At 46.3% G+C, this 502,091-nt stretch overlaps 2 protein-coding genes across 9 annotated transcripts; both read left to right on the top strand.

The window, feature by feature from the left end:
• Positions 1–59,215: 59,215 nt before the first annotated feature.
• hes2.1 (hes family bHLH transcription factor 2, tandem duplicate 1) lies at positions 59,216–62,375 on the top strand. Its single transcript, XM_078425588.1, has 4 exons — positions 59,216–59,311; positions 59,457–59,552; positions 60,277–60,364; positions 62,059–62,375. Exons 1-4 carry the CDS (start codon positions 59,216–59,218, stop codon positions 62,373–62,375), a joined length of 597 nt encoding a protein of 198 aa, XP_078281714.1.
• A 38,454-nt stretch (positions 62,376–100,829) lies between these two features.
• Positions 100,830–389,406, top strand: acot7 (acyl-CoA thioesterase 7). 8 transcript variants are annotated; one of them, XM_078425332.1, is made up of 12 exons: positions 100,830–100,948; positions 115,646–115,756; positions 134,978–135,095; positions 156,740–156,820; positions 181,791–181,947; positions 212,115–212,206; positions 217,389–217,503; positions 221,786–221,800; positions 227,760–227,846; positions 309,265–309,381; positions 348,981–349,165; positions 389,085–389,406. In XM_078425332.1, exons 2-12 carry the CDS (start codon positions 115,743–115,745, stop codon positions 389,184–389,186), a joined length of 1,083 nt encoding a protein of 360 aa, XP_078281458.1. In that variant the 5' UTR covers positions 100,830–100,948; positions 115,646–115,742; the 3' UTR covers positions 389,187–389,406. The 8 variants fall into 8 exon arrangements, with proteins under 8 accessions (XP_078281458.1, XP_078281464.1, XP_078281456.1 ...); XM_078425333.1 differs by having other exon boundaries at positions 100,846–100,948; positions 115,649–115,756; XM_078425338.1 differs by lacking the exon at positions 156,740–156,820.
• Positions 389,407–502,091: the final 112,685 nt, after the last annotated feature.

The following is a 502,091-nucleotide window of genomic DNA, read 5'->3' as shown; positions in this document are numbered from 1 at the left end:
CGTCAAAATTGTTAATATATATTGTAAATAACTGGGGTCCTAGCACTGAGCCTTGCGGCACCCCACTAGTTACTCCAGTACTTTGTGTCTTATTTTGATCAGCCATCATCTGCAGTTCCCTGTGTCTCCTTTTTGATGTGTGGGGTTGACTGCCAGAGGAGGTGGTTGAGGCAGGTTCAATAACATTATACCATGAGCAAGTGGTCTCGACCTGAAACATCACCCATTCCTTCTACCCAGAGATGCTGCCTGTCCAGCTGAGTTACTCCAGCACTTTGTGTCTATCTTGGTGTAAACCAGCATCTGCAGTTCCTTCCTACACATTTCGTCTGGGCCAAACGCTGACAGGTGGGACTAGTGCAGATGGGACATGTTGGTTGGGATGGATGAGGTGTTTCCATGTTGTATGACTCTATTTGCCTTTATTAAACTGTCACTTTTAGTTGAACGTCTTTAAATGCTACCGTTATGCCAAAATTAGTTTTGATCCTCAATTGTAAGTTGAAATGAAACTAATTTTACTAATGAATACTTTGTAAATTATGAAGAAATAACATGCAGAACCGTTTCCCAATCACATTACCTTTGCGTCATCCCAATGATTGATTGACTGATTGATTGTAGGATACAACGAGGAAACAGGCCCTTCAGCCCATCGAGTCCACACCGACCATTGATCACCCGTTCACACTAGTTCTATGTTATCCCACTTTCTCATCCAATCCCTGCTCACTAGGGGCAAATTACAGAGAGCCAATTAACCTACAAACCCGCACGTCTTTAGGATGTGGGTGGAAGCTCTACGGAAACCCACACCGTCATTGGGAGAACGTGCAAGCTCCAGACAGACAGCACCCAAAGTGAGGATTGAACCCAGGTCCCTGGTGCTGTGAGGCACGACGTGCTATTAACACATTGGTAATAATACACCATGAAATGGTTACGCAGGATAATAATAGGCTTTAGAGCTTTGGTGAAGAGTTAAATGCAGGTTTTACACTGTGGTGAACATGAGCAACAATGAGATACGGTGCTGTGGTCTAATGTAGAATCTACATTAACGTAACAACAAGTAAAACTGGAACAAAATCAAATCCCAAATCCCATAAATTTGAAATGAAACAAATTGCAGAGTTGTGGATGCAGCCCAGACCATCGGATAAACCAACCTCCCTCCCATTGACTCCATCCACACCTCACACTGCCTCGGCAAGGCCAGCAGCCCAGACCATCACACAAACCAACCTCCCTCCCATTGACTCCATCCACACCTCACACTGCCTCGGCAAGGCCAGCAGCATAGTTAAAGATGAGTCACATCCTGGACACTCCCTCTTCTTCCCTTGGGTCTGCTCAGTAGCCAGAGTGTGGGAGGGGGAGACGGGGGAAAAGGAGGGACTACATTTAGTGACGGGATGGAGAGACAGTGAAGGAAGGGATGATAGTGGTGGCATAACAGAAGGAGAAGAAAAAAAACAATGAGTGGTGCCAGGGGAGCTTTGAGTTTAGTTTGAGTTTAGTTTAGTTTATTGTCACCGAGGTACAGTGAAAAGCTTTTGTTGCGTGCTAACCAGTCAGCAGAAAGACAGTAGAAAGACAATACATGATTACAATCGAGCCGTCCACAGTGTACAGACACATGATAAAGGGAATAACGTGAATAACATTTAGTGCAAGATTAAGTCCAATCAAAGATAGATCATCAGTCTGAAGAAGGGTCTCCACCTGAAACATCACCCATTCCTTCTCTCCTGAGATGCTGCCTGACCCGCTGAGTTACTCCAGCATTATGTGTCTACCTTCAATTTGAACCAGCATCTGCAGTTATTTTCCGACACAAAGATAGTCTTAGGGTCTCCAATGAGTTAGATAGTATCTCAGGACTACCCTCTAGTTGTTAGTAGGATGGTTCAGTTACCTGATAACAGCTGGGAAGAAATTGTCCCTGAATCTGAAGGTGTGCCTTTCACACTTCTGTACCTCTTGCCCGATGGGAGAGGGGAGAAGAGGGAGTGTCCAGGATGCGGCTCATCCTTAACTATGCTGCTGGCCTTGCCGAGGCAGTGTGAGGTGTGGGTGGAGTCAATGGGAGGGAGGTTGGTTTGTGTGATGGTCTGGGCTGCTGGCCTTGCCGAGGCAGTGTGAGGTGTGGGTGGAGTCAATGGAAGGGAGGTTGGTTTGTGTGATGGTCTGGGCTGCTGGCCTTGCCGAGGCAGTGTGAGGTGTGGGTGGAGTCAATGGAAGGGAGGTTGGTTTGTGTGATGGTCTGGGCTGCTGGCCTTGCCGAGGCAGTGTGAGGTGTAGATGGAGTCAATGGAAGGGAGGTTGGTTTGTGTGATGGTCTGGGCTGCTGGCCTTGCCGAGGCAGTGTGAGGTGTGGGTGGAGTCAATGGAAGGGAGGTTGGTTTGTGTGATGGTCTGGGCTGCTGGCCTTGCCGAGGCAGCGTGAGGTGTGGGTGGAGTCAATGGAAGGGAGGTTGGTTTGTGTGATGGTCTGGGCTGCTGGCCTTGCCGAGGCAGTGTGAGGTGTGGGTGGAGTCAATGGAAGGGAGGTTGGTTTGTGTGATGGTCTGGGCTGCTGGCCTTGCCGAGGCAGTGTGAGGTGTGGGTGGAGTCAATGGAAGGGAGGTTGGTTTGTGTGATGGTCTGGGCTGCTGGCCTTGCCGAGGCAGTGTGAGGTGTGGGTGGAGTCAATGGAAGGGAGGTTGGTTTGTGTGATGGTCTGGGCTGCTGGCCTTGCCGAGGCAGTGTGAGGTGTGGGTGGAGTCAATGGAAGGGAGGTTGGTTTGTGTGATGGTCTGGGCTGCTGGCCTTGCCGAGGCAGTGTGAGGTGTGGGTGGAGTCAATGGAAGGGAGGTTGGTTTGTGTGATGGTCTGGGCTGCTGGCCTTGCCGAGGCAGCGTGAGGTGTGGGTGGAGTCAATGGAAGGGAGGTTGGTTTGTGTGATGGTCTGGGCTGCTGGCCTTGCCGAGGCAGTGTGAGGTGTGGGTGGAGTCAATGGAAGGGAGGTTGGTTTGTGTGATGGTCTGGGCTGCTGGCCTTGCCGAGGCAGCGTGAGGTGTGGGTGGAGTCAATGGGAGGGAGGTTGGTTTATGTGACGGTCTGGGCTGCTGGCCTCGCTGAGGCAGCGTGAGGTGTGGGTGGAGTCAATGGAAGGGAGGTTGTTTTATGCGATGGTCTGGGCTGCGTCCACAACTCTGCAGTTTGACAAAAGCACCACAGCAAGGCCTGAGGAGCAGACAGCTTCCGCACTGAAGTTCTAAAAATTCACCGGTGAAAAGCTTCAGTCACGACACAATCTCACCGTCCACATTTGGGAAGAAGAAGATAAACCAGGAGATGTAAGAGATGGTATGATCGTGACCATGATCAAGGAAGGAGACAACTCTGTCTGTAACTGGACAGGTCTCCCTGCTGCTTGCCACAGGGGGGCCTTGAACTGCACTCCCTCTGAGGCCAGAGAGCTGCCCCTTGAATCACAGTGTAGATCCTGCCCACGCAAGGCCCAGTGCACTTGATCTTCACTGCACGCCAACACCAGGAAAAATGCAGGAGCACTTTGAGAACATCCTTCATCTTCAGTCTGTCTGAGAACTTCAATTGGGGCAGCAACCACTATGTGTGCGGCCTCTTCTGATCTCATTGGAAGTCTTTATCATCCATCGACATGAAGGAACAATGCAGCCCTCTCCCCAAATACGGTCTCCCACAGAAACTCCCCTTCACCTCACATTTGGATCAATGTGGAATACAAACCATGATCCAAAGATGACACAAAGCTGGGTGGCAGTGTGAACTGTGAAGTGGATGCTATGAGAATGCAGGGTGGCTTGGATAGGTTGGGTGAGTGGGTAGATGCAGATGCATGGCAGATGCAGTATAATGTGGATAAGTGTGAGGTTATCCACTTTGGTGGCAAGAACAAGAAGGCAGATTATTATTTGAATGGTGTCAGATTAGGAAAAGGGGAGGTGTATCGAGACCTGGGGGCCCTTGTACATCAGTCACTGAAAGTAAGCATACATGTACAGCAGGCAGTAAAGAAAGCTAACGGCTTCTTAACGAGAGGATTTTAATATAGGAGCAAAGAGGTCCTTCTGCAATTGTACAGGGCCCTGGTGAGATCACACCTGGAGTACTGTGTGCAGTTTTGGCCTCCTAATTTGAGGAAGGACATTATTGCTATTGAGGCAGTGCAGCGTAGGTTCACGAGGTTAATCCCCGGGATGGCGGGACTGTCATATGATGAAAGAACGGAACGACTAAGCTTGTATTCACTGGAATTTTGAAGGATGAGAGTGGATCTTATAGAAACATATAAAATTATTAAAGGATTGGACAGGCTAGATGCAGGAAAAATGTTCCCAATGTTGGGGGTGTTCAGAACCAGGGGTCACAGTTTAAGAATAAGGGGTAGGCCATTTAGAATTGAGATGAGGAAAAACTTTTTCACCCAGAGAGTTTGTGGAATTTATGGTATTCTCTGCCTCAGAAGTCAGTGGAGGCTAATTCACTGGATGCATTCAAAAGAGAGTTAGATAGAGCTCTTAGGGCTAGCGGAATCAAGGGGTATGGGGAGAAGGCAGGAACGGGGTACTGATCATGGATGATTAGCCATGATCACATTGAATGGCTGAATGGCCTCCTCCTGCACCTGTTTTCTATGTTTCTATGGAAACCAATGGGACTGCAACAGACTGAATCTCAGTGAAGGCCAGTGTCAACAAGGTTGTACATTGTTTAGTTTAGTTTAGGTTAGTTTAGGTTAGAGATACAGCGTGGAAACAGGCACTTTGGCCCACTGAGTCCGCATTGACCAGCGATCCCTGTACACTAGAACTATCCTACACACTAGGGATAATTTACAGAAGCCAATTAAGCTACAAACCTGTGCGTCTTTGGGGTGTGGGAGGAAACCGGAGCACCTGGAGAAAGCCCGCGGGGTCACAGGGAGAACATACAAACTGTACAGACAGCACCCGTAGTCAGGATCGAAGTGGGTCTCTGGTGTTGTAAGGCAGCAACTCTACCGCTGCGCCACCGTGCTTTGAAACCTTTGTAATAATTCTCACTGGAAGGTCGCACCTCATCAGCAACAAACACCCTGCATATACGGAGCTAGTCTTCAGAAATACCAGGAAAATATTCAACCTACAGAGGCAACACTGCAGACCTGAGCTCAGCTCAGCATTGGTAGTCAAGCTTGGAACGCAAAGAGCTGGGGTAACTCAGCAGGTCAGGCAGTACCTCTGGAGGAGGCTGAAGAGGGGTCCCGACCTGAAACGTCACCTGTCCGAGGGTTGACTGAACTGCAGAGCAGCAAGCCCACCCCCTCTTCCCACCCCACCTCCACTACGATCAGTCTGAAGAAGGGTCCCAATCTGAAACGTCACCTATCCATGTCCTCCAGAGATGCTGCCTGTCTCACTGAGTTACTCCAGCACTTTGTGTTCTATGCAAGCATCTGCAGTTCCTTGTGTCCATCAGTCCCCGAGCTGCTGTATACAGGCAGTGTTGATGCTTTGTGTACACACAGATACCAAGCTCTAAGCCGTCCGATTGTTCACTGATGCATAGGAGAGAATGGCCCTGGCACTCACTATCAGCAAACCATACCTGCCTCTGCTGCATTATTCTGCCCTGCAATAAAGGCTCACGTCAACACCCTGAAAAATATGGACCTGCTCCCTTATCTGAGCAGTCCAGTGTTTGCGTGGCTGACACCAGACTCCTGAGCACTTCACAGGAAGCAGTTCTCAGACGGACAGATGATGAAGGATGTTCTCAAAGCCTTCGTGAAGAAATGTCACCACACTACTGACCTTTGGCAATCGCTGGCTCGTGACCATTCACAGTACAGAAGGAGCATTGGGGTGGTATTGGGAACCTCGAGTCATGGACCACAGCTGCCTCGAATGCCACTCTGAAACGCTGCTATTGTTTCTGCCTCCACCACCACCCTGGCAGCACATTCCAGTGTGAAACACTTGCCCTGCACATCCCCTTTAAACTTTGCCCCTCTCACCCTATGACCTCTAGTAGTTGATATTTTCACTCTGGGGAACATAGGTTCTGACTGTCTACCCTATCTATGCCTCTCATAACTTTGTATACTTCTGTCAGGTTTCCCCTCGACCTTGGTGTTCCAGAGAAAATAATCCAAGTGTGTCCAACCTCGCCCTGTAGCCAAATCCTAATCCTGGCATAATTCTGGTAAACCTCCTCCGCACCCTTTCCAAAGCCTCCACCAGTGGGGTGACCAGAACTGCACGCAATACTCCAAAAGTGGCCGAACCAACGTCCTATAAAGCTGCATCATCACACCCTGACTCGAATACTCAATGCCCAGGCCAGTGAAGGTAAGGATACCATATTAATGTAATATGCACCTGGTGGTGCCGTGATGGCAGCCTCGCCTACAGTCTGTCTGTTTTTTCGTCTTTTTATTGTTATTTTTAGTGTGTTTTTAAAGTATGTGTTAATGTACTCTGTTTGGTTTTATGTGGTGGAGGGGGGAGGGGGGAGGGGGGAGGGGGTTGGGGGAAACTTTTTTTCAATCTCTTACCTTGCTGGAGATGCGATTGTTTTCTGGATTGTTTCTCCGGTCGCTCTGCAGCCTAACATCGTGGAGCTGGCGGCCTTGCTCGGGCTGACTTTGAGCCCCATCGCGAGGCCGTGAACTTACCATCAGAGCCTGCGAGCCCTTGCCTGGGATCGATGCTCCAACTGCGGATTTCAACATCAAGGAGCTCGCTGTCTCGGGTAGAGACTGATGTCGGGAAGCTCCAAAGTCACAGAAGGTTCGACCAGTCCCGACCAGGGGTCGATCGCCCGGCGTGGGGGAGCTGAAATCCCCCCAATGCAGAAGCTTGATCGCCCCGACAAGGAAGGCCCGCCGCTGGCTACGGGAGGCTAAGATCGTCCTGTCAACGGAAGGTTAGAAGCCCCCGATCGCTGGAGGACAAAGAAGGGAAGAGATTGAACTTTTTTTCGCCTTCCATCACAGTGAGGAATGTGGAGGAGTCACTGTGGTGGATGCTTATGTTAAAATGTATTTTGTGTGTTCTGTTGCTTTTTATTGTTATGACTGTATGGCAAATAAAATTCCTCGTATGTTGCAAAACATACGGCTAATAAAGTATGATTATGATTATAATGATGATGATTATGATGTGCATGGGGAGAACACAGAAGTCCCACTCACACACTACACGCCCATTCACCTGTCCCTCAGTCCCCCCTCCTGCCTGATCTGCAGAAGAGGCTGCCGTTCCCATATTGCCCTCGTTAGTCTGCTCGGAATTCACAGAACTAGACTGGAAGCAAATCAACCTTGATCCTGGGGTTTGGCCTGAGAAGGATCATGCATAAAGAGATGATGGTTTATTTGCAAAGCCTAACACTTAACCTAAATACACGTCAAGTCTTAAAGCTCTTGCTTGCTGCAGGCTCCCTTGTCCCAGTAAGCAGGCACGCAACCTCACCTGCAGTCTAATAGGATCACAGTCGGTCTGCACATAGATACACAGAGTGCAATACCTCTGTGAGCATCGATGAACTAGAGTCATAATGCAAATCAATACAAAGGCGGATGCAGCGCCGGAGACTCAGGTTCGATCCTGACTACGGGCGCCGTCTGTATGGAGTTTGTACGTTCTCCCCGTGACCTGCGTGGGTTTTCTCCGAGATCTTCGGTTTCCTCCCATACTCCAAAGACGTACAGGTATGTAGGTTAATTGGCTGGGCAAATGTAAAAAAAAAAAATTGTCCCGAGTGTGTGTAGGATAGTGTTAGTGTGCGGGGATCGCTGGGCGGCGCGGACCCGGTGAGCCGAAGGGCCTGTTTCCACGCAGTATCTCTAAATCTAAATCTAATACGGCCTAACACTTTTCATGAGTAGCCAGTCTGGTGAAACAACTCCCTGTCCACAGATGCTGCCTGACCTGCAAGTCTTTCCCAACTGTGTCTATTTAAGATATCCAGCATCTGCTCTTTTATTGCTTTTCATTGGAATCATCAGGTTTTATTTCTGAGTGGGTTTTATTATGGTGTTGGGACAGGCGGCTCGGTGGTGCAGCAGGTAGAGCTGCTGCCTCACAGCGCCAAAGATACGGATTCAATCCTTACTATATTTAGACTTTTAGACTTTTAGAGATAGAGCGTGAAAAGAGGCCCTTCAGCACAGATTCCGCGCCGACTGGCGATCTCCCCGTACACTAGCACTGTCCTGCACACCTGTCCTGTCCAATTCACACTTTTACCAAAGACAATTAACCAACAAACCTGTACGTCTTTGGAGTGTGGGAGGAAACCGGAGCACCCAGAGAAAACCCACATGGTCACAGGGAGAACGTACTAACTCTGTACAGACGGCACCAGTCTCTGGCGCTGTAAGGCAGGAACTCTACCGCTGGGCCACTGTGCGCCACTTACCTTGGATGATGTGACTATGTGGAGTTTGCACGTTCTCCCTGTGACTGCATGGGTTTTCCCCGGCAGCTCCGGTTTCGTCCCACATCACAAAGACGTATGGGTTTGTAAGTTAATTGGCCCTCTGTAAATTGATGCCAGTGTGTAGTTAGTGGATGCGAAAGTGGGATAACATCGAGTTAGTGTGAACGGGTGATCAATGGTCAGTGTGGACTCGATGGGCCGAAGGGCCTGTTTCCACGCTGCATCTCTAAACCAAACAAAAGTACAAATTTCAGCCTATTTTGGTCGGAATTCCACCCCCTACATATCCGAACTATCACAGCAAGTGATGCAGATCCCAGCCCAGTCAGCTGGCTTCTTTTGTCCTCGTTTACATCTGCAAAACTTTCACTCAAAACTCTGTCGGAGTGGCAATGCAGAATTCTACTTTGTGCTGTCTTAATTCGCTGTTTTAATGATATTTTTTCACAGAACCTTTCACTGCATGGAGGTTCGCCAACTAATATCAGTCTGAAGATGGGCACAGCGGTAGAGTTGCTGCTTTACAGCATCAGAAACCCAGGTTTGATCCTGGCAATGGGTGCAGTCTGCACGGAATTTGCATGTTTTCTCTGTGACCGGGTGGGTTTTCTCCGGGTGCTCTGGTTTCTTTCCACACTCCAAAGACGTACAGGTTTGTAGGTTAATTTGCTTTGGTAAAAATGTAAATTGTCTCTAGTGTGTGTAGGATAGTGTTAGTGTACGGGGTGAACGCTGGTTGGCACGGACTCCATGAGCTGAAGGGCCTGTTCCAACACTATCTCTCGTCTGAAGTCTCATCACGTCAACATCTTGTGCCACCTGGCTTCCAGTGCCATTCCCAGCCTTCATTCTAAAGACGTGTCCCAACCCGAAACGTCACCAATCCATGTTGTCCAGGGTTGCTGCCTGACCTGCTGAGTTACTCCAGCACTTTGTGTCTTTTTTGGTGTAAACCTGCATCTGCTGCTACTTGTTTCAAAGGGATTAGCCAAGAAACAATGTTGTGTATAGGAGACAGAGTACAGCAACAGGACCTCATGAGAAGGTAACTCCTTTGCTGGTAAAAGGTCGCAAAGCCTTGTTTGTCCTCAGTATGATCAAACGGTTCAATTCTGTGAGTAAAAGGCTGATCCAACTTATCCATTGTTCCCCCTGGTGGCGATTCCCACAACAATCTATCACTCGAAGATGGACACAAAAAGGTGGAGTAACTCAGCCATACAGGGGAAGGGTCCCGACCCGAAATGTCACCCATTCCTTCTCTCCAGAGATGCTGCCTGTCCCACTGAGTTACTCCAGATGTTTGTGTCAATCTTCGGTTTAAACCAGCACCTGCAGTTCCTTCCTACACCATCCATCACTCACAGTCTTCACCGTTGTCAATGGGGGAACATCCACCATTCTCTGGGGCACAGGATTCCAAAGGGATACAACAGATTATTTCTCATATCGTTTTTCATAAACGAGCAATCGGCATACAGCTTTGTAGGCTAATTGGCTCAGTAATATTATAAAATTGTCTCTAGTGTGTGTAGGATAGTGTTCGTGTGCAGGGATCACTGGTTGGCACAAACTCGGTGGACCGAAGGGTCTGATTTCGCACTGTATCTCTAAACTACACTAAACTAATCCCCTTTAAAACAAAAATGTTTTCTCTTCTTCTCAAAGATTAAAAACTGTTGCTAACCAATTTTAACTCCCCTTCCTATTCCCACATTGACCTTTCTGTCCTGGGCCTCCTCCATTGCCAGGGTGAAGCCACATGCAAACTGGAGGAACAGCAGCTCATATATAACCATATAACCATATAACAACTACAGCACGGAAACAGGCCCGTCCGGCCCTACCAGTCCACGCCGACCACTCTCTCTGACCTAGTCTCATCTACCTGCACTCAGACCATAACCCTCCAATCCCCTCCTATCCATATACCTATCCAATTTACTCTTAAATAATAAAATCGAGCCAGCCTCCACCACTTCCACCAGAAGCCCATTCCATACAGCCACCACCCTCTGAGTAAAGAAGTTACCCCTCATGTTACCCCTAAACTTTTGTCCCTCAATTCTGAAGCTATGTCCCCTTGTTGGAATCTTCCCCACTCTCAAAGGGAAAAGCCTACCCACGTCAACTCTGTCCGTCCCTCTCAAAATTTAAAAAACCTCTATCAAGTCCCCCCTCAACCTTCTACGCTCCAAAGAATAAAGACCCAACCTGTTCAACCTCTCTCTGTAGCTTAAGTGCTGAAACCCAGGCAACATTCTAGTAAATCTCCTCTGTACCCTCTCCATTTTGTCGACATCTTTCCTATAATTTGGCGACCAGAACTGCACACCATACTCCAGATTCGGCCTCACCAATGCCCTGTACAATTTTAACATTACATCCCAACTTCTATACTCGATGCTCTGATTTATAAAGGCAAGCATACCAAATGCCTTCTTCACCACCCTATCCACATGAGATTCCACCTTCAGGGAACAATGCACAGTTATTCCCAGATCCCTCTGTTCCATTGCATTCCTCAATTCCCTACCATTTACCCTGTACGTCCTATTTTGATTTGTCCTACCAAAATGCAGCACCTCACACTTATCAGCATTAAACTCCATCTGCCATCTTTCAGCCCACCCTTCCAAAAGGCCCAAGTCTCTCTGTAGACTTTGAAACTCTACTTCATTATTAACTACACCACCTATCTTAGTATCATCTGCATATTTACTAATCCAATTTGCCACACCATCATCCAGATCATTAATGTAAATGACAAACAACAGTGGATCCAACACAGATCCCTGGGGCACTCCACTAGACACTGGCCTCCAACCTGACATACAATTGTCAACCATTACCCTCTGGTATCTCCCATTCAGCCATTGTTGAATCCATCTTGCAACCTCACTATTAATACCCAACGATTTAACCTTCTTAATCAACCTTCCATGTGGAACCTTGTCAAATGCCTTACTGAAGTCCATATAGACAACATCCACAGCCTTGCCCTTATCAATTTCCCTGGTAACCTCTTCAAAAAATTCAAGAAGATTAGTCAAACATGACCTTCCAGGCACAAATCCATGTTGACTGTTTCTAATCAGGCCTTGTTTGTCCAAATAATTATATATATTGTCCCTAAGTATCTTTTCCATTAATTTTCACACCACAGACGTCAAACTAATAGGTCTATAATTGCTAGGTTTACTTTTAGAACCTTTTTTAAACAAAGGCACAACATGCGCAATGCGCCAATCTTCCGGCACCATCCCCGTTTCTAATGACGTTTGAAATATTTCCGTCATAGCCCCTGCTATTTCTGCACTAACTTCCCTCAATGTCCTAGGGAATATCCTATCAGGACCTGGAGACTTATCCACTTTTATATTTTTCAAAAGTGTCCGTACCTCCTCTTCTTTAATCCTCATAATTTCCATCACTACTCTACTTGTTTCGCTTACCTCACATAATTCAATATCCTTCTCCTCGGTGAATACCGAAGAAAAGAAATTGTTTAATATCTCCCCCATTTCTTCCGGCTCAGCACATAGCTGTCCACTCTGACTCTCTAATGGACCAATTTTATCCCTCACTATCCTTTTGCTATTGACATATCTGTAGAACCCCTTGGGGTTTACTTTTACATTACTTGCCAAAGCAGCCTCATATCTTTTTTTCGCTTTTCTAATTTCCTTCTTAAGATTCCTTTTACATTCTTTATATTCCTCAAGAACCTTATTTACTCCCTGCCGCTTATATTTATTGTATATCTCCCTCTTTTTCCGAACCAAGTGTCCAATTTCCCTGGAAAACCACGGCTCTTTCAAAATATTATTCTTTCCTTTCCACCGAACAGGGACATAAAGACTGTACTCTCAAAATTTCACCTTTAAATATCCTCCATTTCTCTATTATATCCTTTTCATAAAACAAAAAATTCCATTTCACTCCTTTTAAATCCTTTCTCATCTCCTCAAAATTAGCCTTTCTCCAATCCAAAATCTCAACCCTTGGTCCAGATTTGACCTTCTCCATAATGATATTGAAACTAATGGCATTGTGATCACTAGACCCAAAGTGCTCCTCAACACATACCTCCATCACCTGACCCGTCTCATTTCCTAACAGGAGGTCCAACACTGCCCCTTCTCTGGTAGGCACCTCTACGTATTGCTGCAAAAAACTATCCTGCACACATTTGACAAACTCCAAACCATCCAGCCCTTTAACAGAATGTGATTCCCAGTCTATATACGGAAAATTGAAATCACCCACAATCACCACTCTGTGCTTACTACTAATATCTGCTATCTCCTTACATATTCGCTCTTCCAATTCCATATTTCGCTTGGGCAGTTTACAGCCCAAAGGTATGAGCATTGAATTCTCCAATTTTAGGTAACTAACCTACAAACACCAACCTCCCCCCATTCCACCCTCTGTTCCCTGTACCCCAACATGGATGTGCACCCATTCCCCCATGTGCACCAACCTCCCCCCATTATCATATCATATCATATATCTACAGCCGGAAACAGGCCTTTTCGGCCCTCCAAGTCCGTGCCGCCCAGTGATCCCCGTACATTAACACTATCCTACACCCACTAGGGACAATTTTTACATTTACCCAGCCAATTAACCTACATACCTGTACGTCTTTGGAGTGTGGGAGGAAACCGAAGATCTCGGAGAAAACCCACGCAGGTCACGGGGAGAACGTACAAACTCCTTACAGTGCAGCACCCGTAGTCAGGATCGAACCTGTGTCTCCGGCGCTGCATTCGCTGTAAAGCAGCAACTCTACCGCTGCGCTACCGTGCCGCCCATTCGTCTCTCTGTTCCCTGTACCCCAACATGGATGTGCACCCATTCCCCCATGTGCACCCATTCCCCCCATTCCTCCCTCTGTTCCCTGTACCCCAACATGGATGTGCACCCATTCCCCCCATTCCTCCCTCTGTTCCCTGTACCCCAACATGGATGTGCACCCATTCCCCCATGTGCACCAACCTCCCCCCATTCCTCCCTCTGTTCCCTGTACCCCAACATGGATGTGCACCCATTCCCCCCATTCCTCCCTCTGTTCCCTGTACCCCAACATGGATGTGCACCCATTCCCCCCATTCCTCCCTCTGTTCCCTGTACCCCAACATGGATGTGCACCCATCCCCCCTTCCCCCATCCCCCTCTGTCTCCTTCTGCCGATATTCCTTCCTCTCGCTTCACATTTCATGCCTCTTCTCTCTTATCTCCTTAACTCACTACCTTTCGTCCAGCGCCCACCTGTGTACACCTATCACTCGAAGATAGACACAAAAAGCTGGAGTAACTCAGCGGGACAGGCAGCATCTCTGGAGAGAAGGAAATGAGTGAGGTTTTGTCTCAAACCATTCAACTCAAAACATCACCTATCCATGTTCTCAGGAGGTACTGCCTGACCACCAGCACTTTGAGGCTGTTTTTGAAATGAATGACAGTAGTTTCTGCTGCAGTTGCTCGTGGTGTTATGTTGTGGGGTCTCAGAGCCGTGTGTACTGCAGGTGGATCTGACTGACTGCCTCTGGAGACCTGAGAAGGAATTTCTGATAAAGATTGAGAACCTTGTAACCTGGTGCCAAGAAAACGTCTCCCTCAATGTCAGCCGGACAAAGGAGATTGTGATTGGCTTCAGGAAGCGAAGCGGTACACATACCCCAACTTACATTGATGGTGCGAAGTAGAGATGGTCAAAAGCTTCAGGTTCCTAGGAATAAATATCACCAGCAATTTGTCCTGGACCAGCCACATCAACGCTATGGCCAAGGAAGCACACCAATGCCTCTACTTCCTCAGAAGGCTTGGGAAGTTTGGCATGTCCTCAACAACCCTCACCAACTTCTACAGATGCGCTTCAGAAAGCATTTTAACAGGATACATCGGAAACAGCTCCATCCAAGACCGCATAAAGTTGCACAGAATTATGGGCACAGCCCAGACTATCAAGCAAACTTACTGCCCTTCCATTGACTCCATCTCGCGATGGCTCAGCATCATCACGGACCAGAGGTCACCACCTCCTCTCACCTCCCCAATCAGGCAAGAGGTACAGAAGCTTGAAAACAAATACCTCCAGATTCAGGGCCCATTTGTTCCCAGCTGTAATCAGGCAACTGAACGGGCCTGTCATCAGCTAGAGTATGAGTCTGACCTCCCATCTACCTCATTGGAGACCTTTGAACAATCTTTCATTCGACTTTATCGGGATTATCTTGCACTATATGTTGTACCCTTTAACCTTTATCTGTGCACTGTGGGCGGTTTGATTGTATCCATGCACAGCTTTTTATTTGGCTGGATAGCACGCAAAACAAAAGCTTTTCACTGCACCTCGGTACCCTTGACAATAATAAACTAAACTAATAAACGATGTGCAAATGTCGAGGGTCTTGCACTCCCTAATGTCCACCACTCGGTGGCGGTGTTTCTCCAGAAGTGGAGGACTCCACTTATCCCCAAAATTGGGAATCTGAAACCACTCCCAAGGACAGATGTAAACGTGCAACAGGTAGGCACTGGAATCATTTTAGGGGAAACATTTATTTCGATACAGAATTCCCTATTCACCTGTCCTTTTTCTGACAGAGTATTACAACATTTTCACTATGATGTTAGGAAAGCCTGATTTATTGCCGACACAAGGAACTGCAGATACTGGGATCTCAAGTTGAACACAGAGTGCTGGAGTAACTCAGCGAGTCAGGCAGCATCTCTGGATGACAAGGATAGGTGATGTTACGGGTCGGGACCCAATACGTCGCCTACCCTTGACCTCCAGAGAAGTCTCATTTATTGTAGGTATCGATGTGTAATATCCTGCTCTGAGTGTTTTCTCTTCAGTAATTATCAGTCACCCGTCCATTATCACTTTGGATTGATCTGATATCCAGCCATACAGTCTTCAGCAGACTGCCTTCTTACTCTGAAAGATCACTGCATATAAAACCTTTCACAGTGGCAGATTACCTCCAATCAGTTTACAACTGATGACGAGTTGTATTTGTAGTCCACCTAGGGTCATAGAGTGATACAGCATGGAAACAGGCCCTTCAGCCCAACTTGCCCACACGGCCCAACATGTTCCATCTGCACTAGTCCCACCTGCCTGCACTTGGCCCAAACCCCTCTAAACCCGTCCTAACCATGTACCTGTCTAAATGTTTCTTAAACGTTGCGATAGTACCTGCCTTAACTACATCCTTTGGCAGCTGGCTCCAGACACCCACCACCCTCTGTGTGAAAAGGTTAGCAGAGCTGATGGCAGAATAGAACAACCAATGGTACATTGATGGCAAGCTCTTGCCAGACTCTTAGCCAGCTAATCCGTCTTTCTGATATTGATTGATGCTTCACCACTGACGAGCACCTGTGTTGGCTGGCTGCCATCAGGCAAGGCCGTGACTGGGCGAGTCCTGACCATGGGCTGTGGTTCCTGTTTCCACCCAGCAGAGCAAGGCCCCAACTTATGGCAAAATCAAAATAGACTTTATTCAAGTAAATAAATATATACAATACAGGAACTGTGCAGAAAATTCTCCCGACATTTCCGGAGGCTGTGCATACATTCAATTAGTGGTTATACAGTGTTTACACAAATTAAACGATTTTACCCCCCACCCTTATCACTCATGTGGCCCACCGGCGTGAAATCCCTTCCCTTATTTGGAGGGGCGTCTCTCTCCACCACACCCTGCCCCCCGTGTCCAGCAGCGGAAGGACCCTAGACTGCGGTCCTCCCCCACAGAGCCTTAGCGTTGGCTGCACCGAGCTTCAGTGCGTCCCTCAGTACGTACTCCTGCAGTCTGCAGCGGGCCAGTCGGCAACATTCCCCCACAGACAGCTCGCTCCGCTGGGAGGTCAACGAAGCTCGGACAGACCAAAGAGCGCCTTTCACTGAGTTGATGACCTTCCAGCAGGACTCGATGTCAGTCTCTGAATGCGCCCCTGGGAACAGTCCGTAGATCACAGATTTCTCTGTGACGGAGCTGTTCGGAATAAATCGTGACAGGGACTCTTGCAAACCTCTCCAGAGTGTGTGTTCTTGTGTGAATGTGTGTGCATGTGCATGTGTTTGTGTGTGCGTGCTTGTGCATGCGTGTGTATGCATGTGTGTTTGTGTGCGACGTGTGCGTGCATGCGTGCGTGTGTAAGTGCGTGTGATAGACAACACTAAAAGCTGGAGTAACTCAGCGGGACATGCAGCATCTCTGGAGAGGAATGGCTGACCTTTCGGGTCAAGACCCTTCTTCAGTCCAAAGATAGTCCAGATCAAAGATAGTTTGAGGGTCTCCAATTAGTGTGGTAGAAGATCACAGAGACAGTCGTGATGGGAGAGAGAGCAGATACGGTGAGTGAGTGAGTGAGTGAGTGAGTGAGTGAGTGAGTGAGTGAGTGAGTGAGTGAGTGAGTGAGTGAATGAGGGGGTGAATGAGGGGGTGAATGAGGGGGTGAGTGAGTGAGTGAGTGAGTGAGTGAGTGAGTGAGTGAGTGAGTGAGTGAGTGAGTGAGTGAGTGAGTGAGTGAGTGAGTGAGTGAGTGAATGAGGGGGTGAATGAGGGGGTGAATGAGGGGGTGAGTGAGTGAGGGGGTGAGTGAGTGAGTGAGTGAATGAGGGGGTGAATGAGGGGGTGAGTGAGTGAGGGGGTGAGTGAGTGAGTGAGTGAGTGAGTGAGTGAGTGAGTGAGTGAGTGAGTGAGTGAGTGAGTGAGTGAGTGAGTGAGTGAGTGAGTGAGTGAGTGAGTGAATGAGGGGGTGAATGAGGGGGTGAATGAGGGGGTGAGTGAGTGAGGGGGTGAGTGAGTGAGTCTGCTCAGTGCTCTCCGCTCTGCACCGCTCCACCCAGCCGGTGATTGTTGTGGTTCGGTGGGCGAGGGGCGTGAGTGTGGAGAAGGCACATAGAAGTGCCCCACCCACCCAGCAGAAGCAACCGACCAGCCCCCATCACAACCCTGTCCCCCCCCCCCCCGTCCCCCCCCCCCGGTCACCGGTCAGCTGAACACTCACTGGTTTGTGGGGGGGTCCATTGGTCGGGTGTTGATGGCACAGCATCAGAGGCCTTGGCTTCACTGCCCAATGTGGTGGCTCAGTACACCCTCAGCAGTGAAGAAGGCATGGCCATGTTTTCAGGATGGCACCAAGCACTGTCAGCTTGGCCACGTCACACACCTTTGAACGAGAATGTCTAACCCAGCCCCTGGCACCTTGATGCAGGCAGGGCACCTGGGGGAGAGGAATCGAGAGTATTCCTGCCTTCTTGGTCACGATTCATCCCGTCGACCAGCACCACCCACAAAGTAGTGCCGCACTGTCGGAGGGAGGTGCTGCGTTCAGAGTTACACATTAAACCGATGCCTTGGAGGGAGATCAGTGTGGACCAGGACGCTGAGGTTCAATGGTTCTCCAGGCTTGGGTGAGCTAAGGCACAGACATCACCAACACACACACGCATCCACGCACGCACGTACGCACGCATTTACACACACTCACGAGACTTTTCATCCCGCACTCAAATTCACTTGGACCATCTCCGACACCTCCCTCCCCATTCTTGATCTCACAGACTCCATTACAGGAGATAGATGATAAACCTAAACCGACTGACTCCCACAACTATCCAGACCAGTGCTTCGTAAACTATTTCAGTGTCATTCACCCATGAGTCTTTACCACAAGGTTTCATTCCTCCTCGACTAAATTTTCTTATGTTTTTTGGTTATTTTCATCTCATTCTCCCTTGTGTATAATTTTATATATATTAAGTCATTCACCCCTCTAGTTTCATTCACCCCAAAATAATTTCATTCACCCTTGGGTGAACCATTCACCAGTTTAAGAAGCACTGATCGAGACTACACGTCTTCCCACCTTGCTTCCTGCAAAGACTGTAACCCCAACTACCAATTTCTCCATCTACATCGCCTCTGCACCTAAGATGAGGTGTTCCATACTAGAACATCCGAGATGTCCTCATTCTTTAATGAATGGGGGTTCCCCTCTCCCATCATAGATGAGGCCCTCACTCGTGTCCCCTCGGTACCCCTCAGCTCCGCCCTTGCTCCCCCTCCCCTAGTCTCAACAGACAGAGTCCCCCTAGTCCTCACCTTCCACCCCATCAGCCATCGCATACAACACATAATCCTCCGACATTTTTGCCACCTCCAACGGGATCCCGCCACTAGTCACATTTTCCCATCTCCACCCATTTCTGCTTTCCGCAGAGACCGTTCCCTCCGCAACTCCCTGGTGAACTGGTCCCTTCCCACCCAAACCACCCCCTCCCCTGGTACCTTCCCCTGCAACCGCAGGAGATGTAACACCTATCCCTATACCTCCTCCCTCGACATAGCATGCAAAACAAAGCTCTTCACTGTACCTCAGTACACATGACAATAATAAGCCTAAACCAAAATCTAATGTTGTAACGCTAAAAAAAATACACAAACTGCTGGAGTACTACAGCAAGTCAGGCAGCATTTCTGGAAAACATGAATAGGTGAAGAAGGGACCTGAACCGAAACGTCACCTATCCATGTTCTCCAGAGATGTTGCCTGACCTGCTGAGCTACTCCAGCACTTTGAGTCTTTTTTTAAAATAAACCGGCATCTGCAGTTCCTTTGTGTAAACCTAATGTGACAGTCTCTACATTCGCCACCCACCCAGGCTGTGTGTTCCAGATTCCAGACACCTTCTAGGTGGATGAACAATCTCCCCTCTCGCAACCTCTTCCTCCTTACCTAAGCCTTCTGGTTGTAGATGCCTCTGCCATGGGGAGAAGAACGTGTGTCCATTCTTTCATGGCCACAGCAAAAACTTGAGGTTGATGTGACTGTACATATATGCAGCATATCTGATCTGTTTGGACAGCGTGCAAAACAAAGCTGTTCACTGTACCTCGGTTGTTTTTTGCATCTGCCCATCTGTTGGAGATGCTGGCGCGGCTTTGACATGGTCCTGCTTGGAGAGCAGAGTGTTTCATCTGTGGCTGCATCCCCTGCTGTGGCTGACTAGGCCTATCCTTGACAGACAGACCCTCCCTCAGCTCCCACAGGTGAAGTTGCCTCTGGCTGTTGGATTGGGGAGTGGGTTGCTCCTGCTGTTGACCATTTGGTGGTGATGGCCCCTGAGCTCCAGGGTCAAGAGCCACATGGTGTTGCCGTCTGGTACAGGTACAGGTGACAATAATGAACCAAAACTGGGTGACCATGTGCTTGCAAGAAAGACAAGCAATGGGTTATTCATCAACTCCAGCCTCCTCTGTTGCTCCGTTCAATCATGACTGATCTGCTCATGTCTGATCTTGCGGCACGTTGGCGCAGCGGTAGAGTTGCTGCCTTACAGTGCCAGTGACCGGAGTTTGATTCTGACTATGGGTGCTGCTGTCTGTACAGAGTTTGTACGTTCTTCCCATGACCTACTTGGGTTTTCCCCGGGATTTCCGGTTTCCTCCCACAAATTGGACACTAAATTGACCTTCATGTGTGTAGGATAGTGTTAATGTGCGGGGATCGCTGGTCGGCATGGACTCGATGGGCCGAAGGGCCTATTTCCGCACTGTATCTCTAAACCAAACTAAACTAAACTAAGCTACTAAGCTCTTGCATCCCTTCTTGTGCCAAAGATAAATGCATCACTCTCTCTCCAGTTAATTGCTTGTGAAAGGTGCTGGAACAGAGGGGGGAGAGTCGTGGAGGAGGGGAACCCTGGACAATGTGGTTCAGCATTGTGACTGAACGCCTGCCTGCCCGCCCGCCCGCCCGCGGGGGTGTGACTGAGGCTGCTGCACTGATACCTGGAGTGGTGCCCTGGAGGGTAGAAACTCACAGGGTTCAATACTCTGCTCAACAAACCGGACCAACAGGTCTTTAAACAGGAGACATCTTGTAATGAGCGTGCTTAATAAACACCAGCTACTCACCTCACATCCCGCAGTCTCCAATGGCATTGTTTGATCTTATCCAGTCACCTTCCCGTCGACTGCACTCCTGACCCAAGGCAAACCTCCACATGCACAGATCGCTCTTGGTTACCTCATCGCAGGGCCATTCCTTTTGGAACATTAGTCATTTAACAAAGGTGGGAGAAGTAACCTTGGGAGGATTCACAGCTGAACCTGATCCGATCCAGAATGGCCACAGGCCATTATTCCTCCAGACAATACTGGACAATCACCAAGAGCTAACTCTTCTCTTGACAATTTCTTGCCGCCTCTTGCCATGTATCAGAGTTGGCATCTTGCCAGGTGCCCAGTGCTTTATGTTTAGTTTAGTTTAGATTAGAGATACAGCACATAAACAGGTCCCTCGGCCTAGCGATTCTGCGCCGACCAGCGATCCCCGCACACTAGCACAATCCAACGCACTAGGGACAATTTACAATTTTTACAGAAGCCAGTTCACCTATAAACCTGTACGTCTTTGGAGTGTGGGGGTAAACGGGAGCACGTGGTCACGGGGAGAACGTAAAAACTCCGTACAGACAGCACCCGTAGTCAGGATCAAACCCGGGTTTCTGTAAAGCAGCAACTCTACCGCTGCTCCACCTGTGAACTATCAGTGACTGCTCCCTCCTATGTCTGTCTGACAGTAGTCAGTGACCAGGTGTAACAGGCTACTTCTTTGGATGTTAAACCAACAGTCACTGTCCTCTGCTCCTGATCATGCACACTTTGTGTTATTTGTCTGGGCGGCACGGTAGCGCAGCGGTAGAGTTGCTGCTTTACAGCGAATGCAGCGCCGGAGACTCAGGTTCGATCCTGACTACGGGCGCCGTCTGTACGGAGTTTGTACGTTCTCCCCGTGACCTGCGTGGGTTTTCTCCGAGATCTTCGGTTTCCTCCCACACTCCAAAGACGTACAGGTATGTAGGTTAATTGGCTGGGTAAATGTAAAAATCGGTTAAATGCACAGTCTCTTGCCTAGAGTAGGGGAATCAAGAACCAAAGGACATAGGTTTAAGTTGAAGGGGAAAAGATTTAATAGGAATTTGAGGAGTAACTTTTTCACTCAAAGGTTGGTGGGTGTGTGGAACGAGCTGCCTGAGGAGGTAGTTGAGGCAGGGATTATTGTGACATTGAAGAAACATTTAGACAGCTACAGTACATGGATAGCACACATTTGGAGGGGTGTGGGCCAAACGCAGGCAGATGGGACATGTTGCTTGGTGTGGGCAAGTTGGGTGGAAGGGCCTGTTTCCACACTGTATCGCTCTACGACCAACTGAATCTGAGTGAAAGAGGAGGTTTGGTCAAAGAGGGAGGTTTTACGTGTCTTAACGAAGGAGGGAGAGATATGCATACGAAGGGGATTTGGTAACACAGTGTGTAGACAGGGCACAAAGAAGGATTGCAAGAACACCAACAAATAGAAGCAGGGATCAGCCAGTGGGCTCTCACACACCTGCCTCACCGTTCAACATGACCATGGCTGACCTTCCCCAAGCCTCAACTACTCCTCTGTGTCACATCCCCAATGTCCCCATGCTCAGGAAATCCTTGATCTTTGTAAATGCACCTACCTCCTCTCAAGGGGTCCCCTCCATGGATCCAGTCTCCCCCCCCCCCCCCTCCCGACTAGTGATTTGCCACCCAATGTGAGGCAAGACTGCTGCGCTCCTCCATTTTGAATAAGCGACCCCCTTATCTCGGGCGGCCATGGTGGCGCAGTGGAGGAGCTGCTGCCTTACAGCACTTGCAACGCCGGAGACCCGGGTTCGATCCCGACTACGGGCGCCGTCTGTACGGAGTTTGTACGTTCTCCCCGTGACCGCGTGGGTTTTCTCTGAGATCTTCGGTTTCCTCCCACACTCCAAAGACGTTCAGGTTTGTAGGTTAATTGGCTTGGTATAAATGCTAATTGTTCCTGGTGTGTGTAGGATAGTGTTAATGTGCGGGGATCGCTGGTCGGTGCGGACTTGGGTCTGTTTCCGCGCGCGCTGTATCTCTAAACTAAACTAAAATCTGGTAAATTTGTCCCATTGATTGAGACTCCCCCTACTGGAGTAAACATTTCAACAGCCACCCTTAAGATCCCAGATGTTTCAATAGAATGACCCCCTCATTCATCTAAACTGCAAAGATTGCAGTACAGATGCAACCTCTTTTAGCCGCCTGTGACCCTCTCAACCCAGACTCAGCCCTTTCGGACGGTCTCCAGTGCCAGGATATCCTTGTTTGTTTAATCCTTCCTGAGGTGAGGTGATCAAAAACCCCAGGCGTGGCCTCACTAACACTCCGTACAATTGTACCGACTCGTTCTTATTTCCAAACTTCAACTCCCCTGCAATAAAGGCCAATATGCTATTTACTCTCTGCACCTGCCTGCCAACATTCTGTGATTCATGTACTAGAATAGCCAGAATTCTCTGTAGAGAGTTATAGAGTCATAGAGTGATACAGTGTGGAAACCGGCCCTTCAGCCCAACTTGCCTATACCGGCCAACATGTCCCAGCTGCACTATTCCCACCTGCCTGAGTTTGGCCATGTCCCTGTAAACCTACCCTATCCATGTACCTGTCTAAATGTTTTGTAAACCTTGCGATCGTTCCTGTACTTTACTCATTTGCAATTTCTCTCCGTTTTAATAATAATCAACCTGCTACCTCCACTTAATGTAGGGCATAGTCTCACACTTTACTACATTAAAATCCATGGTCCAAATGTACACTCACTCACTGACTGAAGAAGGGCAGGGGGGGGGGTAGATGGGGGAAATAGAGTGAGAGGAAGCTGCAAATATAGGTAAGGGGTTAGATTTAAACACAAAAATGAGGATTCTATAAATGAAGGAGTTGCCAGGGCAATAGTTACTTCTGTCAGCTGTGGATGTTGCCCAGTGCCCATTGCCCTACCCCAGTGCCAGCATTTATTGCCCGTCCCCAGTGCCAGCATTTATTGCCTCTCCCCAGTGCCAGCATTTATCGCCTGTCCACAGTGCCAGCATTTATTGCCTGTCCCCAGTGCCAGCATTTATTGCCTCTCCCCAGTGCCAGCATTTATTGCCTCTCCCCAGTGCCAGCATTTATCGCCTGTCCACAGTGCCAGCATTTATTGTCTGTCCCCAGTGCCAGTATTTATTGCCTGTCCCCAGTGCCAGCATTTATTGCCTGTCCACAGTGCCAGCATTTATTGTCTGTCCCCAGTGCCAGCATTTATTGCCTGTCCCCAGTGCCAGCATTTATTGTCTGTCCCCAGTGCCAGTATTTATTGTCTGTCCCCAGTGCCAGCATTTATTGCCTGTCCCCAGTGCCAGCATTTATTGTCTGTCCCCAGTGCCAGTATTTATTGCCTGTCCCCAGTGCCAGCATTTATTGCCTGTCCCCAGTGCCAGTATTTATTGTCTGTCCCCAGTGCCAGCATTTATTGCCTGTCCCCAGTGCCAGTATTTGTTGGTCTGGATCTGCCAGTCCAGTCATTTTCATTCTACACCGTCATGAGCCACAGTGAAGCTCAAGCTTGTGTTGCCAAACTGGAGAGGGTGCAGAGAAGAGTTACAAGGATGTTGCCAGGATTCGAGGGTCTGAGCTGTAGGGAGAGGTTGAGCAGGCTGGGACTCTATTCCATGGAGCGCAGGAGGATGAGGCGTGATCCTATAGAGCTGCAGAAAGTCATGAGAGGAATAGGGTGGCGGATGGCGTGGGGGGGTGAGGGTGTGGGGAGGGGAGTGAGGGCGTGGGGAGGGGGGGTGAGGGTGTGGGGAGGGGGGTGGGGGCGTGGGGAGGGGGGGTGGGGGCGTGGGGTGGTGGTGAGGGCATGGGGGGGTGAGGGCGTGAGGAGGGGAGTGAGGGCGTGGGGAGGGGGGGTGAGGGTGTGGGGAGGGGGGTGAGGGCGTGGGGAGGGGGGGTGAGGGCGTGGGGAGGGGGGTGGGGACGTGGGGAAGGGGGTGGGGGCGTGGGGTGGTGGTGAGGGCATGGGGGGGTGAGGGCATGGGAAGGGAGGGTGGGGGCTTTGGGAGAGGAGGTGGGGGCGTGGGGGGGGGGTTAGGGCATGGGGGGATGAGGGCCTGGGTGGGGGTGAGAGCGTGGTGGGTGTGAGGGTGTGGGGGGGGAGAGGGCACGGGGGGGGGGTGAGGGCGTGGGGGGGGTGAGGGTGTAAGGGGGGTGAGGGTGTAAGGGGGGGTGAGGGTGTGGGGGGGTGAGGGCGTTGGGAGTGAGGGCGTGGGGGGTGAGGGCGTGGGGGGGTGAGGGCATGGGGGGGTGAGGGCGTGGGGGGGGTGAGGGCGTGAGGGGGGAGGGTGGGTGTTGACAGCAGCTGTGGCTGAGGGAGGGTTTGCAGGTGGATGTGCAAACATTGGGCACAGCTGTGAAACTGTGCTGAGCTCAGCAGATTTGGAGCAGGTTGGCAGGTGAATGGAGGTGGCTTTTCTGCGGGGGAGGGGAGCATGAGGGTGGGGCTGGGGTGCCGCTGGCCACAGTGCGGAGCAGCCGGCCGCGGGAGGCAAGGGAGGCTTGCTTGTTGTCAGCTGCCTGCAGGCACAGCAGCTCAGCGGCAGCTCCCAGCCCACATTCATGTGGGTTCATGACAGGCAGATGAAAGGCCTTGCTGTCTCAATGACTTCATTCCAGTTGATGCCAGCGTTGTCTGGCTTCCAAGATTCACGTCCGAGGCAGCACAGTCAAGCACCATGGTGAACTGCCACCATGTTACAGACACTGGGTCGAAACACTTAGCCCGTCCAGTCTATGCTCACTATCCCCCCACCATTCACACTAGGCCAACCGTAACCCATTATATTCCGCTCGTCTCCCTCCTCTACCTCTCTTCCAGATTTCTCCCTCCTGCTGTACTCAGTCAGCAGAAGGGTCCCGACCCGAAACATGGCCTATCCATGTTCTCCAGAGATGTTGCCTGACCTGCTGGGTTACTCCATCACTTTGTGTCTTTCTTTGTGAACCAGCGTCTGCACTTCCTTATGTCTACTTCCCCCATCAGCCTCAGATTCTACCTCCCCTCCACATCAGGGGAAATTTACAGAGGCCAGTTAATGGACCACCCTACAGATATTGGGGGCATGGGAGTAAACTGGAGCAGGTGGTCACAGGTAGAAGGTGCAAACTCCACACAGGTCGGGATTGGAGTCAGGGCACTGGAGGTGAAGCAGCAGCACCCCCGTGCCATGGTGTAGTCTGTTGCCCAGTGACATGGCCACCCAGCATCAGAAGGTTGGGAGCTCAAACACTCCTTGGGTGCAAGAAGGCAAATGTGGCACATAGAGTTGCTGCCTTACGGCGCCAGAGACCCAGCTTCACGGGTGCTGTCTGTACGGAGTTTGCACGTTCTCCCCTGTGACAGTGTGGGCCACATCGGTCAGGATCGAACCCGGGTCTTTAGCGCTGTAAGGCAGCAACTCTACCGCTGCGCCACCGTGCCGGCCCTCTGTTAAATGCTCTCTGATAAATGCCAACTACAAAGCAGCCCAGCTTGGGGATTCACCCGAATGGGCCGGGAAGTCCAAGGAATCTGCTCGTGTAACCTGCTTCCTCGCTGTGAGGTTGTGAACCTTGTGAGAAAATGATCCCAACGTCCATTTCCCCAGACGGAGATTCACCACCACCTCAGCTCGGCAGTGCACAGGACAAATGCTGTCATATAACAAAAAAGATAATTGCTTCAGAAAGAGAGATAAAGAGCAGAAGTACAAAGCGGGTGAGTGAGTCATTTCCCGCAGCGATTATACACAACTCCTGCAAGTACCGACCTGTTGGTCGTACATCTTCTGTCTCAACCTACTGTTTTCATGGAAATGTACCTGCTCTTTTGTTTTCAAACATGATCTCAGCCAATTATTAAAGGGCTGGAGGGCTTGTGGGCCAGTAGAGGAGGGGGGAGGGGGGGAGGGGGGAGGGGGGGAGGGGGGGAGGGGGGAGGCGGGGAGGGGGGAAGGGGGGAAGGGAGGGGGGGAGGCGGTCAACTTGTGTCTGGAGTCATTTACTACATCACCAAACACAGAGGCCAAAATAAATAGTTGACAGGTTTGGATTTGATCAGGTGCGGATAGAGTGATCAGGTGTATCCATGCAGGTAGTGAAGTCAAGAACACAACGTGAAAATAGGAGCAGGAGTAGGCCACTCGGCCCCTCGAGGGGCTACCCTGGCACTGAATATGATCCTGACTGATCTGCTCGAGGCCACAACTCTCCTTCCACATCAGCCATCTCCATCGCTCTCCATCCCCACTAATTCCCTGGCCTTTCCAGAAATTCACTGCGTTCTCCTTGCATACCTTCACTGACCCAGTCTTCACAATCTCCCGGAGTTAAGCAACTCCAATTATTGGCATTTTTCTTCATGTCATTTTAATAACAAAATGCAAGCTCTCCATAACAATATTTAATCTTGAAAAAAAACCTCAGGAGAGGGCAAAACGGTGGTGCAGCAGTAGAGTTACAGCGCCAGAGACCCGGCTTCGGTCCTGACTACAGGTGTTGTCCGTACGGAGTTTGTACGCTCACACCGTCACCTACGTGGGTTTTCTCCGGGTGCTCCGGCTTCCTTCCACACTCAATAGACATACAGGTTTGTAAGCTATTTGGCTTCGGTAAGAATTGTAAAATGTCCCTAGTGTGTTGGATGGGGTTAGGGTGCGGGGATCACTGGTCGGCATGGTCTCGGTGGGCCGAAGGGCCTGTTTCCGCGCTGTGTTACTAAACTATAAAGGATCTTTTGATTAGAAGAAAGCATGATTCGATCTTTTCGACTGTGCTGAATGCATGTAGATGCCATTTTTAATTTAGTCGGTGAATAAATCACATCACAGCCTGGCCCCAGTAATCGATCGAGCTCTAACCCTTGCCAGCGTCAATTGTAGTGTACTGCACGTACAGGGATTTAATTGTACAATCAACCACACGGAGATAACGGCCACATCCTCAGGACCTGCACTGAGGAGTTGGCAGAGGTACGCACAGACATCTTTGACATCTCACCACTCCATCATGATGTCCCCACCTGCTTTAAGAAGACCACTATCATCCCATTGCCAATGATCGTGTCCCAATGACTGCTGACCTGTGGCCCTGACATCCACCATCATGAAGTGCTTTGAGAGACAGGTGATGGTGCACATTATCTCCGGCCTCCCAGCCAGCCTTGATCCACTGTCGTTCACCACCGCCACAACAGCAGACACCATCTCCCAGAACCCTAAACCCATCTCTGGAACACCTCGACAACAAGGGTGCCCACGGCAGGCTTCATCGACTATTTATCAACTATAGTTCCACCTTCAACACCATAGACCCATTCAAACTCATCTCCGCACTCTGGCGATCGAGGAGTCAGTTCACTGGACCCTTGATTTTCAGACCCACAGACCTCAATCAGTGAGGATAGGTGACAACTCCTCGTCCACAGTAATTCTCAATACTGGCTCGCAGCACGGTTACTTTCTCATCCCCTTACTGTACTCCCTGTACACTCACGACTGTTCAGCCAAATGTGGCTCTAACTCCATCTCCAAGTTTGCAGCTGACACCACTGTGGCGGGCTGAATCTCAAACAATGACGGGGCAGAATGCGGGAAGGAGATGGAGAGGTTAGTAGCGTGGTGTCAGGGGAGCAGCCTCGCCCTCAATGCCAGCAAGATGAAGGAGGTCGTTATCGACGTCAGGAAGCGTGGTGTACATGCCCCAATCAGCAGCAATGGTGCTGAAGTGGAAATGGTTGCGAGCTTCATGTTCCTCAATATTACCAATGATCTGCCATTGATCGCCCACATTGAAGCCACAACCAAGAGGCACAACAACACCTCTACTTCCTCAGGAGACTGAAATTTGGATTGTCTCCAATGACTCTTGCCAACTTCTACAGATGCACCATAGAAAGCATGATGTTGGGTTGCATCACAACTTGGTTGGGGAACAGCTCTGCCCAGGACTGCAAGGAATAGCAGACAGTTGTGGACCAAGCCCAGTCCATCACACAAAGCTGATCCTGCACCATTGGCCCCATCTAAACTTCTTGCTGCTCCGAGAAAACAGCCAACATAATCAAAGACCTTTCCCACCCTTCCTTCTTCTCCCCACTCTGTCAGGTAGAAGACTGGGTGCTTGAAAGTGCGCACCACCCGGCAGGAACAGCTTACTCCCCTCTGTGATCAGGCTTCTCAACCTTCCTTCTATAAGCTAAGGTACTACTCGGTTCTCCTAATCTGTTTTTGGTATCCTAATCTAAGGAAAGACATTCTAGCCTTAGAGGGAGTACAGAGAAGGTTCACCAGATTGATCCCTGGAATGACAGGACTTTCATATGAAGAAAGACTGGATAGACTAGGCTTGTACTCGCTGGAATTTAGAAGACTGAGGGGGGATCTTATTGAAACATATAAAATTCTTAAGGGGTTGGAGAGGCTAGATGCGGGAAGATTGTTCCCGATGTTGGGGAAGTCCAGAACCAGGGGTCACAGCTTAAGGATAAGGGGGAAGTCTTTTAGGACCGAGATGAGAAAACATTTCTTCACACAGAGTGGTGAGTCTGTGGAATTCTCTGCCACAGAAGGTAGTTGAGGCCGGTTCATTGGCTATATTTAAGAGGGAGTTAGATGTGGCCCTTGTGGCTAAAGGGATCAGGTGGTATGGAGAGAAGGCAGGTACAGGTTACTGAGCTGGATGATCAGCCATGATCATATTGAATGGCGGTGCGGGCTCGAAGGGCCGAATGGCCTACTCCTGCACCTATTTTCTATGTTTCTATGTTTCCTCTACTTCACTGGACTTTGTCTTTGGAACGGTTGCACTAAAATGCTGAGAACTACATTCTGCACTCTGTATCATTCCCCTCATTCTACCTTTCGCACTTGAGTTGGACTCAATTGTATTTATGTATAGTATTGTCTGATTGATTGGATAGCTTGCAAAGCAAGACTTTTCACTGTATCTTGGTACAGGTGTCAATAATAAATCTAAACATATGGAGCACACATTGAACACCATACTTTGTATGTTGAAGTAAGAGCTCGGCTCAAAATGACCTCATTCACAGCAGAGCTTTATAGGATGTCATCACTTGTGAAAGCTGCTGCCAATTCGTCTTTCACTTTCATATGCACCTGTCGAAGCAAATAGCTCAAACGCTTACAAAAGAAAAGGAGCTGAGAGAGAAAGCAGAGAGGGGGTGGCACAGTGGTGCAGCGGTAGAGTTGCTGCCTTACAGCGCCGGAGACCCAGGTTCAATCCTGGGCCTGTCCGACTACGGGTTCTGTTTGTATGGAGTTTGCAACGAGAGATACAGACGGTGATGTAGAGAGATAGAGAACAAATTAATGAAAGATTCTTGTGACATCTTTGAGCAAAGAAACAAACTACTGGTGGAACTCAGGGGAACAGGCAGTATCAGTAAAACGTGGAATATTCCTCTCCCTGTGAATCAGGCCCTCAGGGTTAAGGACGACTTGCTTCCACTCTAGTTTTGTGGGTTCCGAGGAGACTGACAAAGTCAATGTTGGGACCACACACTCTCTTTCTCAAAGGAGGCATAAGGTGGCATATTTGTAAGGCTGACGGGGAGAGTGGTGGTGAGGTGGTCCACTCCTTCCACTGCTTACACAGGATCTACTTCTGCTCCCAGTGCGTGGACTAGAGGTTCTCATCCCCATCTTGAATGCCCCTTCTCCACTTGGAGGCATCGCGGGTCAGTGAGGATGTTGCATTTGTCCATGAAGGCCTTGAACCCACATTGAATCTTTTGCAAAACACAAAATGCTGGAGAAACTCAGCAGATCAGCCGGCAGCTTTAGACTAGAGATACAGCACGGAAACAGGTCCTTCAGGCCCCCGAACCCAGGCCAACTAGCGATCACCCAGTACACTGGAACTATCCGACACATTCGGGGCAGTTTACAATTTCATCAAAGCCAATGAACTTACAGACGTACACATCTTTGTGTATGGAAGGAAACCGGAGCACCCGGAGAGAACCTACACGGTTACAGGGAGAATGTACAAACTCCATACAGACAGCACCCATGGTCAGGATCAAACCTGGGTCTCTGGCGCCATGTGGCAGCAACTCTACGGCTGTGCCACTGTGCCACTGTGCCACTGTGCCACCCAGCATTGTGGAGGGAAAGTGTTAATGTGCAGGATCACTGATCAGTGCAGACTCAGCCGACCGAAGGACCTGTTTCTGTGCTGTATCTCTAAACTAAACTAAACTAAACTGGAAGATTCCATCGCTGGTATTTATTTTGAGATGCCTGGTGCAAGTAGTCCGGGTGATAGGCAGAGTAGCATACAAACAACTGCACTGACTCCAAGTGCTGGAGCAACTCAGTGGCTCAGGCAGCATCTCTCGAGAACATCATTAGGTGACGCTTCAGGTCAGGACCCTTCTCCAGACTTTGTTTAAAGAATGGCCCCAACCTAAAAGATGGCCGATCCATGTTCTCCAGAAATGCTGCCCGACCTGCTGCGTTACTCCAGCACTTTGTGTCTTTTTTTTGTAAACGAGCGTCTGCAGTTCCTTGTCCTTCCAGCAGCATTGTCCAGAACAAGGGGCCACAGTTTAAGAATAAGGGGTAGGCCATTTAGAACTGAGATGAGGAAAAACTTTTTCAGTCAGAGAGTTGTGAATCTGTGGAATTCTCTGCCTCAGAAGGCAGTGGAGGCCAATTCTCTGAATGCATTCAAGAGAGAGCTAGATAGAGCTCTTAAGGATAGCGGAGTCAGGGGGTATGGGGAGAAGGCAGGAACGGGGTACTGATTGAGAATGATCAGCCATGATCACATTGAATGGCGGTGCGTACAGGCTCGAAGGGCCAAATGGCCTCCTCCTGCACCTATTGTCTATTGACTGATTTGGGTTGAATGGCTTGTCTTTGGGCCGATTCAACAATACGTGCAATCCTCTTTCCTGCCACCAGAGGGCCTGGTTCACTGAATTGTGAAGGGTCTCGATGCCAATCGTCACCCATTGCTTCTCTCCAGAGATGTTGCCTGTCCCACTGAGTTACTCCAGCACTCTGTGCCCACCCAGCAGGAAGGTCAGCCCTGCAGCTTCATCAACACTCCAATTATCTAGTGAAATACACGACTCGGTAGATTTTACCAAGATTCGCTGACTTTTGTTGTGATAGTACATTTGAGGCAGATGATTCTGGCTTTAACTCTCTCTCCAGAAACCCATGTCCAAAACCCAGGCGGCACTCACAGTGCAGTACTGGAACTAGGGGTGCCAACTATCTCACTCCCAAATACGGGGCAAGGTGACGTCACCGTCCCGCGCCCCACGTGATCTCATCCAGCCAGCGGCCACATGCTCCCGCTCCACTAATGGTGGCCTCCCGGGCCGGGAGGCGGGTTGCTACGCAACCTCCGTTAGGCGGCGCCTGGGCCTCCAGACCTACACTGTCCGGAGCTACACTGTTCGGGCCTACAGCGTCCGGGCCTACAGCGTCCGGGTCTACAGTGCCCCCCGGGCCCAATACAGGACAAGGGCAGTCCCATATTGGACAAACCAATTTAGCCCAAAATACGGGATGTCTCGGATAATATGGGACAGTTGGCAACCCTAACTGGAACCCAACACGCAGAGCCATTGAAGATACTGTCATCAGATGTTAAACCACGGTCCTCAGCTGGGGACATCTCCCCGCCAGTACCAATCTCTCAAACAACATCACAAAAATACAAAAACAAAATTCAGTTGAATGATACTTTATTGTCACATGTGCCTTTATGTCACATGTCTGAACTTGCAGGGAAATGCCTTGTTTTGCATACAACCTGGTAAAACCACACAGCAGACCTCACCTAGACGGTTCACGCAGAGTCGCCACGTTTCTGGCACCGACTTAGTCCAACAAGTTCATCAAACAGACTCATCGGTCGCGGTGGGCTAGCCGGGCGATCCTCGGTACAGTCGCGGTGAGCTAGCTGGGTGATCCTCGGTACGGTCACAGTGGGCTAGCCGGGCGATCCTCGGTACGGTCGCGGTGAGCTAGCTGGGTGATCCTCGGTACGGTCACAGTGGGCTAGCCGGGCGATCCTCGGTACTTGGTTGCGGTGGGCTAGCCGGGCAATCCTCGGTACCCGGTCGCGGTGAGCTAGCCGGGCGATCTTCGGTACGGTCACAGTGGGCTAGCCGGGCGATCTTCGGTACGGTCGCGGTGGGCTAGCCGGGCGATCCTCGGTACTTGGTCGCGGTGGGCTAGCCGGGCCAGCTTGCCTGGACACACCTGCTGGAGGAAATCAGTGGGTGGAGCCAGCATCTGTGGGGCTTTTGCCCACATTTCAGCATCTGCAGTCTCTTGCATTTTCACAAATACAGATCAGCCTTAAAATCGGCTTTTCTGGCTTAGTTTTTTTGAAGCAATTTGTGATCTATTTCTGATTTTAACGAGTAAATTGCACCATTTGCCCTTTCCCAGCAAAATCGCACCAGTTGCAAAATGGGACTTGATGCTCCTACATATAAAGTATGACCCTAGAGATACAATGTGAAAACAGGCCCTTCGGCCCACTGAGTCCCTGCTGGCCAGCAATCATTCCATACACTAGCACTATCCTACAGACTAGGGCCAATTTAATTAACCAATGCCAATTAACCTACAAACCTGTATGTCTTTGGAGTGTGGGAGGAAACCGGAGCACCTGGAGAAAACCCACGCGGTCACATGGATAATGTACAAACTCCGTACAGGCAGCACCCTTGGTCAGGATCGAACCCATGTCTCTGATGCTGTAAGGCAGCAACTCCACCACTGCGCCACCGTGCCACCATTACATTGAAGGTTACCACGTTCAAATGTCATTTGGCATCTCGTATGCACCAAAGGATCCCACCTTTCATCTAGCCTCTGTTTCTGCTGACTAACATTGCCAACAATGGCCACATTCTCTGGACAAATAAATGTTTATAAGCACCCCGCGGTAGACTAGAGCTGAAATCTCTGCTCTCTGGTTGTGTGGAACAGTCTCAATGGAGTGCAAGGTCTTTGTGTGAATGTTGTTTACCCAACAGTGCAGATCTCCTCCTCACCCCTCTACTGCCCTCTAGAGATGGATACAAAGAAATGCTGATGGGAAACGGGTGTGTCCGAGATGCAACCATGCCTCCTTAATCCTAATGGAGTCTGTATATCAGAAGCCAACCTTGCCTGGAGGAATGGCGGCGCGGTGGCCCAGCTTTAGAGTTGCTGCCTTAATGCACCAGAGACACGAGTTTGATCCTGACTGCGGGTGCTGTCTGTATGGAGTTTGTATATTCTCCCTGTGACTGCGTGGGATTTCTCCGGATGCTCCATATCCCTCCCACACTCCAACACCGTGCAGCTTTGTAGGTTAATTCATTAAAAATTTAAATGATCCCTCGTGTGCAGGATAGTGCTAGTGTGCAGTGGGGTGGGTGGTGGGTGGTGGGTGGTGGGTGGTGGGTGGTGGGTGGTGGGTGCTGGGTGGTGGGGTGGTGGGTGGTGGGTGGTGGGTGGTGGGTGGTGGGTGGTGGGTGGTGGGTGGTGGGTGGTGGGTGGTGGGTGGTGGGTGGTGGGTGGTGGGTGGTGGGTGGTGGGTGGTGGGTGGTGGGTGGTGGGTGGTGGGTGGTGGGTGGTGGGTGGGTGCGGACTCGGTGAGCCCAAGGATCTGTTTCCGCGCTGTATCTCTAAACTATACTAAACCAACTGGATTCCAGGGCACGAGGACTACCGCCCCATTCCCCAGTCACACACTGTGCTCTCACACTGAGTGCAAATCCACCCAGAGCATTCTGGTGCCAGGACTGTGAAGAAAAACCCCTCAGATCTCCTCAAGATGACCTTTCAGCAGCCCAGGGCTGGAGTGCAATGCCCGCCAAGCAGATGTGCTGCACTTTGCCATTAGAGGCCTACTGCCAGAGGAAGAGTAGTCAAGAGTGTTTTATTGCCACACTAGACCAAGTGAACCCGTTGGGCCCAAACCTCTCCTGCATTGGTGCAGCACTCTCTCCTCCCCCCTTCCCCCCCCTCCCCCTCCCCTCTCCCACCCCCTCCACCCCCTCCCTCCACACCCCCTCCCCTCTCCCACCCCTTCCCACCCTCCCCCTCCCCCCCTCCCCCCCTCCCCACCTTCCCTCCGCCTTCCCCGTCCCCGTATTGTCTCAGCTTTTTCACCATTTATAGTTTTCACATCTGATTTCCAGCATTTGCAATGATTTTGCTCTTTCTCTGGTGTTTCCTGATGAATAGGACCTCAGCTAATGAGGCTACAAGATGTGCACGTGGACCTCTGTCTCATCTGGAAAGGCTACTTCCATCCCTGGATGGATGTGAGGGAGGACGTATAGGCACAGGGGTGTGATGTTTCCATGTCTGTGCTATGTTCTACAGAGCATTAAAAAAATAAATGAACAAGGACAATCCAATTTCTAAGCAAGTATCTGATCATTAATATCAACCATAGAACAGTACAGCACAAGAACAGGCCATTCGGCCCACAATATCTGTGATGAACATGATGCTAGGGTCATCTCTTATCTGCCTGCGCATAGTCCATATCCGTCCATTCTCTGCATATCCATGTGCCTATTTAAACGCCTTGTGAATGCAACTATTATATCTGCTTCAACCGCCACCCCTTGGCAGCACATTCCAGGCACCTCTGTGCAAAACCTTGCCGTGTGCATCTCCTTTAAATGTTGCCCCTCTCACAACCTGTCTACCCTGTCAATGCCTCTCATAATGTTTACACATCTATCAGATGTCTCCACAAATCCGGTATTCCAGAGAAAGCAATCCAACTCGGTCCAACCTAACCCTGTGGCTTATACCCCTAATCCAGGGAACATTCTGGTAAACACAAAATGCTGGAGTAACTCAGCGGGTCAGACAGCCTCTCTGGAGAAAAGGAAGAGGTGATGTTTCGGGTCGAGACCTTTCTTCAGACCCGAAACGTCACCTATTGCTTTTCTCCAGAGATGCTGCCTGGCCCACTGAGTTATTCCAGCTTTTTGTGTCTATCTTTGGTTTAAACTAGCATCTGCAGTTCAATAGACAATAGACAATAGGTGCAAGAGTAGGCCATTCGGTCCTTCGAGCCAGCACTGCCATTCACCGTGATCATGACTGAACATTCTGGTAAACCTCCTCTGCACCCTTTCCAAAGCCTCCACTTCATTCCTGTAATGGGGCGACCAAAACTGCACACAATGCTCCAAATGCAGCCCAAACAAAGTCCTGTAAAGCAGCTTCACAACTTCCCCTCTTGTCCTCAATGCCATGGCCAATGAAAGCAAACATTCCATACGTCTTCTTTACCACTCCATCTACCTGCGTTGCCACTTTGGGAGTTATGGACTTGGTCCCCATTATCAATGTTGTTAAGGGGCATGCCATTAATAGGATATTAATGGCATTCATCTTACATTTCACCTCCAAATGTGCAACACTTTGCCCTTGCTCAAATTCCACCTGCCATTTCTCTGCACAACCATACAGCTGTTGTGGAGGGGAGCACACAATCTGTATATTAATGCTACAACAGAGAAAATGTATTTCAAAATATGTTATGGATGCTAGGTTTGGAGGGATATGGACCAAACGCGGGCAGGTGGGAGCAGTGTAGCTGGGACATGTTGGCCGGTGGTGGGCAAGCTGGGCAAAAGGCCGTGTTTCCACACTGTATCACTCTATGACTCTATGACTATGATGTAATGCATGTTGGGATATTGTGAAATGGCGATAGGTGTTGCAGAAATGCGTCTGGCCAATTGTTCAAATGCCCACCTCAAGGCCATGTCCGCAGAAAGGTCTGACCTCGGTGAGTGGCACGGCAACACAGCGGGTAGAGCTGTTACCTCACAGCATCAGAGACCAGGGGAACAATACAATACAATACAATACAAACTTTATTGTCATTGTGCAGTGTACAAGTACAGAGACAACGATATCCGTCCATTCTCTGCTTATCCAAGTGCCTATCTAAACGCCTCGTTAATGCCACTATCATATCTACATCAACCGCCACCCCTGGCAGCACATTCATGGCCTCTTGTGCGATCTGTCAGCAGTCTCCACCATCTCACTGTGACCGTGTGGGTCTCCATCATCTCACTGTAACCGTGTGGATCTCCATCGTCTCACTGTGACCGTGTGGGTCTGGATCATCTCACTGTGCCCCCTGTGGGTCTCCACCATCCCACTGTGACCGTGTGGATCTCCATCATCTCACTGTGACCGTGTGGGTCTCCATCATCCCACTGTGACCGTGTGGGTCTGGATCATCTCACTGTGACCGTGTGTGGGTCTCCATCATCTCAATGTGCCCCCTGTGGGTCTCCACCATCCCACTGTGACCGTGTGGGTCTCCACCATCCCACTGTGACCGTGTGGGTCTCCATCATCCCACTGTGACCGTGTGGGTCTGGATCATCCCACTGTGACCGGTGTGGGTCTGGATCATCTCACTGTGACCGTGTGTGGGTCTCCATCATCTCAATGTGCCCCCTGTGGGTCTCCACCATCCCACTGTGACCGTGTGTGGGTCTCCACCATCCCACTGTGACCGTGTGGGTCTGGATCATCCCACTGTGACCGTGTGGGTCTGGATCATCCCACTGTGACCGTGTGGGTCTCCATCATCTCACTGTGACTGTGTGGGTTTCCTCTGAATGTTCCTGTCACCTCCCACATCCCAAACACATGCAGATAGGTGAGCTAAATGGCCTCTGTAAATTGCTGCCAGTGTGTGGGTGAAGGGTAGGGGTGGGATTTGCAGGGTGCTGATGAGAATAAAGGGAGAATAAAATGGGTTTAATGTTCAATTCATGTAAATGGATGGTCTGCCGGGACTCCATGGGCCAAAGGGCCTGTTTCCCAACTGAACGCCACGATAACTCACTGCTTACCTCTGATATATTGCAGCCAAAACGACACTCAATTCTGCCCCACGGGGGGTTGCGATGGTGGAATTGTGTCATTATTTCTCCGAATATTAAATGTATTGTTAATAGGAGAAAAATCGTTTGGAAATCGTGAATGGAAGGAGCCCGTGGTGGTATAAGAGTGCATGCCACAAAGAGTGTGAGTTGATGTTACAAAACAGAAATGAAAGGAGATGAGGAGTGTCGACATTCAGTGCACTGTGTCCTTGTCTCAACATTGAATTACAAAGGCCCATGCTTGAGCCATCTGTCGTCAGGCAATTGGAACAAAACGGCGCGTGCTGGAGGAAGAAATTAGCTCCAATTCACAGCAGTAATGGCCAGTGACAACTCTCGGCTGGCAGGACAGTTTGTTCCCCTGCTCACTGGCCCACAGCTGGTCAACCCCAGTCTGGCTCGTGCCCGGCACGTGGATACTAGTGGATCCAATTAATTTAATTATGAGATCACGAGCTGGAGAGAGAGAGAGAGAGGGAGAGAGAGAAAGGGGGAGAGAGGGAGAGAGAGAAAGGGGGAGAGAGGGAGAGAGAGAAAGGGAATGAAAGAGACGGAGAGAGCAAGAAGGGGATGGAGAGAGAGTGGAAGAGGCAGAGAGAAGAGCATGAGAAAGAGAGAGCATGAAAGAGAGAAAGAGAGCAACCAGAACGTGAGAGAAATGGGGGGAGAGAGAAAGAGAGAGCATGAAAGAGAGAGAGGGAATGTGAGAAAGAGTAAAGGAGAGAGTTGAAGAGAGATTTGGGGGGGAGAGAGAGGCAGGAAAGAGGGACAGAAGGAGGAGAGGGGGAGAGAACGAGAGTTTGTGTGACAGAGTGGGAGAGAAAGTGAGGGAGAGGGAGAGAGAGAGAGAGAGAGAGAGAGAGAGAGAGAGAGAGAGAGAGAGAGAGAGAGGAGAGGGAGGGAGGGAGGGAGAGAGGGAGAGAGAGAGAGAGAGAGAGAGAGAGAGAGAGAGAGAGAGAGAGAGAGAGAGAGAGAGAGATCAAATAATATATTCAACCTTGTAGCTCACAAGGGAACAAGACATTTAAATAATCATCGTTCACAATTAAATGTTAGCTGGGTTGGCTTTGCTTACTATGCTTCCAACTTTAAAATTATTAAACTTCCAATCGTTTTAACATTCATGTTTCAAATGAAAGGTGAAACATTATCTATATACTAAAACTCTCGTTTGTTTGTTTGTTTGTTTGTTCCTGAACTACAGCCAAACTGGTACACGATAGCGTGACAATTTTAGGCCCATCTTACTCACCGTCGTCCCTTTGGTGCTAATGGAAGAAGTTTCTTTGAAATCGGTGTTATATTTTTAAAGTGATTCACATTTTAAAGTATAACTATCTCCTAGGGAGAGAGGGGGGGAAGGGAGGGAGGGGGCGAAGAGGAAGGATAAGAGGGGTTGAGGGGGGTGGAGTGGGGTGAGGGGAGGGAGGAGGGGGAGGGGGGGGGGGGAGGGGGGGGGAGGGGGAGGGGAGGGGGAGGGGGAAGAGGGGGCGAGGGGGAGGGAGGGGGACGGAGGGGGAGGGGAGGGGGAGGGGGAGAGGGGGGAGGGAGAAGTGAGTGGAGGTGAGGGGGTGGTGGAGGGGGGGAGAGGAGGGGAGAGGGGGGGAGGAGAGGGTGCTGTACCAATGCAGGAGATGTTTGTGCCCAACTTGGTCTAGTTATAATTATAACACGTCGAAAACAGCATCTTGAATCAGGTTCATTCTCCATCGGAGGTGTATCTCACCTACTGCTTGACCTTCTCCTGTGCTCGATGTATTCAGCACCATCAGCTGCACACCCCCAATGTTGGCATCAACTATCCACTAACCTATAATCCCCTGGTCCCGTCAAAGCTGCTGGTGGCTCAAATGGTTGTGTGCCGTGAGGGCCGCAGATGTGGGTCCAGGTGGGGGTGAGACAAATGATCAGGGAAGGGCCAATGTTTGGGGAAAGGATGATGAACCATGATAACAGCAGAGGAGATGGACATGAGGCAGAGAAACCTTAGAAAGTACTTAGGAACACCACCAACTCCATACACCCCTCCAAGTATCATGTTATACTGACATAGAAATGTAACACAATAGACAATAGACAATAGGTGCAGGAGGAGGCCATTCGGCCCTTCGAGCCAGCACCGCCATGCAATGTGATCATGGCTGATCATTCTCAATCAGTACCCCGTTCCTGCCTTCTCCCCATACCCCTGACTCCGCTATCCTTAAGAGCTCTATCTAGCTCGCTCTTGATTGCATTCAGAGAATTGGCCCCCACTGCCTTCTGAGGCAGAGAATTCCACAGATTCACAACTCTCTGACTGAAAAAGTTTTTCCTCATCTCAGTTCTAAATGGCCTACCCCTTATTCTTAAACACTGCTCCTTCTCAGTAGTTTTAAGATGTGGCCTTCCACCATCTTCTCAAGAACAATTTGAGTCGTAGAGTCTTACAGCATGAAAACAAGCACTTCGGCCCAATTTGCCGACATTGGCCAACATGCCCCATCTACACTAGTCCCACCTGCCCGCATTTGGCCCATATCCCTCTAAACCTGTCCTATCCATGTACCTGTCTAAATGTTTCTTAAATGTTGCGATGGTACTTGCCTCATCTACCTCCTTTAGCATCTCGTTCTGTACACCCACCACTCTCCGCTTGAAAATGTTACCCCTCGGGTTCCTATGAAATCATTCCCCCTTCACCTTAAACCTAAGTCCCCTGGTTCTTGATTCCCCTACTCTGGGCAAGTGACTCCATGCGTCTACCCGATCTATTCCTGTCATGATTTTGTACACTTCTATACGATCAAAAGCGTGGCCAATATTATAATTACATAGGGCCCTTGTGGAACCATTCCTGGAGTATTGTGCCACAGTTTTGATCTCCTTACCTGAAGAGAGAGAGAGAGAGAGAGAGAGAGGGGGAGAGAGAGAGAGAGAGAGAGAGAGAGAGAGAGAGAGAGAGAGAGAGAGAGAGAGAGAGAGAGAGAGAGAGAGAGAGAGAGAGAGAGGTGCAGGAGGAGGCCATTCGGCACTTCGAGCCAGCACTGCCATTCAATGTGATCATGACTGATCATTCTCAATCAGTACCCCGTTCCTGCCTTCTCCCCATACCCCCTGACTCCGCTATCCTTAAGAGCTCTATCTAGTTCTCTCGAATGCATTCAGAGAATTGGCCTCCACTGCCTTCTGAGGCAGAGAATTCCACAGATTCACAACTCTCTGACTGAAAAAGTTTTTCCTCATCTCCATTCTAAATGGCCTACCCCTTATTCTTAAAGTGTGGCCCCTGGTTCTGGACTTCCCCCAACATTGGGAACATGTTTCCTGCCTCTAACGTGTCCAACCCCTTAATAATCTTATACGTTTCGATAAGATCCCCTCTCATCCTTCTAAATTCCAGTGTATACAAGCCTAGTGGCTCCAGTCTTTCAACACATGACAGTCCCGCCATTCCGGGAATTAACCTAGTGAACCTACACTGCACGCCCTCAATAGCAAGAATGGAATCACACAATATGGGACGGAGCAGGGGAATACTGCTGAGGTGGAAAATCAGCCGTGTTCTTACAACTGGTGGCGAAGAGCAAATGATCACCTCTTGCTCCTCCTTCTTATGTTCTTATGTTGTAACTGATGGCATCGGTGATCACATCCAGAAAATAAGGCAAATATTCTGGGGAAAACGTTAATAGAAATAAAATGTTAATAGAAATAAAATAGAAGACAGGATTGGGTTTTTCTTCATGCATATAAATTGCCATTTGCAAAGAATGGTGAGAAAGAAATAGAGAAACAGAGGGAGGAATGATTTTGCATTTATATAGCACCTTTCACATCCTCAGGAATCCCCAGCTCCATTGCAGGCAGCAAGGTGCAGTCACTCTGTGACACAGCTGGGTTGTGCAGTTGGTGGAACCACTGCCTCACTGCACCAGGAGGCCAGTTTCAATCCTGACATTGGGTGCAGGTCAGGCAGCATCTCAGGAGAGAAGGAATGGGTGACGTTTCGGACCCGAAATGTCGCCCATTCCTTCTCTCCTGAGATGCTGCCTGACCTGCTGAGTTACTCCAGCATTTTGTGAATAAATACCTTCGATTTGTACCAGCATCTGCAGTTATTTTCTTACACGGACATTGGGTGCTATCATTGTGGAGTTTGCATCTTATCCCTGGACCTGCATGGGTTTCATCCAGGTGCTCTGGTTTCGCCCCACATGGCCAAAGTGCCTGGGCCAGAAGGTTAAGTGGCCTCTGCAATTTATCCCTAGTATGTAAGTGACTGGTAGAATTTGGGGAGAGTTAATGTCAAGTCATCTTTATTTGTCACATACACATACAAGATGTGCAGTGAAATGAAAGTGGATTGTGTTAAAACTACAAAACAGAGTAGAATTTTTTTTTTAACACAAAAAATAAATTAATACAGTAAATTAAATTAGTCCCTAGGAGAAAGGGGAGAAATGAGAAAGGGGAGAAACGTCCATCGGGGAACGTTGGGGACTGGCCCCCTCCAGACTGCAGGAGTACGTGCTGAGGAGGCACTGAAGCTCGGGGCAGCCAACGCCAAGGCTCTGTGGGGGAGGACCACAGTCTAAGGACCTTTCGCTGCTGGACCAGAGTCTGGTGGAGGCACCCCTCTAACAAGGGAAGGGATATCACCCCTGCACGCAACCAGTCTACACTGGTTAGCATGCAACAAAGGATTATCACTGTGTGTCAGTACCCGTGACAATAAACTAAACTCGGACTAAACTCAAATCCAAACTCAAACGTGTTTTTTTTATAGATATGAACATTACGGAGTATGACACGATTGAAAGTGTAGACGCTGAGAATGTGTAAAGGGTTTTAGCAGTTTTATATATGTTTTTTTTGTTTGTTTTGTGTAAATATTTTGTTCTGAATAGTGTTTATTTTTTGGATTTTAAAAAATATGGGGAGAATAAAAATTAGGATTAACTAACATAGGTTTGGTGTAACATGTAATTTGGTCACCTGCATTAGCCCATATCCCACCATTCCCTAAGTATACAGAAATTCATCACTCTCTCTTCTTTAAGAACCTTAGTTTTAGTTGAGTTTAGAGATACAGCATGGAAACAGGCCCTTTGGCCCACCAAGTCCATGCCAACCAACAATCACACTCTTTCTACCCTACACATGAGGGACAACCTGTTCTTACCACCTCACACTTATCCACATTAAACTGCATCTGCCATGCATCCGCCCACTTACACAACCTGTCCAGGTCACCCTGCAACCTCATAGCATCTTCCTCACAGTTCACACTGCCACCCAGCTTTGTGTCATCTGCAAATTTGCTAATGTTACTTTTAATCCCTTCATTAATGTATATTGTAAATAGTTGCGGTCCCAACACCGAATCTTGCGGTACTCCACTAGTCACTGCCTGCCATTCTGAAAGGGACCCATTTATCCCCACTCTTTGCTTTCTGTCTGCCAACCAATTTTCTATCCATGTCAGTACACTACCCCCAATACCATGTGCTCTAATTTTGCACACTAATCTCCTATGTGGGACCTTGTTGAAGGCTTTTTGAAAGTCAAGGTACACTACATCCACCGGCTCTCCCCTGTTCATTTTCCTAGTTACATCCTTAAAAAATTCCAGAAGATTAGTCAAGCGTGATTTCCCCTTCGTAAATCCATGCTGACTTGGAACGATCCTGTTACTGCTATCCAAATGCTCCGCAATTTCGTCTTTTATAATTGACTCCAGCATCCCCACCACCGATGTCAGACTAACTGGTCTATAATTTCCTGTTTTCTCTCTCCCTCCTTTCTGAAAAAGTGGGATAACATTAGCTATCCTCCAATCCACAGGAACTGATCCTGAATCTATAGAATATTGGAAAATGATCACCAATGCATCCACGATTTCTAGAGCCACCTCCTTAAGTACAATGGGATGCAGACCATGAGGCCCTGGGGATTTATCAGCCCTCAGTCCCATCAGTCTACCCAACACCATTTCCTGCCTAATGTGAATCTCCTTCAGTTCCTCCGTCACCCTAGGATCTCTGGCCACTAGAACATCTGGGAGATTGTTTGTGTCTTCCTTAGTGAAGACAGATCCAAAGTACCGGTTCAACTCATCTGCCATTTCCTTGTTCCCCATAATAAATTCACCTGCTTCTGTCTTCAAGGGACCCACATTTGCCTTAATTATTTTTTTCCTCTTCATATACCTAAAGAAGCTTTTACTATCCTCCTTTATATTATTGGCTAACTTACCTTCGTACCTCATCTTTTCTCCCCGTATTGCCTTTTTAATTATCTTCTGTGGCTCTTTAAAAGAGTCCCAATCCTCTGGCTTCCCGTTCTGCTTTGCTATGTTATACTTCTTCTCTTTTATTTTTATGCTGTCCTTGACTCCCCTTGTCAGCCACGGGTGCCTCTTACTCCCCTTAGAATTTTTCCTCCTCTTTGGGATGAATTGATCCTGCAACTTCTGCATTATTCCCAGGAATACCTGCCATTGCTGTTCCACCGTCTTCCCTGCTGGGGTCTCCTTCCAGTCAAATCTGGCCAGCTCCTGCCTCATGCCTCTGTAATCCCCTTTGCTATACTGTAATACACTCATTTCCAAATTTCCCTTCTCCCTCTCAAGTTGTAGATTAAAACTTATCATATTATGATCACTGCCTCCTAATGGCTATTTTACCTTGAGTTCCCTTATCAAATCAGGTTCATTACACAACACTAAATCCAGAATTGCCTTCTCCCTGGTAGGCTCCAGTACAAGCTGTTCTAAGAATCCATCTCGGAGGCACTCCACAAACTCCCTTTCCTGGGGTCCAGTACCAACCGGATTTTCCCAGTCTACCTGCATGTTTAAATCTCCCATAACCACCGGAGCATTACATTTGCGACATGCCAATTTTAACTCTTGATTCAAAGGCTCTGATGGCAGTTGTTTAGTTTAGTTTAGTTTAGTTTAGTTTAGAGATGCAGCAGGGAAACAGGCCCTTCGGCCCACCGAGTCCACCCTGACCAATAGTCACCCCATACACTAGCTCTATCCTACACTAGGGACAATTTACAGAAGCCAATTAACCGACAAACTCACATGTCTTTGGAATGTGGGAGGAGACCAACAATAGTGATGGGGAGTCCAGAGTCAGTGGTACAGACAGGGGTGTCTGTGGATGTAAGGGTCACTCCAGGATGGTGTGTGGCCTCCCTGGTGTTGGTGTCAAGGGTTCCCCTGAGCGACACAGGACATTGTGAGAGGGGAGGATGCAAAGCCAGAGGTCACGGTCCATATTGATACCAATAACACAGATAGGGAGGGAAATGCCCTTGCCTCGAGCTAGTGAGGAAATAGAAAGATATGTGGAGGGGGAGTGTGAAGAAGGTTGTTGACCCGAAGCCAGAGATGCTGCCTGCCCCACTTTGTTACTCAGTATTTGGTGTCTATCTTAGAAAGATGTGTGGCTGAGGAACAGAGGCAGAATGTCCCACAGCATAGATGTTACATATCACTCAGAGAGTCATAGAGTCACACAGCACAGAAACAGGCCCTTTAGCCCAACTCATACATGCCAACCAAGATGCCACATCTAAGCTAGTCCCATTTGCCCACATTTGGCCCACGCCCCTCCAAAGGGCGCAGCGGTAGAGTTGCTGCCTTACAGCGAATGCAGCGCCGGAGACTCAGGTTCGATCCTGACTACGGGCGCCGTCTGTACGGAGTTTGTACGTTCTCCCCGTGACCTGCGTGGGTTTTCTCCGAGATCTTCGGTTTCCTCCCACACTCCTACAGGTATGTAGGTTAGTTGACTGGGTAAATGTAAAAATTGTCCCTAGTGTGTGTAGGATAGTGTTAATGTGCGGGGATCGCTGGGCGGCGCGGACTCGGTGGGCCGAAGGGCCTGTTTCCACGCTGTATATCTAAATCTAAATCAACTCAAACCTTTCCTATCCATGTACCTGTCCGAATGTATTTGAATATTGTTTCAGTCATAGAGTCTTAGAGTGATACGGTGTAGAAAGAGGCCCTTCGGCCCAACTTGCCCACACCAACCACCATGTCCCATCTAGTCCCACCTGCCGGCGTTTGGCCCATTCCCTTCTAAACGTGTCCCATCAATGTACCACTGCGAATGTCTCTTAAACGTGCTGTTGTTGTAATACCGGGCTCATCTACCTCCAATGGCAGCACATTCTATCCACTCACCAGTCTCTGGGTGAAAATGCTGCTTCTCAGGTTCTCATTCAATCTTTCCCGTCTCGCTTTAAACTTGTGTCCTCTAATTCTCGATTCCCAGACTGTACATTCACCCGATCAATCCCGCTCATGGTTGTATCCACCTCTGTACCTCAGCCCGCCAGCCTGAGGTGTGCGCCCTTTTCCATCCGGTGCGGGACTGGGGGTGCGGGACTGGGGTTGCGGGACTGGAGGGGTGGCGGTGCGGGACTGGGGGTGCGGGACTGGGGGTGCGGGACTGGAGGGGTGGCGGTGCGGGACTGGGGGTGCGGGACTGGGGGTGCGGGACTGGGGGTGCGGGACTGGGGGTGCGGGACTGGTGGGGTGGGGGTGCGGGACTGGGGGTGCGGGACTGGGGGTGCGGGACTGGTGGGGTGGGGGTCGCGGACTGGGGGTGCGGGACTGGTGGGGTGGGGGTGCGGGACTGGGGGTGCGGGACTGGTGGGGTGGGGGTGCGGGACTAGGGGTGCGGGACTGAGGGTGCGGGACTGGAGGGGTGGCGGTGCGGGACTGGGTGCGGGACTGGAGGTGCGGGACTGGGGGGGTGCGGGACTGGGGGTGCGGGACTGGAGGGGTGGCGGTGCGGGACTGGGGGTGCGGGACTGGGGGTGCGGGACTGGGGGTGCGGGACTGGAGGGGTGGCGGTGCGGGACTGGGGGTGCGGGACTGGAGGGGTGCCGGTGCGGGACTGGGGGTGCGGGACTGGAGGGGTGGCGGTGCGGGACTGGGGGTGCGGGACTGGGGGTGCGGGACTGGGGGTGCGGGACTGGTGGGGTGGCGGTGCGGGACTGGCGGTGCGGGACTGGAGGTGCGGGACTGGGGGTGCGGGACTGGGGGTGCGGGACTGGTGGGGTGGGGGTCGCGGACTGGGGGTGCGGGACTGGTGGGGTGGGGGTGCGGGACTGGTGGGGTGGGGGTGCGGGACTAGGGGTGCGGGACTGAGGGTGCGGGACTGGAGGGGTGGCGGTGCGGAACTGGGTGCGGGACTGGAGGTGCGGGACTGGAGGGGTGCGGGACTGGGGGTGCGGGACTGGGGGTGCGGGACTGGAGGGGTGGCGGTGCGGGACTGGGTGTGGGACTGGAGGTGCGGGACTGGAGGTGCGGGACTGGAGGGGTGCGGGACTGGGGGTGCGGGACTGAGGGTGCGGGACTGGCGGTGCGGGACTGGGGGTGCGGGACTGGGGTTGCGGGACTGGAGGGGTGGCGGTGCGGGACTGGGGGTGCGGGACTGGGGGTGCGGGACTGGGGGTGCGGGACTGGCGGTGCGGGACTGGGGGTGCGGGACTGGGGGTGCGGGACTGGTGGGGTGGCGGTGCGGGACTGGCGGTGCGGGACTGGAGGTGCGGGACTGGGGGTGCGGGACTGGTGGGGTGGGGGTGCGGGACTGGGGGTGCGGGACTGGGGGTGCGGGACTGGTGGGGTGGGGGTCGCGGACTGGGGGTGCGGGACTGGTGGGGTGGGGGTGCGGGACTGGGGGTGCGGGACTGGTGGGGTGGGGGTGCGGGACTAGGGGTGCGGGACTGAGGGTGCGGGACTGGAGGGGTGGCGGTGCGGGACTGGGTGCGGGACTGGAGGTGCGGGACTGGGGGGGTGCGGGACTGGGGGTGCGGGACTGGAGGGGTGGCGGTGCGGGACTGGGGGTGCGGGACTGGAGGGGTGCGGGACTGGAGGTGCGGGACTGGAGGGGTGGCGGTGCGGGACTGGGGGTGCGGGACTGGAGGGGTGGCGGTGCGGGACTGGGGGTGCGGGACTGGGGGTGCGGGACTGGGGGTGCGGGACTGGGGGTGCGGGACTGGAGGGGTGGCGGTGCGGGACTGGGGGTGCGGGACTGGAGGGGTGCCGGTGCGGGACTGGGGGTGCGGGACTGGAGGGGTGGCGGTGCGGGACTGGCGGTGCGGGACTGGGGGTGCGGGACTGGCGGTGCGGGACTGGAGGGGTGGCGGTGCGGGAGGCGAGGATGGCTCGTGTCACACGCGTGCCTTGTATTTCATCAATTAGTCCCAGAGGGACGTGGTCTGTGGAAAAGGACAAGAATGCACAAGAATGCATCGACTTATGCCCGTAAAAGGCTAACTCCAGTTTATGTTAAACTGCGAATTGAGGCCGTTTAGCAATCATGTTTCAAATGTAATGTTTGCTTATCGGAAGTATTTTGTAATATGCGTCCTGCGAAATATTCTTAATTATTCCAAATATCTATTAAACTATCCTAAAAGTCAAATAAAATATAGCGTGCCTTAAGATTCCGGTTTGATGTTTAAAAGTATATGATTTTAATTATTGGGAAATCGAGTATTTGTTATATTCTGACCCGTCCACAACGGGGATAGATTTTACCCACGAATAATTTAGGTCTGGTTTGACATCCCAGGCAATATGTAAAATGGGAAAGCGGTTGTGTGCAGGCTGTTGGGGCAGATGTTTCTCTCCGGTAGCGTGGATTTGAGCTTGGCCAGATGTCTGTTTTATTCTAGGACAGATTTGATGTCAGTTGGACTAAACGAAAACTCGCCCAAAAAGTTTACATCAAAACTTCATAAACTTTTCTGCTTGTGATAAAACTCGCGTGGAGGTCGGTGCAGTGTGCAGACGTAAGTAAAACCGTTTTGTAAAAGTCTGTAAAACCGTTTTCAAGCCGACAAATAACACTTGTTTTTTTATCGAAACAACCCTGTCTTCGGCTGAGACCATCGCCCGCAGTTCCTTCCTCCACAGCCGATAAGCGGTTTCCCCAGTTCCCCAGAGCTCAAACACAGACTTTGCTTTGCGGATTTGAATTTGAGATGTGGCTTTTCCCCGCCGCGTGGGTTCCATTGTGTTCCTGGAAGCCACAAGAGCGCAAATAAACCATCACTATTGTCTATTTATTAAAAGGCACGCGTTGGAAATAAATCCGTTTAAATCCGTTTTTAAACCAGTCAATTAATTCTACTGGTCAATCAATCTATCTGCTTGGTCCCTGTCTTGGTTTTCGCTGCTTTACGTTGATGTAACAGACAGCAGCTTCCCCTTTTGTGCGGGTTATTACTGAGCCAAACATGTCTGAAGTCAGAGAAACCGTCACACAACGTTCGGCCCACTATGCCTGTGCTGAACATGATGCCTACTCCTACTCTAACTCCTATCTGACTGCGCATAATCCAGTCTTCGGGAGCGCCCTGATAGAGTGGGATTTGTGCCAACACTGGGCTGTGTGCTGCCCAAGCGGAATATGAGGCACCTCGGACTAGCTCAGAGGCACCTTGGCCAGCAGGAACGAGTTGGGCCGAAGGGCCTGTCGCCGTGCTGGACACCCGGACGGCTCTACACTGGCCGCCGAGAGAACAAAGAGGGACCCAACGGGGGGCGGGGGTGGTGGTGGTGGTGGCGACAACAAAGAGGGACTATTCTGAATACTTTTGTCACTGTCGGCGTTACACGTGGCGACTCTTTGCATGAAAACAAATGACTCACTGTACCTGTGACTCGTGACAATGAAGTGTCACCCGCTCACCACTCTGTGATAGTGGACAACGTGTGTGGACCAGACAGCGCTTACTTCTGCCGTCTCTGAGAGCAAGGCTGTGTTACCCCCGCACTGTGTCTATGGCCGACTGATTCTTCCCCTGATTGAACGAAACAATTCAACATCAGTCTGAAGAAGGGTCTCGATCCGAAACGTCACCCATTCCTTCTCTCTTGAGATGCTCCCTGACCTGCTGAGTTACTCCAGCATTTTGTGAAGTAAATACCTTCGATTTGTACCAGCATCTGCAGTTATTTTCTTATAATTCAATAACTTAAACACTTTATGTTTAACCAGCGCCAGTCATGTTGCAAACATAAAATATCTCAATTTATTCACAAAATGCTGGAGTAACTCAGCAGGTCAGGCAGCATCTCGGGAGAGAAGGAATGGGTGACGTTTCGGGTCGAGACCCTTCTTCAGACTGAATATATCTCAAAATATCTCAAGATGCTTTGTTGGAACGACGCCACAAATGGGGGGGTGATCACAGCTAATCGCCAAGAGCCAAATAAACGAGGCAGTTTGGTTTAGTTTAGATAATTTAGTTTGGGTTAGTTTAGTTAATTTAGTTTAGCTTGGTTTAGTTTAGTTAATTTAGTTTAGTTTGGTTTAGTTTAGTGCAGAGATACACCACGGAAACAGGTCCTTCGGCCCACCGAGTCCACCCCGCCCCGCCCTACACACTAACACGATCCTACACAGTAGGAATATTTGACAATTTTACCGAGCCAATTAGCCCACAAATCTGTTTTTGTTTTTTTGAGAATGTTTGGGGAAGAGTATTTTAAGAAGGGAATTGGGTAAAGACGTGGACAGTTTCAGGGAGGGGGGATATAGAGAATGAGCCGCTGAACGGAACGGATATTCGGATATTCACGAGGGCAAAGTTCGCTCTTCGTCTCAATGACTTGGTGGCTCCACACTGGCTGAAACCGCATTCTTCAGCTTAATTATATCCACTCAATTGACAGCGAGGACAAGTGGATACAGCGCAATCTATGTGACCAGATACCAAGTCAAGTCAAGTCATGTCTATTGTCTTATGCACAGTAACAGCGAGGAACAGGGCACTGAAATCTTGTCTGACTTGTTCTGCTGAAGCTCCCTCACCTGCTGCATCCACCACCTGCCGCTGAGCAGAACTCAGCGTTTGTTGGTGGTTGCACAACATTTAATTCCATTCGCCACTCCTCGGGTAACATGGAGTCGCTGACTGCAAGCAGCGATGCCTGCCATACTTGTACTGAACTGTACACAAACATAATGTCACTGTACCTCGCTGTATGTGACAAAGAATGTACCACAGCACCACATTCATGCATGGCTGACGAACAGCAAGCAATGACTTTCTCCGACAAGAGAGAGCTCCATTCACCTTGGTTTCACTCCCACAGAGCCCCCAGTTACTAACGTTGATCAGTGCGGGCGTTGGGCGTTAATGTTGGGGTAGAGTTGTCGCCTTGCACCGCTAGAGACCCGGGTTCGATCCCGACTACGGGTGCTGTCTGTACAGAGTTTGTACCTTCTCCCCCTGCGTGGGGTTTACCTGAGATCTTCGGTTGCCTCCCGCACACCAAAGACGTAGGTTAATTGGCTTGGTATAATTGTAAATTGTTCCCAGAGTGTGTGTAGGATTGTGTTAGTGCGCGGGGGATGGCTGGTCAATGGGCCGAAGGGCCTGCTTCCGCGCTGTATCTCTAAACTAAACTAAACGTTTAGCCACAATAGGTTAAACCAGCCACATACAAACCACAAGGACGGGAGGAAGTCTTTACAAGAGGGAGTCCCCCCTCCCTGAAACTGTCCACGTCTTTCACCTCCAAACACGAATGGGCACAAGTCAGTGGTATGAGTAGATACAGTCCATTGAGTCCAATAATGTCCATGGACGCGGCATCGTCCAAAGTTAAATCATCCTAAACATTCACTCGCTCGGTTGCCCGCGCACAGAGCCACCTACAGCGGTTACTTGCCTGGCCTATACTAACAGCAACTCCCAAACCCGAGATGACCTGCACACCAGGGAGAGGGCAGTCGTGCCCAGAGTGCCATCGCTCAGTGGTTACGCTCAAAGTCTGACTTGGAAATGTGTTATTATCTTCCCTGCTGGGTTTCAATCCGCCAACTTTGTACCGAACTGTCAAAAAAACTTCATTCATTGGAGTGATTTTTTTAGATTTAGATTTAGAGATACAGCGCGGAAACAGGCCCTTCGGCCCACCGGGTCTGCACCGCCCAGCGATCCCCGCACATTAACACTATCCTACACCCACTAGGGACAATTTATTTTATTTTTTTACATTTGCCCAGTCAATTAACCCTGTACGTCTTTGGAGTGCGGGAGGAAACCCATGCAGGTCACGGGGAGAATGTACAAACTCCGTACAGACAGAGCCCGTAGTCAGGATCGAACCCGAGTCTCCGGCGCTGCATTCGCTGTAAGACAGCAACTCTACCGCTGCGCCACAGTGCCCGCCCTTACAGAGAGGTGTATAAAATCATGAGAGGATTACATGGGATAATTGCAGGAGTTTAGCCAAGGTGGGGAAGAAGCTGGAGCTGTGGAAGCTGAGGGACGCACTGAAGCTCGGTGCAGCCAACGTCAAGGCTCTGTGGGGGAGGACCACAGTCTAGGGTCCTTCTGCTGCTGGACATGGGGGGCAGGGTGTGGTGGAGAGAGACGCCCCTCCAAATAAGGGAAGGGATTCTGTGTAAATTTGGAAATGAATATCTGCATTGAATGTATAACCCCCGGGAATGTCGGATGGAGTTTTTGAAAAGAAGTTGTTTTGTAAATATTTATTACTTGAATAAAGTATTTTTTGATATTTAAAAAAAGCGCTCCCTCTCCTTCACAGGGAATAAAATCTGGTCATCAGGTGTGAGGTGCTCTGGGGCTGCTGTACTTGGCGCAAGTGTGGCCCGTCTCCCCCTCCTACGCCACGGGATCTTCCCCTTCATCTGGGGGTCGAGGATGGGCCGGGTGCGACGGGCCACAATGCACAAGTCGGCAGACAGCGGGGGTAAAAGCGTGCCCAACGTCGCCCTCATCATGATGGCCACCTTCATGTGTGACTGCATCAGGCGGAGCGTAGAGCCAAGGCACGTGGGCACCAAGTGGAGACGCCCCTCTAAATAAGGGAAGGGATTCTGTATCTGTATTGAATGTATAGCCTCCGGGAATGTCGGATGGAGTTTTTGAAAAGAAAATGTTTTGTAAATATTTATTTCTGGAATAAAGTATTTTTTTATTTAAAAAAAACATTGGGTCAAGGCGAGAGGGGAAAGATTTAATAGGAACCTGAGCGGCAACTTTTTTTGCACAAAGTGTGGTTGATATGTGGAACGAGCTGCCGGAGGAGGTAATTTTCAGTCAGAGTTGTAAATCTGTGGAATTCTCTGCCGCAGAAGGCAGTGGAGGCCAATTCTCTGAATGCATTCAAGAGAGAGCTAGATAGAGCTCTTAAGGATAGCGGAGTCAGGGGGTATGGGGAGAAGGCAGGAACAGGGTACTGATTGAGAATGATCAGCCATGATCACATTGAATGGCGGTGCTGGCTCGAAGGGCCGAATGGCCTCCTCCTGCACCTATTGTCTATTGTTTATTAATTGAGGCAGATGTTATCGCAACGTTTAAGAAACATTTGGACAGGTGGATCGAATAGATTTAGAGGGATATGGATCAAAGGCGGACAGGTGGGACAAGTGTAAAGGGGACATGTTGTTCGGCGTGAACATGTTGGGCCGAAGGGCCTGTTTCCAAGCGGTATGACTCTACCACTGGAGTGGTAGACCTGCTGAGTTACTTCAGCATTTTGTGAATAAATACCTTCGATTTGTACCAGCATCTGCAGTTATTTTCTTATACTACCACTGGAGTTGCTCAACAAGGCTCGCCACCGCCTGCTTAGTGGAATTCATTGGGATGTTCTCATCCGCTTCTATGTTCTAGAACATAGGATATCTCTCTCCCCCCCCCCCCCCCACCACCACCCACCCCATCCTACAAAAAAGCCATTCCTGCAAAAAGAAAGACACAAATGCTGGAGTAACTCAGCATGTCAGGTTGCATTACTGGAGAACGCGGATAGACGACATTTCGGCTCAGGTACCGTCTTCAGACCCGAAACATCACCTGTCCATGTTCTCTAGAGATGCTGCCTGGCCCGCTGAGTTACTCCAGCACTCTGTATCTTTTTCTGCAAACTAGCATCTGCAGTTCCTTGTGTCTATACTCGTTGCAATCCTGCACTGCCCGCTTCGATTACGATCTGTTGCCTTTCAACTGCCGTCAGGAATGAATGAGAGTGTTAGTGGCGGGGAGCGGCGGGCGGGAGCAGATCATTTACTCACTGGTAGCTTTCCTTTGTAGCGCAGCTGCCCGGCAAATTGTTGGGAAAAAGGGCACGCGACAGCGAGCTGGAATTAACTTCCCACCGGCTGGTCTCAATAGAGGACACGAGTGGATGAAAGAATGAACGAACCCTGAGGACTGCCTGTGGGTGATGGACGGGGCGAGTGGGATTTCAGATGTAATCGCGGAATAAATGATGCCAACTACGTTTTATTTTCAGGGTGCATGAGTCTAAAGCTGCCTTAATTCGGCGGCAATCTTAATTTATATAACACCTCTCCCCGAGAGCGCCCGTGTGGTCGGGCAGAGGCTTTTTTCTGTGTGTGGCTCCGCGTTAGTCCTTACCTGGAGGGATTTCAGCCAGCCCGAGGTTTCGCTTCAAACTGCCGGGTACCATCATTAAACCGAAGCCACACGCCTGATTTCAAATCTGGGCAACGTGAATACTTGGAAATAGCGTTAGAGTAGAAAATATATATGTCTGGCCAGACAAAATACACACATATTTATTAAAACGTAACTCACCTTAAAATCCAATTACTACTCTGTAGTCCTGATAGACACCAGGGGATCTAAAATAAACTATTGGATTTAATTACTATACACACAGGGTTGATGTATAAATACGCCAATGTTAGGTGTATCGAGTGGACCTTAGTGTTCCGTGTCGGAAGGAACTGCAGATGCTGGTTTAAACTGAAGATAGACACAAAGTGCTGGAGTAACTCAGCGGGTCAGACAGCATCTCTGGAGAAAAGGAATAGGTGGCGTTTCGGGGTCGAGACCCTTCCGTTTATCTGTGGCAATGTAAACACGGTCGATTGCATTAAAGTCTGTGATCATTGTTAGAAACTGCGCAAAATTATGCAAAGAATACACAATTCCATCGTGTTTTAGTAATTTATATCAGATTAGAGTGCGCCATCTTCTACCATAACAATTTATTTTACAAATTAAAACGAATCAATCCCATATAATTCTTGGTTACTTTATTGTTTAACATTAGTTTACATCGTAACGCTCTGTCCAATATACGAGAGTTAAACTGTAAAATGTAACACTATATCTAATACCTAATTATATTGAAGGCTTCGACACATGTAATTGCACAGGTTGTGAAATACTGTTTTAAATATAGTTGTTCATCTGCATTCTTACCTTCATGGAGAAAGTTGCTTCTGTGGAAATGTAATTTTAAATTATATTTAATTCATTAAAATGCAATACTAATATTCTATTCGAAATAGAATTTAAAAGGAAAACGTGGCCGCTTATTTGGAAGATGTCTTACCTCTGCCCACACTTGCCCGAGTTATGAGACACAAGTCCCTCAGTATGATGGGGCTGTCTGATTGTCCACCCGAGTCACCCAGAGAGAGCATATGGGACCCTGACGCCAAACTTGTTTGAAACCCAACGACCCCTACCCCCACGCACCTCAGGAATAAACAAAAAACTTACAGAGAGAAAACGAGAAAGCAATAAGTTGCAGAGAAGGGTGGCTTTCGTCACTAACTGACCGCGCTTGCCCAGAGACCCGTCTGGCCCGTGTCCCACGCGTGGCGTTAATTCATCTCATCTAATCCCACAGTGGGGCCATTAGAAGAATAAGAATATACGCCGTATAACATACATCCAACTGCCAACACATCCTCGCGAACTAGAAATATGCTTCAGTGTCATGAACACATAAAATACTCTTCAGAAATAAGCCAAAGGGCACAATCGCAATACTTTGGGCGATAGGTCCCGCTTAAGGATTTAACATTATTTAAATTAAACACGACAACACTATTAACGTGTTCCTTGCTCCTAAAATTTGTTTAAAAGGGAACGGGTTGTGAATATTAGTTGATCCCTCCAGATTTTAACTATTCCTAGTAGTTGCACTGCATTGAAGGATAACAATTACACATTAACTCGATAATGAGAAATTTAACTTTAGTGTGGCTTGATGCAATATAACAAATTGTAAGACCCCCTTGTGTACGTGTGTGGATTGGGGGCAGATGTTTCAATTGGGGGCAGCGTTTCTTTCAGCTTTGAGACGCTGCTTTTCTGCATCAAGAACCGCTGAAGTTAGTTTGAATGTAAATGGGAAGAGTTTAGGGAGGAAATAGCGCGATTATCCACTCCCCTAAATAATCTCAACAGGATGAAGTGGCGGCGATCACGTTCTTTGTAAACAGTGCCTCTTTCACACGGGAAGGCTAAAATAGACAGATGAGGTGGATTTAGAGAATCTGTAACTCCCTGGGAGGTTGAATGAGTAAAGAAAGCTCTTGAGTTAGAATTCACGGCATTGCCGCAGCGCCCCGAGCAACACAAAATAGTCACAACATCATAGAAGATAAACACAAAAAGCTGGAGTAACTCAGCGGGTCAGGCAGCATCTCAGGAGAGATGGAATGGGTGACGTTTCGGGTCGAGACCCTTCTTCAGACAGAGGGAGAGACAGCATTGTACCATTTGCCATGTTCCAAGCTGTTCCGTGATGGGGAACCCAGTTGGGCCCGGGGTGGGGTGGGGGAGGGGAGAGAAGGCGTAAAGTTGCGTTAAAGGGAGCCTGGTTGTGGAAGGAACATTTATTGAGCAGACTAATCTGACTCTGATGTATAAATTCTACGCAAGTCCATGCATGGATGCGTTCTCTGATTTTATTTTCACCCCTGGTCATCGAATATATACCGAGTGCAAATTCACCTTTTGGCTGGGGTATAAATGCACCTTTGCGGGGCAAATGGATGATGAGTTTTAGTTGTTATATTATGGAGTGTTATTGCTGGGGCGCCTCTCATCGTGTCCACTGTCTGGCGACGCGCCGACTCTCTACACTCTCTCCAGTCTGCTGGAAATGGTGTTGCTGGCGCGTGCCTGCTCTCATTCAACTCATTAACCCCACCGAGACCCCGCCACACACAGAGAGAGAGAGAGGCCAGCATGCGAAAGAATGCACCCAACCCCAACCTCGGCGCTTTCTAGTGTGCAGGAAGGAACTGCAAATGCTGGGGTTTACACCGAAGATAGACACAAAATGCTGGAGTAACTCAGCGGGACAGGCAGCATCTCTGGAGAGAAGGAGTAGCCTATTCAGAATATGCGTTTCTTCAGTCTGAACAACGATATCGAACCGAAGCATCAACTATTCTTTCCTCAAGAGATGTTGCCTGTCCCGCTGAGTTACTCCAGCATTTTGTGTCTATCTCCTCTATATTACCTTCTGGGTTCGGGCCAACCGAGGAAAGTTTTTTTCCCATTAAAAGCAATTTCGGAAATAGAGCAGCATCGAATTTTAGGCCCAAAATACAACGTACAAACACAGAAAGCCTCTTTGCAACTTGCCACACGTTGGACTGGACGTGGTCTGATTCAGTGCTGGTCACAGCTCCGCATAAATTGTGTGACTTCCATATAAAAAGTTTAGCATCATGTGATCGTTTGGCCAGACCTCCTCCAATAACCCGTCAATGTCTTTGTTCGGGATGGGGGGCGAGAGGGAGGGAGGGGGCGCTGGGGAGATTGGTCTGTATTGTGGGTGGGGGGGGTGTTGAGGGGGGGGGGGTTGTTTCAAAGGCAGATGTTTCATTTAAAACAGCATCCCAAGCCAAAACAAACGCGCTCCCTTAATTCTGGGACAGATTGGAAGTTATTTTAATAATCCCACAACACGCCACCCTTTCAAAAATATAACGTACGTCTGACCCACAATCGGGGCGGGGAGGAGATTAGTCACATACAACCGTTAAAACTCACCGTTTAAAAAAAATGAAGCCATGCAGCAAATATTTCTATTGGAAATAGACAACTTCAGAAAAAATGCAGTCTCTTCATTAAATTGAATTCAAATTAAACATCTCAAATGGAGCTGAAATAATAATATTTTATTGAAATTATATTATATTCCAAGTGTGTAGGAAGGAACTGCAGATTGTGGTTTACACCCAAGATAGTTACTCCGGCATTTTGTGTCTATCTTTTATGTTATATTTCAAATCAGGACAGAGTAGATTATCTCCTTATTTCCCCCAAAGTCCCCTATCCTAAATTATATTTGATATCTTTAGGCTTTACTTTAGACTTTAGAGTCGGAATCTGCCAAGGCGGTTTAAGACCATCAACGAACAAAGTGTTGTGTGTTGCTTCGTTTTTTAAGCGGCATAAATGAATGGATTTTTGTATTGGGAGTTGGAATGAAGCGGGCTTTAGGATGGCCGGGGTAGTGGCGGGCGAGTTGTTGGTGGCGTGTGCCTGGCGCGTGTCTTGAATCCAACTCCATCAACCCTCCAGGGAGAGACGGAGAAAAAAAATGTCTTCGTTAAATTTGATTTATCCTAAGATAACATTTCTATAATTTATGCTCCCTTTACCCAGACGGAATAATTCCGCGCGTCTTTGCTAAATCAAGGTAGAATTGTTGAACGTTGTTAAACTACACACGTCCCAGATTCCCGATTAAAATGTACCAATTTCAGTGCTTTTTCGAGGGGATAATCGTTAAGGAAGAACCACAACTTGGAAAGAAGGTATAAAAAGGATGAAGTTTACATTGAACGTACAAAACAAATGCATCCTAAACATCAGCAACTGTGCCCGGTCACTGGACCTGTTTTGTTTGGAAGTTTACATCCGAGCTGTGACCAATCATACATTAAATGTTGGGAAGGAACTGCAGATGCTGGTTGGATCATGGCCAGGTCATTGTCCGCAAAGTGCAGAGACTGGCGTTGTTTTGTTTTCAGTGGGACGCGCAGTTTTCAGCTTGGGAAGCTGTTTATATTTCCCACTTCAGAACGGGTTTGTTTCCAACCCGGCACCTTGGAGGTGGCTCGGGAGATGCGTCGGGCCCGCGTTACAAAGCAGACACGGATTTGCATTTCAAAAAGAAAGCAGATCGACTCTCGCACATCCCTCATTGGCAAACCCGCCACTCGGGGGTTATTACTTTTAAACAAAAACAGACTTTGCGAAAAGTTTAAAAACTTCCCTTTAGTGCCTTTTAGTCGCGCTTTCGGAGTTCGCTTATACTAAGTAACATTTCCAAAGCACCGTAAACAAGTCACGAGAAGTTATACTGAATTATTTTGGAAGTTATACTGAATGATTTTGGAGGTTATACTGAATTATTTTGGAAGTTAGTTATACTGAATTATTTTGGAGGTTATACGGAATTATTTTGGAGGTTATACGGAATTATTTTGGAAGTCAGTTATACTGAATTATTTTGGAGGTTATACTGAATTATTTTGGAAGTTATACTGAATTATTTTGGAAGTTATATACTGAATTATTTTGGAAGTTATACTGAATTATTTTGGAAGTTATACTGAATTATTTTGGAAGTTATACTGAATTATCTTAAACATACTGCATTCACTTCATCAGAGACGGCGTCGGTTAATTTCAGCGCCACATTGCAGCTTAAATCGACACTATCTAAAGCATTCCAAAACGAGAATGTTATATAATTTATTGTCTCCGTTTTTTAATAAGTGCTGTAGTTTTGCGATGTAAAGTTTTATTGGCACAGTGGTTTGGTGTGGGGCAGATGGTGGGCTTCATTGTAGCCAGGTGGGTGCGTTGACCAGGAGGGCGACCGCGTCTCCCGGCACTGCACAAAGGCGAGTGGGCAGGTTGGAGTCCCTCCTACTCTCTATATAAGTCCACCCACTGCACCCACACTCACTCACTCACTCACACTCTCTGCGATATTGGGCTCAGCCGACTCGCTCGCTCTCGCCCAGCATCTTAGGAGGGGAAGCCGATTCTCTCTCACCCCCAAACACACACACACACACACACACACAGACGGACAGCGAGAATGCCCCCACATCTCCAGTCGAGCAACTCCGGGCACGGCCCGCTCACCACACAGCTGAGCAGACGAAGGAAGAGAGAAGCCAGCGAGTTGAGAAAGGTAACCGGCGTCGTTGATGTATCATTCAGCTCGGGGCAGCGCTGATCTCTCTCTCTCTCCCTCTCTCCCTCTCTCTCTCTCTCTCGCTGTCTCTCTCTCTCTCTCCGCTGTATCTGCAGTCTGACAAACTGTTGCTTCCTTACAGACTCTCAAGCCTTTGATGGAGAAAAGAAGACGGGCGCGAATCAACGACAACCTGAACAAATTAAAGGCTCTAATCCTGCCCCTCATTGGCAAGGATGTAAGTCTCTTTTTGCTGACTATTTATAAACTGCAGAATATTAATATTTCAAATTATATACTGTAGAACAGTAATATATCAGATTATTAGAGGTTGGTTAGAATAAAGAGGAAGGGTCTATTTTTTTTCTCAATGGGAGGTAGTAATTACAGAGGACTTTGAGTTAAAGTTACTGGCAAAGATGGATGAAAGATTGATAGTTGAGTTACTCCAGGATTTTGTGAATAAATACCTTCGATTTGTACCAGCATCTGCAGTTATTTTCTTAAAGATTGATAGCGATTCGTTATTTTCACCCCGAGAGTATTAGGTGTTTGGGATTCACTGATTAAAAGCATAGTTTCGGCAGAAACTCTCACCAGGTTTAAACCCGATTGTGGTTGTACTGGACCTTGGAACGTGTCGAGGCTTGCAGGAGCATAGAGCTGGTGTTGCAACGTGGGTTCAGTCAGGGAGCTCTTTACCGACCGGGACAGGCGCAACGGGCCGAATGGCCGCATTGTGCGTCACACGTTGTGATGTTGGTGAACAGCCGATTTTTTTTTGTGGGTGGGGGAGCAATCAAGCAAAAAAAGAATAACAATCAAGCAAAATAAGTTTAAAATGCTGATGTATATAATGTGAAATAAAACTAGAAAACGCCGGAGACACGCTGGTAGCATCTGTGGAGAGCGGACCAGAGTTAACGTTTCAGCTCCATCATGCCTTGTCTTTCTCTTGCCAGAGCCCACGGTACTCCAAATTGGAAAAGGCGGACATCCTGGAAATGACTGTGCAATTCCTGCACACTTTGCCCAAGTCATCACAGTACGGTGAGTTCACGGACGCGGGGTTGGTGAGAGGAGAGGGGGGGGGGGTGTGGGGAGGGGGGAAGAGGGGGGTAGAGTATGGGGGGCTTGGTCTACAATGCCTCCATTCCCCCAACAAGTCGCAGCGGGAAGATTCGAAGTTACTCATTTCCATGTGGGTTTGCCCCACATGAGTCGCCCCACAGGTCGGCTGAAAGACAACCCCGCCTTTGAAATCGCTCCGAATTGTCAATTAAATCTGATGAAGGGTCTCGACCCAAACATCACCCGTTCCTTCTCTCCAGAGACGCTGCCTGACCCGCTGAGTTACTCCAGCTGTTTGTGTCTATCTACGGTTTAAATCAGCATCTGGAATTCCCATCCTACACATTCAATCCTTATGAGTTTACTTTGGTTTAGTTTAGCGATACAGCGCAGAAACAAGCCCTTCGGCCCACCGTGAACAGTGTTCCTCACACGCTAGCACACGCTCACAACTGTACCAAGCCAATTAGCCGATAAACCTGTACATCTTTTGAGTGTGGGAGGAAACGGGAGAACCCCATGCGGTCACGGGGAGAACGTACAAACTCCGTAGTCAGGATCGAACCCGGGTCTCCGGCGCTGTGAGGCGGCAACTCTAACGCTGCGCCACCCTGCCGCCCTCAGCATCTTAAGCAATTGGTTTACAAAAAAAGACACACGGTGCTGGAGTAACTCAGCGGGTCAGACAGCATCTCTGGAGAGAAGGAACAGGTGATGTTTGGGTCGAGATCCTTCATCAGATTTAATTCACAGTTCAGCATCTCTGAACAAAATTCAATTTCCATCGAAAGACGTACTGGTTTGTAGGTCAATTGACTAGTGTGTGCAGGATCGTGTTCGTGTGCGGGGGGTCGCTGGTCGGTGCGGACTCGGTGGGCCGAACGGCCTGTTTCCGCGGTATCTCTAAACTAAACTAAAAATAAATAGATATCACAAAATGCTGGAGTAACTCAGCGGGTCAGACAGCATCTTGGACAGAGGGAATGGGTGACGTTTCGGGTCGAGACCCTTCTTCAGACTGAAGTTACTCGAGCACTTCTTCAGCCTGAAGAAGGGTCTCGACCCGAAACGTCACCCATTCCTTCTCCTGAGATGCTGCCTGACCCGCTGAGTTACTCCAGCATTTTGTGATACCGTCGATTTGTACCAGCATCTGCAGTTATTTTCCTATAAAAGAAATAGGTGACGTTTCGGGTGGAGCCCCCCCCCAGCCTGCGCCGCTGAGTTACTGCAGCTCTTTGAGTCTATTTCTGGAATAAACCAGCGTCTGCTGTTGTTTGTTGCACCATTCCACCTGACGAGTGGTTGCTATTTTCAGCACCACTTCAAAACACTCATTGAATTTGTCACAAACGAGAAGATTATTGCTGAACCGGGCTAATATTCTGAATGCACGCTGTGCCGTCCGCTTCACGGTACATCACAAGGCGCTTTACATACAATTATGTGTCTTTGACTTGTAGATGGAGCGATTCCCGTGCAGTAGTATCACACAGTGGGTAAATGGGCCTTTAATCCGATTGCCGGTGTTACCAAAGGCTGGGTTTTTTTTCGGCCTGGTTCATTCAAATGCAAATGACCCACACTTAGAACGAAATTGTGAATGGATGTATTGTGATTTTAAACTGGATAAGAGTGAATGAATGAACCATTGTCACCTCTGGTCCCTGCAGATCGCCTGGACAGCTACAGAGAAGGGTACCTGGCGTGCCTCGCACAGCTGACCCACCTGCTCCCTTCATCCAAGCTGGTGGAAAGGGAGGAGTGCGGCTGCCTGGTGGACTACCTGGAGCGATGCATGGACCTGCCCCACCTCTACCACCATCCCATCTCACACGCCAGGGAGCCGGCATGTCCCGAGGGCTCGCCGCCTCCAGACCCATCCCAGCCCAACAGGACCCCACCTTCCTCGCCCGACGCCAACGCTCGCCAGCGACCCACCGCGACCTCCCGGGACCTGTCTCCCTGGAGACCCTGGTTACCGGCCTGAAGGCACGAACTATAAGGACTATTAATGTGTATAAAACACTGTACAGAATCAACTGTAAAAAAAATAGTACATTTGTAAAAATTTTGCGATACATTTCGCTTTGCTGTGAATTGCACGGTTTCTGTACAAAACAGAAACTTCCGTTTACATAGATCTCAATGAATGTTGAATTATAAGGGGCACTTTGTAATGCTAGCAGGCCATCTATATATGTGGGATAAGGGAGTATATTGTAAATTTGGACTCAGAGGTAATATAATTGAGCTGGATGGTCGGATGCAAGAGGTTTCTGCAATTAAATCGAACTTGAAAATCAGCGGCATGTGTCGAGTTTTCTTATTTTCTCAAGAAGTTTCATTCCTGGAGCTTTACTGACCAGGAGAGAGTCCGCAGTCTAAATAGACCCACGGGATTGAGCGCGGCGGCATTTAACAGTGACGGTCGTGGCTCGGGGTGAGGTGCGGTTGTAGGGTTGATTTTGATTGATGCCTTATTATCTATCACATGTGACACGTCACGGTGAAATTCTCGGGCAGAGTGCGTAGGAAGGAAACGCAGACGCTGGTTTACACCAAAGATAAGACACAAAATGCTGGAGTAACTCAGCGGCATCTCTGGAGAAACGGAATAGGTGACGTTTCGGGTCGAGACCCTTCTTCAGACTGAGAGTCAGGGGAAAGGGAAACAAGAGATATAGACAGTGATGTAGAGAAATAAAGAACAAATGAATGAAAGATGCGCAAAAAAGTAACGAAGTAACGATGATAAACATCACCCAGTCCTTTTCTCCAGAGATGTTGTCGGACCCGCTGAGTTACTCCAGTATTTTAGTTCAATATAGTTTATTGTCACGTGATCAGTTTAGTTTATTGTCACGTCTACTCCGCCATTCAATCATAGCTGACCTATCTCTCCCTCCTAACCCCCTTTTTCCTGCTTTCTCCCCTTACACTCTGACACGTAATAATCCAGAATATATCTATCTCTGCCTTACAAATATCCACTGACTCAGCCTCCACAGCCGTCTGTGTCAAAGAATTCCACAGATTCACCACCCTCTGACTAAAGACATTTCTCCTCATCTCCTTCCTAAAAGAACGCCCTTTAATTCTGAGGCTGCGACCACCAGTTCTAGACTCTCCCACTAGAGATCCTGCGGGCTTTTTTAATCACCTGCTCAATCTTTCGTGCCATTTTTCTAAGAAAACTGTTCAATTCAGTTTAGTTTATTGTCACGTGTACCGAGCGAGGTACAGTGAAAAGCTTTTGTTGCGTGCTATCAAGTCAGCAGAAAGCCAATACATGATTACAATCGAGCCATTTACAGTGTACAGATAAATGGGAAGGGAATAATGTTTATCATATCATATCATATATATACAGCCGCAAACAGGCCTTTTCGGCCCTCCAAGTCCGTGCCGCCCAGCGATCCCCGTACATTAACACTATCCTACACCCACTAGGGACAATTTTTACATTTACCCAGCCAATTAACCTACATACCTGTACGTCTTTGGAGTGTGGGAGGAAACCGAAGATCTCGGAGAAAACCCACGCAGGTCACGGGGAGAACGTACAAACTCCTTACAGTGCAGCACCCGTAGTCAGGATCGAACCTGAGTCTCCGGCGCTGCATTCGCTGTAAAGCAGCAACTCTACCGCTGCGCTACCGTGCCGCCCTTTAGTGTAAGGTAAAGCCAGCATAGTCTGAGGGTCACCTATGTGCATGTACCTTGCTGTTTATGAATCCCGTTTAGTACTGTAGCCTTTGGTTTACACTGCTTCTTCTCATTAGACCCAGGCTTGAACGCCCAGGATCTGGTCCTCAGAAAAATGCAGATCTCATGGTTCATTCAAGGCTTCTGGTTGGGAAACATTTGAATAGTACACTACCCTTTGGTTTATAATTCCTCTTCTCATTATTCCAACCAAAATGTAACACTTCACATTTTACAGCATTCAATTATATCTGCCCCCAATCATCAAACCTTGCTATATCTCATAGTGTCAACCAGCATGGAAACAGGCCCTTTGGCCCAACTTGCTCATGCCAACCGAGATGTCGGACACGTTAGAGGCAGGAAACATGTTCCCAATGTTGGGGGAGTCCAGAACAAGGGGCCACAGTTTAAGAATAAGGGTAGGCCATTTAGAACTGAGATAAGGAAAAACGTTTTCAGTCAGAGAGTTGTGAATCTGTGGAATTCTCTGCCTCAGAAGGCAGTGGAGTCCAAAGACGTACAGGTATGTAGGTTAATTGGCTGGGTAAATGTTAAAAAAAATTGTCCCTAGTGGGTGTAGGATAGTGTTAATGTACGGGGATCACTGGGCGGCACGGACTTGGAGGGCCGAAAAGGCCTGTTTCCGGCTGTATATATATGATATATGATATGATATGAATTCTCTGAATGCATTCAAGAGAGAGCTGGATAGAGCTCTTAAGGATAGCGGAGTCAGGGGGTATGGGGAGAAGGCAGGAACGGGGTACTGATTGAGAATGATCAGCTATGATCACATTGAATGGCGGTGCTGGCTCGATGGGGCTGAATGGCCTCCTCCTGCCCCTATTGTCTATGTCCCATCTACACTAGTTCCACCTACCTGCGTTAGGCCCATATCCCTGTAATCCTTTCTGATCTATGTACCTGTCCGAATCTATTTTAAATGTTGTTATAGTACTTGCCTCAACTCCCCGGGCAACTCGTTCCATAAACACACCACCCTCTGACTGAAAAAGTAGGCCGTCTGGTTCCTATTAAATCTTTCCCGTCTCAACTTAAACTTCAAGAACCTGGTTCTTGATTAAAGTTCAATCTCCTTGCAGTCTGTTACTGTCTGTGCCGGTGATGTGTCATTTGCAGACTTGTACATTGTGTCACGTACACCGAAGCCAAAATCATTAATAGCTATGTAGAAGAGAAGCAACACTCCTAGTACCTGCCTCTGGGAAATCCACTGTCCCCTTCCCTCCTGTTCAAAACATGACATTTCACGACGACTCTTTATCTCAGTTACTCAGCCAACATTGGGTCTATGTGGCACAGCTCCTGTGACTCCCGGCCTTCAGTGTTGGCCATTAGCTTGTTACGTGCCACTTTACTCAATGGCTCTGGAAGTACATATATTCAATCTCAACTGCATTCTCTTATGAACTTTATCAGTTTAGTTTAGAGATACAGCACGGAAATAGGCCCTTCGGCCCACTGAGTCCGTGCCGGCCACCGATCCCCGTACACTCGCGTTATCCTCTATCTACACACACAGGGACAATTTGTCATTTTACCGAAGCCAACCTACAAACCTGTATGTCTTTGGGGGTGTGGGGGAAAACAGTGGCACCCGGGGGAAACCCACCCAGGTCACGGGGAAAACATACAGACTCCGTAGTCAGGATGGAACCTGGGTCTCTGGCACTGTGAGGCAGCAACTCTACCGCTGCACCACAGTTAGTTCACCATAAAATAAACTATTCACGGGTCGATGCTGACTTTCTCCAAACAACCATTTCTGCCCCAGAGGACTTTCTTGAACACCAACATTAAGTTGGAAACGCAAGTCACTATAAAAGCTGGAGTATTGAGCAACGTGTTGTGGGGAAATAACGGCAGATGCTGGTACAAACCGAAGGTATTTATTCACAAAATGCTGGAGTAACTCAGCAGGTCAGGCAGCATCTCGGGAGAGAAGGAATGGGTGACGTTTCGGGTCAGACTCATTCTGAAGAAGGGTATCGACCCGAAACATCACCCATTCCTTCTCTCCTGAGATGCTGCCTGACCTGCTGAGTTACTCCAGCATTTTGGGAGCAACGTGTTGTGATCGACATTGTTGATTGACCATGAATGGACGATGTAGTATTTGCGAGCTTCCAGTTCTCAGTCTGTGGACCTGTGATCCACGGATCTTTGGTAGCTCACGGACAGGGTCTCCGAAACCTTCCCTTCTTCAGGGAGGTGGGACAGGCGACTGGGAACAGTGGCTCCAGCACGCCCGGCCGGAGCTTCACCTCCCGGAGGAAGGATAAGGGATGTTGAGGGGGATGGAGTGGGGGGAAGGGGGGAGGGGGAGGAGGAGGGGAGGGAGGGAGCTGGGTGGAGGGAAGGTGGGAGGGAGGAGGGGGAAGGAAGGAGAGGGGAGGAAGGGGGGAAGGGAGGGGGGAGCTGGGGGGAGAGAGGGAGGGGGAGATGGGAGGGGAGGGGGGGTGAGGTGGGAGGGGGCGTGGGGGGAGGGGACAAGGGTGCTGTACCAATGCAGGGGAGGTTTGGGCCCAACGGGTCCACTTGGTCTAGTTCCTACTAAAATGTATGAAACGCGTCAAACTGAATGAAAACCATTCACTATGAACATCAGCATCATTGCACAATCTACAAAGTCAATTGTGTGAGGCCCGACGGTGGTGCAGCAGGTAAAGATGCTGCCTCACAGCGCCAGAGACCTGGGTTCGATCCTGACCTCGGGTGCTGTCTGTGTGGAGTTTGCAGGTTCTCCCTGCGACCACGTAGGTTTCCTCCGGTGCTCCAGTTTCCCCACAAGTTCCAAAGATGTGCGGGTTTGTAGGTTAATTGGACTCTGTAAATTGCCGTTAGCGTGTCGGGGATGGTTGCAAAAATAGTTTCACATAGAACTCGTGTGAATGGATGATAGATGCTCGGCGTGGGCTCGATGGGCGGAAGGGCCTGTTTCCATGCTGTATCGTTCATCAATCAATTGGGCCGGCTAATTCTACACCCCCCCCCCCCCCCCCCCCCCAACTCAGTTCTAGCTCGACAGATTTCCCTTTAAAAAAAATTTAAAATGGATGTTCTTTCCAATATCTTCCCAGACACCTGAAATTTAGAAAATGTAAACAGATCAACGACTGTATAAAGGAGACACAAAGTACTGGAGTAACTCAGCGGGTCAGGCAGCATCTCCGGAGAACGTGGACAGGTAACGTTTCGGGTCGGGATCCTTCTTCAGACTTCAGACCCTTCTTTCACCCGAAACGTCACCTATCCATATTCTCCACAGATGCTGCCTGACCCGCTGAGTTACTCCAGCACTCTGAAACGTCACCTATCCATGTTCTCCACAGATGCTGCCTGACCCGCTGAGTTACTCCAGCACTCTGGGGTTTTTTTTTGTAAACCAGTTTCTGTCGTTCCTTGTATTCCAAAATGTAATGCTTTCTTACATCAATTTATTAGAGTGGGGCCACATCTAATTTGGTGTAAAATGTAAACATCACTTTCACGACATCAATGAATAAAACGTCCCTCTGATGGGATCTGCCGATTGCCTCTCATTGTCTGTGACTGGTTTTCACCCAACAAACTGCTCACAGTGGTCTGTTTCCTTTATCATTGTCATATTTTTTGCGCATCTTTCATTAATTTATTCTATATCTCTCTACATCACCGTCTATATCTCTCGTTTCCCTTTCACTTGACTCTCAGTCTGAAGAACGGTTTCGACCCGAAATGTCGTGTATTCCTTTTGTCCGGAGATGCTGCCTGTCCCGCGGAGTTACTCCAGCACTAGGCGTCTCCGTCCCCGGATACCTCGCTTCCCACACCATGACACCTGACGTGCATACATTGCCAACTGTTGGTTTGGCAGCAGCAACATCATCTCCAGGCTAGTACACTCCGTGTTGCTGAAGCCTAATTTGTGTAGAAACAATAGACAATAGGTGCAGGAGTAGGCCATTCGGCCCTTCGAGCCAGCACCGCCATTCAATGTGATCATGGCTGATCATTCACAATCAGTACCCCGTTCCTGCCTTCTCCCCATACCCCCTGACTCCGCTAACCTTAAGAGCTCTATCCAGCTCTCTCTTGAATGCATAGAGAATTGGCCTCCACTGCCTTCTGAGGCAGAGAATTCCACAGATTCACAATTCTCTGACTGAAAAAGTTTTTCCTCATCTCAGTTCTAAATGGCCTACCCCTTATTCTTAAACTGTGTGGCCCCTGGTTCTGGACTCCCCCAACATTGGGAACATGTTTCCTGCCTCTAACGTGTCCAACCCCTTAATAATCTTATACGTTTCGATAAGATCCCCTCTCATCCTTCTAAATTCCAGTGTATACAAGCCTAGTCGCTCAGCGGTAGAGTTGCTGCTTTACAGCGAATGCAGCGCCGGAGACTCAGGTTCGATCCTGACTACGGGTGCTGCACTGTAAGGAGTTTGTACGTTCTCCCCGTGACCTGCGTGGGTTTTCTCCGAGATCTTCGGTTTCCTCCCACACTCCAAAGACGTACAGGTATGTAGGTTAATTGGCGGGTAAAATGTTTTAAAACATTGTCCCTAGTGGGTGTAGGACAGTGTTAATGTACGGGGATCACTTGCGGCACGGACTTGGAGGGCCGAAAAGGCCTGTTTCCGGCTGTATATATATGATATGATATGATAACATATGATAGTCCCGCCATTCCGGCTGCAGAACCATGATCAAAAGCACACACAACGTGTTGGAGGAACCCACACAGCGTTGGAGGAACTCAGCGGGACAGGCAGCATCTGTGGAGGGAATGGACAGACGTTGATTCGGGAAGAAGGGACCCGATCCGAAACGTTACCGACCCATTCCCTCCACAGATGCTGCCTGACCGCTGACTTACTTCCAAACTTTGTGAGTTCATAAGTCATAGGAACGGAATTAGGCCATTCGGCCCATCGAGTTTCTCCAGCACTTTCTTTGTGTTTCGCTCAACATTCCAGCATCTGTGGTCCCCCATGTCTCCATTTGACAGCTGGAAGAACTCAGCGGGACAGGCAGCATCTCTGGAGAGCAGGAATGGGTGATGTTTCGGGTCGAGACCCTTCTTCAGACTGGTTAGGGATAAGGGAAACGAGAGATAGAGACGGTGATGTAGAGAGATCAAGAACAATGAATGAAAGATATGCAAAAAAGTAACGATGATCAAGGAAACAGGCCATTGTTAGCTGTCTGCTGGGTGAAAACGAGAAGCTGGTGCGACTTGGGTGGGGGGAGGGGGGAGAGAGAGAGAGAGAGAGAGAGAGAGAGAGAGAGAGAGAGAGAGAGAGAGAGAGAGAGAGAGAGAGAGAGAGAGAGAGAGAGAGAGAGAGAGAGAGAAATGCTGGGGTTACTTGAAGTTAGAGAAATCAATGTTCAAGCCAAATATGAGATGCTGTTCCTCCAATTTGCGTTTAGCCTCACTCTGACAATGGAGGAGACACATAAGACAGAAAGGTCAGTGTGGGAATGGGAAGGGGAATTAAAGTGATCAGCAACCGGGAGATCAGATGGATTCAGGTAGCAACCGAGAGAGTCTCGATACGAAACGTCACCTGGTCCTTTTCTCCAGAGATGCTGTCTGACCCTCTTGAGTTACTCCAGCTTTTTGTGTCTATCTTCGAGGTAAACCAGCATCTGCAGTTCCTTCCTCCACACCAGAACAGTATCACGAGGAGCGGCTAATGCTAGAGGCTGCTCACTAATAGAGTATGCTTTACATCGTCCTCTCTAGCAATGGATAAATATCATTCGGTGACTGTATTCTTCGTATTGATTAAAACCGCCCGTTTAGAAACACTCATTACTGCTCTTTAATTCTGAACCACTGGATATTTGCCTGGAAACATGTTGCCTGTTTTCGTTCAGTGAGATAATTCCATTTGATAGAGTGAGGTGTTAATTCACAACAAACTAAACGACCTATTATTTAAATAGAGCATTTAGGATCGATAATATATTTCCCAAGACTATTTGACGTAAGTATAATTCTAGCACACTGCACACTGAGCTGTCCGCGATGTTTAAAGGGGTTGGCATTTGTCCTGATCCATTGTTCGGATAAAACGCTGCTTGCAATAATTTTAAGTTCTGAAATTAATCGTCGCCGCCCAATGTACACTTTGGGCCAAGATTTGATCCCTGCACAAAGCGCAGTGTAAACTGAATGGAATCTCTATCGACGTTTTGAGACACGCCACATAATGGAAGTGATCACATTTTACCCGTGTTAGACGTCGCTGTGTGGTTTCCTTGGCTGTTTGCCGTCAGTGCAATGACTGTTAGGCAGTTCTTGTGATAATATCAGCATTAGCTGTGTAAACGGAGGCTGGCAAAGTTGCCACATCGACTCCAAATTATGCAATTGACTGCGATAGTTTCTGTAAAACCTCTCTTTGCTGCCTCTCCTTGAAATTTAAAGGACTGTATAAATGCGTCTTTGGGGTATGGTCTCGATATCTATACAGTTAAAATAAATACAAGCGCTTCAATGTGTAGGAAAGAACCGCAGATGCTGGTTTAAACCGAAGATAGACACAAAATGCTGGAGTAACTCAGCGGGACAGGCAGCATCTCTGGAGAGAAGGAATGGGTCCAGTCCATTTCTTCAGTTCAAAACTTCAAACGTTTCAATGCGTGCTACAGCCATTCTGAATAATTAAAATATTAGAATCTGATTCAGAATTTTCATTGTGGCCAAATCTTTCATTCATCAGATCCCCAGCAGAAATTTACTTCAAATAAGCACTCAAACATCCACCGCGTAACACGTCCAATACAAAATGTATTTCAAAACAAAAAGAAAAAAACTTGCGTGCTCTTTCCAACACTTTGTGTTTTTATTTCAATATTTTGCCTTTGGACAGAGCGGTTTCCTGTCTTTTACCATTCATCCACCCTGTCGTGTAACTGTAAATTGTTGAGTAATTCGGTGGTGCAGATTACACAAGAGAACGTGTGTAATTGAGTTTGGGAGTTGGGAGGTCATGTTGCAGACGTGTGAGGTTGGTGAGACCCCTTTTAGAATATTGTGTTCATAAGGTCGTGAGGTCATAATTATAGGAGTAGAATTAGGCCATTCGGCCCATCAAGTCTACTCCGCCATTCAATCATGGCTAATCTATCTCTCCCTCCCAACCCCATTCTCTTACCTTCCCCCCATAACATCTGACAACTGTTCTGGGCGCCATGTAAAAGGAAAGAGGTTGTCAAGCTGGAAAGGGTACAGAGAAGATTTACGAGGATGTTGCCAGGACTAGAGGTTCTGAGCCTTAGGGAGAGGATGAGTAGGCTGGGACTATTCCCTGGAGCTCAGGAGGACGAGGGGGTGATCTTATAGTGTATACAAATCATGAGAGGAATAGATCGGCCCTTGCTCAGATTCGATGAATCGAGGACCAGAGGACGTACGTTTAAGGTGAAGGGGAAAAGATTTAATAGGAATCTGAGGGGTAACTTTTTCACTCAAAGGGTGGTGGGGGGTATGGAACAAGCTGAGAGGTGAAGTAGTTGAGGTAGGGACTATCCAAACGTTTAAGAAACAGACAAGTACGTGTATAGGACAGGTTTAGTGGGATATGGGCAGGTGGGACTAGTGTAGCTGGGACATGTTGGCCAGTGTGGGCAAGTTGGGCCGAAGGGCCTGTTTTCACGCTGTATCACTCTATGACTCTAATGCTTGGTAATTAATCTAAATGAACGGGTAAATGACCCGCGGAATATGGGTTATGATAGTCTGACCCTTGTGCTCTGAAACAGTATGGGCGCGGGAGGCAAATTCAAAATCTAGTTTCCAAACAATTATCTTCCAATATTAAACTCCAGGTTCAGTTCAGCTTAGTTTATCGGCACGTGTTCCGAGTTTCAGTGAAATATGTTTCCGTTCCAGCGATGAAATGCGGGTTATCTGGGGAGATATGTCTGAAGAACGCATAACAACAAGGTCTAAGTTCTCGACTAATTCCATACTTAATTATTTGATAATCATAATATTACGATGGTTGGTTTGGAGATCTCAAGTCCAGTTGGCAGATGCTTGCAAATATAGAAGAGGGCACAGATTGCTGGAGTATCTGAGCTGGTCAGGCAGCATCACTGGTTAACATGGATGGGCGACATTTCTGAAGAAGGGTCATAAGTCCATAAGGAGCAGAATCATGCCCCTCAAGGTTACTCTGCCCTTGAATCATATCTGATCTATGTCCCCTTCTCAACCCCATTCTCCTGCCTTCTCCCCTTAACCCAACCCAAAATATTGCCCATCCATGTTCTCCAGACACGATGCCTGACCAGTTGAGCTATTCTAGCACTGTGTGTCTTCTATTGTAGACCAGCAACTGCAGTTTCTTGTTTCTGCTTGTAAACGTAGTCTGTAATACAGGATAGGTGTTGTATGTTGTCTGACGAGTCTGAACATCTCAGAGCGATCGATGCGTGCCCGCATATTGGCGACGTAAGTAGAAATTGAGGATACAATGCATTTTGGGCCCGTGTCTGGTGCTGTGGGGTGTGTCGCCAGCACCCAGCCCTGCAGGTGTCCTTGCCAAACAGCACACCTGTGCACAACACCGGGACAGGCAAGGCGTTGCTCAATGCTGACATGAAGCAACTGGATCAGAACTCATCTCCATAGAACTACGCTGCATTAAGTCGTGGTCCCGGCCTTCAGCACAAGCTCTTCCTGAATAATGAATAGTCCCGGAGAAAGACGGTGACCACACACACGAGAAGAGAGAAGGATTAGGTTGCCCAGACTAGAGTATTAAGGCGGAAGATAGGCACAAAATGCCGGAGTAACTCAATGGGACAGGCAGCATCTCTGGAGGGAAGGAATGGTCATAAGGTCATAAGGTCATAAGTGATAGGAATTAGGCCAGTCAGCCCCTCAAGTCTACTCTGCTATTCAATCATGGCTGATCTATCTCTCCCTCTTAACCCCATTCTCCTGCCTTCTCCCCATAACTCCTGACACCTGTACTACTCAAAAATCCATCTATCTCTGCCTTAAAAATATTTACTGACTTGGCCTCTATAGCCTTCTCTGGCAAAGAATTCCATACATTCACCACCCTCTGACTAAAGAAATTTCTCCTCATCTGCTTCCTAAAAGAACGTCCTTTAATTCTGAGGCTATGACCTCTAGTCCTAGACTTTCGAATGGGTGATGTTTTGGGTCAAGACCCTGCTTCAGACTGAGAGTCAGAGGAGAGGGAAACTGGAGATATGGAAGTGTACAAAGAGCATGCAAGGTGTGAAAAGGACAGATCAAAGCTATCTAATTGTGCAAATTGTGCAAATAGTAAACCTGGTTTTGGGCAGCTAAAAAAGAAATGACTACAGATGGACACAAAGTAACTCAGTGGGTCAGGTATAATCTCTGGAGAAAAGGGATGGGTGATGTTTTGTGTCGGGGCCCTTCTTCAGACTGAAACTGAAGGGGAGTGAAGTGGAGGTAAGAAAAGGTCTGAACAAAGCAGGGCCGGCAACAGATGACCAAGGAAGGGTGGAGCCCATAATGGCTCATTGTTGGCTGGGGAAGAGGTGATAACGATGGGATACAGGGATGCGAACAGTGGAACTAGTAGAACAACTAGGGTGGAGGATGGGGGAGGGGGAGATGGAATGCAGGGGGTTTTGAAATGAGAGAAATCAAAGTTCATAGCACAGGATTGTAAGCTCCCAAGCAAAATATGGGATGCTGTTCCTCCAATTTGCCTCACTCTGACAGTGGAGGAAGCCCAGGAAAGACCACGAGCTCCCTCCCCTCTACTTTCAGTTTGAAGAAGGGTCCTGCCCTGAAATGTCACCCATCCTTTTTCTCCAGAGATGCTCCAGTTGATCTGTTGAGTTACTCCAGCACTTTGTTTCCATCTTCAGTGACAACCAGCATCTGCAGTTCCTTCCCACACAAGAAAATGATTGAGTCGAGGAGTTGCGGTTCCTTGTGTAGAAGCAGCACAAGTTCAATAAAGGCTCCTCCAGGCAGTGAGGCGGCACTTCCACATAGTCTGGCCTTTCCCATTACATACTCATGCCCATTACAATATTGGTCGTGTTGAGATGTTGGTGGTGGCTCTTCATCTTTAAGGTAGTTGACTGTGCTCAAGCTGGTGTAAGAAAGGAAGTTCTGCGACTTGATCCAGCCTCTATGGAAACCCAAGGTGCATTTTGAGTAGCTTAAGTTCCGTGTGTAGTCTACAGTCCAAGCACATCTTTATCCCAAAGATAGGCACAAAATGCTGGAGTAACTCAGCGGGTCAGGCAGCATCTCTGGAGAGAAGGAATGGGTGACGTTTCGGGTTGCAACTCTTCTTCAGAATGAGAGTCAGGGGAGAGGGGGACACAGATATAAGGAAGTGTAAGGTGTGAAAACGAGACATTAAAGGGGATGCAGCCCAAGGAAAATATAGAATAGACCATTGATGTCTAGGAGAAGGTGACAACGAAGCATACAGAGATAAAATTTAATTGGGGGACAGTCAGACTGGTCAGAGAACTGGGAAGGTGGAGGGATGGAGAGAGAGGAAAAGCAAGGGGTACTTGAAGTTAGAGAAGTCAATATTCATACCGCTGGGGTGTAAGCTACCCAAGCGAAATATGAGGTGCTGTTCCTCCAATTTGCGCTGGGCCTCACTCTGACAATGGAGGAGGCCCAGGACATAAGGGCAGTGTGGGAGTGGGAGGGGGGGTTAAAGTGTTGAGCCACCGGGAGATCAGGGAGGTTTAGGCATATTACCTCAGCACATTACTCTCCAGGCATGTTCAAGGGGTTGCAATCCCACTCTCCTGGACATCAAGGCACGAGTTCCTCATGGCAGCATCCGAGCACCAACTACTACAGCTGGTTCATCAGGAACGTCCACCCTAGACAAGGCCAGTTCAGACATTCTCTGATAATTGCACAAGGCTTAACTATATTTGTAGCTGCTTAGTAATCCATGCTTCTGGGCATATTAACCTCAGTAATAGTGAGTAAGTGGCATTGGGACATAAGAAACAGTCACATGAATGAGTGATTTGGCCTTAAAGGGCCGCTGTGCCATTCAACAAGATCATGGCTGACCTTTTCTATTTCCACAGCATTTCCCTGCTCTATCCCTTCCAGCAACTGGGACATCAGGTTGGTTCACGCAGTGCTGAGCGAAGGTGTTCCGCGAAGCGATCGCCCAGTCTGCGTTTGGTCTCGCCAATGTATGAGTCAACATCTTGACCAACCCGATCTCCCGGTTGCTGGATACTTTAAATCTCCTTCCCATTCCTACACTAACGTTTCTGTCCTTGGTCTCCGCCATTATCAGAGTGAGGCTAAATGCAAATTTCGCTTCGGCAGCTTGCAGCCCAGTGGTATGAATATTGATTTCTCACACTTCAGGTAGCCCCGGCATTCCCTCTCTCTCTATCCCTCCCCCACCCAAGTCGCACCAGCTTCTCATTTTCACCTTCAAACAGCTCACAATGGCCTGTTTCCTTTATCATCGCTACTTTTTTGCACATCTTTCATTCATTGTTCTTTATCTCCCCACATCATCGTCTATATCTCTCGTTTCCCTTATCTCTAACCAGTCTGAAGAAGGGTCTCGACCCAAAACGTCACCCATTCCTTCTCTCCAGAGATGCTGCCTGTCCCATTGAGTTCCTCCAGCTTTTTGTGTCTATCTTCGGTTTAAACCAGCTTCTGCAGTTCCTTCTTAAACAAACAAAGGGAATTGGATCAGCACTTGAGAGGGAATAATTCTCAGGACTGCAGGGAGAGGGAAGGGCATAGACTAATGGGCCAAATCACTTGCTTCCGCATGTGACCATGTGGTTCCAGGAGATCTGATGAGCACCTCGGACTGGACTCATTAACCTCTCCCAGGCCTCTTGTAGACCTCTACAACTAACATTTCTACACCTGTCATTTTAGACAATAGACAATAGGTGCAGGAGCAGGCCATTCGGCCCTTCGAGCCAGCACCGCCATTCACCGTGATCAATCGTGGACGCATTGGTGAACATTTTCCAATGTTCAATAGATTCAGGATCAGTTCCCGTGGATTGAAGGGTAGCTAATGCTATCCCACTTTTCAAGAAAGGAGTGAGAGAAAAAACGAGGAATTATAGAACAGTTAGCCTGACATAGGTGGTGGGCCAACTATTAAAGAGGTAATAATGGCGCATTTGGATAGCGGTAACAGGATTGGTCCATGTCAGCATGGATTTATGAATGGGGATTCCTGCTTGACTAATCTTCTGGAATTGTTTGAGGATGTGACAGGTAAAATGGACGAAGGAGAGCCAGTGGATGTAGTGTATCTCGACTTTCAGAAAGCCTTTGATAAGGTACCACACGGGAGGTTGGTGAGCAAAGTTAGAACACATGGTATTGGGGGTGGGGTGTTGACATGGATAGAAAATTGGTTGGCAGACAGGAAGCAAAGAATAGGAGTAAACGGGTCCTTTTCAGAATGTCAGGCAGTGGCGAGTGGAGTGCCGCAAGGCTCGGTGTTGGGGCCGCAACTGTTGACAATATGTATTAATGATTTGGATGATGGAATTAGAAGTAACACTAGCAAGTTTGCGGATGACACAAAGCTGGGTGGCAGTGTGAACTGCGAAGAGGATGTTAAGAGGTTGCAGGGTGACTTGGACAGGTTGAGTGAGTGGGCAGATGCATGGCAGATGCATTTTAATGTAGATAAATGTGAGGTTACCCACTTTGGTGGTAAAAATAAGGAGGCAGATTATTATTTCAATGGTGTCAGATTAGGTAAAGGGGAAGTGCAACAAGACTTTGGTGTCCTTGTACACCAGTCACTGAAAGTAAAAATGCAGGTACAGCAGTCAGTGAAGAAAGCTAATGACATGTTGGCCTTCATAACGAGAGGATTTGAGTACAGGAGCAAAGAAGTCCTTCTGCAGTTGTATAGGGCCCTGGTGAGACCACATCTGGAGTATTGTGTGTAGTTTTAGTCTCCTAATTTGAGGAAGGACGCCCTTGCTATTGAGGCTGTGCAGCATAGGTTCACGAGGTTAATCCCTGGGTTGGAGGGACTGTCATGAGGAAAGATTGGAAAGACTAGGCTAGTATTCACTGGAGTTTAGAAGGATGAGAGGGGATCTTATAGAGACGTATAAAATTATAAAAGGACTAGACAAGCTAGATGCAGGAAAAATGTTCCCAATGTTGGGGGAGTCCTGAACCAGGGGCCACAGTCTAAGAATAAAGGGGAGGCCATTTAAAACTGAGGTGAGAAGAAACTTTTTCACCCAGAGAGTTGTGAATTTGTGGAATTCTCTGCCACAGAAGGCAGTGGAAGCCAATTCACTGGATGAATTTAAAAGAGAGTTAGATAGAGCTCTAGGGGCTAGTAGAATCAAGGGATATGGGGAGAAGGCAGGCACAGGTTACTGATTGTAGATGATCAGCTATGATCACAATGAATGGCGGTGCTGGCTTGAAGGGCCAAATGGCCTCCTCCTGCACCTATTTTCTATGTTTCTATGTTTCTATCATGGCTGATCATCCACAATCAGTACCATGTTCCTGCCTTCTTCTTGATCCATCATTTAGACAGGTACACTAGGACAGGTACACTTGGACAGGTACACTTGGACAGGTACACTCGGACAGGTACACTCGGCCAGGTACACTCGGACAGGTATACTCGGACAGGTACACTGGGACAGGTACACTGGGACAGGTGCACTGGGACAGGTACACTTGGGCATCTCCATTTGGCCAGGTACACTGGGACAGCCACACTTGGACAGGTACACTTGGTCAGGTACACTGGAACAGGTACACTGGGACAGGTACACCTGGACAGGTACACTGGGACAGCCACACTTGGACAGGTACACTTGGTCTAGTACACTGGAACAGGTACACTGGGACAGGTACACTGGGACAGGTTCACTGAGACAGGTACACTGGGAGAGGTACATACAAAGGAGGTTTAGAGGAATATAGTCAAAACGCAGGCAAATGGGACCGGTTTAGATGGGGCATATTGGTCAGTATGAGCAAGTTGGGCCGAAGGGCCTGTTTCTGTGCTATATGACTATGCTTTATCATTCATTTTGTTGTTTAATCCTCTCTCTCTCTCTCTCTCTCTCTCTCTCTCTCTCTCTCCCTGTTTTGTCTTGACCCTTTTGTTTTGAAGCAGGGGGGTCTATATGGGGCGGGGTGAAGGGGGCGAGGGAGGGGTGGGCAGGTTTCCACCCTCCCTCTGTGGAGGGAAGCAGAACCCTTTACAGTGAACTGTGTGGGGGCAGCGCGGGTCTGGAGGTGTGGACGAGTGGCCGGGGAGCACAGTGACGAGGTGACACTCACACAAAGAACAAGGAGCAGACACGGAGCTGAGCCTGTGCAGTGCGGCTGGAGCAAGCGAGCCTGGGCCTGCCGCCTGCCCGCCTGCCCGCCCGCCCGCCCGCCTCACCGCCCACAGACAGCGGGCTGAGTCAGCAGTTTCGGTGCAGGTTCCCACGCGCGCGCGGAGCTGCAGGAGCTGCCAGATGTCACAGCACCTGCATGACAAACACACGCCTAGGCAGCCGAGATCATGGCTCCACACGTTGGTGAAGCAAGATGCCCTGGGGATACCCACCTCCACCCCATAGATTGACTGTGTGCCTCCTGTCGCCTTCACACTGCCGATCTGGTTTAATTTTTATTGGTATATAAGGAAATAACTGCAGATGCTGGTACAAATCGAAGGTATTTATACACAAAGTGCTGGAGTAACTCAGCAGGTCAGGCAGCATCTCGGGAGAGAAGGAATGGGTGACGTTTCGGGTCGAGACCCTTCTTCAGACTGATTTTTATTAGGTTCCATTTCTTCCTGCTTCCTGACAACTAATCACAAGTCAGTCTTGCAGTTTATCACGGAGTTCAAGCCAAGGTCCCTAATACCCACCATGACTCGTATCTGACTTTCTTACTCCTTTAGATAGACGCAAAATGCTGGAGTAACTCAGCGGGACAGGCAGCATCTCTGGAGAGAAGGAATGGGTGACGTTTCGGGTTGAGGCCCTTCGTCCAGCTTTTTGTGTCTATCTTCGGTTTAAACCAGCAGCCGCACTGCCTTCCCACACATTTCTCACTTATTTGCCTCCTATTGTTATTTCATTGTGTAGACTGGAGAAGTTTCACGGCTCTATTATCTGATTATAGACACAAAATACTGATGTCACTCAGCTGGTCAGGCAGCATCTCTGGAGAAAAGGAATGGGTGACGTTTTGGGTCAAAACCCTTCTTCAGGCTGGGAGTCAGGGGAAAGGGAAACTTGAGGTATGAAAAGGCTCAGCACAAATCAATAGACAACAGACAAAAGACAATAGACAATAGACAATAGACAATAGGTGCAGGAGGAGGCCATTCAGCCCTTCGAGCCAGCACCCGCTATTCAATGTGACCATGGCTGATCATTCACAATCAGTACCCCGTTCCTGCCCTCTCCCCATAACCCCTGACTCCGCTATCATTAAAGCAGAGATGGCACCGATGGCCAAGGAAAGGTGGAGCCCACAATGGTCTATTGCCAGCTGTGGACGAGGTGATAACAAAGGGAGAGATGGACACACATACAAACAATGGGGCTAACTAGCACGATGGCTAGGATGGGGAGGGGCGGGGAGAAAGGGAATAATAATAATATAATAATAATAATATTCATTTATTGTCATTGCAACGAGTACAACGAAATTAAAAAACAGCCAATCCTGACGGTGCGTACAAACATATATGCAATAAATGCAAAAACAAATAAATACATAAATACAATTAAATTAAGTACAAGATTTTTTAACGGTGTTGCCTAGTGCACAGGTAGTGTTCAGTTCTCGTATGGCCCTGGGGTAAAAACTGTTCTTAAGTCTGTTTGTTCGGGATTTGATTGACCTGAAACGTCGACCAGAGGGCAGATGAACAAACAGACGGTGGCCGGGGTGGGATGGATCTTTTATTATTTTGCCTGCTCTACTGAGGCAGCGCAGGCTGAACAGGTGCTCCAGGGAGGGCAGTGAGCAGCCGATGATTTTCTGGGCCGTCGTGATGACCCTCTGAAGGGCCTTCCTGTCCTTTTCTGAGCAGCTGGCATACCATGTGGTTATACAGTATGCCAGCACACTCTCGATGGAGCAGCGATAGAAGGACAACATGAGCTTCTCCTGCAGGTTGGTTTTCCTGAGGATCCTCAGGAAGTGGAGTCTCTGCTGTGCCTTCTTTACTGTGGTGATGGTGTTGGTAGACCAGGTGAGATCCTCTGCGATGTGCGTACCCAGGAACCTGAAAGCTGGTACCCTTTCCACGCAGACCCCATTGATGTAGAGTGGGTCGTAATCTCCACTGGTTTTTCTAAAGTCAATTATAAGTTCCTTTGTTTTGGAGGAGTTCAGGACCAGATTGTTCACTGAACACCATGCTGCCAGCCTTTGGATTTCATCCCTATAGGCTGTCTCATCTCCTTCTGAGATAAGTCCAACCACAGTCGTGTCATCCGCGAACTTGATGATGGTGTTGGTGGGATGGGTGGGGGCGCAGTCGTGAGTGTAGAGGGAGTAAAGGATGGGGCTCAACACACAGCCCTGTGGTGAGCCGGTGCTCAGTGTAATGGTGGAGGAGAGGTGAGGGCCTATTTTGACTGTCTGGGGGCGGTTGGTCAGGAAGTCCTTGATCCATTTGCAGATGGTTAGGGAAAATCCAAGGTCGGAAAGTTTGGTGACCAGTCTGCTCGGGATGACCGTGTTAAAGGCAGAGCTGAAGTCGAGAAAGAGCATCCTCACATAGCTCCCCTGGTGTTCAAGGTGGGTCAGTGCAGTGTGAAGAGCAGTGTCGATGGCATCCCCTGTAGACCTATTTGCTCTGTAGGCAAACTGGTATGGGTCGAAGGTGGGTGGGAGGCTGGCTTTGATGTGCTGCAGGACCAGTCTCTCGAAGCACTTTGTGATGACCGGTGTGAGTGCTACCGGACGGTAGTCGTTAAGACCGCTGATGACAGGCTTTTTCGGCAGTGGGATGATTATGGCGGACTTCAGGCAGGGAGGGATGGTGGATTTTAAAAGGGACAGGTTGAAGATTTTTGTGAAGACCTCAGATAATTGGTCTGCACATTCCCTCAGCACTCTGCCCGTCACACCATCGGGGCCTGCAGCTTTCCTGGGATTCACTGCTCTGAGCACTCGCTTAACGTCATACTCCTGCACAGTGAAGGTGTTGCTCTCAGGTGCTGGAGAGGGTGTAATGTCTGCCACTGTAGCTTTCACCTCGAAACGAGCAAAGAAACAGTTAAGTTCCTCAGCCAACGAGGCGTCGCCGTCGGCAGTCGTGCGGTTGCTGGTCTTGTAATTGGTGATGTGCTGGATGCCTTGCCATACCCGCCGTGGGTCATTGTTGGAAAAGTGGTCCTCAATCTTCCTCTTGTAGGACGCTTTGGCATCCTTGATGCCTCTCTTCAGGTTGGTTCTAGCAGCACTGTATAGAGCTCTGTCACTAGACCTGAAGGCGGTGTTACGGTCCTTGAGGAGAGACCTGACATCCTTTGTCATCCAGGGTTTTTGATTGGGGTACAACCGGATGCGTTTGTCGACGGTGACATTGTCAACGCAGTTTTTGATGTAGCAAAGTACAGTTGATGTGTACTCCTCCAAGTCCTGATCCTCAAAAATATCCCAGTTGGTCCTTTCGAAGCAATCCTGCAGCTGCGAGGAAGCTCCTTCAGGCCATGTCTTCACAGTCTTTATGGTGACTGGAGCTTTCCTCCTGAGTGGGGTGTATGCAGGGGTTACTTGAAGTTTGTCGTAAGCTGCCCAACCGAACTATGAGGTGCTGTTCCTCCAGTTTGCGTGTGGAGGTCCAGGACAGAAAGGTCAGTGTGGGAATGGGAAGGGGGTTGCAATTTCAGAGATGCTAGTTTTACATAGAACATGGAACAGTGCAACGCAAGAACAGACCTTTTGGCCCACAATGTCTGCTCCAAACGTGATGCCAAGTCCAACTTTTATCGACCTGTACATAATCCATATCCCTCCATTCCCTGCGTATCCATGTGCCCATCCAAACATCTCTTGAATGCCACTAAGATATCAGCCTCAACCACTGCCCCTGGCATCGCGTTCCAAGCACTCAGTAAAAAAGTTGTCCCACATTCCAAGTCAAGTCAAGTCAAGTTTATTTGTCACATACACATACACGATGTGCAGTAAAATGAAAGTCCTCCTTTGCCCCTCTCACTTTAAAGCTGTGCATTCTAGTATTTGGTTTCCCCACCTTGTGTAAAAGGTTTTGGCTGTCTACCCTGTCTATGCCTCTCATAATTTTACACACTTCCCTCTGGTCTCCCGCATAACCTCCAGCATTCCAGAGAAAATGCAGACCTGTCCAACCTATCCCAGTAGCTAATACCCCCTTATCCAATGCTATTTTTTGATAAATTATTAAACTATGTCCTATCTACGTACAAAAAAAACAAACAGCACAACATTTCTGAGGAGCAATAGGGGGGGAAACATGATGAAGAATATTTATGGGAAAAGAACAAGGATGTCAGAGGAATTATACAGCTCTGCTGTTGGGTGGCAAGGGTACAATGGGCCGAATGGCCTCCATCTGTGCTGTGCCATTTTATAATTACAGTCGTGGGGAAAAAAAACTGCAGATGCTGGTTAAAATCGAAGGTAGACACAGAATGCTGGAGTAACTCAGCGGGTCAGGCAGCATCTCGGGAGAGAAGGAATGGGTGAGGTTTCGGGTCGAGACCCTTCTTCAGACTGATGTCAGGGGAGGGGGCGGGTCGCCATCAGTCTGAAGAAGCGTCTTGACCCGAAACGTCACCCATTCCTTCTCTCCCGAGATGCTGCCCGACCTGCTGAGTTACTCCACCATTTTGTGTCTACCTTATAATTACAGTCACCCAGACTGTAAAAACAAATCTTGCAGCCACCTTGTAGGGTGGGCATCGTTGGTGAGTGGTATGGAGGATTGATTCTGGACAACTGCCCATCTTCTGAGACCCTCTGAATGGGCACTGTAAACTGTTTATATCTGTGTTGTTAGGGTTTGTGTGCGATTGTAAGTTATTTTTTTTGTACCTGCACTGATGTATAGGACTTTGGTCAACATGGATTGTGTTTAAATGTGCTGTACAAATAAAATTGACTTGAGTTGACTTGACTTCTGCGGTCATTAGGAATTGCAGTGGTTACAATGAATCAAAACCCCCAAGTGAACATTCCTGCCATTATTTATCTGCTGGTGTGTCTGTGTCACATTGCTCGGGCCAAGGAACATAACAACATTTAAATTAATTTCCCACAGCGCAGGTTGAAGCTCGGTTTAAGTGTAAGGCTGGCTGCTGAGCTGTGACTTTCAGCGGATCACGGAATCAGCAACTAAATGAAGACGGGGGGGAAGAGGATTTCATGGTGGAACAGGACATGTTTCATGGTGGAACAGGGCTCCTTAAGGGACAGCTTTTAACATTATATAAGGAAGAGAGAGAGAGAGAGAGAGAGAGAGAGAGAGAGAGAGAGAGAGAGAGAGAGAGAGAGAGAGAGAGAGAGAGAGAGAGAGAGAGAGAGAGAGAGAGAGAGAGAGCAAGCGCAATAAAATCCAAGTCAATGATCTTTTATGACAACTAGGAAGAGTGGGAAATCTACCTGTTCCAAGTTATGAAGACTGGAGAATACCTGTAATGGGATGGAAACCTAGAGGCAGCTGGTGGTGACACAGGTGAGTGCACCTGCAGAGAGGTGATGTCATTGTCTGCACAATCTCATCTGACCTGTCTGAAGGAGATGTGAGTGAAGGAAATGCAGTGACAACTGGTCCAACAGCATGCGCCTCTGTCAGAGCATGTCACAGCCTGTCAGCACCATACAATGTCAGATAACCAGCCTTTGCAGGGAGCTCCATCTTTCCCTCTCCACAAATGCCACCCGGAGTTGTGCTTAATTCCAGCATTCTCTTCAACCTGCAGATTCCCAGCAACAGTAGTGTTTTGTCCATTAGCACATTTTTTAGCTCCAATGTTTTTATTCTCCTCCCTCTTCCAGCACTTACTTCAAAGGTCAGCTGTGATTAACAAGCTTCACTCTTGCTCGGTCTGCACCACCCCCTCATCTCTAGACTGTCACCTGCAGCTTGTCACCCTGTCACTCACATTCCCTTCGATTTCTTGGTTTCCTATCTCGATTCTTCGCAATTTAAAATATGTTTGTTTGCTCTCTTGTCTTAGTTCAGTTGTGTTTATTTCAGTTTCAGTTGAGTTTATTGTCACATGTGACAACTGGTAGAGTGAAAAATCTTAGTTCTGTTTCTCTGTCAGCAGTCTGACCAGCATTTCCTGAAGATGGCTACAAAATGGTGGAGTAACTCAGCGGGACAGGCATAGAAGGAATGGCTGATGTTTCGGGTCGAGACCCTGCTTCATACTGAGAGTCAGGGGAGATGGAGACACAGAGATAAGGAAGTGTAAGGTGTGAAAACGAGACATCAAAAGAGATGCTGCTCAAGGAAAATGTGGAATAGATCCTTGTTAGGAGAAAGTGACAACAAAGAAAACAGATAAAATGTAATCTGGGGACAGTCAGGCTGGTTGGAGAATTAGGAAAGAAGAGGGATGGAGAGAGAGAGGGAAAGCAAGAGTTACTTGAAGTTAGAGAAGTTAAATAATCATACCGCTGGGGTGTAAGCTGCCCAAGCAAAACATGCTGTTCCTCCCATGTGTGCTGGGCCTCACTCTGACAATGGAGGAGGCCCAGGACAGGAAGGTCAGTGTCAGAGTCAATGTTTTCTGTAGTGCACATACACACCACCAAGGTTCTATTTCAACAGAAGAACAGTGAGGTTCTCTCGGTGTCCTTGTTTATCTTATAATCATTGAGCCACTTTCCTGGGATGCTTCCACTGTTATCTTGTTTCCTGGTTCGGAATTAGGATCAGGAGGGATAACATTCTGATACGGATTATCCAGGTGATGCAAATCCTGCAGTTGCACGGAGAATGGGAGTAAATATTGGCAGAGGTGCAAGATTGGATGGGGCGGTCGCAGAGGGAACAGATTCTTTGGAATAGTGAAAGGAGAGGGGAGGGGAAAGCGTCTGGTGCTGGCTTCTTATTGAAGGTGGCAAACATTATAGAAGATGATCCATTGCTCAGCGGAAATGGAACAAATGCAACGGAGAAGCAAAAGTGGGTTCATGGAGATTGAAAAATCGTGATCAATCAGGGAGAACAGATACTGATAACATTCAGTGAAAAGACAGCATGAATCCTCTCATCCTTTGAAATAAAACAGTGCATATTGACTTTATAATAGTGTAAGAAAATAACTGCAGATGCTGGTACAAATCGAAGGTATTTATTCACAAAGTGCTGGAGTAACTCAGCAGGTCAGGCAGCATCTTAGGAGAGAAGGAATGGATGACGTTTCGGGTCGAGACCCTTCTTCAGACTGATGTCAGGGGGCGGGACAAAGGAAGGATATAGGTGGAGACAGGAAGACAGTGGGAGATCTGGGAAGGGGGAGGGGAAGAGAGGGACAGAGGAACTATCTAAAGTTGGAGAAGTCGATGTTCATACCACTGGGCTGCAAGCTGCCCAGGCGAAATATGAGGTGCTGTTCCTCCAATTTCCGGTGGGTCTCACTATGGCACTGGAGGAGGCCCATGACAGAAAGGTCAGACTGGGAATGGGAGGGGGAGTTGAAGTGCTCAGCCACCGGGAGATCAGATTGGTTAGTGCGGACCGAGCGCAGGTGTTGAGCGAAGCGATCGCCGAGGCTGCGTTTGGTTTCGCCGATGTAAATAAGTTGAGATCTGGAACAGCGGATGCAATAGATGAGGTTGGAGGAGGTGCAAGTGAACCTCTGTCTCACCTGGAAAGACTGTTTGGGTCCTTGGATGGAGTTGAGGGGGGAGGTAAAGGGACAGGTGTTGCATCTCATGCGGTTGCAGGGGAAAGTGCCCGGGGATGGGGTGGTTTGGGTAGGAAGGGACGAGTGGACCAGGGAGTTACGGAGGGAACGGTCTCTGCGGAACGCAGAGAGGGGAGGGGATGGGAAGATATTTATAATAGAATAAAATCACAAAGAAACTTTAGAGAGGCCCGTGACTTCAAGCCGAGTAAGGGAAGGGTAACAAGAATAAGCAAGGGGTTGAGGGAGGAAGAGTGGGATTTAAGAAATCTCCCCGCAGTTAAAGGAAGGGAAGTAATTAAAACAAAACCAAGGTAGATGCTGGAAATATAAAGTAAAAACAGAAAACATTGGAAATATTCAGCAAGTCTTTGCATCTATGGAGAGAGAAAAACAGAGTTAATGTTTCTGGTCAAAAACACTTTGTCCAGAACGGCTCAGAAACCTGCAGAGCAAGGAAAGAGAAGGAGGTGGTTAATAGAGGAAATACTGGGAGCACAATCTGGCATATGGCAGGTGACAGAGTCTGTGTGTGTGGGTGAGTGTGTGTGTGAGTGAGTGTGTGTGTGAGTGAGTGTGTGTGTGAGTGAGTGTGTGTGTGTGTGGGTGAGTGTGTGTGTGTGTGTGTGTGAGTGTGTGTGTCCCCGCGTGTGTGTGAGTGAGTGTGTGTGTCCCCGCGTGTGTGTGAGTGAGTGTGTGTGTCCCCGCGTGTGTGTGAGTGAGTGTGTGTGTCTACGTGTGTGTGTGAGTGAGTGTGTGTGTGAGCGTGAGTGAGTGAGTGAGTGTGTGTGTGTTTGCGTGTGTGTCTTTGCAAGTGTGTGTGTGAGTGTGAGTGAGTGAGTGTGTGTATGTGTCGGTGTGTGTGTCTGTGTGAGTGTGTGTGAGCGAGAATGAGTGTGAGTGTGTCTACGTGTATGTCTGTGAGTGTGTGTGTGTGTAAGCGTGAGTGAGTGAGTGTGTGTCTGCATGTATGTCTGTGTGAGTGAGTGTGTGAGTGAGCGTGTGTCTGCATGTATGTCTGTATGAGTTTGTGTGTGAGTGAGTATGTGTGTATGTCCGTGTGTGAGTGTGAGTGTGTGTATGTGAAAGAGTGTGGTTGTGAATGTGTGAGTGAGTGTGTGTGAGCAAATGTGTGTGCGCATGTCTGTGAGTGAGTGTGTGTGTATGTATGTGTGAGTGAGTGTGTGCGTAAATAAGTGTGTGTGTAAGTGTGTATGTGTGTGAATATGTGTGGGTAAATGTATGTGTTTGTGTGTGTGTTTATATATGTCGTGTGTGAGTATGTGTTTGGGTGTATGTATCTGTGTATGCATCTGTGTATGTGTTTGTGTGTGTGTTTATGTATGTCGTGTGTGAGTATGTGTTTGGGTGTATGTATCTGTGTATGTGTTTGTGTGTGTGTTTATGTATGTCGTGTGTGAGTATGTGTTTGGGTGTATGTATCTGTGTATGCATCTGTGTATGTTTGTGTGTGTGTTTATTTTGGTGTGTGTGGGTGTCAATGTACGTGAGAGAGGGGAGAGTGTGTCTGTAAATAAGTGTGCGTGCGTGTGTGTGTCCATGTGTGTTTGTCATGTTCAATGCCATTTCAATTGAGAAATTCATTGGAAGTGAAAAGTGAAATGTTACTTCAGATCTTTAGGGATCAGCAAATGTGAATTGTTTAAAGCAAAAGGGTGTGTTATCGAAACCAAGCTCAGGGAAATCCACCCGTGCCATTTAAGGTGGTTCAGCCAACCTGGACTTGCCTCTAATTTAAAGGTTTCTTAATAGATGTCAAAGTGTTTGATTTAAAGCCTGTAGGCAGGCGGATGTGTGCCTTGGAGATATGCTGGGTTCAGGATCCCTGGCATGTTACAACATATCCAGCTCCTCCTTACAGCATCGTTCCCACGGATGGACAAAGATTCACTGAGTCGCTCACAGTGGCCACATGAAAGGCTACCAACAGTTTCACAAGTGCAACCGCGTTTCAAATTGCTTAAGAAAATGAAATTGTGATAAATATCAGCCCTGTGAACCCATTTTAAGGAGAACTGTAGCCAAGTATTTTGAAGGAATTGACACATATCCCTTCTTAGAAAATTGATCTGGCGAAGTGAAAGCACTTGCTTTATTTAGGAATGACTTATTTCTGTGCCAGAGTATTTCCTCCTGCCCAGTGCACTCATTAAAAGCTGCATGCAGTAAGACTTTGAAACCAAAATGGCTGTAGTTAGGCAGCCTAGTCAGAAATATAATCTCACTATTATCAATAGAACAAGTCTGTTCATAATTTTAATGTTTAGTTTAGAGATACAGCGTAGAAACAGGCCCTTCGGCCCACTGAGTCCGTGCCGACCAACAATCACCCGTTCATATTAGTTCTATGTTATCCCAGTTTTGCATTCGACACACAAGGGGCAATTTACAGAAGCCAAATCACTAAACACAACCTTTTTGGGATGTGAGAGGAGACCCAAGATGGGCAAGTTTAAGGAAACCCTGGTTGATGAGAGATGTTGAGACGGAAACTGGCCCTTAGGCCCACCATGTCCATTGACAGAGGCCAATTAACCTACAAACCTATATGTCTTTGAAATGTGGGAGGAAACCGGAACACCTGGAGAAAACCGGTGCAGTCACAGTGAGAACGTACAAACTTCACACAGTTAGCACCCATCTTGAATTGAACCCGGGTCTCTGGCACTGTAAGGAAGCAGCTCTACTTCGCCACAGAGACGCCCTGAAAACCGAGAGTGCTGGTCATGGTAATGTCAAGCAGTGTAGTCTTCCTCAGATAGGTCACGTCTGCTGCCAGGAAACATCTCATTCAACACAGGGAAATCACAATGACCACACTGAAGGCATGTTTGTGCTGCTGTCTCATAGCTCCCGAGACTCAACTTTGTTCTTGTCCTTGGCTGCTGTTTGTATGAGTTTGTAAGCCCTCCTTGTGATCACATCACACAGGTTTATAAGCTCTCCTTGTGATCACTCCCTACACACAAGGGACCACACACAGAAGCCATTTAATCTACAAACCTGTATATCTTTTGGGAGATAGACACAAAAAGCTGGAGTAACTCAGCGGAACAGGCAGCATCTCTGGAGAAAAGGAATGGGTGGCGTTTCGGGTCGAGACCCTTCTTCAGACTGATCAAATGAGCGACGCTTCGGGTTGAGACCCTTCTTGGGACTGACTCTCCAGAGATACTGCCTGTCCTGATGAGTTACTCCAGCATTTTGTGTCTATCTTTCATTTAAACCAGCATCTGCAGTTCCTTCCTACACATTATCTCTTTTGGGATGCGGGAGGAAACCGGCGCACACAGAGAAAACCGTTTGGCTGTTTGAGTTTCCTCTCACATGCCCAAGATGTGTTGGTTGCTCGATTAATTGTCTGCAGTAAACAACCCTCAGTGTGGGTAGGAGCAGATGAATAGATGATGGAGTGGTGCGGGGACATTAATGGAGATGTGAGAGGGGTAAATGGGATTTGTGTGGGTGTGTGTTTGATGCCGATGTGGATACATGTCCGAGGGGCCTGTCTCTATGCGGTGATCTCTGACCATACATTGAGGGAGTGGAAACCATTCCTGTACAAGAGAAGGTCTGGGATATTAATTGGCACCCTCTTTTGCAGGTGAGTTCAGGGTACCGGCTGCCTTCATTGGTACGATGCCAGCTATGATGTCACAGGCTGGGTGCCTGCAATCAAAGCACATCAGATCATTCCTGGCAGTGCAATGCTGGGATGACTCTTGGTTTCTGTGGTGAGCATCAAATGGTGAAAGCTGGTGGGGATCTGTTGAGGCCATGTGGAATAGTCTAGTGGTGAGGGTGTTCAATGTTACCAAGAGTGCCCCTCATGAAGGGATGTGGAGAATCAGGGCAGCTATTGGCACAGCTGGTAGAGCTGTGCTCTCACAGCACCAGACACCCCTGGTTTGATCCTGATATTGAGTTTGCACGTTCTCCCTGTGACCACGTGGGTTTTCTCCGGGTGCTCCGGTTTCCTCCCCCAATCAAAGACGTGCATAGATGCTGTCCTCCAGAGACGCTGCCTGTCCCGCTGAGTTACCCAGCCTTTTGTGTCTAACTATGCAGATTTGTAGATTGATTGACCTCTGTAAATTTGATGTAGATGTAGAAAAAAGAGCTCCAGACACTGGTTAACATGTAAATGGACACAAGTGCTGAAGTCGCTTAGTGGGTCAGGCGGCATCTCTGGAGAACATGAATAAGTGACATTTTGGGTCGAAACCATTCAGACTGAAGGATCTGTAGACTTGCAGGTTTGTAGATTAATTGGCCTCTGTAAAATTATCCCTGGTCATAGAGTCATAGAGTCCTACAGCACAGAAAGAGGCCCTTCGGCCCATCGTGTCCGCGCCGCCCGTTACCAAACACAGTCTAATTTTAATCCCATTTTCCCGCATTTGGACCGTAGCCCTGAATGTTGTAGCATTTCAAGTGCCCATCCAAATGCCTCTTAAACGTTGTGAGTGTTTCCGCCTCCACCACCACCCCAGGCAGTGAGTTCCAGACTCCAACCACCCTCTAGGTTAAAAAGTTCTTTCTCACATCCCCCCGAAACCTCCCTCTCCTTACCCTGTATCTATGTCCCTAGTGTGTAAGGAGTGGATGAGAAAGGGGGATAACAAAGTGTGAATGGGTGGACTCAGTGGGCCAAGAGGCCCATTTCTATGCTGTATCTTTATTCATTCAAAAACATGTTCACCACAGAGGTGAACCGTCCGGCGCGGCGCATCAATGTCGGGAGCCCCAACCGCCCCGACGTGGCAACTCCAACAGCCTGACCGCGGGAGAAGACGGCAGGGAAGAGAAAAAGACATTCTGGCCTTCCATCACAGTGAGGAGGTGACTGGAGGAGACTCACTGTGATGGATGTTTCTTTTGTTTGGTGTTGGTTTATGATTGTATGTGTTATTGCATTTTTATTGATTATTCTTATTGGTCTTATTGTTGAACTGCGGGTAATTTTTCATTTCACTGCACATTTATGTGTATGTGACAAATAAATTGACTATTGACTACTATTGAGGTTGAGGGAGGATTTGATGTTTCTGAAAGAGAGCTGGGAGTAGTTTTGTTGTGGCAGGGCCTGTCTTTGCCTTCCACCCCAAGAGTCTGAATCAGGCTGAGTGGCCAGCATCAGCCTTACTGACTCCTCCATTGGTGGATTGGTGGATTGGTGGACTGGAGGACTGTGTTGGTTGGAGGATAGCCTTGTGTAGAAAGCCAGGAAGGGAATGTCCTTCCAATAAACCAAGCGTGGATGGGACCTTGCTTTAATGTTTAGCAGGAAAGCAGCACCACTGACATTGTGGTACCTAAATGTGATGACTTTTGCGTTGATGAATGTTGACTCAAACACGAAGGTAGTCACAAAATACTGGAGTAACTCAGCAGGTCAGGCAGCATCTCTGGAGAGAAGGAATGGGTGACGTTTCAGGTCGAGACCCTTCTTCAGACTCAAACACACAACATTGCCATTCAGATGTGAGGGTCCCACCAAGGCACCACAGTTACACAGAAAATGTATCTTTGGTATTTAGGATTTTCAGATTTTAGGGACACAACATGGAAACAGGCCCAGGCGACCGTCAATCACCTGTTCACACTAGTTCTATGTTATCCCACTTTACATCCATTCCTTGCACACGGGAGATAGTTTTACAGAGGCCAATTAACCTACAAACCCGAGTGGGTAAGGGGAGTGGAGAAGTCGAGATGGTTGATGTTATGCCGGCAGTTGGAAATAAAAAGGTCCAGAGAGGGTAGAAGGCCAGTCAGAGGGGTCCATGAGGAGCATTTCAGAAATTGCAGCGAAATGCATACACAGCCCAGACCATCACACAATCTAACCTCCCTTCTATTTACTCCATTTACACCTCACGCTGCCTCGGCAAGGCCAGCAGCATAATCAAGGACGGGTCACACCTTGGACACTCCCTCTTCTCCCCGCTTCCATCGGGCAAAAGGTATAGAAGTGTGAAAACGCACACCTCCAGATTCAGGGACAGTTTCTTACCATCTGTTATCAGGCAACTGAATTATCCTACCACAACCAGAGCGCAGTGCTGAACTACTATCTAATTCTTTTGTGACCCTTGGACTATCCTTGATCAGACTTTGCTGGTTTTAACTTTTTCCCGTTATTGTGTATCTATACACTGTAAATGGATCAATTGTGATCATGTATTGTCTTTCTGCTGACTGGTCAGCACGCAACGAAAGCTTTTCACTGTACCTCGGTACACGTGGCTATAAACGGATGTGAAATGACTGATATTTATTGTTTGCCGTTACTCGTGTGGCTTCTTTCTATGTATTAGATACAGAATCACAGAATTGTTGTGGCGTTGAAGGAAGTCGGCTGGCTCCTCGTGTCCATGGCAGCCCAGAGTAGAGCAGGTGCTCAGCTGCGTTCCCTCACTCTGTTCCCTTGCCCTGCAACGCATTCTTTCTCAAGTGCCTGTGCAGTTCCATTTTGAAGCCATGGATTGTTTGCATTGCCACTAGCCCATCAGGAAATGGACTCTGGCTCGTAGTAAAATCAATCGGCACGGTGGCGCAGCGGTAGAGTTGCTGCCTTACAGCGAATGCAGCGTCGGAGACTCAGGTTCGATCCTGACTACGGGCGCCGTCTGTACGGAGTTTGTACGTTCCCCCCAGTGACCTGCGTGGGTTTTCTCCGAGATCTTCGGTTTCCTCCCACACTCCAAAGACGTGCAGGTATGTAGGTTAATTGACTGGGTAAATGTAAAAATAAAATTGTCCCTAGTGTGTGTAGGATAGTGTTAATGTGCGGGGATCGCTGGGCGGCGTGGACTCGGTGGGCCGAAGGGCCTGTTTCCGCGCTGTATCTCTAAATCTAAATCTAAATCTAAATCTAATCCTCACATCCTCAATTCTGTCATTTTATTTAAGAAATATAAATCTCTATTGTTAAATTTGACCACTCTTATGATGATGGTATGTTTGCTTTACCCTTTTATCTCGTGCATTCCAGTTATCTTTCTTGTTGATGTATTTACAATTGGTCTGTAATTGCTGGCTAAATTGAGCAGCTGCTGGCTAATTGCTGAAGCTGAAATTATGGGAATACTTTCAGAGGAAGGGGTTTGAAGGAGTGGGTGGTTGGGGGTTTGATGATAAAATGGCAGATTTGGGATTAAAAGAAAAATATAAAACAAGACTTTCTGGCTTTTTTTTGTGCTTAACGCATTTTATCTTTGGACCAAATTAGAACAAAGCATTACTGATAAGGACATTCTCTCCCGAAAGATCTAAATTAAACATTTCCCTTGTTGACATTGAACAGACCAATTACCCTCTGTGTTGAATTAGCTAAGCACCACTTCAAATTATGAATTTGTTTGTTGATATCCGTAACCTAAAATTTAAATTTAATTCACTCTCTGCAGATGTTTCCTGACCTGCTGAGAATTTCCAAGGTTCGCTTATTATTTCAGAGTTCCAGTGTCTGTACTCTTTTGCTTTTCTAGTACTTGGGGTTCTACTGCTGACACACCATTTCCACATTGTAGGGCACAGAGTGCTGGAGTAACTCAGGCAGCATCTCTGGAGAACATGGATAGGTAACGTTTCGGGTCAAGACCCTTCTTCAGACTGAATATGGCCCTTCAGTCTGAATGGTCGCAACCCAAAACGTCACCTATTCATGTTGTCCAGAGATGCTGCCTGACCCGTAGAGTTACTCCAACACTTTGTGTTTTAACCAGCATCTACAGTTCCTCGTTTCTACATCCATTGTGCCGGTCCAAGTTCAAATAGAATGACTTTATCAAGTGTTATTCAACATGGAAACAGGCCCTTGATATTAGTACTATGTTTTCCCAATTTCTCGCCCACTCCCTACACACTAGCGGCAATTTACAGAGGCCAATTAACCTACAAACCCGCATGTCTTTGGGATGTGGGAGGAAACCGGAGCACCCGAAGAAAACTCACATGGTCACAGGGAGAATGAGCAAACTCCACAAAGACAGCACCCGAGGTAGGGATTGAACCGGGTCTCTGGCGCTGTGAGGCAGCAGCTCTACCAGTTGTGGCACTGTGCTGCCCTCATGAGTGAAGTCCACCTCTATTGCTATAGCTTGGATCTGTATGCAAGGCGTGAGGGTAATGACCCAGCTTCAGATGTTGTACTGTCATATCCAAATCAAAGCAGCACTTTAATCCTCACTGTGGAGAAGAGACAGAAAGGAAGACTTACATTTACATTGTATTTTTCATAACAGGTGTTTCACCTTTTTCATGAGAAATTCATTTAGTGTCCATGTAAGAAAGTGGAAACTGCTCAATCTTATTTTTAAAAAGTACAAAATGAAGCCTCATGTCGCAACGACACAATGAAGCGGTGTTGTTTATCTGGAGCTGAGATGTTAATACAAAGCTCCCTCTGCTCACTGAGATGGATGCAGTACATCCCAAGACTGTTCCACAAAGAGCAAAGTAATTCTACCCAATGTTCAGGCCTTACATCCTGCAATCATCTCCAAACCAGATTGACCAGTAAAGGCACAAGAAGCTGCAGATGCTGGAATCCTGCGGAAAATGCAAAGTGCTGGAGGAACTCAACGGGCCAGGTATCATCTGTGGAGGGAGTGAACAGGCAATGTTTTGGGTCAGGACCCTTCTTCAGACCTATCTCATTATTAGTGCAGTGCTGCCGTCTAGAGAGCACAAACACCGACCGACAAGTCTACGTTTTATTTGATTATGTCGACATTTAGATGTCTGGAGGTTCCTCCCCTCAGTTGCAGGATTCAGAATGCTCCTTCCATAAACTATGATATTGTCCAATTCACCTCCACCTATTGCGGACATTGGGCTTTGTCTATGATATTGGTGCGTTACAATGCTGAGAACTATATCTGCACTCTATATTTTTCTCTTTACTCTACCTATCGTACTCGAGCTTGACTTGATTGCATTTATGTACTGTATTATCTGATCTGCTTGGACAACAAACAAAATTAAGCTTTACACCAAAGATACTAGAGGAACTAGACCGACCACTGAACCCTAAAAACCGTAGTATGTCATGGCGCCATTTTAGTAGGAAGAAACTTGCAGAAACATTTAAAAAGAAAAATAACAAAAATCTGTGAATTGATAGATGAGATATATTCTGCATTTTAATGGTATCATCACATTTTAATGTTCCCCCAAAACACTGATTACACTGTGAGAGGCATAGCGAAAGGCAGGTTTTGCCTACTAAAATGGCTCCTTTGCCTACCACACTTCAGTATAGGGGATTTCAACGGAGTGGTCCATCTTGTTCCTCTAGTATCTTTGCTTTACACCACACCTCGGCACAGGTGACAATAGTAAACCTAAACACAAGTGTGAATTCCCAGACATCAAATAAAGACTGACATCTTGTGGTCCAAACATAAACTGCAGCATCAAATTCATTGGACACAGGCAGTTCCTATTTTGAAGAAGGGTCCTGTCCCCAAATGTCACCCTCCTCTGCTCTCCAGAGATGCTGCCTAACTCGCTGAGTTACTCCAGCACTTTGTGTCTTTTTTTTATAAACCAACATCTACTGAACCTTGAATGCCCAGGTTGTGACAGGGTTACTTCCATTCGTGAGAACTGTTCCTAACTTGAACTATTCGTAAGATGGAAATGATCAAAAGCAGAGTGTGGTGGAGGATGACAGAGCCAATCAGCCTCCCTGACTCAGCGGGTGAGCGATTAATAGACAATAGACAATAGGTGCAGGAGGAGGCCATTCGGCCCTTCGAGCCAGCACCGCCATTCAATGTGATCATGGCTGATCATTCTCAATCAGTACCCCGTTCCTGCCTTCTCCCCATACCCCCTGACTCCGCTATCCTTAAGAGCTCTATCTAGCTCTCTCTTGAATGCATTCAGAGAATTGGCCTCCACTGCCTTCTGAGGCAGAGAACTCCACAGATTCACAACTCTCTGACTGAAAAAGTTTTTCCTCATCTCAGTTCTAAATGGCCTATCCCTTATTCTTAAACTGTGGCCCCTTGTTCTGGACTCCCCCAACATTGGGAACATGTTTTCTGCCTCTAACGTGTCCAACCCCTTAATAATCTTATACGTTTCGATAAGATCTCCTCTCATCCTTCTAAATTCCAGTGTATACAAGCCTAGTCGCTCCAGTCTTTCAACATATGACAGTCCCGCCATTCCGGGAATTAACCTAGTAAACCTACGCTGCACGCCCTCAATAGCAAGAATATCCTTCCTCAAATTTGGAGACCAAAACTGCACACAATATTCCAGGTGCGGTCTCACTAGGGCCCTGTACAACTGCAGAAAGACCTCTTTGCTCCTATACTCAACTCAGGACTTTCTTTGCTCCTATCCTCAACTCTGTTCCAGTTCTGTTCGGCTCCACCCAGCCCCGGATTGTTGTGTGGGCGGGCAGGCCAGGCATGCTGAAGTGCCATGTTCCCTCCCAGCTAAAGATGCCTGCAGCCCCACAACAACAACATAATCCATCTCCATCATCCCACCGCTCTCCCAAACGATACGATAAGATAGAACTTTATTTATCCCAGGAGATAAATTGACTTCTCCAACTTTAGATAGTTCCTCTGCCCCTCACTTCCCCTCCTCCTTCCCAGATCTCCCTCTATCTTCCTGTCTCCACCTATATCCTTCCTTTGTCCCGCCCCCCTGACATCAGTCTGAAGAAGGGTCTCGACCTGAAACGTTACCCATTCCTTCTCTCCCGAGATGCTGCCGACCTGCTGAGTTACTCCAGCATTTTATGGATAAATTGATCTGCCAGCTGTCACAAAACACATGACACATGAAATTAAAGTGACGAGTGGAAAGGATTGAGGATGTACAAAGATTTGGGGGGAGAGTCAGTCTACCCCACGACAGAAGGAGGAGGGGTATGTGTGGGTTGTCCATACGTTCCTACCCTGGGGAGGACCTGTAGGCAATTCTAAATAAGTAAATCTTTGATCTGAGACAATGGAATAGTTGAATTGGGGGTAGGGTACTGACATGGATAGAAAATTGGTTGACAGACAGAAAGCAAAGAGTGGGGATAAATGGGTCCCTTTCGGAATGGCAGGCAGTGACCAGTGGGGTACCGCAAGGTTCGGTGCTGGGACCCCTGCTATTTACGATATACATTAATGACTTAGATGAAGGGATTAAAAGTACCATTAGCAAATTTGCAGATGATACTAAGCTGGGGGGTAGTGTGAATTGTGAGGAAGATGCAATAAGGCTGCTGGGTGACTTGGACAGGTTGTGTGAGTGGGCGGATACATGGCAGATGCAGTTTAATGTAGATAAGTGTGAGGTTATTCACTTTGGAAGTAAGAATAGAAAGGCAGATTATTATCTGAATGGTGTCAAGTTAGGAAGAGGGGATGTTCAACGAGATCTGGGTGTCCTAGTGCATCAGTCACTGAAAGGAAGCATGCAGGTACAGCAGGCAGTGAAGAAAGCCAATGGAATGTTGGCCTTCGTAACAAGAGGAGTTGAGTATAGGAGCAAAGAGGTCCTTCTACAGTTATACCGGGCCCTGGTGAGACCGCACCTGGAGTACTGTGTGCAGTTTTGGTCTCCAAATTTGAGGAAGGATATTCTTGCTATTGAGGGCGTGCAGCGTAGGTTCACTAGGTTAATTCCCGGAATGGCGGGACTGTCGTATGTTGAAAGGCTGGAGCAATTAGGCTTGTATACACTGGAATTTAGAAGGATGAGGGGGGATCTTATTGAAACATATAAGATAATTAGGGGATTGGACACATTAGAGGCAGGAAACATGTTCCCAATGTTGGGGGAATCCAGAACAAGGGGCCACAGTTTAAGAATAAGGGGTAGGCCATTTAGAACGGAGATGAGGAAGAACTTTTTCAGTCAGAGAGTGGTGAAGGTGTGGGATTCTCTGCCTCAGAAGGCAGTGGAGGCCAGTTCGTTGGATGCTTTCAAGAGAGAGCTGGATAGAGCTCTTAAGGATAGCGGAGTGAGGGGGTATGGGGAGAAGGCAGGAACGGGGTACTGATTGAGAGTGATCAGCCATGATCGCATTGAATGGCGGTGCTGGCTCGAAGGGCTGAATGGCCTACTCCTGCACCTATTGTCTATTGGCTCAGACTTTGCAGGAAACTAACATAACCATTAATAAGAATTTTTTTTAAAGTGCTGGAGGAAGTCTGTGCCGCCTTTAAAAGTCTTATCTTGAATACTCCAAATGTTTTCTTTTTGCTGACTTATCATTCTCTCTACTAATACCTATTTGTGTTTTGCTTAATTTGTTTAATTTGACTCTAATTCACGTTTTTCTTCAATTCTTGGTTCAATGGTTTCCTTATCCTTAGATTACACAGAGGGTGGTGGGTGCCTGGAATGCACTGCTGGGGGTGGTGGTGGTGGTGGTGGAGGCAGATACGATAGTGGCATTTAAGAGATCTGCAGGGAATGAAAGGATATAGATTATGTGTAGGAAAATAAGAGTTGGTCTTGGTATCACATTCAGCACTGACATTATGGGCCGAAGGGCCTGTTCCTGTATTGTACTGTTCTATGTTCTAGATGTCACTGTCTCAGATGGTAACTAATGTTGTTGATTATCCAACTTGTACAATCTTCATTCCTACAAGTTTCAGTTCGAAGGAAAAATATCTTGAAGCACATTAAGTGCTAAATTTGGGTTGCACTGTGGCACAGCAGTACAGTTGCTGTCTTACAGTGCCATCGACCCACGTTTAAATCTAACTATGGGTGCTGTCTGTACGCAGTTTGTACGTTCTCCCTGTACAGAGAGGGGAGGGAGTTTTCTCCGGGTGCTCCGGTTTCCTCCCACACTCCAAAGTCGTACAGGTTTTAAGGTTAATTTGGCTTTGGTAAAATTTGTAAATTGTCCCTAGTGTGTAGGATAGTGCTAGTTTACAGGGATGTGTCGGAAAGAACTGCAGATGCTGGTTTAAATCGAAGTTAGACACAAAAAGCTGGAGTAACTCAGCCGGACAGGCAGCATCTCTGGAGAGAAGGAATGGTTAGTGGATCTGGCACTTGCTTACTCCAACCCATCCTACTCACCCCTCCCCTCCCAGATACTCATCTCCCCCTACCATCATGCCCCACAATCATTTCTGATTCACTCCGTCTTCAGTCATCTTGCCTCCTCTTTCACCTCCCCTCCCCTCCCCTCTCTGTTCACCAACACACCCACCCCAAATGTCTCCATCTCTTCCGTACCCATCTTCCATCCACCTCTCCCTGTCTTCACCCCATTCTTATCTCCAATCGTACATCCCTTTTTCTCCACCTCTACATCCTTCTCAAGTCACAAACCATCTTGCCTCTCTACATCCCTTGCCTCATAACCTCACCCCTGCTTCCCCAGCCTGTCCCTCTCAACTAAATCCCCCATCCAATCTCACCTACCCACGTCAAACATCTCTCACTAATCCCACTCCATGTAAACACCATCTACCCCTACTCTCCCCAACCTATACTCCGCTCCTTCCACCAACAATTGTTTTCTCCTCTGTACCTCTGCCAAATCTATGCTTTATAATTCTCACTCGTTCCCCTTCACCCTACTCTCACCCCTCAATCAACTCCCTACTCACTTTCCCCAGTACTCTACCTAATCTCTCTCTTCATTACTAAATCTGTTCTTTCCAACAGTCCACTCCTCATGCTTCCCTCCCCCACCACCACACCCACTCTCCCTCACCCCTGCATCCCACTTCTCTTCCCATTTACACCCCACGCCTTGCACCTAAACCTCCCTCCTCTGCACTTACACCCCTCCTGACCATGGACCCAACCCTCCCTACTTACACTCCAAACTCTCTCCCTCACCCACCCCACTGCACCTGCACATAATCCTCACATCCATCCCTCCATCAATCTAGTCCTCATCCCTCTGACCATTTTCACATCCTATCCTTACCCGCTCCATTCCTCCACCTCTCAATTATCTCACCCCACCCCTCCCTCATCCCTTCACCAATATTGCCCCATTTATTCCATTGCTGCTCTCTTTCATTGCCTTATACCTCCCATCCATTCCCTCACCCGCTAAATTTCCTCACCTTTCCCTTCCATTCCCTCACCCTTTTGCCCCATCTACTCCCTCAACCCTTCAATGCCTCCCCCTCCTGCCCATTCCCTCAGCCCTCCTTCACCCTCCCCCCCTTCACACATCCCGTTCCTCCTCTCCATCACCCCTGCTCCGTCTTCCCTCCCCTTCAACCCTCCTCCCTGCCCTCTGCCCCCTCCTCCTTCACCTCTCATCCTCCCTCAACCCTCCTCCTCTCACTCTTCCCACACTCTTTACTTCCTACCCTCCCTCCCTGCCTTCCATCCCATCCATTCCCTCACCCCTCCCGTCTATTCCATTCAGCACTCCTGCACCCTCCCCTCATTCACATATCCTCTCACTCCATGAACTTCTCTTCCGCACCCCTCTGTCCATCTTCTCCCCATCTCCCCCTTCCTATCTCATCTCCCCCTCCCCCAGTCCCACCCCAGCCCACGCCCCTCCTCAGCCCCAACCCTCCCCCAACCCCAACCCTCCCCCAACCCCAACCCTCCCCCAACCCCACCCCCTCACCAGCCCCACCCCTCCCCATCTGCTCCCCCTTCCCTAGCCTCAACCCCCCCAGCCCAGCCCCGCCCCGCCCCCAACTCCGCCCCGCCCCCAGCTCCGCCCCGCCCCCTCCCCAACTCCGCCCCGCCCCCAGCTCCGCCCCGCCCCCTCCCCAACTCCGCCCCGCCCCCAACTCCGCCCCGCCCCCTCCCCAACTCTGCCCCTCCCCCCTCCAGCCCCGCCCCCAGCCGCGCAGTGCGGTGCGGACCAAGCAGCACCAGAGCAGATCAGGCGGGGATGGAGTGCGAGGCGAGGCCGCGGCCCGCGACCGTCAAATGCCCGGTGGAGGTCAGCAGGTGAGCGATGGCGGCCGGGGGAGTGGCGGCGACCCCGACTGTCCCGACCCCCCCCCCCCCCCCCGGTCTCGGGCAGCGGCACCGGGAGCCGTGCGGGGAGGGGGGTCGGGAGGGAGGGAGGGAGGGGGAGGGGGGTCGGGAGGGAGGGAGGGAGGGGGAGGGGGGGGGGGGGGGGGGTCGGGGGGGGAGGGGGGGGGGGGGGGGGGGGGTCGGCAGACGGCAGCTCTGTAACGGCCCCGCCGGGCTCCATCCACGGACTCAGCGACACCGGGCAGCGAGGTGGGCGGGCAGCCGGCCGAGGGGCCGAATGGCCCTGATCAACGTCTGTGTGTCTGCCCTCTGCTCCACCCCCATCACTCGCTGCCCCTCCCCCGCCGCCCCTTCCCCCCGCCCCTTCCCCCCCGCCCCGCACCCCCCCCCGCACCTCCCCCCCCGCACCTCCCCCCTCTCCCCCGCCCCTCCCCCACGCCCTCGCCCTCGCCCCTCCCCCCTTCCCCCCTCCCCCCTCGCCCCTCCCCCCCGTCCTCGCCCCTCCCCCCCGTCCCCGCCTCTATGTGCACTTCAACCACATGTGATTTTTTCAATTACAAATCTCAAATTGTGGAGTACAGAGGCAAATAAATACATGATGGGTCTTTGCCCCAAACCTTATGGAGAGCACTGTAGGTTTGAAATGAGAGGGGAAAGAATTAATAAAAACCTGAGGGTCAATATTTTCATAAAGAGGGTGGCGAGTATTCGGAACAAGTTGCCAGTGGAGGTAGTTGAGGCAGGTACTATCGCAATATTTAAAAGACACTTGGACAAATACATGGATCGGAAAGATGTAGAGGGATATGGGCCAAATATCGGCAGGTGGGAGTAGCCTAGATGGGGCATCTAGGTTGGTATGGACAAGTTGGGCCTAGGAACCTGATTCCGTAATGTGGTCGCTATGACTCTATCAGGAACTATCAATAACTTTCTTGTGCAATAATATCTATTGGTTGTAGCTGGTTCATCATACGATGGAGGGGATGAATGGAGCTTGAACATGTACCGCAGTGATCTTTTATCTTCTTGTCAGTTTGTCCTGTTTGAATTTTGTAGAGGCTTATTTCTGTCCTGTTGGTGCACAAATCCCAAATCAGCCCACTGCACCCTGAAATCAGTGAACGTGGTCCATGATGGCGCCCAACCCTGGTGACTCTTTGTGCGCTAGTCATAAATGTGGATCTGGAATCACGTAATGCAATTTTTAAATTATTTTAAAATTCTACTCCGACAGCAACATTTCTTTACACTGTGAATGGCTCAATTATAATCATGTGTTGTCTTTCCGCTGACTGGATAACACGCAACAAAAGCATTTCACCGTACCTTGGTACGCGTGACAATAAACTAAACTCAAACACAAACTCAACAGTCTTAAATGCTATCCACGGCACATGCAGCCAATGTCCTGGAGAGAAAGGAAGCTTCTAATAAGTAGGTTGTGGTGAATAGAGAGACTGAGTGTTCCCATCAGCATGGATGCCAATGAGCATTGACAGAAGGCACGTTATCTGGAGCAGGATGCTATACTCAGAGTGACTATAAGGAAAGACATCGCACAGTCGGTTATGCCTTTAGTACATCATATATAAGAATATGGAGTTAAAACATAAAACGATGGAAATATTTAGCAGGTCAGGTGCTATCTGTGGGGAAGGCACCAAAATATATCATTTTAAGATTTTTGAGTTTCATGGAGTTGTACAGCCCAGGAACCTGATCCTCAGCACACAACAAAACATTTGTATATCCTAATTTATCTGCACCAAGTCTGTAGCTTTCTATGCCTGAGATAGGCACAAAAAATGGAGTAACTCAGCGGGTCAGACAGCATCTCTGGAGTAAAGGAATAGGTGACGTTTCTGCAGACTGAGAATCAGGGGAAAGGGATATGAGAGATATAGACATAGATATAGATAGACGAGAGATATAGATATAGATGCCCATTTAAATGTCAGACTAAATTTATCTTAAATGTAGTGATTGTATCTCAGTCCACCACCTCCTCTGATAGCAGGTTCCTAACAGCAACCACTCTCTGCAAAAACAACTTTCTGAAATTGATAACACAAGTGATAAAGAAGGCAAATGGTCTGCTGCGTTCAGTGGTCGGGGCATTGAGTGTATGAGTCGGGAAGTCATGATGCAGCTCTATAAGACTTTGGTTATGCTGCAATCGGAGTATTGCGTGCAGTTTTGGTCCTCCCAATCAGGAACGATATGGAGGCTTTGGAGAGGGTTCAGAAGAGGTTTACCAGAATTCTGCCGGGGTTAGGGGAGAGGTTGTAAATGAACTCTAAATGTGGCCTCACCAATGTCATGTACAACTGTAGCATGACCTCCCAATTACTGTACTCACTACCATGAGTGATGGCCAATGTGCCGAAAACCTTGACTAAACTATCTACTTGTGACACCACTTTCAAGGAACTATGTACCTGCACTCCTAGCTCCCTCTGCTCTACAACACCCCCCAGAGCTCTGCCATTCACTATGTAGGTCCTGCCCTGGTTTGACTTCCCAAAATGAAACACCTTGCACTTCTCTGTGTTAAACTCCATTAACCATTTCTCAGCCCACCTGCCCGACCGATCAGGATCCTGCTGCAAATTTTGACAACCATCTTCGCAATCTACAATACCACTCACTTTAGTGTCATCTACAAATTTAATATCATGACTCACACATTCAGATGGAGGGAAATAAATCTTGTGCAGGCAAATGAGATTAGTTTATCTTGGCATCACGTTCAGCATGGACATTGTGGGCTTGTGTTATACTGTTCTATTATATTTCCACTCAAATCCACTTAATACTTCTACCTCACCTATTGAACCTATGCCTTATTGTATTTGAAACCCCTACCATGGTAAAAAGAAATCACAGAACAGAGAACGAAGAAAAGTATAGCAGAGCAACAGGCCCTTCGGCCCACAATGTCTGTGCCGAACATGATTCCAAAATAAACTATTCTCATCTGCCTGCACATGATTCCTATTCTGTCATTCGTTGCATATCCATGTCCCGATCTAAAAGCCCCTTAAACGCCACTATCATATCTGCCGCCACCTGGCAGTGTGTTTCAGGCTCCCACCACCCTTTATATAGAAAAAACTTGCCCCGCACATCTTCTTTAAATGTTATATTTAAGTGAAAGTGGCTTCTTCCTTTAAAGTCTTTCGAAAGAAAAAGATTTGCAAGAAGGACCAAGCTTTTCAGTCAAACAGTATTTGACTTTACCCTATCTATGCCTCTTATAATTTCCTACACCTCTATCAGTTCATACCTCTGCCTACCTCCTGTGTTCCTTGGAAAACAAGCCCAGCACATCCGATGTATTCTTAATCACCGATGCAGCTTGGAATGTGGTAATCCAACGGGACACACGCTACAGGTGTCAAACTCTGCATTGAATCCAATTAGTTCAGGTAATTAGCCTTTCCAGGTTCGATCAGAAATGGCCAGTTCTGAAAAAACATCAATAGACAATAGACAATAGGTGCAGGAGTAGGCCATTCAGCCCTTCAAGCCAGCACCGCCATTCAATGCGATCATGGCTGATCACTCTCAATCAGTACCCCGTTCCTGCCTTCTCCCCATAGCCCCTCACTCCGCTATCCTTAAGAGCTCTATCCAGCTCTCTCTTGAAAGCATCCAACGAACTGGCCTCCACTGCCTTCTGAGGCAGAGAATTCCACACCTTCACCACTCTCTGACTGAAAAAGTTCTTCCTCATCTCCGTTCTAAATGGCCTACCCCTTATTCTTAAACTGTGGCCCTTGTTCTGGACTCCCCCAACATTGGGAACATGTTTCCTGCCTCTAATGTGTCCAATCCCCTAATTATCTTATATGTTTCAATAAGATCCCCCCTCATCCTTCTAAATTCCAGTGTATACAAGCCTAATTGCTCCAGCCTTTCAACATACGACAGTCCCGCCATTCCGGGAATTAACCTAGTGAACCTACGCTGCACGCCCTCAATAGCAAGAATATCCTTCCTCAAATTTGGAGACCAAAACTGCACACAGTACTCCAGGTGCGGTCTCACCAGGGCCCGGTACAACTGTAGAAGGACCTCTTTGCTCCTATACTCAACTCCTCTTGTTATGAAGGCCAACATTCCATTGGCTTTCTTCACTGCATGCTGTACCTGCATGCTTCCTTTCAGTGACTGATGCACTAGGACACCCAGATCTCGTTGAACATCCCCTCTTCCTAACTTGACACCATTCAGATAATAATCTGCCTTTCTATTCTTACTTCCAAAGTGAATAACCTCACACTTATCTACATTAAACCGCATCTGCCATGTATCCGCCCACTCACACAACCTGTCGAAGTCACCCTGCAGCCTTATTGCATCTTCCTCACAATTCACACTACCCCCCAGCTTAGTATCATCTGCAAATTTGCTAATGGTACTTTTAAACCCTTCATCAAAGTCATTAATGTATATCGTAAATAGCAGGGGTCCCAGCACCGAACCTTGCGGTACCCCACTGGTCACTGCCTGCCATTCCGAAAGGGACCCATTTATCCCCACTCTTTGCTTTCTGTCTGTCAACCAATTTTCTATCCATGTCAGTACCCTACCCCCAATACCATGTGCTCTAATTTTGCCCACTAATCTCCTATGTGGGACCTTGTCGAAGGCTTTCTGAAAGTCGAGGTACACCACATCTACTGACTCTCCCCTGTCAATTTTCCTAGTTACATCCTCAAAAAATTCCAGTAAATTTGTCAAGCATGATTTCCCCTTCGTAAATCCATGCTGACTCGGAATGATCCTGTTACTGCTATCCAAATGCTCAGCAATTTCGTCTTTTATAATTGACTCCAGCATCTTCCCCACCGCTGATGTCAGACTAACTGGTCTATAATTACCCGTTTTCTCTCTCCCTCCTTTCTTAAAAAGTGGGATAACATTTGCTATCCCACTTCAAACTTGATTTGATTTTCCTCTGCAGATGTTGCTGAATACTTAGCTATTTTCTTTTTATTTCATTTTCCACTCACACTGTCAGACTTTCCTCTCCCCCCTGTTCTTATTCTATATCCTGGACAAGACAGACCTAAGGTCAGGTTAAAACCCAGGACTCTTGCGGTGAGACAGCAGCTCTACCAGCTGCCCTACTGTGTTGCCACTGACAGTGAAGAACTGGCATTATATTTCCAAGCAAGGATGGCGTGTGACCTGGGCAGCATAGAGCTGCTGCCTTACAGCGCTGGAGACCCAGGTTCACCTTAACTGCGGGTGCTGCTCCTGCGGAGTTTGTCTGTTCTCTCTGTGACTGCGTGGGTTTTGTCCGGGTGCTCGGGTTTCTTACCACGTTCCAACGATGTTCAGGTTTGCAGGTTAATTGGCTTCTGCATTTGCCCCTAATGTGTAGGATGCGAAAGTGGGATAACATAGAACTAGTGTATTGGGTGATCGATGGTCAGCGTGGACTCAGTGGGCTGATCTAAACCTGCCCTTGCCTTTAGTGGTTGAGATTTTGGGTTTAGAGGTGCTGTTTGAGTAGCCTACATATGTGTCTGTTGTACATTCAGTGGATGGTACACACTGACGGCACTGTGTGGCAGTGGTGAGGGAATGAATGTTGAGGTTGGCTGTGGCCTCCTTTATCATGGATGGTTTTTAGGCGTTTGAGAGTTGTTGAAGCTGCACCAATCTGTGCAAGTAGAGAGCACCCCTGACTTGTGCCTTGTCATGGTGGGAAGATTTGGTGTGTCTGGTGGTGAGTTACTCACTGCAGGAGCTCCAGCCTCTGATCTGTTTATGTAGCCACTGTATTCATGAGATTCAATGATTCAACGATACTTTATTCTCACGTGTACAGTGCAATGATTGAGAACGGACAGTGACTGCTCGAGCTGTGCACTTACCATGACCTGTGCATTGCCAACTCGTACTTCCAGACAAAGCCCCAGCACAAGGTTTCCTGGAGGCATCCACGCTCAAAGCACTGGCATCAACTGGATCTGATCCTAGTCAGACGTGCCACCCTCAAGAACGTTCTCCACACACGCTCCTACCACAGTGCGGACTGCCTCACAGACCACTCCTTGGTGTGTTGCAAGATCAGGCTGCAACCAAAGAGGTTCTACCGTACCAAGAAGCAGGGGAACCCCGCATCGATGTCAGCAAGATGCCCCATCCAGACCTCGTGCAACAGCTTGCAGAGGCTTTTGAGAGTGAACTTGGCACCTCGTGTCCTGGAGACTCTGCAACAGAGAAGTGGGAAACTCTGCGGGACACCATGCACCACACAGCCTTGGCTAGCTTTGGGAAGAAGATCTCAAAGACACACGACTGGTTTGAGGCCAAGTCGACCGAGATGATTCCCATCATCGAAGCCAAGCGCGCCACCCTAGCCGAGTACAAGCGGTCAGCCAACGAGAAGAACCTGCAGATCCTCAGGGCTGCCAGGAGAAGGCTCAGCAGACTGCCAGGCGTTGCGCCAATGAGTACTGGACACAGCTTAGTGAGGACATCCAGACGGCCGCCATAACAGGGAACATCAGGGGAATGTATGATGGCATTAAGAAGGCACTAGGACCAGTCCAGAGCAAGACAGCCCGCCTCAAATCCTCCACTGGGGAAGTAATCACAGACAAATGCCAGAAGATGGAGAGATGGGTGGAACACTACTCCGACCTCTACTCGAGAGAGAACACTGTGTCCTCCTCAGCCCTTGACGCCATCGAGTGCCTGCCGACCATGGACGAGTTAGATGGAGAGCCGACGGTAGAAGGGCTCAGCAAGGCCATTGACATCCTGGCCTCAGGCAAGGCCCCAGGCAGCGACGGGATTCCCCCTGACCTGATCAAGCACTGCAAAACTACCTTCCTGCTTCCTCTGCATGAAGTCCTCTGCCAGTGCTGGCAAGAAGGAGCTGTACCGCAGGACATGAGGGATGCCACGATCATTACCCTCTACAAGAACAAGGGTGAGAGAAGCGACTACAACAACTACAGAGGCATCTCCCTCCTCAACATCGTCGGCAAGGTCTTTGCTCGGGTCATCTTGATCCACCTGCAGAAGCTGGCAGAACGTGTCTACCCAGAGTCACAGTGCAGTTTCCGAGCTGGAAGGTCAACAGTAGACATGGTCTTCTCCCTTTGCCAGCTCCAGGAGAAGTGCAGAGAACAGCGGATGCCCCTGTATATTGCTTTCATTGCTCACCGAGGCGTTTGACTTCGTCAACCGAGATGGCCTATTCAAGGCTCTCCCAAAGATCGGCTGCCCACCAAAACTGCAGAGCATGATAGAATCCTTCCACATCAACACGAAGGGGACAGTGCAGTTCAATGGCAGTTTCTCAGAGCGCTTCGACATCCGCAGTGGCGTCAAACAAGGCTGCGTCCTCGCTCCCACATTCTTTGGGATTTTCTTCGTTCTGCTCCTGAAACATGCCTTCGGCACCGCAACAGAGGGGATCTACCTGCATACTAGATCAGATGGCAAGCTCTTCAACCTCACCCGCCTCCGAACCAAGACAAAAGTACGTGAAGCTCTCATCAGAGACATGTTGTTCGCCGATGACGCAGCAGTTGTGTCCCACACCCAGCAGGAACTAATGGACCGCTTCTATCGGGCTTGCAAGGACTTTGGGCTGACCATCAGCCTGAAGAAGACGAACGTCCTGGGACAGGATACAGAGGCACCGCCTGTCATCACCATCGACGACTACGAACTCGATGCTGTCCAACAGTTCACGTACGTCGGCTCTACCATCACCGACAATCTCTCCTTGGACACAGAGATTGACAAGAGGATCGGGAAGGCAGCTACAACTCTCGCTCGCCTCACAACTCGAGTGTGGACCAATCCAAAGCTGACAGTGAAGACAAAGATAGCAGTCTACAACGCCTGTGTCAACAGCACGCTGCTGTACGGCCGTGAGACATGGACTACATATGCCAGACTGGAGAGAAGACTGCGAGGAGCCAGCGCTGCCCTCGCAGCTGCGGCTTGCCTGCAGTCCGTTTGTCTTTTGTGTTTTCTGTTGTTTTTGTCTGAATTGTAGTTTAAATATGGTGTAGTGTTTGTGGTTGTATGTTATGTGGGGGGGTGGTGGAAACTATAACATTGTCTCTCCCGAGCGGAGACCCGACCTTTGTTTTCTGGGCCGTGTTTCCGTTCCCGCTGTGGCCTACCACCGGCCATGCACCTGGAGCTGGCGGGCTCCGGCTGGGACCACCTGGGCTCTGGTTCGCAGAGCCCGCGGCCCGGACTCACCACCTGCGGCGCTGGCTGCCTTCGGATGCTGCGGGAGCGGCTGCGACTCGTCTCCGGAGGCTCCGGCGCGGGCCGCCTGGACGTCGGAAGCCTGCAGGCCCCTGGATGGGGGCCGACATCGGGAGCTCCGGCAGCGGCAGCGTCTTCGCCCGCCCCGAATCGCGGGGCTTGGGTCGGCCCACCACGGACCTTTCACCGTCCGGCGCGGCCTGAAATAGGCCGCGGGATTTTCTCCACCCGGCGGGGGCTTCAATATCGGGAGCCCCGACCGCCCCGACGTGGCAACTCCAACAGCCTGACCGCGGGAGAAGACGGCAGAGAAGAGAAAAAGACATTATGGCCTTCCATCACAGTGAGGAGGTGACTGGAGGAGACTCACTGTGATGGATGTTTCTTTTGTTTTGGTATTGGTTTATGATTGTATGTGTTATTGCATTTTTATTGATTATTCTTATTGGTCTTATTGTTGAACTGCAGGTAATTTTTCATTTTACCACACATTTATGTGTATGTGACAAATAAATGACTATTGACTATTGACACCTTCCACCTTAGAAGCATCCGCCATATCCTGGGTATATCCTGGCAGGACAGCGTGTCCAACGCCGAGATTCTGTCTTGCGCTGGCCTTCCCAGTATGTACACTCTACTCAGGCAGCGGTGGCTGGACCATGTCCACCGCATGGAGGATGGCCGTATTCCAAAAGACATCCTCTATGGAGAGCTAATATCTGGGAGGAGAACCATCGGCCGCCCCCAGCTACGTTACCAGGATGTCTGCAAGAGAGATTTGAAGGCGCTCGACATCGATGTGGAGTCCTGGGAGAGCCTTGCAGCTGACCATACGAGGTGGAGAGGTACCCTGAACCACCATCTCAAAACGGGGGAAGATAAACTGATGAACGCAGCGGCAGACAAGCGGGCACGCAGAAAGGAGCGCAGCAACTTCAACAGACCAGAGACCACACACAAATGTGACCTTTGCCACAGAGACTGTCACTCCCGCATTGGTCTCTTCAGCCACAAGCGACGCTGCTCTAGCCGAGGTGTGGAGCAAGCAGCCAACTAGAATGCATCACCCATGGTCAGCTACGGGTGATGTATTATTAGGGGGCCTAAGTAAATAAAAAAAAGTAAGTAAGTAACAGTGCAATGCTTTGTTATTGCATACAATCCAGTGAAAATATACAGTAGACCTCACCTAGGCAGTACCCGCCTTGTTGCACTCAGCGCCCCTCTTTGTTCTTGGTGGCGTGGCCTGACGGGTCCCTCTGTTCTCGGCGACGGGTCTGTCCAGTTTCTCTTGGCCCACTGGGTCACTCAGCTCCACGGCGCTTCCTGGGAGCCTTGTACCGCCGTGAGCAGCGCATCACAGGAGCAGTCCAGCTGGATTTGTGATCAATCATGATCATGATCCCTCCCCTCCTTCCAATAATCCTGTGCCTTATGTGATCTTCACAGGCAGTGAAATAATGCTTCTTTTGAAATATTGTCCCTGTTGTAACCAGTTGTTGCTGACTCCTTATTTGAAACCTGTTGTCTCCAATGCTTGAAACAGTGGTAGGGAAATGCTGGAACCTATCATTAAGTGGCAGCAGGGAACTTGTCAAGTAACAACAAATTTTGACAGAGTCAGTGTGGATTTCTGAAAGGGCATTAATGTTGGACAATTTTGTTAAAATGTTCTGAGGTTATAGCAAGCAGATGAGTAAGTATGTATGTATTTGGAATTTTAGCTGCCTTTTATAAGGTGTCTTATGAACTTATTAAACAAAACTCGTTTATGGTATTTGGGGCAATATCTTTAGTTTAGTTTGGCTTAGAAATACAGCCTGTAAACAGGCCCTTCGTCCCACCGGGTCCACGCCTATCATTGATCACTTGTTTACACTAGTTCTATGTTATCCCACCGTGCATCCACTCCCTACAAAAGTTAACTAAAAAGGCAATACGGGGAGAAAAGATGAGGTACGAGGGTAAACTAGCCAATAATATAAAGGAGGATAGCAAAAGTTTTTTTAGGTACGTGAAGAGGAAAAAAATAGTCAAGGCAAATGTGGGTCCCTTGAAGACAGAAGCAGGGGAATTTATTATGGGGAACAAAGAAATGGCAGACGAGTTAAACCGTTACTTTGGATCTGTCTTCACTGAGGAAGATACACACAATCTCCCAAATGTTCTAGGGGCCGGAGAACCTAGGGTGATGGAGGAACTGAAGGAAATCCACATTAGGCAGGAAATGGTTTTGGGTAGACTGATGGGACTGAAGGCTGATAAATCCCCAGGGCCTGATGGTCTGCATCCCAGAGTACTTAAGGAGGTGGCTCTAGAAATAGTGGAAGCATTGGAGATCATTTTTCAATGTTCTATAGATTCAGGATCAGTTCCTGTGGATTGGAGGATAGCAAATGTTATCCCACTTTTTAAGAAAGGAGGGAGAGAGAAAACGGGTAATTATAGACCAGTTAGTCTGACATCAGTGGTGGGGAAGATGCTGGAGTCAATTATAAAAGACGAAATTGCTGAGCATTTGGATAGCAGTAACGGGATCATTCCGAGTCAGCATGGATTTACGAAGGGGAAATCATGCTTGACAAATCTACTGGAATTTTTTGAGGATGTAACTAGGAAAATTGACAAGGGAGAGTCAGTGGATGTGGTGTACCTCGACTTTCAGAAAGCCTTCGACAAGGTCCCACATAGGAGATTAGTGGGCAAAATTAGGGCACATGGTATTGGGGGTAGGGTACTGACATGGATAGAAAATTGGTTGACAGACAGAAAGCAAAGAGTGGGGATAAATGGGTCCCTTTCGGAATGGCAGGCAGTGACCAGTGGGGTACCGCAAGGTTCGGTGCTGGGACCCCAGCTATTTACGATATACATTAATGACTTAGACGAAGGGATTAAAAGTACCATTAGCAAATTTGCAGATGATACTAAGTTGGGGGGTAGTGTGAATTGTGAGGAAGATGCAATAACGCTGCAGGGTGACTTGGACAGGTTGTGTGAGTGGGCGGATACATGGCAGATGCAGTTTAATGTAGGTAAGTGTGAGGTTATTCACTTTGGAAGTAAGAATAGAAAGGCAGATTATTATCTGAATGGTGTCAAGTTAGGAGGAGGGGGAGTTCAACGAGATCTGGGTGTCCTAGTGCATCAGTCAATGAAAGGAAGCATGCAGGTTCAGCAGGCAGTGAAGAAAGCCAATGGAATGTTGGCCTTCGTAACAAGAGGAGTTGAGTATAGGAGCAAAGAGGTCCTTCTACAGTTGTACCGGGCCCTGGTGAGACCGCACCTGGAGTACTGTGTGCAGTTTTGGTCTCCAAATTTGAGGAAGGATATTCTTGCTATGGAGGGCGTGCAGCGTAGGTTCACTAGGTTAATTCCCGGAATGGCGGGACTGTCGTATGTTGAAAGGCTGGAGCGATTGGGCTTGTATACACTGGAATTTAGAAGGATGAGGGGGGATCTTATTGAAACATATAAGATAATTAGGGGATTGGACACATTAGAGGCAGATAACATGTTCCCAATGTTGGGGGAGTCCAGAACAAGGGGCCACAGTTTGAGAATAAGGGGTAGGCCATTTAGAACGGAGATGAGGAAGAACTTTTTCAGTCAGAGGGTGGTGAAGGTGTGGAATTCTCTGCCTCAGAAGGCAGTGGAGGCCAGTTCGTTGGATGCTTTCAAGAGAGAGCTGGATAGAGCTCTTAAGGATAGCGGAGTGAGGGGGTATGGGGAGAAGGCAGGAACGGGGTACTGATTGAGAGTGATCAGCCATGATCGCATTGAATGGCGGTGCTGGCTCGAAGGGCTGAATGGCCTACTCCTGCACCTATTGTCTATTGTCTATTGTCTATACCAGGGATCATTTACAGAAGCCAATTTACCTGCAAACCTGCACATCTTTGGAATGCGAGAGGAAACGGAGCACCCGGGGAAAACCCATGCGGTCGGTCACAGGGAGAACGTGCAAACTCCACCTGAGTGTGGATTGAAATTTGGTTAACAGGTAGAGAGTAGGAATAATCAGATAATTTGTCGGTTGGGAGGCTGTGACCTGTGGGAGTGCCACAGGGACTGATGCTGGGACCTCAGTTATACAAATATAGCAATGATTAGCTTGAGGTATTCAAATGCAATGCATCTCAGTTTGTTGATTATACAAGGCTGTGAGGCAGTATGGGCTGAGGGGAATGCATGAGGTTTCTGTGAAATCGAGAGGCTTGGTAATGGTGCAAAGGTAGATTTTAAAATAGAAAACTGTGACACCCTCCCTTCCTACAAAAATAGGAAGGTGGACTTTAAAAACAAAATGGAAGGTTGAAAAGTGTTGGTATTCGGGAGAACCTGCCAAACAAATTAGAGCAAGTTAACTTGCAGATCCAGCAGTGACTAGGAAGGCATATACATATTGCCCTCTGTCCAAGTGGATTTGAGTACAATGGTAGCGACAAGATGTGTAGGAAAAAAAACTGCAGATGCTGGTTTAAATCGAAGGTAGACACAAAATGCTGGAGTAACTCAGCGGGTCAGGCAGCATCTCTGGAGAGAAGGAATGGGTGGCGTTTCGGGTCGAGACCCATCTTTAGACCCTTCTTTAGTCACAGATGCTGGTTTAAATCGAAGGTAGACAGGGCGGCACGGTAGCGCAGCGGTAGAGTTGCTGCTTTACAGCGAATGCAGCGCCGGAGACTCAGGTTCGATCCTGACGACGGGTGCTGCACTGTAAGGAGTTTGTACGTTCTCCCCGTGACCTGCGTGGGTTTTCTCCGAGATCTTCGGTTTCCTCCCACACTCCAAAGACGTACAGCTATGTAGGTTAATTGGCTGGGTAAATGTAAAAATTGTCCCTAGTGGGTGTAGGATAGTGTTAATGTGCGGGGATCGCTGGGCGGCACGGACTTGGTGGGCCGAAAAGGCCTGTTTCCGGCTGTATATATATGATATGATATGATATGAAAATGCTGGAGTATCTCAGCGGGACAGGCAGCATCTCTGCATGTAGAATATTGGGAATATTGTGAATAGTCTCCCGACTTAAGAGAGAAAATACTTGTGGTAAAAGGAGTGCCTTGATAATCTTCCAGATTGATTTTTGTGAAGGGACTTTGACATGCAAGGAGAGATTAAGAAGCTGAGCCTGTGCTCTCTTGAATTAGAAAAATGATAGGTGATCTCATAGAAGTAAGCAAGATTGTTAAGGTACTTCACAACAGTACAGGAGGGTTAGTTGCTTCCACTGACTGGGGAATGTAGAACTGGGATCACAGTCTCAAAATAAGGAGATGACCATTCAGGTCAGAGATGAAAATAAATTTCTTCATTCAGACTGTGATGAGTTTGTACAGTTCATTGCCCTAAAGAGCTGTGGATGTTCAGTCACTGAATAACTCAATGTGTAGGACGGAACTGCAGATGCTGGTTTAAACTGAAGATAGACACATAAAGCTGGAGTAATTCAGAGGGTCAGACAACATCCCTGGAGAAAACGAATAGGTGACTTTTCGTGTCGAGACTGAAGTATTAAGAAGGGTCTCGACCCAAAATGTCACCTATTCCTTTTCTCCAGGAATGCTGTCTGACCCGCTGAGTTACTCCAGCTTCTTGTGCGTATCTACTGAATAACAGGTTAGATTGATAGATTGTTAAATATTAAGGGAATCAAAGTGCATGGGTTTAGCGAAATCTCCTCAAGGTATGCCAACTTTGAAGAAATTATCCTCCTCTCTCTGACGGGAGTTCTGCAGAATCTGATGAAGGATCTCGACCCGAAATGACACCTGTTCCTTTTCTCCAAAGATGCTGCCTGACCCGCTGTGTTACTCTTGCATTTTGTGTTTCCCTTGTTCTGAACCCAGCCTGACCCACTGAGTTACTCCAGTACCTTTGGAAAAGAAGCAGATACATTCACCCCTCCTCTTCCTATTTGTACCCTGGGTGTGAGAATGGATTGAGTATAATTAAATGTACATAATAATAAATTATTTTTAAACGTGTAAACCATGAATACGGAGAAATGTTTCAGTTGCAATGTTCTGACAGAGAAACAACAGGTAAAAGGACCAACAGACATTGGAATAGAGGAAGGCAGGTGGCAGGAAGTTGTGGACACCATAAGAGCTCTGCAATCTTCCTTTCAAGAAAGGCGGTAGTGCCTTGACTCTCCGAGAGAAAGCAGTCCTTTTTATTGACTTGAAGCAAGTGAATGCTTTCCATTGTCTTTCCTGATTGTTACATTTCCTGCTGGTTAGTTGCATTTATAATGAGATTCCAGAAGCCTGAGTCAGTGGCCACAAACCCCTGCCACTGTCTAGTGTGTGACTAGCGTGGGGGAAGAACCACAATTCATCCACAGTAGTGTGCGTTTGGTTTCTGTGGAATATGTGATGTCAATCTGACGTTTCCTGTGTTCAGCAGCTTGCTTCATGAAGCGTTTGATAGTGGAGACACGTACAAGCGTGACAAGCGCTTTCTGTAGTGGTCTCAAGTGGGACACCTTAGCCTGCCGACAATGATGATAATCAGGTAGAGTAAATGCACCTACTGTGACTAATATTTATTAATAGTAGAATTTTAATGATAGGATAGTTCTTGCGGACATTAATATCATCGGGTTTAAAATTTACTGTTGTGTATTTAAAATGAAACCTAACTTATGCTATTTCTCCTCTGCTGTTGTCAGATTGCATCATTCCTCTCTGAGAGTGATTTTTATTAATTTAATTTACGGTGTCTCTCTGTTCAAAGTTAGTGGTCCCCTGTCTGTTATATTTGCAATTGGATTTTTCTCCAAGATGGTGATATGTATAATTGCAGGTGGTTTGAAAAGCTGTATCGTCTGATATATATCTGTCTGGACAAAATGGGTAAAAACATATCCAGTTTGACTCAGAGGGTCGACAGCACTTGAAATACTGCCTGAGAGGACAGTGTAAGCAGTTATCACTTTCAAAAGAGATTTGGATAGAGAGAGGTAAAATGCAAGGTTGTGGATCTGAGTCTGACCAGATTGTTCTTGCAGGGAACTGATGCAGCTACAATGGGCCCAATGGCCTTCTTTTACTGGCTGTATCATTTCTGTAATTCAATCTGAGTTTAGATTAGAAAACAGAGCTGATCCCACACTGAGCGATAATGGCACGTTACAAACCGTTTCCATTGAGTTGAGCCACCAGAACCCCTACTGACTGTACTTGATACACTTTGTCTTCTGCAATGGCTTCTCTTCTCTTCTTCCCCACTGTCCTCAGCCCCTGCATCCGTTGACATTGTCTGAGGAGTTTGCAGGCCCTGTTCTACTTCATTGTTTATCTTAGGCCCTTCACAGGCTTCATGTTGTGAACCTTCTGTTCGACACCTAACATGGCCCCTGTTTCCTTTGATTTGACATTGGAAGAATTAATATTAATTTAATATAAAGAGCTGTTATTTTGTTGTTTTTGCCAGCAGGAGAGATTTCTTTCCCTTGCCACCTTCCCTTCCCTTTGCTAGTTAGTTAGTTAATTAGTTTAGTTTATTAGTTAGTCTAGTTTATTGTCACGTGTACCGAGATACAATGGAAAGCTTTTGTTGCGTGCTCACCTGTCAGCGGAAAGACAATGCGTGATTACAATCGAGTTATTCACAGTGTACAGATACATGATAAAGGGAATAACGTGAATAATGTTTAGTGCAAGGTAAAGTCCAGTGAAGTCAAAGATAGGACAAGGTTCTCCAATGCCCACACACTCTATTTCTTGATGTTTTCTATTTTTATTCCTTTGTTACAAAGGCTGCCTTTTATTGTAATATATTTACTTTGCATTAGGTTTTGCTGTTGATATTCCCACCACTGAGACTTTACTATTGCAACCTGCCTCCTCCCATCCACCACTTCTGCCAAAATTTGGACCCAATCCCCTGCTGATAATACAACACTCCATCACTCTTGTGCTTTCTCACGGTGGTGCAGCGGTAGAGTTGCTGACCTCACAGCGCCAGAGATTCGGGTTCCGTGCTGATTACGGGTGCTATCTGTCTGGAGTTGGTACGTTTTTCCAGGGTGCTCCGGTTTTCTCTCACACTCCAAAGACGTACAGGTTTGTAGGGTAATTTGGCTTTTGTAAATTGTAAATTATCCCTATTGTGTAGGATATTGCTAGTGTAAAGGGATTGCTGGGCCTAAGCGCCTGTTTCCGAGCTGTATTTCTAAACTAAACTAAAGTTAGATAGAGCTCTTAATGATAGCAGAGTCAGGGGGTGTGGGGAGAGAGCAGGAACGGGGTACTGATTGTGGATGCTCAGCCATGATCACATTGAATGGCTCGAAGGGCCGAATGGCATACTCCTGCACCTATTGTTTATTGTCTATTGTCTGTTGTCTAAACTAAAAACAACTAAAGTGCTGGCTCGAAGGGCCGAATGGCCTACTCCTGCACCTATTGTCTATTGTCTAAACTAAACACAACTAAACTAACCTCTTGTGAAACAAGGTCTATCAGTGTCTTGTTAAGGATTTAATTTTTTCTAACCTGAAATACATTTATAAAATGAGAGAGTCACAGACAGGGGAGACAGTCATAACCTTTTCTCCAGGATGGAATATCAAATACTAGAGGGCACACCTATTGAGGCCAGAGGATAATTTGTTTTACACAGAGAATGGAGGGTGTCTGGAACATTTTACCAAGTGTGGTACACAATAGTACCATTTAAGATGCTTTTAGCTTGGCACCTGAACATGTAGGGTATGGAGGGATGTGGAGCACGTGCAGGCGGAGGAGATGAGTTTAACTTGCCATCACGTTCAGCATGGGCATCGTGGGCTGAAGGGTTTGTTCCTGTGCTGTACTGATCTATGTTGTACATTTACCCCTGTAATCTCCTGCAACCTATGATTCTCGAAGATCCCCTCCGTGCCTCCAACATTAATCTCGTCATCCCCCTATTCGCCTAATCTCTCCCGACCATTGAAGGCTCCAAATTCTGGATATTTAATAGTTCTCTCCTCTCCATTTTTATCAACTGACTTGATGCCTACGTTGACTAGCCATTGGCCATTTGGCCATTGGGTCGTGGACTGTGTGGGCAAAGAAGCCTGTTTCTGTGTTGCACTGTTCAATGTGTAGGAAAGAGCTGCAGATGCTGGTTTAAATCAGATAGATACAAAATGCTGGAGTAACTCAGCAGGACAGGTAGCTTCTCTTGAGAGAAGGAATAGGTGACGTTTTGGGTCGAGACCCTTCTTCAGACTGATGTCACGGGAGTGGGCGGGACAGAGATAGAATGTAGTCGGAGACAATAAGACTAGTGGGAGAACTGGGAAGGGGGAGGAGATAGAGAAGAGGGAAAGCAAGGGCTACTTGAAGTTAGAGAAGTTAATGTTCATACCGCTGGGGTGTAAGCTACCCGAGTGAAATATGAGGTGCTGTTCCTCTAATTTGCGCTGGGTCTCACTGAAAATGGAGGAGGCCCAGGACAGAAAAGTCAGATTGGGAATGGGAGGGGGAGTTAAAGTGCTGACCAACCGGGAGATCAGGTAGGTTAAGGCCGACTGAGCGGAGGTGTTCTGCGAAACGATCGCCGAGCCTGTGCTTGGCCTTGCTGATATACAGGAGTTGACACCTGGAACAGCGGATACAGTAGGTGAGGTTGGAGGAGGTGCAAGTCAACGTGCCTCACCTGAAAAAACTGTTGGTGTCCTTGGATGGAGTCGAGGGGGGAGGTAAAGGGACAGGTGTTGCATCTCCTGCGGTTGCAGGGAAAAGTACCTGGGGAGTGGGTGGTTTGGGTGGGAAGGGACGAGTTGACCAGGGAGTTGCGGAGGGAACGGTCTCTGCGGAAAGCAGAAAGGGGTGGAGATGGGAAGATGTGGCCAATAGTGGGATCCCGTTGGATTTATTTCCAGGGAGTTGCGGAGGGTTTATTTCCAGGGATCCCACTACTGGCCACATCCGAGAACATTGACTTCTCTAACTTCAAATAGCCATGCTTTCTCCCTCTCTCTCCATGCACTTAGCTTTCCCAGTTCTCCTACCAGTCTTACAGTCTCCGACTATATTTTATATCTCTGCCCCGCCCACTCCCCTGACATCAGTCTGAAGAAGGGTCTTGACCCGAAACGTCACCCATTCCTTCTCTCCAGAGATGCTGCCTGTCTCGCTGAGTTACTCCAACATTTTGTGTCTACCTGTAATGTTCTATGCTCTAAGTAATTATGTAGCATGGAAATAGATCTTTCTCCTGCCACATCCATGCCAATTAGTGAGCATCCATCCATATTTATTCCATCTTGATGGGCTAAATAGCCTAATACTGCTCCCATAAGTTATGAACTTATCTTCCAGCATTCGGCCCAGGAAATTCAAGCGCAACTCTGCTTCCACCTCTGTTCCAGCTACTCACCATCTTCGGGGTCTTCCCCCGATCCCCTCTAACTCTTTTAAGGCTCACTAGAAATCTGTGTCATCTAGTTTTATTTGCCTCTGCTATGGTGAAAAAATCCTGCTTTCTCCCCTACTTAAACCTCTTGTAATTTTATATACCTTCATGTCCTTTGCTCCATGGAAATTAGACCCAACCCCTCCAGTGTCTTTTTGATTCAGGGCCATATCTTGTAAATCTCCTCCCCATCCCACAGCTCAGTCACACCCTTGTAGTGACTGGAACTACATGTCGTAATCTAGATGATAAGAACATTTTATAACGCTGCTGTACAACTTGCTTTTGCATTCAATTACCAGATTAACTTTCGACTTTGGACTTCAGAATTTAGAGATGCAGCATGGGAACAGGTCCTTCGACCCACCGAGTCTGTGCCGACCAGCAATCAACCCTTGCACTAACCTCCACACACTAGGGACAATTTTACAACATACCAAGCCAATTAACCTACAGACCTGTACATCTTTGGAGTGTGGGAGGAAACCGGGGAGAACGTATAAACTCGGTACAGACAGCTGGCTCGAAGGGCCGAATGGCCTACTCCTGCACCTATTGTCTATTGTCTAGCACCCATAGTCAGGATCGAACCCGGGTTTCTGGCACTGTAAGGCAGCAGCTCTACTGCCTCGTCACTGCCGCCCGTAACGCTGGTAACTGGAGCTTTGTAATCCCTGACAATGGTCTCTGTGTTTTCAGTCAGAGCTAATCGGCGCGTATCTGTCCATTCAATTTTTAACTTTGATTTGGACCAGGGGTTTAGCTTCAACAACCGGTTTTATTATCCTCTTCCCTCTCTGTCCATTCTCTATCTGACTCATCTGAGTGTCAAACATCACTCTCCCAGTAATTCTGTGATAACATAGCAAGCGCATTTGCCAGGTCCGCCCACTGCTCCTGATTTAATTTAATCCACTGCTGAACAGTAGCTAATCCACAAGTGATATTGATTTGTTTCAGTTCTACCTTCTGTTGCTTCTGTACCAGCTTTGCTGTCTCAGTCAAGGTCACACAACTGCTTTTCCTGGGTGGCTAATTTTTTAAATCTGGAAACAAGAAACTGCAGATGTTGTTTTAAAAAAAAGACACAAATTGCTGGAGAACCTCAGCGGGTCAGGCAGCATCTCTGGAGAACGTGGGTAGATGACATCTCAGGTCGAGACCCTTTTTCAGTCTGAAGAAGGGTCTCGACCCTAAATGTCACCCATTCCTTCTATCCAGACATGCTGCCTGTCCCGTTGAGTTACTCCAGCATTTTGTGTCTATCTCCAACCTGAATATTGTCCTTCCACCACAACCCTCTGCCTTTTTATCTGATTTTCAGAAAGCCTTTGATAAGGTGCCACACGTGAGGCTGCTAAGGAAGAAGAGAGCCCAAGGCAACAAAGGGCAGATACTGGCATGGGTAGCAGGTTGGCTGGATGGCAGAAGGCAAAGAGTGGCAATGAAGGGGCCATTTTCAGTTAGCTGCCCGTGACTAGCGGGATTCCGCAAATGTCGGTGCTGCGGCCACTACCAGGCAGCATCTCTGGAGAGAGGGAATGTGAGACGTTTATGGTTGAGACCCTTCCTCAGACTGATTAGTACAGGTGTCAGAGATTATGGGGAGAAGGCAGGAGAATGGGGTTAGGTCAACCATGATTGAATGGTGGAGTAGACTTGATGGGCCGAATGGCCTAATTCTACTCCTATCACTTCTGACCTTATGATCATTGAGGTAATTCTGAATCCATACGACCTAGTCACTGATAAACCCGTGCATTTTAATCTTTTGGAGTAGTCCACCAGGGTGGACTTTATCAAACACCTTACTTTAGTCCATGTGGATAACATGCACTCCCCCCACCCTCATCGATCACTGCTGCCACCTCCTCAAAAACGATATCAAGTTAGTAAGACACGACCTGCCATGTACAAAGCCATACTGACTGTCCCTGATTAAACCATGTTCTTCCGAATGGGAGTAAATTCTATCCCGGAATTCTCTCCAAAAATTCTCTTCCCTACCACTGACGTGAGGGTCACTGGCCTACAATTCCCTGGATTCACCCTACTTCTCCCTTAAACAAAGAAACAACATTGGCTACTTACAGTAATTCTCCAAGACCTCATTTATGGATAGAGGATACAAAGATCTTCGTCAAGGTTCCCGCAATGCCCTCTCTTGCCTCTCAATAACGTGGGATAGGCCTTATTGGGAATTTATCCACCGTAATGCTACTAATGAGCCCCAACATCTCCTCCTCCTCATCCCAAATAGTCCTTGCATATTAGAATTCTCTACACTGATCCCACTGTCCTTCTCTCCCTCTTTATTTATGGTGACTAACACTTGCCTTTCACCTTCCCCTTTATAATAATAATAAGCATTTATTTTATATAGCGCCTTATCGGGAGCTCAAAGCGCTTTACAAGAACAATCATAACATAAAAACAAACAGACAAACTATCCTAACGGAAAAGCGGCGAATAAACAGCGCCAGCGTCCTCTCACGTCAGGGTCCGGCAGTAGACAACAAAAAGCACAGGACACACAGATACAATTTTTACACAAACAGCCATCACAGTGATTGCTCTAGGCACACCCTCACTGTGATGGAAGGCAAAGAAAAGTCTTATCTCCTCCTCATTCTTCTCCCGTGGTGCCACGAGGTGATCGAGGCTCCCAACTTTTTGAAGCCCCCACCGGGCGATGCATCCTCCAACTGTAAAGTCCATTTCCTTTATGAATACCAATGAATAGTATTTATTCAGGATTTGTATCTTCTGGCTCCATGTGCAGTTTGCTATGGTTGTCTCTCTTAGGCCCTTCTGTTTCCTTGGTTATTCTTTTCCCCATAATCTATTTAAAGACATCTAACAAAGTGGAATAAAAGTGGAATGGAAATGAGTGTTCCGCTCAGAGCTCACTAAAACTACCTAGAAATCTGAATTTTTTTAATGTTGGGTTCAGTATAAAGGCGAGCACTGCACTCTTAGTTTTTCAGAGAGGCTCATTGTGGCCCAAAAGGTGCCTAATTTTAATTTTCCCCATTGAACATTAATTTTTTTCACAGAATTATTTTTTCTACTAAATATTTTGGGTGGAGCTGACCCAAGTACATTTGGTCTATCTGAACCAAAGAGTAGTCAAAAATGTTTGTGTTGAATGGAACTGCAGATGCTGATTTACACCAAAGATAGACACAAAATGCTGGAGTAACTCAGCAGGTCAGGCAGCATCTCTGGAGAAAAGGAATAGATGACGTTTCGGGCCGAATCCCTTCTTCAGACTGAGAGTCAAGGGAGAAGGAAACTAGAGGTATAAAAAAGTTCAGAACAAATCAGAGCCGGCATCGATGACCAAGGAAAGGTGCAGCCCACAATGGTCCATTGTTGGCTGTGAAAGAAATGATAATGAAGCGATATATGGATGTGAACAGTCGATCTGGCAGGAGTGGGGGAAGGGTACAGAGAGAGGGAATGCAGAGGTTACGTGAAATAAGAGAAATTTATACTGCTAGGTTGTAAGCTGTCCAACAAAATATGAGATGCTGTTTCTCTAATTTGCCTGTGCATTCATTCAAATGAATGTACTGAGTTTCTGCAGGGGATGAGCCACTGTTCAGACCAGTTGGATGAATATATCTGGGAGATAGGACCAAACTTTGAGAAATATAAAAAAATGGCTTTTTCACTATTACTTAGACTGTTCACAGTGAGCTATTTTTGGATGCTTCTGGTGCAACAGGGAAAAATGAGCAAAATGCACAAAGCAGAAAGCACACCAACGCCTCTACTTGGAAGACTTAGGAAGTCCGGCATGTCCCCTACAACTCTTGCCAACTTCTACAGATGCACCGTAGAAAGCATTTTATCAGGAGTAGACACAAAATGGTGGAATAACTCAGTGGGTCAGGCAGCATCTCGGGAGAGAAGGAATGGGTGACGTTACGGGTCAAGACGCTTCTTCAGTCTGAAGAAGGGTCTCGACCCGAAACGAAACCCATTCCTTCTCTCCCGAGATGCTGCCTGACCCGCTGAGTTACTCCACTATTTTGTTTCTACCTTCGATTTAAACCAGCATCTGCAGTTCTTTTCCTAAATATTTTTAGCAGGATGCATCACAGCGTGGTTTGGGAACAGCTCCATCCAAGACCGCAAGAAATTGTGGATGCAGCCCAAACCATCACACAAACCAACCTCCCTTCTATTGACTCCATTTACACCTCACGCTGCCTCGGCAGCTACATAATCAAGGACGAGTTGCACCCTGGCCACTCTCTCTTCTTCCCTCTCCCATCTGGCGAAAGGCATAGAAGTGCGAAAACGCACGTCTCCAGATTCAGCAGTGCTATCTACCTCATTGGTGACCCTTGATCCTTGATCAGAACTATCCTTGATCAGAATTTGCTTGTTTAACCTTGCACTAAACATTATTCCCTTATCATGTAATCTATACACTTGTAATGGCTCGATTGTAATCATGTATTGTCTTATTGCTGACTGGATAGCACTCAACACATGACAATAAACTAAACTGAAACTGAAAAATCTGTTTAGCCAGGTTGTGGTGTCATCGGGTATTGCTTCTCCACCTTTCACAGGGGAGAAGACTACTTTTGTCCTTTAAACTCCATGTAAATTTGACAAATGTGGAGACTCCAATGTCTAACATTCGTTATTAGAAATTCAAAGGAAAAAATTCTAAAAGGTTGTAAACTTATTGTCTGAGGTGAAAGTCCAATAGCCCACAAAAGCAGCCGTTGAAACATTATATCTAACACTGCAAGATCTTTTTAGTTTAATTTAGTTTAGAGATACAGCGCGGAAACAGGCCCTTCGGCCCACTGGGTCTGTGCCGACCAGCGATCCCCGCACATTAACACTTTCCTACACCCACTAGGGACAATACTTACATTTACCAAGCCAATTAACCTACAAACCTGTACGTCTTTGGAGAAAACCCACGCAGGTCACGGGGAGAATGTATAAACTCCGTACAGACAGCACCTGTAGTTGGGATCGAATCTGGGTCTCCAGCGCTGCATTCGCTGTAAGGCAGCAACTTTACTGCCCTGCCTCCGTGACCGCCCAAATCTTAAACACATGATAAATTAAAGGGAGGTGTTCCTTTAGTGCCAGCGGGAGGTATTGGTCAAACGCTACCAGTTATTCTAAAACAGCTGAATGGAAAGCCTTTATTAAAGCATCTTGTATTTGGGTAAACCTTAAATGATTATACTTAAAAAACAAAAAGTGAATGTATTGTGTAGAAAGGAACTGCAGCTGCTGGTTTACCCAGAAGATAGACACAAAGTGCTGGAGTGTATTTGACAGGCGATCCATCTGCGAGAGAGTTTGGTTCACTTGCACTCAAATTAGGAAATGGGGAGATTAAGCACAAGATTCAACTGAAATTAGTTTGAGGAACGACTTACGCCTCAGTTGCTAAAGATAGACATGAAAAGCTGGAGTAACTCAGCGGGACAGTCAACATCTCTCGATAGAAGGCATGGGTGACGTTTTGGGTCGAGACCCTTTTTCAGACTGAAAGCCTCAGTGCTTTAGCACTTCATGATCTGATACAAACTCTTTTCCTGTTACTCAAAGCTATTTGAATTAGTAGTGGATGTGTAAAAGAGCAACATTGGAACCAAAAATTGAAGCAGTGCAGGCCGTGAATAAAGTCTTCTCGAAGCTTCCCGGACGGACAACCTGTGCAAAATTAATCTCTGAACAATGTGGCAGTCTGAGGAGGTGTATGGTGCCTCAGTCCTCTCTACTGCTATGTGGAGTTGCTCACTAGATGGTGCTGTAGGCCAGCCCATGGTGATTTGCTCTGTCTTCAATCAAGTCAAGTCAGGTTTATTTGTCACATACACACACAAGATGTGCAGTGAAATGAAATGTCCTCCACAGTCCAGCAATAGAGCAATAAAAATAAACAATTTCACACACAATCACAACCAACACAAAACAAAAAAAGAGAAACATCCATCACAGTGAGCCTCCTCCAGTCCCCTCCTCACTGTGATGGAAGGCTAGAATGTCTTTTCTCTTCCCCTGCCGTCTTCTCCCGCGGTCAGGCTGTTGAAGTTGCCACGTTCCAGGCCGCGCCGGACGGTGAAAGGTCCGCAGCGGGTCGACCCAAGCCCCGCGATCCGGGGCGGGCGAAGACGCTGCCTCTGTCGGAGCTCCCGATGTCGGCCCCCACCCAGGGGGCTGCGAGCTTCCGATATCCACGCGGCCCGCGGCCGAAGCCTCCGAAGGCGAGTCGCAGCCGCTCCCGCAGTGCCACCACAGCCTCCGAAGGCAGCCAGCTCCACAGATGGTGAGTCCGGTCAGCGGGCTCTGGGAACCAGAGCCCAGGTGGCCCCAGCTGGAGGCCACCAGCTCCAGGTGTTTGGCCGATGGTAGGCCGCAGCGGGAACGGAGACACCACCCAGAAAAAAGGTCGGGTCTCCGTTCGGAAGAGACAATGTCATCACCTCCAATGTTCCTCTCTCTTGGCACGGTCAATACCTCCCATTCCCATAAAGGGAAGAAGAAGGGTCTCAACCCGAAACTTCACCCATTCCTTTTCTCCAGAGATGCTGCCTGTCCCGCTGAGTTACACCAGCATTTTGTGTCTCTCATCGGTGTGAACCAGCATCTGCAGTTCCTTCCTACCCATATTGAAATTCCTTCCAGTTTATTTTTTTAAATAGGATAAACTGAATTTGGGATAGCTAGTTTACTTTAGAGATACAGCACGGAAGCGGGCCCTTCGGCCCACCGAGTCCACACCCAGCAGTGATCCCCGCACTAACACTATCCTACACACACTAGGGACAATTTACAATTTTATCCAAGCCAATTAACCTACAAACCTGTACGTCTTTGGAGTGTGGGAGGAAACGAGCACCCGGAGAAAACCCACGCAGGTCACGGGGAGAAGGTACAGAAGCACCTGTAGTCAGGATCGAACCCAGGTCTCCAGTGCTGCGACACAGTGTTAGGTCTAAGGTTTCTAAGCAGTGATCTATTGCATTTTTTTAAGCACAATGACAGGATTCCACTTGACCTCTGCGACAGAAGCTCAAGAACAATTTTGTTTTGACATCTCAAACCTCAGAGAGCTTTTTTTTGTGCAACATAGAGTCATAGAGTGATACAGTGTGGAAACATCATTCAGCCCAACTTGATCACACCGGCCAACATGTCCCAGCTTGCTCGCGTTTGGTCCATATCCCTCCAAATCCGTCCTATCCATGTACCTGTCTAACTGCTTCTTAAACACTGGGATAGTCCCTGCCTCAACTACATCCTCTGGCAGCTTGTTCCATACACCCACCACCCTTTGTGTGAAAAAGTTACCCCTCAGATTCCTATTAAATCTTTTCACCTTAAACCTAGGTCCTCTGGTCCTCAATTCACCTACTCTGAGCAAGAGACTTTGTGCGATCTATTCCTCTCATGATTTTATACACTTCTATAAGATCATTCCTCGTCCTCCAAAGATCAACCCTCATCCTCCTGAGATCATCCTCATCCTCCTGCATTCCTAACATCTTCTTTATCAATTCTCATTAGAAACATTGAACAACAAATATTATAATTGCAGGGGCTTTTCTTGTCTTTTGCTCCCAACCACATTCCAATACTCTCCCCACCAATGCCATCCGAGTTTGAAAATATATACAATGGAATCCATCACTAGTTGGTAGTGTGTGTGGTGTGTTGGTAGTGCAGATGCTGTTTTAAGGCCCTTGTATTGACTGAATTCCATTATTTTACAATTAAAGGACTGATTTTTAAACACAGAATACAATACACTGAAACTTACAATTAGTCATAGAGTCATACGGCCCAGCTTGCCCATGCCAACCAAGGTTCCCCATCCACACAGTCCTCTCTTTGGTCAACACTCCTCTAAGCCTTTCCTATTCATATACCTATCCAAAATGTATTTTAAATATTGTTTCTGATAATCTATATGCTATTAGCTGGTATAGTTAATTAGAGATATTGATATTTTGTTTTAGATGGTTGAAGATGGTTACTTTTGTTGTTATTTTAGCTAATATAAAATGAATGCTTATTTTCAGTAGAAAGCAGTAAAATGGATGCTTGTTTCAGAATAGTGTTAGCATTGGAAAATAATGTGGTTATTTGATTTGTAGGAGTGATAGGGAACAGACAGGCGCTAAAGGGTTTCTTTGTTCTAAATGGGTGCCTTGTTCTGCAGCTGCAAATGAATAGATAAGGTTTTCCTTATTCCACAATAACACCTCCTTATATGGGCATGTGAAAGTAGGAAAAGTTAGTTTCGAACCCACTCTCGGTGATGCGTTTCCTTGAAAGCATGTGACCTGTATTAATGGTTTGTTTTCTCTGTAACCATGTGAATTGTTTTCTCTGTAACCATGTGAATTGTATTTAGATTGTAATTGTTTGTTGATTCCTATGTAACACCCCTTTTCCTTTCTGTATAAAAAGTTATCAATCTTGGAAAAAGCTGTTCTTTCCCTCTCCCTAGTTGAGATCTTTTCAGACACTGTATTGTATCTGGAGATCCTCACGGAAGAACCCCAATGTGGAATAAAATCTCTTGTACTCATCTATTATTCAGATTATTATCTTTTTTATCTAGAATGCAGGTAAAGAACTCGGATTATCATTTCTACCTCAATTACCTCCTCCCTAAACTCATTACATATACTCACCACCCTCTGTGTGAAAAATTCACCCCATAGATTCTAATTAAATCTTTCCCCTGTCACCTTAACTCTATGGCTTCTGGTTGTTGATTTCCCTACTCTGGGTAAAAGACTTTCTGCAGCTACCCGATCTATTCAGGGTTATGTAATGTTAAGTTTAGATACAAGGAACTGCAGATGTTCATTTACAAAAGAGGCACAAAGTACTGGAGTAACTCAAGGTCAGGCAGCATTTCTGGAAAACATGAACAGGCGACGTTCATTTTGGGACCCTTCTTCAGACTGATTGTAGTGGGAAGGGCGGGGGTGAAAGCTGAAAGAGAGGTGGGAGTGGGACAAAGCTAGGCAAATGATAGGTAGATACATGTTAAGCATGATTTGTCCGCAGCACTATCATGTTCCATATCTCCGTGTCTTCCACTCCCCTGACTCTCAGTCTGAAGAAGGGTCTCGACACGAAACATCACTCATTCCATCTATCCAGAGATGCTGCCCTTCCCACTGAGTTACTCCAGCATTTTGTGTCTATCATCTTTGAATAAATTGGCTTCAGCAGTAGTGACGGAGTTGGAACTGATAGAAGTTGTCTTCCCATTGAAATATTAACGAGACACTCTTGGCAAGGCACAGAGAATATTATAGCACTTGTATTGGTCCCATTTTCCTGGCCAATACTTATCCCTCAAATAAGCAGTTTACCCTGTCTTTTATATCATTCCTTTTGGTGACAATGTATGTGTCACTTTCCATATTACACAAGTGACCAAAGGTCAGAAACATTTAATTACATGTGAATTCACTGGGATGCAATGAAACCTTGTAACGTGACATATTAAATGCAAAAACTGTAGTCTTTTAAAGTATTTATGGAATATCTGCTTTTCCTTTAAGTAATTTTTAAGAGACGATTTTGCTTTCTGATGCAATCAAAACTTACGACTATAATTTCCATTTTTCTTCCCCGATCAGAAAATCTGTAGAACCCAAAGAAAAAGTGACACTCCCTTTAAATATTAAAACTCTCAAAATGTTGTCTGTCTGTGCTTCCCGCGCTATGAGGTTGCAGGGTGACTTGGACAGGTTGTGTGAGTGGGCGGATGCATGGCAGATGCAGTTTAATGTGGATAAGTGTGAGTATCCACTTTGATAGTAAGAATAAAAAGGCAGATTATTATCTGAATGGTGTCAAGTTAGGAAAAGGGGACGTACAACGAGATCTTGGTGTCCTAGTGCATCAGTCACTGAAAGGAAGCATGCAAGTACAGCAGGCTTCCACCGAACAGGGACATAAAGACTCTGTACTCTCAAAATTTCACCTTTAAATATCCTCCATTTCTCTATTATATCCTTTTCATAAAACAACAATTTCCATTTCACTCCTTTTAAATCCTTTCTCATCTCCTCAAAATTAGCCTTTCTCCAATCCAAAATCTCAACCCTTGGTCCAGATTTGACCTTCTCCATAATGATATTGAAACTAATGGCATTATGATCACTAGACCCAAAGTGCTCCTCAACACATACCTCCGTCACCTGACCCATCTCATTTCCTAACAGGAGGTCCAACACTGCCCCTTCTCTGGTAGGCACCTCTACGTATTGCTGCAAAAAACTATCCTGCACACATTTTACAAACTCCAAACCATCCAGCCCTTTAACAGAATGTGATTCCCAGTCTATATACGGAAAATTGAAATCACCCACAATCACCACTCTGTGCTTACTACTAATATCTGCTATCTCCTTACATATTTGCTCTTCCAATTCTCGTTTTCAAAATGTGTATTTTCCTGCAGTGCAGGCGATGAAAATGGCCCCACTTTAATCTATGCTTAAAAGACTAGACAATAGACAATAGGTGCAGGAGTAGGCCATTCGGCCCTTCGAGCTAGCACCGCCATTCACCGTGATCATGGCTGATCATGCACAATCAGGACCCCGTTTCTGCCTTCTCCCCATACCCCCTGACTCCGCTATCATTAAGAGCTCTATCTAACACTCTCTTGAAAGCATCCAGAGAATTGGCCTCCATTGCCTTCTGAGGCAGAGAATTCCACAGCTTCACAACTCTCTGAGTGAAAAAGTTCTTCCTCATCTCTGTTCTAAATGGCCTACCTCTTATTCTTAAACTGTGGCCCCTGGTTCGGGACTCCCCCAACTTCGGGAACATGTTTCCTGCCTCTAGCCTGTCCGATCCCTTAATAATCTTATATGTTTCAATAAGATCCCCTCTCATCCTTCTAAATTCCAGAGTATACAAGCCCAGTCGCTCCAGTCTTTCAACGTACGACAGTCCCGCCATTCTGGGAATTAACCTCGTGAACCTAAGCTGCACTCCTTCAATAGCAAGAATGTCCTTCCTAAAGTTTGGAGACCAAAACTGCACACAATACTCCAGGTGTGGCCTCTCAAGGGCCCTGTACAACTGCAGAAGGACCTCTTTGCTCCTATACTCAACTCCCCTTGTTATGAAGGCCAACATTCCATTGGCTTACTTCACTGCCTGCTGTACCTGCATGCTTCCTTTCAGTGACTGATGCACTATGCCACCCAGATCTCGTTGTACTTCCCCTTTTCCTAACTTGACATCATGCAGATAATAATCTGCCTTCCTGTTCTTGCCACCAAAGTGGATAACCTCACATTTATCCACATTAAACTGCATCTGCCATGCATCCGCCCTCTCACACAACCTGTCCAAGTCACTCTGCAACCTCATAGCATTTTCCTCACAGTTCACACTGCCACCCAGCTTTGAGTCATCTGCAAATTTGCTAATGTTACTTTTAATCCCTTCATCCAAGTCATTAATGTATATTGTAAATAGCTGCGGTCCCAGCACCGAGCCTTGCGGTACCCCACTAGTCACTGCCTGCCATTCTGAAAGGGACCCATTTATCCCAACTCTTTGCTTTCTGTCTGCCAACCAATTTTCTATCCATGTCAGTATCCTACCCCCAATACCATGTGCTCTAATTTTGTCCACTAATCTCCTATGTGGGACCTTGTTGAAGGCTTTCTGAAAGTCAAGGTACACTACATCTACCGGCTCTCCCCTGTCTATTTTCTGAGTTACAGCCTCAAAAAATTCCAGAAGATTAGTCAAGCATGATTTCCCCTTCGTAAATCCATGCTGACTCGGAACGATCCTGTTAATGCTATCCAAATGCTCCCCAATTTCGTCTTTTATAATTGACTCCAGCATCTTCCCCACCACTGATGTCAGACTAACTGGTCTATAATTTCCTGTTTTCTCTCTCCCTCCTTAAAAAGTGGGATAACATTAGCTGCCCTCCAATCCACAGGAACTGATCCTGAATCTATAGAAGATAGGAAAATGATCACCAATAAGTCCAGGATTTCTAGAGCCACCTCCTTAAGTACCCTGGGATGCAGACCATCAGGCCTTGGGGATTTATCAGCCTTCAGTCCCATCAGTCTACCCAACGCCATTTCCTGCCTAATGTGAATTTCCTTCAGTTCCTCCGTCACCCTAGGATGTCTGGCCACTAGAACATCTGGGAAATTGTTTTTTGTCTTCCTTAATGAAGACAGATCCAAAGTACCGGTTCAACTCGTCTGCCATTTCCTTGTTCCCCATAATAAATTCACATGCTTCTGCCTTCAAGGGACCCACAAGAAGCTTTTACTATCCTTCTTTATATTATTGGCTAGCTTACCTTTGTACCTCATCTTTTCTCCCCGTATTGCCTTTTTAGTTATCTTCTGTTGCTCTTTGAAAGAGTCCCAATCCTCTGGCTTCCCGCTCTTCTTTGCTATGTTATACTTCTTCTCTTTTATTTTTATGCTGTCCTTGACTTCCCTTGTCAGCCACGGGTGCCTCTTACTCCCCTTAGAATCTTTCCTCCTCTTTGGGATGAATTGATCCTGCAACTTCGGCATTATTCCCAGATTTTAGTATTTACGAACATGACTTGCTTGTTGTTCACATTTAAAACTGCAAGTTTGGTCTGTTTGCCTATATTAATACATTTGTTTAAATTTCCTAACAATTGGTCAGTTTCACACCATCTCTCATCCTTTTGTCTCATACCTTCTGCCTTTTCATCTCAGGCCTTTGTCCACAATCTGCCTATCACCCTCCCCCCCCCCACACATGTATCAATCTAATATCTGACAGGCTTTGTCCTGCCCCCCCCCCCCCTCTCCCAAACCATACAATCAGTCTGAAGAACGGTCCAGACCCAAAATGTCACTTATCCATGTTCTACAGAAATGCTGCCTGACCCGATCAGTGACTCCAGGACTTTGTTTACTACCTTTTTTTGTCAACCAACATCTGCAGTTTCTTGTATCTTCTTTTCTTTTTGTCTCTATTCCATTTTGTACCTAAGTCCTTTGGGGAAAATTACTCTTCTTTGCATCTTTACCTCCTGTGGAGAAATGCATCGTTCCTTTATTGGTGCAGTGACTATAATTTCATTGACTTTGTTCTATTCAATCCCTTTTGTGTTTCCCACATACATGATCACATTGGACGTGAAATATCTGGACTAGACTCTGACCATTAATGTTTTGAGGTGAGAATGGGATTTCAATGGCCATTTCAATCTCTGCCGATTGAATGTTTAAAAGTTCTGAGTGCTTGGCCTGAAGAATAACGAGTCTTCTGAGTAACCCCACAATGATTTTGTCGAGACTTGCGTCACAGACACAACAATTCCAAAGACGTGCGGGTTTGTAGGTTAGTTGGCCTCTGCAAATTGTCCCTGGTGCGTCGGGTAGAACTAGTGTACGGGGTGATCGCTGGTTCGTGCGGACACAGTGGGCACAAGGGCCTGTTTTCACTAAAACTAAGCCAAACTAAACTAAACAAGAAGTATCAGAAAGTAGAAATGCAGATAAAATGAAAGCACGGAGCTGTTTTGGAGATCTCTGCTTCACTGCTGGCGAGTTACTGAATCACAGCACACAGCCTTCTTCCCGCCACTTTGCTCCTGCCCGCCGTGCTGCTTCACCTTCTCATTCCACAGGCTGTGCATCTGTGGGGTGCTGTCTGAACCAGAGAGTCGTCTGATTTCTTCTGCTTGTTCTACTTTTGCAGCTAGAACGACCAGTGGAAAAGCATTATTAAAACATGACCGTGTGATGGAGTCACTACTGCTGCTTTTAATGAAGGCAGGAATGACAAGGCTGCAGGGAAAGTAGCAGCGGAATGGGGCTAATGATGTGGTTCTTTCAGAGAGGATGCTGATGTCCCCATTCTCTGCTATATAATTGCCTGGAACCTATATAAACTGCTCACGGGCATTATTAAAATTGTGAGTGCATTATTACCGTGTGAGGAATTACAGGTGCGTCTTGTCACTGTGAGGCGTGGAAAGCTGCAAAACTCTCGAGTTGAATGTTAAGACGGTTGCAATTTAAAAGCCCTGGCAACGTAGCACTACACAAGAAAGGCTTGGCTAATCTCCATCGGACAGAGGAAACTGTACTGGTACAGCGTGGAAACAGGCCCTTTGGCCCAACTTGTCCACACTGGCCAACATGTCCCTGCTACACTAGTCCCACCTGCCTGCGTTTGGCCCATATCCCTCAATCTGTCCTATCAATGTACCTGTCTAACTGCCTCAACTACCTCCTTTGGCAGGTCGCTCCATACACCCACCACCCTTTGTGTGAAAATGTTACCCCTTCGATTCCTATTAAATCTTTTCCTCTTCACCTTAAATGACCCATAAATGCAACATATTACGTTATTTATATTTGAGTTTTGTTTATTGTTACATATACCGAGGTACAGATGAAGCTTTTGTTGCGTACTAACCAGTCAGTGGAAAGACAATACTTGATTACAGACAAGCCATCCACAGTGTGCAAATACATGATAAAGGGAAAAACGTGAATAACATTTATTGCAAGATAAAGTCCAGTAAAATCCGATTAAAGGTAGTCCAAGGATCTCCACTGAGGTAGATAGTAGCTCAGGACTGCTTTCTAGTTGTTGGTAGGATGGTTCAGTTGCCTGTGAACAGCTGAGAAGAAACTGTTCGTGAATCTGGAGCTGTGCATTTTCACACTTCTATACCTCTTGCCCGATGGGAGAGGGAGTGGCCGGGTGCGACTCGTCCTTGATTATGCTGGCGGCCTTGCCGAGGCAGCGTAAAGTGTAAATGGAGTCAATGGAAGGGGGGTTAGTTTGTGTGATGGTCTGGGCTGCATCTACAATTCTCTGCAATTTCTTGCGGTCTTGGATGGAACTGTTCCCAGACCGTGCTGTGATGCATCCTGATAAAACGCTTTCTGCGGTGCACCTGTAGACGTTAGTGAGAGTTGTTGGGAATATGCCGAACTTCCTAAGCCTTCTAAGGAAGTAGAGGGGTTGGTGTGCTTTCTTGGCCATTACATTGTGGAGGAAGGAACTGCAGATGCTGGTTTATACCGAAGATACACAAAACGCTGGAGTACCTTTGCGGGTCAGGCAGCATCTCCGGTGAAAAGGAATAGGTGACGATTCGAGTCGGGACTCTCCTTCAGAAGTCAACATTAATTGACCTCGCATTGTAGGAGAATAAGGCTCTAGATTATACTGTACTTTAACATTTTCTAATGCAATTTTTCACTTTTGTTAATCTTTAGCTTTATTTTTTGCCTCAGGAGGTGTGACAATTGTGAACTCTTGCAGGATCATGCGTCCGGATGATGCCAACATCGCGGGCAATGTCCACGGTGGTACAATACTGAAAATGATAGAGGAGGCCGGAGCCATCATCAGTACCAGGCACTGCAACAGCCAGAATGGGGTGAGTGGCAAAGCATAACAAATCTGGCTTCACACTGCCTTATTATGCCAAATGTGGACATTACAGTGACAACCCTTCTCTGGAGCATTGGAGGCTGACGGGAGACCTGATAGAAGTTAATAAAATGATGAGAGACATTGACAGGGTACACAGTCAGAATATTTTCCAGGATGGAAGTTATTTCAGTGAGTTAGGGCGGTGCAGCGGTAGAGCTACTTAAAGGAAAATTAGTCTAAGGAAAAGCAGATATTTCATAAATATTTTAAAGTTTAGAATTTTGCATTAATATATAACTTTACAAGTGAATTTACTGGCATTTAATTGCTTCTGACTTGTGGTCACGTGTAATATGGAAAATGGGGGTTGGGTGAAAGTTTGTCGCAAAAAATAATATCAAAAACGTGTAAACTGCTTATCTGAGGGCGAAGTATTGGTCAGGAAAATGGGACAAATACAAGTGCTGTAGTATTCTCTGCGTTGACCCAAAGGAGTCTCAATTCAGCATTTCAATGGGAAGACACTTTTCATCAGTTCCGACGCCTTCACTACCACTGACGGCACAATCCCATTATTTAAAGATGACAGGAGTGCCGACAAATGTGTATCTACCTATCACCTGCCCAGTTTGTCACACTCCCACCTCTCCTCAAGCTTTCTCCCCCGCCCTCCCCACTACAATCGTGTGGCACGGTGGCGCAGTGAGTGGTAGAGTTGCTGCCTTACAGCGCCAGACACCCGGGTTCGATCCTGACTCCAGGTACTGTCGGTACGGAGTTTATATAGGTATAACAGGGTTATACAGGTAATCCTGTTACTTGCGTGGGTTTCTCCGAGATCTTCGGTTTCCTCCCACACTCCAAAGATGTACAGGTTTGTAGGTTAATTAGCTTGGTATGAATGTAAAAAGTTGTCCCTAGTATGTGTAGGGTAGTGTTAATGTTGGGGGATCGCTGGTCGGTGCAGACTCGGTGGGCCGAAGGGCCTGTTTCCATACTGTATCTCTAAACTAAACATTAGTTTTTCAGTCCACCGAGTCTACGGCATCCAATGGTCATCAGTTCACATTAATTCAACGTGTTCCCACTTTTACATCCACATACTAGGGGCAATTTATAGAGGCCAGCTATCCTACAAATTTGCTCGTCTTTGGGATATGGGAGGAAACTGGAGCACCCGGAGGAAACCCACACAGTCACAAGGAGAACATGCAAACTCCACACAGACATCAGCCGAGGTCAGAGTCAAACCCAGGTCTCTGGCACTGTGAGGCAGCAGCTGACCCATCTGCACCACTAGAGGATTTAACGTGAGAGGAGAAAGGTTTACATTAGATTAGGAGAAGTGCGAGAAGTTTTATTACACGGAAACTTGTAAGTACCTGGATCGTGCTCCCAGGAATGGTGGAAGCAGATACGATAGTAGCACATTTAAGAGGCTTTTAGATAGGTTAACGAATATGCAGGGAACCGAGACATATAAATCAAGTGCAGGCAGAAAGGACGAGTTTAATGTGGCATCATGCATGGCACAGACATCAAGGAGTGAAGGGCCTGTTCCTGTGCAGTGATGTTCTATCCCTTGAGTGTTTATCATTCAGTTTTACTTTATGTTGGCATATACATGCAGAAAAAAGAATGACACGAGGTGGCACAATTTGGTTGAGATGCTTTAGAAATGATAAATCTTCCATGTGATCTTGAATGTGATACACCGTGATATCCATCCCTGGCAAGTAGAACAAGTTAGTTTTATAGAAGAGTATTAGAAGAGTATTATACATTTCAGTGATAAGGATATTGTAGTGAAATTGCCCATTATTCCTATCCTGAGCTCTATGGTTTCCCAGTGTCAATCGTACGCCATGTGCTAGGACAAGCAGATAATTGTAAAAGTTCAACTTCTTGTTATGAGTAGTGACTGCTGAATGTTAAAGTCATTTGTTCACCTCCCATTATTCCTGTTTCTAATTACTAGAACGAAGTAGTTAAGAGTATTGTGAGAAGGAAGCTGCATTAACAGTGAACCTTTATTGTACTTGTCAGAACAATACCAGAGGCATTAATTAACGGAGGAAATATTGATTTGCAGGCAGAAACCTGTGAGAAGTTGCAGTGAGATAAACGACAAGTTATTCTTTACGTGGCTGCTTCGCTGTTCTTCAAGAACACTGTGGACTTATTTAAATAATACCGTCTTTAACATTCACCTGAATCCCTGAACAGGCACCATGTTATTGTCTTCCAATTCACCCAATAAGATCTGTGCAACCCTCTTCACCCCCAACTCATCCTTACCGACCTGGATGTGCCATCTAAGCCATTTGCCCACACTTGGCCCATATCCTTCGAAACCTTTCCTATCCATGTGCCTATCCAAGAGACATTTAAATACTGTTATTGTACCTGGCTCAACTGGCAGCTCGGACCATATACCCACCACCCAAATGTAAATAACCAGCTGCTGAGCTGAACCTTCGCTGTAACAATGGTTCTGGTAAAGGGATCCTTGCAGGTTATCCACTGGTATATTTCCCATAAGGCTCTTTGCTGCATACTGCTGCAGTGCAGAAGACCACGGAGACTGTTGGCACAAATGGGGACAGTTATTGGTCAAAGTGACGTGTGCATTCATCCCAAGCAGAGGTGTTTGGCTACATCGCATGGCTCCATGTAAAAAGATGTACTCATACAATACATGCGTGGTCTGATTGATATGGCCCTGGCATCTTCCTGTTGTGTGGCCTTTGTATGAGGAAGTCGTTACCTCCTCCTACTCTTCTTCAGAAGCCTGTGCAGGTTCATCTGCCCTCGTTTGGAGCTCCATAATACCTTGCTTCCCATTAGTGTGCCCTGCACTCATTCCTTACCAACATAACCCAGGAACTGAATGAGTACTAGTTGTGTTATGACGTGACCCTGTGGAGATTACCCCCTGAGGTCAGAGGGTAGTTGGAAATGTTTGTAGAAACAAAGGAACTGCAGATGCTGGTTTACCAAGGAAAGACACAAAGTGCTTGAGCAACCCAGCGGGTCAGGCAGCATCACTGGAGAACATAGATCGATGACACTTTGGGTCAGGATCTCTCTTCAGACTGAAAGTCTGTTGATTTCCTCTCTATTGTCAGAGGTCATCCTCCCTTTTTCTAAACATTACCGATCTGATGAACATGGACTCTCTCTCTCCCTTTGAAGGAGTAAAACAGGGTCTTTGACCCAAACCATAACTCTATTTCTCTTTCCATAGATGCTGTCTGACCCGCTAAGTCTTTCTAAAATTTTCGGCTATATTTCTTTTGAAGGATTCATTTGACAATTTGGGTCACTCAATTCTGAGGGTTCGCCTGATGGGATGCAGTTATTTGAAATCCCAGATTGGATCAGTCTACTTGAGATTTGTCAAGGAGATTTTTCTCTGTGATCGTGGAACAAATGTATGAGACCCTTTTTACATTCTGTGTGAATGTTCGGCATTTATAAAAACTAATTTATTTATGAATGAGAACAGGGTCACTCATGAATCAGATGAATGTGTTTGATAATCTCACGGAAATAACTTGGTAATGATATTATCTGGTTGAGTTAAACATTAGAAACACAGTGCTAGGGTACATGAAATTCTTGCAACAAGTAACTAGTGTTAACATATGTACCATTTCTGTCAACACCACTTTTTTGACTTTCCACTGATTAATTTCTAATCAATTTCTTTGCTATCCCCGCTTTGTTACAGGTCTATCATCAATCACATTGAAGTTGCCCATGCACAGAAATGTAGCCAGATTGCAGAGATAAATACTGTGGTTGTCAGTGCAGGTCTAGACTTGGGTATTCTGTGATGACTGAATAACCTGCCTCCCATTTTCTTCATCACATACACCATATGTAACACAGTAGCTGCATTAACAGTGAAGAAGCTCAATACTAAACAATCTGCTTGATTGGTCAACCACCCGCCACCCTAAACATGTATCTCTCTACCACAGTGCACAGAATGCCATCTCCAAATCCTGCTGCAATTGCCATGCAAGGCTTACAAACCTGCCACCTCCGTCACTTGGAAGTGTGAAGGCAGCCGATAATCAGACCACCGGCAACTTCCCCAACCACAAACCGCAGATGCTGGTTTATACTGATTTTACTCCCCCTTCTTTGTTGTATACTCTCACAATACAATAATTCTCTTTCATAGAAACATAGAAACATAGAAAGATAGGTGCAGGAGTAGGCCATTCGGCCCTTCGAGCCAGCACCGCCTTTCAATATGATCATGGCTGATCATCTAAAATCGGTACCCGTTCCTGCTTTTTCCCCATATCCCTTGAATCCTTAGGCCCTAAAAGCTAAATCTAACTTTCTTTTGAAAACATCCAGTGAATGCGCTTCCACTGCCTTCTGTGGCAGAGAATTCCACAGATTCACAACTCTGGGTGAAAAAGCTTTTCCTCATCTCAGTCCTAAATGGCCTACCCCTTATTCTTAAACTGTGACCCCTGGTTCTGGACTCCCCCAACATCGGGAACATGTTTCCTGCATCTAGCCTGTCCAAACCTTTAATAATGTTATATGTTTCTATAAGATCCCCTCTCATCCTTCTAAATTCCAGTTAATACAAACCCATTCGACCTATTCTTTCATCAATATGTCAGTCCTGCCATTCTGGGAATTAACTTGGTGAACCTACGCTGCACTCCATCAATAGCAATAATGTCCTTCCTCAAATTATGAGACCAAAATTGCACACAATACTCGAGGTGTGATCTCACCAGGGCCCTGTACAACTGCAGTAGGACTTCCTTGCTGCTAAACTCAAATCCTCTCGCAATGAAGGCCAACATGCCATTAGCTTTCTTCACTGCCTGCTGTACCTGCATGCTTACTTTCAGTGACTGATGTACTAGCACACATAGTTGCACCTCCCCTTTTACTAATCTGACACCATTCAGATAATAATCTACCTTCCTGTTCTTGCCACCAAAGTGGATAACCTCACATTTATCCACATTATACTGCATCTGCCATGCATCTGCCCACTCACCCAACCTATCCAAGTCACCCTACAGCCTCAGCATCCTCATTGCAGCTCACACTGTCACCCAGTGTTATGTCATCGGCAAACTTGGAGATGTTACGTTTAATTTCCTCGTCTAAATCGTTAATATATACAAGCACATGGACTCCTTTTTGATTCTTTCACTTTTTATCTTTGCCGAGGGAAAATTTATAGTGACCAATTAAACTAACAGTATGCTTTTGGGAATGCTGGCCTTCCAAAGAATGTTCAAATTCTAAGAATGAATGTAAAAAAACAGATGATTAAATATATGACTGGTGTGCAGAGTGCAGAGAACACAAATATTGAATTCATAACTGCTGCTCAGTTACCGACATTGAATTTCATTTTCAATTTATGTTCGAGTTTCAATTATGGAATTTGATGAGGCAGAATTAATATAAATTAGTTAATTTTCAATTGTACATGCATGTCAGTACCATAGAATGCTGCTAAAGTGCTGAGAATTAAGTGAACTCTGATGATCCAGGCGTTTTCATGAGGACCCAACGCAAGCTAAGGGGAAGGTAATCCTAGCAAAAAAAACTGCAGACGCAGGAAGTCTGAAACAAAGTCCAGAAGTTACTGTTGGCATCCAGCAGCTCAACCAGCATCAGTGGGATCAGGATTCACGTTTCAGATCAAGGGTCGTGCATCTGAATTGAAAAAGAGAAGAAGCAAACATTTGCAGAGATGCTGACGGCAGTTCAGAGTGGGAGAGGCACAGATGCTTCAAGTTACATGTGACTGGAGCCTCGGGACAGCCTTTGTGGATTGAATGAGGTGTTTTTCCAAGCGGTCTTGCAATCCAATGTAGAGGATGCCACAACGTATCTACCTACAATTGCATGGGAATGTGAAGTTACAGAGGGAGTGGTTAGAGGAGATGGGCGAATGGACCAGGGACTTGCGGAGGGATTGGGAGTTATGATATCTGTCCACTTCCATCTTTACTTTCCATCATCTGTGTACCCAGTACGATAGTGGCATGTATGTTATTGGAGGGGATTCTGAAAGACAGGATCTACATACATGTGGAAAGGCAAGGACTGATTAGGGATAGTCAGCATAGTTTTGTGCTCCGGAAATCATGTCTCACAAGTCTGCTAGAGTTTGTTGAAGAGGTGACAGAGATGATTGATGACAGCAGTGTGGTAGATGTTGTTTACAAGGACTTTAGCAAGGCCTTTGACAAGATACCACATGGAAGGCTGGTCAGGAAGTTTAGATCACATGGGAACCAGGGTTGAAGGTAGAAGACAATAGAAGAAGGTAGGGCGGTGGTAGAGAGTTGTTTTCCAGACTGGAGGCCTGGACAAGTGGTGTACCACAGATCAGTCCAGAGTTGGTCGTTGTTTACATTATTGATTTGTATGTGAATGTAGGTGGCATGGTTAGTAAGTTTGTGGATGACACTAAAATTGGTGGTATGGTGACAATGATGAAGGTTATCAATTATTAAAACGGGATGTTGATTAATTTGGCCAATGTGCTGAGGAATATCAGATGAAGTTTAATTCAGATAAATGTGACATATTGTATTTTGGTTGGATAAACCAGGACAGGACTTGCACAATAAACGGTAGAAACTTGGGGAGTGTTGCACAACAGAGAGACCTAGACCTCAGTGTGCAGGTCATAGAGTCCTATAGCAAGGAAACAGGCCCTTCGGCCCAACTCATCCATACCGACCAAGATGCTCTAACTAAGCTTTTCCCATTTTCCCACTTTTGGCCCATATCCCTCTCCACCTTTCTGATCCATGTACTGTTCAAATGTCTGAAATTATGTTTTGTATCTGCCTCAACTACTTCCTCCGGCAGCTTGTTCTGACCACCCTCTGTGTCTCTGTGTCGAGGTATTTGCCCCTCGGGTTCCCATTAAACCTTTCCCCTCTTACCTTAAACGTATGCTCTCTCATTCTTGATTCCACGTTCCTGGGAAAAAGACTATGTGTGCATTCACCCTATCTGTTAATCTCATCATTCAATAAATGTCTTTAAGATTTAAAAAAATTACAGTGGCTCAACGGTAGAGTTGCTGCCTCACAGCACCGGGCTCGATCCTGGCTACAGGTCCGGTCTGCACAGAGTTTGAATGTTCTCCTTGTGACCACGTGGGTTATCTCTGGGTATAATGGTTTCCTCCCACACTCTAAAGGTTTATTGGCTTCTGTAAAGTGTCCCTAATGTCAAGTCAAGTCAAGTCAATTTTATTTGTATAGCACATTTAAAAACAACCCACGTTGACCAAAGTGCTGTACATTTGATTAGGTTCCAATAGAAAAAAAAATGAAAACATACAGTAGCACGCAAACAGTTCACAGCGCCTCCTCAATGAGCCTCAAACGCTAGGGAGTAGAAATATGTTTTGAGCCTGGACTTAAAGGAGTCGATGGAGGGGGCAGTTCTGATCGGGAGAGGGATGCTGTTCCACAGTCTAGGAGCTGCAACCGCAAAAGCGCGGTCACCCCTGAGTTTAAGCCTAGACCGCGGGATAGTGAATAGCCCCAAGTCGGCCGATCTGAGGGACCTGGAGTTAGAGAGGGGGGTTAGAAGATTTTTGATGTAGGGGGGGGAATGTGTGGATAAAACTAGTGTATGGGTGATTGCTGGTCGGGTTGGACTCAGTGGCCTAAAGGGCCTTGATTAAAGCACTTCTATATGGAGAAATTGTCATCTTGAAAATAGAAAAAGAATAAGGATTAGGATTTCCTTTGGTATAAGAACTGCTTGTAGAAGGAAGTTGGCAGAGGAAACGGAAGAAAACCGAGTCATAGAGTCTTATAGCGTGAAAATAGGGCCTTCGGCTCAACCTGCCCACGTAATAATAATAATAATAATAATGCATTACATTTATATAGCGCTTTTCATATACTCAAAGACGCTTTACAGGGATTTAGAGAACATAGGGAAGTGAATAAATAGATAAATAAGTAAACGAACAGAGAAAGGAGACAGAAGGTGAGGTGACCTTCAGTGGTTGAAGGCAGTACTGAACAGGTGAGACTTCAGTCTCACCTGCCTGCATTTGGCCCATATCCCTCTAGTCTAAACATATCCTATCCATGCACCTGTCTAAATGTTTCTTAAGTGTTATGACACTACCTGTCTCAATGACCACCTCCGTCAGCTCGTTCCATACACCCACCACACTTTGTATGAAAAGTTACCCCTTCAGGCTCCTGTTGTATCTTACCCCCCGCATCTTAAACCTAGTCCTCTGCTTCTGGATTCCTCTACTCTGGGCAAGAGACTCTGTGCGTCTAACTGATCTATTCCTGTCATGATTTTGTATGCAACCTCTCAGCTTGAGATTTGATGTGAAGCAGATTTTATCAAGGTTAAAGAGTACAGTGAATGGAAGAAGAAAAATGAAGTGAATTTGAATGATGCATTGGGATGATTACCCACGGGTCTGGGTCTCATCCAGATTGAGCACAGCATGTCTTCTCCATACAACAGCTAGAATGGTGCTCTATGTGGGAGTTTTAGGCAGTTTTGACCATATTCCCAGTCTACATGAGCCTGGAGCACAAAACTGCATGTAATTGTTTGCTAATTGGCTTTCAAATGGTCTATCCCACTCAGGAGTTATAGGAATGGCTGGAGTAACTAAACATAAAGATCAAAGATGGGATTCAGATTAAATGAATGCTATTTGGGCAGTACAGGCCTTGGGCATGCAAATTGACTGAACAATGCTTGATGCGAGTGCCAGGTTGATAAATTGGGGGGGAAAAGGTTGAATTATCCTGCATTGTTAATTCTGCAGATTAATTTGGCATATTTCTGGAAGATTTTATCATTGCTTGATAAAACTTCAGTCACATTATTAGTTGCCGTTTGGCTAACGTTTAGACGTTGAAACAAACAGTTAGCACACCCAAGCTTTCCTATTTAGATTAAGATCTTCGTAGGTAGTCGCCATCGGTCAAGGATGAGTTGCTTCTGAAGAGGGGGAGATGCTAGTGCATTAATTATTTAAAAATGGGGTGGTGTTACGTACCATCCACCACACCAAGGCTCTGTGGGGTAGGACCACAGTCAAGGGTCCTTCTACTGCTGCACATTGGGGGGCAGGTATGGTGGAGATGCCCCTCAAACGAGGGAGAGGATATTATCCAGGGGGCCACATGAGTTGGATACAATGATAGTTTCTGTGAACAGTGCCATTCATTTTGTGAACAGTGCCATTCATTGTGATCATGGCTGATCATCCACAATCAGTAACCTGTGCCCAACTTCTCCCCATATCCCTTGATTCCACTAGCCCCCAGAGCTCTATCTAACTCTCTTAAATTCATCCAGTGATTTGGCCTCCACTGCCCTCTGTGGCAGAGAATTCCACAAATTCACAACTCTCTGGGTGAAAAGGTTCCTTCTCACCTCAGTTTTAAATGGCCTCCCCTTTATTCTAAGACTGTGGCCCCTGGTTCTGGACTCCCCCAACATTGGGAACATTTTCCTGCATCTAGCTTGTCCAGTCCTTTTATAATTTTACATGTCTCTTAAGATCCCCCCTCGTCCTTCTAAACTCCAGTGAATAGAAGCCTAGTCTTTTCAATCTTTCCTCATATGACAGTCCCGCCATCCCAGGGATCAATCTCTTGAACCTACGCTGCACTGCCTCAATTACAAGGATGTCCTTCCTCAAATTAGGAGACCAAAACTGTACACAATACTCCAGATGTGGTCTTACCAGGGCCCTATACAACTGCAGAAGAACCCAGTGTTTCAAAAGCAATTAATTGGCTCAAAGATGCATTGCAAAGTCTCATCTGTTCAGCACTGCCTTCAATCACTGACCGTTACCTCACCTTCTTTTTCCTTTTCTCTTTGTTTACTCATTTATCAATTTATTTTCTTTTATGTTTTAGTAAACCTTGTAAAGCGTCTTTGAGTGTTAGAAAAGCGCTATATAAATGTAATGCATTATTATTATTATTATTATTGAATAGAGTAAGGCATGATTATAGAAATGTAATTCTTTTATGGTCTGTAAATATTAACTCTCCGTTTTGCTGGGCCATGGATATTAAGTCAAGAATGTTTGATTGTCAACAATGAAATTCTTACTTATTCTAATTCACTACCACATTGGTACATAGAAACATTGCTGCCTGACCTGCTGAGTTATTCCAGCACTTTGTGTCTTTTTGGCAAACCAGCATCTACAGTTTCTGTGCCTAATTATTAAATGTGGATATGGATGCAAAGAACTGGAAATTGTGGAGGAAAAGCAATGTTGGGATTATACTCAAAAATAATAGAAAAATATACAGAACAGGGTCAAGGCAAAGAGAGCTCAAATAGAACAAACGATAACTTGTGAACAAGAAAAAGTGAATGTAAAGACTGCCACATCCTTTACATCAGGGAAACAGGCAACAACCTAAGAATTGGAGTGACAGGATACATCAATATATTGTATGGGGAGATCAATATAGATCTGTTGGCAGACACTTCCAGCAGCACGGGATCCAGTCTCTGGAGATCATGGGCCTGGAAACTGAATGGATTGAGGCATTACAGATTTGGTAGCCAACTGGTCTAAACCAAGTACAGATTTAAACCAAGTATAGATTCATCCTGATTCCACAAAGCGACTGTAGGGCGAATGGAAGGGCAAGTGGATGTGTACAAGGGTAATGATGTCATGGCTCCGATCAAAGGGGAAGTGCATAGTGAAAATGAATCTCCAGCTGTGAGAACATTGAGCACTGGAGGGATGAATATCCCACTGCTCACAAAATGATAACCTGACCCTAATCTCCAGCAGATTGTTTACGTTACTTCCTCTGGCTTCACATTTCATGCCGGTTCTTTCCTTATCTCCTTATCTCAGCCTTTTGTCTTTTCATCTCTGGCCTTTATCCAACCATTTCCCCATCTCACCTGTATCTGCATCACCTGCCAGTGTTGTCCCGACCCCACCACTCTTCCAGCTTTCTCCCCCTACTACAGTCTGTAGAAGGGTCCTAATACAAAAACATCATTGATCCATTTTCTCCAGAAATGCTGCCTGACCCGCTAAGTTACTCCAGCAGTTTGTGTATTAATTGTGGATGTTTCATTTCAGGCAAAAAAAAGTGATAAGCCAAGGAGTCAGTTTTATTTGGAGTTTGCATTCGCGTTGGCAGCTAGTTCATAAGTTCCAGCAGCAGAATTAGGCGATTCGGCCCATCAAGTCTACTCCGCCATTCAATCATTGCTGATCTACAGTGCATTCAGAAAGTATTCAGATCCCTTCACTTTTTCCACATTTTGTTACGTTACAGCCTTATTTTTAAAATAATTAAATTCATTTTTTAATTATAAATCTACACACAATACCCCAGAATGAAGAAGTGAAAACAGGTATTTTGAAATTTTTGCAAAGTAATTAAAAATAAATAACTGAAATATCACATTTACATAAGTATTCAGACCCTTTGATATGACGCTCAAAATTGAGCTTAGGTTCATCATGTTTCCATTGATTATCCTTGAAATGTTTCTACAACTTGATTGGAGTCCACCAGTGGTAAATTAAATTGATTGGACATGATTTGGAAAGGCACACACCTGTCTATATAAGGTCCCACAGTTGACAGTGTATGTCAGAGCAAAAACCAGGCCATGAAGATGAAGGAATTGTCTGTAGACCTCCGAGACAGGATTGTGTCGAGACACAGATCTGGGGAAGGGTATAAAACAATTTCTGCAGCATTGCAGGTCTCGATGAGTACAGTGGCCTCCGTTATTCTTAAATGGAAAAACTTTGGAACCACCAGGACTCTTCACAGAGCTGGCCGCCCGGCCAAACTGAGCAATCGGGGGAGAAGGGCCTTGGTCAGGGAGGTGACCAAGAACCCGATGGTCACTCTGACAGAGCTCCAGAGATCCTCTGTGAAGATGGGAGAACCTTCCAGAAGGACAACTATATCTGTAGCACTCCACCAATCAGGCCTTTATGGTAGAGTGGCCAGACGGAAGCCACTCCTCCGTAAAAGGCACATGACAGCCCGCTTGGAGTTTGCCAAAAGGAACCTAAAGGACTCTCAGACCATGCGAAACAAGATTCTCTGGTCTGATGAAACCAAGATTGAACTCTTTGGCCTGAATGCCAAGCGTCACGTCTGGAGGAAACCAGGCACTGCTCATCACCTGGCCAATACCATACCTACGGTGGAGCATGGTGGTGGCAGCATCATGCTGTGGGGACTTTTTTTCAGCAGCAGGAACTGGGAGACTAGTCAGGATCGAGGGAAAGATGAACGGAGCAAAGTACAGAGAGATCCTTGATGAAAACCTGCTCCAGAGCGTTCTGGACCTCAGACTGGGGCAGAGGTTCACCTTCCAACAGGACAACGACCCTAAGCACACAGCCAAGACAACGCAGGAGTGGCTTCGTGACAAGTCTGTGAATGTCCTTGAGTGGCCCAACCAGAGCCCGGACTTGAACCCGATCGAACATCTCTGGAGGGATCTGAAAATAGCTGAGCATCGACGCTCCCCATCCAACCTGACAGAGCTTGAGAGGATCTGCAGAGAAGAATGGGAGAAATTACCCAAATACAGGTGTGCCAAGCTTGTAGCGTCATACCCAAGAAGACTTGAGGCTGTAATTGCTGCCAAAGGTGCCTCAACAAAGTACTGAGTAAAGGGTCTGAATACTTATGTAAATGTGATATTTCAGTTATTTCTTTTAATTACTTTGCAAAAATTCTAAACACCTGTTTTCGCTCTTTTATTATGGGGTATTGTGTGTAGATTGATGATTAAAAAACATAATTTAATCCATTTTAAAATAAGGCTGTAACATAACAAAATGTGGAAAAAGTGAATGGGTCTGAATACTTTCTGGATGCACTGTATCTTTCCCTCCCAACCCCATTCTCCTGCCTTCTCCCCATATCTCCTGACAACCGTATCAGTCAAGAATCTGTCAGTCTCCACCATAAGAAATATCCATTGACTTGGCCTCCACAGCTATCTGTGGCAATGAATTCCACTGAATCACCACCCTCTGACAAAAAATAAATCCTCCTCATCTCGTTTCCAAAGGTACGTCCTTTTATTCTAAGTCTATGACCCCTGGTCCATTGGTCTGGTCCCTGTTCTTCCTTGAAAGCCAGGTTTATTCTGAAGAAGAGTCTCGACCCGAAACGTCATCCATTCCTCCTCTCCAGAGATGCTACCTGTGTGTGAGTTACCCCAGCATTTTGTGACTATCTTCAGTTTAAACAGCATCTACAGTTCCTTCCTACACATTTATCCTTGTTTATTCCAGTGTGTAAGCAGACTTGTACTGCTCTGTGTAGCTGATTCTTGCAAATACGTGTGAGAAATAATTATGTGGAATGCTAACATAAATCTCCATGTTGTCAGGATTGAATGAAATATTGATTTCCGCAGGTTACATTTTGATAATAACGGGCACTTTTTAGTTTATGTGCCAGCATGCAGGAAAATAAATTCTACTATTTTTTATAGTTTCATACTCCTCCAGGAATGAGTCAATCCTGCTGAACCCTTCAGCACACCCAATGACAACATCATTTGGATATATTTCTCTATCTGACAACTGTGTGTTAATATATTTGAAATGTAATTACTTCAAGATCAGTTCTAGCCTGATTCTGTGTGGATCATTCTTCACTCTTTTCTCAATAGGCTCATTTAGTGTCATTAGGCACAACCCCACAAGTCCCGGCTGCAGCATCCTGCAGCAATTCTGTGAGAGATGACCGCTTCTCAGTTTAATGATATTTTATTGCCACATGTACTAAGGTACAGTGAAATTCTTTGTTTTGCATACAGCCCGGTAAAATCATACAGCGGACCTCACCCCGGCAGTACACAAGGAGTCGCCATGTTTCTGGTGCCGACAAAGCTGCAAAATGTTCATTGAGCGCTCGCAGCGGGAAACCAGGCCTGCCACCTCGTGCCGGGAACCCCCCCCCCCTTCATTCTCACCGGCCCCCTGCTGGGCCCCCCTGTGTTCTCGGTGACCCCCTGCTGGGTCCCCCTTTGTTCTCGGTGACCCCCTGCTGGGTCCCCCTTTGTTCTCGGTGACCCCCTGCTGGGTCCCCCTTTGTTCTCGGTGACCCCCTGCTGGGTCCCCCTTTGTTCTCGGTGACCCCCTGCTGGGTTCCCCCTCCAATCTTGGCGGCCCCACGTCGGGTCACCCCATCGATCTCGGCGGCGCCCCCCCTCCACGTCGGGTCCCCATTCATTCTCGCCGGCCCTCCTCGCTCTTGGCGACGCGGGTCCTCCTACCCTCTCGGCAGCGCGGATCCTCCTACCCTCTCGGCAGCGCGGATTAATGGTTAATGTTGAATTACGGATTAATTTGTAACTCACTGGGTCTAGATTGAAAGAGTCCAGAACTAGCTTTGCTACTTATTCAGTTCACCTATTGATTCTAGGTGATTATGGTGTTTCAAAATGAGCAATTTATGTTATGTTGGAAATGATAGGAACCTCTTTTTCACTAACACTTGGCATGACTGGAAGATAGCCAAAGAGGTACTTTTATTCAAGAACGGTAGGAGGGGAAATTTATTACAGGCCTGTGGGTTATTGGGAACAAATCTAAGGGACATGGCTTATCTGTCGTGGAAGGGCAGGGAGTAATCAAAGATGATCAGAATTTCTTTGTGGGGGAAGCTCCTGTTTGATTGAATTCTTCAAAGCGGTTACAAATTGGAATGCTGAGGGCCTTGTGGTTGATGTAGCCTATATGGACTTTCAGGAATGCCTATGACAGGCTTGCACTGATTGTTGTAGGTGACTGGCACAAGGAGATGGCTAATTGAGAAGTGTGCATTGAGAGAGGACAAAACAAATAAGATAAACCTCCATGCAGAAAAATATTCCAGTAAAATTTCATCCAAAGACGTACAGGTTTGTAGGTTAATTGGCTTCAGTAAAATTGTCAATTGTCCGTAGTGTGTGTAGGATAGTGTTAGTGCGCAGGGATCGCTGTTTCCGCTCTGTATCATTAAAATAAGCTAAAATAAACATACCACTGGCACTCCAATATATTTATCTTTACCTTCCCATCAGACCTTGGGTCCTAGGCCTTGTTCTTTTTTTAGTAAGTGATACAGACCCTATGGAAAAAGTATTTGAAATTTTGCAGACAATTTGTTTTACATTACATTATCCTATGTACTTGGAGAATGTGGACCAGTTACTAAAAGGTCCCACTAGGTGGGGAAGTACATTCACAGTCGTCTACAGTCTGAATTGACAAGCTTCATGTTCTTGTGACCTCCACTTGTCTATTACTATTCCAGTAAATGTTCTGTTTGTGGAAAGCAGTGCCCATTAAATGGCAACTTCATTATTTTATTGCACTACGTCCAACATAGCATGTGTGAAGAAGGTCTTGACCCGAAACGTCACCCATTCCTTTTCTCCAGAGATACTGTCTGACCCGCTAAGGAACTGCAGATGCTGGTTTTCACTGAAGATAGACACAAAATGCTGGAGTAACTCAGCGGGTCAGGCAGCATCTCTGGAGAAAAGGAATAGGTGATGTTTCGGGTCGAGACCCTTCAGACTGAGAGTCAGAGGAGAGGGAAACTAGAGGTATGAAGGGGTACAAAGAACAAATGAAGGAAGTGTATGGGAAAAAAACAAATCAAAGCCACCAACGATGACCAAGGAAAGGTAGAGCCCACAATGATCCATTGTTGGCTGTGGACAGGTGATAGAGTGAAACTAAGCAGGACGACACTGAAACCAGTAGGGTGGGGGAGCGACAGAGAGAGAGGGGATGGAAGGCTAACTTGAAATGAGAGAAATCAATGTTTATAACAGGAGGTTGTGAGCTCTAAACTGATGAATGAGCACTTGACGTGTTTATATGAAACTCCTTTTACCTGATTTTTGCCTCCATTAAAATGTTTGATGGTGAAATGTCTTATAAACTAGCAAGGTCCCTGCACACAGATATTAAGCCTAGGGATTTCAACTCTCCAATCCCAATCAATTAAAATAAATGTGATGCAAGTATAATTTGCACCTTCCTCTCTGCAGATTATTCTGAGAGTTGTCAGTCGTTTATGTACAAGTAGCATAGTTCTCAGTGTTCCAATCTCTGAATGTTTTACAGATTCCTCATATAACATTTGTCTTTGTTAACAAATAATGTCAATTCTTAGAACAGCAAAGAATCTTGTTAAACAAACAACTTGCAGGCATTTCTGCTTGTCTCCATCCTTGTTTCTATCCTTTTGTTTGTTAACACAGTCCAGGCAGTTCCATAAACTCCTTTCACCCCACCAGCCTCCGCATCCAGCATCTCATTCTCTGACACTTCTCCCACCTCCAACATGATCCTACCACCAGCCACATCCTCCCAGCCCCACCTCTACCATTCTCAATTTCTCCATCTCCGCCATTCTCTACCCTAGGACGGCACGGTAGCGCAGTGGTAGAGTTGCTGCTTTACAGCGAATGCAGCGCCGGAGACTCAGGTTCGATCCTGACTACGGGTGCTGCACTGTAAGGAGTTTGTACGTTCTCCCCGTGACCTGCATGGGTTTTCTCCGAGATCTTCGGTTTCCTCCCACACTCCAAAGACGTACAGGTATGTAGGTTAATTGGCTGGGTAAATGTAAAAATTGTCCCTAGTGGGTGTAGGATAGTGTTAATGTACGGGGATCGCTGGGCGGCACGGACTTGGAGGGCCGAAAAGGCCTGTTTCCGGCTGTATATATATGATAGGACATCCGAGATGTGCTCTTTCTTAAATAAACATGATTTCCTTCCCTGCTGTTGTATATGCATCCCTCACCTTTGTGTCCCGTGGTTTAACTCTCACTCCCTCTCCGTCCCGACACAATAAGGATAGAGTTCCCCTGGTCCTCACCTTTCACCCCACCATCCTCTGCATCCAACTCATCATTCTCCAACATTTTTTCCACCTCCAGCGTGATCTCACCACCAGTCACAACCTCCCATTCCCACCTCATTACCCTTTCCTTGGACACCATTTCCTTTGCATCTTCTTGGTTCACTCATCCCTTCCCACCCAAACCACCCTCTCCCCAGGTACTTCCCCAGCAACTGCAGGAGTACACCTGTACCTATACCTCTTCCCTTGCCTTCATCAGGGACCCCAGCAGTAATTCCAGGCGAGACAGAGGTTCATGCGCACCTCCTCTAACCTCATCTACTGTATCTGGTGTTCCCGCCAAGGCCTTCTCGCTCTGCCAGTTGCTAACAATTTTCACTTTCCTTCCCATTCCCATACTGACCTTTTCATCCTGGGCCTCCTCCATTGCCAGAGTGAGGCCACGTTGAAATTGGAGGAACAGCACCTCAGAATCCGCTTGGGATGCTTCCAACTTAATGGTAAGAGCGTTAAATTTTAGGTAACTAACCAACAAACAGCCCCCTTCCCCCTCCCCTTTCTCCTTCAAGACACCACCCACTTTCTTCCCCCCTCCACTCCCCTCCCCTGAACTCTAGCTCCCCACCCCCTCCTCATCCGCCTGCACTTCTTCACAATTAGCAACATTTCTATCCTCGAGCTTCACAATTCACAATTCTTTACCCGTTTGAGCTAACAGCTGTTTTATTATGTCTGGCCGTTATCCAATAATCTGCCTAACAAATAACCCCCTCGTCTGCATCCATCTATGACCAGCCGTGCTCTGCTCTACCCCTCCTCTCTTCCAGCTCTGCAATCAATCTGAAGAAGGGTCCCGACCCGAAACATCGCCTATTCATGTTCTCCAGATGCTGCCTGACCCACTGAGTTATTCCAGCACTTTGCGTCTTTCTTTAGTAAACTAACATCTGCAGTTGCTTATTACAACCTACAAACCCCAATGTCTTGGGATGTGGGAGGTATCCGGAGCACCGGGGGAAACCCACACGGTCACAGAATGTGCAAACTCTGTACAGACAGCACCCGAGGTCAGGACCGAACCCGGGTCTCTGGCGTTGAGAGGCAGCTGCTCTACCAGCTGCAACACTGTGCTGCCCTCATTAAAAATATATATCTATTACTTTTTAAACAACTATGTTTTTTCTGCTTAAAAATGCAACAGCCAACGTATACACATGTTTCATCCCACAAACTGTAAATTGGATACGCAGGTGCATACATTTTCAAGCAGGCCTCTCTGTGCAGCATTACTTCTCTTGGCGAGAGCGGTTCTGCAAACAACTTAATTTCTATTCTGAAAGTACACTAAAGTACTAGCACTGTGCCGAAGGGACTGCAGGGTCCATTGCTCTGTTAAAAAGAGAGTACCGATCATCAATCATAGAGCCTTTGAATAGGTGTGGGTGCTGGATCGAACCCGGGTCTCTGGCGTTGAGAGGCTATTGTCTATTGTCTATTATCAGTGTGGAGGAGCAGCCTTGTGTATATTGGCTGCTAGGAATCTTTATACTACAGTCATTGTACTACTGTACTGCATGGAATTGCATTGCAGCAGTGTTGAGGTTAATACACGTTGAATGTACGGTTAATATTAGTCAGACAGTGAATTTACAAACATTTCACTGAGAAGATGAGGTGCAGCGGGAGAGTTGCTGCCTTACAGCACCAGCGACCCAGGTTCCATCCTGAATATGGTTGCTGTCTGTATGGAGTTTGTACATTCTCCCTGTGTCTGCGTGGGTTTTCTCCTGGTGCTCCGGTTTCCTCCCACATTCCAAAGACGTACAGGCTTGTTGGTTAATCGTCTTCGGTAAGTTGTAAAAAAATGATCACTAGTGTGTAGGATAGTGTTAATGTACGGGGTGATCGCTGGTCAGCGTGGAATCGGTGGGCCGAAGAGCCTGTTTCTGCACTGTACCACTAATGTCCAAAGTAAAGATGTAATTTTTGATCTATTAAATGCCCTTCCAAAAATGAAGCATTCATTCTCAAGGCATTGCTGTCCAGGGAAGGGGAAACAAGCAGCTGCCCTTGTAAAGAGGGGCAACTCATTCTGACCCTGTCATGGAATAATACCAGGGTATGCCTGCAATTCATCGTGGGATGTTTGTTAATTCTGTAATAGCTACTGTCAGGGTGGAAAATCTTTACTGTGACCCACAGTTTTTAATTACTTTCACACATTTATTTTATCTCTCTAACTCATGATATTATCATTGCGGCATTGGTTAGTGTGAGAATTATTTTCACAGTTAAAGATGCAATTTCAAAATTTGTGAAAACAAGCTAATATCTGATACACTGTAAAATAAAAGCCTTTGATTAGATTTGTCCTAAATGCAGCCAATTTAACTTGGCTTCTGCTATCTTCCATTCATTTGTACTCCTGTTTATATTTTCAGCCCATCCTAGAACAAGGAATTAATTAAAGTTTCTCGTCCTTGTTTTCAGTTCCTTTGATGCCATCGCCTCATCCTGTCTGTGCTGTTCTCCATCTTCCTTCTCCTTTTGCCACCATTGGTGCCCCAACGTCCTACCAATGTACTCCGTGTATCTATTCTACCCACAGTTGGTGAGAGGCCTTTCAGGCATCTCAGTCCAACACTCTGCAGCTCTCGTGCTGAATTATTTTGTTGGTCCTGCCTATCTTGCCCTGAAATCTGAAAAGATGTCTCTTTATGAAACTTCCAGTCATCCCATTTCAGCTTAGTAACTATTCTTTTCATAAGTTCATAAGTTATAGGAGCCGAATTAGACCATTCTAAATCAAGAATTTGGTCTTGATCAAGTCTACTCCACCATTCAATCATGGCTGATCTATCTTTCCCTCTCAACCGCATTCTCCTGCCTTCTCCCCATAACCCCTGACACCGTTACTAATCAAGAATCTGTCAATATCAACTTTAAAAATACCTATTGACTTGGTCCCCACAGCTGTCTGTAACAAGGAGTTCCACAGATTCATCACTAAAGAAATTCCTCCTCATCCCTTTCTAAAGGTACATCCTTTTATTCTGATGCAATGGCCTCTGGTCCTAGACTCTCCCACTAGTGGCTACATCCTCTCCACATCCACTCTATCCAGGCCTTTCACTATTCTTATCCATGGTTTACCTTCTTCTATCACCACCTGCTCTAAGGCTCCCTTTTTCTATTATAACTTATGTATTAGAATTGCCAATTGAAAATGAAAACGTGTAGCCATGCCAATTTTGATAACTCAGTGTTTCAATGTTATTTCACAAATCTTAGTTGGTAAATAATAGTGTTCATGAGGATGCATGATGCGATGTAGAACAAAAACAGAATGCTGGAGCAACACGGGAGAACTCCGTACAGACAGAACCATTAGTCAGGATTGTACCCGAGTCCCTGGTACTGTAACACAGCAAGTCTACCACTGCGCCCCAGCTACACCCTCATTTATGTTTTACGCTCCACATCCACATCTGTGGAGGCGGAAAGGTGGAGGTCGATGTTTCAGTTCGAGACTCTGCATCAGGAGCGAGAGGTAACAGGAGAGATTGCCAGTATATAGCAGTACAAAGCAGATGGCCAGCTGGCAGGCCATCTCGTGGAACCAGTGGAGCTCTGATGGGCAGATGGATGTAGATGGGTGGAGGATGATGGATAGCATGAGGTGGGGAAGGGAGAGTGGGACAGAGGCTGGTACATGATAGGTGAGGCAGGATGGACAGGAAATGATGGATTGGTGGAACCAGATGGGAGAGGGAAGATGAGACAAGAGGCTGGCTGGTGACATGAGGAGGCGATGGCAGGCAGATGGAGCCAGGTTGAGGGAAGAGATGGAAGGGATAAAGGTTGGTGTGTGGGGGAGGAGAGAGCTAGGTGTGGGTTGCCTGAAATTGGAAAATTCAAACCATTTGGTTGTGAGCTATCCAAACAAAATATGAGATGTTGTTCCAATTTGCGTGAGTCGTCTCAGGAGCAATGAGGACGGCTGAGGAGAGACGGGTAGTGAGAGTGTGGGATGGAGACGGGTAGTGAGAGTGGGATGGAGACGGGTAGTGAGAGTGTGGAATGGAGACGGGTAGTGAGAGTGTGGGATGGAGATGGGTAGTGAGAGTGTGGGATGGAGATGGGTAGTGAGAGTGTGGGATGGAGATGGGTAGTGAGAGTGTGGGATGGTGATGGGTAGTGAGAGTGTGGAATGGAGACGGGTAGTGAGAGTGTGGGATGGAGATGGGTAGTGAGAGTGTGGGATGGAGATGGGTAGTGAAAGTGTGGAATGGAGACGGGTAGTGAGAGTGTGGAATGGAGACGGGTAGTGAGAGTGTGGAATGGAGAGCATCACCAGGCTGTCACCTACCATCGTCTGTCCTAGCCCTCCTATCCGTTCAACATCTTCTCTTCACCTGTTTCCACCTGTCACCTACCAGCCTCTCCCTCACTGGTTCTTTTTGTCCAGCATGGCCTCCCTCTCTGCTTCCATCCATCATTGCAATGTTCTGGCAGCCTCTTCCGTTCCTTCTCCGTCCTAATGCATGGTCTCTCCCCAAAACATTGAAGTTACGTTCCACCTTTTGCCTCCACAGGCGCTGATCTCCCTGTTGAATTCTATGTGTTCTGTTTTTAGATGTTAGACTTTACTCTTTATAGACACAGTGTCGGTGCCGACCCCATCGCACTGGGGACAATTTATAATTTACTGATACCAAATAACCTACATACCTGTACGTTTTTAGAGCGTGGGAGGAAACCAGAGCACCCGGAGAAATCCCACATGGTCACAGGGAGAACTCCGTACAGACAGCACCATTAGTCAGGTTCGTACCCGGGTCCCTGGTACTGTAACGCAGCAAGTTTACCACTGCGCCACAGCGCCTCCCTAATTTATGTTTTACATTCCATAATCTGTAGTTTCTTTTGTCTTCAGTGTGGTGTAATTGTTACAATGCCAGGCATAATATTACACCCCTGGTAAACAGTAGCTTCTGCTGGGTATAAAAGGCATGTAAAAATAGAATTTAATTTGAAAAGTGAAGACTACCACACAGATATCCACTTTTGTTTGAGATCAGGTGTGAGTGGACTGATAATGAAGTCGATACATCTTTGCCGCTTCTCGTGTGATTACCTGACCTTGAATGCTCCAAGAAGAGGCAGAGATTAGAGGCTCTGAATATTCACTCAAGGAGGGGAAAAAAATGTTTTAGTTATTTTAATTTTGTTCAGAGATACCACACGGAAACAGGCCCCGTCAGCCCACCGAGTCCACACCGACCAGCAAACCCCACACATTAACACTATCGGAAGTTGTACAGGGCCCTAGTGAGACCACACCTGGAGTATTGTGTGCAGTTTTGGTCTTCAAACTTGAGGAAGTACATTCTTGCTATTGAAGGACTGCAGCGTAGGTTCACGAGGTTAATTCCCGGAATGGCAGGACTGTCGTACGTTGAAAGACTGGAGTGACTAGGCTTGTATACTCTGGAATTTAGAAGGATGAGAGGGGATCTTATTGAAACATATAAGATTATTAAGGGATTTGACACGCTAGAGGCAGGAAACATGTTTCCGATGTTGGGGGAGTCCCAAACCAGGGGCCACAGTTTAAGAATAAGGGGTAGGCCATTTAGAACGGAGATGAGGAAGAACTTTTTCACTCAGAGAGTTGTGAAGCTGTGGAATTCTCTGCCTCAGAAGGCAGTGGAGGCCAATTCTCTGGATGCTTTCTAGAGAGAGTTAGATAGAGCTCTTAATGATAGCGGAGTCAGAGGATATGGCGAGAAGGCAGGAACGGGGTACTGATTGTGCATGATCAGCCATGATCACGGTGAATGGCGGTGCTGGCTCGAAAGGCCGAATGGCCTATTCCTGCACCTATTGTCTATTGTCTATCTAACACTAGGGATAATTTTTACATTTGCACCAAGCCAATTAATCTACAAACCTGTACTTCTTTGGAGTGTGGGAGGAAACTGAACTTCTCAGAGAAAACCGACACAGGTCACGGAGAGAACATACAAACTGTCGAGAAAGCACCTGAAGTCAGGATGGAACCCGGGTCTCTGGCGCTGTAAGGCAGCAACTTTACCGTTGTGCCACCGTGCCACCGTGCCACCCATTGTGCAATGATAAATAAATGCAGACATTTAACACCTCCTTGAAGCATCGATAAGTTCCTTGTCGATGGCTCTTGTTTCTTTTCAGGGAATAGAATTGTATTCCAGATGCTTCAGTTCTTATGCCAATTCAGCTGTGAATTGCAAATTTTACATTGCAAATTAGACGAGTAGAGGAAGGAAATGAAATGAAATTTCCATTTTTATGGCACCTCTCACAGTCAGGATGCCTTGAACCACTTTGGTGCTAATAAATTACAACCTGAAGTTTCATTAAAAACAGAATTGCAGATCTGTGATTGGCATGCTGTAAACTGCACTCTGGGATTTAAACGGTAATTTCTATCTCGCCTGCAAAGGTAAAGAGAGCAGACCAACATCATGTAAGACATAGATGCAGGAATAAAGGGCCTGTCCCACTTAGGCGATTTTTTAGGCGACTACAGGCGACTAGTGTATGAAAATAACTGCAGATGCTGGTACAAATCGACGGTATTTATTTCACAAAATGCTGGAGTAACTCAGCGGGTCAGGCAGCATCTCAGGAGAGAAGGAATGGGTGACGTTTCGGGTCGAGACCCTTCTTCAGACTGATCAGACTAGGGTGTCGCCTGTATGGTCGTGAGTCGTCTCCAAAGAGTCATAGCGTGTTTGGTCGCCGCTGGATTTTCAAAATGTTGAAACATTTTCGGCGACAGTGGGTTTGACGCCAATGACCGTAGCTTGACATCTCCTTACGTAGGTGCTGTCGTAGGTTGTCACCAGGTGACGTAGGTTGTCGCCGGTGCTGACTTCGGTGAATTCCATTGGCGACTACCTACGTCAACCTACGTCAATTGGCGACAGGTACCGGAGGATAAAATGACGTGAATTGTCTTCAGTTGGCGTCAACAGGGTCATAGCTTGTCGTGGGTGGACATAGGTTGACTTCGGTTGTCGTAGGTTGTTGTCTGTGTGGTCGTAGGTGCGGTCGTAGGTTGCCGCCTGAGTGGTCGTAGGTGCGGTCTGTGTGGTTGTAGCTACTGATAACTGACGATTGGGTCGCTGGTTGTCGGTAGCTTGCCGTAGCTTGACGTCGACTAGGTGGTAGGTTGTTGCAGCTTGTTGTAGACATTGTCGTGGGGGGGGTCCAGTCGCCGGTTTTTCGGCGACCTGCTACGACTCTGATAGTCGCAAAAAAAATTGCCTAAGTGGGACAGGCCCTTAAGTCATCCAGCCCCTGATGCCCGCCCACCATTCAATGAAATCATGGCTGGTCTTGATTGAAAAGACTAGGCTTGTATTCACTGGAGTTTAGAAGGATGAGAGGGGATCTAATAGAAACATATAAAATTATAAAAGGACTGGACAAGCTAGATGCAGGAAAATGTTCCCAATGTTGGGCGAGTCCAGAACCAGGGGCCACAGTCTTAGAATAAAGGGGAGGCCATTTAAAACTGAGGTGAGAAAAAACTTTTTCACCCAGTGTTGTGAATTTGTGGAATTCTCTGTCACAGAGGGCAGTGGAAGCCAAATCACTGGATGGATTTAAGAGAGAGTTAGATAGAGCTCTAGGGGCTAGTGGAATCGAGGTATATGGGGAGAAGGCAGGCACGGGTTATTGATTGGGGACGATCAGCCATGATCACAATGAATGACGGTGCTGGCTCGAAGGGCCGAATGGCCTCCTCCTGCACCTATTTTCTATGTTTCTATGTCTTTGACTTTTAGATCTTTTGACCTAATGCTAGTTTTCTGCACTAATCCTACACCCTTACTGTATAAGGATCTCTTATGAATCTCCAGAATCTCTAGGGTAGAGTATTTCTCAGATTTGCTGTCATCTGACCAAAGACATTTCTTCTCATTTGCTGATCACTGAAAATCTACTTTTAGACGGAGGTTCAGACCCGAAACCTCATCTATTCCTTTTCTCCAGAGATGCTGCCTGACCCGCTGAGTTACTCCAGCATTTTGTATCTATCTTATGACTGAGATCTATGGTGCCAGATATCTAGGTTAGTGGAAGCTTCAATTCTACATTTGCCCTGTCAAACCATATTTAATTGTGATTACCTCTCATTCTAACCTCGAGGGTGTACACACCCAGTTTGCATCAATTATCCTGGTAAATCAAATCTGCCATTCTAGGATTTAATCTGGGCCACCTTCACTGCACCTCTTATAACACAGGTGTATCTTTCCTTCTTTCAGTAGGGAGACCAGCCAATAATCCAGATTTAGTTTCATCAGAATCGTACATAACTGAAGAAGGACCAATCCAAATCTTGTACTCAATTCTGTTTGCAACAAAGGCCAATAAACCATTTGCCTTCCTAAGTAAAGAAAGAACTGCTGGAGGAACTCAGCGGGTCAGGCCGCATGTGTGGAGGGAATGAACAGATGACATTTCGGTGGGGACCCTTCAGATTATTGTGAACAATTCTAGTCACCCCATTACAGGAAGGGTGTTGAGGCTTTGGCGAGGGCGGTTTAGTTTAGTTTAGTTTAGCTCAGAGATACAGCGTGGAAACAGGGCTTTTGGCCCACCGGATCCCCAATTAACCTACAAACCTGTACATCTTTGGAGTGTGGGAGGAAACCGAAGATCTCGGAGAAAACCCACGCAGATCACGGGGAGAACGTACAAACTCCGTGCAAGAAGAGGTTTAGACAAATGATGCCTGGATTAGAGGGTATTAGCTCTAAGATTGGACAAATGGATTGGAGGGATATGGATCATTTGCAGTCAGATGAGATTAGTTAAGCGTGGCATCATATTCGGCGCAGACACAGTGGGCTGAAGGGCCTGTTCCTGTGTTGCACCTTTCTATGTCCTATCTGGAGTTTCTGGTGTCTCCATTTGCCTTCCTAATTGCTTGCTGTGCTTATGTATTAATATTTAGTGATGCATGCTCAACACTAACACTGTTTGCCATTGAGTACAACAGTACTGCATATTTCAGTTTTTTTCAATCAAAGTCGAAGACTTCATAATTTTGCACATTATTTTCCATCTGACCTGTTCCTCACCCATTCACCTTGCCTGTTAATATTCTCCTGAAGTCTCTTTACATCCTCCTAATTGGCTACACTGCCACCCACACAGCCACCAAGCTTAATATCATCAGCCTACTTGGTATAAAGTGCCTTTTTCTGCAAACTAAGCTTGGGAGTCTTCAGCTGCTCTTGCTTCATCATGCAAGGTTTAGAGATACAGCGTGGAAACAGTCACTTTGGCCCACTGAGCCCGGTGCGGACTCTGGTGCCCAGTGATCCTCATACACTAGCACTATCCTACACACTAGGGACAATTTACAATTTATACCAAAGCCAATTATCCTACAAACCTGTTCGTCTTTGGAGTGTTGGAGGAAACCGGAGCACCCGGAGAAAACCCACGTGGTCACAAGGCGAACATACAAACGTACAGACAGCGCCCGTAGTCAGGATCGAACCCGGGTCTCTGGCACTGTAAGGCAACAACTCTACCGCTGCGATACTGTGCCGCCCGAGGTTTTCCACTTTTACATGGAGACTGCTTTCAGGAATATGAAATAAGGCAATGGCATATTGGGAGAAGTATATTGTATTGGGCATGCCTTCCGCCCACAGTTGTTTCAATATGATAGAAATACCAATTGTCATTATTCTTTTTGGCAGTTGATATTTTGGGTTGGGACCCTTCTTCAGAATGATCAGAAGAAGGGTCCCGACCTGAAGCTTTGCCTATCCATTCCCTCCACAGCTGCTGCCTGGCCTGCTGACTACTCCAGCACTTTGTTTGCTCCACATTCTAGCTTCTGCAGTTCCTTCTGTTGCCATTGTTCTTATGATGGTCAAACTATAAGGTGTATTCCATTATACCAGACCAGATAGGCTAGGGTCTAAAGAAGGGTCCCAACCTGAAATGTCACCTATCTATGTTATCCAGACCCGCCGAGTTACTCCAGAACTTTGTGTCCTTTTTTGGAAACCATTATCTGTAGTTCCTTGTTTCTAAGCTAGGATACTGTCTGATTCACCCTACAAGCTAGGACATGTCCGATACATCTCTACCCCATTGCGGACATAGGACTTTGTCTATGGACCTGGTGCACTGCGCTGCTGAGAATGATGTTCTGCACCCTGTATCCTTCTCTTTGCTCTATCTATTGTACTTGAGTTTGACTTGATTGTATTTATGTCATGTATTATCTGATTTGATTAGATAGCATGCAAAACAAAGCTTTTCAGTGCAGCTCAGTACACATGACAGTAGTACACCTCAACCCAAATAATAGAAGATAGACACAAAAAACTGGAGTAACTCAGCGGGACAGGCAGCATCTCTGGAGAGGAAGAATGGGTGACGTTTTGTGTCGAGACCCTTCTTCAGACTGCTAAATAATGTTGGAAACTGCATGAGTGGTTTAATATTGATGTCCCCTAGTTGATGATGGGGCTTCAACCTTTCTCCACAGGCTCTATGCTTTGCAGTCTTATCCACTGCAGGCAAATGAAATCTGCAGATGTGGTGAACATTTGAAATAGTCACAAAGTATTCTTGCTATTAAATATCGTGAATTTATTAAAGTTTTGTTACGTGAGCTGCAAATGAGTTTTCATGTCAAACTCAGCATTACTGCTTGGCAAACTCTTCGCCTCCCCAAAATCAAATTTTGTGTTTCTGGAGGTAATTCCATTGCACGAATGTTTGAAAATATATTGGAATTTGATACTTCAAAAAAAAGATACACTTGGAATATTTCTTTGTGGTTCTATTATTTCTCAGTGCAGTGTGAGATGATTAAGCGTCATAGAGTGTTACAGTGGGGAAACAGGCCCTTCAGCCCCACTTGCCCACACCGACCAACATGTTCCATCTACACTAATCCAACCTGTCCGTGTTTGGCCCATATCCCTCTAAACCTGGCCTATCCATGTACCTGTCTAAATGTTTCTTAAATGATGCCATGTGTCGGAAAATAACTGCCGATACTGGTTCAAATCGAAGGTAGACACAAAATGCTGGAGTAACTCAGCGGGTCAGGCAGCATCTCAGGGGAGAAGGAATGGGTGACATTTCGGGTCGAGACCCTTCTTCAGACCCTTCTTAAATGTTGCCATAGTCCCTGCCTCAACTTCCTCCTCCAGCAGCTCATTCGATACACCCACTACCCTTTGTGTGAAAAAGTTATCCCTCTGGTTCCTATAAAATCTTTCCTCCTTCACCTTAAATCTATGTCCTCTGATTTAGAGGATATGTTGCATCTTGCCGGACGAGAACCAGCACTGGGAATTGCTGCTCACCGTCCCCACATCCATACACACCTGGGCCGGATGCCGGATGTGACTGCCATATTTAGCCAGTTGGTTACCGACAATCTGTGCCAGATGGCAAACTGGGAGCAACACTGTGCCAGCGGTGAAACCGGTGGGTCACTTCAACACCACCTGATATTCAGGGACATTAAAAATGTGTTTAAATTGAAGCACGTAATTAAGAAAGATTAGAATTAATTTTTAGAAAAGATTTGGTCATGGCTAGAGCTGATCTCTTACAGAGCCAGAGACCTGTGTTCAATCCTGAATACGGGTGCACTGTCTGTAGGGAGTTAGTACGGATGAGAGGGGATCTTATTGAAACGTATAAGATTATTAAGGGGTTGGACACGTTAGAGGCAGGAAACATGTTCCCAATGTTGGGGGAGTCCAGAACAAGGGGCCACAGTTTAAGAATAAGGGGTAGGCCATTTAGAACGGAGATGAGGAAAAACTTTTTCAGTCAGAGAGTTGTGAATCTGTGGAATTCTCTGCCTCAGAAGGCCAATTCTCTGAATGCATTCAAGAGAGAGCTAGATAGAGCTCTTAAGGATAGCGGAGTCAGGGGGTATGGGGAGAAGGGAGGAACGGGATACTGATTGAGAATGATCAGCCATGATCACATTGAATGGCGGTGCTGGCTCGAAGGGCCGAATGGCCTCCTCCTGCACCTATTGTCTATTGTCTCCCCGTGACCTGCATGGGTTTTCTCCGGGTGCTCCAATTTCCTCCCATGCTCCAAAGACGTGCAGGTTGTAGGTTAATTTGGTTTTGGTATAAATTGTAATTTGTCTCTCGTGTGTAGGATAGAGGTAGTGTACAGGGATCGATGGTCAATGTGGACTCAGTGGCCGATGGGCCTGCTTCAACGCTGTATCTCTAAACTAAACTAAACTAAGTTAAAATAAAATATGATTACTGTCTCAGCGATAGAGTTGCTGCCTTACAGCGCCAGAGACCCGGGTTCGATCCTGACTTTGCATGCTGTCTGTACGGAGTTTGTACGTTCTCCCTGTGACCTGTGGGGGTTTCCCTGAGATCTTTGGTTTCCTCCCACACTCCAAAGATGTACAGGTTTGTAGGTTAATTGGCTTGGTATAAATGTAAATTGTCCCAAGTGTGTGTAGGGTAGTGTTAATGTGTGGAGATCGCTGGTCGGTGCAAACTCGGTGGGTCAAAGGGCCTGTTTCCACACTGTATTTCTAAACTAAACTAAAACATAAAATGTATCTAAAAGTACAGTATAATTGTAGAGAACAATTATCCCCTCTGCCTCTGAATCTGCAAGCAGTCCCCAGTGATATCCATGCTGTTCTGATGCTTTCCCCAGCACTTCCTCCGCTGGAGGCAATGATTGAACTGCTGTCAGTGTCTATTGGTCTGCATGAAGGGCATCTGGGATTCTAGTCCAATTAAGTGGCCGAAAATCAGCAGGAACTGTTTTATAATTCAATTTGCGAATTATGGCTTAGCTGGCAAAGTTAGCATTTGTTGTTCATCCCCAATTGCTCTGGAAAATGTGGTGATGAGCTGCTTTCTTGATCCACTGCCATTCCTTTTATGGAGTCATAGAATCAAACAGCTTGGAAACAGGCACTAAGGCCCATTTTCATCAACCAAGATGCCCCATCTATGCTCGTCCCACCTACCTGTTTTTACAATATCCACAAGTCTCTTAAACACCACCATCGTATACCTGCCTCCATCACCACTCTTGGCAGCCCGTTCCAGGCACCCACCAACCTCTGTGTCAAATAAACCTTGCCGAGCACATCTCCATTCAACGTTCAGAAGATAGACACAAAATGCTGGAGGAACTCAGTGGGACAGGCAGCGTTTCTGGAGAGAAACAGCTAACAATGGCCTGTTTCCTTTATCATCGTAATTTTTTTTTCATATCTTTCATTCATTTATTCCATATCTATCTCCATCTCCATCTGTATCTCTCGTTTCCCTTTCCCGTGACTCCCAGTCTGAAGAAGGGCCTCGACCCAAAATGTCACCCATTCCTTCTCTCACGGGATGCTGCCTGACCCGCTGATTTACTCCAACATTTTGTGTCTACCTTCGATTTAAACCAGCATCTGCAGTTTTTTCCCCCCTACACATGGTACTTAGCTTGTTAGCTTGGACGCTGTAGAATCTGTATGGGTAGAACTGCGAAATAGCCAAGGGCAGAAAACGCTTGTTGGTGTCGTACACAGACCACCAAACAGTAGTAGGGAGATTGGGGTAGCATCAAGCAGGGAATTAGAAATGCCTGTAGCAATTATCATGGGAGACTTTAATCTACATATAGATTGGGCCAACCTAATTGGTAGCAGCGCTGAGGAGGAGGATTTTCTGCAATGTATATGGGATGGTTTTTTAAACCAATATGTAGAAGAATCGACTAGAGAACCGGCCATCCTAGACTGGGTATTGTGTAATCATATCATATCATATCATATATCTACAGCCGGAAACAGGCCTTTTCGGCCCACCAAGTCCGTGCCGCCCAGCGATCCCCGTACATTAACACTATCCTACACCCACTAGGGACAATTTTTACATTTACCCAGCCAATTAACCTACATACCTGTACGTCTTTGGAGTGTGGGAGGAAACCGAAGATCTCGGAGAAAACCCACGCAGGTCACGGGGAGAACGTACAAACTCCTTACAGTGCAGCACCCGTAGTCAGGATCGAACCTGCGTCTCCGGCGCTGCATTCGCTGTAAAGCAGCAACTCTACCGCTGCGCCACCGTGCCGCCCACGTAATGAGGAAGGATTAGTCAGCGATCTTATTGTGCAAAGCCCCTTGGGCAACAGTGACCATAATATGGTGGAATTTTGCATTAGGATGGAGAGTGACATGGTTAATTCAGAGAACAGGGTCCTGAACTTAAGGAAAGGAGACTTTGAAGGTTTGAGACGGGAATTGGCTAGGATAGACTGACAAATTATACTTAAAGGGTTGACGGTGGAGATGCAATGGCAACGATTTAAAGACCGCGTGGATAAACTCCAAAAATTGATCATCCCTGTCTGGCAAAAAAATAAAACGGGGAAGGCGGTTCAACCGTGGCTAACGAGGGAAATCAAGGATAGTGTTAAATCCAAGGAAGAGGCATATAAATTGGCCAGAGGAAGCAGCAAACCGGAGGACTGTGAGAAATTTAGAACTCAACAGAGGAGGACAAAGGGGTTAAATAAGAGCACGAAAGAAAGCTTGCGGGGAATATCAAAACTGGCTCTAAAAGCTTCTTTCATTATGTAAAAAGGAAAAACATTAGTGAAGACAAATGTAATTCCCTTACAATCAGAGACATGTGAATTTATAATGGGAAACAAAGAAATGGTAGAACAGTTAAACGAGTACTTTGATTCTGTCTACACTAAGGATGACACAAACAATCTCCCAGAAATACTAGGGGATCGAGGATCTAGTGGGAGGGAGGAACTGAAGGGAATCCACATTAGTCAGGAAATGGTGTTTACGTGTTTACTGTTGGGACTGAAGGCAGATAAATCCCCAGGGCCTGATGGTCTGCATCCCAGAGTACTCAAGGAGGTGGCCCTAGAAAACATGAATGCATTGGTAGTATAAGAAAATAACTGCAGATGTCTGAAGAAGGGTCTCAACCCGAAACGTCACCCATTCCTTCTCTCCTGAGATGCTGCCTGACCTGCTGAGTTACTCCAGCATTTTGTGAATGAATGCATTGGTGATCGTTTTCCAATGTTCTCTCGACTCTGGATCAGTTCCAGTGGACTGGAGGGTAGCCAATGTAACCCCACTTTTTAAGAAAGGAGGGAGAGCGAAAACGGGGAAATATAGACCAGTTAACCTTACATTGGCAGTGGGGAAGATGCTTGAGCTGATTGTTAAAGATGTTAAAGCAGTGCATTTGGAAAACAGTGACAGGATCGTCAAAGTCAGCATGGATTTATGAAGGGGAAATCATGCTTGACTAATCTTCTGGAATTTTTTGAGTTGTAACAAGTAGAATGGATAAGGGAGAGCCAGTGGATGTGATGTATCTGGACTTTCAAAATGCCTTTGACAAGGTCCCACACAAGAGATTAATGTGCAAAATGAGAACACGTGGTATTGGGGGTAGCGTATTGACTTGGATCGAGAACCAATTGGCAGACAGGAAGCAAAGAGCAGGAATTAACGGGTCCTTTTCAGAATGACAGGCAGTGACTAGTGGGGTGCCACAAGGCTCAGTGCTGGGACCCCAGTTATTTACAATATACAGTACCCTCCATAATGTTTGGGATGAAGACCTACCATTTATTTATTTGCCTCTGTACTCCATAATTTGAGATTTGTAATAGAAAACAAATCACATGTGGTTAAAATGCACATTGCCAGATTTTAATAAAGGTCATTTTTATACATTTTGGTTTGACCATGTAGAAATTACAGCAGTGTTTATACATTGTCTCCCCATTTCAGGGCACCATAATGTTTGGGACACAGCAATGTCATGTAAATGAAAGTAGTCATGTTTAGTATTTTGTTGCATAACCTTTGCATGCAATGACTGCTTGAAGTCTGCAATTCATGGACATCACCATTCTCTGGTGATGCTCTGCCAGGCCTGTATTGCAGCCATCTTTAGCTTATGCTTGTTTTGGGGGCTAGTCCCCTTCAGTTTTCTCTTCAGCATATAAAAGGCATGCTCAGTTGGATTCAGATCGGGTGATTGACTTGGCCACTCAAGAATTTACCATTTTTTAGTTTTCAAAAACTTTGTTGCTTTAACAGTATGTTTGGGATCATTGTCTTGCTGTAGAATGAATCGCCGGCCAATGGGTTTTGAGGCATTTGTTTGAACTTGAGCAGATAAGATGTGTCTATGCACTTCAGAATTCATTATGCTACTACCATCAGCAGTTATATCATCAATGAAGATAAGTGAGCCAGTACCTTCAGCAGCCATACATGCCCAGGCCATAACACCCCCACCACCGTGTTTCTCAGATGAGGTGGTATGCTTTGGATCTTGGGCAGTTCCTTCTCTCCTCCATACTTTGCTCTTGCAATCACTCCGATATAAGTTAACCGTCGTCTCATCTGTCCACAAGACCTTTTTCCAGAACTGTGTGGTTGCTCTTTTAAGTACTTCTTGGCAAACTAACCTGGCCATCATATTTTTGTGGCTAACCAGTGGTTTGCATCTTGCAGTGTAGCCTCTGAATTTCTGTTCATGAAGTCTTCTGCGGACAGTGGTCATTGACAAATCCACACCTGACTCCTGAAGAGTGTTTCTGATCTGTTGGACAGGTGTTTGGGGATTTTTCTTTATTATGGAGAGAATTCTTCTGTCATCAGCTGTGGAGGTCTTCCTTGGCCTGCCAGTCCCTTTGCGATTAGTAAGCTCACCAGTGCTCTCTTTCTTCTTAATGATGTTCCAAACAGTTAATTTTGGTAAGCCTAAGGTTTGGCTGATGTTTCTAATAGTTTTATTCTTGTTTCTCAGTCTCATAATGGCTTCTTTGACTTTCATTGGCACAACTTTGGTCCTCAGCAATAAAAGTTTCCAAAGGTGTTGAAAAGACTGGAGGAAAGACTAGGTGCTGAGAGTTCACTTGTACCTGCATTAAGGAGGCATTTAAACACACCTGAGCAATTACAAACACCTGTGAAGCCATGTGTCCTTAACATTATGTTGCCCTGAAATGGAGGGACTATGTATAAACACAGCTGTAATTTCTTCTTGGCGAAACTAAAATGTATTAAAATACCCTTTAATAAAATCTAACTATGTGCACTTTCACCTCATGTGATTTTTTTCTATTACAAATCTCAAATTGTGGAGTACAGAGGCAAATAAATAAATGATGATTTTTGTCCCAAACATTATGGAGGGCACTGTATATAAATGATTTTGACGAGGGAATCAAATGTAACATCTCCAAGTTTGCGGATGACACAAAGCTGGGTGGTAGTGTGAGTTGCAATGAGGATGCTATGATGCTGCAGGGTGACGTTGGTAGGTTGGGTGAGTGGGCAGATACTTGGCAGATGCAGTATAATGTGGATAAATGTGAGGTTATCCACTTTAGTGGCAAGAACAGGAAGGCAGATTATTATCATAATGGTGTCAGATTAGGAAAAGGGGAGTTGCAACGAGACCTGGGTGTGCTTGTACATCAGTCACTGAAAGTAAGCATGCACGTACAGCAGGCGGTGAAGAAAGCTAATGGCATGGTGCCCTTCATTGCGAGAGGATTTGAGTGTAGGAGCAAGGAGGTCCAACTGCAGTTGTACAGGGCCCTGGTGAGACCACACCTGGAGTATTGTGTGCCATTTTGGTCTCCTAATTTGAGAAGGACATTATTGCTATTGAGGGAGTGCAGCGTAGGTTCACCAGGTTAATTCCCGGGATGTTGAGACTGACATATGATGAAAGAATGGGTCGACTGGGCATGTATTCACTGGAATCTAGAAGGATGAGAGTGGATCTTATTCTTAAAGGATTGGACAGGCTAGATTGAGGAAAAATATTCCCGATGTTGGTGGAGTCCAGAACAAGGGGTCACGGTTTAAGAATAAGGGATAGGCCATTTAGGACTGAGATGAGGAGAAACTTTTTCACCCAGAGAGTTGTGAATCTGTGGAAGTTTCTGCCACAGAAGGCAGTGGAGGCCAATTCACTAGATATTTTCAAGAGAGAGTTAGATTTAGCTCTTAGGGCTAAAGGAATCAAGGGATATGGGAAAATGCAGGAAGGTGGTACTGATTTTAGATAATCAGCCATGATTATATTGAATGGCGGTGCTGGCTCGAAGGGCCAAATGGCCTACTCCTGCACCTATTTTTTTATGTTTCTATGTTTCTACTTGCCTCAACTGCCTCCTCTGGCGGCTCGTTTCATATACCCACCACCTACTAAGTGAAAAAGGTGCTCCTCAGGTTCTTATTAAATCTAAAACCTGTGTCCTCCGGTTGATGATTCCCCTACTCTGGGTAAATGACTGCATTCACCCTATCTACCCCTCCCATGATTTTATACAGCTCTAATAGATCGGCCATCAGCCTCCTGCCTGCGCTCCAAAGAATAAAGTCCTTGCCTGCCCAACCTCTCCCTGAGTCGTCAGGTCCTGGTAAAATCCTCGTAAATCTTCTCTGCATTCTTTCCAGTTTAATGACATCCTTCTTATAGCAGGATGACTAAAACTGAACACAATATTCCAAATTCCTATCCTCCTGTGACGCGCATTTCAGGGAACTATGTACCCGCACTCCTCGATCCCCTCTGCTCTACAACATTCCCCAGAGTCCGGCCATTCACTTGAAGGTCCTGCCCTGGTTTGACGTCTCAAAATGTGACACATTGCACATCTGCATTAAACTCCCTGAGCCCGTTCCTCAGCCCACTTGCCTAGCTGATCAAGATTCTGCTGTAATTATTGATAACCATCTTCGCTATCTACGATACCAGCCATTTTAGTGTCATCTACAAATTTAATAATCATGCTTTGTACGTTCGAATGAGGGTTATAAATGATGTGCAGGAAAATGAGATTAGTTTATCTTGGCATCATGTTTTGCATGGACATTTTGGGCCTGTGTTATACTGTTCTATTATGTTTCCACTCAAATCCTCTTAAGACTTCTTCCTCTCATCTTAAACCTTTGCCTTATTGTCTTTGAAACCCCTATCATGGAAAAAAGAAATCATAGAACGTAGAAAAGTATAGCACAGCAACAGACTCTTCGGCCCACAATGTCTGTGCCGAACATGAAGCCAAAATAAACTAATGGACAGAGAGGAGACACGGGTAAAGGATCCATGCACGTCATCAGGGAGGACATGTACTAAAATAAGAGGACATCTCTGATGTCCCAGAATGGAAGGCCTCATCTTGGGAGCAGATAATGCAGAGACCGAGAAATTGAAAGTAAGGTGCAAGGAGGTGCATTCACTAACTGTGGGAGTCGGTGGGTTCATAGTAGATGTCAGTCGATAGTCCGTCCCCTGTGATGGAGACAGGGAGATCTAGAAAGTGGAGAGAGATGTCAGTAGGGTTGCCAACTGTCCCGTATTAGCTGGGATATCCCGTATTTTGGGCTAAATTGGTTTGTCCCGTATGGGACCGCCCTTGTCCCGTATTAGGCCCAGGGCTGCTGTGGGCCTGGACACTAGGAAAAAAACTGCAGATGCTGGTTAAAATTAAAGGTAGACACAAACTGCTGGAGTAACTCAGCGGGTCAGGCAGCATCTCGGGAGAGAAGTAATGGGTGACGTTTCGGATCGAGACCCTTCTTCAGACTGAAGATCTGTTTTTTGAACTAAAATACTTTATTTCTGAGTTGTTTTGCACAAGCCAACCTTACCCTTCCCTCCCCACCCTCTCCCCAGCCCCACGACAGTCCCGACTGAGATTAAATGGCCCCTGTAGCGCACGGTTCAGTTTGGGCACGGCGATCTATGGGCGTGTCCCAGTCCCCAGCGCTGTGCGGGCCGCTCCGCTCCGTCCCACCGGTCACTCCGCACTCCGTCCCGGCTCAGCGACGATTCCGGTCCGGGCTCCGGCTTCTCCTGCGGCCACTTCGCCTCTTGCCCCTATGGCTCCCCTGACGAAGCCCCAGTCGATGCTGATGGGCTGCCCGGCCAGCTCCAACCCGGTCAAACCCCCCATGGCCGCCTGCGCTCCTTGTAGGTCTCGTACTCCACCAGAGCACCACCCTTGAGGGGCCAGTGCGCCGGTTCAGGTTGAGGTGCAGGTTCTTGATCTCACCGTACTCAGCAAACTTGTCGTAGATGTCCTTCCTCCTCGGTGGCTTCCTCATGGACCCCGGTCACAAACAGGATCTACTCCTCCACCGCGCGTTGAGGGCCCGGTTCGTTGCGTCTTGCTCCACGGAGTCATAGTCTTCTCGCAGCCTGGATCGAGCGCCTGCCTCGGAGCCAAATCCTCGCCCCTTCCTCTACCTCGCCTTCTCCTTCAGTTTGTGGATACTTTCATGGCCAAGTCCTCGCCGCCGCCTCATGGAGGTCCAGCAGAAGATGGGTGACGTTCGGGTCGAGACCCTTCTTCAGACTGAGGAAGGATCTCGACCCAAAAAGTCACCCATTACTTCTCTCCCGAGATGCTGCCTGACCCGTTGAGTTACTCCAGCATTTCGTGTCTACTTCCGGACAGTGTAGGCCCGGAGGCCCAGGCGCCGTCTAACGGAGTTTGCATAGCAACCCCCCTCCCGGCCCGGGCGGCCACCATTGGTGGAGTGGGAGCACGTGGCCCCTGGCTGGGTGAGGTCACGTGGGGTGCAGGGCGGTGACGTCACCCTGTCCCGTATTTGGGAGTGAGGAAGTTGGCAACCCCAGATGTCAGAGATAGTCCAAGTGAATTTGAAGGCAGTGTGGAAGTTAGTGGTAAAGTTAATGATATCAACAAAAATTCTGCATGGGTGCAGGAGGCAGCTCCAATGATGTAGTGGAGAAAGAGTTGGGGGATAGGACCAATGGATGTTTTGGATCAAAGACTAATTGATGTTACCAACAAAAAGGCAAGCATAGCTGGGGCCAATGCTAGTGCCCATGGCTACACCTTTAACTTAAAGAAAGTGAGAGGAGTCTGTCAAAGGAGACGTTGTTGAGGGTTCCACCAGGTGGAGGAGAGTGTTGGTCGAGGGGAATTGATGAGGTCTCTGTTCAAGGAAGATGTGGAGGGCATTGTGACTTTCCTGGTGGGAATGGAGGTGTAAAGGGAGGGGGCGGCCATGATAAAGATGAGGCAATCAGGGCCTCAGAATTGAAAGTTATTAAAGGGTTGAAGAGCATGTGCGGTCTCTCGAATGTAAAATGTACAATTAACAGCTGTGTGCGTTCCTCAGGGATGTGGGAGGAAAATGAGCACCCAGAGGAAGCCCATACGGTTTGGTTTAGTTTAGTTTAGAGATACAGCATAGAAACAGGCCCTTCGGCCCACCGAGTCCACACTGCCCATCGATAATCTGTTCACACTAATTCTACGTTATCGCACTTTGTTATCTACTTCCCACATATTATGGGCAATTTACACAGGCCAATTAACTTACAAACCCGCACAGCTCTGGGTTCTCGGATATGGGTGAAACAGGAGAAATCCCAAGTGGTTAGTGGGAGAACGTGCAAACTCCACACAGACAGCACCCAAGGTCAGGATTGAAGCTAAGTTTTTGGCGAGATGCGGTAGCAGATCTACCCGGTGTGCCGCTGGGACTTCCAGCACAAGTGGCAATCCGCTGGGATTGTTATTTGTCAATTATCAGCCCAGACCCGAATGTTGTCTGGATAACTGCCAACAAAACTCAACACACTGAGGCCCATTTAGAAACATCGTGCTTTCTCTTTGCTGCCTTGCTGTCTGTTAGAATACCTTCGTGTAATTGGGTGCCTGGGCTTGCTGGATGACAGTGTAGCTGCTGGGGGGTGCTGGGAACACATGCCCAGCAGCAGCCACTGTCAGATAAAATGAGCTTGCCGCATAGATCGCCTGATCTTCATGGGCAGCTTTCTTTGAGGTCAGAGATGATTGCCCTTGCCTTGCTACAGTGTGGAAAATCAGAATCATTAAATATCTTTCTCAGGTGTGCTTTTGATAGTTATAGAAGGTAGGACGTTAAAGTGCTCAAAATGTGCTTTGTCCGTTGGGGGTTTTGAGTCTCTCTTGCCAGAAATCACACACAGCCTCCAGTTTTGATCTGTTCTTAGGTTTTGTGTCGTTTTTGTTCTTTGAGATTGTAATTTAAACTGGGGCTGTTCATGAAGTTGTTACCCATTCGTGTATAAATTCTAAATCAAAACCCCAGAAGCTTCGAAATGCAACAGGTATTTAAAGTTTTTGTGATCGATTTTTTTCTCTGGTCTATCAGGACTTATTTCTTAGAACATAGGACAGTACAGCATTGAACGGGCCCTTCGGCCCACATTGTCTGTGCTGAACGTGAAACCAAGACCATCACTTATCTACTTGCACACAAGCCACATCCCTCCATTTCCTGCATATCCATTTGCCGATCCAAAAGTCTTTTTAGTGGCACTAATGTATCAGCTTTAACCACCAGTGCATTCCGAGCACTCGGTGTACATCTTTAAACCTAGCCCGTCTCAGCTTAAAGCTTAGTTCTCTAGTCTTTGACATTTCTGCCTGGGGAAAAAGGTTCTGATTGCCTATCCCATTAATGCTCATAATTATGTATACTTCGTTAATGTCTCCCCTCAGCCTCTGACGCTCCAGAGAAAACAGTCGAAGTTTGTCCATTTTCTTCCTTATAGCCAATGCCCCTTAATCGAAGCAGCATTTTGATAATCCTCTTCTGCACCCTCTCCAAAGCCTCCACATCTTTCCTGGAATTGTATGCAATACTCTAAAGAAAGATCCCAACCTGAAATGTATTTGATTTTTCCCCACTGGGAAAAACATTCTGACTCTCTATCCTATCTCGTGCTTCTCGTAATTTTACATACTTCTATCAGATCTCCCTGCAACCTCTGGTGTTCCAGAGAAAATAATCCAAGTCTATCCAACTTCTTCCTGCAGCTAATACCCCAAATCCAGGCATCATTCTGGTAAACTACCCAGGCATTTCCAAAGCTTCCACATCCTTCCTGTATTGGGGTGACCAAAACTGTACACAATACTCCAAATGCAGCCTAACCAAAGTCCGTGCAAGTTGCATAAGGGGTAGGCCATTTAGGACTGAGATGAGGACAAATTTCTTCATCTAGAGTGTTGTGAATCTGAGGAATTCTCTGCCACAGAAGGCAGTGGAGGCCAATTCACTGGATGTTTTCAAGAGAGAGTTAGATTTAACTCTTAGGGCTAAAGGAATCAAGGGATATGGGGACACAGCAGGAAGGGAGTAGTGATTTTAGATGATCGGCCATGATCATATCGAATGGCGGTGCTGGCTCGAAAGGCTGAATGGCCTACTCCTGCACCTATTTTCTATGTTTCTGTGTTTCTATCTTGACCTCCCAACTCTTATACTCAATGCCCCTTCCTATGAAAGTAAACATACCACATGCCTTCTTTACCACTCTGTCCCCTTGTGTTGCCACTTTCATTGATTTATTGACTTGACCCCAATTTCCATGGTAAGGAGATTTCTATTGATCCCATGCTGCTTTGATGTGTTTAAACAAAATGTATTAAATTATATTGTGCTTTAGTGCTGCTTTGGGACAATGAGTAATTGATATAATGCCAATGGACTTGCCTAACTACAACTCTCTGATGGAATCAAATAGTGGTCATGAAGTGCAATAGGCAGCTGGGAAGGGGAATACAATAGGTGGTCAATACTATCGTTCTCGTTTGGTACCAACAATCGAAGACTTGGTTCTCATTCTCCCAGTCCAAGGTTGTGCTCAAGTATTGCCGATGTACAGTCATGTAATCAGGGATTGGCCATTCAGGGTGGAAAGGAAAAGAGAGTTCTTGATCCATGGGGTGGTAAATCTTTGGAATACGCTACCCAAGAGAGCCAAAGAGGCACTGTTACTGTATAGATTCAAGACCGAGATCAATGGGTGATTAGATATTGAGGGAAACGAGTTTAGTGCAGGAAGGTGATGGTGAGATGAATGGTCAGCCATGATCTCGGTGAATAATAAAGCATCAGGAGGGAGTGAATGGCCTTCTCCTGCTCCTATTTCTCATGTTTGCCCTTCAGTATGTGATTCTAATCTCACCACGTCTGCAAAACACACTGCCTACAGCTGTCTGTAGAGCAGATGTGTGTCTGCCTATTGTAACCAGCATAGGTGTAGAGGCAGATGTGTGTCTGCCTGTTGTAACCAGCATAGGTGTAGGGGCAGGTGTGTCGCTGCAAGTTGTAACCAGCACAGGTGTAGAGGCAGATGTGTAGTTGTGTGTGGTAACCAGCACAGGTGTTGGGGCAGATGTGTGGCTGCCTGTGTAACCAACGCAGGTGTAGAGGCAGATCTGTAGCTGTGTGTGGTAACCAGCGCAGGTGTAGAGACAGATGTGTGGCTGCCTGTGTAACCAGCGCAGGTGTAGAAGCAGATGTGTGGCTGCCTGTGTAACCAGCGCAGGTGTAGAGGCAGATGTGTGGCTGCCTGTGTAACCAGCGCAGGTGTAGAGGCAGATGTGTGGCTGCCTGTGTAACCAGCACAGGTGATGGGGCAGATGTGTGGCTGCCTGTGTAACCAGCACAGGTGATGGGGCAGATGTGTGGCTGCCTGTGTAACCAGCGCAGGTGTAGAGGCAGATGTGTGGCTGCCTGTGTAACCAGCGCAGGTGTAGAGGCAGATGGTTGCCACTGAGCCAGAGAAAACCCCCAGACTGAACTGTCGGTGATGATTCACTGGTAACCTCATCAATTTAACTTCAGGCAGAGCACTCAGGTGGAATTATGTTGAAGAGAAGAGGTCTCCTCTTTTTCAGCTTCAGTAGTTTTGACTGAGGCAGCAAATAAAATTAACGTTTTTACTGTGTTTGGTTCTTTTCTGTAACCACATGTGATTCCTATCAGCTGTAAAGAAAGAATGGGCCATTGTTTGTCTGGGCATTTTCTCAACACACAACAAGAAGCCTTCCCATGACTTTCAGTTTGAAGGAGGGTCTCGACTCGAAACGTCACCCATTCCTTCTCTCCAGAGACGCTGTCTGTCCCGCTGAGTTGCTCCAGCTTTTGTGTGTCTATCTTAGGTTTAAACCAGCATCTGCAGTTCCTTCCTACACTAGCAGTAGATGGATGCAGGTGAACAGAGTAGATGGTGCAGATAACAACCAGGTGGAGGTGGGAAAGGTGGATAAAGGTGATAAGAGAAAATAAAAAGCCTGCAGATAGTGTAATCTGATAGACAATGGACAGGGATTGTGAGTTATCTGAACTTGGAGAAGTCAATGTTCATGTTGTTGGGTTGTAGACTACTCAGGCTGAATGCACAATGCTGTTCCTCTTGTTTACACTTGGCATCACCCTGGCAGCGGAGAAGGCCGAAGTTGGTGTGGGAAATGGGAAGGGCAATTAAAATGGCTGGCTAGTTCCTTCCTACACTATAACAAGTTTCACTGATATGGTGCCTACAATCCAATAACCTTCCAAGAGAACATAGGAAGGAACTGCAGATGCTGGTTTATACCACAGATAGACACAAGGAACAGCATCTCATATATCACTTGGGCAGCTTACAACCCAGATTTCATGTTGATTTCTGTAACTTCAAGTAGCTCCTGCATTCCCTCTCCTCCCCTCTTCCCTTCCCTCCCCCTCCACCCAAGTCATCTTACAGTTCTACTGGTTGCATCCTTGTATCCCTCTTGTTATCACACCTTCCACAGCCAACAATGGGCCATTATGGGTTCCACCATACCTTAGGTCATTATTTGTTGCCGGCCCTGATTTGTGCTGGCATTTTCTCACCTCCAGTTTATTCTCCCTTTCCCCCCCTCCCTCTCCCACCTCTTCTTTCACTCTGAAGAAGTGTTCCGAACTTAAACATCATCTATTCTTTTTCACCAAAGAGGCTGCTGGATGCTGAGTTACTCCGGCATTTTGTGTCTGACCTATTGAATGTTTAACTTGTATTATCAAGCAATTTTAAAACTGAGTCACAATTGAGATATAAGCGCAGGTGTACTATTTGACGTGCAAAAGAGTCACAGAAACAGGGAAGCTGAGGATCAAGACAACTGAAAACAGGGCACTCAATAAAGAAGTGGAAGAAGTCAAGGATGACCAGGGAGCTGGGTTCTGTTCAGGTGGAGAGAAGATCAAAGCAGAATGCAAATAATAGATGAAATGTGGCCAGAGGCTGTGGTAAAGGTGAATATACATTCTTGTTAGTCTGTTTCTTTGCTTCATCAGAATCAGAATTCAGAATCAGAATGACCTTTATTTGTCATCCAAAAAACAAGTCTTTTGGATGAGATTTTGTCACCCACAGTCCAACAAATAAGCAAATTACACAAACACAAACACAAAAAGAAACATCTCACAGTCCTAGAATGTTATGCCTCAGGAGTAATCTATTTGGCCTATCAAATCATTGCTATGTAAGTTTAGTTTAGTTTAGAGGAACAGCATGGAAACAGGCCATTCTGCCCACCGAGTCCACGCCGACCATGGGTAGCCCGTAAACACTAGTTCTGTGTTATCCGACTTTTTCATCCACTCACTATACAGGAGGGGCAATTTCCCAGCGGCCAATTAACCTACAAACCTACACATTTTGGGGATGTTGAAATTGGAAAATTGCAAATATTACCCTGCTGTTCAAGAAGGGAGCGAAGCAGAAGAGTGGAAACTGTAGGCCAGACGGTTTGCATGACTTGCAGTGGTTTGTAAGATTTTAGTGTTCATTATTATAAAGGACTACACCAAGTGGACCCGTTGGGCCCAAACCTCTCCTGCATTGGTGCAGCACCCTCTCCTCCATTCCCCCTCCCCCTCCCTCCCCTCAATCCCTTCCCCCCTCTCCTCCCCTCCCCCTCTTCCCCATCCCCCCTCCTTCTCCCTCCTCCCCCTCTCTCCTCCCCCTCCCCTCCCTCCCTCCTCCCCTCCCTCTCTCCCCCTCCCTCCCCTTCCCCTCTCCCTCTTCCCCTGCTCCCCACTCCATCCCCCTCAACTCCTCCCTCCTCCCCTCCCTCCCCCCTCCCTCCCTTCCTCAATAAGGAAATAAGGGAGGGGTTTCTGGTTAGCCTCAGGGGTTGGTGCTGGGGGCATTACTCTTCACAATGTATATCAATGATTTGGATGAAGGGATTGAAGGCTTTGTGTCCAAGTTTGCAGATGATATGAAGATAGGTTGGAGGGGCAGGTAGTGTAGAGAAAGCAGGGACTCTGTAGAAGGACTTGGACAGGTTGGGAGAGTGGGCTGAGAAGTAGCAGATGGAATACAGTGTGGCAAAGTGTGGAGTCATTCATTTTGCTAGTAGGAATAAAGGCGTAGACTATTTTCTAAATGGGGAGACAATTCAGAAATTGGAGGTGCAAAGGGACTTGGGAGTTCTGGTGCAGGATTCTCAAAATGTAAATTTGCAGGTTGCATCGGTAGTAAGGAAGGCAAATACATTTATTTCAACAGGGCTAGAATACAAAAACAGGGATGTAATGCTGAGGCTTTATAAGATACAGTGCAGAAACAGGCCCTTCGGCCCACCGAGTCCCAACGACCAGCGATCCCCACACATTATCACAACTCTACTAGGGGTTGTTTTGGGCCCCATATCTGAGGAAGGATGTGCTGGTGTGGAGAGGGTCCAGAGGAGGTTTACGAGAATGATCCCAGGAATGATTGGTTGATCTCATTGAAACTTACTGACTAGTGAAAGACCTGGATAAAGTGGATGCAGAGAGGATGTTTCCCCTAGTGGGAGAGTCTAGGACAAGAGGCCATTGTCTGAGAATAAAACCTTTAGAAAGGAGATGAGGAGGAATTTCTTAAAGTCAGAGGGTGGTGAATCTGTGAGATTCATTGTCACAGATGGATGTGGAGGCCAAGTCAATTAATATTTTGAAGGCGGAGATTGACAGACTCTTGATTAATACGGGTGTCAGAGGTGATGGGGAGAAGGCAGGAGAATGGGGTTGAGAGGGAAAGATAGATCAGCCATGATTGAATGGCGGACTTGATGGACCGAACTTGTGAACTTATGTGTGAGGAAACCGGATCACCTGGAGGAAAGGTATGTAGGAAAAAAAACTGCAGATGCTTGTTTAAATCAAAGATAGACACAAAATGCTGGAGTAACTCAGCAGGCCAGGCAGCATCTCGGGAGAGAAGGAATGTGTGACGTTTTGGGTCGAGACCATTCTTCAGACTGAGAGGAAATCCACATGCTAACAAGGAGAATGTGCAAACTCCACCCAGGCAGCACCCAAGATCAGGAGCCAGCCTGGGTCTCTGGCACTGTGAGCAGCAGGTCTACCGGCTTAAGTAAGGACATGCTTTATCAGGAATGAGGAGACTGTCATACTACTTACAACACCACAGGCTGTGTTAATCTCGCAATAAAGTTGTCGACTCTATTTCATGACTTTACAATTCTAACCACTGCCTAACAGATCTGGGTCATGTATTATGAATATTGGGAGCTGGCATACTGATCCCTGCTGCAGGGGGATTTAAATCAATCAATAACTTGCATTTCAGTAGCCCGTTTAATGTAAGTGCTTGCAAAAGCATTTGTAGGAATGCTGTGAGACAAATTTTGAGACTGAACCAAAGTGGTGTTCATAGGTGACCAAAAGCTTGAATAAGGAGCTAGACTTTTAAAGAATGCCTGAGAAGAGAAGGGTGAGGCTGGGATACGGAGAAATGTAGGTAGGGAATTCCATAGCAAGAACCAGTGAGAGCTGACAGCGAGCCACTGGACTGGAGGTATTGAGAGATTTTACCTTTAAGTTACCTTGAGATCCCTTGAAATACAATAGTGCCACTTAAGAGAAGTTTGGATAGGTGCGTGAATATGCAGGGTTTGGAGGGATATAGATAATGTGCAGGCAGATGAGAGTTTGTCTGGGCATCATGTTCGGCACAGACATTGTGGGCTGAAAGGCCCGTTCCTGTGCTGTAATAAAACAATGACCAATTCGTATCGTGAGTTCCTCCAGACAATGCATTAAATAAAAAGAACAGTGGTCAGTGACAAGGAATATTGGCAGAGACTCTTCATCAAGGGGTGGCATGGGATTTCTTCTGCTCAAATCAACAATAAATAGAGCTTTTGATCTAATTTCAGATCTGGAAGACGGTACTTCCAGAGGTGTGACAGTAGCTCACTGCTGACAGAAATCTCAGCCTGAATTACATCCTCGTGTTGTAGGGTACGATTTTTGCTCACACGCATTTTATCTTGTCCCTCTGATGTTTGCACAATGAGGATCTGAGTTTGGTATTGAAGTGGCAACAGCTGATCTCCTTCCTGAGGGCATGGTGTTTGCAAGTATTGCAGCTCAATGAAGAGATTGGTTTACCATAAATTAATGCCGGATTAGTTCAGGGCCTGGGAACCTGTCAATTACAAATTTCAGAATAAAGATTGATTTAAAATTAATAGGAAAAACAAATATGGATTTGTAAAATGCACTATTCCTGAGTGTGTCATTAGTGATTAACGAGGGTAGACACAGAATGCTAGAGTAACTCAGCGGGTCAGGCAGCATCTCAGGTGAAAAGGAATGGGTGACGTTTCGGGTCGAGACCCTTCTTCAGACTGATGTCAGGGGAGTGGACGGGACAAAGATAGGATGTAGTAGGAGACAGGAAGACAGTGGGAGAACTGGGAAGTGGGAGGGGATAGAGAGGGACAGAGGAACTATCTGAAGTTAGAGAAGTCAATGTTAATACCGCTGGGGTGCAAACTGCCCAAGCGAAATATGAGATGCTGTTCCTCCAATTTGCGCTGGGCCTCATTCCCTTATCCACTGTCTTTCAGGAACGAAGTGTGGCTGTACTAGCTCGTGTGGAGCGAACGGACTTCCTCTCGCCAATGTCCATCGGTGAAGTGGCTCATGTCAGTGCTACGATAACCTACACGTCAAACCACTCTGTTGAGGTCCAAGTAAATGTGATGGCTGAAAATATTCTTAATGGTAGGGAATATGTGTTAGTGTGTGCATGTGTATCTTGTATCTCCATGCTCACTACGCAGCTGTTTACATCCATAGGATTCGGAATAGAGAAATACATATGATCTAAAGCAACCAAACTGTGGAAACAAAGAACTAGATGCTGGTTTATATCAAAAATAGACACAAAGTGCTGGGGTAACTCAGTGGGTCAGGCAGCATCTCTGGAGAAAAAGGATGGGTGACGTTTCGGGTTGGGACCCTTCTTCAGCCTTCAGTCCCGACCCAAAATGTCACCCATCCTTTTTTTCCAAAGATGCATGCCTTACCTGCTGAGATTTTCCGGCACTTTGTGGCTATGTTTGATCTTAAGCAATAATTGGAATCCAGCTGTCTGATGTCAAAGGTTCATTAAACTCCATCTGTTACTGTTATCTCTCAAGCTTATCACCCACACCATCTGACAAGGAACCAACCTTGAATCCTAGGTAGACACAAGATGCTGGAGTAACTCAGCGGGTCAGGCAGCATCTCAGGAGAGAAGGAATGGGTGACGTTTCGGCTTGAGACCCTTCTTCAGACTGATGTCAGGGAAGGGGGCGGGACAAAGATGGGATGTAGTTGGAGACAGGAAGACAGTGGGAGAACTGGGAAGGGGGAGGGGAAAGAGAGGGACAGAGGTTAGAGAAGTCATTGTAGAAAGCAGGGCACGGAAGGAGAATTGTTGGGAAAAGCGGCAGATCGACCTTGAATCCTCATTAATTTGCTTCCATAGTTGCTCTAGGCAATTACTACCCTCTTAAGTACAATAGATAAATCCCCTATTTATATGAGCAGAGTATATTTCCACTTGTAAAAGTCGTGATTATAGTTGATGTATTGATAGATTTCAATATATTTGTGTCTGTGGAATACAGAATTTCTGTGAGCTTCCCCTGGGTGTTCCATGCATGTGTAGGCAATGTAATTACTGCAGTACTTTCAAAGAAAATATCCTTCCTCATTCCTGGAGTGTCCCATCTGTAGAAGTTTAATCAATGTTCACAGTGGCCAATTTTATCTTGCAAATAACGACCAAAATAGATTGTAATCTTCCGGATCTGAAAATCTATACGTTACTATAAATCTCATCTTGTATATTTGTTCAGTGGTAAATATATTTATACCCGAAATACAGCCAAAATGGTACACGACAGCGCAACAATTTTAGGCCCACCTTACTCACCATTGGCCAGCAGTTCAAATGTTATATTTTAAAAGTCATTCACTTTTTAAACTTAAAAAATCACTTTTTAAACTTTAATAAACCCCTTTTCCACTTGCCCTGCCCGTCAGCCGCGCTTATGCAGTAATACCTCCGTGTTCGACGCCAAAATGGAAACACAACAGGTCCGTGCCTGCGCAGTTGGGGCCCGTTGATCTAATACAGATGCTCCCCGACTTACGATGCTTCCACTTTGCGATGGTGCAAACGGCAGTGACCCGGGGTGGGGGGGAGGGGAGGAGGGAGGGATAAGGGGGGTTGAGGGGGGATGGAGTGGGTGAGGAGGGGGATAGGGGAGGAGGGGGTTGAGGGGGGATGGAGTGGGTGAGGGGGGTAGGGGAGGAGGGGGTTTGAGGGGGGATGGAGTGGGTGAGGGGGGTAGGGGAGGAGGGGGGTTGAGGGGGATGGAGTGGGTGAGGGGGGTAGGGGAGGAGGGGGGATGGAGTGGGTAAGTGGGGGGGAGGAGAAGGGGGTGGGGGAGGGGAGGTTGCTAGACCAATGCAGGAGAGGTTTGGGGGAGTTTTAAGGGTGGGTTGAGGGGGGATTCAGTGAGTGAGGGGGGTGAGGGGAGGAGGGGGGATAACGGGGATTGAGAGGTGATGGAGTGGGTGAGTGGGGGGGGGGAGGCGAAGGGGGGGAGTGGGGGAGAGGGGAAGGGGGGGAGTGGTGGAGGGGAGGGTGCTGCAGGAGACCAATGCAGGAGAGGTTTGGGTCCAACGGGTCCACCCTTTTCTAGTGGTTGAGTGTTGCGCACACAGATTTGCATGCCTTCGAAATCCTCATCAGTGATATGCCTATTTTAAAATCATGCCAGGAAATTCATTGGACACTAGGACTGTCGATGCTGGAATCTTGAGCAAAACACAAAGTGCTGCAGTAACTCAGTGGGTCAGGCAGCGTCTCGGCAGAACATGGATAGACAACATTTCGGATTGGTGTTCCTTCTTCAGAGTGAAAGTAGGAAGGAGAGAAAGCTGGAAGAGAGTTGGGAATCCATTGTGCTTTATTTGGAAGAGCATTCCTACAACTATTGCAAGAATCTAATTTTCTGCACTGTAGCCGATAAATTGTCACAAATCTGCCTCCTTAAGTGACTGGCTATTGGGCATCAAGTATCAATTAATGAAAAGAAAAATCTCGAAATCCGACTTAATGGAAAAAAAAGTAGAAAGAACGTTTTCACAGACGGTCTGAAGAAGAGTTTCAACCCAAACTGTCACGCATCCTTTTTCTCCAGAGATGCTGCCTGACCCACTGAGTTACTCCAGTACTTTGTGTCTATCTTCAGTATAAACCAACATCTGCAGTCTCTTTCTACACATCTCCACAGACCTCTGAGCATTTCCAGTGGTTTCTGTTTTTATTGATCACTATCTGATCAGTTGCTTTCTCTTTGGTTATTAATTGTTTGAATAATAATCTATTGGAACTAACTGTTTTTTCTTTTTGTTTCATTGCCCTATTTGTAAAATATTAAATACATCATGTACATGATAGTGTATGAAAATAACTGCAGATGCTGGTACAAATCAAAGGTATTTATTTTATAAAATGCTGGAGTAACTCAGCAGGTCGGGCAGCATCTCAGGAGAGAAGGAATGGGCGAGATGCCTGACCTGCTGAGTTACTCCAGCATTTTATAAAATAAATACCTTCATGTACATGATATATGTATATGTAGATATGCATCAATATATTTATGATTTTTTATATTTTTCCTTGAACAAAAAATTGTTCATTCTGAATCCACAGAAAATTATTTTCCAGCAGGGCTTAAAGTGAATCAATTTTCCGTTCTAATACATTGGTGAGTGGTGTAAATGGAGCATCTTTACTGCTTGAACAGTCTGCTTTACTGGGCAGCTCATGCCCTGAAAAAGCATAAAAGGACTGACCTTGTTTCAATGACACGAGCAATCCAAGCTACAAAGTCCATGCGTTATATCACATGTTCATTTGGACAAATTGCCGAGTTGAAGTATATTACATTGATTAAAAGTGAAATGTTGGCAAGAGGTCGAGAGAGGGAGTTTTATTGGCCATGGCACTGGAAGCAGATGGTAAGACAGGTTGTACACTGCACAATGCAAAGGGTTAAGGTGATCGCAACGGCTGCACTATCTTGAGGTGAAACCTGTGGGAGGGAAAGTTGCCAAAAGGCTGAAACGTTGAGCAGAGTCTAAGGACTTAATCAAAGATTAGGGTGACATTATTCTGTACTATTTTTGGAAAACCCCAGTTAATTCCTTGAAGTTAGATTCTGGCTAGCTCTATTTTAATTATAGTCTAGCTTACTCACAAGGGAGACCAAATCCCACTATGTGAAATAAATGATTTGAACAAAGAAATGAGGCTAATGAATCTGTAATTGGTATGATGGGGGAGAAGAAGTGAGCATAATGAAAGAGTTACTTTCAACAAAGAATGAGCGGAGGAAGTGCAGATAATGGCCAGTATAACATTTCATGAATTTCGCCCGCCTAGGCAAGGTTCCGATGTTCAGCTTTCTCATGAAACCTGAGTGAGCAGAGCTGGTGTGTTCAAAACAAAGGTCAGCGGTTTTTTGGAAATTAAAGGATCAAGGAAAATGGGAGTGTTGAATAAGGATGATGAGGTAGAATATCAGCCGGCACAGTGGTGCTGTGGTAGAGTTGCTGTCTTACAAAGAACTAGATGCTGGTTTATATCAAAAATAGACACAAAGTCAACAGTCAACAGAGTGCTGGAGTAACTTAACGGGTCAGGTAGCATCTCTGGAGAAAAATGAATGGCGACTTCTCTTCTGCAGCGACTTCTTATCCAAATCTTGACAGGAAAATCTGAAAACTTGAAACAATTTAAAAATGCCGAGAATATTCAGTGTGTCAGACATCTTCAGGCATTGTGTCAGGTAGACACAAACTGCTGGAGTAACTCAGCGGGGCAGGCAGCATCTCTGGAGAGAAGAAATGGGTGATGTTTCAGTCGAGACCCTTCTTCAGAAGTCTGAATGTAATTTAGTGTAGAGATAGTTTAGTTCAGTGTAGTTTAGAGACAGCGTGGAAACAGGCCCTTTGGTCCACCAAGTCTGTGCCGACCAGCGATCCTCATACAATAGCACTATCCTACACAAAATTGGGACAATTTTCAATTTTACCAAAGCCAATTAACCTGTAAACGTGTACGTCTTTGGAATGTGTGAGGAAACCGGAGCACCCGGGGAAAACCCATGTAGGTCACGGGGAGAATGTACAAACTCCATACAGACTGCACCGCAGTCAGGATCAAACCCAGGTCCCTGGCGCTGTCAGACAGCAGCTCCACTGCTGCACCCCCTCAAGTAATGTTGTACAGATTATATAATAAATCACAATGTTCTCTGCAAAGTTAGGTAGACGTCTGGATATGAACTGGAAGTTAAAAAGAGATTCTGATGTTGCACCTTGATCAAACAATTATGAATACTGAGGATATCAGTGGTCGGTGATCTCTTGAAACATTGGAGCAGAAAAGAAGAGTGCTGAAAGAATTAAAAAATATGGGACAGAGTAATTTTTTCAATCTCTTACCTTGACGGAGATGCCATTTTTTTCTGTATTGGCACTGCGGCCTAACATCGAGGAGTTGGCGGCCTTTCCTGTAGACCGTCCCGGCGCTTCATGCCGTGGGTACGGCGCGGACTTTAACATCACGGAGCTTGCGATCCCTCGCCGAGGATCGACTGTGGAGAGCTCCAGCCGCGGGGCCTGTGGACTTTAACATCGTGAAGCCCGCGGTCTCTGGTAAGAAGAGGCCGACTCGGGAGCTCCATGCCGTGGAGAGTGTTTCAACCGTCACGACGCGGGAGTTTCGATCATCCCGACGCGAGGGCTTCAGACCGTCAGCTGCGGCGACTGCGGACGGTTCAACAGCCCTGACCGCGGGTGAACAAAGAGGAAGGTGATTGAACTTTATTGGTACATGTGACAATAAATTGATTTGAAATCTTGAAATCTTGTTTTAATTGAGGGGGGGAGTGGAGGGAGGGGGTAGGGGAGGAGGGAGGGAGGGAGGGGAGGGTGGAGTGGGGGGGAGGGGGGAGTGGGCGGGAGAAGGGAGGGGCGAGTGGGGGAGGAGAGGGTGCTGCACCAATGCAGGAGAAGTTTGGGGCCAACGGGTCGACTTGGTCTATATATGAATATAGTTAAGGGGTCAAAATTGAGTGTTGGAAATTTCAGTGCCAACAATGAATGTCAGTTAATCTTCACTCACAATCAAGGATATAAGGAATCTCAGCAGCCAAAGCATAAAATCAGGAGATTTTTGTACACACTCGGTGCGTGGCGATTTCTGTACACACTTGGTGTGGCGGAGATTTCTGTACACACTATTTGAATTAATTACAGTTATAATCATAATTATTTTGATTTTTTGCAGTGTGTGTCGAAATTGTTATGCTTACAATCCCTTATGGAAATAAGTTCATAGAGTTATAATAGAATATGGAAATAGGCCCTTCAGTCCAACTTGTCGATGCGAACCAAGCTAGTCCCATTTTTCTGCATTTCCGTATCCATCCAAACCTTTCCTTACCACGTACCTACCCAAATGTCTTTTCAATGTTGCTATTGTCTCCGCTTCGACCACTTCCTCCGGCAACTCGTTCCATATACCCACCACCCTCTGTGTGCAAAACATTCCGCAGGTCTGTCACTGAAGGAGCTACCCAGTGCAGTGACAGTGTCCTTAAGTCTTTCCCCACTCACCTTAAACCTATTCCCTCTACTAAAAGACTGGCCATCCACCTTACTTGTGCCCCTTGTGATTTTACAAACCTCTATAAAGTCATCCCTCAGACTCCTTCGTTTTGGAGCAAACAATCCCAGCCTGTCCAGTTTTAGATTATAACTCAAGCCCACCAGTCACAGCAAATCCTTGAGAATCTTTTCTACACTTCTTCTCTAGCGTTGAAATAAAGATGGTTTCAGTCATGAAATAAGACTGCTTGCTGTATGTGAAGATTTCCAGGCTCTCCCTTATGCTGTTAAACATAGTCAACAGAAGGCACTCCACATCTTAGGCAACAGACTGAGTGGTGATGGTAGAGTTAAAGAGAAATAATCTGCACGAATGATACATTTTCAGATGTTCAAAAATTATTATTCATCTTATTTTGGTAAAGAAATCAGTATTATGTGCGTGCAAGTTCCTTGAAGCACTCTGATAAGGACTTTTTCATCTATTTTTTACAGTTTTGGTTGATGGGATTATGTGCAAAGACCACAGGGGAATTCCTTGTTCTTTGAATAGGACCAAATATCTTTTACCTAGTCTTTTTTAACATGTCTGTCACAAGATGACAGTTCTGGGATGAATTGCGATTGAGCAAGATGGACTATACTCCCTTGTGTTCAGATGTAAGAGAGATGATATCACTGAAACATTCAAGGGCTGGACTGGCTAGATGCTGGCTGGGGTACCTTTCAGTCTGAAGAAGAGTCTCAACCCGAAATGTCACCTATTCCTTTTCTTCTATTCTGTGAATGTGCCTTATCTTCTATGTACTAAAACTCTCGTTTGTTTGTTTGTTTGTTGCTGAACTACAGCCAAAACGGTACACGATAGCGCGACAATTTTAGGCCCACCTTACTCTCCGTCATCCCTTTGGTGCTAATGGAAGAAGTTTCATTGAAATCGGTGTTATATTTTTAAAGTTATTCACATTTTAAAGTTTAAATCTATCTCCTCGGGAGGGAGGGGAGAGGGAGGGAGGGAGAGGGTGGAGGGAGGGGAGGGGGAGGAGGAAGGATAAGGAGGATGGAGTGGGGGAAGGGGGGCGGGGGAGGGGAGGTGGAGGGAGAAGGGAGGGAAGGAGAGGGGGAGAGGGAGGCAAGGGGAGGAGGAAAGGAGGGGAGGGTGGATGGGGGGAGAGGGAGGGGGGAGGCGGGGGAGAGGGTGAAGGGGTGGAGAGGGTGCTGCACCAATACAGGAGAGGTTTGGGCCCAACGGGTCCACTTGGTCCAGTTTCTACTAATCCTTCCAATGCAAGTATTGGTTCCTTGCAGGGTAGTAGTACAAAGATAACATAGCAATACCATAGCTCCCCACCACATAGGAACAGCAAACTGTGCCAATACGTCTTTAATGCAGAGTTGTTAGGAAGTCTGTGTTTATACATGGGTGCGATGGGGGTGGATGGCAGATGGAGGTAGTGCCAATATTAGAAAGAACTAGACCAAGTGGACCTGTTGGGCCCAAACCTCTCCTGCATTGGTGCAGCACCCTCTCCCCCCTCTCCCCCCTCTCCCCTTCCCCTCTCTCCCCATCCTCCCCTCCCCCCACCCCCTTCCCCCCTCCCTCCCTCTCCTTGTTTGAACAAACAAACAAACAAACGAGAGTTTTAGTACTATACTATATATATATATATATATATATATATATATATATATATATAGATTGCAGCATTCTAAAACAAAGGCATGTTTTCCTGAGCACTTTCCTTAAAGCAGTATGTTACAGTATCTGACAACAGAAAATAATTGGACCAGAATTTATTAGCTGTCTGTCATTTCCAATTAGCCTCTGTTTTTTTTTGTTGCAGAGTTTGTTGTATACCGTGGAAGAGACGGAAATATTCTGAGTGGCACATTGCATGTTTCAGTGAATGCCCCCTCCCCTCTCGCTTTGCATTTTCTACTCTGAGTTACCCTTGTGAATTCTCTTTTATGTCAGAAAGAACTCGTTATTCGGGTGGACAGTGGCTGCACTTACATTTGTGTTTAATCAAAAGAAGATTAAGAGTGAGGAGTGCTTCTGGGTGAGCTGCATGTAGGTCCAGGAGAGAGACATGCAGCATTTCCATAGTGTTGCTATAGAGACCATCCTGTCAGGATTGTTTTGGTTGGGTGTGCTGCAACTCTTGTTCCCAAAAGCATACTGTCATATTCAGTTTCAGTCAAGACCCGTTTACATTTTTAGCTGCATGTAATTATTATTTTGCGGTGGTCTGAAAAGCAGTGGTTTACCAAACAGCACATTCTGTTTTTCGTGAAATGATTTAAAATATGCTTTTGGATGGAGAAATAGTTGTATCCCGGCCAGGTTTAGTGAATAATTAGAGAAGGTTGCCATGATCAGACAGAAGATGAAATTTGAATATATAAGTATGAAATATAAGGGAGAGTTTGAGATTGAAAGACACCTTATTTGTGTTATTCTTAATCATCTATTCCCTCTGTCGCATTGAGATATACAAACCCATTAAAATGTTATGAAAATACATTTGTACAAACGCAATAAATTGTTTTGAAATTATTAATCTTTCCATACTTCTGGGATGCTGCATTATTTTGGAGAAACAATGACATAGATTCATCTAAATAATTTTCTCCATTGGATATTATTCTGGCAGTATTTTTATGCGCACCGAAGTATGAGCAAGAACTGAGCAATGTTTTGTGTAGAAACATAAGACTGTATATTATTATGGAGAATTTCTTCCCTGCAGGGAGGATACAGCGAGATTGTAAACCTGATTGAAGAAAATGTTCTTCTAATTCGACTGGTTCTGTGTGCATTGTTACTCCTGTATGCACTCTTATCCTTTCAAAATTAATATTTGTGGTTCATTTCACAACCCTAAAATGATTGATATAATACCGAGACTGGACTTTGAAAATGGCGCCAAAACTTAGCACCTGATGCACCTCAGTGGACTATTTCTGTACACTTTGCTAGTCATAGAGTCATACAGTGTGGAAACAGGCCCTTCAGCCCATCGTGCCCATGCCGACCAACATGCCCCATCTACACTAATCCCACCAGCCTGCATCTGGCCCATATCCTTCGATGTACTTGTCTAAATGTTTCCTAAATGTTACAAAATTACCTACCTCAGCTACTTCCCCCAGAAATTCATTCCATGCACCCATCACCCTTTCTTTAAAAAAGACTGTAAAAACTTTGCGAATTGGGGATTGTGCTTAGATAGAGGAATAATTTACTGAACTGTGTGCAAAAAAAGAATTTAACATGTGACAATAAAGCCCCAGAATATTGTCTAAAAATAAAATCCTGCAGCTGCTGGAAATGTGAAATGAATAAATGCTGGGAGTAGTTCGTCGTTCAGACAGCAACTGTTTGGAGAGAAGCAGGCTATCTGAAGAAAGATCTCGATTCGAAACGTCATCCATTCCTTCTATCCAAAGGTGTCCTGCTGAGTTACTCCAGCACTTTGTGTCTATGTTAGGTTTAAACCAGCATCTGCAGTTCCTTCGTGTCAGGTCAATGACCTTTCACTAAAACTGAGTAGTTCCAGATTTTTCTGTGTTTTTCATACTAAGATTGTGCCATGCATTTTTTTTTATCAGTTTGTTAACATTAGTCCATCCTGGAATAACTGCTGTCCATTTCAAAAGGCTCAGACAGCAAATAGCTGCAAGTGTTTTTTTTGTTTTTTTCATCTGCCATTTTATATTCTATCAAAGGTCAGAACAGAATACTAAATGAAAAGAGGCTGTGAGACTATTATTGCTTCAGTGTCCTAAACAAGTTTTGGCTGGATTAATGTGCAGTGGCGCAGCGGTAGAGTTGCTGCCTTACAGCGCCAGAGACCCAGGTTCGATCCCGACCACGGATGCTGCCTGTACAGAGTTTGTACCTTCTCCCTGTGACCGCGTGGGTTTTCTCCGGGTTCTCCGGTTTCTTCCCACATCCCAGACGTGCAAGTTAGTAGGTTAACTGTAAATTGTAAATTGCCCCTGGTGTGTAGGATAGTATTAGTGTGCGGGATGATTGCTGGTCAGAGCCTTGGTGGGCCAAAGAGCCGTTTTCCACGCTCTACCTCTCAAGTACTGGATCAAAAGAAACAAAAGTAATGTATGCTGAGAAGACCTTTCACAACTTCATGATGTTTGAGTTCCATCACTGTCACTGAATGATTTTGTTGTTCATTCATTGCTGCAATGTGTGGACCTGTTGTTGCCACTGCACTCTGCAAGGACTCACAAACTGGAAAGTGGAAAAGAGAAAGGGAAAACAAATGTATATTATGTGTACTCTTTCATGGGGCTCTATGAATCGCACGGTTGGAAGAGGAGGTGAGCAGGTAGCTCGGAGGTGGATAATGCACACCTGCCGGCGGGTGGTCAGGACCACCTCACGCCCAGGAACCGTCTCTGTTCCCAAAGTCCAGGACTGGTGCGATGGTCAGGATATCCCCGAACATTTTATAGTCCATTACGTTCTTTTGGAGTATCGTCGCTGTTGGAGTTTATGGAAATAAAGTCACACAGTCATGAGATAAAAGATCAAGTGACGTAGGTTGATGAATTAATGTTGCACAGGTCACTGTGAGAATGCCCCTGCTATTCCTTGAATAATGCCTTGAAATATTATACCTCTATCCCAATGTTTATATTTTGGGGAGCAAGAGGGGCGGGAGAGTGGTAATGCCAACTGCGCAATACTCTACAAGTCAGAACTGCTGTTTGGCATTCTAATTTTGTATTATAACTTGATTTAGAGAAGAGAGTGATGTACTATGAAGTCCATGCATATCAGGACCCCAGTGATTGAAACTTGCTTAACATGGAAGACATCCCACGTACCTGAAGTCAAACATGACCATCCCACAAGTGAGCCAGTCATTGATTGCTGGTGTAACTCAGTGGGTTAGGCAGACTCAAAGTCTGAAGAAGGGTCCCGATGCAAAACATCACCCATCTCTTTTCTCCAGAGATGCTGCCTGAGTTGAGTTACCTCAACACTTTGTGTCTATTTGTGGTGTAAAGTAGCATCTGCAGTCTTTGTTTCTACATTCTATGTTTACTTGAGGTGTTGACAAGCCTGAAGAAGGGTCCCGTCTGGAAATGCCACCTATCCATAGAGATGCTGCCTGACCTGCTGATTTACTCCAACACTTTATGTCCTTTAGTTGGTCCTTATCAGAGGACAGCAGAAACCAGCTCACAGCAGCTCCCACAGTTAATTGTTAATGGGTGGTGTGTAGTACTGGTACTTTATTGCTGAACTTCAGGGTGGTTCTGCTGAGAATATGTTAAAAGGCGACTAACATAGATTTAGTGTAGGAAAATAACTGCAAATCGAAGGTATTTATTCACAAAATGCTGGAGTAACTCAGCAGGTCAGGCAGCATCTCAGGAGAGAAGGAATGGGTTTAGTGGTTTTCTTGTGCGACTGAAAAGTTGTATGGACTCTAAAAGAGCAGTGATTAGACTTTCCTTGTCACATCTCCAGTTGAGAGGTAACATGTATACTTGAGGGAGCAGCAGGAGTTTGGTCAGCAGCACTGTGACCGGCTCTGAGGCTCAACAGGAAAACGTGGACTCAGCTATCGTGGGATTGAGAAGAGATGCAATAAGGGGTGAGGACACCTTCTCCATAATTGCAGCTCTGATCCCCATTAACGGCAGGCACACCAAGAGGAGCTGAAGACTAGCACCATGGACAGCACCTGCCTGCATGAAAACACCGGTACCCTGGGCAGCGCTCTGGACCCAGCTGCCGGTCCCAGTGACAGCGGTGAGGTCACACCCAGACGAGCAACAGCCATGTGCGATTCGCTGTCATAGGATTGGCCCGCCCACAGCTCATCAACTGTCCTCCTTCAACATCAAGGCAGGTCCAGTCAGGAGGAGGAGCGAAAGAAGAGTGAGAGAAGGAGAGGGAATGTGGGGTTCCTCCCTACTACCTGCGTTTCCCATTTCCAGGCCCAACAAAAGATTAAGCTGCCAGGACAAGCCCAGGACCCCTAGCGCCTCTTCAAGGTCAAGACCGAGCTACCGGGAAAAGTCTGAGACCGCCAGCACTTCCTCACCTGCCCACAGGTGATGAGGGACTGTGCTCCCACACAGAGTACAAATACTGAGCCCTGAGACCGCCAGAACTTCCTCTCGAGGCAAGACTGAGCTGCTGAGACAAGCCCAAGAGCGCCAGTTCCCCACAAGGGAGATAGACTGGAGATTATGTGGCTGAGAATAAGATGCCAGGATGGGGTGTTGCAAAATATGGCAGATGACAAGTTGGGGGTAAATACTGTAGTCAAAGAGAGCAAGTTTAGTAGACAGTTCAATGAAAAGCGAGGAAAGATCATTGTTTGAAATGCATTGTCGGTTAATTGGGTTTGGTAAAAATTGTACCAAAAATTGACGAGGAAAGGCAGATGTGTGGCTTTCCTGAGGGGAATCGCATATTATAGCCATTACAGAAGCATGGCTGAGAGAATGGCAGGGATTCCAGGGTACAAAGGATAAAGGTAAGAGAAGGATACGCTTGGTCTATAAGTTAAAGTGCTAAATTGGGATAAGGCTTATTTTGGAGGCATTCGGCAGGAACTTGCAGAAGTTGATTCATGACCAACTACTTGCAGGTAAAGGGACGGCTGGAAAGTGGAATGCTTTTAGAAGTGCAATAGCAAGAGTTCAGGGACAGCGTGCTTCTGTCAGGGGGAAGGGTGTGGCGGGCACGCTTAGGGAAGACATAAAAAACTGCAGATGCTGGAATCTTGAGCAAAAAAACAAACTGCCGGAGAAATTCAGCAGGTCAGGCAGCATCTGCGAAGGGAAATGGCCAGGCGATGTTTCGGGCGGGACCTTTCTTCATGGACTGATGAAAAGGTCTAAATACGGACGCTGATCAGAAACATTGTCTGTCCATTTCCCTCCACGGATACCACCTGACTCTCCCAGCAATTTTTTCCCCTCAAGTTAAAGACTAATCGATGAGAGTGATTGAGGCTGAGGTCAGAAAAAGGAAGGAAGCATTCGGGATCAAGTGGATCCCTCGATGACTATAAGAAGTGAAGGCATAGAACAGTCCCTTTGGTCAGTGCCAAACATAATGCTAATTTACACTCATCTCTCTGCCTGCATATCCCTCCAATCCATGCATATTTATGTGCCATCCCAAAGCACCCCTGCCCTACATGCAACCATCACCATCCCCGGCAGCAAGTTCCTGGGACCTGCCTCTCTCTCCAAAAATAATGCTTGCCCCGCACATCTTCATTCAACTGTCCCCCTCTCATCTTCCAGCTGTGCCCTCTGGTATTTGACATTCCCATCCTGGGAAAAATAATTCCTACTGTCTTTAAGTTGGAAAGAGTGCTCTCAAGAATGCTGCCAGGACCTGAGGGCCTGAGTTAGGGAGTGGTTGGAGATGCTAAGACTTATCCCTTGAACCATTTGAGACTGGGTGACCTTATAGAGAGGCACACAAAGTGAATGCATAGGGGCTTTTTCCCAGAGGAAGAGGAATAAAAAACCAAAGGGTATAAGTTTAAGGTGAGAAGGGAAAGATTTAAAAGGGACCTGAGGAGCAACTTCTTCACACAGAAGGTGGTTCGTATATGGAACAAGGTGTTTGAGGTAGATGTATTAATAGATACAACATAAACGTTTAGACAGGTACATGGATAGGAAAGGTTTGGAAGTATATGGGCTAAACCTGTGCAAATGGGACCAGCTTAGATGGGTATCTTGGTCAGCATAGATGAGTTGGGCTGAAGGGCCTGTTTCTGTGCGGCATTGCTATATGACTCAATGACTGCTCTGGGCTGTTGGCATGTGAGACGTTGCTTCTTGTACCTCTTGCTGTGAGCAGGCTGCTGGTGCTTTGCCACTGTGCTTTTACAACTGTGCTTTCAGGAAAGATGAGGTAAAGTTGCCAAAAGATGTGATTGGTTCTCACAGGGGGTTTAAACCAGTAGGAGCCTATCAGGAAAGTTCCGGGGATGCAGCGTGGCGATGGCAGAGAGCTCCGGGGATGTGCCACAGAGCCGAGCAAGAACCGACCTGGCAGCTGACGTGACCAAAGACCTGGCAGGCAGCCGACAACAAAGAGGGACCCGGCGGTGGCCGCAAAGTATGCCGGATCCGCAGCCATTTAATGCTGCTGGCCTGGCCAGATGGGAGACACTGGTGATGGCAACGCAAGGGGTGGGCCGGTAGGAGAGGGTCTGGGATGTGGCCTCCAGCGCCTGCAGGGTGGGCTGCAGGAGGCAGTCCTCGGAGCACAGAGGCGGTCGGGCGAGGAGAGGGACCACGGGTCGCGGGCCGAGACGGTCAAGGGTGACGGAGGAGGCCCTGAAGCGGCCTGGGGCTTACCTGGATCAGATGGGCTCTCCTACATCCAGCACATGGACCAGACTTTGGACTTTTTCTTTTTCCTTTGTAAATGGGTGCCAAAATATGGCGATGGGTGGAAGAATTTCACTGTGTAACCCATAAATAACCATTGAACCATTTAACGGATATGATCCAACTGAACATACTCTGCAATGAAATATTAGAAAGAAGGAATATGATGATGAAGAAACCAAGAAGCATCCCACGAGACAAAGTCAAAGCTAAAAATAGATCGGACAGCTAATGTGTACTTGTGAAACTTTCTGTCTGGTGGCCTGGAGTAACCTTTATTGGTTGAATTAAAAGAGGCCACCAATTACAGTTGAGAGCATTGGCATGCTTGGCCGAAACCTAGCATGTCTTTTCACCAGCGAAGAACGTCTGTGGCCTGAGAGTTTTGACAAAAAAATAAAATTGTACACGAAAGGCAAGCGTGCGTGCTCTCTTCTCACTTTGCAGTTGCCATCTGTGGCTGAGTGAAACAGGTTTCCCACGTAAAGCTTTGCTTTGAAATTAGCCATGAGAGCATTCAGGAATTTCATAATTATCATTCAGTATTAATTGCATACCGCAGCATGATAACACACTGATTTTACACAGTGGCACAAAATTAAGGAAATAAATTGACGACGGCTGTTGTTTTTCATTGTAGACTGTATGATAATGAGCTGCTGCAAAAGTATGTCTGACATAAAATATTCATTTCAGGAATGTTCAACTTGACCTTTCTACAACAAATTAAATTTGTCAGTCATAAAGAAGTGGTAATTGACTGACAATGGTTGATACATCTAAATCAAGTGATTGCCGCTTTCTTTGCCCTTGAATGTAGGCAGGGGATTCTCATGAGGCTGATTCAGTGTATTCCAGTTTTGCACCGAATTAGTGTATTGATTTGTGTAGGAAAATAGACTCCCTTGTTACTTTGTTATAAACAAAATCTTTGTAGATTACATTTGTTCAAATCAGCAAGTGCGGATGCAAAATGGTCGCTCTGCTTGAGAAACACAAGAGGAAATATCAGAGGGCCTTGCTTTTGGGTCCACAAATCTCATACTCTTGTGCAGGAAGGAACTGCAGATGCTGGCTTAAACCAAAGATAGACCTAAAAAGCTGGAGTAACTCAGCGGGACAGGCAGCATCTCTGGAGAGAAGGAATGGGTGATGTTTTGGGTCGAGACCCTTCTTCAGACTCAATCCCATACTCTTTAGTTTAATTTAATTTATTTTTGTCACCTGTACCGAGGTACAGTGCAAAGTTTTTAGTTGTGTGCTGTCCAGTCAGTGAAAAGACTATAGGCAATTACAATCAAGCCGTCCACAGTGTAAAATACAGAATAAAGGGCATAATGGGATCAGTGGTTGTGCAACAGGCATTAAACCTTTTGTTAACATGGGCAAACGTTCCACCATTGGTAATGGGTGCCCGCAAGGATGGCCACAAATTTCCTGAGCCAGTCAGAGCCTGTTAGGCATCCATGGTTCTTACCATCATTTCCTTTCCAGGAGATGGGGCCTTCAGAACCCAGCTCTGCCCTGCTTGAATGTGCATTGCATTATTAGAGGAAATGAGCTCCTGGTCTTGCCTGAGCTACAATCAGGTATGTGAGCCCAACAGCCTTGGCTGATTCTGATATCATTGAAAAGCAGTCTGCCTGCATTTCCCTGCACAGTTAATGAATCGTGGTTAGAAACAGCAACCATGGTTGATTTCCTCATCCCATTCTCGCTAAGCCAAGCATTCTCGCCACACGGCAGCAACTCAATACTGGCCCACCTGAAGTCCACTGTGGCCCCACAGACCAAAATAAAGAGAGCAGCTGGAGGAACTCAGCCGGTTTGGCAAATCTGTAGAGGGAAATGGATAGTTTAGTTTAGTTTAGAGATATGGAATGGAAGCAGGTCCTTCGACCTACCCAGTCCACGCCGACCATCAATCACCCATTCACACTAGTTCCACACCGATCAGTCAAAACATTATGACCACCTGCCTAACATGCTGTTGGTCCTCCGTGTGCAGCCCCATACACAGCAAGGTGCGATGCACTGTGTATTGTGACACATTCCTCCCGTGACCACCTTTAAAATTTTCTGTGACTTGTGCCACAGTCGACCTTCTGTCGGTTCGGACCAGACGGGATAGCCTTCGTTGCCCTCGCGCATCGATGAGCCTTGGGCGCCCAACACCCTGTCGCCAGTTTGTGAATTGTCCCTCCTCGGACCACTGTCGGTCGGTACTCACCACTGCTGACCGGGAGCACCCCACAAGCCTTGCCGTTTCAGAGATGCTCTGACCCAGTCGTCTGGCCATAACAATTTGGCCCTTGTCAAAGTCGCTCAGGTCTTTACTCCTGCCCATTTCTCCTGCAATCAACTTCAAGAACTGACTGTTCACTTGCTGCCTAATATATCCCACCCCTTGACAGGTGCCATTGTAACAAGATAATCAATGTTATTCACTTCACCTGTCAGTGGTCATAATGTTTTGGCTGACCGGTGTATGTTTTCTATCCACTCGCTACACACTAGGGGCAATTTACAGAGGGCCGATTAACCTACAAACCTGCACGTCTTTGGGACGTGGGAGGTAACCGGAGCACCCGGAGAAAACCCATGTGGTCACAAGAGCAATGTGCAAACTCCACACAGACATCATCCCAGGTCAGAATTGAACCCAGGTCTTTGGAGCTGTGAGGCAGCACCTCTACTAGCTGCACCACTGTTCCACCCTCCTGCTACATCTCATCCGTAGTCAATAGACAATAGACAATAGGTGCAGGAGTAGGCCATTCAGCCCTTCGAGCCAGCACCACCATTCAATGCGATCATGGCTGATCACTCTCAATCAGTACCCCGTTCCTGCCTTCTCCCCATAACCCCTCACTCCGCTATCCTTAAGAGCTCTATCCAGCTCTCTCTTGAAAGCATCCAACGAACTGGCCTCCACTGCCTTCTGAGGCAGAGAATTCCACACCTTCACCACTACGAGTCAGCACCTCCTCCAACCTCATCTATTGTATTTGGTGTTCTCGATGTGGTCTCGTCTACATCGGTGAGCCCAAACACAGACGAGGTGATCGCTCTGCTGAGCAACTGTGGTCTGTCAGCTTCAGCCATCTGGATCTACCCATTGCCAGCCATTTTAATTGCTCGTCCCATTCCCACACCAACCTCAACCTCAACCTCAACCTCGACCAAATGTAAATTAGAGGAACAGCACCATACATTTAGCCTGAGTAGTCTACAACCCAACAGCATGAACATTGAATTCTCCAATTTCAGGTAACTCACAACCCCCCCTGTCCATTTTCTATCAGATCACACTATCTGCTGGCGTTTTATTTGCTCTTATCACCTTTCCTCTGTTGCTTTATCCACCTTTCCCTCCTCCACCTGGCTGTTATCTGCCCCATCAACCCTGCTCACCTGTATCCATCTACTGCTTGCCAGCTCTTGCTCCACCCCTCCCCCACCTCCTTATGCTGGCCACTTCCCTCAAATCTTTCAGTCTAGATGAAGGGTTTTGAGCCGAAACATCAACTACTCATTTCCCTCCTGCCCCACCAAGTTCCTCCAGCTACTCTCCATTTTTTTGCAATAGATTCCATCATCTACAGTCTCCTGTGCCTTCTGTAGTACAAAGGCAATTGAATATAAAGTATGAGAGCTTGGAAATATTTGGGAATATACGATTATTGTGGGATCAGATAATAGATACTGAGTTTATTAATGTGCCACACAACTGTTTTTATTGCTGCACCTCAATATTTTGTGATGTTTCTTAACCATCAGATGCTGTATAATACAGACTGCATACATGTGGTCAATAAGGTCAAAAGAAGTGTCAGTGGTCATAAGATATCACAGTGACTATTAAACCACCTATATTTGCAGTAATATAGCATCGACTGGAGGCAACAGACATAAACAGGAGCATGAATATCTGAAAGAAGCAGTCTTCTGAATTTGGAGAGGAAATAGCACCTTTATTTTAAGACCAATTTAATTAGTTTTTCAGACATCTAGTCTCTAATTGACTAAAATGCAAAACATTGCAAATCTGAAATGAAAACAAGACACTGGAGTAACTGTCACCATCTGTCAGAAAACTGTTTCAACTGTCGAGCCTTTCTTGGAGGCTCAAGACAGCAAGGATGAATAGCCTTTTAAAAGAGGAGCAGAGGGAAAAGACATTGAACCAGACTGTGTACAGAGTGATATTGTCTGTGAAGCGCAGGGGTGGCAGGCAGATGGTCAGATGGTGGTGGTGATGTGTCAGGATAAAGAGAAGCATAGTGAGGACAGACAAAGAAACAAAAGATCTCTACAGAGTATGAATGCAACAGAGGCAGTGGGCTTGCGCTGAGCTTGATCCGAACTGCGGAGAACAAAGGCAGGGAGGGTGGAGTGAGGCAGAGAGCAACTGTTCTTGTGGGATAAGGGTTCATGTGTAATTACACATCCTTTGTGTGAGTGACTGATTGGTGCCTCTTGGCCCAATGCTTGCAATGTGCGAGTTCCTTCACCTGATTCCAGCGTTCAGTCACACTGCGGCTGATTCTGATTCAATCTCCATTTCAGTCATTTTTTAAATGTTGGATCCATTTCTCCTGATATTTCTATCAATGATTTGTCGTCTTTGATAATATAATCTGAATAGCATTCTTAGCGTTTGGGAACAGTGCCACGGATTAGCAGGGGAGCAGCTCCCTTACTGCACTCTAGATCCAATTGATGCTATTTTTAAAATGTTGTTCTTTGCTTTCTCATCACAAGCACAGTGGCAAAGCAGTAGAGTTGCTGCCTCATAGCGCCAGAGACCTGCATTTGACCCTGATGTCAGGTGCTGTCTGTGACTGCGTTTTCCACCGGGTGCTGCGGTTTCCTCCCACATCCCAAAGACGTTCGTGTTTTTGGCTTAATTGGCCTTTGTAAATTGCCCCTAATGTGTGATGGGATAATTAGTGTGAACAATGGTCGGCGTAGATTCTGTGGGCCAAGGGGCCTGTTTCCATGCTGTCTCTCTATACTAAATTACACTAAACTAAACTAAACTAAACTAAGGGAATGGTTTCCCATTGGATCATTTTTGTAATTATAATACTCCTCATTAGGTTGAAGGAATCTAAACTAATTTTACAGTCTATTCTCAGTAACTACTGATATTTTTGTGAATTTATGTTGTAGTTCTACCAAAGCCGAGTAAACTACTGGACATCGGGGGGGCACAAAACTCAATCTAGAATCCCTGTGCTCCAGCCAAGCTTACAGCAAAAAAAAAAGAAAGAAAGACATGATTTGATAAAGTGATGTTAAAAGATTATTAGAAACAACTCTAATTTGCTAACTATAAGAAATCGTCCTAGGTTTGGCTTCATTGTGAAGACAGAGAAACAAAAATGGTTTGCTTCACTGAATATAATAGCATTGTCTTGTTGAGATTATGTGTGCTGACCTAGAAATTAGATTAGCTGGTACTCCATGTTTCAGCAATGCATGATTGAATTTGTACTGGTATTGGTATATTATTGTCACGCGTACTGAGACTGAGTGGAAAAACCTTTGCTTGCTTGCTATCCAATTAAATCAGATCACACTAAACACGAGTATAATCAAGCCATGCACAAATACAACAGGCAATGCAAAGACCAAAATGCCAGAGTGTAGAATATAGTTTGGCCTACGCCATCTCCCAGTTTCCAAAATGTTAACTCCCCTTCCCATTCCCATACCGACCTTCCTGTCCTGGGCTTCTCCACAGTCAGGGTAAGGCCACATGCAAATAGGTGGAACAGCACCTCACCAGTGGTATCTACGTTGATTTCTCTAATTTTCAGTAACCCCTGCCTACTAGTGCTACTGTTCACTCCCTTGTATCCCAGCCCTGCTTTGTTCTGGACTTTTCTTACCTCCAGTTCCCTCCCCACTACTTTCAGTTTGAAGAAGGGTAAACTTCATCCATCCTTTTCCTCCAGAGATGCTGCCTGACCCGCTAAGTTCCTCCAGCACTTTCTGTCGATCTGCAGAATATAGTTTTACACCATTGTAGTTACAAAGTGTAATTTCAAGTCTGAGCTTGGTTGGAAGATTGGCGTGTCCCCCTAAAGTATAGGATGACCATTCGGTAGTCTGATTACAGAGGGGGAAGAGACTGTTCCTGAGTCGGGTGGTATGTGCCTTCAAGCTTTTGTATCTTCTGCCCAACGGGAGAGGGAAGAAGAGGGAATGATTATGTTGACTGCTTTCCCAAGGCAGCGCAAGGTGTAGATGGAGTCAATGGGGGAGGCCAGTTTGTTTGATGGACTGGGCTACATCTGCCGTCTTGGGCAGAGCTGTTCCCAGATCAAGCTGTAATACAGCCTGCGTTCTACTGTGGATCTGTAGAAATTGATAAGATTTGTTGGAAACATGGCAATGTCTTTGGTGTCTTGAGGAATTCGATGCGTTGCCATGTTTTTCTGTCAGAAGCTTCAATATGGTTGAACTCGGACAAATCATTGGTGACATTTATGCCTCACAACCTGAAGCTCTGGACCATTTCCATTCGGCACCATTGATTCTGATTGGAGTATATACTTCACCATGCTTCCTGAAGTCAGTAAATAGCTTCTTCATCATGCTGACATTCAAGGGATGTTGTGTCTTGACACCATGTTACTAACCTCTCTATCTGCTTGCTGTGTTCCGTCTCATCTGATGGATGGCTGTGGTATCATCTGCAAACTTGTACATGGAGTTAGAGCAGAATTTGACTACACAGTAGTATTTACCATGGAGTGAAAGATGACAATGAGATGATAGTTTCGAGATATAGAGCGGAAACAGGCCCTTTGGCCCACCGAGTCCCCGCTGACACTATCTTACAAACACTAGGGGCAATTTGCAATTATACCAAGTCAATTTGCATGCAAACCTGTACGTCTTTCGAGTGTGGGAGGAAACCGGAGCAACCGGAGAAAACCTGCGCAGGTCACGGGGAGAACGTACTAACTCCATAAATACAACACCCCTAGTCAGAATCGAACACGGATCTCTGGAGCTGTAAGGCAGCAACTCTACTGCGCCACTGTGCTGCCCATAACCTTGTCTTGTGTACGTCTGGGAATTGGACCATGCATTTCTTGATATAAGTCAAGCCTGTGCATCTGATGTGATTTCAGCAGCATTCGTGCAACAAGTCACATCTTTCTCTGCACAAAACTCCTTTTGGATCTTTGGTGGGGAAATTAGCTTTGCATTTTTGGTTAGTTCCAATCTGCTGTTGCTGTTATGTAGCACAATGCAGGACTGGGTACCTAAGGAAAGCTCTATCGTTTTATTTACTATACTTTGAGAACGAAGAAGGGTCCACTGCCTGACCCGCTGAGTTACTCCAGCACTTTGTGTTCTATGCATGATTCTAACATCTGCAGTTCCTTGTGTCTTAAGTTCTATACTTATCTTTCCAAAACCAAGTAAGCTTGCTAGATATTGGGGGCACAAATCTTAATCCTGAACCTCTGTGGCCCAGCCAAGCTTGCTTCAAAGGAATTGAAAGAAAGGAAGAAAGGCTTGGTTCATAAACGTCACCCTATCCAACTAATCAAGAAAATCCATAATCCATTGAGCTTCATCTTCATCTATCCATCCAGTTCTCTGCCTGCTTCAGGCCTAATCAGCTTCCCAGTTCAGTTTAGTTTATTGTCATGTGTACCGAGCGAGGCACAGTGAAAAGCTTTTGTTGAATGCTATCTGGTCAGCAGAAAGACACTACATGATTATACTCGAGCCAATACAACGTATAGATACATGATAAGGGAAGAACGTTTAGTGCAAGGTAAAGCCAGCAAAGTCCGATCAAGGATAGTCAGAGGGTCACCAAGGAGGGAGAGGGAAGTTAAAGAGTTGCAACTTCATGGGAGTTATTAGAAATGAGTTGATTTCAAAACATTTGCAATGATTGCTGTATTATTTATGTAAGGACATTTGAAAAATACATGGCTGAATAGTTTTCAAATTAATTGTGACAGGAACATCTTTCAAGTGGAAGGTTTTTCTTATTATTTATTTACTTACTGGATCTGGACAACATTGGCAAGGCCAACAAAGAGGAGGTCATTTATTTATTCGAAAGCAAGAGTCTAAATGTAGACTGGCGGCACGGTAGCGCAGCGGTAGAGTTGCTGCTTTACAGCGAATGCAGCGCCGGAGACTCAGGTTCGATCCTGACTACGGGTGCTGCACTGTAAGGAGTTTGTACGTTCTCCCCGTGACCTGCGTGGGTTTTCTCCGAGATCTTCGGTTTCCTCCCACACTCCAAAGACGTACAGGTATGTAGGTTAATTGGCTGGGTAAATGTGAAAATTGGGTGTAGGATAGTGTTAATGTGCGGGGATCACTGGGCGGCACGGACTTGGAGGGCCGAAAAGGCCTGTTTCCAGCTGTATATATATGATATGATATGATGATAAATAACCAAATTCTGTTTTGTTTTAAGTTAGTCTTTGACTTAATTTCCAATCAGGCAATGATAATTTAGTCTAAAGCTAACAGCTAAAGCTTATATTTATTCCCTTTATTTATTGCCAGATATTGTAAGGGAAAGCTTGTGCTGATGGCAATGCATCGTTGACAATGTAGTCATACTAAAACGCTATGCTGGTATTCTGGCAAGCGTGAGTTTATTATGAGTAGATTGAGATGGGCTCAGGCCAACTGTGTTACTGCCTAAATCTTCTTCATCCCAGTTTGTTTTGATCAAATCAGGTTCAACTGTGCAGCCAATTAATGGGGAATAAAAAATTCAAAATGAAGAATATCAGAACAATGTTCTGATGATAGGCGCTGAAAATTGTTTCTCTTTCCACAGAAGCTGCCTGACCTGCTGAGTGTTTCCAGCATTTACTGTTTTTATACAATATATTTGCAATATGTGTTAGCAAAAGAGACTGCAAGGTGGCACAGCGGTAGAGCTACTGCCTTACAGCGCCAGAGACCCGGGTTCCATCCTGACTACGGGTGCTTGTGTGTACAGAGCTTCTATGCTTCTCCCCATGGGTTTTCTCCAAGATCTTCGGTTTCAATAGACAATAGACAATAGGTGCAGGAGTAGGCCATTCAGCCCTTCGAGCCAGCACCGCCATTCAATGCGATCATGGCTGATCACTCTCAATCAGTACCCCGTTCCTGCCTTCTCCCCATACCCCCTCACTCCGCTATCCTTAAGAGCTCTATCCAGCTCTCTCTTGAAAGCATCCACCGAACTGGCCTCCACTGCCTTCTGAGGCAGAGAATTCCACACCTTCACCACTCTCTGACTGAAAAAGTTCTTCCTCATCTCCGTTCTAAATGGCCTACCCCTTATTCTTAAACTGTGGCCCCTTGTTCTGGACTCCCCCAACATTGGGAACATGTTTCCTGCCTCTAATGTGTCCAATCCCCTAATTATCTTATATGTTTCAATAAGATCCCCCCTCATCCTTCTAAATTCCAGTGTATACAAGCCTAATTGCTCCAGCCTTTCAACATACGACAGTCCCGCCATTCCGGGAATCAACCTAGTGAACCTACGCTGCACGCCCTCAATAGCAAGAATATCCTTCCTCAAATTTGGAGACCAAAACTGCACACAGTACTCCAGGTGCGGTCTCACCAGGGCCCGGTACAACTGTAGAAGGACCTCTTTGCTCCTATACTCAACTCCTCTTGTTACGAAGGCCAACATTCCATTGGCTTTCTTCACTGCCTGCTGTACCTGCATGCTTCCTTTCAGTGACTGATGCACTAGGACACCCAGATCTCGTTGAACATCCCCTCTTCCTAACTTGACACCATTCAGATAATAATCTGCCTTTCTATTCTTACTTCCAAAGTGAATAACCTCACACTTATCTACATTAAACTGCATCTGCCATGTATCCGCCCACTCACACAACCTGTCCAAGTCACCCTGCAGCCTTATTGCATCTTCCTCACAATTCACACTACCCCCCAGCTTAGTATCATCTGCAAATTTGATAATGGTACTTTTAATCCCTTCATTTAAGTCATTAATGTATATCGTAAATAGCTGGGGTCCCAGCACCGAACCTTGCGGTACCCCACTGGTCACTGCCTGCCATTCCGAAAGGGACCCATTTATCCCCACTCTTTGCTTTCTGTCTGTCAACCAATTTTCTATCCATGTCAGTACCCTACCCCCAATACCATGTGCTCTAATTTTGCCCACTAATCTCCTATGTGGGACCTTGTCGAAGGCTTTCTGAAAGTCGAGGTACACCACATCCACTGACTCTCCCCTGTCAATTTTCCTAGTTACATCCTCAAAATATTCCAGTAGATTTGTCAAGCATGATTTCCCCTTCGTAAATCCATGCTGACTCGGAATGATCCTGTTACCGCTATCCAAATGCTCAGCAATTTCGTCTTTTGTAATTGACTCCAGCATCTTCCCCACCACTGATGTCAGACTAACTGGTCTATAATTACCCGTTTTCTCTCTCCCTCCTTTCTTAAAAAGTGGGATAACATTTGCTATCCTCCAATCCACAGGAACTGATCCTGAATCTATAGAACATTGAAAAATGATCTCCAATGCTTCCACTATTTCTAGAGCCACCTCCTTAAGTACCCTGGGATGCAGACCATCAGGCCCTGGGGATTTATCAGCCTTCAGTCCCATCAGTCTACCCAAAACCATTTCCTGCCTAATGTGGATTTCCTTCAGTTCCTCCATCACCCTAGGTTCTCCGGCCCCTAGAACATTTGGGAGATTGTGTGTATCCTCCTCAGTAAACACAGATCCAAAGTAACGGTTTAACTCGTCTGCCATTTCTTTGTTCCCCATAATAAATTCCCCTGCTTCTGTCTTCAAGGGACCCACATTTGCATTGACTATTTTTTCCCCTTCATGTACCTAAAAAAACTTTTGCTATCCTCCTTTATATTATTGGCTAGTTTACCCTCGTACCTCATCTTTTCTCCCCGTATTGCCTTTTTAGTTAACTTTTGTTGCTCTTTAAAAGAGTCCCAATCCTCTGTCTTCCCACTCTTCTTTGCTATGTTATACTTCCTCTCCTTAATTTTTATGCTGTCCTTGACTTCCCTCGTCAGCCACAGGTGTCTCTTACTCCCCTTAGAGTCTTTCCGCCTCTTTGGGATAAATTGATCCTGCAACCTCTGCATTATTCCCAGGAATACCTGCCATTGCTGTTCTACCGTCTTCCCTGCTAGGGCCTCCTTCCAGTCAATTTTGGCCAGCTCCCGCCTCATGCCTCTGTAATCCCCTTTGCTATACTGTAATACCGACACTTCCGATTTTCCCTTCTACCTTTCCATTTGCAGAGTAAAATGCCTCCATTTCCTCCCACACTCCAAAGACGTGCAGGTTTATAGGTTAATTGGCATGGTATAAAATATAAAATTGTCCCCAGTGTGCATAGGGTAGGGTTAATGTGCAGGGATTGCTGGTCGGTGTGGACTTGGTAGGCCAATGGGCTTGTTTCCGCGCTGTATTTCCAAACTAAACTAAAAAGAGACTTGGAATATAATTTTTAAATAAACTAAAATTGCAGACTGTTGCTATATTTAGTTATCCAAATGTACAGACTGCCAACTCTGGTCAAGCATAACCTCTGAGGATTCAGCACAGCTGCCCGTTGAGCATTGTCTTCCTCTTGTCATTGCTCACCATTCATGCCCATCCTCACCGTGTCTTGCCTTCCCATGCTAAGTAGAAAGATAACAGACATTTTGGCTTAGAAATTTGTCTGGACTGTTTTTACAGTGAAAACAGAGCCCTTTTTTTTCAAAGAGCTCAAAGAAAATATTCCCAAAGTTTCTGGAGGCCAGCCCTGATACCGCACTAACAGGTCCTGCCATATAACATGCCATTACAGGAACAGCAGCTGCCAGGGCTCACATTTGCCACATTGGTAGGACCTTTCCTCACAGCTCTGATTTCATGAAGTAGATCAAACAAGATTGCACCACATAATGTAGAAGGAGGCCATTTGGCCCATCAAGCCTATGCTGATTCTTCAGGTATTCCCATTAATCCCATTCCCTCTGTAATCAATCTTCTCTCAAATTCCCATCAAACTCATAAAACACAGAACAGTACATCACAGGACCAGGCCCTTCAGCCCACAATGTCCATGCTGGACATGGTGCCAAGACCAATTCTTACCTGCCTGTACATTATCCATATCCCTTAATTCCTTGCATATCCATGTGCCTCTCCGAAAGTCTCTTAAATGCCATAACAACCACCGCAGCAGCTTGTTCCAGGCACTTACCACCCTCTGCGGAAAAAAAACTTGCCCTGCACATCTTTAAATTTGCCCCTTTGTGTCTATCTTCAAAAGAAAAAAACAAGTTCCTTCTATATAACTGTATGATTTTCCCCTTGGACTGCTTCCAGCTGAGTTTCGAAGGCAAATCTGTCTGGAGACTCCACCACAATCCTGGTGTGCTGACAGTCCTAAAAACCTGTTTGAAACATAAAACAATCAATTCTTATCGCCATGCCTGAACAATGAGGCACTTCTGTCAATTAGTGGTCCCCTGATGCAGCTCAGAAAATTGGATTCAATAACAAGGCTTTAAAATTTTGCTGTGCAGCCAGTTAATGTGATGGCCCCCATTATTTGTGCTTTATATTGTTTTTTAGGCTTCCACCAAAATTCATACAAACATAAAGCATCTGGGTGGTTACTGCCAGTGCTTGTATAATTCTTGTTACTTCACTTCAAAGTGATTCTTACTGTCTGATGTGCATCCTGTCTGATGTTTCTGCACTGCATGCTTTGTGTCACGTCTGAGAAACTCAGCGGTGTGCTTTTGTAGATTCACATAGCTTTGATTTTAAATTAATTGGATAGTACATGTACGTAGAACCCTGAACGTGGCAGCACAGGTAGACAGGGTGGTAAAGAGGATGTCGGGCACACTTAGCTTCATCGGTCAGACCATCTTGGCTTCTCCTTCTGTAATGTGTGAGAGCTGATCTCTTGCAGAATCCGACTTGAAACCTAACACCCAAGAAAATGCTCTGCAAGTTTAGCTAATTTCATACACGTCGAGTTGAGTCGTGAAAGTAACTGACGATAGTTTGCAATATTTGGACAATCAGCTCGTTCCTTGCATGGAATCACAAATATTGTGGAGTCTTAATTTTGTAACACCAAAATTGGTGGTACAGTGAAGAAGGTTATCTAGCTTATAAGAGGATCTAGATCAACTAGCAAGATGGCCCAAGGAATGGCAGATGGAATTTAAATCAGACGAGTGTGAAGTGTTGCATTGTGGTAAGTTAAATATGAACAGGACTTACACAGTGATGAGGCAGGGCCTTAGACAGTATTGTGGAACAGAGAGATGTATATAACACCCTGAAAGTAGCAATACAGGTGGACACGGTGGTGAAGAAGACGTTCCACATGGTTGCCCTCGTCAGTCAGGGCGTTATACAAGAATACAATAGGAAGGATATCATTAAGATGGGAAGGGTGCAGAAAAGATTCACAAGGATGTTACTATAACTGCAGGTGTGCTTCAGTAATGAGACACTAGATAAGCAAGAACCATTTTCTCTGCAGTGCAGGAAGCTGATCCACACCCCTCTATTCTGTCTGTTGGTGAGGGATGAAATTCAGTCCCTTGCAAGGGGTGACATAGGGACTGACGATGGAGAGTCGCTGTGGATAGAATTGAGGAATTGTAAAGGTAAGAAGACACTAATGGGAGCCTGGATATATGGTGTAAGTTGCAGCAGGAGTTAATACTGGCATGTAACAAAGGTAATGCCACTGTGGTTATGGGAGATTTCAATATGCAAATAGACTGGGAAAATCAGGTTGGTTCTGGACCGCAAGAAAGGGAGTTTGTAGAGTGCCTCCGAGATGGATTCTTAGAGCAGCTTGAACTGGAGCTTACCAGAGAGAAGGCAACTCTGGATTTAGTGTTGTCCAATAAACCAGATTTAATAAGGGAACTCAAGATAAAGTAACCTGCTTGGAGGTAGTGACCATAATATGATTAGTTTTATTCTGCAATTTGATAGGGGGAAGGTTAAATCAGAAATGTCAGTGTTGCAGTTCAACAAAGGGGACTATGAAGGCATGAGAGAGGAACTGGCCATGGTCAACTGGAAAAGGATCCTAGCAGGAATGATGGTGGAACAGCAATGGCAAAAATTTCTGGGCATAATCCAGAAGATGCAGGATCATTTCATGCCAAAGAGGAAGAAAGATTCTTAGGGGAGTAAGAGGCAACTGTGGCTGACAAGGGAAGTTATGGATGGAATAAAACTAAAAGAAAAGATGTATAACATAGCAAAGAGTAGCGGGAAGCCAGAAGATTGGAAAATTTTCAAAGGACAACAGAAGGTAACAAAAAGGGCAATACGGGCTGAAAAGATGAAGTACGAGGGTAAGCTGACCAAGAATATAAAGAAGGACAGTAAAAGCTTCTTTCGGTATGTTAAGAGAAAAAGAATAGTAAAGACAAATGTGGGTCCCTTGAAAGCAGACACAGGTGAAATTATTATGGGGAACAAGGAAATGGCAGAAGAGTTGAACAAGCCTAATTCTGCACCTATTTTCCCATGTTTCTATGTTTCTAATATTCTCTTATCCAGGCAGCATTCTGGTAAACCTCTTCTGCACTCCCTCCTTCCTGTAATGGGGTGACCAGAACTGCATGCAATATTCCAAAAGCGGCCTGACCTACACCCTGACTCTTATACTCAGTGCTCCCACCAATGAAGGCAAACATACCGTACGCTTTCTTCAGCTCTCCATCGACTTGTGTTGCCACATTGAGGGAGTTATAGACTTGGACCTCAGGATCCCCCTGAATGGGCCTTGCCATTAACTGTATACTTTCCCCTTTCATTCGATTTCCCCGGGCGTGGACGTGGATGGTAGTGGGGCAGATATGACAGGGGCATTTAAGAAACATGGGCATGCAGGGAATGGAAGGATATGGATCATGTACAGGCAGAGGAGGTTAGTTTAACCTGGAATCACGTTCGGCAAGGACATTGTGAGCCGAAGAGCTTGTTTCAGTGCTGATCGTATTAAACTCCTTCAAAGGGTAACAGGGCAAAGCATTGCCGATAATGTGTTAGAACATTGGTGAATGAACAAGGGAACAGGACTGAAGTGATTACCATGCCAGGAGCAAGCTGGATAACGTCCTGTGGGATCATAATGAAATCAAGTCAAGTCAAGTCAAGTCAAATTTATTTGTCACATACACATACTCGATGTGCAGTGAAATGAAAGTGGCAATGCCTGCGGGTTGTGCACAAAAATAATTACAGTTACAGCATATAAATAAAGTTAATAAGTTACTAAACATAGCACAAAAAGTGTCGACAAAAATTTAGTCTCTGGGGTTATCAAAGTTGACAGTCCTGATGGCCTGTGGGAAGAAGCTCCGTCTCATCCTCTCCGTTTTCACAGCGTGACAGCGGAGGCGTTTGCCTGACCGTAGCATCTGGAACAGTCCGTTACTGGGGTGGCAGGGGTCCCTCATGATCTTGCTTGCTCTGGATCTGCACCTCCTGATGTATAGGTCCTGCAGGGGGATGAGTGTAGTTCCCATGGTGCGTTCTGCCGAACGCACTACTCTCTGCAGGGCCATCCTGTCCTGGGCAGAGCTGTTCCTGTGGCTGTTCCTGTGGCTCTATTCCAAACGCTGTCTGATTATGCTGCCGTGAAGCACCTTGAAATCTTTTATTGCTTCAAAGGTACAGTATAAATGTACCTAATATAATAAATGTACAATATGAACACATGTGATCTAAATTAAGAAATGATTTCTCTTTTTGTGATGTCTAGGTGTCAAACGAGTGACCAATCGAGCAACGCTGTGGTATGTGCCATTGTCCGCGGATAATGTAAACAATGTGGTCAAGGTTCCCCCACTGCAGGTAACTCATTTACAGCGCTGAATGTTTTATTTCTTGAATTTAAAAAATTAGATTTCAAAAATAATTAGAAAAATAAACGTTCTTGTTGGAAACCTGAATGAAAAAAAAGAATTCGTGGAAGATCGATACAGTTTTGAAATCGGTCGAGCTTTGTTAAATTATCAGTTCCCATTGTTGCCACTGTCAGTGACAGGAGTTATTGTCCATCCTGTTGAACCAAGAAGGCAGTTAGCAGTTAACTCATGGGTGGTTTGGAGTCACGTGCAAGCCAGAACAGATCAGGCTGTTAGGTTCTTTCAATAGACACAAAATCCTGGAGTAACTCAGCGGGTCAGGCAGCATCTCTGGAGAAAAGGGAAGAGATTTCCTTTTCGGGTCGAGACCCTTCGACCTGAAACATCATTTATTCCTTTTCCCCAGAGATGTTGCCTGACCCACTGAGTTATTCCAGCGTTTTGTGTTTTATCTTTGGTGCAAATCAGCATCTGCAGTTTCTTCCTACACATTTGGTTTGCTCCACTGCGAAATCTCCTCAAAGTATGCCTGCTTTGAAGATGTGTAAGGAAATAACTGCAGATGCTGGTACAAATCGAAGGTATTTATTCACAAAATGCTGGAGTAACTCAGCAGGTCAGGCAGCATCTCAGGACAGAAGGAACGGGTGACGTTTCGGGTCAACCCGAAACATCACCCATTCCTTCTCTCCTGAGATGCTGCCTGACCGGCTGAGTTACTCCAGCATTTTGTGAATAAATACCTTCTGTGAAGTTCTCCTTCTCTCTCTGATGGAGGTTCTGAAGAAGAGTCTCGACCCAAAACATCACCTGTTCCTTTTCTCCAGAGATGTTGCCTGACCCGCTGAGTTACTCCAGCATTTAATGTTCCCCGCTGTTACAGTGGATTCAGACCAATGATCTAGGACATTGGCTGCTTCTCTGGCAGCTTAGGTTATCTGCACTATACCCCTTTAAAACAATCTGTCATGTTATCATTTCAGTTGAGACTCTTTATCAGTCGATTATTATTATTTCCAACCTTTCCTGCTGGATGATTATCCTGTTGGAAAAGTGCCTCAGAAAATGGTGCTTGGCGTTAAAATTTTAAACTTTGTCTATCGTTGTCAAGTAATGTTTTTACAGCTAAGAGGCCACTGTAGTGGCTCTGTCATTCTGGCCTTCCCAAACATGACAGTGATGAGTTTGTAAGGTTTTTGATACAGAATGATGTTGACATCTGTTTAACAGAAATATTAAAATTGCCAATGAGCGTGGTATTTATTTATAAAGTTGGCCGCAACAAATCTAGAATAAACAAAAACAAAATAGATGCACAAAAATAATGAGTCTGTCAAGTCATGTGATGTCCACAAGAGTCATCAATCGTATTTTCTTGATAGCGTGCTCCCTCCTAACTGCGCCTGTCATGTGATATAATGCCAACTTTAGAAGAACTATCTTACTGTACTGGTGTAAATTTTCATTGTTAATCTCAGTCACCCTGTGTGAGAAATGAGAGTGACTGGTCTAACTGGTTTGGTTTTCTGGTTGGATCTGAGAGCCATTGTAAATTAAGCAACTATTACATTCATGTTCTGCCACAACTGCCAGTGTGCTGCTCTCTGCTCTCACTGTAGGAGGGGGTGATGGTGTAGAGGAGGATAATGACTCTTCTCCCAGAACCCAACCTTACATAATGGCCTTAGTGGGGAGACATAATTCTTCGATAAACAGGCACAACCTGATGCAAAATGTACGTCTAGTAATTAGGTGCAGTCATGTACTGCATGATAAATCTACCCAATGGAACAGAGGTTAGCAGATTAAACATTGACCTCCATCTGTAAATCCAAGGATGCACTGTAATTTCCAATGTGTACATTACCCGTGAAGGACCACAGGGTGCAACCTTTTCAGTGCTACAACATATTCAAGAGCAATATAGATTAGGCTGGGGAAATCAATGTAGATTTGTTTTTTTCACAGGGAGAGTTAGGCAGTTTACATCACTGTAGAAAGTCGACTGTAAATGAACAGCCAACAGCATTATATTGGATTGGGAATACTCAATTCCATTTTTTCTTAAAAGACCCCTGATTCCAGGTCCCATGCTTGTCAAAGCTCCCCGACTCCACGCCTTGTTCTTCGTGAATGATCACTGACCCCAGGCTCTGGTCCTTGATAAAGACCTCTGACTCTAGAGTCCAATCTTTGATAAAGCCCCATTCTCGTACCCTGAAGTTTGTGGATGACACTTGAACTCAGAGCCAGTCCTCCCAAATGACCCCAATCTCGGAACCTGATTTTCATCAAAATCCCTCGATCTTCAGCTTTAATTGTCTTGACCATTCCATACCCAGTCTCGTCTGATGTTCTCCTAAGATCCCTGTCCCCATGTCCTAACCCTCTTGTTCCAGATTCCCTGCCCTCCCCAAACCCTCAGACGATTGGGTGGCACGGTGGCGCAACGGTAGAGTTACTGCCTTACAGCCCCAGACACCCGGGTTCGATCCTGACTACGGGTGCTGTCTGCACATTCTCCCTGTGACCCCATGGGTTTTCTCCGGGTGGTCTGGTTTAATCCCACATTCCAAAGACGTGCAGGTTTGTAGGTTCATTAGCTTTTGTAAATTGTCCTTAGTGTGTAGAATAGTGCTAGCGTATGGGGTGGTCGCTGGTCGGCACAGACTCAGTGGGTTGAAGGCCTGTTTCCATGCTGTATCTCTAAAGTCTAAAGACTAAAATGGTCACTAGTGCCCTGCTGAATGCAACCCTGGCACGCTCATTCTGATGCACCAGGATTTCTGGGCTCGTGATTCTTTTTTGGTATTTGGTTCTGTTGGAAAAGCCACCTAATTGATGGCCATATCATCCATCCACTATCTAGGAGTCTAGATTGTTTCAAGAATCAATCTAATACCATTTGGACGAAAAGATTTTTTGGTTGGGGTGAGGAAGATATGGTGGGGAAAAGAAGCACATTCTGTTACGCTGATGTAGGCAACAGATGGCAAAAATCGTGTATGATGGCTCTCAATGTTTTAGTATAAAAACATATGAATCTTTTTAAAACGATTGACCATTATTCTGCTGACCAGAAGTATATTTTCATCTTTCAATAAATGGAAGAATTTTCATTTAGATTTTTTGGATAAGATTTCAAAACTAAATTTGGTGTTCTGAGTTTAATTAACCTATCTGGATAAACCTTTGTTCACAATTGTCACCTATTTTCCTGCAGAATTTTAAGATTAAAGAATATTACAAATTGCTGTGCAAATGCATTGCTGAAGAGATTTGCTAAATATCCAGGAAATACCAATGTAACTATTTCTTCCCCAGAATAACACTTTAAAAAAACAAGGTACTTCAACTTCTAAAAATGTGTGGTTTTGTTTCAGCAACAGACTGCATGTCCCCTCGTTGAACTTTAGATTTTGGTTCAATTCTCTCATTATTGCTCCATATTTCCATTACATCTCACACCCAGATCAGTTCCCACGACCTTGTGTCAAGAGAAGCTTGTTTGTACTTTGGGAATATTCTTGTCAAACTAAAGGATGTGTACACAGAACTCGAACCCAGTGGTTTATTTATTGTCACATATGCAGGGATATAGTTAATTACTTGCTCTGCATGCTATCCAGTCAGATCATACTGCACATGAGTACAATAGATCCTTTTCTGGAACAAGACGCCGAGAATAGCCATATCCCAGCGCCATCTTGGAACTTCCAAGTCTCTGGAAAGTCCGATCTGTTGGCACTGGATTGATGTGGTAGGGGACGGCCTGGACCAGCGCAATCTTGTCGGCTGCTTCTACTATAGCTCCATCAGCTGTCGTAGGCTGCGCTCGATCCGCTCACTCACCTGGAATAGACTCCGCCAACACCTCAAGCCACGGTCACCGCAAACGCACCTTCCTTCACCTCCAACAGCCACCCTTTCCAAACTGCTCGCGGCTATTTACAAAACTGCTACGTTAGAGGCAGGAGTAGGCACAAGGTCTGCCCTGATGCTCAATAAGATCACAACTGCTCACAGTAACCTCAACTTCACAGTCCACTTTTATCTAGGTACATATTACCCAAAGAGGTCCTCCCAATGACGTCCTTATTTCAGATTGAGAGCAACCAACACGTTAAACATTTGCTGTGGAGTTGAGGCCAAAGTCGTTTATTTCCCCCCTCCATGGCCCTCTCCTGGAATGCTTGTTCAGCCTCCTCTGTCACAGCTCATGTTCCTCCCTCCATCCTTACTGCCTTCTCAGTGTTGGTAGTAGTAGTCTGTAAGTTCCTGAGTGGTCCTGGCAAAGTGGGTGTCGAGTAGAGCTATCATCTAGGAATCAGTGATGAGCTGATTTTTTTTCTCAGAACATTATTTGTCTTTTGAACACTTCCTCAAAGGGTTGTGGAAGCAGATTCCTTGAATATTTTATGAGGCAGAGATAGATGGATTCTTCTTTAGCAAGGAGCTGAAGGTTACCATGGGCAGACTGGAATGTGGAGTTGAGGTTACAGTTAACAACTGTGATCTTATTGAACAACAGAGCAGACAAAGGGCCAGTTGGCCCACTCCTGCTACTCGTGCAGCAGCTTTGTAAATAGCCCCAAGGCCTACAGTTTGGAGCTCCTTCCCTCAAACCTTCAGATTTAGAGATACAGCGCAGAAACAGGCCCTTCGGCCCACCGGGTCCGCCCCGCCCAGCGATCCCCGCACATTAACACGATCCTACTACTAGGGACAATTTTACATTTGCCCAGCCAATTAACCTACAAACCTGTACGTCTTTGGAGTGTGGGAGGAAACCGAAGATCTCGGAGAAAACCCACGCAGGTCACGGGGAGAACGTACAAACTCTGTACAGTACAGCACCCGTAGTTAGGATCGAACCTGAGTCGATGGCGCTGCATTCTTTGTAAGGCAGCAACTCTACCTCTGCGCCACCGTGCCGCCCTCTGCCATTTCTCACTGCAACCTTAAGAGTCATCTAAACATAGACTTGGCTCCTCACTCTGATGTGAATCCTTGCGGGTGAACCTGTCCACTTTCAAAGGGGATCTCTGAGGAATGATTAGCAATGGGCCGAGATCATGGCTGATAAAAATTGCTGCTTTGTAAAATAAAGTTTACGATATAAACATTGAATCTTCTGTTCCTCCCCAATCCCAACCCCCTTCCAAAAGTATTCAAGTCCAGAACAGGAAGAGGAAGGTCGTAAACGATATGAAGCTCAGAAATTGAGCCGAATGGAAACCAAGCAAAGGAATGACAAAATAATTTTCCCCACCATTTATGTGGGTAAGTGCACTATTAAACTTGTTTTCATTTATTGGGTGAGACAGTTGTGAGAGTAATTATTCCTATCATTAACACCCAAACTTGTCCACTTCAACGGAATCTGACCTTGTACATTACCATGTTGTGGGCAGTCCCCAAAATCAGCAATACTCTTCGATTTAAAATGATTTTGCTTCCTTGCTGTTTGTGCTTTGCCTGCAGCACCCGTGACAACAGTTGTCCTACTGTTGAAAGGCACTGCTCTGATGCAGCTTTCACCTGATGTAATGCATTCCCATTGTCCATGACCACAATAAGAAATTGCTGACTCCAGCACCACAAAACTCTACTTTCTGCATTCAAAGGCGTGGCATTTTCATCCACTGATGAAAGACCCATTGACAGAGTCAGCCTTTTCCTGGAGAAGATCTTGTTTAGACTTGAGACCTTGGAGATATAGTGTGGAAACAGGCCTTTCTGCCCACCAAGTCCGCGCTGACCAATGGTAACTTGCACTATCCTACACAATAGGGACAATTTACAATTTTTACCAAAGCCAATTTTCCTACAAATCTGTACAACTTTGAAGAGTGTGAGGAAACCCACGTGGTTACAGGGAGAATGTACAAACTCTGTACAGACAGCACTCATTGTCAAGATGAAACCCGGATCTCTGGCGCGGTAAGACAGCAACTCTATTGCTGCGTCACTGTGCCGCCCTTTGCTAACACAATGCTAACACAAAGTATGGTGCATGCTCAACCGAAACATACTGATGAATGTGAGAAAGAAGACAACATTCTCACATGTCACTTGGTTTAACTTGGTCACTGCTCTCCCAGGATCCCAGTATTAATGGAGCACCACAAGAATGTTGACTCCCACGTGAACATTTCTGAACCTGCAGTCTCTGTAACGGTTCTTAAAATGCCACCAACCCTTCTTTGGATTTATAGTCACAAACATGCTCCTACTTCTCACAACTTACATTTCCAGTTACTTGTCTCTGGCATTTCGTTAAGGTTACTTTTGACTGGCAAATATCATAATTATTGAGACAATAACAGTTGAAAATGTTTGAATATGTGAATAGTATTTGTAATGTTATGTTCTCACAGTAATCCAATAAGCACCGATTAATAACACAATTTTTAAAATTAAAAATGTTCCATTTTAAAATGGCCTCAAATGTTTGATCTTTTAAAAGAGAAGCAAGGATAGGAGTGAGCTGATTACTTAGAGCTGATTAACATTAACTCCTTCAGTTTATAATTCCCCTCATACGTATCCATCTTCTGTGTCAGCGCTGCCCGTGAGAGCTTTGCCCTTCGGGAGCCAGTATCTGGAGACCAGGGTTCTGCTGCCCATGATTCCCCTCCAGGCGTAGCTGTCAGGCTAAACATTCTGGCAGCATCTCGCACTCAGAACATTGACCTTGGTGAATATAAGCAAGAACATGATTTTCTCCTCCTTGCTAGCTAAAGAATGAAAAAAAGACGTGAATTATATTCCACCATCTTGCATGGCTCAATAATATTTTGAGGCTCAAAGCAGCATATTAATGTGAAAGCCAAGACAATTTATGTGGGTCGACACAAAGTGCTGGAGTAACTCAGCAGGTCAGGCAGCATTTCTGCAGGAAAAGGATGAGTGACGTTTCGGGTCAGGACCCTTCTTCAGACTGTGTCCTGACCCGAAGCATCACCCATCCTTTTTTCTCATCCTTTGACCTTCTGTGTTACTCCAACACTTTGTGTCTATCTTCGGTATAAACCAGCATCTGCGTTGCTTCCTGCACAATTTAAGTGTGTGATTGACACAGGTATTGCAGAGTGATGGAAGGTAGCAACAGGGGGACTTGGATGAAATTTAATGCAGATAATGACATGATTCAGTGACATGAAACATCCAAGGAGATTGATTCTAGGATGTGGGGAAATGGGATCAAAGACAGACTAAGAAATGCATTTGCATCCAGACATGGACTAAAGAATCTTCAAAATATCAAGATAGAGTAAAGCTGCTACCAAGAAATTATGTTTTATTATGCTACCAAGAAAGGACACAGGATCATAGGCTATCTACTTTAGTGTGGATAAATATGAGGGGAATTATAAATTTAAGGAGTTAATGGTGGACTCTAGGACCTGTCCCCTGTCTCCATCAATGGTGTGGATGTGCAGATTACCGGCGGTGAGGCCTTGTATAAGAAGGGACAGAGCCGGCTGCATTTTTTGAGAAGGCTCCGTTCCTTCAACGTCTGCAACAAGATATTGCAGTAGTTCTACCAATCGCTGGTAGCCAGTGCCATCTTCTCCGGTGCCGTGTGCTGGGGCAGCAGGGCGAAGGCCGCGGACGCCAGTAGGATTAACAAACTCATCAGGATGGCTGTCTCCGTTCTGGGGGCGGAGGGTGCTGGTAACTGCACATCCACACCATTGATGGAGACAGGACAGGGGTGTTCCTCTCCTCCTAGAGTCCACCATTAACTCCTTAAGTTTATAATTCCCTTCATATTTATCCACACTAAAGTAGATAGCCTATGATCCAGTGTCCTTTCTTGGTAGCAGCTTTACTGTGTCTTGATATTTCGAAGATTCTTTATTCCATGACTGGATGCAAATGCATTTCTTAGTCTGCCTTTGATCCCATTTCCCCACATCCTAGAATCAATCTCCCTGGATGTTTCATGTCATTGGACATAGACTTATCTGCATTAATCTGGACATAGACTTCATCCAAGTCCCCCTATTGCTACCTTCTATCACTCTGCTATGCCTGTGTCAATTGCACACATAAATTGTTTAGAGAGCATCCTGGACAATACAGCTCACCCCCTCCATGACACACTGGTCAACTGGAACAGTACCTTCAGCAACATACTGGTTCCACCAAGGTGCACGATAGAACACCACAGGAGATCTTCCTTGTGGCTATCAAACTGTACAACTCCTCCCCTTCTGTTGTGGGGTGGACTGAGACAGACTCCCCTCCCCCCCCCCCCCACCCAATCTTTGCACATCCCCAAGCCTTTCCACTCGTCACTTTAATTTCATGGTTCATGCCTTTTGTGTCTTTATGACTGATGGCAGATCAATTTCCCTCCTTGGATAAATAAAGGTCTGTTGTATTGTTTTGTATCGTAAACACCAATGACAATTAGAATCATGGAGTTAAAGAGTCATACAGCGCAGAAACAGGCCCTTCGGCCTAACTTGCCCATGTTGATCAAGATGCCCCATCTACACTGGTCCCACCTGCCTGTGATTGACCTATAGCTCTCTAAATGTCTTTTAAATCTTGCAACAGTACCTTCCTCAACTACTTCCTCTGGCAGTTCATTTCATATACCTACTACTCTCTGTGTGAAAAAGTTGCCATTCAGGTTCCTAATAAATCTTTGCCCTCTCATCTTGAATTGAATTGAATAAATTTTATTAGCCAAATATGTATACATACAAGGAATTTGCCTTGGTGCTTTGCTCGCAAGTAACAACACGACATACAGTAGACAATTAAAAATAAAACATAATTTAAACATGTGAACAATGAAATATAATACCAGACTATGTCCTCTGGTTCTTGATTGCCCCACTCTACCTAAAGGCTCTGTGAATTTACCGTGTCTATTCCCCTCATGATCTTTTACACCTCTAGAAGATGACCCTCATCCTCCTGCACTCCACCGAATAAAGTCCTCTCCTCCCTATAATTCAGGCTGTCAAGTCTTGGTAACATCCTCGTCAATCTTATCTGCACTGTTTGCAGCTGAACAACATCCTTCCTATAGCAGGGGGACCAAAACTGAACACAATACTCTGCCATTGCTCATCTGGTTGCCCCTTTTCCACATTGCAACTCTACTGTATTTCCTCTATCTGCTATTTTAGCAGAAGCATTAACCCTGGTTAAATTTGCAGAGGTATGTCATACGAACACATGAAACTTCATTTATGACAGGTCTTCTCTTGCCTCATCTTGCTTTCTCCTTTCCCATGTGTACTCCACTGGAGTAACATTGAACTGACATGCAATCGGCCGTGTAAGAAAAGAACTGCAGATGCTGGTACAAATCGAAGGTATTTATTTCACAAAATGCTGGAGTAACTCAGCAGGTCAGGCAGCATCTCAGGAGAGAAGAAATGGTTAACAGCTAATTTAAAGTTGATTAAATTGGAATGAATTCATAAAGTGAAATATGTTTAATTTCTATCTAGTTAAAATAGAGTCAGAATAGATTCACTTTCCTTGAATTAAATTAACTCTAATTTTTTTTTCATGTTCATTATTACTTTCTTGGCAGATCGAAAATCCAAAGGTAAGCTTTGACTCATTGTACTACTACTCTTTATCTGAAACTCCCTTATTTAAGTACAGAGTAGCTCATAAGATTCAAGGCCCTGCAACATAGGTGTAGCTGAAGATGGACACAAAATGCTGGAGTATCTCAGCGGGACAGGCAGCATCTCTGGATAGAAGGAATGGGTGACGTTTCGGGTCGAGACCCTTCTTCACCCATTCCTTCTATCCAGGCTCAGTCTGAAGAAGGGTCTCGATCTGAAACGTCACCCATTTCTTCTCTCCAGAGATGCTGCCTGTCCCGCTGAGTTACTCCAACATTTTGTGTCTATCTGTAGATGGAGAGCGTTCTCATTGCAAAACATAGTGAAGGGCCAAAACCACATAAATATGACTGAAAAAGCTAAGCTCAAGAAGTCTTTCTTGCTTGACTCTTTTCTTTTCCCAATAGCAGCATCTAGCAAACCTATTGGGAGCTCAATCTGTCTGTTGCCACTGGTGATCATGTAGGCCTCTGAGATCAAAACAAGTGCAGACTATCGAGGAATTAATGGGGAAAGAAAAGGCTGTGGAATACTGCACTTTATAGTTTAAGTGGCAGTAAAAGTAATGGTTTCCTGGGGCAAAGTAATGGTGTGGCACACTGATGGATTTCTCCACAGACTCTACAGCTTGGTCTTGACAGAACATGGCCAGGCCACTGCGTACTGGGCAAAGGGGTTCTATTTAAATGCAGTTTGTTCCAGTGCATATACAATACAGTGCAATATTTCTAGGTTAATATTGCATCTTTTTTATTTATCTTTCAGCGGGCTAGAACTTATAGTTCATAGCCAATTGAGAAGTTGATGGCAGGCCATCTCATTGAATCACTGCAGTCCTTCTGATAAAAGTGCTTCAATTGTGCTGTTGGGCCAAAGATCCAGAAGCTAGACCCAGATGAAGAAATGGTGATATATTTCCAAGGCAGGGTGATAGGAAGACCTGATGGCTCGTTCCAAAATGCCTATTGCTCTTATCTTTGTTGTTGGTAAAGTTCAGAGGTTTGGGAGCAATGTCAGAATATCGTAGTTGAGTGACCGAAGTGTATTTTACACCATGCCTTGTGTCCAATTAATTTCTCAGTACAACTTTAGTAGTTTACTTTCTGCAGAAGAAGACACCAAGTGCTGGATTTGCTCAGCGGTTCAGGCAGCATCCCTGGAGAACATGGATAGGTGACGTTTTGGGTGAGGACTCTTCTTCAGACCGATCAGTAATGATGTGGCGCATTGATAGATTACTGATCAGGCTAAAGATGTGTCTCAACCTAAAACGTCACCGATCTATGTTCTCCAGAGATGCTGCCTGACTTGCTGAGTTACTCCAGCATTCTGTGTCTGTTTTTGTAAACCAGCATCTGCAGTTCCTTGTTTCTACATCTTACTTTCAACAGAGTTTACTTTAAACCATTGGTGTATCAAGTGCAATTTTACCTTGGCATTAGAAAGCTGCATCACTGATGTTGGTGTTATGCAATAACATGTTACTCTTAAATGTGTTTCTTTAAGCATTCAACATTTTCCATCTACCCTTGAATGCGATTTCCATTCTTTACTGTGATTGTCCCCTTGTCTTTGCATTCCTGGGTTTTTTCTTTATCTTTCCATGCTCATTTTAGTTGTATCCCATACCTGACTGGATCTTTATGCACAGCATGCCAAGTATACATTGCACACTTTTACTTTGTGCAAAACATTGCTATGACGGAGAGCTGTAGTCAGTTTCCACTTAACTTCCTCGACTCGGTCTAATTATTCATACCGTGGCATTTCAGATCCTGACCATTTGTTGCTTATTTATGGGACTATTGGCTGAAATGCCTTTGGTTCCGTGTATCTAAAGCTATTAAGTAGAGGGGTGACATTTGCAATTTGCCAGCCCCCCACATGTACATTTGCTCAATTCATTGGCCTGCAGCACTTTGTGACTGCATATGAGTGACCAATAAAGCCATTACATCCTGCAAAGGTTATCTTTTAGTTTAGTTTGGAGATTCAGAGCTGAAGCAGGCCCTTCAGCCCACCGTGTCCGCACTGAGCAGCGATCCCTGCACGTTAACACTATCCTACACACAATAGGGACGATTTACAATTATACCAAGCCAATTAACCGCAAAACACCGGTAGTCAGGATCAAACCCGGTTCTCTGGCGCTGGAAGGCAGCAACTCTACTGCTGCGCCACCGTGCCGCCCTATCGCTTGACTTAGATTCTGGCTCTGGGAGAAGTTTGAAGAAGGTCACTGCAAACGTATAAATATTAATCACAATGGGCTGTTGGCTGTTCTTGTGACCATTCTTTGAGTTGACATTGCAGCTATTGTGATCTTGGTTGTAGGTGACTTTATCCTGGGTGCTCTCAGCTACAAGAAACACACTACTCTTCTGGGATGCTCAGAATCAATTTATCTCTTTCAGTCTTGGCTTTTAACCATCTGGATTATAATTGAATTTGGCCTAGGAATTTAGAGCTGCTGCAGTTAATTTCAGAGAACATTTAATGTCACTTAAAATCTCTCGTTTAGACATGAATTCAAATTTGATTTTCTCCTGGAGGAGATTCATGGATAACAGAGTTAGTCATTTAAACCTCTGCCTGCTTTCAACCTGTACCAAGGCAGGGGTTGATTGACAGCAAGTGAAAAGAAAAGGCAATGAAAATGATTTGAAATAAGATTGAAGGAATGTGTTTTTATCTAGAGCCCAATTTTTCTTCAACTCTGCATGTGAGTTGCTTTTAATTTTTACTCAAAACAATTCAACGATCTTTTCTTAGAATGGCTTAAGTTGCAGATGAGAGGTCACAGACTGAATGGAAAAGTGAGTGAAGAACAAAATAGCTTTAACTAAAGTCACTACTGTGATCTTTTGTGGTGTTGACTTGTTCCTTAACCATGGCTTTCATGATTACCACAATTGTTCCAGTCGACTATTTCGCTCTCCTCCAATGCCCTTCTACCATTGTCTATGTTACTGGGAATGCCTTTCATACAATTTTACCATGTTTTTGGTAACTTTTTCCAAACCTCTAACATCTTCTTGAGCTTGTCGTTCATTTGCAACCTATGCTCCTGTGAAGTAGTTTGTGATTTTTTTCGACATGAAGATATTTTTAATGTAAGATGGAGTCATAGAGTCAAACTGCATGGAAACAGGCCTTTGAGCCCAACATGCCCACACTGACCAACATGTGCCATCTACACTAGTCCCACCAGCCTGTGTTTAACCCATATCCCTCTAATCCTGTCCTCTCCATGTCTCTGTCTGATTCTTCAACTTTGCTATAGTACCTGCCTTCTCCGAATAGATGAGATTAGTTTCTTGAGCCGTTAAGTGGCTTGAGTTGAATAGTGAAGTTGTGAACATTGGAGCAGAACCTACGTTGTGACTTTATGCAGAACTTTCTCTGAGAAGTTAAATGGATGAGGCCAAGTCCACAATGTCAGGCATTGGAGGGAGCTGTATGTCCTCATGAGATTTTTTTATTCTTTCATTATTGACGCTCAGATTTAATGTGCATTATCTTCATAATGCTGTGTATTGGATAAATTGTTTGGCCAATGATCAGTTATCAGAACAAGCCAGCTGACAGCAGATAAATTCTCAATTCCATCTGCTAGACCATTAGGACCGACCGAGATGGTGAAATAGAACTGGCAAACTGCTGTGGTTGAGATTCCGATTTCAGGTTGGGTTTAAGATGTGTTCTTGCGGGAGAGCAGAAGAGGTTTTTCCATTAAATAGGCTAGCTGAAGTTATAGGACCAACTACCAGGAATATGACTCGCGCCTAAGACAGTTTTCTGCTCAAAAGTTGTACATACAGGCTACGTAGTTTTTATAGTATTGCCCTCCAACATCAGTAATTCCAGCTCAGACGGGGCATTGGACACGGCATCTTTGAGGCCTGTGACGCTCAGCTTTCCACAGCGTTCCATCTCTGTCCAGATGAGAATTGAGAGTAACGGCCCTTGACATCAAAGCAGCATTTGATTGCCTATCAAGGGTCTCATCTGAACTGGAGTCAGGAGCAATCAGGGGGAAACTCCTCCTTCGCTGGTTGGAACCATACATGGCACAAAGGAGGATGGTTGTGGTGCCTGGAGGTCAGTCATCTCAGCTACAGAACATCTCTGCAGCAGTCCCTCAGGGTGGTGTCCCCGACCCAACCATCTCCAGATGCTTCCGCATTAACCTTCCGTTAATCGTAAAGTCAGATTGGGGATGTTCTTAGGCGATTGTCTGACGTTCAGCACTATTCAGCGACTCTTCAGACAAGGAAGCATTCCACATCCACATGTAGCAAGACCTGCACTATATCCAGACCTGGACTTGATAGATGGCAGGTCACATACACACCACACGTGCCAGGTGAAGCCGATATCCAACAGGAGATAACCCAGCGAGTTTGTACAGAGAGCAGCCTGGTGTGGGGGGGGAACAACGTTGGCGACCCAGCTGGTGGTGACCCAGCTGGTTGGCGACCGCCGGCAGACCGCCGAGATCGAAGGGGAACCCTGTAAGGGTCACGTGCGGCAGCAGCAGGTAGTAGATGGGTCTGTTCAGTGTATTTTCCCAACTGTCTCGGCACCAAACCATGCTGCCTGGGTGAGGTCTGCTGTATGGTTTTACTGGGTTGTGTGCAAAACAAAGCATTCACTGTACCTAGGTACACGTGATAATAAAGTATCATTAAATCAATGCAGCAACTCACCAAAACTCCTTAGACAGCATCTTCAAAACCCATAACCTTTATACCAGCTCTAAGAGCAAGGGCAGCAAAAGCCTGGGAACAGCTACCAGCACCTCCTTGAAGTTGCCCTCCAAGCCACACACCATCCTGACTTGGAAATATATCACCATTCCTAACTGTCACTGAGTCCGAATCCTGGAACTCTCTCCCTAACAGCATTGCAGGTACGCCCACACCTTGAGGAGCTATGGATCAAGAGGGGAGCTCACCATTACCTTTGAAGGGCAGCTGGAGATGGACAATTAAATGCTGGCTCGCTCTGCAAAGCCGGCTATGAGGTTGAAGGAAAAATGTTAGGGAGACAGGTGTAAGAGTAAGAAAGATAAATATCGAAAGTTATGTCTACTGCTTAGTGAATAAGTGAACAAAAAATAAATTTAGGAGTAATGATGCATAATTGGATGATTAAAATATTTAACTGTCTTTGATTTTTTCTGATTTACCTGCTATGTGCAGGTTTTCCTCGATTTACAGTCTATTAATTTTTGTTCAATGCATTGATTTTTTTGAGGGTACGTCTTCAATTTATTTATCAATGTCTTCAGCTACTTTTGATTATAATTGACACCATGTCAGGGGAAAACTTCATTCAAATTTTTCTGAATGCATTCAGCCCAAGGAAATGATTAATAAAATCCAGGAATGGCCATCAAGTACATTTTGTATTGTTTTTCATAGAGACTGCATTTGATTGACAAACTAGAAGGCTGGTATTGTGAAAACATTCATTGGTGTAGAGATATTTGTAAGTCATCTTAATTGACAAGTTGGCCCAACTATGATTGTACTGATTGGTAGACACAAAATGCTGGAGTAACTCAGCGGGTCAGGCAGCATCTCAGGAGAGAAGGAATGGGTGACCCTCAGGTAGTCCCTGCTTCCCCTCTGTATACCCTCCCCCTTCCCAGTTCTCCTACTAGTCTTCCTGTCTCCTACTACATCCTATCTTTGTCCCGCCCCCTCCCCTGACATCAGTCTGAAGAAGGGTCTCAACCCGAAACGTCGCCCATTCCTTCTCTCCTGAGATGCTGCCTGACCCGCTGAGTTACTCCAGCATTTCGTGTCTACCTTCGATTTAAACCAGCATCTACAGTTTTTTTCCCCTACACATTGTACTGATTGGCATGTATGTTTCTGTTCCAGTAACTCTGACTAAATAATCTTCTCTTACTTTCTTGACTTGCAGAGCCATGTACCGTGGGATACAGCCAGTCTAGTCTAATTCACCTTGTGGGCCCATCTGACTGCACACTGCACAATTTTCTTCAAGGAGGTATTGTACTGCTCCATCTGTTATTGTTGACAAATAGCGATAAAGTGTGCACATTGTGGGGAGAATGTAGGAGATACAGTAGACTTTTCTGTTGTGTATGTGCAGACAACAAAAGGATTCAAAGATCTTACACCATCTTGTTGTTGGGGCATGCCCTCAGCTTGTTAAATTTCATTGGGACTTTGTCTCGCAGAACAACCAGTTTCAGGCCTTCCATTTTGTGGTAAAGTCACAGTTTTTTAAATAAAATGCTCCAATGTATGATGGTGATTTTTAATTGTATGTTATGGTAAGGGGTCGTACCTTCTGGGACTGCAGACTGCAGTAGGCAATGTGGTGCAGGAGGTTGGGGAATTAACATGGAGATGGCAAACCCATCCTCACAGATTCAGAGAACAGAATCTTTGAACATTTACCTCGAAGTGACCATAGATCAGAGCAGTTCCCCCCCTTGCAATAAACTGCTGAAGAGAACTAAACCAAGATGATTATGGTGTGTGCATAAACACACAGGATGCTACAACCTCAAGTCAATCTCAATTGTGTTTATGGGCGGTCAGATTCAATGAAATGCTTTATTAGGATGTAAGACTTAAACTCTCTCACAGGCATCTGAGGTTTTGTGAACTGTGTATCAGGATCTGTAAGTAAGGTTATGGTTGTTTTGCTGAAATAACAAAACATTTGTGAGAGGTTTTGCTCTTTGTTTTGCACATTGTTTTTGTGAAAGGTGACTGGAGATGCTTCACTGAAATTACCAGGAATAGATTTATGATGAAGACAGATAACCTATTGCAATTTCTACATTTAGTGGTGACATATTGGGTAGATGCACAGTCTTTTACCCAGAGTAGGGAAATAAAAAAACAGAGGACTTAGCTTTAAGGTAAGAAGGGAAAGGTTTAATAGGAACTCGAGGGGCAACTTTTTCACACAGACGGTGGTGGGTATATGGAATGAACTGCCGGAGAAGGTAGTTGAGCCAGGTACTAAAACAAGATTTTAAATATATTTGGACAGGCACATGGATAGGAAATGTTTAGAGGGATATGGGCTTAATGCAAGCAGGTGGGATTAATACAGATAGGGCGTCTTGGTCAGTATGGACAAGTAGTGCCGAAGGGCCTGCTTCCATGCTGTATGACCCGCTACAACATATTTGTATCCTTTTGATTCCCACCGCATTATGGAGTCTTATATCTTCCCCTTTGAAGAAGAATAGAAAAATATGATTGTTAATTTTCAAAGGACTGTTGGGTAGCGTCCTGTGCTTCTGATGCGACCATTAGATTGCTGCTCTGGGTACTGGTCATCACTACTGACAGAATCGGGTTGCTGACGTTGTTGATTAAATCAATGGGAGGATAATAACCAACACGTAATTTGGAATAACTCAATATTATATGGATAACAGTTCTTTCACAAACATTATGTGATGCTGGAACATGATTTGCGATTTTATTGCATGGCTGAAAGACATCCAGACGGTAAAGATTTAACAGGAAAAAAATCATTAAAAGGCTAAGAACTTTTTGTTAAAATAAATCTCCTATTTTCTACGGAAAAATGTGAGCTTCAGGAGAATTCTGTCCAACATAAAAAAGCTATCAATTTGATTATTGCAAGGAGACCCTTAATTCAGAGCTTCAATCCCTGAAAGAGATATTGACAGGGAATGTTGCTTTGCCATCCGTTACCAAAGGGCTAATGAGGTCCCAGAGGCTCTCAGGCAGGTCTGACATTATGTTCTTCCAATAGAAGAGTTCTGGAACACAAGGCAACGCTTCGAGGCATTAATCTCACTGCTGCGGTCGAACATAGTGAGAGAGGCTTGACATGAGGGATTTCATGTCAGGAACAAAACTGACTGTTAAAAATTTAAATCAAAATTGTCAAGGGTGACATATTCTATGATATGTGTAAAGTACATCCCTAGATTTCTTCTTTAAATTCGAAGCATTACTTTCGATATTTTATTGATGCTGCAATTGTCGGTGCTTCTGTAAACGTTCCTCTCAAAGCTGTTATCCTGAATCAACCCCTTCATCCTTATTGTGCTGGAAAGAAAACCCAATGCATTACTTCCCGCTCGAACCCCCCCTTATGCTGGAAGAGGAACTCATTCATCTCAATAAGTTGTTCTTGTACACATGACCATCAGACTTTTAACTCTCACTTTGCCACTTAGCCATTACGTGATCCATTTCATCAATTCTATCACTGGCAATATTTGAGTAGTACGGGTGTCAGTGGGTATGGGGAGCAGGCAGGAGAATGGGGTTGAGAGGGAAAGATAGATCAGTCATGATTGAATGGCGGAGTAGACTTGAATGGCCTAATTCTGCACCTATAACTTATGAACTTATGAATATGGACTTGCAATCAAGCAAAATCACGGTTTAAAAAAAAAAGGTTTATTGTCACATGTACTGTGGTACAGTGAAAAGCTCTGTTTTGTACGCTATCTAAGAAGATCAGATATACCATACATAGATATAATCAGTTCAAACTCAAGTACAATAGATAGAACAAAGGGGATGATAAAGAGTGCAGAATATAGAAAATTAATATATAAAAATCCCTTTTTCAGTAGTCTGGTGATTAGTTCAACCGTTCATGCTTAGAGTTTGACATTTCCTCAACTCCTCATGCAGCAGAAATAATAAGCGTATTAAGAATGTAAATCATAATCCTCTAATTCTCCCATCTTAACTGTGGTTTCAATATCACTGATTTAAAATTAAGTTGCAAATGATCATAAAGACACGGTGGGATATTTCACTCTGCAGGCATGTCAGCATTTCAGAAGCTGGCCACAAGTACGATTATATTGTCTTGGCAACACTCCAAAATGAATATAATGAAGAGCACATTGCAGCTGTACCTTAATAATGCGCATTTATTTGCAGAGTGGATTGAGAGGAAGCATTTTGTGGTTCCCTCTAATTCCAACTTTAGGAGGTAACAACTAATCACACACCTTTCTCTGAATTTTTGGTGACCTTTTTGAATTGATTCCAGCTCACACTGTGGTGGATGGCTGCCTGTCAGGTGGCAAGATGTCTTTCAATGGCCTCAGCTTTTTTATTGTCTAATCTCTAATTAATGGACAAACAAAACAGGATTACCACCATAAAGCTTCCGCTTCGTGTTTCTATGTAATGCATCCATTATTTGCAGTTTTGTCACTGAGGAAAATGTATTCCTTTTCCAAAAGAATCTTAACTGTCTTTGAAAGTGATCTCCAGTGTTGAGGCGACGAGACAATTTGGAGGCTTGAACTAGGAACTTTTATTTCTGAGACAGTTGCCATCTCTTAAAAAATAAACTGAAAGGAATGACAATAAAATGAACTTTAATTTAATGTAAAGAGTGCCGATATAAAGGTGCACTTTTTATTAAAAAGAACTTGCTCGTTTGGATTGATAAATACAGCAATCTCTTTTTATTTGTCAAGAGTGCTTTATTGTCATATGCCCCAGAAAGAACAATGAAATTCTAACTTGCAGCACCTTAACAGAATATATAAATATAGTGCACTGTAAACAATATAATAAATGAGAAAAAAAGATTCAGTGCATATATGCACATATTCACACATAAAAGCACGCACGTGCACACGCAAGAAACAAGCAGCAATAATATTAATAATAGTCTATGTAGTTCAGAGCTTAAAGGAGGTTGTCGCGTTTAATAGCCAGATGGCTGAAGGGAAGAAGCTGTTCCTGAACCTGGACGTTACAGTTTTCAGGCTCCTGTACCTTTTTCCCGATGGCAGGGGTGAGATGAGACCGTGGCCAGGGTGGTGTGGGTCTCTGATGATGCTGGCTACCTTTTTGAGGCAGCGACTCCTGTAGATCCCTTCGATCGTGGGGAGTCTTCACCACATTTTGCAATCTTCTTCGCTCCTGGGCATTCAACATGCCGAACCGGGCTGTGATGCACCCAGTCAATATGCTCTCTGCTGTACACCTGTAGAAGTTCAAGAGAATCCTCTCTGACAGACCGAATCTCCAAAATCTTCTCAGGAAGTAGAGGCTTTAATGGGCTTTCTTTATAATTGCATCAGTGTGTTGAGTCCAGGAAAGATCTTCAGAAATACGCACTCCCAGGAATTTGAACCTTTTGTCTCCCTCCACCATGGTCCCGTCGATATAGACAGGTTTGTGGGTCCTCGTGCTTCCCCTTCCAAAGTCCACAATCAGTTCCTCGAGAGCCAGGTTGTTGTGCTGGCACCATTTGGTCAGTCGATCGATCTCACTTCTATACTCTGACTCATCATCATTTGTAATTTGTCTAACAACGGTGGTGTCGTCAGCGAACTTGAAGGTAGAGTTCACACTGTGTCCGGCTACACAGTGAGTGAGTGGAGCAGGGGCTGAGCACGCAGCCTTGAGGTGCTCCCGTAATGATGGCTATTGAGGAAGAAGTGTTTTTGCTCATTCGAACAGACCTGTTGATGAGGAAGTCAAGGATCCAGTTGCAGAGACCCAGTTCCGTGAGCTTGGTAACCAGCTTTTTTTTTAAATCAAAAAATTTATTCAATTACTAAAAATAATATTTACAATACCTTAAAACAAAACAGAACCCACCACCATAATACAAGATGAACAAATATACTAAATAAACTACTGTACAACTATATTACACTCCTAGTCAAGGATGCCCAGCGGTCCCGGAAATCCCCCAGGGTGCCCCTGGACAGCGCGTGGTCCCTCTCCAACACCACCCGGGCGCGGATGTAACCCCGGAAAAGGGGCAGGCAGCCGGCTCGGGCAGAGCCCTCTTCCGCCTGGCGCCGTGAGTCGCGGATGGCCAGCTTGGCCAGGCCCAGGAGCAACCCAACCAGGACATCTTCGGCCCCACCCTCTCCCCTACGCACAGGGTGTCCAAAGATGAGGATGGTGGGTGAGAAGTGCAGCCAGAATGGCAAGGGGCAGCCCCTTTAGATATTGGAACAGTGGCTGCAACCTCACACACTCCATGTACACGTGGTTCACAGACTCACACACTCCATGTACACGTGGTACATGGGGGGTTTGTTCCCCAGGTGCTCCATCTTCTTTGCCACCTTGCCCCCCTTCTTTTGACCCTCCCCATCCCCAGGGTTCCCTGACTCAACTACAGGGGGAGTAGGGGGGGGGGGGAGTGGGGGGGGGCGGGGGGTTAGTGGCATCGGAGGCAGAGGCCTCCGCCCGGGATTTGGGGCAATTCCTCCGAATATGCCCCACTTCCTTGCAGGCGTGGCACCTTGGGCGCTCCGATGCCCAGAAGATGGTGAAGTCTCGCCCATCCTGCTGGACACAGAAGCGCCCATCGACCACCTCCTCCCGGTCCAGCAGCATTGTCAACTGGCGCCGGAGGGAGAGAACGTGCTGCAAGTCCTTCCTGCGGAACCCCATGGATATTGGGGTGATGTCGGTGAGGATCTTCCCCAGGGTGTGAAGGTGGGGAAGGAGGGCCTCGTTGGACCCTAGGGGGTCGACCTGTAAGAAATGTCCACCCACTGTGACCCTTTACTTACAGTCGCGTTCACCCCCTCAACGGACTCCAGAAAGAACACGCCCTTCCCGAACATTTTACCCACGTACACAATGCCCGCAGACTTGGCCGCCACGGCCACAGCAGCCGCGCAGTCCTCCAGTCCCCAAAGGGTAGGTTCCTCATGGGGAACCGGGCCCCCAGAGGAGCAGCCGAAGCAGCTGAAGCAGCCGCCTTAGCATAACTCCCCGAAGGCCCCGATCCCCCAGAACGCTGACCCTGCATGATGTCAGGCACAACAGTGAAACAAAACACTGATACAAAAAAAGACAAAGACAGTCCAAAAGGCACGGGGCCAAGTCCAAACCCGCAAACAAGTGTAGAACAGTTCAAGGGAGGTGACTGGTGTTGCCTCGAAGGTCAATAATGGCGGCTCCCACTAAAAACTGCTGCGTCACGGCCTCATCGCCCGGGTATCTCGGCTCTCCTGCGTTCCCTGGCGAGCTGCAGACTTTCGCAAGCAATCCCCGCTGGTCTTCGCTGCTCCTGCAGCAACGAAAGGGATTCACCTGCAGTCTGTTGTTGTTGGAAGCCTATCTCTGATAGAGAGGAGGCCCCTTCAGCTCCAAGGTCTCAAGGCCGCAGAAGAAGGTCGAGAGTGCAGGAAACTCCCACACCGCACGAAAACCAGACCGGTCCGGTCAGTAGCGGCGAGGCAGTGTGGGGGGGTGTTCTGGACGCAGGTGTAAAGGTCCAGACAGGTTTTTCTCCCCCTTTTTGTGCGCCACATCCTGGCAGGCTGTCAGCCTCAGTAGTGGGAGCTACGCAGTCAGGTGATAACACCGCTCAGCCCCAAAACACACACAAACCTTTAAAAAAAGATTTCTGTAGCTTCGCAGCGATACCCAGAGATGTTTAGAGTACCGCTGTACCTGCTCCGAATTCCAAAGATGTTTAGAAGTCACTTGTTCGAGTGATTGAAACAGAGCTCCGCGGCACCACACCTCCTCGCGTAAGCAGACTTTTTTTTCTGTGGAAAAAACATTTTATTCATGCAAATACTCACCGGTTTACATTTTTAAATGTTTAAACTTATTTTTACTTGGGGCCCTGCACCAAGACAATGCACTTTAAAATATGGTTTCAGTTTTCATGGAAAGCATACATAACGAGCTCACAACATCAAAAAACATTAAAATACCATCTGTGCTCAGGTTGTGAGGACAGAATATTAACATCCTTTGTTCAAATAAAGCTTCAAAGAATTCAAAAACCATTATTGCCAGTCAAAATTTATTTTGCAGTGGGGCACTGATTTAAAAAAAAATCAGAGACATGCGTAACCAGCATGGAGGGGATGATGGTTACGTCGAGCTGTGGTCTTTTAACAACAGCCTGACGTATGTGTTTTTATTGTCCAAGTGGTCCGGTGTAGAGTGGAGAGCTACTGAGATCGCACCCTCCGTTGACCTGGTGTGGCGGTGGGCAAATTGTAATGGGTTGAGGTTCTCGTTGAGGGAGTTTTTGATGTGGGCCATAACCAAAGCACTCAAGCACTTCATCACCACGGACATTAGCCATTGAGGCATGTCACCTTACTCTTCTTGGGCACCTGTATTATTGATGCCCTCTTAAAGCAGGTGGGACCTCAGTCCTCAGTAATGAGAGGTTGAAGATGTCCACAAAATCCCCAGCCAGTTGGTCTGCACAGGTTTTGAGAACTCGACCGGGTAACCATCAGGTCTAGACGCTTTCTGAGGGTTCACTCCCCTGAAGGATCTTCTGCCGTCGGCCTCTGTGACTGTGACTGCAATACCACCAGGGCGTATGGTGGCTCAGGAAGGCACATCAGTGTTCTCCCCATCAAAGTGTACGTAGAGTGATGTCAGGGTGTATGTCAGGGAGTGATGCTTTGCTGTTGCTTGAGCTGCCTCCTGATTTCACCTTGTTGGAAGTGATGGCATTCAAGCCCTGCCGAACATCTGCCTCATCCTCCAGCTTAGAGCGAAAGTCCCTTTTGTCCTTTTTGTTGGCCTTATCAAGGTGGTATCTGGACTCCTTGTATACCTCTGCCAGGCTTGAATGCCTGGGATCTGGTCCTGAGAAGAATGCTGATCTGAGAATGGAATGGAATGAGAATGGAATGAGAATGGATTGTACTCAGAGTGTACAACATGTCTGTAAATCTGGCCAATTACAAAATGCTGAGTAAATGGACAAAATATTTTGGATGTTTCTTCTACATTCCCACTATAAATTATTGAACACAACATTTTGACTCCTAAGATTTAGCATTGCTATAATTACACAGGTTGCATTAAAATAATTTAGAGTCACAGAGTCATACAGTGTGGTAATAGGCCCTTCAGCCCAACTTGCCCACACCGACCAACATGTCCCATCTAAGCTCATCCCACTTGGCACCTACCCCTATAAACCTGTCCTATCCACGTACTGAAGGTAGACACAAAATGCTGGAGTAACTCAGCGGGTCAGACAGCATCTCTGGAGAGAAGGTATGGGTGACGTTTCGGGCTGAGACCCTTCTTCAGACTGAAGAAGGTCGTATCCACGTACCTGTCTGATTGTTTCTTAAATGTTGCGATAGTCCCTGCATCAACTACCTCCTCTGGCAGCTCGTTCCATTCACCCACCACCCTTTCCGTGAAAAAGTTACCCCTCAGATTCCTATGACTCTATGACTCTAAAATCTTTCCCCCTTCACCATAAACCTATGTGCTCTGGTTCTTGATTCCCCCACTCTGGGCAAGAAATGCTGTGCGTCCACCCGATCTATTCTTCTGATGATCTTATACACCTCTATAAGATCACTCCTCATCTTCCTGCGTCCATTTTAAATGTATTTAAAACATTTATTTCCCATTTTGAAATGGCAACATGGAGACTTTCTATTGTCTGCTTGCATCCTTCTTCCTATCTCCAAGTGATGTTCCCACCAAAGTCACGAATCAAGAATGAACTGAAATAAGGGCAGAAGATCGGGAGACACGGTGGCGCAGTGATGAATTTCCTGCCTTACAGCGCCAGATACCCAGGTTGGATCCCGACTGTACGGAGTTTGTACGTTGACCATGTGGCTTTTCTCTGAGAACTTCGGTTTTCTCCCACGTTCAAAATACGTACAGGTTTGTAGGTTAATTGGCTTGGTACAAATGTAAAATTGACCCTAGTGTATATAGGGCAGTGTTAGTGTGCGGGGATCACTGGTCGGTGTGTACTCGGTGGGCCGTGTGGCCTGTTTCCGCGCTGTATCTCTAACCTAAACTAAACTAAAGATAAGGGTAGGCATATGGATGTCACCATTATGGTTGGAGACCGCCTTATCCCACTGTGTTTACATAGTACAACGGTGATTAACCTATGAAGAAACATCCAAAATATTTTGTCCATTTACTCAGCATTTTGTAATTGGCCAGATTTACAGACATGTTGTTCACTCTGAGTACAATCCATTCTCATTCCATTCTCATTCCATTCCATTCTCAGATCAGCATTCTTCTCAGGACCAGATCCCGGGCATTCAAGCCTGGCGGAGGTATACAAGATTAATGGTGATCGTGCCTAATGCGTAACCAAGCCTTGCAGAGCGGCCAGGCCAGGGTTAGGTCTGTGGCCTGCCTCGAGGTTGCTGATCACAGCCAGCACCACAGGTGGCTGATGGGCGAGAGTGGTGAGCGGTGAGCAGCGAAGATAACCAGTCCTGATCCCTCTCCTGCTGCTGCTGCTGCTGCTGCCAAGAAGCTCCTGTAAATGTCATCCAGCTGAAAGGGGCTGAAGGGTTTAGCAAACCTTTCTCGTTTGCTTCACAAATATTTTTGTATTGTGTTGCGAGCATGTCATTCTGATAAATATATCATGGCTGCCGCAGGATTGCCCCAGTAACAAAGATATTATCTGTTTGACAGATAATACAACCTAGATTTTCCTGACCTTTTGTTTCAACGCGGGCTTCAACCCATTTAAAACAAATGGCAGACAGACACAAAAAGCTGGAGTAACTCAGCGGACCAGGCAGCATCTCTGGAGAGAAGGAATGGGTGACGTTTCGGGTCGAGACTCTTCTTTAAATAAATGGAGGCTGACTAGTTTAAAAATAAAATCATCCTCTCGTGTAAAGATGACACACTATTCAACATTTCTGTCATTTCCTTATTTCCATTTACAATATAATGTATTACATTACCTGTTTACATGTAATGTAATATATTACTTGTTTTCAGTGAGCCACATTGCTGCCAACCAGTTTAAAATAATTACAAACATTTTTGTGTCGATTTAGACTTCCTTTGTAAGTTTCTTTTCATATTTCTTTCGCCAGTTGCTTGGATATGTAAGTGTTCTATTATGTAGAAACAAAGAACTGCGGATGGCAGTTTACAAAATATAATTTGTTCTAAATAAAAGCTAAATGATTTTTTAAAAGTATTCTATTATATGGAATTCTCTGCCTCAGAAGGCAGTGGAGGCCAATTCTCTGAATGCATTCAAGAGAGAGCTAGATAGAGCTCTTAAGGATAGTGGAGTCAGGGGGTATGGGGAGAAGGCAGGAACGGGGTACTGATTGAGAATGATCAGCCATGATCACATTGAATGGTGGTGCTGGCTCGAATGGCCTCCTCCTGCACCTATTGTCTATTGTCTAGTGTCTATTGTCTATCACTTCCTTAAAAACAGATCCCAGCATATTCTTGACAACTGATGGCCGGCTAATTGATTTGTAGGTCTCTCTCGTTTCCAGCTTCACTCATGATGGTCAGAAGGTATTGGTTTTGCAACACTTTGTGCAAGAGTAAAGGTAGCTTTACTGATTTTGAAATATGATTTTCTTCAGTGTTGATAAATTTGCTATGTATCCTTAGATTTCTTTGTGCTAGCAGCTCCATCATTAATTATGGTCACAATTGGGCACAGTGGCGCACCTGTTAGAGCCGCTGCCTCACAACACCAGAGACCCGTGTTTAATCCTGATCTCAGGAGCTGTCTGTGTGGGTTTTGCACCTTCTTCCTGTAACTGCGTGGGTTTCCTCTGGGTGCTCGGGTTTCCTCCCACATTCCGAAGACTTGCGGGTTTGTAGGTTAATTGGCCCTCTGTAAATTGCCCCATGTGTGTAGGGTGTAGGTGCAAAAGTAGGATAACATAAAACTAGTGTGAATGGGTGATCGATGATCGGCCTTGACGCGGTGGGCCGAAGCACCTGTTTCCATGCTGTATCACTAAACTAAACTAAACTAAACAGAACTAAACTAAACTAAACTAAACTAAACTCAACTAAACTAAACTAAATTAAATGACATCAATAGATTTCTGGTCAGCAAATGGATCAGGGGATATGGGAATAAGGTGGGAAATAAGCTTTTAGATGCTGTCAGCCATTATTGAACAGCAGTCCAGGTTGTTTATTACTGTATATTTAGAATCCAACTAGTCCTTTTGAACAGGCATTTTTTGGGGGATTTTTTTTTTCTTTCCATTGATTGCATTAATGGTATTTATCACCCCTAAACCGTGGCTATTATCGGCCTTTGCAGGGGAAAGATTGAGTGAGTGATAGAATATATTTTGATTGAATTTTTAACGGGAGCAGAAATGTTTTGAGGAAAGGTCATTGACCTGAAAGGTTAACTCTGTGTCTGTGTCTACACAGTCCCCGACCTACTGTGCATTGCCAATATTTTACGTTTTAAAAAATTATAGCAAAAATTATCAATTAGAATATGAAAGGAAAATGTTTTGTTTGTCTCATACAAAGGTTTGAAGATACAAATTGCAATGTGATTACCCAGTCAATGAGAATGTCAGTTGACCCTGGTCATGGAAAATAATATTAACAAGGGAAAATATCATGAGATAATGAGGAATTAATAAGGAAGGTTTTTTGGCAATAACTCATTGTCTTAATCAAAATTAATATTTTAATTTAGTCTAGTTTAACCTACAAACCTGTACAGCTCCTTTGGCCCACCGAATCCACGTCAACCATCAATCACTATTTGACACTGGTTCTGTTATCACACTTTCTCATCCACTCCCTGCACATGAGGGGCAATTTTATAAAACCCAAATTAACCTATGAACCCACAGGTCTTTGGATGTGGGTGGAAAATGGAGCACCCAGACGCCATCACGGGGAGAAGGTGCAAACTCCACACAGCCAGCACCCGAGGTGCCCGTGTCCCTGCTGCTGTGTGACAGTAACTGCCCACTATGCCACTGTGCCACCCTAGAATATTGATGATTGTATAATGATACAGAGCAGCGTGGAATTCACTTGATGTCTCTATACTTTAGAGATACAGCAGGGAAACAGGCCCTTCGGCGCAGTGTCCATGCCAACCAGTGATCAATCCGTATGCTGGCACTATCCTACACACTAGGACAATTTACAATTGTTACCAAAACCAATTAACCTACAAACTTGTACGTCTTTGGAGTGTGGGAGGAAACCGCAGCCCCGAGAAAACCCACCCGGTCGCGGGGCGAACGTACAAATTGCGTACAGACAGCACTCGTGGTCAGGAGTGGACCTGGGACTCTGGCGGTGTAAGGCAGCAACTCTACCGCTGCGCCACTGTGGCGCTCCTCAAGGAGCTCAGTAATGTTTAACATTTATTTCCCGTGGCGATCCTCTGCCTGGGTGAATGGTTGTGTTTACTCCGGGTTCTTTTACCAGTAGTACAGCTGCCCAGCACAGATTGTTAGTAGCTGGACGCACAGCCTGACTATTCTCAAGACAGACACAAGAAGCTGGAGTAACTCAGCGGGTCAGACAGCATCTCAGGAGAACATGGATAGGTGATGTTTCACAGAGTGCTGGAGTAACAGCGGGTCAGGCAGCATCTCTGGAGAACATGGATAGGTGACGTTTGACGGAGTGTTGGAGTAACAGCGGGTCAGGTAGCATCTGTGGAGAACATGGATAGGTGACGTTTCACAGAGTGTTGGAGTAACAGCGGGTCAGGCAGCATCTGTGGAGAACATGGATAGGTGACGTTTCACAGAGTGTTGGAGTAACAGCGGGTCAGGCAGCATCTGTGGAGAACATGGATAGGTGACGTTTCACAGAGTGCTGGAGTAACAGCGGGTCAGGCAGCTTCTGTGGAGAGAGGGAATAGGTGACCTTTTGGGTCGAGAGCCTTCTTCAGTTTATGTCACCTATTCCTTTTCTCCAATAGATGCTGTCTGACCCGCTGAGTTACTCCAGCTTTTTATATTTATCTTTGGCTTAGACCGGCATCTGCAGTTCCTTCCTACACATTTCGCCCAACTATTCTCGATGCACACAGGCCACAAACTGAGCTGCTCAAGCATGTTAGCAATCACTGGAGAGTGAATACTGCGGAGGTCTGACAGCAACAGAGCTTCAGCGTGAAATTGGATTTCTTGTTCAAGTGCAGATGATACGACAGCCGGTGACAGACTTCTGCTGTGTGTGGAGACCCTTTATCTGGGAATCCTTGACATGTCTGTTCTACTTTCAGAAACTGTTGGACTTCAAGTCCACCTATAGAATCTAATTGTTTATGTATATCTGATGCAAAAATTACAGTCATGAGTAAGTCATGAATAAATCCAAATTCTTTATCCGTGGAGTGGGTAAAATATGAATCTTGACACTCACAAAATAGTTGGGTCAGCCCATGTTTTTTGCATGCCTGAAGCTAGATTCCTGAAACACACACTATATTCCACGTTCAGTCCTGGGCGAAGAGGAAAAGATTCAAAGATGATTTCAAATGGGCGGCATGGTGGCGAAGCAATAGAGTTGATGCCTTACAGCGCCAGAGGATATAGGTTTAAGGTGAGAGGGGAAAGATCTCATAGGAAACTGAGGGGCAATTCTGTCAGACAGAGGGTGGTGGGTATATGGAACGAACTGCCAGAGGAGGTACTTGTGGCAGGCATTATACCAACACTTACAAAACATTTGGACAGGTACGTGGGTAGGAGGGTTATGGATCAAATGCGGGAGAGTGGGAGGTGCAGATGGGGCATCTTGGGGCATGGGCAAGTTGGGCCAAAGGGCCTGTTTCCGAGCTGTATGTCTATGATTCAAAATGAAGAGGATATTGGTAGAGTGAAGAATAAGCTTGTACAATATGAAGCTTGTGCAATATGAAACTTGGCACAGGCCAACGCAGTGTCAGTGACCCGGTGTTATTTTTGGTTTGGGGGGGGTGGGTCGTTTGGAGTGGGGTGGAATCGTTTACGTGCCTGGAATATGGGCGAATCACACTTTTCTGGAATACATAGTCGTGTTATCTGCGCATGCGTCAGGAAATACACGTTGAATAAAATGAATTTTGCGTTGATTTATTTCCCTTAATTTCACCTAAATTTGGAAAGAGAATTTCAATCTGTGCTTCAAATTTTTGGGTGGTGATTTGCGAGTTTTTTGAAAGGACTAATTTCCATCACTGGGATGGCTGTATCGTGGGATCAGCTGTACTTCTGTTGGTAAATTCTGATATAATTTGCTTATTCAAGTAATCTGATTTTGACTTCCATTTTTGCTGTTAAATTTTGCCAATCATGTAAGCAATTCTTTTGCAGTGAAGATTTGCCTGTTGTTGCATTTTTTTGACTCCCCAGTGTATCTTTATCTTGTAATTATGGAGAATTTTGCCTGTTACCATGGAAACAGTTTGGCTGCTGAAGAGGATTAAGGCAGCCTGAGGGTACATCTTTTCAACTAAATTCTGATATCTATGAAGTGCCTTGCAGGATTTCATTAAACTTATTTGAAGCCTCCAGGACATTTGAAAGCTTTGTCATATTTTAAAGTAACTTCACAAAATCCTGGGAATACTCAGCAGGTCAGGCAGCTTCTCAGGTGAAGGAAAGAAGCTAATGTTTTTGGGTTGATGACCATTAATTGACTTTAACTGTTAACTTTGCTTCCTTCTCTGTGGACGCTGCCAAACCTGTTGATTATTTCCAGCCCTTCCTGGTTTTATTTCAATTTTGCAGCTTTCATTGTGTTTTGCTTTTGTAGTTTATGGGGCATCTTGACAGAGATGTAGCCTGGATGCAGATAGGAATGCAGAGTTGGAATGGAAGGTTAGGGTGAGTGCAGACGTCTATGGAACTGATGTGCCACAATGCTGAGAATTATATTCTGCAGTCTGCATCTACCCAATATACTTGAGTTTGAGCTGATTGCATTTAAGTACGGTATATCCAAGATGCTTGGGTAGCCTGCAAAACAAAGCTTTTCACTTTAGCTGAGGACATGTGACAACAATAAACCTAAACCTAAAGATGGAGGAAACCGAAGCTGGAAAATAGACACCGGACTGTGGCAGTGCCAGTTGATGTATATAATTTAAGGAGTTATAAATAAAGAATAAAATGAATGAGTTCAGGTACCGATAAACAGTTGGAACTATGACAATAGACAATAGGTGCAGGAGTAGGCCATTCAGCCCTTCGAGCCAGCGCCGCCATTCAATGCGATCATGGCTGATCACTCTCAATCAGTACCCCGTTCCTGCCTTCTCCCCATACCCCCTCACTCCGCTATCCTTAAGAGCTCTATCCAGCTCTCTCTTGAAAGCATCCAACGAACTGGCCTCCACTGCCTTCTGAGACAGAGAATTCCACACCTTCACCACTCTCTGACTGAAAATGTTCTTCCTCATCTCTGTTCTAAATGGCCTACCCCTTATTCTTAAACTGTGGCCCCTTGTTCTGGACTCCCCCAACATTGGGAACATGTTTCCTGTGTCCAATTCCCTAATTATCTTATATGTTTCAATAAGATCCCCCCTCATCCTTCTAAATTCCAGTGTATACAAGCCTAATTGCTCCAGCCTTTCAACATACGACAGTCCCGTCATTCCGGGAATTAACCTAGTGAACCTACGCTGCACGCCCTCAATAGCAAGAATATCCTTCCTCAAATTTGGAGACCAAAACTGCACACAGTACTCCAGGTGCGGTCTCACCAGGGCCCGGTACAACTGTAGAAGGACCTCTTTGCTCCTATACTCAACTCCTCTTGTTATGAAGGCCAACATTCCATTGGCTTTCTTCACTGCCTGCTGTACCTGCATGCTTCCTTTCAGTGACTGATGCACTAGGACACCCAGATCTCGTTGAACATCCCCTCTTCCTAACTTGACACCATTCAGATAATAATCTGCCTTTCTATTCTTACTTCCAAAGTGAATAACCTCACACTTATCTACATTAAACTGCATCTGCCATGTATCCGCCCACTCACACAACCTGTCCAAGTCACCCTGCAGCCTTATTGCATCTTCCTCACAATTCACACTACCCCCCAGCTTAGTATCATCTGCAAATTTGCTAATGGTACTTTTAATCCCTTCATCTAAGTCATTAATGTATCGTAAATAGCTGGGGTCCCAGCACCGAACCTTGCGGTACCCCACTGGTCACTGCCTGCCATTCCGAAAGGGACCCATTTATCCCCACTCTTTGCTTTCTGTCTGTCTGTCAACCAATTTTCTATCCATGTCAGTACCCTACCCCCAATACCATGTGCTCTAATTTTGCCCACTAATCTCCTATGTGGGACCTTGTCGAAGGCTTTCTGAAAGTCGAGGTACACCACATCCACTGACTCTCCCCTGTCAATTTTCCTAGTTACATCCTTATGGACCGTTCCGTAGAAGAATCCGACCTGAAATGTTGTCTGTCCATTTCCCTCCACAGATGCTGCCTGACCCGCTGAGTTCCTCCAGCAGCTTTTTTTTTAGCTTGTGGAAATATGATGTCCTAGTTATTAATGAAAGCTGGTTTAAAGAAAGGGCAGGAATGGAGGCTAAACATCCCTGGTTTAGATACAAGATGGAGAGGAGTATAAAATAGGTGAAAGAATGGAAAAAAACCAAACTGCTGGAGAAACTCGGCAGGTCAGGCAGCATGTGAATAGGAGAATGGATCGAGTCTGTTCTGCAGATGATTAGTACGGGTGTCATGGGTTATGGGGAGAAGGCAGGAGAATGGGGTTGGGAGGGAGAGATAGATCAGCCTTGTTTGGAAGGCAGAGTAGACTTGATGGGCTGAATGGCCAAATTCTGCTCCTATCACTTATGACCTTATGATAATATTGATAGAAAAACATTGACAGCTTTGAGAATGTTTTGTTTTGCTAAACTGATCTACAAACAGAGTGGCAGGGAGTGTTGGGAGCAGTGGAGCACATGGGACGTTTAATCATGGGTCAGCACGGCTAGGAATGGCATACTTGTCCTCACATGCCACAGAGGATATGAGCATAGAACATGAAACAGTATAGCATAGGAACCCACAACGTCTGTGCCCGCAATATCAGTGCCGAACATGATGACAAGACCATCTCTAATTTGTCTGCATGGAATCCATATCTCCCCATTCCCTGCATATCTATGTGCCTATCCAAAAGTCTCCTAAATCCCACTCTCGTATCTGTTCCAGGCCCTCACCACCCTCTGTGTAAAAAAACTTGCCCCACACATCTCCTTTAAACTTTCTCCCTTTTATCTTAAAGCTATGGTTTCTCGTATTTGATAATTCCATCCTGGACAAAATGTTCTGACTGTCCACCCTATCTTTGCCTCTCATAATTTTATATACATATCGGGTCTTCCCGCAACCTCTGGCATTATAGAGAAAGCAATCCAAGTCAGTTTAACCTCTCCTTATAACTAATACCCCTGAATCCAGACATCATCTGCACCCTTCCCAAAGTCTCCACATCCATCGTGTAATGGGCCGACCAGAAATGCACACAACACTCCAAATTCGGCCTAACCAAAGTTCACTAAAGCTGCAGAATGTCTTCCTGACTCTTATGGATTTAAAATAATTGGTAAAATGATAACAGAAAGTTGAATTGAATTTATTTCCATACAAAGTCTGGTGGGGGTGTTTGCACATTCCCTGGGAGGGTGGCTGAGACTCCCATTGCATGGAGCATGAAAACAGGCCCTTTGGCCCAACACGTGCCTGCTGCCCAAGGTTGCCTGTGAGCGAGCTCTATGACTTATAACCCTGTAAATCCTATCCACGTAGCTGTATAAATGTCTTTTCAATGTTGTGATTGCATTTGCCTCTGCCACTTCCTCAGGTAGCTTGTTCGATATATCCAGAAAAATCTGCCCCTCAGGTCCCCTTTAAAACTTTCCACCCTGTACGAAAAAAAATGTTGTGAAAGACCTCTTGAAATACGTTATCCCACATGGCAATGCACAGAACTGGAGATTAGTCTACGTTTGCCCAGAAATGGAGGCCATTCGGCCCTTCGAGCCAGCACCGCCATTCAATGTGATCATGGCTGATCATTCTCAATCAGTACCCCGTTCCTGCCTTCTCCCCATACCCCCTGAATCCGCTATCCTTAAGAGCTCTATCTAGCTCTCTCTTGAATGCATTCAGAGAATTGGCCTCCACTGCCTTCTGAGGCAGAGAATTGCACAGATTCACAACTCTGACTGAAAAGGTTTTTCCTCATCTCAGTTCTAAATGGCCTACCCCTTATTCTTAAACTGTGGCCCTTGCTCTGGACTCCCCCAACATTGGGAACATGTTTCCTGCCTCTAACGTGTCCAACCCCTTAATAATCTTATACGTTTCGATCAGATCTCCTCTCATCCTTCTAAATTCCAGTGTATACAAGCCTAGTTGCTCCAGTCTTTCAACATATGACAGTCCCGCCATTCCGGGAATTAACCTAGTAAACCTACGCTGCACGCCCTCAATAGCAAGAATATCCTTCCTCAAATTTGGAGCCCAAAACTGCACACGGTACTCCAGGTGCGGTCTCACTAGGGCCCTGTACAACTGCCGAAGGACCTCTTTGCTCCTATACTCAACTGAATGGCCTCTTTTATTGTAACCATTTTTTACTGGAATGGGATTAAAATACGGTGCAAAATTCTCATATAATTTCTGCATTGTTATTGTTGTTTATTGTTTATAATTTAAAAAGCATTGTTCGAATTGTGAATGGTATATTTTACTCCTTGGGCTAAAGATTGTAATTTATCCTTAAGTGGTAAAAACATATTCTGGATGCATTGCTGAATCTGTACCAAGGGACTGATCTTTTTTGAGTTACAGGTGCTCCACAGGGGATGGTCCGTTCTCCCCTCCTGTTCACCATCTATACCTCGGACTTCAGATATAACTTGGTCTCTTGCCACCTGCAGACGTTTTCAGATGACTCTGCAATCAGCGAGGGAAGGGAAGCTGAATACGGAGGTGTAGTCAATGTCTTTGTTGAGTGGTGTGGGCTGAATCACCTGCAGCTCAACTCCGACAAGACTAAGGAGTTGGTGGTGGAGTGTAGGAGGAGAGGAACACCCCTGTCCCCTGTCTCCATCAATGGTGTGGATGTGCAGTTTACCAGGGAGTACAAATACCTTGGAGTGTACCTGGACAGTAAACTGGACTGGTCCAGGAACACTGAGGCCCTGTACAAGAAGGGACAGATCCAGCCGTACTTTATGAGAAGGCTCCGCTCCTTCAACGTCTGCAGTAAGATGCTGCAGATGTTCTACCAATCGGTGGTGGCCAGTGCCATCTTCTTTGCTGCCGTGTGCCGGGGCAGCAGGGCGAAGGCTGCGGACGCAAGTGGGATCAACAAACTCATCAGGAAGGCTGGCTCCATCCTGGGGGGCGGGGTTGGATTCATGGGAAGTGGTATTGGAAGGGAAGATGCTCCTCAAACTGCGGAGCATCCTGGACAATACAGCTCGCCCCCTCCATGACACACTGGTCAACCTGAGGACCACCTTCAGCATCAGACTGGTTCCACCAAGATGCAGCACAGAACACCACAGGAGATCCTTCTTCCCTGTGGCTACCAAACTGTACAACTCCTCCCCCTTCTGTTGTGGGTAAACTGAGACTGACCCCCCTCCCCCCCCTCCCCGATCTTTGCACATCCCCAATCCTTTCCACTCGCCACTTTAATTTCACGTATTTTGTGTTTTTATGACTGTTGGCAGATCAATTTCCCTCCTGGGATAAATAAAGTTCTGTCATATCATATCGAAAGGGAAGTGGTCTTGACCCAAAACATCACATGTTCCTTTTCTCCAGAGATGCTGCCTGACCCGCTGAGTTATTCCAGCCTTTTGTGTCTATCTTCCGTTTAAACCAGCATCTGCAGTTCCTTCCTTCGCTTCTGCGAAACCTGGTTCTATCTTTGAAAATGCTGACCTAGTCTGATGTTCCGTGCCATGCAGGAGTTTCTCTAACCCAGCAATTCCAGTGCACAGCACAACATTGTGTACAATGCAAAAAAAGACCAAACGTGCTGGAGTAATTCAGCGGACCAGACAGCATCACAGGAGGACCTGGATATGTGACGTCTCAAAATGGCATCTTCCTATGTTCTCTCATGGTGCTGCCTGATCTGCCATGTTGTGTTTAGTTTAGTTTAGAGATACAGCGTGGAAACAGGATCTTCGACCCACCTAGTCAGCACAAACCAGCAATCCCCGCACATTAATACTATCCTATGCTAGGGACCATTTTTACATTTATACCATGCCAATTAACCTCCAAGCCTGTAGGTCATGGGAGTGTGGGAGGAAATCGAAGTTCTCTGAGAAAACCCACGCGGGCACGGGGAGAACGTACAAACTCTGTTCCTTACGCAACTCCACTGCTTGGTCTGTTTTTTTTTGAAAACCAGCATCTGCAGTTCCTTGTTTGTACATTGTGTGTAATGCAACTCAGTTTTGTATAAAATTTAGATATTCTGTGCTTCTGTGAAGTAGAACAAAAGGTAGTTTATCTGACTTTTTAATTCTGTTAAATTGCTATCATTACCTGATGGTTGGAATTTTAGGTCAGATTTATTTGTGTGTGGGTTGGGTGGCAGTGAGAACTGGATGGATTTTATTCTGTTTGGTTGATACTTGTTTAGGTCTACACTCAATTAGACTTTGAAAATAAAATAAATGTCAACAGCAAATGATTTACATTTGAAAGGGACCATTAAAAGGTAATATTGAAATAATCCCCTGTCTTTTAAAAGGCATCCTTCCCTATAATGGGTTTGTGAGTATTGCATAATATGCATTCTTACACATTCATGGTGGCCTTTGATACGCAGTTCCTTCCTGCACAGCCTTTCAACCGTGCCTGCTTTCTGCAGTCTCCACCATGCACAGGTACCAGCTGGCTCTCACTCAGTCACTCCTATAACTCCGGGATTCACACACCCAGACCTGGCATGGTCCTCAGCTCCACTCCATCCTCCGCTGGATCCATGCCTTCAATCAACACCAGTCTGAAGAAGGGTCCGAAACCGAAATGTCGCTCATCCATTTCTCCAGAGATACTGGAATGATAAAGCAAATAGAAAAGACTGTGCAATAGCGGAAGGTAATGATAACCTGAGTTTGGTAGGAAGGGATAGTACAAACAAAGGCTATACCTCCAGTTACAGCCAAGGAAGTGGAAAATTGTAAAAAGGCAAAACTCAGCATTCTGCATCCGAATGTGTGTCACATTTCTAGCAAGGCAGATGAATTCATGCCCAAAATAGAAATATTGATGCGATCCAATAGGTATTAGAGATGCAAAGTGACCAGCATTGAGAATTAAATATTCCAGGATTCTTCTCAATGAGGCAAAAGGGTAGTCCTAATAATAAGGAATGGGGTGAAGGTGTTTGAGAGAAAAGATCTTTGCACAGAAAATCAAGAAGTTGAATCTGTCTGGGTGGAGCTAAGAAATAGCAACGGGGCACGAATCATTGGTGGAGTTGTAAATATTGGTAGGAATTCTGGATGTTATTCATATTACTACCTCAACACTCTTTTCATTTGTTTTCTTTTAGATGTTACATGGTATAATAAATTTTCCCATTTGTTTCAAGAGAGTATGGGAATGGAGTCCGAGTCTATTTTAAAAAGCAAGTGAGAACCGAGATCTCAGTAAGTTGAAAGGGAGCAGGACAAATGCCATTCCTGAGCCAGATGTTAAACCATTGGGATATCTGAATTGCAAATTGTCGGACTTTAGTTTCGTTTACTTTATTGTCCCATGTACCGAGCGAGGTACAGTGAAAAGGTTTTAGTTGCATGCTATTCAGTCAGCGGAAAGACTATACACGCTTACAATCGATCCCTCCATGGGTACAGATAGATAAAGGGGATAACGTTTAATGCAAGATAAAGTCCAGTAAAGTCTGTGGAAAGATAGCCCAAGGGTTTCCATTGAGGTAGCTGATTACTCAGGACTGCTCCCTAGTTTCACGGTAGTGTGGTTTTCTAGATCAAAATGTTGAACCTGCAAGGGAGGAAAAGTTAATTAAATGATCTCATCGCTCTGAGGTCTTCAGGGAACCGTGATCATAACATGACAGAATTTTAATTAAGTTGGAAGCTGATTTAGTACAAACTGAAACCAGGTCTTAAACCTGAATGAAGTAAACTGAGAAGCCACAATACATGAATTGGGTCGTGGTAGATTGATGAACTACACGACAAGGTCTGACAGTGAACCATCAACAGCAAATGTTTACAGAGTTAATTCAAGGTTTATAAGTAATTAAGGCAAAATACATCCAACAGGAAAAATGGTCCAACTGTGTTAGTTCGAAGATAAAGGTACCTAATGTTGCTCATAAGACAGTAAGCCTGAAGATTGGGGAAATTCCAGAATTTAACACAAGAAGGTTGAGGTACTATTATAGAAGGGAAGAGTGGAATATATTCATGGGAAACCTGAAAACGGACTTTTTTAGATAAGTAAAAAGGAAAAGAATGACTGTTAGAAGGTCCCTTACAAACTGAGACTTGAGAAATGGTATTAGAAAATAATAAAATGACAGAAAAATGAAATAACTATTTTGTGTCTTTGCAGAAGAAAATATTAAAAACCTGGGGGAAATGGGGTCTGGAGTGAATGAGGATCTCAAAGAGACCAACAGTTTACACATTTTGGGGAATTTATAGCATTGAAAAGTGATAATTCTCCCCAACTGATGACTGCTTCCTATTCACTAAACGTTAGCTTGCAGGCACAGGAAGCAATTGGGAAGGCAAAAGCTATCTTGGCCTTTATTGCGAGTGCAATAAATATAAAGAGGTCTTGCTTCAATTATATATATCTGTCTGGATATGCTACATCTGGAATATTGTCCAGTCTCCCTATCTGAGGAAGATATTAGATACAGGCACAGTCGGGTTCCCTAGTTGCCATATTGTGTGGATTCTGCGTAGCTTATACCCCAATGGTATGAACATTGTTTGTAGAAAGGAACATCAGATGCTGGTATAAACTGAAGATAAACACAAAGTGCTGGAGTACTCAGTGAGCCAGGCAGCATCTCTGGAGAAAAAGAATGGGTGATGTTTTGAGTCGAGACCCTTCTTCAGACCCGAAGAAGGGTCTCGACACGAAACGTCACCCATTCTTTTTCTCCAGAGATGCTGCCTGACCCGCTGAGTTGCTCCAGCACTTTATGTCTGTCTTCGGTATGAACATTGAATTCTCCAATTTCAGTTAACTATCTAACCCTCCCCCTCCCTCTTCCCCCTAACCTCCACCCCTTTCCCCACCCCCCTCTCTGCCCTGTACCTCACCTGGACTTGTGCCCATCTTTCTCCTCTCCCTCCCCTTCCACCTACATTCTTTCCTCTGGCTTCATAATTTGCAACTCTTCAATCCTTTTGTTTTACATCTTCTGTCTTTTAGATCTGGTTCACGGTGCACTCTGCTTCTGTTGTACGTACATGAATGTACATGAATGAATGGAGTGTTAATCCACCAAGGTTCAATAAACAGAGGGCAATTCCTAATTCTGTTTTGCGTCACTGATCCACAATATGGAAAATATTCATTTCTCACTGTTTGCCTTGAGAGCTGAGGGGCAGGAAGTTCCATTGCCACAATCTGGAACAGGTCTGTTTTCCTTTTGTGGACAGTGGCACAGAAGAGAATGCAGCATTTACTCCTCAGACCAGGAAATGCAACAAGCAAACCAATGTGTTCCCATTTGTCACTTGGAATACTGTACGTTTAATGAATAATTAACTATTTGCCTTTTCAGTTCTTTTCCACAAATGAGTAATCTTTCCCCATCCTCTCATCCCACACTATGTTGGCTGAACAGTGTTTCCGTGCTGCTCTGAGTTCTTGCTGATACAATAATGTATTTGCTGTTGCTTTTGTGCAATGTTTGAAGTAATTCAGCTTCAGTGAGTCGGTGTATAGCGGCCTTCGTTACCTGCTTGTTATGCATGGTGCATCACTGGGTTGTTGCATGGGCCACTGGGTCTCACAAGGCTGGAAATGGTGGAGGGAATCAGCAAATGCATCTCTCTTTGGATTGAGTGAGCATCTTGTGCAAACAGGATTCCCCAATCTGTTTGGTTCCTACATTGCAACTAGCATTGTTCGTTTGTGTGTTTTCCATGTATTCCTTGCTGGAGCCGAGCCCTGGAGTTTTAGCCCTTGGTTCAGAGAAGCAGTGGGCCACAACGTCACATTTATGCCTTGGTGAATTCATTTCCAGGCCCCTATCCCTACAGACAGAAGTGAAGAGGAGGCTGGTGTGAATCCTAGCAGTGCTAGATTTAGTTTACTTTAGTTTAGAGATACAGCGTGGAATCAGGCACTTCGGCCCTCCAAGTCCGCACCGACCAGCGATTCCCGCACACTAACACTATCCTACACACACTAGGGATAATTTACAATTTTACCCAGCCAATTAACCTACAAACCTCTACCTCTTTGGAGTGTTGAAGGAAACCAGAGCTTCCGGAGAAAACCCACGCAGTCACGGAGAATGTACAAACTTGTATAGACAGCACAGTAGTCAGGATGGAACCCGGGTCTCTGGCGCTGTAAGGCAGCAACTCTACCACTGCCCTGTACATGTGGGAGGCGGCTTGAGAGGCACAGCGGCAATTTGTCATCTTTCACTCTTTGCCCTCCTCTTGCTCCAGTTTTCCACCCTCTGCCTCCTGCTGCTGCTGAAGGGTAGCATTCATTAGTGGGTAGCGGTCACCTTCCAGATACTCACCTTCCACAGGTGAGAGTTGCCCAAGCAGACACTATGGGTGGGCCATTCGCCAACTATCACAGCCTCCCTGCCCTCTCTGGCTGAGGTCAACACGAACATGGCATCAAGGTGGTTAAATCCTCAAGGCCTGATGGGATCTATACCAGGCTATTGAGAGAGGCAAGAGAGGCGAATGCAGGGACCTTGAAGAAGACCTTTGTACCGAGCCACAGGTGAGATTCCAGAGGACTGGAGAATAGCCAATGTTGTGCCTTTGTTTAAGAAGGGAAATAGAGATAATCCAGGAAAATATGGACGGTGAGCCTTACTGGTGGTAGGGAAGCCATTGGAAAGGATTGGTCATCGTGGATTTATTCACTTTTATAAGAGAATGAGCTAATCAAGGACAGTCGGCATGCTTTTGTCCATGGGGGATTATGTCTTCTGAACCTGGTTGAGTTTTTTGAAGGTGATTGATGAGGTTAGGGTAATGAATGTTATCTACATGGATATTGGTACTGCATTTGATAAAGTCCTGCATAGAAGGCTGATTCAGAAGATTAAGATGCATGGGATCCATGGTGACTTTGCAGTTTGGTTTCAGGACTGTGTTGTTCAAAGAAGACAGATGGTTGTGGTGCATGGATGTTATTCTGGCTGGAGGTCTGTCACCAGTGGAGTTCTGCAGGGATCTGCGCCGGGACCGGTGTTGTTGGTGATACATATAAACAACATGGATATGCAAATGCTGGAATATATCAAAGATAGACATGAAATTCTTTAGTAACTCAGTGGATCAGGCAGCATATTCGGAGAAAATGGATACGTGATGTTTTGGGTCAGGACCCTTCTTCAGACTTTAGTTATCCTACTTTTGCATCCACTCCCTACACACTAGGTTATTTACAGAGGCCATAATTGTCATATGTACCGTTTTTGGTACACATAGTAATTAAACACTCGTGACTCTTGAGTATTGTGTGCAATTCTGATCCTCTCATTACAGGATGGATGTTGAGACTTTGAAGAGGGTACAAAAGAGGTAGAAACAAAGAACTGCAGATGCTGCTTAATACACAAAATGATACAAAATACTGGAGTAACTCAGCGGTCAGGCAGCATCTCCGGAGAACCTGGATAGATGGCGTTTCAGTCCAGATGTCTCAATCCGAAATTTCGCCTATCCATGGTCTCCAGAGATGCTGCCTGACCTGCTGAGCTACTCCAGTACTTTGTGTCTTTTTGTGTAGAATTCTGCCTGGATTAGAGAATATAAGAAGAGGTTGGACAAACTTGGATTGTTTTCTCTGGAATTCCGTAGGTTGGGTGGAGACCCTGTTGGAAGTATTTAAAATTGGGAGAGAGATTGATAGGTAGACAGTCAAAAACCTTTTTCCGGGGTGGAAATGTCAAAGACAAGAAGGCAAATCTTTAGATGAGAGGAGCAAAGTTTAAAGGAAATGTGAGGAGCATGTTTACTACCCAGAGGATAGTGGGTGCCTGGAACGTGCTGTCAGGGCTGGTGGGAGGCAAATATGATAATGGCATTTAAGAGACTTTTAGATAGCCACATATGCAGCTAGAGGAGATTTGTTTATCTGAGCATCATGTTTGACACAGATACTGTGGGCTGAAAGGCCTGTTCCTCTGCTGTACTATTCCCTGTTCTATGTTCCAGAGGGCTTAGATTTAAAGTGAGAGGGGAAAGATTTAAAAGGAACACGAGGGGAACCTTTTTTTTACACAGTGCTTATATGGAACAAGCTGCCAAAGGAAGTGATAGACATGGGTACAATTACGATGAAAAGATACTTGGTACATGGATAACGATAAGTGCCTGACGCAAGCAAATGGGACTCGCTTGGTTAAGCTTGGTTAAGCAGCTTGGTCAGCAAGGATGAGTTGGACCAAAGGGCCTTATTCTGTGCTGATGAGCTATATGACTAAATACCATGCCCTCCATAATGTTTGGGACAAAGACCCGTCATTTATTTATTTGCCTCTGTACTCCACAATTTGAGATTTGTAATAGACAAAATCACACATGGTTAAAGTGCACATTGTCAGATTTTATTAAAGGCCATTTTTATACATTTTGGTTTCACCATGTAGAAATTACAGCTGTGTTTATACATAGTCCCCCCCATTTCAGGGCACCATAATGTTTGGGACACATGGCTTCACAGGTGTTTGTAATTGCTCAGGTGTGTTTAATTGCCTCCTTAATGCAGGTATAAGAGAGCTCTCAACACTTAGTCTTTCCTCCAGTCTTTCCATCACCTTTGGAAACTTTTATTGCAGTTTATCAAGATGAGGACCACAGTTGTGCCAATGAAAGTCAAAGAAGCCATTATGAGACTGAGAAACAAGAATAAAACTATTAGAGACATCAGCCAAACCTTAACTGTTCCAAAATCAACTGTTTGGAACATCATTAAGGAGAAAGAGAGCACTGGTGAGCTTACTAATCGCAAAGGGACTGGCAGGCCAAGGAAGACCTCCACAGCTGATGACAGAAGAATTCTCTCTATAATAAAGAAAAATCCCCAAACACCTGTCCGACAGATCAGAAACACTCTTCAGGAGTCAGGTGTGGATTTGTCAATGACCACTGTCCGCAGAAGACTTCATGAACAGAAACACAGAGGCTACACTGCAAGATGCAAACCACTGGTTAGCCGCAAAAAAATATGATGGCCAGGTTACAGTTTGCCAAGAAGTACTTAAAAGAGCAACCACAGTTCTGGAAAAAGGTCTTGTGGACAGATGAGACAAAGATTAACTTATATCAGAGTGTTGGCAAGAGCAAAGTATGGAGGAGAGAAGGAACTGCCGAAGATCCAAAGCATACCACCTCATCTGTGAAACATGGTGGTGGGGGAGTTATGGCCTGGGCATGTATGGTAGTGGCTGAAGGTACTGGCTCACTTATCTTCATTGATGATACAACTGCTGATGTTAGTAACATAATGAATTCTGAAGTGTATAGACACATCCTATCTGCTCAAATTCAAACAAATGCCTCAAATCCCATTGGCCGGCAGTTCATTCTACAGCAAGACAATGATCCCAAACATACTGCTAAAGCAACAAAGGAGTTTTTCAAAGCTAAAAAATGGTCAATTCTTGAGTGGCCAAATCAATCACTGATCTGAACCCAATTGAGCATGCCTTATATATGCTGAAGAAAAAACTGAAGTGGATTAGCCCCCAAAACAAGCATAAGCTAAAGATGGCTGCAATACAGGCCTGGCAGAGCATCACCAGAGAAGGAATCCAGCAACTGGTGATGTCCATGAATCGCAGACTTCAAGCAGTCATTGCATGCATATGATATGCAACAAAATACTAAACATGACTACTTTCATTTAAATGACATTGCTATTTCCCAAACATTATGGTGTCCTGAAATGGGGGACTGTGTATAAACACAGCTGTAATTTCTACATGGTGAAACCAAAATGTATAAAATGGCCTTTATTAAAATCTGACAATGTACACTTTAACCACATGATTTTTTCTATTACAAATCTCGAATTGTGGAGTACAGAGGCAAATAAATAAATGACGGGTCTTTGTCCCAAACATTATGGAGGGCACTGTACTACTTTTCATTTAGGAGCAGCTCTGCTGATTGCAATGAACTCAGGCCAATTGTCGTGTGCAACCTGTTGCCGCATCTGAAGTTGGATCAAGAGTTAAGTCTGGGGCATCTGCCCTGAGTTGTTCATGACTTTGGTGTAACTGCACTTGATGTAATGAGTTCAGTTTTGGTCTAAGGAAAGACATTCTTCCTCCAGATTGTGAAGGCTAAATGTATTCTATTGATTCCTGCTTGTGGGCTTCATCTCGTGAGGACAGATTGAAGAAGATTGGCCCATGTTCACTGGAGCTTAGAGGAACGGGAGGTGATTACATTGGGACCCTTGGGATTCTGAGAGGGATTGATGCTGAGAGGCTGTTTGGTCAGGATGAAGTACCTCATTCTCAGACAGGGCCTCAGGATAAACAAGTGGCCATTTAGTAAAGACACACATAGTATCTTTACTCAGGGTTTCAGCTCTTTAAACATTTCACTCAGGCTACAGTGGATGCTTGGTAATTTAAGGCTGAAATTAATAGATTTTTGGATGTTAAAGGAATCAAAGGTTTTGAGGAAAAGAGACGGCATATGCAACACTCATCATTGAAAGGCAGAGTATCCATGAAGGGGGTGTTCAATTAACGCCTGCTCATATTCTTATTTATGTTTCAATTCAATATTCAACAGTATAATTCATGGGGTAAAATCCTCAGATAATTTCCTATTAAATATGAAAATAAACCCTTTAATATTTTCTTGATTTCCGCAGTTGGTAAAGCTGCTGCCTCACATCGCCAGAGACCCCGGTTTGATTCTGATCTCCAGTGCTGTCTTTGTGGAGTTTGCACCTAGCCTCAGTGACCAGGGGATTTCCTCTGGGTTCTCCGGTTTCCTCTCACATCTCAAAAACGTGAAGGTGTGTAGGTTAATTGGCTTTGCAAACTGCCTCTCGTGTATAAGGAGTGGATGAAAAAGTGGGATAACATAGAGCTAGTGTGAACAGGTGATTGATGGTCGGCATTGACTTGGTGGGAAGAAGGGCCTGTTTCCATGCTGTATCTCTAAACTAAACTAAATGGAGTTGTGACTCTTCAGTGACTTAACAAATTCATTAGAAATTTCTGGTTGTTTGTTTTATTTTCGGTGCCATTCTTTAATAAGTAATAAGTACTTTATTCGTCCCACAACCGGGAAATTTGCAAGGTTACAGCAGCAAAGTGGATAGCAAAAATAAATAAGCATTCATTAAAAAATGAAAAAATTAAAATAGCGGTAATTATCTTCATTTACTGGTCTGCTGGGAGCAGTGCTGGTTGTGCAGTCTGATGGCAGCAGGAAGGAAGGAAGGACCTTCTCTATCTCTCCTTCACACACTTGGGGTGAAGAGGTCTGTCACTGAAGGAGCTGCTCAGTGCAGTGACAGTGTCCTGCATGGGGTGGGAGAAGCCATCCAGCAGTGACGATAGCTTTGCCATCATCCTCCTCTCTCCCACCACCTGCACTGGCGCCATTCATTTGAGTCACTTAAATAAGCTATCCTGTGGCTATTGCAACACAGAACTATTCATGAACGGGTACTAAATTGGACTGGCTTGTTCAGAAGGGTCATAAGGATAATTGCCGGAGGAGTCAGAAATGGCATATGGTTGAATTCGAGGGTGGTCTTGGGCTGGCATTCGAAGCATCAACTGAGATTACCCTGGAGCTGTGCATGAACCTTCCTGCTTCACTCCAGTTCAGTGTCCTGCGTTATTTATTGTGTACAGTGATTGAATTTATAAGCTTATAAACTTTTCAGAGCCACTGGAATAGCCCATCCCTTAATCTTAATTTTATCTAACAATGTGCTCTGGAAATCTGAAATAACAGAAAATACTAGAAATGCTTAATCAGAAAGAGAATAGACAATGGACAATAGATAATAGGTGCAGGAATAGGCCATTCGGCCCTTTGAGTCAGCTCTGCCATTCAATGTGATCATGGCTGATCATCCACAATCAGTACCCCGTTCCTGCCCTCTCCCCATACCTTGAGGCTTTCGATTCATAACTTTAATAAATCCACCTGTATAGTTAATTCTATTTTTCTCTCCCCCGATGCAGGCTGACCTTTTCTGTATTTCCACCATTTTATGATTTTATTTTTATTTTTTGATTTACTTGCTCCTCCTACAAAGAGCTTGCCTGTCTCCCAGCTGCTTTCAGTTTTACTCCATTGCGCTGACTGATTGGCAGAATGGCCTTCTCTGTTCTATCCTTGTGCCATGGCAATGTAGACTAAAATTAATTATCAAAATACCCCAGACACCTTCAAACAACTTATTGTTGAGGATAATATTAGTACTCACTGTTACATATGCTACATATTCATTGTAGCAGTCCCAACCTCCTGCACTACTTTGTATCAGGCACACTCACCACACACACACACACACTGTGATTAGGTATGTAAGCACTTTTCAGTATCACTACGCCACACAGGCAAGGAGCTGAATAAAGGAGTAAATTAAGGCAACTGAAACAACCTGAATTGTGTCGTTATTATCAGGACATCAAACCCGAAGACACAACATGGTGGCAGCGGTGACTTTCGAGTAAAAACCCGCGCTATTGTGAATCGCTATTGTGAATTAGGAACAGCGGCTGCAGAGAAATTGATTTTTTTTGTGCACCCGCCTAACAACACAAGATGGCGGCCTCCACAGCAGCAATGAGCCTCCACCCTACGATGAACTGGGACGCCGATGATGTGGTGGAGGCGTTCAAGAAATTCAAACAAAAGAGCCAGCTGGCATTTAAAAGCTTCCTGAAAGGAACTGCAGATGAAGAGAAGGTCAGTTATATTTTACTATGGCTCGGGGAGAAGGGTCTAGACATTTTTAACAGTTGGAGCTTAACAGAGCCTGACTGCAATAATCCGGGAATAGTCCTTGAAAGGTTTGCGAACCATATGGAGCCCAAATCAAACCACAGAATCCATCGGTATGAGTTCCAAGGGCTAAGACAAGACCCACAAGAAACAACCGACACTTTCCTTTCGAGACTAAGGAACGTGGCCAAGAAATGCAGATTTGGTGATGAAGATGACAGAATTGTCGACCAGCTAATATGGGGGTGCGCCCACCAAGAGGTCCAAAAGTCCCTAATAGGGAAAGACACCCTCAACCTAAAAGACGCCGTAGATGCTGCCAGAGCTTTCGAAGCCACAAGGAAACAAATGTCCTCCCTCTGCCTTCAAGTTGGCTCATCTCAGAGCAGCACCAGAGTGAATATAGACGCTCTCTCAAAACGTGACCCTGGCTCCACCTTAAAGGCTCCAAAGCAGACATTTTCTAGGCATGCAAACAAACAAGCAAGCCAAAGAAGCTGCTGGAACTGCGGTACAGAGCATGCATTTGATGATCGCAGGGCGTGCCCAGCATACGGGACTACCTGCAACTCATGTGGGAGGCCTAACCACTGGAAGAAAATGTGTAGGTCAACAAAATCATACAGCACCAAGCCAAAGCAGCAATGGTCAAAGAACGATAGAAATACGAGAAGGAAACAAATACACGCACACGTCCAACAGGAAGAGGAGATAACCTCAGATACCTCTGAGGAAGAATTCCTTTCCGTTGGGACCATTGACGTCCACGAAATGGGAAACAGCAAAACACATAGCAACAGAGAGGAAGCATATACTATAATACAACTACAGAAAAAAGTGGGAAAGAAAAGAACAACGATTAATCTAAGGCTCAAAATTGATACTGGAGCCCAGAGCAATATCTTACCAGTCAATCTTTACGGAAAGATATTCCCTGAACACATGACAAAAGATGGCAGCGTCAGGAAAGGAATCCTTGGAAGTAGCGATGTAGTCCTAGCTGCATACGGAGGTTCCATAATCCCACAGCTAGGCAAAATAATCATAGCAGGAACATACAAAGGGAAAGAAGTGAAATGCCCCTTCTTCATCACTAAATCGAAAGGACCTGCTATTCTCGGCCTGAACACGTGCCAAAGACTGAAGATTGTGTCAATCAACTATGAAATCAAGACAAACTCCTGCAGAATTGACAGAAACATACCCATCAAAAACCGGCCGCCCATCAGGAACAAAGAAGAATTGATGGACATGTACCCAGAGTGTTTTGACGATACCGTTGGTTGTTTTGAGGAATACGAATACCATATCACAGTAGACCCCAGTGTGAAGCCAGTGATCCACCCACCCCGCCGTGTTCCCCTTGAACTGAAAGAGAGGCTAAGGGAACAACTAAACGAAATGGAAGAAAAGGGCATCATCACAGCAATAACTAAACCAACTGATTGGGTAAATTCAATTGTTATCAAAGAAAAGCCAAACGGAAAACTAAGGATATGCCTTGATCCCAGGGATCTGAACAATGCATTGAAGCGCGACCATTATCCAACTCCAACCCTTGAAGAGATCACACCCGCACTAGCCGGTTCCAAGGTGTTCAGCAAGCTGGATGCTAGCAATGGATATTGGAACGTCAAAATAGACCGGAAGTCATCAATGCTCACCACTTTCAACACGCCATTTGGCAGATTCAGATTCAACAGGCTCCCATTCGGGCTGAAGGTGAGTCAAGATGTCTTCCAGCGGAAAATAGATGAAACATACAAAGGCTGTAAAGGGGCAATCGGGATAGCAGATGATATCCAAGTATACGGCAGAGATGAAAACACGCATGATTACAACCTCCATGAGGCTATGGAAAAAACTCGAAGAGCCGGCATAAAGCTCAATGCAGACAAATGCATAATCAAAGAAAGGGAGTGCAAATTCTTTGGACTGATTTACTCTGCAGAAGGAGTGAAACCGGACCCTACAAAAGTGGATGCTATCAACCACATGGAGGAACCCAAAGACAAGAAACAGTTAAGAAGTTTCCTAGGGCTCATACAATACATGGGAGTCTTCATACCTAAGCTTGCTAATCATACAGCAAATCTCCGTGAATTGATGAAAGACGACGCTGAATTTGATTGGTGTGCTTCACATAGCCAAGATTTTGGGAAATTAAAACAACTCATCAGCAAAGAAACGATCCTGCAGTACTATGACAGACAGAAACCTGTAACACTCCAAGTTGATGCCTCCATGAGAGGAGTTGGAGCAGTACTGATACAAAATGGCCGACCTATTGCGTATGCATCCAAAGCACTCACTCCTACAGAATCAAGGTACGCAAACATAGAGAGAGAACTCTTAGCAGTAGTCTATGGCTGCGAGAAATTTCACACTTACCTATATGGAAGGTATTTCGACATCGAAACAGACCACCGCCCTCTAGAACAAATCGGAAAAAAAAACCTCACCAAAGCACCAGCCAGACTACAGAGACTATTACTGAGGCTACAGAGCTACGACTACAACATCAGATACAAGCCAGGAAAAGACCTGCTGCTAGCTGACGCCCTATCCAGACTATCAACACATGACAAACAAGAGATGGAAGGGCTGAGCATAAAGATCCACCACATTGTGAGTGTGACAAGCGTGAAGCTGGAACAGATTAAAGAGGAAACAGCCAGAGATGAAGAACTCCAGCTCCTCACCCAAATGGTAATACAGGGGTGGCCAGAAAAGAGACAACAAGTTCAGCCTATCCTCCGCGAATACTGGACCATCCGTGATGATATTTCGGTAGAGAATGGAGTCCTGCTGGCCGGATCACGAATCATCATACCCAAGTCCATGAAAAAAGAAATCCTCGAAAAGATCCACCAAGGACACTTAGGAATGGAAAAGTGCAGACTCCGTGCTAAATCCGCTGTGTACTGGATAGGCATGTACAAGGACATAGAAAAGCTGGTATCTACATGCCACATATGCCAAAAATACAGGAATTCACAACAGAAGGAGGAAATGACACCCAGTGATATCCCAAGCCGGCCATGGCAAACCATCGGAGCAGACCTGTTCACAGAGAACCAGCAATGGTATTTGATTATGGCCTGCTACTACTCCAAATTCCCATTTGTGAGAAACATAAAGGACTTGAAAGCTAAAACAATTGTGTCAATTGTTAGAGGGTTGTTTGCAGAGCAAGGAATACCTGAGCAGATCGTATGTGACAATGGAACCCAATTCACATCTCGGGAATTCAGAGAGCTGGCCACCGAATACGGGTTCAAAATCACAACATCTTCACCACATTACCCAAAGGGCCATGGGTTTATTGAAAGGCAAGTACAGACAGCCAAGAAAATACTAATAAAATGCCGAGAGGCAAAGGAGGATCCAAACCTGGCACTATTATCCTTACGGGCAACTCCACTAAAGGCTGACATGAAGTCTCCTGCAGAAATGCTAAATGGCAGGAAATACAAAACCACCCTGCCAAGCAAAATCCAACCCCCTATCGACCAAGAAGAAACAAGGGCAAAATTGGCAGCTGCCCAGGAGGAGGGGCTGAAACAATACAACAAAAATGCACAGTACTTGCCTGAACTATTTCAAGGCCAAAACGTACATGCTCAGGATCCAATAACAAAGAAATGGACCCCAGCACAAATCACCAGTAGGGCTGGAACCCCAAAATCATATATCATAGAGACAGAACCGGGCAGGCAGTTGAGACGAAACAGAATTCACATCCGCCCGACACCTGAAATGTCAACACCTGCAACTTCAAAGACAACACCAGCAACTCCTAGGACACCACCCACAGCAACAGCAACACCTGCCATTGATGACAACACATTCTCACAAACTGCTACCAGTGAGTTATATAGTCAACCAGCACCAACCAATGGCCAGGAAACGACTCAACAAGTCACCAATACATCGAGTGCAACACTGCAGGCAACAACCAGATCTACTAGATCCAGGAGCAACATCTTACCCCCAGCGCGTTATCGCTAGCACTGGAAGGGACAAGTCACAAGTCACGCCAAGACATGACTCTTGACTGGCTACGCACTACCTGAAAGAAAACAAGCTGCCATTATATATTTTGTTGTGTAGTATAGTAGAAAGCAGAATGCCATGAATGTGGGCAGAATAATCCCACGGTATCTGCTACAGGATTGCCACCCTCGCTCTGGAAATCCTCTAGTGTCACTAACTTTTATTCTTTTCTTTTGAGAAGGGGGGATGTTACATATGCTACATATTCATTGTAGCAGTCCCAACCTCCTGCACTACTTTGTATCAGGCACACTCACCACACACACACACACACTGTGATTAGGTATGTAAGCACTTTTCAGTATCACTACGCCACACAGGCAAGGAGCTGAATAAAGGAGTAAATTAAGGCAACTGAAACAACCTGAATTGTGTCGTTATTATCAGGACATCAAACCCGAAGACACAACACTCACGATGAGTGACACCCAATTTGGAGCAATCTGGAACTAATAAATATCACATCAGACCATTCCAGCCAACAGACAGAAGAGGCTTCTTTTGGACTGGTTTGAACCCAAGTCCTAGAGTCGACTGATCACTGGCTAATCAACTGTACCATCCATTTACCTCCCATTTGTGGCTGTGATGAAACACAGTCTTGACAGCTTTTGAATGATGGTATATAGTGATCAATTGATGGTTCCCAGAGTAGGGGAATCAAAAACAAGTGGATGCATGTTTAATGTGGAAGGGGCAAGCTTTAACATGAACCTGAGGGACAACCTTTTCACTCAGATGGAAGTGGATACATGGAACGAGCTGGCAGAGGAGATAAGACAATAGACAATAGACAATAGTTGCAGGAGGAGGCCATTCGGCCCTTCGAGCCAGCACCACCATTCAATGTGATCATGGCTGATCATTCTGATAGTTGAGGCAGGTACTGTAAAAAGTAATTATAAGACACTTGGACAGGTGCATGGGCAGGGAAATTTAGAGGAATATCGGCCCAACATAGGGAATGAGTCTTAGCTTAAATGGGGCATCTTGTTCGACATAGATGATATGGACAGAAGGACCCGCTTCCCTTCTTCATGACTGGGTCTCTATGATTCCTATTTGTAGCATTTTCAGTTTTAATTCCACACATACAATATTTAAAGTTTGTTGTTTTGAAGATCACATTTTATAATGCAGCCTTATTTGGAACTGCATTTTTTTAAAATGGAAGACATGCCTGCCACGCGTGATTTTTTCTGGAAACAAGCAGATAATTGCCGGCGATTTACTTATATAATTTGATGCTTGCAATTGGTTCCAGCATTAATTGTTTACCCAATTCAGGCTTTTCTATGGAGATTGATAATGAGTACTGTGTAGGAGGCAACTGCAGATGCTGGTTTAAACATTACTGTATCTTATAAATAAAATAGGGTTAATTTTAATTGGACAGTCTGCTCTTTTGGTTTAGGAGCATCAAGAAAAAAAACAATTATTGGACAGTCTACCCTTTCTTGAGGACGATTTTCTGAAAGGATATAAATCAGCTATCATATACCAAGAATGCTGAGACAGGAATGAAGAGACAGGCGTCAGGCCAGAAAGAATAAAGAGCTGTTAAGGGGGGAGGGGGAGGGAGAGGGGAGAAACCATTGCAAGGTCAGCCAGGGCCCAGGGGAGGGAGGTGAAGGGGTGGGGGAAGGGAGAGTGTTCTTGGGGGAGAAAGGGAAGGGGGAAGGGGGTAGTTGTGGGTTAGTTACGTAAAACAGGAGAATTCAGTGTTCAAGCTGTTGGGTTGCGAGTTATTATTGAATTGTCTATTCAGCTAATCAGTTCCGATCCACCAATCTCTGGGTGAAAATATGTTCCTTCAACTCTCCTTTAAATCTTTTACCAATTGCTTGAAAATAAAATTCTTCCTCATTAGTGACCTTTCTCACACGAGAGATAGACACCTCATATTATATCTAGGCCAGTTGTAATTTTATAAACCTTAATTAAATCTTCTCTCAGTCTCCACTGATTCAAAAAACAACTCCAATCTAGTCAATGGTTCTGCACCGTTCTCCAGTGTTGGCAGTACCCTTGTTAAAACCAGTACAATTGAGCTCATTTTCACTCTACATCTGTACTTAACTGATAAATAATTTCTGGCATATTTCATATATATACAGCCGGAAACAGGCCTTTTCGGCCCTCCAAGTCCGTGCCGCCCAGCGATCCCCGTACATTAACACTATCCTACACCCACTAGGGACAATTTTTACATTTACCCAGCCAATTAACCTACATACCTGCAGTGTAAGGCCATTTTTAGAATTCAGGAAATACACACCTGTGAGTGAAAAGCTAAAGGAACAAAAGACTTTCAATTGCCTTGTGAATAATGGAAAGCCTGTCCAGGTGGATCAAAGTGACTGACACTAATTTATGTCTTTTGATTGGTGTCCAGTGCTGGCCTGAAATGCTTCAGGTGCTCTCATGATCTAAGCATTTGTTGTCACAGCTGGAGATATAAATTAAAATTTAAAAGGCTGTTTTACAAGATGGCCATATATCATGAGAGAGTATAGGAAGTGTGGGCAGGTTGTGAGGGCAGGAAGGAGGTAGAGAACAGGAACACGGTGTCAGGACAGCAACCTCTCCCCAGATTCAGTAGGTTGAAGCAGCTAGTTCTTGGCTTCAGGAAGCGTGGTGGAGTACTTGTCCCACTCAGCATCAATGGTGCCGAAGAGGAAATGGACAGCTCCCTTGATGTTAGTATTACCAATGATGTGTTATGGACCAACCATCCTCTACTTCCTTAGGAGAGTGAAGAAATTTGAGTTTCCAGTGACTCACAAATTTCTATAGATGCACCATAGACGAGTTGCATCACAGCTTGCCCAAGATGTAAGAGGTTGTAGAGCGTTGTAGATGTCGCCCAGTCTATCACACAGACCTGACTCCCCACCATTGACTCCATCTCCTCGTCACGTTGCCACCACTGTCATTATTTCTTCTCCCCGCTCTGTTGGGCAGAAGATACAGAAGCTTAAAAGCACACACCACCAGACTCAGGAACAGCTTCTTCCCCTCTGATATCAGGCTTCTGAATGGTCTTTCCATACTGTCCAATTCACCTCTACTCCATTGCGGCCATTGGACTTTGTCTATGGAACTAGCACGCTACAATACTGGGAACTGTATTCTGCACTCTGTATCTTCCCCTTTGCTCTACCTATTGTACTTGAGTTTGACTTGAGTGTGCCTATGTATAGTATTATCCAATCTGCTTGCATAGCAGGCAAAACAAAGCTTTCACTATACATCAATACACGTGACAATAATAGACCTAAACCTAAGCCTAGAAAAGTGAAACTGCAAAAACAAACGCTGGACTTTTTGAAATAAAATTTGAAAATGTCAAGATTGCACAACAGGTTATGGTGAAACCGTTTGTTCAACGTGTTAACCTGCCGATTTCAACTTCTGAGAACGTTGCTCAGCAGGTCAAATCTTTACTAAACTTCTGTTTTTTTCACATTTGTTTTACATTTGTTATGTCAGAAATGTCTTGAGCAGTTGAGATCATGTTGGGAAGAAGGCAGCAGCACTCGAAAGCAGGCTTTACCAACTTTACAAAAGGACTTTGTCTCCACGTCATCTCTTTTCCAATTAGGATATCCTGGTGGGTTATGATTCAAGGAGGCATCTGTAAATATGTGGTGACATGATAAGTGATATTGCACAGAGCCTGAGAACGAGACCAGTTGAACATTAACAGACCGGTTAATCACACAGCATGGGGATCTGCAGGATATTGGTCTTTTATCTCTTGGAACTCTCCTCAAAATCAATCTAGACAAAGGGAAAGATTTCAAGATTTTTGTGCTCTTGGTGGACATAATTAGGTGGTCACAGTGTGTTCCTACATCAGGAATTACAGACCCTTATGTGTAGAGATGGGGAGAGATGAAAGAGGCTTATTCCTATAGCTGCTGATCCTAACTTGACTGGAGAGTGGTTGAAGTTGATACCAATGGCCTGAAAGGGCAAGATGCTCAGATGGCACAGTGGCGTAGGGGCAGCAGCAGCGCAATGATTGAGTTGCTGCCTTACAGCGCCAAAGACCCAGGTTCAACCCTGCCAATGGGCACTGCCTGTATGGAGTATGTATGTTCTCCCTGTGACCACGTGAGTTTTCTCCGGGTGCTCCGGTTTCCTCCCACACTCCAAAGATGTGCAGCTTTGTGGCTTCTGTAAATTGTGAATTGTCCCAAGTGTGTATGTAGTGCTAATGTGCGCGGTGATTGCTGGTTGGTGCAAACACAGTGAGCCGAAGGGCCTGTGTCCACACAGTATCTCCAATGGTCCAATATCTAACCGGTAAGCAGCAATATATTTCAAGGCAACTACTCGTTTCAAGCAGCATACTGTGGGAAAGTCACAGAAAAGGAGCAATGATGATGACTTTCTGCATAGTCTTTCCTGTTATTAAAGGGCATTTTGTTTATCAGTAGGTTAGTTAAAAATATCAGAAGGTAAAAATAACTTTAGTTTTCTAAATGTTGGAAAGCAGCATATATAAGTTTTAGGCACTGTGCGAAACATAACGTGTAGGAGGTTACTCCTGTTAATGTTATTGCAATCCATTTCCTCTTATTAAAATCTTAACTATTGAAGATGGGAAGTGCAGGTTTTGTGATCCTTGAAGCCAGTTACCAAGGCAACCGTTCATTATCGGGCAGTTTCTTTTTTTAAAATTGTACGGCTTTAAGCAGCGATTAGAAAATATTCTCTGAAGGAGTGAATTGATTTACATTTCCAAAATTAGATCAGGTTTGTTGCCGGTAATTGCAGCCTTGGATGTCGAGGCCTCCAGTTTCATGAAAGCACCAGAATCTCCTGTGGCGATTTTGTGTTTCAGTTCTGTCAGACATTGACTGAGCTGCCATCTCCCTTACAAGAACGCTGCGGCCGCCAGTGAACTTTACCTGCTGCATTCTCCACTGTGCACTAGTACAGGTTGATAGATTAGATTAGATCAGCCATGATCACATTGAATGGCGGTGCTGGCTTGAAGGGCCGAATGGCTTACTCCTGTACCTATTTTCTAATTTTCTATGTGACATAGTACATCCTGAAGATTATTTTTCCCCTTGCATGACTTGGATTTCTTGTTCCAACCGATACAAACCTACACTGCCACTTGGTTAGTCACTATCTGGAGGCATTGCATTTCATAGTCATAGAGTCATAGCATGGAAATAGGTCCTTAGGCCCAACTTCCCTATACAGACCAAGATGCCCCACCTACGCTAGTCCCACCTGCCCACGTTTGGCCCATATCCCTGCAATCCATTTCCTCTTATTAAAAGATATGATTTGAGCAATCAGGCGGAGATTTAATTTCTCTTTCCAAAACTCTTGTGGGTTTGGCATGGGATGTTGACATTGCTGGGAAGGCCACTATTTATTGTTCCCTGGGTTCAGTCACTCACAGGCTAGTTTCATAGGATAGTGAAGAATCATTATTCAGTCTGGAATCACATCGGGGTCAGTCATTATGCTGTTTCGATCACGGCATTTTCTGTCTAACAATGGACTTCTGACCTCTCCCTTTGTTTTGTTGCTGGTAATCCTGAATTTATATCTTGAGCTACTGAAACACAGATGGAAGAAGTTGTTTTCTATAATTGCTTTTTCTTTATCTCTTATCCTAATCGGTCTTATTTTAAACTTATTTTTGTGTGAGTTGAGTGGACTACTCACTGTACATTTTTGCTGTAATGGGCTGATTGCCATATCCATCCTACAAGGATTAGGGTTTTCTAAAAATGGAAGGATGTTAGTTAAGCCTATCCCTCGGATGACTACACTGGAGGATGGAAACAGGAATGGCTGTGGATTGTGATGACCGGAAGGGATTGTATGCTAAAACTAGCCAGGCTATTTCCTTCCTTGTGCCCAACATTAAACTGCGACATTGAGAGTCAAAGGTAGTGTAAGAAAATAACTGCAGATGCTGGTACAAATCGAAGGTATTTATTTCACAAAATGCTGGAGTAATTTAGCAGGTCAGGCAGCATCTCAGGAGAGAAGGAATGGGTGACGTTTCGGGTTGAGACCCTTCAGACTGATGTCAGGGGGGCGGGACAAAGGAAGGATATAGGTGGAGACAGGAAGATAGAGGGAGAACTGGGAAGGGGGAGGGGAAGAGAGGGACAGAGAATCCTCCTCGTTCTCACCTTCCACCCCACCAGCCAGCGTATCCAACAAATCATCCGCCAACATTTCCGTCACCTACAACGGGACCCCACCACTGGCCATATCTTTCCATCCCCTCCCCTTTCTGCGTTCCGCAGAGACCGTTCCCTCCGTAACTCCCTGGTCCACTTGTCCCTACCCAAACCACCCCATCCCCGGGCACTTTCCCCTGCAACCGCAGCAGATGCAACATCTGTCCCTTTACCTCCCCCCTCAACTCCATCCAAGGACCCAAACAGTCTTTCCAGGTGAGACAGAGGTTCACCTGCACCTCCTCCAATCTCATCTATTGCATCCATTGCTCCAGATGTCAACTTATTTACATCGGCGAAACCAAACTCAGGCTCGGCGATCGCTTTGCTCAACACCTGCGCTCGGTCTGCACTAACCAATCTGATCTCCCGGTGGCTGAGCACTCCAACTCCCCCTCCCATTCCCAGTCTGACCTTTCTGTCATGGGCCTCCTCCAGTGCCATAGTGAGGCCCACCGGAAATTGGAGGAACAACACCTCATATTTCGCCTGGGCAGCTTGCAGCCCAGTGGTATGAACATTGACTTCTTCAACTTTAGATAGTTCCTCTGTCCCTCTCTTCCCCTCCCCCTTCCCAGATCTCCCACTGTCTTCCTGTCTCCACCTATATCCTTCCTTTGTCCCGCCCCCCCTGACATCAGTCTGAAGAAGGGTCTCGACCCCAAACGTCGCCCATTCCTTCTCTCCTGAGATGCTGCCTGACCTGCTGAGTTACTCCAGCATTTTGTAAATAAATACCTTCGATTTGTACCAGCATCTGCAGTTATTTTCTTACACTAAAGTTGGAGAAGTCAATGTTCATACCGCTGGGCTGCAAGCTGCCCAAGTGAAATATGAGGTGCTGTTCCTCGAGATCACCCATCCCAGTCATGATCTCTAGGTCTCTCGTTCAATGTCAAAGTAGCGGAAAATAATTTCAACATACCCGGTGTGAATGAAAGCAGCGTAATCATCGTTCTTTGGTGTTGTCCAGCTAACGTTCTATCAGCAATTCATCCATTGACTGGAGGCAGGGCAGTGACGAAAAAGGAAGACATTTTGTGGTTAGTGTGACATTTTTATGCACTGTGCAAAAGCTTATGAAACCACGAAATAAATGATCACTGACTGTGTTTGCAACTGTGTATGCACCTCTCAGGAAATCACGCTGCATTCCATGCGGATGACACTTATGCAAAGAGGCATCAATGCACAGAACACTAACAGCAATAGGCATGAAATGCAGGACTGACGTGGTGGTGCAATATTATAACGTGGGCGCGCACCTCACAAGCAGAAAGGCAGCTGAACGGTGGAGGAGAACGTAACTGGAGGATGAAGGTCAATCTCACCTCTAGTTACAAGGCCAGTCCACAACCAGACTGCTATCAGGGACTCTGTTGGAGGCAAGTGGTGTTCCTCTCCCCTTAGCATTCCCACTATAGGGCAGATATACCCAAAGTGACCTCTCTATCTGAGGTGATTTTGGGTGTTCCCACAATGGTGGAAGATCACAGAAGAAAGTGTCCAGTCCCCTGTGTCTCGGTAGGCATGCTAATCTAACATCTCTCAATCTAGAGTCAAGGACCTGGTTATTAGCAAATAAATTGTCACTTTTAGGTGTTCATGAGTTCTGCTTCATCTTATTGTGGATGGTAATTAAAACTGCATCATTGTTTTATAATAAAATTACTGTGCATGTCTTCTGTGGAAGAAACAAGAATAGAAGGCCTGTTTCCAAAAGCTGATGTCAGAGGGATATCTATCCATTCCAATGTTAAGTTATACTCCTGGAATTTATTGCGTCATTTATTATAGTGAAATAATCTTAGGCTTCATGCCACTGCCCAGAGTGAAGATTGGTTCTGGTGGAGGGTAATGATCACACATCCTCCTTGAACAAACACAAACATTCGTGGACAACATTATTCCCTTCAATGCTACCTCAGTCTTACTATTGCCAGTACAGAGAAACTGTAAGATTCATTACCAACATATAACAAACACACGTGGAATGTAAAGTGCCCAACAACCCATCCAAACCCTGGCTGTGTTTTGTAAATGCAATTTCTTTCCTGATGCAGTAGTCTGTGGTTCATTTCCTGGTATTGCCTTCAAATGAAATCAATATGGGTTCTTATTATAGAGATAATTTATTCTTTAATTGAAACCGCTGGATTTGCATTTGCTTTTCTGTTGATTGAACAACACCACTCTAGATACTAAGAACCCACACTTCTGTTTGGATAGAGGAGGTCGGTTTCATACCACAGGAATAGCTGCCCTTTTGCAGCGTGACCCCAGGGTAATTACAATTTCAGGTTAGTTTTCTCCGCCTTGGTCAGCAGCAGTAATTTGCCAGCAATAGCCAACTTCACTTGCACACTTGACTCCATCAGAATGATCAGAGATGATATCATTTCAGATTATCAGAGCAATTAATTGGATTTGAGCCTGAGTTTAAATCGCAGCAAAGATTTCTAAATTACCCATGACAATTGGTCATGTGAGTACTCACAGTGGGAGGGCAGTCGTACTTTGCCTCCCAGCATCCCGGATTTTCATCTTGGCCAGAATGTGACATGCGTGGGTTTTCTTCGAGAACTTCGGTTTCCTACCACATTCCAAAGACGTACAGGTTTGGAGGTTTAATTGGCTTGGTATAAAAAATGTAAAACTCTAGTGTGTGTAGGATAGTGTTAATGTGCGGGCATCGGTAGTCGGTGCGGACTCGTTGGGCCGAAGGGCCTGTTTCCACGCTGTATCTCTAAAAAAAACTACACCTAGCCCAGAGAACCTGGTTAAATAATGTTGTTAGGCTTCACCAGCCTTTGCTCACCAATTACCTCAAAGTTATTGGAGGTTGAGTTCAGTGAGCTCTGCAAAACACTGCAACTCCTGGAATATTAAAGAGTGAACAAGGCAAGATTTTTACGTCCTTCTCCGCAGTATTACAATTTCAGGAAACAAGTGCCTGCTTGGGTTGAGAAATTTATCAACATTTTCTGATCAAAGCACACACAGGGATTCAGATGCCTCTCCTAGGTTATTAGATACTGTCTTTATGATCAGAACTGACAAGGGGAGTAACCATAGTTTTGTTCAGGTTTGGAGGTTTACCCAGTTCACACCCCAAGCTGTAGAATTTCCTCTTTAAGCCGTTCCACCTTTTTAGGTTTCCAGCTGTAAGAGCGAACCTACTCCATTGCTCAATTTAATTGATTCCTCTCCTAACATCTCCTTTGGTGACAGTGTCGAACGTTGTGTTATAATCTGCCTGCGAATTGCCTTGGAGTGCTTTATGCTGATAATACTTTAGAAGAACAAATGCTTGTTGCTGATGTGGATCACATCAGAGTGGGGTTTGGAACACCATGGTCTAATAAGAATCACACAAGCAATGATCCTTGCATATCAAGCCCCCGGTTCTCTGGTTAATTTAGTGATCAAAACCTTATAGCTAAAGCCTGGTTTTTCACAAACCTGCCTGTATCTTAATCCATTTCTCTGCCACAAACCTCTCCCCTTGTCGACTTTAGACCTACCAAAAAGCTTGCAGTCTTATATTGAACGTTAATGGTAAATCGATTAAAAATGCTGCTGACCAAATAGACAAAACAGAAATGTTTAGTTTAGTTTAGAGAAACAGGCCTTTCGGCCCACCGAGTCCCCGCCGACCAGCGATCCCCGCACATTAACACAATCCTACACAAACTAGGGACAATTTACAATTTTACCAAGCCAATTAACCGACAAACCTGTACGTCTTTGGAGTGTCGGAGGAAACCGGAGCTCCCGGAGAGAACCCATGCAGATCATGGGGAGAACATACAAACTCCGTACAGACAGCACCCAAAGTCAGGATTGAACCCGGGTCTCTGGGGCTGTAAAGCAACAGCTGTGCTGAGGAATATTTCATAACGTTTTAGCTGAATCTACAAAAGGTGAACAAGATTTTAATGACCCATTCCTGTCTGGTCTGATGCTCATGAGAACTCAAGTAGATCTTAACCAAAAGAACCTGTTCTAGGAAAAAAATTACAAAGTGTTGAGGTAATTCAGTGTGTCGGGCAGCATCTCAGGAACACATGGAAAGGCGATGTTTCAGGTTGGGACCTTTAGACTGATTGTGGGAGGGGATTGGGGAGGGCGTGGGAGCAAGGTTGGAGAAAACATGAAGAGAGGAGGAGGAGTAGGAGAAAGCCTGGCACGTAATAAGTAAATGCAGGTGAAGTTTTGATGGGCAGATGATTAGATAAAGGCCAGAGGTGAAAGGACAGAATGTATGAGATAAGGATAGAAGAGGTGTAAATTGTGAATCTCGTGGAAGGCATATATGTGTGGAAGAGGAGGGAGAAGGGGAATCATGGGTGTGAGTTCAGGTGGGGCACAGGGAAGGGGGGGAGGGAGGAGAGGATTAACAACAAAAAAAATTGGGGTTGTTGGTAGGTTAATACGCTAAAACTGCAGAATTCATTGTTGATACCGCTGGGTTTGTAAGCCAACCAAGCAGAATATGAGGTGCTGTTCCTCCAGTCTGCAGGTGGTCTCACTTTGGCAATGGAGGAAGCCCAGGGCAGAAAGGTCAGTGTGGAACTGGGAAGAGGAGTTAAAATAGTTAGCAACTGGGAGATTGCTAGGGTGGCGCAGAGGTAGAGTTGCTGCCTTACAGCGAATGCAGCGCCAGAGACTCAGGTTCGATCCCGACTACGGGCGCCGTCTGTACGGAGTTTGTACGTTCTCCCCGTGACCTGCGTGGGTTTTCTCCGAGATCTTTGGTTTCCTCCCAAACTCCAAAGACGTACAGGTATGTAGGTTAATTGGCTTGGTAAATGTAAAAATTGTCCCTAGTGGGTGTAGGATAGTGTTAATGTGCGGGGATCGCTGGGCGGCGCGGACCCGGTGGGCCAAAGGGCCTGTTTCTGCGCTGTATCTCTAAATCTAAAAAAAAATCTAAAAAATCTAATCCAGTAGGCCTTGGCAGACCAAGCGCAAGTGTTCAGCAAAACGGTGGAAACCTGCTTCAGCATCAGTTCAAGGTCTCCATCTCTCCCAAGCTGATGTTAGAGATGGCCAGACATCCATCCAATAGACTCTCATGGGAGATTCAAATCTTTTCCACAGACGTCGATGTTGGCATAGGGTTAGAGCTGAGAAATAGAGGAAGTCAAGGTTTTTAAAGAGGAATTGGATAGGCACCAGCGGATATTTATTTATTGGGGCTAATGGAAATGAAGCAAATACAAAAAATGAAAATAGAATTGATGGGGAGAACATTGTCCTTGTGCTTCAGCCAGTCAGGAGTTTAGAGTTAGTGGTGCAGTTAGTGTGTGGAGTTTGCATGTTCTTCATGTGACTGCGGGGAATTCCCTGGGTGCTCCAGTTGCCTCCTGCGGGTTTGTAGATTAATTGACCTCTGTAAATTGCTCCTTGTGCGTAGGGAGTGGATGACATAGAACCAGGGTGACTGGGTGATCAATGGTGGGCGTCGATGGGCCTGTTTCCATGCTGTATCTTTCAATCAATATAATCACTTTTGTAACTTTGTTGGCACCAACAGGTGGTGACACAATGTGTACTGCCTAGGTTGCGAAACAAAGCAATTCACTGTACACCAGATACACGTGACAATGAAGTATCTTTCATTCATTGTGTAGGAAAGAACTGCAGATCGAAGGTATCACAAAAAGCTGGAGTAACTCAGCGGGTCAGGCAGCATCTCAGGAGAGAAGGAATGGGTGATGTTTCGGGTCGAGACCCTTCTTCAGACTGATGTCGGGGGGGGGGGGCGGGACAAAGAAAGGATGTAGTAGGAGACTGGAAGACAGTGGGAGAACTGGGAAGGGGGAGGGGAAGAGAGGGACAGAGGAGCTATCTAAAGTTAGAGAAGTCAATGTTCATACCGTTGGGGTATAAGCTACCCGAGCAAAATATGAGGTGTTTTTCCTCCAATTCGAGGTGGGCCTCACTATGACACTGGAGGAGGCCCATGACAGAACTGCAGATGCTGGTTTAAATCGACGGTAGACACAAAATGCTGGAGTAACTCAGCGGGACAGGCAGCAACTCGCTGAGTTCTGTGTGCTCTGCTTTCCCCTCACATCCCAAAGACGTGCGGGTTTGTAGGTTAATTGACCCCTGTAAACTGCTTCTTGTGCGTCGGGAGTGGATAACATAGAAGCAGTGTGAATGGGTGATCACTGATCAGCATGAAGTAATTGGGCTGAGGGCATGTTTCCAGGATTTACCTTTCAATCAATTCAATCAATCAAACCCAAAGACTGGGTGGGTAGATTAACTGGCCACTATAAATTGCCCCTTGCGTGAGGATGAGTGGCAGACTCTGAAGGAAGCTGATGGGAACGTGAGGGGGAATGAAATGGGATTGAGATGGGATTAGTGTAAATGGGTGCTGGATGGTTGGTGTGGAAGCAGTGTGCTGTGTGGCTTCATGTGAATTATATACAAGCAGTATAACGTTGTACAGCCACATGTAGATTCTATCACTGTGAGCAATCTTTTTGAAAAATATGGTTTCATAAACAGTCTGAAACATAGTTTCCAAATGTCGTGCCAAGATCACTATATTTCTTTGACAGTCCGTGACTTTTCCCAGAATCAAATTTCACTGGATCCAACTGACGGCCTCTGGCTGGGATTTCCTTTCTGCTTTCCATCATCTTGCCAGTTCCCCAAAGAACATCAATTCGAGGAAAGCTGATGGTGATACTGCAAGCATATGATCGTGACTGTCATCTGCACATAAAATATATCCATCCAATGCAGAAGTCAACTAAATTGCTCATTCTCAATCTCTTGATCAATAAACACACTCATCAGTAGGTCAAAATCCTGAAACTCCCTATTTAAATTTCACTTCAAGGTCTTCAATGCTCTACGAAAGCCGTTGTGTTCGCAAGGAATGGTCAGGATCGGGTAATAAACATTGGTCTTGCCAGCAACACCTACATTCCCAGGATAAATCGCACGGATGGCATTGATCTGTACAGTCAGGAATGTCCACAATGTATTATCCATGATGGTGTTCAGTTTACGTGTCTCCTCCAGCGGGCATTGGTTGGGAAAGTGCAGTCAATTTCTCTGCAAAAAGAGAAGGCCAGGTTGCCTTTGTTTCTCCTGATTTCTGCGGAATGGCAGCTACTGGGAGGTGAGTGTCCACATTGATGACAGGGAGAGCAATCGAGTCCGCGCCGACCAACGATCCCCGTACACAACACTGGACAACGCTTATGGTACAGGCCCACGTTTTGAACACTCCTCTGACCCTCATGAGTCTAAAATCCCTTGTCCAGCAGCCTTTTTTCCCCTGTACTCAATATTCTGAACTGAACGGTTAAAATATTTTGGGGTGTGTAGTTTATCTCCAGGGTTGCTTGTTGTTGGCTTTGTCCGTCATTCCTGGACATTGCTGGAGCATCTGGCTCGGCCAGCGATGCAGTCACTGCTCACACTGCCGTCCAGTACAATAGACAATAGGTGCAGGAGGAGGCCATTCGGCCCTTCGAGCCAGCACCGCCATCCAATGTGATCATGGCTGATCATTCTCAATCAGTACCCCGTTCCTGCCTTCTCCCCATACCCCCTGACTCCGCTATCCTTAAGAGCTCTATCTAGCTCTCTCTTGAATGCATTCAGAGAATTGGCCTCCACTGCCTTCTGAGGTAGAGAATTCCACAGATTTACAACTCTCTGACTGAAAAAGTTTTTCCACATCTCAGTTCTAAATGGCCTACCTCTTATTCTTAAACTGTGGCCCCTTTTTCTGGACTCCCCCAACATTGGGAACATGTTTCCTGCCTCTAACGTGTCCAACCCCTTAATAATCTTATACGTTTCGATAAGATCTCCTCTCATCCTTCTAAATTCCAGTTTATACAAGCCTAGTTGCTCCAGTCTTTCAACATATGACAGTCCCGCCATTCCGGGAATTAACCTAGTAAACCTACGCTGCACGCCCTCAATAGCAAGAATATCCTTCCTCAAATTTGGAGACCAAAACTGCACACAGTACTCCAGGTGCGGTCTCACTAGGGCCCTGTACAACTGCAGAAAGACCCAGGCCTCTGGACTGATGAAATCACACGGAATACCATCCGCTATGTGTTTGAGTATGTTGAGCTGGGGGACGGGATGTTTCCCTTGATATCGCTCGTCCCTGACACTTGCACGTTGTCGGCAAGGAATTCAGTCCCACTATGTTTATGTAAAGCACTGTCGCTGCGTGAATTCACTGCTCAACTAAAATTAATTTTCCCCCTGAGCTCTTAAGAAAATTGCCCCATGCAAATAAACATATCATGACATGCCTGCCAGCCTTCATTTCCTTGCTCATCTCCACCACACAATCTCCCTTTTCTCCCTCTCGCTCACAATCTCTCTCTCTCTCTCACACACACTCACACACTCTCTCTCTCCCTCTTTCCCTCTCTCTCCATCCCTCCCTCTCTCCCACTCACACTTTCACTCTCTCTCTGCTCACTCTAGTTCCTTCTCTCTCTCTCTCTCTCTCACTCACACACACACTCTCCCTCTTTCCCTCTCTCCCTCCCACTCTCTCACTCACACTTTCAGTCTCTTCCTCACTCTCTATTTCTCTCTCTCTCCCTCCCTCTCTCCCTCTCTGTCTCCCTCCCTCTCTCTGTCTCCCTCTCTCTCTTTCCCTCTCCCTCTCTCTCGCTCGCTCCCCCTCTCTCTCTCCCCCTCTCTCTATCTCCCCCCTCTCTCTCCCCTGCCCTCTCTCTCCCCTGCCCTCTCTCTCCCCTGCCCTCTCGCTCTCTCCCCTGTCCCCTCTCCCTCCCTCTCTCTCTCCCTCCCTCTCTCTTTCCCTCCCTCTTTCTCCCTCTCTCTCCCCCTCTCTCTCCACCCCTCCCCCTCACTCCCCTTCTCTCTCTCTCCCCATCTCCCTTTCCAATCCTCTCTCTCTCTCTCCCCCTCTCTCTTTCCAATCCTCTCTCTCTCCCCCCTCTCTCTTTCCAATCCTCTCTCTCTCTCCCCCTCTCTCTTTCCAATCCTCTCTCACTCCCCCCCCCCCCCCTCTTTCTCTCTCTCATTCAGATAAACTGAGCATTTGTTCTGATGCAACTTGTTTTTAAGGTGGACCAGGGCTCACTGAGCCGTTCCCTTTCGCTTGTCGACTGCAGTCAGCAGATTTGACACTAAGTTTGCAGAATGGGGTGAAAAAGATGAATGCAGGCCAGGGACAAGCAGCCAGCAAATGGAGCATGTTCTGACATAGAACATAAATCGCAAATCACAGCTCAGCCTGATATTCCAAATTTGTCCAGAACTTATTTGTAGTCAGTGAATGTATTTTACCCTTGTCATTCAAAGCATATTGTTGGAAGAAGGAATCATATCATATCATATCATATCATATATATACAGCCGGAAACAGGCCTTTTCGGCCCTCCAAGTCCGTGCCGCCCAGCGATCCCCGCACATTAACACTATCCTACACCCACTAGGGACAATTTTTACATTTACCCAGCCAATTAACCTACATACCAATCGATTGTTTCATTTCCAGAATACACGTTTACCAAGGTTCACTTTGACCATCGTAATAGATTTAAACATAACATAACATAACATAACATAACAACACTTTATTGTCACTCGGCTTTTTACACCGAACGAAATTTCAGCAATCACACAAAACACAGCAAAAAAGAAAAGAACACAGGACACCCGACCCCAACACAAACATCCATCACAGTGACTCCAAACACCCCCTCACTGTGATGGAGGCAACAAAACTTCCCCTCTCTTCCCCCCGCACCCACGGACAGGCAGCTCGACCCCTACCGAGGCAACCGACACACACAGCCCCCGCAAGGGGATGGAAGGCCCCGCGGCCGAGCCGCCCTGGGCACCGAAACGTCCCGCGGCCGCACCGGGCGATGTTAAGTCCAGCGGCCGAGCCGCACCGGCGATGGAAGGCCCCGCGGGCGAGCTGCGCCCCGGGGAAGAGACCTAATAAAAGAAAGGTTTCCCCCGCCCCACCCCCACACCTACACCCCACCCCCCCACCACACATACACAGCCAAAAACAGAAACAAAAACCATCCCAACACCGACACAAACAAAAAAACCCAAAAAAAGACAAACAGACTGCCAGAGAGCCGCAGTCGTTAGGCGCAGCCAACTCCTCAAAGAGAGGGAAAAAGGAAGAATCTGAATGTTCCACTGTAGAAAATGCTACAAATACATACTGGCTCAATAGTATAGAAAAGCTGTCTTATATGTTAGTCCGGGCGGCACGGTGGCACAGCGATAGAGTTCCTCCTTACAGCGCCAGAGACCCGGATTCGATCATGTCCACGGGTGCTGTCTGTACGGAGTTTGTACGTTCTCCCCCTGACCTGCGTGGGTTTTCTCCGGGAGCTCTGGTTTCCTCCCACACTCCAAAAACGTACAAGTTTGTAGGTTACTTGGCGGTAAAATTGTAAATTGTCCCTGATGTGTGTTAATGAGCAGGGCGATCGCTGGTCGACACGGACTCGGTGGGCCAAAAGGGTTGTTTCCACTGTATCTCTAAACTAAACAAAACTAAATTAAACTAAACTATATTGCTTCATTAGAACACACAGAGAACGTTCACTTATAATGGTAAAAGCAAATTGCTGAAATAAAAACATGATTTTGAAATAGAAACATAAAGTGTTGGAAATGTTAAGCAATTGGCAGCGACTGTGAAGAGAGTTAATGTCTCTTCAGTGATCTGATAAAAAAACATTTGTCTGCTCGGTATTTCATCATTTCCAACTTTTATTATACGTTAGCCTGCCCTTTCCTGTCCTCCTGGGCATCTCAGCAGCACTGTTTTATTTGCACAGGCCAGAATGTGATGCTGGCAGTTATTTTAATCCAAAGTAAGTCAGCATTATATATTTCCTACGCCAGTACAAATCTTCTGCACCCTATAGACCTATCCATCTTAATTCTCTCAGTAAAAGTGCTTGGGGATTGATATTTTCTTTCCCTTTTCTGTGTTAATTAAATGAGGAATAATAGTTGCGAAGGAGGTTTCAGTTGAAATTCTCGTTTTGCTAGATTTGGTGAGTAGTAGCTCTTTAACCCAACAAAGTGCCTCAACGAAGGCTTTGTCAAAACATTTCACTATGTCTCATTGGATTTGACAGCATAGGAAATGAATACTCTATTTTTTGGTGCCATTCATTGAGGGAAGAATATGGACTAAGGTATAATGGAAGCTTTCAACTCATGTTCAGTCCATGACATGAGGCATTTCACCTCTGGTAAGAGTACACAGATGGTTTAAAATTCCAGCCACTTTGGCAGTGCAACTGGTTCATTCCAGCCACTCGTTAGCACTAAACTAAGTGGCCAGGCCATTCTATTGGACATTTCTTGCTATGAGATTAATCTGCAGTCATTGATGCGAGAATGTGGAACAGGTTCATACATCATTTCTGTATTTATGCAGAAGCCTGTCATGCAACATCACCCCAGTATAAATTTACATTTATGGTGGCAAACTTTAGCCCTGAAGTGTTTGCAATGGGTGCTCCATTGGCCTGAATAACATCACTGTGATTTGCACCAATCTATATTTATTTGCTTAAATTATGGTGATGACAATTATAATGGCTGCTATGAGTCAAAACTAGATTACATATATTGTCGGCCATTGACAGCCCTGAAATAACACAACTAGAAATAAATCAGGAGGAGTGTGTGTCGCTTCATCAAACAACGCATTTAATATTTCAGAAGACTTCAAACTGATGAATGCTTGCAGTTTGATAAACCTGTTGCTTTGTGAAGCATTGAGTTGAATAATGACTAGAATCGTGTAGCTGTTGCATTAGTGCAAATGTCTGAACAACTCAATCTGAGGGTGAATCAAAATGCTGGAGTAACAGCGGGTCAGGCAGCATCTCTTGAGAGAAGGAATGGGTGATGTTTCGGGTCGAGACCCCCTCTTCAGACTGATGTTAGGGGAGTGGGCGTTACAGAGATAAAATGTAGTCGGAGACAGTAAGACTGGTCGGAGAATTGGGAAGGGGGAGGGGATGTAGAGAGAGGGAAAGCAAGGGCTATTTGAAGTTAGAGAAGTCAATGTTCATACCGCTGGGGTGTAAGCTGCCCAAGCGAAATATGAAGTGCTGCTCCTCCAATTTGCTCTGGGCCTCACTCTGACAATGGAGGAGGCCCAGGACAGAAAGGTCAGAATGGAAGAGGAAGTTAAAATGATGAGCAACCGGGAGATCAGGTAGGTTAAGGTGGACTGAGCGGAGGTGTTCAGTGAACCGATCGCCGATCCTGCTCTTGGTTTCGCCGATATACAGGAGTTGACACCTGGAACAGTGGATATAGTAGATGAGGTTGGAGGAGGTGCAAGTGAACCTCTGCCTCACCTGAAAAGACTGTTGGCATCCTTGGACAGAGTCGAGGGGGCAGGTAAAGTGACAGGTGTTGCATCTCCTGCGGTTGCAGGGGAAAGTACCTGGGGAGGGGGTGGTTTGGGTGGGAAGGGATGAGTTGACCAGGGAGTTGCGGAGGGAATGGTCTCTGTGGAAAACAGAAATGGGTGGAAATAGGAAGATGTGACCAGTAGTGGGATCCCGTTGGAGGTGGCAAAATGTTAGAGGATTATATGCTGTATGTGATGGCTGATGGGGTGGAAGGTGAGGACAAGGGGGACTCTGTCCTTGTTATGAATGCAAGAGCGAAGCTGCGGGATATCGAGGAGCCGCTAGTGAGAGCCTCATCTATAATGGAAGTGGGGTTCAGTTTTTAGTTTTCAGAGATACATTGTGGAAACAGGAATTTCTGCCCACCGATTCTGTGCTGACCAGCGAACCCTGCTCAGGATTAATCCCAGGCCTCGAGAATCCAGGAGCTCAATGTAAATCTATATACAGATGCTCCTCGACTTCCGATGCCTCGACTTACGATATTTCGACTTTACGATGTGCAAAAGCGATACACATTCAGTAGAAACCATACTTCGAATTATGAATGTTGATCTTTCCCCGGGCTAGCGATATGCAGTACGATACCCTCTGGTGATGCCGGGCAACGGCAGCGAGCCGCAGCTCCCAGTCAGCCACGCCAACACCAGTGTAAACAACCCACATTCTACAGGTTTAGTTCAATGCTTCAAACATTCTTCAGGCCCAGTGTGCTGTCAGCTGTGTACATTAATGGTGAGTACCCATACAACCATTCTGTTTTTCACTTTCAGTACAGTTTTGTATTCAACAAATTACATGAGCTACTCAATGCTATATTATAAAATAGGCTTTGTGTTAGATGATTTTGCCCAACTGTAGGCTAATGGAAGTGTTCTGAGCACGTTTAAGTTCGACTAGGCTCGGCTATGATGTTCGGTAGGTTATGATGTTGGGTAGGTTAGGTAGCTATGTTCGGTAGGTTAGGTGGCTATGATGTTGGGTAGGTTAGGTGGCTATGATGTCAGTAGGTTAGGTGGCTATGATGTTGGGTAGGTTAGGTGGCTATGATGTTCGGTAGGTTAGGTGGCTATGATGTTTGGTAGGTTAGGTGGCTATGATGTTGGGTAGGTTAGGTGGCTATGATGTTCAGTAGGTTAGGTGGCTATGATGTTTGGTAGGTTAGGTGGCTATGATGTTCGGTAGGTTAGGTGGCTATGATGTTTGGTAGGTTAGGTGGCTATGATGTTCGGTAGGTTAGGTGGATATGATGTTTGGTAGGTTAGGTGGCTATGATGTTCGGTAGGTTAGGTGGCTATGATGTTTGGTAGGTTAGGTGGCTATGATGTTGGGTAGGTTAGGTGGCTATGATGTTGGGTAGGTTAGGTGTATTAAATGCATTTTCGATGTACGATATTTTCAATTTACGATGGGTTTTCGGAACGTAACGCCATCATAAGTCGAGGAGCACACGTATATCAAAGTGGAGTGTGGTGCAGGTTAACAGAGGAGCTTGGTCCTGCAGCTGATGAGAGTAGGACTCATCCTTCGGTGAACATATGCTTCGATGAACAGATGTATGTTTGATTTCTGGGTATGCGTAAACGCAAGGATTGTCTGCATAATTTAGTTTGGGTGATTTAAATTCTAGGTGTAGGTTTATTATTGTTAACTGTACCGAGGTATAGTGAAAAGCTTTGTTCTGCGCTCCAATCCAATCAGATAATATTATACATAAAATACAATCAAGCCAACTTTAAATACAACTCAAATATGTATCAAATACAACTCAAATATCTCAGTATTGTAGCCCATCAGTTCCACAATGTCCAATGTCCACAATGGTGTGGAGGTGAATCGGACTGTACTCTTACTTATGGAAGGACTTTTTACTTTAGTTTAGTTTAGAGATACAGCATGGAAACAGGCCCTTCGCCCCACCGGGTCCGCACCGACCAGAGATCCCTGCACATTAACACTATCCCACACAAACTAGGGACAATTTACACAATGCTCTAGGAAGGTCCATGTCGACAATGCCCACTATCATCCATCATCTTCGTCGCCTCCTAAATCTGTAGGACACGACCTGCCCTGTTGCTGTTGACGACCTGATCATGCTGACTATCCCTAAGGTCCCGCCCCCTCCCCTGACATCAGTCTGAAGAAGGGTCTCGACCCGAAACGTCACCCATTCCTTCTCCCCTAAGATGCTGCCTGACCCGCTGAGTTACTCCAGCATTTTGTGTCTACCTTGTAGATTTAGAAGCTGCTGTTGGAGTAGCTTAGATCAGTAACAGCAATGCCTTCGGGCATATACTGCAGTCAAGGAGGGAATGGAAGTTTCGGGTGTAGATGGGACGCTAATCAAACATGCTGCTGGAACAGCCCTGGGAAGTGTATGAACCAATACCAGCCCTCTGGAGACAGCCAGAGTCCGTCTGAAGTAGCGGTTGATCTGTGTCTCTCTTCCGATTGATGTCGATACTGGGCAATTAATGACCCTCTTGAAAAATGCATTATGGCCTTTCCTACCTCACTTAGAAATCTTCCATGGTATAATGTTACTAACATGAGCAAGATCAGATCTGATATTTATTCATGTCAATATTGAAAAGGATTAAAAAATTGCAATGCCAGAGATCTGGGTTTGATTCTGATTTCGGGTGCTGTCTGTACGGAGTTTGCATGTTGACCTGCGTGAGTTTTCTCTGGGTGCTCTGGTTTCCTCCCATACTCCAAAGGTATACAGGCTTGCAGGGTAATTGACTTGGTATCATTGCCGAAAGGTCTGTTTCTGTGCTGTATCTCTAAACTAAACTAATCAGACCATTTTTGAGTATCTTTGATTCGGTTTTAGGCTTAAGTTTAGGTTTATTATTTCACTTGTACTGAGGTCCAGTGAAAAATGTTTGCTTTGCATGCTATCCAATCAAATCAGATAATATTTTGCATAAATACAATCATGCCAAATTCAAGTATAATATGCAGAGCAACAGGAGAGAAAGTGCAAAATATACTTCTCAGCATTGTAATGCAACACCTCCATCGGCAAAGTCCAATGTCCATAATGGGATAGAAGTGAATCGGACAGTACCCCAGTTCATGGAATAAGCATAAGCCAGTAGAAAATGTACATTAGATGTATATGGAAAATAACAATCTTCCGGTTTGGCAGACACATAAACACACTCACACACACACAGAATCTCGCAGTAAACCTCCATGCTTTTATAACTTACAGAAAGTCAATTTGAAGTGTATTACGAATATAAGCTGGTTCAATGTTTGTCAGTTGACCCTGACCTGAGAATCATGAGTTTCTATATTGAAGGACTGCGACTGGAATATTGTCCTCAACTGGAATATTGTGAAGGCCAAGACTGAGCACCTTGCAGAAAAGGCTGTGTTCACTGGCGTAAGTGCACTATTGTTCAAGATACAATAGATGTGTGGCCCACGCTGGTAGTTTTTGAAGAGATGAACAATGTGTGTGGCACCTCCCATGGTGCAGGAAAAGGGACAACAGTTTATAATTGATGGTGACGTTGGAGGTGATGCACTCCAGTTGAACCCATGGAAAGGACGTGTTCAGGTCAGGCAGGAGGGGAATACCATAAATGAAAGTAGGCACTCATCCATTGGTGAGAGTGGTTTGTGCAGAAGTCTTTGTAAAGCTACACTGTTCTCTCAACCATTCGTACTGCTAATAGAACATAGAATGGTACAGCACAAGAACAGACCCTTTAGCCCATGATGGCTCTATCGCCAATACGCCACATGAAACTCACTCCATTTGTCTGTACATGATCCTTATCCCTCCAATCCCTGCAGGTTCATGAGCCTGTGTGTGCACTCACCTATTTTATGGTGTTATCTTGTTTGTTTCTGCGCCCCATGACAGTACGTTGCAGGCGTTACCACTCGCTGTGTATGGAAAACTTGCCCCAAACCTCTCCTTTAAACTTTTCCTCTCTCACCTTAAAGCTATGTGCTCCAGTGTTTGATATTTCTATCCTGTGAAAAGACTGACTATCTACCCTATCTATGCCTCTCATCTATATCTATCTATCTATCTATCTATCTATCTATCTATCTATCTATCTATCTATCTATCTATCTATCTATCTATCTATCTATCTATCTATCTATCTATCTATCTATCTATCTATCTATCTATCTATCTATCTATCTATCTATCTATCTATCTATCTATCTATCTCTCTCTCTCTCTCTCTCTCTCTCTCTCTCTCTCTCTCTCTCTCTCTCTCTCTCTCTCTCTCTCTCTCTCTCTCTCTCTCTCTCTCTCTCTCTCTCTCTCTCTATCTATCTATCTATCTCTATTCGACAGAGTGGAGTGTGCGTGGCGGCCGAGTGGGTGGAGGGGAGGGTGGGGGGGAAGGGGAGGGTGGGGGGGGGGGGGTCAGGGAGAGTGGGGGTGGGGGGAGGGGGGCAGTGGGGTGGGGGAACAGTGGGGGTGGGGGGAAGGGGGACAGTGGGGGGCAGTAGAGAGTGGGGGTGGGGAAGAGGGGAGAGTGGGGGTGGGGGGAGGGGAGGGAGGTGTGGGTCAGGAGAGGGGGAGGGGGGAATAGGGGTTGGGAGGGCGGAATGGGGGTGGAGGCAGAGCAGTGGGGGTGGGGGCAGGGGAGGGACAAGTGGGGGTGGGGTAGGGGGAGTGGGGGGAGGAGGGGGGATAAGGGGGGTTGAGTGGGGGGGGTTGAGGGTGCTACACTAATACAGGAGAGGCTTTGGGTCCAGGCCTCACTCACTCACACCCTCTCTCATTCCCTGTCCCCACCTCTACGAGGAATGGGCCCAACGGGTCCACTTGGTCTAGTAATTTTATAAACGTCTATCAAGTTTCTCCTCTGATGCTCCAAAACAAAACATTCCAAGTTTGTCCAACCCCTACTCCTAGCTATTTGAGGCAACATCCTGGTGACCCTTTCGACCCGCTCCAAATCCTCCGCATCTTCCCTGTAATGGTGTGACACACAATACTGTAAATGCAGCCTCACCAAGGTTTTATAAAGCTGCAACATGATTTCCTGACACATATTCTCAATAACCCGACTAATGAAGGTAAACACACTATACACTTTCTTTACCACCCTGTCCACTTGTATTGCCATTTTCAGAAAGCAATGGTCTTGCAGCTCAAATCACTCTGTACATCGATGCTGCAAAGGATTCTGCTATTTAATGTATACTTTCCCCTTACAATAGACTGCCCAAAGTGTAACACCTCACACTTGACTGGGTTAAACTCAATCTGCCATTTCTCTGTCCATATCGCCAATGGATCTATATCCTACTGTATCTGTTGATCACCATCTTCACTATCTACAGCTCCTCTTATTTTCATGGCATCTGCTGACATAATAATCAGCCATCTACATAGTGGTCTATATTTATGTATCACAAACTACAGAGGTCCCGGCATTGATACTTGCGAAACAATATAGGTCACTGACCTCCAGTCAGAGAAACACCCCACCACCGATAGGCTCTGTCTCTATGGCCAATCTACCAGGTCACCACTTCTGGATCAGTCTACCATGAGAGACCTTGCTCAATGCCCCAGGAAGGTCCATGTAGACAACGTCCACCATCATCAATCATTTTCGTCACCTCCTAAATCTGTAAGACACGATCTGCCCTGTACAAGCCCAGGCTGACTATCCCTAATAAGCCCCTGCTTTTCTAAATGCTAGTAAATCCTATCCTTAAACATCCTCTCCAGTGGCTTCCTAGTTTGCTGGATTATCCCCTTTGCCCTTTCTAAACAAAGGAACAGCACTGGCTCCTCTCCAGTCCTCTGTGACCTCACCTATGGTTCAAGAGGATACAAAGATCAAGCTCCAAGCAATCTCCCGTGTTTGCTGTCTCAATAACCCCAGAGAGATCGCATCAGGTCCTGGGCACTTACCCAACTTAATGTTCCTCAGAAGACTCAACATGTCCTCCTTGACCTCCACTATGCTCTAGATTAATAGCCAACCCCATGCTGATCACTGCTCTCCAGCTCGTTCTCCTCGGTGAATAGCATTGTGAAGTAGATGTTTTGTACCTCACCCACTTCCTCTGGCTCCGTGCATAAATCCCCTCCTTTATCCTTGGTTAACATAGAACTTGGTAAAATTAAAATTAACAACACGATATGAGTTTGGTTCTGAAAAGCATGATGGGCTAATCTGGGATCGGCAGACGTGATTTTCAAGACCCACGGGGATTGTGCACGCAGAATTAGACTGTAATGATCAAACCTGTCTAGTTTTAAAATGGATGGCATGATGATTAATGGAATCAAAGCTAAAGATCTTAATTAAAATTTTGAGGGAAAGTAAATTTGGAATTACTGCTGTTGATGTCTTTATTAAGATTACTCCAAAGTTTAGTGAATTAACGATAGGTCCAATTCCAAAAATGTTCACTTCACCTAATCACCAGAGTGCATGTGTACACCCACGTCCAGAACAAATGTTGTATTTCATTAGTAGACATCAGTGCAAAACCTTTCTCATGGATAAGTGCACTGAAGAAAGAGTGGAGGGTGTCAGGCTAAAATCCAGCCCTTTAATGAGTTGTTTGATCTCATTCATTAATTTAATTGATATATAATAATCAGACTCACGTCCCTGAGCATTGGACAGGAGGACCCAGCCCTGGTCACACTGGTTATCATGACATGTGGAGGAAGGAACTCAGAACTCAGAATTTGACTTCAATACTGGTTGCGAGCAAAGAGTCCGTTAACACTTATTGAGGTGGAAATTAATTGACACTAATAAATTTGCTCAAATGGTACTGCACAGGAAATGTGCAAAAGATTATCCAGGACATGATTTTTTGTCTATATTCCCCAAGGATACCTTTGTGTGCATAAATGATGTAATTTGCTACATTTAAGCAGCTGGAAGTAGATAGAGGACTTCGTGACATGGTGTCAGGACAACAAATCCTCCCTCAATGAGTGCAAGATGAAGGAGCTAGTTATGGACCAGGAAGCGTGGTGGAGTACATGCTCCTATCAGCATCAATGATGCAGAAGTGGAAATGGTTGAGAGCTTCAAGTTCCTTGGTGTAAATATTACCAACGAGCTGCCATAGACCAGCTACATTGAAGCAACAGTCAAGAAGACACACCACCTCCTCGACTTCCCTAGTTAGACTGAGGACATTTGGCATGTATCCAGATATCTACAATATTACCATCTGTTATGGACCTACCACATTGAAGCAACAGCCAAGAAGGAACACCAATGCCTCTGATTCCTCAGGAGACTCCAAAGACATGTACAAACCTCTGCAGATGCACCGTTGAAAGCATACTGTCTGATTGCATCAGAGCTTGGTTTGGGAACAACTCTGCCCATGACAGCAAGACATTGCGAAGAGTTGTCGCTGTCGCCCATTCCATCACGCAGTCTAGACTCCCAACCTACATTTCACATTGCCTTGGAAAAACACTCAACATAATCAAAGACTTGTCCCACCCGGGACATTTCTCCCCTCTCCCATCGGGCAGATGATACAGAAGCTTAAGAGCGTGCACCACCAGACTCAGGAAAAGCTTCTTCCCCTCTGTTATCAGGCTTCTGAAGGGTCCTATCATAAGCCAGCATTTTGTCCAATTCATCTCTACTCCAATGTGGACATTGGACTTTGCCTGTGGAACTGATGCGCTACAATGCTGAGAACTATATTCTACGCTCTGTATCTTCCCCTTTGCTCCTGTTTTCCTGGATGCAATGCACCATAAAGGTGGATTGGGTGGGAGGAAGTGATGAGCATGTGATAGACAGCGTTACTCTGCCAGAGGAGATCAGATACAATCACTATGTTTAAGAGATAGTTAGACAAACACTTGAATAGGGAAGGCAGAGAAGGATATGGACATAATGCAGGCAGGCACGGTGGGCCATTGAACCTATTTCTGTGCTGTACAGCTCTATGACTTCGTACTGACCAGTGATCCCCACACACTAACACTATCTTACACACATTAGGGACAATTTACATTTTTTTACCAAGTCAATTAGCCTTTAAAACTATATGTATTTGGATGTGGGAGGAAACCAGAGCTCCCGGAGAAAACCCAGGCAGGTCACAAGGAGAAAGTACAACCTCCGTACAGACAGCGCCCGTAGTCAAGATTGAACCCGGGTCTCTGGCGCTGTGAGGCAGCATCTCTACTGCTGTGCCACCATGCTGACAATAAGGAAAGATTATTAAGGGCAGTCATGAAGTTGTGGTTAAGTTGGTTAAGTTGAGGCGACATGTGCTACAGGAAACTACAGGAAACTATCAAAAATAGAATTGGAACAGGGCCTTTTATCCCTAAAGAACAAGCTGAAGAAGACAGCCCCATTGCATCAATGCTGGCAATACTATTTTATATTCTCAAACTCTTTTGGCACTTTCAATGGGTTCTGAGCCTGAAAAACAACTTTTGATTACTGCCTGCATGGTATACAGGAAACAAATCTCTAGTGGGACCAATTAAATGAATCAAACAATAAATCTGAGAAATAAATCTGAGAAAACAAAATACTCCGTGGGACTTGGAAACATGCATTGATCGACAGATCCTTTGGGCCTGGCTATTGGATGTTCTTCCTTTCAAATGCTTTTAAGTGTGCAGGATGCAGCGTAGTGAAAATGGAAAAAGAAAAGATCAACCACGATCGATTATACGATTGAAAAGAATTGAATTTTGCATTTCTCTTTATTATATATTGTTAATCATCAGTTATATAACATTATCTTGCATCTGGAAAAATATGTGAATCAATTACTTACCCTGATTGTAGCATTTCTGTGTGCTGGTGACCTGAAGCTTAGTTGGATGTGAGTCATGATGAGGATGCAAAAGGCTCCAAGAGCATAAAGCCAGATTGGGCCAATTCACCCAGTGCCTCATCAGCATTTTCTATAATATCGCGACCCAACACAGAGCCACTCGAACAACCTCTTGCACAAGGCACTGTTGGTAGAGCTGCCTCCTCACAGCGCCGGAGACCCAGGTTCGATCCCGACCTCGGATGCTGTCTGTGTGGAGCTTGTACTTTCTCCCTGTGAGTTTCCCCCAGGTGCTCCGATTTCCTCCCACATCCCAAAGACGTGTGGGTTTGTCGGATAATTGGCCTCTGTAAAATTCACCCTAATGTGAATGAGAAAGTGGGATGACATAGAACTAGTGTGAAGGGGTGGTTGGTGGTCAGTGTGGATTCGGTAGGTTGAAGTGCTGTATGTCTGAACTAAATTTAATTAATCTAATTCATTCCAGATCAATAAAAGAGCCAAAATATTGTGCCATGTTTTCAGATTTTTTTAAATTGTAAAGTGATTCCTTTCCTTTATTTTGTAATTAATTTTTGTTCTCAATAATCTTGTCAACAAGAAAGGGGCACTGGTTTGGTCAAACAAAGTCCAGGTGTTCTTGCGAGTTCCAGTGCCTGGATAATAACATTCTGACACTGCCTCACCAGAAGCACCTGGTTGCATTTCATATTTCTGTTGCCAGTGCATATGACAGCTAAACACTCTTGGCACACCTGAAATGACGGTGGATTGATAAAGGTTGCCTAAAGGTGTTGGGCCAAATGGGATGGATCCTGCAGGGAGTCTGCAATCTCCGCATATACCTTTCGACCCCACTCACCCTCTGCGCCCAGGAATAGCTGCAGCTTCTCAGCAATGTGCAGGTCTCCAGTGGACATACTACTTGCTGAATTGCAGTCCCGGGAAACAGTGGCAGCATTTGGCCGGCCACGGAGGTGAGGAGTGAGCTGGACCTCATCTCAAAGCTGTCAAGATTTTGCAACTTTTTTAAAGACATTTAAAAACTATTGTAGACTAAGGGATCTCCAATCCTGAAATATTAATGACTGGCAGATGCCAAGCCCAACACTGCAAAGTCCCAGGATAGATACAACATGCCGGGGTAACTCAGCGGGACAGGCAGCATCTCTGGAGAGAAGGAATGGGTGACGTTTCGGGTCGAGATCCTTCTTCAGACTCTGAAGAACGGTCTCGACCCAAAACGTCACCCATTCCTTCTCCAGAGATACTGCCTGTCCCGCTGTGTTACTCCAGCATTTTGCGTGTATCTTTGGTGTAAACCAACACTTGCAGTTCCTTCCTACACATACTGTAATGTCCCAGCATGATCAGGCTCCAGTGTTGGCCTCCACATCTACCAGTCCAGCACAGGCCAGTGTGAGGAGATGCTGCCCCTGTCCCTCAGCACATCCCAGGTGAATGGTACATCCACACAGGCCGCATAGAAACATAGAAAATGGGTGCAGGTGTAGGCCATTCGCCCTTCGAGCCAGCACCGCCATTCAATATGATCATGGATCATCCAAAATCAGTACCCCTTTCCTGCAAAGGACTGTGCATTTACCCGATCTATCCTCACATGGTCTTGCAAACCTCAAAGATCACCACTCATCCTCCTGTGCTCCAAGGAATAAAGTCCTAGCCTGGTCATAATAAACTAAAATAGTTATATACACCGATCAGCCAAAACATTATGACCACTGACAGGCAAAGTGAATAACATTGATTATCTTGTTACAATGGCACCTGTCATGGGTGGGATATATTAGGCAGCAAGTGAACAGTCAGTTCTTGAAGTTGATGCGTTGGATGCAGGAGAAATGGGCAGGAGTAAAGACCTGAGCAACTTTGACAAGGGCCAAATTGTTATGGCCAGACGACTGTGTCAGAGCATCTCTGAGACGGCAAGCCTTGTGGAGTGCTCCCGGTCAGCAGTGGTGAGTACCTGCCGACAGTGGTCCGAGGAGGGACAAACCACAAACAGGGTGTTGGGCGCCCAAGGCTCATTGATGCGCGAGGGCAACGAAGGTTATCCCGTCTGGTCCGAACCGACAGAAGGTCTACTGTGGCACAATTTGATGGTGGTCACGGGAGGAATGTGTCACAATACACAGTGCATCGCACCCTGCTGCATAAGGGGCTGCACACGGAGGACCAACAGCATATTAGGCAGGTGGTCACAATGTTTTGGCTCATTAGGTCATAATGTTTTGGGTGATCAGTGTATATTCTTTCCAGTAATTGAAGGGCTGAGATGAATCAGGATATTTCACAAACCACCACAGAAGTCCTAGTGCGCACAAATGCATGACTTTAATTTTTAAATAAATCAGTCCAATTCTCCACATTCTGAAAAATGGTCTCGACCCGAAACATCACCCATTCCTTCTCTCCAGAGATGCTGACTGGCCTGCTGAGTTACTCCAGCATTTTGTGTCCTATCTTCGGTTTAAACCAGCATCTGCAGTTGCTTCCTACACAGACTGGGCATTTGCCCTATCTATTCCTCTTATGATCTTATACACCTCCATAAGATCCCCCCTTCATCCTCCTGCGCTCTGAGGAAAAGAGTCCGAACCTGCTCATCCCCTCCCTCCAGCTCAGGCCCCCCGAGTCCTAACAACATCCTTGTAAAACTTCTCTGCATCCTTTTCAGCTTAACATCATCTTTCCCATAACAAGGTACCCAAAACTGGACACGATACTCTATATGTGGCTCCACCAATGTCCTGTACAACTGTGACATAAACTTCCAATGCCCAACGTACAATACCATTCACTTTTGTGTCAACTGCAAACTTACTAATCGTGCCTTGTAAGTTCTCATCCAAATCCTTGATATAGTTGACAAACAGCAATAGTCCCAGCACCGAACTCTGAGGCAAACCACTAGTCACTTGCCTCCAGTCCATAAAACATTCTTCTGCCATCACCCTCTGCTTCCTTCCATGAAGCCAATTTTCTATCCAGTCGGCTAGCTCTCCTTGGATCCCATGCGATCTAACCTTCCAGAGCAGCCTCTTCATAAATCTGTCTTGGCATCACATTTGACTAGGGTTGCCAACTATCTCACTACCAAATAAGGGACAAGGTGACGTCACCGCCCCGCGCCCCACGTGACCTCAACCAGCCAGCGGCCACATGCTCCACCAATGGCGGCCACTCGGGCGGGGAGGCGGGTTGCTACGCAACCTCCGTTAGGCGGCGCCCGGACCTCTGGGCCTATAGTGTCTGGGCCTACAGTCCGGGCCTAAAGTGTCCGGACCTACAGTGTCCGGCCGTACAGCGCCCCCCGGGGCTAATACGGGACAAGGGCAGACCCATACGGGACAAATCAATTTAGCCCAAAATACGGGATGTCCCGGCTAATACTGGACTGTTGGCAACCCTACATTCGACACAGACATTGTGGGCCGAAGGCCTATTCTTGTGCCGTTCTGTTCTATGTTCTATGTTCCATATTGGGATGCGAGTAGTCTATCCAATGATTTTTACACCAACAACGTCCACCTGCTTTGTCTCCAAATCACTAGTAATCTTGCCTGTTGAGTCAACATCTTCTACTTCGGTGGGAGAATTCCACCTGTTTCTCACCCTGTGTACAGAGGTGTTGAGCTGTACAGCTCCAGATAACTTCAAAGACAGCTTCAGGATCAGTGGGCCAGAAATTAATTTGTACAGCACCAAACAAGAATGAAAATTTTGCATTTAGAAATTGGTTGAACTTAGAGTTGAGCAATTCTGTGCACATTTCTGGGTGTCCTAGCATCCCTCCAGAAACATCAACTCTTGATTTTTTGGCAGGATATCATTCACCCACCCCAGTACCTGCTCTAGAACTCTCCCAAAATACATCAACTCTGATGCAATAGACAAAATTATCAGCAGTGCAACTTACAATCCCATTAGTCTGAAAAATAACATGTACTTGCAGAACAGGCTGATTTTACCAACAACGTGCCGTGTGAAAGTGCTATTTGAAGGGCCGACAGTCATATGTCTCTTTCTCCCTCAGATCTGCAACATCCTGTGACTTCAAACAAAGTCTAACTCATGCCTGAAATGCTTAACCCTTTGAAGTTTACGGTCTCTCTTCCTCTTCATAGTGCCGGTGTCATTCTGACTGCTGCTACAGATCTCATAGCCAACTGTTCACTGCTTTGTTCACAACTTCACACACAAGCCATTCTGAAGGAGAGGCGACCTTATCTGTTTTCTCTTCGCCCCACATATGCAGGCAGGTTTGACACTGGCCTTGCCTTGCATTGCAGGGGTCCCCCAGTGTGCAGGCAACTGCACTCTTGTTGTTATAGATGCCTCCCTGATAAACCCCCAGGGATTCTCTATGGTTCCCTTGAATGGAGAACATGCCCATCATTGTAACGACCATTCATTCAGTAGCAACTTTGCCTAGTAGCCAAAAGACTATGCGCGTTATCTCTTTAACACCGATAAAGTTACGTTAGCGTCTAGTATACCAGTAAGAAAATGGCCAATGCAACAGTCATGGCAAGACCAGACAGTCAACGTTTTAAGTTACTCTCATACGTGTTGCTGGCCTTCATTAGGATAGCTGCAAGAACTTGCCACACACACACTGCCAAACCAGCAATATCAATATTAGCGCAGAGTAACGCATGGAAACAGATTGCTGTTCGGGGAACCTTGATATTGAAGATGTCAGATCTTTTGCAATTTTTACAAATAGCATTTGGGGTGACCCTCGATGTCACTTTAACCCCATTAAACGCGACAAATGCAATATCCAGCCCAGTATTTTACAGCTCTCGAGTATAAACTTTGTCATTGTAACCTCACTGTTATTTCTGCCCTCCTTTGAGGTGCCCTACACATCCCCATTTCCTCAGGTTTGATTTGTGTGGACCACTTTTCATCATCTTATTAATGTGTTCTCCCGTCTTTGACTCACTGAGAGAACTTTGTATTATCTAATATTTTTCCTTTATTGTGTGGGTCATACAATTGATTAATCCCTATCTAAAGATTGATGTATCTGTTACTTGCTCCTCTGCTATTTGACCTGCTCCTTTTCAACCTTATTCATTTACTTGATGAAATTTTGCTTGTCCCATTCTGATGAGGTTGCAAAGAGAACGTTTTATTTTTCTCATCCTCATTACTGATTGATTCACTTTCTTTTTTCAATTTGAACCTTTCAGAGTTTGCAATGATGTTCCTTTTTATTGGCACCAGCACATTCCTCTGCCTCTCCACTTCAGACTTGGTGGTGTCCTGGAATTAAGCTGCCTTGGAGAGGCACTTTCTGTCTAACCACACCCCCACCGCATGTCCCCATAAGGTGGCGCAGCAGTAGAGTTGCTGCCTTACAGAGCCATGGATCCGGGTTCGATCCTGACTACAGGTGCAGTCTGCACGGAGCTTGTATGTCTTCCCTGTAACCGTGTGGCTTTTCTCCAGGTGCTCTGGTTTCCTCCTACATCCCAAAAACGTACGTTTGCAGGTTAATTGGTTTTGGTAAAAATTGTAAATTGTCCCTCGTGTGTAGGATTGTGCTAGTGTACAGGGATCGCTGGTCAGCGCGGACTCGATGTGCCAAAGAGCCGGCTTCCACGCTGTATCTCAAATTAAACTAACTAAACTAAACTAATCAACACACACACACACTACATTTCAGCACTGTGGGGCAGCTGGTGGAGCTGCTGCCACACAGCGCCCGAGACTCAGGTTCAATCCTGATCTCGGGTGTTGTCTGTGTGGAATTTTCCCGTTCTACCTGTGACCACGTGGGCTCCCTCCGGGTGCTCCGGTTCCCTCCCGCATCCAAAAGACATGCGGTTTGTAGGTTGATTGGCCTCTATAAATTACCCTTAGTGTGTAGGGAATGGATGAGAAAGTGGGATAACATAAAACTATTGTGAATAGGTGATCGATGGTCGACGGGCTGAAGGGTCTACTGTGTCTCTAAACTAAACTAAACAAGGATGTGAATGTTTGTCTGAATTAATGCAGTACGTTCTCTCTGCAGACTCATCAGAATGGCACAAGCAAAAAATTGCCCTTTATAAGATGTCAAATTAAAATTCTTGCACGTCTCTGACTTCTCAGCTAATTCGTTTAGTTTAGAGATACATCGCGGAAACAGGCCCTTCGGCCCACCGAGTTCACACCGACCAGCGATCCCAGCACATGAAACGCTATCCAACACACACACTAGGGACAATTTGCACTTATACTAAGCCAATTATAGTGTGACAGTGGTAAAGGACATGATTACTCTGGTTGATGGATGTTGGGCCAGTAAGATAGCCTGCTCTCACCAGGATGATGTCAAGATTTATGAGTGTCACTGGAGCTAAACTCAAGGCAAGTGGAGAGTATCCCATCATGATGTTGGATGTAAAGGAATCTGTTGTCGAGGTAGTGTAGAGATTGATCCACAATCAATTGCACTAAACATGCTGTGTCAGATCAGTGCCATACTGTACCCCATTTAGGTCCATAAATGAATATCAGAGGGAGAGTGTAATGAGCTGTTGCTGTTTTTTATTGCAACTAATTAAGATGAATTTCGAGACAGTAACCAACTGCAGGGAAGGCAATTTCGCCCAATGTGTTTGGCAGAGGGATTTGTACGTGCAGTGATATTGCTCAGAGGAAGTCTGCAACATGATTGTGGCAGAATGTAGGCGGCAACATTTAGAATTTACTAGACCAAGCGGACCCGTTGGGCCCAAACCCCTCCTGCATTGGTGCAACACCCTCTCCTCTCCCCCTCCACTCTCCCCCACCTCCCCCTCCACTCCCCCCACATCCCCCTATTCCATCTCCCCCTCCCCCCCTCCACTCTCCCCCTCCCCCCCACTCCATCTCTCCCTCCCCCCCTCCCCATTCCCCCCTTCCCGCCCTAGGCTAGGGTTCGATTCTGACCACTCCAGAGACGAGGGTTCGATTCTGACCTTGGATACTGTTTGTGTAGAGTTTGCACATTATCCCTATGACCCCGTGGGTTTCTTCCTGAAGCTCCGGTTTCATAGAGCCATAGAGTGATACAGTGTGGAAACAGGCCCTTCCACCCAACTTGCCCACACTGCCAACAATGTCCCAGCTACACTAACCACCCTAACCCCGGGTACTTTCCCTTGCAACCGCACGAGATGCAACACCTGTCCCTTTACCTCCCCCCTCAACTCCATCAAAGGACCCAAACATTCTTTCCAGGTGAGACAGAGGTTCACCTGCACCTCCTCCAACCTCATCTATTGCATCCGCTGCTCTAGATGTCAACTTATCTATATCGGCGAAACCAAGCGCAGGCTCGGCGATCGCTTCGCTGAACACCTGCGCTCGGTCCGCATTAACGCAACTGATCTCCCGGTGGCCCAGCACTTTAACTCCCCCTCCCATTCCCAGTCTGACCTCTCTGTCATGGGCCTCCTCCAGTGCCATGGTGAGGCCCGCCGGAAGTTGGAGGAGCAGCACCTCATATTTCGCCTGGGCAGTTTGCGGCTCGGTGGTATGAACGTCGACTTCTCCAACTTCAGATAGCTCCTCTGTCCCTCCCTTCCCCTCCTCCTTCCCAGATCTCCCTCTATCTTCCTGTCTCCACCTATATCCTTCCTTTGTCCCACCCCCGACATCAGTCTGAAGAAGGGTCTCGACCCGAAACGTCACCCATTCCTTCTCTCCCGAGATGCTGCCTGACCTGCTGAGTTACTCCAGCATTTTGTGAATAAATCGATTTGTACCAGCATCTGCAGTTATTTTCTTATGTCCCAGCTACACTAGTCCCACTTGACTGCACCTGGTCCATATCCCTCCAAACCTGTCCTATCCTACCTGTCTAACTGTTTCTTAAACAATGGGATAGTCCCAGCCTCAACTACCTCCTCCGGCAACCTGTTCCAGACATCCACCAACCTTTGTGTGAAAACGTTACCCCTCAGATTCCTCCTGCATGCCAAAGACGTGCAGGTTTAGAGATTAATAGTATAAGAAAATAACTGCAGATGCTGGTACAAATCGATTTATTCACAAAATACTGGAGTAACTCAGCAGGTCGGGCAGCATCTCGGGAGAGAAGGAATGGGTGACGTTTCAGGTCGAGACCCTTCTTCAGACTGATGTCAGGGGGGCGGGACAAAGGAAGGATATAGGTGGAGACAGGAAGATAGAGGGGGATCTGGGAAGGAGGAGGGTAAGAGAGGGACAGAGGAACTATCTAAAGTTGGAGAAGTCGACGTTCATACCACTGGGCTGCAAACTGCCCAGGCGAAATATGAGGTGCTGTTCCTCCAATTTCCGGTGGGCCTCACTATGGCACTGGAGGAGGCCCATGACAGAAAGGTCAGACTGGGAATGGGAGGGGGAGTTGAAGTGCTCGGAGATCAGTTTTGTTAATGCGGACCAAGCGCAGGTGTTCAACGAAGCGATCGCCGAGCTTGCGCTTGGTTTCGCCGATGTAAATAAGTTGACATCTAGAGCAGCGGATGCAATAGATGAGGTTGGAGGAGGTGCAGGTGAACCTTTGTCTCACCTGGAAAGACTGTTTGGGTCCTTGGATGGAGTTGAGGGGGGAGGTAAAGGGACAGGTGTTGCATCTCGTGCGGTTGCAGGGGAAAGTGCCCGGGGTTGGGGTGGTTTGGGTAGGAAGGAACGAGTGGACCAGGGAGTTACGGAGGGAACGGTCTCTGCGGAACGCAGAGAGGGGAGGGGATGGGAAGATATGGCCAGTGGTGGGGTCCCGTTGTAGGTGACGGAAATGTTGGTGGATGATATGTTGGATCCGCTGGCTGGTGGGGTGGAAGGTGAGAACGAGGGGGATTCTGTCCTTGTTGCGAGTGGAGGGAGGGGGAGCAAGAGCGGAGCTGCGTGATGTAGAAGAGACCCTAGTGAGAGCCTCATCTATAATGGAGGAGGGGAAGACCCCTTTCCTGAAGAACGAGGACATCTCGGAAGCCCTAGTGTGAAACACCTCATCCCGGGCGCAGATGCGGCGTAGACGGAAGAATTGGGAGTAGGGGATAGACTTTTTGCTGGGGACCGGGTGGGAAGAAGTATAGTCCAGATAGCTGTGCGAGTCAGTGGGTTTATAGTAAATGTCCGTCACTAGTCTGTCTCCTGTGATGGAGATGGTGAGGTCCAGAAATGGGAGGGAGATGTCGGAGATAGTCCAGGTATATTTAAGGGCAGGATGGAAATTGGAGGTGAAATTGGCGTGGCTGTGTTCTGCAGCTGCGGCTCACCGGCAGTCTCTCTGTCTTTTTTTTTGTTTTTTGTCTATTGTCATCGTTTAATGTACGTTTTGTTCTATTTTTAACTCTGTGTATGTGGGGGGGTGGTGGGAGGGGTTGGGGGAAACCTTTTTTCTAATCTCTTCCTCAACGGAGATGCGACCTTTACCGTGTCGTATCTCCGTTCGCGCTACGGCCTAACATCGTGGAGTCGGCGGCCTCCAGCTGGGATCGACCTTGAAGACTCCGGTCGCAGGGCCTGGACTTACCATCTCGGAGGCTTCGGCCGTGGGCCCTGCAGACCGCAACATCGGGAGTTCGCAGGTCCCTGGCTGGCGACCGGTTTTTGGGAGCTCCAGCCGTAGCAGCTTCGACCGCCCCGAAGCGCGAGGTACGATCGACCCGCTCGCAGGCCCTTCATCACCCTGCGTGGCTCGGCCGCAACACTTTCCATCGCCCGGTGGGGGCTCAGGACTTTCATCGGCCTGCTCGGCTCGGCCCTGGGACTTTCCATCGCCCAGTGGGGGCTCAGGACTTTCATCGGCCTGCTCGGCTCGGCCCTGGGACTTTCCATCGCCCGGTGGGGGCTCAGGACTTTCATCGGCCTGCTCGCCTCGGCCCTGGGACTTTCCATCGCCCGGTGGGGGCTCAGGACCTTCATCGGCCTGCTCGGCTCGGCCCTGGGACTTTCCATCGCCCGGTGGGGGCTTCAAAAAGTTGGGAGCCTCGATCACCTCGTGGCACCACGGGAGAAGAATGAGGAGGAGATAAGACTTTGCCTTCCATCACAGTGAGGGTGTGCCTAGAGCAATCACTGTGATGGCTGTTTGTGTAAAAATTGTATCTGTGTGTCCTGTGCTTTTTGTTGTCTACTGCCGGACCCTGACGTGAGAGGACGGTGGCGTTGTTTATTCGCCGCTTTTCCGTTAGGATAGTTTGTTTGTTTTTATGTTGATTGTTTTTGTAAAGCGCTTTGAGCACCTGATAAGGCGCTATATAAAATAAATGCTTATTATTATTAAGTGTATGAAGTCAGTGAGTTCTGCATGGGTGCAAGAGGTAGCACCAATGCAGTCATCGATGTAGCGGAGGTAGAGTTCGGGGATGGGGCCAGTGTACGTCTGGAACAGGGATTGTTCGACGTACCCGACAAAGAGGCAGGCGTAGCTAGGGCCCATGCGAGTGCCCATAGCTACGCCTCTGGTTTGGAGGAAGTGGGAGGAGTCAAAGGAGAAATTAATTGATTTAATTTCAATTAATCAATTTAGAGATTAATTGGCCTCTGTAAAATGCCCCAGTATGTAGCGAGTGGATGCGAAAGTGGGATAACATAGAACTCGTGTGAACGGGTTATCGATGGTCAGCATTGTCTTGTTGGGCCGAAGGGCCTATTTCCATGATGTATCTCAACTAAAATCACCTGTAGTGATAGTGGAGAAGGCACAACTGTTTTGTTTTTGCTTTTAGTTTCGTTTAGTTCAGAGATACAGCATGGGAACAGGCCCTTCGGCCCACCGATTCCACAACGACCACCTGCCCATCATTCACATGGTCACTTTTTCACATCCATTCCCTGCACACCGTGGGGGGGGCAATTTGCAGAGGCCAATTAATCTTCAAACCTCTACGTCTTTGGGATGTGGGAGGAAACCGGAGCACCCGGAGAAAACCCATGCAGGACACGGGGAAAAGATACAAACTCCGTACAGACAGCACCCGTGGTCAGGATCGAACCCGGGTCTCTACCACTGTGGCACCGTGCCAACCGAGAACCTGCTATCATTCAGAATGGTGGTCAGGAAACTCCTCCCATTAAAGGTTAGAGAGGAATTTCACCAATTTATGTTATCACTGACAAGCAGTTTATCATCTCAGAGTTGCCTTGAATCTTTGTCAGGCTGGGTAATTGGGAGCAGGATGGGAGAACCTGTGACATTTGTGATAACTCTGGATGAGCAGTCTCCTCCTTGTACTTTGCCTTTTGAAATCAACCATCAGAGCTCATCTACATCTGTTAATGGTGATATATTGTTGTAAATGTCTGTTATGAAGTGATCCACTATGTTATGCACTTAATAGTGGCAACCAACTGTAGCACAATCTTTAAAACAAACAATGACCTCATAGAAATGACTCTTTAACAAAAACAATCTTTACCACAATATATATATATATATATATATATATATATATATATATATATATATAAAATAATAATGTCACCAGCTTGCCCTGCACACTGCAGCCCCTGCAGTGATGACTAGTTGTGATGGCAGTGAGTTTTATGTATCTTGACATCTCTGCCTCCGCCAGCAGTTGGAGCTCAGTCTGAGCTTGAGTCCACCGTGAAAACAGCTAAGATGGCTTCGACTGCCCGAGGCCCAGGAAGTGGGCACAGTGGAGTGAAGCAACATCTCCGGTCGGCTGCAAGTTCCCACATGAAATCAGCTCAGTCATTTACAATCTGCCCACCTGGCACTGATAGGAGCTCAAAACTAGCACCTTACGAATTGATTGGCACAAAATTGTTCCTCTCACTCAACAGAGATAAGGTGCTAAGATTAGGAAGACAAATGCCAGGGATGCAGTGAGGTTGTGTTAGTTGTTCCTTTGTGAGGGCGTAGTAAAGGGAGTGTTGATTCGCATTAGTCTGATGCTTGAGCACCGAGCACTTGGCAATGGGGCAGGGTGCCTGAGAGAAAGTGTCTCACCTCCCAGCTCAAGAACAAGAGTGTCTTATGTCAGATGTCCCGATATGCAACAATGAATTTCTTACTTGCACCAGAACAACAGATATGTAAATATAGTACCCTGTAAAACCCATAATAATGTTCAGTAAATATATTTTAAAAAACAGACAAATTAATGGACAAGAGAAGTGCAAAATCAAAAATAATGTCCCCAAGTCTGCATAGTTCAGAGCCTATTTGGAGGTTGTAGTGATTAATAACGTGATGGTTGTAGGGAAGAAGCTGCTCCTGAGCATGAACGTTACAGTTTTCAGGTTCCTATACCTTCTTCCCAAAGGCAGGAGTAAAATGAGAGCGTGGCCAGGGTGGTGTGGGTTTAATTTAGTTCAGTTTAGAGATACACCACGGAAACAGGCCCTTCCACCCACCAAGTCTGCACCGACCAGCGATCTCCGCACATTAACACTATCCTACACACACTGGGGACAATTTACACATACACCAAGCCAATTAACCTACAAACCTCTACGTCTTTGAAATATGGGAGGAAACCGAATATCTCGGAGAAAACCCATGCGGTCTCGGGAAGAACGTACAAACTCTGTACAGGCAGTACCCATAATCGGTTGACTGTTTTGACAGGACCACTGTATAGATCTTTATCTTTTGGATAATCATTTTCCAGCCCGCACAAAACTGTTGAGGCTTCACCTGCAACAGGTAATGATGATGCTGGCTGCCTTTTTCAGGCAGCGACTCTTGCAGTTCCCTTCGATGGTGGGGAGGTCAGAACCCGTGATGGATGAGGCAGTGTTCACCACTGTTTGCAATCTTCTTCGTTTCTGGACATTCGAGTCGCCGAACCAGGCCGTGATGCAACCAGTCGATATGCTCCCTACTGTACATATAGAACGAAAAGGATGTAGAACACACAGCACAGCACAGGAGCAGGCCCCTCAGACCACTATGGCTGTGTCTGCATACAATCCCTCCATTCCCTGCATATCCATGTGCCCAACAAAACATATCTTCAATGCCACTATCATATCTGTCTCATCTTAAGGGAAAATGACAGAAAGGTCTTGACAGAAATATTTATTGTTCCACAGGTGCCCTCTGACCTGCTTAGCATTTCCAGCACCTTTTATTTCTTTTTTCATATTTATAAAGCTCTCGCTATTTGTATAGTGCACAAAAACATTTTTTTTGAAAGCAAGTAAGGTTCCACATGATATGAATGAGGTCTATTGGTGGAGGGAGAATTTGCACAGAGTATTTTCCCATTGCTGTAAAGAGCAAATTTGCTGACATGATGGATTGCTCTTTGAATTTACTGGCAAAAGACTCAACCTTGGTACTCTCTGTAATGAGAAAGCAGCACAACGTTGCATTGGTCTGGTGAGGGAAGCCAGTTGTCCTTGTGCCTGCAACAGTCTTTGTCTTCTTCGGCAGATTCTTGGGATCGAGGATTCCGCTCCCGTTTTTAGGTGGCTATTGAGGGCAATGTGGGAATGCAGAGTCTTTTACAGGTGGGGTGGGAGGTAGTTGTCACAGCAGAGAAGAACGGAACTGTGTGAAGCAGTGAGTTCCACCCACTCCTCACACACAGAGTCTGTGCTTCCAATACGTGGCCTCAAACTTCTCAATACCACTCTGAAACTCAAGTTCTACTTTGATTGGTCAGAGGTTCACAGAAGTCATTTCTTCAGGGATGTATTAAGCACACCCTTAAATCTTTTTCCCTGTCTATCTTATAATCTGTTCCCACAACAGACACAAATATAGTACCCATGTGTGTGGTGTCAGGTGTATGAGCAAGATGGCCAGTTCAGCGTGATGATTGAGATTAACTGCAACCTGAATGTTGGGGGTGATGTTGTGGAAGAGGACACTGACATTAATTTGTTTAAACCTTCCCGTGAGCGTTTAGTGTAAAGATACAGTGGAAACAGGCCCTTCAGCCCACCAAGTCCACATCAACTATTGATCACCCGCGCACTAGTTCTATGTTATCCCACTTTCTCATCCCACGCACTAGGGGCAGATTACAGAAGCCAACGAACCTACAAATCCGCACGTCTTGGGAATGTGAGAGGAAACTGGAGCACCCGGAGAAAACTGACGCAGTCACAGAGAGAACGTACAAACTCTGTATAGACATGATCAGGATCGAACCTGGGCCTCGGAAATCGAGGATTTCAATGTAAACCTATATATTCAAAGTGGAGGGTAGTGCAGCAGGGCAGGTTAACAGGGGATCTTGGTCCTGCTGCTGATGAGAGTAGGACTCATCCTCTCATATGCTTCAGTGAACAGGTCTATGTTTGACTTCTGGGTATGCACAAACACAAGCATTGTCTGCATAATTTATTGTCTGATCTAACTTCTAGGTTTGGGTTTATTATTGTCAACTATACCGAGGTATGGTGAAAAGCTTTGTATTAATCTCCAAACAAATCAAGTTCACAAGTTATTGGAGTAAAATTAGGCCAGTCGGCCCATGGAGTCTTCTCCGCCATTCAGTCATGGCTGATCTCTGCCTCCTAATCCCATTTTCCTGCCTTCTCCCCATAACCCTTGGCAACCATTCTAAACAAGAATTTGTCTATCTCTGCCTTTAAATTATCCACTAACTTGGCCTCCACAGCCCTCTGTGGCAATGATTCCAACAGATTCACCACCCTCTGACTAAAGAAGTTCCTCCTCGCCTCCTTTCTAAAAGAGTGCCATTTAATTCTGGGGCTATGACCTCTGGTCCTAGACTCTCCCACCAGTGGAAACATTCTTTCCACATCCACTCTATCTATGCCTTTCATTATTCTGTAAGTTTCAATGAGGTCCCCGCTTAACCTAAACTCCAGCGAGTACAGGCCCAGTGCTGTCAAACGCTCATCATATGCTAAGCCACTCATTCCTGGAATCATTCTTGTAAACCTCCTCTGGACCCTCTCCAGAGCCAGCACATCCTTCCTCAGATATGGGGCCCACATTTGCTCACAATATTCCAAATGCAGCCTGACCAGAGCCTTATAGAGCCTCAGCATTACATTTCTGTTTTTGTATTCCAATCCTCTTAATATAAATGCAAGCATTGAATTTGCCTTCCCCACTACCGATTCGACTTGCAAATTAACTTTTTGGGCATCCAGCACCAGCACTCCCAAGTCCCTTTGCACATCCGATTTCTGGATTCTCTCTCCATTTAGAAAATAATCTGTGCCTTTATTCGTATTACCAAAATCCATGACTCAACATTTTGCTACTGAATTTCATCTGCCACTTCTCTGTCCTATCAAATAACTATCAAATCAATATCAAATAATATTATACATAAGTACAATCATAGAGTCATAGAGTGATATAGTGTGGAAACAGGCCCTTCGGCCCAACGCCCACACTGGCCAACATGTCCCAGCTACACTAGTCCCACCTGCCTGTGCTTGCCTGTCTAACTGTTTCTTAAACTTTGGGATAGTCCCAGCCTCAACGACCTCATCTGGCAGCTTGTTCCATACACCCACCACCCTTTGTGTGAAAAAGTTACCCCTCGGATTCTTATCAAATCTTTTTCCCTTCACCTTGAACCAAAGTCCTCTGGTTCTCAATTCCCCCACTCTGGGCAAGAGCTCTGTGCATCTACCCGATCTATTCCTCTCATGATTTTGTACACCTCTGTAAGATCACCTATCATCCTCCTGCACTCAAAGGAATAGAGACCCAGCCTACTCAACCTCTCCCTATAGCTCACACCCTATAGTCCTGGCAACATCCTCGTAAATCGTTTATGAACCCTTTCAAGCTTGACAATATCTTTCCTATAACATGGTGCCCAGAACTGAACACAATATTCTAAATGAGGTCCCACAAACGTCTTATACAACTGCAACATGACCTCCCAACTTCTATATTCTATACTCTGACTGATGAAGGCCAAAGTGCCAAAAGCCTTTTTGACCACCTTATCTACCTGCGACTCGATCTTCAAGGAACCATGCACCTGCACTCCCAGATCCCTCTGCTCTACAACACTCCCCAGATTCACTGTGTAGGTCCTGCCCTTGTTAGACTTCCCAAAATGCAACACCTCACATTTCTCTGTATTAAATTCCATCAACCGTTCCTCAGCCCACCTGGCCAATTGATCCAGATCCTGCTGCAGTCTGTCATAACCATCTTTACTATCTGCAAAACCACCCACTTTTGTATCATCTGCAAACTTGTTAATGTTGCCCTGTATGCTCTCATCCAAATCATTGATGTAGATGACAAACAGTAACGGGCCCAGCACCGAACCCTGAGGCACACCACTAGTCACAGGCCTCCAGTCCGAGAAGCAACCTTCCACCATTACCCTCTGCTTCCTTGCATGGAGCCAATTTGCTATCCATTCAGCAATCTCTCCTTGGATCCCATGCGATCTAACATTCCGGAGCAGCCCACCACGTGGAACCTTGTTGAACGCCTTACTGAAATCCATGTACACAACATCTACAGCTCTGCCCTCATCGACATTTTTGGTCACATAAAAAAAATCAATCAGATTTGTGAGACACGACCTCCCACCATGCTGACTGGCCCTAATCACCCCTTGCCCGTCCAAATGCCTGTATAACCTGTCCCTCAGAATACTCTTGAGTAACTTTCCAACTACAGATATTAAGCTCACCGGCCTATAGTTCCCAGCAATTTTCCTGCAGCCCTTCTTGAATAGAGGCACACCATTTGCCACCCTCCAGTCTTCCGGCACCTCTCCTGTAATAAAAGACGACTCATAAATTTCAGCCAGGGCTCCCGCAATTTCCTCTCTGGTTTCCCACAATGTCCTCGGATATATCTGATCAGGCCCTGGAAATCTGTCTACCTTCATACATGACATGACAGTACGTTCAGTACATCTTCGACGGTAACACTGATTGCTCTCAAGGCACTTCCATTGACTTCCCCCAGTTCCTCCATCCTACTGTCTTTCTCCTCGGTAAATACAGAGGAGAAATACTCATTGAGGACCTTGCCCATCTCCTGTGGCTCCACACAGAGGTGACTGCTTTGATTCCTGAGAGGTCCCACTCTCTCTCTAGTTACCCTTTTCCCCCTTATTTATTTAAAATCTTTTGGGACCCACCAGAGTTATATCCTGGCCCCTTTTTGCCCTTCTGATTTCCTTTTTCAGTTTACTCCTTAATTCCCAAAACTCCTCCAGGGATGCACTTGATCCCAGCTGCCTATACCTGTCCCATGCATCATTCTTGTTTTTAACCAATGCTTCAATTTCCCTCATCAGCCAAGCTTCCTTACGTTTGCCTGCTTTGCCCTTCACTCTAACGGGGACGTACATATCCTGAGCTTTCATCAGCACACTTTTAAAAACATCATACTTGGCCGATGTTCCTTTCCCCTCAAATAACCTGCTCCAGTCAACTTGAGCGAGACCTTCTCTCTTGCCCTCAAAGTTGGCCTTACCCCAGTCGAGCATTTTAACACGTGGACCCTCTCTGTCCCTATCCATAACTATCTTAAACCTATCTTAAACCTAATCGAACTGTGGTCACTAGTCCCAAAAGGCTCCTCCATAAACACTTTATTAACTTGCCCTTCCTAATTTCCCAATACTAAATCCAGCGTTGCCCTCTCAGTGTGGGGGCTTCTACATACTGCTTGAGAAAACTCTCCTGAACACTTTTGAGGAATTGCACCCATTTAAACCCTTCACATTATGATTTTCCCAGTCAATATTGGGAAAGTTAAAATCCCCTACTACAACAACCATATTTGACCTGCTGCTGTCTGCAATCTCCTGGCACATTTGTCCTAATTCCCGCTGACTATTCGGGGGTCTGTAGTACACCCCTAATCAAGCCAAACTAAAATACAGCTCAAATATGTTCTCAGTATTGTGGCCCACAGTGCCCTTGACAAAGTCCAATGGCCGCAACAGGGTTGAGGTGAATTGGGCAGTACCCTTGCTTACGGAAGGACTGTTCAGCACCCTAGTAACAAGCGAATAAGTTGTTCTTGAGTCTGGGTGGTGAGCTTCTGTATCTTCTGCCGGACATGAGCGGTGGGGGGAGAAGGAATGATTGGGGTGGAATGACAAGTCTTTTATGTTGGCTGCTTTTCTGAGACAGCGTGAAGTGTAGATGGAATCAATGATGGGGAGTCTGGTGTGTGATATACTGGGCTACGCCCACAACTCTCTGCAATTTCCCGCAGTCTTGGGAAGAGCTCTACTGAAACCAAGTTGTGATGTAACCCAACTGTATGCTTTTTATGATGCTTCTGTGGAAGTTTGTAAGAGTCGTTGGAGACATGCTAATTTTTCACCGTCTCCTGAGGAAATAGAGGTGTTTGTAAGCATCTTGGGATGTTTTAATGTAGGGGTTGGTCCATGACAGATGTTTGATAATGTTTATGCCAAGAAAACCTGAAGCTCTCAACCATTTCCACTTCAGCACCATCGATGTTGACCTAGAGTGTAATCATGCAGATTGAACAGTTTCCTATTGGCTTTGAAGATTAACAGCACTCCAAGCCCGGCACCAAGTCTCAATGAGTGTGCACGGAAATTTTCAAGTCTACCCTTTTATGTTCGACTCAAAGTTTCTGCTGAAACAGTGCCCTGCATTTACATTTTCAAAACTGTAACTGAGTTTGTACGTTCTCCCCGTGACCATGTGGGTTTTCTCCGGGTGCTCCGGTGTCCTCCTACACTCCAAAGACGTACAGGTTTGTAGGTTAATTGACTTAGGTAAAAACACATTGTGAATTGTCCCTAGTGTGTAGGATAGTGTTAGTGCATGGGGACCATTGGTCAATAGACAATAGACAATAGGTACAGGAGGAGGCCATTTGGCCCTTCGAGCCAGCACCGCCATTCAATGTGATCATGGCTGATCATTCTCAATCAGTCAGTGTGGACTCGGTGGACCGAAGGGCCTGTTTCTGTACTGTATCTCTAAACTAAACTAAGACATTGAACGTGTGGTTGGAGGAGATGGTTTTTATCATTCGTTTCTTTAATATTGCTTATTCTATGAACGACTCTTGCCTTTCAGGTGTCACGATGAAGTTGATGGATGAAGTGGCAGGCATCGTTGCAGCTCGCCACTGCAAGACCAACATCGTGACCGCATCCGTAGATGCCATCAACTTCCACGAGAAGATTGAGAAAGGTACTCGCTTGCCACTTTCATCCTGCTTGTCACATGAGCCCTCTTACTTGGCATTGACATATAACAGTTATGATTTTGTGCAGTACATTGCATATCGTTTGCATGTTATACACAGATCATTTAACCACTGCTTAAATAAACTTTGCCTTTGAAAGTTATCACAAAATTGAAACTATGAAGCACACCTAATAAGAGCGTAACAGTAAAGCTACTGTGCTAGAACCAACGGATGGACAATGCTAATAACATTTTACTTGTCACTGTTTTTAGGAAAAGTGCCCCATATAAATATTTTACTCTTGAAGGGGTTCAACGTTCTGCGAGAAGATATTACCATTTCCTTTCCCAGAGCTGAGTACTGCTTCCTCTTCAACACAAACAGTGTCACACTTTAACATACAATCCAGCCTTCAATATATGGAGTGTGATGCTTAACACATTCCCATGATGTTTGTTGGCATGCTAATTTAAAAGGTGTTGATTTAACGGAAACTTGATTGTTTAGTTGGGAGGAGTTGTGCACTGATCTTCGGACAATGTAATCGGAAGGATATAGTGTGGCAGTTGTAAAGTAGGAGGCCCACTAAACATCTCCAATGTTCACAGCTCTGGATTTCCTCGTGGCATTCTCACTCAGTGCACATATCTATGTTGATAAGAAGGAGTAAACATTGCAAAATACAGGCAGGGGGAGGCCCATCAAACCTGTTCTACCATTCATAAGATTGTGGCTGAATTTTTACATAAACTTTGGCTTGTTCAGATCTCTTGCTTCCACTGTTATCCAAAGCTGCCTTTAATCTTAAACTGGGTTTTTAAATGAACAGCATTATGTGCATACAATGCTGAAGCACAACATCACAAACATTGTAAACATTGTGTCATTTGTTTACGGATCACTGCTACGCAGTGGTGCTGTGATAGAGTTGTTGCCTTACTGTACCAGAAACCCCGGTTCACTCCTGACTACGGGTGCTGTCCGTACGGAGTTTGTACGTTCTCCCCGTGACCTGCGTGCGTTTTCTCCAGGTGCTCCGGTTTCTTCGCACACTCCAAAGATGTACAGGTTTGCAGGTTAATTGGCTTCGGTAAAAAAAACCTGTAAATTGTCCCCAGTGTGTAGGATAGTGCTAGTGTACGGGGTGATCGCTGGTCAGTGCAGACTCAGTGGGCCGAAGGCCCTGTTTCCACGCTGTAACGCTAAAGTCTAAAGTCTAATGCAAATTAATTTCTAATACATTAGCATTCGTGAATCATGTCATTAATCATTAGTTTGTCACTTGAAAAATTCAATACATGATTACCACCTAGATTCTAGAACAGTTTCTTCCCAGCTGTTGTCAGGCACCAAGTAGAGTGTAGTCCTGAGCTACTATCTACCTCATTGGAGACCCTCAGACTATTTTTTATCAGACTTTACTGGACATTATCTTGTACTAAACATTATTCCCTTTATCGTAGTATCTGTACACTGTGGATGGCTCACTTATAATCATGTATTGTCTTTCTACTGACTTGGTAGCACACAACAATGGCTTTTCACTGAACCTCGGTACTCGTGACAATAATCTAAACTAAAGCTAAATTAATTAAACACTGTCTTGTTTAAGTAGTAAGTGGGTTTGTTGTGTTATTTTGAGGATTTTCTGATCTAGATTCTGAATGGCTAAGATAATAGCAGCTTTACTTTGTACATGACATTGAGAGGTTGAATTGAACACAGATGAGGCCATTTGGCCCACTAATCCTCTGTTGGACCTTTGATAGTGCTTCTCACGAGAGTTCCCTTTGATTCCCTGCCAAACTAATTCAACTGCTTAGACACAAAAAGCTGGATTAACTCAGCGGGACAGGCAGCATCTCTGGAGAGAAGGAATGAATGGGTGACGTGTTGGGTCGAGATCCTCCTTCAGGCTGGTTTGGAATAAGGGAAATGCGAGATATAGACGATGATGTGGAGAGATAAAGTACAATGAATGAAAGATATGCAAAAAAGTAACGATGGTAAAGGAAACAGGCCATTGTTAGCTGTTTGTAGGGTGAAAATGAGAAGCTGGTGCAACTTGGGTGGGACCTAGATGGGGCATCTTGGTCATCATTAGAGCCAGGATTTTGCCATAAGTGCCTTTTTATGCCTTTTTTATGATTTCAGCAAGATAATGCCTTTTTCACGATCGAGTGCCTAAATCAGCTTTTTTTTGCCGTGTTAACGTAACTTACAAGAAAATATCCACCACCGGAGAAACCGGGTGCTCCACATCGGTCATTCATTCGTGGGTAGTGGACGAGGCCCCAGGCTTTTGCAGTCAGGCTGTAAGTGGGTGTTAAGTGGTGATTGGAGAGGGGTGGGTGGGGAAGGGTCCAGTCTTTTCAGGCTGGAGTCAGGCTGTGAGCAGGTGTGAAGTGTTGTTTGGGGAGGAGGTACCAGGGTTAAGTTTCTGTTTATCGAACCTGCAGTAGAACTCGTTCAGGTCGTTGGTCAGCGGACGATTGTCCAAGGAGCGGGAGGGTTTCCTCTTGTAGCTTGTGATTTCTTGCAAGCCCTTCCACACTGAAGAGGCGTCATTAGCTGAGAACTTGCTCCTCAGCTTCTCAGAGTACCTTTCCTTGGCAGCACTGATTCCTCTTCTCAGCTTGTACTTGGCCTGCCTGTAGAGGTCTGTATCCCCGCTCCTGTAGGATCTACCCCTGCAAGCGTCAAAATGCCCAAAGTCAAGTCAACCCCTTGTAAAAAACTGAACGATTTTGTGAGAGTGTACGGGAGTGATATATTCTCTACAGACAACTGTGTGCTGTTTTGCAAAGCACGCGAGAAAGCAGCAAATCATGATAAGAAATATTTCGTCTCCCAGCATGTACAGACAGCTAAACATGAGAAACTGAAGGCGGGAAATACGCAAGCTTGGCTCCTCACTACATTTACTGCTGGTTCCAGTCACAAATCTGAGTTTTCGAGTGATCTGTACAAGGCATTCATTGATGCTGGAATTCCACTGTGGGAATTGGAAAACAAATCTCAGAGGTTTTTTAGAGAAACACACAGAGGAACATATACCGAGCGAGTCATCATTACGGAGAAATTATGTTGACAGCAACTTCAACGTTGTGGTGCAGAAAATTAGAGATGAAGTTGCATGCAACAAAATATGGATCTCAATAGATATGGTGCCAATGTGGTCATCGGTTCACTGGAGGCAGGTCAACAATCAAAGGAGTATATCGACATGAATATCGAGTCTGTAGCTTGTTTCGGGTATGCACCAGTGACCTCAGCTGGGGTAGAAAGAAGTTTTTCAGAACTGAAGCATATTCTGTCTGACAGACGGCATAGCTTATTACCAGATAATTTTGAAGAAAATGCTAGTAATTAGGTGTAACCAGCCAACTGGTCATTTAATGTAGTATACCTTTATATTATCATTTTTAACCATATTTTGGTGGTGGAAATACATGCCTTTTATGCTTTTTTGTCAATAAATGCCTTTATCGTGCCTTTTTTGTAATTTTATTATGCCTATTTGCCTGCCTATTTCAGAGATTTTTAGCGCCTAACCATCCTGGCTCTCGTCATCATGTACGAGTTGGACCAATGGGCCTGTTTCCGTGCTGCATGACTCCATGAGTGTAAATAATCTGGGCGTTCTCTATCCTCTTGCACACTTCTCCTTTGAGAGTCATGTAACTCAGTTTGCAGTGGGCGAGCAGGCTGCTTTCTTTCTGCTATCAAGCACAGGTGTGAAGAGATGCAATGCAACATCTTCACCGAACGTTGATTCATTGTGAACAAGGCATCAAATCAAGGGCCCTGCCGATTTGTACTATTTAACAGTAGGCTTGGTGGCAAATAACTTGATAATTAAACACTTGGATAATATCGATATTTTTGGCCAATCTCTGCACAAAGACATTGACATTGAATTGAATCTTACTGGTTACTTCACACCTTGCTTCAGTGCCACTGCTACCCATTAACTGCCGTACCCTGGAATACCAGTAACTGGTGAGGCTGAGATGAGACTGCTGGTGGAAACATGGTAACTCACCCTGTAAAATGGCATTGCTGTGGACAAATGGTGACTGACAATGGGGCAATTATCATGGTAAAGATTCCAATATATCTATGTGTAAGAAGGAACTGCAGATGCTGGTTGAAGGGCAGCACAATGGCACAGCGGTAGAGTTGCTGCCTTACAGTTGCGGAGACCCGGGTTCAATCCTGACTACAGGCGCTGTGTGTATGGAGTTCGTACATTCTTCCTGTGACCGCGTGGGTTTTCTTCGGGTGCTCCGTTTTCCCACCACACTCCGAAGATGTACAGGTTTGTAGGTTAATTGGCGTTAGTAAAAAATTGTAAATTGTTCCCAGTGTGTTGGGGAGTGCTAGTGTACAGAGTGATCGCTGCTTGGCGAGGTATCTGTGGGCCAAAGGGTCTGTTTCCGCACTATATCTCTCAAGTCCAAAGTCTATGTTGCCAGCAGATGACATGCCAATTTATTTTGAGAGTTTTACAGATATGATCCTCTAATTTTGTCAGGCACTGAACCTGATGATCTTTTCATGTAAGTTCCATGGCCCAGCATTTAAAATGGTTCTTTCTAATGATTACTTGGCTTGCAAGATTTCATTCTATTTAATGTTTCATTACAGGTTATGTTGCAGTTCTATATTTATTAGCTTTTATTGGAAGGAACTATCAATATTGAAATAGATAGAGGTGTCACCCTGGAGAGAATAGGAAATCTAAAAATAGATAGGATTCCAGGTTGCAGTGACCATCCATGGAGATGGGGCGGACACTCCAGCAGCTTTGTCCATATCTTCAAAGTTCCTTCAGAATAGAACGTAATCTGGGATCAAATATAATGGCAAAACATGATGCAGCTTTCTAGGACTGTGGTTAGACCACATTTGGAGTATTGTTTGCATTCCTGGTCGCCCTGTTACAGGAAGGACGTGGAGGCTTTGGAAAGGGTGCATAAGAGGTTTGTCAGAAAGATGCCTGGATTAGGGGGGGTATGAGCTCGAAGGAGAGGACGGGCAGACTTGGGTTGTTTTCTCTAGTACGCTGGAGGTTGAGGGGAAACCAAATGGAAGTACATGACGTTATGGAGACAGAGACAGGGTAGACAGTCAGAACCTTTTTTCCCAGGCTGGAAATGTCAAATACTAGAGAGCAGAGCTTTAAGGTGAGATGGGCAAAGTTTAAAGGAGATATTTATATATCAGTGGATATTTTTAAGGCAGAGACAGATAGGTTCTTGATTAGTGCAGGTATCAGAGGTTATGGGGGGAAGGCAGGAGAGTGGGGTAATGAGGGAGAGATAGATCCGCCATGATTGAATGGCAGAGTAGACTTGATGGGCCAAATTCTACTCCTATCACTTATGACCTTATGAGATGTGAGGGGCAAGTTTTTTTACATTGTGGGTGCTGAGTGCCTGGGACTCTGGGGTTGGTTGTGGAGGCAGATGCAATAGTGGCATTTAAGGGATCTTTGGGCAGGAACATGGATATGCAGGGAATGGAGGGATATGGATTATATGCAGGCAGATAAGAGTTGGTGTTGGTGATCATGTGCGACATAGGCATTGTGGACTGTAATGCCTGTTCCTGTGCTGTACTGTCCTGTGTAAATCCACTCAGGCCATTAGTTTGACATTCATCATAAAGGAGGTATTGAGGGGATCTTAAAAAAAATGTTCTATGTGGGAAGGAACTGCAGATGCTGGTTTAAACCAAAGATAGACACAAAATGCTGGAGCAACTCAGCGGGTCAGGTAGCATCTCTGAAGAGAAGGAATGGATGATGTTTTAGGTCGAGACCCTTCAGAATGTTCTGGAGTAATTCAGCAGGTCAGGCAGCAGCTCTGAAGAACATGGATAGGTGACGTTTCAGGTCAGGGCCCTTCCACAGACTGATTGTGGGTGGGGGGGGGGGGGGGGGCGGAGGAAGCTGGATGAGAGGAGGTGGGGAGGAAGGAACTGCAGATGTTGGTTTACACCGAAGATAGACATAAAATGCTGAAGAGAGGTCTCAACCCGAGGTGTTGGTCAATAGTCCGTCTCCTGTAACTCCATCACAGGAGACAGACTATTGACCGACACATTATAGATAAGACTTTCACTTGGGTCTCCTCGATATCCCGCAGGTCCGCTCTTGCTCCCCCTCCCCCCATTCGTAAAAGGACATAGTCCCCCCCTGTCCTCACCTTCCACCCCACCAGTCATCGCATAGAGCAAATAATCCTCCAACATTTTTGCCACCTCCAACGGGATCCCACTACTGGCCACATCTTCCCATCTCCACCCCTTTCGGCTTTCCGCAGAGACCGTTCCCTCCGCAACTCCCTGATCAACTTGTCCCTTCCCACCCAAACCACCCCCTCCCCAGGTACTTTCCCCTGCAACCGCAGGAGATACAACACTCCTCAACGGGGCACCCCCTCTTCCATTACCTCACTCCTCAACTCCATCCAGGGATCCTGACAGTCTTTTCAGGTGAGGCAGAGGTTCACTTGTTCCTCCCCCAACCTCATCTACTGTATCCGCTGTTCCAGGTGTCAACTCCTGTACATCGGCGAGTCCAGAGGAATCTTGGAGCCAAAGTTCATAGCTCACTGAAGGTGAGAGCACAAGTAGATAGGGTGGTTAAGGAGGTGTATGTTATGCTTGCCTTCATTGCTCGGGGCATTAAATATAAGAGTCAGGAAATCATGATGCAGCTCTATAGGACTTTGGTCAGGCCGTGTTCGATGAATTGCATGCAGTTCTGGTCGCCCCATTACAGGAAAGACGTGAAGGCTTTATCGAGATTGCAGAGGAGGTTTACCAGAATGCTGCCTGGATTCGAGGGTTTCAGCTACAGAGAGAAGTTGGATGGACTTGAATTGATTTCTCTGGATCGTCGGAGGTTCAGGGCAGACCTGATATAAGTAAATCAAACTATGGGAGGCATGGACAGGGTTGACAGTCAGAACCTTTGTCCCAGAGTGCAAATGTCTAACACTGGAGGGATAGCTAACAGGTGAGAGGGGGATAGTTTCATGGAGATGTGTGGGGATTTTTTTCACACAGAGAGTGGACCGCACTGCCAGAGGTGGTGGTGGGTGAAGATATGATAGTGGCGTTTAAGGGGCTTTTAGATACACAGATGGAAGTGCAGGGGTTCGAGAGGCATGGATCATGCACAGGATATCAGTTTAACCTGTTATCAGGTTTGGCACACACATTGTGGACCGAAAGGTTTGTTCCTATGCTGCACAGTTCTATGTTCGATATAAAAAACCTTTGGATTTTCTTTAATATGACTCACCAAAGCCATTTTCTGTTTCCTTTGGCCATTCTGATCACCCACTTGAGTCCTTTTCCCCTTGATTTATATTCCTTAAAGACGCTGTCTGATGTTATCTTCTTAAACCTTGCATACACTTCCTTTTTTTCTTTTTGACTAAGTTTACAACCTCTTTGGTCATGCTTTGCCTTACTTTGCCATTCTTATCCCTCCTCACTGGAACATGCCGGTCCTGAAGTTTGATCGACTGGGCTTTAAACAGTCAGATGTGGACTTGCCCAATAACAATTGCTCCCAGTGTACCCTCCCGGGTTCCTGACTAATACCGTTGTAATTTGACTTATTCCAATTTAGTGTCTTCACGCAAGTTCCAGATTTACCCCCATTCAAAGCAATCTTAAAACCTATGGTTTTAAGTCTGAAGAAGGGTCTCGACCCGAAACATCACCCATTCCTTCTCTGCCGAGATGCTGCCTGACCTGCTGAGTTACTCCAGCACTTTGTGAATAAATCGATTTGTACCAGCATCTGCAGTTATTTTCTTATATTAAAACCTATGGAAGTCTGAATCTGAAGAAGGGTCACGACCCAAAATATCACGTACCCATGTTCTCCAGAGATGCTGCCTGACCCGCTGAGTTACTCCAGCACTTTGTGTCTTTTTATGTAAACCACCATCTACAGTTCCTTGTTTCTACATAAAACATGTGGAGTTGTGATCACTGTCTCCAAAATGTTCTTCCACCTAAACACCAGTCGCCTGGCCAGGCTTGTTTTCCAACACAAGGTCCAGTATGTTCCTGGACTATCCACAGACTGTTTAAGAAAAACCATATTGGATACATCTCATAAATTCTGCCCCGTCTAAATCTTTGAATTGAGCTAGTCCCAGTCAATAATGAGGAACTTAATGTCACCCACTAAGACAGCCCTGTTGCTTTGGCATCTTTCGATAATCTGTCTACATATCTGTTCCTCGTATCTCCCGCTTGCTGCTGAGGGACCCATAGTCTAATTCCATCAGAGTGTTGTCACCTTTCTTATTTGTAAGCTCTACCCATATCGCCTCCAGTCTGTCCTCTCTAAATGCCGCTCCAGTCTTCCTAGTTAGTAGAGCTACTCCTCCACCTATTTTCCCTCCCTCCCTATCATGTCTGAAACATCGAAACCCTGGAACATTATTGTGTCCCTCGTGTCCCTCAGTCACAGTCACTTTTCCACAATGCCCACTACACCATAGTCCCAAGCATTGATCAGGCTCTAAGTTCACCTGCTTTCCTCACAATATTCCTTGTATTGAAATAAACACACTTCAGCCCATCAGCTTCACTATATTCCTTAATCTTTCTCTCCCTGTCCTTTGAGAATTACTGGTCCTGACCTCTGCCTTCCCATTACTCCTTCCAATTGCTGACCTACTACGCGAGTGCCCTCCCCCCTTGCATCTCTAGTTTAAATTCTCACGTGTAAACGAGTTAGATGGCTTGCCTATTGATGCATATTGCCACTTGCTGAATGTCCCTTTTATTCTGCTAAAACATCAGGTGATCTTAAATCTCGGAGAGAGGTTTGTGCCTTCTTCCACATGCAGCAAATGCAGCCAAAGACATCAACATCAGTGCTGGAGATCTGAAACAAAAGCAGTAAATGGTGGAAGCATTCAGCAACCTGGGCAGAATCTGTGGGAAAAGCAAGCTCACATCCCAATCATATCATCATATCATATCATATATATACAGCCGGAAACAGGCCTTTTCGGCCCTCTAAGTCCGTGCCGCCCAGTGATCCCCGTACATTAACACTATCCTACACCCACTAGGGACAATTTTTACATTTACCCAGCCAATTAACCTACATACCTGTACGTCTTTGGAGTGTGGGAGGAAACCGAAGATCTCGGAGAAAACCCACGCAGGTCACGTGGTGTGAGGTGTTGTAGTATGGGGGCAGGGGTGAATAGTGCATCCGTGAGGCACTATGCATTCCTCACCCACTCCCACTCTCATTTCCCTCTGCCTCTCAATTTTCCTCTCTCTCTTCACCATCCTTCCCCATTTCCACACATTGCCATGGCAGCTTGTAGCCACTGTCATTTGACATGAAGGCGAAATGCAATGGCCCTTTATCTCACCGAGAATTGATGAAATCCAATTTCTAATTAGACATCTTTAATTTGTCTTTTGTTATGCACTTGTGTCTGGAAAGCCGTATTAACTACGTCAGTCTCTAAAACACATCTGTTAAGATACCTCCTTGTATTCTCAGTGACACAGATATTTATAGCTACGTGAGATAATTGAAAATCAGTCCCAGATATTGTTACGCAAGGTCATTTCTGACTGAGTCACACTGATGGCAGTATTGAATAATTGCATTCACCGCCACCCTTAAATGGGCCCATTTATTTAAATCAAACACTTGCATCTTTCCAAGTTGAGGAGATGGATCACAGCATCGTGACGAATCACTGTCAGACTTTCCAGATTCACGGCTGAACCTGTGGATGTCTTTCAGATCGATAATGGATGTTACTTTAAGCAGCTAGAGTCCCATGTTAGTAACAATCTGTATGTTAAGCCCTTCCAAAATACATCAGTTTGTTCATTCCAGACCAAACATCAGTTATAGACACAAAGTGCTGGAGTAACTCAGTGGGTCAGGCAGCATCTCTGGAGAACATGGATGGGTGACATTTCACAGAGTGCTGGAGTAACTTAGTGGGTCAGGCAGCATCTCTGGAGAACATGGATAGGTGACGTTTCACAGAGTGCTGGAGTAACTCAGTGGGTCAGGCAGCATCGCTGGAGAACTGGGATAGGTGACGTTTTGGGTTGCGACCCTTCCATGGATTGGTCTGAAGAAGGGTCCCCACACGCCTTCCCATGTTCTCCAGAGATGCTGCCTGACCTGCTGAGTGACTCCAACACTTTGTGTCTTTTTTTGTAAACCAGCATCTGCAACTCCTTGTGTCTCCTTGCATCAATTATTGTTTTTTTTTAGTGTAATGGAATAACATACAGAATTGGGGTGATCAGGTTATGCTGCTGAGGTCTCCATTAGCTTTGAAAGGACACCTCACAAAAATGTCATCTCATGGAAATATGTTTAGACACAAAATCGGATATACTGTTAACTCAGATTGGATAACGTTGGTTTTCTCCGGGTGCTCCAGTATCCTCCCACATCCCAAAGATGTACAGGTTTGTAGGATAATTGGCCTGTGAAAAGAACATTGAAATTTTTTCTTAGTGTGTAAGATAGTGCGCGTGTGCAGGGATCGCTGGTCGATGTGTACTCGGTGGGCTGATGGACCTGTTTCCACGCTGTATGTCTAAAGTGTAAGTATGGCTCATGTGTTAAGAACCAATTAAAATGATAGTTAAAATATTGAAGGTATTACAAAATGCTGGAGTAACTCAGTGGGACAGGCAGCAACTCTGAAGAGAAGGAATTGGTGACGTTTCGGGTCGAGACCCTTCTTCAGACTGATGTCAGGGGAGTGGACGGGGCAGAGATAGAATGTATTGAAATCTTGAAATCTATTTCGATTTTGATATATTTTTTAAATGTGGTTGAATGAGATCCAAGTTCAGTGCTTAGAGATACAGCGCAGAAACAGGTCCTTCGGCCCACTGAGTCCGCGCCGACCAGCGATCCCCGCACACTAACACTATCCTATACACGTGACAGACCATTTACAATTTTACCAAAGCCAATTCACCTACAAACCTGTACTTCTTTGGAGTGTGGGAGGAAACCGGAATACCCGGAGAAAACCCACGCAGTCACAGGGAGAACGTACAAACTCCGTACAGACAGAAGTAACATGATTAGAGAAGCAACTCTACCACCCAGAATTTTTAAAATTTTGGAACTAATACATCGGACCTGTGCGTCTGGTGTAACAGCTAGTACATAGTGGCCCATCGAGCCTGTTCCTGTGGTATCTCTCCATGAGTATAACATGTTTGCTGAGGTTTGAATTGAATTTTTGGAGAGAAATGTGCCTCTGCCTTGTATCCACTGGGTTTTGTAATGTGTGTGTTATTGATGGGCTATGTGTGTGTGTTATTACTTAGCCCATCAATTAATCCTTTCAAATTGACACAAAGTGCTTGAGTAACTCAGCGGGCCAGGCAGCATCTCTGGAGAAAAGGAATAGGTGACGTTTCAGGTTGGGACCCTTCTTCAGACTTACAGTCCAAGATGTCCAATCCTTTGAGATTATTCTCTTTCCTTTATATTGTCTGCATCCTTTTTGAGTATCCATTAAATGTTCATTATCAGCTGTGTCCTGGACTATACAATGATGAACATGATGGAGGGGACATGATGTTAGCTGGATACAGAGTGGGGCATGGACAGCACCGATGCAGCCTGACTGTATTGTCGCGGGAAGAGTGGGTGAGACGAGCGATATATCTGAAATGAGTGACAGGAGAATGTGTCAGAATCCACACCCAGGATAGATGAGTTTCCAGCATAGAGGTTCTCAATTATCTGCCGAGATGGCCTGCTCTGACATTCCACTTTGTCAAAGTCTATTTTTAACAACATTCACAGCTTTTTATATTCAGACTTTGAGTAAAAAGATTTTGATTAATACACCACGCACCACATCTCTTACATGTGCTGCAAAGTTTGTGGCAAATTGCTTTACTGCGCAGTGCCCAATATAATGTAGGTGTGCCCGCAGCACAATCCCATAATCAGTACAGAGGTGAATAGCACTTGTTGAATATGAGGTGCTGTTCCTCCACTTTGCGGGTGGTCTCACTTTGGCAATGGAGGAAGCCCAGGGCAGAAAGGTCAGTGTGGGACTGGGAAGAGGAGTTAAAATAGTTAGCAACCGGGAGATTGCTAGGGCGGCACGGTGGCGCAGCGGTAGAGTTGCTGCCTTACAGCGAATGCAGCGCTGGAGACTCAGGTTTGATCCTGACTACGGGCGCCGTCTGTACGGAGTTTGTACGTTCTCCCCGTGACCTGTGTGGGTTTTCTCCGAGATCTTCGGTTTCCTCCCACACTCCAAAGACGTACAGGTATATAGGTTAATTGGCTGGGCAAATGTAAAAATTGTCCCTAGTGTGTGTAGGATAGTGTTAATGTGCGGGGATCGCTGGGCGGCGCGGACCCGGTGGGCCGAAGGGCCTGTTTCTGCGCTGTATCTCTAAAATCTAAAAATAAAATCCCCATGACCTGCGTGGGTTTTCTCCGAGATCTTTGCTTTCCTCCCACAGTCCAAGGACGTGCAGGTTTGTAGGTATAAATGTAAATTGTCCCTAGTGAGTGTAGGATACTTACCTTGGAGGACTTACACAGTTCCCGCTGCATCAAAAAATCCCAGAGTATTATAAAGGACATTTCCCACCCCGGACACTCCCTGTTTGAACTGTTACCGTCAGGCAGACGGTACAGATCTACAAGGACAAGGACAAACAGACTTAAAAATAGTTTTTACCCCACTGCTATAAAGGCACTAAATGTAGCCGCCAAGGAACGCAGGGGCGATACATAATAAGAGACTGTGAAATCGACAGAAGGATGTAGGGTTGGGTGTTTATGCGTGCTATTTTCATGATATTTATTTTAGTTGTTTATCTTTTTTAAAATATTTTACCTTGTATGTATCGTTAGCTTTTAGAAATGTTTGAATGGTGCACTGACTGGCTGACATTTTACAATTTCGTTGTACATGGCTCATGTTACAATGACAATAAAGGAACTATTCTATTCTAGTGTTATTGTGCGGGACGATCAGTCGGTGCGGACCTGTTTCCGTGCTGTATTTCAACGTTAAAACTACTCCCAAATGTTGCAAAAAACACTACTTATCTTTGAAGAGTATCTATGTCCACATCAGAACCACACCACAACTGGCAAGCAACGGTCTTTCAACTCTGCACTGAAGTGTCTGGTCTGCTTCGGTGCCCAATCTCTGGAAGTGGAACCAGATGTACAGTCTCCTGACCCAGTAACAGGAATGGTCTTGACTGCATCAAGCCAATACAACTACTTCCCCAGGATGGCAGATTGGATACAGCCCCATAAAATTCATAACATTGTCATTTTTCACATTCCACTTAAAGGATATAAATAATAAAATTATATTGCAAATCCAGGAAATATTTCTCAATTCTCTTGGTGACTTTCTTGATAAAAGTATTAAGCATTGATCATTGCGAAATTGGATAAACCTGATGAAGGGTACAAAATAGTGGATAAATGTTTTTAATATTCTAGAATAGGGCTGAATAATAGTAAGATTAAATGAGAACTTACCAGTTCGAAGTTTGATCTGTATTTTATGAGGAGTTACGATGAGGGACTACGTGAAGACCCCGTCCAGCACGCGTGCGCGACATTCTTCAAAGCAGCGGTGTGGATTCACAGAAAAAACACAACGATTGAAATAAATATAGTAAAGAAAAAATAAGAACTTAATTACCAGTTGATCTGTATAAAAGAGGGTGGGAGCGGAGGGCACGTAGTCCCTCATCGTAACTCCTCATAAAATACAGATCAAACTTCGAACTGGTAAGTTCTCATTTAATCTTACTATTTTATTTCGGAGTCACGTGAGTGACTACGTGAAGACTTCAAAGCTCTGTGATTCCGAACCGTGTACCAGCTCATGCTTCACTCACTGTCTGAAGACCTTAGAGGGAGGAAGTATGTTATCGCAATAAAGAGCCTGTTTGTGAACAAAAAAGGTTTATTAATGACAACAAAAACAGAGAGCTCCCCAGGGCTCAATTTAAATATTATCTGCAGACTCTAAAATTCTGTCTGCAAATGTAGCAGGTTGCGCCAGCGGTTTATTATAAAACCTTTGGAAAGTTCTTTCCGAGGACCATCCTGCTCTGGCCAGAATATGGTCCATAGGCACGTCCATTCGACTAGCCGCCGACGTAGATGCAGCCCTGGTGGAGTGAGATTTGTAAACATTGGTATTGACTCCCGCGGACTTAAGCACCTGCTTGAGCCACCTTGAAATGGTTTGGCTCGTCACCTGACCATGAGGCTTCTTGTGGCTTATCCATAAGGCTTTTTCTCTCCCTCTTAAGTTGTGTGTTGTGTCTATGTAATTGGCGAGATGGGTCTTGGCACACAGCCGTGGGTCAGATGAATATGCCCAGAACTCCATGACTGGAGGCGTGGTACCTGGTCTAGTTTGTTTGACCAGTCCCTGAATATGGAATGTGAAACAGTCCAATGACTGTCATGCTGTCCAGCCTCAGAAGGTGGAGGGATTGTACCCTTTGAGCTGACACTAGTGCCATGAGCATGACTGATTTCAGTGTAAGTTGTTCCAGCGTGAGTGCCCTGGGCGGTGGCCATCCCCTAAGGTACGTCAGCACAATGCTGACATCCCAGATCTGAGTGTACCTTGGTCTGGGGGGGTTAGTGTTAAAAATGCCCCTCATGATTTTGATTACTAGTGGATGGGACCCCAAAGCCAGTTGTCCTGCTGCTGGAACCAAATAAGCTGACAACGCACTCCTGGCTGTATTTATGGCGCTGTAGCTGAGTCCTTCCCGATGTAATCCAACCAGGAACTCCACAACACTGGTGGGTGTTGCTGTAGTGTAGGTAGTTCCTGTTTTGGAGCAATACCGTTCCCATTTTCTTATGTTGGTCAGGTATTGTCTCCTGGTGGACTCCCGGTGGGATGCGGTCATCATGTTGATGGCGTCCTCAGACAGTCCCAGGCCCAGTAGAGGTCTTTTTAGAATCTGCAAGCCAGGAGATTGACTCTGTCATGGCACGGGTGACTAATGCCTGACACTGGGTGGATTAATAATTCCGGACTGCTGGGGAATTCCAACGGTGTTTCGACAGCCATGTCGAGGGCCACTGGGAACCATGGCTGTGTAGGCCAGTCGGGTGTTATCAAGATTCGTGAAGCGGAATCCAATTGAATCTTGCGTAATACCCGACTGATGAGGCAGAAGGGAGGAAAAGCATAAAAGAACATTTTCCCCCAATACAGCGTGAATGCATCAACTGCTGCTGCCTCAGGGTCTGGTTCCCAAGCGACATACGTTGGTACCTGGTGATTCAGCCTGGATGCAAATAGATCGATATCTGGTGTGCCATATTGCTTTGTAATTTCGGCAAATACTTTGGGATTTAACATCCATTCGATGTTATCGTTAAATTTGCGTGACCTGGTGTCTGCCACTGTATTTTGCTTACCTGGTAGGTAAGTTGCTGATAACCAAGTATGTCTGTCGACACACCATTGCCAGATTAGGTTGACCAATTTGTCACACGATATCGACTTTATACCACCCATGTGGTTGATATAAGCCACCACCGTGGTATTATCTAATTGCAACCGGACATGTGCATGATGCGTATTAGATGAATATGCTTTTAAACCATAAAACGCACCCAACATTTCTAAATAGTTGATACCCCGTGTCTGTAGGCAAGATGATTCAGAATTAGTCCATCTGCCCCCTGTGCTGGATTGCATGTTAGTTGCTCCCCAGCCCAAAGCACTGGCATCCGTTTGAATGGTTAATACTGGGTTAGTGATTATTATGGGACTGGAACTGAGCCTAATGTTCCTTGTCCACCATTGTAATTCTGGAATGGATTCAGCAGTTAAATACATAGCTCGGTCAAAGTGACCTGAGTTTTGCTTTAGTGCGTGCACTTTTGCTCTTTGTAAATTTTGGTAGTGCAAAGGCCCAAATTGTACAGCTGGAAAAGCTGCTACCATTTTCCCAATAACTCTAGCTACCTGCCGTATGGTTGGCTGACGTTTATGCATTAGTTCGTGGCATGATAGTGCCAATTGTGATGCTTTCCCCTTTGGCAGAGTGACAACCATGCGAACAGTATCAATCGTAAATCCAAGATAGTCCATGGTAGTGGACGGTGTAAAATTGGATTTATCTGGATGTATGACAAACCCCAAAGTTTCAAACAAACGTTTGGTGGCTGCTACTGACAAAATAGCTGTCTCCAAGGTTTTCCCTACTATTAAAATGTCGTCTAAGTACGCCATGACTATATGCTTTTGTTTTCTCAATATTGCCAAGGCGGGTTTTAAGATTTTAGTGAACAACCTTGGAGCGGAGGTTAGTCCATTTGGTAAGGCTTTAAATTGCCATAGCTGTTTCATCCAGATAAATTTTAAGTATTTACGGTGCTCCTTGTGTATGGGTACTGAGTAGTAGGCATCTTTTAAATCAATGCCTGCTAGAAAGTACCCTGTAGAAATCAAAAGTCTGGCGGTTTCAAAAGTTTCCATCGTTCTTTCAATGACACCTTTGCTAGTAGCCTCACAAGTTCAGCTTGACCCTCTTGTTTCTCTTTGACTGAGAGGGTGAATACCCTTTGGGGTATGTGCTGAACTGGCGGAATGTTTTCATGAACAAAGTCAATTTTATAGCCATGAATGCAGCTTAGTATGTACTTGTCATTAGTGATGGTTTCCCATGCATCCAAAAACAAGTGCAATCTCCCCCCTGATAGTATAGAGTCCCTACTGCTCATATGCCGAGAGGTACCAGACCCACCTACCTCCATGGTTACTGGTGTTAATTTTTCTTCTGCCTCTTCGCTGGACGATGAGGTGTCTGCTGGGCTGTAGAGGGCTGCTGTTGACGTTGATGTTGTTGGGGGTGGCGCATTTTCCATGGGGTCCGCTCTGGGCCCTGGCCTAAAAAAGGCTTACGGGGAATGGTTGCGGACCCCGAGCTTTCACCAGTCCCATATGGTGGTCTATGACTGGTGGACGCCGTGAGGTACTGCCGCCTGGGTTTGTTAGGTCTGCTCGGTCCCAAACCTGCCCTCACGAGACCAAAGGTCTTGGATTCTTCCTCTAGGTCTTTCACCTTTTTTGGAAGATCCTTTCCAAAAAGCAGAATTGGAGGTTCTGAACCCGGTGTTTTGCAAAGTCCCGCAAACTTAGGGTTGAGGGCAGGCTTGATGATTTCCTTCCGTAAAATATTTATCTGGTATTGAGTGGTGCACAGCAGAGCTAATGTATCTTGCTGATTTGTGGAGATGTCCACACCATCAATGGACCGAGCATATGATGTCATCCCTGCAGTCAGGAGTTTCAGGATTTTCTGGAGCTTCAACTCCAGGTTCCTGATGTTCTGCCCCAAATGTCCCCAAATTTGGCTGTTTACAGCTGGTACATTCAATGATGTACAATTTTCTGGGGCTGTATATAGCTCAAGAGCCTCATTGACCACCCGTTCTTGTAGGGGTTTTGAGGACAGGTGGTCAATGCTGGCTGCAAGTTTCGGCTCTAAAGGCCGACCCCCTCGTGGAATGACCACGTAGCGGTTGACCACACCCAGCAGCTCTTCCTGATCCTGTACACTCTGCGTACTCCGGACATCTTCAGCCAACAACCCCTCTTCTTGACCAGCCCAGACCTGGTCGCCAATGCTGCCTTCAAAAGAAGGTGAGGCAATGGCCAGTGCCGTAAAGGGCACTGCGGGAGTACCTGGGCTCCCTTGGCGAGTCTGCTGCTGCTCTCTCAGCAGATCTCGCTGGAGCATTTGCTCCATAAGCCGTTCCATTCGGCTTAGGCGGCTGCCAGTGCCGCTCTCGAGCGGTGTGGCATCTTCATCCGAATCGTCGGATACTACCGCCCGGTTCTGGCTGCAGGTACCTCCAGCTCGCTGCTCAGGCTGCACTAGCGGTGCTGGGCTCGGCTCGGTAGTTGCTGCCGCCTCTTGCCCCCCCTCCAAAGAACGTTCCTCAACGGAAAACGAACGGGGGCGAGCTGCAAATTTCTTTCCTCTGGTCTTGCTCATCTTGGGACCTAAAGCAGACCACAGAGAAAATACTCACGGCCACGGTAGAACTTACCTGTCGGCCCGACTTTTTAATTTGTAGCGGGAGCACCTTGAACTCCCGTTCGTCGCGGGTGCACTGCATGAACGCTAATGTCGCGCACGCGTGCTGGACGGGGTCTTCACGTAGTCACTCACGTGACTCCGAAATAAAATTTGAACATTGTCAGACCTATAAACTACTCACAAATTATATATAAAAAGTGCCAATGGAATGAAATAATGTCAAGTAAAGTTATAATCAGAATAGTGTGTAGTGAGGAACTGCAGAAGCTGGTTTACACTGAAGATAGACACAAAATACTGGAGTAACTCAACGGGCCAGGCAGCATCTCTGGAGAAATGGAATAGGCTGTCAGTGCAGGCTCTGATTTGTTCCTTTGTACCTTTTCATACCTCTAGTTTCCCTCTCTCTCCTGACTTTCAGTCTGAAGAAGGGTCTCGACCCAAAACGCCACCTATTCCTTCTCTCCAGAGACGGTGCCTGTCCCGCTGAGTTACTCCAGCATTTTGTGCCCATCTATAATCGGAAGATATTTGTTGAAGAGAGTTTAAACACGAGAAACCTCACGATCGCCCACAGGGGTTTTCACATTAGGACATACAGTAGATTAGCTGCAGAGTTGGGCAGAGGGGTGGCAAATGGAGTTTAATTCAGAGAAGTGGCAGGTCATATAATTTGGAAGATCAAATTCTGGTTGGCAGGGACCTTAGCAGCATTGATGTGCTGAGACTTTGCCAAGTCCTTAACTCCCTAAATGTGGTGACACTGGTGGTGGTGAAGAAGGTATTTGCAATGCTTGCCTTCATAGACTGAGGTGTCAAGTATAATAATTGGGACAACATGTTGTATCTACACAAAACATTGATTAGACTCGTTGTTTACAGTTCTGGTCACCACCTTGCAGGAAGGGTGTAGTTGCCACAGAGAGTGTGCAGAAGAGATTCACCACGATGGTCACAAAATGCTGGGGTAACAGGCAGCATCTCTGGAGAGAAGGAATCGGTGACTTTTCGGGTCAAGACCCTTCTTCAGACTGGTTAGGGATAAGGGAAACGAGAGCTATAGACGGTGATAAAGAACAATGAATGAAAGATATGCAAAAAAGTAACCATGATAAAGGAAACAGGCCATTGTAAGCTGTTTGTTGGGTGAAAATGAGAAGCTGGTGCAACTTGGGTGGGGGAGGGATAGAGAGACAGGGAATGCCGGGGCTACCTGAAGCGAGAGAGATCAATATTCATTCGACTGGGCTGTAAGCTGCCCAAGCGAAATATGAGATGCTGCTCCTCCAATTTGCATTCACCAGGATGGTGCCAAGAGTGGAGGGCTGTGGTTATGAGAGACTGAATAGGCTAGACATCCTCATTGAAATGTAGAATGCTGAAGGGTGTCTTTACAACGGTTTTTTAAATACCAAAGGGCATAGATTGGGGAGTGTGAAACTAATGGGCATGTTTAAGGTTAGAGGGGAGAAATGTGAGGGAGATAGACAATAGACAATAGACAATAGGTGCAGGAGTAGGCCATTCGGCCCTTCGAGTCAGCACCGCCATTCAATGTGATCATGGCTGATCATTCTCAATCAGTACCCCGTTCCTGCCTTCTCCCCATACCTCCTGACTCCGCTATCCTTAAGAGCTCTATCTAGCTCTCTCTTGAATGCATTCAGAGAATTGGCCTCCACTGCCTTTGGAGGCAGAGAATTCCACAGATTCACAACTCTCTGACTGAAAAAGTTTTTCCTCATCTCAGTTCTAAATGGCCTACCCCTTATTCTTAAACTGTGGCCCCTTGTTCTGGACTTCCCCAACATTGGGAACAGATCTGAGAAGTGGTTATTCGTAAAAAGCTGCCAGAGGTGGTGGTAAAGTCAGATACAGTTACAATGTTTAGAAGGCATTTGTGAAGGTACATGGATAGGGAGGATGGAGAGGTAATGCAGGCAAATGAGATTACCTGAGAGAGGGAGCATGGTCAATATGGGCAAGGTGGGCCATGAGGGTCCATTTCTATCCAGCCATCTGCTTCTATATTACCATGATTTTAGCATTATAGTATCACAAATAATCTGCATTATTTATTGGTAGTACTTCTAAAATAATTTGTCACGCAAAAAAATATAACTATCAGCTTTTTAAAATTGAAAGGTTGAAAGGCCTGATATTGTTATCAAACCTCAGTTAAATTTTTTGATTTCACTACCGACAAGGATGTCATTTTCAGTTTGAAGAAGGGACCCGAGCCGAAACGTCACCCATCCTTTTTCTCCAGAGATGCTGCCAGTACCGCTGAGTTACTCCAGCTCTTTGCCTCTATTTCGCAGAGATGGGTTTGATGATCTCTTTCTTTATGCCACTATGCTTCATAGCCTGATTTCTTCTCATTGTATGCCAGAGTTTAATGTGCACCCTGGTAACTAAGTGCTAAAGCCACACACAACACTCAACTTATATCGGGAAGTGTGTGGCTTCTACATAAAATGCGGTCAGAGTTTCATCACCCAATCGATATTTACAGTACAACCTGATGGGCCTTAGTGCTCTCCCTTGTGTTGCCAGTTCCCTCTAAAGGCTGCTGTTGATGATTAGTATTAAATGTTCACCACGTTTCAGTCTGTGAGGATCATCGGGCCATTGAGCATGCCGTCACTAGGTAACTACAAGCCCACTGACACCCAACCTTCCTAACCCCGCTTCCACCATTTCCCCCCTAAGAACTCCATTCCATCTTTACAAATCCTGAGAAGTCCATACATAGAACATAGAACAGCTCAGCACAAGAGCTGTTCCCCACCATGTCTATGCCGAACATAGTGCCAAGACCAACTCTATTTGCCTACGCATAAATAAATCTGAAGAAGGGACTTGACCCGAAACGTCACCTATTCCTTTTCTCCAGAGATGCTGCCTGACCAGCTGCGTTATTCCAACACTTTGTGTCTATCTTCGGTGTAAAGCAGCATCTGCAGTTCCTTCCTACACATAATCCATATCCTTCCACTCCCGACATATGCCTATCCTAAAGTCTCATAAATGCCACAATCGTATCTGCCTTCACCATCCTCGACTGCGCATTCCAGACACTCCCACTGTGTAAAAGACTTACCCCTCACATCTTTAAACGTTGCCCCTTCATTTTAAAGCTACGCTCTCTGGTATCTGATATTTTCATCCTGGGAAAAATGTTATAACTGTCTACCCTATCAATGCCTCTCTTAGTTTTATATACTTCTATCAGGTCTCCCTTCAACCTTTTGAGTTCCAGAGAAAACAATCCATGTCTGTCCAACCTATCCTTGGAGCTAATGCCCTCTAATCCAGGTGCCATTCTGTTAAAGCTACTCTGCACCCTTTCCAAAGCCTTAACATCCTTACTGTAATGGGGCAGCCAGAATAGCACGCAACACCTGTCTTCTCCTCTCCTCAGTCCAAGATTTTCTACCACCCTAGTATACAGAGCCAGCACAGTGGTGCAGCGTTAGAGTCACAGCCTAACAGTGCTAGGGACACGGGTTTGATCCTGACTACAGGTGCTGTCTGTATGGAGTTTGTGCATTCTCCCTGTGATGGCGTGGGTTTCCTCTTGATGCTCCGGTTTCCTCCCACACACCTAACACCACAGGTTTGTAGGTTAATTGGCTTTGGTAAAAAAAAAAAAAATTGTCTCTAGTGTGTAGGGTAGTGCTAGTGTACGGAGTGATCACGAGTTGGCACCGAGTCAGTGGGCTGAAGGGCCTGTTTCCGTGCTATTTCCCTAAAGTCTAAGCATGTCTGTCTCAGTTCCGAAGCTTCTGTTCATATTCCTTCTGCTTCTTCCAAGAACTAGGATAGGGTTTCCCTACCCCTCATCTTCTTCTCCATCATCTTCCCTCTTCAAAGGATTGCCCTCTGCAATATCTGGCGTACCCAACTTAATGTGGTCACTTGACTCATCTTTCACTGCCCTTCCAGCAATCCTTAAAGTCTGGGACTGTCCAGCTCACCTCTCCATTTCTATTCCACTCCCAACCACCACCATAACCTTACGCAGGGCATCTTCCCAAGCAGCTGTTGTGAATACCAAACTGCCTTCTTCCATCCCCCTTCCCAGCACCAAACACCTCTCCAGATGAAATAGGTTAACTGTACATTCTTCAATCGTGTAAACTGCACTTGCTGCTCATGCTACTATAGAATGGGGAGACAAAGAGCAGATTCACTATCAACTTCATGCAATACCTCCGTCCAGTTCACATGTAAAACCCAGAACTTCAGTCATTCCAGAGGCTGCAGCTGATTTCAGAGTCAATCTGACTTTTCTATCACAAGCCTCCTCATTTTTCAAAGAAAGATCAATGTACAATTCAAGGAACTGCAGCTCATCCTGTGGCTGGGATTGTTATAACCTTCCAACTTCTACAAATAATCAACAGTTTTATTTCAGATATCTAGCATTCACGGCATTTTTTTATTCTGCTCTTTCAATTTATCCTCTTTCACTTGGCATTTCAATTCCTTTTGTCATTTAATGTGCCCCCTGACACAGATATTCCCTTTCGTTCTTTCAATAGACAATAGACTATAGGTGCAGGAGTAGGCCATTCGGCCCTTCGAGCCAGCACCACCATTCAATGTGATCATGGCTGATCATTCTCAATCAGTACCCCGTTCCTGCCTTCTCACCGTACCCCCTGACTCCGCTATCCTTAAGAGCTCTATCTAGCTCTCTCTTGAATGCATTCAGAGAACTGGCCTCCACTGCCTTCTGAGGCAGAGAATTCCACAGATTTACAACTCTCTGACTGAAAAGGTTTTTCCTCATCTCCGTTCTAAATGGCCTACCCCTTATTCTTAAACTGTGGCCCCTGGTTCTGGACTTCCCCCAACATTGGGAACATGTTTCCTGCCTCTAACGTGTCCAACCCTTTAATAATCTTATATGTTTCGATAAGATCCCCTCTCATCCTTTTAAATTCCAGTGTATACAAGCCTAGTCGCTCCAGTCTTTCAACATATGACAGTCCCGCCATTCCTGGAATTAACCTAGTGAACTTACGCTGCACGCCCTCTCCATGGCTTTCACTGCATCTTAAAATCTTTATCTTGTTGATCGATGAGGGTAGAGCAGTGGATGTTGTCTACTCGGACCTTAGTAATTAATGTATTTTACAAGCTCCCTCGTGGTCCAAAGGATAATTGACAGGGGGTCTACCATGACTTGGTAAATTGGAAAATTGGATTGGTCATGGAAGACAGAGGGTAGTGATGGAGGGGTATTTCTCTGACTGGAGTAGTGAAACCAGTGGTGTTCCACAAGGATTAGTGCTGCCCCCTCTGGTGTTTGTTATATACTAGACCAAGTGGATCCGTTGGGCCCAAAGCTCTCCTGCATTGGTGCAGCACCCTCTCCTCCCCCCCCCCCCCTCACCTACCCCTCCCCAGAGGAGATTTACAGAGACCAATTGTTCTACAACCCCCCACGTCTTTTGAGTGTCGGTGGAAACTGACACATCCAGAGGAAACCCACGCAGTCACAGGGAGAAAGTACAAGCTCCACAAAGACAGTACCCAAGGGTAGAATTGAATACGTATCTCTGGTATTGTGAGACAGCAGCTATATCAGCTGTACCACTGGTCTGATGAATAAGTTTGCAGATGACTAAAAAATTGGTGGAGTTGTAAATAGCGAGGAAGTTTGTCAAAATACTTCAGCAGAATATACACTGATGAGCCAAAACATGATGTTATCACGGGCACTCTGACCAGTCTGCGGCCATGCAGCCCCATACGCAGCAGGGTGCGATGCACTGTGTATTGTGACACATTCCTCCCGTGACCACCATTACATTTTTCTGTGACTTGTGCCACAGTCGACCTTCTGTCGGTTCGGACCAGACTGGATAGCCTTTGTTGCTCTTGCGCATCGATGAGCCTTTGGCGCCAAACACCCTGTCGCCGGTTTGTCCCTCCTCGGACCACTGTCGGTCGGTACTCACCACTGCTGACCGGGAACACTCCACAAGCCTTGCCGTTTCAGAGCTGCTCTGACCCAGTCGTCTGGCCATATCAATTTGGCCCTTGTCAAAGTCGCTCAGGTCTTTACTCCTGCCGATTTCTCCTGCAATCAACACATCAACTTCAGAACTGACTGTTCACTTGCTGCCTAATATATCGCACCCCCTGACAGGTGCCATTGTAACAAGATAATCAATGTTATTCACTTCACCTGTCAGTGGTCATAATGATTTGGCTCAGTTTGAAATTTGAAGAGTTGTATTTTTGGAAGTTCAATGCAAGAGGAAAGTGTGCAGTAAATGGCATGATTATTGGGAGCATTGATGCACAGAGTGATTATGAGGTGCAACTTCGTGCTGCCCTGAAACTGGAAAGTCAGTCCTGGTATTGTGTATTAGTTGGGAAGTTGTGTGGCAGCTGTATAATGCTTTAGTTAGGCCACATTGTACATCCTGTGCACATCTCTGGGTGCCACAGTGTAGACAGAGGGTGCAAAGGAGATTCACTAGGATGGAGAAACAAAGAACTGCAGGTTTTGGAATCTGGGTAAAACACAAAGTAGTGGAGTAACTCAGCGGGTCATGCAGCATTTCCAATGGACATGGACAGGGGTCGTTTAAGATCAGGATCATTCTCCAGGCTGACTTTAGTGAGGGGGAGAAAGTTGGAAAGAGGTGGGGGAGGTCAAAGCCTTACAAGTGATTAGTGGGTACAGATGAGGGGGTTTTGCTTGACAGATGGTGGAAAGAAACAACGTTGTGCACTACTTGTAGTGATGTTTCTGTTGAAGAGGACATAAGGGGACAAGGAGACCTGAGGGTGATATAAAAGGGAGAAGAGGCATGAACGTGTCATTATAACTGTTGCTTGTACAACAGTGTCCACTCCTTTTAGTGATTTTAGACACAAAATGCCGGAGTAACTCAGCGGGACAGGCAGCATCTCTGGAGAGAAGGAATGGGTGACGTGTCGGGTCGAGACCCGATCTTCAGACTGAGTCTGAAGAAGGGTCTCGACCTGAAACGTCACCCATTCCTTTTCTGCAGAGATGCTGCCTGTCCCGCTGAGTTACTCCGGCATTTTGTGTCCATCTTCGGTATAAACCAGCATCTACAGTTCCCTCCTACACACTTGCAGTGATGTTTCTGTTAAAGGGTGACAAAAGCAGACTAAAAGAGACAGGAAGACAAGAGGGTGATAGATAGGAGAGAAGAGGTGTGAAAGAGTGATTATGAAAGGTGCTGTTCTTATACAATATAGTGCACTACTAGATTCATTCAGATTGATTGGAGATTTAGATTGTAGTGTAATAGCTCTGAGGAGAGATTGGACAAGTTTACAAGTCAGCCAGTGTGGATGGCTGAGGGGCGACCTTGTAGAGGTATATACAATTACGAGACCTATAGTGTCTTTTTTTCCAGGGTGGAAACATTAAATACCATAGGACATAAGGCAAATGCTTTACACAGTGGTAGGCACCCTGAATGCGCTGCCAAGGGTGGTGGTGAATCCTCAGATCTAATCTGACAATACTTCCCTTTCTTCCTTACATATCCTCCTTCAACCGATCTCTCTGGGTCATCTTCCCCTATATGTGGCTCGGTGTAGTATCTAGATACACTTTGCTTCCATAAAGTGTAAGAAAATAACTGCAGATGCTGGTACAAATCGAAGGTATTTATTTCACAAAATGCTGGAGTAACTCAGCAGGTCAGGCAGCATCTCAGGAGAGAAGGAATGGGTGACGTTTCACATTACCCATTCCTTCTCTCCTGAGATGCTGCCTGACCTGCTGAGTTACTCCAGCATTTTGTGAAATAAATACCTTCGAAATGCTCCATTAAAGAGTCAGCGCAAATAAAATGTGTTGGTTGTACAACATTGTGCACTGCCTCTAGAGATGTTTCTGTTAAAACAAGTAACTAAAATATACAGTGAGCATGTTAATGTGTTGGCCCGTTATTGTTGGCTACCCTAACTTCAAACTGTAGGCGAAAGCTCTTTCCATCGAGAAGTGTATTCAGAGTCATCGAGTCAGACCCCTCAGTCCAAATTTCCCATGTCGACCAAGATGCTCCATCAACTCTAGTCCCATTCACACGCGTACACGTCAAAGCTATTCCTATCCATGTTCCTGTCCAGGAAAGAACTGCAGATGCTGGTTTAAATCGAAGGTAGACACAAAATGCTGGAGTAACTCAGCGGGACAGGCGGCATCTCTGGAGAGAAGGAATGGGTGACGTTTCAGGCCAAGACACTTCTTCAGTCTCAAGGAGGGTCTCAACCCGAAACGTCACCCATCCCTTCTCTCCAGGGATGCTGCCTGTCCAGCTGAGTTACTCCAGCATTTTGTGTCTACCCATGTCCCTGTCCAAATGTATTTTTAATGTTATTATGGTACCTGCCTCAACTACCTCTGCCAGCTAGTTCCATATACCCACCACCCTCTGTGTGAAAATGTTGCCCCTCAGGTTTCTATCAAGTCTTTGCCCTCTCACTTACACCTATGACCTCTGGTTCTTGATTTCCTTTCTGTGGTGCATTCACCCTATCGACAGTATTCACCCTTCTGTGCCCCCCTTAAGTACTTACGTTTAATGTTTGCTCTTCCTGCCATTGCAGCCCCTGGAGTTATAGAAAACGCAGAACAATGCCGTAAATCTCCAACTATTTTAGATCTACAAATTAGAAGAAATTTGTCACAAGCAGGACTCAAAACTGCCACTGTTTGCTCCAGTGCAATATTAATGTGTTGAACTTGCATGTAACTTAAGTCACATCTTTTAAAACGTTGTTAACCCAGCCATTAGAAAACTTGCTGGATGTAACATTAATGTCATGGCAGATGAACCCTAGCACTCACATCAGGACGATCAGACAGCGCTTCACAGTCTCGGATAAACTACTGCTCAGATGGAAATATTGCGAATTTCATGTCTTATCATGAAAGAAGAGCAAGATGTTTCAGCGAGTGTTTATTACCTACAGCTAGATTTCCTCCTGTGGCTTTGCAGACAAGTGGTCTGGACATGACTGCTCATTTTTAGTGGGAAATTGGAGCTGTGTTTGACTTGCCTGCTGGCTTGGCTGATTATCCAAGCACCCTGTGTGGAAGACCACAAGCAAGCTCAAGACGCCAGTTGGAAGCTAGCTGTTAATGGAGGTTAACGGAGTCTGACAATGCTCGAAAGTCATTGTTTCCGACTGTTAGCTTTAGAAAAGCACATCCATGACAGGATTTATTTTCATTTGGTTAATACTTAATACAGTGCCGTGTTACAATCAAGTAATGGAAGCGGATATAGGTGTAGAGCAGAGAAACGGAAGGAAGGCCATTTATTTTTAACTTCTCCACAGAAAAATGATAGCTTCTTATCAGAGTATTTGTACGTGTTATCAGGTTAATGATATTCACAGGCCAAATATAGCAGAGAAAGGATAAGCTTTGTTAGGAAGTGCAATGAAAAGGTAAAACTTATTTTTGGCATGTTGGTAATTGGTATGAAGAATTAACATGATGAAATTGGGTCTGTGGGAGTGTACCTGCCTTGAACGTTGTGTTTCACCAATACCTCCACAATCTAGAAGACTCTGAAGAAGGGTTCCAATCCTCCACAGAAGCTGCCTGACCCGCTGAGTTCCTCCAGCCCTCCACACTCTTAACTGCTGCCTTTCATCAACATGGGCGGCACGGTAGCGCCGCGGTAGAGTTGCTGCTTTACAGCGAATGCAGCGCCGGAGACTCAGGTTCGATCCTGACTACGGGTGCTGCACTGTAAGGAGTTTGCACGTTCTCCCCGTGACCTGCGTGGGTTTTCTCCGAGATCTTCGGTTTCCTCCCACACTCCAAAGACGTACAGGTATGTAGGTTAATTGGCTGGGTAAATGTAAAAATTGTCCCTAGTGGGTGTAGGATAGTGTTAATGTACGGGGATCACTGGGCGGCACGGACTTGGAGGGCCGAAAAGGTCTGTTTCCGGCTGTATATATATGATATGATATGATATGATATGATGATTAAATTGATGTTAATAAGTTGTAGAAGCAGAATTAGGCCATTCGGCCCATCAAGTCTACTCTGCCATTCAATCATGGTGATCTATCTTTTCCTCTCAACCTCATTCTCCTGCCTCCTCCCCATATCCCCAGGCACCCTTACTCTATCAAAATCTATCAATCTCTACCTTAAAAATATCCATTGACTTGGCCTCCACACCTTCTGTGGCAAAGAATTCCACTGATTCACCACACTCTGACTAAATAAATTCCTCCTCATCGCCTTTCTAAAGGTACATCCTTTTATTCTGAGGCTGTGGCCTCTGGTCCTAAACTCTCGCACTAGTGGAAACATCTTCTCCACATCCACTCTATCCAGACCCTTCATTATTCAGTAAGTTTCAATGAGGTCCCCCCCTCATTCTTCTAAACTCCAGCGAGTACAGGCCCAGTGCCGTCAAACATTCATGACATGTTAACCCAATCATTCCAAATTCACAACACTGAGCAGTTAGGGAAACAAAATCTTTTCATTGACAATATTTAAGAAAAGTCACTTGCAAACATAATGGTGCAGCTGTGAGCGCTGCGGCCTCGCAGCGCCAGGGACCTGGATTTGATGCTGACCCTTGGCTGCTGCCTGCTATCTGTGTACGTGGAGTTTGCACGCTCTCCCAGTGCCAGTGGGGCTCCTCCAGGTATATTGGTTTCTTCCCACATCCCAAAAGACATGGGGTTAATTGGCCTCTGTAAATTGTCCTGAGTGCTTTGAGAGTGGATGAGAAAGTGGGATAACATAGAACCAGCGTGACCAATGGTCGGCATGGACTCTGTGGGCCGAAGGGTCTGTTTCCAAACTATATCAATGAATCAATCAATAACAGTGCATAATATAGGTCACTCTGGATCACAATTCCAAATGTCCAACATGTCAGTTGAAGCCAGTGTTATCACCTTCATCTCAGCAGAGGCTTTAGTTTAGTTTACTTTATAGAAACAAAGATTTGAGGTGACATTTATCTCATTTAACTTCCCGTCAGAAGGTCATTAAAATTACTCAATACATAGTTGCTGCTGTTTAGCCTTGATCCATTGTCTCCTTGTATTCTGACGGCACGGTGGTGCAGCGGTAGAGTTGCTGCTTTACAGCGAATGCAGCGCCGGAGACCCAGGTTCGATCCTGACTACGGGTGCTGTACTGTAAGGAGTTTGTACGTTCTCCCCGTGACCTGCGTGGGTTTTCTCCGAGATCTTCGGTTTCCTCCCACACTCCAAAGACGTACAGGTATAATAATAATAATAATAATAATATTCATTTATTGTCATTGCAACGAGTACAACGAAATTAAAAAACAGCCAATCCTGACGGTGCGTACAAACATATATGCAATAAATGCAAAAACAAATAAATACATAAATACAATTAAATTAAGTACAAGATTTTTTAACGGTGTTGCCTAGTGCACAGGTAGTGTTCAGTTCTCGTATGGCCCTGGGGTAAAAACTGTTCTTAAGTCTGTTTGTTCGGGATTTGATTGACCTGAAACGTCGACCAGAGGGCAGATGAACAAACAGACGGTGGCCGGGGTGGGATGGATCTTTTATTATTTTGCCTGCTCTACTGAGGCAGCGCAGGCTGAACAGGTGCTCCAGGGAGGGCAGTGAGCAGCCGATGATTTTCTGGGCCGTCGTGATGACCCTCTGAAGGGCCTTCCTGTCCTTTTCTGAGCAGCTGGCATACCATGTGGTTATACAGTATGCCAGCACACTCTCGATGGAGCAGCGATAGAAGGACAACATGAGCTTCTCCTGCAGGTTGGTTTTCCTGAGGATCCTCAGGAAGTGGAGTCTCTGCTGTGCCTTCTTTACTGTGGTGATGGTGTTGGTAGACCAGGTGAGATCCTCTGCGATGTGCGTACCCAGGAACCTGAAAGCTGGTACCCTTTCCACGCAGACCCCATTGATGTAGAGTGGGTCGTAATCTCCACTGGTTTTTCTAAAGGTTAATTGACTGGGTAAATGTAAAAATTGTCCCTAGTGTGGGTAGGATAGTGTTAATAGTGTTAGTGTGCGGGGATCGCTGGGCGGCGCGGACTTGGTGGGCCGAAAAGGCCTGTTTCCGCGCTGTATCTGAAATATGAAAAAATAATAATAATTAAGTGACTTTAGGCACTCCTTAAGTGACTTTCAAAAATGCCATTGTTTCTTTGAACATATATTCTGTGCACCTATTTCTCTAATGAACTCATAAGGTCACAAGGAATAGGAGTTGAATTTGGCCATTCGGCCCATCAAGTTTACTCTGCCATGGCTGATCTATCTCTCCCTCCTAACCCCATTCTCCTGACTTCTCTCCATAACCTCTGACACCTGTACTAATCAAGAATCTGTCAATCTCTGCCTTAACTGCTCGATCCAGCAATGCAACTTTTATTTCAATCACACTTCCACATCTTTTTTCTGCTTCACCTCATCTAGTTCTGTGCCACTTGTAAGTAATTGTTTAAACGACTTGCACCAATTTGTACTCCATTATATTTCTTAATATAAAATACCATTTGCGTGTCATCTGCCAGACTGCGGATTTTTAAAAATTGTCATCCTCTACTGGGATTACCCGGTTCTCTTGTACAACCTGGTGACATCCGCTTGCTTACTCGACTGCAAGATGCTGGTTTTGTGGAGCTTGTCAACACTTACTGTGACCAGCAGGGTTGTCAGCACAGATGCCTGGCATGGTGCCAGTTGTTCCAAGTGCCCATTTAGAACTAGGATCACTGATAGGTGCCATCTGTGTTGATTTCTTAGTCCAGTTTGATGTTGCATCTTATTTCTACCATTTTTCACACCAGCCTTATGTTCCAGGATAATCCACAATAAATGTTTATTCTACTTCAAAGTATCTTCCAATTCCTCTACTGTTGAGTGTGATTGATCCTTTTCCTAACCATTGTTGACTTTAATTGTGAAATCATACACAAAAGAAGTCAGCAGTGAATGCATTAATGCACTCATTTTGAAATAGTCTTCAAGTCCTGAATATAAACTGAATTTTGCACTTCTTAAAATAATAGAACATAGAACAGGACAGTGCAGGAACAGGCCCTTGGCCCCACAATATTCAATACATCATATTCGCTGCAATTCCTTCCATCCAAGACCACAAGAAATTGCAGAGAATTATGGACGCAGCCCAGAACATCACACAAACCAACCACCCTTCCATTGACCCCATTTACACCACACAGTGCCTTGACAAGGTCAGCAGCATAATCAAGGACGAGTTACACCCCGGACACTCCCTCTTCTCCCCTCTCCCATCGGGCAAAAGGTATAGAAGTGTGAAAACGCACACCTCCAGATTCAGGGACAGTTTCTTCCCAGCTGTTATCAGGCAACTGAACCATCCTAGCACAACTAGAGAGCAATCCTGAACTACCATCTACCTAATTGCTGATGCTCGGACTATCCTTGATCGGACTTTACTGGTTTCACCTTGCACTAAACATCATTCCCTTTTCATGTATCTAACATTGTGAATGGCTCGATTGTAATCATGTAGTGTCTTTCCGCTGACTGGTTAGCACGCAACGAAAGCTTTCCACTGTACCTCGGTACACGTGACAATAAACTAAACTTTGATCTATAGGATTCCTATTTAATGGTGCAGAACCTATTGTCCTATCCGTTGTCTGTTCTGAAATTGCTTCCTATGCAATAGGTTTCAGTAATCAGTTCTCATTATTACCAATGTGGAACTAAGTGGGTCAGAACAGTAGTTTACTTTAATTTAGTGTAGTTTATAGATATTCAGCATGGAAACAGGCCCTTTGGCCCACCAAGTCTGCGCCCACCATTAATCATCCCACGCACGAGTTCTATCTGACACGCTAGGGACAATTTACAGAAACCAATTAACCTGCACGTCTTTGGGATTTGGGAGAAAACTGAAGCACCCGGAGAAAATCCACACAGTCACAGGAAAAACGGACAAATTCTGTACAGAGAGCACCTGTGGTCAGGATCGAACCCGGGTCTCTGGTGCCGTAAGGCAGTAACTCTACTGTGCCACCCACAAGTTTTTCACATCTGATTTTTTTTAGCTTCTGAATCAGATCCAGCAAAGTCCATTATTTCAAGAAAATTGAACACTTTCATGCTGCATTATCGTTCAGATCAGACGTAAAAATTTCCCCCTTTTGTTAGCTCATTTGAGTGCATAAAATCTCATGACATTATGCACTAATGTCTTTTTTTTGCAGTTTTATTTTCACTGCCTTGTATAATGTATGTGTAATTTATGTATAATTCATATTGTAGTATGTTGTCTACGTACCTGCGATGCTACTGCAAGCAAGATTGTCATTGTACCTGTACTTCACCGTACTCCTGCATATGACAATGTACTCAGCGTGACTCGTTTTGAAGAAAAGGAGTAAGTTCTCCTAGTGCCTTCGTCGAGATTCCTGCCTGAACCAGCACCGATAGAAAGCTGATGTTCATTGACTGCAGTTTGCAAAATGTTCCAAGAAAATAACACAGTGGCACAGCAGAAGAGTTGTTGCCTCACAGCACCAGAGACCCGGGTTCGATCCTGACTGTGGGTGCTGCCTGTATGACAATAGACAATAAGCCATTGGGTCCTTTGAGCCAGCACCGCCATTCAATGTGATCATGGCTGATCATCCAGAATCAGTACCCCGTTCCTGCCCTCTCCCCAAACACCCTGACTCTGCTATTATTAAGAGCTCTATCTAACTCTCTCTTGAAAGCATCCAGAGAATTGGCCGCCACTGCCTTCTGAGGCAGAGAATTCCACAGATTTACAACTCTCTGAGTGAAAACGTTTTTCCTCGTCTCCATTCTAAATGGCCTACCTCTTATTCTTAAACTGTGGTCCCTGGTTCTGAACTCCCCCAACATTTCATCCTTCTAAGTTCCAATGTATACATGCCCAGTCGTTCCAGTCTTTCAACATACGACAGTCCCGCCATTCCGGGAATTAACCTAGTGAACCTACGCTGCACGCCCTCAATAGCAAGAATGTCCTTCCTCAAAGTTGGAGACCAAAACTGCACACAATACTCCAGGTGCGGTCTCACTAGAGCCCTGTACAACTGCAGAAGGACCTCTTTGCTCCTATACTCAACTCCTCTTGTCATGAAGGCCAACATGCCATTAGCTTTCTTCATTGCCTGCATGCTTCCTTTCAGTGATTGATGCACTAGGACACCCAGATCTCTTTGTACTTCCCCTTTTCCTAACTTGACACCATTCAGATAATAATCTGCCTCCCTGTTCTTACCACCAAAGTGGATAACCTCACATTTATCCACATTAAACTGCATCTGCCATGCATCCGCCCACTCACACAACCTGTCCAAGTCACCCTGCAACCTCATAGCATTTTCCTCACAGTTCACACTCCCACCCAGCTTTGTGTCATCTTCAAATTTGCTAATGTTACTTTTAATCCCTTCATCTAAGTCATTAATGTATATTGTCAAGATACATTAATGATTCGGTCCCAGCACCGAGCCTTGCAGTAGCCCACTAGTCACTGCCTGCCATTCTGAAAGGAACTCGTTAATCCCTACTCTTTGTTTCCTGTCTGCCAACCAATTATCTATCCATGTCAGTACCCTACCCCCATTACCATGTGCTCTACTTTTTCCCACTAATCTCCTCTATGGGACCTTATCAAAGGTTTTTTGAAAGTCCAGGTACACTACATCCACTGGCGAAAGTCCACGTACACTACATCCATATGGAGTTTGAACGTTCTCCCCGTGACCACGTGGGTTTTCTCCGGGAGCTTCGTTTTCCACCCACGCTTCAAAGACTTTAGACTTCAGAGATACAGAGTAGAAACAGGCCCTTCGGCCCACCGAGTCTGTGCCGACCACGATCACCCCATACACCAGCACTATCCTACACACTAGGGACAATTTCCCAAAGCCAATTAACTTACAAACCTGTACGTCTTTGGAATGTAGGAAGAAACCGGAGCACCCGGAGAAAACCCTTACGGTCACAGGGAGAACGTATAAACTGCACACAGACAGCAAGACGTATGGGTTTGTAGACAAGGTAGAATTGTAAATTCTCCCTAGTGTATGTGGAGGAGAGTATGTGCAGGGATCATTGGTCGAAGCGGACTCGATGGGCCGAAGGGCATGTTTCTGTGCTATATAACTAAACTGAACTCCATTTGTCCACATTATTCAAGCATTCGCACTTCAAAATTAGCTAATACTCTGATGCAACTTAGTGCATCCGGAAACCACAGTAAGATGTTATTTAGTCAGAGTCGTACAGTGTGGAAACAGGCCCCACAGTGCTGCTTGTCCATGTGATCGAGATGCCCCATCACCACCAATCCCACTTGCCCATATTTGTCCATCTATATACTAAAACTCTCATTTGTTTGTTTGTTTGTTCCTGAACTACAGCCAAAACGGTACACGATAGCGTGACAATTTTAGGCCCATCTTACTCACCGTCGTCCCTTTGGTGCTAATGGGCGAAGTTTCATTGAAATCGGTGTTATATTAAAATCGTTATTCACATTTTAAAGTTTAAATCTATCTCCTAGGGAGGGAGGGGGAGGGAGTGAGGGAGGGGGAGGAGGGAGGATAAGGGGGGGTTGAGGGGGTGGAGAGGGGGCAGGGGAAGGGCAGGGGAAGGGGAGGGGAAGGGGGGGAGGTGGAGAGAGGGAGAGGGGAGGAGGGAGGGAGGGAAGGGGATGGGGGTGGAGGGAGGAGGAGGGGGAGGGGAGGGGGGGAGGGGAGGGGAGGGGGGAGGAGGGAGGGGAGGGGGAGAGGGGAGGGAGGAGGAGAGGGTGCTGCACCAATGCAGGAGAGGAATACTTTGTCTAGTATTCCTCTAAACCTTTCCTATCCACACACGTTGTTTCCTTTCAAATATTTAGACTGAGTTATCTTTATCATATCAGCCATTCTTTCAGCATTTTCAACCCTTGCTTCAAGTGTTTCCTCTTTTGACAAAACTTCATTGTGCATGGAAACTTGCCGGGAGGTTGTACTCTTCAAAGGTTTTGGTTTGGCCTGGCGCATAACTGCGGTGTGTGATTTCGGGAAGATCTGAAGCCGTTTGTATTGAAGCTGTTGATGTGGGACCACCTTATGGAGACAAACTCAAATCACCTAAAACATAACTGCAACTAGTGAGGACGGAAGGTTAATAAGTTTTCAGACACCCAAGTGTAGTTCACTGCTCAGTAACCTTGAAATTTAATTTAAAAGACCTTTAATGTTGCCTGTCCTATGCAAGATTTCCATTTCTTAGATCGTCAGCCACTAAACTGGCTGTACGGAATAAGTCTTCTGGCTGTACATCAGTCAAACTCCCACAAGTAACATAACTGCGCTTTTAATGACAATTTAATCATGCTCCATTGTTTACCCCAGTTTCAATTGCAATCAACTTCTTCCAAAATCAAAACTACGGGGAGAAATTAAAAAGACCTACAGAGTAGTTCCAGACCTGAAAGGTGGGGGGGGGGGGGCATGACTGGTGGTTTTCAAAAGCTTCCCCTGCCAGAGGGCACCATCTGCAATACCATGCCTGATGCTTGGCAGATGGATGGCCAGTTAATATGTCTGGAATTTCCAGCAGCTTATTTTAATTAACAATAAATTGGGAGCATTTCAATCTTCTGACGTGTGCTTCCATGCAGTGTAACCTCGACATGTTAAATTCATCTGGTGTGTGGTCCTTTCTCCTGCCCCACCTGTTAACAATCTTCTCCAGCTGTATAAATGTATTTTCCTGCCTTCCATACAGCACAGAATGGGGCGTTTTCTGTTTTATTGCACCTGTCCTCGTATGGTGAAGGAGTTGTTCAGTTAATCAGAGAGTCAAACAGTGTGGAAATAGATCCTTCAGGCCAACTTGCCCACGCCTACCAACATGCCCCTTCTGCACGTTCCAACTGCTTGCTTTTGGCCTAAATCCCTCTAAACCTGTCCTATCCATGTACCTGTCTAAATGCTTCTTAATGGTCCTGCTCCCTAGTCCTTTTCAACTGTATTCAATTCAGTACTAGAAAATGAGTATTGCATTTCTTTGAAAAACGCCTTCAGAGAGTAGAGTCCAGATCATAAAAACTTGCAAAAATATAGCTTTCTTACTTCCGCTCAGACAATTGCCAGAAATCCTTGTCCTCTGGCTCCTGACCTGCCATGTGCAATCTTTGCTGGTCACAGTCAGTGGCCCTGAGAATATTGTGGGAGGCCCGTGTTTTAAGCATGGAGAATGTGACTGGGACTCTAGCACAGTAATGGAGGAGGGGAGTGTGGGGAGCTATCAGCTGCCTTCCTGAGGCAGCGATTCCTATTGATCCCTGCTGTGGTGGGGAGGTCTGCATCGGTGACAGACAGGGCAATGTCAACAACTTTCTGCACCCATCTTAGTTCTTGAGCCTTCAAATTTCCGAACCAGGCCACGATGCAAGCACTCATACGCTCTCCACGGTACACTTAGAAGTTCAATAGATTACTTGGGGACCTGCCAAACCCAAACCAATTAAAAACATAGAAAAACAGGTGCAGGAGTAGACCATTCGGCCCTTCGAGCCAGCACCACCATTCAATATGATCATGGCTGATCATCTAAAATCAGTACCCCGTTCCTGCTTTGTCCCCATATCCCTTGATTCCTTTAGCCCTAAGAGCTAAATCTAACTCTCTCTTGAAAACATCCAGTGAATTGGCCTCCACAGCCTTCTGCAGCAGAGAATTCCACAGATTCACAACTCTCTGGGTGAAGAAGTTTCTCATCATCTCAGTCCTAAATGGCCTACCCCTTATTCTTAAACTGTGACTCCTGGTTCTGGACTCCCCCAACATTGGGAAAATTTCTCTTCCACCTAGCCTGTCCAATCCTTTAAAAAATTTATATGTTTCTATAAGATCCCCTCTCATTCCAGTGAATACAAGCCCAGTCGACCCATTCTCTCATGGTATGTCAATCCCGCCATCCCGGGAATTAACCTGGTGAACCTACGCTGCACTCCCTCAATAGCAATAATGTCCTTCCTCAAATTAGGAGACCAAAACTGCACACAATACTCCAGGTGTGGTCTCACCAGGGCCCTGTACAACTGCAGTAGGACCTCCTTGCTCCTAAACTCAAATCCTCTCGCAATGAAGGGCAACATGCCATTAGCCTTCGTCACTGCCTACTGTACCTGCATACTTACTTTCAGTGACTGATGTACAAGCACACCCAGGTCTCGTTGCACTTCCCCTTTTCCTAATCTGACACCATTCAGATCTGCTTTCCTGTTCTTGCCACCAAAGGGGTAACCTCACATTTGTCCACATTATACTGATTCTGCCATGCATCTGCCAACTCACCCAACCTATCCAAGTCACCCTGCAGCCTCTTAGCAGCCTCATCGCAGCTCACACTGCCACCCAGCTTTGTGTCATCCGCAAACTTGGAGATATCACGTTTAATTCCCTCGTCTAAATTGAAACCGTTTTGCTGTTGTTTCCACATTTTGCCCACTCTGGTAATTTTACAAACAAAAATGTGTTAAATCTATCACTGAAGATCAAAAACCATCTTCCTTTTTTATTGGTGATAATATTCATTTTAATATCCCTGCTGACAGATCCACTCTACATAAGTCACGAAAGGAATGGGTGGTAATTCAAGACTTTCATCCCATTATTTCTTCCAAAGCAGATAATAAATGGCTCATAACATCAATCCAATTGGAAGATATCTGAGATGAACACGTAACCGGAGAGATCATGTAAAGGGGAGGAGGTCAGGTTCCTAAGCCATGGGGCCCAGTGCAGACTGAGTACATTAGAACTGAGCAGGGTCAGGGTGGCTGATGTTCTCTAGCGCTGTCTTGGAGAATTCCAACTAAAATGGCAGTACAGAATAAAGTGGATAAAAATCCAAAGAGTGGTAGAGGTGGCATATTCCACTTACTTTCCAAAATGCATTTCCCATTCATTCCATTGAAACGGCATTTCTGAAGCGGAATAAAACACATAAAAATATCACATGGTGCCACCAAGTGATAGTCCTGATGCTATAACGATGTAAGCTCATTCTCCCAATCTACCACATGCAATCCCTGCACATTTTTTATTACCTGCACTTTCTCTGTAACTGTAACACTATACTCTGCATATGGACACAAAGTGCAGGAGTAACAGCGGGTCAGGCAGCATCTCTGGAGAAATGGAATAGGTGACGTTTCAAAATGTCACCTTTTCCTTTTCTCCAGAGATGCTGCCCGACCCGTTGAGTTACTCCAGCAATTTGTGTCTATCTTCAGTATAAAGCAGCACCTGCAGTTCTGCACTTCCTTCCCACACACTCTGTTTCCTTTCCTTTTTTTAGCACTACTTGTACATGGTTTGATTGTACACTCAAGTCTGGTACAATTGGCTGGACAGCACACAAAATAAAGCTTTTTCCTCTCGGTACAGGTGACAATAGTAAATCAACACCAAACCCAAGACCAAGTAAACTGAAGATAGACACAAAAAGCTGGAGTAACTCAGCAGGACAGGCAGCATCCCTGGAGAGAAGGAATGGGTGACGTTTTGGGTCGAGATCTTCTTCGCTGATCCCCACAAGTTGTTGTTGTTGTTCGTCCTTCGGGTTCGAAGATGACCATGACTTCACTTTATGTTTCTGTATGTCACTGTATGTTTCTTTTTTTTTCCTAGTCAGATGTGCAGCACTTTGGTCAACGTGGGTTGTTTTTAAATGTGCTATACAAATAAATTGACTTGACTTGACTTGACTTTCAATCTTATTATTTCGACCGCTGATTGGGATCGCCGCCAGCCGCGGTATGCTGGCCGAGGTTGAAGTCATGACTTGCGCTTGACTTGGATTTAAGTGAGGGGGAGTTGCACAGATCGTCGGCCTCACTCTCTCGTCCCGGCCTATCCCACAAGTAAACTGAAACAGTCAGCTTTTGGTAGAGCTTGTAAACTGTCTTCCTTTATCTGAGTGGTGCAACCTTAGAGTTGCTGCCTTACAGCGCCAGAGACACGGGTTCCATCCTGACTGTATGGAGTTTGTACATTCTCCCTATGATTGTGTGGGTTTTCACCGGGTGCTCCGGTTTCCTCCCACGCTCCACAGATGTGCAGGTTTTGTAGATTAATTGGCTTCAGTAAAATTGTAAATCGTCCCGTGTGCGTGTAGGATAGCGTTAGTGTACGGGGATCACTGGTCGGCACGGACTCAGCGGGCCGAAGGGCCTGTTTCTGCGATGTATCTCTAAACTAAACTAAAGGGATGGGAGTTCTCCTGTTGTCTTGGCCAACATTAGACAGTGCTGTGAGAGACGAACTACTCACAGTTGCTGCACTTCAACAAAGGTCCACCTGCTGTGGGATGGAACGAGTTTGTGAAATGCACGATTGTCGTTCACTGTCCTTGCTTTGATTACTGAAGTTAATCTAACCAGAGGCAATGTTTCCACCTGCAGGGTCTGTGATTAACGTGTCTGGCCGAATGACATTTACCAGCAATAAATCCATGGAGATTGAAGTTGTTGTGGATGTTGACCATGTCTTGAAAAGTCCGCAAGAATCAGCGCATGCTGTCACCGCGTTCTTCACTTATGTCTCCCTGGGCAAGGATGGAACGGCACTTCCTATCCCCACACTGAAGGTGAGAGGATGTATCTATTTGTATTCTCACTTTTATGCACAATTGTGGAATTTAGCTTCTCTGCACAAAGCCAAGAGCTAATGCTGTATTGTTAGTGCCACTGAATGGAGCATAAAGTCCCTGTCCCAGTTAGACGTTTTTTAAGGCGACTGCCGGCAACTGTCATAGTCGTAGCAGGTCGGCGAAAAACTGGTGATTGGACCCCCCCTACACCAATGTCTACGACAAGCTACAACAATCCACCACCCAGTCGACATCTAGCTACGGCAAGCTACCGACAACCGTCGACCCAATCGTCGCAAGTAGAACGTCCACCTACGACCGCACCTACGACAACCTACCACCACAGAGGCGACAACCTACGACAACCAAAGTCAACCTACGTCCACCCGCAACAAGCTACGACACTGAAGACTGATGACAACTGCAGACAATTCACGTTTCACCCAGTTTCCCTATAATAGGGGGTGTACGGTTGGGTTTCCAATCATTCTGCATCATGACTATTTGAAAGTGATGCCATGAGAAACTACTCTGAAATACAATAACTTCATGCATCAATATTCCATCAAAATGTGAAGAATTACCTTTATTGATATTCAAACAAAATTTTTAATAAGGTTGATAAGAACATACAACAGCGCATACAAAAATATTGTAATAAACTTCAATAAATTTCAATACACTTCAAACTTTAAAATTCAAACTTTAAACAGAATACAAGTGCAAATGCATACAAAACCTAACACCATTTATGGACACTTTACACTGATGGATGATCAGATCACGTCCACACTTGGAATTCGCCGAAGTCAGCACCGGCGACAACCTACATCACCTGGCGACAACCTACATCACCTGGCGACAACCTACATCACCTGGCGACAACCTACGTCACCTGGTGACAACCCGGCGACAACCTACGTCACCCGGCGACAACCTACGTCACCTGGCGACAACCCGGCGACAACCTACGTCACCCGGCGACAACCTACGACAGCGCCTACGTCAGGAGACGTCAAGCTACGCTCATTGGCGTCAAACCAACAGTTGCCGAAAAATTTCATGCCTTCATAAAATCCAGCAACGACCAGAAAAATGCTATGACTCTTTGGAGACGACTCACGACCGTGCCCGCGACACCCCGGCGACCGTGTGGTGACAGCCTAGTCGCCTGTAGTCGCCTAAAACATCGCCAAACTGGCACAGGGGCTTTACTGTGTTCACTACACTAGGCAATGTTTAGTTCTCATTTGAAGTTGGGGAGTGGACTGGATCTTTCCATTTGCTGGAACTAGGGGAGTTCTTGGAGAGTAATCTTCATTAATAACTGAAGACTAAGGTCATGTCTGAAGAATTGCCTGGTCAGTTTAAGGGCCTGCAAACCAAATACAACATTTCCAGAGGTAAACTTTCAGTGCCTGATATTGGACCGTTTTATCAGTTAAATTCAGCTTATTACAGAGAAACATAGAAACATAGAAAATAGGTGCAGGAGGAGGCCATTCGGCCCTTCGAGCCAGCACCGCCATTCATTGTGATCACGGCTGATCGTCCCCAATCAATAACCCGTGCCTGCCTTCTGCCCATATCCCTTGATTCCACTAGCCCCTAGAGCTCTATCTAACTCTCTCTTAAATCCATCCAGTGATTTGGCCTCCACTGCCCTCTGGCAGAGAATTCCACAAATTCACAACTCTCTGGGTTGTACCTTGACTAACAGATTATGTGTTGTGAAAGAAAGGGAAAGATCTGTTTTAAGACACCATACTTAAAGGTCTGTCCCATCCCGGTTATTCCTTCTTCTCTCCGTTCTCATCGGGCAGAAGATGCAGAATCTTGAAAGCGTGTACCACCAGACTCAGGAACAGCTTCTTCCCCTCTGTTGTCAGGCTTCTGAACGGTCTTTACAGAAGCTAAGGTGCAGTCCGATTCACCTCTACCCCATTGCCTACATTGAACTTTGTCTCTGGAAGTAATGCTCGACAACGCTGAGAACTATATTCTGCACTCTCTATCTTCCCCTTTGCTCTACCTATTGTACCTGAGTTTGGCTTGATTGTAATTATAGTTTTATCTGATCTGATTGGATAGCAAAGCTTTTAACTAAACCTCAGTGCATGTGATAATAATAAACCTAATCCTACTCATTGTTCCTTTATGGATGAATTTTTATGCATACTTTTACCCACAATTTTTGAACATTTTCCTTTTATCTATAAATTTCATGCATATCCCTGATGTATAATATCATTTCAAATTACACAGGGCGGCACGATGGCGCAGCGGTAGAGTTGCTGCCTTACAGTGCCAGAGACCCAGGTTCAATCCTGTTTTGTATGTTCTCCCTGTGATCGGACTGATTTTTTCTGGGTGCACTGGTTTCCTCCCACATTCCAAAGATGTGCAGGTTTGTAGGTTAAATGACCTCTGTAAATTGTCCCTAGTGCGTAGGATAGAACTAGTATACGGGTGATAATTGGTTGGCGTGGGCCAAAGGGCCTATTTCCACGCTGTCTCTCCAAACTAAACTGAACTGAACTAAACTAAAATGACAACACTACTGAAAAGACATTATTTTCATCTTTATCATGTTTATTTTACTCTGGAAGTTAGGTTTAATTTGGCAGCATGTTGTTCAGTTGGGCCAAAGGGCTTGTTCCTGCGTTGTACTCTTCTATTTCTGAATGTGCTTAGCCCCAAATGTTCTCTGAATCTCTGAATGTGATACATTTGCCTAACACGTCCTTAAACACTGTACATGGTTTGCAAACATATCCTCATCGAAAAGCTGTTTAAATTCACCCTGTGACTGACCCGCTGAGTTGCTCCAGCACTTTGTGTTTTTTGCTCAAAATTCCAGCCTCTGCAATTCGTTACGTTTAAATTCACCTTGAGCTGTTTCCAGACATTGTTACTTGGATAGGCGTTTTTTTCTCAAATTAAAATCATTTTTGTTTTGCATCTTTTTTTCCCTTTTTTTAAAAATCAAAAATATTTATTCAAATATTAAAATAATATATACAATACAATAAAACCAAAACAGGACCCACTACATCTGTTTTCCCTCTTGGCGGTTCCACACATGACATGTCAGAGGGGTGCTGGCTTGACAGTGACAGCTCTGGTCTCCTGAGTACCATTCAAAACTGAGTAGCTGACGCAATGGTGACACTGATGCCAGGTGGTGTGGGACTAGGCAACATAACTCTACCACCCATAAACAAGGAAATGCAGTGAGTTTAACAGGAATGATCAGGAAGGAACTGCAGATGCTGGTTTAAATCGACTGAAGAAGGGTCTCGACCCGAAACGTCACCCATTCCTTCTCTCCAGAGATGCTGCCTGTCCCGCTGAGTTACTCCAGCGTTTTGTGTCTAACAGGAAAGATTGTTTTCTAATGCGAAGCAAAACGATGGAAAAAGGGTTATAAAAGCATTCACCTCCTCCACCTGTCATCACATTGGCTCGGTTTCATATCATACGTTGCGGAGTGCTGGGCATGTTCCACAGCCTCACCACTTACTGCACGTGATAGACAAAGAAACCTAATGTACGAGTCGCTGCACACACAAGGAAGTGCAGGTGCTGGTTTACGAAGAAAAGAAACAAAACGACGGAGTAACTCAGTGGGTCATGCAGGATCTCTTTAGAACGTGGATTGTAACGTTTCTGGTTGGGTCTCTTTAAGAACTGCCCACATGAAGCCATTTGGTTTTCTCCTATCTGTGACATTTCCTTTCCTCTATACATCCCTCCCCCACCTTCCTTCCTACTGAAAACAACTTGTATTTCTGTCCTTCCCAGTTTTGAGATGTGAAATCCTGAACAGGTACATGGATAGGAAAGGTTTCGAGGGATATGGGCCAAACGCGGGCATCTTGGTCAACATGGACGAGGTGGGCCGAAGGGCATGTTTCCGTGCCGTGTGACTCTGTGACTCGTTAGCTGTTTCTCTTCACGTACATGCTGCCTCTTCATCTAAGTATTTTCAGCATTTTCTGCTTCAGTTTCTCGACCATGCCTGCCTGTGGGATGGAATGTGCTGCCCACTGCCTTTCACATCACGGACTTTGTCCTCCCTGCCTTCCCTCTGTCCTGCAATCCGATGCCTCTCCAGTATTAATCACGACAGAGGAGGACAGTTGATGCAGCCCGATTCTATTCCAAATGTCAATTTTATTTCATCCTTCGTCCACATCCAGGCTGAGCTGAACTCATTGTCCTCCAGGCAGTCACCTTGGTCTTCAAAAATCACATGGTATTTGTAGCTTAGATAAAAATAATAAAATGGTCATAATTGATAGCTGAACAGATAAAAATCACATTCGCATTGATGTGTCAAGATAAGAAGATAACCTTGTTCAATAAATAAAAATAGCAACATGGCCTTTCTGTTGTATATATTAATAGTGCTCCTGCCTGTGCATCGTATATAAATAGCACCATCACCAGTTTGTTTGCGCTGCCTTCAGGTGACATTTGGATATTTCTTTGGCTATTTTTAAATCCATTTCTACTCTGAGCAATTTGAGAAGAGTAAAAACTAAACACAGATCGTGCTAGTGCTGAGAGTGCCCGGGATATGTCCAGTGAACTAGAATACAAAAACAGGGATGTAATGCTAAGGCTTTATAATCCACTGGTCAGACCACGATTGGAGTATTGTGAACAGTTTTGGGCCCATATCCGAGGAAGGATGTGGTCCAGGGGAAGTTTACGAGAATGAATCCAGGAATGATTGGGTTAACATATGATAAGCGGCATTGGGCACTGGGCCTGTAGTCGTTGGAGTTTAGAAGTATGAGGCAGGGACTTCATCAAAACTTACCGAATAGTGAAAGGCCTGGATAGAGTGGATGTGGAGAGGATGTTTCCACAAGTGGGAGAGTCTAGGACTAGAGGGCATAGCCTCAGAATAAAAGCATCCAAAAACATACAGGTTTGTAGGTTAGTTGCCTTTGGTAAAATTGTAACTTGTCCCTAGTGTGTAAGCTAGTGCTCGTGTGATTGCTGGTTGGTGTTGACTCGGTGGGCCAAAGGGCCTGTTTCCACGCTGCATCTCTAAAGTTTAAAGATCTTGCCTCAGCAATGTCTCTGGATCAGGAGAACAAGTTACCTTCAGAAAGGAGTTGAGAAGGAATTTATTTCGTCAGAGGGTGGTGAATCTGTGGAATTCATTGCCACAGACAGCTGTGGAGATCGTGAATGGACAGTTTTCAGGAGAAAATTGACTCCAGCACTTTGCGTGCTTTTGTGTAAACCAGCATCTACAGTTCCTTGTTTTTACAAGATGTCCCACGTCACCTTTATCAGCGGAGCTTCTGGGGCCTTCTCTTTGCCTCAGCAACAAAGAGGCAGAACGTGTTATTTAAAGTGGAAGGCAAACCTGATTTGCAGGGCAAAAGAACACTTGTATTTTTACAGCACCTAGTGTAGTACCTCCCCATCAAAATACTTTTTCAAATAATTTAGGAAATGCTGCAGCTAATTAGTGAAGAACACGTTCCTGCAATTGGCAGGATAGCAATGACAAGATCGCCCTATTTTATGGTTTTCATGGAGGGATAAATATCGATCAGGACATCAGCAGGAACCCATTGTAGCTTCCATAAAATAGTATCAAAGGGTCTTTGTCCGCTACCTGAGGGTAGTCGAGGGCTCTGACCGTCTGAGAAGCTGCACATCTGACAGTGCCGGCTTCACTCCACCTTTGTCCTCAAGTCTCCAGTTTCAGCAATTGTGCACCAAATTCCCTGCCCTGAAGTGGAAATTTATTTTCCATCTTTTAAACCCAGTGATTTCTATGCTGGACTGCACACTTATTATCAAACACTGCGATTGATCTCAGTCCCCCGCTCTAACGCTGACAAGAAATAGTTGAATTCCTCAAATTGTTTGGGATGTTTTTACATTTTATGGTTGCTGAGTTTCTTCTTTTGTTGGATGAGACGGGGCAGCACGGTGGCACAGCAGTAGAGCTGCTGCCTTACAGCACCAGAGACCCGGTTCGATCCTGACCACGGGTGCTGTCTGTACGGAGTTTGCATGTTCTCCCAGTGACCGCGTGGGCTTTCTCTGGGTGCTCCCCTTCCTCATCGTCCAAAAACATACAGGTTTATAGGTTAGTTGCCTTTGGTTAAACTGTAACTTGTCCCTGGTGTGTAAGCTAGTGCTAGTGTGATCGCTGGTTGGCGTGGACTCGGTGGGCCAAAGGGCCTGTTTCCACGCTGCATCTCTAAAGCCTAAAGATCTTGCCTCAGCAATGTCTCTGGATCAAGAGAACAAGTTTCCTGTTGTATCTTTCCAAATCCCCAAGATGTCTCCCAAGTGCATCACAGCCAATCAATTACTCTCTGAAGTGTTCTTTGGCAGAATAGACAGGTAATTTGTTCATTCACAGCAAGGTTTTACAAATAAAAAACAAGATGAGAGACGTGCTGATCTAGACTGGTGGTGTTTGATGAGAGATAAGTATTGACAAAGGCCCTGGAAAAGTTCCTTGACGCTTCACCGACTGATCTTTTGCAAACATCAGAACAATTCTCCATTCACTTTGTCATCTAGAAGATCTCATCTCCATCTGTTCTCTCTCAGGGTGCTGATATGTCAGATTACTTTCAAATTTGGGTCAGGATTTGAATTTAGGATTTCTTTTTCAGTAACAAAAATGCCCTCAATTGAGCCAGATAGATACGGACAACTAATTGCATTTTTTAAAATGTAGACACAATTTCTATCGATCAAATCAATACACTGAATTATATTATCAATATTCTTTCACAGCTACCTAATTTTTTTTAATTTTGCTGCTGCACTTAATAAATTATTGTTGCCTTGAAGATTATCTGAGGTCCCATTCAGGTTAGAGAACACCTACGTGATCGAGGATGCCAACACTTTCTGTTTCAATAAAAGCCGTCTGCTTAACGCAATGTGAATGAGATTGGAGAAGGTAGACTTCCTTTACATAATGCAATAGGGCAGCATAGTGGCTCAGCTGGGAGAGTGGCTGCCTCACAGTGCCAAAGACCTGGGATTAATCCTAACCTCTGTGTGGAGTTTGCACGTTCTCCCTGTGATCGTGTGGGTTTCCTCCTGCTGCTCTGGTTTCCTCACACATCCTAAAAACGTGCGGATTTGTAGGGTAATTCACCTCTGTAAAGAAATTTCCCTCGTCTGACGGGAGTAGTGGTAAGTGTAATGAGAACGTGGTATAACATAGAACTGGTGTGACTGGGTGAATGGTGGTTGGTGTAGACTTGATGAGGACCTGTTTCCTTTCTGTATCTCTAAACCACATTATAATGCAAGCATGCTCTCCATCAAAATGAAGAGACGGCAATATAAATATACACCTTTAGTTCATTACCTCCCTCGGGACCATTGATTTTCTTGGAAGGATCAGTTAAAACTGAAGTTTGAAGTAACATCCACATTGAAAGCCTGGGAACAGACAACTTTTAAATAATGTAGGAAACTGAATTATTTATTGCAAATCAAGATTAACGAGCAACAGAAGGAACCAAAGAAATGTTCCAAAAGTACTGCAAAGTGGTTGTCTTGAACACAGCAAAGTTTGTTCCAGCTGATTGTGAGATATGAGAGAAATTGCACTCACGTACACTGTGGACTCGGTCCAGCTGGAATCACTGAGAAACCTTCAGGAGGCGGCTCGGTGGCACAGTGGCAGAACTGTTGCCTTGCAGCGCCAGAGAAGGTTTCCATTAGTTGAGCTTGGTATTTGCCTTGCAGTATCTCTCAGTGGTGCCCACACATTAATGAGGACAACTGAAATTAAATTTATTCCATGACTGGTAAAACATTGCAATTTGCAGTTATTAACCTTGGAATTTTCAATGTGAGTTGCTAATGTCCATTGAAAGTTCTTTGCTATTTTAGAGAGATTTTATTTCAAACAACCAGACATGCCCCACTGAAGAGCAAAGGAGAGATATGCAGACATGTGAAACATTTGGACACTGTTGTACTGCTGTATATTCCCCAAAGTTCTGTGCATTGAATATTGTTGAGGTGAAACATTGCAATCACCGTCACTGGTGTGTCACTGGTATTTTCTGTTTTATTTAACAATCTTGGATTTCAGTACTGCATTTGACAAGGTTCCGCCTGTTGGGCTGCTCTGGAAGGTTAGATCGCATGGGATCCCAGGAGAGATTGCTGAATGGATAGCAAATTGGCTCCATGGAAGGAAGCAGAGGGTGATGGTGGAAGGTTGCTTCTCGGACTGGAGGCCTGTGCCTCAGTGGAGTGCCTCAGGGTTACTGTCATCTACATCAATGATTTTGATGAGAACATACAGGTCAAGATTAGCAAGTTTGCTGATGATACAAAAGCGAGTGGTTTTGCAGATTGTGAAGATGGTTGTGAAAGATTGCAGCGGGATCTGGACCAGGTGGGCAGAGGAGTGATTGATGGAATTTAATGCAGAGAAGTGTGAGGTGTTGCATTTTGGGACATCGGCCAAGGGCAGGATCTACACAGTAAATGGTAGGCCTCTGGGTAGTGTTGTAGAGCACAGGGATTAGGAGTACAGATGCATGGTTCCTTGAAGGTCTCATCGCAGGTATAGTGCCCTCCATAATGTTTGGGACAAAGACCCATCATTATTTATTTGCCTGCAAATATCTCATACCTGCATTAAGGAGGCAATTAAACACACCTGAGCAATTACAAACACCTATGAAGCCACTTGTCCCAAAATTTTGGTGCCCTGAAATGGGGGGACTATGTATAAACATTTCTACATGGTGAAACTAAAATGTATAAAAATGGCCTTTATTAAAATCTGACAATTTGCACTTTAACCACATTTGATTTTTTTTCTATTACAAATCTCAAATTGTGGAGTACAGTGGCAAATAAATAAATGATAGGTCTTTGTCCGAAACATTATGGACGGCACTGTGGATAAGGTGGTCAAAAAGGCTTTTGGCACTTTGGCCTTCAGCAGTCAGAGTACTGCGTATAGAAGTTGGGAGGTCATGTTGCAGTTGTATAAAATGTTCATGGGACCTCATTTAGAATATTGTGTTCAGTTCGGGGCACCACGTTATAGGAAAGATATTGTCAAGCTTGAAAGGGTTCAGAAAAGATTTACGAGGATGTTGCTAGGACTAGAGGGAGAGGTTGAGTAGGCTGGATCTCTAGACTGACTCCCCTCCCCCCCCCCCCCCTCCCAATCTTTACACATCCCCAATCCTTTCTACTGCGTTTAAGGTTATGTTTAAACCTTACTAGAGTTGCCAAACCGAAACGTTGCCTATTCCTTTTCTCCAAAGATGCTGCCTGACCTGCTGGGCTACTCCAGGTTTTTGTGCCTGCCTTCTGGTTTAATTTACTCCTGGTGACGTCATCATGTGACCTTCTGCTGACAATGACAGTGCCTCCATGCTCATACCACGAGCATCATGGTGCATCATGGTGAGCACCATCAGCATCACACCATGCGAGCATCATCCCAGCCTCGTGGCACACTGCATTTCCAGGCCATTTGTAAACTGACCAGCTCCTTTGTTCCTCTGTTGAATGAACTTTTCTGTCGATCAGACAACCTGATTTTGCTCACAATGCCCCGTCGCCTGCAAAGATACAGAAGTTTTCAAAGTCATGTTTATTCTTTGCTTGCAGAATCGTCCTAGACCTTGCCCTTCCAACCCTGGAGACTGTAAGCAGTCCTGGTAGCTTGGAAACATGAAGCAGCAGTCAGCTGGTGTCCACTGCCTTAAACACTGCAGATCATGGCCTGCCGGCTGTGTTGCTGAATTTATTCCTACCACTTAATAACTCATTAACTTGAGAAGAGCATTTGACAAGAATACATTGGTGCGCAGCAGCATTTTCGTACCATAGTGTAAATATTATACTAAGATGACAGTGTTTTGGAGGGATTTCTACTTTCCGTTTCTTCACTTCCTGTCTCCAAACTACCCGACCGCCCCAAATACACACACACTCACACACTCTCACACTCACACTCACACACACACACATACGTGCTCACACAGTCACACACATACACACACACACACACACAGACACACGCCTCGCACACCTCCGCTCACACACGCTCACATACACATACATACAGACACACACACACACTTTCTCACACACACACTCACAGACACGCTCACGTACACACGCTCATACACACAGACACACGCTCACACACACACGCTCACACACACAGACACACGCTCACACACACACACAGACACACGCTCACACACACAGACACACGCTCAGACACACACGCTCACACACACAGACACATGCTCACACACACGCTCACACACACACGCTCACACACAGCCACACGCTCACAAATACACATGTTCACACACTCACACACACACGCTCACACACACAGCCACAAGCTCACACACACACACACACACACAGACTTGCTCACACACACATCATATCATATCATATCATATATATACAGCCGGAAACAGGCCTTTTCGGCCCTCCAAGTCCGTGCCGCCCAGTGATCCCCGCACATTAACACTATCCTACACCCACTAGGGACAATTTTTACATTTACCCAGCCAATTAACCTACATACCTGTACGTCTTTGGAGTGTGGGAGGAAACCGAAGATCTCGGAGAAAACCCACGCAGGTCACGGGGAGAACGTACAAACTCCTTACAGTGCAGCACCCGTAGTCAGGATCGAACCTGAGTCTCCGGCGCTGCATTCGCTGTAAAGCAGCAACTCTACCGCTGCGCTACCGTGCCGCACACACACACACTCACACACACACATGCTCACAGACACACACACACATACTTTCTCACACACACACATACACACACATGCTCACACATATACACACATGCCCACACACACAAATACCCACACACATACAGACACATACACATACAGACACACACACACACAGACATACAGACATACACACACACGCTCACACATACACATGCTCACATACACGTCACACGCACACCTATACACACACATATCCACACACAAACACACATACAGACACACACACTCACACACATACAGACATACCCACACACGCAAATACACACAGACATACTCTAACACACACACACACTCGGATTTGGCTCTGGATATCATTATGCTGACTGTCTCAGAGCCATTGCTCTATGGTCATTGCCTCACACCTCCCTGCAGAATGCGTTGGATGTCATTAGGATCCGGAGGCATTGAGTCCTACAGCACGGGCACAGGCCCTTGGGTCCACTGCATCTGTGCCAAGTATCAAGCACCCATCCACATTCACCTTGCAATAATCCCTATATTCCCCACAACCCTGTCAAATCCTACCATTCACCTCGAGGCAACTGTACTCTAGGCAATTCATTGTGGCCATTTAATCTACCAACTCACGTGCCATTGGGCTGTGAAAGGAAACTGGAGTACCTTGAGGAAATCCATATTGTCACAGTTAGAATGTGCAATCTCCACACAGACACCACCCAAGATCAGGATTGAAGCCGGGTCTGGCGCTATGAGGCAGCAGTTCTACCACTGCACCACTGTGCCGCCCTGAATCTTCTCTACGCCGTCTCCAGTGAATCACATCATTCCTACACACCACTCAGAACTGTACACAGTGCTCCAGCTGTGGCCCAATCAGTGTTTAATAATCCATAACCTTCCTACTCTTATATTCTATGTCTTGACTAATGAAGACAAAGATACTGTTTACCATCTTCACCACCTTGGACTTGTACACCGAGGTAGCTCTGTTTCTTATAAGGCCATACCATTCATTGTAAGTTACCCTCTGGGGCCTTCCAATTCCTGTGGAAGGCCATACTGCCCATTGATTAAATCTGAGCACCATTATAATCTGCCATGATTTATAGAGGCCATTAAGACACATTGGAATGATTAACGGAAGACATCTTCTCATGTCCCTCTGATGAAGTTTTCCAATTAGACCCAGCCCTCTCTTACCCTGTGCCTTGCAAGAAATTCAAAAAAGATACATCCAATCCAAGTTTATTTGACACAAGCTTGTTTTGTCCTGCAGCTGCCATGGCTGGTCCATACTGCTTTTAATGCAATTGTCTTAGGAGCAGCATGGTGGCACAGCAGTAGAGTTGCCGCCTCACGGCGCCAACGGCCCAGGTTCGATCCTGACTACGGGTGCTGTCTGTATGGAGTTTCCCACTGTATCTTTAAAGTCTAACTTAAAGGCTAAAATCTTGATCAAACGATAATTGCTTCTATATTGTCCTTATGCCACATTGTGCACTGCAGAATGCACAGCAGTGTATAACAGGCCATGGTAATGGGCAATGCAGGCGTTCAGTAGCTGCTCATGCAAGTGATTATCAGAATGTTAATGCAGCTTGTTTCATGGCACTTGTGTGAGGAACAAGCCTAGTGTCTTGCCTGTATCAAATAAATTGCATGAAACATCGTCATTTAATGTCTTCAAAGAAAAATTAAGAGCAGTCCATTTGCACTTTTGATCAGCCTATGTGGGATGACATCTAATGAAAATATATCAATTAACCAGTCATTGAACTCCACTGACTAATTATGCTGCTGATAATTATTAACAGAACAGTGACGTCAGAAACGTCACACAGTCCTTCTCTCCAGAGATGCTGCCTGTCCCGCTGAGTTACTCCAACATTTTGTGTCTATCTTCGGTTTAAACCAGCATATGCAGTTCCTTCCTACACAGTGAACCTTAGTAACTTGGTGCACTGTTAATGAACCAATTCAGCCGCACATCTTCATAACAACTTGTGCAGTGAGCTCAGCCAAAGGGTCGATGGAGGATCCGTGTTGGGATCAAAGAAGGCCATTCCCATGCTGTCTCTCTCTATTACTATGAATAGCTTGGGGGCAGTAATTAGATAAAATCACACAGCACAGAAACAGGCCCTTCGGCCAAACTCGCCCATGCCGACCAAGATGCCCTATCTAAGCTAGTCCCCATTGCCCGGATACGGCCCATATCCCTCTAAACCATGTACCTATCCAAGTGTTTTTTAAATACTTGATAGCATCTGCCTCATTCCAGGCACACAACATCCTCCCAGTGAAATGGCACCACAAGCAGAGCTGTGCCTGAGACCCAGGTTCAATCCTGGATTCTGGGAGCTGTCTGTGTGGAGATTGCATGTTCTCCCTGTGACCACGTGGCTTTCCTCTGACTTCCCTGACACCCTGGGATTGGTGGGTTAATTGTCTTCAGTGTGTGCGAAAGGTAGAATGTGGGGAACGTTGATGAGAATGGTGGGAGAAAAGGAAATGGGGATTAACATAGGATTAGTGTAATGGATGATCAGCCAGCCACAGGGCCTGTCTCCATGCTCTATCTCTCTATCTCTCTGTAACTCAATGCAGCCCTCACCTAATCATTACCCACTCTTTCCAGCAGACAGTACAGATGTGTAGACATCAGTTTCCTCTTGGTTCTTGGTCCTCCAAAATATTCCAAATGGAATTTAAACTGGAGAATGTCCCGAAGACGTGCGGGTTTGTAGTTTAATTGGCCTCTGTAAATTGTCCCCATGGTGTAGGAAGTGGATGCAAAAGTGGGATAACATGGAATTAATGTGAACAGGCGATCGATGATCAGAGTGGACTTGGTGGGGCCGAAGGACATGTTTCCATGCTGTAGCTTTTAATCAATTCAATTAATCAGGAAACAGTATTTAATCAGTCTCGGACACTAGCCGTCTGGGGATGTAATGGAAGTATAATTACACAGATAGCTGCACTTTGGACAAGATGTGAAGCTGAGGTCTCTCCTACCTGATTCACTGTGCATAAAATATCTCAGAACATCATTTGAAGGCAGCAGAGTTCTGTTTGCAAATAGTCGTCCATCAAAGAGCAGCACTGAATAAGAATGCACAGAGACTCAGAGGGAGGCAAGAGTCGTGAGTGCTTTATTGTCATTTGTCTCAAACAGAACAATGTCATTCTTACTTGCAGCAGTACATCAGAATATGTAAACATCGTACTCCGTAAACAATATCATAAACGCCAAAACGTTCAGAATATATATACTGAACTTGTTTCATTTATTATTATATTATATATCTTATACATGTGTGGGTGTGTATATATATAATACATAATATAATAATAAATGAAAAAAGTTCAATTTATATGTACACACACATACATATATATATTTATATATATACACACACACAAACATATGCATACACACATATATGTGTACCATCAGGCTACCAAACTACAGTATGTAGTTTGGTAGCCTGATGGTTGTAGGGGAGAAGCTGTTCCTAAACCTGAACCTTACAGTTTTCAGCCTCTTATATCTTCTTCCCGATGGCAGGAGTGAGATTAGTGTGTGGTCATGGTGGTGTGGGTCCCAGTTAATGCTGCCTGTCTTTCTGAACCCCTTTGTCTTATTGTGGTCTGTGGTGTTTCTCACTGTGGTACATTGCACCTTGTTTTGCTGTGTGCCCTGTCCTGTTTTGACCTGGGATGTGTCCAGATTTGGTATATGCTGTTCCCTGCATTGATTCAAGGTATGTCCAGTTTTGATGTTATCGAGTTACCCAGCATGGCACAGGGCATTTGACCTGCTGATTCTGCCCCGACGATCATGCACCCATTTATAATAATTCCTTTTTTATTCTCCCTATTTTCTCCACCCAGATGTGAGGTATTAACTCTCCTAAGCATGAAATGCTAAAGGTCAGGTATAGGACGATATAATTAATATGGATAAGGTCCCACTGTCTGACATGCACATGGTGGGCCGAATGGTCCGTTTCCATGCTCTATGAATACGAGACGTGTGATGTACCCTTTGATGGTGTGAGCCGGGCCCTGTTTTGGTATTACCTGTCCAGTTTTGTTGTGTGGTCTCTGCTGTTTTATGTCTTTGTCCTGGTTTGGTGTCTGAAGTATGACCTATCAATGCATGGAAGATAGACACAAAGTCCTGGATTAACTCAGCAGGTCAGGCAACATCACTGGAGAAAAGGAATGGGTGACCTTTCAGGTCGAGACCCTTCACCAGACAAGTCTGAAGAATGGTCTAGACCCGAAACGTACCGAGTCCTTTTCTCTAGAAATACTCCTTGATCCGCTGAGTTACTCCAGCATTTTGTGTCTATCTTCGGTGTAAACCAGCATCTGCAGTTCCTTCCTCCACCAATAATGCATGGTGTGCCTTAAGTTGGTACAAAGGTGTTTGGTGTGAGGTATGTCCTGTTTCGTTGAGTGCCGTGCTTTGTTTTGGCATGAAGCCTGTCCTCATTTGGTATGAGGTGAGCCCTAGTTTTGAGAGTGTGACGTGCAGAGTGATCCTTTGAGCCTGTCAGTTAACAGTTGCCTAATTAAGGCCGTGTGTCTCTTGTTAGGTCCTGTTGAAGGCTCGAGTGAAGCTGCTGATTTGGGTGAATGTGTGAGCAGCTTTGGCTGCTAACTGGAGAAAAAAAAAGAAAATATAGAACAGAAAGGAGTTTCCAACTGGCTGGAGAAAAGCATGTTACCATGCACACATACCCAGGAGCAATCATTTTATTGATTTTGTGTTGGCTGAACAATATAAATATCTTGGTGGAGATCTCTGGGCCCATTATTTGTCCCCTGTGCAAATAATAACAACGATATAAATAACATTTCTGTTGCTATTTTGGGGCATGCGGAATCTCACTTGAACGCTGCTATTCATGAAAAATTCATGATGCACCATTCTGTCATGCGTAAAGAATAAGGACAGATTCAGAGGCTTTACATGAATTATTGCAGCTGAAAGTGCTGAGCCTGAATCAGACTGGGCATTACTGTCACACTGAGAATTGTTCCATTCCCTATTCACCCTGAGCTTTATTCAACTTTAGTTTATCACGCTAATACATTGATAAAATGGTACTGCATAATGCTCCTCTGAAGCCATGAGTTTAGTTTAGTTTCGTTTAGAGGTACGGTGCGGAAAACAGGCCCTTCGGCCCACTGAGTCAGCACCGACCAGCGATCCCCACACATCAACACACTGGGGACAATTTACATTTACCAAATCAATTAACCGACAAACATACACGCCTTTGGGGCGTGGGAGAAAACTGAAGATCTCGGAGATAACCCACGCAGGACACAGGCAGAACATACAAACTCCGTACAAATAGCACTCGTAGTCAGGATCGAACCCGGGTCTCTGGCGCAGTAAGGCAGCCGCTCTACCGCTGCGCCACCGTGCCGCCATGAGTGGAGATGAGTTGATGATCAGATGACAGAGGTAGTTTGTGAGAGATGGAAGGGTTAGCTCTCAGAGTTGTGATCAAGTGTGGTGCTCTAGATATAAAGGTGCCCAGGAACGAAAGAGATTACAAAAAGTGGTGGACACTGCCCGGTCCATCACAGGCACTGACCTCCCCACCATCGAGGGAAGGCACTGCCTCAAACAGGCAGCCAGCATGATCACGGACCCACACCGCCCTGGCCACCCTCTCATCTCACACCTTCCATTGGGACAAAACAACAGGAAACCATGACCTCCAGGTTCTAGAATAGTTTCTTCCCAACAACCATCAGGCTCTGCAATGTAACCATCACCAACAAAACTGTGAACTGCAACCTGTCCTGGTTGCACTAAGGCCTTTGGGCTTTTTTGCGTTAGTAATGGGGGTTTTAATCTATTGAATTTGTTTTTGTTTCTCATGAACTGTTTTGTTTCCACTAAGGCTTTTGGGATTTTTGCATTAATATTGGGATTTTAATTGATTGAATCTTGTTTTGCTTATCATGTTATTTATGAGAACTGTGCTTACAGGCCTGTTATGCTGCTGCGTGTAAGAATTGCATTGTTCTATTTTCAGTACATTTGACAGTGAAACACTTTTGACTCACGACTTGTGCCCATTGATGGATTGTAGCAAGAAGTCTTTTTATTAAACTTAGTTAGCCTGGGCTAGTTGCCACTGGCAAGCTCCACAGACTGGTGCCCCCTTGTGCAGAACCTTTAAAGATTTGTGGAAATAGACCCCCTCTTATCTCCCGTGTGAATGGCCTGATCCATCCAACGGTCTTACAAATAGAAATGGAAATGGAAGTGGCAGAAGGCATCAAGCCTGTTTACACACAGCAGTACACGACAATCCTGTGTCTCTGCCCACCTCAAAGACAGGATCATGGACTCTGGAAAACACTCAAAATGTACTGCATAATTGTGATAAAGATAAACATCCTTCGTCATGTGATGACATTTCTAGATAAATTGTAGTTATACTTCTTAATCAGGACAGTGGTAATTGAAAGCCCATGGAGGGTTTTAACACACACTTCAGGATGGCTCATGAGTGCTGTCAAATGAGGTCTATTTTTCAATCGAGACGTTGAACCAATGCTCCATCTGCCTGAGTTTGGCAGATGAACAGAGTTGTCCCCTGACCTTCCAGCCAATATTCTTTCCTCACTCACCATAAGCAATAGATTATGGGCAGCGCGGTGGCACAACCTGTAGAGCTGCCGCCTCACAGTGCCAAAGACCCAGGTTCGATCCTGGCCTCGAGTGCCGTCTGTGTGGAGTTTGCGTGTTCTCCGTGCGACCACCTGGGTTTCTTCCATGTCCTCTGGTTTCCTCTCATATCCCAAAGACGTGTGGGTTTGTAAGTTAACTGGCCTCAGTAAATTGGCCCGAGTGTGTAGGGATTGGACAAGAAAGAGCATTAACACAGAACTAATGCCATTGGGGTCATTGGTCAGCATAGTCTCGGTGGGCTGAAGGGCCTGTTTCCTTCCTGTATCTTTAATCTAAACTAAAACTACACTATAAATCTGATAACTAATTCAGGGACTGTGCTATGCTTAATTGTCATGGCTGGAATTATAAGAATCCCGGATAGGAATGGCTTAGTGAGGTTAGAAATCCGAGGACGTACATTTAAGGGCCTGTCCCACTTAGGCGATTTTTAGGCGACTGCCGGCGACTAGGCTGTCGCCGAACGTGCGCCGGGGTGTCGCGGGCATGATCGTGAGGAGTCTTCAATGAATCGTAGCTGATCTCGGCGCGTCGCGGAAACATTTTCCAGATAGGAATTTCTCGGCAACAGCTGGCTTGTCGCCAGGTATCGTTGCTTATTGCGGGCGCTGTCGCATGCTGTCCCCAGGTTTGCTAGCTTGTCGCAGATGCATTTAGAAGCACGTATTATTAAATTAAGAAAAGGCATTTGAAGATACCAGAAGATAGTTTTGTTTAACCAATTTATTTACCGTCAGGACATTTGTCAGGTTGGAGGTGACAGTTTGACGGTCAGGTAAGCGTGGGAATTTCGCGATGTTTCCGAAGACGGTGTAATCTCTTAGCCAGGTGCTAGTTTCACAAAAAGTAACTTGTATTGACCTGACTCGGCATTGTCGTGGTCATTGTCGTTGGGTAAAAGAAAATTTCGGCGATCTGCTACGACTTTGACAGTCGCCTTAAAAATTGCCAAACTGGGACAGGCCCTTTAAGGAGTTAGATGGGTCAGTTAGCGAGGAATTGAGAAAATTCTCTCCCCCCTTCAACCCCCCCCCCCCCCTAAACGAATGGTGGGTGATGATTTGGAGCTCCCTGCCTGAACTGCTCGTTGTGGCAGGAATCCTGCTGGAATTTAAATGGCACCATGTTAAGACAAGGCGCTGGAAAGGGCATTAGAGTCAATTGTCCTTTTACAGTCGTAACGGATAAAACCTCCTTTATTGCTGTGAATGTCTGATTCCATGATACCTCTCCTGCAGCTTACCAACATAACAAGTATACATGCCCACATGATAGTCAGCTGAACTTCTGAGATATTTGGAAACCTATGTAACTAGCTTTGTTCGTGCTTCTTCGGCCAAAAGGCAAGATAGATTTACGGTAGATTCCTACAGGCTCCTATTGCACTGTTTGATTGATTCATTGAAAGGTCCAGTATAGAAACTGGCCCTTTTGTCCACTGAATCCATGCTGACCATCGATCACCCGTTCACACTAGTTCTATGTTATTCCACATTCTCATTCACTCCCTACACACTCGGGGCAATTTAGAGACTAGTTATCTGACAAACCCACTCGTCTTTGGGATGTGGGAGGAAACCAGAGCACCCGGAAGAAACCCACATGGTCACAGGGAGAAAGTGCAAACGCCACACAGCCAGCACCCGAGGTCAGGATTGAACCGGGTCTCTGGCATTCTGAGACAGCAGCGCTGCCAACAGCACCACTGAGCTGCTTGTGTGGCTTAACATGGGTCCATAAGAATTGCATTGTTCTATTTTCAGTACATTAAATTCTTTGTCATTTATACACTGAAGATGAGTAAGAGCGGCCCATGGTTTCATTGATGTTGCTCTCCCATCTGACTCCAAACATATGATAGTGAGAGGAGACCAGATCTTCCATGAAGTTGGATTTGTGCTGGAATACTTACGATGAAAACTGCTCACTGCCACGGGAGCAGCTGAGGTAGAAAGGAAGGGAACCTCGATAAGGTTTAAGTTTAAGTTTATTATTGTGGTGTGAAAAGCTTTGTTTTGCATGCGATCCAAATAAATCAGATAATATTGCACTTAAATACAATCAAGTCAAATTGGCCTCCACTGCCTTCTGAGGCAGAGAATTCCACAGATTCACAACTCTCTGACTGAAAAAGTTTTTCCTCATCTCAGTTCTAAATGGCCTACCCCTTATTCTTAAACTGTGGCCCCTGGTACTGGACTCCCCCAACATTGGGAACATGTTTCCTGCCTCTAACGTGTCCAACCCCTTAATAATCTTATACGTTTCGATAAGATCCCCTCTCATCCTTCTAAATTCCAGTGTATACAAGCCTAGTCGCTCCAGTCTTTCAACATATGACAGTCCCGCCATTCCGGGAATTAACCTAGTAAACCTACGCTGCACGCCCTCAATAGCAACATCAGTTCCATAGACACGATCCAATGTCCACAATGGGGTAGATGTGAATTGGATAGTACCCTAGATTGTGGAAGGACCATTCAGAAACCTAATAACAGAGGGGAAGAAGCTGTACCTGAGATAGACACAAAATGCTGGAGTAACTCAACAAATCAGGCAGCATTCCTGGAGAACATGGACATGTGATGTTTCGGGTTGAAATCCTTCTTCAGACTGATCATTCTGAAGAAGGGTCACAACCCAAAACATTGCCTATCCATGTTCTCCAAGGATGCAGCTACTCACTGCCTTGGTGTCTTTCTGTGGTGGAACCCAGCATCTGCAGTTGCTTGTGATTACAAGCTGTTCCTGAGTCTGGTGGTTCAAGACTCTGGTGGTTCAAGAGTCTGGTGGTACCTTTGCCCAATGGGAACAAAGGTTTCTTGCAACAAGTCTTGACGATGGTCTTTTGTGGCCATGTTCCAGAGGGAGTTGAATGTTCGTTTTATGTAGTTTAGTTTAGTTTAGAGATACAGTGCAGAACCAGCGATCCCCACACATTAACACTACCCTCCACACACAAGGGACAATTTTACATTCATATATTTATAACAAGCCAATTCACCCACAAACCTGTATGTCTTTGGAGTGTGGGAGGAAATCGAAGATCTCGGAGAAAATCTTGCAGGTCATGGGGAGAACGTACAAATTCCGTACAGACAAGCACCCATAGTCAGGATCGTAACACAGGTCCAGCACTGTAAGGCAGGAGCTCTACTGCTACACCACTGTGTCCATGTAAATTATGACAAGTGAGACATTTTATATTTAGAAAATAGTTCATATGCTATTCATTGGAGTCAATGACATTTTGAGCAGTGCTAAGTTATTTCTGTTTATTTGTGGCTGTTCCTCATCTCTAATGTGAGGCCCAGTGTGTGATAGTGTCTCTTAAAACACTTCTAATGCCAAAGAGATGTGTGTGATTTCCAATCAAGCTGTTCAACTTGATGAATGCAGGAGCACCAGGTTATTGAAGGGCCCCATCAGAATTGCTAATTGACATGTTGTGTAAGGACCACCTGTAGTTACAAGCCTAGTGTTGTATGAAACCCAACTGATCAATGCCACTGCTAAGCTCCAGTTCATATGTGTTAGGTGAAATCAGGAAGTGCCGGCATGTTTGGGGATTTCAGCTCAGTAGTTTGAGGTTAATCAGCTTGTGGGAAATTGGAAATAAAGGCAGTACAAGCTGGTTAAGCTCAGCAGGTCCGGAAGCATTTGTGGAAAGAAAGAAAGCACGGTGGTTCAGCGGTAGAGTTGCTGCTTTACAGCGCCAGAGATCTGGGTTCCATCTGTCAGTACGGAGTTTGTACGTTCTCCACATGACCTGCATGGGTTTTCTCCATGAGATCTTTGGATTCCTCCCACACTCCAAAGACGCATATGTTTGCAGGTTAATTGGCTTGGTATAAATGCAAGTTTTCCCGTGTGTGCAGGGATCACTGGTCGGTGTGGATCGGTGGGCCGAAGAGCCTGTTTCCGCACTATATCTCTAAAAAAAAGACATGTAAAGTTTCAGGTTGAAGACCCTCTATAAGTCGCAGCCTCTTTTACAGTCAAACAACACAAGAAACCCTTTGACCACAAGGTCAATTCCAATGGTGGCACACTGGCATTGCTGATACACCAAGGCACACCAAGAGTGAGACACTGGCAGAGCTGGTAGAGCTGCTGCCACACGACCTCTGCCTCACAGAGACCCTGTCTGCTCCCGACCTCGAATGCTGGTTCAGCGTGGAGTTTACACGTTCTCCCAGTGTCCGCGTGGATTCCTCTGGATGCTCTGGTTTTCCACATCGCAAAAGCTTGTGGATTTGTTGGTTAGCTGGCTTCTGTAAACTGTTCCTATTGTGTAGGGAGCGTATGAGAAATTGTGATAACATAGAACCAGTGTGAACAGGAGATCGATGGTCGGCGTGGACTCCGTGGGCCAAAGGGGACGTGTCCCTCCTGTAGTTCTAAACTAAACCAAACTACAGAGCCCTCAAAGATCCATTTGCACTAAGCCTACATTAATTTCTCCCGACATTCCCATCAATTCCCCGAGGTTATGCCATTCACTCACACACTCGGGGCAAATTACAGAAGCCTCTGAACCTACTGATCTCCCATCTTTGGGATGTCCGAGTAAATCACATAACCCGGTGGAAACCCACACGGCCACCACATCTAAACTCCACACAGACTGCACCAGAGGCCAGGACTGAACCTGGGTCACTGGAGCTTACACTCTGTAAACTGCATGGAAGCAATGCAATCATGGTGAACAAGTGCTAATTGGAGAAGGGCACTGAGTGGTAAGCACACTTCACCTGCCTTCATACAAGGCTTGTTTTTCATGCAGGGTGGCATACGAATGATCACCTAGAGGTCAATGCCCATGATGGACCGTGGCAACCACTTTTTGTAATCTCCTTCATTCCTGGGCGTTTGAGTTTCTGAACCAGGCCGTGATGTAACCAGGCAATATACTATCTACCTTACACCTGTAGACTTTCAAGAAAGTTTTTGTCGAATCTCCTCAATCCTCTGAGGAAGTAGAGGTGTTGCTGGGCTTTCTTTATAATTGCATCAATGTTCTGGACCCAGGACAGATGTTCGGAGATGTGCCCACCCAGGAATGTGTAGCTGGCCCCCGTGACGATGGCCTCATGTGTGCATGAGCTTGTACTAGTCAGCTGTGGGGTACAAGCAAGGAGGTTGTGGGAGAATCAGTGTGGGAGCACAAGGACATCTTGAAAGAACGCAATAACTCCCTATTCCACAGAGCCACAGGCAATCTCCGGAGACCGTGAGACTCTGGCACTCGTGACCGATTTCAATTCAACATATCTTTCATTCACTTCAGGGCCAGCTGAATAGCAAAGCTCAAAATACATTATTACAGGGGATTTGTGGGCTGAATGTTCACTGAGGCAAAGAGCAAGCATGAGACCAGAGTACATGAATGTAAATTGTAGCCTTGAGCAAACATATCAAGACTTATCTGCTGAGAAATGTGTATGTTAGAGTAATTGCATTTTAGCAACAGTCTATTTTTAATATCTTACGAGATGACTAAAATAGCAATATGAAATTGGTATTTTTTCATATTAACAGGATGTCCTTGACTTCCCTTGTCAGCCACGGTCACCTCTTACTCCCCTTAGAATCTTTCTTCCTCTTTGGAATGAAATGATCCTGCATCTTCTGGATTATTCCCAGAAATACCTACCATTGCTGTTCCACCGTCATCCCTGCTAGGGTCCCTTTCCAGTCAACTCTGGCCAGCACGGTGGCGCAGCGGTAGAGTTGCTGCCTTACAGCGAATGCAGCGCCGGAGACCCAGATTCGCTCCCGACTACAGGTGCTGTCTGTACGGAGTTTGTACGTTCTCCCCGTGACCTGCGTGGGTTTTCTCCGAGATCTTCAATTTCCTCCCACACTCCAAATTGGCTTGGTAAATGTAAAATTTGTCCATAGTGGGTGTTAGTGTGCGGGGATCGCTGGTCGGCGCGGACCCAGTGGGCCGAAGGGCCTGTTTCCACGCTGTATCTCTAAACTACTCCCTCATGCCTCCATTGTCCCCTTTGTTCAACTGCAATACTGACACTTCCAATTTTACCTTCTCCCTCTCAAATTGCAGATTTAAACCCCTGTCCCACTTAGGTGATGTTTTAGGCGACTACAAGTGACTAGGCTGTTGCCGCACGGTCGCCTGGGTGTCGCCTGTACGGTTGTGAGTCGTCTCCAAAGAGTCGTAGTGTTTTTCTGGTCGCCGCTGGATTTTGAAATGTTTCAAAATTTTCGGCGACTGCTGGTTTGATGCCAATGATCGTAGCTTGACGTCTCCTGACGTAGGCGCTGTCGTAGGTTGTCGCCAGGTGACGTAGATTGGCTCTGGTGCTGACTTCGGTGAATTCCATTGGCGACTACCAACGTCAACCGGTGACAGGTACCGGCGCCAAAACCGGAGGCCGAAATTGTCTTCAGTTGTCGCCAACAGGGTCGTAGCTTGCCATAGCTTGTTGTGGGTAGACGTAGGTTGACTTCAGTTGTCGTAGGTTGCTGCCTGCGTGGTCGTAGGTTGTCGTAGGTGGACGTCCTAAGTTGCCGGTTATCGGTAGCCTGCCGTAGCTTGATGTCGATTAGGTGGTGGGTTGTTGTAGCTTGTCGTAGACATTGTCGTGAGGGGGTCCAGTCGCCGTTTTTTCAGCGACCTGCTACGACTATGACAGTCGCCGGCAGTCGCCTAAAAAATCGTATCATAATATGGGTTGGGACCCTTCTTCAGACAGAAGAGTCGAAACATCACCTGTCCCTTTTCTCTAGAGGTTCTGCCTGACCTGCTGAGTTACTCCAGCACTGTGTCCTTTTTTTGTAAACACCCTTCTGAAGCTCCTTGTGTCTACATGTTTCTGCTTAGCAATGCCATTGAGGATAACTTATGGCATAAACAACTCATCATCCATACTAATGGCACTTTGTTACACAATTAGGAAAAGTCATTTGTTGCTTTTTCTTTGAAGTTAAACTCAGTACCAAGAGAAAAATAGATCAAATGTTTCCGTTTTATTCCTCAGTGCAGCCAGTTCCTCTGAAGTGTCTGCCCCATCTGTTACACTTTTAGACTGTCCATCTCTCCCTTTCACTTGCCTTTGTAGTTGAATAATGTAAATGAGCATTCAGCACAGAACAAGCACTTCTCATTTCCAGCTGAGACCTTCCTGCCGGTTACATTTTGTTTTCTTACATAATGCCGGCCTCCATGGATTTCCCCTCAGGCTTCACCCACTTCCACCTATTCCTGCACCACCTCGGAAATCTTTACCACTCTTTCAAGCCCATATCATATCATATCATATACATACAGCCGGAAACAGGCCTTTTCGGCCCACCAAGTCCGTGCCGCCCAGCGATCCCCGCACACTAACACTATCCTACACCCACTAGGGACAATTTTTTTTTTTTACATTTACCCAGCCAATTAACCTACATACCTGTACGTCTTTGGAGTGTGGGAGGAAACCGAAGATCTCGGAGGAAACCCACGCAGGTCACGGGGAGAACGTACAAACTCCTTACAGTGCAGCACCCGTAGTCAGGATCGAACCTGAGTCTCCGGCGCTGCATTCGCTGTAAAGCAGCAACTCTACCGCTGCGCTACCATGCCGCCCACTTCTTGTCAGGGGTGCTAATTTCCCACCATTGTTTTACCACCATTACCGTTGCCCGACATCTAATCTTTCTTCCATTCCCCGCACCACAACCCTGTAAAAATAGCAGTGTTTAATCTGCCATGCGCTAATTCCAACGTACATCAACCCCTTCTGCACAAGCTCACACTCAGTACTCCAAGACTGAATCCAGACTTCTCATCCTCAGTTACAGATCTTTATTTCATCTTACCTCGTTTAAATCCCCACAGCTACTTCAGCGTCCATGGCTCCAGGTATTTTCCCTTTGCCCTTTGTGCAAAATCCCCTCTCTCTGTTTTATTCTCAGTTATGGGCTCTCTTCAAACCTTCCTGGCTTCCCAGCACTCATTCAAGAGTTGTCAACAACTAATGGACCAGTACTCAGAAACTGGGACTAACTACCCAGAGTAGGGAAATCGAGAACCAGATGACATAGGCTTAAGGTTGTGGGGAGGGAGGTAATATTTAATAGGAACATGAGGAACATCCTTTTTGCACAAAGGGTGGTAGGTGTATGGAATGCGCTGCCAGAGGAGGTCGTTGAGGCAGGTACTATCACGATGTTTAAGAAACATTTGGACAGGTACATGGACAGGACAGATTTAGAGGGATATGGGCCAAACGAAGGCAGGTGGTAGATGGGACATGTTGGTCGGCATGGGCACGTTGGGCAGCCTTTTTCCATGCTGCATGACTCGATGACTCTATCCAAAGAACCAAATTTCAATTTTACCAAGGAGCTTGAATTCATTTAGTAACCTGGAATTAAAAAATATATATATAATTGATTGACTACAAGATTACAGGGTTGCTGTGAAACTTAATCTGTAGCCTTCTATGTCTTGGTGATATAAGTGCTCCGTACCTCTCGAATGCTGTACCGGCTCCAACACCATCTCTGGCAGTGCATTCCAGGTTCCCACCACTTTAGATAGTTCCTCTGTCCCTCCCATCCCCTCCTCCTTCCCAGTTCTCCCTCTATCTTCCTGTCTCCACCTATATCCATCCTTTGTCCCGCCCCCCGACATCAGTCTGAAGAAGGGTCTCGACCCGAAACGTCACCCATTCCATCTCTCCCGAGATGCTGCATGACCTGCTGAGTTACTCCAGCATTTTGTGAATAAACCAGGCTCCCACCACCATCTTTAAACCTCTTAACCTATGCCCTAAAACTAGGTCCTCAAGTTTTAGATGCCTCTGCTCTATGGAAAAATGTTCTATCCAGATCTTTGCTATGTTCCTCATAATCTTGTACAGCACTGTCTGGCGTCCCCTCCAACATTCCTGGCCAACTTTCTGCTCTTACTTTCCCTGCCTCAGCTTAGGTTGAAGTGTCAACCTGGAGCCTAAGACTCTCCTCCTCACTGTTCATCATCTGCAAACTTCCGAATCATACCTTGGGCATTCATCTCAAAACTATCAGAGTATATAACAAATGGCAAAGGCCCCACCATTAATCCATGTGATACACCACAGGTCATAGGCTTCTAATCACAAAACAATCCTCCATCATCACCCTGTCTCCTATCACTGAGAAAAATTTGGAAAAGAAATTGCCAACTTTTCCTGGATTCCTAGGGCTGTAACCTTCTGAACCAGTTTTGCAGTTTCATTGAAATAGATGCACTTGGATGTTAGCATGCTCAACAGGGTACATATATGGAGAATAAGCTGCTGGTTAAGAATTGTAGAATATGGTCATAGTCTCACAAGAAGGGCTGAGTTATTTTGGTCTGAAGTGAAGAGATTTTGTCACTTAGAATGTGATGAATCTGTATCCTGGAAACTTGTGGGTCCTCATTCATTGGCTGGCTTCAAAACAGGGTGAATGTACAGATGCTCTCCGAATTATGATGCTTCGACTTACAATATTTCGGCTTTGCGAAGGTGTAAACGGCAGTGACCCGTGGCGAGCCGCAGCTCGCTTCCGGCCACGTGATCACGTGTATTCAGTGCATTTCGACACGATATTTTCGGTTTCTGATGGGTTTCTCGGAGCGTAACCCCATGGTAAGCTGAGGAACACTTGTACACTGTCTCTTCCCCTGGGTTGGGGAATCAGGAACCAGAGAGCATAGGTTTAAGGTGAGAGGGGCGAGATTTAATAGGGACCCGAGGACCACCTTTTTCATCCAGTGGGTGGGTGGTGGATATTTGGAACGAGCTGACAGAGGAAGTAGTGGAGCCAGGTATGGTGGCAATGGGGCAGCACAGTGGTGCAGCAGTGGAGCCAGAGACCTGGGTTCCATCCTGACCAAGGGTGCTGTCTGTACTAGTTTGTACGTTCTCCCTGTGACTACGTGGGTTTTCTCCAGGTGCTCCGGTTTCCTCCCACACTCCAAAGACGTACAGATTTGTCGGTTAATTGGCTTTGGTCAGTTTGTAAATTGTCCCTCGTGTGTAGGATAGTGCTAGTGTTTGCTGGTTGGCGCGGACTCGGTGGGCTGAAGGGCCTGTTTCCATACTGCATTTCTAAAGTCTGAAGGTACCGTAGCAGCATTTAAAGGACACTTGGACATGTATAATATAAAGGAGGATAGCAAAAGTTTTTTTAGGTACGTGAAGAGGAAAAAAATAGTCAAGGCAAATGTGGGTCCCTTGAAGACAGAAGCAGGGGAATTTATTATGGGGAACAAAGAAATGGCAGACGAGTTAAACCGTTACTTTGGATCTGTCTTCACTGAGGAAGATACACACAATCTCCCAAATGTTCTAGGGGCCGGAGAACCTAGGGTGATGGAGGAACTGAAGGAAATCCACATTAGGCAGGAAATGGTTTTGGGTAGACTGATGGGACTGAAGGCTGATAAATCCCCAGGGCCTGATGGTCTGCATCCCAGAGTACTTAAGGAGGTGGCTCTAGAAATAGTGGAAGCATTGGAGATCATTTTTCAATGTTCTATAGATTCAGGATCAGTTCCTGTGGATTGGAGGATAGCAAATGTTATCCCACTTTTTAAGAAAGGAGGGAGAGAGAAAACGGGTAATTATAGACCAGTTAGTCTGACATCAGTGGTGGGGAAGATGCTGGAGTCAATTATAAAAGACGAAATTGCTGAGCATTTGGATAGCAGTAACGGGATCATTCCGAGTCAGCATGGATTTACGAAGGGGAAATCATGCTTGACAAATCTACTGGAATTTTTTGAGGATGTAACTAGGAAAATTGACAAGGGAGAGTCAGTGGATGTGGTGTACCTCGACTTTCAGAAAGCCTTCGACAAGGTCCCACATAGGAGATTAGTGGGCAAAATTAGGGCACATGGTATTGGGGGTAGGGTACTGACATGGATAGAAAATTGGTTGACAGACAGAAAGCAAAGAGTGGGGATAAATGGGTCCCTTTCGGAATGGCAGGCAGTGACCAGTGGGGTACCGCAAGGTTCGGTGCTGGGACCCCAGCTATTTACGATATACATTAATGACTTAGACGAAGGGATTAAAAGTACCATTAGCAAATTTGCAGATGATACTAAGTTGGGGGGTAGTGTGAATTGTGAGGAAGATGCAATAAGGCTGCAGGGTGACTTGGACAGGTTGTGTGAGTGGGCGGATACATGGCAGATGCAGTTTAATGTAGATAAGTGTGAGGTTATTCACTTTGGAAGTAAGAATAGAAAGGCAGATTATTATCTGAATGGTGTCAAGTTAGGAGGAGGGGGAGTTCAACGAGATCTGGGTGTCCTAGTGCATCAGTCAATGAAAGGAAGCATGCAGGTACAGCAGGCAGTGAAGAAAGCCAATGGAATGTTGGCCTTCGTAACAAGAGGAGTTGAGTATAGGAGCAAAGAGGTCCTTCTACAGTTGTACCGGGCCCTGGTGAGACCGCACCTGGAGTACTGTGTGCAGTTTTGGTCTCCAAATTTGAGGAAGGATATTCTTGCTATGGAGGGCGTGCAGCGTAGGTTCACTAGGTTAATTCCCGGAATGGCGGGACTGTCGTATGTTGAAAGGCTGGAGCGATTGGGCTTGTATACACTGGAATTTAGAAGGATGAGGGGGGATCTTATTGAAACATATAAGATAATTAGGGGATTGGACACATTAGAGGCAGATAACATGTTCCCAATGTTGGGGGAGTCCAGAACAAGGGGCCACAGTTTAAGAATAAGGGGTAGGCCATTTAGAACGGAGATGAGGAAGAACTTTTTCAGTCAGAGGGTGGTGAAGGTGTGGAATTCTCTGCCTCAGAAGGCAGTGGAGTCCAGTTCGTTGGATGCTTTCAAGAGAGAGCTGGATAGAGCTCTTAAGGATAGCGGAGTGAGGGGGTATGGGGAGAAGGCAGGAACGGGGTACTGATTGAGAGTGATCAGCCATGATCGCATTGAATGGCGGTGCTGGCTCGAAGGGCTGAATGGCCTACTCCTGCACCTATTGTCTATTGTCTATTTTCTATTGTCTATAATAGGAAATGATCGGAAGGATATGAGCCCAAGCAGGCAAAGGCTGCTAGCTTAGAAAGCATGAGGGCATGTTGGTCTGCAAGGATGAGTTAGGCCGAGGGGGGGGGTTCCATGATCGGGCAGTGGTCCGAATGGTGGAGTCTTGAGACATAGACTCCCTTTTCTAATGCTCTTTTGTTCTAAAGAATATCAGAACAAATCTGAGAACCCACAGCGCAGTGCGACAAGCGGCTTTCATTTTCTCTTCCAGTTCAGTTAAAAAAAAGATTTTTTTCCCTGCTATTTACTACCAGCATTAATTAGATTAAAACTTATGAAAGTGGACCGTGCACATTTTCCGAACCCTCGTGCCCAGTGCAGGGGACGGGCACTGTGCCGCAGTGTGCATGACTGTGCAACAGAACGTGTTACCGTTGGTGCCTGTGATATCAGGACATTTGTTCCTGCGTGTTACAGCAGTAAATGGCATGACTAACAGGATGAAACAGACACTCCAAAGCAGTTATACGGCATTTTAACACAGTAAGCATTCCACACAGAGACAAGTGGTGAGCATAAACCAAAGACAGTAAAACACATTTATTCCATCTCCTCTGCCTTTATTTTTAGCTCCATTTTTTGAAGACCCAGGTCTCCAGCACTGTGAGGCAGTGGCTCTACCAGCTGTGCCACTGTGCCATCTATAAGTTTTGTAGATCATAGATAAATACCCCAAGAGCCAAGGCATTGCAAAACATTGTCATTTCTCTGCCCCAGTTATTCTCTCATGACGTTTTCCATCAATCCGGAACTCCCAACTCTTGCTTCTCCCTCCTGATTTGTTGTTTTCAATATTTCTTCTTCTTGTGACAAGAGAAAGAAACTATTTTGAGATATTTTTCACAATTTCAGGGTTCAAGGTCAGCACTTAGTGGCCTTTTCTAATTTCCGGCTGCTCTGTTTTAGCATAGTCCAGAGATGCAGTGCCCTCTGTGAGTGTGGGGACCCAACACAGACAGTGGAGCGCATCGTCACCAGTTGCCCCAAATACCGCCCACCGAATGGTGAACCACGTCTGATTGACCTGGACGATGACACGTTGGCCTGGCTCGCCTCAACGGAGCTGCAGGTCTAAAAGACATAGGACAGAAGAAGAAGAGATACAGCGCAGAAACAGGCCCTTCGGCCCACCGAGTCTGTACCAAACAGCGATCCCTGAACACTAATTCCATCCTACACTACACCAGGGACAATTTACAACTATACCAAGCCAATTAACCTACAAACCTGCACGTCTTTGGAGTGTGGGAGGAAACTGGAGCACCCGGAGAAAACCCACGCAGGTCACGGGCAGAATGAACAAACAAGCACCGTGCAGATAAGCCCCCGTGGTCAGGATCGAACCCGGGTGTCATAGAAACATAGAAACAGAGTGGTGTAAGGCAGTAGCTTCACCGCTACGCCACTGGGCTGTTATCAAACTGCGTACAGTGGGAATAAAAATCTATCTTAGGATGATGTGCTATTTACATTACATCCACTAATGTCATCCCATCCGTCCACTCCATGCGACCACACATGTCTGTCCATCTGCACATTTACAATTCTTGACCATGACCTGACCACAGTGCTAATGCCAACTCGGAGTTTGTCCTTCCAAACTTTGCCAAATATTTTGTCATGGACTAAATGTCTTTTTATAAGTTAATGACTTCTCTGTCTGCAGAAACTGGAAACACGACAAAAACCCATGCATTACCCAGTCCTGGCATAGCCCGAGAGTTACTTGTGACTTTATTACAAGCTGGCACGTCCCCAGCTCATCTCATATGAATCATGATCATTATAAGTCTTGTATTTACGTCCTGAGTAATTAAACAGAGGGCAGGCACGCTTCAAAGAAATAACACTAAGCGTTTATCAAGTAAACCTTCCGAACATGGGGCCAAAGCATGCTGCCTCCTGCATGTGGCCCAGTAGATTACTCCAGGAAGATAGACACACAATGCTGGAGTAACTCAGCGGGACACGCAGCATCTTTGGAGAGAAGGAATGGGTGATGTTTTGGGTCGAGACCCTTCAGACTGAGAGTCAGGGGAGGGGGAGATACAGAGATAAGGAAGTGTAAGGTGTGAGATCGAGACATCAAAGGGGGTAGAGATCAAGGAAAATGTAGAATAGATTATTGTTAGCTGTGGAAGGTGTCAACAAAGCAAACAGAGATAAGATGTAATCAGTTGGACTGGCCGGAGAACTGGGAAGGTGGAGAGGGGAAACAAGGGTAACTTGAAGTTAGAGAAGTCAATGTTCATACAGGTGGGGTGTAAGCTGCCCAAGCAAAATATGAGGTGCTGTTCCTCTAATTTGTGCTGGGCCTCACTCTGACAATGGAGGAGGCCAAGGACAGAAAGGTCAGTGTGGGAATGGGAGGGGGAGTTAAAGTGTTTAGCAACCGGGAGATCAGCTATGTACATTATTCCAGTGCATTTGCTAATTGGGGATCGGGGGTATGGTGATAATCTACTCGACGGTGTGGAAGGAAAATAATTTATCTGTGTTAACAATGAACATATGTGACAATAAAAAGCACTGTTAATTATTGACACTATTGAGACATTATTCTGCAGAAGAAAGGAAGATTAACTGGGTTGAGAGAGTGGAAATCATATGGAGGCTTTTAGTAAAGGTTTGGAGATAAAGGAAAATGTGTTTATTACCTGAACAACAAAGGTGAAAATTCGAAGCATTACTCTGCACACAGAGTGCTTTGCAACAGGTAGCTCTGAAGAAATGTCCCATAACAGTTTAAAAGGAATTTAGGTAAGTATTTGAAAAGAGCATAAACAGAAACAAGATTACAAGATTAGTGAGTATGCACCAGTCAAAAATAACATTCTGATTGTTCTCTAGCTGAGCTGTGATTCCATAAAATATTACTCAATGGAGACGTGATTCACTTTGTTTTCCTTCAGAGTTCTGTCCCATAGAATTCTGGTCAATAAATGTGTAGAAGGCCCCATCCTTTATAATTACAGAATCGGTTATTGATCATTTTTTAACTGGAACTGAATATCATTCACAATACCTGTGCAGTGCAGTGTCAGTATTCTTCCTGAAGGTGTGTGTCTGCGTGCGTGTGTGCGTGTGCGCACGTGTGTGTGTGTGCGCGTGCATGTGTGTGTGTCCGTGTGCATGTGTGTGTGTCCGTGTGCGTGTGTGTGTCTTTCCCATACCACGGCATACTTGGAATGATATGCTTTTGTTTCCGAGCTTCTCCAATGCTGTAAACACATCAGGGCTCAATGTGTGCCGGCAAATGAAAATGCAAATGAAACTTACAAGAAATTACCCAAAACAGTCTTGCAATTATCCAGAGAGCTTAAACTTGGGTGAACTGGAATAAATGGATGTAAAACGTATTTGCCTACTGCCACACCAGGTCAACGGTGAGTGTGATCTCACTGGCTCTTCACTTAGCACTGGATCACTTGGACAATAAAAACACATATGCCACGCTGTTGTTCATAGACTACAGCTCAATGTTCAACACTATCATTCCTTCCAAGCTGGTTACCAAGCACACGGAACTTGGTTTCTGTGCATCACTCTGAAAATGAGTGAGTCTCTGTGCATCACTCTGCAAATGAATCCTTGACTTCCTCATCAACAGACCACAGTCTGTACATATTGGCCGCAACACTTGATCCTCGATAACCATCGATACAGGAGCACCTCAAGGCTGTGTGCTCAGCCCCCTGCTCTACTCAAGCTATGCTCACAACTGTGTAGCTGAACACTGTTCCAACTCCATCTTCCAATTCGCCGACAACACCGCCATTGTTGGACGTATTGCAGATGACGATGAGTCAGTGTGTAGGAGGGAGAGTATTTGGTCGACTGATCAAATGGTGCCAAAACAACAAGCTTGCTCTCAACGTCAGTGATAGCAAGGAACTGATTGTGGACGTTGGAAGAGGAAGGTCGAGGATCCACAAACCTGTCTTCATCGATGGTACAGTGGTGAAGAGAATCAAGAACGTCAAATTCCTGGGCGTTAATATATCTCTGAAGATCTGTCCTGCACCCAGCACATTGATGCAGTCATACAGAAAGCCCATCAACACCTCTACTTCATTAGAAGTTTGAGGAGATTCGATATGTCAATGAATACTCTCTTGAACGACTACAGACTCTGTACTCTGTCTCTGCCTGGTCTCGGGTCTGCAAAGCCTCAGACTGGAAGTCCGTGCAGAGAGTGGTGAGGACGGCTGAGAAAATCATCGAGACTTCACTTCCTTCCATCCAGGACATTGCACATAAACGCTGCGTATCCAAGGCCAACAACATCATTAAAGACCCCACCCATCTCCATCATGGACTGATCACCCTGTGCTACTCTCTGGTCAAAGGTACTGCAGCACACGGAGCAGAACAGCCAGGTTCTGCAATAGCTTCTTCCCCCGAGCCATCAGACTCTTGAATTCACAATGATCCACCGCCATTATTTTATGTGCGAGTTACTTATTTTTATTATTTTTTTTAATCAATTTTTATTATTTGGTGTTACATTGTGAGCCAGTTGCAACGGAATTTCGTACAAATATACTCGTCTGTATAGTTTTGAATGACAATAAAGTTATATTCACAAAATGCTGGATTAACTCAGCAGGTCAGGCAGCATCTCAGGAGAGAAGGAATGGGCGACGTTTCGGGTCGAGACGGTCTGAAGAAGGGTTTCGACCCGAAACGTCGCTCATTCCTTCTCTCCTGAGATGCTGCCTGACCTGCTGAGTTACTCCAGCATTTTGTGAATAAATACCTTCGATTTGTACCAGCATCTGCAGTTATTTTCTTATACATAAAGTTATATTCATTCATTCATTAGCTGGACAGTAGTGAGCATATTGACTGGTTGCATCGCGGCCTGGTTCAGCAACTCAAACGCCCAGGAACAAAGAAGATTGCACCTCTGACCTCCCTACCATCGAAGGGATGTACAGGAGTGTCTACCTCAAAAAGGTAGCCAGCATCATTAGAGACCCACACCATCATGGTCACACTCTCAATTCATTCCTGCCGTCGGGAAGAAGGTACAGGAATTGAAAACTCTAACATCCAGGTTCATGAGCAAGCTTCTTCCCTACAACCATCAGGCTATTAAATACTGTAACCTCTAGTTATGGTGTTTACAGAGTGCTCTGTTTACATATCTGTTGTGCTGCTGCAGTTAAGAATTTCATTTTTCTGTTTCGGGACATATGACAATAAAACATTTTTGACTCTTGACTTGTGTAGGATGTAGACTCAAAAGAGAAGCACAAGATTGAAACTATGGAGAAAAATATAGCATCTTTAGCAACAAACCATGCTCACAAGGTAGTTCTCAGGAATGTAATCAGATAGATTGTAAGCTAATGGAATGGAAGTTCTGGGTAATACTAGACAGTCAGAACCCTTTTCCCAGGATGGGAATATCAAACACAAGAGGGCACAGCTTTAAGGTGAGAGGGGCAAAGTTTAATGTGCAGAGCATGTTTTTTTTACACAGAGGGTGGTGAGTTCCCAGAACATGCTGCCAGGAGTGGTGGTGGAGGCAATTACCACAGTAGATTTAAGACTTTTGGATAGGCACATGGATGTGAATGGATTGGAGGGATGTTGATCATGTGCAGGTGGATACGAGTTGGTCTTGGCATCATGTTTGGCACACATCGTGCTCCTGCGCTGTACGGTTTTATGTTTGATGTTCTTTGAAAGGTTTTAAATAGAGTGCGAGATCGTAGGATTGTTATTGTTATTATAGCAGTAATGGGAGAGTGAAGGACAGTGTGGACAAACCATGTCAAAGGCTGCAGAAGAAGATGAGAGGAGAGAGCACCATGAAAAATGCCATTATAGGACAATGACCTGCCATAGACAATAGCGGCACAGTGGCACAGTGCCAGAGACCCGGCTTCAATCCTGACCATGGGTGTTGTCTGTGTGGAGTTTGCACGTTCTCCCTGTGACCAAGTGGTTTCTTCCAGGGGCTCCAGTTTTCTCCCACATCTCAAAGACGTGCAGATTTGTTAGTTAATCGGCCTCTGGAAATTGCCTCCAGTGTGTAGAAAGTGGATTCAAAAATGGGATAACATAGAACTAGTGTGATCAATAGTTGGTATGGACTTGGTGGGCCGAAGGGCCTGTTTCCATACTGTATCTCTAAACTAAACTAAATAATATGCATACCAAGACATTTTTGTCTACAAAAAAGCACTGGAGGTAGAGATAATAATAGATTTGAAAGTAAGAAAGGGAGCTGTTACTATTTGAGGGAAGTTGGTCAACAGTACATTAGCTGGAGGAAGTGGGAGGTGGGCTTGATGTGCTTGGATGGGACAATGAGACATGAGGAAATAAATTGGGTTGAGAGTTAGGCAAGGGGGAGCCTAGAGCTGGGTGCAGTGGTAATTGGTGGGGACAGTGGTTAGATGAAAGGGGAGGGGGAAATAATAGAAGCAATTCTTTGTTAAGGCTGATATTTAATGACAAACAAATATATGCAGAGTGCACATTGGGGTAAACAGGAGTGCTGGTAGTGAAGCAATGAAGGAAGCAGATTACAGGGGCAGCAGTGAGTGATGCTTTGAGAAGGTGTGCTGTGATTAGGCCCAATGAATGTGCCGAGAAGGGAAATGAGTGAGAGAGAGAAGGATGGAACCATTGGAGAGATGATGGGAGCCTTGGTGGACAATGACCAGGGGGAAGCAAGGGGACTCTGTGGGTTTATAATGGAAGGTTCAATGAATAGGCTGGGATAGTTGTAGGGTGCAGCGAGAAGTACAAAATGGCTGAGTGAATGTCAGAGATTTCACTACTTCCTCCATAATTCCCAGCTCAAAACTGCTGAGGAGATCCTTTGCTGTGCTTGACATTGAAGCACTAAATATGTGCTGGGCTTGGTAGTTTAACTCATGACCCAGTGGTTATCACTCATCATGTTTAATGGTGCTTTCTCTCGGTGCCCCAATTGACAGAGTAATTGTGTGGCTAAGAGCCTCTTGACCTTGTCCCCAACTACACCTGCATTATATTCAGTGACAAATACATGGTTGAATAATGTTTGTGAAATGACACTTGAAATTCATTCTATTATGCTGCCAAAAATGTGTCAAGTGTAGCATACTTCAGCTGGCATTGAGAGAATCGCACAGGGGGGGGATCTGCTCTATTTTCCAGTGAGATTCAGATCAGTAAATTGGAGTGCTCACCAACACATTCAATTGCATTGTTAAGATATGCTTTGCTATTTATTTCCATTGCTGCAGTTAACAATTAGGCTTTAAGTGATGTTTGTCATTGTGGTCATTAATATGTGCCTTCTTCCAATTAGTTGGGAGCATGCAGAAGGTAGCAAAGTGACCTTATAGAATCGTGGAGTTATTGCCCCTCCAAAGGTCTACAGCGCCCCACATTCTCCTCCCCTTTCCCGTCCCCTTCCCGGGACAAAGTCCCACCCCCTCCCCTCCACCGGGCGGCACGGTGGCGCAGCGGCAGAGTTGCTGCCTTACAGCGAATGCAGCGCCGGAGACTCAGGTTCGATCCTGACTACGGGTGCTGTACTGTACGGAGTTTGTACATTCTCCCCGTGACCTGCGTGGGTTTTCTCTGAGATCTTCGGTTTCCTCCCACACTCCAAAGACATGCAGGTTTGTAGGTTAATTGGCTGGGCAAATGTAAAAATTGTCCCTAGTGGGTGTAGGATAGTGTTAATTTGCGGGGTTCGCTAGGCGGCGCGGACCCGGTGGGCCGAAGGGCCTGTTTCTGCGCTGTATCTCTAAATCTAAAAATCCCCTGACATCAGTCTGAAGAAGGGTCTCAACCCGAAACGTCACCCATTCCTTCTCTACCAAGATGCTGCCTGACCCACTGTGACTCCAGCATTTTGTGTCTACCTTCGATTTAAACCAGCAACTGCAGTTCTTTGCTACACATCCAGCCAGTTCCGCCCTTCCTAACAAGCATAATCTCTCAGCTCTGGTGTCACCCTTGTAGATCTTTTACACATCTTCTCCACAGCTTCTTCTTGAAGGTTTAGGTTTATTGTTGTCACGTTGTGCCGAGACACAGTGAAAAGTTTGTTTTGCATGCCATCCAAACAGGTCATATATACTATGCATAGATACAATCAAGTCAAACAGGTACATTAGTTAGAAAAAGGGGAAGATACTGTATAGAGTGCAAATGTAGTTCTCATCATTGTAGCGCACCAGTTCCACAGACAGTCCAATGTCCGCAATGGGGCGGAGGTGAATCGGACAGTACCCTGGCTTGTGGAAGGACTGCTCAGAAGCCTGATCACAGAGGGGAAGGAGCTGTTCCTGAGTCTGGTGGTGCGCGCTTTCAAGCTTCTGTACCTACTGCTGGATGGGAGCGGGGAGCAGGAATGACTCAGGTGGCACCAGCCCTTGATTATGACGACTGGAACTATGAACAAGTTTTTAAGTCAAATTTAATATACATTTTATGCTTTCCAATTACAACGCTTAAGAAACAAAGCAAAGGTTCTGTTTGCTTTCATTATGGATTTATTAACCTGCTACTTTCAGTGGCCTCACAAACGGGAGCTGGGATATGGAGACTCAAGAAACTGCAGATGCTGGGATCTTGAGTCAAAACAGTGCTGGAGTAACTCGGCAGGTCAGGCATCATCTGTGGAAGGAATGGATGGGCAACATTTCGGGCTGAGACCCTTCTTCAGACTAATTCTGAATACATGCCTCTCAAACCTGCTCAGCCATTCAATTAACCATTAGCCCAAACTAATTTTCTTATCCAGTCCCAACAAAATCAGATTCCCGATCTACCTTATCCTTGAATAAACTTAATGACTCAGCATCCATTAGAATCAATTTAATCAACTTACTTATTTACTTAAGACTTTCTATTTGCCCACAAATTAATTGTCACAATTAAATCTATTTTAAAGATAAAGGCTCAGTGCAGCATTATTTAATTTGACAAAACCTTTGGATTGCTCTAAATCTCCATGTTGCCAGGGGCACCCCCATGCAGTGAAACTTCATGTCTGCTGTCCAATCAAAGGTTTTAACAAGCTAATGGATCTCCCATGGTCTCATTCACAGAGGCACAGAAATTGTTTTGTATCATTAAAGGCCTGTTTTATTCAAGGTACCTGGAGGTAGATTTCATTGTGTGCAAGGCTAAAGTTGCTGTGTGCAATAGAGCAGGCATGCACACAAAAACATTCACAAAATGTAGTTTAGAGATACAGCACGGAAACAGGCCCTTCAGCGCACACGTTCACGCACACCATCACTCACACCATCACTCACACCATCACGCACACCATCACTCACACGTTCACGCACACCATCACTCACACCATCACGCACACCATCACTCACACGTTCACGCACACCATCACTCACACCATCACGCACACCATCACTCACACGTTCACGCACACCATCACTCACACGTTCACGCACACCATCACTCACACCATCACTCACACCATCACTCACACCATCACGCACACCATCACTCACACCATCACTCACACGTTCACGCACATCATCACGCACACCATCACTCACACCATCACTCACACCATCACGCACATCATCACTCACACCATCACTCACACCATCACTCACACCATCACGCACACCATCACTCACACCATCACTCACACCATCACTCACAGGAGGTCTATGTTATCCCACTTTCTTGTTCACCTACACACTCAGGGCAATTTACAGAGGCAGATAAACCTACAAACTCGCACCTCTTTGGGATGTCGGAGGAAACCGGAGCACCTGGAGAGAACCCACGCGGTCAGAGGGAGAACGTGCAAACCATACAGTCAGCACCCGAGGTCAGGATCGAACCCTGGGCTTTGGTGCTGTGAGGCAGCAGCTCTACCCGCTGCTCCTGTGTGGCCGAATTGAAGTGTCTCCTCAGGCAAGGCATAACCAGGGCAGACCCGAAACATCACCTGTCCCTCTTACCAGACATGATGATGCCTGACCCACTGAGTTGTTCCCACATCTCCTGTGGCATTGCTCGTTGTGAATCAAGTGATTTGTCAGAACAGCCAGCGATGCCGTACGATGTTGTTAATTGACATTGTTTTCTCTCCCAGGGCAGCTGTAGGAAACATATTGTGCTCTTAAGCTCATCGTCAATGCTAAAGGACGCTAACAATGCACAGCCTCACATTCTTTACTTGTGGAGAAACAAGGCTGCATGTCAATGGAAAATAACTCATGCTATCTCCCCAATCTTATTAAAGCAGCTTTTACCATCCCAGGTCAAACAATGATCCTGAACTACCCACTCCCCCAGCCCCCACCTCAACTGACCAGAATGCAGAAGCAATGAATGTGACAATTATTTTTTTAATAATTAACAGGTTGAAACAGAAGATGAGAAGAACAGGTTTGAAGAAGGAAAGAACAGGTACCTCCAAACCAAAGCCAAGCGGACAAGTGAAGCAGCGAAGTGCCAACGTTAGTCAGATCTTCAATAGCCTGACACAACTAGCAAGAACCAACTCACCTATGCCACAACATTACTTAAAAGTATCTTAATCTTAAATGTTAACCAAAGCACTGTTGTATTTAAGGGAAACCCTGCATTCCATTGATGTTCCTGTTCTTGTCGTTGGACATATTATATTATTGAAGTTTATCGTTACAGAATAAATGCTGCCAGGCCTTGGCTTGTTGTGTCAATGCTTGTCTCATTTATTTTATTATCTTAATACAATATTTTCACACTTTCCCCAACCCTCTTTAAACAGTTCTCTCCCCCGCACTGAAGTGCCAATCCTGACATCCGTCTGAAGAAGGATTCAGACCCAAAACGTCACCTATCTATCTATATGTAATTAAAAGAAACTGCAGATGCTGGTTGATACCAAAGAAAGACACAAAGTGCTGGAGTAACTCAGCAGGGTCATGCAGCATTTCTGGAGAAAATGGACAATGGACGTTTCGGGCCCGATCTGTTTCAGGTCCTGAGTTACTCCAGCATTTTGTACTTATCTTCCGTCACCTATCCATGTTCTGACCGGCTGAGTTACTCCAGCACTTTTGTGTCTTGTTTGTAAAGCAGCATTTGCAGTTCCTTTTTTAGCTAATTCTGTTCAGTTGGTTCTAAAGGGCAGGCACGGCCGAAAACAAACTCCAAAGATAGACACAAAATGCTGGAATAACTCAGCGAGACAGGCAGCATCTCTGGGGAGAAGGAATGGGTGACGTTTTCGGTCGAGACCCTTCAGACTGAGTCAGGGGAGAGGGAGTCACAGAGATAAGCAAGTGTAAGAGTTCAAAAGAGATAAAGCTCAAGGAAAATGTAGAATAGATCATTGAAGGTGACAATAAAGCAATTGGAGATGTAATGTAATCAGGGTGACAGCCAGACTGGTGGGAGAGATGGGAAGGGGGAGGGATGGAGAGAGAGGGAAAACAGTCGTTACTTGAAGTTAGAGAAGTCTATGTTCATACCGCTGGGGTGTAAGCTGCCCAAGCGAAATATGAGGTGCTGTTCTCCAATTTGCGCTGGGCCTCACTCTGACAGTGGAGGAGGCCCAGGACAGAAAGGTCAGTGTGGGAGTGGGAGGGGGAGTTAATGTGAAGGTCTGCTTCTGCTATTCCGAGCTGTGGGAAATGATTTGCCTCCAGTTAATATCTCATGTAAAATAGTACCACTGGCACAGAGTGTTCCTCAGCGCTGCATTGAAATGCCGTCCTGGATTACATGTACGTCTCTAGGAATCGACATCTTAACCCAGAGGCGAGACTCTTTGCTCTCTGAACCAACGTACACAGCTCAGTTTTTAAGTATGTAGGAAATAACCGCAGATGCTGGTTTACATCGAAGATAGACACAAAATGCTGGAGTAACTCAGCAGGTCAGGTAGCTTCTTTGGGAAGAAGGAATGGGAGATGTTTCGGGTTAAGACCCTTCTTCCTTTAGTAAAGATGAGGGGGTGGGGACCTGAAACACAGAAGTAGTTGAAGAGCAGAAACAATAGGTATTCCAGGGCAGTTCTGTTTATGGATTTTGGGGAGAAGGTTTAGTTTAGTTTAGAGATAAAGCGCGGAAACAGGCCCTTCGGCCCACCGGGTCTGAGCCAACCTGCGATCCCCGCACATTAACACTATCCTACACACTAGGGACTATTTTTACATTTATCAAGCCAATTAACCTACATACCTGCACGTCTTTGGAGTGTGGGAGGAAACCGAAGATCTCGGAGAAAACCCACGCAGGTCACGGGGAGAACGTACAAACTCCGCACAGACAGCACCCGTAGTCGGGATGGAACCCGGGTCTCCGGCGCTGCATTCGCTGTAAGGCAGCAACTCTACCGCTGCACCACCGTGGTAAAACCTTTTTTAAGTACTTTCACGAGGTAAGACATTGGACATGCACTGTAGCCAAGGCAAAGTACAGGTGCCAGCCTGTTAGTAATTGTTTCACCAATGACAATGATGAAGACTTTGAAGGCAACCTACAGAATAATAATAATAAATAATAATACATTTTATTTGTCATTTGTGGGTTGGCACAGTGTCAACGGTACAATGAAATGTATTTGACAAGACAACGGGTCACCTCAGCAATAATATTCCAAGGATAAATAAGATAAAAATGACATTAGTAATGTAAAAAGACAATATTACAAATAGCTAAAAAGACAATATTAAAATAATCAACATATATGATGCGAAATGTGTTTATGAGTTCAGAAGCCTGATGGCCTGATGGTAGAAACTGTTCTTAAGTCTGGTGGTACGTGCAGCCATACTCCTGTATCGTCTGCCTGACGGTAACAGCCTGCGTGCTGGGTGGCTGTGGTCCTTGATGATGCTGCGTGCCTTCCGCAGGCACCGCCGGTAGAAAATGTCCCGAATGGCCGGGAGGCAGTTGCCAGTGATGTGCTGTGCCGTCTTCACCACCCTCTGTAGTGATTTGTGGCTGTGGGCAGAACAGTTCCCGTACCAGACTGTAATGCAGCCCGTCAGCAGGCTCTCGATGGTGCATCTGTAGAAGTTTGTGAGGATGCTGGCGTTCATGCCAAACTTCCTCAGTCTTCACAGGAAAAAGAGCCGCTGGTGGGCCTTCTTTGTTATTGTGTCCGTGTGCAGTGTCCAGGAAAGATGGTTACACAATGAACTTGATGCACTGAGAAACATGACTAATTTATTGACTGATGGAACAGGTTCAAAGAGCCACATTGGCCATTGTCCCATCAGTCCCATTCCCTCACATACTCCCTGCTATCTATTCTCATCAACTCTCATCACTATAGTCTAACTTAGCATCATGTTTGGCCCATTCCTGTGCTGTACTATTCTATGTGTCGGAAGGAACTGCAGATGCTGGTTTACATCAAAGATCGACACAAAATGCTGGAGTAACTCTGGAGAGAAGGAATAGGCGATGTTTCATGTCAAGGCCCTTTGGTTGAGTTTAGTTTCAAGATACAGCACGGAAACAGGCCCTTCGGCCCACCGAGTCCGCACCAACCAGCGATCCCCGCACATACTATCCCACACACACTAGGGACAATATTTTAAAACATTAATACCAAGCCAAATAACTACAAACCTCTACATCTTTGGATGGAGGGAAGAAACTGAATATTTCAGAGATAGCCCATGCAGGACACGCGGAGAACGTACAAACTCCGTACAGACTAGCACTCGTAGTCAGGATTCAACCAGGGTCCCTGGCCCTGTAAGTCGGTAGCTTTACCACTGCCGCAACATCGGAAGAAGGGTTTTGACTCGAAACGTAGCCTATTTTTCTCCAGAGATGCTGCCTGTACTACATTCTATGTACACAGTTAACTTACCATCTTGCACAACCTTAGGATGTTGGAGGAAAGTGGAGCACTCAGAGAATAACACACCTGGTTACAGAACAAACGTGCAAACTCCACATGGACAGTTCCCAAGGTCAGGGTGAAAGCCTAGGTGACTGGGGCTGGGAGATGGCAGCACTACCAGCTGCACCACCCTGCTGGCCGATTCCATTCTGAAACATTTGATATAATGGAAGGAGTTTCCAGATGCGTTTCCTCTTTTCATCTCTGCTGTTTTACATAGGGAAATGTAGCAGCCAATTTGTACACAGCCAGACCCCATAAACAACAACATAATCCATTCAGTAGAGGATTCCTGTGGCAGGCACAATATTGCCATGGAGAGGTTAAAACTACCACTATATCTATCTACCAAAATATACGCAAAAATATTCTGGTTAGACAGTGCTGGAGGGAGGCATTCGTGGGACAATGGGCCCTTGATCTTCACTGCACAGTTGTGGGTTCATGTTTACCATTGTCACGTGCACTGAGGTACAGTGAAAGGCTTTGTTGTACATGCCATACAATCAGATCAGAAAATACAACACATAAATAGAATCGTCAAACTCAAGTACAACAGGTAGAACAAAGGGAAGACCCAAAGTGCAGGGATATAGATCTCAGCATTGTAGCCTAACAGTCATCGAGTCATGCAGCTTGGAACCAGGCCCTTCAGCCCAACCTGTCCACGCCAACCAAGATGCTCCATCTACACGAATCCCACCTGGCCACGTTTGGTCAATATCCCTCTAAACATTTCCTGCCCAGGTACCTGCCCCAATGTTTTTTAAATGTTGTTATGCCTTGACTACCTCCTCTGACATCTTGTTCCATATACCCACCACCTTCTGTGCATAAAAGCTGCCCCTCAGGTTCCTATTCCATGTCCCCCCTCTCACCCTAAACCTACCTCCTTTGGTTCTCGATTCCCCTACTCTGGGTAAAAGACACTGTGCATCGACCCGATCTATTCCCCTCATGAAGTTAAACATTTTTTGTCTACCTTCGATTTATACCAGCATCTGCAGTTTTTTTCCTGCACTTCCTAAACACCACTATAAGATCACCCCTCAGCCTCCTGCGGTCCAAGGAATAAAGTCCTAGCCTGCCCAACCTCTCCCTAAAGCTCAGGTCCTCAAGTTCTGACAACATCCTCTTCAATTCCATGGATAATGTCCATAGTCTGCAATAGGGTAGAGGTGAATCGGACAGTACCCTAGTCTGTTGTAGGACTGTTCAGATGCCTGAAAACAGAGGGAAAGAAACTGTTCCTGAATCTGATGGTGTGCGCGTTTAGGCCTCTGCCCGACAGGAGCACGGTGATGCAGCAGTCGAGTCGCCGCCTTACAGCGCCAGGGACCCGGGTTCAATCCTGACAGCGGGTGCCGTCTGTACGGAGTTTCTACCTGCTCCCCGTGACTTGCGTGAGTTTTCTCTGGGTGCTCCGGTTCCCTCCCGCCAAAGATGTACAGGTTTGTAGGTTAATCGACTTGGTATAATAATTATAATGGGGAGAAGGCAGGCACGGGTTACTGATTGTAGATGATCAGCCATGATCACAATGAATGGCGGTGCTGGCTCCAAGGGGCAAATGGCCTCCTCCTGCACCTATATTCTATGTTTCTATAAATTGTCCCTAGTGTGAGTGTGTGAGGATCGCTGGTCGGCACGGACTCAGTGGGTCAAAGTGCCTGGTTCTGCGCTGTATCTCTAAACTAAACTAAACTAAAGTAAAGGAGTAGGGAGAAGAAGGAATGACGGGGGTGGGACAGGGTTTTGATCATGTTGGATGCTTCTCCAAGGCATTGCGAAGTGTAAACATAGACGTAGACATAGGAAATAGGTGCAGGAGGAGGCCATTTGGCCCTTTGAGCCAGCACCGCCATTCATTGTGATCATGGCTGATCATCCACAATCAGTAATCTGTGCCTGCCTTCTCCCCATATCCCTTGATTCCACTAGGCCCTAGAGCTCTATCTAACTCTCTTTTAAATTCATCCAGTGAATTGGCCTCCACTGCCTTCTGTGGCAGAGAATTCCACAAATTCACAACTCTCTGGGTGAAAAAGTTTCTTCTCACCTCAGTTTTAAATGCCTCCCCTTTATTCTTAGACTGTGGCCCCTGGTTCTGGACTCCCCCAACATTGGGAACATTTTTCCTGCATCTAGCTTGTCCAGTCCTTTTATAATTTTATACGTCTCTATATGATCCCCTTTCATCCATCTAAACTCCAGTGAATAAAAGCCCAGTCTTTCCAATCTTTCCTCATATGACAGTCCCTCCATCCCAGAGATTAACCTCGTGAACCTACGCAGCGCTGCCTCAATAGCAAGCACATCCTTCCTCAAATTATGAGACCAAAACTGCACACAATACTCTAGATGTGGTCTCACCAGGGCCCTATACAACTGCAGAAGGACCTCCTTGCTCCTAAACTCAAACCCTCTCGTTATGAAGGTCAACATTCCATTAGCTTTCTTCACTGCCTGCTGTACCTGCACGCTTACTTTCAGTGACTGGTGCACAAGGACACCAAGGTCTCGTTGCACTTCCCCTTTGCCTAATCTGACACCATTGAGATAATAATCAGCTTTACGAAGCATCATTACATCCATTAATGGAGGGGAAACAAGTGGTTTTCATCAGCAACTGTCCAATTCTCCAGGAATGTTGACTGTCGCAACCAGGAAAATCTCTTCTAATAAGAACAACATTATAGTAATGGAGGAAAGGTCCTTCCTTCACTCCGCTGCACCTGGAGAACAAATGTTCCACATTTGACAGCGGGAGCGGTGAAGTAAATTCCACAGAGTAATATCTCTCATCTTACAAAGGGTCCCTGAAGAATAGATGTTCCATTAGCTTTCCCTTCATGCACTGAGTTTGATAAATGAACTACATGCACTGCCTTGTTGAAGTACACTTCGTTTTTGGTGTACGGGTGGCAATTAATCTTCATTAAAACAAATATCAAAATATCTGTATTACTTTGACAGAGGGTGAAGCAGACTTTTAAATAATTCCTCCAAATCTGAACGGTTACATGGGCCTGCTAGAATCAGATGCAGTAAATGCAGTGAAGTCGATTATTGGTGAAATGATCATTGCAATTTAGACTCTACCCCTGTCCAATTTGTTTTGGATTTTAAACAAATGGTTCACAGAAAAAAATTGAGCATCAAAGAAAGCTTTTATCTTGATTAATTTTTGATTAAAAGCCAGACATTAACATTAACTGAGATTCAATGGCCCTGGGGCCACCCAAAACCACTTACAACCAATGAGGTAGTGGTGAACGCTGGTGTGACGTGGCATTCAGTCAGAGACTCTGCACACTGCAAGCTCCAACAAACACTGAGGTGATAATGAGAAGAATTTGTTTATGGTGTAGGTTAGACGTAAATTCATAAGTGTAGGAAAATAACTGCAGATGCTGGTACAAATCGAAGGTATCACAAAATGCTGGAGTAACTCAGCGGGTCAGGCAGCATCTCAGGAGAGAAGGAATGGGTGACGTTTCGGGTCGAGACCCTTCTTCAGACTGATGACTAACTAAATTCATAAGTGATAGGTTCGGAATTAGACCATTAGAATTAGCCCATCAAGTCTACTCTGCCATTCAATCATGGCTGATCTATCTTTCCCTCTTAACCCCATTCACCTCCCTTCTCCCCATAGCCCCTGACACCCGCACTAATCAAGAATTATCTATCTCTGCCTTAAAAATATCCATTGACTTGGCCTCCACAACCTTCTGTGGCAAAGAATTCCACAGATTCACCACCCTCTGACTGTAGAAATTCCTTCTCATCTCCTTCCTAAAGGAATGTCCTGTAAATATTGACAAGGAACCTGGAACGAACGAGTGCTCCATTGTCCCAGGACCCGAGGGAGTGGAAACCTTATTGGAACATCTCACCTCTGATGTTGTAACACTCCCCCGCACTGCACTGGAGTGCCAGTAGAGAATATATGTTTCTGATGTTCAAAAAATATTAATGCATGAACAAAGCCCGTGAAACATGGCTCCAGAAACCAACAGTTGGTGCTAAACGTGATGCGGAATAAATAAAAGAAGGAAATGCTGGAAACACTCAGCGGGTCAGGCAACATCTGTAGAGAGGCAAACAGAGTTAAAGATTCAGGCCCAAGAGCATTTGCGAAGGTGGAATAGTTTGGGCACAAAGTGTTCAGCAGGTCAGACAGCATCTCTGGAGAAAAATGGAAGGTGATGTTTTGGGTCGGGCCCTTCTTCAGACAGTCTGCATCTGCATTTCCTTGGTTGTAGAGTAGTTTGTGTAGTGGGGCGGTGAATTGTGATACTTTCATTTTATCTCTGCACATGCTGGGGTGGACCTTGTATCTGTTGAGGTTTGTGTACGAGCAGAAAGATTTCTCTTGGCAGCAGAGTCATTTCTACTTTTTGAGTGATGTTAGTTATCTTTGGCCACCGGTGCTAAAGGCACATCAATTGTCAGGCACCATTTATTTAGTTTAGTTTACATTTTAAAGATACAGCATGGAAACAGACTTCACCCCAGCAAGTCCACACCAGCCATCCATCACCCGTTTGCACTAGTTCCATGTTATCCCACTTTCTCATCCACTCTCCACACGTTTGGGGCAAGTTACATAGGGCAGAATCACCTACAAACCCGCACGCCCTCGGGATGTGGGAGGGAACCGGAGCATCCGGAGGAAACCCAGGTGGTAACTGGGAGAACGTGCACATTCCACACGCACAGCGCCCGAGGTCAGGATCGAACCTGGGTCTCTGGCGTTGTGAGGCAGCAGCTCTACCTGCTGTGCTATTGTGCTGCCCCTTTAACTTAGAGATACATCATTCAAATGTTGCCCTTCGGCCCACCAAGTGCATGCTGACCATTCATTTGCCAAAACCCTTGCCATTGGGTTGTGTTGTAGACACAAAGTGCTGGAGGCAGCATCTCTGGAGAAGAAGGACGGGTGAGGTTTTGGGTTGGGACCCCTCTTCAGACTGACGGTGGTGAACATTGATGTGTAGCTGATCAGCGTCACACTGACAACAGACAATAGACAATAGGTGCAGGAGGAGGCCACTCGGCCCTTCGAGCCAGCACCACCATTCAATGTGGTCATGGCTGATCATTCTCAATCAGTACCCCGTTCCTGCCTTCTCCCCATACCCCCTGACTCCGCTATCCTTAAGAGCTCCATCTAGCTCTCTCTGTAAAGCATCCAGAGAATTGGCCTCCACTGCCTTCTGAAGCAGAGAATTCCACAGATACACAACTCTCTGACTGAAAACGTTTTTCCTCATCCCTGTTCTAAATGGCCTACCCCTTATTCTTAAACTGTGGCCCTGGTTCTGGACTCCCCCAACATTGGGAACATGTTTCCTGCCTCTAACGTGTCCAATCCCTTTACAATCTTATATGTTTCAATAAGATCCCCTCTCATCCTTCTAAATTCCAGTGTATACAAGCCTAGTCGCTCCAGTCTTTCAACAGACGACAGTCCCGCTATTCTGGAATTTTACATAGTAAACCTACGCTGCACGCCCTCAATAGCAAGAATATCCTTCCTCAAATTTGGAGACCAAAACTGCACACAGTACTCCAGGTGCGGTCTCACTAGGGCCCTGTACAACTGCAGAAGGACCTCTTTGCTCCTATACTCAACTCCTCTTGTTATGAAGGCCAACATTCCATTGGCTTTCTTCACTGCCTGCTGTACCTGCATGCTTCCTTACAGTGACTGATGCACTAGGACACCCAGATCTCGTTGTACGTCCCCTTTTCCTAATTTGACACCATTCAGATACTAATCTGCCTTCCTATTCTTACCACCAAAGTGGATAACCTCACACTTATCCACATTAAACTGCATCTGCCATGCATCTACCTACTCACACAACCTGTCCAAGTCACACTGCAACCTCATAGCATCTTCCTCACAGTTCACACTGCCACCCAGCTTTGTATCATCTGCAAATTTGCTAATGTTACCTTTAATCCCTTCATCCAAGTCATTAATGTATATTGTAAATAGCTGCGGTCTCAGCACCGAGCCTTGCGGTACCCCACTAGTCACTGCCTGCCATTCTGAAAGGGACCAATTTATCCCCACTCTTTGCTTTCTGTCTGTCAACCAGTTTTCTACCTATGTCAGTACCCTACGCCCAATACGATGTGCTCTAATTTTGCCCACTAATCTCCTATGTGGGGGCCTTGTCGAAGGCTTTCTGAAAGTCAAGGTACACTACATCCACCGGCTCTCCCCTGTCCATTTTCCTAGTTACATCCTCAAAGAATCCCCTTCGTAAATCCATGCTGACTCAGAACGATCCTGTTACTGCTATCCAAATGCTCCGCAATTTTGTCTTTTATAACTGACTCCAGCATCTGATGTCAGACTAACTGGTCTATAATTTCCCGTTTTCGCTCTCCCTCCTTTCTTAAAAAGTGGGACAACCTTAGCTACCCTCCAATCCACAGGAACTGATCCTGAATCTATAGAACATTGGAAAATGATCACCAATGCGTCCATGATTTCTAGAGCCACCTCCTTAAATACCCTGGGATGCAGACCATCAGGCCCTGGGGGGGTGGGGTGTGGGTGTGGGGTGTGGGGGTGGGGTGGGGCGGGGGAAACCTTTCTTTTATTAGGTCTCTTCCCCGGGGCGCAGCTCGCCCGCGGGGCCTTCCATCGCCGGCGCGGCTCGGCTGCGGGACTTAACATCGCCAGCTCGGCTCGGCCGCGGAACGTTTCGGTGCCCGGCGCGGCTTGGCCGCTGGACTTAACATCGCCAGCGCGGCTCGGCCGCGGGACGTTTCAGTGCCCGGTGCGGCTCGGCCGCTGGACTTAACATCGCCAGCGCGGCTCGGCCGCGGGATGTTTCGGTGCCCTGCGCGGCTTGGCCGCTGGACTTAACATCGCCAGCGTGGCTCGGCCGCGGGACGTTTCAGTGCCCGGTGCGGCTCGGCCGCTGGACTTAACATCGCCCGGTGCGGCCGCGGGACGTTTCGGTGCCCAGGGCGGCTCGGCCGCGGGGCCTTCCATCCCCTTGCGGGGGCTGTGCGTGTCGTTTGCCTCGGTAGGGGTCGAGCTGCCTGTCCGTGGGTGCGGGGGGAGGAGAGGGGAAGTTTTGTTGCCTCCATCACAGTGAGGGGGTGTTTGGAGTCACTGTGATGGATGTTTGTGTTGGGGTCGGGTGTCCTGTGTTCTTTTCTTTTTTGCTGTGTTTTGTGTGACTGCTGAAATTTCGTTCGGTGTAAAAAGCCGAGTGACAATAAAGTGTTGTTATGTTATCAGCCTTCAGTCCCATCAGTCTACCCAACACCATTTCCTGCCTAATGTGAATTTCCTTCAGTTCCTCCGTCACCCTAGGATCTCTGGCCACTAGGACATCTGGGAGATTGTTTCTTCCTTAGTGAAGACAGATCCAAAATACCGGTTCAACTTGTCTGCCATTTCCTTGTTCCCCGTAATAAGTTCCCCTAAAGAAGCTTTAGGTATGTGATGGTTGGTGAATGGCAAGCACATGACTGTACAGAGTGAGCAATCAACGGTGAGCTTCCCCTGCGTTATGCTTTAACATGCACTGGTTTTTAAGAAAAATGGTTGGGAGGAGGGGGTGACAATTTCAACATTAACTTTGAAAAAGGAATTTGATATTTACTTGAAAATAAATAATTGGCGGGGGAAGACTGGGGGACTGGGATTAACCTGTTCACTGCCAACTCCTTGTTCACTATTGGCCATGACCCGAGGGCACTTGGGGATGGCACTGAACAGGTTAATTAGATACGTTTTGCAAAGAGCTGGCAGGAGCACAATAGGCCGAATGGCCTCCTTGCTCTGCACTATGTCTGCAGGTGAGCTTTGTCCACCAGGTGACCCAATGGGTTTCTGTTGGCAAAGGAAGGTTAAAGAAACCGAAACTCCACGGCAATGTTGTGCATTTCTGGAGTCGTGACATCACTGAGAGGTGGCTGGAAAACCACTCAAACAGGAATGAACTGCTTGTCACGTCTGACGGCGTTGCTTATTCTGATTGCACGAGGCCTATTAAAATATGACTGCAGCTACACCAGCAGCAGCAGCAGCCACTGGCAGCAGGCGGGCTCCGAACTATTAATCCTATTAATCGCTGTTGGCTTGAGTCTGTTTAAGACTGCAGTTACCCAAAGGATCAGAGAACCATTCGACACTTGGCTGATACTAACCGCTCTGAACACATTTGTCCTGTTTTGTTTCCTCAGCCTGTCTTACTGAGGACGAATGGTCCACTGCGACGCGGTGAAAGGGGAATGTTGGCAGGGATTTATCACCTTGTTTCAACTTGTAAATTGAGTGTTTAGTTTTAGTTTTTAGTTGAGAGATAAGTCCTGGAAACAGAGCCTTGGGCCGACAGAGTCCGAGCCCACCATCGACCACCCATTCATGGTAGTTCGATGTGCTTCACGTTGGGTACGTTGGTCTTCATGGGGAGAAGATTGGGCAGCACAGTGGTGCAGTGGAAGAGTTGCCGCCTTACAGCGCCAGAGACCCGGGTACGATCCTCACTGGGGGGACTGTCTGTATGGAGTTTCTACGTTCTCCCTGTGACTGCGTGGGTTTTCTCCAGGTGCTCCGGTTTCCTCCCACATCCCAAAGATGTACAGGTTTGTAGGTTAATTGGCTTTGGTAAAATTGTAAATTGCCTCGAGTGTGTAGGATAGCACTAATGTACAGGGTAATCGTTGGCCGGCATGGACTCGTTGGGCCGAAGGGCCTGTTCCTGCGCTGTATCTCTAAAGTGTAAAGATTTGAGCACAGGAGCAGCGATGTCTTCTTGCAATTGCACAGTGAGACCACACTATGAGTATTGTGTGCAGTTTTGGTCTCCTAATCTGAGGGAGGATGTTCGAGATGGAGAGGGAGTGCCGCAAAACTTCACCGGATGGCAGGATGGAAATATAAAGAAGAGTTGGAGCAACTGAGCCAATGTTCACTCGGTTCAGGAAAATGAGAGTGAAAATCATAGAAACTTACCAGAAAATCGTGACCAGACTGGACAGAACAGATAACTGCAGATGCTGGTACAAATCGAAGGTATCACAAAATGCTGGAGTAACTCAGCAGGTCAGGCAGCATCTAGAAGAGAGGGAATGGGTGACGTATCGGGTCGAGACCCTTCCCAGCAGATATGTCAATTAAGAGATGGAAACAGGCCCTTCAGCCCACAGAGTCCGCACCGACCATCAGCCGCCCATTTACACTAGTTCTAAGTTGTTCCACTTTCTCATGCATTCCCTTAACACTAGGGGCCAATTGGCCGACAATCCTGCACATCTATGGAATGTGGAGGTGTTGTACTTCGTGGTCCGGTACCTGTTGTACCTTTAGTGACTCTGGACGGACCACAAGTACATGTGTGTAAAAGGTTACATTGCTGGAGCTCAACTCCAGGCTGTTTATTCCGTGGCCACCTGGAACCAGAGTGGCCACCTAATCACCTCATTACCTTATATACACATTACTACACAGGCAAACAAAGTAGTCCTTGTGTTACAATAAAGTAGTCCCTACAATATCACAACATCCCCCTTGTCTTATATAAAATCTTTGTTTCGTCTACTTTTGTTTGCTTGGGTTTTTCCTTTATCTTTCTAGGGCAGAATATATTTATCAAACACAACTCAAACACAATCGGTTTTTTTCGCCTTCATGGTGGTCACTCCTCAGCGGGGGTTCACTCATTGCCGGGTGGTCACTCCTCAGCGGGGGTTCACTCATTGCCGGGTGGTCACTCCTCTCTGTGTGGTCACTCCACAGATATATACATATATATATACCAGAGCATCAAATGCAATACATTGCTTTCAGTACACACAGATTATTACACAGATAATTAACACAAATTATTAATTTTTTAGTCCATATCTTCCCCTCAAGAAGACTTGCTGTGTAGAGCAAACGTAGTGTAGGCTCTAGATGTTCCACGAACATGATTTGGCTCGCGCTGCTGGGCTCGCAACGTTGGTCACGCTGCGGTGCCGGGTCTCGCCGGCCGCTGCACTCCCCCGCAGTGCCGGGTCTGTGCCGGTGTCGGTGTTGGCGCGATGTGGGCCTTCACGCACCTCCCTCAGCAGCTTGCAACGTCCTGTCGGCAGCTCGGCGCTGACTACTGATCAGGTAAGTGCACATACAACTATTGGCCCTGTCGAGAAACAATCCAGCGTCCCTTACCGAGCTGGATACTTCTTTTTTCTATTTTTTCTTCTTTAGGGCTCTAGTTTATTTATTTATTTATTTATTTATTTGTTTAATTTTAAAATGTTATTTGTTTTGTTTTGACTTGTTAACCTTTTCTGCTTGGGTTTTTCTTTATCTTTCTAGGCTAATCACCAAACCGCTGCCACCATGTTGTACTTCGTGGTCCGGTACCTGTTGTACCTTTGTTATGACCCTGGACGGACCACAAGTACATGTGTGTAAAAGGTTACAATGTTGGAGCTTAACTCCTGGCTGTTTATTCCGTGGCCACCTGGAACCAGAGTGGCCACCTAATCACATCATTACCTTATATACACATTACTACACAGGCAAACAAAGTAGTCCTTGTGATACAATAAAGTAGTCCCTACAATATCACAACAGGAGGAACTGGAGCAATCGAAGGAAACCCACGCGGTCACAGGGACAAAGTGTAAAAGCTCCACACAGATAGCACCTGCGGTCAGGATGGAACCCAGGTATCTGGCGCCGTGAGGCAGCAGCTCCACCTGCTGCACCACCGTCCCACCCCTGCAGGGACGATGCTCCAGATGGTGGGAAGTTCCAGAACCAGAGGTCAGGCTGAGTATCAGGGATAAACTAGGATTGGGATGAGGAGAAATATATTAATCCGCAGATTGGTGAACCCGGGTAACTTTCAATCACAGAAGGTAGTTCAGGCTAAATTATTAAACATATTCAAGGCAGAATCAGGAATTAATCTTAAGGTTGAAGAGATCAAGGGATTATGGGGAGAAGTTAGGGGCAGGGTGCTGATGGTATTGAATAGCGGAGGCAGCAGGCAGGACTGGATGGTGTACACATGCTCCAACTTTGGTTGTTTCTCTGAGTCCTGCACTTGTCTGCCATGGTGTAATGGTGGGATGTTAACCTCTCCGATAGAGATTTGTAGATTTAAGCTGCAATTCTAGAGCCACTCCAGAGGTGTAAACACACAATCCAGGGCAACAGTCCCAGTCCTCCAGGTGCTGCACACTCAGCGGTTCTGTCTTACTTTAGTTTAGTTTAGTTTAGATTAGGTTAGAGATACAGTGCGGAAACAGGCCCTTCGGCCCACCTAGTCCGTGCCAACCAGCAATCCCCGCACATTAACACTCTCCTACACACACTAGTACAATTTACAATTTTACCAAAGCCAATTAATCTGCAAGCCTGTACGTCTTTGGAGTGTGGGAGGAAACCGAGGCACCTGGAGAAAACCCACGCAGGTCCCTGGGAGAATGCACAAACACCGTAAAGACAGTACCTGCAGTCAGGATTGAAGCTGGGTCTCTGGCGCTGTAAGGCAGCAACTCTACCGCTGCGCCACCGTGCTGCCCTTTGTGTTGAGGGTTTAAACCAGGTGAATGTAATGATCCTACAGAATTGCCTGGAGGCCAGCTCTTCTCAGTGAAAAGACAAGAATGATCTGGTCATCTTCACATTCCTGCTTTGAGATCTTTGTTGTTCCCAGTGCGACAGTGCCTACATTGCACACGTACTTTATGACACTGTGAGATGCGATAAAGCAAAGACATTGTGCCTGTGTTAGATCTTTGAACAGCTCTGGGGAGTGTTGTAGAACACAGGGATCTAGGAGTGCAGGTCATTGAAAGTGGAGTCAAGGTGGCTTTCATCAGTTTGAGTATTGAGTCTAGAAGTTGGGAGGTTATGTTGTACAAGACATTGGTGAGGCCACATTTGGAATATTGTGTTCAGTCTTGGTCGTCTTGTTAGAGGAAATATGTTGTTAAGCTGTTGATATGATCTCGGCCTAGTCCTGGATCTTGGCTCCTTGTCACTACACGTGTGAATTCCACATCTACCAGGACTTGGCAACTCCTATTGATAGAGGCAGCAACCATCTCTCAGGATAGTCTGAAGAAGGGTCTCGACCCGAAACGTCACCCATTCCTTCTTTCCTGAGATGCTGCCTGACCTGCTGAGTTACTCCAGCATTTTGTGAATAAATACCTTCGATTTGTACCAGCATCTGCAGTTATTTTCTTACACATCTCTCAGGATAGAATTATCCACATCCCGACCACTCTAAGAGTGAGGAAATGTCTCCTCTTTTCCTCTCCACATCTTTTCCAAGTGTTTCTGAATCTATGGCTGTTAGTTCATGACTCACACAGCAATAATTTATAGTTATTTTATTTACCTTAAAAAATCTTCTCATTACGGTCAAAGCTCACTAGACTTCTCTACTCCAAAGTTCATGGTTCTACATTTTCCAGACTTATAACCAAACCCCTGTCTCCCTGGTAATGTCCTTGGAAACTTGCTCCGTGCCCGAAAGCAATTTCCCCATAAGTCAATGATGATTTAGTAACTTCAAAGATATTCAACAATATGCATTTTTGTGTTTTCATTGATAGAGATGCATGAAGGAGCTCGTTGGGTAGTGGTAGATTCTACCAGGTCAATAAACATTGAAGGTAATTATTCACAAAATGCTGGAGTAACTCAGCAGGTCAGGCAGCATCTCGGGAGAGAAGGAATGGGTGACGTTTCGGGTCGAGACCCTTCTTCAGACTGAAGGGTCTCGACCCGAAACGTCACCCATTCCTTCTCTCCTGAGATGCTGCCTGACCTGCTGAGTTACTCCAGCATTTTGTGAATAAATACCTTCGATTTGTACCAGCATCTGCAGTTATTTTCTTATATCAATAAACATTGAATAAAGGACAGGAGCTGTAAGGCATAGATAGGGTTGATAGTCAGAACCGATTTCCCAGGATGAAAATATCAGATGCCAGAGGGCATCGCATTAAGGTAAGAGGGGCAATGTTTAAAGGAGATGTGTGGGGTAATCTTTATACACACAGGGTGGTGAGTGCCCTGAAGGTGCTGCTCGCAGTGGTGGAGGAAGACGCAAGAGTGGTATTTAAGGCACATTTGGATAGGCGCATGGATATCCAGGGTTATGGATCACTTGCAGGCAGATAAGAGTTGATCTTAAGAGTTAGATTTAGCTCTTAGGGCTAAAGGAATCAAAGGATATGGGGAAAAAGCAGGAACAGGGTACTGATTCTGGATGATCAGCCTTGATCATATTGAATGGCGGTGCTGGCTCAAAGGGCCGCATGGCCTACTCCTGCACCTAATATCTATGTTTCTATGATCATGGCATTGTTAAGCACAGACATTGTGGGCCGAAGGGCCTGTTCTTGTGCTGCACTGTTCTCTGTTCTAAGGAGCAGACATGTGAGTGAGTTTTAGCAGACTATGTGTTATGTACTCAGACTAGAGATACTTATCATGGTGATACATGTTCTCACATACACCAGCTTTCTACCTCTTCCCTTGTGGGAGAAGCAACAGGAATGTGTCATGATGCTGGCAAGAGTACAGAGAGGATTTGTGAGGATGTTGCTTGGTCTTGAGGGATTGAGGTACAGGGAGAGATAGGGGTGGGGGGGGGGGGGGGGGGGTGGTGGGTAGGACTGTACTCGTTGGAGCCCAGGAGGTTGTGGAATGATCTTATAGAGGACTACAAAATCATGAGAGGAATTGATCGGGTGAATGCATGGATTTTGTTCAATGATTCAAGGGTTCATTATTGTCATGTGTGAAATTATTTCTGCATTGCTCGCACATGCACGAATCACCATAGTAATATTTTTATTAGTTATTTGCCCTCATTGTGGTGGCACGGTGGCGCAGCGGTAGAGTTGCTGCCTTACAGCGAATGCAGCGCCGGAGACTCAGGTTCAATCCTGACTACGGGTGCCGTCTGTACGGAGTTTGTACGTTCTCCCTGTGATCTGCGTGTGTTTTCTCCGAGATCTTTGGTTTCCTCCCACACTCCAAAGACGTACAGGTATGTAGGTTAATTGGCTTGGTAAATGTAAAAATTGTCCCTGGTGGGTGTAGGATAGTGTTAGTGTGCGGGGATCGCTGGTCGGTGCGGACCCGGTGGGCCGAAGGGCCTGTTTCCGCGCTGTATCTCTAAACTCTAAACTAAACCCTAAACTGTTAATTTCCCTTCAACAGTGGTTGCAAGTTGACGGAGGAGGTAGATGAGGCAGGTAATATAAAAGCATTTAAAAGACACTTGGACAGGTACATGGAAAGGTTTCGCGGGATATGGGGCATATGCGGGATAATGGGACAAGCTTAGATGTTGCATCTTGTTCGGCATGGATGAGTTGGGCTGAAGGGCCTGTTTCCATGCTCTACATCTCTCTCTAAACAGGTGTGGGCAGCTCATGGAACAGTCAATAAACCCTCTCTAACTCAGCGGGTCAGGCAGCATCTCTGGAGAGAAGGAATAGGTGAGATTTTGGGTCTAGACTCTTCTTCAGGCGGAGAGTCAGAGGAAAGGGAAACGAGAGACATAGACGGTGATGTGGAGAGATAGAACAAATGAATGAAATATGTGCAAAAAGGTAACCATTATAAAGGAAACAGGCCATTGTTAGCTGTGTGAGAATGAGTCCAGACAATGAGACTCAACAAGTCGACTGAAGCTGCTATGACCTGGGTGGGGGAGGGATGGAGGGAGAGGGGATGCCTGGTTTAACTTAACTTTGCAAGGACCCAATTTAAATCCAACCGAGAATGCAGATAAATGTCAGAAGGTGGCACGTGCTGTGGCTTGCATTGGAATGAGTCTAACCATTCTTTTTATAGTGATTTTGAAGTTTCAAAATAGTTTGGACAGGATAACTTTGGGCATAGATTGAGTTTAGTTCTAAACGTATCGGAACCCAAATGAACTGGTCACGATCAGGTCATAGTGGCGTTGTACGACTGAAAAACTGTCATGATTTGCTTTGTATCTCCACTTCATATCGCCATTGGGTACATTTTGAATAATACTCTCTTCAGCGTGTGGGATGAGTGGAGAGCCCCTTGCTCAATGTGGTGTTAAATGAGGTTTGGATCATTTATTGGCCAGTGCGAGCAATTGCAGACAAGATGCTTTCTCCAGGGTAGGGCTCATTGACAGAAGACTCCAGTTATATTCGGTACCACACACGTGGCAAAGCTGGAAACCTGCTGCAGAAAAAATTAAAACATAGTAAGACGATCCTGGCAAATAATAATGATGCCTTTCTGAAAATAGCTGCCCATTTCTAAGATTTTTCTCACTGGTTTGGTCCAAGTATTGAGTCATTTACATTGACTTACACTGGCAGAACATTGTGGGAAAACTGATTTCAGCACAGCAAGAACTCTTAGTGTCCTTAGCAACAGACTCCTGTTCGAACAGGGCCTGGTCTCCATAGCAACATTGGGAACATGATATAAGAACATCAGAAGTAGAAGCTGGAGGATGCCATTCAGCCCGTCTTGCCTGACCTGCCATTCAATAAGTCGTGTGTAACCCTTGCATCTCCTCTCCCACCATCCCACCCCCACCCAGGTCACACCAACTTCAGTCGACATGTCGAGTCTCATTGTCTGGACTCATTCTCACACAGTTAACAATGGCCTGTTCCCTTTATCATCGTGACGTTTTTGCATATCTTTCATTCATTTGTTCTATATCTCTTCACATCACCATCTATGTCTCGTTTCCCTATCCCCTGACTCTCAGCCTGAAGAAGAGTCTAGACCCAAAACCTCACCCATTCCTTCTCCCCAGAGATGCTGCCTGACCTGCTGATTTACCCCAGCACTTTGTGTCTATCTGCCATTCAATAAGATGGCGGCTGATCTTTTCTCCCCATGACACTTTCCTGCACTAATCCCATATCTCGTTTCCCTCAATAATTTAACCAGGGGCCTAATCTGTAGAGCAACACTGAGCCCTGTATCCTCTACAGCTCCAGAGAGAGGTTACAACTGGAGTGTGGTCTCCACAGGGAGAAGTCGCTGAGCTTCCCACAGGAAGGTCTGTCACCGTGGAGAAGGCCTGCAGAGAGATTCTCGGAAGCCCCCGAGCTCGGTGTCAGTCGAGACGGACACGAGGAGCAGGCAGTAGGAGAGGGTTTGGGGTATTGCCTCCAGAGCCTTCAAGGTCGGCTGCAGGAGGCGGCTCCGGGACATGGGCGAGGCGGCCGGGCGAGGAGAGGGACGTGGGTTGGCGGGCCGAGCTGGTCGAGGGCGATGGAGGAGGCCCTGCTGCAGCCTTGGGCTGACCTGGATCGGGGGCCGCTCCTGTACATTCAGCACGTGGACCGGACTTTGGACATTTGTAAATGGTGCCATACTATGGAGATTCGTGCATGTGTGAGCAATGCAGAAATAATTTCACACATGACAATAATGAACCCTTGAATCATTGAACAGATAAAGTACATCCGGAATCAGCATGGCTCCTGCCTGGAGACCCAGACTGACCAATGTGGCCACGGAGACTAGGCCTCCAGAGCAAGCTGTGCCCTGGGCCGGGGCATTGTCTCCATAGCAACGCTCCATCATGTTGTAACAGGGGCCTGGTCTCCCAGGATCACTGAGCCACCATGTTATCTCCACAGATATGCTACGGTTGCCACAGCAACACCAACTTCGTTAAGCAAGAGCCCAAACACACAGCAGTCTTTTCTTCTCATCTGCCACTGACCGGGGACTCCCCCCACCCCCCCCCCCCCCCCCCACCACTGTGGGCAGAGGACCCGCGCTGCGGACCGGGAACCCGCCCAGAGCGGAAGGATTCAGGGGGGCCAGTAAGCAGGGGGTGCACGGCCTGGGTGGGGGAGTGGGCCGCTGGAGGCCCTGCAGCAGCCTGGGGCTCAGCTGGACTGGGCACTGCGCCAAGAGGCAGAGCACGTGGACTGCACACGGCCTACAGCGGTGGAGCAGAGCGGAGGACACCGCGGCTACGCTTGGCCAGGCCGACCATGCAACGCCACCAGGACAACAGATCTTCATGGTCTTAGAAACAACTGGGACGTGAAAATGGCACCAAATGCCGACTCTACACTGTCTCAGCGCACTACTGCTGTACACTTGCACTGTACCTGAGATGCTTCTCCAGCATGCATCTAAATGGTAATGTCGTGTTACTTGTACTGAACTATCTACAAAAATGAATTGCACTGGCTTTTGCCCGTCTGCCCCACGGGAGGTTTCTGTCCTCCCTGAGCTCGCCTTGGGACACCCACGTTAGGGTGTGACAGGTGCACCGCCCCAATTACACTGGACCTGGATCAATGTCACAAATCAACACCATTGTAAACTATTGTGTCCCATTGCCACAGCGGTCTGGTGTCCGGGCAACCATGAGTCATGGTACAGGATCTCATCACCATAGGAACACTGCCCTGTGGCAAAGGGGATCCTGTTTCCACAGCAACACCACGCCATATTGTAACATGGATCCAGTCCCCCACCACTACACTGAGCCCTAATGGGACGGAGAAGCAGTGTTGACAGCAACACTGTGCCCCCTTGCAAAAGGAATCCTCCATCCACGGCAAAATTATGCCCTTTTGCAACAGGTTTTAGTTTTAGTTTAGTTTAGAGATACAGCGCAGAAACAGGCCCTTCTGCCCACCGGGACCGCGCCGACCAGCGATCCCCGCACATTAACACTATGCTACACACACTAGGGACAATTTACACATACACCAAGCCAATTTACTTACAAACCTGTATGTCTTTGGAGTGTGGGAGTAAACCGAAGATCTCGGAGAAAACCCACGCGGTCACGGGGAGAACGTGCAAACTCCGTACAGACAGCATCCATAGTCGGGATTGAACCCGGGCCTCAGGCACTGCAGGGGCTGTAGGGCAGCAACTCTACCGCTGCACCACCATGTATCAGTATCCGACATCCACAGCAACACTGCACCCTCGCAACAGGGCTGTTGTCTCCACAGCAATGCAGAACCTGCAGCATGGAGTTCTGTCGCTCCAGTGTTTGGTCGTGTAATATAACTAAATGTAGATTGGACAGCCGTGTATGACAAGACTCTTGGTCCCAAAGGCCACGTTCTATTCAACCGCTTCTTGATTGTAAAAACTGACAAATCTTCATGATTATAATCCAACCATCAAATACAAAATGATTCACCTTACATCTGTTTTCCAATAAATTTAGCTGTAATTATTTAAAGTTCTGGAGGGGAGGAAAGTTTTGCTCAATAATTTATTGTTGCGCCTGTCAGTCAATACATAACCAGAATTGAGTCTACAATGAAATACGAGCTCAATGGTATTTGTTTAATTTTCAAGTACTTTTTGTCTTAAAGTAGAAATAAAACACTCCAGCCAAATTTAAATTTACCAGAGTAGTTTAGATCATGCTTTCATTTTCTATTGTTATTTCCTCCACCAGTCTTGTGCCCTATGTCTGTTAACTGGTCACTCTCACCAGCTTAGTTTTAGATATACAACGGGGAAACAGGCCCCTCAGCCCACCGAGTCCATGCCGACCAGCGATCCCCGCACATTAACACTATCCTACGCACACTAGGGACAATTTACATTTATACCAATCCAATCAACCTACAAACCTGTCCATCTTTGGAGTGTGGGAGGAAACCGAAGATCTCAGAGAAAAGACACACAGGTCACGAGGAGAACGTACAAACTCAGTACAGACAGCGCCCGTAGTCAGGATCGAACCTGGGTCTCTGGCGCTGCGAGGCAGCAACTGTACCGCTACGTTACCGTGCCGACCCACCCAACTGGCATCACTCAGCTCCGAGATAATCACTCCGAGTGATTATCACTCAATAGCAGATTGATTCCTGTATTTGTCATAAAATATAGAAATTAGGAGTAGGGGAGGCCATGTGGTCGGTTAAAACTGTTCCAACATGCAAAACTATCATGGCTGATCATCATAATTCAGTCTCAATTCTGAAGAAGGGTCCTGACCCGAAATGTCACCTATCCATGTTCTCCAGGGATGCTGCCTGACCCCCTGAATTACTGCAGCACTTTGTGTCTGTTTCGGTAAACCAGCATCTGCAGTTCCTTCCATCAAAATTCAGCACCCTATTTCTGCTTTCTCCCTTTGTCCCTTGAAGTCTGTAGAATTATATTTAGCTCTGTTTAAATATATTTTATGATTTCACCTCAGCTTCCTTCTCTGACTGAGAAGTCTGCAGGTTCACCTCTCCTTTCCCCTTATCCCAGGTATAATTGTCTTCTCCAATATCCATGGACTGTATCCCTGCTTCTCAATGATCCCACCACACATCCCATGTGGTCCAGTCCCATCCAACACAACCATAAACTGATGAGTTAGCCGTGATGCACTTTCTCTACTGGATTCAACATGAGCCATATGTACAGGGTCACATTCTCTCTGCTCTGCCGAGAGTCAAGGAGTCGTACAGCATTGAAACTCCGGCCCAACTTGCCCACACCGCCCAACGTGTCCCATCTACACTAGTCCTACCTACCTGCGTTTGGCCCATATCCCTCTAAACCCGTCCTATCCATGTACCTGTCTAAATGTTTCTTAAACTTTGCTATTGTACCTGCCTCAACTACCTCCTCTGGCAGTTCGTTCCATTCAGCTATCCCCCTTTGCGTGAAAACGTTACTCCTCAGATTCCTATTAAATATTTCCCCCCTCACCTTAAACCTACAGTATGTCCTCTGCTTCTCGATTCCCACACTCTGGGCAAGAGACTCTGTGCGTCTACCCGATCTATTCCTCACATGATTTTATACACTGGTCGCGAGAACTCAGAGCATCTTCTCTTTGATGCTAATTTGTGAAGTACAAATTGGTTGCCAAGACTCACACTGGCCAGAAACAAATTAGAGTGTGTCTCCCCTCCCCTCCCCTGTGCAAAGCTCGCCTTGGTTCAAGTGTCAGAACTGAGAGCAACGCCTGAGTTAGGCTCAAGAGCCGAGAGTGTGTAAGTGGCATGGATACTGGCAACGGAATAGGTCAGTAACACAACACTCATAGATATAATATAATAACTTTTAAAAATAATAAATTAATAACCATAAAACGTGCAAAAAAAAAACCAAGTCCTTAGTGCCACCAAAGACAGGCCATAGAAGTCCATAATCGCTGAGGTTAGTGTTATGGTTGTTGGCTGTTGGGAAGAACTTATTCTTGAACTTGATGTTCATGGTTTTCATGCTCCTGTACCTTCTTCCTGATGGTGGTATCTAAATGACAGCATGGCATTTTGAGGCAGCGCCTCCTTTCGATCTCTCCAATGGAGGGGAGGTCAGTACCCGTGATGGACCAGGCAGTGTCCACCACTTTTAATCTTCTTGTTCGTGGGCATTTGAGTTGCTGAACCAGGCTGTGATGCAACCCGTCAATATGCTACTGACTGCACACCTGCAGAAGTCCGTGTCTTTGTTGACAAACCAAATCTCTTCAATCTTCTAAGGAAATGAAGGCATTGTTGGGCTTTCTTTGTGATTGCATCAATTTGCTGGACCCAGGACAGATCTTTGGAGATACCCACGCCCAGGAGCTTGATGTTTCAGACTCTCCCCATGGCCGTCCCACCAATGAAGACAGATTTGCAGCCTCTTGCCTCTCCACACCTGAGCTCAATATTCAGCTCCTTGGTTTTGCTGACATTGAAAGTAAGACTACTATTGTTCCGGCATCATTCAGATTGTCAGCCTCCCTCCAATACTCTGACTCGTCATTACCCGTTACGCGTTGAACAACGATGGTGTCATTGGTGGATTTAGAGATGGTTTGGGAACAGTGTCTGGTACGTAGTCATGGGTGTAGAGGGAGGAGAGCAAGGGGCAGAGCACACTGTGCTGAGATGCTCCTGTGCTGATGGTTAGTGAGGAGGAAGATGAGAAAGTTAAAGATCCAGTTGCATCGGGATAGGCAGAGACCCAGTCCTCTGAGGTGGACACTAAATGCTGGAGTAACTCAGCGGGTCAGGCAGCATCTCCAGCGACCCGCCCCCTCCGCTGACATCAGTCTGAAGAAGGGTCTTGGCCTGAAACGTCACCCATTCCTTCTCTCCAGAGATGCTGCCTGACCCGCTGAGTTACTCCAGCATCTTGTGTCTACCTGGGATTTGAACCAGCATCTGCAGTTCTTTTCCTACCCAGTCCTCTGAGTTAGATGATGTGTTTCAAGGGGATGATAATGGCAAGGTATAGCTGATGAACAGCCTGACGTATGCACTCATTGTCCAGGTGGTCCAGTGCAGAGTGGAGAGCCAGTGAGACCGCATCCCCTGGTGATCTATTGTGGCGGTAGGTGAATTGTAGTGAGTTCACGTTCTTTCTAAAGTCGGAGGTGATATGCAGATTAGACAACCTCTCAAAGCACGTCACTTTCATTGAGAGGGTCATTACGTTCTCCTTCACCTGCTGGTTCCACTCCATCAGCCTTCAGATCACAAACCACCTGTGCCAGCGCTGCCCAGCAGCTGCGGCTCACCGCGGTCCTTCTGTCTTTTGTGTTTTTTGTTGTTTTTTGTCTTGATTGTAGTGTTTAGATGTGATGTAGTGTCTTTTGAGGTTGTGCACTGTGTGGGAGGGGGGGGGGTGGGGAACTGTAAAATTGTCTCTTCTGAACAGAGACGCGACCTTTGTTTTCTGGGTGGTGTCTCCGTTCCCGCTGCGGCCTACCATCGGCCAAACACCTGGAGCTGGCGGCCTCCAGCTGGGGCCACCTGGGCTCTGGTTCCCAGAGCCCGCTGACCGGACTTACCATCTGCGGAGCTGGCTGCCTTCGGAGGCTGTGGTGGCGCTGCTGGAGTGGCTGCGACTCGCCTTCGGAGGCTCCGGAGGCTTCGGCCGCGAGCCGCATGGATATCGGAAGCTCGCAGCCCCCTGGGTGGGGGCCAACATTGGGAGCTCCGGCAGAGGCAGCGTGTTCGCCCACCCCGGATCGCGGGGCTTGGGTCGACCCGCCGCGGACCTTTCACCATCCGGCGCGGCCTGAAATAGGCCGCGGGATTTTCTCTGCGGGGGCTTCAATGTCGGGAGCCCCGACCGCCCCGACGTGCAGCAGCAGCATGTTCGCCCGGCCCGGATCGCGGGGCTTGGGTTGACCCGCTGCGGACCTTTCACCGTCCGGCGCGGCCTGGAACGTGGCAACTTCAACAGCCTGACCGCGGGAGAAGACGGCAGGGGAAGAGAAAAGACATTCTAGCCTTCCATCACAGTGAGGAGGGACTGGAGGAGACTCACTGTGATGGATGTTTCTTCTTTTTGTTTTGTGTTGGTTGTGATTGTGTGTGAAATTGTTTATTTTTATTGCTCTATTGCTGGACTGTGGATGACCTTTCATTTCACTGCACATCTTGTCTGTGTAAGTGACAAATAAACTTGACTTGACTTGCAGAGCACAGCCAAAGTCTGTCCCAACATTATTGGACTCCCTGTCAGAGCCCTCTCTCTACACCCTCTGCGACCAGCAGATGCTCAGGTCAGCTGGCAGGGTTTTACAGGACCCCTCACATGTCCTGTTCCCTGTGTTTGAGTGGCTCCCCTCAGGATGCCGGCTTTGCTGCCCAGGCTGTGGGACACAGAGAAGAAGGACAACCTTTGTCACCAAGGCTGTTCAGCTCCTCAATGCCCAACCCCCCCTGTCCCACTGCTCACCCTCGTAATCCCCCCCCCCGATAGGTTTTGTACTACTCCACCTGCCTTTGTCCCGCGGGGACAAATAAAGTGTTTTTGAACTTGAACTTGAGCTTTGAATGAACCACCACGGACGTTAGTACCACAGGTCGGAAGGTACTGAGAGAGGATGTCACCTTACCCTTATTGATGTTCTTTTAGAGCAGGCGGGAACCACAGGCCTTAGTAATGAGAGGTTGAAAATGTCCACAAAACCACCTGTGGCCTGTGCAGGTTTTATGAACACGATCAGGTACACCATGGGGGCTGGGTGATTCCCCAGGGCTCACCCTGAGATTACAGTGTTACCAAGGGCCGTGGAGGCCAGCGGAGGTACATGTAACGTTTACAAGGATGAGGAGAGACAACACTGACACTTACTGCATAGTGAACGGCCTGGATTGAGTGGATGTGGAGAGGATGTTTCCACTGGTGGGAGAGTCTAAGACCAGAGGCCATCACTTCAGAATAAAAGGGCATACCTTCAGAAAGGAGATGAGGAGACATTTCTTTACTCAGAGGGTGGTGAAGCTTTGGGAATTCATGGCCACAGAAGGCTGTGGAGGCCAAGTCAACGGATATTTTTAAGGCGGAGAATGACAGATTCTTGATTAGTGCGGGTGTCAGAGGTTATGGGGGGAAGGCAGGAGAATGGGGTTAGGAGGGAGAGATAGATCAGCCATGATTGAATGGCGGAGTAGACTAGATGGCCTGAATGGCCTCATTCTGCTCCTATCACTTATAATCATGAACTCAATGTTCTCCCTGTTGAAGTGGGCGTAGAACGCATTGAGCTGGGGCAGGAGTGACAACTCACTGTAGCTTTAGCTGCCACTTAGGTCAACTGTTCACGGTGTAGAATCCGTCTCAGTTCACACTGATGCCGCACTCTGTAATGTCTATCAGCAGAGGCTAGTGTGAAGCATATGTCACATTAGTTTAAAAAATCCGTTTGAAGAAGATAAACAAATTGATGTCCGTACTTACATTTGAATGGAAAGTAATCCAGTGGTAGCCACACACTTCATGAATCAGGAATTCAACTAAGGCTGAAATGATTAATTGTCAGAATTGACGATTTTATTACCTGAGCAACTGAGCCACTGCAAACTTTTGTGTGAAATCACCATTTATTACAGCTCTCCCTAACATGCCCACGGACATTTCAGTCCACATTTCTCTTCTGAAGAAGCCACGAGGCTCGAGATGAAAGTGAGCTCTCCTTCAGAGACACAGAAAACCCCCCTGACCAGCCTGCGACTGAGGAGTCTTGGACCATCGACAGATCTATTCAAACAAGATCCTGTGAGCCTCTCAATGTTCAATGTTCAATGTCGCTTTATAGTCACATCTACAACTCCACAGTGAAATTCTTCTTGCATATTTACACATGCAGGTGCCGCCAGGTTTTGGTGGCTCTTCCACAAACCCAGAGTCCGGTCGGCCCGTGCGCTCGGTCTACTGGAGCGGGTCCCCATCCAGGAAAGCCCCAGGCTCCTGCAGGGCCTTTCTCCGTCGCCTTCGACCCGATCGGCCCATGAACCGACATCTCTCTCCCCGCCCGCCCATCTTTGTGTCTTTGTGCAGGTGCATCCTGCAGCTCAAACAAGGTCCCAGTTTTACAAATTCCTCCCACGACATTATTGAACCGGACACATTCACAACTCACCTGATTACTTTGACCACTGCAGTGCCAGTCGCTTTGGTCGCTTAAGGGCAAAGACCCAGATTCTCAGCGTAGAGGTGCAGACCAGAAGGTCTCATCTTTAATTCCTGGCTAGCGCTGATAATAACAATGGGTCAAGAGAGGTGTTAAATACTAGGCAGTGCTTCCATTCCTGGTGCTAACAAGTGTTCCCCTCCTCTCCTCCCCCGACACTGAGCCTAACCCTGCTACTGATGCCTCTCCCCAGCTCCCTACTGCACGTGATCACCTGGCCCAGTTCCCAGCTACCTCCTGATGTGCTCCTGAACCTCCCCCCCCCAACCCCCAGCCACCTCCCCCACCCCCAGCCTGTTTCTCATCCCTGCTCAATGACCCATGCACCCTAACCTTCGACCCAAGGAACTACCCAAGTGAGTTTTTGCTCATAAAGGCTTTTCCAACATAAACCCTTGGGCTGTGCACATAATACTTTGTTACAACAGCAGATTCATGTACCGTACATTCAAGAGTCAAGAGTGTTTTATTATCATATGTCCGGAAACAGAACAGTTTACGTAGGAACTGCAGACGCTGGTTTAAACCGAAGACAGACACAAAAAACTGGAGTAACTCAGCGGGTCAGGCAGCATCTCTGGAGAAGCGTCTGGACCCAAAACGTCACCTTTTCTTTTTCTCCAGAGATGCTGCCTGACCTGCTGAGTTACTCCAGCTTTTTGCATCTGTCTTCAATTAATTTCTTACTCGCAGCAGCACAACACAATATGTAAACATAGTGCACTGTAAACAAAAGTTCCGTTCGTACGTATGGCCTCTCACCGCCAGCGCATGAGATCCCGGGCCCAACACATCCCTCTTTGAGCCTACATTGAGTGGTTGTGGAAGAACGTCCAAGCCAAAGTGAGAAAGCCCCCAGTACACTGCGTGATCGTACATTACACACAGCGTAGACAAAGTCAATCTTCACGTGCCTGTCTTTTTGGTGCCTATCTTCGGTTTAAACCAGCATCTGCAGTTCCTTCCCACATCATTCTCGATCATCTGTTTTCTTTCGACTCTTAAATAACTATTGATAAAGTTCATTTGGAAAAAAAACTGCAGATGCTGGTTTAAATCGAAGGTAGACACAAAATGCTGGAGTCACTCAGCGGGTCAGACAGCATCTCAGGAGAGAAGGAATGGGTGACGTTTCGGGTCGAGACCCTTCTTCAGACTGATGAAGTTCAACCTGACTTCAACCACAATAATTAGAGTGCTAGGGATCCCTGACAGAGACGGGGATTGCTATGAAGGTGGAGAATGTTAGTGTGATGGGAGGAGGCATTGCAAGATAATCTTTGAGGCTCAGAGTTCAGAGCAGTGTTTTTTTTAAATGGAAATAACTGTGATTCAGAATCTATCTGTTTGATTGTTAAATTGGTGGATGATAGTAAAACAGGCTCTATCAAATCTGGACAACCACATTTGATCATTTATGTAGGTGGGCAGACAACTGGTAGGCGAAATGTAACAGCAAAGGCAAAAATATATTGTACGCTTTAAGTACATTTAAAAAAAGTCTTGGCTGACTCATAGAAAAGTAGAAGGATAAATGGCAGGCTTGAAGCAGTGGAAGATGCTGCATTCCTCAAACTAATACCTCTTTCCAGCTCCGACATCTTACTCCTTCCACAATCTCCCGGGATTTACATGCTGCAGATGTTTTGTTTACTTTAGTTTAGAGATATAGCGCGTAAACAGGCCCTTCGGCCCATCGAGTCCGCACTGACCAGCGATCCCCGCACATTAACCCTCTACATTCTCTCGGGACAATTTACATTTATACCAAGCCAATTAACCTGCAAACCTGTACATCTTTGGTATCACAAAATGCTGGAGTAACTCAGCATGTCTGGCAGCATCTAGGAGAGAGAGAATGGGTGATGTTTTGGGTTGAGACCCTTCTTCAGACTAGCAGAAGAATCAGTCTGAAGAAGGGTCTCGACCCGAAACGTCACCCATTCCCTCTCTCCTAGATGCTGCCTGACCTGCTGAGTTACTCCAGCATTTTGTGATACCTTCGATTTGTACCAGCGTCTGCAGTTATTTTCCTGTACGTCTTTAGAGTGTGGGAGGAAACCGAAGATCTCGGAGAAAACCCACGTGGTCACGGGAGAACGTACAAACTCCGTACAGACAGCACCCATAGTCAGGATCGAACCCGGGTCTCCGGCGCTATGAGGTTGTAGCCACTGCGCCACCATGCCACACAGATGATGTATATCTCAGTTCCATCCAACACCTCTACCCTCAGCCACAAATGATCTTCACGCCTTCACAGTAATTAAAAAAAAATTCAAAATAAACTTTATTCAGGATAAGAAATATACACAAAACAAGAACTGTGCAAAATTCCTCCGAGATTCTCAGCAGCTACACGTACATTCATTAGAGTTATATTTGGTAATGTTCCCAAAAACCTTAGTTATACCCGACCCCCATGTGGCCCCTTGGGGTGAGATCCCTTCCCTTGTTTGGGGGACGTCTCCAACACACCCTGCCCCCCGTGTCCAGCAGCGGAAGGACCCTAGACTGTGGTCCTCCCCCACAGAGCCTTGGTGTTGGCTGCACTGGGCTGCAGTGCGTCCCTCAGCACGTACTCCTGTAGTCTGCAGCGGGCCAGTCGGCAACATTCCCCCACGGACAGCTCGCTCCGCTGGGAGGTCAACAAGGTTCAGGCCAACCACACTAGTTCTATGTTATCCCAATTTCTCATCCACTCCCAACACATTAGGGGCAGTCTTACAGGGGCCAAGTAAGTTGTCAAGCCGCACATTTAGGTCCTGGTGGGTCTGACACAAATAACACAGTGAAGTAATGGAGTGAAGGCCTGGTAACTGGATGGAGGAGCTGGGCATGGACCTGCACGGTGTGTAACCTGTGGCCACATAGGGGCAGAGTGTAGCGGAGGGTGGTCGTCCAACCGTGGAGCCGATGGAGATGCTGGACGCGAGGAGCAAGGCCTGGTGGGAGGGTGAACCGGGGCAATGCCTCCAGCGCCTCAATGGCCGCCTGCAGGAGGCGCCACCGGGACACCAAGATGGCCGGGCGAGGAGAGGGACATCACTTCACGGGCCCATCTGGTCAAGGGGACGGAGGAAGGCCCTGCAGGAGCCTGGGGCTTTCTGGGATCAGAGACCGCTCCAGTACATCGAGCACTTGGACGGACCAGACTTTGGATTTTGGAAACGGCATAAAAACATGGCAGTGCCCGCATGTGTAAATTTGTAAAGATAATTTGTCTGTGCACTCACCATTAAACCATTGAGAAAGCAATTCCTTCTCAAAGTTGCAGAGGGGCCACCAGCCTTTGCCCGCATTTCTCTCACATGCAGCTGGAGATATTTTGGATGGCGCGGTGGTGCAGCTGGTAGTGCCACTGCCTCACAGTGCCAGAGACCCGGGTTCTCTCTCAGTGTTGAAATGTGGTCCCACACAATGACCTGTGTGCAGTTCATGTACCTTAAGGGGCAGGTATTTTTCAGGTAGTCACCAGCTCCAGTTCGGTCTCATTTAAAAGATTACATCACTGAATGAACTAAAGAAACAAAGGATAGAATCTCCAATTTAGTTTTGAGATGCAGTGTGGAAGCAGGCCCTTCAGCCCACCGAATCCATGCCGGCAGTATACACAAAATGCTGGAGTAACTCAGCGGGTCAGGCAGCATCTAGGAGAGAAGGAATGGGTGACGTTTCGGGTCAAGTGCCTTCATCAGACCTCGGCAATCCATGCCGACCCTCGGTCACCAATTCACAATAGTTCTCGGTTATCCCACTCTCTCATTCAGTGTAGGACAATAACTGCAGATGTTGGTACAAATCGAGGGTATCACAAAATACTGGAGTAACTCAGCAGGTCAGGCAGCATCTAGGAGAGAGGGAATGGGTGACGTTTCGGGTCGAGACCAGTCTAAAGAAGGGTCTGTTCAGTCTTCTTCAGACTGGTCTCGACCCGAAACGTCGCCCATTTCCTCTCTCCTAGATGCTGCCTGACCTGCTGAGTTACTCCAGCATTTTGTGATACCTCTCTCTCATTTATTCCATACCCATTAGTCCTGTTAACCTACAAAGCCACATGTCTTTGGGATGTGGGAATAAACCGGACTACCTGGAGGAACCCATGTAGTCACAGGGAGAGCATGTAAACTCCACACAGACAGCACCCACGGTCAAGATCGAATGCGGGTCTGTGGCGCTGTGAGGCTGCGGCTCTACCAGCTGCATCACTGTGCTGCCCAAACTATTGGCAGCTACACATGAATGATAAGCAGGCAAAGGCCAGTTGCCCCTCGGGCCTGTTCAGCCGTTCAGCAAGATCATTGCTGATCCTGCACCACAGTGGGAACTTCTTTCACCAACCTTTGATTCTATTAATATCTAAAATGACCTTTGTCTTGAACCTGCTCTGTGTCTGAGCCTCTACAGCCATTTGGAACAGAGAATTCCAAAGATTCACCACTCTTTAGTTGAAGAAACTCTTCCACAAACCCAGAGTCCGGTCCAAGATGCCCCATCTAAGCCAGTCCAATTTTCTCGCATTTGGCCCATATCCCTGTCTAAACCTTTACTACCGACATACCTGTTCAAGTGTCTTTTAAATGCTGTTACAGTACCTGCCTCAACTACCTCCTCTGGCAATTCATTCCATACACCCACCACCCCCTGTGTGGAAAAGTTGCCCCTCAGGTTCCTATTAAATCTTTCCCCTCTCACCTTAAACCTTATCTGGTTCTTGATTCCCAGACTCTGGGTAAAAGCCTGGGTAAAAGCATTGATCCTATCTATTCCCCTCATGATTTTATACACAAACTTCTCATCGATATTCTGAATGACCAGACCCTTATTTTAAGAGTGTCATCTTTGGTTTCAGTGCCCCAGCTAAAGGAAACCTTATTCCTGCATTAACCATGTCATAGACTTTGAGAATTTTGCACTTTTCCATGAGATCTCCTCTCGTTCTTCTCAACTTAGAGAGTACAAGCCCAGTGTCCTGTTTAGTTTACATTTACAGCGTGGAAACAGGCCCTTCGGTCCACCGAGTCCAATCCGACCCTCGGTCACACATTCACACAAGTTCTATGTTATCCCACTCTCTCATTCACTCACTACAGACCAGCAATTTACAGAGGCCAATTAACCTACAAACAAGGAACAGACACAAAATGCTGGAGTAACTCAGCGGGACAGGCGGCATCTCTGGAGAGAAGGAATGGGTGACGTTTCGGGTCGAGACCCTTCTTCAGACTCGAAACGTCTCCCATTCCTTCTCTCCAGAGATGCTCCCTGTCCCGCTGAGTTACTCCAGCATTTTGTGTTTATCTACAAATCTGCACGTCTTTGAGATGTGGGAATAAACCAGAGCACCCAGAGGAAACAGGGAGAACGTGAAAACTCCACACAGGTAGCGCCCAAGAGTAAACTACCCGCATTCTGACCACCCAGCCATGCCTGGCATCAGTCTGGTGATGGGCATTCCTACTGTGGTCACAGTGGGCACCAAGGGCTAGCTTCCAATCAGCCAGTTTCAGAATCAAACAGCCATCTCATCCTGATGCTCCTTACATACCTCTTAGACTAGCGGCTCCCAAACTATTTCATCTGCGGCTGAAAATTGATCAAACATTTGGACTTACAGCCCATATTTTTAAGATGGCATGAATTGATATTTCTGTCAAAATGACTTGAGCATTCATAATGTTTAACTTTGGTTTTGCAGCTTATTAATCACAAAATTACAGCATTAAATAAATATCAAAGGAAACATTGAATGGCTGCTTTAAAAAACAAAGAATCTCAAAAAAGGAAATTTCACACAGTAAGACCCTATGACGCTAGGACTCTATGAAATGGGCTATTGTGGACTCTACCCCAGCTAAACATTTTTCCAAGGAGAAATAATTCTGTCCATGGCCTTAGAACGACCTGGATGGAACCAGTTAAGTCACTCACTCACTCATAGACTCACTGTGAATATTGTGACAACATTGGATGTTCACCCAGTCCACCGACCTGCCCCTACGGAGCTGAAACCTGTACAACAGCCACAGGGCTACACATCAACTGTTCCAACAGAGGTTAGACACAAAATGCTGGAGTAACTCAGTGGGACAGGCAGCTTTTCCGGAGAGAAGAAAAGAGTGATCTTTCGGGTCGAGACGTCACTTATTCCTTCTCTCCAGAGATGCTGCCCGTCCCGCTGAGTTACTCCAGCATTTTGTGTCTAACTTCGGTATAAAGCAGCTTCTGAAGTTCCTTCCAAAGCAACTGTTTCAACAGCTTGTGCCAAAATCTTCCATCAACTTTTGCGGAATTTTGAGGGGGGGGGGGGGGGGGGGGGAGGGGAGGGGAGACTCTGTCAGACTCACAGAGTCAGAGTCTCATATATTTTTGGATCCTTTCACAGCCCAATTTTCAATTGCAATTTTGTGCCGGAGCTGGAGATTGGGAACCAGCATTTTAAACTTTCCTTTCACTTTACCTTCAGTTTAGTAACAATTTTCGAATGACTAATGTTTAAATTACATCCAATAATTGTGATTTTGCTCTCTTTCCTGTTGATGACGTCATATAAATAATAGACAGATTAAGATTCCATTTAATAATATTTCTCTGCTAAACATATGGTAATATACTGTATGAAATGAAATTTTTAGATAGTGTACCCACGATCTCATATCATAACTGCAATGTATTTTAGCCTCTGTTACTTTGTAAAAGTAAAGTTCCTTTGCCATAACATGAACAATCTATTAAAAAGTCCACTTATTTACAACTTAATGACCCGTAGTGAATTAAATTCATTTCCATTAAATCAGCCCAATGCAATGGAAAATGTAAACTTCATGCAGTCTTTGAATATATCATTACAATTTATATTAGCAGTGCCACCATTTCCATATAAAAAAATAAACATGAACAGCAATTTCAAAACACCCAGACTCCATTTTTTTTTCTGTAAACTCCAAAAGTTTCAGAACACAAATGTTACATTGCCCTTTTGAGCAGATGATTCCCTGGTGTATCCCAGTCAATCCCAGTTCATCCCAGTTGATCCCAGATTCATGAGCAGAATAGGCGGAGTGCTGGAGTAACTCAGCGGGTCAGGCAGCATCTCAGGAGAACATGGATAGGTGATGTTTTGGGTCGGAACCTTTCTTCAGACTGATTCTGGGGATGGGGGAGGGGGGGAACAAAAGCTAGAAGAGAGATGGGGCAGAACAAAGCCTGGCAGGTATTAGGCCAACACAGGTGAGGAGGGTTATTAGATCGGCAAATGGTTGGACAAAGGCCAGAGATGAAAAGGCAGAAAGTGTGAGGCAGAAGGATGGAAGAGTTGCGAATTGTGAAGCTGGAGGAAGGAATGACCAATTATCTGGATTCTTGAAAGCATCCCTCTCTTGAAAGAGTTAGATAGAGCTCTTAATGATAGCGGAGTCAAGGGATATGGGGAGAAGGCAGGAACGGAGTACTGATTGTGCATGATTAGCCATGATCACGGTGAATGGCGGTGCTGGCTCTAAGGGCCGAATGGCCTACTCCTGCACCGGTTGTCTATTGTCTATTGTCTATAATCCAGGGGAGGGGGGAGTGGGGGGGGGGAGTGGGGGGGGGGAGGAGAAATAGGTTTGAGTCCAGGTTAAACACAGGGGAGGGGGGAGACTCTGTCAAAGTCACAGAGTCATAGTCTCAGAATCACAGAGTCTCAGAGTCACAGTCTCGGAGTCACAGAATCACAGAGTCACCGAGTCTCAGAGTCAAGAGTCTTAGTCTCAGAGTCTGAGAGTCACAGAGTCACAGAGTCAGAGTGACAGTCATAGAGTCATACAGCGTGGAAACAGGCCCTTTGGCCCAACTTGCCCACACTGACCAACATGTCCCACCTACACTAGTCCCACTTGCCTGCATTTGGCCGGAATCCCTAAATCCCAGCTCGTTCCATGCACCCACCACCCTTTGCGTGAAAAGGTTGCCCTACAGAATTCCTATAAAATCTTTCCCCCTTCACCTTAAACCCATGCCCTCTGGATCTTGATTCCTTCACTCTGGGCAAGAGACTCTGTGCGTCTACCCGATCTATTCCTCTCATGATTTTATCCTCACCCAGTTTCACTCTTTCTGCCTGGACTAAAAGGTTATCCGATCTTCCTTTAATGAAGAAGAGCTAGTATTGAGCAGAATGAGATGGCCATCAACTAACAGGCTGTAACCATTCTGTGATTGTATACAACTGAGCAATGGAGATAATTATGTATTTATTTTTTGCGTCATTGCATTAGAAAAAATTAAACTATTCAGTAAAGGAGCTATTTAGAGACAATCACCAACGCTTCAGAAGCTCGCAACATGGAAAAGGGATTTGTTTAAACTCATGTCCAACGGTAGGCTCCACAACAATAAAATGGCTTCCGATCTTTCATGACCCCATTGAGTATAGCTACTGAGAAAGAGTTAACTGTGGACAGAGTGGATGATGAGGGTGGCAGTCTCACCTTTAATGGTGCAGAAATGACCGCTGACCACTGATGGGGAGGTTTAGGTTTATTGTTATCATGTTTAGTTTAGTTTGTTGTCATGTGTACTGAGGTACAGTGAAAAGCTTTTGTTGCGTGCTAAGCAGACAGTGGATGGACATGGCTACAATCGAGACATCCACAGTGTACAGATGTGTAGGAAAATAACTGCAGATGCTGGTTCAAATCGAAGGTAGACACAAAATGGTGGAATAACTCAGCGGGTCAGGGGAGAAGGAATGGGTGACGTTGCGGGTCGAGACCCTTCTTCAGACTGATGTCAGGGGAGGGGGCGGAACAAAGATAGGATGTAGTTGGAGACAGGAAGACAGTGGGAGAACTGGGAAGGGGGAGGGGAAAGAGAGGGACAGAGGAACTATCTGAAGTTCACAATGTACAGATACTTGATAAAGGGAATAACGTGAATAACGTTTAGTGCAAGATAAAGTCCAGTAACGACCGATCAAAGATAGTCCGATGGTCTCCAATGAGGTAGATAGTACAGTTTTGCGTGCTATCCAATCAGATTAGATAATATTGTACGTAAAGAAAATCAAGTCAGACTCAAGTGCAATAGGTAAAGGCACATGCAAGATACAGAGTGCAGAATATAGCTTTCAGCATTGTAGTGTACCAATTCCAGAGATAAAGTCCAATGGCTGCAATGGGGTAGAGGTGAATCAGACTGTACCCTAGCTAAAGGAAGGACCATTCACCCACCTGATAACAGAGAGGAAGAAGCTGTTCCTGAGTCTGGTGGTTCGGGCATTCAAGCCTCTGTATCTTCTACCTGACACGAGCAAGGAGAAGGACTGAATGGGGTGGGGCAAGTCTTTCATTGTGTTGGCTGCTTTTCTGTGGCAGCGTGAGGAATAGATTGAGTCAAGTGTGGGGAATCTGGTCTGTGTGATGGGCCGGGCGGTGCCCACAACAGTATCTCCTGCCCAGTGGGAGCAGGGAGAGGAAGGAATGAGCGGGGGTAAGGCAAGTCTATGATTATGTTGGCTGCTGTAGGGATGGGATCCGAACAAAGATAACAATATGTGATCTCATTTGTGTCTTTCCCAAAAGCTCAGGACATTCCAGAGTGGTGCACAGTCAAAGAAAGGCATTTGCACTGCAGATTCTGTTGCAACGGAGTGACCCTCTGCAACCCATGTGTGCATCCCAAGATCCTACTAAGAATAGACAATAGACAATAGACAATAGGTGCAGGAGTAGGTCATTCGGCCCTTCGAGCCAGCACCGCCATTCAATGTGATCATGGCTGATCATTCTCAATCAGTACCCCGTTCCTGCCTTCTCCCCATACCCCCTGACTCCGCTATCCTTAAGAGCTCTATCTAGCTCTCTCTTGAATGTATTCAGAGAATTGACCTCCACTGCCCTCTGAGGCAGAGAATTCCACAGATTATTTCATATTTCATATTTTCATATTTCAGATACAGCGCGGAAACAGGCCTTTTCGGCCCACCAAGTCCGCGCCGCCCAGCGATCCCCGCACATTAACACTATCCTACACACACTAGGGACAATTTTTACATTTACCCAGTCCATTAACCTACATACCTGTACGTCTTTGGAGTGTGGGAGGAAACCGAAGATCTCGGAGAAAACCCACGCAGGTCACGGGGAGAACGTACAAACTCCTTACAGTACAGCACCCGTAGTCAGGATCGAACCTGAGTCTCCGGCGCTGCATTTGCTGTAAAGCAGCTACTCTACTGCTGCGCCACCGTGCCACCCGTGATTCACAACTCTCTGACTAAAAAAGTTTTTCCTCATCTCTGTTCTTAAACTGTGGCCCCTGGTTCTGGACTCCCCCAACATTGGGAACATGTTTCCTGCCTCTAACATGTCCAACCCCTTAATAATCTTATACGTTTCGATAAGATCCCCTCTCATCCTTCTAAATTCCAGTGTATACAAGCCTAGTCGCTCCAGTCTTTCAACATATGACAGTCCCGCCATTCCGGGAATTAACCTAGTAAACCTACGCTGCACGCCCTCAATAGCAAGAATATCCTTCCTCAAATTTGGAGACCAAAACTGCACACAGTACTCATGAGCTCATGACCCGATGAATTATTTAGTGATGTATATCGGGTGTAAATATTGGCCAGGGAACCAGGGTGGACAGTATCTACTGCTTTAAAACAACGCTTGGAAATGCTGGCTGTACCACAGTGGGAAGCATTGGCTAGGTCATGGTTTGGTATCTCATTTGAAAACTTCTGCCAATGCAGCTCCCTGAATACTCCACTGTAAATACTCATTGAGTACTGCACAATAAGTATTCCCTCTCTGATTACTGTGTACTACACACTGTGTACTATTCACTGTGTACTACTACACTGTAAGTATTCACCAAGTACTGCATAGTAAGTATTCACTGGTGATAGACACAAAAAGCTGGCGTAACTCAGCGGGACAGGCAGCATCTCAGGAGAGAATGAATGCGTGACGTTTCAGGTCGAGACCCTTCTTCGGAGTCTTGACCCGAAACGTCACCCATTCCTCTCCAGAGATGCTGCCTGTCCCACTGAGTTACTCCATCTTTTTGTGTCTATCTTCGGTTTAAACCAGCACCTGTAGTTCCTTCCTACACAAGCGTTCACTGGCATTCTGTGCCCATTGTCAGGAATCTACAGCCACTGACAGAGATACTCAGAGATCACTCAATTTACAAGCACGACTATTTAAAATAAATGAAAAGGGAACGACATCACCAGCAGAAATCATGAGGGATTAAAATGTTTTGCTCTGAAGCATTTCTTTGCCATTTTTCTGCACTATTGCCTGAGGGAAGTGGAGATGTGTTAATTGTGTGTGTGTGTGTGGGAGAGAGGGGATAGAGGTGGAGATGTGTTAATTGTGTGTGTGTGTGTGTGTGGGAGAGGGGATGGAAGGTGTGCTGTGAGAGGCGTGAGCCATTACATCAGGAAGAGCTAATTAACTCCCTCATTGGTTTTGAAACTATATGTGAAAAGACTTTAAAGTGCGAGTTTTAATTCAAGAGCCCATATAAAGGGGAAGGCTGGGGAGAAGAGGGGTACCGACCATGGCTGGTTTGGCGGAGGGATTCTCCCAGCCACAGACAGACAGAAAGATGAGCTCAAAGAGAGACAGAAAGTGCTGGAGTAACTCAGCGGGTCAGGCAACATCTCTTGAGAAAAGGAATAGGTGATGTTTCGGGTCGAGACCCTTCTTCAGACTGGGCCTGGTCTCGACCCGAAACGTCACCTATTCCTTCTCTCCAGAGATGCTGCCTGTCCCGCTGAGTTACTCCAGCACTTTGTGTCTATCTTCGGTGTAAACCAGCGCCTGCAGTTCCTTCACACACAGAAAGATGAGGTTGCCTTTCTGGCCGTCCTTGGTCAGAGCAAGAGACAGACCGAGTACACTGCACAGTTCCACGATAGCACACGGGGTCCTGTTGATGCCCAGAGCACCAGTTGGCATGGTACAAGATGCAACCAGCTCTGCAGCTCTCCACATGTGGCCATCGCCACAGTGCCTCTTATTTCAAGCTCCTCCTCCACACCCTCCACTTCCTCACCCTCATCCACAGCCCGGCGGTCGGTCTTGCCCTCTGGTCACGAGGTGGCCCCCCGGTGGGGGTCCCTCTACGCAGGGATTCTGCCCCTCTCCATTGGGGACCTGGGGTGGAGGGGACTGCACCGAGGAGTCCCCTGCAACCTGTTCCTCGCGCGGTTCACAGACTCGCCAGCCGCCTGCCACTGTTGCGGGCTGGAGGAGTCTGTGTACCACGTGTACATGGAGTGTGTGAGTCTGTGTACCACGTGTACATGGAGTGTGTGAGTCTGTGTACCATGTATACATGGAGTGTGTGAGTCTGTGTACCATGTGTACATGGAGTGTGTGAGACTGTATACCACGTGTACATGGAGTGTGTGAGTCTGTGTACCACGTGTACATGGAGTGTGTGAGTCTGTGTACCACGTGTACATGGAGTGTGTGAGTCTGTGAACCACGTGTACATGGAGTGTGTGAGGTTGCAGCCCCTGTTCCAATATCTAAAGGGGCTGCCCCTTGCCTTCTGGCTGCACTTCTCACCCACCATCCTCATCTTTGGACACCGTGTGCGTAGGGGAGAGGGTGGGGCTGAAGATGTCCTTGTTGGGTTGCTCCTGGGCCTGGCCAAGCTGGCCATCCGCGAGTCATGGCGTCAGGCGGAAGAGGGCTCTGCCCGTGCCGGCTGCCTGCCCCTTTTCCGGGGTTACGTCCGCGCCCGGGTGGTGTTGGAGAGGGACTACGCGCTGTCCACGGGAACCCTGGGGGATCTCCGGGACCGCTGGGCACCGCGGGGGATTGGATGCATCCTTGACAAGGATGGGGAAATAGTTATTTCATGTTCAGTGTTTGAGAATATTTGTATTATGCTGGCGGGTTTGTTTGTATTGTTTCAGTATTGTACATATTATTGTAAAAAATTGATTACATTTATTTTTGGTTAAAAAAAAGTGCCTCTTATTTAAGATTCGATGGTGCAAAGGCTCAATGGATATTTATTGTCACATATGCAATTAAACATTACACAGTGAAAGTCATTTTGCATCTAATAATAATGCCATAATGTCACAGGTGTGGTGACGGTTTATCGAGTTCAAAGACCTACAATTCCCTCCCTAAAAGTCTTCACCACTTTCCTCCTGCACCTTTAGCCAATGACTCATCTGTGACCAAATGGACACAGGGTTAATCTGTCATTTTGTAGCTCAGTGTCAAATTCTGTAGGCGTGCACTCCCCCTACACTCGTGTCCTGTGAATCTGCCATGTTGGAAGCTTCTTCCTTTGTCCCTGTGCGGATAGTTGGGTCAAGGTCAATATTTATTGGCCGTCCTTGAGTGTCCTGGGGCCAGCTGCATGCAAAGCCATCCCTACTCACCGTTACTCACCCTAGTCCCGCTGAGTTACTCCAGCATTTTGTGTCTCTCCTCAATATACAATACAATACAATACAATACAATATATCTTTATTGTCATTGTACAGGGGTACAACGAGATTGGGAATGCGCCTCCCATACGATGCAATAATTTAATTAATTTAAACAACAACCCAACGGAACAAATTGTAACAGTTTTAAGACAGAATAAAGTGCAAGTAGGTCTGTGCCGGATCACTGTGCGATGTGACCATCCGGCTCAGCAGGACCGGTTCATAGCAGCTATGGCCCTGGGGATGAAGCTGTTCCTGAGTCTGGAGGTGCGGGCGTAGAAGGCCTTGTATCGTCTGCCCGATGGAAGGAGTTCGAACAGACTGTTGCAGGGGTGTTAAGAGTCTTTGTGGATGCTGGTGGCCTTTCTGAGGCATCGTGTGTTGTAGATGCCCTCCAAGGCTGGTAGCTGTGTTCCGATGGCCCTCTGAGCTCTATGGACTACCCGCTGTAGAGCTTTCCTTTCTGCCTCTGTGCAGCTGAGATACCACACAGGGATGCCATGTGTTAGGATGCTCTCTATGGTGCAGCGGTAGAAGGTCGTCAGCAGCTGTTGGGGTAGACCAGACTTTTTCAGTGTTCTTAGGTAGAACAGTCGTTGCTGTGCCTTCTTGACCAGCGCAGCAGTGTTATTGGACCATGTTAGGTCCTCCGAAATGTGAGTGCCCAGAAACTTGAAGCTGGACACTCTCTCCACACTGTCCCCGTTGATAGAGATCGGGGCATATTCCCCGTTATGTGACCTACGGAAGTTGATGATCAGCTCCTTGGTCTTGACATCTGCAGGTTCCTTCCTTCTCTCCACTCCCACCCTGCCTCCTTCTTGCTGCTACTGTTGGGCAGGAGGTACAGAGGTCCCACACTGCCACATCCAGGAGCAGCTACTTTCCTGCTGCCACAGAGAAGGGTGGAGGGAGCCGGTGGTGGGGAGTGGGGCGTCAAGAACAAAGGGGGGACTCAGCGAGGGAGGGCGGGCTGCTGCCATGTTCTGCGGCAGGCAGTAGATAGCAATGTGCGGTTTCTATTTTTGTCACTTTCTCGGCACCAAAACGTGGTGCGACCTGGGCACTGCCCAGCTGAGGTGTGCGGTATGATTGTACCGGCTTGCATGCAGAACAAAGCATCTCACTTCACCCATGTACACGGGACAATAAAGTATCACTGGATCATTGAATCCTGAATGTCCAGCAACAAAGCAGATTACAGACAACGGGAGACACTCTCCAGCCCAGCTTGGGCACTCACCTCTCCACCACTGAGGGCATCGAAAAGAGGTGTTGCTTCAATAAGGTGGCCAATAAGGGAAGTTTTTTTTAAAAATAATTTTATTTTTGAAAAGCATATGTACAAGTAGAAATAAAAAAAACACATTTGTTACAAAGTTCTTACATAGCTTCAATTTTTAAATTTTTGAAGAGAGAAAGTAAAAATAAAAAAAAAACTATAGACTTGGGGGAGAGAAGAGGGTTAAAAAAAAAAAGATATAACAATAAAAATTAAAGGGAGTAGATCCGGGAGACAATAACCACAGTTGTACATCCAACCCCTAACTCAAGTTTCAACTTTTAATATAATTTTTTTATTTTAGTCCTGTGCCAAACCCATTTACTTTTCTAAAAATTCAATAAATGGAGACCATATTTTTAAAAACAACTCAGGTTTGTCGATTAAGGCAAACCTTATTTTTTCAAAATGCAGGGTCTCTGTCATTTCCGTAGTCCACATTTTAATTGTGGGGGTTATTGGTTTTTTCCAAAATTTAAGTATTAATTTTTTCGCAGTTATTAAACTGTAATCAAGAAAATGTACCTGACTTGCTGTAAAATTTGTAGTATGTTCTGATAATCCTAATATAATTAATTTTGGATCCATATCTAATTTTTTATTAATAACTTTAGAAACTATTTTAAAAATCTCCAACCAGAAGTTTTGCATTTTTATACAAGTTATGAAAATATGAGTTAAATTAGCTTCTTGAAATTGACATTTATCACAAATAGGAGAGATACTAGGAAAAATCCTATTTAATTTCGTCTTCGAATAATGTAATCTATGTATTATTTTAAATTGTATTAAGGAATGTCTAGTATTCAATGAACATTGATGTATATGTTGTAAACTTTCATCCCATATATCTTGCCTTATAAATTGATTCAATAAGGGAAGTTAGGGATGGAATAAAACTAAAAGAAAAGATGTACAACACAGCAAAGAGTAGCGGGAAGCCAGAGGATTGGGAAAGTTTCATCGGACAACAGAAGGTAACAAAACAGGCAATACGGGCTGAAAAGATGAAGTACGAGGGGAAGCTGGCCAAGAATATAAAGAAGGACAGTAAAAGCTTCTTTAGATATGTTAAGAGAAAGAGAGTAGCAAAGTCAAATGTGGGTCCCTTGAAGGCAGACACGGATGAAATTATTATGGGTAACAAGGAAATGGCAGAAGAGTTGAATGGCAGAAGAGTTGAAGTGTTGAACATTTGAAGAGTTGAAAATGTTTGGATCTGTCTTCACTAAAGAAGACACAAGCAATCTCCCAGATGTACTGGAGGACAGAGAATCTAGGGGGGTAGAGGAACTGAAAGAAATTTGCATTAGGCGAGATATATTATTGGGTAGACTAATGGGACTGAAGGTTGATAAATCCCCTGGGCCTGATGGTCTGCATCCCAGGGTACTCAGGGAGGTGGCTCTAGAAATAGTGGACGCATTGGTGATCATTTTCCGATTTTCAATAGATTCAGGATCAGTTCCTGTGGATTGGAGGATAGATAATGTTATCCCACTTTTCAAGAAAGGAGCGAGAGAGAAAACAGGGAATTACAGACCAGTTAGCCTGACTTCGGTGGTGGGGAAGATGCTGGAGTCAATTATAAAAGAGGTAATAACGGTGCATTTGGATAGCAGTAAAAGGATAAATCCAAGTCAGCATGAATTTATGAAAGGGAAATCATGCTTGACTAATCTTCTGGAATTTTTTGAGGATGTGACAAGTAAAATGGAGCCAGTGGGTGTAGTGTATCTAGACTTTCAGAAAGCCTTTGATAAGGTCCCACACAGGAGATTGGTGAGCAAAATTAGAGCACATGGTTTTGGGGGTAGGGTGTTCACATGGATAGAAAATTGGTTGGCAGACAGGAAGCAAAGAGTAGGAGTAAACAGGTCCTTTTCAGAATGGCAGGCAGTGGCGAGTGGAGTGCCGCAAGGCTCGGTGTTGGGGCCGCAACTGTTTACCATATATATTAATGATTTGGATGAGGGAATTGGAAGCAACACTAGCAAGTTTACGGATGACACAAAGCTGGGTGGCAGTGTGAACTGTGAAGAGGATGTTAGGAGGTTGCAGGGTGACCTGGACAGGTTGAGTGAGTGGGCAGATGTGTGGCAGATGCAGTATAATACAGATAAATGTGAGGTTATCCACTTTGGCGGCAAAAACAAGGAGGCAGATTATTATCTCAATGGTGTTAGGTTAGGTAAGGGGGAAGTACAGCGAGACCTGGGTGTCCTTGTACACCAGTCACTGAAAGTTGCCGTGCAGGTACAGCAGGCAGTGAAGAAAGCTAATGGCATGTTAGCCTTCATAACGAGAGGATTTCAGTATAGGAGTAAAGAGGTTCTTCTGCAGTTGTATAGGGCCCTGGTAAGACCACATCTGGAGTATTGTGCACAGTTTTGGTCACCTAATTTGAGGAAAGACATCCTTGTAATTGAGGCAGTGCAGTGTAGGTTCACGAGATTGATCCCTGGGATGGCGGGACTGTCATATGAGGAAAGATTGAAAAGACTAGGCTTGTATTCACTGGAGTTTAGAAGGATGAGAGGGGATCTTATAGAAACATATAAAATTATAAAAGGACTGGACAAGCTGGATGCAGGGAAAATGTTCCCAATGTTGGGCGAGTCCAGAACCAGGGGCCACAGTCTTAGAATAAAGGAGAGGCCATTTAAAACTGAGGTGAGAAGGAACTTTTTCACCCAGAGTTGTGAATTTGTGGAATTCTCTGCCACAGAGGGCAGTGGAGGCCAAATCACTGGATGGATTTAAGAGAGAGTTAGATAGAGCTCTAGGGGCTAGTGGAATCAAGGGATATGGGGAGAAGGCAGGCACGGGTTATTGATTGGGGACGATCAGCCATGATCACAATGAATGATGGTGCTGGCTCGAAGGGCCGAAGGGCTGAATGGCCTCCTCCTGCAACTATTTTCTATGTTTCTATGTTTCTATAAGTACACTACACTTGTCCTGGTGTAGCTCGGACATGTTGGCCGGTGTGGGCAAGTTGGGCTGAAGGGCCTGTTTCCACTCTGTATCACTATATGACAATCTGCGTGTATCATGATAACAGGCCTGTTAAGGTGCTGCATGTAAGAATTCCGTTGTCCCATTGCTGATACAAATGTCAATTAAATAGGCGTCACGGTGGCGCAGCGGTAGAGTTGCTGCCTCACAGCGCCAGAGACCCGGGTTCCTTCCTAACTACGGGTGCTGTGTGTACGGAGTTTGTACGTTCATCCCATGACCTGCGTGGGTTTTCTCCGGTATCTCCGTTTTTCTCCCACACACCAAAGATGTACAAGTTTGTAGGTTAATTGGCTTGGGATAACTAAATTGTCCCTGGTGTGTGTAGGATAGTGTTGGTGTGCGGGGATCGTTGGTTGGTGCGGACTCGGTGGGCCGAAGGGCTTGTTTCCTCTAAACTAGACTAAACTAAACTAAACTAAACACTTTTGACTCTGACTCTTGACAACTTGGCCACCTGAGGCTGCTCCTCAAAGCCCACTACTCTGCCTGGGAATTGCAGTCTCGTCAGCGTTTTCTGTTCCAAGGCATCTTACACTGATGGTCTCATGCATCAGTCTTCACAGCTGTGAATAATTTCCACGCTGTGAATGGCTTTACAGTGTAACCTGATTATCGACACAGCAGGGCTGGAGATTAACAAGATTTATTAACAGAATTAATTCAGACAACAAAACCAACCCTAAGCACAGAAGACCTCTGCAATGTGAAGATACTGTCACAGTTTAATGTTCACTTTAGTTTAGAGGTTCATGCCCTTCAGCCCACCAAGTCCCTGCTGATTCTAGTTCTATGTTATCCCACTTTCTCTTCCACTCTTTGCACACTAGAGGATGATATACAGAGTTTTCGTGTAGTTTCATTTCACGTGCATCGAGGTACGGTGAAACGTTTTTGTTGCATGTGGACCAGTCAGCGGAACGACTATAAATAATTCCAATCGAGCCCTTATGCCCACTCTCTGTGCCGACCAGCAATCCCCAGTACACTAGCACTATCCTACACACTGGGGACAATTTACAATTTTACTGAAGCCAATTAACTTACAAACCTGTACGTCTTTGGAGTGTGGGAGGAAACCGGAGCACCTGGAGAAATCCAACGTGGTCACAGGGAGAACAGACAAACTCCATACAGACAGCATCCGTAGTCAAGATTGAACTCGGTGTCTGGTGCTGTAAGGCAACAACTCTACCGCTGCGCCACTGCCCCATTCCATATGCCCACCCCCCCTCCGTGTGAACCTTTAGCTTCAGACTGGATATTGAGAATAGTGTACAGTGCATTCAGAAAGTATTCACACCCCTTCACTTTTTCCACATTTTGCTACGTTACAGCAATACCCCATAATAAAAAGCGAAAACAGGTGTTTAGAAGTTTTTGCAAAGTAATTAAAAATAAATAACTGAAATATCACATTTACATAAGTATTCAGACCCTTTGCTATGACACTCAAAATTGGGCTTATGTTCATCATGTTTCCATTGATTATCCTTGAGATGTTTCTACAACTGGATTGGAGTCCACCAATGGTAAATTAAATTGATTGGATATGATTTGGAAAGGCACACACCTGTCTATATAAGGTCCCACAGTTGACAATCCATGTCAGAGCAAAAACCAAGCCATGAAGACGAAGGAATTGTCCGTAGACCTCCGAGACAGGATTGTGTCGAGACACAGATCTGGGGAAGGGTATAAAACAATTTCTGCAGCATTGCAGGTCTCGAAGAGCACAGTGGCCTCCGTCATTCTTAAATGGAAGAACTTTGGAACCACCAGGACTCTTCATAGAGCTGGCCGCCCGGCCAAACTGAGCAATCGGGGGAGAAGGGCCTTGGTCAGGAAGGTGACCAAGAACCTGACGGTCACTCTCTCAGAGCTCCAGAGTTCCTCTGTGAAGATGGGAGAACCTTCCAGAAGGACAACTACATCTGCAGCACTCCAACAATCAGGCCTTTATGGTAGAGTGGCCAGACAGAAGCCACTCCTCAGCAAAAGGCACATGACAGCCCGCTTGGAGTTTGCCAAAAGGCACCTAAAGGACTCTCAGACCATGAGAAACAAGATTCTCTGGTCTGATGAAACCAAGATTGAACTCTTTGGCCTGAATGTCAAGCGTCACGTCTGGAGGAAACCAGGCACTGCTCATCACCTGGCCAATACCATACCTACGGTGAAGCATGGTGGTGGCAGCATCATGCTGTGGGGATGTTTTTCAGCGGCAGGAACTGGGAGACTAGTCAGGATCGAGGGAAAGATGAACAGAGCAAAGTACAGAGAGATCCTTGATGAAAACCTGCTCCAGAGTGTTCTGGACCTCAGACTGGGGCGGAGGTTCACCTTCCAACAGGACAACGACCCTAAGCACACAGCCAAGACAACGCAGGAGTGGCTTCGTGACAAGCCTGTGAATGTCCTTGAGTGGCCCAACCAGAGCCCGGACTTGAACCCGATCGAACATCTCTGGAGGGATCTGAAAATAGCTGTGCATCGACACTCCCCATCCAACCTGACAGAGCTTGAGAGGATCTGCAGAGAAGAATGGGAGAAATGACCCAAATAGAGGTGTGCCAAGCTTGTAGCGTCATACCCAAGAAGACTTGAGGCTGTAATTACTGCCAAAGATGCCTCAACAAAGTACTGAGTAAAGGGTCTGAATACTTATGTAAATGTGATATTTCAGTTATTTCTTTTTAATCACTTTGCAAAAAATTGTAAACACCTGTTTTCACTTTTTTATTATGTGTGTAGATTGTGTGTAAAAAAAATTTTTTTTTTTAAAATCCATTTGGAAATAAGGCTGTAACGTAGCAAAATGTGGAAAAAGTGAAGGGGTCTGAATACTTTCTGAATGCACTGCATATTGTACGTGTTCAATGAGATACAGAGCTGAGACCATCCTCACCCAGTAAACCTGCAAACTGAATAAATTTGCACCATGACCTATTGATGACCATGACCTAATCAATAGCCGTGTTTCATTCAATGCATTTCACATAAGCAGGAAGACAATTCTCTCTCGTTGCTTGTTAGCAATCATACAGTGTGAAACTTGGAAAAATGATTCCCTGTGTACCTGTCCAAATGTCTTTTAAATGTTGTTATAGTTTCTGTCTCAACTACTAGAGGGCGGCACGGTGGCGCAGCGGTAGAGTTGCTGCCTTACAGCGAATGCAGCGTCGTCGACTCAGGTTCGATCCTGACTACGGGCGCCGTCTGTACGGAATTTGTACGTTCTCCCCGTGACCTGCGTGGTTTTTCTCCGAGATCTTCGGTTTCCTCCCACGCTCCAAAGACGTACAGGTTTGTAGGTTAATTGGCTGGCCAAATGTAAAATTGTCCCGTGTGTGTGTAGGATAGTGTTAATGTGCGGGGATCGCTGGGCGGCGCGGACCCGGTGGGCCGAAGGTCCTGTTTCTGCTCTGTATCTCTAAATCTAAAATCTACCTCCTCTGGCAGCTTTAAACTTTAGAGATACGGCGTGGGAACAGGCCATTTGGGACAATTTACAATTCTACTGATGCCAATTAACCTACAAACCTGTGCGTCTTTAGAGTGTGGGAGAAAACCGGAGCACCTGGAGAGCACTAACATGGACTCGGAGAGAATGTACAAACTCTGTACCGACAGCACCCGTAGTGAGGATGGACATAGATCAGGTTCCATAGAGGGCATTCGAACAATGATTGTCGCTCACAAAATATTTGCTAAAACATCACAATAGTCTTGTCCTCATCAATCAGTGTTTTGTGATGCAGCTCGAGAGACTTCAGTTGAACAATTGATCTCTGCATCAGGCGGCGGTGTGGCCTAGATTTGAGGAGTGAATGCTACAAATTGAGCCAAGCTGACAAATCTTAAAGCATCCATTGTCCTACTGTATCTACAATGCCATTAACACATTCCAACTAGAGGACCCCCATCTCTGAAATAGTACTTCCTCCCACATTATGCATGTTCCCAATACCAGTTACTCTTATCGCAGGCTCAGTGGTGCAGCGGTAGAGTTGCTGCCGAACAGCGCCAGAGACCCGGGTTCGATCCTGACTGCGGGTGCTGTCTGTACAGAGTTTGCACGTTCTTCCCGTGACCTGCGTGGGTTTTCTCCGAGATCTTCGATTTCCTCCCACACTCTAAAGACGTACAGTTTTGTCGATTAATTGGATAGGTAAAATTGTATATTGTCCCTCGTGTGTGTAGGGTAGTGTTAGTGTGCAGGGATCGTTGGTCAGTGCGGGCTCGGCGGGCCGAAGGGCCTGTTTCCACGCTGCATAACTAAACTAAACGGGAATCTGTTGCAGCTAAATATTGCTGTTATAAACCGGAGCATAACAGCTCCGTGATTAGCCAATGATGTATGCTGAGGTGAAGCATTGAAAACAATACCGTGACTGAATTATTTTTAAATTATCTGTATTTTTAATGGATTGAACAATTCAGTGAGTGGATGCTGAAAGTTGCACAGTTGATCTGGAATCATGCCTTCTTTCCCTGTACACTTTAATAACATCCATTGATGCTGTTGGAGGGCTCCCTGTGTGGACAGGCATGGCCTTGCTGGCCGCACACTGCTTTGACAGCCTGAGGGAAGATGCCTGTGTTCCTCAACACACACACATAGGCCTCCACGCTTCTGTCAAAAAGCCTGTTTCCATGGCAACGGGTGGATGATATTATCCGCGTCGTGCTGGCCCATGGTGATCAAGCAGCTGTGCAGGGGGATTTAATTTAGTTTAGTTTAGTTTAGAGATCCAGCGCAGAAACAGGCCCTTCGGCCCACCGAGTCAGCACCGACCCCCCCCCCCCCCCCCCCCCAGCACATTAACACTATCCTACCCACCACGCTAGGGACAATTTACATTGATACCGAGCCAATTAACCTGCAAACCGGTACGTCTTTGGAGTGTGGGTGGAAACCGGAGATCTTGGAGAAAACCCGCGCAGGTCACGGGGACAACGTGAGCGAGATGGTTCGCCATGTATCGTTGATGCTGTTGCCACAGTCTCCTTGAGTCTTAGTCACTGTGTCACTGCACAACTTTCAACGGCCATTATTGTTCACAACGTCCTGGCCCCACCGTGAAACCAGCCGTGGCGCGCAGCACCAGGGACTTCCTGTGTCCAAGACCATCCCAGCCCAACATACCCGACCCCATTACGTCAAAAGAATGGACATCAGAAGCCTGTGTGTGTGGTCTCTTTAAGTTTATATGTCTTCTCCCTGTTTTCATACCTCCTGGTTTTAGATCTCAATAAACAAGACATCCTCACAGTTAGCTTATCCAACACCAACCTTGTTGTATGGTGCAAGACAGTGAGTGTCAATGAGTATCAGAGCCAAGGATGATTCTCTCCTTCCCTGGGTTTGTTGTTGGGTTGCCAACTGTTCCGTATTAGCTGGGACATCCTGTATATTGGGCTAAATTGGTTTGTCTCGTGCAGGACCGCCCTTGTCCCGTATTAGGCCCGGGGGCTGCTGTAGCCCCGGACACTGTAGGCCCGGACACTGTAGGCCCGGACACTGTAGGCCCGGACACTGTAGGCCCGGACACTGTAGGCCCGGGGGCTGCTGTAGCCCCGGACACTGTAGGCCCGGACACTGTAGGCCCGGACACTGTAGGCCCGGACACTGTAGGCCCAGACACTGTAGGCCCGGACACTTTAGGCCCGGACACTGTAGGCCCAGACACTGTAGGCCCGGACACTGTAGGCCCGGACACTGTAGGCCCGGGGGCTGCTGTAGGCCCGGACACACTAGGCCCGGGGACTGCTGTAGGCCCGGACACTGTAGGCCCAGACACACTAGGCCCGGGGGCTGTGTAGGCCACAGTGTAGGCCACAGTGTAGGCCTGGAGGCCCAGACGTCACCTAACGGAGGTTGCGCAGCAACCCGCCTCCTGGCCCGGGCAGCCGCCATTGGTGGTGTAGGAGCACGTGGTCACTGGCTGGGTGAGGTCACTTGGGACGCGGGGCGATGACGTCACCTTTTGTCCCTTATTTGGGAGTGAGAAAGTTGGCAACCTTAGTTCTGAGTCTGGGCTTCCAGCTGATATCTCAAGGGAGGACAACGGTTGCACGTTCACTGCTGCGGTCTACATACATACCGCCAAATCTGGCGACTCCGTACACAGTCTCAGTGTTCTACTGCGATACACTTGTATTGTATCTGAGATGCCTCTCTAAGATGTATCTAAGTGCTTATACTGTATCCTTGTACTGAATTGTCACTGTACCTTGGTCTACTGGATAAATAAAGTGCCATTGTAACTATTGTAGACTGTACACCACATTTAACAATGCATTTTCCAGGTGTCAGATAGAGTGTCAGGGGTTATGCGTAGAAGGCAAGAGAATGGGGTTAGGAGGGAGAGATAGGTCAGCCATGATTGAGTGGCGGAGTAGACTTGATCGACTGAACGGATGGATGTATGAAATCACAAGCAAAACAAAGACTAACAAACTATTCTCCCAAAAGTCGTTGATCCAGGTTGTAATCCAGCATATGTTCCTTCGTCTGTCAGCTGGGAAGATTCTGTGAAATGAGTGAGAGTAGACTCAACCCAGCCAATACAGATTTACAGTTTCACACAACTACCCCCTGATATATTTTTGTAAAAATAAATGCATCTTTTGCACCTGTAACAATAAATGAAACATATACCAATGTACATTGTTTGGGACATGTGAAATTAGTCATGATGTGCAGGGAATGGAAGGATGTGGATTATGTGCAGGCAGGTAAGAGTTGGTCTTGGCATCATGTTTGGCACAGGCATTGTGGGGCAAAGTGCCTGTTCCTGTGCTGCACTGTTTTATGTTCCAGACTGAGGTCTTTGAACAAGCAACTACCTAATGGCATTCGTCAGGCAACAGCTGGTTTGCTTTGGGTTGGTTGTTAATTGTAGCTCATCTGTGACAAGAGGCTACAGCAACAGAAGGCAGAGACGCAGTTTTACATCACAGGGTCTTCAGGGGCTTGTTTAGATTACAAGCTCAAAATATCCTCCCTCCCCACCATTAGCAAATGTGGTGATGACCTGCTGTGTGCAGGTGGTCTGCTGGGGCATCAGAGACTGGGCTGACCACATCGAGCAATGCTGTGATTGTGATCCTTGTTCTCCCTTCTCTCTGGGACAAGTGACAGCTTGCTTGGCTGTTTGCAGGATGATTCATTGGCATTTTTAACAATTATTTCCCCCGCTTGAACCATGGCTTTTGTTAAACCCCTCGGCCTAGGAGACGGATCTGATTCCAAGTCCAGTCAACGTTACTTTGTCCCTTTGACTTGGTGATCAGAAACAACAGTCGACTCCATCAAACTAGGTCTCAGTCTGAAGAAGGGTCTCAACCTGAAACGTCACCTCTCTCCTTCCTTCTCTCCAGAGGTGCTGCCGGTCCCGCTAAGTTACTCCAGCTGTTTGTGCCTCTCTTCGGTTTAAACCAGCATCTGCAGTTCCTTCCTACGTCTAATAAGATTCAGCTACGACAGGTTGGTCAGTGTCCTATCTTCTCAGTTCATCTCATTCGGCAGATCCACTCCTACTAGGTAAAGCAGATCTTCTGACACATGTATCCAAAATCTAAACCTATGAAGCAGGTCATACAAGATAGACAATAGACAATAGGTGCAGGAGTAGGCCATTCAGCCCTTCGAGCCAGCACCGCCATTCAATGTTAGGAACAGGGGACGTACAACGAGATCTGGGTGTCCTAGTGCATCAGTCACTGAAAGGAAGCATGCAGGTACAGCAGGCAGTGAAGAAAGCCAATGGAATGTTGGCCTTCATAACAAGAGGAGTTGAGTATAGGAGCAAAGAGGTCCATCTGCAGTTGTACAGGGCCCTAGTGAGACCACACCTGGAGTACTGTGTGCAGTCTTGGTCTCCAAATTTGAGGAAGGATATTCTTGCTATTGAGGGCATGCAGCGTAAGTTTACTAGGTTAATTCCCGGAATGGCGGGATTATCATATGTTGAAAGACTGGAGCGACTAGGCTTGTATACACTGGAATTTAGAAGGATGAGAGGAGATCTTATCGAAACGTATAAGATTATTAAGGGGTTGGACACGTTAGAGGCAGGAAACATGTTCCCAATGTTGGGGGAGTCCAGAACAAGGGGCCACAGTTTAAGAATAAGGGGTAGGCCATTTAGAACTGAGATGAGGAAAAACTTTTTCAGTCAGAGAGTTGTGAATCTGTGGAATTCTCTGCCTCAGAAGGCAGTGGAGGCCAGTTCTCTGAATGCATTCAAGAGAGAGCTGGATAGAGCTCTTAAGGATAGCGGAGTCAGGGGGTATGGGGAGAAGGCAGGAACGGGGTACTGATTGAGAATGATCAGCCATGATCACATTGAATGGCCGTGCGGGCTCAAAGGGCCGAATGGCCTCCTCCTGCACCTATTGTCTATTGTCTATTGTCTAATGTGATCATGGCTGATCATTCTCAATTAGTACCCCGTTCCTGCCTTCTCCCCATAACCCCTGATAGAGTCATACAGCACAGAAACAGGCCCTTCGGCCCAACTTGCACTTGCCAAACAAGTTGCCCCATCTACGCTCGTCCCATCTGCCTGCACTTGGCTCATATCTCTCTCAACCTTTCCTGCCCATATAGCTGTTGGAATATCTTGTAAATGTTGGTAAAGCTGGTTCTAGTTAGAAGGGCAAATAAACAAAGTAACAGACTGAAAGTAGAACATCTCGCGAAAAACAAGGTTATCTCAAATGGATGAATTCAAGAGCTGCATTATTGGAGGTGTTGTTTCTGGAGGATTACTGGGCATCATGGGGGCAAACGCAGAGGCCAAAGTGGGGGAGATAAGAGTGAGAATGGGACAGGGGAGTAAAATGGCAAACACTGAAAGTACGAATGAGTCTTGCAGACTGAACAGAGGGATTCTGCAGAGCAGTTGCACAATCAGTGTCCTATATCTCCATTGAAGAGGAGACTGCATCATGAACATGAAAAGTAATGCACTAAAGTAGAACATTTGAATCGGGGAAGACTACAAAGTTTTCTAACTTCGATCAGCAATTACACTTTGAAGATACTTCTTCGTCCGTGCCGTGCCCGGCATGCTCATCAGGAAAAGGGAATGGAGCAATAGAGGTTAGAACCTTTACGTTTTTGTGGCTTCTCCAGCACTTGAGTATTTGCTGCAGAAATCCAGAAGCTGCACTCAGTGATTCTCTGCTCCTTCAAAGGCTGCTTTGTAGCCTTCTCCAGGGGAAGCTTCATAAATCAATGGACTGACAAGGGCTTAAGTATTCACACTATAAAAAAGCCCTGCAAAAATCAAGAGACTTTTTCCATGTGCATTTGGAATAGGTTTATGAAGGCATGCTAGGCATAACAATTTCTCCATTCTGAAAACCACCTTTAGAAGGGTCTCGACCTGAAAAGTCACCAACTTCTTTTCTCCAGAGATGCTGTCTGACCCGCTGAGTAACTCCATCTTTTTGTGTCTACCCTTGGTTTAAACCAGCATCTGCAGTTCCTTCCTACACATTTTATCAATATCCAGGTGTATTTTAAACACTGTCAAGTTTATAAAATAAGAAAACTTTACAAATTAATTTTTAACAAAATATATTTCAATATTTATGCTCTTTTTCTGTGAAAAGATCAAAAAGTTATTTAAACTAAACTCGAGTTCTAAACTAGAACTTAGCATCATGATTGGTAGATACATTATGGGATGAAGGGCTTGTTCCCCTGCTGTGCAGTTCTTCCTATCTTTTATTTCTTTCTTCTGTGATGTCCGTAAGAACTCTTCAATGTGAATGACGGCTTGGTTGACATCTCGATTACTGGATGCTGGGAAACTCCTCGGATGGATGGCAGTAGACATTGGCAAGGGCATAAAGCCTGCATGGCAGATCACACATGCCACTGGTCCAAGGTCTTCCTGGTCCAAGGTGTCACTGGTCCAAGGTGTCACTGGTCCAGGATGTCACTGGTCCAAGGTGTCACTGGTCCAGGGTGTCACTGGTCCAGGGTGTCACTGGTCCAGGGTGTCACTGGTCCAAGGTGTCACTGGTCCAAGGTGTCACTGGTCCAGGGTGTCACTGGTCCAGGGTGTCACTGGCCCAAGGGGTCAAAATGTTGGATGGGAGGGGAGCAAAATATGTTTACAATAGAGTCTATCTATCTCTGCCTTAAAAATATCCATTGCCTTGGCCTCCACAGCCTCCACAGCATAAGGTCGTAAGGAATAGTAGCATTAGGCCATTCGGCCCATCAAGTCTTCTCCATCATGGCTGATCTGTGGCAAAGAGTTCCACAGATTCACCACCCTCTGTCTAAAGAAATTCACCCTCATCTCCTTCCTGAACGAAAACCGTTTAATTCCGAGGCTGTGACCTCTGGTCCGAGACTCGCCCACTAGTGGAAACATCCTCTCCACATCTACTCTCTCCAAGCCTTTCACTATTCAGTAAGTTTCAATGAGGTCCCTTCTCATCCCTCTAAGCTGCTGTGAGTACAGGCCCAGTGCCGTCAAATGCTCATCATATGTTGACCAGCTTATTCCTGGGATCATTCTTGTAAACCTCCTCTGGACCCTCTCCAGAGCCAGCACATCCTTCCTCAGATATGGGGCCCAAACTTGCTCACAATACTCCAAATGTGGCCTGACCAGCGCCTGAGAGGCTCAGCATTGCACCCCTGCTTTTGTATTCTCTCCCTCCTAAAATAAATGCTAGCATTACGTTTGCCTTCCTTCCTACCGATTAACTTGCAGATTAACTTTTTGGGAATCCTGCACCAGCACTCCCAAGTCCCTTTGCACCTCCAATTTCCTGGATTCTCTGCCCATTTAGAAGACAGTCTTCGCCTTTATTCCTCCCACCAAAATGCCTGACCCCACACTTTGCTGCACTGTATTCCATCTGCCACTTCTCTGCCCACTCTCCCAACCTGTCCAAGTCCTTCAGCAGGGTCCCTGCTTTCTCATCACTATCTGCCCCTCCACCTATTTTTGTATCATCTGCAAACCTTGGCCATAAAGCCTTCAATCCTCTCCTCCAAATCATTACCCACAAAGTTTGTGGGTAAAATAATGTACTCACCCGTTCTTTCCCAACAATTTTCAGTGCAGATGATGCTTAACTTCAAAGTAATGCTGTATATTCGTAAATTATACTTGCAAATCTGCTTGGATGATTCATCCACATCCCACACCGCGTCTGAATCCTTTTGAAGTAGGTGCCATCATATTGTCTGAGGAAGGAATGAAGTGAAAGGAGCAGGTGGGCATAGCTGGGGGAAAGAAAGCAGAGAAGATGTCACTTATAACTGGAGGGTCTTTTAATGAGTGCTTCATAAAAGGACAAGTTAAACTCCTCAGTAAATAGTTCCAACACCTGACGCAATACACAATAGACAATAGACAATAGGTGCAGGAGGAGGCCATTCGGCCCTTCGAGCCAGCACCGCCATTCAATGTGATCATGGCTGATCATTCACAATCAGTATCCCGTTCCTGCCCTCTCCCCATACCCCCTGACTCCATTATCATTAAGAGTTCTATCTAGCTCTCTCTTGAAAGCATCCAGAGAATTGGCCTCCACTGCCTTCTGAGGCAGAGAATTCCACAGATTTACAACTCTCTGACTGAAAAAGGTTTTTCCTCATCTCCATTCTAAATTACCTATCCCTTATTCTTAAACCGTGGCCCTGGGTTCTGGACTCCCCCAACATTGGGAACATGTTTCCTGCCTCTACCGTGTCCAATCCCTTAATAATCTTATATGTTTCAATAAGATCCCCTCTCATCCTTCTAAATTCCAGTGTATACAAGCCTAGTCGCTCCAGTCTTTCAACATACGACAGTCTCGTCATTCCGGGAATGAACCTCGTGAACCTACGCTGCACTCCCTCAATAGCAAGAATGTCCTTCCTCAAATTTGGAGACCAAAACTGCACACAGTACTCCAGGTGCGGTCTCACTAGGGCCCTGCACAGCTGCAGAAGGACCTCTTTGCTCCTATACTCAACTCCTCTTGTCATGAAGACCAACATGCCATTAGCTTTCTTCACTGCCTGCTGTACCTGCATGCTAACTTTCAGTGACGCACTACTAAGCCACACAGCAAGCAAAGGACCAAGCCTACAACGGCTGTGGTTACCTTTCTGCAGTGACTGAGATCTGCACTGATGGTTCAAATCTCGGCATGAGAATTTCATCTGAGTTTAAAATAATCTGATGGTCCAAATCTGGTGTCCGTAAGAATGGCCCACTGTTCCAGCGATGTCACAAGTACACAAGTTATAGGAGTAGAATTAAGCCATTCGGCCCATCGAGTCTACCCCGCCATTCAATCATGGCTGATCTCCCTCCTAATCCCATTTTCCAGTCTTTTCCCCTTAACCCTTGACACCCGTTCTAATCCAAGAATTTGTCTGCAGCTGCCTTAAAAATATCCCCTGCCTTGGCCTCCACAGCCCTCTGTGTCCTTCAGAGAGAGTACCCTGTGCTCCACACTGGTGTCGCCTGAATGTGACTCCAGCTTCCTGAAGGACAGATGTAAATATCAGTGAATATCAGCCTTGTCAGTGATACCAGTATGTCCAGAAGAGGTGTCCAGTGACACCAATGTGCCCAGAAATATCAGGGCAACATAGTGGCCCAACGGTAGAGTTGCTGCTTCACAACACCAGAGACCCGGGTTCCAACCTGACTACGGGTGCTGTCTGTATGTTCTCCCTGAGACCGTGTTTTTTCACTCCAAAGGTGTGCAGGTTTGTAAGTTAATTGGCTTCTGTAAATTGTAAATTGTTCCTAGTGTGTAGTATAGAACTAGTGTGTGGGGATCGCTGGTCGGCGTGGACTCGGTAGGCCGAAGAGCCATTTCTGCGCAGTATCTCTAAAGTCTAAAACCTAAATAATTAGAATGGTAACTCTTGTTCACGGTGTCTGTGGGGACCAATGTTGGGTCAGTCCTAATTTGAGGAAGGATATTCTTGCCTCAGAGGGAGTTGAGTATAGGAGCAAAGAGGTCCTTCTGCAGGGGTAGGCCATTTAGAACAGAGATGAGGAAAAACTTTTTTAGTCAGAGAGTTGTGAATCTGTGGAATTCTCTGCCTCAGAGGGCAGTGGAGGCCAATTCTCTGAATACATTCAAGAGAGAGCTAGATAGAGCTCTTAAGGATAGCGGAGTCAGGGGGTATGGGGAGAAGGCAGGAACGGGGTACTGATTGAGAATGATCAGCCATGATCACATTGAATGGCGGTGCTGGCTCGAAGGGCCGAATGGCCTCCTCCTGCACCTATTGTCTATTGTCTATTGTCCCATCAGCATGGCTGCCCCAATGACCAGGTTACCTGTGGTCTGTGACTCGACACTTCTCTGGCTGTACGGGATCACTAACTGAGAACAAGGACAGGACTGAGCATTAACTGAGAACGAGGACAGACAGGCAAGTAAATACCAATGCGTCACTAACAAAGATGCTTGGTTGATGTCCTGGCTTCTGAGAGAGAGGAGGTGGGATGAAGATTAAAAGGAAAGAAATTTAAAAAGGTTGCTGTTAATATTCAGGGTCTCGGCTCATAATTTATCCCTGCGCTCGCAGCTTAAAGCAGGAGGAAGGAGAAATCTGAAGAAGGGTCTCGACACGAAACGTCACCCATTCCTTCTCTCCGGTGATGCTGCCTGACCCGCTGAATTACTCCAGCTTTTTGTGTCTATCTTTATGAACGAGGAACCTACCTTTCCACGCTTGCCCTACACTCTCTGTGCCTTAAACCACACCTTTCCGAACATCAATCTATAGATTCATCTCTGCACCCCGCGTTCAGTAACGTTATAAAGATAAATTCCAGTAATTCCGTGAATCAGAGCAGACTTGCAACCAGCGTGTGATCAGTGGCAGCAACACAGTCACAGCTATTAAGTGTCACAGCGAATGTGAGCAAACGCAGGGGGACGTACATCTTGCATGGTCTGGCTGGCTCGCACAGATTGAAAGCAGTTTGAGACGCTATACATAGCTAATGAATCCCAAAGCACCAGAACATTAATGGAGCCTCATCATTTCAAGCTGCCGACTTCTCCAGTCCACGCAGGCAATTGCAAGCTGCAATCTCTAAATCAAAACCCATAAAGAACTCAACATGCTGGTGAAACATTTTATGATGTGCAAAGGAAGTGTAAATTATAGCATAAAGACACACTCCTTGGCGTAGTAAAACTGGAGAATGTATTAAATATGTGCAGCATCTCTGGACCTTTGGGTATTTATTCTGTTTTGGAACATCAATGTACAGATGGCTAATGCACATTCTGATGAGTGGGTTGAATATACTGGTGGCACCACTCCTTGCTATGAGCGTCCACCTTCCTGGTAAAGCCATGTCCTAAAGTCCTGTTATCTTGTGGATCAAACAAATGACCATTGTTCCTCCTGCCTCTGATCTGTGAACTTTCCTCTGTTTTAGTTTTAGTTTGGTTGACTTTAAAGGCACAGCGTGGAAACAGGCCCCATCGGCCCACCGAGTCGGCGCCGACCAGCGATCCCCGCACACTAACACTACCCTGCACACGCACTAGGGACAATTTTTACATTTATACATTTATACCAAGCCAATTAACCTACAAACCTGTATGTCTTTGGAGTGTGGGAGGATACCAAAGATCTCGGAGAAAACCCACGCAGGTCACGGGGAGAACGTACAAACTCTGTGCAGACAGCGCCCGTAGTCGGGATGGAACCCGGGTCTCTGGCGCTGTCAGGCAGTAGCTCTATCGCTGCGCCATTTTTATCCCCCGCTGTTGTCAGGTTTCTGAACTGTCCTTCCATAGCTAGGGTACTGTCTGGTTTACTTCTACCCCATTGCGGACATTGGACCTTGTCTATGGAACTGATACACTACAATGCTAAGGACTTTATTCTGCAGCATATTTTCCTCTATCTATTGTACTTGAGTTTGATCTGATTGTATCTACATGTGGAAGATGGACACAAAACGCTGGAGTAACTCAGTGGGACAGGCTGCATCTCTGGTGAGAAGGAATGGGTAACGTTTTGGGTTGAGACCCGTCTTCAGACCCAAAACATCACCCATTCCTTCTCTCCAGAGATGCTGCCTGTCCCGCTGAGTTACTTTTTGTGTCTATCATCGGTTTAAACCAGCATTTGCAGTTCTATCCTACATGTATCTACGAATGGTATATCTAATCTGCTTGTATTGCATGCAAGAACAAAGCTTTTCACTGTATCTCAGTACATGTGAAAGCAATAAACCTAAAGCTAAAGCTGAGAGGCCACCATTTTAGATAGTAACACCACAGAGGACTGGCATACCCCTGATCAGGAGCTTTGCTCCTTGAAAGTTTCTCCAGCTGAATAACTGGATTGACAGATTAGAACAGCTTGTACTGGAGCCTACCAGGGAGAAGGCAATTCTGGATTTAATGTTGTGTAATGAACCTGATTTGATAAGGGAACTCAAGGTAAAAGCGCCATTAGGAGGCAGTGATCATAATAAGATAAGTTTTAATCTACAAATTGAGAGGGACAAGGGAAAATCGGAAGTGTCAGTATTACAGTATAGCAAAGGGGATTACAGAGGCATGAGGCAGGAGCTGGCCAGATTTGACTGGAAGGGGGCCCTAGCAGGGAAGACGGTGGAACAGCAATGGCAGGTATTCCTGGGAATTATGCAGAAGTTGCAGGATCAATTCTTCCCTAAGAGGAGGAAAGATTATAAGGGGAGTAAGAGGCACCCGTGGCTGACAAGGGAAGTCAGGGACAACATAAAAATAAAAGAGAAGTATAACATAGCAAAGAAGAGCGGGAAACCAGAGGATTGGGACTCTTTTAGAGAGCAACAGAAGATAACTAAAAAGGCAATATGGGGAGAAAAGATGAGGTACGAAGGTAAGCTAGCCAATAATATAAAGGAGGATAGTAAAAGCTTCTTGAGGTACGTGAAGAGGAAAAAAATAGTTAAGGCAAATGTGAGTCCCTCGAAGACAGAAGCAGGGGAATTTATTACGGGGAACAAGGAAATGGCAGATGAGTTGAACCGGTATTTTGGATCTGTCTTCACTAAGGAAGATACAAACAATCTCCCAGATGTTCTAGTGGCCAGAGATCCTAGGGTGACGGAGGAACTGAAGGAAATTCACATTAGGCAGGAAATGGTGTTGGGTAGACTGATGGGACTGAAGGCTGATAAATCCCCAGGGCCTGATGGTCTGCATCCCAGGGTACTTAAGGAGGTAACTCTAGAAATCATGGACGCATTGGTGATCATTTTCCAATGTTCTATAGATTCAGGATCAGTTCTTGTGGATTGGAGGGTAGCTAATGTTATCCCACTTTTTAAGAAAGGAGGGAGAGAGAAAACAGGAAATTATAGACCAGTTAGTCTGACATCAGTGGTGGGGAAGATGCTGGAGTCAATTATAAAAGACGAAATCGCGGAGCATTTGGATAGCAGTAACAGGATCGTTCCGAGTCAGAATGGATTTACGAAGGGAAAATCATGCTTGACTAATCTTTGGGAATTTTTTGAGTATGTAACCAGGAAAATGGACAGGGGAGAGCCGGTGGATGTAGTGTACCTTGACTTTCCGAAAGCCTTCGACAAAGGAGATTAGTGGACAAAATTAGAGCACATGGTATTGGGGGTAAGGTACTGACATGGATAGAAAATTGGTTGGCAGACAGAAAGCAAAGAGTGGGGATAAATGGGTCCCTTTCAGAATGGAAGGCAGTGACCAGTGGGGTACCGCAAGGCTCGGTGCTGGGACCACAGCTATTTACAATGTACACTAATGACTTGGATGAAGGGATTAAAAGTAACATTAGCAAATTTGCAGATGACACAAAGCTGGGTGGTAGTGTGAACTGTGAGGAAGATGCTATGAGGTTGCAAGGTGACTTGGACAGTCTGTGTGAGTGGGCGGATGCATGGCAGATGCAGTTTAATGTGGATAAGTGTGAGGTTATCCACTTTGGTAGTAAGAATAGGAAGGCAGATTATTATCTGAATGGTGTCAAGTTAGGTAAAGGAGATGTACAACGAGATCTGGGTGTCCTAGTGCATCAGTCACTGAAAGGAAGCACGCAGGTACAGCAGACAGTGAAGAAAGCCAATGGAATGTTGGCCTTCATAACAAGAGGAGTTGAGTATAGGAGCAAAGAGGTCCTTCTACAGTTGTACAGGGCCATAGTGAAACCGCACCTGGAGTACTGTGTGCAGTTTTGGTCTCCAAATTTGAGGTAGAATATTCTTGCTATTGAGGGCGTGCAGCGTAGGTTTACAAGGTTAATTCCCGGAATGGCGGGACTGTCTTATGTTGAAAGACTGGAGCGACTAGGCTTGTATACACTGGAATTTAGAAGGATGAGAGGGGATCTTATTGAAACATTTAAGATTATTAAAGGATTGGACACGTTAGAGGCAGGAAACATGTTCCCAATGTTAGGGGAGTCCAGAACCAGGGGCCACAGTTTAAGAATAAGGGGTTGGCCATTTAGAACAGAGATGAGGAAAAACTTTTTCAGTCAGAGATTTGTAAATCTGTGGAATTTTCTGCCTCAGAAGGCAGTGGAGGCCAGTTCTCTGAATGCTTTCAAGAGAGAGCTAGATAGAGCTCATAAGGATAGCGGAGTCAGGGGGTACGGGGAGAAGGCAGGAACGGGGTACTGATTGAGAATAATCAGCCATGATCACATTGAATGGTGGTGCTGGCTCGAAGGGCCGAATGGCCTCCTCCTGCACCTATTGTCTGTTGTCTATTGTCTATTGACAAACACACAACAGGTCAGGCAGCATCTACGTGTAGGGAAAGAGAGGTAAAAGTTCAGGTTGGTTAGCACACAACAAAAGCTTTTCACTGTACAATGACAGATCGGACAGTGGCTGTGGAGAGAGAAACAAGGTTAATATTTCAGATGATAATTTTTTGATCATCCATAGGGACATTCGTCCAGCAACTAACCATAATTGCGAGGGATTATACAATTTAAAATGCTGTGCAGCTTTTTAGTTGAGTTTAGTTTAGAGATACAATGCGGAAACAGGCCCTTCGGCCCACCGAGTCCGTGCCGACCAGCGATCCTCGCACATTAACACTATCCTACACCCACTAGGGACAATTTTTACTTTTTAAAAACTTTTACCAAGACAATTTACCTACAAACCTGCACGTCTTTGGAGTGTGGGAGTAAACCGAAGATCTCGGAGAAAACCCACGCAGGTCACGGGGAGAACGTACAAACTCCGTAAAGACGGCGCCCGTAGTCACGATCGAACCCGGGTCTCCTGGCGCTGCATGTGCTGTAAGTCAGCAACTCTACCGCTGCGCAACCGTGCCGCCCTAACTGGTAACCCCAATACAGGAAAGACGTGGAGGCTTTAGAAAGGGTGCAGAGGAGTTTTACCAGAATTACGCCTGGATTATGGGTATTAGCTACAGAGAGAGGTTGGACACACTTGGGTTTCTCACTAACGCCGGAGGTTGTGGGGAGACCTGGCAGAAGTATGTAAAATGATGAGAGGCATCGATAGGGTAGACAGTCAGAACCCATTTCTCAGGATGGAGATATCAGACACTAGAGGCAGGGCCGTCTTTACAGCATTATGGGCCCCGGGCAAAGCAGTGTACTGGGGCCCCTTCGACAACTCTCCTCCTCCCACCCTCCCCGTCGCCCCCACCGTTACTCTCCCCCATCCCCCTTTCCCTACCAGCTCCCACCCCCCCGTCGTGCCGGCGAAAAGCACTTACCGAAAAGCACTTAGTGATGGACTTAGGGTGCTACATTGTTGCGAAAAGCACTTACAGATCGCTGTGAGAAGCATAGGGATGGAAAAGCAAAGCACTTAGGGAGCTAATTGTTGCGAAACAGATCGCTGTGAGAAGCACTTAGGGATGGAAAATGTTGCGAAAAAACCCACTTAGGGACCGAAAATGTTGCGAAAAAAGCACTTATTGAACCTACATTTTTAAAGTAGTATTTATTTATTGCAAGTCACTTAACATACACAGATCAGCATGGGGCCCCTATGCTCGTGGGGCCCCGGGCAAGTGCCCATCAGGCCCATGCGTTAAGACGGCCCTGACTAGAGGGCACAGTAAGTGTCGGGTGAGAGGGGCAAAGCATAAAGTATAAAGTAGGGGGCAAGTTATTTTACACAGAGAGGGATGCGTGCTTGGAACACACAGCTGGAAGAGGTAGTGGAGGCAGATACGATAGGGACATTTTAGAGACTTTTGGAAGGGCACATGGATATACAGGGAATACAGGATATACATCCAAGGACCCAAACAGTCTTTCCAGGTGAGACAGAGGTTCACCTGCACCTCCTCCAACCTCATCTATTGTCTCCGCTGCTCTAGATGTCAACTTATCTACATCGGCGAAACCAAACGCAGGCTCGGCGAGCACTTCAACTCCCCCTCCCACTCCCAGTCTGACCTTTCTGTCATGGGCCTCCTCCAGTGCCATAGTGAGGCCCACCGGAAATTGGAGGAACAGCACCTCATATTTCGCTTGGGGAGCTTGCAGCCCAGCGGTATCAACATTGACTTCTCCAACTTTAGATAGTTCCTCTGTCCCTCTCTTCCCCCCCTCCTCCCCCCCTCCTCCCCCCCTCCCCTTCCCAGTTCTCCCACTAACTTCCTGTCTCCACCTATATCCTTCCTTTGTCCTGCCCCCCTGACATCAGTCTGAAGAAGGGTCTCGACCCGAAACGTCACCCATTCCTTCTCTCCTGAGATGCTGCCTGACCCGCTGAGTTACTCCAGCATTTTGTGGATATACAGGGAATGGATATGGATTATGAGAAGGCAGGACAGTTGGTCTTGGCATCATGTTCAGCACAGACATTGTGGGCCAAAGGGCCTGTTCCTGTGCTGTACTGTTCTATGTTCTATGTTCTATGTTCTATGTTCTATGTTCTATGTTCTATGTTCTATGTTCTATGTTCTATTGGCAGATTCTTGATTGGTATGTGTAGGAAGGAACTGCATATGCTGGTTTACACTGAAGATAGACACAAAATGCTGGAGTAACTCAGCGGGACAGGCAGCATCTCTTTGTGATATTTTGGGTCAAGACCCTTCTTCAGACTATCTTGATTAGTCAGCGGTTCTGGGGAGAAGGCAGGAGAATGGGGTTGAGGGTGAAGGATAGATCAGCCATGATTGAATGGCGGAATAGACCTAATGGGCCGAATGGCCTAATTCTGCTCCTAGAACTCATGGACCTATGAACTTATTAATAATTTTGACATTGGTTTTTCAGGAGAGAATTGGTGAGAGATGATTCTCGTACGCGGGTTAGAAGTGAGAAAGGGAACTACTGCATCGCATGGCAATGGAACATCTTGGTATTTTTGTGCAAAAGAGAAAATAATTGGAGTTCAACAAACAGAGGGATCACAAGCCCATGCTTTCTCTGTGTGGCTGCAAATGGGTTAATGTTCAACATGATGAATTATGTGCAAAAATCATATCAAACACTTGTTTCTTAGATGTGAAAAATGACATTAAATGGATTAACATTCGATAGGATCTTTTTGAGGTGCAATCTAATTTTAACATAATTGCATGGATGAAGTGTGATTGATGCTCTGTATTATACATTCTGTTTATTCATGCTTTTAAAAACATTGCTCTAATATATAATTTTTTGATCAGTGTTGCATGATAGTATAAATAATGTTTAATTACTGCTCATTAATCTTTAAACGGTATGATAAGTTTGACTTTTAATAAGCACTAAAGTTCCCAGAGATATGTTTGCAAGATCACTAAGCTCTGATGGGCAAGGCCCCATTTCTTGTGTGGTCTCATTTCTCATTTCTCATTTGATTACAGTTGCCCTAAGTTCAATGCCCTTACTCTGCGATCTGTTCTTGCAGCTCCCTCCTGGAATGTTCCAGTAAGGAGGGGGGGTAAGGAAGGCAAGCTAAGGGAACCGCGGATGACCAAGGAGATCGTAAACTTGGTCAGGAAGAAAAAGGAAGCGTATGTCAGGTTAAAGAAGGTGGCATCAGGCGGGGCTTAGGGGAAATATAAAGCAAGTAGGAAATAGCTGGAGCGGGTGATTAGAATGGCTGCCCGAGCTATTTCAAAAAGGTTTTTGGCACATTGTCCTTCATCAGTTAGAGTATTGAGTATAAAAGATGGGAGGTCATGTTGCAGTTGTATAAGACATTGGTGAGGCCGCATTTAGAGTATTGTGTTCAGTTCATGGCATCGTGTTATAAGAAAGATGTTGTCAAATTGAAAAGGGTACAGAGAAGATTTACGAGGACGTTGCCAGGACTAGAGGGTGTGAGCCATAGGGAGAGGATGAGTAAGCTGGGACTCTATTCCTTGGAGCGGATGAGGGGTGATTTTATAGGGGTTTATAAAATCACTAGACCAAGTGGACTAATTGGGCCCAAACCTCTCCTGCATTGGTGCTGCACCCTCTCCTCCCTCCCTCCCTCCATCCACTCCTTCCCTCCCTCCCTCCCTCCATCCACTCCCTCCAACCCTCCCTCTCCCCTTCCCCTCCCACTCCCCCCTCCCCCACTCCATCCCCCCAACCCCCCTTATCCCCCCTTCTTCCCCTCCCTCCCTCTCCCCCTCCACCCCCTTCCCCTGCCCCCTTCCCCCTCCCTCCCCTCCCCTTCCCCCCCACTCCATCCCCTTAGCCCCCCTTATCCCCCCCTCCCTCCTCCCCCCTCCCTCCCCCCCTCACCCCCCCTTCCTCCCTCCCTCCTTCCCTCCCCCCTCCCTCCCTCCCTAGGAGATAGATTTAAACTTTAAAATGTGAATAACTTTAAAAATATAACACCGATTTCAATTAAACTTCTTCCATTAACACCAAAGGGACGGCGGTGAGTAAGGTGGGCCTAAAAGTGTTGCGCTATCGTGCTGTAGTTCAGGAACAAACAAACAAACAAACAAACGAGAGTTTTAGTATATAGATGAGAGGAAAAGATCGGGAAGATGCACAGAGTCTCTTGCCCAGAGTAGGTGAATCGAGGACCAGAGGACATAGGTTTAAGGTGAAGGGGAAAAGATTTCAATTATTGAAATCAATATTTAAATATATACATATTCAATATTTACAATCCAGTGGTATGAATATCTCTAACTTCAAGTAACCCCTCTCTCTCTATCCTTCCCCCACCCAAGTCGTACCAGCTTCAAAGTCATCTCCTTGAGTCTCATTGCCTGCAACTTGTTTTCACCTAGCCCACAGCTAACTATGGCCTGTTTCCTTTATCATCGTTACTTTCTTGCATAGATTTCATTCATTTATTCTGTATCTCTCTGTATCACCATCTATATCTCTCGTCTCTGTTTCCCCTGACGCTCAGTCTGAAGAGGGGTCTTGACCCGTAACATCACCTATTCCTTTTCTCCAGAGATGCTGCCTGACCCGCTGAGTTACTCCAGCCTTTTGTGTCCATCTTCGGGTTAAACCAGCATCTGCAGTTCCTTCCTACACATGTACTCTCTCGGGTTAAAGAAGTTTCCTCTAATATCCTTACTGTATCTCGTGAGTGTTAGCTTACATTCATGACCTGCAGTTTTTGGTCCTCTGTACGTCTATCTGGTCATTGTTAGAGTGTGGTGCAAGGGGCACCAGGCTGGCGATGGGGAGGATGATTAAATGGCCAGGCTGAAAGCACTTTCAGTGCAACCACAGGAAATCTTCCTCCCGATCATCCAGGGATGTAGACAGTCCCACTAGTGCAATCTCTTCCACACTGGAGCAACCTATGCTTTGGTTTATAAAGCACTGAATGGCTTAGGGCCAAAATACATTTAGATTTTTTTTAGATTTAGATTTAGAGATACAGCACAGAAACAGGCCCTTCGGCCCACCAGGTCCGCGCCGCCCAGTGATCCCCGCACATTAACATTATCCTACACCCACTAGGGACAATTTTTACATTTGCCCAGCCAATTAACCTACATACCTGTATGTCTTTGGAATGTGGGAGGAAACTGAAGATCTCGAAGAAAACCCACGCAGGTCACGGGGAGAACGTACAAACTCCGTACAGACGGCGCCCGTAGTCAGGATCAAACCCGGGTCTCCGGCGCTGTCCTGGGCTAGCTATAGAAGGTTGAGGAGGTTCGGCGTGTTCCCAACAGCTCTCACCAGCCTCTGCAAATGTGCCGTAGAAAGTACTTTATCGAGGTGCATCACAGCATGGTTTGGGAACAGCTCCATCGAAGACTGGACTGTACCACCAAAAGTGAGTGGTGTTGTAGATAGCGAAGATGGTTGTCATAAATTGCAACAGGATCTTGATCGGTTGGGCAGGTGGGATGAGGAATGGTTGATGGAATTTAATACAGGGTAAAGAGAGGTGTTGCATTTTGAGAGCTACACTGTGAATAGTAGGACTCTTTTGTAGAAGAGAGGGATCTATGGTCCAGGAGTACAGGTACATGTTTCATTGAAAGATGTACAGGTGGTCAAAAATGTTTTTGGCACATTGGCCTTCGTCAGTCAGAGCATTGAGCATGGAAGTTTGGAGGTCATGTAGCATTTGTATGAGACGTTGGTGAGGCTGCATTTAGAGTATTGTGTTCCATATTATAGGAAAGATGTTGTCAAGCTGAAAAGAGTGCAGGTAAGATTTAGGAGGATGTTGGCAGGACTCGAGGGTCTGAGCGATTGGCAGGGGTTGAGTAGGCTGGGACTCTATTCCTAGTGGCGCAGGAGGATGAGGGGTGATCTTATAGAAGTGTATAATATATTGAGAGGAATAGATCGGGTAGACGCACAGAGTCTCTTGCCCAGAATAGGGGAATCGAGAACCAGAGGACATGGGTTCAAGGTGAGGAGGGAAAGATTTAATATGAATCTGAGTGGTACCTTTTTCACGCAAAGAGCGGTGGGTTTATGGAATGAGGCAGGTGCAATCGCAATGTTTAAGATACATTTAAACAGGTACATGGATAGGACAGGTTTAGAAGGATGTGGGCCAAACGCAGATAGGTGGGACTAGTGTAGATGGGACATGTTGGCCAGTATGGGCAAGTTGGGCTGAAGGGCATGTATCAGTCTATCACTCTATGACTCTATGACTGCAAGAAATTGCAAAGAACTGTGGACGCAGTCCAGACCATCCCACAAACCAACCTCCCACTGACTCCATCTACCTCGGCAAGGCCAGCAGCATAATCAAGGACAAATCTCACCATGGCCATTTTCTCTTCTCCCCTCTCCCATCGGGGAGATTCAGATCTGAACCTGCACATTCAGGGACGATTTCTTCCCAGCTGTTATCAGGAACTAAACCATCATATCACCAACTAGAGAGCGGTCCTGAACTACTATCTACCTCGTTAGAGACCCTAGGACTATCTTTAACCGGACTTTATCTTGCACTAAACGTTATTGCCTTTATCCTGCATCTGTACATTGTGGATGGCTTGACTGTAACCATGAAGAGTCTTTCTGCTGACTGGATGGCACGTAACAAAAAAGCTTTTCATTGTATCACAGGACATGTGACAATAAATTAACTAACTTATGTTTCAATGTGTCTATGTATTATTTACCACTCCGATCACCATGACAATTTCTATCTGCTCCGTATCACAACAATTTCCTCTGTTCTCTCCAGCCTACCCCTCCATAAAATAATATCAAATATCACTTTGCCAGTTCTGATGAGGGAACCATGATATGAAATGCTGACCTTATTTCTCATCTGACTGATGCTGCCTGACTCGTTGTGTATTCCCAGCATCTCCTGGTTTTGTTTGGAGTTAAAAATGCTGAAGTAACTCAGCGACTTTTTATGTCTCCAGCATTTGGTGTCTCTCTTCGGTTAAAACCAGGATCTGCAGTTCCTTCTTACACATTTGTTTAGAGTTATTTGAGAGAATGCTCCGCTTATAAAAACCACAATGCTTCTAGTGATCTTCAGTGGAGGTTCTCAACATTACACTCGCTGGCTGCCACTCAGTTGGCTGGGTCAAGATCTACCAAAGGTGTCTGTGATTCTGATCGAGGGAAGGAGTTGAAGTGTAACCACTTGCTGAGGTGGAGAAACTAGCCATTTGTTTCCCGACATTGGATTACTTTTCTATGTAAATTCTGAGCCACTAAGACTGAAGCAGGCTCGAAGGGCCGAATGGCCTACTCCTGCACCTATTTTCTATGTTTTCTATGAAATAGCAGCAAATACTCACTAGACAGGCAGCATCAGTAGAGCTAGAAACACTTCTTTAGAACATTAAATTTCTCTGTATCCTTTTAATCCATTTCCATTTGATCACAAAAATAAAATACTGTATATCTGCGTAACATTTAAGATGATAATACGCTCTTTAAAATTCTGCAAGGATGCACATAATCAGTTAAAAAAACAGCTTTTCTCTGAGAAATTTTATTTGCAGTTTTTAGCCACTCCATTTTTATTAAATGGAGGAATTTTAGAAAAAATGCAAACAACTTGTGGGCATTATTCTAAAGTGTCTGATTAGCAACAATTTTTGCATCCCACCATTATTTAGATTTGGTTGGTCCCAATTATATTGCTGAACATAATAATCAATGCACCTTCATAAATTAAATAGCCTGTCTGAAGCCTCTGAAGAGAGAGAGTCAAGCTCAATAGCTTTCAGATAGTGCAAGGCAGAAGTAATCACTTCCTAAGAATTTTAATTATATCAAGGTTTAAAGCAGTAGTCACAAAATATTTTTTATTTTCCCACTATTTAAAGATCTGACTAAGCTTAACAGTGACTGAAAAGTACATCTTGTGCTAATGCTTCTATTTATTTCATTTAATCCTATTTAACAATTTTTCCTTGGCAATTATAGCAAAAGAGAAGATAATTCCTGGCAAACTGAGTGATAGCAAATCAGCGGCCCATTTTACACGTGGCCAATGGAATAAAAATCAGGAGAGAGATAAATGTATAAGAAGGAATGATGCTGGTTTAAACCAAAGCTAGACACAAAAAGCTGGAGTAACTCAGCGGGACAGGCACAATCTCTGGAGAGAAGCAATGGGTGATGTTTCAGGTCTAGAAGTAGGGTCTCGACCCGAAACGTCACCCATTCCTTCTCTCCAGAGATGTTGCCTGTCCCGCTGAGTGACTCCAGCTTTTTGTGTCTATCTTTGTAGTGTGGCGGCGCCCGGGGGCTAGGCCACTCCCTTGGTCATTCCACTCGGCACTCAGTGGACGGGGGGGGATTAGGTCACTTCCTGGGTCATTTCCCTTGGGTCAGGTGGTCTGGGGCTATAAAGAGCTTTGGGTGTTTCGACTCATGAGTTTTTAGCGCGGTGTGAGTGTTCGTTGCAGAATAAAGTATTGTTACTACTTACCTGGCGTCTGGCCTGATTTCTGTGGTGACCGCGCCCACTACAGTAGAGATATAAATCCTCATACAGTCCAAAGAAGGGTCCCGACCCGAAATGCAAGTCTGAAGAAGGTTCCCGGCCCAAAACATCACCGATCCATGTTCCCCAGAGATGCTGCCTGACCCATTGAGTTACTCCAGCATTTTGTGCCTTTTTTTAGTAAACCATCATCTGCAGTTCCTCCTTTCTACATTTTGCCGCTCTATCTCCTCTATTGATTTCCTAGGACACCGGATCACCTCAGCCGGTGCCACTCCTTTGCCGGAAAAAGTGGAAGCAGTTTGTGCTTTTCCACGGCCCACCACGGTAAAGGGGTTGCAGGAGTTTGTAGGGATGGTGAATTTTTACCACAGGTTCGTGCCGGCGGCAGCACAGTTCATGCGTCTACTCTTCCAATGTCTCGCGGGTAAACCTGTCGAGTTAGAGTGGTCCGCTGAAGCCGCGACGGCCTTCGAAGCAGCTAAAATGGCTCTGGCAGATGCCACCATGCTAGTCCACCCGAGCACCTCCGCCCCCACGGCCGTGACGGTCGATGCGTCAGACGTGGCGGTGGGAGGAGTCTTGGAACAGCATGTTGATGGCAGTTGGCAGCCCTTGGCATTTTTCAGCCGACAGCTTCATCAGGCTGAGCTGAAATATAGCGCCTTTGACCGGGAGCTCCTGGCTCTCTATTTATCTGTCCGCCACTTTAGGTATTTTTTAGAAGGCCGTCCATTCGTGGCCTTTACTGATCATAAACCGATGACTTTCGCTTTTTCTAAAGTGTCTGACCCATGGTCGGCCCGCCAGCAGCGGCACATGACTTCCATCTCAGAGTTTACCACGGATGTTCGCGACGTCGCGGGTAAGCTTAATGCCGTTGCTGATGCCCTGTCCAGGCCAGCCGTTCCCCCAATTTCAGCAGTGGAATGCGAGGTAGATTTCCAGGAGCTTGCGGAGGCACAGCGCCTGCCAGACACTGCCTCAGCATACCAGTTCACCACTTCGGGGTTGAAGTTGGCCCAAGTGGCTTGTGGGCCTGCGGGTACAAAAGTCTGGTGTGATATTTCACTCTCCCGCCCCAGGCCGGTGGTGCCGGCCGCCCTTCAGCGTCGGGTGTTTGATGCCATTCATGGGCTGGCGCACCCGTCCATTCGCTCCACCTCAGCCTTAGTAGCCGCTAGATTTGTGTGGCATGGCCTGCAGAAGCAAGTAGCCGCTTGGGCCCGATCCTGTGTTCCCTGCCAGACCTCCAAAGTTCACTGGCATGTCCAACCTCCTGTACAGGAGTTTGTGGTTCCTGGGGTCCATTTTTTCCACATTCATGTGGATTTAGTTGGTCCTTTACCTTCCTCTAGGGGCTACACTCACCTACTCACGGTGGTTGACCGGTTTACCCGTTGGCCTGAGGCCTTCCCGTTGTCCGACACCTCCGCCGCCTCTTGTGCCCGGGTCCTGGCCCTCCATTGGGTGGCCCGTTTTGGAGTTCCGTCCGTCATTACCACCGACCGGGGGTCCCAGTTCACCTCTGCAGAGCTGTACGGTTCCAGGTTGCAGCAGACCACAGCGTATCACCCACAGGCTAATGGGCTCTTGGAGCGGTTTCACCGCCACCTTAAGTCGGCCCTCAGTGCGCGGCTGGACGGTCCTGATTGGGTAGATCAGTTGCCCTGGGTCCTTCCGGGCATCCGCACTGCTCCTAAGCAAGATCTAGCGACTTCGTCTGCGGAATTGGTATATGGCTCGCCACTCAGAGTGCCTGGTGATTTCCTTCCGGATTCCTCTGCACAGCAGCACTCAGTACCTTCGGTTTTAGCATCACTCCGGGCGAGAGTGGGTTCCCTAGCTCCGGTTCCTACTTCACGCCACGGGTGTTCCATGGTGCATGAACCACCGGCCTTGAAGGACTGTGAATTTGTGTTTCTGCGTAGAGATGGCCATCGTTCCCCGTTACAGAGGGTCTATGAAGGACCGTTCCACGTGTTGCGTAATGGAACGGTTACCTTCACCTTAGATGTTGGGGGCAGGAAGGAGCTCGTCTCTGTATCCAGGCTCAAACCTGCCCACTTGGATCAGGACCGTCCTGTCCTGGTCGGTCAACCCCCTCGACGGGGTCGTCCTCCTGCAATAACCTCCGGCCCTGGCCCTCCTACCCCTGTTGTTCCTGCAGCCCCTCTCCTTACTCGTTCTGGTCGCGAAATCCGGCTCCCTGCTAGATACCGTGCCTCGGTTTCTGGGGGGGGTCATGTAGCGACCATAGGGATTGGTCCTGAGAGTCGAACCCTCGGATTGGCCAGCGAGGTCACATGGTTGTTTTGGCGCCCAAAACCAGTTAGTTGGGAGAGGACTTCAAGATTCAAGATTCAAGATTCAAGATATCTTTATTTGTCATCCAAAAAACAAGTTTTTTGGACGAAATTCAGTCACCCACAGTCCAACAATAAAAGCATTAAAATAGGCAAATTACACAACCCCAACCAACACACAAAAAAAAGAAACATCCATCACAGTGAGTCTCCTCCAGTCCTCTCCTCACTGTGATGGAAGGCCACAATGTCTTTTCCCTTCCCCTGCCACCTTCTCCCACGGTCAGGTTGTTGTGGTTGCAGGCCGCGCCGGACGGTGGAAGGTCCGCAGCGGGCCGACCCAAGCCCCGCGATCCGGGGCGGGCGAACACGCTGCCGCTGCCGCTGCCGGAGCTCCCGATGACTGCATCCACGCGGCCCGAGCCGAAGGCGAGTTGCAGCCACTCCCGCAGCCTCCGAGGACGGCCGGCTCCGCTGATGGTAAGTCCGGTCCGTGGGCTCTGCGAACCAAAGCCCTGGAGGCCGCCAGCTCCAGGAGTTGGGCCGATGGTAGGCCGCAGCAGGAACGGAGACACCACCCAGAACACAAAGGTCGGGTCTCCGTTCGGAAGAGACAAATTTACAATTTTACAGTTCCCCCCCTCCTCCCCTCCCCCCCCACACCCACACATAGTACACAAACACAAAAACACGACATCACATTTACACTTAAGACAAAAAAAAACAACAAAACACAAAGACAAACGGACCGCAGGTAAGCCGCAGCTGCTAGGGCAGCGCCGCCATTTTGGGATGTGCATAGTTTAAGTTTAATGGTTGTCTGCGATCTCGATTGTTATCTTTGAAACTGAATATTGCTATCGCAATAAACTTCTTTGACAAAGTTACGCATGGGTAAGGTAGATGGCAGGGAACTTCTTCCACTGGTGGAAGGTTCAACAACGAGGGGACATAGATACAGGGTAAGGGGAGGGAGGTTTCGGGGGGATGTGAGAAATAACTTTTTCACCCAGAGGGTGGTTGGAGTCTGGAACTCACTGCCTGGGGTGGTGGTGGAGGCGGGAACACTCACCACGTTTAAGAGGCATTTGGATGGGCACTTGAAATGCTACAACATTCAGGTCTATGGTCCAAATGCGGGAAAATGGGATTAAAATTAGACTGTGTTTGGTAACGGGCGGCGCGGACACGATGGGCCGAAGGGCCTCTTTCTGTGCTGTAGGACTCTATGATTCTATCTTCAGACTCGCCATAATATATACATATATATATATATATATATACATACATACATATATACACTCATGCACACACATACGTACACACATAACAACAAACAATAAAAGTTCAATAATAACAATAATAGTCTATGTAGTTCAGAGCTTATTTGTGGTTGTAGTGTTTAATAGCCTGAAGGCTGTAGTGAAGAAGTTGTTCCTGAACCTGGACGTTACAGTTTTCAGGCTCCTGCATCTTCTTCCCGATGGCAGGGGTGAAATGAGAGCGTGGCCAGGGTGGTGTGAGTCTCTGATCATGCTGGCTGCCTTTTTGAGGCAGCGACTCTGATAAATCCCTTGGATGGTGGGGAGGTCAGAGCCGGTGATGGACTGGGCAGTGTTCACAGCTTTTTGCAGTCTTCTTCGCCCTGGGCATTCAAGTTGCCGAACCAGGCCATGATGCAACCAGTCAATATGCTCTCAGCAGTACTCCTGTAGAATCCTCTCTGACATACTGAATCTCCGTAATCTTCTCAGGAAGTAGAGGCGTTGATGGGCTTTCTTGATAATTGCATCAGTGTGTTGGGCCCAGGAAAGATCTTCGGAAATACCCACACCCAGGAATTATGAAGCTTTTGACACCCTCCACCATATAAACAGGATTGTGGGTCCTCATCCTTCCTCTTCCAAAGTCCACAGTCTTGGTCCTTGGTCTTACTGACATTGAGAGCCAGGTTGTTGTGCTGGCACCATTTGGTCAATCGGTCGATCTCACTTCTCTACTCTGACCATCACCATCTGTAATTCATCCAACAACGGTGGTGACGTTGGCGAACTTGGAGATGGAGTTCGCGCTGTGCCCGGCTACACAGTGGTGAGCATTGAGTGAGTGGAGCAGGGGCTGAGCACACAGCCTTGAGCTGCTCCTCGAGTTGATTGCTGAAGAAGGGGTGTGTGCAGACTGTGGTCTGTGGATGAGGAAGTCGAGGATCCAGGGGCAGGGAGATGTCCAGAGACCCAGTCCAGCTTTTTTTTTTTTTTAATCAGAAATATTTATTCAAATATTAAAATAATACATACAATACAATAAAACCAAAACAGAACCCACCACCATAATACAAGACAAACAATACACTACTATACAACTATATTACAATCCTAGTCAAGGATGCATCTACCCCCGCGGTGCCCAGTGGTCCCGGAGATCCCCCAGCATGCCCGTGGACAGCGCGTAGTCCCTCTCCAACACCACCCGGGCGCGGACGTAACCCCGGAAAAAGGGCAGGCAGCTGGCTCGGGCAGAACCCTCTTCCGCCTGGCGCCGTGAGTCGTGGATGGCCAGCTTGGCCAGGCCCAGGAGCAACCCAACCAGGACATCTTAGGCCCTGCCCTCTCCCCTACGCACATGACAGAAAGGTCATTCCCAGTCTGACCTTTCTGTGATGGGCCTCCTCCAGTGCCATAGTGAGGCCCACCGGAAATTGGAGGAACAGCACCTCATATTTCGCCTGGGCAGCTTGCAGCCCAGCGGTATGAACATCGACTTCTCCAACTTTAGATAGTTCCTCTGTCCCTCTCTTCCCCTCCCCCTTCCCAGATCTCCCTCTATCTTCCTGTCTCCACCTATATCCTTCCTTTGTCCCGCCCCCCTGACATCAGTCTGAAGAAGGGTCTCGACCCGAAACGTCGCCCATTCCTTCTCTCCTGAGATGCTGTCTGACCTGCTGAGTTACTCCAGCATTTTGTGAATAAATACCTTCGATTTGTACCAGCATCTGCAGTTATTTTCTTATAGTCTACACCTTTATTCCTACTGCCAAAATGCATGACTCCACATTTTGCTACACTATATTCCATCTGCCATTTCTCTGCCCACTCTCCCAACCTGTCCAAGTCCTTCTGCAGAGTTCTGGCTTTCTCTACACTACCTGCCCCTCCACTTATCTTCGTATCATCTGCAAACTTGGCCACAAAGCCTTCAAGCCCCTCGTCCAAATCATTAATAATCAACGTGGAGAGTAGCGGCCCCAGCGCCGACCCTTGCGGAACCCCGCTAGTCACTGGCAGCCAACCAGAAACAGCCCCCTTCATTGCCACTCTTGTCTTCTGCCATCCAGCCAACCTGCCACCCATGCCAGTACCTTCCCTTTGATACTGTGGGCTCTCTTCTTCCTTAGCAGCCTCACGTGTGGCACCTTATGAAAGGCTTTCTGAAAATCTAAGTAAACTACATCTACTGACTCTCCTTTGTCTGCCCTGCTTCTTCAAAGTGTTTCTATTGTCCATGTGGTCCAGTGCAGAGTGGAGAGCCAGTGAGACTGCAGTCATGGTTGACCTGGTGTGGCAGTGGGCAAAGTGTAGTGGGTCAAGGTTCTTGTTCAAGTATGCGCTGATATGCACATCCTCTCAAAGCACTTCATCACCACGGACGTTAGTGCCACTGGTCGATAGCCATTGAGGCACGTCACCTTACTCATCTTGAGCCCTTATTATTGATGCCCTCTTAAAGCAGGTGGGAACCTCAGACCTCAGTAATGAGAGGTTGAAGATGTCCACAAAAACTCCAGCCAGTTGGTCTGCACAGGTTTTGAGAACTCGGCCGGGTAACCATCAGGTCCAGATGCTTTCTGAGGGTTCACTCCCTTGAAGGATCTTCTGATGCCGGCTTCTGTAACTGTGACTGTAACTGTAACTGTAATGGCGGCTCAGGAAGGCACATCAGTGTTATTCCTATCAAACGTGTGAAGAACGCAGTATTGGCTTCTGTAAAATGCCCTGAGGGTGCAGGTTACGAAAGTGGGATAACGTAGAAATAGTGACTCGGTGGGCCGAAGGACCTGTTTCTCAGGTTGTATCTCTAAACTAAACTAAACACTAAAGAAAAGAGAAGTGGAATAGTCTCCAGAATTCCTCCAGTGTAGATTCTGCTTCTGTTCCCATGGCGATGGTATCCATCTGGCCTCAATCTAAATGGTGGACTCACTTGGGAAAATTAGTGTAATGGCAGGACAAAGCCTATTGGGAAAGAGTGCCTCATGAATGGAAGATAATCTGTGTTGAGCAATAATCTTGGACTGATCCGAACATCTTATTTTTAATCTAATTGATCCCCAGGCTACAGTGGTAATGCTGCAGTGGGTCTATGCTATTTGTAAACCTATAATTTCCAGTTTACATTCAGAGCATCCTCCTAATGATGCAACCCGTGAAGTTTGGAATGAGCTGCAGCTGTGGGGAAGTGTCTGGGGAAGGGTTACGTTGCCTCTTCCTTCACCCACTGTGAGCCCTTACACTCCCTTCTGCTTCAGTGGCACAGATGTCACAACTACAAAACATGTCCAGAGCTGTCCAACCGAGAGCAAAACTAAGCAATAAATGAGGGATTGCTTTCTGATGAAAACTGCTTTTACGTCCTCCCTCACTCTTGAGCTGACTCCTCTTCCTCCCAGGCTTGACGTGTGCATCACTCCACCTACCTGTGACCATTCGGCCCACCATGCTGTCTCCCACCTCCCCTGATATGGTGAGTGTACCTCACATGGAGATCCTTTAATCTTTGCTTACTCTCTCGCCTGTCATCGTCAACACCGCGGGATTTTACAAAGCTCTCTGCACGATTACATGAACCTCGCCTGCCCAGCAATGGACTACAAATAACTAGGGGCGGCACAGTGGTGCCGTGGTAGAGTTGCTGCCTTACAGCGCCAGTGACCCAGGTTCAATCCTGACCGCCTGTACTGAGTTGGTACGTTCTCCCCGTGATCATGTGGGTTTTCCCCAGGTGCTCCGGTTTCCTCCCACAATTCAAAGACGTGCAGGTTTGTAGTTTAATTGGCTTCAGTAAAAGAATTGCCCCTAGCGTGTTGGATTTGGCGAATGTACAGGGATCGCTGGTCGGTGCGGACTCTGTGGACCAAAGGGCCTGTTTCCGCACTCTATCTCTAAACAAAACTAAACTAAACTAAACTATCTGTCTGGAGTTTGCATGTTGTCTTGGTAGCTTGGGTTTCCTCTGGGTGCTCCTTCCATGTTCTAAAGACGTGCAGGTTTGTAGTTTGATCGCCTTCTGTAATTGGCCCCAAGTGTATAGCATGTGAAAGTGGGATAACATAGAACAGGCCTTCGGGTGATTGCGTGGCGGTGTGGGCTCGGTGGGCCGAAGGATCTGTTTCCATGCTGTATCTCTAAACCAAATTAAACATCCCACATGGATCCTGATCACCTCTGACCTCCAACCCAACCTCCATGACACGTGAGTCCATCACGCCAATGAAGCCCAATGAAGCTTGTGCAATCTACTCCAATTTGCATTGTTACACTTTCTTTTGCTTTTGATTTATTTGTTCGTGGTCAATGGACATTTCTAGCAACATTTTTATTTATAGTCTGACGGAGAGAGAGGGGGAATGCAAGGGTTACTTGACATTCAATGGCGGTATGAATATTCATTTCCCTAATTTCAAGTGGCCCTTGCATTCCCTCAGAGAGAGAGAATGAGTCCCTCCCTCACCCGAGTCACATTAATAGTTTCATTGCTCGTATCCCTTCATTATCACCTCTTCACCAGCCAACAATAGACCATTCCTGACTCATCCGTGCCGTCTCTGATTTGTTCGGTACCTTTCCAAACCCCTAGTTCCCCTCTCCCCTGACTCTCAGTCTGATGAAGGCAGGTATCTATACTTGGAGTCAGAGAATGTAGGTGAGGTGCTCAACAAGTGCCTTGTACCTGTATTCACCGAGGAGGACTTTGGAGGAGAGTGCGATCAGTGTGGAGAATAAAAATATGCTCAGGCAGTTTGAGACTGAGAAGGAGGTGGTGCTGAGACTCTATATTACTTTAGTTTAGAGATACAGTGTGGAAGCAGGCCATTTCGGCCCACCGGGTCCACGCCGACCAGCGATCCCCACGTATTAACACTATCCAACACCCACTAGGGACAATTTTATTTACATTTACCAAGCCAATTAACCTACATACCTGTACGTCTTTGGAGTGTGGGAAGATCTCGTTGAAAACTCTTGCAGGTCATGGGGAGAATGTACAAACTTCGTACAGACAGCACCCGTAGTCAGGATCGAACCCGGGTCTCCGGCGCTGCATTCGCTGTAAGGCAGCAACTCTGCCACTGCGCCACAGTGCCGCTCAATACTCTTGAAGAGTATTAAAGTGGATAAGGCCCGGGGACCTGATGGATCTATCCCAGTTTATTGAGGGATGCAAGAGAGGAGATTGCAGGATCTTTGCTTCTTCTCTGGCCACAGGAGATGTCCTGGAGGACTAGAGAGTAGCCAATGTTGTTCCTTTGTTTAAGAAGGGAAGCAATGTGAACCCAGGGAACTAAAGGCCGGTTAGCCTCACGTCAGTGATAGGGAAAGTATTGGAGAGAATTCCTGGATTGTGGGGGCGTTGGGCTCCAGTATTTCCAACATGTGCTTTGCATTTTTTTCTTCTTTTTTTCCCTTTGTATTCTTTGTAAACGGTGCCAAGATATGGCGACTGTGCATTTGTGAGTTGTGCAAAAGAATATCACTGTGCTGTGCATAGGTGATGATGGAGACCCATTGATTGATTAGGAAGTCTGGATGCAGCTCTACGAGATCTTGGTTCGGCCGCATTTGGAGTTTTGCGAGCAATTCCGGTTGCCCCATTCCAGGAAGGATGTGGAGACTTGGGAGAGGTTTCACGGGAGGTTTACCAGGATGCTGCCTGGGTGCCAGGGTTTCAGCCACAAGGAGACGGATAAACTTGGCTTGTTTTCTATGGAATGTCAAAGGTTCAGGGGAGACGATCGAAGTATACAAAATGATGAAAAGCATAGATAGGGTAAACACTCAGAACCTTTATGTCAGGGTGACTCCCTGACATGCACCCTGAGGCTTCCCAGCAGTACTTCGTGAACTGCTATCAAGGCAGTGCAGCGTAAGTTCACGAGGTTAATCCCTGGGATGGAGGGACTGGAAAGACTAGGCTTGTATTCACTGGAGTTTAGATGGATGAGAGGGGATCTTATATAGACGTATATAATTATAAAAGGACTGGTTAAGCTAGATGCAGGAAAAATGGTCCCAATGTTGGGGGAGTCCAGAACCAGGGGACAGAATCTAAGAATAAAGGGAGGCCATTTAAAACTGAGGTGAGAAGAAACATTTTCACCCAGAGAGTTGTGAATTTGTGGAATTCTCTGCCACAGAGGGCAGTGGAGGCCAATTCACTGGATGAATTTAAAAGAGAGTTAGATAGAGCTCTAGGGGCCAGTGGAATCAAGGGATATGGGGAGAAGGCAGGCATGGGTTACTGATTGTGTATGATCAGCCATGATCACAATGAATGGCGGTGCTGGCTCGAAGGGCCAAATGGCCTCCTCCTGCACCTATTTTCTATGTTTCTATGTACTTTCTATCTCAGTACTTTTGATGAGATATTTCTCTTCCCCTTTTTAAATGTTTCTAGAAGTGTCTCTTTCACCACACCTCATTCATTCATACATATTCTCATAGTCACTCAGCTTGAAGGCAGGTCCTTCGACCCACCAAGATGACCCATTTAAAATCTTGCCCGCATTTTCCCGCATTTGCCCCATCTATATCTTCTATATAATACTAAAACTCTGCGTTCGTATGTAGGGATGTATGTGTGTATGTACGGAAGTTTAACTTACAAACCCTACTCCTCCAAGACGGTACACCAAAGCGCTACGATTTTTGTACCGCCGTATTCACAATTAACCTGGGCAACTATTGTAAGTACTTTCGTTCAAATTGAAGCTACCTTTTTAAAGCTAGAGAGATATTAAAGTTTAAATTTTCATTTCTAACCCTTTTCTTCAAGGGGCTACATTTGTTTCCAAAAGTTTCCAGAAAAGGATTTAGTTTTCAGCAAGGATTTAGTTTTCAGCTTGTGACGACTACATTGTTTCGAAAAGCTTCCAAGAAGTCTTTTTTGTTATTGCAAGTCAAGTCAAGTCAATTTTATTTGTATAGCACATTTAAAAACAACCCACGTTGACCAAAGTACTGCACATCTGATTAGGAAAAAAAAAACAAACATCTGATTAGGAAAAAAAAAAAAACGGGCACACTTGGAGAGTAAGAGTGGGGCTGGGGAAGGAGAGAATGGGGGGTGTGGGGACGGGCCCAACGGGCCCTCCCCAACGGGCACACTTGGAGAGTAAGAGTGGGGCTGGGGGAGGAGAGAATGGGGGGTGTGGGGACGGGCCCAACGGGCCCTCCCCAACGGGCACACTTGGAGAGTAAGAGTGGGGCTGGGGGAGGAGAGAATGGGGGGTGTGGGGACGGGCCCAACGGGCCCTCTTTTCTAGTATCCCTCTAAACCTTTCTGGTTAATGTACCTGCCCAAATGTCCCCTCCTTCCCGGCTCTTGATCTGCTTCTCTGCTCCCGTGGATATCTACTCCATGAAATGTGGACATGGATAAGTTGGCTGGTGTGGGCAAGTTGGACCGATGGGCCTGTTTCCACACTGTATCGCTCTATGACTCTACCACTCTATGAAACAATGAAGAAGAAGAATCAGTCTGAAAAAGGGTCTCGACCCGAAACATCACCCATTCCTTCTCTCCTGAGATGCTGCCTGACCTGTTGAGTTACTCCAGCATTTTGTGAAATAAATACCTTCGATTTGTACCAGGATCTGCAGTTATTTTCTTACACACTCTATGAAACAATGTCACCACAGCGATTAAAAGAAAAGACGTAGAAATAAAGAACTGCAGAGCTGGTTTATACCAAAGATCAACACAATGTGTAGGAAAATAACTGCAGATGCTGGTTCAAATTGAAGGTCGACACAAAATGCTGGAGTAACTCAGCGGGTCATGCAGCATCTCAGGAGAGAAGGAATGGGTGACGTTTCGGGTCAACTCAGTCTGAAGAAGGGTCACGACCCGAAACGTCACCCATTCCTTCTCTCCCGAGATGCTGCCAGACCCGCTGAGTTACTCCAGCAGTTTTTGTGTACCTTCAAAGATCATCACAATGTGCTGGAGAAACTCAGCCGGTCAGGCAGCATCTCTGCAGAGAAGGACTGGTGACATTACAGGTGCAAAAGAGCAGGTCCTGACCCGAAACATCACCCATCCTTTTTCTCCAGTGGTGCTGCCTGATTCGCTGAATTACTCCAGCAATATGACCTTTTCTCGATCAAAAAGAAAGACGTGCTTTTCTGAAGCACAAGCTTCACAAGAGTTTTCACAAACTCAAGCCAACCCAAAATACTTTACAGATCAATAAAGTACATCACAAGAGTGCAATGTAAGATCACACACCACAAGCGTCCAGAAACAGCCATGCAATATTAACCCGATATGCTGCTTTTTGTAATGCTGAGTGAGGAATGATGGCCAGGACTCCAGGAGACAGCTTCTGCTCCAAGACAAGATATATTATGTCTACTTAAAAGGGCGGTGGGTTTAAAGTTTTGAAAGAAAGACACCTCTGATGTTGCAGCGGTCCCATGGTGATGCATGGGACTGCCAGCGTGGGGTGCAGCCCACAATGGTCTGACTCAGAGGTGAGAGTGAAGGTATGTAACTGCACAAGGGAAACACTCATGGATCACTTGGTTGATTGGAGCCCTAGGGTAATAGTGGCGCAGGGGTAGAGTTGCTGCCTTGCAGTGCCAGAGACCCTGGTTCAATACTCACCTCTTTGTATGGTGCTGTCTGTATGGAGTTTGCACGCTCTCCCTCTGACTGTGTAAGTTTTCTCCGGGTGCTCCGGTTTCCTCCCACACTCCAAAGAAGTACAGGTTTGTAGGTTAATTGGCTTCTGTAAATTGTAAATAAATGTCACCAGTGTGTAGGATAGTGCTAGTGTACAGGGTGATCGCTGGTCGGTGTGGACTCGGTCAGCCAAAGGGTCTGTTCCCATGCTGTGTCTCTAAAGGCTAAAGTAAAGTCTAAAGGTACACAGCATGAAATCAGGCCCTTCAGTCCAGCTTGTCCAATAGTGCCTGACAAAGATAGTCCCACTTACCTGAACGTGGCCAATATGCCTCCAGATGTTTCCTATCCATTAAGAGATTGGACACACTAGAGGCAGGAAACATGTTCCCGATGTTGGGGGAGTCCCGAACCAGGGGCCACAGTTTAAGAGTAAGGGGTAGGCCATTTAAAAGGGAGATGAGGAAAAACTGTTTCACTCAGAGAGTTGTGAAGCTGTGGAACTCTCTGCCTCAGAAGTCAGTGAACGCCAATTCCCTGGATGCTTTCAAGAGAGAGTTAGATAGAGCACTTAATGATAACGGAGTCAGAGTATATGGGGAGAAGGCAAGAACAGGGTACTGATTGTGGATGATCAGCCATGATCACGGTGAATGGCGGTGCTGGCTCGAAGGGCCGAATGGCCTCCTCCTGCACCTATTGTCCATTGACCAGCTGGATCAAGAGGTCCATTTCTGTTGGACCTCTGCCACAAGAACAGTAAGAGCAGTCAATTGGGACTATCTCTACCTGGAGATTCCCCTGCTAGATGCACACCTTCCTGATTTCAAAGTCGATTGCAGGTTCTTTATCGTTGCTGCTTCAAAATCCTGGAGCTAGCTGACCCGCACAGTGGCAGCACCTTCATCAGAGGCTCAGCAGCAGCTCAAGGTGACTGCACACCACCACTACCTCCAGGGCAATTAGAGGTGGGCAAATATTGCTGACTTCACAAGTTCATAGGTTATAGGAACAGAATTAGGCCATTCGGCCCATCAATTGCACTCCGCCATTCGGTCATGGCTGATCTATCTTTCCCTCTCAACCCCATTCTCCTGCCTTCTCCCCATCACCCCTGACTCCCATACTAATCAAGACATGACAATCACACCCAAATTCCCCACAAACATATAATAAATAATAAAGTTCTAAGGAATCCTTTGTCATTCTATGTACCTTTTATACACAAGGAATACAAGTGATCAACATAATGAAGACCTTTCAGATCTGTAACTGCATTCTAAATGTCCTTGCTACACAGTGGTGCCATGAGTAGAACTGCTGCCTCATGGTGCCAGAGACCCGAGTTGGATTCTGACCTCGGGTGCTGTCTGTGTATAGTTTGTATGTTCTCCCTGTGACCACGTGCGTTTCCTCTGGGTGCTCCAGTTTCCTCCCACATCCCAAAGATGTGTGGCTCTGTAGGCCAGTGGGCCTCTGTAAATTGCCCCGAGTGTGTCAGGTGTGGAATCAAAAGTGGATAACAGAATTAGAGTGATGGCCAACATGGATTCGATGGGCTGAAGGGCCTGTTTTTACACCATATCTTTCAATCGATCAGCTCGTTGAAGGCAAGTCAACCTGTACATGTGTTCCTCAGTGAGTCTCTGCAATAAAGACATCACCTAGATGGGTTTCTGACATGGCAACATGAAGCTGGGTGGAAGTGTGGGGTGTGTGAAGAGTTCAGAGAGGTGCAAGGAGGTTGCATACATGGTATGTGAAGAGGCAATTAAACAAAGCCCTGGTGGTCCTATATTCCTTACCTCGGTGAGACCAAGCGTAGACTCAGTGACCCTTTTGCTGAACAGTTGTGCTCAGTCAACCAAGGTCTGATGGACCACCCAGTTGCTAAGCACTTAAACTCCCCTTCAGGTTCCCATACTGACCATTCTGTCCTGGGCTTCTTCCCTTGCCAGAGTGAAGCCACATGCAAACTCGAGGAAGCAAACCTTATGTTTCTCTTGGGCAGCTTACAACCCAAATTCTCCAATTTTAGATAACTTCTACGATCACTTCCCTTCCCCCTCGCCCCTCTTTCCCCTCCCCCCTCCTCTTCCTCAATTAAAAGTCAGTCAACCAGATCCTGACTCTAGCCAAAAGTCAGCCGATCAAGGAAGCTCCTTGTCTGGGGTCATCTGTTGCTGGCTCCGATCTGCCCTGTTTTCCCCCACTCTCCCTACTACAATGAATCTGAAGAAGGGTCCCAAACCGAAATGTCATCCATCCATGTTCTCTAGGATTAGTCTTCTGGGAGATGTCAACTTATTTACATTGGCGAAACCAAGCGCAGGCTCGGCGATCGCTTCGTTGAACACCTGCGCTCGGTCCGCATTAATCAAACTGATCTCCCGGTGGCTGAGCACTTCAACTCCCCCTCCCATTCCCAGTCTGACCTTTCTGTCATGGGCCTCCTCCAGTGCCATAGTGAGGCCCTCCGGAAATTGGAGGAACAGCACCTCAGTTTGCAGCCCAGTGGTATGAACGTCGACTTCTCCAACTTTAGATAGTTCCTCTGTCCCTCCCGTCCCCTCCTCCTTCCCAGATCTCCCTCTATCTTCCTGTCTCCACCTATATCCTTTCTTTGTCCCGCCCCCCCTGACATCAGTCTGAAGAAGGGTCTCGACCCGAAACGTCACCCATTCCTTCTCTCCCTAGATTGCCTCTTCTGACCTGCTGAGTTACTCCAGCATTTTGTGAATAAAAACCTTCGATTTGTACCAGCATCTGCAGTTATCTTCTTATACTACTTATTAGTCTTCTGGGAAGAGATTGAGTATACTGGACCTAAACTTGGAGTTTAGGGGTTTGAGGGGTGACGTTATTGAAGCACAAACAATATGTGCAGGTAGGGTTGCCAACTTCCTCACTCCCAAATACAGGACAAGGTGACGACACCGTCCCACGCCCCATGTGACCTCACCCGGCCAGCGGCCACATGGTCCCGCTCCACCAATGGTGGCCGCCCGGGCCGGGTGGCGGGTTGCTACGCAACCTCTGTTAGGCCTCACCCGGGCCTCCAGGCCTACACTGTCCAGAGGTAGACATAAAATGCTGGAGTAACTCAGCGGGTCAGGCAGCATCTCGGGAGAGAAGGAATGGGTGACGTTTCGGGTCGAAACCTTTCCTCAGTCTCAGACCCAAAACATCGGCCATTCCTTCTCTCCCGAGATGTTGCCTGACCCACTGAGTTACTCCAGCATTTTGTGTTTACCTTCGATTTTAACCAGCATCTGCAGGTTTTTTCCTTCAGTGTCCGGGCCCACAACCCCCCCCCCCCCCCCCCCCCGGGCCTAATATGGGACAATATGAGACAGTTGGCAACCCTATGTACAAGATATGCCAGGGATGATGTTTTCCTTAGCTGGGATATCAAGAATTAGACGTCAACCACAATAGTAGGGTTCAACTATTTAGGACAGAGATTAAAAGAAAGTTCTTTACAGAGTTTACGGCATCCCAATCCAAAAAGCCTGTAGTGTTCAGTCTTTTAGACTTTAGAGATGCAGCCGTGTATACAGGCCCTTCGGCCCACCAAGTCCGTGCCAACCAGTGCTCACTATAGCACTGCAATAGCACTATGCTGCACACTATAGACAATTTACAATTTTACTGAAGTCAATTAACCAACAAACCAGCATGTCTTTGGAATGTGGGTGGAAACTGGAGCACCCGGAGAAAACCCACATGGTCACAGGGAGAACGTACAAACTCTGCTCAGATAGAACCCATAGTCAGGCTGGAACCCGGGTCTCTGGCGCTGTAAGGCAGCAACTCTACCGGTGGGCCTCTGGACTGTCATTGAGGATATATAGAGATTGAGAGATGTTTATCTATTCTGAGAATCAAGGGATACAAGGTTGAAGCACAAAGGTGATGGTGAGGTGAGAGATGCGTTTGTGATCTTATTGAACTACGGAGCAGTGAGAGAGACTAAATGTGCCTGTTCTCATGTTGTTATAGAGCAGCTGTTAGCCAGGGAATCATTCCCTCAGCATCAATCAGATCAAAACAATCTTAAATATTGCCTAAATAAATCAAATTCACCCAACAGTCTGCAACGACATGCCATGTCTCACATTATTAATGTGAAGCAATGTTGGGCTGTTTAAAGTTGTCATGAATTTAATAGAAGAAATCTGTGCTAAATTGTATGCCTGAAGTGATAGGCCCTGTTCCCTGTCTACACAAGAGGATCTGATGATTACATCTTCTTCACTCAACGATGAAAACCACTCAACTTTAATAAAAGTCGTGCTCTTCCTGTGGAAAAGTTGAAAGAAATGGTAATCCAGGCCATCTCCGTAGGGCGCAAATCTTTTAAGGCATTCAGTCTTGTTGAAATAAAAATTATTAATAAAGGAACATAAAATATAAGAGCCTTCAGAGGCCCTTCGAGACAACTCTGCCATTCAAAGAGTCACACAGTGCGGAAACAGGTCCTTCAGACCAACTCACCCATGCCGATTAAGATGTCCCATCTAAGCTAGTCCCATTTGCCCGTGTTTGGCCTATATCCCTCTAAAGCTCTCCTATCCATATACCTGTCCATTCTTGAGGATCAGGTTCATCTTCCACCTCAGCACCATTTCCCAGCGCACTCCCATGTTCATTAGCGGGTCAGGCAGCATCTCTGGAGAGAAGGAATGGGTGAAGGGATCAGGTCGAGACCCTTCTTCAGACCCTTCTTCAGACGTCACCCATTCCTTCTCTCCAGAGATGCTGCCTGACCCGCTGAGTTACACCAGCATTTTGTGATACCTTCAGTTTGTACCAGCATCTGCAGTTATTTTCCTACACACCCTTATTCATTGATTCTCTTGATGTCCAAAGAAGGGTCTGGACCACTGGAGCTGATCATGACCACAGCTCTCCAGGCAGAGAATTCCAAATGCTCACCACAGCCCGAGTGAAAACTATTTCCCACATTGCATCCCAAACCAGCCTCCTCTCTCTTTCCCTTGCAACCACAGGAGATGAAACACCTGTTCCTGTACCTCCCCCCTCGACTCCATCCAAGGACCCCGACAATCTTTTCAGGTGAGGCAGAGATTCACTTGCACCTCCTCCAACCTCATCTACTGTATCCGCTGTTCCAGGTGTGGACTCCTGGGTATCCGCGAGACCAAGTGCAGGCTCGGCCATCGTTTCGCTGAACACCTCCGTTCAGTCCGCCTTAACCTACCTGATCTCCCGGTTGCTAAACACTTTAACTCCCCCTCCCATTCCCACACTGACCTTTCTGTCCAGGGCCTCCTCCATTGTCAGAGTGAGGCCCAGCGCAAATTGTAGGAACAGCACCTCATATTTCGCTTGGGCAGCTTACACCCCAGCGGTATGAACATTGACTTCTCTAGCTTCAAGTAGACCTTGCTTTCTCTCCCCGTCCTTCCCTCTCCCTTCCCAGTTATCCGACTAATCTTACTGTCTCCAAGGACATTTTATCTCTGTTTGTTCTGTTGTCACCTTCTCCCAGCTATACTTTCCTTTATCTTCATTCCCACATGGTGCTGACAATGTTTGCCACGGTGTGCTGCTCCTTGCTGTTTTGTATGTATTTGTTTAGCGTCATAGAGTCATAGAGTCCTACAGCACAGAAAGAGGCCCTTCGGCCCATCGTGTCCGTGCCGCCCGTTACCAAACACAGTCTAATTTTAATCCCATTTTCCCGCATTTGGACCGTAGCCCTGAATGTTGTAGCATTTCAAGTGCCCATCCAAATGCCTCTTAAACGTTGTGAGTGTTCCCGCCTCCACCACCCCAGGCAGTGAGTTCCAGACTCCAACCACCCTCTGGGTGAAAAAGTTCTTTCTCACATCCCCCCGATGTTTGTTTGTGTTGTCTGTGGAAATCCCACAAAGATCACTTTCATGAGAGAGGCACTCCTTCACATCAGACATACGGTACCTTCAAACATCGTTCCAGATTGCTCTCACTCGCTGGGTTATTTGGACATACTTTGGTCGGCGGGCTGTGGCTGCGTTCAAGGTCTTGAAACAGAGGAGGACCCGTGGGAGGCGTCTGGAGCACTCGCCCGACTCTGGCGACAAGGATTACGCACACCGCTACCGAGTATATTCCTCGCAAATCTCTCAACAACAAAGTGGACGAACTACAACTCCTGTGCCACACTAACAAGGACTTCTCTCGAGCCGCTGCCCTGTGTTTCACTGACACCTGGCTGTGTGAGTCGACCCCGGACAGCGCGCTGCAACTGGCTGGCCTTCAACTACACAGAGCGGACCGCCATGCAGAGGCAGATGGGAAACCAAGAGGAGGTGGAATATGCTTCTACACTAACCAGGACTGGTGCAGCCACATCACGGTACTGTCTAACTTCTGTTCACCCAACCTAGAATCGTTCTTTATCAACTGCAAACCCTTTTACTCTCCGAGGGAATTTACCTCTTTTATTCTCGCTGGAGTTTACATCCCCCAAGCCTGCGTACGTGAAGCGCAAATGCAACTCGCTGACCAGGTATTGAGGGTAGAGAGTGACTTCCCCGACTCCATGGTCATTGTATTAGGGGACTTTAACAAGGCCAACCTCAGTCGTGAGCTCCCAAAGTACAGACTTCATGTTACCTGCCCCACCAGAGGGGAGAGGACATTTGATCACTGCTACTCTTCAATCAAGAACGCATATTGCTCTGTTCCTCGGGCAGCTCTGGGTCTCTCCGATCATTGTTTAGTTCACCTTATTCCGACCTACAGGCAGAAACTAAAATCTGCGAAACCTGTGGTCAGAACAACGAAAAGGTGGACAAGCGAGGGCATTGAAAACCTGCAGTCCTGCTTTGACTGCACTGATTGCAATGTGTTCAGGGAAGCAACCACAAGCCTCGATGAGTACACAGACACTGTGACATCCTACGTCAGCTTTTGTGAGGACAGTTGCATTCCCACAAAGACCCGGATCTGGTTCAACAACAACAAGCCCTGGTTCACAGCAGAACTCAGACAGCTCCGCCAGTCAAACGATGAGGCCTACAGGAGCAGGGATACAGACCTCTACAGGCAGGCCAAGTACAAGCTGAGAAGAGGAATCAGAGCTGCCAAGGAAAGGTACTCTGAGAAGCTGAGGAGCAAGTTCTCAGCTAATGGCTCCTCTTCAGTGTGGAAGGGCTTGCAGGAAATCACCAGCTACCTGAACGAGTTCTACTGCAGGTTCGAGAAACAGAAACATAATCCTGGGATCCCTCCCCTCTCCCCCACCCCAATCACCACTTCACACGTACTCACAGACTGACTCCAGTTTGCAAAGACTGGATCCGTCCCCACCCACTCCTCCCCAAGCAGCAATTCACACCTACGCACAGACTGACTCCAGTTTGCAAAAACTGGCCCATTCCCCCCGCCCCCCCCCCCCCCCCCCCTGTGCAATCACCAATTTGCACATACTCACAGCCTCACATCAGTCTGGCCACTTCTCCATCTCCAACAATAGAAATTGCGGAGGTGGGGAGGCTATGAGGCTATTCAGGAAACAGAAAAGCCGGTAATCTCCAGGACCGGACAATGTTTCCCCCTCTACCCTCAAGCTCTGTGCCGAACAACTGGCACCGATCTACACAGACATTTTCAACCAGTCCCTGCAAACCTGCACTGTCCCTGCCTCGTTCAAGTTCTCCACTATTGGCCCTGTACCAATCACTGGTCTTAATGACTACAGGCCTGTCGCACTGACCTCTGTAGTCATGAAGACCTTTGAAAGACTTGTGCTGGCCCAGCTGAAAAAGATCACAAACCCCCTGCTGGAGCCCCTGCAGTTTGCATACCGGGCCAATAGATCAGTGGACGATGCAGTCAATCTAGGCCTGCACTTCATCCTCCAGCACCTAGACCACAAGGGGACCTATGCCAGAATTCTGTTTGTGGACTTTAGCTCTGCATTCAACACCATTGTGCCAGAGCTACTACACTACAAACTCTCCCAGCTGACTGTGCCTGAACCCCTCTGTCAGTGGATCATCAACTTCCTGACGGACAGGAAGCAGCAGCATGTGAGGCTGTGAAAGCACATCTCGGACCCGCAGACCCTCAGCATAGGAGCACCGCAAGGCTGCGTACTCTCCCCTCTCCTTTACTCTCTCTACACCAACGACTGCACCTCCACAGACTCCTCTGTCAAGCTCCTCAAGTTTGCGGATGACACTACTCTGATTGGACTGATCCAGGATGGGGAGGAATCTGCCTACAGATGGGAAGTGACACAGCTGGCGTCCTGGTGCCATCGCAACAACCTGGAGCTCAATGCTCTCAAGACAGCGGAACTATTTGTAGACTTTCGAAGAGATCCCCCTCCCCTCCCCCACTCACCATCAACAACACCATAGTCACATCTGTGGAGTCATTTAAGTTCCTTGGAACCATCATCTCCAGGGACCTTAAATGGGGGGCCACCATCGACTCCACAGTCAAAAAGGCCCAACAGAGGATGTACTTCCTGCGGTAACTGAGGAAACACAATCTGCCACAGGCAATGATGGTCCAATTCTATACTGCTATCATTGAGTTGGTCCTCACATTCTCCATCATGGTCTGGTTTGGCTCAGCCACCAAGCACGACATCCGGAGGCTGCAACGGATCGTTCGCACAGCTGAGAAGGTTGTTGGCTGCAACCTTCCCCCCATTGACGAACTGTATATTGCAAAGGCCAGGAAGCCAGCGGGCAAGATCACCTCTGTCCCCTCCCACCTTGGCCACAAATTCTTCGAAACACTTCCCTCTGGAAGGCGACTCCGGACTGTCAAAGCAGCCACAGCCAGACATAAAAACAGCTTTTTTCCACGAGTGATTGTTCTACTGAATAAACAAAGTCTGTAGTCTATTTTTTGCTCTAGTTTATTTTCACCCACATGTTTAGACCATAATGTTGTATCCTTATTCTTTTGATATGGTTATGCTTTATTCTTAATTGTTAACTGTATGTTTGTGTTGTCATTTGTGAGCGGAGCAGCAAGGCACATTCCTTGTATCTGCACATACTTGGCCAATAAACTTATTCGTTCATTCATTCATTCATTCATTCATTCATTCATTCATTCATTCATACTTTGTCCTATTTTCACACCTTACACTTCCTTATCTCCCTCTCCCCTGACATCAGTCTGAAGAAGGGTCTCGATCTGAAACGTCACCCATTCCTTCTCTCCGGAGATGCTGCCTGTCCCGCTGAGTTACTCCAGCATTTTGTGGCTGTCATAAGCAAGCTGGCCTGGCTCACTGCTGCCCCTTGTGAGAAGAACGTACTTAGCTCTAGTGCGCTCCTTGTTGTCAACTTCCAATGATATATTTGACCAACCATCGATTCATTGGAATCATAGAGTCATGTGGCATGGAAACAGGCCCTGCAACAGGAATGCTTATGTCCAGGCTCAGGAACAGCTTCATCCCAACAACCATCAGACTATTAAACACTATAAACCTCCAATTAATCTCCAAATTACATAGACAACGCTTAATGTCAACAAGACCAAAGAGATAGTGATCAATTTCATATCCCAGTTTACATTGATGGCGCCAAAGTAGAGATGGTAGAAAACTTCAACTTCCTAGGAGTAAATATCACCACCAATTCTCCTGGACCACCCATTTTGAAGCAACAACCAAGAAAGCACTCCAGCGCCTTTACTTCCTAAGGAGGCTTAGAAAGTTCAGCATGTCCCCAACAACTCTCACCAACTTCTATAGATGCGCCGTAGAAAGCTTTTTATCGGGATGCATCACAGCTTGGTTTGGGAACAGCTGCATCCAAGACCGTAAGCAATTGCAGTGAGTTATTCATTTAGTCCAGACCATCACACAAAACCAACCTCCCACTGACTCCATTTACACCTCGCGCTGCCTTCGGCAAGGCCAGCAGCCCAGACCGTCACACAAACCAACCTCCCTCCCACTGACTCCATCTACACCTCGCGATGCCTCGGCAAGGCCAGCAGCCCAGACCGTCACACAACCAACCTCCCTCCCATTGACTCCATCTACACTTCACGCTGCCTCGGCAAGGCCAGCAGCATAATCAAGGACCAGTCACACCCCGGCCACTCCCTCTTCTCCCCTCTCCCATCGGGCAAAAGGTACAGAAGTGTGAAAACGCACACCTCCAGATTCAGGGACAGTTTCTTTCCAGTAACTGAACCATCCTACCAACAACTAGAGAGCGGTCCTGAGCTACTATCGGATTATCTTTGATCGGACGTTACTGGCTTTACCTTGCACTAAATGTCATTCCCTTATCATGTATTTATACACTGTGAATGGCTCGATTGTAATCATGTATTACTCCACTGGCTGGATAGCACACAACTAAAGCTTTTCACTGTACCTCGGTACATTTGACAAGAAACTAAACTGAAGTTGAGACTTGGGGGGCATTGTATTTGTCTTTGCACTATTCTTGTTTGTTTGTTTTAAAAAAAATAAACATACTGAACTTCTATTTTGCTGTTTATTTTGGTGTTTACAGAGTAGCATGTGTACATATCTGCTATGGTGTTTAGAGTAGCATGTTTACATATCTGTTTTGGTGTTTACAGAGTAGCATGTTTACATATCTGTTGTACGTTAGCTGCAGGTAGCAATTTCAGCATTCCGTTTCGGGACGTACTCTATGACAATAAACCACATTTAGCATGAAAACTTTAAGGCAGACGTAGATACTTGATCAGCGGAGGAGTGAAAGGTTCCATGGGGAATGTGTGACAGTCACATCAGCCACGAACAATGCTCGAGGGGCGATGGCCTACTCCAGCTGCTAATTCCATCCCTGTGGAGTTTGCATGCTCTCCGTGTGACCATGTCGTTTTTTCAGCTAGTTCCACTTTCCTCCTAGATCCCAATGTCTAGTGGGTTGGTGGGTTAATTGGCAATTGCCCTTAGTTTGAGTTGGAGGCCGAATTGATGTGAATGTGGAGAGAACTTTTCATGGATTGGAAAGGGTTAGAGGGATATGTACTGTTCTATGTTCTCTGTTAACAGTCTTCTCTGTGGATTGCCACCTTGTCGCTGTGGAGAAGCTTGTGTGGTCCTGAGATCCTGAGAGCGATGCCGTCTGGAGCTACGCTCCTGGTAGGGTCACCCATGGCGGTAAGGTCGAGGGGGAGGTCCCTGACAAAGAGCAATCCAACCAAGACCTCAACGGTGGAACAGGCGGAGGGAGGATGATGGCTGACTTTAGTGGAACATCACAACGGCTGGGAAGGCGGATGGATGAAGGCTGCAGCAGACAAGGGTCCCCGGTCGTCTTGGACTTCATGCCACTGGATCCTGACCCAGATCTGTCAAGGACCATGTGGTAGCTGTCTGTGCACCAGTCTCCCCACATTAAACAAAGTCACGCACAGGCGTCCTCTATGGAAAGGACAGTCATACTCGCTTCGAGTGACCGCCGATGTTAACAGTCAGGAAACAGCAACAAAACGTGGCCGGTAGGTTTTGGACATCCACGTTCAGGAATCCCAGTGGCCCATATAGAAACATAGAAAATAAGTGCAGGAGTAGACCATTCGGCCCTTCCAGCCAGTGCTACCATTCAATAAGATCATAGCTGATCATCCTAAATCAGTACCCCGTTCCTGCTTTTTCCCCATATCCCTTGATTCCATTAGCCCTAAGAGCTAAATCTAACTCTCTCTTGAAATCATCCGGTGAATTGTCCTCTAATTAGCCTCCAATGTGCAGAATTATCTACAGTTCCTAGTGCATTCTTACCTTATATAAGTTATGGTATTGGATATAAACCAAAGATACTAGATGAACCACTACGTCGAAATCGCCTATACTGAAGTGTAGTACGCAAAGGAGCCATTTTAGTAAGCAAAACCCACCATTCGCTCTGCCTCTCGCAGTGTAATCAGTGTTTTGGGGGAACAGTATGTGTGATGATACCATAAAGATGCAGAATATATCTCATCTATCATTTCACCGATTCTTGTTATTTTTCTTTTAAAATGTTTCTACACGTTTCTGCCAACTAAAATGGCGCCATGACGTACTACGGTTTTTAGGGTCGAGTGGTCTATCTTGCTCTGCTCTATTATTTTGATATAAACATGCAAATCATGGGTGGACTGATATTTCTGACGCAGTTACGATCATTGCCCGTGTTATTCAGTGCAAACTAAACGATGAGGATGCCATCCTTGTGCACAGGGCTGTGCTTGATCAGAGTTCTTCAGGAAGTCTCTCACATAAATGGCTGCTGTTGGTTTTGCACAGAATGGAGATGCAGCGTGCCCGCGGGGTCCCGCCCCCTCACAGTGGATGGTGCAGCGTGCCCGCGGGGTCCCGCCCCCTCACAGTGGATGGTGCAGCGTGCCCGCGGGGTCCCGCCCCCTCACAGTGGATGGTGCAGCGTGCCCGCGGGGTCCCGCCCCCTCACAGTGGATGGTGCAGCGTGCCCGCGGGGTCCCGCCCCCTCACAGTGGATGGTGCAGCGTGCCCGCGGGGTCCCGCCCCCTCACAGTGGATGGTGCAGCGTGCCCGCGGGGTCCCGCCTGCTCACAATGGATGGTGCAGCGTGCCCACGGGGTCCCGCCCCCTCACAGTGGATGGTGCAGCGTGCCCGCGGGGACCCGCCCCCTCACAGTGGATGGTGCAGCGTGCCCACGGCGACCCGCCCCCTCACAGTGGATGGTGCAGCGTGCCCGCGGGGTCCCGCCTCCTCACAGTGGATGGTGCAGCGTGCCCGCGGGGTCCCGCCCCCTCACAGTGGATGGTGCAGCGTGCCCGCGGCGACCCGCCTCCTCACAGAGTGTTCCCATGCCCACATAAACAGCTGCATGTGTCTGGCTGGTGGGTGGAATGACGTCACACAACATGAACATTTCCCGAGAAACGTTTAAATTCTGTAATTAGTGCCAATTATTGTCTCCTTTGATCACGATTTCAATAGTTTACCTGCAATAAGAAGAAAAGTATTTATATTAATACAGTTACAAGTAATGTCTGTTCTTTTCACACGTCTATTCATCTGATTATTTAGCTACTAATTTATCTGTATTAGGTTATGCCATGGATCCTACAGTCTGTCTGTCTGTCTATCTATCTATCTATCTATCTATCTATCTATCTATCTATCTATCTATCTATCTATCTATCTATCTATCTATCTATCTATCTATCTATCTATCTATCTATCTATCTATCTATCTATCTATCTATCTATCTATCTATCTATCTATCTATCTATCTATCTATCTATCTATCTATCTATCTATCTATCTATCTATCTATCTATTCTTCGATCCATCATCAAACTGTTTATTTATATCATCTATTGAAGTTTGATCTATGGATTCATTTACGTCCATTTGTAGCGACCATAGAGAATGGTCCAGGTCGTCGAACCCTCGGATTGGCCAGCGAGGTCACGTGGGAACGCGACCATGGGGATTGGTCCAGGGAACGACATCGCTGATTGGCCAGCGATGTCAGGTGCGCGTTTGGCGCCCGATTTAGCAGTTCGGCGAAGTCTTCAAGGAAGACAGTAAGTTTATATTGGTTGTCCTGTAACTTGTTGTTTATCTCTGTATTCGTGTATTGCGGCTGCAATAAACTTCGTCTACAACTAACGAGTTTCGGACTCGCCATATTGGTGACCCCGAACGTGATCTGGACGATCACCGACTGAGCAGGAACCCGACGCCTCGTTGACGATGACCGAGCAGGGCACACCGGAGTCAAGCGCGGCAGGCGTTCATCTTCCGTTATTTTGGACGTACGCACCGCAAGCTTGGTTCATCCACGCCGAGGCCCAATTCCATATAAAGAAGGTGTCGGACGAATCCACGAAGTACTTCTACCTCGTCAGCGCTCTATCGCCGGACACAACCAATGCGGTTCATCGTAAATTCACCTGCGGAAGACAAGTATGAAGCCATGAAGAAGGTATTACTGCGAACCTTCGGGTTAAATAAGCATGGTGGTGCGGCAAAACTTCTGCACCTACCGGAGCTTGGAGACAAACTGCCTTCCGTCCTCATGGCCGAAATGATGGTGCTAGCCGGTGAGCATACGGATTGCCCGATGTTTGAACAGGCATTCCGCGAGAAACTTCCCGAGGATGTCCGACTGCTGCTTACGGATTGTTCTTTTAAGGACCCCGAAGCATATGCAGCGAAAGCGGACGCGCTCATAGCGGCAAAAAACAAGGCAAGTGGTTCAATCAACAAGGTCTCGACATCGGTGACCACGCCACAGCGATGGCAAGATGGCGCCACGTCTCCCGCCAATTCTCCGAAAGCCCGCCAAAAAGATCCGCACAAGCGCGGCTGGTGCTATTATCACCTACGATGGGGTAACGAATCCCGCAACTGTCGTTTGCCTTGTACCTTCGCGGGAAATGCCTCGGCCGATCGTACATAGGGGCAGTTACGATTGGCCAGAACCGGCGCCTCTATGTCCATGATCGATTCACGGACACAGAATTTTTGGTCGACACGGGAGCCATCGTCAGCATAGTGCCGCCGACCGACCTCGAAACCAGATCGGGTAAGACAGGTCCCACTCTCATCGCGGTTAATGGCAGCCCAATTCGCACTTTCGGTACACGGAAGATGTCCCTTGTGTTAGGCCTCCGCACGTACGAATGGCCATTCATCATAGCCGACGTCAAACAAGCGATCCTGGGCGCAGATTTTCTCTGGGCTTTTTCACTGATTCCTGATGTCCGCAGGAACGACCTCCGACCCTCCGCCGAAGATGAGCACGTCGCTCCGACAATCGCCTCCTCGCCCAGCCCTACTGTCCAGGCCGTCGTCGCGGCCCCCGACTCGTATGCTGCGATTCTGGCAGAGTTCCCAGAGCTGCTCGTCCAACGTTTTGACGCACCTTCGGCTAAGCACGGTGTGGTCCATCACATCCGCACCGAAGGCCCTCCCGTTTTCGCTCGGGCCAGGAGACTACCGCCAGACAAACTGGTGGTGGCAAGGGCGGAGTTCAGGAAGATGGAGGAAATGGGAATTGTCCGTCAGTCTGACAGCCCGTGGGCCTCGCCGTTGCACATGGTCTCCAAGGCATCTGGGGGGTGGAGGCCATGTGGCGATTATCGGCGTCTCAATGCTATCACCACGGCTGATCGCTACCCCATACCGCACCTACAGGACTTTTCATCTGGCCTGGAAGGAGCGGTGGTGTTTTCCAAAATCGATTTGGTGCGAGGATACCATCAGATTCCGGTGCGACCGGAGGACATACAAAAAACTGCAACTATTACTCCATTCGGGTTGTTTGAATGGTTGCGTATGCCTTTCGGTTTAAAGAACGCGGCACAGGCTTTCCAGCGACTGATGGACCGCGTGGGCCGGGGTTTACCCTTTTTGTTTATTTATTTGGACGACATCCTGGTAGCCAGCCCCTCAGTGCAGGAACACCAGGCCCATTTGCGGACCGTGTTCCAGCGGCTCCAAGACCACGGGCTCATTATCCAACCCTCCAAATGTCAATTCGGCCTGCCCGCTCTCGATTTTCTAGGGCACAGAATTACTCCTGCCGGCGCCGCCCCTTTGCCCGAGAAGGTGGAGGCTATCCGGGCTTTTCCCAGGCCCACCACAGTAAAAGGGCTGCAGAAGTTCGTAGGCATGGTTAATTTCTACCATAGATTCGTTCCGGCAGCGGCGCGAGTCCTGCGCCCGCTTTTCCAATGCCTTGCAGGGAATCCGGTAGAGTTGTTGTGGTCCCCGGCCGCAGAGTCGGCTTTTACGGCAGCTAAGGCAGCCTTGGCAGACGCCACCATGTTGGTCCATCCGAGCCCCTCCGCCCCCACGGCCCTGACGGTTGACGCCTCTGACGTGGCGGTGGGTGGGGTTCTGGAGCAGCAGGTTGGTGGCCGTTGGCAGCCTTTAGCGTTTTTCAGCCGGCAACTAAATTCGGCCGAGCTGAAATATAGCGCATTTGACCGAGAGCTTCTAGCTCTCTATTTAGCTGTCCGTCATTTCAGGTATTTCCTCGAGGGCCGCCCATTTGTGGCATTTACGGACCACAAGCCATTAACATTTGCTTTTTTGAAATTGTCTGACCCATGGTCGGCCCGCCAGCAGCGGCACCTGACTGCTATCTCCGAATTTACCACAGATGTCCGTCATATCGCGGGTAAGCTTAATGCCGTTGCTGACGCCCTGTCTAGACCTGCTTTTCCCCCTATTTCGGCGGTGGACTGCGAAGTGGATCCCCAGGAGCTCGCGGAGGCACAGCTCCTGGCGGATACCGTTTCGACGTACCAGTCCACCACTTCGGGATTGAAGTTGGCCCAGGTAGCTTGTGGGTCGGAGGGCACGAAAGTCTGGTGCGATGTTTCTCTTCCTCGTCCCAGGCCGGTAGTACCGCCCTCCCTTCAGCGCCGGGTTTTCGATGCCATTCATGGGCTGGCGCACCCGTCCATCCGCTCCACCTCTGCCTTGGTGGCAGCGAGGTTTGTCTGGCATGGCCTGCGGAAACAGGTAGCGGGGTGGGCACGTTCCTGCGTGCCCTGTCAGACCGCTAAAGTCCAGCGCCACGTCCAGCCCCCCGTACAGGATTTCGAAGTCCCGGCTTTTCGTTTTTTCCACATCCACGTGGATTTGGTCGGGCCTTTGCCTTCCTCCCGGGGCTACACCCACCTCCTCACGGTGGTGGATCGGTTCACCCGGTGGCCAGAGGCTTTCCCATTGTTTGATATCTCGTCAGCGTCTTGTGCTAGGACTTTGGCCCTTCATTGGGTAGCTCGTTTCGGGGTCCCGGCAGTTATTACAACTGACAGAGGGCCACAGTTCACTTCGTCCCTCTGGGCCGCGCTGGCGGAACTGTACGGGTCCAAATTACAACCCACAACTGCATATCACCCCCAGGCAAATGGACTCGTAGAAAGGTTCCACCGCCAACTTAAGGCGTCCCTCAGTGCAAGGCTTGAAGGCCCGGACTGGGTAGACCAACTCCCTTGGGTTCTTTTGGGCATCCGGACTGCTCCTAAGCCAGATCTCGGTGCGTCGTCCGCAGAGCTGGTATATGGCTCGACCCTTCGAGTACCCGGAGATCTGTTTCCGGACCCTTCAGCCCTGCTCCCTACAGTCCCATCAGCGTTAGCATCTCTCCGGGAACGGGTGGGCTCCCTGGCTCCAGTGCCGACTTCACGTCATGGGTGTCCCATGGTACATGAACCGTCTTCCCTGAAGGACTGTGAGTTTGTTTTTTTGCGTAAAGATGCCCATCGCGCCCCGTTGCAGAGGGTCTATCAAGGGCCGTTCCGGGTTTTACGTAAGGGAACGGCTACTTTCACCTTAGACATGGGCGGCAAGAGTGAACTCGTCTCGGTGTCCCGGCTCAAACCTGCCCATTTGGACCCGGATCAACCAGTCCTGGTCGGTCAAACCCCTAGAAGAGGCCGACCTCCGTTAGTTCCGCCCAGTCCACAAACCCCCGTTCCGACAGTTCCTCCAGGACCCCCCGTTTCGGCAGTTCCCCTAGGACCCCCCGTTTCGGCAGTTCCTCTAGGACCCCCCGTGCCGGTAGTTCCTCCAGAACCTCTCGTGCCGGCTGTTCCACCAAGTCCGGAACCTCCGGCTCCTGTGGTTCAGGCTGTCCCTCTCCGTACTCGTTATGGTCGCGAAATCCGGCTCCCTGCTAGGTTCCGCACCTCGGGTTCTGGGGGGGGTCATGTAGCGACCATAGAGAATGGTCCAGGTCGTCGAACCCGCGGATTGGCCGGCGAGGTCACGTGGGAACGCGACCATGGGGATTGGTCCAGGGAACGACATCGCTGATTGGCCAGCGATGTCAGGTGCGCGTTTGGCGCCCGATTTAGCAGTTCGGCGAAGTCTTCAAGGAAGACAGTAAGTTTATATTGGTTGTCCTGTAACTTGTTGTTTATCTCTGTATTCGTGTATTGCGGCTGCAATAAACTTCGTCTACAACTAACGAGTTTCGGACTCGCCATACATTTACCTTTCTGTCCTGGGCCTCCTCCATTGTCAGAGTGAGGCCCAACATAAATTGGAGGAACAGCACCTCATATTTCGCTTGGGCAGCTTACACTCCGGCAGTATGGACATTGACTTCTCTAACTTCAAATAGCCCTTGCTTTCCCTCTCTCTACATCCCTCCCTCTTCCCATTTCTCTGACCAGTCTGGCTGTCCCTCTGATTACATTATATCTGTTTGCTTTATTGCCACCTTCTCCTAGCTAACAATGATTTATTCTACATTTTCCTTGAACTTCATCTCTTTTGATCTCTTACACCTTATCTCTGTAACTCCGTCTTCCCTGATACTCAGTCTAAAGAAGGGTGTAAACCCGAAACGTCACCCATTCCTTCGATCCAGAGATGCTGCCTGTCCCGCTGAGTTACTCCAACATTTTGTTTCCTTTCCTCTTTCCTTTAGTTCTCTCCTTGCCTCGCTGTGTGATAATTTTTTACATATCCCACTTTCTCTTCCACTCCCTACACACTTAGGAGGCCTCCAGGTCTCTGGGGCAGAGTCAAAGGCAAGATGACATTGTCCATTGGGGGCGTGTCTGTGTTCTGCAGCTGCGGCTCACCGGCAGTCTCTCTGTGTTTTTTGTTGTTTTTTTGTCATTGTCGTCGTTAAATGTACGTTTTGTTTTATTTTTAACTCTGTGTATGTGGGGGGGGGGTGGTGGGGGGGTTGGGGGAAACCTTTTTTCAAATCTCCTCCTCAACGGAGATGCGACCTTTACCGTGTCGTATCTCCGTTCGCGCTACGGCCTAACATCGTGGAGTCGGCGGCCTCCAGCTGGGATCGACCTCAAAGACTCCGGTCGCAGGGCCTGGACTTACCATCTCGGAGGCTTCGGCCGTGGGCCCTGCAGACCGCAACATCGGGAGCTCGCAGGTCGTTGGCTGGCGACTGGCTTTTGGGAGCTCCAGCCGTAGCAGCTTCAACCGCCCCGAAGCGCGAGGTACGATCGACCCGCCCGCAGGCCCTTCATCGCCCTGCGTGGCTCGGCCGCAGCACTTTCCATCGCCTGGTGGGGGCTCAGGACTTTCATCGGCCTGCTCGGCTCGGCCCTGGGACTTTCCATCGCCCGGTGGGGGCTCAGGACTTTCATCGGCCTGCTCGGCTCGGCCCTGGGACTTTCCATCGCCCGGTGGGGGCTCAGGACTTTCATCGGCCTGCTCGGCTCGGCCCTGGGACTTTCCATCGCCCGGTGGGGGCTTCAAAAAGTTGGGAGCCTCGATCACCTCGTGGCACCACGGGAGAAGAACGAGGAGGAGATAAGACTTTGCCTTCCATCACAGTGAGGGTGTGCCTAAAGCAATCACTGTGATGGCTGTTTGTGTAAAAAATTATATCTGTGTGTCTTGTGCTTTTTAATGTCTACTGCCGGACCCTGACGTGAGAGGACGCTGGCGTTGTGTATTCGCCGCTTTTCCGTCAGGATAGTTTGACTGTTTGTTTCTATGTTAATTGTTTTTGTAAAGCGCTTTGAGCATGCGATAAGGCGCTATATAAAATAAATGAATTATTATTATTATTATTATTATTAATTATTATTATTATTATTATTACATTTGACTGGTTTTACACACCCGCAAGAAGGTGAAAGATAAATGGTTCTCGTAAATAGTACTTCCTTCCCTGGCAGAAATTAGAAATTGCATTTGTGGGAAATGGTGATGTGGAGTTTATTGAAGGGCTTTTATGTGGCCACTCTCCTGCCTGATTATTATCTATTCAACAGTGCAACTGCAAAATGTATTTAGAACCAAAAGCCACCGCCTCCTATTATTCTCAAGTGTAGAGTGCAGGAAGAATTGAGCGGAGAAGTTGGTGTCACCACAACACGTCCGAATGACTTTGCTCGGCTCACTATTTATGGAGCCAGCAAATGTCAAAGGTCGATCCAGGAATAGAACAACGCTCCTTCATGTTTTTGATGCTCCTCGTTAAGGACAGAATGCGTTCTTGCTCCCGACAAGCTGTCATCTACCTGCTATGTTCTCTCGGTTTCTCTCTCCACAGATGCTGCCTGCGCTGTTGAATGTTTCCAGCATTTTCTGTTTTTATTTTAATTACAGATTCTGCAGTATTTTTCTTCAGGCTTGGTTGTTTTGCTTTTCAACAAGCCTGTTCAAGGGTGCACACATGTGATAGTTCAGCTGCATTTCACTATCAAATAGCTCACCATCAAACCATGCTTTAGTAACATAACCTGTGGGACAGTACAAGTTACAGATTAGTGCCTTCAGGGCACGGATATATACTGGACAGGAAAGGAAAGTAACATGTAAAAAAGTGGGCAACACAGTGGCGTAGCGGTAGAGTTGCTGCCTTACAGATGCAGTGGGCCGAAGGGCCTGCTTCCATGCTGTATCGCTCAACTATATTGGTCACTTGCCTTTATTTTGAGAGGCACCTCCCTCAGCCAACTCCATCCAACAAGCACCAGTTTCTTGAGTCGTTCTATGGACCTGCCTCCTGACCTGTCTCATGAAGCCAGAAACCCAGCTTCAATCTCGACTCTGGGTGCTGTCTGTAAGGAGTTTGCATGTTCTCCCTGTGACCGTGTGGGTTTCTCTGGGTGCTCTGCTTGCCTTCCACATCCCAACGACGTGCGGGTTTGTAGGTTGATTCGTATCTATACATTGTTACCTAGTGTGAAGGGTAGAACTAGTGCATGGGTGATCGTTGGTTGGCACGGACTCGGTGGGCTGCCACCATGTTGTACTTCGTGGTCCGGTACCTTTTGTACCTTTGTTGAGACTCTGGACGGACCACACGTACACGTGTGTAAAAGGTTACAATGCTGGAGCTTAACTCCAGGCTGTTTATTCCGTGGCCACCTGGAACCAGAGTGGCCGCCTAATCACACCAATCACTTATATACACAGGCATACAAAGTAGTCCTTGTGACCAACAAAGTAGTCCTAGCAATATCACAACAGGCTGAAGGGCCTGAAGAAGGGTCTCGACCCGAAACGTCACCTGTTCCTTCTCTCCAGAGATGCTACCTGTCCCGCTGAGTTACTCCAGCTTTTTGTGTCTATCCGGTTTAAACCAGCACCTGCAGTTCCTTCCTACACGAGCCTGTTTCCACGTTGTATATCTAAACCTAAGCCCAAAATAGATTCCATTGGCTAATTATTGGTCAGTGGTGACATGCTCCTGATATCACCTGCGATAGGTCCAGGAGTGTCGGTCTGTGGTGAAGTCATCCAGATTCCATGTGTAGACAACCTACATGTGACCGGCCAACCTCTCATCCTCCTTCAAGTGAAGAGCTTCAGAAATCTGATAACCGCGGCCTTCACACGATAGTCAGCGTACACCCGACCGCAAGGGCATTTAGTCAAGTGCAAGGGGCGGAGGTCACAGAAAGGTCAGGAGGCAGGTCCATAGAAGGACTCAAGAAGCTGGAGCTTGTTGGGTGGAGTTGGCTGAGGGAGGTGCCTCTCGAAATAAAGGAGAGTGACCAGTAGAGTTGAGCGATACCGCATGGAAGCAGGCCCTTCGGCCCACCGCATCCCTGCCGACCATCGATCACCCGTTCACACTAGTTCGACGTTATCTCGCTTTCCTTTCCACTCCCCACACACTTAGGAGCAATTTACAGAGGCCGATTAACTTACAAACCCGCACGTCTTTGTGATGTGGGAGGAAACCGGAGCATCCGGAGGAAACCCTTGCGGTCACAGGGAGAACGTGCAAACTCTACAAAGACAGCAGCTGAGGTCAGGATTTAACCTGGGTCTCTGGCACTGTGAGACAGCAGGTCTACAAGCTGCAGACTAACTAGCAATGGAAAACTGCATCAATGTAAGCAACGAGTCGAAAAGATAGTAGTTCAACTTAACATCAGCAGCACTTCATTGCAAACTGGTGACAGTGTTGTAAATAGCCTCAACTGGTGATGTCGTAGCTGAACAATGGAGTTATAGTCACAGATAAGAGGGTAGATGCTGAAATAGTGCAGAACATGATTATGGAATTATGGTTTGGGTAGTTTATTGGAAGTAAACAGCATGGATTGATTTGTTCAGGAATTACTGATGTTGCACATTTAGAGTGGAGTCTTTTTAGTTGAGTTTAGTTTAGTGATACAGCGTGGGAATAGGTCCTTCAGCTCATCGAGTCCACACCAGCCAACAATAACCCCTTCTCCCACTTTTGCATCCGACACACTAGGGGCAATTTACCGGCCAATTTACCTACAAACCCATATGTCTTTAGAGTGTGGGAGGAAACCAGAGCACTCGGAGAAAGCCCACACGGTCACAGGGAGAATGTGCAAACTCCATAAAGACAGCACCTATAGTCAGAATCGAGCCTGGGCCTCTGGTGCTGTAAGGTAGCATCTCTACTGCTGCGCCACTGTGCAGAGTCTGTGTAAAGCTCTCTATCTCAGTACTTTATGTGGGCAATGTTAGGAAGGTTGATATTATTTGCTCACACTGGTGTCCCTGGAGAATGTGGCTTCTTGAAATACTGATAGAGGCTTGATGATGGTCCTCCCAAATACTGGCTGGTATGGAAATCCTGGTTGCAGTCCCAATGAGGAAGGAACGGTGATATATTTCCAAGTTAGGATAATACGTGACTTCGGAGAGTAGGAACTTGGGTCGGTAACCAGACAGATTGCAGAGGCTATGTGTTTGGAAGTGTTGTTGAGAAAATGGAACTAAAACGGACTAAATGGCCCCATTGCACTAATTGTTGCACTATTATTGTTTGTTTGTTTTATGGGTGTGTGTGGGTAGATATGGATCTATCTATCTATCTATCTATCTATCTATCTATCTATCTATCTATCTATCTATCTATCTATCTATCTATCTATCTATCTATCTATCTATCTATCTATCTATCTATCTATCTATCTATCTATCTATCTATCTATCTATCTATCTATCTATCTATCTATCTATCTATCTATCTATCTATCTATCTATCTATCTATCTATCTATCTATCTATCTATCTATCTATCTATCTATCTATCTATCTATCTATCTATCTATCTATCTATCTATCTATCTATCTATCTATCTATCTATCTATCTATCTATCTATCTATCTATCTATCTATCTATCTATCTATCTATCTATCTATCTATCTATCTATCTATCTATCTATCTATCTATCTATCTATCTATCTATCTATCTATCTATCTATCTATCTATCTATCTATCTATCTATCTATCTATCTATCTATCTATCTATCTATCTATCTATCTATCTATCTATCTATCTATCTATCTATCTATCTATCTGTGATATATACATCTATCTTTTTGTTTACTATATTGTTTACAGAGTACTATCTTTACATATTCTGTAGTGTTGCTGCAAGTAAGAATTTGTCTGGGACATATGACTTTAAAACATTCTAGACTCTTGACGTCCATTTTGTGGTGACACAGGAGACCGCGGATGCTAAGGCCTGAGTCATTACAAACTGCTGGAGAACTCAGCGGGTCAGGCAGCATCTGTGGAGGAGGGGAGATAGTCAACATGTGCTGGAGCAGGGTCTATCCCTTTGCCTGCACATTTGCTGCCCAACCCGCTGAGTTAGAAAGGTAGAAACATAGAAAACAGGTGCAGGAGTAGGCCATTCGGCCCTTCGAGCCAGCACCACCATTCAATATGATCATGGCTGATCATCTAAAATCCGTACCCCCTTCCTGCTTTGTCCCCATATCCCTTGATTCCTTTAGCCCGAAGAGCTAAATCTAACTCTCTCTTGAAAACATCCAGTGAATTGGCCTCCACTGCCTTCTGAGGCAGAAAATTCCATTGATTCACAACACTCTGGGTGAAAAAGGTTTTCCTCATCTCAGTCCTAAATGGCTTACCCTTTATTCTTAAACTGGGACCCCTGGTTCTGGACTCCCCCAACATTTTTCCTGCATCTACCCTGTCCAATCCTCTAAGAATTCCTCCAGCTGTTTGTTTTTTGTCTATTTTTTAATCTTTTAAGGTAACCAGACACTAACTGCATCGGCCGTTTCTAAGATTCCAGAAGCTGGTGCGACTTGGGTGGGGGAGGGATGGAGGGAGAGGGAATGCAAACCCTCCCTCTCTCCATCCCTCCCCCACCCAAGTCGCACCAGCGTCTCGTTCTCACCCAGTAAACAGCTTCTTCTTCCTTCATGTCCATCATCCATGTTTCAAATGTTACATCACTGTCATCGTCCGTCCTGAAAAGGGCGCAAGCTTCCGGCGACAATCAGTGGGAGCCATCGCTTGTACAGTAGACGATGGAGGTAGCAGAATTAGCTCAGGACACTTCCAGTTTCCAGCCCGTGACGTGGACACTTCTGCTATGGGGCTAGTAAACAGCTAACAATTCCCTTTTTCCTTTATCATTGTTACTTTTTTGCATTTCTATCATTCATTGTTCTATATCTCTCTACATCATCAGCTACATCTCTCGTATAAGAAAATAACTGCAGATGCTGGTACAAATCGAAGGTATTTATTCACAAAATGCTGGAGTAACTCACCAGGTCAGGCAGCATCTCGGGAGAGAAGGAATGGGTGACGTTTCGGGTCGAGACCCTTCTTCAGACTGATGTCAGGGGGGCGGGACAAAGGAAGGATATAGGTGGAGACAGGAAGATAGAGGGAGATCTGGGAAGGAGGAGGGGAAGAGAGGGACAGAGGAACTATTTAAAGTTGGAGAAGTCGATGTTCATACCGCTGGGCTGCAAACTGCCCAGGCGAAATATGAGGTGCTGTTCCTCCAATTTGCGGTGGGCCTCACTATGGCACTGGAGGAGGCCCATGACAGAAAGGTCAGACTGGGAATGGGAGGGGGAGTTGAAGTGCTCGTCTCTCGTTTCCCTTTCCCATGACTCTGAAGAAGGGTCTCGACCCGAAACGTCACCCATTCCTTCTCTCCAGAGATGCTGCCTGTCCCGCTGAGTTACTCCAGCATTTTGTGTCTATCTTAGGTTTAAACCAGCATCTGCAGTTCCTTCCTGCACTAAAATTCCAGGGTTTAGAACAAAATCCTTGTGACATGAGGCTTATAAATAGAACTTGTACCCGGTTCCAACTCTGGTCAGACTAGACAGCTTTAACAGTGGAAGTTAATGTAATCCCAACTGGACTTACTTACAATAATGATATGAACAATACCAATAATGATCAAGGGCTAAATTTATTTATAATGTTACATAAATACGTTGGTGCTCTATTGATCTTCATTGAAGCAATCAGTGTAGGTCTCTCCAAGTCACAAGCTCGAAAGACAGATGATGTCCCAGACTCTACATTCCTACTTCTCGTTATGAGTATGGAAATAGTCAGTCATAGCTCTGACTCATGCCTGCATTTTAAGGTTTAGTGGAAAGGATCGAGGGATCTTGTGTTAGCCTCTGGTCACTTTGTGCGGAGTGACCCAAGCATTTGCACTCTGTCCACCAAGGCGTGCTGGATCTCCCGCTTGCCAGCCATTTTAACTCCCCTTCCCATCCCCACTGTCACTGACCTTTCTGTCCAGGGCGAACTCCATTACCAGAGTGAGGTCAGATGTAAACTGGAGGAACAGCACCTCATATTCTGCTTGGGTAGCTTGCAACCCAACAGTATGAACATTGAATCCTCCAAATTTAAGTAAACAATTTCCCCCCCCACTACTTTTTTCCCCCATCCTTTCCCCCTCCCTTCCATATGCCCCATCTGAATGCATACCCATTTCCCCTTTCCCCTTGCCCTCATCCCCTTCCATCTACATTCCTTTACATTTTACTCCTCTTCTATCTTTTCTCTCCTTATGTCACATTTTTGGTCTTTTCATTTCTGGCCATTGTCCAACCATCTGACAATCAAACCCCTCCCCCCCCCCCCCACCCCCTCTCCACCTATCACTTGCCAGGCTTTGTCCCGCCCCCACTTCTTTTCCAACTTTCTCCCCACTTACTACAAGCCGTCTGAAGAAGGGTCCAGACCTGAAACGTCGCCTGTCCATGTTCTCAAGAGATGCTGCCTGACCGACCCGCTGAGTTATTCCAGCACTTTGTGTCTTATTTGGTAAACCAGCGTCTGCAGTTCCTTGTGCCTACTGGTCAGGCATGGGATAGCTATCAGGCCGTTGCTCAGGCTCACATCATTGAATCCACAGTCAGCTGATGGCTGTTCTTTCCTCAAAAGCCTTGATCTTTTCTAACAGGTTGACTAGTTCTGAGAATTGACAGATTTTCTCTGCCGTGTTTAAAAATCAACTGCACAAAACTGCGGCAGGAAAGTGCTTCAGTGTGCAGCGAAATATGTCGCTAATATATTTCAGTGTAAGATTTCTTAACTGCCTGCTCCTTTTAGGATGAAGCTGAGCTAATAACTACACTACAATTAAACTAAATATCCAATCAATAACGGTGCACAAAGACTATTTAATTATTTTTTTAAACAGTGATTTCCAAGATTTATTACTTCAGATTTATTCATCCTTGCAAATAAAATGAAATCTGATAATTATAATGATGGTGATTATCGGCAATTAAGGGGGAAATCTGTGGTGAGGTGGGGACTGAGGGCGATGAGAATAGAAAACATGGGGCTGGCCAAAGGTCTGAAGATACAGGCCAGCATCAGGGATAAGAAGATAATGACACATACATTGATCAGCCAAAACATTATGACCACCTGCCTAATATGCTGTTGGTCCTCCGTGTGCAGCCCCATACGCAGCAGGGTGCGATGCACTGTGTATTGTGACACATTCCTCCCATGATCACCATTAAAATTTTCTGTGACGTGCCACAGTAGACCTTCTGTCGGTTCGGACCAGATGGGATAGCCTTCGTTGCCCTCGCGCATCGATGAGCCTTGGGCGTCTGTTGCCGGTTTGTGGTTTGTCCCTCCTCGGACCACTGTCGGTAGGTACTCACCACTGCTGACCGGGAGCACCCCCACAAGTCTTGCCGTTTCAGAGATGCTCTGACCCAGTCGTCTGGCCATAACAACTTGGCCCTTGTCAAAGTCGCTCAGGTCTTTACTCCTGCCCATTTCTCCTGCATCCAACATATCAACTTCAAGAACTGACTGTTCACTTGCTGCCTATTATATCCCACCCCTTGACAGGTGCCATTGTAACAAGATAATCAATGTTATTCACTTTGCCTGTCAGTGGTCATAATGTTTTGGCTGATCTGTGTATGTTTTGGCACCAGAAGGGCATAGTTTTGAGTGGAGGAAATGTAAAATGTAGAGCTGCTGTCTTACAGCGTTCAATCCTGAGCTCAGATGCTGTCTGTGTGGAGTTTGCACGATCTCCCTGTGACTGCATTGGTATCCTGGGGGTGCTCCGGTTTCCTCCCACTTCTCAAAGACGTGCAGGCTTGTCGGCATCTGCAGGCTTCAATTGAATTGAATTGAATTGAATTGAATAAATGTTATTAGCCAAATATGTATACATACAAGGAATTTGCCTTGGTGCTTTGCTCTCAAGTAACAACACGATATACAGTAGACAATTAAAAATAAAACATTATAATTTAACCATGTGAAGAATTAAATAAAGTACCAGAGCAAAAGGACTTTTTTATGTCTGGCTGTGACGGCTTTGACAGTCCGGAGTCGCCTTCCAGAGGGAAGTGCTTCAAAGAGTTTGTGGCCAGGGTGAGAGGGGTCAGAGATGATCTTGCCCGCTCGCTTCCTGACCCTTGCAGTGTACAGTTCGTTAATTGGGGGAAGGTTGCAGCCAACAACCTTCTCAGCTGTGCAAACGATACGTTGCAGCCTCCGGATGACGTGCTTGGTGGCTGAGCCAAACCAGACCATGATGGAGAAGGTGAGGACAGACTCAATGATAGCAGTATAGAATTGGACCATCATTGCCTGTGGCAGATTGTGTTTCCTCAGTTGCCGCAGGAAGTGCATCCTCTGTTGGGCCTTTTTGACTGTGGAGTCGATGGTGGCCCCCCATTTAAGGTCCCTGGAGATGATGGTTCCAAGGAACTTAAATTATTTCACAGATGTGACTGTGGTGTTGTTGATGGTGAGTGGGGGGAGGGGAGGGGGAGCTCTCCTAAAGTCTACATCTCCATAGATGCTGCTTGACCTGCTGAGTTACTCCAGCATTCTGTGTCTATCTTCAGCTTACATTGACTGCTGGAGGAACTCAGCAGGTTGCTCCAGCAGTTTGTTTTTTGCTCCAGATTCCAGCATCTACAGCCTTTTAGGTCTCTGACCTACAATATCTGACTACTTTGAATTACTTCCATGGCCTTGCCCATGCCTACATGGCCTTGCCCATTCCTACATGGCCTTGCCCATTCCTACATGGCCTTGCCCCTGCCTACATAGCCTTGCCCATTCCTACATGGCCTTGCCCATGCCTACATGGCCTTGCCCATTCCTACATGGCCTTGCCCCTGCCTACATAGCCTTGCCCATTCCTACATGGCCTTGCCCATGCCTACATGGCCTTGCCCATTCCTACATGGCCTTGCCCCTGCCTACATAGCCTTGCCCATTCCTATATGGCCTTGCCCATGCCTACATAGCCTTGCCCATGCCTACATGGCCTTGCCCATTCCTACATGGCCTTGCCCATGCCTACATGCCCTTGCCCCTTCCAGCACCTATTCTGTACTGTTCTATTTCTGGTCTCTTGTGCTTTCCAATTCCTTCTGCTCCATCATTAGTTGGGGCAGTGGATAACAAAACGATGGAATTTAGCTGTGTATGTTGGTTTATACCGAAGATAGACACAAAATGCTGGAGTAACTCACCAGGTCAGGCAGCATCTCTGGAGAAAAGGAATAGGTGATGTTTCAGGTTTCGGGTCTGAAGAGACTCGAAACGTCACACATTCCTTCTCTCCAGAGATGCTG

Source organism: Rhinoraja longicauda, chromosome 30 (assembly GCF_053455715.1).
Source record: "Rhinoraja longicauda isolate Sanriku21f chromosome 30, sRhiLon1.1, whole genome shotgun sequence".
NCBI classification, from domain to species: Eukaryota; Metazoa; Chordata; class Chondrichthyes; order Rajiformes; family Arhynchobatidae; genus Rhinoraja; species Rhinoraja longicauda.
The sequence above is the reverse complement of the archived record's forward strand: the minus strand, read 5'-3'. Positions and strand labels throughout refer to the sequence as shown.

What these genes read in the sequence shown, in the direction of transcription:
- hes2.1 (XM_078425588.1), top strand. Translation starts at nt 59,216, where the DNA reads ATGCCCCCACATCTCCAGTCGAGCAACTCCGGGCACGGCCCGCTCACC. An exon ending in AAGCCAGCGAGTTGAGAAAG is followed by an intron (nt 59,312 to 59,456) that starts GTAACCGGCGTC and finishes GCTTCCTTACAG; the next exon opens with ACTCTCAAGCCTTTGATGGA. An exon ending in TGCCCCTCATTGGCAAGGAT is followed by an intron (nt 59,553 to 60,276) that starts GTAAGTCTCTTT and finishes TTCTCTTGCCAG; the next exon opens with AGCCCACGGTACTCCAAATT.
- acot7 (XM_078425330.1), top strand. Translation starts at nt 100,890, where the DNA reads ATGGAGTGCGAGGCGAGGCCGCGGCCCGCGACCGTCAAATGCCCGGTG. An exon ending in CAGACAGCACCATTAGTCAG is followed by an intron (nt 156,821 to 181,790) that starts GTTCGTACCCGG and finishes ACTGTCTTTCAG; the next exon opens with GAACGAAGTGTGGCTGTACT. An exon ending in GGCTGAAAATATTCTTAATG is followed by an intron (nt 181,948 to 212,114) that starts GTAGGGAATATG and finishes TGTGATGTCTAG; the next exon opens with GTGTCAAACGAGTGACCAAT.